Here is a 576,716-nt window from a genome sequence, read left to right as displayed (position 1 = left end):
AAATGTACTTGCCAGGCCCAGAACTCCCCTTTTACTACATTTAAGTCACCCCTAAGGTATGCCCTAGCTAGCCCTATGGGCAGGGTGCTCTGTATGTAAAAGGCAGGACATGTGCCTAGTAGCGTGTCCTGTCCTGGTAGTGACAAAAGGCCTATTTGGTTTCTCACTGCTGTGCCTTCTCATAGGATTACATTAGAAATGCCCTGCCTTATGTCTAGGGGACATTGTCTGATTTATGAGGGGTAGCGTAGGCATATTTAGTATGGTTGTAATGGTAGTAAGAAATGCTGCTTACTGGTGTAAGGGGATTTTGTATTACTATTACAGAAATGACACTTCTAGAAAGTGAGTATTTCTCTGTGCTTATTACTCTGGTGTTTTGCAGCTTGGCTCCAATCCACATCTGGGCAGAGTGACAGTTGGGCTGGGTGCATACTTTTCAGACAGCCTGTACACAGGGAGGGTAGAGGTGTCACAGAGGCGCATCTGCATACTGAATAGTCTTCCTGGGCTGAGAATATGCATTTGTAAAAGCTCTGTCCTGGCCTCACACAATAGGGTTGTTTATCCCCAACTGATGTTTGGAGCCTGTGCTGGAGGAGAGAGGGTGCACTTCCAGAACCTGTTGTAACTGGTTGGAACCTCCTCTCCCCTTCTTTGTTAACACACTGTAAAACTGAGTATAAGTACTGGGGCGTTTTCCCCACAATTTGGTGACATTTTGGAACTGGACACAGGATGTTGCAGGAGGGACTCACCAGGAACCGCCTAGGACTGCTGCTGTTGTGCTGACCTGTGACCTGCCTGGTCCTGTGGAGAAACTGCCCACTGCCTACATTTACCTTGTGCTGGCCTGCTGCTAGGCCCTGCTGCCCTGTGCTTCCTTTGTACTGTTGTTCCCCCAGGGGCTAGGTGTTGTGGCCCCTGGCCCCTGATCCCTGCAACTGGCCCTGGAGGAGTGCTGTTTGTGCTTTTTATGGTTATGGGCATAGCACCAGGAAAAGCGCTCTGCCTGCTGCCTAAGCGCTTTGAAGAGCGCTCCTGTTTGATATGTTAAGCGCTTTGGAAAATGCTCTGCTGCCGTTAAAAATCACCGCCACAAACTGGGCTCATTGAATTGCCCATCGCTTGTGAGTGTGCGTTGTTGCCAAGGGATTCACCACCTTGACGAGGCTTTGTTTTATCAGCACGTCGGAGTCGTTCATCCCTGGGACACCCGGGGGCACCACTGGAATCAAGAAAGGAGTGAACACATTCCTACCGTGCTCCGGGGGCAAAGCATGATCTGAGGAGCACCCCTGAGGCACAAGCAGGCACCTACTTTGGTGCCTGCTCACTGCTGCTGCCCAGGCGGGCCTTTCTGTGAGAGAAGGAGACGGGCGGGGAAGGAAGCCTCATCGGAGGCTTTCCTCCCCACCGAGCCCCATTTGCTGCTGTGTGGACGGGCAGGGGGGAAGGAAGCCTCATCAGAGGCTCCCCCTGCCCTATCGGAGCCCCAAATTGCTTCAGAAGGACGCAGGTGGGGTGGAAGGCTTGCTGGTGGCTCCTCGCGACGCATGGTCCTTCTTTGTTGTTTTGGGGCCCCTGTGAGAGTCTGGTGAGGCCCCTACTGTTGTTGCCCCATAACTGTTGCTGGCCTTGCCCCCACCCCCTCTGGAGGGCCAGTTGCAACCCGGGGGAGGGGGCAGAGATCGCAGGACCTAGGAAGGGCCCATTATAAAAGCAGGAGGGGATGCGTGCCACCCCCCCAAAATTATTGCAAACCCCCGTTTTGAGCAGTGGAGTGCCGGGGACCCCTCTTGTTACCTTCGTGGCACTGTAGGTGCCTGGCACACAGAAATACAGGTACTTTGCGTTCTAACTGTTCCTGATATGGACATTGTAGACTTATATGTTTTCCTGGTTCTCTGATGTGCCATATATGTTTGCTAATGTTCCTTTTATGGGCATTCCTTGCTGACGTGTTTTCACGACTTGCCATACGTTCCATAATGTTCCTGGCGTGGGCATTTACATTCCTATGACAAGCGCATTTATTTAGTAATGTGATTCCTGACTACTGCTTATGTTGTAGAATTATAAGTAAGCTGTGTGTTATGTGTGACTACTGCTGGTTCTGCAGAGTAACTATTGTGTAACGTTCAGACAACTGCTTGAGTAGCGGGGTATTACTGACATGTTGTGTTTGGTCTAATAATTGCATTGTGTACAATACAGTTTACTTTTATATAACTTGGTGTTGTGTTTCCTTTGTGGTGGGGATAGTGCGTCACATGTGTTGTGTGTGTTGTGCAAACTTCTGCAGAGTAACTATTGTGTAACATTCAAACAACTGCTTGAGTAGCGGGGTATTACTGAAATGTTGTGTTTGGTCTAATAATTGCATTGTGTATAATACAGTTTACTTTTATATAACTTGGTGTTGTGTTTCCTTTGTGGTGGGGATAGTGCGTTACATGTGTTGTGTGTGTTGTGCAAACACTTTACACATTGCCTCTGGGATAGGCCAGACTACTTCTGTCAAGCTACCAAGGGGGTGAGCAGGGGTTATCTTGGATCTGTAACTCCCTTGCCCTGACTAGAGTGGGTGGGTTCTGCCTGGCTTAGGTGCATACTATTGCCAACCACAAACCCCATTTCTAACACTTGACAATATAGCCAGAGCAGAAAAAGCCAAATTCCAAAGACAGACATCATGTACTGAGGGAGATGATGCAAAGGTCCTACCGCTATGTGTCCCGAGTGTAGATTTTTTGGACAGAGATTCTGATATGAGCTTGGATGTACTCAGATTGGTCTAGCTTTCTACAAAGAGCTGGGTACTCAAAGCCCACGGCTGGGCTGATTTTAATTAAGCTTGACAATCCACTGTAGAGGGAGGCTTTAACAAGGGCAGTTTCAAAACAAAAGCATACTTTTTGGGACAGCAGGAGTTGCATCGTCCCAGAGGAGGAAAGAAGAACTCCATGTTATCAACAAGGAAATGTTGGCTTTAGGGGTTAAGGAGTCATTTTGATTCTTAGATGTATTCACTGTGTCTGTAGAAGAGAAAGTGCATGAATTCTGTCATTGATGTAAAGCACAAGGATTACTAGACAGGAGGTCAGAGGAAGGGGTGGTAAGGAAGGGGCTTTAGGTACTCAATAAGTCAGGTAGTGGAACATTTGCCAGTGGCTGCACATCTTGAAGAAGCTTGACTTTTATACTGAAAAGACATTTATACCAGCATACCTTTGTCCACCCACCAATCCCTTGCTCTCATATTTGTCGTCCTCTTCTAGATATGAGAGCTAGTAATACATGATTTGATTTTGTTCATTGCTTATGAAATGGTATATTTGAGTATATGTGCTATAATTGAAATATTTGATGTACCCTTTGATTCTATACATAATAAAAAAAAAGATTTAAAAAATAATGTGTGAGACACTTAGGTTGAAAACCTCTCATCTTCCCCAAGGGTGTTCATGCAATCTGGCAAAAAGAAATAATGGATATTTAGGACCCCGGCCACAAAATTCAAAGCTTCTGTGTTGTGGTGAAGAGTTAATTTCTGTACTGTGGACCACAGACCCAGGACAGGCTGTTCTGATATATTTATCAGGTCCTTGGGGAGGCCACATTTGAGAAATGGTTTAATGTCCCAGGTGGCTGACGCAACCCTGGCTTCCCACAACAATCCTGCTTTGACTCCAGGTTCAATTAGTGTACCATTAATGTACACCCCCATTGTAAACGGTATGTATGCTGTCTCAAAGATTTTAACTTCATGACTACTAAGGCAGCCCAGTCTTCTATGGATTGACTTGTACTCTAGCCAGAAGCATTGGAAGCAACCATTCATTTATATTTTGGGATCATTCCTAATACTGAGACAGCACATTTGTGGTATTGACCTGTAATCGCAAAACCCTGAACAGTCATTAAAGTGAACAGCCTTCCACCATCAACTTAGAGGTACCAGGAGAGAAAGAAGAATGTTGGGGGCAAAGTTGCATAGTTCTCCTTGTAATTACACAGCTCCAGTCATTTCACAGAATGCTTGATATTGCAAAGCTGCTACCTGGAGCGGCCACAATGGTATTAACATAAGCTGTACACTCAAGGTGATGGTCATAATGAGGGGATTGTGATCTGAATGTATTCTGATAACTATGTCTTCCGCATTGTTCAGTGTTTCATAAGGAATCTATTTTGATATGCAGTGTGGTTTGGGGGAATACAAGGAGCATTCTTGTAAGTCAGAATGTTGTAGCTTCCAAACAGTGTATAAGCCCCAATGATCCAGCCTGCTGGCAATAGCCAGTGCATGTTTGACACTAGCTGTGGCACCCAGCAGGGGCTACAACATATTGAGGTTTATAGTAATAACCCAAGTCACCAACCCATTTAATATTTGAAGGTCCATCACTTAATACGTGGTGTATGGCTACATAAAGTAGGTCTACCAGCAGACATACTAATGTCAGTGCAATGCCAGTGAGTAATCCTCTGATGATCACATATCTCCCCTCCTTACCAACATTTTACTTTTCATTTTTTTTATTGGGACTCCTGGCCTCACCCAAGTAAATGTGCACCACCACCCCCCGGCATAGAAGATTATCCAGGTGCCACAAAAGGCCCCCTCCATCTAGTCCATACTTTTGGAATTTCAGAATGGGTCAAGTGTGTCTCCTGGGCAAATAATACATGGAACCCCCTTCTTCTTAAGTAGGTTAAGACCATATGTTGCTTTGAGAATATTGACAAGCCCCTGATATACCACGTTATAAATGTATATGTTATCAGGTCAGGCAGGCTTGGAGCACATCTGCTTCAATTGTCAAAACTGACTACAGTACTTAAGGTTTCTTGGACACAACACATTTTGCTCCATACTGGATGAGGACTGATGCTATGATTGATGTGGATGTTTATAACTAAGATGAAGGAGGTATTATTATTGATATTAAATTTTCTATAGCCTGTAAGAACCCTGGGGGATTTCCCAGTGCTTGGTAGCAGGAAGGGCAACCTAGAAACTTGCGGCTTAAAATAGCTTTTAGGTCCTTGCTGAAAGTGGTTAGAGAAGTGAAACTTCTCACGGACTCAAGGGGGGTGTTCCATAGCTTAGGGCCAAGGAAAGAAAAGAAGCGGCCACACATCTGAGGGACTGTGTACAGGGACCAACTGCTCAAGCGCAATGTGGGGAGGAGTGGTAGAAAAGCATACATTTTTGCAGGTACCGTGGTCCGAAATGAGCATTATTTTTATGCATAAAGCAAAATGCTTTAGACTGGATTTGCTTGTCTACTGTGAGCCAGTGCCAGGTCACGAAGTAAGCCAGAGTTCGAGGCATGTTTAAGTAGTCAAAACAGAAGCCTGGCAGCAGAGATCTGGAACACCTGAAGACGTCTTATCATTGTCTTACCAGCCCCAGGTAAAGTATGTTGCACTAATCCAGCCTTGATAGAATCATGGCCTGAATGACTCTCCCTTGGGCCGAAAACAGGAAGCATCCACAAGATTATTTTTTTTAATGTTTAAAGATGCCGAAGCATGATGAGGCTATTTTGGTCACCTGCGGCTTCCTGGGCAGAGTGGAGTCCAAGCAGAAGCCTAGTTGTTCGCCTTCCGAGTAGGTTCTAGGAGATCACCTAAAGTAGCAGTCCAGTGTTGGGGTCCCCTGAGCTGGGGATTCTTGCCCAATACTATTACCTTAGTTTTGTCACCGTTTAGTTTTAGAGAGTTGGTGCTCATCCAGGAGGAGACAAGACCAAGGCAGAAATTGAGATCCCCAGAGCTGTGTCCCTGCTCAGGTGACAAGAAAAGATGCTTTATGTGTCATCTACGTATGAATACAGGATGAGGCCACAGCTTTCCACCAGGTCTGCTAAAAGGCGTACATATATGTTGAATAACATAGGGCTGAGGGCAGACCCTGGCAGAACCCCTGAGGTAAGGACAAGAGGACTAGACACTGCATTAGACGAAAAGTCCTAGAAGGAACAGTGCATCAGGAAGGAGATTAACTTAGCAAGAGCCGTTCCTCGGAGACCCAGCTGAGTCAGTCTTTCTGCAAGGATGTCATGTGACACAGTATCGTAGGCAGCGTTGAGGTCTAACAAGATAAACACAGCTGTACTGCCTGGGTCAAGGAGCCATCTGAGATACTCCGTGACTTCTAGAAGGGTGGATTTGGTACTGTGTCCTGCTCTAAAGCCAGACTGTGAAGGGTGTACAGAATCTTGGGCCTCCACTAAGGTGGTAAGTTAAGGGTTAACACGTTTCTCCAGCACCTTTGTGAGAATGGGCAGCATAGAAATGGGCCAGATATTGTACCAACTGGATGGTCCTGGTGAGTTTTTTTTTTTTAAAAAGGGCAGAACCAATGCATGCTTCCATGCTTTAGGTATATGACCCTCCTGGAGAGAAGAGTTCAGGAGTCACACCAGAAACTGCAACAAGTGTGGGCTCAGGATCCTCATCTTAGCCGGGAGAAGAGGGTTTAAAGGCATGCCTGAGTTTATTGATTGCAATAAGGCCAAAAGGAGAGGCGTGTCTGTTGGGTCCCATGACTGTATTCTTGCGGGAGAGTGACACAAATACAGGGAATGTTCCTCCCTGCCAGGGGGTGACACAAAATTGATGTTCTGGCTATTGATCTCCAGCTAGGGTTTGACTAACCATGCTTTGGTTAGGGCGATCTGGATGTCAGACAGTTTTTTACTAAAGAAACCTGCAAGTTCCTATCATTGAGATTGTGATAGCGAGGGAAGTGGAGCTATATTGCTAGGGTCTGAGTGTTCTTGGACCACTTTGAAGAGTGCCCTGGAGCAGTTTTGTACTTCGGAGATTTTGGCTGATTAAAATGAGGCATAAGCCTGACTGCAATGCCCATAATATTTATTCAGGGCTGCAAAGTATTTAAGTTTTAAATTCCCGTTATACCGCGTCCTCCAGGCCCTTCCTAATTTCTTATAGGATTTATTCTCTTTGTGTGAGGCCTTGTTTAACCGTGGGGTGGTGGGTGAATCCTGGATGACAATTTGAGTTTAGCTGGTAGAACTGCATCTAGAGAATCACACATCGAGTTATCCACCATGGGTTGGTCTAAATCAGTGGTTTCCAACCTGTAATCCAGGGACACCTGGGGTTCTACAAAGCCTCCTAAGGGGTCCGCGACTGCTTAGAAAATGTAATAATTTTAACACATTTGCTCTCCAGCTCTCAGTAATGACTCAGAGGGGGGTCCCCGGATTCCACTAATGATTGAGTGGGGGTCCTTGGGGTCCAGTACTGATAAAGTGGGAATCCACAGAAGTCAAAAAGTTGGGAACCACTGGTCTAGATCCACCTTCTGTACCAGCTGTGGGCGTGTGTTCAACAGGAAGATGTTGAACGAAGGGATATCTAGTGTAGACCAATTACTGGACACAACTTGAGATCCAGCTACCATCGGGGAGGTGGAGGAGTGGTAGGGTAAGTGGAAAGGCACTGCAAAGTGATTAGACCAAAGCAGAGACGGAGGAGGCCCGTAATATTGGGGATTATGGTGTCTTGGAGATGGCCTGCCTTTTCAGTGGGGTCAAAATTCCTGAAGTTGAGATTCAGGGTGATCAGCTCCTCAATTAGGGCATGGCTATGCTTGCAGGTAGAGTCCTCTAAGTGGATATTTAGAGCCCTCAATAAAATGAAATTGGTGCGCTTGAGTATGTAGGGAGCGCTCAAGTTGGAAATTATCAAGCACCAATGCTCAGTACAGCCAGGAGGTCAACACATTAGCAGGCTAGAGACCATGAAATTGGGATTGCGATAGAGTGAGAAGAAGAGAGCTTTGCATGCTGGAAAAGGAAGCACCTCAATTTTACACTGGAAGGTCTCTTTAAAGATGATTGCTATCCCACCTCCTGCTTTGTCCCTAGGGTCTATTCTGTGTATGCTGTAATTGTTTGGCAATGTGGCAATGATATCTGGCAGAGATGTCTCATGTAACTATGTTTACCTCAAGATCACGGCAGCAGAGGCCTTGTCCATCAGAAAATCGTGGATGTGTTGCTGGTGGTTTGCCGGGCAGCAACAGTTTATACTAAAGAAATTAAATAACCCCATGCGTTCTTACCACCAGCCCCATTGGTGCTGGCGCTCCCTTTACTGACTGACCCCCACTCCAGTGTTCTTAGGGGAGTAACAGGAAAAGTGACAGAACTTACAACTGTATGAGACCACTTCAGGATTCATAGATGCCAGACATATCTCGAGGCAGACGAGGCAAAGAGCTTTTAGCTGATCTGAAGAAAAGCATATTCTGTCTGAAGTGAAGGGAGCAGGATTCTGGGTCTCTTGGCTCTTTCGGGCGCAGACAAGCGCAGATGGACTTGCCTTTGGCACGTCTGTGCCACAGCTGCTTCAACAGGGCTGTGTGTTGGAACAACTAGAATGCTGACTCTGCAGTGTGTACTTGCCCACAAAAATGGCCGCTGTATGTACTCAAGTGAGGGGGCAGTTAACTTGTCACCACATTCTCACCAAGTAAAAACAAAGATTAAAAGGCCCTACCTTCCCCAACATAAAAATACATACAATTTAAGCAGTATTTATGCAGATTTTTAAGAATAAGATGTAGCAGTGTCAACAGACACCCATCAAGGAAACTGAGTCTTTTTGATGTTCTTGTGTGCTTCTGTCCTCCTCCTTTCCCCTAATGCTTTCTCCATAGACTTTGATGATGGATGGTTTTAGTTCTCAGCAAATGTTTTTTGGGTGACTGCTTTTACATTCACATTTGTTCTTTGATATGCACTTTCTTTTCTGAATAAAAAGATTAAAACCTAACCATTATTTTTATTACCAATTAAATGACACTCAATTTACGTACCTTTAGGAAGATAAAAAAAATCTGAGTCACCCCCTCATTCAAAGCAGTTACCTGTAGATGATCCAAAGATCTGCGAAGTACAAACCTATATGCGCTACTGTATTTAAACATCTATGATATGTTTTTCTCCCTTTTAGTATTTGCTTGTGTCCTGTATCATTAATTCTGTGGCTGAGATAGCATGTAAATCTTTAATAAAAATAGGTTCTGAAGGACTTCTGCTTTTCAAACACTTAGAATAAATTAAAATAAAAAATGGTTGCCTGATGTCCAAAGCACTACAAAGACTGTCTGCCTGACAAGAGTTATCTTGAAAGTGGGAAAGCATGGGTCAATAGTAGATGGTGGTCAGATCAAACAGTGTTTCAACACACACCGCTTTAACACTCTCCAGCTCAGAATATCTTCATATGTTAAACAGAATTGGCAAATTAAATGAAAAACTGAAAAAATACAAGCACACAGATCTCGAATTTTGCAGATACCCATTTTTATGGAGTACACTTACTGACACGAATGGAAAAAGGGATGCCACTGTAACGTGATACTAGGTAACGAGGGAAATTTAAGAAGTAAGTTCACAGGACTAAAGCCTTCCTTTAGGGACTGGCAGGTGGAATGTCATCCATGAGGAAGATAATGTAATAACCTCTACTGATCTGGAGGAATAACGCTTTCAGGAGTTAGAGATCTCTGCAGCCCTTGAGATCTCTATACCTTCAGAGGAGCTGCTACCATGGCGGCAACTCTAAAGGCATTGAATGTTTGCTGAGTGGCTGCCATTTGTCACGCAGCCGCACAGTAAACTTTTTTTGTTTCACAAAAACAAACTCACAAATTGGGAGTTTGTTGCTGTAAAACAAAAGCCTAATACCCTAGACACCTTGGGAGCTTTCTTGAACAGCATGGGCATCATTTTTTTATGTTATTTTTCTCTTTGGGACTATAAAGCTTTTACTGGCAATGAAAAAGAGGAAAAAAAGTAGACCAGACTATCAACTCTAAATAGGGTGGACAGACTAAAGTACTTAGAACAATGGCCCAAAGCCTGTGGGTGTAAGTTTCCTGACACTAGACCCGGAGGGCACCGCTCGTAAAAACATGATGGTCCAGGCAACCCTAAAGAAAGTAGGAGGTCAGTTTGAGGGACAGGTTACTTTGCCACATTTGTGGTAGAGTACCCTGTCTGCCAAACTCTAAATCAGACAATACATTGATTGTACAAAACAATTCCATTGCATGTACCAAACTGTCTCTATTATTACATTCACCTTAGTAAGGAATAGTTTACCTGTGAAATCTCAGAGGCCAAAGCACTGCTTTCATATTCGAGAAAAGAATCTGCAATAGGCAAGTCGAGAGAGCAGCTTGCAAAGGAACTGAGCTCTTCGTCAGATGTGATCACCAAAGGATCCTGAGTGCAAGCATTCTCCTCTGATTTACTGATTTCAGCAAAAGGTGCAAACCCTTGACTTTCTTCCTCTTTAGATCCAAAGGTTTGGAAAATTCCTAAAAAATAATGGTGTTTTCTTTACTGTAAACATACAATCAAAGTGCACTAGTTCTTTAATCTCACTGACTTTCTCTTTTGAACTTTGGCTCTTAAAAAACATTGGTTTAACAAAGTAAAATGAAAATAGTGTGCATTTATATTTATTAAGAAGGTCCTGGGGGAATAAGAGTACCTGAAGTCTTGGTTGTAAAGGACCTATTGTTATAAAGTCGAATACAACGTTCTTTTCTTCAAGCTTCAGACTTTATTTTCATCTAAACTGCTTCGCCCTCCACACAGCCTTTTTGTTCACCTTCACCTCACAGCTTCCCCAGTCCTCTCCAACATTCTATTCACCCTCCAGCCTCCAACTGTCTGAATGTTCCATCTCCAACAAAGGGGAACAGAGCATACCAATTCTAATAACCTGGAATTTCTAACAAACTATTATATTTCCACTACTATACTAATTACCCATTATCCCTAAATATGACTACCTAATTTACATTATAAGAAACTATATTACAACACATCTTCCCCTTACAATAATGTTGATTTATGCCAACTTTTGTAGATAGGCAGACATTATATACAAGGTTATTACAATTACAACACTCAAAGAGCTTCTAAGAGATCAGTCAATGTGTGACGGTTATCAATTAGTAATCTTATAGTCCTTGTGCCAAATTGGAGGCCTAGTACGACGGTTACTTGATGTCCTATATAGATCATTCAGAGTCGTGTTTTGCGATGCCGCTCTCCATCTGGATCTCTCACTTAGGTTCTCCCCGGTATTAGATGACAGTTGCTTCACAATTTTATCCATGCTCCAACATTGGCCATTTTCCAAAACAACTACATTGTTTTTCACCTTAATAATACAGAAGGGACCCATGAATTTGGTTTCTTTCATGCCTGACCTTGAACTTCCCATAGGTTTCCTTACATATACTTGATACCCCACTTTCCAATGTTGCTTTTTCACACCATGTTTAACATCATATCTTTTTTTATACTTTTCTTGGTGTACAGATACTCTCAGACTGGTATGTGGAATCGAATGTTCACTTCTTTCTCCCCCCCAGCCATGATGGAAAGAAGTTCGTGCATGGTTTTCTACCTCTTAATGCTGAAAAAGGAGATATTTTTGTGACCGAATTTGGAGTGGTGTGATAGGCCCATAGCGTATCCCTGATCGCACTTTCAACATTCACATGGTTGAAACTAGCTAACTGAATACAATCTTTGAGCATGTGGTTGGCCCTTTCTGCCAACCCATTAGCTCTAGAGCAATATAGAGCAGTGGTAAGATGTTTTACGCCAACGTTTTCAAGGAAGTGTTTCATCATCACAGAAGTTAATTGAACCCCATTGTCAGTGATGAGAGTTTCCGGAATACCTTCCACAGCAAAGATGTCCTTGAGGAAGTTAATAACTGAATCAGTAATAATTTGATTAACAAATTTAGTGGTGATTCAATGTGATTGATAATCAATCAGTACTATTACAAACTTTTTGGATAGTCCAGTGTAATTGAGAGGACCGATAATGTCTAAAGCTAACTTTACCCAAGGCTTATCAGGAATCTGGACTGGAGAGATGGGGGCTTTACGATTTACTTTAGTTTTGTCGCTTAACGCACAGATGGAGCATCCTTTGACTTCATTTTCAATCATGGAATCCATGTTAGGGAACCAAAATCTTTCTCTGACTCTGGCTTTGGCGAGACTTCTACCTAAGTGACCTTCATGGGCGAGTGTAATGATTTTGTGTCTTAAACTCTGAGGAGGTAAAATTTTATCATTTCTGAGCACAAAATTTTCATTCTCATTAATTTCTAACCTTACTTCCCAGAAGTTGTTGATGATTTCCTCAATATCTTTTTTTGCTAATGGCCACCACTCCTTGGCTTTTACTCTCAAGAGGGATAAGGTTTCATCTTGTTGATATGCTGTTCTCCATTCATCATTACTGATCGAAGGTATGTCAATTAACAAAATGGGCAGTTCAGCAATTTTGAAGTCTTCCTTGGTGTCTAACGGGACCCTAGATAGAAAATCAGCTGCAGTATTTCTATTGCCAGGAAGATAATCAACCTTAAAACAAAATTTTTCTAGACCTAAGATCCACCTAGCAATTCTTAGTGTGCTATTGTAGGACCCTTTAGTGGAGAACACATACACCAGAGGTTTATGATTGGTGCGCAAATTAAACTGTGTGCCCCACAAGAAAAATTTAAAGTGTTTAATGGCCCAGTAACACGCCAAAGCCTCTCTCTCAATGACTGAATAATTAGCTTCTGCTTGGCTTAAGGCTTTGGACGCAAAAGCTACTATTCTTTCTTTGCCATCTATGATTTGGGATAAAGTTGCACCTAAACCTAATTTACTGGCATCAGTTGTTAGAATAGTTTTTCTATTATGGTCGAAATTACACAGATAAGGAGCCTTCACTATGGCTAGTTTAATTTCCTTAAATGCACGATCATGGTGTTCTGTCCTTTTGTAGGGTACATGATTTTTTAGTAATTCCCTAAGATCAAATGAAATGGCAGAAAAGATTTTACCATACTTTGCCATAAACTCGGCAAGACCAAGAAATGACCTCAGCTCATCTTTGTTTTTGGGGGCTTCAGCTTTCTTCACTGCATCCACTAGGGAAGTTTTGGGCTTGAATCCGTCTTTAGATATGATGTACCCTAAATATTCCACTGAATTTACTCCAATTCGTCATTTCTCTTTCTTTAAAGTGAGCCCTGCTGTTTTCAATTTGTTAAGGACAATTCTTAGATTTTTGTTGTGTTCCTCTTCCGTGGCTCCATAAATTAGAATGTCATCCTGAAAACAGAGGGATTTAGGGACATCTCCTAAAGTACTCTGCATGATTTTCTGAAATACAGCAGCCACTGATGCAAGCCCAAAAGGCATCCTATTAAACATAAAAGAGCCCAAAGGGGTGGTGAATGCCGTATACCATTTGGATTCTGGATGCAACTCTACCTGGTGATAGGCACTTGAAAGATCAAGCACCGAAAAGTATGCTGCTTCCCCCATAGTGCTTAATATCTCATGGATCCTGGGAAGGGGGTGTCTTTCAACCCAAATATTCTTATTTTAGTCCCTCAAATCCACACAGATCCTAATGTCATTGCAATTACTTTTCTTAGCAATAACTATGGGGGCCAACCACTCCGAGCATTCAATAGGCTGTATGATCCCTAGGGTTTCCAATCTCTCCAATTCTTTCTTAACAGCATTTTTAAGTAAGTGCGGTATGGGCCTGGTTTTGTGTACTATAGGTTTGGACTTGGGTTTAAGTTTGATTTTATGTTGAATTATTTTTAGTAGGCCTAGTTTTTCACAAAAAAATTCCGGAAATTCTTGGACAAAAGGTTCATTTGAGTTAGATGTGTCAATACTTAATACTTGCTCTGGATTGTTTGGGTCCAATTTTATTCCTAGCTCCTTTTGATGCTGCCATCCCAGCAAACTGGAGCCTTCCTCCACTACGTAAACGTTTCTTACCGTGGAACGACCTTTGAAAGATATGATACCTTTAAACATGCCTTTCACATGAATGGGATCCCTATTGTATGCTTTAGGATTAATGTCAGGATTTAATAATTCAATACCCTTACCATTCTCTATCTTGCGGAAATCTGAAGCATTAATGATCATAAACGGTGAGCACGAATCAGCATATACTTTTGTAATTTTATCATTAATTGATATTACACATTCAGGATATTGAGAAAGGTTACCATCATCTGTATTAACCTGCAGCACAATTTTTTTAACCATTTGAGAATTGTCATCTGATTTCTTGTTATCATAAGATTTGGTTGTGTCTCTGCACACCCTAGCAAAATGGCCTCTTTTATTGCACTTTCTGCAAATTGCTGACTTGGCTTGGCAAGATGAGGAATTGGCCAGGTGATTGCTGCTCCCACAGCGGAAGCATGTTAAACTAGCTCTTGTATTTCCGTACTTTTGAAGCTGCTTTTCACCGCTTTTAATCTTGAGAATTTTATCCTCCATTGCGTTGTCTGTGATTTCACTTACATGGTCATCTGAAGGTGGAGACCTGATCTCTTGTAGGCATATTGCGGTGTGCTCTATGGATTTTGCTATCTCTATAGCTTCTGGTAAATCGGGCAGCCTTTGTAATAGTTTCTCTTGTATCTTGATATTATTTGTGCTTCAAACTAATTGATTCTGTATGAGAGAATCATTAAGGTCCCCAAAATCACATAATGAACTTAACCCTCTTAGTGCATTTACATAATTAGTTACACTTTCCTGTCTTCCTTGACTGCAAGAAAAGAATTTATGTCGTTCTAGTACTACATTAATTCTGTCTCCAAATTGTTTTTCCAGCTTTAAATATGTAGTAATATATTCATCCTGAGCCTGACCCTCAGGAATATGTGGTTCTGGAAGGGATTCATAGATTTTCCTGTCATGTGTCCCCAAGTTGTGTAGTAAAATATGTTGCTTTCTGATAGGATTGAATTTATCCCCCCCAATAGCAATTTGGTATGATTAAAAAAATGTAATCCAATCCTTCCATGGAACATTCGGTTCACCCATTTCATTCAAGAAAGGGATTGGTTGGGACATACCCGCAGCTGCCATTGTACCTATATTAATCACAGTTAAATTCTCTGAAGTAACTTCAATTACAAATTACATTCAATTACAATGTTAAATTACATCTACATTCTTTTCAAAACTATCACAATTTGAAAAGTCACCTTTGCATTTATACCAGAGACCAAAGAAAGCAGCCAACGTCGATGTGCCTCTATACTGCGGTTGAATGCCTCTAAGCTTTACTGCCATTTGACGGGACTCTGTTCCGGTGTAAATATAACACGTCTATATGAAATCGATTTGTTCTCAGGTTCGGATGTTTTACAGTGCTCTGAGCATTTTAGAATTAAAATAGATCGTTCAGAGCCTGCCCTTCAGGCTGGTAAAAGGGACACGAAATCAAACACTATGCTGTGTCCGACTGCTCCTAACGCAAGTGAATTGTGAGAAAACTGCTAATCTTTAAACGTTCTCCTCGAGCGTGCAAAACGCGCTCTGTTGCACTCGTGAGGAGAACGTTTAAAAATTATCTGTTTTCTCACAATTCACTCATTTGTTAATGTTTAGAAAAGCTTACAAGGACAAAATGCTGCTCCAAGGGCCTAAAGGTAACAGCCATAATAATGAAAGGGCCATTGGTTCAAGCATTTCCATTGCATTACATTATACTTGGAGTTGCCTGCAGTCCAAAACATATCCCAGTAGAAGTCAAAGGAAGGAAATATAAACAACAACCGCAAGATTTGTCAAAAGGCCTTTAGCTGTCTATGGGTGTCATAAAATGGCATGCCAATTAGACATTTGATACACAGAGGTACACTGATTTGCCATTTAAAGAGAAAATGTATTTGTACAGATCGGGTTACACCTGCGAGACTGAAAAGTCAACATCTTCGTTCTAAAAGAAGGATCTTTGACAATTGTTTTTTTCCACCAATCAGGTAGTATGTTGATGTTGTCTAAATGATATTACACCAGTTTTCTGGGTAAGGCCAACTGCTTGAAGCTAAACACAGACAATACCGAAATTGTGATCTTAGGGAATAGCACTTTACCATGGGACTCCACCTGGTGGTCAACAGGGCTAGATTGGACACCCACCCCCACCACCACCCAAGCCAAGAACCTTGGGATCGTCGTTGTAAGCAAATCCGAGATGACTTCTTAAGCCAACGCCTTCACCACCTCATGTTTCTATACCCCAAGATGATGAGGAAGATTTTCAAATGGCTCCCAATCAGTATCCAGAAAAACGTCATGCACGTCCTCGTCACAAACAAGCTGGACTAACTACAGGAACAGCCTCTATATAGGGGTCAATGAAAAACTCTCCACAAGGCTGCAGACCATTCAGAAATCAGCAAGCAGAATTACTCTCAAACTCCCATGCCACACACACATCACACCACATCTGAAGGGATCTCCACTGGCTCCCTATACACAAACAAGCACATTTCAAACTCCTCACCTAAACTTTCAAGACACAACATACCACTGACCCAGCATATCTCAACAATTGCATCTGCTTTCACAAATTTTTCACATAACTCCACTCGTCCAGACTCCTACCTGCACACATCCCACACACTCAGAATACCAGATCTGTCGGTCAAGCCTTCTCCTACATAGCTTCTAAAGCGTGGAACGACATCACTTTTCTCCTCACGTCTTGAATTCTGCAAGAAGCTGAAGACCTGGCTTTTCAAGTAATCTCACTAGGCCCTGTGTTTGGCTAGAATCACACCTGCTCAGTGCCATGATACTCTTCTCTTCTTCTCTATACAAGTCCGCATCACATACCACAACATAGCTGCCCCACGCATGGTGAAAATTAAAGATTGCTTACTGGAGGTACCACGCATTGCACTTACTAGACTGCATCTGAGAGAACTGGGTGCTGAAATGTTGAGGCATTGTGCTCCTGCCCTGTGTTTTTTTCATAAGGATCCTTTCAGCTGGTTGAGTTGACAAGCTCCGAGTGATGCATCTGTGCTCATGGAGTGGTACTTTGAGTTGAAAAGACTGCTGAGTAGCATGTCCAGCACCTCTAACTATATGTGTGTTTCTCTACTGATGGACAACTATCCAGAAACATGAACTTAAGTCTAGAGATACACAGCACTGGTGCACCAACCATTGTGAAACCGAAAGATTGTTTAATGGAAGTAAGTGTTACCATGCACTGCATTTACAAGAATGCTTTTGAGTGAACTGGGTGTTGGGATGAGAAGGAAATGTGCTCTCACCATGTTATTGTTACATGTAAGATAACAACATAAACATACCATGCAATGTATTAGACTCCGTTGGGGCAGTGCAAGGAACAACCTTTCTGAGAATTCAATGAATGATGCCAAATTATAAAATGAGGGCAAAGGGGGTCTTCTCTCAGGCATGACATTCTTTACTAGACTAAACGAGTCTCAGTCTTATTCTAAATTCTCTCCCTGATAACATTCCTGAAAACAAGGAAACAATGTGCTATTTTACATTTGAAAACTTATGACAAGAACAAGTATTAATTTGATCACCCACCATAAACTAAAGGAATGAATTTGAGATACACTGGAAGTACCGGAGTGTTCTGCAGATCATGCGTAGTAAATGCTACCTCACAGAACGGACAATGGGTTTCCTCAGTTGGTGCTGATAATCAGACCATTTTTCTGCAGTCTTTATCAAAATGAAACACAACATTATAAAACACTGCAATTGCCTTTTTAGTTTCACAATGACTCTTTAGCTATCCCAAAAATGGCCTGTCCTTTTCCAGAAAATCATTCCAGAAAGAACCAATTTGCAGTTCTGCAGCAAACAAATCCAGCAAAAGAAAGAAGTCTCTGGAAATCCTACGGAACCCCGCAAACACAACAACTCCACAAAGTGGTTTGCTAGGCAATGGCATGATGCCAATTGCATGCTAACAAGGCTGCCCACAACAAGCATGGTTGCCACAATATCGTAGATAATGAAACCAGAAAAAACAGCATCTTGAGAGGGTCAGTTTCTGTTCTTATAAGCTTTTCATGAAGACTGCTTTGCCGCATCTTAGGAGTCCTTTACGATCCCGGTTTCTGTATACTGCGCACTATCAAGATTAAGAAAGGTATTTCCTTAACCCTTTTTAAACTTTTCTATACTCACATCTCATTGTTTATACCACTGAAATCTGTAATCCCTATGCAGATTACTCACAGTTGTGATACTATCTCAATACAGTAGCAGGCTGTCCACTTCTACTATATCACTTGCTAATTCTTCAACTTGTAATATTATATACTTTGCCATAATCACATAACTTTTCCCTATACACCTCACTTTACTCCTCCTGAGATTTTGCTGCATTGCCTTAAAAAGCTTGTTGCATTCACTTTTTCAGCATACCCCTTTCCATCCTGTATATTCTTATTGATTACCATCTGCTCTAATTTACCACACCAGCAACAAACTCCTCTTGAATCACCTGGTTCAATCCCACCAGTAGTTAAACATTATTGCCATGTGCCTATCAATCCATTTTCATATCTCCTCTATCAGCTTTTCTCCCACAACTTTGCTGACAACACTCACAATCTAGACTCCCTTCATTTCCACTATTTTAGTTGAACGTACACATTTCAAACTCATCTAGATCCCCTTGATCTCAAGGGCTAGACATAATAGTAGTTATTGTAACGACTATTTCTTGGGTTTGAGATTAAGATGCTCTTTTACAGTAAGCACCTTCCAGTCAGCTGTGAGGAGACACTAATTTGGTGATCACTTCTTAAAGGAATCACTTGCATAAGAGGAAAATGTCAGTGGCATTACAAATCTCCTTTCAGAGGACAGCTTTCAGATAAGTAGTAGAAGAAGCCCCACAAGCACAAGCATAATCTCCTAAGAACCAAAAGGAGAGTGGACTAGGACACAAACTGAAAATAGAACAAAAGGAGAGTGGGCTAGGACACAAACTAAAAATAGAGGCTTAAAATCTCCTAATGGAACAAGAAAGTGACAAAAATCATAGCAACAAAATGTAGCAGACAAGGGGGAGATGATTCCACAACCAAACCAATATGGTATTGGATCACCATAACTTGAATACCACAGGATTTAAGAAAATCATGAAGCACAGGAAGCACTGATATCAATCGTGGATCGGGGAAATGCAATTGTTATTACGGACAATCCTGCCACAACGTACTGGCAACTACAAATAGTAGCCCTTCTTCCAATGTGTAGGTTCAGAAGCAATGCTGCATCTGTACACCTTCCACATGCACTTCATGGCATCTCCCTGAACATAAACACCTTGACATTGTGCCAGCAGACATGAGCACAGCCGCTACCACACCCAGGAGGGAGATGAAAGGAACATGAAGGCACAAAGACCAGCCTTCTCCTCAACCACTTCCATCCTTTACCCAGGAGAAATAGATACTCACTACTTCTGCACTGCTACGTAGACCCTATTAGGTGAGCTCAACATACCCCCAACAGGGAAGGAAGAGTCTGGACTGCAGAAGTCCTGACACATGATAATAGTAATGCTCTGCTTCAGCTTCAGATCACAGGCCAACTATAACCATAACCTTTCATAAATGTTTGGGTTAAACATTTTAACATAAACTGGTCCCCTAGAAATCCATCACTAAGATCTGTAAATTTACAATTCACAATTAAACATTGTAATTTGAGGCTTCAACATTAACTGAAAACTCAAAATTACATTGCTCTCTAAATTAACACTACATTTGGCTCCTGGCTTTCCCAAAACAGATCTGCCATTTTAACACTCTTTCACCTCATTAGGAAGTACCAGAAACAATCCAAGACCTTGTACCCAAATAATTTACAAACATTGTCAATTTCCACTCTTGGGAAACCTCTCACTCTCAGATGCTGTTGCATATTCATTAACCATGTCTTTCCATTGCTCCCACTGTATATTTATGTTCTTCCCAGAACAGGTCGAAAATGAGAGGCATATTTGCCAGCATGGTGTCTAATCATTTAATGTTTTTCAGAAATTTCCAACATGCTTCAATATTCTGATTGCGTCCTTCATAACCAGAAGATTCAGGTATATCAAATGTCCCAAAACACTCTCTATATAATGTGAGAAAATAATTTTGATGCAGCATGGCTGCCCACAATTACCCAATGCTTTCCCCATCAGTACCCCACAGCACCACAACGTAATATCCTCCCCTCACTCTCCCTACACGGATCAGTCTTTCAAGGTGAAGGCTGCAATACTTTGGATCAGAATTGATCCATATGACAATGAATGTGCCACCAGCCAATAAATATATATATATATATATATATTTTAAATTAATGTGTAGATCAACATTGCAATGTGATCTGCAGCATCAGCAAAGCAACAGTCTTTAAAGTAATGTAAAGTCACATTGCCATTTAACCAATTGTCACTTAAGGGACCATCTGAGTCACACACTGCAATATATATGCAGGGCCTTTTTTGATAAACAAATTTTATTGAGTGTTAGTGTAAAGAGCAGATTAAGCAGATGAACAAATAAAGAGAAACCACAATAAAGCTCAGAGTACATGATCCCGGTCCCACCGCATCCCCCACAAATCCCCAGCTGTAAATCAGACTATATGAGTCGACAGATAATCTACTGATGAGGACAGCCCATAATACTCCCACCATTTATCTCAAATCTTTAAAAAACTTTGCTGTACATCCACATGCGATGGAGATTGATTCCTCTTGTTTTGCGCACCAGTCCATCCCTGCACGCCATTGCTTTAACTGCGGAGGGGAGGTTTGATTCCAGGTGCGGGCTATGTCTCTTTTAGCCACCAGTGATCCCAGTCCAATCAAAGATTTTTTACCTCTAGACCCATCCAATTCGAAGAGGGCACCCAGCAGTGCCACCTTTGAAGTTAGTTGTGGGGGAGTGCCCTGGACAGTCGAGAGGGTGGCTCCTACCCAGGACCAATAAAGGGCTATTAAGGAGCACAGCCAAACCATGTGGAAGAAGTCAGTCATCGGGGACTGGCAGCAGGCGCACCCGGGATCGGTCAGGATCTTCGCCAGACCCAGGGGGCTTATGTAAGGCTGGTGTAGGTAGTGTACCTGAATCAGTCGCAGTCGGGTTGAAATCGCCAGCTCCCTGGGAGCAATGCAGGCCTCCCACGACTCAGCGCTCCCAACCAACCCTCCCACCTCCGACACAGGGCCTCCAGGGACCCAAGTGCATTGTTCACTAGAGCTCAGTATATTTGGGAAACGCCACCCATACCAAATCTACCCATCAGTAGGCGGGCCTCCAGGGGGTTAAAGCATGTGAGGTCTTGTAGCTCGGCATGGTATGTGTTAAAGGTGTGGCATATCTGTAGGTTTTGGTAAAAGATAGTGTAGGGAAGAGAGAACTGGTGGAGATCCTGATTAGGTCCCATCAATTGAACCCCTGGAGTCTCGCCAGTTGGAGAAGCTGACAAGCCCTCCATTAGGGGGTTTGTCCTGTTGATGACTGTGCCAACCTAAAAAATGAAGGGCCCCTCTCCATATCAGAGAGGCGACCTTTGTGATCTCTGGAGTAGTTATGGGATAGTCATGGATACATTAAGTTTTTCCACTGAAAACTGACCAAGTGGGTAACTGTGGTTTTTGGGCCATAGCTCAGCCGGCACCTAGTGAAATCTAGCAAACCTGTACATTTTTTAAAACTAGACACCTGGTGGAATACAAGATAGGGTGATGTATGTGGCTCTCACCAGGATGTTTTACACAGAATCTTTTGCAAACATCAAACTTTGACTTAAAAAAACAAATTTTCCTCACATTTCTGTGATGCAAAGTTATGGAATCTATGGGGAGCCACAAACTTCCTTCCACCCAGCATTCTCTTAAGTCTTCTGATAGAAATGGCACCACATTTGTGTGGGTAGGCCTAGTGCCCGTAACAGGAAACAGCCCAAAATGCAAAAAAGATAAATAAAATGTTTCAACTCAAACCTAACTTTTTTGCAAAGTGGCTAGATGTGAGTTTTGGCCTTAGCTCAGCCAGAACCTAGGGAAACCTAGCACACCTGTATAGTTTTTGAAAACTAAACACCTAAGGGAATCCAGGATGGGGTGCTTTGGGTGGATCCCATAAGTTGTTTTTTTACCCACAATAGCCTGAAACCTCAAACGTTGCCTGAAATCACGCATTTTCCTTACATTTCTGTAATAGAAACTTCTAGAATCTGCAGGAATCCACAAAATTTGTACCACCTACCATCGCCCCACTTGTGCCGATAACAATGCTGTGCCACTTGTGTGGCTGAGCCTAATGCCCGTGACGGGAATGGATCAAATCAAGTACAATGGGAGCACTAGCGTGCAGAGTCCTATTGATCTCGGTTAGATTAGTTACTGATATATGTATCAAATGTCTAAAGTGCCTTTTAACAACTGATTTCTAAGATGTTTTAATGGCTCCACTATGTGCAAGGGCTTTCAAGCCATTATGTGCAATGTGTAATTTTGCATCTAAGTTCGGTAAAAAAATTCTACTACAATAAAAATACAATTCCACATGAATCAAGCAGTTTTCTCATAATTTCCAACAAAACACTAGTGATTTCTTTCTTTCAGAGAACACAAGGACTTTACTATTTTGCATACTGATTTTTAAATAATGTTTCTCAGAGTATTCTTGGAGTGCAAACAGATTTCTTTGAAAGTCAATGGACACTTAAGGCAAACAAAATGAAATAATTGGCATACAAAAATGAGAGGCAGATAACATTTTCTAATTTAGGAGGAAAGTTATTAATGAAACAGAAATGGTTATGTAAATCACTTCAATACAGAGAAAAAAAGTAAAGCAGCTGACATCCAATGCTGTTGTAGGCCATTTTCAGTTGTAACTGGCTCTGGGAGCCCCGTGTCCCACCAGCAGTACTTTACACCAGGTTAATGAGTGTAGAGTAACTGTTCATCTTAAATGTGCAGCAGATAAACCCATTTGTATATGTTTTTCCCACAGAATGGGGCAATCACCTCAATCAAAGGCCATTGAGAAGTCAATGAAGGCAGCACAAAATGGTTCAATTTTCAACTTTCTGTATTTATCAAAGACTGTTTGAAGGATGGTTATGTTGTCTAGTGTGGAACAATCCTGTCTGAAGCCAGATTGTTCACATAGCACAAATTATTTTTGGGCCCAATCCAAGAGACGTTCATGGATGCTTTTGCCAAAACACAGACTGTGTTCAGTCGAGCTGTGTCAAAGTGCCTTTACAAAGCAGTCATTACTATGCATCGTCCTTTACCACACATGCCTTTACTATGCACGACGTTAAGTATGGGTAAGTACATCTTATAGTGGTTTTGAGGTACATTTTGAAGTTAAATCATTTTGTTTCACTTTTTTGTAATTTAAATATTAGTTTATTTTACATTTTATGCAGGCATAATTGTTTAAAATATTCAAAATAATATTTAAGGAACTAGATGTAAGGGAACTAGGGGTAATGGATGGGGAAATATATGAATACTTCAGTATAATTAAAAAATATGGGTATAAATACTTTAATTGAATTAATGACTATATGGATGTGGTGTAAAGGATTTAAGGGTAGTGGGTGGGGAAGTGTAATAATATTTCAGTATTAATTAAAATATCTAGGTAAACATAGTGCAATTGAATTTATATCCATTTTACCTAAAATGTCTGTTTGTTAAAAATATGCAAATTAATTTTAGGGAGTGGGATGAAAGAGATGTAGGGGTCACAAGTGGTGAAATGTATTAACAGTCTGGTATTAATCAATGATTTAATTTATCATAACTATAATTAAAATGCATAGTTCATTAAAATATATGAAATATGTTTTAAGGGTAGGAAGTAAGGAATCTAGAGGTAATGGGTGGGGAAGGAATTGTATTAATACTGAGGTAATAATTACAATACATTGGTATAAATACTTGATTTAAAACTACTAAAAACAATATTCATATTTGTCAAAAATATGGAAATATATTTTGAAGACCGACTACAAGGGATATAGGGATAATGAGTGGGGCAGTGTATTAATACTTGGGTATGAGTTAGGTTACCTGGGTATGAATACTTTAATTTATTTAATAACTATAATATTAAAATACATATTTGTTCAAAATATGGAAACTAATTATTTGGAGATGGGATGTAAGGTGTCCGGGGTAATGAATAAGGAGGTACTCATGTAATAATTAAAATACATGTTTATTAAACATTTGTAACATTAACGAATAAAATTAAGTTTGTACATGTTATGCAAAAATGGTAGAAAAAGATTTTTTAAAAAAATAATTACCTAATTACTGAACTGAATTCCAAAAATTATATAGCAGACTGTAAAAAAATTATAAATACAAAAAAAAATATTCAATTCTTAAATGTCATTAAGGGCCTCATTACGAGTTTGGCGGGCCAACCGGCAGCCCGCCAGACCTGTGGGGAGGAGACTACCGTGAAGCTGGAGGTCCCCCACACCCAGGCCCTATTACAATGTTTCCACCAGGCTGACCAGTGGAAACAGGGCGGTAGCATTGGCCTCGGCTCCTCAGGGCCAATGCTATCGCACAGAGAGTGCGCCCAGCACTCTCAGAATGTGCACTGTCTGCCATGGCGGACAGTGTGCATTACAAGGGTGCAGGGCAGGAGGGTCCCTGAACTGCTCAAGACATGGTCGTCGGCAGTGCAGGGGTCTCCATGTGGCCCCAAGCACTGCCTTTCTGCCAGCCTTTTTACGGCGGGCACCACATAAGTGAGCCCGCTGCAATGCTGCTGTACACAGGGTGCACCAGCATCCTTGAAATGTGCACTGTTTGGGCAACACAACAATGCAAAGAGAAGTGTTCTGAGTTATTTTGTGCAATGCAAGGACAATGTAAAGGGAAGCCTTTGAGCAGCCTTGCACGATGCAAGGGGTTATTAATGGTTTCATTTATATTTTCATATTTCTTTATTAGTATATGAAAATGTATATTAACGTTTATGTTTATATTAAAAACTAGTACTTTTCAAATAACTTTTGAAAATGTATACAATGCTAGTAGAAAACTGCATTGTAAAGTCAAGCATGGTAAATGTATCTGTGCTAAATATAGTTCTAATGTTATTCTATTTAAATACATTGCAAATGCATGAGTGGTAAAATCCACTTAATAAAGGCATGCATCTTAAGGGCATGCATTGCAATGACATACAAATGTTGTATAGAAACAAAGGGAAGGTGGGAAAAGAATCAGTTAAATATGCCATTCCTTTAATGAGTGAGCCACGGGTGCAGCCTCAATATACTCTCAAGCCAGACACTAAATGAAACATAAAAGCTATTTTAGATCAGCTACAATAACAAGGTATAACAGTATCTGTAGTTTGACTATGACCATCCCTCCTCTCCCTGTATTAAAACTTAATAGATCATATACAATAGTCTTAGATTACAGAAATTCAAATATGCATATACACACTCATGCTGCACAACACGCTCACAGGGGGACAGATGAAGAATCTAGTGTGAAAAAAATACAAAATAACTGTGAACATATCCATTGTGTTTTTAGCCAAAATATGGTGCCTCAAAGCTGGTATCTAATGGCTTTTTCATCTAGCAGATCTCATTACTCCCATATGAGATTGTCTATGACTAAAATAACAGTGTAGGTTTACTTGCGGCGAGAATTATGGAGGTCTTACAACAAGATCCTACCATGCTATAATATAAGGATGACATATACATCACGGGTGACTACTAGAATTTACACATTGTTAGAATGAAAAAGATAGTGACCTTCTTGGCACAGTACGGGCATAAAATAAATAGTTTATTGAGGCTAAAGGTTTATCTCTAGACTTCCTACAGAAGTGTGCTACTTTACAGCTCCTATTATGCAAAAACAATTACAAGTCCTGATGGTGCTTCTTAACTTCAGGAGAGCATACTTAGCACACTATGCTGAGTGAGTGAAAACCTTATATGAGTTAATTACTCCTACGTTTTCTGAAACACATTGGATAAAAGAGTACACAGATAACTTGCCTGGACTGCAAGCAGGCAAGTGTTACGACTCTGTCGTCCCATCTCTAGGGGGCGCTGTAAGGGGACTGTCAGAAGCCTGGGAATCACCTTAAACACTTATCTAGAGTCCCTTGCTGACTCCTGTTTGTTTCTCTTTTCACCATGGTACACTTGTGTAGTACTACATTTGCTTCTTGGGACTGCAAATCCCATAATGCACAGCCTGGTAGTCAGGAAAGCCTGGATTCTGTTTCCCATTGTTTTCTATGGGAGAAGTCCAGTTGCTCCTTTTCACTGATTCCCTCCTCCAGGACTTGCAAGTGTCTGAAACTACACACACCTGAGACCTCTCCTGTGCAGCCCAGCTTGGAACTGCTGATAAGCAGCTATTTCCTCAAGATTCCTGTTGTGCATTGGAGTTCGATTCCTTTGTGTTACAGACCCCTTATCGGATGGTGTTCCAGTTTCGTTCCTGTTCTGTTCCAGCTTGATTCTGTTTCCTGTTTCTCTGCCCTGCTCCTGATTGGTACAGCCAGAGTCTGCTCCCTACCTCTTTGCCTTGTACCTGTTTGTTTGTTCCAGAGCCTGCTCCCTGTTTCTTTGTCCTGCTCCCTGCCTTGTTTCAGCCTGAACCTGCTCTATGTTTCTCAGTCCTGTTTACTGCTTTTTCCTACTCCCTGTATTCCAGCACTGTCCTTGCCTGTTCCAGCCAGAGCCTGCTCTCAGTTTCCCAGTCCTGTCTCTGTTTGTCTCAGCAGAAGTTTGTGCCCTGTTTTCCAGTCCTAGTCTTGCCTTTGCTTCAGCCTGAGCCTGTTCCCAGTTCCTGCCTCTGTCTCTTAGTTTGTCTCTTCTATTTCTGTTTCCTCTCTGTATTTGTGTCTGGTAAGTGTTCTTTCAGTCTTCACTAGTGTATAAGTGTCCTCCTTTGTACTGGGGTTGGCTCCTGGTTTCCAGGAAGCATCTCCAGCCCCCTTCCTTGTCTAGTGTTATACATTGTCTTTCGTGCCTAACAGTGGCAGTGTGCTATTGCTTTTGTTCCAGGAATCGCCGCTGTGTTTCCATCTGGACCCACAAGAGCTTGTCATGTGTATGTAAGTACTATCCTTGTTTGCGCTCTAGGGTCCAAAGACAGAATCACTTCTGCTGCCTCCTTTCTATGGTGCTGGCAGGGTGACTATCTGTGAGAGCAAACTGCACAGAGGCATTGATATTCCCTGTCACTGTGGGAGGTTCTACGCCCTACTCTGTGTACAACCCCAGCGTGTTTGTCCATTAGTAATCCGTTTCCGGTTTGTTCACACAAGGGTTGCTCTGCTTTTACTTTCCTGTTTCCTGTGCCTGTCCATAGCTGTCCTTTCCGTGTATGTCTTTAGCTGCTCTTCTGCCCCAGTACACTACCTGTTTAGGATATTCGGTGACCTCAAGGGGTGTCCCAACCAGAGTCCTGATCAGACCCGCCCAAATCCGTTACAGCAAGTTAGAGACTAATGGTATCATTACAAATTTGGCAGTCGGAATGGATTTACAAAGGCAGAACCGCCAACCAAAAAAGGCAGACCACCAGTGGCATGAAGGCCCAGATATAGTCAGTTAAAACTCCAGCCCTGACAGTACAGTGACCAAACACTGACTGTATTACAAGCCCTAAGTCACAGTGGCGCGCACCCCATGACAATCAACCAATGGCGGGCCGAACTACAGTGGTTCGCGGTCACCAAAGTAATACACAACGGCACATTGGATGGATTTGAAAACAACACAGCTGACACACATTGCCACACTGGACGCACCTGTAAAGGACACTATAAAAAAAAAAACTTTCACACACCACAATCCTTTGCATTTTCACAACAAGACCCAGCAAGATAGAGCTATATTTTCACACAGTGCACAGATACCAGGCACCATTTGTTCACCATTCCATACAACACCCTGCACACACTTTTATTCAGTCACACCCTTCTGCACTACCCCCTTTAGTAATTCACTGTCACTCTTCTAATTTTTTAATTTTTTTCCCCACCATGTCACATTAAAAAAACAATCCCGTTTACATAGAGCTAAGAGTCATGGTGGATGAAATCATAAGAGTAGAGCCACAATTGTTTGGAGCACAAGCCCAGCCCACTCCTCTCAGTAGGAAAACGGAAATGTGAAACGTGACAGTCGAGAGAGTGAATGCTATAGGCACTGCCATGTGCACAAGGGACAACAAAAGGAAGAGGTGGAACAACCTCAGGGGCAAGGTCTGTTCCCTGGTCTCCAGGCACCATCTGCAAACCAAGAAGACTGGCAGTGGCCCTCCTAGTGCCCTGTTACAACTCTATCACTGGGAGGAGAAGGTCTTGGCCAACCTGCATCCTAAGGAATACCTGGGGGAGTGGAGTCTGGTAAAGTCACAACACTAAAAATGTTACCAAAATGTTCACTGCTCACCTTTTGCCACTGTCACTCCACTGAGCAGTACGGTGTCCACCTGTTCAAAGACACCTGTCTGGCATCTAACAATTGAAGTATACTCATCTGGGAGAGGGTAACATCTGTGTATAGTGTGTGTATTAGAGGGAGTTATATGACTGCAACTCCCAGAAGGCACTGTTCTACAACTCCAAACAGCAGACCAGTGTTTCCTTCTCCAAATACCTTTGTTTGAAACTCCCAATCAAAGTGTACCCCCCTGAGTGGATAAGATTTGTCAAGTGTGTGTAGTACAAGAACTGACATGAGTACAACTCCCAGCAGGCACTGTTACTATTACTCAAACCACAAACACAGTGTTGCCTTCTCCAAATACTCTTGTTTGTGAACTCCCAATTGTAGTGCATCATCTGGGAGGATAACATATGAATAGTGTGTGTAGTACATGGACTGACATGCCTGCTAAGCCCAGGAGGCACTGTTACTGTTAATGTTACTGTTACTCAACTCAGCCAGCCATGTGTCTTTTTCACCAAATACCCTTGTTTGTCAACTCCCAATTGCAGTGTACTCACCTGGGATGATAACATTTGTATACTGTGTGTAATACAGGGAGTAACATTACTGCAACTCCCAGCAGGCCCAGTTTCTGTAACTCCAACTGCCAGCACGGTGTTCTCTTGTCCAAGACCCCTGTGTCTCAACTCTCTATTAACGTGTACTCACCTGGGAGGAAACTATTTGTATTGTGTGTGTAGTACAGGCAGTTACATTACTGCAACTCACAGGAGGCTCTCTTACTGTCACCCAACCACCAGTCCAGGGTTCTCTTCACCCCAAGTTTTTTTGGGGGGAACTCACACATGATGTGTACTCACCTAGGGGGATGAAATGTCCCAAGTGTATGAAGTTGAGGGAATAGCATGACTGACAAGGCCAGGAGGCTCTGTCTCACCAACTCCAAACACAAGTTCAGTGTTTACTTGTCCAAATACCCTTCAATGAAAGTGTATTCACCTGGGAGGATAGCCTTTGTATACTGTGTGTAGTAGAGGGAGTAATGTGACTGCAACACCCAGCAGGCCCAGTTTCTGTAACTCCAACCACCAGTATAGTGTTCTCTTGCACAATGCATGTTACTGAACTCTCAATTGAAGTTTACTCACCTTAGATGGACTAAGATACAAATCATACTCAACTTAGAAATGTGTTTTGCCACCTAGCTCCATCATGACATGCTGACCCAAGATGAAAATATTAAGGACAGGAAGGACACCTTAACCTGTGTGCAAAACAAGGGTCCCAAAAGCCTCAAGATGCATTGCCAGAATGTTATTGGCAGCAGACACATTCACAAAGCACTCACCACATGAGGACTCCAATCACATATACAACAAACTCCTGGGTCTGCTTGCATCACAATCAACTAGGCCTCAAAATGGCCAAAAATTAAGCTGCTGTTTGACTTAAATGGAATTGGCATGCTTCACGAATGTCAGGCCAGTACAACCAATATCATGGGTACCTGCTACTATAGGATAACCTGCAAATCAACTATGAACAAGGCTTTGCAAAATGCCACTGTAAACCTTTTGGAGGTAGATGTCACAATACAAACAGCAACATTTCATCTTTCACATCAACACGACGACCTGTCACTAGGCACACAGAGGCCACTACCTCCATGGATGAAGCCCCAGTGAAGAAAACACTCCTGGACGTCTGGATGGGGAGGACATTTCAGGCCCATTTGAACAACATGGTCAGACTCCAACAGTGAGTCTCACTGTGCCCACATCAACACCTCCCAGCCTGGTTGCCTCAACAACACAGGCAGCCATTCGGCCCCTAACCTGTGTCCATAGGACAGTGCCTACCAGCTTGTGCCTCCCCATGCAGGACCATGGGTTGCAGCACAACCCCTTAGACAATGATGGTCCTGGAACCAGTGGGAGAGTGCACTCCGTGGCAAGGGCACAAGTTGGTGTGGGTAGGGAGATATGCTGTGGCCCAGCTGACCATAAGCCACGTCTTGGGGGTTTATCAGGAGTTTTAAGGCATGATGGGCCTGGTACTTGCAGAATTCCCAGAGATTAAGCAGCTGCAGAAGGATACCCTTAGGGATATGTATGAGCAGTGGGAGGCCCACAATATCAACATGGCCTCCCTAACAGGGGTGCTGAGGGCCATTAACACCACCTTGAGCAGGGATTGTTAACAACAATCTACACCTTCCTTTGATGCAGCAACACCAGGCCCTTCATCGGTGCCGGCCACAATAAGAGAGGACCTTTCAGGGGAAGAACCCGCCCCAGACACTCCTGCCTATGTAGCAGCAGATCTCCTCTCCCCCCTCCACACACACAAGCAGGGATGTACAGCAAAGACTCCAGGAGGTGCAGTGGCAAGATACCCACCACTGCCAACAAGTGACCTCTTCCTTAAAGGACCGCCTTTGTGTGCCACATATTCACTTTGTTGACTGTTCTTCAACCGCTTTCCACTTTCTAAAGGAGGAGTACACTGGACTTTGGATTTATAATTGTGTGGCATCTGCTCTGATTTCATTCACCATGACTGAGCCCCTCACTGTTCTTCTCAACCATGCCCCAATATGATTTTAAAGCACACATTTCCAATAATTGTCTGCTTGCTTCTGTTCCACATTTTGCTATGTAGAGATGTAAGACCATATGAAGCAGATGAGGGAGACACACAATACTAATTGAAGGAGGGATCAGTTACAGGTACAGTGTCCTGCTAAGGATCACTACCAACACACACAAACACATTGCTACAAGTGTCTGGTCACACCAAACATTTGATTCCAGTGTATGGCACATAGGCCCTCCATATGTCGGGACTGTCATAGCCAAGAATGGCTGATTCAGTGTGTCAAGGAACACAACCCTACGTACAGCCACACCAGACCACAGAAGGAATGGCCTTATGAGATACTGTTCTGCAGAATATGCTAACTGAAAAGTGAATGGTGTCAACCGCGTGAGCCCTATCCCATCCCAAACAAAAGTAATCTAACATCACATAAACCAAGGTACAGACAGAGGGCAGTACATCAGTACCTAATCACAGGTCCATCATAATCCAATGACCTTGCATCTGGTGGTATGACACAAACATATGTCAGTGTGGTGGTACAGGCACTGTGGCCTGCAATAATGAAACACATCTACAGCTACATACAGGTCATACAAGAATAGTTTTTAGCCATTGTGAAAGGTAAATGCCTTGCTTGCACTTGATTATAACATATTTCATGGCCACCTGACCACACATGATGGAAATAGCACAACACAGCAAATAAAGAAGTAAAATGTGCACTTATGACTTTCCCACCCAACAGCTTTCCAAGCTGCCATGGCACAGGTCTCATACACCCCAAATCTGTGGCCTACACTACCCTAAACAATCCATGTCCCCTTTCTACGTCAGAACAGCTTCAGATACCTGCCAATGTCACAACTCTGAAATGTCCAGATGAGAATGGCATGGTGAAGGACCCTGTACAAAAACATAACAAAGAGTATTGACCCATTACACAATTCATATGGCAAGCATCTGGAAAGGAAATTACATTGCAATGCGACTGACACTAACAATGTAGCTACATCAAGGTGGGGATATGCGAAAGGCTAACCCTTCAAGCGCCCTCTGGCTGAATACTGGAGTGTATTAGCTCCCCAGTTGTTGCCAAAACACTCAACTCCACACATTCTAACAGTTCCAGTTCATCGTACAGTCACAGTCAATACATCACATGACATACTTATACTCAAGAAAAGTAGCTACTGAGATCTTCCCGCTAGTGCGCTCCTTCCTCTTCACTACTGTTATCCTCACTTGGCATTTCAGGAGTCTTGCCCGGTGGCACTGCAGGCTTCCCCTCCTCTAGGATGTACGGGATGTTCCTCCGCAGAGCAATGATATGGAGCATCCAGCTTGTCACAGTGAACTGACACTTTTCCGGGTGAGTAGAGGTGGGCTCCACCACTCTGGTCAAGACACAGGAATCTGGACTTGAGAAGCCCAAAAACCAGCTGCACTATCCTTCTTGTTCTTACATGGTCCTAATCATTGAAGCAGACTTCCCCTGGCATAGTTAGATTCCTTATTGGAATCAACAACCAAGTACGGTTTGGCTATGCAAAGTCTCCTGTTGAGGAATGGGACATATGTAAGACAATGAGGGGGTCATTCCGACTCAGGCGGGCGGCTGTTGCCTGTTAGGGGGCCCCTGCACTGCCCATGCCAGTGGCATGGGCAGTGCAGGGGCCCCCAGGGGCCCCAAGACACCCGTTACCACCAGCCTCTTCCTGGCGGTGACAACCGCCAGAAACAGGCTGGCGGTAAGGGGGTCAGAATCCCCATGGCAGCGCTGCTTGCAGCGCTGCCCTGGCGGATTCGCCCAGCCGGGGGAAAAACGGCGGGAAACCGCTGGCCCCGATTTTCTGACCGCGGCTTTACTGCCGCGGTCAGAATGGGCTTGGAAGCACCGCCAGCCTGTTGGCGGTGCTTCCGTCATTCGCGACCCTGGCGGTCCAAGACCACCAGGGTCAAAATGACCCCCTGAGTCTCTCTAATCGGAATTGGAGCACCAGACGTTGTACACACAGAAACAGCACAGATGTGACTTACCAACCACCCAGGCCCTCTCCAGGTAAAGTTGTGACATCAGCTGGGGGATAGTGCTTTTCTGCATACAGTAGGAATTATGGGCTGAACCCGATAATGGGCACAGACCTGTGAAATGTATAGATCTGCTAAACATACAACTTGCACGTTGACGGAATGGAAGTTCTTTCTAATGCGGTATGCTTATTCATTGGCATGAGGTAGGACCAAAACAGCATGTGTGCCATCAATGGCCCCCACTACATGTGGCAGGCATGCAAAACCATAAAAGTCAACCTTCACAAGGGCTAAATCCTCACGTCGGGGAAACTCGATGTAGCTGTCCAGGTGTTTCAACATTGCTGAGGACATCCATCAAAACCAGACTGAATATACGTTGAGACATGCCAGCTGACAGGGCCATTGTATCTTGGAAGGGCCATGTGGCTAGGAAGTACAATACTGAAATGACTTGTACAAGGGGTGGTATGCTGGTTGGATAATTAATAGCTGGCATCAGAACTGACTCCAACTGACAACATAAGTCCACTATTGTTTGCCGATTCAGATGATACAGGAGGATGATGTGTCGTTCTTCCATGGTCTGACGGTCTGGCAGTGGATGGTAGACAGGTGGTTGATGCATCCTTCCTCTCCCTGGGGACCTAAGTATGTCAAGAAATTAGTTCTAACATTAGTTATTGTGTCCCCCAGCTACATACGTGATGCATGTCAATGATAACATGTGCCAAGGCATTTTAGAGGGGATAGGCATGGCAGCAGTACACATCACAGCTGCTAATTACACAAGGGTCACATATGACCCCCATGGTTTTCCACAAGTGTCCACAACATGTATCTGGACCAAACTCAAATATGTGCATCACAACTGCCCCTCAAATTTTAACTGTATATCCCGACTTCAGAAATGACCTTCCGTGAGGGTGGACTGTGCCCCACTGTAAAATGCCATCTGTGCCTTGCAACATACTACAATGGTGTTTGAGTAGTAGGAACTACATGACAAGACAGGATAAGAATGTTTGTAAGCTCAAAACAAAATTTTCTGAGGTATGATGCAGTTTTTTAAGCCCCAAACTGCATTTCAGGCCTCACAAATAGCAGCTGCCTGACCTACTCCTCTGGACATTAGGAACTGCCAGCGACTGCCAGCGGAGGCCGTCATGGCAGTAGGCGGTTGCAACCACAGCGGACACAGCCATAAGCTAATGTTGCTGCCAGTGGCAGTCGTGGCCCAATGGCTGTGTTCGCCAGTGGTGACGATCACGTATGTGGGGGACGTGACTGTCATGTTCTGAAGAATCACTCACTTGACTCCTGATATTGCTGCCAGCAGGACCGCCACTACTTCAGCTGCTGTATATCGGTTCTGGGAGCAATCATGCCATGTCACCAGGTGATAGGGCCCCTGCCCTATCTTCAGAGGAGCTGGAGAGGCTAGTGCGGCTCTATGATCCACCGGAGGAAAAAGTAAGTACCTCGTGTGCACAGTTTCCTCTTTAATTCACCACCTTTCCCTCCTCACAGGCTAGAATGTGGCCATGTGTGTCAGACTGACTACTCAGGTGTCTGTAGGTGCAGTCTGTGTGGCATCAATGGGATGGACAGTGTGCAGGTATTGGTGGCCAGTGCCATATGTGAAGTACATTCACATTGTGTTGTATGGGTTTTTTGGGTTCCCAGATCCTCCTTATGTTGGATGTACATAACTAGGTGAGGAGACAATAATGCCATCCACTGACGTCTCTCTCCTCATGATTGTTGCATATGTCTGACAACATGTATGTGCATGACAGCATAAGTTGAGCATGGATGTTGTATGGTTTAGTTGTGAGTAATGTGAGCAATGTGTATGGTGCCACAGAGATTTTGTTACACATCTACACTTGCTAAAGTAATGTTTAGAATTCATGTCATGAGTCTCTCTGCCCTTAAAATTGCCATACACAACACATGCCAATTTGCTGTTGGCTGCATGATGTACTCTCATGCTTGGAAGTGATGGGAATGGAGTGTCATGTAGGTTCCTTCTGCTCAGCCTGCAGAGACAGGGCTTGTCATATGTATCTCCCAGTATGGGTCGTAGTCTAGGCTGGAGTGGAGTCACTGGGGCTATACAACTGTGGCACTGTGCTCACTCCCTGTACCCTAGCAGATGCTATCACGTGTAAAGTCTCTGGTGTAAAGTCTTGCCCAGAAGGCCTCATTCTCTTGATTCAAGTATGAATGGGTCCAGAGATAATTTACTAATCTAGTCCACATGTGCACTCAGCATCGTTGTCAATGTGTGTATTTGACTCATGACAGGTCCCTTACTTCCACAGCCCTGTTGGCAAATTCACACAGGTCATATTTGTCCTGTGCAGGCTTACTGCATAGATGGCAGTCCCACAGTGCAGACAGTGTGTTGATTCCTGGGAGGCCATGATATGTGACTCAGTATCCTGGGCACATGGCATAAACTGGACAACGCATGCCTTTGTTTGTTAGATGCCATCTCTGTAGTGTGACACATATGTCGAAAAGCATGTTCTGTGGCACAGGTACATAACACAGAACTTCACCACCTGAAGTGGCATGAGTCTGCATTTGTTGGGCCACATGTCCACACATGGACAGGGCACACACTTTCTGTACCCACTCTGCCACCTCCTTCATTGTTACCCATGTGTATTGCTTGAGTTTGTACTCTGGCAGTTGCCTGTAGGGCCTGTATGCTGAGAGTCATTCTCATAGTGTGAATGTGTTGGTCCATACATGCCTAAGGAGTTTACCCTTCAGAAGCCACTAAAGTGTGATATGTCTCATGGTGGCTCAGATCTGTCAGGTTGCTAGACCGTGGCCCACATGATGTCAGTAAGCTTGCTTAGTCATTGTAGTGTCGTAGTTTGGACTCTTGTCCTAGGCAAGACTGCTGGTTAAAGGATGACAGTACTTTTGTTTGTAGTCGACTACGTCTTTCCTACAACAAGTCGTAACTATTGTCCCAACCTTACCGGCTCACTAGCAACACCTCACCAGAAACACAATAGTAAAAGGTGATTTGTGGCAGCCTTTACGCATGGACTCGAGACTAAGACATCTCAGGGAGTGTTGTGGTTAAACGGAGATTACCCCTTCCTCACAGATATATCATGTCTCATACAAACACAGGCAATGACAAAGATGCATTAAAGTTTCAATAGTTTTTATTCAACATAACTACAATTTGCGATACGTTGCATGGACTGCAATGATTAGGTTAATGAATAATGCAAGAAACAGAATTGTGAAGACGAGAGTCATTATTACAAAGACCCCCACCATCTTGCAATGCATAGAAAAAACATACTAGATGTAATATGCCCTAATACCCTAATGTGAAAGGCCTAACCTCCTACCTAAAGGAGAGCTGGGTTTGTTAAACCTAATCTGCCAATGCCATGTCCCTGAGAGGAGCCCCCAACCCTTGTTACCTTGGAATGAGGTCTCTATCTTAGACTCCGCAGGGACACAAAGACTGGGTCAGCGTCAAGACGACTGAAGCATCGATATCAGCGATGGTGGCGATGCCCTCTGGTCAGAATCCCTCTGATTATCAGTCTAAAGTGCAATATATTTATACAGATCTTCTGGCAACCCTGACGTAGGTGCGTTCCCAAACAATAGATAACAGACATGCTTGGGACGGCAATTAATATAAACAATCCCTCGAAAGTATGGAGAGGGAAAATCCCTAAGTGTGAACACCTACTGTGTGTTTGTCTTTGGTGCTTGATCTTGACGCCTTAGCGCGGTGACACTGATAATGTAACTCATAACAAGTGGCCTAACTCTAAACAAGGCAGCCATCTTAGAAGAAATAAATAATTAAATGTGCTAAGACAGAGCAAGCTAAGTAGGTTAAAAGTCACTAGGTGACGGGGGCACGAGTCTGAAAGCCAAAGGCTAAGCTAACTCCTGTTATCCCATTAAAATGAAGTAGGATTCCCTACAGTAGGGCCTGAGCAGGGTGGCGGATTGGTCTGCAGATTGAGAAATTCATGTCTGTGGTCAAGTCCCTGTACTTATTGGCTTGTATATGTCACACCTGGGGAGTACTGACAAATAGGAAGGTTTGAGCTTGATGTTACTGACATGTATGTGACTCAAGCATTTGTGATGAGACTTGTGAACATGATCTCTTGATTTGTATTTTGCATCCATGAAGATCAACACCCAGTATATGAAGGGAATATGGACAGCTATTGACAAGAATGTGAGGACCCTAGGGGTCCACAGCCTGCGGAGTGCCCACTGCAGAATAAGGTTGGAGGACCTGAGATGCTGGGCACGGAAGATCGCTGAGGCCCAGCTGGGACTGTCCTCCCAATGTGGGCGGGGTACCCATTGGACCATGACCCCTAAATGGCCCGCTTTCTGGCGGTGGCCTATCCAGAGCTTGATGGGCGTTTGAAGACAGTGCAGCAGCCACAAGGAGGTGAGTACAGGACATATTCCTGCCTATCCCATTGCCAAGTGATTGTGTTAGGTTGTGACAGATCTCCCTTATAATTAGGTTTGACCCATGTGTCACACAGTAGATGAGTGATTGTTTGTGCAGACATGTCATGTGTTGTACACTCATGTGCCTTGCCTATTGTCCCAGGGACGTAGGACACAAATGGGTGAAATCCACAAACAACTTGCTCTCCAGGGACAACATGTGGCATGGTAGATTGATCAATCAAGTACTTTGTAAGTTTGATGTTGTAGTTTGTGTAATTTCTATGCAACAGGCCACCACTCGCAAATGTTCTAGGCCAATGGTAAGTAGGTGATGGACCACTGTCCTTTACCATGTGTCTTGGTAAATGTGTATATAGGCATCTACCACTCAAAAGCTAGTTGTCTTCAGCGTATGATAGGTGCAGATGCCTCACTGCACTCTGCCATGTGAAGATGTCCAACAGCCATGTGACAGGGCTTACATTTTTCTTTGGATGCAGCTAGAAATCACTACTTAGCCTTGTCGATTGCAGAATGTCCATTGATATGATTTCTGTGTCATCACTGATACCAACATTCCTTGTGCTTACATGTCAGCATGGGTCCCTTTCCATTTAGGAAACATTTGTGAGCTGCAGTTTCATGCATGGTCTATCTATGTTGATGAGGTGATGTCTGTATTCTCTAATCTATGTGCGTGGCACACTGTTTGTGAGATAGGACATTTACAATGGGGATACATTTCATGTTGTGCCACATAGAGGAGTGTCTGACCATTGTTTATTGGCTGACACATACCTTCACCTGTCATAGCATGTACTTTTGCATGTGCAATTGCAGTAGCAATGAGGGACATGACAGGTAGGCCTAGAGTTTAGAGCCATATATGAATATCTATGCCCTTGATGTGGCATCAGGCAGAAAAGTGCACTGCACATGTGTAATGGGTAAGGTTTGTGCCCTGACTGCTGTCATGCATCAATGAGTGACTTGCAGTTATGTAGAAATCACATGTATTTGGGTACAGGCATTCATTCACAGACATCCAGGTTTGCATGACCAAAATGTGGAACGTGATGTACCTTCCAATTGTGCAATATGTTGAGGGCATTCAACAAGTACTTTCAAGTCTCAGGGCCTCTCCAACATTCACAGGGCTAATAGCTTTTGCTCATATACTCAGAGTATGTCATAGTAAGGGGTGCCATACATTATTTTTGATTACCTGGGGCTTGCTGACTCATTGTGTTGTGAACTTTGGGGACATCTCTACCTTAAATATTGCACATGATGTCTACGGTGTCCATTTCCATGCCACATGTGTGGCCTATTGAGCAACATTAATACTACGTCCATTATTCTACTGGGACAAATTGCACTTGGTGCCGTGTACATTGTTGATATGTTGCCATTGTAACATGGGTATTTCCATGTTACCTTCTCCAGGATATTGTACTATTCTCATCAACATGGCATGACGTTATTTATTATTTCTCATTGTTGGGTCATCATGTATGTGACAAATAGATGTGTGCATGACCTTGTGTGGGATCTGTGGAGATGCATTTTGCATTGGCCTGCTATTGTGTGCCAATAAGTAAAAGTGGTCTTCTCCATGGAGCAAAGTTTTGACGGTGATGGTGTTTCCTGCTTGTTGAATGGTCATTGTGATTACACAACTTCAGCCATGCAATTGTAGTTGTTTGAGATCCTAATTTTCCTGTCTGCAACTGTTGGCAGTTCAGAAGGCATTCATGCATATGGTATGGCACATGTATGGACCACTTAGGTGGAGTTTGTTGCCAGGGCGTACTTGACATCATGGTACTGTATGCTAATCTGAGCTGTTGTTCAAATGCGATCATAGACATGTGACTACCCTATTCCTCTATGTATTTGCAGCATCAGCACTGGCAAGCGAAGAAGATGGGGCACAGCCTAGTGGGGAAGCATCTGGCCACAGCACCTCAGTTCAAGATACCACCAACACAGAGGACCCCAGTGCTTTGGGGGGAGGGGAGTGCCACAGGGGAGACAGCAACATCATTATCATCATTGGATTCTTCCTCCAGTGGACACTCCCTAGTGGTGGCGGACCCATCGGGCATTCCCCGTACCATCCTTGTCCGCCAACCGCCATTCTATCACCGTCCTCCCTATTGCTCCTCACCCAGTTGGCTGTGCCCACTCAACCAAGAGGATGGGCATCTCCTTTGTCACAGGCAACTCACACCCAGCTCCTATTACCCCTGCTGCCCTCAGTGAGGAGGCTACTGACCTCCTGAGAAGTATCTCAGTGGGTCAGAAAGCCATTGTGAATGCCATCCAGGGACTGGCAAGTCAGCTATAACAGACACATGCATTTAAGGAAGTCACTCATGGTGCAATGTCTGGCCTACAGAGATCTTTTCAGGCTGTGGCCTCCACAATGACAGCAGCCAGTAACCCTCCTCCTTATGCCTCCCTTGCACCTCCCTATTCTCACTCAAAATCACCCCTTCTCTTATCTACCCAGAGCCACATCAACACACAAGAGGAGTAAACACAAAGCACCACAAAACACACCAGCATGCAAGCAAACAACAGCCGTCCACAGACACAACAACAATAACAACTTCCCTTGACACCCCCACCACCATCTGCATCACACACACAACATCCAGCAAACCCACAGGCACCACACCAACAGTCCGTGACACACCCATCATATCTGCATACACCACTCCAGCAGACCCCCAGACATCCATCGCAAGCACCACACCCAGACACCAGAACTACAGGCACAGACATACACCACATCCAGCATACCTGCAGTCATACCACAACAGCCACATACACATCCACCACTCCATCCCCCAGCACCTACACATCCAAACCCCAAGACACACAAACGCACTCACTCACCCATCCAACAGACACCGACCAAACTAAAGCATACCTCCCAGAAGCACGCACCCACGACATCCGCACCAACACAGCAGACAACCACTCCCTCAATCTCCAAATCTCAACCCCCTTCTGATAACCGTCTCTGTGTCCCTAAGAAAACTTTTTGGTTTGACCTTAACCTTTCCCCTGTTCCCTCCACTCCCCTGTCCCAAGCTCAAGAGGCCCCCCACTGACCTTCCATCCCCTCCCTTTCACCTCCAAGGCCTCACCTGCCCCCCGCCCCAAGCGCCCATATCTCCCCCCAGGAAGAAGCCCACCCCTCCCAAAAAGATCACCCCTCCCACGCCCAAGTCCAAGCCCCCTCCCAAATTTGACCCCCAGGATGATTTCCTGAGGTACTTGTCTGCCCCCTTGATGACCCTTCATTCGGAGGTTCCCTGGCAGTTGGGAGTCAAGTGTTGGCACAACACTGTGCTATTGTAATTTTAATGGACTTGCCAATGGCCTTGGACTCTTCAGCTCCACTATTTAATAAACTCACTGATTTGTTGTTGTTTTGGTTACAACTTTGTCCTGCAATTCCTTTTCTACCTTATTGTTTTTCCTGAGTAACTTATATTGTGTGCCTAGAGTTGTATGAGTTTCAGCCTGCTTGCTGATCCATTTGGTGTTATTTGCAGTGTCTGACTCTGTGGGCAGTGCTGGTGTTCCCCCAAGACAAATGTATATGTTGAGTGTATGGATATGTTGGTGTAAATGAAATGGTGGTGTCATGGCACTGTGTAGTAATTGCTATCGTACGTATTTCATCTTGTGTTGTCCAATGGGAGCATGTATGGGGTTAGACTTGTCTCCTTGATAAGGACCATGGATTCATCTAATGTGTGTCAGCTTGAGTTTTGTTTGTACAGACATGGAGTGTGTTGAAATGTGCTACCTTTGTTTGCATTTGACTGCATGTGTCCATTTAGCTGTGTGTACCTTGCAGCTACTTCATGTAGATGTATGTCCCATGCAGTTGGAGTTGTATGTGCTTTGTTGACTTGTACTTTCACTTTGTGCAGATAGGCATGTCATTTGGGTCTAGTACTGTTTGTACCTGTGACACATGTAGGGCCATTTCCTGTGCACAAGTTGTTTTAGGGGTGTGTGCAAAGTGATATGTGTCCCAGTCCAGCCTTCTTCCCTGAGTGCTCCTAATTCCCCCAATCCTATTGTGCAGGTATTGGTAGTGTCGCGCTCTTTGTCTATTTGTCTCTCTTGTCTATTGGGCATGCCATTGTCCTTCACTGTGCTGTGATGTGGGTGATGTGTGTGTCCATTGCAGGGATGTTTACTGGGTGTGGTGTTTGTTTTCCATGCCACATCCATACATATGTGTCTGTATGTGATGACAGTCCATGGCCTGCGAGGAATCTGAGTATGTGAGTTGTATTTGTACATGTAATGTTGGTTTGTTGTTGGTGATGTGTGAGACAATGTTGTGTAGCCTTCCCTATCCCTGTGCGTGCGATGTGTGGATGAGTGTTTTTGTGTAGTGTTGTTGTGCAATGTGAGTGACCTGCCCAAAGGGGGCATAGTGTGAATGTTTCCATCTTTATGTATGATTTAGACTGTGTACACAATGAGACATGTACTTGGTGCCCGTAGCGTGACCCCCATATGATGTGTACGACAGTGCAACGATCTGTTGTTAGAGTTAATAACACAGGTAAGTGTGTGTGTACATACGGCCGGTTGCGCCCACGGTGGCGTGGATTTTTTGGGCTCTATCGATGATCAATAACAGCAGCAGGACATACGTGATGGGCTCTATGGTGGCACCGGATGTGTATGGCTGCCTACATGTGAGTGTCTCCCTTTATAGTACCCGTTTCCGCCTGCTGAGACGTGGTGGTTGGACCCCCACAGTCACACTGGTGGTGTGCAACTTCGTAATGTGTCAGTAATGTGAACTGCCTGGCAGTGCCGCTGGGACTTCAACAGCCGTTGCGTCATAGGCCGTCTGATCGCCATCCAGATGGTGGTCAGACCGCCACCGCTGCCATAGCGGTTGATGGACTGCCAAACTCATAATGAGGCCCCAAGGACCTGATTTAGATGTTGGCGGATTTGATCCCACCACCCCGTATCTGTTTGCCTACTAGGTAGTCTGCCTGCTAGATTTAGATGCCAGCGTGTCTATAGGTGATAGTTTGCCTGCATCCTGCCATTTAAACCAGAATTTTCTACCCGCTTTGAAAGTGTCATAGGCAAAAGGGGCTCTCAAAGGGAGTACAGCCAATATTTCCGCAGGACCAATAACAATGTGCCTTCCCGTCGACATAACTGTGTAGGGTAAAGAACCACACCAGAGATGGCGGTTTTGAAGAAATAAAAGGTAACAACTTACATTTTATTTTCCAAGTTCTTCCTCTACTGCTGCTACTTGACTACAAATCAACCTTGTTGTCACCGGAATCAAAGGTAAGCGTCTGTTTTACTTGTTTCCTGTGGAAGTGCTTGTTTACATTAGCTCTGGACTTGTGCATTTGTAAATTTCACTTGCAGGCAAATTTATGACAAATGTGTAATGCACATGTGTGTAATGTCATTTAAGAAATTTAAATAAATACACCTGCATTAAATTATTTCCTTATTGTGAAATTTGGTGCAAGTTTCCTTCATGATAATGGACATTTACACAAAAGATGACAGTAAACAAAATTCATAATGTGTTCATGCAGATGTGTTTCCTCTTTTTTCGTAAACTATCATATTATAAACATATGCATCACAGATTTTGTGAAGAATTTACATTTAATACAATTCTAGTAATTGCACTAGACAAGGTAAAATGTGTAAGTAAAAATCAATGTTAGTCCTAAACTAAAATCCTTTTATAAATGTATTAACGTAACATTTCTCTTTGTCTAGTGCATTTTCTGTGTTTGTTTACTTTCCAATTACCTTTTTTGTGAGGAGTAATGCATATGTATTCATCTATTCACTTATCAAGTTTAAATAAATGAACACACCTGTATTAAAACGTAAAAACAAAAATTTCTAATTTTTGGGGTGTAAGTGTCCATTACCATGATTAATGCTTGCACCAAAAATGTTATGTCCATCACATTCTACTTTTACTAGTGTATGTACTTTACAAATAAGGCATTTAAAGAAACTGTTGTATTTCCTGTCATAACTGTAAGTAAGAATATGTAAATACATATATAAATCACATTTTCATTATTAATATTTTTATGAATCGATGAATTGTAAAAGAAAGATAATGTTCAGACAAACTTTGCCAAATTAAATTATTTTAATTAATAAATTAGTTACTCCTCTCATATTTATTTTTAAATAATGGCAAAAAATAAAAGGAGAACTAAAGGCTTTAACATTATAACAGGCTGTAGTTATGCTGCTCTTATCGTGCCTCCTATACACACTGCCAAAAGGTAACCTTCTCAGGAAGGGGTGTCTAGTGGGCACAGAGCAGGCACCCCAAGGATTTTTCTTGGGAGGGTTGGGTTTTGGTTTGACAGGGGTTGAGAAGAGGTAAGATATGAATTCAGGAGGAGGGGAACAGGTAGGAGGAGTGGGAGAAGTTTGGGGTTTGGAGGTAGACGGAGCTGGAGTGGGTGATATTTGTGTGTTTGTATGTTTGGGTGTTGCATGTGGGTCAGGTGTATGTTGAGTATGTTTGGATGTGTGTTTCTGCAGGTGTTTGGAATTTGGGCAAGTGTGAGCATTTAGTTTTGGGTGGTGTTGTTTTGTGGGTAGGTGTGCTTTTGTGTGAGTGTGTTGGTTTGGATAAGTGTGCTGTTGAGGTGGTTGGTGTGGTTGTGGTGCGTATGGTGGTTTGGGGTGCTTGTGGATATACTAATGGTTGTGGGTTTGTTGTGATAGTGGGTGTGGTGGTTGTTGTGGGTGTGGTAAAAGTTATGTTTGTGGGTGTAGTGGTGGTTGTGTTGGTTGAGGGTGTTGTGGTTTTTGAGGCGCTTGTGGGTGTAGTGTCAACAGTATGCGTATGTTGTTTGTGTGTTTTTGTTTCTTTGTGTGATTGTGTTTATGTGCATGTGTGTGAGTGTGCTGCTTGTGTCTGTTGGAGTAGGTGCCTGCATAAAAGTGAACAGGTTTGGGTGGGACTGTAAATGGCATCCAGAAATGCAACGGATTGTTGCGTTTGGCAACTAAGGCCCTGGATGCCATTCACGATCGCAGTCTGGCCTACAAAGATGCTGCATAAGAGGTTAATACTCTCCTCACTCAGCGTAACCAGGGTGACAAGCCCTTCTATGTGGTCAGGTTTGACCAACTGGGGGATAGGAGCAAGAGGGAGGGTGAAGCTCAGCCTGTGGGTGGTGGACAAGGATGATGTTGGTACAGTTCCTGCAGGGTCCACCATCACTATGGACTGGTCGCTCGTGGAGGCCTCCGAAGATAATGACAAGGCGGTGGCCTCCTTTCTAGTCCCCTCACCCTTCATGCTACTGTGTCCATCGGTATCAGATGTTTCACAAACCGAAACACAGTGGTCAGCTGCTTCCCCGTCTTCTTGGCCAATGTTCCCTTTGACTGCTCTTGAAGATGCTGTAAAGACATATACAATAGTTTTATTGTATCTGTGTAACTATAACTGATCATGAACTTTTTTCTCAAAACATATTCTACCTGCTTTAAGGCTTTTAAAATATGCTTTTTTTAGTCATTATCTTATCTTGTAAGGAACATCTTCAGAAACCATTCGGTCACAGTTTTGGAATTTCCCATTACTGCCAATATATTATTTTTTATCATTGCGCTTAACCATGTTCAATTCCTTCAAGGAACTGTTTAACACCTCTAAATAGTTCTGATTTGTTGTATTGAATAATGAACTTACGTCACAAAAAAATAATACAAAGCAAAAATCCCTTGTACATTGTGTGTACAAGGCAAAAAAGCAGATTTATTTTCATTTTAAAAAATATAAATATGAATTAATATGTGTTAATATTTCCTGCAATATTTGTGTAAACTCAAAGCTTTCTTCTTTTGTTTGGGCATTTCACAATGGTAACACTTACTTCAAGTAACTTAAGTACTTTTCAAATGTTAAAATTAATGGTATGGATTCAGTACTTAAGTTGCTTATTAAAGTATGACACACTATGCAGTTACTTATGCATTTGAAGAAATGCAAAAATATATTTTTAATTAGTTAATGCATAGGTATAAGTAAATGCATAGGGCTGGATACATTTCAAATCTACATTAGTACACAGCTAAACAACTTTAAAATTTACTCCCAAATATCTTTGGTAATTTTTAGATTTATTTACCATTGTGTAATAATAGAAATAAAATATCTGCCTTCCATTTTAGGCAAACATTGGTACAACATTACAGTAAATTTTTATTGACTAAATCAAAATACTTAAAAAAAATAAAAATAAAAATGCTATTCACAATATAGAACAGATCATATTTTGATGCATTTCTAAAATGTCCGAATGAGTAATTTTGTGCCTGATTTTGAGTTTTCTAGATGGGATTCTCCAACGTATATGTAACGGAACATTCCATCTGCAAAAAGTCCCTTCAAGGAATCTGATTTTCATCATTAATGATCTTTCAACTGGATATAACAAAGAATATTAAATTTGTGTGTTTTTGCTATGTGTTACCCTGTTGCAAATGTGTTCACATTCCTGCCAGTTGTTTCGAATAAATTATTCCTATATTATACATTTTTTCCAAAAAAGATTGGCTTACATGCACATCTGTGAATAAGTAAGACATCATGGAAAATTGCCACATTTAACATAAATTGACAAAGTTTCATCATTAAAACATATTTTAATATGTTAATATTTCAATTTTAAATCATATAGTCTGATGTCTTTGGCTCACATTTTGGCTCATGTGTTAAATAGGGATTGTTTAAAATACAGACTCACAATTGTGAATTTAGAAACATTTACTGTATCATAGGTGTATTTGATGCTATGTCACTTGTAATAAGGGGAACGTACCAACCTTCACAATTGTGAAGGAGTAGCACACCTTACACAAAATACATTTTTGCCTTGTTTTGTACAACTGTCCCTTACAAAATGTCACAAAATAATCTTATATGTATTTGAAGCAGGCATGTGTCTGCTCAAAACAGTCTTAGCAAAACATAATGATATCCTTTTAACTAATAATTGCCAAAAACAAACCATGACACTCCTTCTGCAAAACGTACACCTTCAAGAACAATTCTTGTGCATTGGTCATTTGCCACCTTTAATGTTAAAGGCAAATATTGCTGCTCTGACAAAAATTAGTTATTTGAAAAGAAAATTAAAAAGTAAACTTACACCCTTCATGCTGCTGTCTGGCCTTCAACTGACCGTCAAAGATGAGATGGGCCACTGCAAGTATGGGGGCCATTAGGTGGTCAGGGTGGGGGCAATGCAGTTCCCATTTTTAGAGGACTGGCCGAGCCGGACTTCAGCTGACTTTTCTGGTCCAGTGTCGTAGGTCCTCCGAGTGTTTCCTGCAATGAATGTTGCACCACTTGTAGACCCAATGATCCACACCTTCATAGCAATGACTTTCCAGATCTCCTTTTACTGATGGGAGTTGACCTATATGGATACAAAAAAGCAAGGAGCAAAATATTTTATTTTATTTGATTATTTATGGTTTTATGTAACACAAACTTGAAAGATCAGTCACAAACGTTCTTAAACATTAAAACAGCATACTCATTATTATTATTATTGAGGTTTTTAATTATTTAACAAAATTAAAAAACAAACACAAATTTGTAGTAAACTGTTGAGTAACCTTATCCCTTTTTAAGCCCTTATTATACTAATCCAGGCTAGTGATATTATCACGGCTGAGTCATTTGTCAGTCTCAAAAAGTAATTATTTTTTATTGGTATGTAAAAATATATATGTTAAATCAAATGATAAATGTATGTTCATGTTTGAATTAACATTTTCAATGTGTAAAAGAAATTAAAAATATTATTCCAAACTACATGTATATTGAACTACACACAAACACACAACAGGTACTAATGTTGTGGTGTTGTATATTTATAATGTGTTTAAAAATACACACCATAATTTCCTCACTAATTAATCATAAAGAAACTTCATTCAATCACTATACTTAACTCGGGAACTAAATGGGACATACTGGCCTGTGTTTCTTTTTACAAATGTAAGTTACGGACAATTAAATTGCCATTTTAAACATTTACTTGTTCCTCTGGTGAGCTGTGTAGCTTGCTGTACAGGGACAGAACTTCATCAGCCAGCATCTCCAGCTCCTCTGGCTAAATGTTTTGGGTCCTGTCTCCTGATATGTCAGGCACTCTAGCTCCCGGAGTCGGTAAACAGCAGAAAACATTTAGAAGGTGTTGGCACTATTAAGAGGCAAGTGAGCTTTTTTTTTGACCCTGCGTACATGTACATCATATGCAAGTCCGTCAACGGAAATAGACACTTTCATTGGCTATCGTACGCTGCTTCCAAACATGTTCATCTATGGCTGTGTCTGTCAAGGAGTTTCACACCCACTACCAGGTCAAATTCAGCCGACTTCTATCTACGTGCAAATGTCCTGATGGCGCGGTCAGGCTCCCACCACCATTTTGGCTAGTCAAATAGTGTGTTTGTCAATGTTAAGTGAATCACCACCACTCAAAATGGTGCCTAGTTTTCATTAAAATGCAAAAAGTTAAAGTTATTTCCTTGTTTTTTTACAAAATGTATTGAGTTGTGTGTTACTGTGTTAAAATGCAATATTTGCACAGTTTTATTCACACTTCCGTTGTTGAATTGTAATTACAAAAAATGTGTGATTAATTTCAAATCTTTAATTTACAAAAAAGTTTAAAAAAATGTATAGACATGTCAAAAAATTAATGTTAAAAAATATGATCACCAATAAATATTGTGTAAAACTATGCTAAAAAAATCTTTGAAACATGAATTAATGTGGGGTTTATAACAAATATTTGTTTTCTCAAATTAAAACATTTTTACCCTTTCAAATGCAGACATATGAACCCAGGGATGGTGAGAAGATGATGGCCTCAAGTCATAAGACTATTTTCAGACCTTGCCACCATAGAAAAACGGGATATAATTTTAAAAATTGAGATTAAATAGGCAACTGTTATTGATTTATGTCATCAGCTGGAGCCAGATTGCCTGCCTCACAATAGGAATCCCACATCCATAACACTTAAAAGTGAAAATAAAGGCAGTACTCCATTTTGTTGCCAGTGGATCATTCCAATACACCGTTGCAGTATCTGGTGGAGTGTCACAACCAACTTTCAGTGGGGTGCTACAAGAAGTTCTTTTTTCAATGATAAGACACAGATGGCCATATTAAAAGAGTGCCTTTAGTACAAGGGAAACAAATTATTATAGTGTCTCCTACATCGACACTAGAGACGGAGACAAAAGCAAGTATTCCAACTGCTCACCCCATACACCTGCGCTGTGTGGAGTTGGCCTTTTCATTAAATGTAGTTGACATACAATTTGGATATGACCTCACACTCTGCAAGATTTTTTTCAAATGCACCACACACTCTGAACATTTCACATATAGATGAGAACAGCGTGTTGTACGCAGACAGATCTGCACAGCTGCGCTGACAGAAATACTCTGCAGCTTGTGCTACAATGCAGGGAATTTTTGGAAATGGTGTTTTCAAACTGCTATGCATACACACTAAAGTGTTGGGTGTCTCCACTGCATAGTTAGCAAAAATGTATGTCCTGTTACTCGACCTACAAAAAGCTGATCCATAACTTCAGACTTTAATAGTGGCGGATTCTGCATTTTGAGTATAAGGATATAATGCAGAATTGCTTCATTGATGCCCATGTACAAAGCGGTGCATAAAAGTGATGGAATTTCCACTAAAGGGAAATGTCCAGCAGATCAGACGGAAAAACAGTGGTGCAAACCTCTAATGTAGCTGCTGTAACTCAATCTCAAACTAAGATTGGCACATACATTTTGGCAGCAACACAATCAATATTAAAAGGAGAGAAGCTTTCAGAATACTTTCCTTCAAAATAATCCTACACCTTTATTCAACAGTTTCAATGGTACCATTACTCGAAATAGGAGACAGACATATTCCTGATGAGCGAGCTGGATTAGATTTAATCAGGGCAGCTCATGAAGGGATAGTGCCGGCACTTGCTGGCATAAGTGCTAGTCTATTAATGTTACAGCAACAATACTGGTGGCCATATTTATCAAAACAAAGAATTATGTATAGCAAATAGCTATTTACCTATAGATAAAACTCTCTACTGTAGCAAGACCAGAACAGACTCTTTCAATTATCTACAAATGACCCTTTGGGTTACTTTCCTTCAACCATATTGGGCCAATCCTTAGTGTAAACTGATATAAATTTATTACGGCTGATTCATGCTGTTCATTCTTGTGGGTTTAGCAACAGTTTCTAGCGGCCCTGGCAGCAGTTCTTACCTTTCACTAAGATAACTGATTTGCATTCATCACTAAGGCGTTAACGGATGCTATGCCTGCTCTGAGAGTATGACTGATATATTGACACCCATTCCATTTGGAAATTAACAGAACTGTAGCCTTTGGCAGTGGTACACTTAAACAAGCCTTCACCACTAGGGTACTGGATACAGGAATGCATTGGCTACATAACATCTATGGAGTCCAGTGGGCACTAAATAATCTGCCTAAAGGAGAGTTAGATGATCATACCTCTTATGAGGTTCTGTTTGAAGCACCAATGTAATGTTTCTGATTTTGATGCCCCTGGAAAGGTGCCATAAGTAAAATCTTTTGGTATATTAGTGCATATGAATTTTTTGCAGATTGTTCAAGAACCCAGAAATATACTTTCTATCATAAAGCACTGTGAATCTGCCACCAGTGAAGATACAATTCTTAAAGCTGCTGATGGATGTATCCTTGAGGTTGATGGTACAGTACAAGAAAGAATTCCTGATAAACAAGTTTTCATGCCATCCTACAGACAATTGGATCCAATTCTTGGGATAGAAGGAGCTACAACTACAATCCTGGATACCCTCATGGGTGACAAGGAGCGCTCTACAAAGGCACCTTACATTTCATTCCTGCTTTTTCCTGGTTCAAGGAAAAATCAGGAAGCAGGTTTCCTCAGTGCCTCCTACTTCACAGACCTGTTATAATGTTTCAGCCACCAGAACGTCGGCTACTATGGTTCAAAGTAACATTGTCTCTGCCGTTGATTTTTCCTTTGACTATTCTCCCATTACTACATGTGCAAACAACAATGTGGCCAGCAAAGGGAGCTTTTTTAATTTGGAGAGAACAAAGGGATCTGAAAGCATCTGATCGATAATAGCCCCCCACCCCCTCCTTCCATCAAATATGGCAAATCAACAGGTGCCCCGCAATAAACATAGCGAAGATATTGTGCAAGAAGCACTTTTTATTGACCCTTACTGTTATAACGAGATCAACAATTCTCTAGCAGCCACTCTGAACAAAAATGCACAATTAATCTCAGAGGTTGGAAAGGCTGAGCTTGGTGAACGGTTTCTGGTAAACTATGCCAATGCATCCATGGGCACTGAAGGGACTAAAGAGAGCGATGCTGGTCATAACGACCACAAGAATGTGGAAGGGCAAAGTAGATAGCAGAGCACCGACTTGAATGATCTACCTGCAGCCTGGGCCAAGGGTAGCCCTCTGAGCCACTGGGTCACCTCTAAAAAGAAAGAAAGCTTCTGTTCCACAGGCGACCACTACTAATCGGAGCAGGGGTCAGTCCAGTTATCAGATCATTGTCAGTCATTGCCAGAGCCACAAAGCTTTCTCTTGCTCCTCCATCTGGTAGCACTCTTGACCAACAACCATATGGCTTGGATACACCTGGAGGGTGAGATTTGATCCAGAAGCCGGCCACAAATCAGCTCAATGGCATCTTGGAGCCCCCTCAGCCTGACTATGACATAGCAGGCGGGCTGATCAACGCTAATGTCGATCTTGCTACTTATGCTACATCTGCTATAGTTGCCACATATAAGCCTTCCCTGTCTACTATCATTCAACTTATGCATGTTCAACACTGAGGCGTTACAGCGTTATGCTCAGGTCAGATTGGATAATCTTCAGCTATAGCAGTCCTTAGCTGATACAATAGGAAAGGTCACAGCACCTACTATGAAGATCACAGAGCTTCAGCAACAGGTAGCAGATACTGAGGAATGGCCCCTGCAAGGGCACTCAGAGAACATGAGGGCTGACTCAATTCAGACCAATTCAAGATTGAAGATTTGGAGAACTGTCAAAGCCACAACAACCTTAGAGTCTTTGGGAATTCCTGAAGGAAAGGAAGGGGATGACCTCCAGCAATTTATTGTACAATTGTTTCTGAGAGCAATTCCCGATCTGTGGGATTGGGACTTGGATTGACAAATTCAACATGAACATAGCCTTTTGGTCTATCACAATGCAATTAAAGTCAGTAAATCTCACCCTGGGCCAATACTGATTTACATTGGTATTTTTTTATTAAGACAGGTGATCCATCTGAAAACCTGGCCCTCAGCACCAATCTCTGTTGGCTCAAAGACCCTGTTTGTAAGTGGATCTGACAAACTGAATCTGATACGGCTGGATTCTCACATGGCAGGGGTATCAGGCTTCTGTCTGAGGTTGTTCTACTTTAATAGTTTTTGTAATTCTCTGGGTGGCATGTGCCACTGTGAGGCATGTGGGCAGCAACGCACAAGGGCAGTCTGGTGATCTGTAGAGGAGGTATTCTTTTTTTTCCCAGTTACGGGAGGGGGGTTCACTTGGTGGGGAATTTGTAACTCAATTTTGATATTTGTTCATAGTTCTTTTCTGGGCAGGCTCTTTTAGAGTTTAGGAGGGAGGCCAGAAAAATGAGTTTATAATCACATGATCACTCTTCAAATTGGTATCAGCTTTGCTACAGGGATTTGTCAGAAAAGTTGGATGGGCACTCTTTGTGTTATGAAATATTTACTACAGCTCAACTCGTGTTAATGTTTTGGAATGTGTCGTCTTAACTGCCCTCTTAAAAGTCGGCTGGTTAAAGAGGAAGTATGTATTTATAGCCCTCAGGTATTGTGCTTAACAGAAACCCATCTTGTGTATAAAGGTCTCTTTTGAGGCTGCTTGGCTACAACATCATTAGTACCAGCAAATAGATCTCTATAACTTGGGTTGCCATACTTTGCTATGGAGAACTTGATTACAAAGCCCGACTGCCGCCGACTTTAAGGGCAGGTGGGCGATTGCTCAAATAATGATGTCTCATATGAAGTTTACTGTTTGCACTGTATGCATCCCAAATATTGATTACCCTGAGCTATTTGATTGGCCAAACCAAGAACAATTAAAGTAGTTCAGTAATCTATTACTTGTTGTTGACTTTAACAGTATTATGAATTATGCAGCTGATAGTACCCATCGGGGAAAACTAGAGCAACTATCCTTGAAAACAGCTTGGGTGCATGGGTTAGTTGATCTAAGGAGGACTCTGTATCTTGTGAAACCTGGTTATACTTTTTACACTTTGCCTCACAAGCAGCATTCTAAAATTGACATGGCTTTCATCGGGCAAAGATTTTTTTTTTTAATTGTTTATTTATGCATATAAAAGAACACACACAACTATGCACTACATTATATCCACATTTCTGTTAGGGGGATATTACAGTCCAGCCTCTCGGCCAATGTCGATACCATTTTAGAGACCACAGCTCTGGGACTGCACACAGTGCTATAACCTAGCGTGCCTGGAGAAAGAACACAATGATAGTAATAGGCTAGGTCGACCTAACAATTACAGAACACAGAAAGCATAGATATAGAGCACTATCCCCTACGAATTCAGCGCAGTATATATTAACACATCAACTATTGAACAGAACACTGTAATCATATTTATCACAGACAAACCAGGAGAGAGAGCAACGGGTGTCCGTCATTCACCCAAGCCATCGAGTACATGCATAGGGGATTCCCAGGGGGCAGTAGAACAACAGCCCATGAACAAGTAAGGAACCCTCTCTAACCAAAAGGTGGAGGAGTAGGGCCACCACATGAAGACACCCACACCAAAAGCGAGAGATGGAAGCACCCCTTCCCTCAAAACACCAAAACTCACATCCATACCCCTATAGCTCCCATACTCATTTCTCGAGTGGCCCAACTATGGCCAGAGGTCAACTAGCGGAAGCGTCTGTTAAGGAGTCGTCCTTCTCGCTCTCCTGCACACCAGGTAACTCATTAATCATATTTTGCCAGATCTCCAGATCACAGTCAGCAAGTTCATCCAATCGAACCTTTCGTAGGCGACATTCCTCTGTGGTTGCCCATTCAATTAAATCACCCAGCTAAGTAACATGCAGGGTGGGGTGGGGTCTGGCCCACCAGATCGCAATGCGCCTCTTAATAAGCCCCAGCTGCACAAATCTATATGCCATTTTGCATCCCTTTTTAGCGATGGGGAGCAGACCCAGCAGGCAATGTTTCATCGTCACCTGCACTCTCACAGCCATCACCTCCCTCAGCGTCTTCACTATTCAACGGCAAAAGGGTTGAACAGAGCCACAGATCCACCTTATGTGGTCAAATGAAGCCGACTGCACTCCACAGCGGCCACAGCTGTCAGGCCTTGAGGGCATTATTCTATGCAAGCGTTGAGGTGTCAGGTATGTTCTATGCAAGTAATAGAAGTGTGTCAACTTAAATCTAGCATTGTTAGTCGCATCCCGCACCAGGGAACAAGCTCTATTCCATTCCCCATCTGTGAGTGCAGTTCCCAGGCCAGCTTCCCAGCGGTCCCTAATCCCCTGTGTGCCTGTCAGCCTATCTTCTTTTAGAGCCTTATATGTTCGGGATAGGAGACCGGGTCACCTCCAGGATCAAGAAGTGTCACCAGGAGGTGGGATTTGGCAGGCTCCTCCGGAAAAGACATCCAAATCTCTCTGACCGTCTGCGATATCTTTGCATACTGCAGGAACTGCTTCTGATCTATTCCAAAAAGGGATTCAGCCTCCTCCCTCGTGATGAATGTGCCATTTTGATATAAGTCACCCGCATTATTACAACCCCCTGCATGCCACTGTGCAAAGTCCATCACCTCAGCAGCTTTGAGAAAGGGTCGGATCGACCATAGCGGAAGCGGGCGCGCGTATGGAGCCTTGCGCAGAACCTGCACAACCGCTCTCTCCCAGGCCCTCGACACCTGCTCCACTAGGTAAGGGGCACCCTGAAGAATCCCAGAGCCACCTATTAGTATATACGGGAAACGCGCAGACAGAGCCAGCTAACAAATCCTTTTCTCAACTGGGGGCATCCTTACACCACCGGACTGCATACTGTAGTAACCCAGCTAAATAATATAAATATAGGTCTGGCAGCCCCAGGCTTCCACTAACTAGGTCTAGCTTCAAGACTTCCATGTGGGCTCTACATCTCTTGCCCACCCAGACTTGGGATAATAGCAATTTATCAAGTTGTCGGAACAGAGAAAGGGGAAGCTCACAGAGTGAATTCTGCATAACATACAGGCACAGAGGGAGTAAGATCATTTTACTAAGTGTGATTCTACCCGTAACCGATAATGGGAGGGAGGTCCAAAATTCAATAGAGGCACGGAGGCCCTCCAGCACTCTCCCCATATTTAAAGTAAATTGCAATTGAGGAGAGTGTGTTATCTGGATGCCCAAATATGGAAAGGACTCAGTCTCCCAGGTCAGACCCAATCGGGCACTTATGATGCTGCCATCGTCGACAGAACTGCCATCGGGAATAACACAGTTTTGCGCCTGTTTTGAGGCCCGACACCTGACCAAAAACATCCATCATACTCAACAAGAAGGGGACTGCCCGCTCCGGGTCTGTGACGTACACTAGAACATCGTCCGCATACAGAGATATTATATGTGTTCTCGTCCCTACACGGATGCCCCACCTATACAGGCCAGTCCGCAGTTGTATGGCCAGGGGATCCATGACCAACGCGAACAGCAGTGGTGACAAGGGTCATCCCTGCCGCGTGCCTCGTTCGATGGTAAAGGAATCTGACACTATTGCCCCGTACACACTCGCGCCCAAGTCACTGTTTATAATATACACACCTAAGATAGGAAGACGGGACCTATGCCCATCCTTCGCATCACCTCCCATAGGTATTGCCAGGATAAGGTTGTAGGAGGCTGGACTGGCTTGTAGTGAGTACCAAGGGGTACTTGCACCTTGCACCAGGCCCAGTTATCCCTTATTAGTGTATAGGGTGTCTAGCAGCTTAGGCTGATAGATAATGGTAGCTTAGCAGAGCAGCTTAGGCTGAACTAGGAGACGTGTGAAGCTACTACAGTACCACTTAGTGTCATATGCACAATATCATAAGAAAACACAATACACAGTTATACTAAAAATAAAGGTACTTTATTTTTATGACAATATGCCAAAGTATCTTAGAGTGTACCCTCAGTGAGAGGATAGGAAATATACACAAGATATATATACACAATAGCAAAAAAAAATATGCAGTATAGTCTTAGAAAACAGTGCCAACAATGTATAGTTACAATAGGATGCAATGGGGACACATAGGGATAGGGGCAACACAAACCATATACTCCAAAAGTGGAATGCGAACCACGAATGGACCCCAAACCTATGTGACCTTGTAGAGGGTCGCTGGGACTATTAGAAAATAGTGAGAGTTAGAAAATTAGCCCTCCCCAAGACCCTGAAAAGTGAGTGCAAAGTGCACTAAAGTTCCCCTAAGGACAAAGAAGTTGTGTTAGAGGAATAATGCAGGAAAGACACAAACCAACAATGCAACAACTGTGGATTTCCAATCTAGGGTACCTGTGGAACAAGGGGACCAAGTCCAAAAGTCACAAGCAAGTCGGAGATGGGCAAATGCCCAGGAAATGCCAGCTGCGGGTGCAAAGAAGCTTCTACTGGACAGAAGAAGCTGAGGTTTCTGCAGGAACGAAAAGGGCTAGAGACTTCCCCTTCGCCGTGGAGAGTCGTGCAGAAGTGTTTTCCCGCCGAAAGAACGCCAACAAGCCTTGCTAGCTGCAAATCGTGCGGTTAGCGTTTTTGGACGCTGCTGTGGCCCTGGAGGGACCAGGAGGTCGCAAATTGGACCAGGAGAGAGAGGGGACGTCGAGCAAGACAAGGAGCCCTCTCAGCAGCAGGTAGCACCCGGAGAAGTGCCAGAAACAGGCACTACGAGGATGCGTGAAACGGTGCTCACCCGAAGTCGCACAAAGGAGTCCCACGTCGCCGGAGACCAACTTAGAACGTCGTGCAATGCAGGTTAGAGTGCCGTGGACCCAGGCTGGACTGTGCACAAAGGATTTCCGCCGGAAGTGCACGGAGGCCGGAGTAGCTGCAAAAGTCGCGGTTCCCAGCAATGCAGTCTAGCGAGGTGAGGCAAGGACTTACCTCCACCAAACTTGGACTGAAGAGTCACTGGACTGTGGGGGCCACTTGGACAGAGTCGAGGGACGTCGCTCGTCGTGCTGAGAGGAGACCCAAGGGACCGGTAATGCAGCTTTTTGGTGCCTGCGGTTGCAGGGGGAAGATTCCGTCGACCCACGGGAGATTTCTTCGGAGATTCTGGTGCAGAGAGGAGGCAGACTACCCCCACAGCATGCACAAGCAGGAAAACAGTTGAGAAGGCGGCAGGATCAGCGTTACAGAGTTGCAGTAGTCGTCTTTGCTACTATGTTGCAGGTTTGCAGGCTTCCAGCGCGGTCAGCAGTCGATTCCTTGGCAGAAGGTGAAGAGAGAGATGCAGAGGAACTCGGATGAGCTCTTGCATTCGTTATCTAAAGTTTCCCCAGAGACAGAGACCCTAAATAGCCAGAAAAGAGGGTTTGGCTACCTAGGAGAGAGGATAGGCTACTAACACCTGAAGGAGCCTATCAGAAGGAGTCTCTGACGCCACTCAGAGCAGTCCAGTGTGCCAGCAGCACCTCTGTTTCCAAGATGGCAGAGGTCTGGAGCACACTGGAGGAGCTCTGGACACCTCCCAGGGGAGGTGCAGGTCAGGGGAGTGGTCACTCCCCTTTCCTTTGTCCAGTTTCGCGCCAGAGCAGGGGCTAAGGGGTCCCTGAACCGGTGTAGACTGGCTTATGCAGAATTGGGCACATCTGTGCCCAACAAAGCATTTCCAGAGGCTGGGGGAGGCTACTCCTCCCCTGCCTTCACACCATTTTCCAAAGGGAGAGGGTGTAACACCCTCTCTCAGAGGAAGTCCTTTGTTCTGCCATCCTGGGCCAGGCCTGGCTGGACCCCAGGAGGGCAGATGCCTCTCTGAGGGGTTGGCAGCAGCAGCAGCTGCAGTGAAACCCCAGGAAGGGCAGTTTGGCAGTACCAGGGTCTGTGCTACAGACCACTGGGATCATGGGATTGTGCCAACTATGCCAGGATGGCATATAGGGGGCAATTCCATGATCATAGACATGTTACATGGCCATATTCGGAGTTACCATTGTGAAGCTACATATAGGTAGTGACCTATATGTACTGCACGCGTGTAATGGTGTCCCCGCACTCACAAAGTTCAGGGAATTGGCTCTGAACAATGTGGGGGCACCTTGGCTAGTGCCAGGGTGCCCTCACACTAAGTAACTTTGCACCTAACCTTTACCAGGTAAAGGTTAGACATATAGGTGACTTATAAGTTACTTAATTGCAGTGTAAAATGGCTGTGAAATAACGTGGACGTTATTTCACTCAGGCTGCAGTGGCAGGCCTGTGTAAGAATTGTCAGAGCTCCCTATGGGTGGCAAAACAAATGCTGCAGCCCATAGGGATCTCCTGGAACCCCAATACCCTGGGTACCTCAGTACCATATACTAGGGAATTATAAGGGTGTTCCAGTAAGCCAATGTAAATTGGTAAAAATGGTCACTAGCCTGTTAGTGACAATTTGGAAAGAAATGAGAGAGCATAACCACTGAGGTTCTGATTAGCAGAGCCTCAGTGAGACAGTTAGTCACTACACAGGTAACACATTCAGGCACACTTATGAGCACTGGGGCCCTGGGTTACCAGGGTCCCAGTGACACATACAACTAAAACAACATATATACAGTGAAAAATGGGGGTAACATGCCAGGCAAGATGGTACTTTCCTACAAAGGTGTCAAATGCTTTCTCCATATCTAGAGCCACCAGTGCTGCAGGAAGCGCAGAGTCACGAGTCTCGTGCATTATATGTGATTATGTGATAAGCGCTGTATATTCATATGAGTCCCCCTCCCCGGTATAAATCCGCATTGATCTCCCTGCACTAAATGTGTCACCACTCTACTCAAACGAGACGCCAAAACTTTAGCTAGTAATTTAACATCAACATTTAACATGGACAACGGTCTATGGGAATCTGGGTCTTCAGCCTCCTTCCCTGGTTTCGGTAGCATAACTATCAGTGCTTCCCTCATATGCTCTGGTAGAAAACCCACACTCCGCAACTCATGAAGTATTTCCAACAAGCGGGGAAGAATCACTGCGGAATAGGCTCAGTAAAATTCAACTGGTAGCCTGTCGGGGCAAGGTGCTTTTCCAGACGCCATACCTCCGAATGCCTCCACTAGGTATTCCAATGACACCTCCCCCTCCAGCTCCTCCACCTGGGCATCCGTAAGGCGAGGCATCCAGAGTCCATCTAGGTACTCATGTATCTGGGTCTCACCCACACTCCATGGTGAGGCACAGATATTCCTCAAGTGCTCTCCCAGGTGAAAATTCACCTATAACTGTCCTAAAATCTTTTCCCCAGAAAAACAACAGATCATCAGGATGATGGGGATGGGATGTTCCTGTCGGAGGAGCCAAGCCAACATACGCCTCGAACGGTCTCCTTCCCAAAAAAGCCGCTGTCTATAATCCCGGCGATTATAATTATCCAGTCTACCCCAAAGGTCCTCTATTTTACTTCGCACTTAAGGCAATCCGACTCCGAAGCGTCGCCATTATCTACTTGGCGCTGTATGGCTGCCAATGCGTCCTCCTGCTGCGTGAGCTCCTAGTCCAGGCGTTTCCTAATTATGATTTACTAAGGCTTTCACCTCTGTTAACTACTTTCAGTGCCTCCCATTCTATGTTTTGGGTCGTGGCCGTGCTCCAATTTGCACTAAAATATCCATTCAGCATATCCTGAAGATCTTTTTTATATTCAAGATCGCCAAGTAAGTCAGGTCGCAAATGCCACAGGGGGATCGCTGGCTTGGGTATGTGTGTTTCACATTCCAATAGCAGGGGGGCATGATCCGATTGGAACCTGACCTGGTAAACAACTCGGCGTACGTCAAGTGTGCCACCATTGGCAAGGAGAAATCTATCCAGTCTGCTGTAAGCCCCATGGGTAGGTGTGTAACAAGAAAACGTTTTGGATGTGGGGTGCATTTCTCTCCACACATTTACAAAGTGTAGATTCTTCATGACGTTCTGCAGTTTGGCAGTCAAATGTGTCTTAGTGTTCATCTTCGGCGGGTCCCTATCTGGTGTTCCGTCTAAGATGCACACAGAATGGGCATCCCAGTGTAAGGTATTAATTCTTGTTGGAGGTGTTGATAGAGCCCTGCATCATCTGTGTTAGGGGCATATTCAAAATGCAGAGCTCTTGTCTGTCTAGTACTCAGTGTAAAAATATATATCAGGCTTGCACATAGGCTTTTAGTTTTTTTAATTTAAAGGGAGTGCCAGCGGCAGCACAAATAGAAACCCCTCTAGCGTAGGATGAATAAGTCGCCGAATAAAGCTGCCCCCTCCACTTTTTCTGAACTTTTTGTGCTTCATTCCCTACCAAGTGAGTCTCCTGTAGGAGAGCAATATGTATGCCAAGCCGTCTAAGATATGTAAGTACTCTGTAGAGCTTCACAAAGGAATTCAACCCTCTAACATTCCATGTAACTATACGTGTCAGGGTACCAGCCATAATCTGTTCCAGTCCACACACCACCCTACAGTTCCTGACCGCCCCCCTTTACACATGTAGTCCCCCACCACAGTCCCCCGGCTCGGTGTACTTGCATCCAAATAACTCGATGCCTCATCCACAGTAAAATGCCTAACTTGTTCACAGTGTCAAAAACAGAACTCCAACTCCAACTAGAACTCACATTTAATATCCCCATCCCACCCCGGGTAAACACCTCCCACAACTAGTGTCTGCCCAACTGTGTGTGTACCCCGCTATCTCTTCTAGAGCCCAGAAGTAGGGAAGCAATCGCTGCCCCTAGTCGACAGCCAGATTCAGGTCCAGACTGCGCTCCAACACCCCCACCACACGCCAACTGTCCGACACACACTGTACCCAAAATGTTGAACAACCTCAGGGGGGTATCACAGGCCTACCACTCCACCTCAGCCCCTAGTCTAGTTGCCATCCCAGTCCCCCACCCCCCAGCACCAAAAGGCATCAGTACATAGGAGAGAGGGAGGGTCAGAGAGAGAGAGAGAGGAGAGCCAAAAGAGGGGAGACCCTAAGCTCTAATGCAGAAACCAGATTAATTGACTCCAACCACTTCTGAAGGTTCAGTAGATCACTCAGGTGTCTTTGTTTTCTGTTTCTGGAGACAGTCTGCCCGTGACACACGGGGACCCGGAGTGCGAGAACGCCTCTGACGTGACAGTTTGAACCAGCAGTTTAGCCTCCTCACGCTCTTGTCTCCTACATTCAAGACTCAGGGTACCATCCGGGCATACAATCACTAGGCTTCCACAATCGGTGCGTTGGTGCCTAGTGCTTCTGCGTGCACCTCCGCTGTCCCTCAAGGTCTCACGCTACTTTCCCCATGCAGGGATTCTGGTGTTCCTGTCCCATCATTCCGCTCCAACCAGTCCCACACTGCCTCGGGAGACTGAAAGAAATGGGAGCAGCCCGCATGGAGAACCTTCAGCTTGGCTGGATACAGCAATATATAGGTATAAGCCCAGTTTTTTTAGCTTTCGTTTAATACCTGCATATGATTGTTTTTGGAGCTGCATTGCCCTGGTGTAATCAGGGAAAAAGTGAATGGTGTGATTCTCATATGTAGGGTCTCCATGCTTGCGTACCTCCTGTAAGATTACGTCTCGGTCCCTATAGTTAAGGACCTTGGCTATAATCGTTCATGAAGGGGCTCCTGGTGGCGGTGCTAAGGCCCTGTGTGCACGTTCCACTACGAACACAGATGATAAGGGGGCGGCAGGCAAAGTTTTGCGGATCCAGACCTCTAAAAAGGCCTCGACGTTCGCCCCCTCCACACCTTCGGGAAAGCCCACTATACAGAGGTTACATCGTCTCACCCTACCCTCCGCATCCTCGACTCATGCTTCCAATTTACACGTTTTAACTTTGAGGATGGCCACCGAGGTCTTTAGTGTGGCTATATCAGACTGCATACATGTCACTTGTTGCTCAGTGGCCACTACACTCAAATCAGCTCTCAAAAGATTGACAGCGACCGATATGGCTGCAATATGTGTTTGCATTGCATGATTAGACGTTTCACTAGCAGCCAGGATTTCTGCCCCGGTGGGCCCAGCTCCCTTCTCCATGGGGCCAGGTGGATCTTTTTGCAGACTCGTTCCTGTACTCTGAGCAGTGTATAGGTCCATCCGGGTTTGCTGTGTTCCCTTATTTGCTTTGTCTTTGCCCATGTTGTACACCTGATGGGGCGCCAGCTGCCAATGAATACACCGGGTGTTGGGAGCCTAGTTTCCAGCCGCAGCTCAAGAGGTCGATCTCCGTATCCTTACCACTCAACGCCGCTCGTTCACTAACTGACTCACCCTCACGGAGCCACTCCAGGGTGAATTCCAGCACAGTTGGTAGCAGCGCAAGAGTCCTACGCGGCTCAGTCTATCTGTTCCACTATCAGCCAGCCCGCACCCTAGGAACCGGCTAGCACGGGCCATGCTGCCAGAACACCGCAGCAGGGGTGCGCACTCCCAACACCAGTCCAGCGGCGCACCTTAACTGCCCTTATAGCTCCAGCGCAGTTCCGCAAGCCCCAGACTCTTGCAGCCTGGGCGCCCACCTCAGCAGACAGTCAACCGAGTAGGGGCACCCCTCACTTTCCGTCAGCACAATGTTCATCTCCAAACAGGGGTACCTCCGCCACCACAAAACTGCACCTTTGCTGCCTCCAGTTCTCCTCCGTGGGTCTCCAGGCCAGTGGGAGGGCCCACCTCCAGCTCCGTTCACTTTACCTGGGAGGGGAGGTGAGGGGGGTGCAGTGCTAAAGCACGACCAACTCCTCACCTCAAACGACCCCTCGTCAGGACTGCCCCCTCCTATGCTGCGCTGCTCCACCACTGTGTTTAGCTGCCTTTGGCCTGGTTTTCCGCCGTGATCGTGATCACGGCCGCCATCATGGGGTCAGGCGCTCTCCACACACGCTCCCCTGAGGCGCGATCGCAGGGCTTTCTTTTTTTAAGGTTTTGCTCCTCATGCCCCCCTCTCCACCCTGGGGACCTCCAGGACCATTCCACCGGGTCTTCGGGGGTCTGGGGTGGCGGGATAGAGCAGGATAAAAACGCCAGGGCCGAAAGCACTCTGCTAGTGCTGCCAATCAGCATCATGCCGGCCACACCCCTGGCTTTCATCGGGCAAAGATGAATTCAATTTGGCAATGTCAAGGTTTGTCCAAAGATAACCTCGGACCATAACGCTGTCCTGCTGACATTGATGTTACTCAACACTGAAAAGGAGGGGCGCTGTTTCACATTCCCCCATGCAATTCTCTCCAATTCTGTTTATAGAACTTGCTTGTCCAGTTTGCTGAGTGAGTTTATAACAATGAATTGTAGCTCAGCCTCGCCTTATATCATCTAGGATGCAATGAAGGCATACATACAGGGGGCTACACTGCAGTTTACCTTCCATTCAAATAAGTCAGAGAAAGATGAGGCATCTAGGTTGCGCCTACAAATACAGCAGCTAGAGTATCAGCATGCCCAAGCAGTCTTTTATGAAACCCCTGAGGAACTATCCATTTATTTAGAGTTAGTTAAATATCGCTGTATATTGGATCGATCTTCAGAAAAAAGGTGGCTTGTTAATTATCATAGGAATAAGCTGCTCCAAAATGGATATGGGGAGAACAACTGTAGGGTGTTCAACGAATCGCGGAAAGAAAATACAGAACTTTAATACAATGTATTAAGGATAAGGTGGCACTATTCTCTGCGGTACTCAAGCGAAGCAGTTTAGCGATTTTTATGAGGACATCTATGGACAATTACACCCAAACAGACAGCCTGACATCGATGAATACTTACAGGGGGCAAGCTTACCCCACCTCGATCCTCATCAGGTTTTAGCATTAGAGGGAGATAACACTATCCTGGAAGTTGAGGCAGCAATTAGATCTCTGCCAACGTGGAAGGCAGCGAGAGAAGACACTATCCCTTTGGTATTGTAAAAGACATTAAGACACTTCTCCCTGAATTTATGAAGTCAGTAGTGAATATTGATGATGGTGTTGAGTGCCACGCTTTCTGTAGCTGTTTTAGTATAAAGAAAGAGAAACCTTCTGAGAAGACAGGGTCATATTGCGATCAACTCCTGTGCAAACATTTTTTACAACTTTTTAGCCTCTTGGCTCCCCCCTCCTGGTCCAGTATCTGGTTTTACCTCAAAAACATGGTTTCATACCGGGTAGACATACCACAAGACACACAAATTCAGAAGCTGCTGTTTTTGAGGTTGCAGAGCTAATGGGTAGCAAGTGTCAAATGAGGCTGTGAGGTTCAGTGCTGTATCTGGTTACTAGCTCAACCTAAAAAAAACTAATGTTTAATTACATTTTCAGGCAGAAAGACCAATTTCTGGGGCTGTCTCAGCTGCTACCGATTTGGGAGTTCAGTTGTATACCAGGGTCAATAGCATTTGTCAACTGAACTATGAGCCCTTTTTACAATCAGTTATAGCTAAGATGTGGTCATGGAATCATCTTTACCAGATTTTAACTTTACTTTTGGGCTGCTTTTGGTGTTCGTATTAGGAACTTGCTAATAGAACAGTATCCGGATCTATCAGTATTGGGGTATCAAATGGCACTGGGGCCTGATGTTAAGTTCTTTCTCTGTAGGCTCTCAGATCCTAATGACTTCAAACGGGTCCTTTCCAAGACCATTAAAGATATCACTCAAATTTGGGGTGAAACCTGTGCCAAATATTCTCTAGCTTCTGTACATCTGTACATACCAGTATGGGGGAATCCTAATTTTCCATCTATTTTTCATGATCCTGTGGCTAAGGTGTGGTATAATCACAGGCTAAAAATGGTTGGCAGATCTTTCATCCTAACAGGTTTTGTACATTTGCCTCTTTACAAATGCTGTATGATCTTCAGCAGGAGTCTTTTTCTAAGTAATTACAGATCCACAACTTTTTCCTGCATAATGATGTATATAATAATGCAGTCTGGGAGGACTCAGATATATTGAGCTATCTCCATACCACAACAGGCAAGTTATCGATTGGGACATTATATTAGATCTTATGCGCTCAAAGAGCTGATAACTAGTCTATTCTGGCTGCTAAATGGAGTGCTCAGCTCAAGTTAGATATCCTCCCAGAAGAGATCACCAATGCTCTTGATATTACCAGCCACTCGGGTCTCTTGTTCAGTCTTAAACTCCAGCAATACAAAACTATCTGTGTACTATATTACACTCCTGAAAGAATCTGTAAATGGCCAACTAATCATGCCAACAATAAGACTTGCTGACCAAAGTGCAGTCATCATGTGGCAGACATCGTTCACATGTTTGCTGGCTGCTCTCTGTTGCAGGACGTTTGGTCTAGTATGATTCAGCTCCTTTCTTTCCATTTGAGGCACTTTCTTCAGCTATCGGTTAAAGAGATTATGCTGGCTTATTAATGTGGCTGCAGCCCTAAATCAGCCATAGTGATATCTATCGCTATTATTACTGCCCGACTATGTATTGCTAGCTCTTGGATCAATCCCGCCCACCCCCCCCCCAATGTAACTGAGTTTCCAGATCTTCAAACTCAAATTGCCCATCTCTAGAGCCAAGGGTAGGAGTGAACGGCGCAAATGCATTTGCTTATTTTATTTTATGTATGGTTCCTAAAGTTTCAATCAATCAGGATTTGTGAAGAACAGGCTAATCACCGACTGAGTATCCAGACGATTGCAGGTCCTGGAGGCTCGTTTGCATAGCCAGGTCTTGAAGGCCCTTCAGAATCACAGAAGTGAGGTGAAGGTCTGGAGTTGCTTGGGGAGGCTTTACAAAAATCTAGTGAAATAGCAAGGAGAAAGTAGAGAGAAACGAGGGAAAAGCAAGGGGAAGGCACAAAAAATGGGGGGAAAGCCAAGATGAGAGTAGTGAAAACAAGGGAAAAGACAGGAGAAGGCACATAAAAATGGGGAGGAAAAGGAAGGAGAAAGCAGTGAGAACGAGGGAAAAACAAGGTGAAACCACAAAACAAAAAGCGAAGAAAAGGCAAGGAGAAAGTAGTGAAAACAAGGGAAAAGCAAGAAGAGAGCACACAAAAAACAGAGTGGAAAGCAAGGAGAAGACAGGAGCAACAGCAATGTAGCAGCACAGCGAGAGCTGGGCTTGGGACCTGCTCAATGGGGTTGCGCTATGGCCTCCATTAAGTATATCCTGGAAGAAGGGAGGGGTGCTGGGAGGTGGTGGGTAGGACTACGACTGATGCAGGTAACAACAGGTAGCATCTAGGAGCGGAAATGAGGGAAAAAGCAGTAAGAAAGCAGTGAAAATGAGTTGAAGGAAATGGGAAAGCAGTAAAAAGAAGGGAAAAGCAAGGCGAACACACACAGAATACGAGGAAAACGCAAGGAGAAGGCACACATAAAATTGGGGGAAAGCAAAGAGAAGGCACACAAAAAACAGGGGAAAAAGCAAGGAGAAAGCAATGACAACGAGGGAAAAGCAAGGAGCATCGACACAAAAACAGGAAGCATAGCAAGGAAAAGCAATGATAATGAGAGAAAAGCAAGGAGAAGGCACTCAAAAATGGAGGAAAAAGCCAGGATAAGGCAGGAGCAAGAGTGATGCAGTAGCATGGGGAGAGCTAGGCCTGGGACCAATACGTTTGTCTTGCCTGTTTGTTTTGCTTTCGTGTTCCTCTGTTCTATTGGTACCCTTGTGTAATGACATAATGATGCTGTGTGATCATATTTAATTCAAAATAAAAAAAAAATGTTTTAAAGGAAGATGTCCACTGATGTGGTTGTTTCTGTTAAGCATATTTCTCACTCACTTACACCAATGTACCACAGGAATAGAACAGCACATTTTCCTCTTGCTTCACAAGGACTTTCCCAAGAAGAGTAAAGCCATGCTGAATTCCTGAGCCCCATTCAGGGGATTCCAGAGGCTACTGTGTATCCTGCTTTACATCAAGAATCAGCTTCCAGGGAAGAGCTGGATAGTGCAATTTCAACAACCCCATAACAACCACTGTGGTTCGTTATGAACCACCCACTGAACCAACTAAATTGGCTGAGCCAAAATCAATTGAAATGGTGACTTTACAAGTAGGTGTACTGCAGGAGAATGATTCTGATGCAGATTTTGAAATAAGAGACATACAAATTCGTTCTACAGTTCATCAATGCTGCAGACTGATTAACATTTTCTGTTGGTTTTGTGATAGATTCCTCCCTCCACCTTTCACATGTGTTGGAGTGCTACTGCAGTGTTTTTTCTTCTGAAGTAGATTCTGATAAGAATTAAGTGTTGCTTTTGATCAATGGAAACTAAACTCCTGATGCATCCTTTTGCAGATATGAAATTGCAGCTGCATTCTTCTTCTCACAGAGCACATCAGGATCATCAAGCCATGAATATTGTTGCATATCCTCTGCTAGAGTGTGTGGTTTGGGAAAAGATCCCATATCAAGTTATGAACCAACCAAGATGATCAAGATACTTTGGGCATTATTACGAGTCACCAATGCGGCGGTCTGTGATGCTATTAATTGTGTTTGACCAATGACTTTGTGTTTCACCACTGCGCATATTAGTTGCTCAATGTTCACCAGTAGCACATTATGGGCCTAATTCCGAATATGGCGGGCGGCGCGGAAACCGCCACTTGCCCGCTCCGCGGTGAAAAGACTGCAGGGGCCATTTCGACTTTCCCGCTGGGCCGGCGGGCGACCGGCAAAACAGCGCCCGCCGGCCCAGCGGGAAAGGCTGTGCAACAATGAAGCCGGCTCCGAATGGAGCCGGCGGAGTTGCAGGGGTGCGATGGGTGCAGTTGCACCCGTCGCGATTTTCACTGTCTGCAAAGCAGACAGTGAAAATCCTGCTGGTGCCCTGTTAAGGGGCCCCTGCACTGCCCATGCCAGTGGCATGGGCAGTGCAGGGGCTCCCAGGGGCCCCACGACACCCGTTCCCGCCATCCTGTTCTGGCGGTGAAAACTGCCAGAAACAGGCTGGCGGGAAGGGGGTCGGAATCCCCATTCTCCCAGCCGGGGGTAATCCGGCGGGAAACCGCCGGACCCGGCTGGGCGACCGCAGCTTTACAGCCGCGGTCGGAATTCCCAATGAAGCACCGCCAGCCTGTTGGCGGTGCTTCAGCCGGCCTCCACCCTGGCGGTCATAGACCGCCAGGGTTGGAATGAGGCCCTATATGTTTTGTTCAGTTTAGCTGTCTATTCGCTTTGACATGGCGTTAGCCATTACATTTTGTATTCAGTTCAGCTGCCTATTGGCTTTGACATGGCATTAGACATTACATTCTGTATTCAGTTCAGCTGCCTATTGGCTTTGACATGACATTATTAGACATTACATTTGATATTTAGGTTAGCTGCCTATTGGCTTTAACGTGGGATTAGACATTGCAGTTGAGACATTGCAGATGAGCTGTGTTTTTCCAAGCTGTGTTTTTCCACAAGATGGATCAAGCTGTTTTCTTCACACCAGACCTTAGCTGAAAAGAGCACGTAGATTTTGTGTTTACCTCGCAACCCAGTCTGAGAGCGAGGGAGCTCAGGAGAATTGGCCACTCTCCAAGTTTCTTCGGTTCTCACACTGAGTTTGCTTTTAAGGAATGACTCTGGACTACGGTGAGGTAGATTGAATCTGCTTTGACTTCAGACAGGAGCTAGACATCGGTTGCCTGTCTACCGTTTGGGTAGAAAATCTCTTTCTCGCAGTTGACCGGAGTCATCAACTTGCAGACCCCAGAAAGATTAAGCTAAATATAGGCCCTGCAGCCTTGCCCATACGGTGATGAATTTTGACTTTTATGCTTTGCTTTGAAGTTATGCTATAATATAATCACCTATATTTGCTGTGTACATTGCAACTGAGAAGTACTTTGATATATTTTGCTTTCATTGCTGCGACTACTTTTGAACGTGTGCTTCCAATCTACTAATTTAGTCTCTCAGGAACCTTGCGGTGGGGAATTAATAACAAAAAAATTCTTCTTTAAACTCAGAAATGCATTCCAGAGAGGTTCTGTAAGCTCGGTTATGAGATAAGAGGGAAAGCAGAACATTTTGGCTTAGTCGTCAGTTTTCAGAGTCGGAATTGGAGTTTCAAAGTGCACTATTTAAAAGTGTAATTGTTTTTTGTTGTTTAGAGAATTACAGGAGCACGGCAGACCATGTTTGAAAATGCATGTGAAGTTAAACTGCCCGATGGTGCTGTGAGAAACATGTTTTCTTGTTGTAATAAAGCATATTTAGAAAATGTGCCTTTTGAAAGAAATGATGTTCCTTTTGTTCTTGACAGAAGGGTTTGGATACTTTTATCTGCTTACAGAAAAATGCAGGAGAGATGTAAGCAGTTAGAACATGAAAATAAGAATTTACCTGAGCAAATTAGCCAGAACACATTAATGCAAGATAGTGCTGAAATCTATAAAACTGCTGTTTTAGAAGAATCTGGCTTTTCCCATTCCAGTAATGAGGGGGTTAAGACAGTTGTGAGCGAGTCTGAGCCTCTGTGTGAGCAGACCATAGAACAAAACACCCCGCATTCCTTAACTGATAACACTGAGAACAGAGCTCAGATTGTTATTTACAGACCGCTTCCACAAAGAAAAATTAATTCGGACATGGCAGAGGTACAGTCGCAAAATGTGCATTTACTGGCACAAGCAAAACAAAAGATTCTTATTATTTGCACTAAGCAAGAGACACCGAGTTTCATGAGCTGGTTTGATTTTAGGAAACAGTATAGCCCTCATCTGAGTAAAATCTTTTCACTTTGGTATAAAGTCACTAGGAAAAAATATAAGCAGCTAAGCGCTTTTAATTTGGCAAATGAAATAATTCAGACTTTAGGTTTCTGCGCAGTGCAAGAGGGAAACACTGATTTACATGTAAATCAGGAACAGGGGAAGAAAAGAGTGCCCCTGGAACTTTGGAGTATGAAAACTGAAATATCAAGCATGCAGTGGGTGATGAATTCACCTAAATGTCACAGTTTAGGACAGGCACAGGAAGCTAGTATCATACACTGGATCTGGTACATGCAAGACAGGGCTAGAGTCACTACAGCCCTACATGAACAGGTGTCACAAGCCCCTTTTCAGGATGTGGAGAGGGTGCAGGGAGTACCACAGGTAAAAGAGTCACCAGTGAAATTTAGTGCACCATTTGAATTCATGTCCCCTGAAGATAAAAAGCATGTTTGTTTGAGTAATGATTCATTGACTGAAAAGTGGTTTTCTAGCACAGGAGAAGGAACAGTGTTGTACAATGTGTGTCAGACTTTAAAGCAAGAGCTGCTTGAGATGTGTCATTTATACACTGATTCTTGGTTCACTGCCAATGGTTTAGCCGTTTGGTTTTCCACATGGCTTGTACATAACTGGTTCAATTCCCTTGCAGATGTGAAAGAGAAAAATTCTGAGTCTGAAGTGTCCACCCAGAATTCGGACTTAGTGGGGATGGCTAAGTGGGTGCACCAGAAATGTGGACAGTTAGGAGAAAAAGCCACTAAAAGGTGGGCAGAGATTAGAGAGATGCACATTCCCCTAGATTTGATAAAAACTGTGGTTGTGCCTATTTGTCAGCATGCACAAGAGCAATCTGTCCCACAAACAGTCAAAGATCAATTGGAGAGAGGAAAGTTACCAGGACAGATATGGCAAATTGATCAGGTTTTAGGGGGAATGATTGCTGCAGATTACCTAGGTGAAATCAAAATTATGCTGATAACTAGAAAATAATCTGATTCATTCATACAAATTGGAGACAGAATGGCCCAACTTGTCAAAAGTGCAGTGAATGGAGGTTTGGTAAAGAAGGAGTCTGCCCCAGCCCTTCTGACAGTGCAAGAAAAGGGAAGCTGCAGTGCAGCAGATAAAAACCTCAGTGCTGAGGTGTGGGTTGAAGCCCCAAGTGACCCTCCAGAACCTGCAGACATCAAAACAAAGGGCCCCAAAAACATCCTGCTGATTATAAAACAGGGAAAGGAAGTGCACATTTCAGATGACAAATGTTATTTGCAAGAAAAGTCATACTTTTTTCTTTTGCAGATTCTGCCACGTTTCGCCACTGACCATGAGTTTGCTCTGTAGTCTCCCTTCGGATGTGTGCGAGTGGGGTCGGGGAAGGGACCGAATCCCCAACCTGAACCTGATTGATTATAAGTACAGACCCCATGGATCCATTTTGCGCAAATGGCGCCTTCAGTTCAAGTTCAACTTGTTTGATTACATTCTTCCACTGGAACTAAGCAACCTTAACAGTTAACTGTCTGTGTTTTTTCGTGTGGAACACTGACTTTTGCCAGCAAACCTTTCAGGTGGACCGTGCACCTTTACATGAGTAGAACTCATGCTACATCAAATTGCTGTTTTAGAGACACTGTTCAATCAAAGTATATAAGTTTCAGTCTTTTCTGTGTAGATGTATCTGATGTGAAAGGTTATGAGATCAATATGTTTATCCACTTCCATTGCTTTACAGTGATTGCTTTTATCATTCAAATCTGATTTGCTTATAATGTTTTTTGTGTTGATGTTTTTGTTTTTGTTTGAAATAAGAGGTATGTGAAACAAAAATTCATTGGTCATAGGGTGGAATGTGATGCTATTAATTGTGTTTGACCAATGACTCTGTGTTTCACCACTGCGCATATTAGTTGCTCAATGTTCACCAGTAGCACATTATGGGGGTCATTACAACATTGGTGGTAAAAGCCGCTTACCGCCGTGCAGAAGATCGCCAACACACCGCCGCAGCCGCGGAATTCTGCCACAGCTATTATGACTGACATCTCGAAATCCGACAAAATTCAGACACCCACACAAGTCCGCCACACCAAAGGTCAGTGATAAACTGGCGAAAACAAAACCTCCACCGTCACACCAACAGAAATACGCCCACGCTATCACGACCCACGAATCCACGTGGCGGTCTTTCAACCGCGGTATTCCATTGGCGGTACACCCTGCCGTGCTCAAAATACACACACATATACAAAACTCTGCCACATCGGACAAATCGAAATACACACACCTGATACACATACACACACCACTCCCACACACTCAATACAATATAAAACACACAGCCACATCACTCACAAACCCCTACGACCAAAAATTAAGAAAGAAGGCCAGAAAGAGACCCCACCATCCACAAACTAGCAGCCACAGGCACTCAACACCATCACCCACACAACTTCAATGCACAAAACACCACACACCACTACATATCACCACACTTATCACCACACACACCACCCCACACATCATCCACACCACCCCATGGCACGGCAAAGACACCCCAGGTTCTCGGAGGAGGAGCTCAGGGTCATGGTGGAGGAAATTGTCCGGGTAGAGCCACAGCTATTTGGAGCACAGGTGCAGCACACCTCCATAGCTAGGAAGATGGAGCTATGGCGAAGAATAGTCGACAGGGTCAACGCAGTGGGACAGCACCCAAGAAATCGGGAGGAAATCAGGAAGAGGTGGAACGACCTACGGGGGAAGGTGCGTTCCGTGGTCTCAAGACACCACCTAGCGGTACAGCGGACTGGCGACGGACCCCCACCTCCTCCCCCACAACTAACAACATGGGAGGAGCAGGTCTTGCCGATTCTGCATCCTGAGGGCCTCGCAGGAGTCGGTGGAGGAATGGACTCTGGTAAGTCAAACCTTTAACTATCATATCCCCCACACTACCTGCATGCTATCACAGACCCTTGCCCCCTCCCCTATCACTCCAACTCCTCACAAATGTACTAATAACACAAACCACACATCCCAACACCAAGCCCTGCATGACACAACAAAGCATGGACACCCATCACTAAAGCATGCCCACTGCACATACCCATAACACCCCCTTCAACCATCATCACACAAGCCCCTACACAGGAATGCTAGCACTGGGGTACAGGGTCACCCATCTATTGCACACCATGACACACACAGATGCGATAATCATGCTTTTACACCCCTGCAGGACCACTACCCAACGTCACCAGACAGGAGGGTCCAGACATCTTCACCCCACCCACAGAAGAGGCCCACAGTGATGACAGCAGCTCTGTCCAACTGGATCCAGAGGATCAGCCCGGACCATCGTGGGCCTCGGGACAGTCGGTTACCCTCACCCAGTCACAGCCCACCACAGACCTTCCACCCTCTGGTAACACCAGCACAGCACCCACCATGCGGGCCCATACCTCAGGGCCCAGGACACGTCAATCAGCTGTGTGTCCACCACTGCAAGAAACCCAGGATAACCCACCACCCCAACAACAACAGGGACCTGGGGGCAGTGGCCGTGGGCACACGGTCCAGGGGACGGAGGCACAGGAACACAGGGGAACTGGGAGGGCTGCCGTGCGACAGAGAGCGGACAGGCCAAGGGAACCCACTCTCCATGAGGCCCTCTCCTCCATCATGGGAGCATACCACCACTCCCAGGAGACGATGGCAACGGTCCTGGCCAAGTTTCAGGAGACCCAGTGCATGCAGGAGGAACAGTATTTGGGGTTCACGGAGGAACTCAGAACCATCAGCTCTGCCCTGGGCACCATCGTAGGGGTGCTGAAGGAAATACTTAACACCAGGAGGGACACTGTGGCACTACAAGGGGCCCCTGACACTAGCATGGACAATGAACTGCCCACCACCTCCGCCGGCGCTAGTGGACAGGAGGCACCGCCACAGGACCACCACACCAGCACCCCACCCCCTGCAGACAGAGAACCACCCCGCAAGCGGTCCCTGAGATCCAGGAACAAGACAGAGCACGATGCCAAGACCCCCGCCAAGAAATGAGACCACCCTGATTGTCAAACCACTGTCCCACTTTGTAACCCTGTCTATATTGGAACTGCCCCAGCTCCACTTCCTATGCCCATATGGGCAATGCACCTGTGAGACTAATAGACTGCACTCTGCCATGGATATTCCTCCACCATCACCCCTCACCATTTTACAACCCCCTCCAATATTGAGCACTTCAATAAACACCCTTGAAGCACAAAACAATCTGGAGTCAGTCTGTGATTTCGAAATTGTGTATTAGCAATGACAGTGACAAAATGAAATGCTTTTTCAAATGTAATGTCAACATACCTATGTCACACATCTCAAGTCCATGAGGAATCTAAGCAGATGACACACGTTGGAAACCACACCTGTGAAACCGTAAGGGAAATTTACAACTCAGTAACCATATACTGGTTGAAATCGACAGACAAGATTAGAGGTAGAAGTGTAAAAGTACTTGTAGTAGGCAGGAATGTTTTCTCACCTGTGTGTCACTGGAAATATTGCTGGATGAATGAGTCCCTGTTGTCAATGTCTTCTTCCTCTGCTTCCTCCTCATCACTGTCCACAGGCTCCACAGCTGCCACAACACCGCCATCTGGACCATCCTCCTGCAGAAAAGGCACGTGTCGTCGCAAAGCCAAGTTGTGAAGCATACAGCAGGCCACGATGATCTGGCACACCTTCTTTGGTGAGTAGAATAGGGAACCCCCTGTCATATGGAGGCACCTGAACCTGGCCTTCAGGAGGCCGAAGGTGCATTTGATCACCCTCCTAATCCGCCCATGGGCCTCATTGTAGCGTTCCTCTGCCCTGGTCCTGGGATTCCTCACTGGGGTCAGTAGCCATGACAGGTTGGGGTAACCAGAGTCCCCTAATAGCCACACCCGGTGCCTCTGGAGTTGACCCATCACATAAGGGATGCTGCTATTCTGCAAGATGTAGGCGTCATGCACAGAGCCAGGGAACATAGCATTTACCTGTGAGATGTACTGGTCTGCCAAACATACCATCTGTACATTCATGGAATGATAACTCTTCTGGTTCCTGTACACCTGTTCACTCCTGTGGGGGGGAAGGACCAGAGCTACATGGGTCCCATCAATGGTACCTATGATGTTGGGGATATGTCCAAGGGCATAGAAGTCACCTTTCACTGTAGGCAAGTCCTCCACCTGAGGGAAAACGATATAGCTCCGCATGTGTTTCAGAAAGGCAGACAACACTCTGGACAACACGTTGGAAAACATAGGCTGGGACATCCCTGATGCCATGGCCACCGTTGTTTAAAATGACCCACTTGCAAGGAAATGGAGCACTGATAGCACCTGCACTTGAGGGGGGATTCCTGTGGGATGGCAGATTGCTGACATCAGGTCTGGCTCCAACAGGCTACACAGTTCCTGGATTGTGGCACGGTCAAACCTGTAGGTGATGATCAAATGTCTTTCCTCCATTGTCGACAAGTACACCAGCGGTTGGTACACTGGAGGATTCCGCCATCTCCTCACATGTCTCAGTGGATGGTGCCTATGAAGGACAACAGCGACCACAGAGTCAAACAACTCAGAGGTATGTACCCACAGTCTACACAGAACACCACTCATACACAAAATCTGGCCTGTATTTGTGTTGTGAGACAAGGCCTAGGTATGTGTGACGCAGTTGGTAATTAGGCCATGTGGGCCCCTGAAATGGCGGCTGCCTGACCTCTAAACTGGGACAATGGGATGTGAGGTAACAGCGCTGGCGTTGTACACCGTCGCGGTAAGTGGTCGAAGACCGCGGCGCAATGCTGCATTGGTTAACATTGGACCCTATGGGTCCCAGGAGCCAATGATGATGTACACTGGCGGTGATGGTACGCACCGCCACGGACATGACCGCCGCAGACGTGACCGCCATTTTCTAGCTGTTCAATCATTTGATACCTGATCTTCGACAGGAGAGGACCTACACTGTAAGTGCTGCTGTGACCTCGGTCTGGAAGAGACAATGGCTCGTGCGTCTGGGGAAAGGGCCCCTGTCTTCACTGCAGAGGAGTTGGAGAAGCTCGTCTACGGGGTCCTCCCCCAGTACACGCTACTCTACCGTCCTCCAGACCAACAGGTAAGTACACAGGGAGCATGTGGTAAGGGCTAAGCCTGTGTGGAGAGGGCTGGTTGTAAGAAGGAAGGGGGCACAGTTCTGCATGCATGAAGGACTGTTAATGCATGTGCCACATGGCAAGGGTAGGGATGTGGGCCACTCACCTTGACGGTGCAGTTGGTAATGACTTCTCTTCTTCCCCTGTACATGTCATGTAGGTCAGCGCCCACCAGAAGAAGGATATTTGGCATGCCATCGCCAAGGACGTCCGGACCCTGGGGGTCCACCACAGACGGCGCACCCACTGCCGTAAAAGATGGGAGGACATTCGCCGCTGGAGCAAGAAGACGGCGGAGGCTCAGCTGGGGATGGCCTCCCAATGTGGGAGGGGTGCCAGTCGAACCATGACCCCCCTGATGTTCAGGATCCTGGCGGTGGCCTACCCTGAGTTGGATGGGCGCTTGAGGGCATCACAGCAGACACAAGGGGGTGAGTACACTATCATTCAGCGGACTTTGCGCGCAGTGAAGGTGTCTGGGTGGGGGAGGAGGGCTGTGGGTTTCCCTAGGCCAGGGCGAGTTCCGTAGGCTAGGCCCCTCTTTCTTCTGTCGTCCCCCCCTTTTTGTGGTCTCCCTGTTCTTGTGTGCATTAGCATCATCAGGCGGAGGTACAGTGGCACCGGAGCACGAGGGAGCTGCATCCCACATGGCCATGGAGGGCCACACCACGGACTCGGAATACACCAGTGGGACAGAGGGCGAGGGGAGCACCACGGCGGTCACAGGATCTGCAACCAGCGACACAGACTCATCCTCCGATGGGAGCTCCCTTGTGGTGGCGGCAACATCTGTGCCCCCCACTTCTACAGTTACAGCCGCCACCCCCCTACCAGCACCACCCTCCCAGCAGCCCCTCAGCCTTCGCCCTGTGCCCACTCACCCAGGAGGGTGGGCATCACCTTCAACCCAGGCACCTCAGGCCCTGCCCCTGTCACCTCTGCTGCCCTCAGTGAGGAGGCCATTGACCTCCTCAGGTCCCTCACTGTTGGGCAGTCTACCATTTTGAATGCCATCCAGGGTGTAGAAAGGGTGTTGCAACACACAAATGCATTCCTGGAGGGCATTCATTCTGGTCAGGCTGCCCTTCATCGAACCCTGCAAACTCTGGCCTCAGCACTGATGGCAGCCATTGTCCCTGTGTCTAGCCTCCCCCCTCCAACTTCCTCCACCCAGACCCCTGTACCTCTGCCCATCCCAAGCACACCATCAGACCAGCCTGCACACATCTCACCACACAAGGGAAGCTCAGGCAAACATAAGCACCACACATCCCACAGGCACTCACGCAAGCATCACACACATACAGACACACCAACATCCACTGCCTCCACTGTGTCCCCCTCCTCTTCGTCTCCCTCCTCCCTCCCAGTCTCGTCTACACTCACACCTGGATGCACTACCACTACAGCCACTACGTCCCGCACCAGCACACCCACCACCACACCCGCTCACGTGCAGTCACCACCCCACTACCATTTCCACGTCCCCTGTGTTCTCTCCCAGTGTGTCTGTGACGCCCCCTCCCAAGATACACAAACGCAGGCACACACCCACCCAACAGCCATCCACCTCACGACAGCCTCCAGCCCTTGCACCTGCACCCAAATCCACAAAACTTACACCTCCTACAACCACCACCTCTTCCTCCAATCCCAAACCCCCTCCAGCTACCCGTACCAGTGTCTCCCAAAAACTTTTCCTGTCCACCCTTAACCTATTCCCTCCCCATCCCCCCGTCCATCTTATAGGTCCCGTACTAGCACCTCAGCCAAAAAATCTCGGGGACCAGTGGTGCCTGTTGTTACAGGTATGTGGAGTGCACCGGCCACCAGGCCAGCCAGTGTGGCACGGAGCCACAGAACAGCCAGTCCCCCCGTGAAGCACCAGAAGTTGGACAGTGCCTGACAGGAGAGGGGGAAGACTCCAGCCAGCAAAGCCGCTCACAGGGGTCCCGGGGCGAGTGTCGACTCAGCTGTGACTCCTCCCAAGGTGGGGAAGGGGCAGAAGAAATCTCCAAAGTCTGGGAGGAGCAGCACGACAGAGAAGACCGCCATCATCCCCGCTGCCCAGGAGGCCTCCGCCAGCCCCATCGTCACTGCCCAGGAGGCCACCGCCAGCCCCATCGTCACTGCCCAGAAGGCCACTGCCAGATTCACTGGCCAGGAGGACACCGCCAGCCCCATTGTTACTGCCCAGGAGGCCACCACCAGCCTCAGTGTCACTGCCCAGGAGACCACCACCAGAGTCACTGGCCAGGAGGACACCACCAGCCCCATCGTCACTGCCCAGGCAGCCACCGCCAGCCTCAGTGTCACTGCCCAGGAGGCCTCCACCAGAGTCACTGGCCAGGAGGACACCGCCAGCCCCATCGTCACTGGCCAGGAGGACACCGCCAGCCCCATCGTCACTGCCCAGGGGGCCACCGCCAGCCTCGTCACTGCCCAGGAGGCCACCGCCAGCCCCAGAGTCACTGCCCAGGAGGCCACCGCCAGAGTCACTGGCCAGGAGGACACCGCCAGCCTCATCGTCGCTGCCCAGGAGGCCACCGCAAGCCCCATCGTCACTGCCCAGGAGGCCACCGCCAGCCACAGCCCAGCTGGCCAGGAGGGCCCCGCAAGCCACAGCCCAGCTGACCCATAAAGGACCGCCAGCCACAGCGCTGCTGGGCAATGAAGGACCGCCTTGGCAAGGACCGCTGAAAAGAGCAAAGCCCGCCATGGAAAGCACCGCTGAACAGGTCTGACACTAGCAACTCAAGCACCGCTGAACAGGCCAAGGACTGCTGAACAGGGCAAAGACCTCCATGGAAAGCACCGCTGAACAGGTCTGACACTGGCAACTGAAGCACCGCTGAACAGGCCAAGGACCGCTGAACAGGGCAAAGACCGGCATGGAAAGCACGGCTAGCCCATTTGCGGCAGGGCCAGTGACGCAACTGGGACCGTCACGGGGTGTGTGCTGCACTCTGGGCACCAGTCCCCCTCCAGAACCAGTGGAGACATGCATCCACTCCGTCTGTCCTGCACAGGATGAAGCACTCTGGGCACCAGTCCCCCTCCAGAACCAGTGGAGAACAGCATCCACTCCGTCTGTCCTGCACAGGATGAAGCACTCTGGGCACCAGTCCAACTCCAGAACCAGTGGAGACTTGCATCCACTTGAGAGACTGTGGCTTTGCACTCCCCAGGATGGTACAGTGGGCAACCCACCCACTGTAGAGACTTGTGAGACTGTGGCTTTGCACTCCCCAGGATTGCACAGTGGGCAACCCACCCACTGTAGAGACTTAATAGACTGTGGCTTTGCACTCCCCAGGATACATCAATGGGCATGGAGCCCCCTCGTGGATCTGCATTGGTGCACTCATCCGGCTGAGGTGACCCCACTTCCTTTCCCCCTGAGGTGCCTGTTGTATTTCGATCTGATGCCCCTGCCGTGTTCTCTCCGTTTGGATCGGGTATCTTGTGTGGGACTCGCCCATTCATTTTGGGCCCAGTGGTCCACGGACTATGAATGGTGCAATACCTGCACTACTAATCGAGGTGTATATTTTGTTTATTGTGTACATATATATATATATGTATATATTTGCTTACTGTATTTTGATATATTACAATGGTTCCACTCATTTCCTTTTGTCTTTGCATTCTTCCGGGGGGATTGGGGGGCGTTACTGTAATGTATAGATATGCATTGGTGTGTGTGTTGTAGTGGGTGAGGGACGGATGGGGGTTGGGGTGTTGAGTGTGTGTGTCCCTGTGTTTTTGCCTCCCCTATGTTGTAGGTGCAGTACTCACCGTCGTCTTCGCCGCCGGCGTTGATGATCCTCGTAGAGAAGCAGGAAGACTAGCGCTGGCAGAATATGGAGTTCCGGCTCCATGGTGCCCTCCTTCCTCGTGGAGTGTGTAGAGGTGAGCGTTTTCCCTTTGAAATGGCTGTTTCCGCCGTGTTTTTATCCGCGGTGAATCCACCCCGGAAAAGGTGGCGGATTGGCAGGTTGTGATACTGTGGGCGGTACATTGTCTTCCGCCTGTCTGTTGGCAGTGACCGCCGCGCTTTTTGTTTATACCACTGTGGCGGTCGGAGTGTTAAAGTGGCTGTCTTTGTTGGCGGTTTCCACCACGGTCATAATTCCAATTTTTTTTACCGCCTGCCTGTTGGCGGTCTTACCGCGCTTTAACACCGTCCGCCAGGGTTGTAATGATCACCTATATGTTTTGTTCAGTTTAGCTGCCTATTTGCTTTGACATGGCGTTAGCCATTACATTTTGTATTCAGTTCAGCTGCCTATTAGCTTTGACATGGCATTAGACATTACATTCTGTATTCAGTCAGCTGCCTATTGGCTTTGACATGACATTAGACATTACATTTGATATTTAGGTTAGCTGCCTATTGGCTTTAACGTGGGGTTAGACATTGCAGTTGAGACATTGCAGATGAGCTGTGTTTTTCCAAGCTGTGATTTTCCACAAAATGGACCAAGCTGTTTTCTTCACACCAGACCTTAGCTGATAAGAGCACGTAGATTTTGTGTTTACCTCACAATCCAGTCTGAGAGAGAGGGAGCTCAAGAGAATTGGCCACTCTCCAAGTTTCTTCGGTTCTCACACTGAGTTTGCTTTTAAGGAATGACTCTGGACTACGGTGAGGTAGATTGAATCTGCTTTGACTTCAGACAGGAGCTAGACGTCGGTTGCCTGTCTACCGTTTGGGTAGAAAATCTCTTTCTCGCAGTTGACCGGAGTCATCAACTTGCAGACCCCAGAAAGATGAAGCTGAATATAGGCCCTGCAGCCTTGCCCATACGGTGATGAATTTAGACTTTTATGCTTTGCTTTGAACTTATGCTATAATATAATCACCTATATTTGCTGTGTACATTGCAACTGAGAAGTACTTTGATATATTCTGCTTTCATTGCTGCGACTGCTTTTGAACGTGTGCTTCCAATCTACTAATTTCGTCTCTCAGGAACCTTGCGGTGGGGAATTAATAACAATAAATGTCTTCTTTAAACTCAGAAGTGCATTCCAGAGAGGTTCTGTAAGCTTGGTTATGAGATAAGAGGGAAAGCAGAACACAGTCCAAGCGCCATATTATGACCGTGCCAGCACCGCCAGATTACAAGTATGCACCTAGCACTAGAAATAATGGCCCCAGACAATGTTAGGTCCAATCAAGCTCTCACAAAGTAGCCACTGACTCAACCCTGGTAGCTTGGCAATGAGCAATCAGGATTAACTTAGGAGACATGTACGTAAAGCATTTAAATACACCAATACAATAAATAAGTCAGACATAACACACAATACAAATCCTACGCCAATTAATAAAAACAGTAATATTTTTATTTAAAATGAGACCAAAACTAGAAAAATCCAGTATAGGAAACCAGCTACATGAATCTTTAAAGTTCAAATAAAAAAAGGTGCTTTCTAGTGCTTAGAAATCAATAGCGCCAACCGGGGACATCTGGTTGTGCTTGACTGGGAGAAAGTCAATGTCAGGGCCGATCGCAATGGAGCCCTGTTCAGATACATGAGCTGGATGGCTCTGTCAAAAATGTACCTTCATACTTAGAAACTTTTCTGGAGCTTTTCTCTTTGCCGTCAAGCGATGCCCCTCGTCAGGCCGGGATCCAATGTGAGAACGACAGCTTGATTTCCAGCGAGGGCACAGTCAAAATCTTGGATGTCTGGAGCTCCTGCGCCTTCAACGGGCCGAGCCTTAAATCTAGGCTGGGTCGCGGTTCGACGTCAGAGGCTTGACTCTCGTCGACGGGCGGTCACCTAATGGAGCTTTTTCACAAACGTTCTCCAAATTTCTGAAGGTCTTTCCAGAAGTTCCCCTTTGCGTCTCAAAGTGACCAAAACATACATCCTAGGGCCTAGGTGTCCTAAGATGGTCCTTGGAAGCTTTGGACTTCAATTCCCACAATGCACCTGGCCAAACCCTTGCAAGTCCACTGGACGCACTCTAGACTGGGGACTTTAGTGGATGTTGGTGCTGGGAAGCTCTTTTTACCGGTTGCTTTTACAGAGATCACTCCTGAGTCTTTTTTGAAGCACGGCCGAGTCCTCTGGGCTATTGTTACAGTGTGCAACAGGACAGAACTTCAGTGTGTAGTCTTCTGGGTTGCAGACCAGGGTTCCAGAAGGGCAGTCCTTCTTCTTCTTGTGGTTTCAGGCAGCAGATCTGCAATCCAAGGCAGATCAGCCACTTTTATTCAATCAGCTTGGGAGACAGTCAGTGAGCGTCCCTGTCCAATGAGCTGCAGGGTACCACCCAGAGGCATGACAACTTCCTCCAAAGTGTGGCATCTTCTTGTCCCATAAAGCACAGCACTTTAAACATTCCAAGATGGATGATTTTTCTCCAGAGGAGCAAGGCTTGGCTAATCTAACCCACTGGAGTAGCCCATTTCCATTAACTCCCCCTCTGCTCATCTGCAAATTCCTTTCCTAAGCCCACCATCTATCTGTGGGATACAAGGTGAGAGAGCAGGCCTGTCTGCATTCCTTTCTGACTGGCTTTCTTTTAGAAGCCTCAGCTTGATTTACAAAGCCCCCCTTCTGACCTGGCCTCAGCATCTGCCAACCTCCCCATCAGATAACCTCTGCTCAATGTAGGCCATCAATCACCTCATCAAAGCAACGTGGCTAATACTGTTAGGGCTGACCAATCATGAGAGCCCACTAGCAGACTGGAATTTGGCTGACAGAAAAGAAAGTCTTATAACATATTTTCCATTCTAGTTATGACAAATGCAACAATGGCAAGTTGTTGGATTTATCATTACCATTCATTTGAGTCTTTCCATGACATATTTAATTTCTCCCTAGCAATACTTATGCTTATGGAAAATATTCCCATGTTAACCTATGTAGCTATGTATCTACAATGGGGAAAATGAAATGTGAAATTGTTCCCTTACCAGAGCATATAAAACATATTTTATAATGTCCCTGCTTATAGTTACATGACACCTGACCCCTGGGTCATCTAAGGGAGATCTTGGGGGTGACATATGTAAAGTAAAAATAGGGTAGTTTAACACCTGGGAAGTGCCTTAAATCCCAAAGTCGAATTTGCACGCATTTTACCCCTTTTGAGGACAGTCTGCAAGGCAGGGCTGCCTTTGAAATGGCAGCAGGCTACACAGCAGTGCACACTTCAGTGCAGGAAATCTATTGGGCTGCTAAACTTCCCTGCCCTACTATATACTAGAGACTAACAGGGTCTGTCATTGCCAATTTTAATTGTGACACCTTTCTACCTTTTATTCAGGGTGCTGTGCCCTGTGCCTGTTTAGCAGAGCCCAGGGCACAGTCAGGATCAGTTACCACCAGTATAAGTCAGAAAACATTAGGGTGAACATGCTAAAAGGGTGACTTTCTTTCAAGGAGCCCTTGTCCAAAATTAATGAAAAGATGGGTTTTAATGGTTTTCTTTTGCATCCCTATCTAGTGAAAAATAGATGATTTAAATCCACACTAATACGTCATTATTATAGAAGAACTATTATATTCAGAAAAGGAAGATGCAGAAAGGATTAGTCAAGCATCCAGAGCAATAATACAAACAACATTAAAAGTAATTGAAAATGGCTTCTAAACACACTCAAAATATGTGTGCATTATAAGCATTATAAGATTATCTGCTTTCTATCTTCTGAAAGAAGTTTTGATTCTTGTGGCGCATGGAGAAGCTTGAATGTGAAACATAACACAACAAATCTGAGTTTAACAACCCTTAAGAGCTGACAAAGTGCCCGTGCAACTCATAAACATAAGTGCTATGTTTGATCCCTATAATTTGACCACAACACAGAAACAATTGCAAAAAGGAAACAAAATACATGCTTTCAGTTAGTGAGGAGATAGTACCCTGTTTTATGTAGCAGAAAATCCACATATGACATGACTCCTACATATAGTAATATCCTTACTAATCACTTTTCACTTCTGAGATTGTCAAAAACACAGATCCTAGGGCTGGTAGGAAAACAATATACAATGTCTTTTTATATTGTGGCTGGTTAGTTCCCATTTGAATTCCATTGTTTCACAGAAGGCAATTCAGCATTCATAAATTTCTAGGTATACTAATTCTTTACCAGGCCTCCAAAATTGCTATGGCAAGTCATATGTTACCAGGTCGAGCTATTTTTAGGACTTAACTCACCCCTTCTGGCAGATCACATAGAACAGGTGTTCTGTTCAGTCAGAAAGTGAAGGAGGCCTTTAACCCCTTCTGTGCCGAGGACGTAGTGGTTACGTCCTTCGGCACAGTGCCGCTGTGCCGAGGACGTAACCACTATGTCCTCGGCACACAGCCCAGAGGGAGCGCTCTCGCTCCCTCTGTGTGCTTCCCCCCAACCCCCCAAAGGCAGGGATGGAAGGGGAAGCCCTTCCCCTTCCACCCCCGACCCCCTCCACCCCCCCTGTGACGTCAGCGCGCGAGCGCGCGCTGATTAGTCACAGGGTCTCCCCCATCGTGCTGAAAGCTCTGCTTCCAGCGCGATTGAAAGAGAAATGCTCAGCATTTCTCTTTCAGTCACGTGGGGGAGGCCCGGAGAGGCTTCAAAGGGAAGGAAATGTATTTCCTTCCCTTTGAAGTCTCTCCCAGGGTTTCAAAAGCCGGATTGCTTGCAATCCGGCTTTTGAAACCCAACTAGACACCAGGGATTTTTTTTGTTGGTTTGAAATGGACATAAGGGAGCGACCCCTTGGGCAAGGGTCGCTCCCAGGGGGGGCATTTTTTTGGGAAGGCCTTTTCTGGGCAGAAACCTTTAGACACCAGGGATCTTTTTTTTTTTGTTTTAGGTGGGGAGCGACCCCTTAGGCAAAGGTTGCTCCCCTAGGGGGCAAATTATATTTAGGCCATTTCTGCCCCCCTTGGGGGCAGATTGGCCTATTTTGATGAGGCCAATCTGCCCCCAAGGGGGGCAGAAACCACTAGACACCAGGGAGTTTTTTTTTTACGTGAATTTCACGCAAGGAGAGCGACCCCTTAGGCAAGGGTCACTCCCTGGGGGGGGGAATTATTTTAGGCCATTTCTGCCCCCCTGGGGAGTAGATCAGCCTATTTTGATTAGGCTGATCTGCCCCCATGGGGGGCAGAAACTACTAGGCACCAGGGATTTTGTTTTTTTTGTTTTACAGATGGGGAGCGACTCCTTGGACAAGGGTCGCTCCCCTGGAGGGGCAAATTGTATTTAGGCCATTTCTGACCGCTTTGGGGGCAGATCGGCCGATTTTAGGTCAATCTGCCCCCAAGGGGGGCAGAAACCACTAGGCACCAGGGATCTTTTTTTTGCGCCGTCACGCAAAGGGAGCGACCTTGTAGGCAAGGGTCGCTCCCCAGGGGGGGTGGGGGGGCAAATTTATTTTAGGCCATTTCTGCCCCTCCTGGGGGCAGATCGGCCTATTGGTATTAGGCTGATCTGCCCCAGGGGGGGCAGAAACCTCTAGGCAGCAGGGCAAATTTTTTTTTTTTGTTTGTTTGTTTTTTTAGAGATGGGGAGCGACCCCTTAGGCAAGGGTCGCTCCACTGGAGGGGAAAATTGTATTTAGGCCATTTCTGCCCGCTTTGGGGGCAGATCGGCCGATTTTAGGTCAATCTGCCCCCAAGGGGGGCAGAAACCACTAGGCACCAGGGATCTTTTTTTTGCGCCGTCACGCAAGCGGAGGGACCTTGTAGGCAAGGGTCGCTCCCCGGCGGGTGTGGGGGGGCAAATTTATTTTAGGACATTTCTGGCCCCCCTGGGTGCAGATCGGCCTATTGTTATTAGGCCGATCTGCCCCCAGGGGGGGGCAGAAACCTATAGGCGCCAGGGCAATTTTTTTTTTTTTTTTTTTCTGTTTGTTTTTTTAGAGATGGGGAGCGACCCCTTAGGCAAGGGTCGCTCCCCTGGAGGGGCAAATTGTATTTAGGCCATTTCTGCCTGCTTTGGCGGCAGATCGGCCGATTTGAGGTCGGGCAGAAACCACTAGGCACCAGGGATCTTTTTTTTTGCGTCGTCACGCAAGGGGAGCGACCTTGTAGGCAAGGGTCGCTCCCCGGGGGGGTGGGGGGCAAATTTATTTTAGGCCATTTCTGCCCCCCCGGGGGCAGAAACCCCTAGGCGCCAGGGCAAATTGTTTTTTTGTGTTTGTTTGTTTTTTTATAGATGGGGAGCGACCCATTAGGCAAGGGTCGCTCCCCTGGGGGGCAAATTGTATTTAGACCATTTCTGCCCCCCTTGGGGGCAGATTGGCCAATTGTAGGTCAATCTGCCCCCAAGGTGGCAGAAACCACTAGGCACCAGCGATTTTTTTTTTGGCGCCAATGTCACACAGGGGGAGCGACCCTGTAGGCAAGGGTCGCTCCCGAGGGGGGTTGGGGGTCAAATTTATTTTAGGCCATTTCTGCCCCTCGGGGGCAGATCGGCCTATTGTTATTAGGCCAATCTGCCCCCAGGGGGGGCAGAAACCTCTAGGCGCCAGGGCAAATTGTTTTTTTGTGTTTTTGTTTTTGTTTGTTTGTTTTTTTAGAGATGGGGAGCGAACCATTAGGCAAGGGTCGCTCTCCTGGGGGGCAAATTGTATTTAGACCATTTCTGCCCCCCTTGGGGCAGATTGGCCGATTTTAGGTCAATCGGCCCCCAAGGGGGCAGAAACCACTAGGCACCGGGGATTTTTTTTTTGGTGCCAAAGTCACGCATGGGGAGCGACCCCGTAGCCAAGAGTCGCTCCCAAGGGAGGGTTGGGGGGGGAATTTATTTTAGGCCATTTCTGCCCCCCCAGGGTCAGATCGGCCTATTGTTATTAGGCCAACCTGCCCCCGGGGGGGCAGAAACCTCTAGGCGCCAGGGCAAATTGTGTTTTTGTGTTTTTGTTTGTTTTTTTAGAGATGGGGAGCGACCCATTAGGCAAGGGTCGCTCTCCTGGGGGGAAAATTGTATTTAGACCATTTCTGCCCCCCTTGGGGCAGATTGGCCGATTTTAGGTCAATCTGCAGAAACAACTAGGCACCGGGGATTTTATTTTTTGCGCCAATGTCACGCAGGGGGAGCGACCCCAAGGGGGTTGGGGGGGGGGAAATTTATTTTAGGCCATGTCTGCCCCCCCTGGGGCCGGCTGAGCTAGAACTTTCTGTCACCGAAATGTGAGGAAAACATGTTTTTTTTAGCCAAATTTTGAGGTTTGCAAAGGATTCTGGGTAACAGAACCTGGTCAGATCCCCACAAGTCACCCCATCTTGGATTCCCTTGGGTTTCTAGTTTGCAAAAATGCGCTGGTTTGCTAGGTTTCCCCAGGTGCCGGCTGAGCTAGAGGCCAAAATCCACAGGCAGGCACTGTTTTCTATGAAAAAATGTGATGTATCCACGTTGTGTTTTGGGCCATTTCCTGTCGCGGGCATTAGGCCTACCCACACAAGTGAGGTATCATTTTTATTGGGAGACTTGGGGGAACGCTGGGTGGAAGGAAATTTGTGGCTCCTCTCAGATTCCAGAACTTTCTGTCACCGAAATGTGAGGAAAATGTGTTTTTTAGCCAAATTTTGAGGTTTGCACAGGATTCTGGGTAACAGAACCTGGCCAGAGCCCCACAAGTCACCCCATCCTGGATTCCCCTAGGTCTCTAGTTTTCATAAATGCACAGGTTTGGTAGGTTTCCATAGGTGCCGGCTGAGCTAGAGGCCAAAATCTACAGGTAGGCACTTTGCAAAAAACACCTCTGTTTTCTTTAAAAAAATGTGATGTGTCCATGTTGAGTTTTGGGGCATTTCCTTTCACGGGCGCTAGGCCTACCCACACAAGTGAGGTATCATTTTTATCGGGAGACTTGGGGGAACGCTGGGTGGAAGGAAATTTGTGGCTCCTCTCAGATTCCAGAACTTTCTGTCACCGAAATGTGAGGAAAATGTGTTTTTTTAGCCAAATTTTGAGGTTTGCAAAGGATTCTGGGTAACAGAACCTGGTCAGAGCCCCACAAGTCACCCCATCTTGGATTCCCCTAGGTCTCTAGTTTTCAAAAATGCACAGGTTTGGTAGGTTTGTCCACGTTGCATTTTGGGGCGTTTCCTGTCGCGGGCGCTAGGCCTACCCACACAAGTGAGGTATCATTTTTATCAGGAGACTTGGGGGAACAGAGATTAGCAAAACAAGTGTTATTGCCCCTTGTCTTTCTCTACATTTTTTCCTTCCAAATATAAGAGAGTGTGTAAAAAAGACATCTATTTGAGAAATGCCCTGTAATTCACATGCTAGTATGGTCACCCCAGAATTCAGAGATTTGCAAATAACCACTGCTCCTCAACACCTTATCTTGTGCCCTTTTTGGAAATACAAAGGTTTTCTTGATAGCTATTTTTCACTCTTTATATTTCAGCAAATGAATTGCTGTATACCCAGTATAGAATGAAAACGCACTGCAGGGTGCAGCTCATTTATTGGCTCTGGGTACCTAGGGTTCTTGATGAACCTACAAGCCCTATATATCCCCGCAACCAGAGGAGTCCAGCAGACGTAACGGTATATTGCTTTCGAAAATCTGACATTGCAGGAAAAAGTTACAGAGTAAAACGGAGAGAAAAATTGATGTTTGTTTTCACCTCAATTTCAATATTTTTCTCTTTCAGTTGTTATTTTCTGTAGGAAACCCTTGTAGGATCTACACAAATTACCCCTTGCTGAATTCAGAATTGTGTCTACTTTTCAGAAATGTTGCGGTTTCTGGGATCCAGCGTTGGTTTCATGCTCATTTCTGTCACTGACTGGAAGGAGGCTGAAAGCACACAAAATCGTAAAAATGGGGTATGTCCCAGTAAAATGCCAAAATTGTGTTGAAAAATTGGGTTTTCTGATTCAAGTCTGCCTGTTGCTGAAAGCTGGGAAGCTGGTGATTTTAGCACCGCAAACCCTTTGTTGATGCCATTTTCAGGGGAAAAACCACAAGCCTTCTTCTGCAGCCCCTTTTTCCCATTGTTTTGAAAAAAACGAAATCTTCACTGTATTTTGGCTAATTTCTTGGCCTCCTTCTGGGGAACCCACAAAGTCTGGGTACCTCTAGAATCCCTAGGATGTTGGAAAAAAAGGACGCAAATTTGGCTTGGCTAGCTTATGTGGACAAAAAGTTATGAGGGCCTAAGCGCGAACTGCCCCAAATAGCCAAAAAAAGGCTTGGCACAGGAGGGGGAAAAGGCCTGGCAGCGAAGGGGTTAAATCTTGTTATTGTCACATGTACTCTGTACTCAGAGACAGAGGTCAAAACCCAGTCTGTTTACAATTAATTTTCCTTCTGACTGCAGAGTTGGAGGATTTTCTCTGTTTTCCCTCACACACATTTAAATAGCTAAATCATCTGTAAAGACATTTCAAATATATTTCAGTTGTTGTGAAAGCCCATTGTTTGCACTGCGGTGCGATAGAAAACATATTTTAATAGGGTGAAAACAGATCAGAACACAACTTGGTGATGTGCAAAAAATAAATATGTTTTCTGAAACCAGATTTTCACAGACTTGGAAATACATTATATAGTTTTATCAGTAAAGCAGCAAGTTAGTTGGAAAGATTTTGGACATTTCTCTGAAATGTTCTCTCTGTAAATGACAGTGTGTGACCACGTCATGCTTTAGTAACATATTTATTAAAAGTGAGTGTTTAAAAGTAAACCCTCCTTTCCTGGTAGCAATGCCATTAGTAAACTAAGAGGCAAGTAATGGATCATGTGTCTCCTATATGTGGGCTAGGTTCTTTTTATACATGGTGCGAACGTTTATTCTTTTTAATAAAACATAGACTTGTTTTGTACAGCAGAAATGCTGTGCTCACATATTTGAATGTACACTTATATGTGAGAAAGAAGAAAACTGCAACTCTGTACACTAAAATGTTTGCCTATGGTCATACAATTTAAGACCCGCTTACGGGTCAAGTACATAACAGTTACAGTTGAGTAGATTATTCAAGTTACTTGATCTGCAGGTCTAGTAACATTTTAATGATTTTTCGAGGTGGGTCTAGGTGACTCACACCTTTACAATTTAATCTGCCTATGCAGAGCTTGTAACCCTTTGAAGTCTAATTGAACTGTAGGCTGCTTGTGATCTCTGCCCGAAACATTCTCTTGAAGCATACATTTCTAGGCAACTGGTCCAATTTTGTAAGGACAAAGGACAGCTGATGTAGAATGTCAACTGGGTTCACCTACTTGCTAACTGTGCAAAAAAACTGAAACATTTTGTGGTATTACTTTGTATCATCCTCCAAATGGGTTGTTTCAAATTGTTCTTTGACCAAGAATTGACATGACAAATGTGCGCTTTGATAAACTAAATAAGCTTGTTGAAATATTAATGTAAATAGAGGTGTCTTTGACCTCAGGGGCAGAACCGTGACTTACAATAGCACGCTTTGAGTCTGAAATACAAAAGCGGCTGCAGACAGTTTCTACGCATTTTTTCTGACCAGTTGCACACTATCTTAAATTGTTCAAATATACAGGTATAACTCATTTTTTTAAAAGTATTAGATCTGGCTAATGACTAGTTTTAAGAATATTTTGGGCTACATACTTCCATTCATCAGAACACTATTCTCCAGTTTTTTTGACGGATTTTCCTTAACACTTCTGATAGTTGGCTGTCCAGTTCTTATTTATATTCTAGTGAAGTAATAATTCAGCAATTTCAGTGCAAATGGAAATCGAGACTATCTGACAGATCAGCAGTGCATAGGAAATATGGCATTTCTTTTGGGGGTGGTTTGTTGTCAGCAATTAGTGAAAACTAGTTATTTAGCAAGCTGTAAATTAGACCTTCTTACTCCTGCAGGTTTTTAGACATTGTCTGTGGGCATCTAGGCTTGTTGTCTGTTTCTACTCTTTTTTTCTTCCATCTGGAGACATTACATACTAAAGGAACAGTTTCAATATACAGGGAGTGCAGAATTATTAGGCAAATGAGTATTTTGACCACATCATCCTCTTTATGCATGTTGTCTTACTCCAAGCTGTATAGGCTCGAAAGCCTACTACCAATTAAGCATATTAGGTGATGTGCATCTCTGTAATGAGAAGGGGTGTGGTCTAATGACATCAACACCCTATATCAGGTGTGCATAATTATTAGGCAACTTCCTTTCCTTTGGCAAAATGGGTCAAAAGAAGGACTTGACAGGCTCAGAAAAGTCAAAAATAGTGAGATATCTTGCAGAGGGATGCAGCACTCTTAAAATTGCAAAGCTTCTGAAGCGTGATCATCGAACAATCAAGCGTTTCATTCAAAATAGTCAACAGGGTCGCAAGAAGCGTGTGGAAAAACCAAGGCGCAAAATAACTGCCCATGAACTGAGAAAAGTCAAGCGTGCAGCTGCCACGATGCCACTTGCCACCAGTTTGGCCATATTTCAGAGCTGCAACATCACTGGAGTGCCCAAAAGCACAAGGTGTGCAATACTCAGAGACATGGCCAAGGTAAGAAAGGCTGAAAGACGACCACCACTGAACAAGACACACAAGCTGAAACGTCAAGACTGGGCCAAGAAATATCTCAAGACTGATTTTTCTAAGGTTTTATGGACTAATGAAATGAGAGTGAGTCTTGATGGGCCAGATGGATGGGCCCGTGGCTGGATTGGTAAAGGGCAGAGAGCTCCAGTCCGACTCAGACGCCAGCAAGGTGGAGGTGGAGTACTGGTTTGGGCTGGCATCATCAAAGATGAGCTTGTGGGGCCTTTTCGGGTTGAGGATGGAGTCAAGCTCAACTCCCAGTCCTACTGCCAGTTCCTGGAAGACACCTTCTTCAAGCAGTGGTACAGGAAGAAGTCTGCATCCTTCAAGAAAAACATGATTTTCATGCAGGACAATGCTCCATCACACGCGTCCAAGTACTCCACAGCGTGGCTGGCAAGAAAGGGTATAAAAGAAGGAAATCTAATGACATGGCCTCCTTGTTCACCTGATCTGAACCCCATTGAGAACCTGTGGTCCATCATCAAATGTGAGATTTACAAGGAGGGAAAACAGTACACCTCTCTGAACAGTGTCTGGGAGGCTGTGGTTGCTGCTGCACGCAATGTTGATGGTGAACAGATCAAAACACTGACAGAATCCATGGATGGCAGGCTTTTGAGTGTCCTTGCAAAGAAAGGTGGCTATATTGGTCACTGATTTGTTTTTGTTTTGTTTTTGAATGTCAGAAATATATATTTGTGAATGTTGAGATGTTATATTGGTTTCACTGGTAATAATAAATAATTGAAATGGGTATATATTTTTTTTTGTTAAGTTGCCTAATAATTATGCACAGTAATAGTCACCTGCACACACAGATATCCCCCTAACATAGCTAAAACTAAAAACAAACTGAAAACTACTTCCAAAAATATTCAGCTTTGATATTAATGAGTTTTTTGGGTTCATTGAGAACATGGTTGTTGTTCAATAATAAAATTAATCCTCAAAAATACAACTTGCCTAATAATTCTGCACTCCCTGTAAGGCTCCAGGGGGCTCACAAGACACCGAGGTAGGAGAGGCAGAGGAAGAGTTAATGACACTTGGGCCCATCAAACTACCTTAAGTCACAGCATCCAGACCAGAGCCATCCTGAGAAAAGTCGGGAGGCGACATACAGGGAGGTGAGGAAAGGGAAAGAAGATGTTCAACTAATTCAAATTCTTTACTAAACCCCCCCACAGCCCCCTGTAGAAACCCATCTAGGGAAGTGCTAGCGTGGGGCTTACTTCAACTAATAGGCAGCTTGAATTTCCCCATTATAATATAAAATGGGGTTGAACACTTTATAAGAAGATAAAAGATCGACAGGAGCTGTTTTAAAACTTTAAAAACAGTATTACTGGTCTAGCCTCCTCCGAAACAGATCCCAATAATTATAACAAATAAAAAGCAATGATCCAAATATAAGGACTACCTCCATTCTTGCAGACCTCAGAGGGGTGGTCCAGACCAGCCTCCTCTGGGTGATGACGAGCACAAGACGGGCCCACCCTTGGCCGATGGCATCAAGTATACTGTTGGTTCAAAGGGTAGGATGGGTTGGTTCACTGTCCTAACATTTCTCTTGTGATTGGGTGATTGTTAACATTAGCTTTACCTCTATTACTGTCCGATTATTATATAGGTGGTAGTGCACATTCTGTTATGTTCCTTCGACCGTTTAATTTTTTCTATCAGCATGAGCACCCTGGAATTCACTCTATGCCAATTCAAGTTAAGTTGCTGGCCTATTCTAGAAATGAAATTGGAGTTAATCACCCTCAGGTTCCTCCAGATTACAGTGTGGATCACTCCCCCGAGACTGAGTGACACAATTTTGAGGGTCTTTGAACAACTCCGTTCCTCCGGTTCTTAAGCACACTATCAGAAGTTCCAGGCCAACATCTATACAGCTCTTACTAATCCTTTCTTACCTATGAACTGTTCATGTCCCTGAACATTAGTGCCATCCACCAACGGTATATACCTAGACCTATGGTAGCTAGTAATGGTACATCAGCTACTTTTTGCCTTGAAGTAAATAGAGAATTCCTGCTAGCATCACCTTCTAGCGTACAGCGATCTTTTTGTGTTACAGCCAAATATATTTTTCCTGTTACTCCATTAGTGATTTTGCATGTATCCTAAATTGGAACAATGCAGGGATCATGGTCAAGTTGGACTACCCAACATGGGGGCAATTTTATGATAGACATCAAATACGCCCTTTTCAGGAGACCTGGGTCATAGACCCAAACTTCAGGTGTGGTTTTAAGTGTTTTTAGATTTCAGCTTACGGAGCTAAAGCAGGACGTCCATCAGGCGGGTTGCTCTCCTGGGTGAGCATATCACTTTCCTGTTTTATAGTCAAACTCCAGTCAGAATCTAGGGATATCCAGGGGCTATTTTTTTCATTTTCAAAGGGTGTAGCATTTATTCTAATTAACACCTAAATTAGAAGCGCAGGAAAGAATTGTGAGTCTCCAACCCTTCACACACTGGACAGGATCCTGGTGGGCCTTTCGGGTTCTCATTACCTGATTGTTGTGGGTGACTTTAATCTTACATAGGAGCCAAAAGCCATTTCACAGGATATTTCTCATAAAGAGGACCAGCTACGGGGCATACTGGAGCTAACAGCTCCACCTAGGGAAAACTTAACCAGGGCTGCCCTCAAGGTGCCGGATATTACTCCAGCCCAAGGGTTGCAAGCATTCAATGGCCGCTCTCCTCGAGTTGCAATACCTGCTCCAAAACCTAGATGTGGGGCCTATGTAAGTTTCATTGAATATGTTCTGCTAGATATAAGGTTATGGAACCAAATGGAGGACATGGTATTAACTTACGGGACAAGCGTGATCTTGGTCCCCTAATACTAAGAAATTCCAAGCACTCAAATCTCGTCATGTGTGTCTCTTGTAAAATGATTACTTGGGCTGGTGAATCCCTCAAATACTGTCAAATGTTTGCTCTTCTATCCATCACCCGTGGCCTGTTAATGTTCTAGGATACAAATGTAGTGTAGCCATATTTTAATGTAGCCTTTGCACGTTTGCTTAAAGTATTAGGCCTCTGTGCACTTTGTCCTAGATGCATTTTATTTAGCCTCGCACTGTTATTTTACAATAACCAGTTTCACAGTCTTGTTTTATTTTCTTCTATCACACTGTTTAGCTTACTTCAGCACTGAAGTTCTCAAACAATACATTCCTGCTCGCTCTGTGCTTCAGTCAAGGATACAGTCTGGTACATTGCCGATAGACTTGGTAGAAGTTTAGTCTCTAGGGTTCGTAGAAAGTACACATTCTTACGTAGGGACGTTTCATAGAACATTGGCGTGTTAGTTATAAAAACACTTCCTAGTCCTGATACACGTAAGAGGGAGATTCCGACCAGGAACCCACAACTAGACGCTGACTGCCCTGTTGCAGATGCTGATCCCGATCACAGGCCTTTGCTCAGGTATGAGGGTCGATGTCCTCCCGGGGGAACCTGAAATGCAGGCTTAGAGCTTAACATGCTGTGCTCAAAATAGAACTTAGGAGAGAGAACGTAATCTAGTTGCATTATGATAGCGTTATTCTTATGTTTCACTCTCCTCGTTACTATTTCAATCCTACTGTGTTGTATGGTTCTGGTTATTGCGGCTCACGCCTTGTTATCTAAAATGCAGTCGTTTTATTAAACCAATCTTTAAAACTCAAACTGCCTTTGTCATTTATATATGAGACCACACTGTGTATGAGAGAACTGGTTGGGATTTGAGTGACCACGACTTCCCTGGGAAGCACTAAGATGTCATGTGCTCGGCTGCCCAATTGTCTCTTCCCTTTGGGAGAGATGAGGCACTGCTAGTTAGCAGGAGCTCAACCCGGATTTGGGGTGACAAGGTTCTTCTGCCGTGGGTTAGACTTAGTCCCCCACACTGCGAACGATCTTGACGCCCAAAAATCCAGTAGTCTCATTAGGATAATAAGAGCCTACGCAACACAAATAGTGCACTTTTACTGCCTGCTCTCATTTATTTCTACCTGCTGACTTTACACTACAGCCTTCACTTCCCTGGAGATACTGTAGTTTTTGAGAACACAATTTTATCTAATTGTTTTACACTATGCTCCCCACCCTGTGCCACCCAGCCCTACCCCTCTCTTCTCCCCCTCCCAGGAGAACCTTCAGCTGAATCTTCTTGGCAAAATTAGCCATTTTGGATACACCCCCTGAAGTAGGGGTAAATAACCTTAAAAAAGAACCATACAAGTGAAGGATTGTATGACTTTACAAAATAAAAATTAGCAACAAACTTATATATGAAGAAAAATGAGACAGGGGAAACACAAGCAGAAAAAAGAAAAAAAACTTTGACCGTTTCAAGCACTGCCTCAGGCACGCTCAGTGATAACTATCTTGGACTCTAATCTTCCCCAGCAAGTCATCAGCCTCCTCACAAACCCTGAAAACTATACATCTTATTTTTAAACATCACCCTAAAAGTGGCTGGGAATCTTAGCTGGGCCATAGCTCCCAATTTTATGAATTCTTCCATTCTTTTTCCCAGTTCCTACTGTTTATTCAGAGCCGTTCAGGAGATGTCAGATTTTAATGTCAAAAGAGAAATCTTTCCCCTTCAGAGAACTCCCTTTCAGCAGCCTATTCAATATACTTTCCTTAACGGAATATGAGTAAATTCACCAAGGTTATGTGTGGACTTGTTTTTCCCATCGTCTTTTTAAAGGGGTCTGAGTGGACTCTACAAGCACCTTAATGTCCTCTCCCTCACTTCCTTCCGGAACATTCATCAACCTTAAGTTGATTCCTATTGCATTATTTTCCAATGCTTCCAACCTGTCTTGACTGTCCTTCAACCGTGTTTTCATCTTATTCACTCGCTTTTAACTCTGTCACTGTCTCTTCCAACACTTGCATCCTATGTGACACCGAGTCTAGCTTTTCCCCTAACCCCTCACAGACTCCCTCTATGTCTCAATGGTTGACTTGAGAGATAGATAACATGTTCCTGACCTCGTTCGAGAGAGACTTCAGTATATCTTCCAGTTAACTTAGGCATAAGGGGGGGCAGGGTCAGAATCATCTAGTGCTTGTACTGGTGTATTCCTCTCTTCTGTAGAAGATGAAATAACATTCATGACCATACCGACGCTTATAAACCTATTGTCCTCTGCTTCAATCCCAGCGTTTAAACCTACGCTGACCATCTCTGCTAGACACTGGTATTGATTTGTTTCCAAGGACACCTGAGCACATTAATCCTCCACTTCAGCACCCTGTTTTCCCCGAATTTCACCAGTCGCTTGTAATGTAGTAGGGTGTGGGGCATCTTGACTTTTTCCACTACTTCCTACTTTGCCCTTTTTAACATTATGGTCACCTTAAAAAAGTACCTAAGTGAGGGGGCTATCTTTAATTGCTGGTTGACAGATGCCCAACATTTAAGTCTCCCTATCTTCTTATATAAAGGAGTTGAAGTTCCCAGCTGATTGTTCTCAAGATGATGCCTTCTTACAGGGAAACCTCTGTAACAACGCGTCCTTGAGGACGTCAACGTTTTCCACACAAACGTAGCCACGCTTGCGTGTACAATGCATGGCCTTTTCTATGCTGTATCCATGCATGTGCTAAACTACGCATGTGCATGGTTAAGGCACAGAAAAAGCTGTGCGGTGTTCGAAAGTGGACGTGGTGAGGTAAGTGGGGCTCGGGCAGGGGTGGGTGGGGTGTTGGGCTTTTTTTTTTAAGTGGCGGGTTGGAGGGGTTGGGTATTTTTTCAAGGGATTAGGGTGGGGTGTCAGGGTATTTTGTTTAGGGCGGGGTGGAGTGGTGTGGGTAATTGTTTTTATATAGGGCTTAGAATGAGCGGCGGAGTATTTTTAAAGGGGTGGAGAAGGATTAAGGAAGGGCAGAAGGAGGGAGGATAGAAGAGGAGGAACGATCAGGAGAGGACACAGTGAGGTAAGCAGGGTTGGTGGGTAATTTTTAGCAGTGGGGTGGATTTAGGGCTCAAGGTTGGTAGGGGGTGTCAGGGTGTTTTAGTTTTTAAGGGGTGAGGGATCGGGTACTTTTTTTTTAGGGCTCAGGGTAGGTGGAGTGCTGGGCTAGTTTACTTTTTAAGAGTGGGGTGGGGGGTTGGGGTAGTTTTTTATTTTTAGGGCTCCGGGCGGGTGGGGGGTGTTCGGGTAGTTTAGTTTTTAGGGGTGGGGGGCTGCTAGTTTTTTTTTAGGGCTCGGGCAGGTTAGGATTCAAGGTAGTTCACTTTTTAGGGGATGAGGAGGCCTCAGGGCGGGTGGGGGTGTCAGGTAGTTTGGTTTCATGGGGCAGGGGTGGAGGCGGCGGTGCAGTTTTTTTTTTAGGGGTTTTGGCAGGTGGGAGGGTCGAGGTACTTTAGTTTGTTTATGGGGCGGGGTGGGGGTTAGGATAGTAGTTTTTTTTAGGGCTCAGGCAGATGGAGGAGTCAGGGTAGGTTAGGTATTAGTGGTGGGGTAGTTTTGGGCCTCAGGGTCGGTGGGGGGGTTGAATGACAGAACCAGGCATGTTGTTTTGCATGCACTTCCACACATGCCTTTATTAGGCATGCTTTTACAATGAAATTCGTTATAAAGGCATGCGCAGAAATGGCACAGTTGTTATTCCGACTGCGTTGTTAAGGCATGCGTTGTTCCAGCATGCGTGGTTCCATCATAAAACCCTCCTTACAAGGCTCAGGTTTCCTTCCCTTGAGAGCTTTTACTTGATAACTGTTGAAGTCAAAAGAAACCTTATATTTATACAGGGAAACATTAATGCAGTATTGACTGGCTTCACCACTTATTCACACAGTGCTCATTAAGCGCTTATCTATTTGAGTTAAGCGATTTCCCCTTCATTAGCCAGACCCCAGGCTGCCTCCCCAGACCTCCTATCTTCACCAGAGAGTGTTTTACCCCCTTCTTCCTTGCCTGCGGACTCCGTTCCTGTCTCCACTTTCGCTGTTTCCCCTTCAACTCTCTGTTGTGCTCTCTCAGTCCACAGTGGTGCTTTTCAACGTTGCTTTCCTCCAGACACTGCGGAAGCATGAGAGATGCTCTCCTCCGTAACTGTGCAGGTGCTGTCTGTGCCACAGCTACGCCTCCCCCTTAGCATGACCCTGGAAGTGAACACACAGGCTCTCCTAACTTCCTAGGCGGCTGTAAACCAGCGTTCTACCTCTAAGGCTTCAGCAACTGATCTCCACCTGCCTTCGCTGCTGATGCCCCAGGCTGTTGAGGGGAAGAACGTGGCGGACAGCTAACGGCGAGTCGTGGACAGACCAAGAGTGGGGGGGATTATGTTGGAATGTGAAGGAGTCTAGCGACGAGTGAGGAGCCCCAGAGAACTGGAAAGGGCATTGACAAAGGAGAAAAGCCCTAACTTACTGTGGCCAGAGACAGGGCCGTGGATGTGGCCGGAGCATGGTGAGCCAGTGCACAAGCCCAGTGGGTGCTGCTGAAGTGAAGGGCGGCAGTCCATCCGATTGACAATATGCAGGTCATTAACTGAAGATGGCCTGATTCCAGCAATGGATGTGGTTACTAGAGTAGGTTCTCCAACAGCTGGGTCATTGATGGAATATATTCTGATTAAACTATCCCTGTTTTTAACAATATTGGGAAACAAGTTTGGGATCCTGAGCAAGGGAGTTATGAGCACTAATTCAGCCCATTGACTCCGAGACAGCGCCATCACTTATGGGATCATTACAAATGGAAGAAAGGCATAATGTAGGGATCCCAGCAACTCTTGAAGAAAAGCATCAGTGGCCAACACCTCTGGTAGGTTGCAATTCAGACATGTGGCAAAGAGATCCACCTCACATGGGTCCTAAAGCACCATCAGTTTTTGAAACACTGGTTGATCCAGCTTCTGTTCGGTGAAGACCTCCAGGAACTTTAAGTTCCAATCAGCTACAAAGTTGTCCTTGTCCAATAGATAGTAGGAGAAGAGCAAGAAGTGGCAGTATAAACTGTAATGCCAAAAATCCTTGACCATGTTGACCAACATCTTTAAACCCATGTTTTCCAGTTTGTTGATACAATGGACTGCTGATGTGTCCATCTTTAGGAAGACACTGCAACTTGTCCTGTCCTTGAAGATAAATTTGATTGAAAAACACTCTGCTAATAGTTTGAGGTAACTGATGTAGAGGTTCCACTCTGCATCCAACCATTTGCCTCCTATTGCTAAATTCCTGCATTTGGTTCCCAAGCCCTGCTTGCTGATATAGAACTTGATAACAAAGTCCAGTCATGACCCAAAGACAGTTCTGCTATTTCAGGCCTCCATGCAGGGAAACGTCCGGAACAACGACTCTGGAACAACAATTACGTTGTTAACACAAGCGGAACCATGCTTGCGTTAACAACGACTCCTTTTTTCTCTGCCTTAACCATGCATGTGCTCAACAATGCACATTCACAGTTAAGGAACAGGAAAAGGGTGAGTGTATCGGGAGAGGACGCGGTCAGGTAAGTGGGGATGGGTGGTAGTTTTTAGGTGTGGGGGTGTATTAAGACCTTGAGGCGGGGTGGGGGGTCTGGGGTAGTTCGTTTTTTAGGGGCAGGGGTGGAGGGATCAGGGTAGTTCTGTTTTTTTAGGGGTGTGGGAATCAGGGTAGTTATGTTTTTATGGGTGGGTGGGGGGTCGGGTAGTTTTTTTTGTGGTGGGGGTTGGAGTACTTTTGTTTCTGGGGTGGGAGTGGGGGATCAGGGTAGTTAGGTTTTTGGGGTGGGGGTCAAGATAGTTTGGAGGTGGGGGATCAGGTAGTTAGGTTTATGGGGGTGGGGGATCAGGGTACTTTTGTTTTTAGGGGAGCGGGTGGGGGATCGGGGTAGTTTGTTTTTTGGGGGTGAGGGATCGGAGTAGTTCTGTTTTTAGGGGCAGGGTTGGGAGGTCAGGTGGTTTTGTTTTGGGGGTGGGGGATCAGGGTTGTTTGGTTTGTAGGGTTGCGGGATCGGGGTAGTTAGGTTTTTGGGGGTGGAGGGATCGGGGTAGTTTGGTTATTGCGGGTGGGGGGATTGTAGCAGTTTGGTTTTGGGGGTGGAGATTTGGGGTACTTTTGTTTCTGTGGGGTGTGGGGATCGGGGTAGTTTGGTTTTTGGGGGTGGGGTGTGGGGATCAGGGTAGTTTGGTTTTTGGGGTGGGGGATCAGGGTACTTTTGTTTTTCGGGGTGGGGTCAGGATACTTTTGTTTTTGGGGGTGGGGTCGGGGTAGTTTTGTTTTTGGGGGTGGGGTCAGGGTAGTTCTATTTGTAGGGGTGGAAGGGTCTGGGTAGTTTGGTTTTTGGGGGTAGGCGATCGGGGTAGTTAGGTTTTTTGGGGCAGGGTGGGGGCATCGGGGTAATTTGGTTTTTGGAGGTGGGGGTTCGGGGTAGTTTGGTTTTTTGGGGATCGGTAGTTTGGTTTTTTGGGGATCGGGGTAGTTTGGTTTTTGGGGGTGGGGGATCGGGGTAGTTTGGTTTTTGGGGGTGGGGGAATCAGGGTAGTTTGGTTTTTAGTGGCAGGTCAGTTGTTTTTAAGGCAGGTGGGGGAGTTTGGGGAAGGGTTTAGGGCCCAGGGTGGGTGGGAGGTGTCTGGAGTAGTTTTGTTCTAGGGGTAGGGGGTTGGGGTAGTTTTAGTATTAAGTGTTGAGAACTTCTGGACCATAGGGCAGGTGGGGGGGGGGGGTCGCATGCTAGAATCACGCATGCAGTTCCCACACATGCCTTTACTAGGCATGCTTTTCCAACGAAAAATTGTTGTAAAGGCATGCATGGTAAAGGCATTCGTGGTAACAACGCGGTCGTTGTTCAGACCGGGTTGATAAGGAATGCGTGGTTCCAGCATTTGTTGTTCCATCATACATTTCTCCATGCATGCATAACATCACTTTATGTTCTGCCTGGCGTCCACGGACAGCCTTATACAATCCTTGTAAGACACGCCTCTCTACAGATGTAAGGACTTTAAACTCAGTAGGGCTCTATAACGCAGAGAACTAGGAAATATCACCTGGTAGGATGCTGACAGCAACACAGTGACTATCACTGTCAATTATATGAACAATATGTCCTTGCTTGGCCTCTGCAACTCTTTCTTGCTTGCCTTGGCCCTTCTGGATTGTATTGTACTTACCAAATCTATCCTGAAGCCAATGAACTCTACTCTTTTGAGACTACTACTCCTGAGTTAGATCTGTTTTGATAATGAAGACCAGACCTTGCAGTAGGTCTCTTGCCAGGTGCTGCAGGACAGACAGCTCTCTTTGTGACATGAACATCATGTTGCCCAAGCCTACTATTATCTGCACTCTAAGCAAACTAAGCTATTCCACCTCTGTTCTCATCATCATGGTAAGTCACCAAAGAGATGAGGATAAACAAAAATGAAGCACTGTAACTTTGTACTTGTGTCCACTCCACCACAATTGAAGGAACAGACTTTGAGGACTGAATACAGGGATAGTGAGATACACATCCTTTACGTCTAGCCGGACCAAACAAATACCCTCTCTCAGGACGTTCCTCAGGAGATGAATTCCCTCCATCTATAAATGTATGTACAGTAGGAAGTCATTCAGCTTCCTCAGATTTATGACCAAACAAACATTTTATTATTCTTCTGTACCAGAAAGACACTGCTGATAGACCTACTGTGCTGCAAGTGGGCAGGGCAATGGCTCTTTTCTGCAACACTTCTTGCACCTCTCTTTTTGTTCTGTGTGATGCTGAGAAAAATATATGTGCCCTGACAGAGTTATCGGCACAGGGTTCGTAGAGAACTCTAAATGGACTCCTAGGACTGTTGGTTGTATGTGTCTGAAGTGAGGAAGCTCCGTCCCGCGAAAAGCTCCTGAGTCCTGACTCCCGATCTAAGCTACATAAAAGATAGATTTCTTCTTTGGTGGTACAGTAATGGTCAGATGCGTGCCCTCGACTGCAACTAGCCCTGCAAAAAATCCACTGGTTAAAAATGTTCTTCAGGAAAAGTTAAAAATCTGCTCAGCCCCATGACATAAGAACTGCGAAGTAAGAGCCTGTCTGCTACTGGGCCAGCCTCCGTAAACACAAGATACACTAACTTGGAGTCCAGTTTTATCAAGTTGAAACATTGTCCCTCTGTAGACAGCTTATAATTGGCAATGATCAGGGGGGAAATGACCTGCTGGGCCCAACCTACCTGTTTGTTTGGGTCTACTGTTATAAAGTATTTCGCTGCTAGGGCAAAAGCTAAGATTTTTCTAACGGTGCCTCTAATATCCAGCCGTCTATTTTGTGAAAAGTGGCAGGAGCAAGCCAGACCTTTCTTAGGGTGCCTGGAAAATTTGCTCAAGAAAGCAGACATGTTCAATTTGGTCTCAGGAGCGCAAGGCACCTTACTGCCCAGCATGGGCTAGGGACATTTGTTTTGAGAAGGTTCCACAATTCCTTGTCCAAAGATCTATGTCACATTGTACTGACAAATGCTGCCATCATAGAGGATGGAGCCCACTCCAATGCCCTAGAGTCGATGATTTTGTCCTGTAAAGAAATCTGTTTTAGGATTCTCTTTCTGGGAAAGAGGTGATCCGACAGTGGATCTGATTCTTCTTCTAGTTCAGCTGGGTTCTTTTGGTTTCTATAAGGAGATAGCTAGAACCTATGATCCTTCTCCTGGTATGTATCCAAGTCCATTCCCTCACAATGGACCCTTCAGTCTCTTCCATGTGGTCCTTGAAACACCCAACTTCATTAGGTTGGTCCATATGCATGAGTAAAATTCTCAGGACCTGTTTAACTTTGGCCTCTGGACTACCAAGTTATTTATCTTTATTTTCATCATGCAGCAGTGGTATAACCCACCTCCACCATCACTCCAAAATCCTGGAGATTTGCCTATGAAGTCGAGCAAATGATTGGGTTATTTAATTATTTCATGATTGCTATTGATGCCAATTCCTTTATAGAAACTGGGAAGAAGGGTTTATTATTGAATTCGACTGGTGCAGAGGTGAAGAAAATGTTGGGACTTTACCTAAACATAGAGCACCTGATGGGGCTGAGGACTATGATGAGTTCTGTGAAGCTTTAGATAGGCTGAAATCACATTTTACTGCTGAGCTAAATATTGTAAAGGAGTGTTTACATTGTTATTCTCACCACCAACTTCAGCTACTGAACCTATTGAAAGTTATGATACCGCTCTTCGCATTTTGGCAGCAATAAGTGATTTTGGTACTATTACTGATCAATATATTCAGGGTCAGGTGATTATACACTGTCATAACAAGAAAATACAGGAGCAATTATTAAGACATAAGAATCCCACTTTAGCTGACATGATAGAAGTGGCAAAGGTATTGAAAGGTCCATACGTTCATGTAAGATGATGAATGATGAAAAGGAGAATCATCCTTAAGTCTCTGTTGTGCACAATGCTAACAGAAATTTAATAGAGGTGCTAGCAAAACTATTGGCAATAAATCCAAATGTCCAAGATGTTGATCTTGCGTGCACGCTAATAAGTACATATGTCCCGCTAATTCAAAAGAATGTTTAAAATGTGGGAAGATTGGACATTTATCAACTGTTTCTAGATCTCAGCCCAATGTAAGTGCAATTTTGGAGCACAACACTGACTATGGTCAAGACACTCAGGAAAAAGAGAATTTCATTTTAACAGTTGGCTCATGGTGACAGAAGTCAATATATTTGTTACTACAGGCATTGATATTAATTTTTTGTAGGTCACTGAACTGTGAAGATGCTGTTGTTTGAGTCAAAACCATCATGCCAGTAGATCCAGGATCACCATTTTCACTGGTTTCTGAAGCGTTTTTGAAAAAAACATTGGAGCAAAAGAAATTGAGAGGATAATGATGCTAAGGCCTATGGTTATGGACAGTTATCAACATTTTAGGTTATTTTGTAGCTTCTATCTCTTACATGTCTTGCACAATTTTGGGAAAAATCACTTTGTGAAAAAATGGTCAACATGTTTTAGGATGGCAGCAACAAGGGAACCTAGGACTCATTTTGGATCCGTCTGCTGACGCCCCGTATATCGTATGACCATAAATCAAGGTATTGAGGGAGCTATTTCACAGTATTTAGATGCATTCGGAAAAGAGCTGGGCATGGTTAAGAGTTTTTTGCATGAGATTAAATTCAGAGCTGTTGCGTTTCCTGTTAGACATAAACTCAGAGATGTATATCTTAGTGTCAGAAAATAACTTAGGGTCTCATCATGAGGCTGGCGGTCAGGACCGGCGCTGCCGTTGCAGTTTGACTGCCACATGAAAGACCTTGGTGGTTAGACCCCCAGGGTACCACCAGCACTGCCAGTATCTATGATCCTGATGGCCTGGTGGTGGCAGAAAACGCAATCAGCCAGAGTGGCGCTGTATTCAGCGCCACCCTGCTGATTACGACCTCGTTCTCTGCCAACTTTTTCATGTTGATTTTACTGCCATGAAAAGGCTGGCTGAGAACAGGTGCAGGGGTGTACAGGGGGGTCCCTGCACTGCCCATGCACTTGGCATGGGCAGTGCAGGCGTTCGGCCACCCAGCACCATTGCAATGTTCACTGTCTGCTGTGCGAGCATTGCGAGGGTGCTGGTGCACCCTGTGGTGGCAGCACTGCTGCTGGCTTGATTACGAGCCGGAGACAATGCTGCTGCCTGTTTCCCACTAGGCTGACTGGCGGAAACCTCAGCCTTGCGGAAACAACTACTGAGTCCAACGGGGTGGTCACCATTACGGCGGAGGCTCAAACTCAAAATGAGGCCCTTAGTGTTTTACTACAACAATTGTTAGAAGATGCTGTAATTGGACCTATGGATTCATCTGAACTGGTGTCTCCATTTTATTAGTGAAGAAAAAGTCTGGTTCATTAAGGTTTTGTGCGGATTTGAGGTCTTTAAACAAACAAATCTTTGTTGATTGCCATCCCTTATCAAAATTACAAGATCTCTTGGCACAACTGGAGGGGGCAAAATTCTTTACCTCTTTGGACTTCAAATTTGCATATCACCAGATTTTACTGGAAGAAGGTTGCAGACACTTTACCATATTCGTTACACCAGAGGGTGCTTTCAGATATGTACGCATGCCCTTTGGCTTACTGTCAGCCGCATCCATTTTACAAAAACTGATATTTAACCTCTTTAAGGGTATAGATGGGGTATGGCGTTTCAAGACGACATTCATGTCTTTGCTGACTCTATAGAGTCACACATTTTACGGTTAAAAAAGTATTACAAGTGTTACAGGCTGAAGGCATGATATTAAAGATAGAAAAATTCAAGCTTCTCACTCAGGAAGTTGAATATTTGGGGCACACAATTTCTACCAGGGGTACATCACCTAAACCCTGTTTGATCCAAGCTATTGAAAAATTACGTACACCGGCTGACAAAGATTAACTAAGATCATACTTAGGGTTGTGTGAGTTTTACTCCAGATTTGTATGCAAGTTTTCTCAAATAGCATTGCCTTGAGGAATTTGCTTAACAGAGGAGTAAAATTCATATGGTTGAAGGAACATCAGGAAGCATTTGATACTGTCAAATACTCAATTACTAAGGCTCTACCACCCCAACTCCTCTAAATCATAAATGACGTTGCTGTGTATATATTGACACTACTCTGAAGGATTGGGAGCCAATCTTACTCAGAGAAGTCAGGGTACAGAAAGCAACTTGGCTTTTGCTTCAAGACCTTTCTTGTTCAGAAACAAAATACGCCACCATTGAGATGGAGGCTTTGACCTGCACATGGGCTGTAGAACATTTTAAAACATTTCTATGGGGTAGGGAATTTACCATCGAGACAGATAATAAACCCCTTTTAGCATTACTTAATAGTAATGGGACAGCTTAAGCGTCTTGTTGTTGTCGTAATAGATGATGTGTTCCCGTTGTGCGAGAGTGAGTTTTCTAGAGAAGCATGGATGGAGATCAGTCAAGAAGATCGTGAATTACAAAACATTATTGAGATCAACAACAAGGGTTGGCCTTGTGAAAAACAGTTAACGCGGACTATGTAGACTTTTGGGAAAGTTAAAAATTCTATTTCAGTTTGAGGGGGCATAGTACTAAAAGAAGAATGTGTTATTCCCCCTACAGGTTTTCGCCACAGTATCATTAAGGCTGCACATAAAGGACATTTAGGTGAAACCCTCACAAAGAAAAGGGTCAGAGAGGTATTCTGGTGGCCTTATATGGACTTGCAAATTTCTGGGTTTGTCAAACAGTGTTCAGTTTGTAATAATTCAGACAAATTGTTATGTACCAATAAAGGTATTTCTAGTTGTTCAGAATTTCCCAATTTGACCATGGGACAAGTTAGCCTTAGATATTTAAGGGCCCTATAATAATCCTTCAAGATTTAAAGTGTATGCTGTTGTCCTGATTATTTTTCTAAGGGGACTAAAGTTGAATGGGTGGCTCAACCCACCACTGACAATAGCATACAATGTTTACATGAATGTTTTTACAAGGAAGGGTTGCCATTCAGTATTGTTATGGATAATGGGAAACAGTTTACTTCATTGAAGTTCCAAAAATGTATTAAGGATAATGACATTGTCCATTTGAAAACGTATTTTTACTCACCTAGTACGAATGGCCTTGTGGAAAGGTTCAACATGGTTATAGTGGAAGCGGTGCAAGCTGCTTTAACCACCATAGTTGATGTCAAGGAATTTGTTGAGGAAAACACTTGGGTATATCACTCATCTCCTAATTTGAGTAAAAGATTTTCCCCATTTCCAATGCTCAAAGGTTGTATACTACATACTGCTCTTACCCTCACATGGATTAAGGAGGAGTTACCCACTTTAGGCACTAAGGACATGTATGGGAAAGCAAAAGATAAGGTGCGAGTGAGTAGGTCAGTCAAAACCAATAATGATTTAAACAGATCAAAAAATTTATATCTAAGTTACTGTTGGGTGATTTTGTCAAAACTAAAATTTCTTATTCTGTTAAAAAAGGTAAATTCAACTTTTCGAAACCGTTTAAAGTTGTTTGGGTTGGAACATCCTCAGTTAAACTCAACAATGGATACTGGTGGAGTAGGAACAGAATCACAAAAGTTGATAAAGTTGTAAAAGTTAATTAATTATTATTAGTAAATAGAAATGATGATACTTCTTTGGGTGCTTATTTGGTTGAATTGTATGTCCCTTCACAATTGTCTTTTTTTTCCAGATCCTGGTGTTGAGTCACACCTTGAGAGACTACTCTCTGAAGCAAGTGCAACTAGTGCTAATAATAAACCTGGAAGATGGCAAGGTTTTCAGTGAGGTACACACTGATTCAAATTAATGACCACAAGTTTAAAAACTGCCGTCCCAAGACAGAGATTGTACCACCTAAAACAAATTCTGATTTTATATTAGGTTAAGTTTCTTTGCCCACTTTGTGTGATCCAGTTCATTTTTTGTTTTCTCCTTATTTAATTATGCGTTTTTGTTCACTTACTAAGGATACATTTTTAAATGTAATGGAGGGAGGAGATGTGTGTTTACCTTTGTATTAGTGAGTTTACTTTTGTATTAATAATAATGTCTCTGTGAACGAGCTGCACAAGTGCTTAACTTAAGTTCTATGTTTGCATGTTATTCCACATTCTACATTCCCAGTTGGAATGTTATATTTTAAGTCTCAGGCAGTTGGATACTCCCTGTAGAAACACACATCAGCCATTTTGAGAGAAACAAGGCCTAATTCCTTTGGAAATCCTACCGAAAGTAGTAATCTGGAGGCAAATTTAGCTGTTTGGGGTGGTTTACATTAAGTTGTATGGGGACAATGTTGTACCAGAGAGATACTGGTGAAAGGAACAGTGACGTGGAACAAAAAATTGTTGTGAAATATAATTTTATTAAATACACTATTTTCACACCTGATACTATCACATAAAGGGGGAAAAAAAATTGACCGGCGGAAAAGACTCGAAGTACTGTTTTGAATTACTGATACAAGGAAGGGAAGAGTGCATTTGGAAGCAATATTACAGCAGTATTACAGATGGATAAGAGTGACTATGGAAGGGACTGTTATTCTCCCACCTGTGTTCTTGGCACAACCAGGAACTCCACCGATTGAATGGGAAGAATGGGTGGAAATTTTTGAGAATAATATTGAAGCTCTGGATGGAAGAGAGTTCCATCCGGCGAGAAAGAAAGCATTACTATTGAGTACGTTAGGCAAAGAAGGTCAACACATATTTAAATACTTGCCCACAGCTTTGGGCGAGGATGGTCAGCCACTGACTGATGTATATGTAGAGGTTAAAGCACATTTGGAGAAGCATTTCGTGAAGGACAGAAATATAGTGATGTGTCGGTATAAATTTTATACCCAGCCGCAGGGAAGTGAGGAGACTATTGACCAATTTGTAACAAGACTACGAGAATTGTCATTAAAATGTCAATTTGGGAATATGTGGGATGAAATGATACGTGACCAACTGATAGTTCAATGCAAAAATAAGAGGATGCAAGAAAGACCGTGGGCGGCTAGAAATCCTTTCCTACAAGATGCTATAGAGATTGCAAAGGTTGTTGAACAGTCAGAGCACTGTATGAAGGAAATGAAACGAAAAACAACTGATGACAATGTGGCATATGTGGATAAAGACAAGAAAGAAAGTTCTGGCACCAACAGAGGATATCTTGTGAGCCAAAAAAAGAATGGTGCTTATAGGAAAGGAAACAATGTTAATCTGAAGATGGAAAAAACGTGCATGAGGTGTGGCAGTAGCTAACATACTTCAGATTCGAAGACTTGTTTTGCCGTGGGCAAAGATTGTAGAAAATGTGGACGGATAGGACACTTCACACGCATATGCAAGTCAAAAAACAGATCTAAGGTTGCAACAATTGATGATGATGGAGAGGAGGAGGAAGTGAATGAGGACAGAATTTTATGTGTGTGGATTATGGCCTGGCGGAGAAAGGGAATGTATAACAGATCAAAAGCTATGTTTACTGTGAGGAACAAAATAATTCAATTGATGGTAGATTTGGGTTCTCTCTATACCATAGTTCCCAAAGACTTGTTTAGGCTGCATTGGCCTTAAATATGTCTACTTCCTAAGGATATTAATTCGGGAGGTTATCAAGGGGAGAAAATAGAAATTATAGGCTATATGTTAGCAAAGATCGAGTTTCAAGACCGATGTATACGAGGAAAGGTATATGTTGTGGAAAATGTATACCCTTTGCATACAAATGTTTCAGTGGCATGAAAGTAGCGGAAAACGGACCTCCGATATTGGGTTGGAAACATCAATATGATCTGCACTTGATAATCAATCCAAGGTCACCTAGCCAAGCTATGAAAGTGGATGAGATTACGGTAAGGCAGGTACTGGAAGGGGCGAGTGCAGCATTTTCAGAGGATGTAGGAGAACTCAGAGGTTATGTGCACAGAATAAGACTTAAACCCTCTGCGATTCCGGTGCAATATAAAGTGAGGAGAATTCCTATAGCAGCCAGACTGGAAGTTAAGAGAATGCTTCAGGAGATGGAGGATCAAGGTATCATCGAACCAATAGAGACGCCAAGTTGGATCTCTCCAATTGTCATCACCAAGAAATCGGATGGTACTTTCAGATTTCGTGTGGACTTGCGCACTCTGAACCAGAATATAATAACGGATAATTTTCTGCTTCCTAATATCAATTACCTAATTTTGATGCTTAAGGGGGGGAAGTATTTCTCCAAATTAGACATGGAGAGCACATTTCATCAGATAAGGCTCCATGATGATTCCAAACAGCATTTATAACAACTGAAGGGGTATTCCAGTTTACTAGAATGCCTTTTGGATTAGCCTCTGCTTCTGGAGTATTTCCAAGGATTGTTGGCCAAATTTTGAAGGGGATGAGGGCGTTGTGTATTTTCAAGATGACATTTTGATTTTTTTTGGATGCTATGGAAAACTATAGGATAATTGAAGCCAGTCTAACGCTTAAAAAGGGGAAATGCACATTTTGTGTTGAAGAAGTGGAGTATTTGGGGTACACACTCTCTTTGTCTGGAGTGAGGCCGAACAAGGCTTATTAGAGGCGATAAGGAAGGCACCATGTCCTTCAGAAAAGGATCAATTGAGATCTTCTCTAGGTCTTATAGAATTCTATTCAAAATTTGTGAGAAATGTTGCAGAGAAAACTGAGAGTATGAAGAGATTGTTAAGAAAAGGATGGAAGTTTGAGTGGAAGGATGACCAACAGAAGGCTTTTGAAGACATTAAGAATATATTCTGCAGGGATTTTAGCTCCATTTGATACTAAATACACACCCATAATAACGGTGGATGCTAGTGCGGTGGGGCTAAGAGCTCTACTAACGCAGAAGCATAGGGATAGTGAGAAAACTGTAGTGTTTGCTTCGCGTTCATTGACACACACTGAACGCAACTATGCTGTCATAGAAAAGGAAGCGTTGGCAGCGGCGTGGGCTGTGGAATATTTCAGGATGTATGTGTGGGGTTCACCAATAATAATTTGTACAGATCACAAACCACTAGTGAGAGTTTTGGTACCGGTGGAACTAAGAAGGTGTCGGCAAGATTATCTAGGTTAGCAGCGCGCCTACAAGAATTCCAATATACAGTTGAGTATATCCCTGAGTGGAGGAATGTTCAAGCGGATGAGTTGTCAAGGTCACTTTTGCCATGGCTTGAGGTAGACATGGATATGGTTGAAGCAAGTGAAGGTAAGGATGCAGTCGCCAGTATAGAAGATGTGGTGGAATGGGCTCAGGGGGGCAGTGAAGTAAAAAAGTGGTGTGACTGTATGAACAAAGATGCAGTCTTACAACTGGTCATGGAGTTAATGATCAAGGGGGGGTAGGAGAGAGAGTACGGTGCCATCTCCAGTTAGGCTGCATTTGAAGGTGATAGATGAGATGGTGATGTGTGATAATAAAGTTATGGTAAGAGATGATAAGATAGTGCCACCTGATGATTTGAGATATGTGTTATTTAAAATCACACATGAGGGACATTTAGGACAGACTTTAACAAAAATAAGGCTGAGAGAACATTTTTGGTGGCCGGGTTTGGATCAGAGGTTGAATGAGTGGGTGGAACGATGTGATGACTGCAAGGAAGGGGAGAAAAGATTGAGAGCAGGGGAACAAAGTGTGATGGGTGCTACAGGTGATCCAGGTAGTCAATGGAATGCGGTTTGCTTATATTTTAAAGGACCGATGGGGAAAGTGAGTTTTGATTTGAGATATGCTTTAGTGATGATAGAAGTTCATAGCAGATGGTTGGTGGTGAAGTTCATGCGTGATATTACTACTCAAAGTACGATCTAGATATCTGGAACATAGAGGGATTTATCATACACGCACCTCATTGTATAATCCCCAAGCCAATGGTATGGTGGAAAGGGCTAACAGTACGGTGAAAGGGGTGGTTCAAATGGATATAGAAAAAAAAGGAAATGTAAGAAATGGTGTGTGATTTGGTATGGGCATATCATACAACTTGTAACGGTTCTACAGGGAAAGTAGATGTGATGAGAGGGAGGAAAGCGAACACACGAATGTGTCCGGCCTGGATGAAGAACATGTTGGGTGGAGATTTAGCTAAGGAACAAAGAGAGAAGGAAAGCAGTGGAGGTGAGAGACAGAGAGAGAACGGGATAGGATTGAAATTGGAGATTGGGTGAAAGTGAAACCTGGTAGGATTGGTAGTGGGGTAACCAAATTTCAAGGCCCGTACAAGGTTAAAGAGGTACATGAGTCGTTCATTGTTTTGGAGAATGGAGAAAAGTGGAATATGCGTAGGGTAACGTTGTATGGGAGAGAGAAGGATGGATGGATGGTTAGAAAAGAGGATGCAAGCAGGTCAAAGTGCAATGAGGTTATGTTGATGGATGATAGAGAGTTGTTGGGTAGTGAGGAGAAAGAACCAGGTGCATTACCTGGCACTGAAGAACGATTGAATAAAATAAGGAGTGTTAGACTGAGAGTACCACGCAAATATTTGATGGACTATGTGTGTTGATACAACAAGTGTTGATAGTTGTTATTCATTTTCGGTTAAAAGAAAGCTGATTTGTTGATTGTAAAGGGAGAGGATATGTTGTAATGTGATACTGGAATGCCGAGCTGCACTCTGAATTCCAAGATCCTGCGAGCGTTCTCTCTCTGACAGTTGGCCGTTGGCTGTGGTCGGAGAGGGAGCACTGACAGCATTGTCTGATCATAGAATACATATTTGGATAATTCAACCAGCGGGAAGCGTCTTTTATGTGTAACATAAACCTTGAAATGTTGCACAACATCAAACTGACTGTAGGAGGCTGGCCTGGCTTGTAGAGGGTATCAATGGTACTTACACCTTATGCCAAGTCCAGTTATCCCTTACTAGTAGAGTAGTAGTGTTCTAGCAGCTTAGGCTGAAAGAGGTAGCTATAGCAGAGCAGCCAAGGCTGATCTAGGAGACATGCAAAGCTCATGCAATACCACTTATATCATATAGGTACTATATCAAAAGAAAGACAATACTCATAGTTACTAAAAATAGAGGTACTTTATGTGCTAAAAATATCTCAGAGGATATACTCCCTTAGGAGGTAAGTAAAATACACAAAATATACACAACAAACCACATCAGGTAAGTAAAACATTCAGAAAGTAGTACAAACACTGTAGAATACAATAGGATGCAATAGGCCTAGGGGCAACACAAACCATATACTAAGAAAGTGGAATGCGAACCACGAATGGACCCCTAGGCTAGTGTAGTGTGTAGAGGGTCGCTGGGAGAGTAAGAAAACACTTAGGGTGTCAAAGATACCCCACCCCAAGACCCTGGAAAGTAGGAGTAAAGTACTACTATTTCCCCAGAAACACACTAAAGTCGTGATAAAGGATTTTGCAAGGACCACAACAGACTGCAGAGCACTGAAGACGGATTCCTGGACCTGAAGCCCTGCAAAGGAAAGGGACTGAGTCCAAGAGTCGCTAAAGTGTCCAGGGGGTGGCAGGAGCCCACTAAACCCCGGATGAAGGTGCAAAATGGCTGCCTCCGGTTGGAAGAAGCTGCAGGATTTGCAACAACGGAAGGTGGTAGGAAGTTCTTCTTCATGCAGAAGATGTCCCACGGTGTGCTGGAGGATGCAGAGTTGTTTGCTTGGCAAAATACCGCAAACAAGTCTTGCAAGCTGCAAGAGTCGCGGTTGGAGAAAAAGGGTGCTGCCCGGGTCCAGGAAGGACCAGGATGTCGCCACTTGGGAGAGGAGACAGAGGGGGCCCTCAGCAATTTACAGACCCCTCGCACAGGCAGGAAGCACCCGCAGAAGTCCTTAGACACAGCGGTCGTCTCAATACTGCAAAGAGAGGTCCCACGACACCAGAGATCAACTCAGGGAGCTGAACATCGCAGAATGGAGTGCTGGGGACCTAGGCTCAGCTGTGTATGCAGGATTTCTTGGAAATATGCATAGAAGCCCTTGTAGCTGCAGATGACGTGGTGCACATGATTACTGTCTGGAGAGGGGAGGCAAGGACTTACCTCCTCCAAATTTGGACCACTGGACAGTCTGGGTCACTTGGGTCCACCACCTGTGTTCCAGGGGCCATGCTTGTCAGGATGAGAGGGGACCAAGAGTACCGGTGACGCTGAAGTTTGGTGCCTGCTGGAGCAGAGGGAAGATTCCATCGACCCACTGGAGATTTCTTTGTGGCTCCCTGTGCAGGGTGAAGGGAGGCAGCCCCCAGAGCATGCACCACCACAAAACAGTCGAGAAAGCAGGCAGGATTAGGCGTTACAACGTTGCTGGTAGTCTTCTTGCTACTTTGTTGCAGTTTTGTAGGCATCCTGGAGCAGTCAGCGGTCGATCCTTGGCAGAAGTCAAAGAGAGAAGTCGTAATCTGAGGAAAAGCCCACTGGAAAACCCGTAAATAGCCCTCAGAGGAGGATTGGCCACCTAGTCAGGTATGCATCTATCAGGAGGGGTCTCTGACGTCACCTGCTGGCACTGGCCACTCAAGAGGCCTCCAGGGTGCCCCCACACCTCTGAAAGCAAGATGGCAGAGGTCTGAGACACACTGGAGGAGCTCTGGGCACCACCCTTGGGGTGATGATGGACAGGGAAGTGGCCACTCCCCTCTCCTTTGTCCAGTTTCACACCGGAGCAGGGACTGGGGTTCCCTAAACCGGTGTAGACTGTCGTATGCAAGGAGGGCACCATCTGGGCCCTTCAAAGCATTTCCAGAGGCTAGGAGAGGCTACCCCTCCCAAAGCCTTTAACACCTAGTAACACCCTGCTCTCTGAGGAAATGCTTTGTTCTGCCTTCCTGGGACTGGGCTGCCCAGACCCCAGGAGGGCAGAACCCTGTCTGTGGGTTGGCAGCAGCTCTAGCGACAGAGAAAACCCCAGAGAGCTGGTTTGGCAGTACTGGGGGTCCATAGTGGAGCCCGCAGGATGCATTGAATTGACTCCCCATTGCCAGATTTGGATTGGGGGGACAATTCCATGATTTTAGACATGTTACATGGCCATATTCAGAATTACCATTGTGAAGCCACATATAGGTGTTGACCTATATGTAGTGCATATGTGTAATGGTGTCCCCGCACTCACAAAGTCCGGGGAAATGGCTCTGAACTATGTGGGGGCACCTTTGCTAGTGCAAGGGTGCCGTCACACTTAGTAACTTTGCACCTAACCTTCAGCAAGTGAAGGTTAGACATATAGGGAACTTATAAGCTACTTAAGTGCAGTGAAAATGGCTGTGAAATAACGTGTGCGTTATTTCACTCAGGTTGCAATGGCAGTCCTGTGTAAAGGTTTGTCTGATGTCCTTATGGGTGGCAAAAGAAATGCTGCAGCCCACATGGATCTCCTGGAACCCCAATACCCTGGGTAACTAGGTACCATATACCAGGGAATTATAACGGTGTTCCAGTATGCCAATTGAAATTGGTAAAAGTGGTCACTAGCCTATAGTGACAAATTTAAAGGCAAAGACAGCATGAGCACTGAGGTTCTGATTAGCAGAGCCTCAGTGACACTGTTAGGCACTACACAGGTATACACATTCAGGCCACAAACTATGAGTACTGGGGTCCTGGCTAGCAGGATCCCGGTGAGATAGGCAAAATCATACTGACATACATGTAAAATTGGGGGTAACGTGCCAAGAAAGATGGCACTTTTCTACACTGACCTTGGTAGCACTGCTGCTTTCTATACATCTACACCTCTCATCTTGTCCCTCTTATATGACCTGTGTACAGAGCTTTAAATCTTGCAGATCCCCGGCAGGAATTAAAAATTGAACTTGTAACTGCTCCCTTTCCAGTCCTATATTCATGTCCTTAACTTAGACAAAAAGGATGAATCAATTTCCCTACAACAACTGTAAAAAAAACATCACAGCAATATACATCAGTTTAGTTTCGATTTCTTTTATATCTTATGAGTATTTGCTTTTTCCCCAGATACAAGGTTATTAAGTTGTATTTCATGCAACATGACTCATATAGCACATACTGTGAACTGAGTTGCCGATGGGTGTCTATGGGAGTTCAGGTTGTGGGTAAGTATGCATGACGGGCCATGACTGAGATCTCTTGAGCTCATGCTGAAGCCATTGTGAGTTTCTCAGTGTCTGTCCGTGGGTCATAAAGGTTTTCAGAGCCTACCTGTGTTTAAATCCTTTGCCTTTTTGCAGATTGCACAGTCATGTGGTCACGCAGGACAAATGTAATTGTGATTCAATGAAAATGTGTGTGAGGAGGGGTATACAAATGTCAAAAAAATCATAGAACTAAAGGAACAGAAAGTGCAGTGCTTATGGATTAGTAGGTGGGTTGTGTGGTTGGCTGGTTAAGTGCAGAAATGAAAAGATGTATGTGCAAAATTAGAGTCAAGAGAAGATGTTGAACAGAAAGATGATGCGTGTGGAACGTAGAGGGAGGAATCCCGAATGATGCGTGGAGAAAATGAGGAGACTCTAATGAGGAGGCTGCACAGGAATATTGTGTCAAGGGGACAGTGGGTGTGATTGAGACACTCAAGACCACTATTTTTTCTGCAGTCCTTAGGTAGAATTAAGAATCTTATAACTTCAAATTTGAAATATTTTGAATTCTAATTATTAACAACAAAATCCTTGTCGTTATTCGTTTCTTTGGCAAAGCCAATAAGTCTAGCTTGTTTAGGCTTGACTGTTGTTTTAGCTGTGGGTACAGTCAGAGACGTTTTAAGGCATGGGCAAAGTGAGCTCTGGCCCGGGCCTGAGCCTTTCAGGGTCCCCCCTGATAGAGCCTCACACTCCTGCCCCAATGACCTTGAATGATTTTTAAACATAGATGTTTTAAGTACCATTTCCTTTAATTTATTTTCAATATGGGTAATGTGTGGGAGTCTCTTACACTTTTCAGAAAAAACTTTGTGTTTGTTTTTCAATACCATGGAACATCCATAAAAAAAACGTCATTTTCGATCAAAATCGGACCTCAAATATGAGAAATGGGATTGGGTCTCTGAGATTATTTGCAGTAATATTAGTGAGCATCTGCTGGGTTACAATATTGAAAATATTGCGCTATTCCTGAATATTAGCGGTAAACACGTTTAGAATTTGGAGCAGTCTGGCTGTGCAGCGTCAGTGACCCAGCCAAAGAGGGCCTGGAAAAGCTGAATTTGGATAAACATTTCAAAGCTGCTCCAAACAGAAGCCTCAAAATATGTTTGTCCTGGGGCCTCCAAAATCCTTAAGATGTCCCTGGGTACAGTAACAGAATACTCAAAGGTGCCCTATTGTGACGTCACGCACTTGCAAAATATTAATTTCTTTTTGCACGCCTCTTCCCCCCCCCCCCCCCCCCCCCCACTTTTTCATACCACTTAAAGCACCGCCAGAGTTGCTTTCCCATTTGGTCCTGGTGATGGTCCCTCTCGTCTATGTATAATCACCCTCACCATCTTTTATTCCCAGAGAGGTCACATAGGGTGCCTGCTCCCCGTCGCCTGTTCCATGGTCTCCTACATTTCGCCCTTTATTCCTCTCACCTGCACTTCGGCAATCTATAGGCGAGTCGGGAGTTTCCATCGAGGGTGCCGTAGTTTTTCGACTTCTATCAGCGCCACTCATACCAACCACGGAACGTTCGAGCGCTGGACGTAAAATCATCACCAACACCCTGACTATTACGTCATCACCTACGCGCGTCTGTAACATTCTATGTGACGTCACCACACCCTGATTTCACGGACTCACACCGAGACATTGTAACTGAGCTACCCTAACGTTCCTTCCGGGTTCGGAGCTCGAAGGAAAGCTCTGGCCTGCTCCTTCAGTCTTGCGACATGATCTCCGCAGTTACATATCCATGATCTGCAACAACGCGTCCACCTGATACTGTGGGAGGATGGTATATAGACACTGCCACTTCCCGCAGAAGAGCCAGTTGAATGCAAGTGCAGCGAAGATGGGGTAGTCAGAAATTACCGGGAAGGATCAGTGACTCTCATGGCAGGCCATAGCGCCCTGGGCAGGCTGGGCAGAACTAAATTTGGCTTTCCTTAAACCCTCGCTTTTGATCCTAATTGTTGCCCGTAATTTCTGATATAAAAGGAGCAATTATCTCCATTAATTTAGCAAATATGCGTTTTCTTTGCATCCTGGTGCTTGAAATTCTGTAATTATTGTAGTGAGGCGTAGCAAAACTGCAAATGGCTTGATCCGGTAGAAATTAATAAAATACCACTATTGGAGCAGCACAGTAGTTTAGTTTTTGTCAGTATTATGTGACAGGAACGATGTAAGATGTTTCACGGTTAAGAAAACAATAATTAGAGTTTAGTTTTATAGAGATTCCGCTGCTCCGTACTGAAACCTTCACTGCCTGGCCGTCTCTCCACCTGTCCGCCTTCTTTGCTGCTGTTACTAAGTAAAATGTGACAACATGGTGCGCGGTGTAGCTTTGGGCGGTCGGACTGTTGTTTTCAGGGTGAGACCTCGGCTGATTACACAATCTTGCCCACTCCTCTCCCATTCCCATCTGTCACCCACAGCTCAGCACCTTCCTGCAAATGCAAAATTGTAAATGAATGAGGAGTGCGAGGAGATGAGAGAGCAAGAGGATTTTAATGGGGAACATGCAGGCTGTACAAGGAAAAAAGAATGGCTAAACACAGTGTTGGGGGCTTATGTATGTATGGTTAGGGCTCGTGTACCATCTCGTGTATTGTTGTCATTCATCTGCCATTCTATGTTACAAGAATTTTTGGATGGATTCGAGGGGCAGTTGGGTGTTGGAGCCGTACCAGATGGATAGTATTGCCCTTGCACTGTACCTTATCAAGTCAAGTCAAAGAAGTCTTTATTCGATATTTCATCATAAAAGACATGCTACACGTCATAATACTTATAAAATTGTCAGTGCTAATGATTATAACAATAAATACAATATTTCATAAAAGCTACTAAGAACGTATTAAATCTATCTAATGCGTCATTTGTTAAATATTTTAACATAATAATAAAAAGGAGTACATTACTTTAAAAAGGCTCAGTTCTAAAATTCAGGATAATTTACTTATCTAAAACATGTAGCTGTTTTAGTGATTCAAAACGAATTATCCATGCCCACCCCAGGAATTTGGCCACCCCTATTGCTATAGTAGGTGAAGGATCAGTTTTAAGGATCCTACAAGCAGTCTCGGCCGATTGTGTGCCCAGACCAAAGTACCTGATTGCCGGTAAACTTGCATCAAGTATTACTACAGTTTGGCAACAAGAGGAGCTAAGGTACGTTGAACCCATTGCAACTTTCGACTTTTACATAGTTTTACCAATTTCTGCCACCTGACAGTTTTATATAGCGAGTTTCGCTGCACACGGGCTACCAACGAACCCTCATCAAGGAACCACATGTTACTTAAGGCACAGTTTTCCAGGTGGGAAAATGTGTGTTCCTTGAGGGCCTACCATGGTTCTGAAGCTCCTACGCGCTACCTGGCTGGATGTTTGGAGCGTGAAGTACTGCAAGCACAGCTCATGCACACGTCCAGAAGTCTGCGCCCACACTGGCTGTTGTGTGCTTGCCGCATGGAGTATCGTGAGCACTGCTTGTGCGCATTTTCGGAAGCTTGTGTGCGCGCTTAGAAACCTGTCACTTGTCAGCTCAGGGCAGCTGTTCAGTGCGAGGTAATCCTTATGGTCACTGTGTGTGACCCAATTGAAGTACCATCTTGTTTTGCACTCCCGGCTCAGTTTCTGACACAGAGCAATCAGAACATAAGCGTTTTATGGTCCTGTGGAGTCTTGTGGACATAAGGGCAAGATTTAAACAGCATTACTGACGGTGCCAGGAAGTAAGCAACGTTTTGGGTGATTATTAAATGGGAAAGACTGGGCAGTGGCATGGATACACTGATATAGTCCATTTAATATTTTGGGACTATTATTAAATGGTGAAGATTGGACAGTGGCAAAAGGGAAAAAGTAAAGGGGACCACTGAACTAGTCCACTGAACTAGTCCATTTAATAGCATGAGTACCCAAAGCTTCAGAATTAGCCTTCCTCAACCATTCTAGTCTTTAGGCCTCAAAACTCCTTTGACATGGATAGAATGGAGGGAGCTTAGAAACTATATGAAGGCTAGTGATGTTGCAGACTAAATGTCCGATGCGCCAAATATGAGGATTCTTTTACACTTGTTATGTCCTATAGGGTTAAAAATGTATTCTCGCATAACTAAGACACCTATGGTGGGGGACAAAACTGTTTTTGTGGCAGCGTTGATTGATTTGGACAGACATTTCACACCAAAAGTATGCATTGGCGTTAGTAAGTACGTTTTTTCAACGCAAACAGACAAAAACGCAAACAGTAGATGAATATGCTGAAGACTTGCAGACACTGGCAATGATTGCAGATTCGGCACATTGCAAGATGATTTTATTTGTGATGCATGCAAATAATTGGACCGTACACGAAAGATTATGGTTGAATGGGAATTCTCCATTCAAAACCATTTTAACAATAGTAAGGAAGGCTGAAATTTCAGAAAAAAGCACAGTTGCATTGAAACAAAATGAGTAGGAGGCCAATCCAGCGAACAGAGCTGTTAAAAGCAAAAGTTACAGTAGTAAGAATAGTATTTTGTAGAATAAGGACAAAAGTAAAGTGAAAGAAAAAGCAGATACAGTTAGGTGTTACAGGTGTGCAAAGATCACTTTTCATACAGTAAAAAGTGCCCTGCCCTCAATAAAAAATGTAGTAACTGCCGTATCAAAGGCCATTACACAGAAGTGTTTAGAAGAAAAAAATTTGTACATGAAGAGCACAAAGAGTCTGAGCAAAGTGAGTCACATCTGGAATGTGTGGATGATAAACTAAAAATGGTGAGGGATGTTAAGGAAAAATGATTTTTAATATCAGTGATACCGCATCTAAAGGAAAACCGGAATGCTGGATGACAATTGGTGAGGTAGGGATTACCATTTATGATGATTCTTGTCCTCCCTACGTCATTGTGAATGAGGAGATCTGGAGAGAAAGGTTTGTGGGGACGATAGGCGAATTCTTCCTTGAGTCACATATAGGCCCAGAAGGTTTTGGTGGAGATAAAATTGAGATGCTGGGATTTAGATGGCTTATGTTTTAATTTAAACATAGAATATCATGAGGGAAGCTCTATGTAGTGAAAAGAGGGCCACCTGTATTGGGCTGGCGCGATCAAAAAGAACTGCATATAACCCTGGACCAAACAGCACGAAAAAGGCTTGATCTTGGATGATGGTACAACTATAAGTGATGTTTTGTTAAAGAAGTTAGGAAGGATTTGGGTAACCTTATAGGATTTGAGCATAAACTTTGATTGAAAGAGGATGCTTGCCCCAAAGTACATAAGGTTAGGAACATACCTATAGCAATAAGAGAGGATGTTTCTAAACAGTTGGAAAATAGGTGTCATCTGGGGTAATAGAACTGGTAGAGACATCAGGATGGATTTCTCCGGTGGTGGTAGCTCGGCAAAGTAGTGACAAGATTAGGTTATGCATCAAACTACACCATTTGAATAACAACATTGTTAATGATAGATTTCCACTACTGAAGATCAATGAAATGGTTCCACACTTTACCATGAAAACTGTAAATGTTAAAGCTGGGGACTGGGTTCGCATGAAGAAACCAGGGTTTGTAACTAAAGGAGACAGTAAGTTTTTATTGAACATGAAGAAGTGGTGGAAGTGTTGTCCAATGTGTTTGAGCAATGGTAAAGGATTGAACCTCAAATGGGTGGCTTTGAGCATATTAATGGGCGGAAGGATGGAAAACAGGACAGGAGAGAATTTGATCAGTTAGAGTTGGAGGACCACATAGATGGTTCATAGACACGAGGGGATGTGGATAGGAACATGATGGCGGAGGTCAGGAATCCATTAGTAAATCCTTCCCAGAACCGCGGTGTCACCCACTTCCGGTGATACTATTAAAGATCTAATCATTCTGGGTGCCAATTATCACCCGCCTCTGGTGATGTCACTTATGTATCATAATTAAGAGATGGGCTAACATCAGATGAAAAGGTATCACCTCCCACTATAGAGGAGGGGAGAGTGGATAGGAGAGTAAAGAAACCATCTAAATGGTTGCAGGATTATATACATGATGGTTGTAAATGAAGTTTTGTTTCATTATTCATTTTTTTTCTTTATTTTATTTTTTCCCTTTCCTCACTTTTCTTCTGTTCGAAACGTAGGAGAGTATTGCATTTAGAATTGCACTGTTATATGCATATAAGGAGGGAGATGTGAGTTGGACCTGTTATTAACTTCTAAAACTATTTTTGTTTATCAACTTGTGTTTAAAAGGAAAAAATACGTTGATGATTAAAGGTGGAGGATATGTTGTGGGTTTATGTATGCATGATTAGGGCTCGTGTTATGTTGCCATTCATATGCCATCCTGTGTTCTAAGAATGCTTGTAGGGATTCAAGGGGCAGGTGGATGTTGGAGCCCTACCAGATGGATCGCATGGCCCTTGCATTGTACGTTAACAATAAAGTACCTGTTTGCCAGTAAGCTTGCATCAAGTATTGCATCAACTACACACAGTGTGGGCTAAATTGCTGGAGCCATTTCAGAGTAAGACTGCTGCATGACCTTGTACTCTTCTCTGGATGTCGACGCCCTGGCCGTGGCCCTGCTTGCCCATGCTAAAGGCCGGCCCTGGTGGCACTTAACTTCAGTGCCAGGGCCTCAGGATCTGTTGTACTGCAGATGGGAAACCGATTTTCTTTATAGTTGTGACTCTCTAATGGCTGTGAGTAGGGTTGCCACCATTCTCAGAGAAAAATACTGGCCATTTATTCATTTTTGAGATTCTGTAAAGGAAAAGGCCCTGGGCCCTTATGTTTGTAACACGTTTGTGGTCGTATTCCTTGTGGTGGACTGCAATCAACCCCAATTAATAACCGATTTTCATACAGATAACAATGGTGGAAAATGTGATAAATGCTTTAGTGAAATCTGAGAAACTGAGTATGTCAAATGGTGGCTGCATCTTCAACGGCTAGATTGTTTACGAACATTAGCTTTCCTGCACAGAAATCTGATGAACCTCTGCGTTCCATTGCCTGAGATTCACAAAAAGGCCAGAGGTTGATTAGGATAGCTTTTTCTCTCTTAGGTCCTTTTCTTTCATGGCCTCCCCCAGACTCACTTCAGTGATAAAAATCCAGTGAATGTCTCCCTCTTTAGCTATTTTGAGATTAGGAATATCTCATCCCTGCAATCCTGCAGGCTGTGTTGTCCTAGACACCAGTTGCTATTACTGTTATTGCCTCAGAAGCAGGCTGAGGAAATAACAGGATGGTAAATATTAAATAGTATTCTATTAATGCTTCTATAAAATCACTTATCTAATTATAATGATTTTATCTTACAAATACTTAATACTACGATGCGATTGAGAGGGTCTACAACAGGAAACAAAAGTATACTAACAAACTTACACAAATGAAGAAAACTTACAATCACAAACGTAAAATTCCCTGGCAAGTAACTTATTATGATTACAATCAGACGATTAAGAACAGCAAAGTAGTGCACTCTACGGAGACACTTTGTAGGACTCCAAACTAGTCCACAATGATCTTCTCAGTTTTTAAAGAAGTTAGTGAAATTATCCGTCCAACTGATCTCAGCTCAACTGAGAAATGTAATAAATGATCGACTATTTCATAAGTAATAATAATATTGTCAATGCCCTAAGCACTAGGAAATAAGCCATTACCGAGTCCTAAGAGAAAGTCTCTCTTTTTCACACCACTTACACCTCACTGTCCACTTTTCAGGCACTCATGGGTGAAGATTTTCACATGGTCTAAAGTTGTCGACCTTTGGGATCACCTGAAAATACTTTTCCTGCTCACATTCATTCAAACCCTTTACTGACAGAGATAGAAACTGTGAGAAATATCATGATTTCTTCATTGATCTTGGGTATGCTCGCAGCTGATTGGAAGGCAGCAATTGTGGAACCAAGAATATGTCTATGGACTCTGCTGTTGAGGCAAATTACCACCCTGTCTCACTGTTCCCTTATATCCCCAAATTATTGGAGAAATCGTTATGCAAGCATGTTTCAGTCTGGCTGCAGTACGGAGGTGGTGGTTGTTGCTGCCTTAGATTAATTCAGACATTCTCCCAGTATAGATCATCCAACTGCTCTTATATTGCTGTACCTGTCAGCAGCCTTCTGTACTGTCAACCATCGGATTCTCGTAGGTAGGCTTGAAAGAGTTGCAGTACAAGGAACGTTAGTGGCCTGGCTTTGAGATTTTTTTAAATGTTCAAACTCAGAAAGTTGTGCTTCTCCCTTTTATGTCGTCAGAACAGGAGCTAACACAGGACCTTCCCAGACCCCATCTTGCCTCCATTATTATTCAACCTGTATGCTCTCCCATTTGTTTTTTAATTCAATCATTAAGCTAAACTTTGATTTATTTATACCATCAATAATCAAGAAGCTTAATTAAACATCACCAGGGGGATCTAAGAACTAAAGCAGCAAACTTTCAATGGCTGATTGAGGTTGAAGTCTGAATAAGAACTGAAAATTAATGGAGGTAAGGCCGAGATTTTACTACCCTATGCTTCCCGTCATCTTTGCAGTCCCCCTTCTGGCCACATGTACTAGATGACTGTCCCACGCCAGTGGATTCCAATAAAAACTTGGAAGTCAAATTAAATCTACAGGGGACCCTTGTATGTCAAATAAAGACAATGGTCAGTTCATGTTTTTACCATCTAAGTGTTCTGAAAAGGATTCTGAAACTTTTTCTTTCTAACACAAAATTCAGATTATGAATGCTTTCATCTCTTTGTAGCTTGTTTATTGCAATGCCCTTTGATTTATCTGAATGCCACCTTTGTTAATTGCAATGAGAGCAAAACACAGCAGTCAGGATAGTTACATGTCTGGGAATACAGGAACAGGTGACACTCAATCTTGCATCTTTACACTGGCTCCTGCAAGCAGAGGGTGATTTTGAAGTCGAAATCTTTAATCTCAAAATCTTTTATTTATGCTTGATTATTTTAAATGTTAAAACTTTGAATATTTTAAATACAACAATTAAAGCAAGTAAAGTGAGACAGTGTATAATAGCTAACAAATAAAGCAATAACATCACATAACCTAAGTGACACAGTGAATGGATTTCCAACCCAGATTTGTGCTAATTGCAGTCCTATTTTCTTTTCTGCCAGCATCAGCAATTCAACCAAATGTGTATGTAATATAGAATCATCCGTATTTAATGCTCACATAACAGCTTACTGTAAAGTTCGAATATTCCTTTGGGTATACAACTGCTTTAGAAGGCTCTGTCTTTCCATAAAGAGGCCTAAGCAAAGGCAAATAACATAAATTAATGAGCTATCTGCTTTATTACATAATCTACATAATTTACTATTATTTTCTTTGTACCCTCTTAAAGAGTGAGCAGGAACCGGCAAATAAACTAGGTGTGAGTTTTATTTGACTCCAATATATTCCTGATGAGTACATTGGCTACGCAGTGCGGTATAACTATTTAACACCATCTGTGCATTGAACCGCTTGGTTGATGTCCTTGGGTCCTGAAAATGTGACAGTTTTCTCATATTCTTATTAATATATTTCTTAAAAACGTGTAACGTGACCTTTGCATTTCAGTTGCATGCTCATTTTCCCAAATTCGTTAGAGCTCTTTCCATGTACAAATGAGCCAGGATGTTGGCATGCCCCTGCATCAGTTTGCCCCAGAGCAACAGATTTAATGAGTTACTTTTGTTTATTTTAACCTGTCAGAAAATTAAAAATGCCCTAGCCTTGCAATGACGTGATTAAGCACTGCAAACTTCAATTGAACCTGCGGGTAAGGGGGAGAGAGGAGGGGGTGAGCAGACCTTAGCAAAGAAAATTATGATTTGCAAGTTTTTGTGACAATCTTGTCTAATGTAGAGGGTTTCTCTTCCTCACAATGCCTTACTTCCATAAATGATTGTTGGTAAAAGTTTTGCATTGACAACTTTCACTATAGGATCCAATAGTGGGCTCTTAAGAATTTTACATAGAGTGATAAATGCTGGTAATCGTGCATGGTCCTTTGCTTGCATATTTTGTTTATGTGCATAAAAAGATTTTTTGCAATAGATAATTATTTTTGAATACTTATATTCTTTAGTCTCATTAATACGTTTGATGTTTAGGAACCACATTGCTTGAATATTTTTTTTTTATTAATTACCATTGTATTTGTCTTCTAGACATTCACTTCCAGTTTATTTGGAACTCTGTAAACATATCACTTGCCAAGAAAGCGCTGCAACCCTAGGTGTATCTAAGAAGGACCACATTGTCTCCATACATCATGTTGGAGACTGGTTTCCCACCAAGCTTGTGGTTATGTGAGTTTACAAGCGCCAAATTGCTAGAGAGGTCATAAATAAATAAGGTAAACAACAACGGAGCAACAACACACCCCTGCTTTAACCCGATACAAGTCAAAATTTGATGTGAGATCCTCTGGCCATGTCCAGTATTCATTTGCATCCATGTATTATGGTACAAAATTTGAATCGGTTTCAGCAGAGCTGCAGGACTGCACAGTTGTTCAATTTTTCCCATAATCTGTTCTTTAGTACTCTTATTGAATGCAAATTTAAAGTCTCTGAATCAGACATATAGAGAGAAGTTAGTCATCATAGTATTATCAAGGATTAATGACAGAGCTAGCAAGTTGATAGTAGTACCAGTGCCTGTGCTAAATCTGGTTTCATTTGTTGGTGCAACCTTTTCTGCTTTGGACCAGTTATCCAATTCCTTAAGCAGAAGCCTTGCAAACATTTTGGCGTCATTGTCTAAAAGAGTAATTAGACAATAGTTAGTTGGAGATGCCTTATTGCCTCCCATGTAGGTGAGATGCACAATTACCCCTCACCAGAAATCTGGAACTGTGTCACTCATAAGGGCATTGGTATATAATAAGGCCACCTTTGTAGATCAAAAGTCTTGGATAATCTTAAACGGTGCTTGCGGGAGGGTATTTGGCCCAGGAGCACCCATTGCGACTGTGAGAAAGTATTTAAGCTATTTGCACCTCTTGAAATGTCAGTGGTTCCATTACTGTTATATTGTTGGTAAAATGTAATCAACTCCCCTGGTGAAGTGTAGTCAATTGAAATAGAAGGGAAATTGATGGCATTCGGATGGCTCAAACTTGCCAGATCAACCCTGTATTTCGGGTATAAGGTTTGGAGATAAACAACCCACGTTGACTCTGCAATGCTCACATTATTAACTACCCAGGCCCTCTTTTCATCTGATTCACCAGCTTCCAAAATTGTCTAGAGTTTTTGGCATTGTGGCCCTCATTACAATCGCCGCCTGCCAAGATTGAACCGCCAAGCGGCCGCCTATGCGTCCGCAAACCTGCCAGCCACATTTCAACATCCCGCTGGGCCGGCCGCCGGCCCAGCGTGGATGTTGTCCGTAACATTGCAGCTGGCTCCTAATGGAGCCAGAGGTGTTGCGGCCGTGCGTCGGGTGCAGCTGCACCTGTTGCGCTTTACACTGTCTGCTGTGCAGACAGTGAAAAGCAGGGTGGGGCTGTGCCAGGGGCCCCCTGCACTGCCCATGCCAAATGCATGGGCAGTGCAGGGGCCCCCAGGGGCCCTGCGACTCCCCTTCCCACCAGCCTTTCCATGGCGGTCCTCACCGCCATGGACAGGCTGGCAGGAAGGGGAGTCATAATCCCCAGGGCAGCGCTGCAAGCATCGAAGGATGTAGATAAAATAATCTGCATTACCACTTTCGTTCCCCTATCCACTAAGGTACAAAAATAATCAAGGATGACTGGAAAATATTGACATCAGGAGAGCCGAAAGTATTCGAGACATGATAGTCCATTCACGACCTCAGGCTAGGGCACCCACAGTCAAACAAATGACTTTCTGGCAGTTACCTCCAACATAAGGTGTGTGGTAAATACAGTGTGTGTGAATTCACAAAAAAGACAAATAGTTTGGACCTAGGTCTGCACACCCGCTGGAAGTTTAAGATGTTTTCAAACTGCAAAAGCAAGAATGTTGTCTACATGATTAGATGCCTGTGCAAACTCAAATATATTGGAATGACAACAAGAAGAGTTGGCACACGAATCTGTGAACATAGGAACACTATTCGCTATAAATGCGAAGCCACCAAACTTACCAGCCACTACATCAGGGATAACCAATCAGCTGATGACATGGAGTGATTTGTTATTGACAAACTGAGTCAAACTAAGACTGATATGAACCAACGGCTCCTGCGATATGAACAGAGATGGGTCTGTAGACTACGAACAGATACTAATGGACTGAATGATGAAATACAATGGCCATTGTTACATAACTAGAGTGAGAACCCTATGATGACCATACTAAACTAACTACCTGAGGCAGTACAATATAGAGGAGGACAACCTAGCTCTGTTGCCCCCCCCGCACTACAGCTTTTCACATAGCAACTCATATGGTTACCTCAGTTTTTTGCACCCTCTGAAAAAGACTTGGCCCCCTCAGCACCAATATGTTTGCACATAACAACGCCTAAGTTTATCCACTTTTTCTCCTTTTCCATTTTTTCCTTCTTTCCCCATTTTCCCTCTTTCTCTTCTTTTCAACCTGTTTTTTCTTTTTTTCCCTGTTTTTTCCTCTGTTCTTGTCTCCTCCGTCTTACCCCATCCCTCCCCTCTTCCCCCCTTTTCTTTTTCTTTTTCTATTTCATACCCCACCCCCATCCCATCCCTCCCCCTTCTCCCCACCATCCCTGTTCTTCTTCCTTTTTTACCCTGCCACCTCCACCACTCTTCTTTCTTCAAATCCCTTTTCCCCCTGTACTCATTACCTTCGTTCTCTTCCGTCCTTCCCCCTTTTTTATTCCCCCTCCCTCTCTCTCCCCCCTTCTCTCACCTCTCTCTATCCTTGTCCCTGCTCCCTGCTCCTCTTTCCTTTTCCCTTCTTTCCCTTTCCCTCACCTTACCCCAACCTCGAACCCACACCAACCCCCCTTTTTCCCTCTCTAACATCCCTTTCCCTTTCCTCCAATCCCTCCCACAACCCACTGGTTCCCTTTTCTTCCTTTCCTTCAGTTAATCTATTCCCAGCACTTGCCGTTGTGCTGAGTAGATCCATGGGACTACAATTCCCACGAATCTTCACTCTAGGGAGACGCGGATATGACATGTCTCCCTCACACCCTGATGAACGACAGTCACACTCCGACCTGCTAAATTAATGGGCGCTCCTCTCCAGCTCGCAATCACAAGTGGCTGGGAAGGGGCCCTAATAGGAGCAACAGGAGATCGCTCCCTTTGATGAAGTATGTCTTGTCCCCTCTGGGGGGCCACATCTTGAAGGCGCTCGGGAGCTTGTGAGCTCCATACTCCTAATGGGAGAAAAGATGAGTCTCCTTCTTCTTTTTTGTTTTCGTCTCATTTTGCGTTTGTCCTTTGTTTTTGTCTCGTTTTGTCTGTGTTGTTTTACACAGCAAGAATCTTGTGATAAACAGGTACGTAAAAGTGAGGTTCCCGTAAAGGCGGGGGATTTTTTTCGAAGCTGCCGAGGCTCAGTTTATTTGTTTATTTAATTGATTATGTACACTCGTGACCAAGTGCTTTCCCACTAATTAACATAATAAGTTATTTGGGGGCTCCTTAGAAGCCTAGATAGACTCCCGGTGTGCCTGTTGACTCACTTTATTGTACCAACCGCTACTCCTAAGAGTTATATGAGAGACCAGGCATTTCGCAGTGCTCCGGATTTTCTCCTGCCAGAGCTCTTCTTCCCCCTGCTTCGATGGGAGGAGGTCGTGGAATTGTGACACGTGTAATACCACTCTACGGCATTTGTTTTCCTTTCCATTCAATTCCCTTTAATTTCTCTCACAGTGTGTGACTATAAGGGGCATTATCCCCTCCCCCAGACCAGGGGCCAGCTGCCCTTATTGTTTAGGGTAAGAAAAAAAGTTCCTTTTTTCTTTACAGATGCAGTGGATATAATAAATAATGGGGGTTATTACAACTTTGGAGGAGGTGTTAATCCGTCCCAAAAGTGACGGTAAAGTGACGGATATACCACCAGCCGTATTAGGAGTCCATTATATCCTATGGAACTCGTAATACGGCTGGTGGTATATCCATCACTTTACTGCCACTTTTGGGACAGATTAACACCTCCTCCAAAGTTGTAGTAACCCCCAATGTCTCTAGGCACTGTGTCAACAACAATGAATAATTGTTGTTGTGTACCACAATTGGCATGTGTTTTGACACCTTGTGTGCAGTGGTTTGCTGTGTTTATGTTCACGCATATATAGCCTTTGTGCATGCTGTGTTTTAATCTTCTTTCTTTCTTTTCATAGGCCTCCCAGTTTTGAGTAAATACTCAAGTAGGCCCTGAGTATGTAATATATGAGCCTTTCACCGTTAATATGGAAGAGGCATCCTCTTCACACTATACTTAGGAGGTATCCCAGGCCTTGAAGAATACCCCAGACCAGTAAAGGCCAAAAGTGTGGGCAGAAACATGTCGACCATTAGGATTAGAGTGACATTATGAATCATTATACTCAATAGTGTCCCAACTTTGTTTTTATGTTACCAACAGACACCATTATTAAAAGGTGTGATCCACACTGGTGATCTGCTATGTAATTTTATTTGTATAACTGGATCCTTGTATTATCCAGAAAAACATTATTTCGGCACTCCCTCAGGGTTCATGTAACCACAGGGTTGAGTCCGCCCAGGTGGTATTATCCTAACTGGGTGGAGATAGGTAGCCAAATGATGAAGCGTGACACTATAATGTGTGTGAGACCACCTATTCTGTAAGGAGGAACCCCTGAGATAGGCCCCCAATAAACGGTTATCACAATCATGTTTTATTTTAACTGGATCATGGAAAAGAGTGGTCCTATCACAGGTTGAACAGGTCTTGCAGGTCTGTTCTCTAGATCCCCTCTATATCTTTTTGTGTGTATGGTGTTTGATTTTGGGAGGTAGTATGGGGGAATAGACTTCCTTGTCTCTCTCTATGTGCAATAAATAAATACTTTGTGCCCGAAACAGACGTTCATGATGTTTCTTTGTGAAAACACAATTTTTCTATGATTCCTGGTAGATGAGCTTATGTTACAGAGCAATTGTTCATTATTCCGATTTTTACTCAAGCTTTTTAGTGCCTTATTATTCGTCCTTTCGTTTAAGTGCACTGCCTTAGTCTGCCAGGGCTTTTGATCGCTCAGGATGCTGATGTTTAGGGCCTTATTAGACTCTTTGGGCAAATTCCCAAAGGTAAACTTACATGATTGTGTAAGTTTACGCTTTTTCAGTATTCACAAAACTGCATTTTAATAGTAAGTGTACTAGTGCAGAGATTCTGTGTGAGGAAACAGGTTTTTTTGCAGGTTTACCCCCACTTTTTGTCCCATTTTGACTACTAAGTACTCTTGTAATGACTCTGACATGCCCTGAGCCCTTCTAAACAGGACTCAGTGCCTGAGCTCTGACCCTCAAAATGGTGCATGTTTAATTGGCTTGCCACCAAGTGGCATAGCCTAACTTACTGGTAAATCCCTAGTATATGGTACCTGGGTTATCCAGGGCCTGTAAGTTGCAGTGCCTCCCAGGGACTGCAGCACTTATTGTGCCACCATCAGTTGGATAAGGCAAACATGGCTCCCAGTCTGCTACTGCAGACTGGATGCTAAGCTTTAAACTGCTAACTGAACTTTGCGCTTCAAAGCTAAATCTAAATTTTTAATATATGTAAGTCACCCTTAGGGTAGGCCTAACAAGCCCTAAGACAGGGTACAGTATGTTAAAAAGTGAAACATGTACTCTTACATGTCTAAGCAGTAAAATCCCTAGATTGTTGTTTTCACTGTAGAAAGGCTAGTAGCCGCATTGGCAAGAACAGAGTTACAGGCTGACACCTCAGCCCTGCTACATTCTGAATGGGACTACTAAAAATCAGTGTCTTGAATCCGATTTAATGGATAAATCAAATTTAATGTCACTAGTGGGCAAAGTGCAACTTTAGAAGTTACCAATTTAGTTGCCCAAGACTTTCAGTGCCCATTTACTGGTTTACTTGGGGTCTGTCCTGCAGACAGTGTTCTGCCCTCCTGGGAGACAGACTAACAATTCCCAGGATAGAGAACAATAGAGGACTGCCACTGGAGGAGGTGTAACCTCCCCCAGGAAGGCAACCTCACAGGTGTTGGCCCTACAGACGAGCTTCAAAGGCGAAAGACACCTTTAAAGGGCCAGTGGGTAACATGTGAGAAAGGAGCTGCTATACTGATTAGGCAGACAGGCTGCACTAGAGAAAGTGAAGGCAAGCCAGTTGCCAAACCGTTTTTTTCCAGGGGCAGTAGCCACACCTCAGGATTGGACTTTGGAGTTCTACATTCCAAGAGAGGGGACCTGCCATTTTGGAAGTCGCGGAATGGTGCATCCTAGGATGCCAAAATGCCACACTTCAAAGGACATTTTCGTCAGATGGGAGGAAAGCTGGTAGCCCATTGGCTACCAACTGCATCCTCGACTGAGGGCATTTTCTGAGCAGAAGTAGGGCACCCCTGGCACCCTCATATCTCGACTACACTGGAAGAAGAACTACCCTGTTGCACTAAGCTCGCTAAGAATAGTGGCTGCACCGACATGGACGGCACCTACTGCATCTGGTGGCCAGCAAAGAAGAGGGCCAGTGCCTGCTGTGCCATACTCAAGGAGGAGTCATCCCCTGAGCCGTGCCAGAGCAATGAGACACCAGGGGTCAGCCAACCAGCCTCCTGTTCGCAACACAGGGACACAATCGCTGAAGAAACCTGCCAAGGGCGAGTAGTAATTCAGATACTCCGATCGTCACTCCTCATCATTGTGCAGTCCCAGGGACCAGGACCCGATGCTCAGAAGTTGCACTCGAGTCTGCTGGATCCAGAAGAGTCTGTAGAGTGCATCTTGGTCACCCAGAAGGCAAGCTATAGCCCGGAGAAGGATTTGACTGTGACACCGGATAATTGGTAGTCCAGAGTTGACTGGACTTCAACCAGAGTGAAGAGGACCTTGTGAAATGTCAAAACCTGTTCACAGGACCCCTTCATCACTGTTGTGGACTGAGGAATACCTACAGGAAGACCCCTGTTGACCGCATAACATCCACAGCATCCTTGAGCATCTGTTAGCATCCTGTATCCTCAGCATCAAGACCACTCCTTAAGAGTCTATTGGACTGAAGGTAAATCACCTGGAACTGCTTGAAGACTGCTTCTTCAGTGAACGTAATTGTTTCTCAGGGACTTGCTGGTTCCCTTGACTGGCTTTCTACTGGAGTTAATCACATAAAATTACTGACCAGATTACAACTTGCCCAACTTTTTGGGGAAACATTTCTATGTAAAATTTGTTGAATTTGCCAATGCTTGTTTGTGGTGGAGTGAAATGCTTTAATTTACTGTACTTTGTTCTATATCTCTCAAACATTCCGGTGGATCTTTTTCATTGTGGTGTCTGAAAGTACATAAAAATGCAGTCTATTTTTATAAATTGGTGTCAGATTCCTCTAGAGTCATGTTGATTTCTTCTTCAATTGTTTTGGTGTTGTTTAAATGCTTTGCAGTCGGGGTAAAGACCTCCACACAAAAAGATAGGCTTGACCTGTATTTATATGCACAAAGTGTTCTGCCCTGACTGTAGAGTCTCTGCACCCATAAAGATACTGTTAAAATACATTTTTGTGAAAAATTAAAAAGCATAAACTTACACAAATGTATAAGTTTACCTTTGTGAATCAGGCCCTTTGTTGGGAAGCTTGTTTAGAAGCTTTTTTGTGAACTGTACCCAAGCATTCAGAGAATCATTTCCGTCCATTATATAGGAGGTTACCAGAGCACTGGTTCCTCTATCACACTGGTTATTCCATTTGAACTTCTTATAGTTCTTAGGATGGACTAAAGTCAAAGGGCAGTTGATGCCAACAAGAGATGAATCACAAAAGATAGTTCAATCAGTTTGTAAAATAATCGCTTTTACCTTGAGAAATAATCTGAAATCTCCTGATGCTACTCTATAAAGAAAGGCTGACTACTGTATAGTAAGTAATCTAGCTGAAATGCGCTTTCAAGTGGGCAGTTTGTCCTCCGTAGTTCTCTCATTGATAATCTGAAGCTAGCTTGTGTTTGTTCCATAGAAAAGATTTTTATGATCTTATCATGCTGCTGTATGGGATATGTTACTTGTAGCGGAACATTCCACACTTGAGCCCTGATTTAGAGTTTGGTGGATGGGGTTACTCTATAACACACGTGATGGATATCCTGTCCACCATATCACGATCCCACTATATCCTTTGGGAATAATAATGCGGCGACGGCATATCTGTCACATTTGTGACGGAGTAACCCATCCGCCAAACTCTAAATAAGGCCCTAAGTCCTGCTCAGCAACTTGTTTGTCAGTGAATGGATTTCTACATAAATCCATATTAAAGTCCCCAGTCAACATGATATGAGACTCACTGTGAGCTTGTTTTAAGTTAATTATAAAGGAACTGATAAAGGCAGCTGCTTTTCCCTTCTCCATAGGTGTTGCATAATTGTAAATATTAATGATTATCAGTGTGAGGGGCAATTACTCGCCCTACCCAAACGCCCCATGGCTCCATTATACAATGCTAAACAACCCATAGGGTGATCTTATTTCAGTGTGTGAGCTGGCTTTATAAATTCCATGAACCCAATCGGGGGTAGATGATGGAACCCAAGTTGCTTACAACAATAAAACTAGGTGGCTTTCCATAAATGTTCTTACTTCTTGAGCATTTATTTTGTTTGTCATACCTCTGATATTCCAGGAACAGTTTTTTAGAGTATGTGAATTTGCGAAATTAGAGTCATTGGGAATCATTCAATTGAAATTTCGGTGGGACAATATCCCTGGAAGCCAGCTCCAATCGCCTGTCATGGATGATCCTTTTTGTGACTGGGTTATGTCAGAATTTGTAAAATATAGTTTACTTTTTACAGCGGTTACAGTTCTGCTGAGTTACGCAGTATTGAATAAGTTGAATTATCTTGAGCCTTTCGATCGATGCGTGTAATTGTTCAAGGAGTTACTGGGGTCTGTGTCTATGTGCGAGCATGCGCCAGTGTAATATATTGATAATTTTATTCCTGTTCTTTGAATACAGCTTTTTTCAGCAAATACCAGGTCTGCTAGTTCACAACAGGGCACGTGCCCAGACTCATTCAGCTTGCTGAGTGCTGTGGGCTGTAAGAACTTTATCTAAATAATTTCTGACAAACTTAGATGGTCTAGGGGTTTTATGTTCCATAGCATGATAATGTTACATCAATTAGGAACATCCCATGCCCCTTTTGTTTTATACTCCGGGACAAAAAGTAGTTTTTTAGTATTACTCTCAGGATTTGGGACTTGCTGATTATGACTTTGTGTCAACCTTCAACCAGTGACATCCCTACTGACAACAAGCATTCCACAATAATTAGCCCTTTTCCTAGTTTTAATCTTTTCGCTGTATTGAACTGCTAGGGGGCACCTTACCCTTGTAGAAATTGTGCTAGTACCCCCTATGTGGCTTGGAATTTAAGTTTGCCAATTCTGTTGCACTATTAGAATTTAGCAGAATACCAGTAACCATTTGGGTTTCTTTCTCTGTCTGCTTAAGTTTTATGGATGGTTTTATACTTGAGCAAATTACTTCGTTGGTTGTGATTTCTTGTGGTACATTTTCTTTTTGTAATCTTCTTTTTATTGACATTTTGTAAAACAGTACAGGCATACTTAATCAATAAGCATCATAGCCTACTCAATACAACTCCATCCCCTTTGTCGTTTGTCCCCAGCAGGGGTAAGTGTTACAATGTTCAAGAGGAATACTCCGCTCTAAGGGATGCTTGTCATCATGCAAGGCTGTAAGTGTAGCCAGCATGTACAGTGAATGAAACAGTTTAAAAAAGATAGTGAACAGGTTAACATACAACAAACAATCCATCCTGGTCATGTCGAGTAGCTAAGAGGAGTCGGTGGTTGTGGGTCCCCCTCTCGAGGCCCACAGGGGTCCTCTCCAATCCCCCCATCTCAGACCCCGGTTTCTAGATATGGAAGAGGTGCAAGGCCCTTAATCTGGGGCTACAAGTCGTGAGGGGAAGCCCCCTGGAAAGAAACCAAACCAGGGGATCCCATATGTAATCAAAACGTCTGCTCGAGCCCTCCCCTTTATCAACCAGACGCTCCATGGCAAGACTTTTCCACAACCGAGTGAACCACAAAGCTATAGGAGGTGGGTCCGTTTTTTTCCAGAAGGATGTTAGGGTTGTCTTCGCTGCCCCCAAAGCCCGCCACAGGATAGCCCAGTCTCCTTATGTTTGGTGTTGTAGTTCTTGGGCTCGAAGGCCCAAGAGGGGATGCTCCATCGTGATCAGAATGGGATATCCCAGCATCTCTTTTAGATGAGAGAGAATTTCGTTCCAATAGGGGCAAATCGTTTGTCAGTCCCACCACATGTGTTTAAAGTCTCCCAGCATGCCACAGCCCCTCCAACATCTATCTGACACCTGAGGGTAAAGTTTCTTAAGTTTCTCCGGATATAGATACCAATTATAAAGCAGTTTGTAGTGAGCCTCCCTAGCTGCCATGGAGCGGTTGTGCTTGGGTATACCTTGATATAGATAGCGCCATTGGTCCTTCTTCACCGAAGCACCCAAGACGTGCTCCCAGAAGGGGATGTGTCGAGGGGTCGCGCTGTTTGTGCCATAGCTAGTATAGAGTATAACGTAGAAATACTGCCCTTTGTCACTCCTCCCCTTTGCACAAATCTCTCCACTGGGAGAAGATCCCTTGTAGCTGCTTCCTATATATGTGGCTGTGTGACCCAGTGCACTAACTGTATGTAATGGTAACGTTCGGATTGTGGGAATTGGAAGTCCCTACAGCAATTATTGAAGGTCCTAAGTTGATTTCCATGGTATAGATCTGCAATGCGTAAGCAGCCCCCTTCTCTCCATCGATCAAAGGGTCCCGGAAATTCCCCTGGTGGGAATGCCTTGTTAAGGTGGATAGGGGTGTGTGGTGAGGGGAAGGAAGTAAGCCGATAGATTTTAGTTACCTTGTCCCACACTTTTAGGGTAGTGGCGGTGGGTGTGCCAATGTATGCGTTTGGTGGTCGTGCCCCCTTAGGCTTCCATGGGATATCCCACAAGGTCTTGCCTGTTACCGCTCTGTCCATGTGCAGCCAAATCTTATCTGACTCTCTGAGGGATCACTCAGCTCAGACCTGCAGTTGTGCTGCTCTATAATATAGCAGGAGACCCGGGAGCGCCAACCCTCCCCTCTCTCTGGGGCGCACCAGTACTCTGCATGAAACCCTAGCTCTTGTACCCTGCCAAACAAATTTTGTGAATAGCGTTCGAGTCTCCACAAAGAAATCCGGTGGGATCTCAAAGGGGAGGCTCTGAAAGAGATATAGAAATCTGGGGAGCACAGTCATTCTAATACTATTGATGCGCCCCAGCCAGGATAGCCATAACGGGGCCCACCTCCTGACGTAGTCTCGTAGAGACCTAATCAAAGAGGGCTAGTTAGCTCTAAACAGATCAGCCACCTTGGGGACAATCCGAATGCCCAAGTAGGTAATGTATTTCTTGGCCCAAGCAAATGGGGTCAGGGAGGCTATCTGGGTCATTACTTCAGCGGGCAGTGTCAGATTGAGGAGATAGGATTTCCCCGTGTTTACCCTGAACCCCGCCACTTGTTCAAAACGTGTCAGTTCTTCCTTTATGGCTAAAAGAGATGCGCGGGGTTCAGTGACAAACAATAAAATGTCGTCTGCAAATAGGGAAATTTTATGTGAATCCCCTCACCCACACTGCCAAGGGCTCGACACTGAGCCCAAAGAGCAGAGGGTAAAGGGGACATCTATGCCTCGTGCCTCGAAATAGATAAAAAATTCAGATGCTACCCCATTGACCAAGACGTGGGATCTAGGGCAGGCATAGTTGCTCATCACCATGGATATAAATTGTTCCCCAAATCCAAACCATCTCATGGTTGCCACTAAAAAAGACCACTCAACCCGGTCAAACGCCTTCTCGGCGTCCAAGGCCAATAGGAGTGCCAGGACCTTTTTCTTGTGTACTTTTTCCATTAAGTGGATGACACGCCTTAAGTTGTCATGAGTCTGGCGACCTTTAATAAAACCAGACTGGTCTGGGTGTATCAGCTCTGGCATCACATCCTCCAGCCTCTGCGCAAGGATTTTAGAGTATAATTTGGCATCCAGGTTCAACAGGGCAATGGGCCGGAATGAGGCACAGAGTTGAGGGTCTTTCCCGGCCTTGGGTAGGAGAGTGATCAGAGCCTCCCCCATGGATGGGGACACCGCGCCTTCCCCTTGTATATAATCAAACAGTACTGCAAGTTGACCCGCTAGTTCCGCACCGAAGGTTCTAAAAAAAGGGCTGTAAAACCGTCAGGGCCCGGAGCCTTATGCAGGGGAAGGGTGTCAATGGCCGCCTGTACTTCCTCTGCCGTAAAGGGTGCCTCTAGCATGTCATTCGTCTCCTGAGAGACCTGCGGTAGGTGGATTGAGCGCAAATAAGACTCTTGGGCGTGGGTGGGTGGGTGGTCTGATTGATAAAGTCGCTCATAGAATCGTCTAAATGCCCTTGCCTTCCCCTCTTCAGTGAGGTGTTCCCCGTGCTCGTCTTTGACCTGCTCAATGTAGTCTCTGGCCTGTTGGACTCGAAGCTGTCTTGCTAAGAGAGTGCCTATCTTGTTGCCCTTGTCGTAATGGGCTTTCCGTAATCTCAACAGGGTCATCTCTGCCCTATTTGTATATGTAGCCTGCAGTTTACCTTTGAGGGTCGCCACCTTCCTTTGAGCTTGCCAAGTCGGGGATAATTTATGGTCACGTTAAGCTACCTTAAGTTCGGTTTCCAAAAGGAGTTGGTCTTTAATCTTTCATCTGTGCATGGCAGCGGCAAGCACGATGCATTTACCCCTTATAACCGCCTTAAAGGCATCCCAGAGAGTGTGAGGGTTAGTATCACCCACCCCATTATGTTGGAAATGTTCCCTAATCGCTAGTCGCAAATCCTTACGGGATGTTGCGTCACGGGTAAGCACCCCTGGAAAGTACGAGAGCGCTTGCATGATTTGCGTGCTAGTGACCAATTGAAACCTACCACCACCAGTGTGTGGTCCGATATGACAATTGGATTAATAGCTACAGTTGTAAGGATCTGTCTTAACGGTTTGCTCAAAAATACATAGTCAATCCGTGAATATGAGCGGTGGGTATGTGAGAAGAAGGTGTAATCCCTCTCCAGGGGCTTCAGGGCCGGCCAGGAGTCAAACATCCCCAAACGGCAAAAGGAGGATTTCACTGATTTGCAAACGCACTTGTTTGTGATTTCTGTGGGTGCGTCTAATGTTGGGTCCCATACCAGGTTAAAGTCTCCCATCAGGATAACTTCGCCCTCAGCAAAGCCCTATAGCTTGCTCAGGAACTGTAACAGAAATTGGGTTTGTCTGCTGTTAGGAGCATAAACAGCAGCTATCGTACAAAGTTTCCCATCCAGGCTGCCCTTCAACATCAGGAACCGTCCCTCCTTATCTTTCTTAGACCCTATTTCCTTAAAGTGGACTGATCTGCCAAACAGTAAAGCCAGCCCGCAGTGTTTTGTGGGAGCTGGGGCTAGGGCAATTTGAGGGTAGTGTTTGTGATGAAGACGGTGTCCCTCCTCCTCCTTCAAATGTGTTTCTTGTAGGGCCACTATATCGTACTGATGATCTTCAAGGTATTTTTCCAATTGAGAACGTTTATTGGGGGAGTTGAGGCCCTTCACATTCCATGAAAGTAGTTCCAGCATTATCTCTGTGAAACATCAACCTTCTCACCTGGGCCCCCAGTAGTATCTCCAATACCCCGCATCGTGTTTCCCGCCCTCCTCCTCTGGGAACATTTAATCAGCTTTGATGCTTTCCCCTGACTCTTTGCACATTGACATGGATGGTAAACATCAAACAACTTAAAAGAACATCTCCGAAGAAAAGTACAAACAAGATCTTGGCAGTATACAACCGCCGAATGTCCTACAAACTTCATGTCGTGGACAGGATCAAGCTCCGTCTCATCTCTCCCCCAGGCCCGAACACGCCAACTGGCAGCGCAAAGGCGGGGCCCCCCCGGAACCTTGGCGACCAGCAAAGACTGAGTATGCTCGAGAGGCAAGTGACACTGAGACCTGAAGCGTGCAGACCATTTCCACACTTTCCCCGTCCTTACAGTTCCCCTGGAGCTCTCCACCGGGGTCACCCCCCGCTCGTATCAGAGAAATGAGGACACTCTCCTCGGTACCAGACTGCCGCGTGGCTTCATCTTCTAGGGGTCTTTCTACCTCTCCTCTGCTGTTTCCACTGATCTGCCAAAGAGGGGGGGGACATCCCCTCCTTGCCCCTCTCCCGCCGTGGCGTCGGTGGCACCCCTCTCACCTCTAGTCTCTAGTCCCAATGCGGCAGCCGTCGCCTCCACCGTCGAGAAATGGCACGCTTTATTATGGAGTTCAAACACCACGCCAAAGGGGAAGGTCCATTGATATTTTATATTCTTCTCTCTCAGCACCTACGATACTGGACGGAACTGTTGTCGTCGAGCTAGGGTTGCTGGTCTTGGAAGAGTGAGCATCTCGCACCCTGGAAGGAGACGGGGTCCTGTTGTCTCGCCTTTAGAAGGATCCGTTCCTTCACCTTGAATGAGCTTAATTTAGCCAGAACGTCTCTCTGTCTCCTCCCTTCGCCCGAGACTCTGCTGCCCACACGATGTACTCGTTCCACTTGTACTTCTGTTTGATCCTCTCCCAGAAGTGTGGAAAACAGCCCTACCACAAAGGCCTCTAGGTCAGGCCCCTCTGCTCCCTCCTCCAGGCCTCTCACCCGTATGTTATCAAGGCGTGCACGATTTTCCAAGTCTTCACACTTCATTGTGGCGAGGTGTAATTGCGCCTTAATATTTGTGAGCTCGGTCTCCACCGGGGCTACTTTCTGTTGTAAGTTCTGTATGTGTGTTTCCTAGTCCAAGGTACGGGCCCCTATTGAATCTACATCTGTTTGGAGGGCGGATAGCTTCCTATTGACCTCCCTTTGGAAGGCCTCCAGTGTTGCTCTGATATCTGTTGTGAGCTCTTCACGCAGTTCAGTTTTAAAGGCACCGAGAGAGGACAGGAGGTCCTCCTTTGTAAGCGCCATCTCCTCTCCCTGTGTCTGGTCAGCACTCTTCACTCTGGCCGGTGTGAAATAGCTGGAGACCCGATTGGCCTGTACTTTACGTTGTGGCATATGAAACTGTTAAGGACCAAGCCCCCGTGCTTACTTGGGGGCTCACCCTCTTCTCAGATCCGCTCTCCTTCACTCCAGGGGCCAACCACTAGGTCCTCGTCCTTCTGTCGCACCCACTTCTTACGGGGGTGGGGCATTTCTCCTTCTCCTCTGCCTCAATGCTATATCCTCTCCCCTCAATGGGCTCTCGCCCCCCCTTGTGGGCGAGCCCCCAGTGATAGTGACTTGACGGTCAGGGCCCGTACTCGCCTCTCGTCTCTGTAATCTCTACTTTCTCCGAGCCCCCAGCTGAAGAGGGTCTCCAACTCTGTGTCTCTCAAAATGGCTTCCAACAGTCCTCCTCTGATCCCCAAATGCACATCTTCGCCATCCCAGCTCGGGGATATATTTCTTAAATTAGTTGCTTTCTCCCACCGGGTGAAAACCGTCCTGTTGCTGCTCTTATTGTTTTTAGCGGGTGGGGGCCCCCTGCGAGCTTCAGCCGCGTACATTAAACTGGGCCTCCACCGACTGCGCCATTCAAAATGGAGAAGGGAGGGCCCTCCCCGATCTCACCTCGCCATCCCAATCTCACCTCGCCATTGGCGTGTCCGGAGGCGGTTTTCACGGTGCGGCCCGCCGCTGCTCACCCGCGGCTCCGACGTCAGGGGTGCCGCACTCCCTCCGCCCTCGGGTCTCGCACCGTTACTCCTCCATTACGGGGCGACGGCCCCTCTCTATCTCCAGCCGGCTCCCGCTCGGCCAGCACGGGTGTCGCACCCCTCTCCGTCGGCAATCCCACCGGGTTCTGCCCCTCGCGGGGTCTCGAGGCCAGTCCCCGAATCGGGGGAGGCCCGCCAGCGCCTCCTTACCGCCTCACTGCATCGGACCTGGGGGAAATCGGACGGAGCCGACGGAGCTCACGTCCGATCGGCCATGTTGATTGGCCCGCCTCGTGGTACATTTTCTTGAGTTATTTCTTCTTGTGAGGTTTTTCCATGTGGCATTCTTTCCTGTATTGATTTATCATGTTCCTGAACTCAATCAGCCACAGATGAGTCCGGGTTTTGACAGTTATTCTTCTGATCAATGTGCGACCCTTCACCCTGAGTCTCACAATTATTACAGGGCCTCGGTGTATCTGCTTTTTGGTTAAAAATTGGGTAAATCTTTCCAGCTTGTACTGTCAGTCTATTTAATTGAGATTTTACAGTTTTGTTCCTTGCTTTCTGGAGCTTTTTCCTCCCTCTCTCTTAGAGGTTTTTGCTTAGGGTTTGTAATTGACTGAGGGAGGCTTGGGTTTAGAGATCCTGGTGATATAAGGTCTGGAATATTATCTGCATTGAGCAGAAGATGTGTCTCTGCCACACAAAGTATATTTGGGCGCTGGATGTTTTTTGGTTATGCATCAAGTTACGGGGGAGGGGCGGGAATGTTCACCGTACTCTGAACATTGGTTAAGTCCCTCTGATATTCCAGCAAGGGATCTGAACTTGATCTCTTTGTTTCTTCCGATACCGTTATTTCGTTATCTTGCTTTTCTGCACAGGAGTGGCCATTATTTACATCCTTAGTTAATTTTATTATTACAGGTTGCCGAAACATGGTTGTATTCTGCAGTATAGTAAAAGCATCAGATTTGTTTTGTTTGTTATTAAGGTATTCAAAATATTGGGAAGCTTGCTTAATCTATCTAGGATGGGCATTGTATATCAGCAAAGGATGAAGCTGCTTGTTCTCGAGTTATGAGATGATTTAGATTGCATTGCTTACAGCTATATAGAGTGCCACGGTATTTAATAGACTGACTTGCATGTCCATTGTGTCTGAGTTAATGAACAAGGCTTCTATTGCTGCTTGCATTATGTTCAGCAACACCATACTAAGATCCTGGTGTGGCAAAGTGTGAATGTTTTGACCACTTAAGGGGTTTGAGATCTTCTTAGAATTTGCTATTTCAGGGCTTATTTTGATCTTGATAGATGGATTATCTGGTGTGTAGTCTTCCATCGAACTTTCAGTCTGATCAGAACAGAGTACATCTGCAGTCCTTGCTAATGGGTCTGCATAGCGAATCTCTGATGGGTATAGGAAAATATTCAATGGTGTCCTGGAGGTTTCCAGTAGCCTTGTGGTGATGCACGGTGTGAAACGTATTGAATTGAGATGATAAACCATTTTGCTGCTGCAGCTCTGGAGCCTTTGAAGTGGATACAATGGTAAGGATTGCAACGGCAGAGCCAAATGGCCCTGCCATTAGCTGACTACAATATGGAGTAGTGACTGATTTCCAAGGACTGTCCTTTTCATTGGAAAAGGCTTCCTGAAGTATATTGATGCAGTGCTTTACTTGAGCCACTGGTTGCTGGTAGAGGCCACTGCCACTTATATTTAAGCACCAGCACTTATCTTATTTTTCCTGATCTGATGTTTTCAAGAGCAAAAGAAGGAAACACACACAAACGGGAAAGACAGATGAAGAGAAAGATGGAAAAATGGCACAAAGGGAGAAAGCAGGGACTTGCAGGTGTGAGATAAAGGTGGAGGGAGTGCCTGGCAGTAGATTAAGGAGGTCTGGGGTTCATTCAGGGGTATGCATCCATGCTTTTCAGCTTCCTGATATTTCATTGAACTGGCCATGAGCTTCTGAGTAAGGCTGCAGCATCAGTATCCATTCTCTTACAAATTAAGTACTGATTGATGTATAAAGTTCTCATTGGTGATGCTTGGCGATACCCATATTTCTTTTGTTGTGTCATTCATTTTCCTCTCACTGTGCATGGAATAGTCAAAGCAGCCTTGATTCGAAGTTACTTGATTACCATCCCTCTGAAAGTAGTTGTACATGGTTGGAGCATTGCAATTGTTTACTCTATCCAAGCCGCTTGACAGCACATACGACAAATGTTTTGTAGCGCCTTTCATTTCCTTAAATACACCAGTTGATTCTCTTCTCCTTGGTGACGTCATTCCTAACAATCTCTGCTTCCTAGATTTTATACTGTATTTGCAGTAGAACTTGGCTGATGAAAATTTAAAAGTAATAGATTTCGTACAGACGTGAAATGATTGATTTCAGAGTAGGATCTCTAATACTGCTTTTGCCGCAGCAGCTCTTTTTTCGTTCTGTACCCCTTGTTTATCCTTTGGCCTTTGGATATCCTTCCTTTAAATTCTGACTGCTATCTAAAGGGGTTTTTGTATTTTCAGGGCGGTGATACACTTGTCCATGAAGTCTTGTTGTGCTACAAACAAACAGAAGCCCTGAAACAGGCACTCCTGAGAGGCTTTAGGTGCTGTATGATATGGCTGGGAAGCCCTATCGTGCAGTACACTCTCAAATACTGTCTTGGGTCCAGTCAGGTATGTTTACTTAACCTTAAGCTCAGTAAGGTTTAGTAAAGGAACAATGTGTAAAGCATTTAACAGCACCAAAAAACATAATAAGAAAGTCACCCAACACAAAAGAAGCAAGACACCAATTTATAAAAATAGATTATATTTTTATTAATTTTTAGAGACCTTAAGCATCAAAACCCACTAAGAGAGTTCCTAAGATACAGATTTTTGAAGTAATGAATAACTTTTATATATACCGCAAACAAGCATTGGCCAGCAAAACGTTTGTAAACCTTTGAAAAGTTTGTATAAGTTAGTTTGGCAACTCCAAGCCAAGTGTGGTGACCAGGTCTGGTCTAGGGGGCCATAAAGGATACTTTGGGTAGTTACCTGGCAACCAGAGTGTTTTTAAAGTAAGATCCAAACTTTACAAGTTGACCGTCATAGACATCAATGGAGTGGTCCTGATGCTGAGGGATGCAGGCAAAAATATGCTGAAAAGATTCCCGGCTTGTGGTGCGGTCGATCAATCAATCAATCAATCAATCAAAAAAGTTCTTAAGCGCACTACTCACCAGTTAGGGTCTCAAGGCGCTGTGTGGGGGATGGGGGGATTGCCGGTTACTGCTCAAAAAGCCATGTCTTGAGGTGCTTTCTGAAAGTTAGGAGGTCCTGGGTCTTGCGTAGGTTGGTGGGGAGGGAGTTCCAGGTCTTGGCGGCGAGGTCGATGGGGCTGGCTTTGTTGTGATGCCTCGGTCTACGGGTAAATTGGGCGAACTTGGCCACATAGACTGGGGGTCCCTGGAAGTCCTATCTGTTGCAGTAGCTGACCAGCCAATGCTGGGCTACGGGCCAGTCTGCACCGTGGTTGGAGCATAATCTATTGGTGGTGGCTGGTGTTCCTTGGCTATGACGAACCCAGTCCTTTATAGCACTCCTGGGATCCGCAGATAGAAGAGCAGGTTTTGGCTACCTCAGATTTGTCCTCTTGGGTGCCCGGCTACTGGTAGTGGCAAAACGTCTGTGGTGGCTACCAACTTTGCGACTTGGGCAACTTCAGCTTGTGTGTCCCTGGAGCTGGTTCCAAGAGATCAGCCAACTGTCCTTCAAATCACTGCTATTGTTGGATGTCGGTTTTCAACTTTTCCCTGAGCCAGGAGCTGAAGGCACTGTCCAATCTTTGGTAGCCCAAAGTGTAGCAGGTGCAGTCCCTCCAAGTGTTTAACCTCTCTTTGTGCGGGTCCAAGGGCAGCTGGGCAGTCCTTCTTTGGTCCTCTCTCTGAATCCAGCATGACCCGAGGGTCAGAGTGCCAGGGGTGCTATATTTATCCCAAAAATGTGCCCTGTGAGTCCGCTTGGTCACTAATCAATGGGCTACTGGGTCCCCTCCTACCTGGTGAAGAAGTTCTAGTGATTTGTGGCATCTGGCTATCCCGAATTGCCACATTCTTGCGCCTTTTAAGATGGCACGATCTTTCCTCAGTCATCTGGAGCTTGGTAGCCCACCCTAGAAGTGTGGCTACCTGAGGGCTACCTGTCTCCATGCGGATTACAGGAACATAAGGCATCTTGATCACAGGTGTTGGGTTGGGCGGCCTGTCAAAGGTGGTTTCCTCCTTGAAGCTTGTCTCTGGGCTAACACCCCCTGAGTGGCCATCCTGAGCCTGGAAGTCATTCACAAGTCTCCCCAGGCAGTCAGAAAGCTGTGTGTTTGTGTGCCTTTTTGAGGCTACTGGGCGAGCAGAGCACAGAGTGGCAACTTTCTAAAAGTTGCCTATCTTTAATAGTGACATTAATTTCAACTTGGCATCAGGTCGTATTTAATGCCGCAATTAATTTGATACCTTATATCATCCAGTTTTGTGGTCCCAGTCAAATATTAGCTGGGTTGGGATGCCACCTGGTAACCCTGTGTTAGCCAATGGGGATAACAACTTTACCCAGAGCAAAACAGCAATTTGGAGGTGCTGTTTTTAAGAGATATCATAAAATATATCTATTACTTTAAAAACATAGAGCTCCCTGCCAAAGGACCCCATAGGCCTTCTATAGAGACAGATATATAGGTAAGGGAAAAGATGGCTTTGCCATTGGTTTGAATGGCAAAGTCAAACTGGCAGTGAAAACACTGTCCTTCCAGGCTGTAGTGGCAGGCTAGGAGCCATTTTATACCTTGTCACACGAAGGGTGGCTCAAACAGTGCTGCAGCCCAAGTGGACACTCTGGGCCTGATTTAGATTTTGGTGGATGAGTTATTCCATCCGCTGAAATATAAATCCCATAGGAAATAATGGAATTTATATTTCAACAGGCTATCCACCACCATTGTGATGGAGTAATCCATCCACCAAAATCTAAATCAGGCCCTCTGTCTTACATGCCCTGGGAACCAGATACTAGGGACGTATAAGCCAGGCCTTGCCAATTTGGTGTATCCAATTGCACATGTGCTATATATGGGGTTGAAACTCTGGCACTGCGGTTTGGTTTGTAGGCCTCAGTACATTCTCAGAGTAAAAAGATCAGCATTTAATAGTCAAAATGAAGCAACGAAAAAGTGGGGGAACCTGCAGAAAACCTGTTTCCTTACAAGCACCCATTTAGCTCTTCTCAGATGCTCAGCCACAAATACACCTGGCTTCCCAGTATGAAAGTGCCTATCTGACACCTGTACCCAGGATCATACACGAGCATGTGATCACCTGCGTGCCCGTGAGCTCTAAGAGGCTGGAGCAGTAATTGTCTAGGACAAGAGCTAGCTTTGCCACTTTCGTACAAGTGTAACTAGTTGAGGCGACAGAGGCCAGAACATGCACTTCAACAATCCAGCTGCTTTTGTTTTTTTACAGCTTTAGCTAGCTGTATTGGAGATGTTGCAAATAGCAGTGGCTAAAAATGGTGGCCTTTTTGTAATTTTTATGGGCAAAAAAGGTGAGGATCTGCTGAATTTTAGAGCTAACAGATGGCATGTAATGCCTTCTGATGTAAGTTCAGTTGATTTACTAGTTAGCAGACATTCAACAGCTATTGGGCTAAAAGGGTTTTGCCACTCCTGTCATTTCCGTCAGCCTGGGCTGCCAAGGTTCAGCTGAGAGCATGCAACACCCTTTCTGATTTATGTTCATTAAAATAATAAAAATGTGAAACAGTTCCTTTCCTCTTTCATTTATATTTAAGTTGCATTTATACTGTCGATGTTTTAGTGCATAGAGAATTTGATTTTAGTGATGGCTTATGAGAGACCTAAAACTGCCTGAGCCAACAAGCCTCTAAAAGCTTCAGTAACCCTCCCTGCCCAACCTTTTGTTTTCTTCAGGACGGACTGCCATAAGGTGATGGTCTTGCCTGAAGGCAGGGATTTCACTTCTGCACTTTTGAAGTGCTGTGCAGGTTGGGGTGGGAGCAGGGACATAGCTTCAGGGGGTGTATGGAGTGGAGCACCCTCCTAATAATTACATAGTCAGTGTCAGTCGGATGGCTGGCTGCAGCAACAATAAAACTAAGCCACTGTTGCTACAGACTGGAGAGCCCGCATATTAACAGAGAGATACAACACAAAACCGAATTAAGGATCAGGCTTTTCTCTAAAAGCCTGGGCACGAGTGAAGACATGAACACATTTGAAATGTAAGTCACACAATGAACATAATGTAAAAATATGATAAAGTTGCTTTTTTAACATATAGATGTGTTTCAACTTAATAAATCAGACTACACTACTGAATTGAGAGGCATTTATAAAAAGTAATAGTTTGAAAATATACATTTAGAAATATTGTTGCCTTCACTTGCCCTGATGACAATGCCAATACTAACAGCAGAGGCAAGTCAGTTGTCATGTGTTCCCCATATATAAAGTGCAGTTCCTGAACGTATGCATTTGAAGGTACGTGCATTTGTGATAATGAAGAATAAGGAACTCGGTGAAATATAATATTTGCCTTGAATCATATTGTTTGTTCAAGTAGAAAAGCCAGGATTGACCACATACTTTTTGGTTTTACGTTATGCAATTCAGCTACTCGATGAGTATCTCTTTATGTCATCTATTTTACAACAAAGATCACTGCTTTGTTGTTAATTCTTGGGGCATGAGGTTAGATTGTGAGTGCAGGCAGATGGTACATGAACATTCAGCTCTTTTTGGGCTAGAGTGTCCAAGTGGGCCTTGAGATGAGCCAAAACCCGGCATCTGGCCTGAGAGTTCAGTAGTGTGTCCAGCTCTAAGACTGGGCATGGGATTGCAGAGTGACCTACGAAGATGTGTGTGATGTGGAGGCAGGGCCACAGGCTCGTGCCCATCACTCACTCAATATTAGTGGGCCACCTGCAAAACTTTAAGTGCTTCGGGTGTTTCCATGTCTCAGAAGCAGCATTAATTAAAAACTTTGAAATTGGTCCTTATCGGTCCTACATTCATGTCCTTTACAAGCAAAAACAATGCTTGAATTCCCTACAATGACTGTAGAAAGACTTGAGATAATCCATAACAGCCTCACAGTCCCTGTTTAACTTCATCTTGCATTCCATAGGAGTTTTTGTGTTTTTTTCATATGATGTCTTTCTGAAGATTTTTCATCCAATATATGGCTCTTTTTTGGGAACAGTCACTTCTAGGAGCCTGGGTGAGTTCAGGTTGTGGGTGAGTTTTCCTGATGAGCAACGCAAGTGAGAGCTCTGGATGAGAGTCTGGAGGCAGTGGGATTTCTCAAAATGCCTCAATGTGTTATAAAGATTTTTCAGACCTAATGGCAGATACGCTACTAAAAGGCCTGCTGCTGCTGCCCATATCAAGCCTGGTCTGCAGATAATAGACATGGTCTTATGCAAGCCTGCTCTCCTGAGCCCCTCTCTGCCCTACATTGCTCTGAAGAGGAGCTGGACTAGAGTGGACAACATTGTTCAGACTATCCTCACACCTTGTGGCCTTACAGTTACAGTTAACTGAAAACTATTGGCCCCGACCTATCTTTTTTAGTTGGGTACACCTTGATGCTTGTTTGGAAATCTCAGCCTTACGTCCCTCTAACATTATTGACTAAGCAACACCCCTGGGTGGGAGTGGGAAGGTGTGCACAGCAGGGGGAAGGGAAGGCTAGTGCAGGTGAAGCTCTTAATTTGTAAAGGAATTCCTGCTGGCGTCTTTTCTCAGGGTTTGGGATTTGTGCACTTGTAGCCAACAAACATCCACATCACTGCTCCATATATGCCAATATACCAGATTCAGGAGGGAGACTGCTGATATTTTAGGCAAAATGGGTGTATTTTACCTGCCTCTTACCTGCAATTGTCTCTGATTCATTTTTATGTCAATGGCAAAAATCCATTCCCCGATTTCTTTTAGAAAATCTCCCATTTTCATTTGTAAAATGTTGGCATGTATGCTGGTCACCAGATAATTGGTGAACAGTGCCATGGATTTGTCACTTTTTGCATCCAAGGCCAGTGGTGAAGAAGCAGAGGAGGCCTGTGCAAGATGAACCCAGGAGATATTTGACACTCAGCTGCAAAACAAGACCTTTGGGAAGGGCTGGCTGAAGGGACTGCAGTGCTACTAATCAACCCAACTCCAGAGAATACTATCAAAAGGGCAGACAGAAAGTTTCAAGGAGCCTGTTGCCTGCTCTGCGAGGGCCAGGGGCACCTTTCTGAGGGGCGATTGTGACATAGGAGCTGCAAAGGCTGAAAAGGTGAGGATTGAAACTTTGTGACATGGGCATAATTGCCATGTTTTGTGTTTTTCACAGAATACGTAGTCTGTCATTTGTCCTCTGTGCTTTTAAAGCACAGCAAATGTAACACAATATTATAAGAATGTAAATGTATTTTTATTTCTCATGCACCATCTGAATTCCAGCATGGGTATTTTGGGTGTGCTGATGTGCAACACCCCACACATCCCTACTTCCAGCACCTATGCATCAAAGTACCATAGTTTAATGGCTTTACTGGCAATAAAGTAATTTTTGTTAGCGCTAGAGTATGTAACAACACTGCAAATGGACACACTGCAAAATCTGAAATTTCTTCTGTTTCTTTGGGGGGTGGACAAGTACATGACAAATGTCCATTGCCCGCTTTTTCATGTAAATGATACGTTTGGCTAGTCTCAGTTTTTCAGAGAGCAACATGTTGTATTCTGAGCTCTTCTGAACCAGTTTTCATTGAAAAAGGGGTAATTTCAACTTCATTTGGTTGCTTTATGTCTTCACAAACAAATTGTTTCATCAGAATATCTGTTGGGCATAGGCACAACATGCAAAACCCAGGAAGGAGTCCTTCCAATGGCTCTATGATGCCTTGCTCTTGGGGACTGCTGCTTCCAGCTTTGATTTGTTTGTGGACATCAAACGGTATACCGCTTGAGAGTTGAACCACTGACTTCAGTGACTCTTCAATGTTCATGTGAATCTGTCAGTTGTTCAACTTACCTATTTCAATGAATAAGTTTGAAAACAGTTTGTCAACATCTTTCCCCTCAGGTGATGTTCCTAGGCAGTTTGGTGACAGAGAAACTGCAACAATCGCAGATTTTTAACACAGACCTGAAGCTGAGTAGACAGTCTGTGTCAGCAGCTGCTTTCATGAAAAGCACAAAAATGGCCTTCTTGAGTAGCTGTAAGTTTGAAATAAAGCTTGCAGGGCATGGAAGCCTTGCATCCATAGTTACAGACTTGTGTCTTAGTAGGTTGCAATTTTAGGTTCTCTCACATGTGAGTAAATTCGGAGTCAGTCCTGACACTAATGGAGACAACAATGTCCACCAAGAAGGATATTTTTATGCAGTCAACATTTATGTCAATTATTACTTCATCAACATCTGATTGGAGGCATCTTTGAGAAAACACTTGTCATGATGAATATGATGTGCTTAGTAGATAGTACTCTTTCAAACAAACTATTTGTGGTAGTCCCTTCTCTGGCTTTGTGTGTTTACTGAGATGCATGTCTGGTCTTCACAGTTGCCAAACAGCAGCCCTTTGCTGGTGTTGTACAGGGTCTCAATATCCTAATGAGATTACTGGATTTGGGCAGCAGAATCACATGTACTGTGAGGGACCCCGCACCAATTGACACCTGTCAGCCTAATCTGGGTTTATTCCGACTAACTAGCAGTGCCTCATCTCCACCCAGAGAGACTGCATTAAGAATAAGCGAGACGGAATTGAAAGAAATTGAACTTCTGGAACTTGAATTGTCACAAGATCAGACAATTCAGGATGTAAAACAACTATTAGAGTCAGCTAATAAAGTTATTACTGACTTTAAAATTCGGACCGTCAATCAAAAAACATCTAAAGTGGCTAGGGACATTAAGAACCTTAAACTCGAAGATGTCTATCCATTTTTAAAGGATCATTTTTACAAATATAATAATCCCAGCCACTTGAATTTACAGTTCCAATCTCGTCCTCGCAGAAGATTCATTACCTTCTCGGAAACATCTTCAGATTCAGATACAGAACATGTACCTGATTCCTTTTCCGGTCAGTCTCACTCTACCGCTTAACCTTTTTTCGACAGAGGGGGACGCAGAGGCAGAGGGGGTGGCATTCGGGGCAGATTTCAATATCAAAATCAGAACAGAGACCCATACACCCCCCAAGGAGAATTTTGGACCAGGAAAAGAGTTTACAGAAGGTAGCAGATGAGGGTCCAGATATGATCCCAGTATACAATCTGTCTACTCATGTCCTTTCAGATATTGAACAAGAAGTATTGAACAAAGGATTATCCTTTGTCCCTACCAAACTTCAGGATCCAGTTGATACTAAAACTGAGGTATTGAAATTCCTATGTAAGGTTAGGTTACGTGCCTTTTTTCAAGATAACAAAGACTTTATGCATCCTAACGAAGTGAATGTGAGTGGCTTACAATTAAAATCTACTTTTTTTCCTGACTCCATTCACATGCCACGTGAAGTACTAATCTTCGAAGAGGTGGTCCTTCGGGAAATGGATTAATTAAATACCTCCAAAATATCGTTTAAGTCTAATTGTTCCAAAGAAGAAAATAATGCCATTCGCTCTTTGTCAGACAATGCAAATATTGTCATCAAACCTGCTGATAAAGGCAGTGGGATTGTGATATTAGATAAAGACAAATACAGTATGAAAATACACCGTCAACTTAACAACAAAGACCACTACCGTTCGATAAAAGAAGATCCCATATCGAGATTGACATCTATCATTAAAACCACCACCGATGAGGCACTTACAGAAGAATGGATATGTAGGAAGGAATATGACTTTTTGAATCAACAGCAATCACGTATTCCCCTCCTTTACATCCTTCCAAAGATACACAAGGACCTGTCTAACCCTCCGGGGAGACCTATCATTGCTGCTTGTGGTTCCGTATTAGAACCCTTAGCTCAATATGTGGATTTTTTCTTAAAGCCATTAGTCTATAAGACGAAAGCATATGTGCGGGACTCGATGCATATGATTAATATTCTTGAAGGAAAGCCGTTTAATGACAAAACCCAACTATTAGTGACTCTTGACATAGAAGCACTTTATACTAACATCCCTCAAAATAAGGCTTTACAAATCATGGAGATATATTTAGACCAAAGACCTCTCCCCCATAAGGTGCCTTCTGCTTTCATACTGGCCCTTGCCTCCCTATGTTTAAAAAATAATGTTTTTTCATTTGATAATGAAATGTACTTGCAAATAAAGGGGGTTGCGATGGGTTGCAATTTCGCTCCTGAAATTGCAAACCTTGTGAAGTCTTATTTTGAAGATAAATGGATTTTCGCCTTAAATAATCCTTTCCATAAACATATCGTAACATGGTTAAGATACATTGACGATATCTTTATGATTTGGGAAGGAAACCATGACTCTTTACTATTGTTTCATGACTGGATCAATCATTTAACGCCTGATCTTAAATTTACGATGGCTTCAGACACGACACGTATTAATTTTTTGGACTTGTGGATTGAATCGTCTGAAGGACACATCTTTATGAGTCTATACAAGAAGCCAACTGATAGGAACACATTACTCCCCTTTTCAAGTAACCATCCTCGTACCCTTAAAGAGAATCTACCTTATGGCCAATTCCTCCGGATTCGCCGTAACTGTACCACCAAAGAAGATTACTTTAAAAATGCAGATGCCCTGAGTTCTAGATTGTTGAATAGGGGTTACCCCAAGAAAATCGTCAAAGGTGCATACAAACGAGCTTGGTATACCCCTCGGGAGCATTTGCTAATACCGAAAACTAAAAACAAACTTTGCCCCTTAACATGTATACTTACATATAATCCGAAAGCAAATCGAGTGAGAGCTATCATTGAAAAAAATTGGAAGTTGCTCTTCTCTTTAGGAATAGATAAACCGCTCTTCGCTTTTAAAAGAGGCCGCAACATCTATGATGCTCTAGTACATGCTCCATTCACTTTGAACAACAAAAAGAAAGATGACCTAAGAACTATGTTAACCTCACCCCCTATTTTGGGCCACTTCCCTTGTACCAACTGTTTAGCTTGCCAGTATACAGAAAAATCTACTCAAGTACAGTTAAAAGGTAAAGTACACCATCAACGGTGTTTTTCAAATTGCAATACACGCTATGTGATTTACTGCATTACATGCCCTTGTTTACTTACTTATATTGGCCAGACTATACAACCAACTAAAACCCGGATATTACAACATATGTCCAGGATCAGATGCAGAGTTCAAAATGCCCCTTTGGTTGACCATTATATCAAGTTAAATCATCGCCCTGAGGACATTAAATGGTCAATTCTATATGTAGCTGATAAAATAAAAATAGATACAGCAAGAACTTCCGTTTTGGATAAAATGGAAGCTCGCCTTATAGAAAGATTTGGCACGGCCAGATATGGCTTAAATGATTTGTCAGAAATGTGGGCATTAATCAAAGTGTAAATATGTTCTCTGCGGGTATGTTATACTTCAAAGGCTCCATTTGTGGTGGGGCACCTTACAAATAGCTGTTGGCCACGGCACTTATACATGTTCCTTTTAGATAAATATTATTAACACTGCAATTTTTTATTGTGTAAAGTTGAATTCATCTTTAAAAAGTGAAATAATGTTTACAGAATGTTGGTTATTACGATAAGACGCTTCATTTTATATTACAAGTTCGCAATGTCCTGTTTCTAGCAGTTGTACTCGTACTTTGAAAATGGCTGACTTATTTCTATAATTACACTGATAAAATGGCCCACAGACTTTGCAGCTAGGTCGCGTTATTGCGAGTCCTTCTTTAATGTTTGACCCACGATCCCCTGCGATTTTAAGGACGGCCTCGGCAAGGTCCGAGAGCTATAGACGCGAGTTCCGCGTCTTCCTTGATGCGAGAGGCTCCGTGATTAAGCCGGCTAATTCTACCTCGGGTAAACATGGTAAGAGCTTCTAATTCTATATGCACGCGCTGTTAAGGAGCGGTGCGGCCGATGTCGGCCACATACTGATTATTTTTCCAACTTTTTTATTTCTTCAGCTGTGATTCAGTCACAATCCCGTTTTTCTAGCGCCTCGTGTCTATCACCAAGGTTAGTCTTTTCAACCTCAGGGGCTTCTTATACTTGGATCTGCGTCTTGGACTTGGGAATATCGAGATAATGTTTGCTCTTTTTTGAATATCAGCTTGAGCAGCTGGGGTAACGATATGGCACCCGATTAAGGATTTCAGTGAGCTTTCATATGGAGTAAAATCTAGTTTAATGCATTTCTATGTTTTTTTTTTAAAATGGTCCTGCTTTATGACTTTGCCTGATAGTTTTGTATAGCATTTTATTTAGCTTTATATATATTTGTACATATAATATGGATTTGACTATATTAGTTTTAGGAATTATGTATCACTATTTAAGGTGTTGGTGAACAGGAGTGGGCTTTACCTACTCCTGGTGTCAATGGTTGTTTACATGTTGGGTTATATAGTGTGGTAATTTTGGTGTATTATAATTGTTTAGGCACTGTTGCTTTTTGTCCTGAGGAGGCCGTATGTGATAAGGCCGAAACGCGTCGACTATATCAAACAAAGGAGTGGCTCTTGGAATTCTGAATAAGACTGAACAATTTGGGGAATGGATTGAATTTTTATCTCAGTGAATCATTGTCTCCACCACTTTGGATATGTCCTTCCCACAACAGCCACTACCTTGAACTATGACTGCTTACCACTAGACGGGCCAGCAGCCTTTCTTCTTCTTATGTTTCACAGTGCTTTTGTTTTTGTCTTTAGTCTTGTACTTGTTTTTACATGTGTTAAGGTTATGTACAGGTGTTATTTGGTCTTTTGGATTTAATGTATTTAATTTGAATAAAGAAATTATTCTTCGGCAAAAAAATAAGGTTTTTGCTTGGGCAATTAATATATATTCATCCTTGCTGGATACTTTGTTCTTTTGTTTCCTCTTTGTCCCCTATCCAGTCTGGTTACAGGGACTACCCCTTTTTTGGCATATATCATCTCCACCCAAGAGCAGGAATGATTAGGGCAACCGGGCGCATGACATAATAGACTCCTCAGGGTAATCATGGTCACTCAGATCTCATCTGTTTCTCTCAGTTATATAGTCTCACATGTGCAATGGTAATCAGCGGCAGAGTAAAGTTCAATAAGGTTTTATTGAAATAACTGCATCTTAGATAATAAAGCATGAATTACAATAACTAGGAAGGTGAAGCACAACAAGATTAAAATTGTGACAAGGAGAGTAAAACACAAGAATAACGCTACAATACTGTCACTGAGATTTGTAAGGATAGTTGCTACCTAAGCTATGTTAGAGCACAGCATATTAAGCTCTAATTCTGCCCTTCATGTTCCCCCTGGGAAGACATCCCCCCTCTTACCTGAGCAAAAGGCCTGTAGTCTACATAAGCAGCTGTAGGGAAGCAATCAGCAATCAGCATACAGCCGTGGTCATCTGGCTGGAATCTCCCTCTAACGTTCATGGGTCAAAGTACTGTTTTTATAATAAAACAGCTGATGTTCCAAGAAAGGATCCCCACCTAAGAGTGTGTATGTTTCTGTGAACATTGGAGACAAAGAGTTTGTACTTTTGCCGGTAACCTATCTTACTGCAGTGTTGAGAAAAGCACAGATTGAAAGAAATGCTTGTTTAAGAACGCAGTGCTGACCTAGACGAAGAACAGCTATATAGAGAAAATAAAACAAGACCGCAAATGCAGCTAATGTTAAAAAAATAAACTGAATCTAAGTAAAATATATCTAGTTTAAAGGGCACAGCGACAGGCTTAGTTCGCTAAAATAACATATATAAAATCCCAGCTAAAATGGCTACACAAAACCCTCCCCTTGCCAATAATAAGGTGGTTCAAAGCCTAATCTGACATATATATATATGCCACTAAAATGCATCCTAAGCATAATGTCAATAATAACAGGTCAAAAGACACTTGAGCATGTATTAAAAGGAAAATTTATAATTTAAATCATGGCGTCTAAAAGGCTGAATTTCAAAAGTCAGAGTAATTTTTAAAGTTGCCAATTGAATCTGGGATTATTGAAGATAGGATATCTTCCACTCCGGCAGGTGAAAGTAGGAAGTTCATCGCCACGGAAAACCAAGGAGCATTCGTATTCCAAAGCCTGAGCTCCAGCCAAGGCAGCAGCATTCCGTGGTGTGCCCAACAGTAAGTTTAGAGCTGCATGATCCACAAAGGGCAACTCATAGACAGCTTCCCGTAGCAAACGCACCCTTAATGTGCATGTCTGGTAATGAGTCCTCAGCAAGAACATCAACACATCAGCGTCCAATGAAAGCAAGCGCTGCGTAGATAGAGAAACTTTCAGTGCACATTCAAAAGGGCACCAGAGGCACCGCAACATGGGCTGCACACAATGCAAAACCGGTCTGAATGACAGAGACCTCTCACACTCCAATTGTGGCGCTAGGCTCTTTACTTCACTTGATAAATCGTATCCCAGAAACAGGACATTAAGGAAGGCTATTTTTATTTTTATTTAATTTATAGCCAAACTCGGCAAATCCCACAACATTGCGGGCTACCCGTCTTACATGTTGCAGTAATTCATCGTCCGTAAGGTAGATATCATTTACATCGGACAGTGGTTCAGGGTCAATGTCATGCAATATTGAAGTTACACGATCCGCGAACAGTCCTGGACTGTTCTTATACCCCTGTGGTAAACAACAGAATTTTTTCTGGGAGCCTAGTGTGCTGAACCTTGTTAAGTCTCTACTCTCTGGTGCTATATTTTTGGAAATATCTAATGTTGTTTTGTATCTTTTGCGCAGTATGTTGTTCATAAGTGCTGTGCTATGAGAGTTTTGTGTAGCATATGTGCGTGTATGACTGTTTAAGTGCCTGTAGTCTAAGACTATTCTGTATGAATCATCCGGTTTAGCTACAGGGAATAAAGGATTATTCATTGGTGAGACACAGGGTTTGATTACGCCCTGGTACTCTAGTTGTGTGAAGATTTCCCTCGCAGGTGCTTTAGCATCATGTTTTATTAGGTAAGGCTAGGCTTGCCACATATCCACATCTAAAGAGTACATTCCTGTCCTCACACACTTCAGCAGTGCTGCACAACTAGCAGTCTTGTTGTTTTATGCAGCAGCAAAGTGTGTTTCATATGGTACTCAGTGAGTGTTGGCACACAAATAACCCAATATGTCTATGACTGAGACAAACCACTCATTGTAGTATGTCTCGCCAATGTGGTAGCATGCAGAATGTCAGCACTCTGCAGGAGGAAATGTTGTTGCACATACCATCAAAGATCATGAGTGACAATTGTCATGGCCAAAGGCCAAGTATAATATGTACATGTAAAAATGTAATTTGTAAAGAAGGCATACATGCAAGTGTGGGGATCCTCAGACCAATACATATGTGAGTCAATTCCTGGCCAGTTTGCCACATATTTCACCTCAGGCCACAGTTGACAAAATAGATTTTTTACATGCATTGCACAGCAATGCGACGAGGCTCAAATTCCTGTAAAACAACACTACAAACAGATGACCTTGCAATGCATGGCATTACACAGAAAAGTAGGTAAATGGATATATTTTTGCAAACATCGCAATGCCTGAAGAATACGGAGATGGCAAAAGTGAGAATTGTCCATGCCAAAAGTCCTACTAAAATATATGTATACATACAGTCACTGAAAATGATGCAATTAAGGATTTTGGATATGAACTTACCTATGCGTGGTAAGAGTAGTTTACCCCTGCTGTGTACAATTGCATAGTTGAGGGGATCCCAAATCTTGTATCATCTCAAAGTGGAAATGGCAGTTGAGTGTGTGCCATTACATAACCCTGTGTCATGGATTGCAGTCTTCTTGGACCAGGAGGGCCACACAAAGACCTGCCCTAGTAGATGTACTGTTACTGCCTTTGACAGGAAAAAGACAAAGCTAAGGTTGGATTGGCAACACGATGTTTAGTGAACAGTAGTAGTAAACATGACCATGTGAGCCTGGTTCACCACAGTGAGGCCTACTAGCTCACTCACTTATTCAAAAGGTCTGTTGCTGTGTGTTACACTCACCTGTGCCGAATATCATGTTGATCCAAATATGTGTGCATGATAAAACCATGTGCAGCATGTATGTGCCTGTGCAAAACATACAATACAACATATGTTCAAATGTGAAAGAGTGTGCACATAGTGATTGTGCTGGTAGTGATTGTTCACCTTCAGACACTGTAGCACAGTCCAAAGAAAGTGTGGAACCAAGCAGTGTGCGATGCCTGAGTGTGTGCACTGCACGTCATGATGTTTGCGGTAGGCCGATACGGGTGGATCACATTATTGCTCTCATAATGTCTTGTAACTGTATACCTAAGGGCATATAATGACCATGGCCACATAGTGCAGCACAGTCCCCTTACTGCACAACTCTTTGTGAAAGCAAGAGGGAAGTAATGTGCTGTATCTAATAGCATACAAATCATTCCTGTCTTTCCCCCTGTTCTAGTGCTGTTTTTGCTGGCTAAGACCAACACAGGCACACTTGCACCATGGAGCAAGGGTGCCTGTGCCACATGCAGGAATGTATCTGTGCATGAAGGTGTGCCTTCCTGATAAGCAAAATATCCTATGAGCCATATTCCACCATGTATGTGTGCTGCAGAACACAGCGGCGCACATTTAAAGATGAAGTAAAAAAGGAGATTTAAAGGTCTAAACTTCTTGTAATGCCACTCTAGGAAGGTTACACTTTCTTGCACTTATCCAGGTTTACCTGGTTTGGTAAGTCTGAGAATGTGTCTAAAAACCTAGTATGTGAGTAAACTCACCCATGCAACTGTCATGGTACCTCTGCCTGATGCAGAGTAAGGCAAGGCAGTGATTTGCAGTGCATTGTGTAGCAACAGATTAATGACAATTCTCTGGGATACACAAGGTGGCCTTGGGTGGCTCAATACATTTCTGAATAGATTTGTGTTGTGCATATACTATGTTGCATTGGGAAAGCACCACACATATTGGGTCATACATATAGCCTTGAGTGTAGAAGTGCCTATGCCACCACATTACATGGAGGACTTTGTAGGAAGCTGGCCTGGTATGTGGTGGACACCTATGGTGTTGTCACCTTATATCAGGTCCAGGTATCTCCTATTACTGAAGTGTAGGCAGTGTCTAGAAAGCCAGGCCTCTCTAGAGGTAGCTGTGGCTGAGAAGCCAAGACTTATCTAGGTGACATGTAAAGCTTATGGAATACTACTATAGTTACACAAAAACGTATCACTCATGGAAGAACCACCCAGTGTTACAAAACTAAAGGTACTTTATTATAGTAACACAACACTAGAATACTTATAGGCAGTTCCCCCCAACTGGAGTTAAGTACACACTAAATACATAGATACAATAGCAATTAGAATGGAAACAACAAGCATTGGCAATGCTTAGTCAAAATAGTGAGGGCCCCAGGGGAGGGCCAAATCATATACTAAGAAAGTGGAATGTGAGATACATTTCCCCATCAAAGGATGTGGAGTTGTTAGAGTGGAGCTGGAAGAACTAGTAACCTCAAGAGGTGAGTAGCTGAGTGTCCCCCAGCGACTATGAGAGCTGAGGTAAGTACCTTGTCTCCCCAAGGACTAACAGGAGGACTTGGAAAAAGGATTTTGCAAGACCAGTCTAGGAAAAAAACAATAGTGGATTCCGATGGAAGAGGACCTGTAAAAAAAAGGGGGACAGAGTCCAGTCCATGGTGAAGTGTCCAATGGGGGCAGGAGCTACTACCCACCCTTTTGAGAATGAAGAACCAGGTCGACGGGGGAAGAAGAAGACCAGCTGTGGAGCCCAGGAGCTGAAGAGGAGTCCTTGGACTAGTGCAGATGGTGTCCCACATCAGTCGTTGGGTTGCAGATGGGCAGTGGTGTTGGAGAACCACCAAAAAGCCTTGGCAGATGCAATAGGAGCAAAAGAAGAGTTGCAAGGCTGAAGAGGACCAGCAAGGCCCAGGGGACTCAACCCAGTGAGGGAGGTCTGAGGTGACCCTCAGCATTTAGGAGAGCCAACAGAAGTAGTTGCAGCCCCCAAAGGCCACTGGCAGTAGGCACAATAAGTTGCAGTGAGACCCAACCAGCACACTTGAAGAGGAGTCTCACGTCGCTGCAGCAGCAGAGAGGAGTCTGTGCTTGGCAGGATGAAGTGCTTGGGCTAAATGGAGCCTGAAGATCCCTTGGAGCAGGAGCAAACAAGCCTTGGTAGCTGCAAAAGTCCTGCTGCACAGGGGTACTGTCCTGCAAGGAGAGGCAAGGGCTTACTGTCTCCCAAGTTGGACAGCTGGCAGAGAGGACCAAGGGGACCACTCCAGACCTTGACCTGTGATGCAGGTTCCAGAGGAAAGCAGATCTTCGCAGGCGTTTGTCGTTGCAGTTGGTGCCTGCAGGTGCGGGGGAGTCACTCCAAGGGAGATTCCTTCTTGCTTCTTGGTGCAGGCTGAAGTCTTCCCTACCTCAGAGGATGCACAGCTGGGTAAATGTTGCAGTTGCTGGAAGGAGCTGGAGAAACACTGCTGCAAAGAGAAGTCATCTCCAGAGTTCCTGTCAGTTCCTAAAGAGTCCAGTTGCAGGTCTAGTGGCCAGAAGATGACGTAATTGATGCAGAAGAGTCCTGGTGCAGTCTTGCATGTCAAATCTAGAGACCCACCCTCAAGGGAGTCCCTAAATAGTGCTAAAAGGGGTTTGGTCACCTAGTAAGGTGACCTCCTATTAGGAGGAAGCTGTGACATCACCTGCCTGACCTGAACACTCAGATGCTCCCAGGGGCCTCTGCACATCTTGGTTTCAGGATGGCAGAATCAAGTGGCCACCTGGAGGAGGTCTGGGCACCACCCCGGGGTGGTGATGGACAGGGGAGTGATCACTCCCCTTTCCTTTGACCAGTTTCACGCCAGAGCAGGGACTGGGGGTCCCTGGACTGGTGCAAACTAGTTTATGCAAGGAGGCCTTCAAAGCAAACCGGTGGCTTGGGGAGGCTACCCCTCCCATGCCTTGCAACACCTATTTCCAAGGGAGAAGGTGTTGCCTCCCTCTCCCACAGGAAATCCTTTGTTTTGCCTTACCATGCCTGAGCTGGTCAAGCAGCAGAAGGGCTGAAACCTGTCTGAGGGGTGACAGCAGTGCGGACTGCTGGAAAACCCCAGAAGACTGGTAGGAGCAATACTGGGGGTGCTCCAAGGAGCCCCCAGGGTGCATGGAATCATACAACCAATACTAAAAACAGTTTTGGGGTATGATTCCAACATGTTTGGTACAAAACATTCCCAGGTTCAGAGTTACCATTATGTAGCTGGACACAAGCAGTGACCTTTGTCCAGTACACAGGTAAAATGGCTTCTCCACACTTACAAAGTCCTTTGCAATGGGACTGGAGTCTGTAGGGTACCACTGCTCATGCAGGGGTGCCATCACACACAGGGACCTGCACCCTGCCCTCTCGACTAGGAGGACCTACCATAGGGGTGGCTTACAGTTACCTGGTGCAGTAACCTGGGATGAAAGGGTGCATGCACCTTTTAACGCAGACTGCAATGGCAGGCCTACAGACACATTTTGCATGGGCTCCCATGGGTGTCACAATACATGCTGCAGCCCATGGGGAACCCCTGGTACCCCAATGCCCTGGGTACCTGAGTACCATATACTAAGACTTTTAAGGGGTCACCAGTATGCCAATGTGGGGTGTGCAAAGTCCTAGGAAATCAAATTTAGAGGGAGAGAGCACAGTCACTGGGGTCCTGGATAGCAGGATCCATGAGAAAAAGCAGTTTAAGCATACTGATAGCAGGCAATCAGTGGGGGTAACTATGCAAAAAAGAGGGTAGTTTCCTACACAACCCCCTTCCCCAAACGAAAGACAATAACTCTAACCTTGCCCAGTTGAGTCTTAACTGTCTAAGTGGAAATATCTAGAGAGTCCATCTGCACTGGCATGGCTACTCCCAGGTCCATGTTCCACTGTAAAGTCCATTCCCTGTAGGGATATGGACTACCTCAACAGTTTGAGATTCTCACCTTCATTGGCTTAAGCCATAAGAGGGGCTTGTGCTCTGTCTGAACAAGGAAATGAGTGCCAAACAATTATGGCCTCAGCTTCTTCAAGGCCGAAACCATAGCAAAGGCCTCCCTCTCTATGGCTGACCAACGCTTTGGCCTGGGTGTCAACCACCTGCTTATAAAAGCTACTGGTTGGTCCTGGTCCTCATCATTTAGTTGAGATAGTACTGCCCCTATCCCTTCCTCAGAAGCATCTGTTTGTATAATAAATTGCGTGGAGAGATGAGGGCTTCTTAGTATAGGAGCAGAGCACATGGCATGTTTGAGGTCATCAAAAGTTTTTTGGCAGCTAGCTGTCCATAAAACTTTCTTGGGCATCCTTTTGGATATGAGGTCATTTAAGGGGGCTACAATGGACCCATAGTTCTTAATGCATCTTCTATAGTACTCTGTCAGGCCTAGGAAGGCTCTGACTTGGGTTTGTGTTGTAGGGGCAGTCCAATTCAGGATTGTCTGGATTTTGCCCAGGAGTGGTTGGATCTGGCCTCAACCCCACCAGGTGGCACAGATAAACCGCTTCTCCATGCCCTCTCTGGCACTTCCATGCCTTGATAGTGAGGCCTGCTTTTTGCAGAGCCTCCAGTACATTCCCAAGTTCGACCAGTTGATTCTTTCAGATGGCGCTAAAGACAGCTATGTCGTCTGGATAAGCTGCACTGAAGCTTTCCAGGCCTCGGAGAACTTTGTTCACCAACCTCTGGAATGTGGCAGCGACATTCTTCAGTCCAAAGGGCATCACTGTAAGTGATAGTACCCACTAGGAGTGGAGAATGCTGTGATGCAGGATCCACGTGGTTCCAGAGGAGAACAGATCCACGCAGCTGGTCACCATTGCAGTTGGTGTTTGCAGATGCAGGGGAGTGACTCCTTCACTCCAAGGGAGATTCCTTCTTGCTTCTTGGTGCAGGCTGAAGTCTCTCTGACTTCAGAGGATGCACAGCTGGGGAAATGTTGCAGTTGCTGGAAGGAGCTGGAGAAACAATGTTGCAAAGCAAAGTCATCACCGGAGTTGCAGCTTGTCGGTTCCTGAAGAGTTCAGTTGCAGTTCCAGTGGCCAGAAGTTGAAGTAAACAATGCAGAGGAGTCCTGGTGGAGTCTTGCATGTCGAATCCGGAGACCCAACCTCAAAGGAGTCCTTAAATAGCCCTAAAAAGGGGTTTGGTCACTTAGTAAGGAGGCCACCTTTCAGGAGAGGGCTGTGACGTTCCATGCCTTACCTGGCCACTCAGGTGTTCCTAGGGGCCTCTGTACATCTTGGTTACAAGATGTCAGAATAAAGTGGCCACCTGGAGGAGCTCAGGGCACCACCCCTGTGGTGGTGATGGACAGGTGATTGGCCACTCCCCTTTCCTTTTGCGCCAGAGCAGGGACCGGGATCCCTGGACTGTTGTAAACTGGTTTATGAAAGGAGGGCACCAAATGTGCCATTCAAGGCAAACCTCTGGCTTGGAGAGGCTACCCCTCCCAAGCCTTGTAATACCTATTTCCAAGGGAGAAGCTGTTGCCTCCCTCTTCCTCAGGAAATCCTTTGTTCTGCCTTCTCCTATCTGAGCTGGTCAAGCAGCAGGAGGGCAGAAACCTGTCTGAGGGGGTGGCTGCAGCATGGGCTGCCCATAAATCCCCAGAAGACTGATAGGAGCAATACCGGGTGTCCTCCAAGGAGACCCCAGGGTGCACGGAATCATGCAACCAATACTGAAAACAGTATTGGGGTATGATTCCGACATGTTTGATACCAAACATGCCCAGGTTCAGAGTTACCAATATGCAGCTGGACACAGGCAGTGACCTGTGTCCAATACACGGGTAAAATGTCTTTCCCATACTACGAAGTCCAGAGCAATGGAGCTGGAGTTCGTAGGGGCACCTCTGTTCATGCAGGGGTGCCGTCGCACACACGGACCTTCACCCTTCCCTCTGGACTAGGAGGGCCTACCATAGGGGTGACTTACAGTGACCTGGTGCAATGACCTGTGGTAAAAGGGTGCATGCACCTTTTCACGCAGGTTGCAATGGCAGACCTGCAGGCACATTTTGCATGGGCTCCCATGGGTGGCACAATAAAGGCTGAAGCCCATGGGGAACCCCCGGTGCCCCACTACCCTGGTTACCTAAGTACCATGCACTAGGGACTTATAAGAGGGCACCAGTATGCCAAATGTGGGGTGTGCAAAGTCCTAGGCAACCACATTTAGAGTGAGAAAGCACAATCACTGGGGTCCTGGTTAGCAGGATCCAAGTGAAAAACAGTTAAAGCATACTGATAGCAAGCAAAAAGTGGGGGTAACCATGCCAAAAGATGGTACTTTCCTACAGACCTTTCCTAGATGTATGCATAATCTACGCCAAAAATAAAGGGGCCAGTCCTTATAACCCTACTATATATGGACTGGCTATCAAGTCATCAATATAACACGTACATAGTATGGATAAATATGCATCAGTTACATACACAGTGACACTTTAATTGTTCACCGGAAACTAACATATTTCTTTACACTGTATTTATTATAATATTTTCCTCTTTCATTTCCATTGCCCATGTTCTCTCACCTGTTATTTCAACAACAATATAATGTTCATCTACCAGTTATTATGTACATCTGATTTTATTTGGCACAACATCGAATCACGGAAGAAAACATTATACAAAACTTATCACTAACAACACAATCTAAAAAAAGTTTCAGGGTATTATGCTTCCCAATAGTTCCAACCGGGCTGCTATAATAAATTTTAAAAAAACCGCCCTCTCCTTTGAGGAAGTAGAGTAAAATGTCCACAACAGTTGATAATTATACCATTGCAACGCATTAATAAGGACTCATCATTTCTTCAATTCTATTCAGAAATTTCCATTACTCCTCAAATGTTTCTGTTGATGCGTTTCGGCCTTAACTGCTTCAAAGCTTCTTCAGGACATAGGAAGACATGCGATACCTTATAAACTCTTAATGTTCTCATCGCCCCTGGTCCTGTTCTGGGAGATCAAGGTATACGCTTCGCTACAAAGCCATTTCCAGTTCTATCACTTATTCGACTTCGGATTCAAACCTCGCAGAGCAAAACGTCCTTCCTTAAACTGTTGCAATGCTTGGAACGGATACTATTGTCGTCTTCATTACACTGCTGTAACACTGTACACTGCTGGAACTGCTGTTCCGGTGAACACTTAAAGTGTCACTGTGTATGTAATTGATGCATATTTATCCCTACTATGTACGTGTTATATTGATGACTAGATGTGTGCATTCAACATGGCTGCCAGACTAAGAAATTCCAGTGAATCTCCAAGCTGGGTGGCACATACACTGTAGTATGGGTGAGCCAGCCTGTCTCTGTGCTTCCCTAAGTGTGTGTTGCCTCTGCGATACATCACATGGAAGGATTCCTGACACATTGCATGAATAAAGAGAATGGGCAGAATAGGGAATATAATAGAGTGGGCCATAGTCCCCAAGAACAATCTTCACATGAACATATGATTGTGGGGGACATCCATGTGTGTAATGGCTGTGACAACTGATGTGTGGTCATACAGCTTATGATTCCTGATTTGCTGTGTTGCCATGCTGCCTGCTGTTCTCCTGGCTGGGTGAAGAGGAATGAACAGGCATTCTTTGAAACCAGACTGACTCCATGTGCAATCCGCCAGGTCATCTGCCATGAAGTTACAGGCACATGAAAGATGTAAAACCACCCATATCCACCACCTCAACACTGCCCTCTGTCACACAGACCTTCCAAGTGGTGCCATCCGAGTCCTGGACCAATGTAAGTGGGCCCAAGGTGTGTGAATCAGCATTACACAGACCTCTACACTTGCACCTGCACATTAGGCCAGTTACGTGGGTCAGAATGCATGCATTAACCCTATTGCGCAATATTGCTTCACTTGCACTAGCTGGAAGGCACGTAAGCCAATGGGTTAAACTGACTCCAGAAGTGCCACTGCACAGTACAATAAAAATAAAGATGCCCAAAAGTGACTTATTTTGGCTAAAGTACTTCTAAATTGTTCTAAATTTATCACTATTAGGATGTCCAAAAGTAACATCAAAACTGAATTGCACGGAATACTTGTTAGAATAAATCACTCCAACGAATTGACACAGCAAGTGTAGAAATAACATACATTTGTATTTAAAAAAATATAACAATGTCACAAAAAATATGTTTTCAGGGCTCACAATCTTGAATCTCAATAATACATGGGCAGTGTGTAATTAGTGGTTTGGTTACAGTCTTGACCACCATATGTCAATGTATATGAAACCCAAACAGTATGCTAATATGAGACTTCTCCCAAATAAATCGGAGATCCAGATCTCTCAATCAAAAACTAAATATTAATTTGGCTTATATGTCGATGTTTCGGTCCCAATTTTAAGCATCAAGGAGACCATCTTCATGACTTGAAATTCAAGTAGAATAAAGAGACCCCCTAAAGTAATGAGCCATCATCACATCAGGATATTTAAAAACTACATCTGCAGAACAACTACAAACAAGATGAAATAAGAAACCAACAGCATATGGTGTCCAGGTTGCAGTGTGACACACTGGTGCCTGCCAGTACCACACACACCCTTGCACCATTGTGTAGGTGGCTCATTGTTTTTGGCTGGTTACAAATCAGGAATATATCCACACCTGCCTGAAAAAACTTCTATCATCATTGCAATTGACTTCTTGTTAAGTGTTGCACTACAGCTGCTCACTTTGGATAATTACTTTCAATTGCTCATGCCAATGAGTCTCTTGTGTGATCTTCCACTTGGGAGGTGTTGATTTGTGTTTACTTCTGTGCTTTGTTTGTGTACAATGTATCATAGATGTAATCTGTGGTTACACTAGGACTAAAAACATAAGTGGACTCTCAGGGAAAGAGGGACACATCTACCCTACTTATCCCAGTGTTCCATTACTCACCATTTAGCTGTTGGTACTGGGCAGCAACAGTAAGCCCTTCTTAATAATATTACATCTGCCAATAATACTGACCGGCAGCCTAGTCCAAAACAGAAGTTTAGTGGTGATTGGGGCAAGCAGAGGCTCATAGTTCAGACTAGTAATTTTATAAACCTGCACACCTAGGTTTATATCCAAATAAGTAGCCGAAAGAAAAGCCCCTGGCATTGGAAAAGCCAGTTTAAAATTCAACAATAGCAGATTTTTTGCTATATTTACCTTATAGCCAGAAAAAGCTCCAAATCTATCAGCCTCCCCTTTAATATGATCTAACACTGCAGCTGGGTCTGATGTATGTACTGCAATGTCATCAGCGTCTGCCCATTATTTCAAGCTCGCAGTTGCCCGGCATCCATGGCCAGATATCGGGTTCATCTGCAATGATTGCAAGTATGGCTCCAAATAGAGAGCAAATAAGAGGGGGGTAATGGACAACCCTGCCTGGTACTCCGATAGATATTAAACAATGAAGAAAAAGCCCCAGCATACACCAGCCTGGCACTGGGGACCTGATATAAGGACTCTACCCTTTCACAAATCTGATCACCTATCCCGAAGGCCTTCATCGTTGCCTATAAACAATCACATACTACACAATCAAAGGCCTTTTTTGGCATCCAACAAACCATACCTACTTGCTTGCCTTGCCTTCCTGCCACATCAAATGCAGCATTTGCCGTATTAGTATGTCCTGTGATGTCTTGTCTAATACAAAACTATGCTGTTGCTAAGAAACTATATCCGGCAAAACGGGAGCCAGGCAGATAGTTAAGACCTTCACAAATACCTTTCTGTCCACGTTAATCAGAGAGCTGGGCCGATATGATCCCCGATCCTCAGGGGGCTTACCCTTCTTAAGTAAGACAATAATATTAGTCTGGTTCCAAGTGACTGCCACATCCCCGTTTTTAGGTCAAACCTAGGCAGCATGGATGCACTGTCTGGAAGACCTGTTGTATTGAATAAAGGACTTTGCTCCCGCCTACTGCAACCATTGATTTAGCCCAGTTTTGCTCTTCTTTTCGGTCTCCTAAGTGGTTCATGCAGCGATATGTCACTTCCGTTTTTGCAGAAGAGCACCGTTGAACTACAGTTTCCTTCCGCTTGCTTTCTTTATTTGTTGTTGGGGCAAACTCTTTTTTTTAGGTTTTAATTGTTGCAGCACGACATGCTGCACTTTATTTACTTTTGAATTGTTACAGCGCTGCACTCCGTGCTTTACTTTTAAGTATGGCACCCGCGCCTTTCTTTCATTCTACACGGCTGTTTTAATTACTTTTATTGTTCATTTTCTGCCTGTTATTGTAAACATTTGGTTAAACGTCATCTTTAAATGAGGTTTCAGAAGCGTTAGGTGTAACAGGATCAGCATTAATTTTATTTTTTCTGCTTGGCATGTTTTTTGTAGACTCGAACCCGGTTCCCCACTCCCAAAGTTGGCAGCTCTATAAGTTATGCCACACCCTTTTAGATGCTATGTTTGCTGCACAATGGGTTGAATTGTTTTTGCAAGCTAGATGTCTACAACAGCACACTGGTGAAAGGGCTATGCCAGAAGTCTGCTGTGGAAGTCCATCTGCTATGCCCATGCCGGTCTCGCTGCACACAGCCCAGCTCACGCTCCTCCACGCTCTCTGCTTGTAACAGCCCCGGGCTCTGATTCTCACGCAAGCCAACAAATGGTGAGTGACAGTATCTTTAAATAAACATTTGCAATGCAACGGGTCTCGCGTTTGCTCATGTTAGAGCTGATCACGTTGTAAACTCCTAACCCAACTTTTCATCTATCGGCAAAAGTGCTTTTATGTACGTAAAAAAGTGAAATGTGTAAGCGCTCGACTTCTGCCAAGCGAAATCGCGCTAGGAAAATAGAGATAAAGTAGTCCACGATCCGACAGAAAACAGCGAGCCTCGCATGTTTTCTGTACTAGGTTGCTGCGCTCGAGGAGGGCTAGCCACCGGAAAAGGCATTACGTGTGCATGCCTTCCACTAATGAAAGCAAGCAGATTTTACTAGGCAAGCCCACGAACCAATCAAACACACCTACGTGACGTCGACAGGGCTACGAGCCCTTTTCTAATAACTAAAGCGTCTCGCTGCGATACGCATGTGCGAGCGCATGCAACGCAGGCTCGACCCTAAAAACGTTTCCTGGAGAGACTGTTGGCAAAATTTGTGCAGTACGCCCCTAAGCTTGTGGTGGGCTTACTTTTCGTTGTCCTTGTGCTTCAAACAGGCTTCACAATCTGGCAATGCTATTGGCGATCGAAAACTGGGGGTGACACATGTAAGTGTGGGAGGGTAAAACAGAAAGTGGTGAGGAGAGATGAACTAAGAAAAGGAGCAGCAGACTAACAGACTACACTTAAGGAGAATGCAGGGTATGCTTTGGAATATTTTAAGTGTTAGGTTTAACACAATCAGCATTCATTTTATTTCTTCCAATCCTCATTAATTTTATTTCTTCCGATTGGCATGTTTTTTGTAGGTATGGGGAGAGCCAAAGCTGAGATTCAAACCCAGTTCCCCACTCCCAAAGTCAGCAGCTCAGTAAGTTATGCCACACCCTTTTAGATGATAACTACGTTTGTTGTACAATGGGTTGAATTGATTTTGCAAGTTAGATGTCTACAACGGCACACTGGTGAAAGGGCCACACCAGAACCAGTTCCTGCTGCTGTGGAAGTCCGTCTCCTATGCCCATGCCAGTGCCACCGCACAGAGCCCAGCGGCGCTCCTCCACGCTCTGCCATAAAAATGTCTACCTCCTTTGACATCGAAAGAACTAGCAAACATAAATGCCTGACTTAACCTTGTTCGAAACTTAATAGGTTGGGGAATACAGTATTGCAGTTAGGTGAGCTTTTCTATTGCTTTGCAGCTTGATATACTTGGTATACTGCGAACTCAAAGTATCAAACAAAAAAATATACACGAACTCTTGAATAAAAAGGTTACCCCCAACCTCCCATCTTCCAACAAAGTGCCTTGCTCATCAGAGGAATCTTCATAACATATGATGACGCTGCACATACGCCCGCCTCACTAGTGTGGAAATACCCTCTGATGCTTTTCCTCTTCTTTCAGCGCATCGCTCCACCCACTGACCTGGCATAATCATAGCTAGTGCTCTGCAACATCATAACTGTAACTGTTTTCTCACTGGAATGCAGTTTTTTCTTAATTTATAGGTTTTACTGGTAGTCCCAGGCATTTCAACTAAGTCAAATGTTTTTTTTCCCACATACCTGTTGTTTCTTCTTAATTGATCCACTCTAAGTACCAGATCGAAGAAGTTAATGGCAATGCACTTCCGAATCGTTGCCTCAATTCAACCCACATAATTCCACTCCCAACCAGAACAAATGGGTAAGAGACATTGCCAATAGCTCTAATTCTCACAAATGCGAGGCCTATTGCATTGCAAATGCTTGTTATCTATATGTTGTACTACTGTTAGAAATGGCGGACTTATAAGATCTCAAAACACCTTATAGAATTCTAGTGAGAGAGAATCCTCCCCAGCCACCTTACCCAAGGCAGAGCAGCTAATGCAGCATTGACTTCCACAGGGGAGATATCCTCAGTGCTTAATTTGTAAATAAAAAGGTGCTGGTGCCCAAAGCCCTCCTCTTAAAAACGTGGCTGCTGCAGTTAAATGTGCAAACATGGAATACTGAGGCAGCGTAATCCTAAAGCCATCTCTGGCTTCTTTAATCTATTTACAGCCACTCCCTGCCCTTCAGCTACTCTTGCAGCTTTCTGTTTTCTCCCACTGTGACGCTTTTTCATTTTTCTCTTCCTCCATCTTTCCCATATGTGTCTCTTGCTCGCAGTAAATTCTTGAGGAAGAAAAATAAGTGCCGGCCCTCAAAAATAAGTACTGGTGCCCCGCACCGGAAACAAATTAAGCACTGGATATCCTCCGGCAATATTGATACGTCCAGATCACTTAAGTGCAATAGTCTACAGCTTTGAACACATGCACTAAGCCCAGACATGTTAACCTGTTGGGATTGGCCATACAACTCCTTATAGAAAATCGAAACTAATCTATTATAGCCTGTGGGTGTCTCAACATCATGCCATCGCCTTTCTATCTGAGATTTGGTGCGCTAAACCCCGGTCAACCCACTCCCCAATACTCATATTGAAGTGCCTTATTCTTATGATAACTGGCAGTAACTTTCTCTCTCCAGAGACCGCCCAAGTTGAGATCTTTTATTAATTTACTGAGCATGAAGGACCTGTTCTTCAGAACTCCCGATTCTTATCACCTGAGCGTGTAATACATACAACTGTAAGATCTTCTGACCGTCCCCAATATCTCTGTCTCCCATGTCCCTATTGTAGCGAAAAATAAACTGCCGTAATGCCCCTAATTTAAGCCTTCATTGTGCCTCATACAATAGGCTGCGAAGCTGTACCTATATTAACATCCAGATACTCCCGAAGGGAGCCAGATATTATTTTACAATAGTCGGGTTTTGTAAGAAGCTGTTGAGGAAAGGAGAATTGTTGCCACCATCCCGTATCTAAGTTAGCATTCAAGAAGCAAAAAATAGGATTGTTGTCTGACATGACTTTCAGGCAGACCTGAATTTCTACATCCTGCAGCAGATGGGCTTTAATAAAAAGCATTCCTATCCTGGAGAATTGTTGATGTGGGGAAGTAAAGCCTGCTAATGTAGAATATAATACTCACCAACCAGCCCATGTAACCAAGTGAATTCCCCGATAGATGCCCTTGTTTTAACCCTACGAGGGGAAGCAAGGTGGTTAGCTGACTTGATGCTATAGTCCATTATGCAATAAAAAATGCCCATCAGAATCATTTTGCCATGTCAGTTCAAGAGTTCAGAACAGATCTAATCCATAATCCCTAACTCATCCGTGTTAGATCCATAGACAACATAGACCACAAAATCCCATCCAAATATTACAATCTGCGTGATCGACCACATCCGTCTTGGATCCGTAGCAGTCTTCGGTACCTTATACTCTATATTTTTAGCTATCATGATAGCCACACCACGTATAGGGTCAGCTTGCAATGTGCTTATAACCAAGTCATAGCCAAGAGAGCTAAGCAAGTGACAGTCCTTATAGACAAGGTGAGTCTCAGTTAAAGAAAGCAGCTGTGGGTTATTCATTTTAATCTCCTGACGTACCAACTGAAGTTTGCTTGCTGAGTTAAGACCTGACACAGTCCAACCAATATACATTAGTTTAACCATTACAATAATTTGCACGTAGAGCAGCTAACCCATGCCTAAGGCCCATATCAGTATAGGTATAAGCAATTAAGCCAATTTGAAACAGTTGACCTTTTCTGACTTGTTTCATACCTCTCTACCACCAACCCACTTGTTACAAACATGTACAGAACCACTCAATTAGATATACCCCCCAGTACCTCCTCCGCCTTTTCCTACACAACTCTCCCCACTCCTCTTTGTCTGTCTGAGAGAATCCTCCCCATCCACAGCTGTTGATGGAACGACAGACAGCCTAGAGAGTCATCCCCACATACCACCCCACTGCCATCCCATACACTGCCACCCAGTTGAAAAGAAAAAAGAAGAAAAAAAGAGATAACTATGCCCCTAGGGGGAAAAAAGGAAAAGAAGCATTATGAGCAAGTAAAGAAAAAAGTGAGTAGCCAAGCAAGACCCCCAGCTCAGAGAGGAGCTCTTTCAAGATTAACACCAACATCAAGATATCATTAGCAAAGTCATTAGCGGAGTCAGATCTATGGTACGGAGCCCTTCAAGCAACTTAAAACCTGTGCCGCATCTTGCTCAGCAAAGCATATCCTGGTATGACCATCCTTTATGATCTTAAGCCTAGTTGGCTCATGCAAAAAGACTTGGGTTCCAGCTGCTTTAAGAGGATTGATTAACTGATGAAGCTTCCATTGTCTGTCCATCGTGGATTTACACAGATCTGACCAGACAAAAATCGACATGTAGTCTGCAGCCACTGGGAGAGCAGGGCAATCTTTCAAAGAGATTGTCTGCCTTAACAAGAAGTTACCCCCGTAAATTAAGATCGGTCTGGGAGGTGTGGGCTTGGCCTTAGGCGGAGCTGTATTACTATTCCAATTGATAGGGAGCTGACATGCTACCAACATTTCTATATCTGTTTCGGTCAATTCCACTTTGGGTTCTGAATTCTTTTTTCAAATGCCTGGAAGAGGCAGGCATGCTATACAATTTTTAAAATGACCATACAGGGAGGGAGGTCATCAGCTTCCAGATTTCAAACTTTTTTTCTGGGCTGCGTTTTCCAGCTGTCTACATAATTTGCTGACACAAACACAAGCCGATCTTTCGGTTTTGGGCTATCGATTGGCATTCAGGGTTGAATGTAGGCTCTTTTTCTACAGACTGACAGATCCCAACTATTATAAGCGGGTGTTAGACCTGACAGCCTTAGGGTGGTCATCTACCAACGTTTTTGCCTGCCTCCCTCCTTTTTTCTGACCCTGTTTTTGCTGGTTTTAGGACTCTGTGCAGTTTATCACTGCTGACCAGTGCTAAAGTGCATGTGCTCTCTCCTAAGCATGGTAACATTGGCTTCTACCCAATTGGCATATTTAATTTATGTGAAAGTTCCTGATAAAGTGCCCTAGCGGTGCCCAGGGCCAGTAAATTAAATGCTACTAGTGGGTCAGCAGCACCGATTGTGCAAGCTACATAAGTAGCCCATTAAGCATGTCTTAGGCCTGCCATTGCAAGGCCTGTGTGTGTAGTTTCACTGGCACTTCGATTTGCTATTTCAAACTACTTGCCAAGCCTTAAATTCCCTTTTTTTTACATATATGTCACCCCTAAGGTAGGTCCTAACTAACCCATGGGGCAAAGTGCCATGTCGATAAAAGGGAGGACATGTACTTATGTGTTTTACATGACATTGTGGTGAAAAACATACAAATTTGTTCCTCACTACTGTGAGGTCTGCTCCTCTCATAGGCCAGCATTAGAACTGCCCTTATATATTTTAAGTGGTAGATTCTGATCTGAAAGAAGTTGCCATGTCATGTTTAGTATGGCCAGAATGGTAATAGAAAAGCCTGCTTGCTTACTGATGAAGCTGTATTCAATATTACTATTTTAGAAATGCCACTTTTTTAAAGTGGGCATATCTCTGCCCGTCTCCAATCCACATCTGGACTGTGCTGGTTTACAGCTCCCCTTGTGCAGTCCACCCAGACAGCCATAAACACAGGACACTTAGTCACATCTGCATTCATCTGCATACTGAATGGGTCTCCCTGGGCAGGATGGATGGAGGGGCTTTCACTTACACTTCAAAGGCCAGTGGCCTGCCCTCATACAAATGACTTACAACCCCTCACAGGGATCCTGGCAGACAAGACTGGATTGAAAGGGGAGCTTGTGCACTTCAAAACCACTCTTTAAAGTTTCCCCCACTTCAAATACATTTTTGGGTATATATACTGGGTCTGTGACCCTCCAAAATTATCCAGCGCTGGATCTACACCTAGACTCTCTCAGAGGGACTGCCTGGCTGCCCAAAGTACTCATCTGGACTGCTTTCCTGAAAAGGACTGCTGCCCTACTTGTTGGCCTGCTGTCTGCTGGACCCATACTCTGCTGGAAGGACTCTGCCTTCCCCACAAATGCTCTCCAAGGGCTTGGATTGAGCTTGCCTCCTGTCCTGAAGTCTCAGGGCCACAAAGACTTCGCCACAGAGAAGAAAATCCCCGTGCTTAGGAAAATCAATGCGACGCCTGCAGAAATCAATATAGCACCTGCCTTGTGGCTGAAAACATACTGTATCACCTACCAGATCGATGCAGCATGTGCTCCTTCTCAATAGCCAGTCAAGGATTTTCAGTGCATTGTCCCTAGGTGTCAAAATATCCCTGCATCGCGGTAAGGAACCAAGGCTGCGCTCCTGTAAATCGACGCATCACCTTGTAGCGAAGAAAGAAACAACGCATCATCTGTGCTGCAGCAAAAACTTCTATGCAGCCCCATGTTTTCCAATGCATTTTCTTCTCTGCGATCCTGTATGCCGTTATTTTTTACGCATCCAAGTTACTCTGTGTTACAAGGATACAATCACCGATTCTTAAGGATTGAGACTCATTTAAAACTTTAAAAAGTTATATCTTGACTTTTGCATATTGAATTTTTGTCATTATGGTCCTATTTTATTCATATAAATATCATTTGTTTTCCTAAGCTGGTGTGGAGTACTTTTTGTGGTGTTTTCCCTGTGTTACTGTATGAGTTATTGCATAAATACTTTACACATTGCCTTTTAAGTCAAGTCTGCCTGCTCTGTGCCAAGCTAGTAGAGGGTGAGCACAAAATATTGTGGGTTGTGTTGTGATTTAGGATTGTGGTCCCTACTTGGACAAGGGTGTATACTTCTGGCAACTAGAGACCCAATTTCTAACAGCGAGTAAAATTTAAGTTTGTTGGAGACACCATACACATCTGACAGGAAATGTTGGTGTCATACCCTTTAAAGCTGTTACATGCTGACACACCACTGTGGGATAATCCACCATTTCCAGAGGTATTCCATGATACTGTTTGTAGGGTATGGCAGAGACTAGGGGTAGAAACACTTGGCAACTTTACGATTTGGATCAATTCCGTACGTTTGTTGGGTTGCAAGCTGCTAATGACTTTCCTCATCACTTCTTTTTTAAATAGCTGCGCCTAGGAGATGACTTTGTTTCCGTTCTGAATCTCGAAATGATTTCTGAAAGGTCTGATATTATGATCAGTTTACATAGGGCAAATAGGAAAACTTTGATTAGTACGATCTATTGAGGTCTCTGTGAGCATCGGACCAATGATACTGTACTCTTAGCGGCTAAGTGGAGTAAGGAATTAGCATGTTAGATCCTGCCATCTGAAATCTACAGTGCCATGGAGACAGTCAACAGTTTGGTGCATTCTATTAATGTAAAATTGCAACAGTTTAAGACCGTCTGCATGCTATATTACACACCTGAGCGAATAACCAAATGGGGTGGGAATTTGGGCCCTGATAAAACTACCTGCCCTAAGCGTGGTCGCTTTGCAGCTGGTATTCTTCATATGTTCGTTAATTGCCTAGCCCTTTGGGAATTTTGGAATGGGTGACCCGGGTAGCTACCTCATGCCTTGCTGATGGTAAATGCTTTATCCAAAAGGAGATAATGATGGGATGTCCAATGAAATGCAACCAGGGGTGGAGAAAGTTGCTGTCTATAATCATTGTCTTGGCCAGGCTCTGTATTGTCAGACTGGAGGTGTCTTTGTCTCTGCCGCAGATCATTGAATGGTGGGGGGGGCTATACAACAACTCTATGAGTCTGAAATTGCTTTGGCTATAGCCAGGGGTGCCCCTTCATTTAAGAAACTGAACAGGATCTGGGTGTGATTTAGCTGGGAATTGCAGAATAATGTTTTGTCAACGTTGCCCGTTCATAGTCCACAGGACTAAACTTCCTGTGGTTGTCCACAGCTTGGGTACTGTGATCTCTGCTGAATGTGCTTTTTTCCCTCTTTATTACCGTTCACATTTGCATTTATATCCGTGTCTGGCCTATAGGGATTTTTCCCCCAACTGTCCTTGTTGATAGTGCATCTCCAACGACAGCAGTGGCTTTAGCTCTCTCTCTTGGAACTGCTGAGAAGTGGGTTATGATAGTATACATCCACCATGGTATATGTCATCCTTTCTGCTACAAATACTACACTTAGGTGTGTAAGAATGAATTTATTTACAAATGTGGGTGGTTCAGCACGAACGTTTTTCGCAGTATTTGGGGAACTAACAACAACTTTGATTGTGAGTAAAGGATGCCTGGAAAGAATCCATTTTCGAGACATATCATGCAACGTGTAGAGGTGAGGAGAATTTCAGTGAGGAGGTACACATTGTCATTAGGGAAGGTAGGCTTCTTCAACAGTCCATAAATGGATAAGATTAACAGGTGCACAAAAATAAAACGAACAGTGGTGGTGGCAAAGGAGGTGGCATGATGATACAAACAGGACCACTGGGAAACTGGTCTTAGGGCACAGACAAATGTTACCTGGCAGTTAGATGACGGAAACTGGGGAAGTCCACATCTTTCTCCCCTGATGGGTGTTGTGCCTCACCTGCAGTTGCTAGTGTTTGTGTGGGAGGCATCTGAGACAAATAAATCAAAGGCAAAAGATGTGACTCCCCTGTTCTCGCTAGCATTTGTCTGTGCCAGCAAGGAAGGCAGCACAGCACTGACAAGGGTCTGATGGCTTCTCAACAATGCAACAGCGTCACTATGTAAGGCACCCATTGTTGCTATGTAGGAGTTCAACTTGCGCTCCATAGCTCCCATGATCTTAATGATGGTCCCCAGTTTGGTGGCAGCCTCACTGGTGTTAGATGATGTGGCCTGTTGTTCTTGCCCCTGCTTCATGACACCAGCAGTGTCAGCTAGAGACTCATCCATACTATGGAGGTTAGGTGCCTTTAATTGCCTCATATGTATCCTTATTAGGAATGAGGCACCAACAGACTACTTGTAGGGTGTCCCTATGGCCTTCATACCCGCTGACACCTCATCAGCTATCCGCTGCTGGACTCCTACCACTCACCATTGGATGACACTTGGGGGTCCTCAGAGTCCACAGATGGGCTTGGACTGGAAAATGGGGCATGTCCTCTGGGTGGCAGTTCCTCTGGAGAACCTGCTATGCTGTCACCCCTTGCCATGGCATGAGAAGGAGAATCTATGGATTTCAGGAGTTGTTAGATGATTTCATCATCCGTGGGGAGGCAGGATGCCATCACTGACAGGTTGGTCATCCAGGACAGGCTGCTGGACAACAGGTGTTGTTTGTCCGTCTACAATGAAATTGGAATAAGTTAGTGATGATCTACGTTAGCTGTTGACATAAGTAATTTTGGTGACAAACAGACTTTCATTTAATTCACTTTAACATACACATAGATGTATAGAACCTATGTTGCTACAAGTAAATGAGGCTAAGTTACACTGTTGTTGCCATTCACATGGCAATATCATAACATTGTACACACAACCACTATGTGACAAGGGGTCCTTTTTGTGTCATACCACACATTGCAAAACAGTTACTGAGCTTGCTGGTCAGTCTTGCCTGAAATAATGAGTACAGATAAGGGCTCCATTTACCATGTTGCTTAGCTTACTTTGTATGGCTAGATTGAGGTAAGGTTCACTTATTGACACCACTGCTGATAACATTGTCTGCATTCCCTCTAGGCACCATTAAGCCCACAGCTCCAGACAAAGTAATGGTATTTTGTCCTCTATTAGATTTGGTCCTGCATTCTGCCTTTTACACAGTACACCATGCCAATCTGCCTTGCTGTGGTATATTGCTTGCAATTTGTGCATTCATGTGGCAGAGGGGTCACATCTGACACACATCCACACAACTCTACACATCAAGCAACCTTGCTACACTGCAGAAATGAGGTAGGCCATGTACTTACCATACTTATTTGTGTGGAATCCAGTAGTTTCCTAGCATACACAGTCATCTCCAGAGTCCAGACCAGTAGGCACTGTGAACCATCTCTGAAGGGGATAGGCACAATCACACTTGGAAAGGTGCAAAAACTGACACTTACTCTATTTCATCATTAACCAAGTTGCTCATCTGCAGAGTAGCACAACTCTCTTCACTCAGCCCCACTAGCTTGTACCTATATATGGCTCCTCTGGAAATCATCATTTAGACCACGGGTCTCAACTTACTGTCACACACTGCTGACACCAAGATTATACATTAACTCTCAGGAGACACCAACACCACCACCATGTCTTACAGTATGTAATTGACTAACACTCCTACCTGTATGTGAGAGCTATGGCTAATGCGGAATATCACATGATAGTAGTGATGATATTCTTTAACATGTACCTACCCTGGTTGTCCAGACGACTAGGCCCAAACATCTCACCCTCCAACCATCCCCAAAGCCTGCCTATTATCCTGGACACCGAGCTCACCCAGTCACTTCACAATTCCCTGTTTCACATCATCCTGCTTTAACATATGTAACCAGAGTCAGACTTTTCTTCTAATGGCTCCCTCCCGACACCTGCTATACTATCACCTACGCCCTCATCATATGTAGATGTAGTACACCAATGCCCTCTTCTGCGCCTTCCCTTCAAAGTTGCTTCACAAGTGTGAAACTATCAAATGTAGCAGTGCATGTGGAATAGCGCAGATTGCTATCATCCCTGATGTCACAGTCCTGACCTTATTATGTGACCATTTTATTGAATTAATTGTGTGAACTAATGTAGCATTGAATGTAAAGTGCTGCACTTAACACGTGTTGTGAGGTGCATTCACTGTAGTGATAGGTGATGAAAACTATGTGGTATAACCCTTTTAATTAACATGTAATCATTTATGGTGGTTCTGAAACCATCCTCTTGTTGCTTAGAAGTGATTTACCCTGAAACAATAATACATTTCATAACATTTATACCAAATGTAATTGATTAACATTGAAGAAATGTAATTCTCCATCATATTCATTTATATGTGTTAACAATTTTGTTTGTTTTGCATTTTACTGTAACATAGAGTTTAAACTGACAAAGTTTAATTAACATTTCATGTTGAAAACATTGACATACAGAGTTTAGTATAATATTAAATTAAATGTGCAATTGAATTATTTTTCCTCTTAGTTGAACTAGGCCTGGATCGTATTTTTTCCTGAACGTGAAAAAATGTGTTCCATTTTTGCTAATGTGTAATTTCTTTTAGGTGTTTGTGCAGAGAAATGTTATTTTGGAAATAGAGATACTATTGTCTTATTCATAGAGATTCTCAGAAAAGAACCTTGAAGAGGTACACAGAGACTTTGAAAGAAACACATTTACATTTGTTCCAGTAACTGAACCGGAAACCAAGGGCGTTTACCTTCCCATAATAGTCTTAGGAAAGAATGAAGATTTTGCAAGGTACCCGGGAGATATGAGAAGATGGAACTGGAACTTTCCTGTTCAGAAAAGGCATGACCAAATCAAACTGTTGTTTTAACTAAGACTTTTACTAATTGATGGTGCGCAGATCAGTTCTGACCCCCAGGGGGGCTATCCTGACCATCTCAGGAGCAGATCCCCTTTGCTTGGAGAGGTACAAACCTCTAGCTTTCCTGATTTTCACATGCTTACTGAGTGTACTTTTGTCTTACACTTGATTCTCTGAGAAGACTCTTGACCAAGCTTCAGATATGCTGACACCTTCACTTTTTGCCTACTTTTACCTTCAATGGTCTTTTACGTTTTGCCCATGATGACATTTTTCGAAGTTATTATTTTCCTTTATTTACTTTTTACTGTTAGTCCTTGTATCCTTTAGATATAGGAGAAATGCTTTCTTTAGAATTCTTTAGGAGATTTCAGATGGTTCTTAGCTTTTTTCAGTTAGATGACTTTAAATTGCACTAATGTGTAATAGATTGCACCAGGTTTGTTTTCAAAGCAGCAGATCTTGCTGTTGATATTCTATGTGGCTGTATCTGAATCATTACTTTGGTTTATGTTAGCACGCCTACAGTTCTTTTGACTTTATGGTTGTCCTATTGTCGTTCTTTATCTTTACAGTATGTTTTTGAGAATCGTTTGCATTAACCTGAGTGTCACCTTGTAATAAAACCCTTTAGCTTGATTTCAGACTTGGGTTTTCAATGTATGGCCAAATCGGTTACACTGTTTAAAATGTGATGATACTAAATCAATTTGTTTCCATATTTCTAGATCAATACTTAGCAGGACTCAAAGGTTTGTCAACCTCGTTTAGAGCATAACAAGTTAATGCTCCATCACATAACTATCCCTCAGGCTACCTTGAAGCACACACATCACCTCCTTGAGATTCACTAGCTTCAAATTCAGACACACTGCCAGTTCAATGTGTTCTGCCTCACCTACATGCCACTTCACTACGAGGGTCCCACAAAACTCATACACCATCTCTGGTTACAATAAACACTCATGGACCTCTGTTGTGAATCACTTGCATTCACCCACACTCCCAAAATAAATTTTTACAAAACAGGAGGTTGTGTGTTCTCCAACATGGCAGGCAACACCTGTGACATCTCACCCAGCACATCAGGACAGCTGCGTGAAATATGGTTTCATGCTAGCAAATGTACACCTGGCTCTTCACATGATCATACTTGGAGATCCTTCACATGCTCTGCAACTGAATCCCCTCTCGGGTGAGAAGTTAATCCTCTGGCAACCCCTTTCCATTAGTTTATCCTCCATTTTTGGCTATGTAGCATTAAGACAAGCATACTTGCCTCGTGGTGCAAGGGGACCTGCAATGTCACAGTCAAGTTTGGCAGGTTTCCAAGGTCCATTAATCATGTGCTGCTCCAGTCCATGTTTTTTGCTTTGTGTTGTGGGAGTTGTAGTCCTGGTCACTCATGACATACATTATACTACAAGACAAAATATTCAAAGGACAATCTGGATTGAGCAGCATCACACGCATGGACCTAACAAACTTGGCAGATCTGGACTGGGCTGAACAAAATGTCATTGTATAAAAAAATCACATTTGAGTTGTATGAGTTATCATGTGAGACACTCCTGCCTTTCCCTTGCACACAGTGTAGTGCAGCACAACAAAGTGACTTTGTGTGCTGCACTGCATGACATTTTTAATCTTATTGTTCCTTGACCCTGTCGGGTCCTTATCCACAGCACTATCATGTCCTTCCATTCCTGCCACCAACTCTGTGGAGATGAGTGACGCCACCTACTCCTCCAATGGGTCCAACTCCTCCAGGTCCTCCTGTAGTCCGCATGGCTGCCCTCAGGTTTTTGGCCAGATTCTCTTTGGCCCTGCGCTTATAGTCATGCCAGTGCTTCTAACACTCCATCACTGTCCTTTTTGTTTGCCCTATACTGTTAATCATAACCACTATGGCCTGCCAAATGGCTTCCTTCTTCCCTATTGGCAATTTGGAGGTGACATAGAGAATGCGTTTATTTTTGGTCACCTTAGATATTAATAGTTGGTACTCCTCCTCACTGAAATTGGTCTTCTTCTTTCCCTGGACTTCTGTCTTGACATCTTGGCTGGTGTTGGGGTGGTTGCCCTCACTGCTTGTGCTTGCTGCTCCTTCTATTTCTTGCTTTTGATGGATTGCAAAATATTTTTTTTGTAATACGTCACTTTTTGAGGATTTCTGCTGCATGACACACTCCTATGCGACGCAAATCTGATTTGTGGCACGTAAAAACTGCTTTACGTCCCGCGAATCAGCTTTGCGTCACATTGAGAGCAGATGTGTTATGGCACTTTGCAGCACCCTCTCCCCCGATGTGTCAAAATTTATGACTCACGTTAGGACTTTACGACATTGTGCGCGGTAACGTAGATACAGCCCATCCATATCACATTAAAGCACAGCATTGCAACTTTTTTGACACACTGCTGCATTGCTGCAGCGATGCGTCAGTCCTCATTAATAAGCCCCCAAAGTATACATAGTTTATACCTGACAGTAAACTTGTGAAAGTACGCTACTGAATTATAAATATTCAAAGACAAATAACGGAGAACTATAACTCTTGTGAGGAATATCAAAGGGTATATTTACTTTCTATGTAAGCTTTAATGCAATAAGTAGAAGTATGGAGATTTTTTATGTTTTTTAATTTCTTATTGCAGGTAACAATTAAGATTATCCAAAATAAATGGAAGGGTTCAATTAGCATAAAGCAGAAGTTGTCTACACTACGATGAAGATGAACTTGATGAAGTTCAAACAGTGAAAAAATTCAAAAGATGCTCCAAAATAGGACATTTGAATTGTTGGTTCAGTACATTGAAATAATATTTAGTTTGTTTATGTCAACTCTTTGTTGTAACCTCCTGCAGTGTAGAATCATGGCAGTCAGATGTGCCACATGATACCATGATTCTACCATGGTAACAGCAGAATTGTATGTTAGAGTTGGGAGTTGACTGTTGAATGGATAGGAGCTGAGCTGTGCTGTACGCTATTTGTTGGTGGAATAAAGAAGACTCATGCTTTATGCAGTGTCTCGGGTGCTTCTTAACACTGGCGACAAGTTCCTGTGAAGGGCAGGACATCCACCAACACCACTCAACGAGGAAATCTGTGTGAAACTACTCCTTGGTTCTTCTTTACAAGGACATCTGTTTTAGATAGTAATTCAACTGCTGCCCTGGTACTGTGAGTAACAACCTGACTTTGCACAGATTTAAGACCTTTTGCTTCAGTTCAGCGTTTCCTCTGCTTTGGGGCACCGTTTCGCTGGCAGTTACCAGCACACGGAAACTGAGGTAATGGGCCGCACATGACCCTTCCTGACTCTGCATAGCCACGTGTCTATGGGATAACCTACCTTGTGTCAGAAGGCCACGTTGTCACGTGACTCCGAGCAGCCAGGTGTGTTTCAAGGTGACACAGTTTTTCCTGGTAGCCGTGTGTTTGGGGAAGGGTGCATACTTACAGACACGTGAGCGGCTGGCACGTCTCACAGCCATACAAGTGTTCAAGCTGTGTGTGTGCGCAGCTCACAGACTTCATTTAAGCAGAGCCTTTCTAGAGGCAGTGTAAGCCTTTTGAGCAGTGGGTTCTCACGTTCGGGCCGGCAGGGATATTCTGTGACTTACACATCATCGCTGAATCATTAAAGCTATTAGCCAGTGACAAGAAGGGGTGTGCCTAACGTTGTGGCAGCTAGTTGGAGTGTACCTTGGAATTAGCCACTGCTGATGCAATTTTGGAGAGCCTTTACACCTGATCTAGACTCCTGACTGCCATTGTTAGTGCACTTCTATGAAGTCTTTAATAACCATTTCAGAGGATACTTCGGAAGAGAGAGTCTACCTGCAGTAAATACATTTCGATGATACTTAACTAAGCCTGCTATTGCAGAAACAGAAGTGTAATTTTCAAAGGATACTTTTGAAGTCAGATTTCCAGCGCAATGAGCACAGCTAGTGGTAGTGTTATTATTTTGGGTTGTTATTTTAGTCTCGTACTTGTGGAGTTATTATTTTAGTTTGTTTGTTACATAGTTTGTATTTTGGTCTGTTGTTCCATCTTATTATTTTAGTTTATTATTTGTGCTTGTTTTACAGTTTATAATGACGGGGCCAAGTATGTCACAGCCTCCACAGTTTTTATCTGACTGTGGGGAACCTCGCTTGCCCTTGAAATGTGGAGAAAGCTTTTTGACTCATATGTGATTGCCATAATGGGTGGCATGTTCTCTGCGGTCAGGAAGCAAGGAATTTTGCTGCACAACCTAGGCATTAAGGATTGAAACATTTATGAAAGTCTTGATGATGTCACGCTTGGACATGAGGAGGGCCAGCCAAGAGATGTCTTTCAGATGTCACTTATGATGCTGGAAATACATTTTGTCCGACACATTAATGCCGTCATGGAGAGACATATGTTTTTTTTCCCAGGGTACAAGCAAAAATGGAAAAGGTGGCCAACTATGTGGCCTCTTTATAGATCTTGGAGTGCACATGTCAATTTGGTGACTTTTCAGATTTGCTTATAAGAGACTGGCTTGTGCGTTGTACCAATCCCACTAGAGTCCAGGAAAACATTTGGCTAAAAATCCCACATTGAAGGAGGCAATAAACATTGTGAAAGGGATGGAGTACACCTCTGGCTGGGTAAAGGAGATGAGGAACACATTTCCAACTTCTGTGGAGAGAATAACTGGTATAAGTTCATGGTAGGAGGCTAATGAGGACAGTAAGAAATTCACACAGAATCCTGCTTGGACCAAAGGGTCGGTCCAAGAAAAATATTCAAAATGTAAGTGTTTTAAGTGTGGAAGCTCTAACCATTTGTTCAATACCCCTAATTGTTTTTCAAACAATGCAGTCTGTCAGAATTGTGGTAAGAAGGGACATTAGGGGGCATTACGCCAGAGTGTGTAGAAACAACAAGCACAGGAGGTACTTGAAATGCAAGAAGGTGATCAGAAAGTCATAATACAGGTTCCCTATCCTGACCAGATTGATAATAATGTGGATGGAGATGTTGATTGTGGACAGGTAGGCACGCATTTCAAATCCATGTTAATGAGGAAAGGGAGTTTCTGGACAGGAATGTAAAAGCTTTGATGCTAGAAGGTCAGCAGCTGTGTGAGGGAGGCCAGACAGTCGGGGAGGGCTCCAAGCCTGGAGTTAGGAAAGGAGGAGCTACAGACAGCCTTTAGAACGTGAGATAAAAGGTATTGCTGTTTATCAATAAATGTGCACGTGACAGATATGTTAGCTTCGCTTTTCTGCAAATGTGTAATTAGATGCTTTCTCATGAGAAATGCGGCTTTATGCTGACGAAAGCAGTGACACAGTGTACCACGTGAGCGCTTAAATCAAAATGCATGACAAGTGATAAGATGCATTCAAGGTAGCAAAAGTATATAAAAAGGGCTGCTTGAGTTGATGATTTTGAGGGCAGTTTCAGACTTAGAGCTGTGTTGTCCTCCCAGCCGTTATTCATAAAGGCTCATATCACTTGCCAAATTGAATCCTGTCTTTCTTTATTCGTGACCTGCTAACAACATTTGGCGCAGCCGAGCCAGGAGCCCTCCTTCTCTTCTCCGGACGCAGCTGAAGGAAAATCTGTCTGTACTGCTTGAATAGAACACTGCGCGCAACATAAACAGGTGAGATTACACCTGCCTATTCAACCAGGCAGTCGGGGATTCCAGATGTTGCAGTCCTAAAGGGGTAAAGAGAGGTCGGGCTTGTACCTTATTATTTTTAATTACATGATTCTTTTTGGCAACTATAATATGACAAAATGCATGCATGATTTATGTGGGGTTTAAATGTTTTAATGCAATATTATGCTGTGTGCTAAAAAATAAATTGTGATTTCCCGGTTAGACCGGAAGACTAGCTAGGGGGTTAAAGCAATGTTTTGATGGTATGTTATTACTACACTGTGATTCCCTAGTCAGACCAGAAGACTAGCTGGTGTAATAGATAGTACTGCATTACCCAGGGGGGTAGCCCCTGGAAGACATTAGAGTATTACCCAGGGGGGTAGCCCCTGGAAGACATTACAGTATTACCCAGGGGGGTAGCCCCTGGAAGACATTTAGAGTATTACCGAGGGGGGTAGCCCCTGGAAGACTTTAGAGTATTACCCAGGGGGGTAGCCCCTGGAAGACATTAGAGTATTACCCAGGGGGGTAGCCCCTGGAAGACATTATAGAGTATTACCCAGGGGGTAGCCCCTGGAAGACATTATAGAGTATTACCCAGGGGGGTAGCCCCTGGAAGACATTATAGAGTATTACCCAGGGGGGTAGCCCCTGGAAGACATTATAGAGTATTACCCAGGGGGGTAGCCCCTGGAAGACTTTAGAGTATTACCCAGGGGGGGTCGCCCCTGGAAGACATTAGAGTATTACCCAGGGGGGTAGCCCCTGGAAGACATTAGAGTATTACCCAGGGGGGTAGCCCCTGGAAGACTTTAGAGTATTACCCAGGGGGGTAGCCCCTGGAAGACATCAGAGTATTACCCAGGGGGGTAGCCCCTGGATGACAGTAGTGTATTACCCAGGGGGGTAGCCCCTGAAAGACATCAGAGCATTACCCAGGGGGGTAGCCCCTGGAAGACATCAAAGTATTACCCAGGGGGGTAGCCCCTGGATGACAGTAGTGTATTACCCAGGGGGGTAGCCCCTGGATGACATCAGAGTATTACCCAGTGGGGTAGCCCCTGGAAGACATCAGAGTATTACCCAGGGGGGTAGCCCCTGGAAGACATTAGAGCATTACCCAGGGGGGTAGCCCCTGGAAGACAGTAGTGTATTACCCAGGGGGGTAGCCCCTGGATGACAACAATTTATTACCCAGGGGGCAGCCCCTGGATGACAACAGTGTATTACCCAGGGGGCAGCCCTGGATGACAGTAGTGCATTACCTAGGGGACAGCCCCTGGAAGAGACATTCATTTGGGAATGCCTAACAGATATTTCGGTTAAGACAGAGGGGTTAGAGTAGGAAATAGTGAAGTGGACCGAGTAACAAGTGTGCACATTTTGAGTCACACGCCCGGTTCACCAGATTCCCAGATTTACTAACCTCTGGAAGGCGTCTTTGAGGGGAAGCGACCAGGGCTGAAATTTTAGTGAGAGTCTGAGTACAGTCAGACCCCTGGTTGCAAACCTGCAAAGCGCAATAGGGACCAGTGAATGCGTTTCATGAGTAATGAGTAAAAAAGAGAATACAAATAATACTGTGTTTTACAGTCATAAAGGTCAGGTTATAGAGAAATGGCAGGGGTCCCCTCCAGTTGTCACACAGTCAGATATAAGTGAAGAGGAGAGGGTGCGAGATCTCTGCCATATTTTTGACATCCCAATAGACACCCTTAAAGAGTTCTGTGAAGGGGCAGTAATTAGTGAAAATAAAAACACAGGAGGCCCGAATAAATAACACCAAAGCAAGTAAAAGTTGATAATAAATCCCTATGAGTGAGGCTAATAATTTTCTGTGGCAAGAAACAGATACACTTGAGCTAAAATTAGTATTTAAGTGGGCTCACGGTCAACCCCCATGCCCATGCAACACCCCGAGGTTTGAAATAATAACTCAATCACCCCTTATATTAGAGGCTCTTCTTGATGCATTCCTCACAGATATTCGTACCTTCACTACTTTAAATAATGAATGGCTCAACGCACCCCGAGCACCCCAAATACTCATCTACATACATGACAACGTGATAACACGCATTGCTTCAGCTACTAATCCACTTAGACCACCCATAAATTCACCTGCCCCAGACATCACCATAGAAGAAGTGTTACACAGGCAAGCGATAAGCCTGGCTGATGTCCACAGATACGGTCTTACAACAATATATGTGAAGTCTGGTAATACTGAGTAGGACTGACTTTACACAATACTGTTGTGAGTTAGTGACAGTGGCATAATTAAAATACTCACAAGATAACAGACAGGGAAAAAAGAGCGCATCAGTTACGCTGCTAGAGGTACGCATAGGAAAACATTCGTCCTATGGGGATCATGGATACCCCTTTGGACCATATGATGAAAACTTTCCCTTCAGACAAGGGAAGAATACTAAAATATTGCAAACAGTGGCATAAAGGCACTGAGGGCCACGCTCAACCATGGCCAAAAGATGGGACATTTGACCACGATATAGTTGAACACACATTAACTTACATTCGTTCAACATACAAGAAAAAGACAATGAGAGGACAGAGCAAGCAGAAAGGGCTGCAGCGAAGTTGGTGCAACATAAGCTTAAGAAGCCAAGTACAGAAGGAGCACTCGTGACTGCACCACCAATGTCCGTCACCATGCCAGTTCAGGTGCAGACACCAGGGGGACAACCAGTAAGTGACATAAAGAAAGGACAGGGAGGAGGATGAGACCAGACAGAGTACAGAGTATTAGGAATATGTCTAAGCCCACAACCACTAAACAGATGCAGAAGTTTTTAGGACTCTGCAATTATGTGAGACAGTGGATATTTGATTATGCCACCCTAATTGCACCACTTCTCACAGCCTTAAAAGAGTCCCCCGCAAATGCAAATAAAGTAGACTCGACCGATGACAGGGAAACAGCCTTCCTGGAGCTAAAAGGAGCAATTACAAACGCTCCAGTGTTAGCTACACCTGATTACAAAAAACCTTTCTACATCTTTTATCATTGTAATGGAATAACAATGACAGCAGTACTGACTCAAAAGACATCTATGGGGCACGATTGCATTTACGCGAATTACAAGAACAAGCACTACCTCATGAAAGGGAGCTGTGGGAGCAGCGAGGGTGTATACAGTCACCAACAGATTTTATCTATAGGCAAGAAAGTACAGGCAAGCCAGTGATGCCTCAAGCCCTGCTGTATATTGCCCTTGAACAACTACACCTCCCTGCACACACTGCCAAAGAATACCTTCTTGCCACATTACAGACAGACTGGTTCATTCCGCAGTTATCTGAAATGATTACGAACAGGACGGCCTATGCCAACTCCCTTAACAATAGCTTGACACCGAACAGATGCTCAAAAGACAGCTGAGGTCCTAGGACAGGAAATGAGTAGCTATCTATCTCAGTTATTGAAGTCTGTCAAGTTCTTCTCTAAACAGGTGGCACGACAAGAGAAGTGCACCAACGCAGCCCAGCAGATCAGTCAAATATCCGTGGGCCAGCAAGTGTACATCCGCAATTTTGTGCGACGATGAAAAGACAGCAAGTTCGAGGGCCCTTACTTAGTGACCCAGAGCACCCCCACAGCGGTGAAGGTGGAGGGCAGGAAGCCATGGATACACCTATCAGACGTTCGATTGTCCCCGGCTTCATGTCATACATCACCATCTTCACAGGAACATTTACAGCAAGACAAAGACAAAGACGAAGGACAGCGTCCTTCCTAAAGAGGCCAGCAGAACCTCTACTCGACACTACTAGTGGACAGTTATGTATTTCGATTTTGTTTTTCTGTTCATGCTTTGTTATGTTAGCAATTACCTTTCAATGGTATCTTAGTCCACACATGGCAATGTGTCAGTATACTAAGCGCTTACAGAGAGAAGTATATAAATATGAAAATATATCTCACAATATTCATACTAGGCTATTAGACAATGTATGGTATCAGCACATGACAGAGATAGGCATGCAGACTACTAATGAATCATGTTTCGTTTGTTCTTTGATTCCACATGCTAGTGACACAGATAGGCTACATTCATCAAAAGAAGTATTTCCAAATATTACTCGATGTTTATTGCACTTGTACCTTTGTAGGATGAGAGCACGAATGCAGCCCTTGCAGATAAGACAGGGAGCATTTCTAGTAAACACCACACAATATAAGGAGGAATTAGCCGATATAACAAATGTCTTGACAGATCGCAAGGAATTAGTGGTGAAATTAGGGAGGATGTCTGAGACGGGAATACTGAAATATAAAAGTAGGAATTGGAAGAATAAAATAATAGAACATGGATTCCTGGGAATATCAAGATCTACACTTTTCTGCAAGAATTATTCAGCTTCACCCATGTCCCAAGATTGTCAGGAAAGACCATATTTTCGAGTAAATGGATCAGTGTATGTTCATGGTCAGTGGTACCACGGTGCAACATTTGGATGTAGAGCTCTCTCTCTCTGGAAGGGAAATCAGACTGATAATAGCACCCAGAAGAAGTGTCAGGCTATATGGGAGGAAAATATATCTAGATTAACTTGGGTGGAAACACCAACAACTCTCCAAGCAGGCAGAACACCAATTGTTTTCTTTTTATGTTTCAGAGGGAATGGAACAGTCCCCATGGGAAGGAACATCAATTGCATCACCACAGAGTACAATGCTGATATGCAATGGGGCACCTCCAGTCTGATGGACTATTATTGGCAATGCGGAGAATGGCTGTATTCGCGACTTCCTTCCGGATGGAAAGGTCTCTGTTCCTTAGTAACTGTGCACACCCCCTCCCTGGTGATTCCAGGGGTGGACATCTCAAAGTTATATGATCACCCCATGAGCCGTCCAACGACTTTATTGCGTCATCGGAAAAGAGGTATGCAGAGTATATGGGTACTACAACCTGGGAAGACATTCCACAAGAGCACAAGTTGTTTAATGATGCCCAATTGTTCTTTGGGAGCATCTTTCCCTTTGTTCAAACAAAGGCCACGGCCCGCTGGCTGCAGATAACACAATGGGAACTGATGAAGACAATTAATGCAACCGAAGATGGACTCAATGCAGTCAAGGAAGAGATGCGGGCTGTGAGAGTGATGCTTATGCAACATAGGTAAGTGCTAGACTTGATGACGGCCATGGAGGGTGGGGTCTGTGCCAAGATCGGAACTGCCTGTTTTACATGTCAACGATGCAGAAAATGGAACAATCACAGAGGCCATACAGACTCTACATAACTTGCGGAAGAAGATGGCAGACGAAGGGGGTGCCCCCGATGGATGGTTTTCAGGATGGTTTGCATGGATACCATCCTGGTTATCAGGACTGATTAAGGGGTTATTCCCGATACTTGTGGTGATGTTATTAATGTTCTGTACCTTTCAGTTAGTGGTAGGATGCTGCAAGAAGGTTAGCCAGAAGATAGGTGGGATGTTCACTAGTAGGGTAGCCAGGGACGTAAAGGAGGATGAGGATCACGTATATATCCAAATGAATGAATGTAGTAGAGAGGGTGTAATAGTAGTTGAAAGTTCAACTAAAGGGGGGAATGTTATTGAAAATATAGAAAGAGAGGGCCCATTTTTGCTAAAGCAAGAGTTGGGAGGTAAATGTGCAGAATCATATATGCTCAGAGAGGAATACAGGCCCGAGTGCTCATGGCATCCAAGTAAAAGGCCAGTGCAGGAGACAGAGAAGAGAGAAAAAGGCATAGTTATCCACAAAGCAGCTACACGTAGAAAGGCCTAGAAGCTTGCAATAATATAGTTACAGGAAAGGCACGCATTTCAAATCCACGTTAATGAGGAAAGGGAGTTTCTGGACAGGAATGTAAAAGCTTTGATGCTAGAAGGTCAGCAGCTGTGTGGGGGAGGCCAGACAGTCGGGGAGGGCTCCAAGCCTGGAGTTAGGAAAGGAGGAGCTACAGACAGCCTTTAGAACGTGAGATAAAAGGTATTGCTGTTTATCAATAAATGTGCACGTGACAGATATGTTAGCTTTGCTTTTCTGCAAATGTGTAATTAGATGCTTTCTCATGAGAAATGCGGCTTTATGCTGACGAAAGCAGTGGCACAATGTACCACGTGAGCGCTTAAATCAAAATGCATGACAAGTAATAAGATGCATTCAAGGTAGCAAAAGTATATAAAAAGGGCTGCTTGAGTTGATTTTGAGGGCAGTTTCAGACTTAGAGCTGTGCTGTCCTCCCGGACGTTATTCATAAAGGCTCATATTACTTGCCAAACTGAATTCTGTCTTTCTTTATTCGTGACCTGCTAACAACAGCATTGACTTAATTGAATGTGCGGGCATGAATATCAATTTCAAGGGCAGGGAGATAGTTGGTAACATTTATGTAGCCAAGCGGGGTGACAGTCTTTTGGGGTGGCAGCACCAAAGAGACCTAGGCATTATGCTCATTCATAACTCGAAAGAACGGGTCCTCTTAATTGCCATTCACGGTGCCTTTGATTTGCTTCAGGACTTTCAAAATGTATTTTGAAGAAACATGCGAAACCTGTAGTGCACAAGATGAGGAGGTTGACTAATTTGATGCTGAAACCCTTGCAGGAGGATATTGATAAACTATTGTCCCTTGGGGTGATTGAGGAGATTGAGTCCTCTAAGTGGTTGGCCCCAATCATTCTGGCCCCCAAGGACATTGGGAACAAGATCAGGATCTGTGTGGACCTGAGGGACCTAAATGAAAACATTTGGGTGGATCTCTAGCCACTGCCTAACATAACTGAAGACCAAGCCGTACTCAAAGATGCATGTGTGTTTAGTGTAATGGACTTGTCTGACATGTATTGTCAAGTACAGTTGCACAAGGACTCAGGAGCAGTGGTTCCCAACCTTTTGACTTCTGTGGACCCCCACTTTATTATTACTGGAACCCGGGGACCCCCACTGAATCATTGTTGGAATCTGGGGATCCTCCTCTGAGTCCTTACTGGAAGCCGGGGACCCTGGCCTAAAGATTGTTGATGATTTGATATGCAAAACAATACACAAAAAATACAGAAACAACCATTCCTCAAACACATACACAATTGATAATATATATTATTTATTTTTCAAACAAATCTAAAGAAACAAATAATGTTAATAAGAAGTTTAGAGCTTTTCTAAATTCAATTGAAGACACACTATGTCCATTCGTCCATACCATATTCTGTTTGGTGCACCTGCACTGGTCCCACAAATCAATCTGAGGATACTAATTACATTTTAGCCTCCAATTTCCAATTCCTTGACATTTATAGTATTTCATAACATTTTCAATTGGACATTTAGCTACTTCATTTATATACACTTTATTAATCTGTAATGTACTTTAATTTTCTAGTCGCAGACCTCCTGAAGAGGCTTCGCGGACCCCCAGCGGTCCCAGGACCACAGGTGGGGAACCATTGCTCTAGAGCGCTGACATCTTTGAGCATTTAGGCCCTCTTTACAAAATTGGCGGTATTGACCGCCTACCGCCACGGTGATGGCCGCCAACATACCTCCGCCGTGGCTACCAGCCGGCAATGCGTATTATGACCGCTGACGGTATTCCGCGAAAATCTGGCGGAACACCACTGCCCGTCATGGCAGCGGACGGTGGTAAGACGGCATTGCTGACAGCAGCACCGCCACCCCAGCAAAACACCGCCGACTGTATCATGAGCAATGTTATGGCCTGGCGGTATTTTGCTGGCAGACGCTGCTGCTGACAGCAGCGCCGCGGACCGTCTCCAGCTGGAGGACCCCCTGCAAGCAGGTAAGTCGGGTTCTCTGACCGGAGAGGGGGTTGGGGGTGTTGTGTGTATGTGGGGGGGGTGTATGTTTTTGGATGCATGCTTGCGGTGTGAGTCGCGTTGGATGCATGCATGAATGAATGATTGTGAGTGTTGTGGATGCATGTGTGTGACAAGGTATGTTGGTGTGTGTTGTGGTGTGTGGGTATGCATGTGTGCATGCGTGGATGGAGGTGGGTATGTGTGTGTGCATGTGTGTATATGGGTGCATGTGTGGGTGTGTATATGTGCGGGGGGCAGGAGCGGGTGGGGAGGGGGTGGGAGGACTCTGGGGAGGGGGTAAGAGGGAGGAGAGACCCCTATCAGTGCCAGGGATTCCCTGGCACTTATAGTGCCTACCGACATGGTTTTCCTGCTGGTACAAAAACCACAAAAACCTTGGCGGTAGGCCGGGTCGTAATCCCGAGGGTGGGAATGTGACAGCCGCCGGGCCGGAGACCGAAGTCTCCAGCCCAATGGCTGTTACCACCCTGGCGGTCGTTGTGTTAAAGTGGCGGTGTTGGATGGCGGTAACCGCCAGGGGTACAAATCCCATTTTTTTACCGCCGGCCTGTTGGCAGTCTTACCGTTGCTTTAACACCGACCGCCAGGGTTGTAATGAGGGCCTTAATTTTATAAGGCTGCGTTTTGGGCTAGCCCGGCTGTGGCATGTTTCCAACTACTAATGAAGAAGGTACTTAAGAGGATTGATTCTGTGATGTTCTTTCAAGGTGACATCTTGGTGCATGGGAAGGACACACAGAGTCATGACCATGTCATGAGGCAGGTGTTGGCAAGACTAAGGGACAGTGGTTTCGCCCTCAAGAGGGAGAAGTGTACGTTTGATGTCAGTTCTGTCTCTTACTTGGGGCATATTATTTCTGGTATGGGCTAAGCCCCAATTTAGAGTTGGTCAAATCAAATCTGGAAGCACCCACAATTATTATGGGTCTTGCGATATATTATGCCAAATTCATTCCTAATTTTGCTAGTGTGATACAACCAATTACACTACTGAGATTTGAGTGCTGTGTTGTCACAGGTGATGGATGGAGAAAAAAGGGTTGTTGCCTTTGCCTCTCTCTCTTCAAAAGGAGCAGAGGAGAGGTATTCAGTCATAGAGAGGGAGGCTTTGACTTATGTGTGGGCAATGCACCATTTTCATTTTTTTTCTTTGGGGTTTGCCTTTTCGTCTTAAGAACTGACCACAAACCCTTGATCCAAGTGATGGGACGCAAGAACACCGATAGTACCACACGACACATCAAGAGGTGGATGAACATTCTAATTGAGTACAACTTTTGGGTGGAGTATTTGTCTGGAGATGGGAATATACCAGCAGATTGTTTGTCCAGGATACCAGTGGAGAGAAAGCTTGGACAGGATGGAGTGGAGCATCAGTTTATGAGCGTCAGGAGACAGCAATAACCAAGAATGACTAGGAGTTGGAGGTGGAGAATGATGAGGTGAGAAAGCAGGCCATGCATTTTGTGGTGATGGGATGGCCTGATCTCAGAAGCAACCATGACGAAGTAACACTATTCTGGGGTGTCAAGGATGAGTTATGTATTCCCAATGGAGAGTTATATTGAGGAGAACACTTGCTTCCACCAGTGAGCTTAAGGAGTAAAATTGTCAATCTGGCATATGAGGGGCATCTTGGTAGGAACTTGACCAAGTCCAGAGTGAGGGAATGTTATTGGTGACCTAGTGTGGATCGGCAAGTTGAAAGGGTGATTAAGGATTGCTTATAGTGTGCTGGGAGTGACAAGACTAGATCTGTCAGGACAGCCCCTCTGTCCCATGTTGATGTTCCATTTGAAACCTGGAATGAGTTAGGGTTGGATATTATAGGCCCGTTTGAATTGTTACCCTCGTCTGAGAGGTTTGTGTTGGTCCTGGTGGACTATACCTCGAAGTGGGTTACAGAAAGCTGTGTAAGCTCAATAACACTCAGACATGTGGTTGAGGTTTTTCGTGAGGTGTTTGGTTGAGAGGGTATACCCAAGACCATTGTTAACAATAACAGAGTACAGTTTGCCTTGTTTGAAATGAGAGATTACCTCGCCACTATGCATTATTACATGGCCTTATATTCCCCTCAAGACAGTGACTTGGTGGAAAGCATGAATCGTTTGGTTAAGGCTTGTGCTCAAAATGCTAAGGAGAACGGTGTGCCTTTAAGGGGGGTGTTCCAAGAGAACCTCCGGGTGCATAGCAACTTCCCTAACTTGATTACCAATGTACCTCTTTTTCAGTCTTTAAAAAGCAGATTGGCTGGCTGTACGTTGAATCCATGCTGGTTGGATGTCAAGATACATGCACAAAAGATTTGCCTACAGGTTGTCAAACACCGCAAGCAAAGATATAAGGTGCAATTTGATGACAGAGATAAGGCACAGGTGCATGCGTGGAAGGTGGGAGATGTGGTCTTCATAAAGAAGCCTGCTTGGTTTCCAGAAGGCAAATTTAGATTTCTGGGTCTGAAACGCAATGTTGATGCGCACAATAATAGGGTTTCTTAGCATATGAACAATACATTTTCATACTCTGACGAAATGGCCGCTGTTAGATTCCCCATCGTGAACTCTCCGTCGACCCTAGCATGAGGGTATTTGGTCAGGCAGGCTCTGGGACCCACACATGAAGGTTGTTAATGACTGACAGGTCACAAGTGGGATAACATTTGACCAAAACCCAAACATGCACAAAGGACAATTAAGATTAAGATCCCACAGATAGCCAGCTATACTACAAAGTGCCAGAAGACTGACCCCAATAAAGCACACATGGCCAGAAGGACACAGGCATTCCAAAACACCATAAAATGATACACTACATGTACTTAGGTTCACCTAGCCAATCAAGATGCAATACACACAGCAAAAGAGGTGACCACGTGTCCCTCAGGCTGGACATCTGAACAAGAACTTACTTGACCACATCTGTGCCCACGCCAGGTCGAGGCCCACCTGCATTCTCTCTCTGGGATTCATGTTCATGACTTCAGGACAGCTGTTCTCATTTTATAGTTTTATGGTCCTCAGAATGGTATAAAATGTGTTCCGAGCTGAAGTAATCCGAGAGACATTCCTCAAACCGGATTCTGTAACTGCTCTCCCGGCCATAATGTCTGTTTTATTAAACAGACTGTTTCCTGCTCTGCGAGACTCCTCTTGTCTTTTGTGAAGAAGAATGTGGTGATTGTGGATGATGGAGGGGTATGGAGTATGTCCCTTTTAACAAGGAGTGCAAGTAATGATGGGCATGTAAGTGCTAATGTTGATTAGCTTGAGGGTGCTTTCACTGAAAGTAGAGGCATAAATGAAGGGGAGAATATGATGAAAGGCATTGGACTACGTCAAGGCAGAATTCACCGCAGTCTCCCTCCCAGCAAGAAGCCTATATGCTTGGAAGATTATGTGTAACGTGAGGAGACTAACATCGGTATATTATCTTGAAACCCTTTTCCTTTTTTATGTGTAAGGTCTATTGCATTTTATATAGAGTTTTAAATCATAGTGCTTGTATAGGTTCTCTGGGGTGAAATATTTCTTTCATGGTATTTGATTCCACCTACAACCATTTTCCACATGTTGTATACATTGTACATAGGTTGTTTTTCTAAGGTATTAGTTCTTGCATTCATTTTCTCTCCTATTGAAATATGGAATTTGTATTATTTTCTCTTCCTTTCTGAGGAACAGTTATTATTTTGAGATTTTCTGTTCAAAAGGGAGATGTACTGTAACCTACTGCAGTGTAGAATCATGGCACTCAGATGTTCCACATGATGCTATTATTCTACCATGGTAACAGCAGAACTGTATGTGGGAGTTAGAAGTTGACTTGAAGAAATAAGAGCTGAGCTGGGCTGTGTGCTACATGTTGGTGGAATAAAGAAGACTCAGTGTCATGCAGTGTCTAGAGTGCTTCTGAACACTCTTGTATTTCATTAGATGTGATTTAAGTAAAAGAACTATTAATTAAAATATTTAGTGGCTAAACTTTAATGGGCCCGATTCACAAAGGTAAACTTAAACCAAAAGTCTAAGTTTAGACCAAAAGTCTAAACTTAGACCTAAAGTCTAACTTTACTACGAGTAAAGTTAGATTCTTGGTGTAAGTTTAGACTTTTGGAGTTCTAGCGCTAGTGTCTTTATAAAAATTATTAATGAGTGTTTATGTATTTTGAATAATAAGATTCTGTAGGAAATGTAATAACGTAGAAAAATAATGCACACATTTGGAAATGTGATCACAAAGAAATGGCCACCAATGTTAACAAAATGTACTAATCAATGATTAAATATTATGAAATGTTGAATATATGTTAGACTATTGCAGTAATATGTCATATTAAGGGTTATGAATTTGGATTTAGCTGTAACAATTGTAGGCCTTAACTTAGCGAGTGTCTTGGCCTACTTTACTGGCCTCAAGCTGTATTTCTTAGCATTTAATAAAATAGCTGACCAAGAGAGTTAAAGTGTGAATTTCTATTGTATTGTTTAAATGTGCTCATAACTGAAGCTTTCCGTGAGAACCGACTGCTAGGAGATGATGCTCTTGCTAATGCAACAATTTATGTGTATTGTGTGTGTGACTGAATTCCCAAAGACAAGAACAAATAAGATACTGGCTAGAGTAGAAGCTGCAACAATATTGCTGCCTGACAAACCGGATGATGAGAACATCGCAAAACGAACCAATCAACAATATGTGAACAAAGAAATATTAGAATTCATAGATTTGGTATTTTAGTTTTATTAGACAGAGTGTGAACATACGATTAACTGACCAATAGGGATTTGGAGGGTAATTTAGGTGACTTTGACTTAACAACACTGGACATAGAGAAGACAGTCATTACTGCCCATTTTTCCTGACCAAAAGGTTATTATTTTTGTATGCGTCTTGACAAGAGACATGCTTAACTTTAATGCTTAAGGCCTTGCCTTTTTAAATTCTTATACTGAAACCTGATGCCTTGCTGATCAACAGATGTCCTGTAGACGAAGACTGATTCTGCTTTGCTGATTCACCCTGAGAATATGTATATCCAAACTGTGATTATTATGCATATTTGCTTTTTCTTTCTAGGTGCCAACTGCGCTATTTTGATAGTGCCATAGTTAGATGTTTTCCAAATTTGTGTTACTAAATTGTTTTGTATGAAGCTCAACATGCAGATGCTAATCTGAATTTAGTTAAGGATTCTCACTCAATGATTTATGACAATAGGACTAATGCTTGATGAATTTCTCTGCTAAACGTCATGTATGGTATCACGTTGACACAGTTGACTTTGCTACTGATTTGCACCATAACTTTGGAATGTGTTGTAGTTCAAGCTCTGATTAGATTGTGTTTCTTCCGCCGTTTTGGACAACCTGCTTTGTTTCTGTAATTGTTTCATTTGATTTTGAGATTATTCTACATGACCTTATCATTGTTAATATAGGGAAATAAATAGTCTATTTTTCACTAGAAGGTGTGGGTATTCATGACTGAAAGGTCATGGTGCGTGACAATTGCTGACTCCATTGATTTTTGATGTTACTGATTGATGTTTATTATTAATTATTGTGTATTGATTATTGATTATGTACTGGAGCTATGGTAAGAACATCTTAATTGCGAGTCAAAAGGTTCACCGACATATTCGCGTCCCCTTGTATGTTTACTTATTAAGGTCAGACACGCTAATAGAGATGGAAGCAGACTGATCCTTCGTCTCTTTAGGAGCTCACCATAGACGTCCGGTATAGAATAATAGATGACATGGTAAGAGACTGATGATGTGTCTTCTTAAGAGCTTGTCATATATGTTCAGTACGGCGTGACAGGTGTTAACAGAGATAATAGCAGGACTGAAGGTCCCAGAGGTGGTAGCAGAAATCATTATTATTGAGATATGAATTTTGTTTTTCAGTGATGATAATTGGAGAGAAAATGATGTTCCTTCAAGTTCAGAAATGACTTTCCCAGATCCTGGATCCTGCTAATGGGTGTTTGAGAATGTTCCCGGCGTTCTAGTGATAGTATAAAATGAAATAGGTTGCGTTGGCACAGCTTATGCAAATCGCAGGTGAATTGTGAGGTTTGCGAGGATTTTAGGGAGTTTGCGAACTCCAAATGAAGTTGTAGTAGGAGTGTGCGTACTCCTCAGTGTGGGAGTAGGGAAGTCATCGAACTTCACGTGTGGTGCTTTATGCTCAAAAATTGTCCACATGGTTGTTTATGTACGGACCCTGCGTGGTCTAAGACTCAGGAGTATATTGAAAAGTGAATGAGACACTTGGTTATATGTTGTAATCTGTTTGGTTTAGTAGGTTGATCGGGCATGGTCAACAAGTCAGAAGTGTGAGTCAAAGTGAGTGAAAGAAATTTCGACAGAGATTTGGCAAGTTCCATGTGCACCGGGACAGACCCATTGATCATTTGAGAGTGAAATTTGCGGGTTGAATTTTGCTTGCGAATCTGGTAGACCGAAAAAGAAAGACTAGCTGTAAGTGCGGGAAGAGCCATCAGTGAAAAATCCGTAAGGTTTCTGAAGCGAATGTGTTACCTTTCCTGTAGTAAACCAGCAGATTTGTTTTTGTTTTTTGGTTTTATTGATGCAGGCAAAATTTGCATTAGTTTTGTGTGAATTAGATAGAAGGAAGACAAGCCGTAAGACTTTGTCAGCCGCATTATGTGTGAGTGTGACGTCATTGGGGCCGCGCTGGGATAGGTCGGTTAGTGAGAAGGGCCATGCATGGATTGGCAGCCTTCTGTGAGAGGCTATTTGTTGAGAACGTAGGTGAAAGGAATCTTGGGATTAAAAGTCACTTCCTGATTTGATTTTGAATATCAAAAAGAGAGAAAAGATGAAGTTTTTCAAAGTGTTAAAAAGTGCCCTAAGGGGAGATGTGTATATTACAACAAGTGTAGACGAGGCAACACCGCCAGAAGGTACACCAGCTTACATTGTAATGGAAGAGAAGGGTGTCGCGCCATGTCTTTGGCTAAAGCAATGGTGTAAATTGACAGAAAAAGATTGGAACTTAGTGTTTCCTACAAATGGGACGTTCAATTTGAGGGTCTTGGAGCATTTACGGATGGTGCTATATGAATCGAAGCCCCTTCCGAGACCAGCACAGTTTGAGGCATTAGCGATTTGGGAGCTAGTAGCCAGACAGCAACAGCAATTGAGATTCAATAGGAGGATGAGAAAAGCAGAAAAGACTCTAGTGGAGGCTAGATGGGATTGCGTTCAGAAAGCATGGAGAATGGAGACTTTGCACGGAATTAAGTTGTTTCCAGCAATAACGCAGGAGAATGAGAAGGAAGGAAAGAAAGCTACTAGGAAAACTAATAAAAGTCCGTCTGAGGGTAAGGAGGCTAGAAAGTCTTCAACAGTGGAGGAGGACTTGGACGATGATGAGTTCATTACAGTTTTTGAGAGATTGACCACCACCATATACGGTACTTGAGAGTGGTCCAAGTACCAGTGTTGATCCGACAGCCTCAACACAAGTTAATGGAACAGTGAGTCCAGTGCAGGTTAATGGTAACCTGACACAGAAAGAGGTGCTAAGTGGTCTCAATGTGCCAACCACTCCTATAGTGCAGACCCAGATGCAACCGCCACAGGTGCAGAGAATTGACCTGATATGCCCATTATGGAAACTTAGTAATGCCCACGGAGCAAGTCTTCCCGAGACCGATACTGGTTCAAAGTGAGCTGAATTTTCTTGCCTCAAAAACAGCCGCAGGTGATGCCAAGATTTACTCCAGTGACAGAGACACAGTCAGATATGAATCCGATAATGAATCAGAATGTGGGAGTTACTTCTCCCACAGAGCATAGGAGCCAGTGCAGCCCCTAATGCTATATTGCTACCTATAACTGTTGGTCCAGCTGTACCATTATTTGCACAGAAGAAACTGACTGTAGGAGAACAGGGAACAATGTCCCAGAACCTGACAAGGGGAGGATATAATGAACATGTTCAGGTAGTCTCTCCTGTAGGACAGACTTTTGACAGATCAAGATTATTATTAGACGTTAGTCCATTTGTTGTCCTTCCAGATGCGGTGACAGGGCCAAACGGTAGCCAGAGTTTGAAATTACTGACACCGCAGACTCTGAATTGTAGTTCTACAGCAGGTGCCACCGGTCCAAGCAAGTAACATTTTGTTACAACGATTGACAGCTCAGCAATTAACTGACTGCTTAGACAAGCTGAATGCCCCAGGGAGTGCCCCTAAAGGAGAGGAGTATTTGAATTGTGCTAGGCTAAGCATGGAAGCGGGTGAACTCACTGAGGGAACTATGGGGGTTAATAGGTTAGAATCCTACACGGAGGCAGAATTGAGATATTTGTGCCCAAAAATTACAAGAGAATTGAGCAAGTAATTCAGAAACTAGCCAACCTGGCAGAGAAGTACGTCATAGAAATAGAGAAAACAAAGCATTTGAAAATGAGTTACAGATTAGATTTCGAAGCTAAAGATTTTGAACACATGAGATCTGCCGGAATGAAAGCACACCTTAAAGAATTGCTTCAAATTGCTCAAACCAGGGGGCATTAGACAAATGGGTAAAGAAAAGAGGCAAGAGAAAAAGGGATTCTTTGGAGCTGACTGAAAATGTGCAGCAAGATAAAGATCGGGTAAAGATTCTACCAATGAGAGAGATTCTAGGGGGAAATTTTGTTCACGTCCCTTGGAGCAGAAGTGACATTTTGTCATTTACAAATGATTACTCAAAATTGAGAGAAAAACCAGTAGAATGGTATCAGCAGACAGACAGTTTTGTGAAACTTGCGAAGTGTTTGTGGGAGGACTTGAACACATTACTAGAGATAGTAAACAAAAAGAGGTGAAGTCCCACTCAGAGAGTTCTTGATTTTATTGTTGTGCAAACATTAAAGTCCCAGTTTCACAGTCAGTCACTGGTTAGTAGGACGGAGAACAAAGTCCAAAATCCAAATATGATAAACATAGGATGAATAGAAGATCAGCCAACACGTGTTTCGCCCCCTCTGGCTATATATAGACCGGGGCTTTCTCAAGGCTGCAGCCCCCACCAGCATGACGGAGTCCTCCCGGCAGCATGTCCTCACCGGCCGGCATCTGTTCAAACAAGATCGGGTAAAGATTCTACCAATGAGAGAGATTCTAGGGGGAAATTTTGTTCACGTCCCTTGGAGCAGAAGTGACATTTTGTCATTTACAAATGATTACTCAAAATTGAGAGAAAAACCAGTAGAATGGTATCAGCAGACAGACAGTTTTGTGAAACTTGCGAAGTGTTTGTGGGAGGACTTGAACACATTACTAGAGATAGTGGTTCCTGGTGACATGTGGATTCAGTGTAAGAGGAGTGTAGACTGGCCAACAAGTGAACCGGCGAGAGACAAGAATACAGGTGCACCGACTCCTGAGGTAATGAAATATTACTATAAAGTGATTGAGTTTCTGAAATCAAGAATATTGATTGGCAGCAGACTAACAGGACAGCTCAGGAAGCAAGGGAGTCGATACATGCATATTATGAGAGATTGTTGCAGGCATTCAAGCATTAGAGCGGTACAGAGACAATTGAGGTGAAAGACATGCTTCACTTTGTGTTCAGATTTGTGGAAGGATGGAGACCTGAAATTAGCCAGATGTTTGAGAGCCATTTGATTATCCTGGCAAGCAAAGCCAATTGATGAAGTATTACAGTATGCAAAATACTGTAGTGATGAGATTAAGTTGAAGCAGAAAAAGTTGAAAGAGAAGGCGATGGTGATGCGGATTAAGGTATCTCAAACAGGGGTGCAAGGGAATTTCTCGCAGCAGTTGCCACAGCAACAGCAGGGAAACATGATGTTTCAGCCTCAGATGAGAGGTAGAGGTCGCGGAGGCAAACTGAATCATGGTCCAGATTTGAATACTGTAGTGGTTCAGAATGATGTGCATGGGATGAAGGAGCTATTGCCATGTCACATTTGCGGAGCCGTTAGACATTGAAAAAGGGAGTGTCCAGTGATGGTGCAGGAAGGTGTTGTTCAGCAGAGTAATGGCATCAATTCATTCCAGAATGTGTGAGTACCGAGAGTAAGGGGTCCTAATCCAAATTTTCAGAATAATGTGAATCAAATGCAGAATTTGCAGCCCATGCAGCAGATGCAAATGCCCCGTGCACAAGTGCCACAGTTGCAGCCAATGGTACCTAGGCAGCAAATTCAAATACCTCAAGCCCCGATGGAGCAGCTACAGATGATGCTTTTTCAGCAAGTCACAGGTCAGAGGCATAACAGAAATAGTAACACAGTGCATCAATTACAGTTACACAGTGAGAATGGAATAAATGATGAATGGACGAGTGACAGTTCAGATGAGGAGCTGTGTGTGTTTGCAACTTCCTTAGAAGTAGATCAAAAAGGTCCCTATGTGAAGGGAAAGGTTATGGGTCACAGAGTTTCTTGGTTGACACAGGAGCTACGTGCTCTACAGTGAGAAGTGCAGAAGTTCCAAATATGCCCCTTTCAGGTAGAACAGTGCAGGTTGTGGGAGTAGCAAACCAGTATTTGACAAATCCGATTACAGATCCAGTCCAAGTGTAGATTGACAACTTCCAGGGATTGCATAAATTTGTAGTCTGCGATTCAAGTGCCGTATCCCTACTGGGAAGAGACTTGTTGAGTAAAACAAAGTGTTTAATTACTTGCTCAAATGATGGAATTGAGATTCAGACGAATAGTGATGATGAAGAGTAACAAGCCCCAGAAATAGAGTGTGAAACTACAAATGAGCTGTACCCCATGATTGAATTTTTCCCAATGTTCACAGTGGAAGAACTTCATCCTGGCTTGCAGGGTATGATAAAGGAGAAAGTGTGGGATTTGACAGGAAAAGAAGTAGGTTTGATAAAGAGTGAGGAGCCAGTCAGAGTTACTGTGAAGCCAAATGCAGTTTTTCCTCAAGTTCCGCAGTACCATATGCTGCAAGATGTCCTGATGAAAGTAGCTCAGATAATTGGAGACTTTTTTAAAGCAAGGGGTTCGGAAAGAGTTATTGAGCAGTCCATGTAACTCACCAATAATGGGTTTGAAGAAGCCCTGTGGGAATGTTCGAATTGTTCAGGGTTTGAAAAAAAGAAATGAGATTGTGTTCAAATGTTGTCCCGTGGTGCCAAATCCAGCTGTGATAATGTTCCAGATTCCATGTGACACAGAGTGGTTCACTGTCATTGATTTGTCACAGGCATTCTTTTCTGTGCCTCTTCATGAGGAAAGTCAATTTCTCTTTTGTTTCAAGTTCCTGGGTCAAGTTTATTGCTGGTGCAGAATTCCTCAAGGGTTTTCAGTGTAACCTACCATATTCAATCAGATCCTGAAAAAGAATTTGGAGTCGTTGGAATTGCCTTTCCAATAGACCTTGGTGCAGTACATTGATGACTTACTAATTGTGTCCAAAACAAGAGACAAGTGCAAGTATGACACGATTACCCTGTTCAACCATTTGGGACAAAATTATCATAAATTGTCTCCACTTAAATTACATCACTGTCAGAAGGTGGTGAAATACTTGGGCCTTCAGATTGAAAAGAGTTCAAGAAAGATATCTAGGGAAAGAATTACAACTATATTGCAGATAAATCCCCCGACTACACAGAGAGATGTCAGGATGTTTTGGGGAAAAGTAGTTTATTGTCACCAATGGATTCCAAACTTTTCAGTAATTTCAAGACCATTGCAGAAGCTGACTCATCCCATAGTCACTGATCCCATAGTGGTAGAGTAGGATGAAATTAAAGCATTCACTGAATTGAGAGAGAGTTTGTGCAGGGCTCCAGTGTTGGGTATGCCTGATTACACAAAACCTTTCACATTGTTTTGTCATGAGCATGATGCATGTTCTTTGTCTGTCTTGACAAAGGTCCATGGAGGTGTAAACCACCCATTAGCATATTTTTCAGCTACTTTGGACCCAGTTGCAGCAGCCTTACCGGGTTGTATGCATGCAGTTGCCGCAGCTGTCAGAGCCTTACACATTCTGAGGGCATCCCCTGATTGTAATGGTCCCTCACTCTATTGAGATTCTACTGACAAGGACGAAAACCCAATACTTGACTGGTGCGAGGTTGACTAGAAACAAAACAAGTATTCTAGGGTCACCAAATATATCATGGAAAAGGTGTACAGTGCTGAACCCGGCAACTCTACTTCCGAGTGAAAATGCTGAAATTGAAAAAGAGGAAGATGTTGAGCATGATTGACTTGAAATAACTGATCTGTGCACAAAACCAAGACCTGAGATTAGAGATACCTGATTGGAAGAAAATGACAAAATTATCTTTGTTGATGGTTCTTGTCTGCGAGACAATACAGTGACACTGAGAGCAGGATATGCTGTGTGCACACTTTCAGGTACATTGGAAGCTTCTTGGCTCCGAGTAGTATATTCTGCCCAAGTAGCAGAACTGGTAGCCCTTACTAGAGCGTGCCATGTCTCTGCCCAGCTGAAAGTTACAGTCTATACGGATAGCCAGTATGGATTTGGAATAGTCCATAATCTTGGTCAGTTGTGGTCACAGAGAGGTTTTCTGACCTATTCTGGTCTCCAGTAAGAAATGGTGAGAAAATTAAAGAATTGTTACATGCTATTCAAATGCCTGAAAATATTGCCATGGTAAAATGCAGTGCATATCCGAAGTCACAGGACTATGTATCATTGGGAAATGGATATGCGGATCAAGTCGCAAGGTTTTGTGCATTGAACTGTATGTCGTTCAAGGACAAGTGGGAACCGTTACCTGAAGAAGATTTAACTTGTACAAGCTATGCATTGAAAATAATTGACACTCTGGAAGAATTGAAAGCATTGCAGAATAATGTTGATAGGGAGGAGAAACGTTCATGGAGCAAAATGAAACGTGTGCAAAGCCAAGATGAATTGATGGTTTCAGAAGAAGGTCAATTGGTTTTGCCAAATAGCCTGTTGTCTCACATGGAAAGGTACTATCACTGTCAAGCACATATTGGGAGGGATGCAATGATTAGTTTGTTCAAACATAATTGGTTCAACCCAAAGTTTAGACAAGTTGCTGAAGCAGTTTGCCATCGATGCGTCATTTGCCAACAGCTAAACGCAGGACAAGGGACAGTGGTTAATTTGAGCCACACTGGAAGAGTGGTAGGTCCATTCAGCAGAATACAAATGGATTTTATTGAAATGGCTGTGTGTGGAGGTTTGAGATGTTTTGGTGATTGTATGCATCTTTAGTCACTGGATTGAAGCTTACACTACACGAAGGAATGATAGTTAGGGAACTGAAACCGTGCTTCAGGTTTACGATCTTTTTAGAATTAGATAGGGGAAGCCACTTCAACAGTGAAGTAATTAAATTACTGTGTGTAGCATTGAACATTGAGCAGAAGTTGCATTGTAGTTACTGCCCTGAAGCATCAGGACTAGTGGAACTAATGGTACAGACAGGATGGTCACACAATGGTGCCAGCAATACACTAGTCAACTTTACAGATGATATGGTGTTGCTGCAAACAGGGATATGGAATTCATATCTGGGACATCTTGTTTGGGGTCAAGGGCAACAAGTTTTTTATGTTTACTTTGTCCTTGGGACAAGTAGGCCCAACCCTCTGCAGCCCAAACCCTTTGGCTGCCTGTTTATAGAAAGTGGAACTCTCTGCAGTTGAGGTAATGTGCTTCCAAAAGATAATGCTGTTCGAACTTGAATTTATGGTTCATTATTTGAAAGCCTTCATTATTAGGATGAGTGCTGTAAATAAATGTTTTAAGGTCACACTTCACTACTGACGTTGGTTCCAGAACAAAAAAAAAAAAAGTGTATACGCATGTTTGAAAAGTTTAGGCTATGAGGCTAAGTATAATGCTCCCAGAATGCTCTCTGATTAGATGCAAATGAAGTGTCATTTAGTAAAATGTGTTGATGCATGCTAGTATTTCCCAAATATATTTCTAATGGGAAATCAGTGTAACCATTTTCAACACGATTATGGGAAGCATGAAAATAAACAAACACTGACAAAGCCAACTGATCTAATTTATAAGTCTTTCAGTTTCATCAATGCGTGTCTTGTTTTGACATGGCTTTTGTAACACTTTATTGTTTTGGGAGCTACCAGGCCCTCAACATTGTAACAAACACTGGCAAAAAAATAATAATAATTTGGAACTCTAAAAGCACACGTTGCCACCAGTGGCATAACAAAGGCTCCGCAGCCGCCCTCCAGGGGGCCCCTTCAGCACAGCACCTGCCCTGAGTGAGTCTGGAGAGGGGGCTCCTCCATGTTCTTTGCAAAGGGGCATCCTCCAGTTTTGTTACGTCACTGATTGCCACTGTAGTTCCTGACACAGAACAAAACTACTTTGTGTGCCAATATGCTCCTTGTGGAAGAGCAGAATGCGATCACTCATAGTAAAGCCAGCCGAAAGAGAGAGAAATAGAAGTTTTATAAAAACAAAATGTCTTTGTTAACACAAGACCTAATTAGGGACCAAGACCCACATGTAGGTAGCTTTTTGCAAGTTGCAAACAGCGACTTTCGCTGTTTGCGACGTGCAAAAAGCACATTGCGATGCACAAACCCAGTTTTGCGATTCGGTAACCTGGTTACCGAATCACAAAACAGGTTTGTGACTCCCAGTTAGGAAGGGGTGTTCCCTTCCTAATTGCGACTCGCAGTGCAATGTAGGATTGTTTTGTGACCGCAGGCGCAAACCAATCGCAGTTAGCACCCATTTCAAATGGGTGCTAACACTTTCGCAATGTTTGTTATGTTACTGTAAACATTTTTTCAGAGCAGGCAGTGGTCCTGGGGACCACTGCCTGCTCTGAAAAAATGAAACGAAAACGTTTCATTTTTCGTTTTTGTAATGCATCTCGTTTTCCTTTAAGGAAAACGGGCTGCATTACAAAAAAACGCTTTATTGAAAAGCAGTCACAGACATGGTGGTCTGCTGTCTCCAGCAGGCCACCATCCCTGTGAGGGCTGCCATTCGCCAGGGGGTCGCAAATTGCGACCCATCTCATGATTATTCATGAGGTGGGCATTTGCGAAGCCCTTGCAAATCACAGATGGTGTCAGGGACACCATCCTACATTCTGATTTGCGACTCGTAAATTGCGAGTCGCTCTGACTCGCAATTTGCGGGTCGCAAATCTGAACCTACCTACACGTGGCCCCAAATTCTTAAAGAAAGTCACAAAAGTGCACCCATGGTATATGTCTTACCCCTATTAAATATTTGTGAACTGTATTTTAGCATGGGTAAATACGCATGTGTAGATTTGCTCCTGTGAAAATCTGTTGAGCATTTGCAAGTTCATTTTCCCTCCAGCCACTTTCTTCCCAACCCTGGCAGAAGTTCTAATTCTGCCATTGTCAGGAGTAAATGTCCAACCTTTCTTATTATGGGAAAATATTAGAGAGAAGCTGGTGAAAATCTTTAAAACATGCAGGTTAGTAGGTTTGCAGATTCAAAGGCATTCCAGCCCTGGAACTATTGCTTACTGCTTCCTCCAGCCCCAGTATGCAGATCTGCAGAAAGGTGGCAAAATAAGGAAATTCCTACAGTAGGGATTGAAACTGCAAGTATTCAAGCCTTACTATGGTAGTAGCCCTGGCATAATCAGAGAGGCTATTATCAGAGCTCTTACATAATGAGATTGTTGCCATAATTTTTCGTCACACTACATGGCACCAAAGGGACAAGTAGATCTTTTTACAGGACAAGTAGATTTGAGAAGCAACCTGTCCCCTGGACAAGTAGATGCTTTAATAAATTCCACACCCCTGCTGCAAAGGTCTGGCTGATGTGGTTCGCTATTTTTCTCAACAGGTGGAAGCTACCACACTGCCACCGATCCATGACCCAGGGCACAACCTGAGAGTTGGGGACTGGGTTGTCATCCGAAAGCAAGGGAGAAAGACGTGTTTGGAGCATCGTTGGAAGGGACCATACCAGGTAGTTTTGACAACTACCAGAGCTGTGAAGTGTGCTGGAATTCCAAACTGGATTTATGCAAGCCACACGAAGAAAATGGCATGTCCCCTGGATCATTAAGAAGCGTTGTTGACAGTACAAACAACAGTGAGACAAGTCTCAGGGCCAGAAGGAGAACAAAAGGGAACTGAGACTGGATCTGAGCTCGTTGAGGACGGTTCAGTCACTCCTGTGAGAGATGAGGGAGGAGATCTCCAGGAGAGTGACAGAGAGCCTATCTCAATTGAGGCAACAGGTGAGCATAGGCAGAGGAGGGCTTTCCCAGAAGCAGACGATCTTAAGAGGCAAACAGAGCAATTGCCAGGCCCAGATGGGGAAGGAGTTGAGGTGGATCAAAGTCAATGTGATTTGACTCCTCCTGAACCGGTTGCAGGTCCGTTAAGAGAAAACACCACAGAACAAGGAGAAGGTTCTAGTTCGACTATGAAGAGAACACTGACAAAAGGTCCATTGAAAGGAGATAAGTGGCCAGAGTCACAGGTGGAGAAAGGGAAATAGGTGGTTGTTGAACCAACAAACGAAGAAGAAGTAGATACCACAAGGAGAGAAGATCTAGGTGAAGAAGAACTGAATGGTGATCGAAAAATTCAAAAGAAAGAGAATAGCACGTTGAAGATACGCAGGTCCTGAATGGGCGTATGCAATTTCAAATAAATGGCAGCAAGAGTTTTTGTCTTTTTGTTTTGATAGCGAAGTTCCAGGTCAGTATTTTGGCATGTGAAGGAAGCTAATGAACTGAACTGTTGAAACAATCTGATAAGAAATTTTTGAGAAGAGAAACTGTTGAAAGTTAGTGGAAGAGACATTGATAACCTGATTTGACTTTTTAAACCTGATTTTGACAAATCTGGTAACCGATTTTGGCATGGGATCCTGGAAGTGAAACTGAACTGCTAAAAGAAGAGTTGTCTATTTTGAATTTTTGCTGCAGGTTTTTCTAAATCTTCTTGTGATTTCTGATTCTTTACAGATCATGAATAACATTAGTCAACAAGGTAGAGATGCTAGGTGCTGTAAATATCTGAGCATTGGTTTTGCGATATTGTTTGTGGGTTTGTCTGTTCTTGATAAGAGAGGAGACAACCATACTTCTGCTTTTGAAACAACTACTACACTAACGGCATTAGAGAAGTTTAGGTTCGATGAGAAATATTTACATGAGGATAATAATGCGCAAGGAGAAATTTCTTCTAATGTTTTCTATCACTTATTGAGTGAGGACGTTGAGACAATGGATGCAGATAATTGCTTTGGGTGTTTGCAGATTCCTTCATCAGTCGAGGAAGGAGTCACCTATCATAGTCTGCCTTTAACCTATGGAATAAGTTGTAGTCTGTTACTAACATGATTTTATAACCAAGAGCACATTCAGGCCCTCATTACAACCCTGGCGGTCGGTGATAAAGCAGCGGTAATACCGCCAACAGCCCGGCAGAAAAAAAATGGAATCACGACCATGGCGGAAACCACCAACATAGACAGCCACTTTAACAACCTGACCGCCACGGCGGTAGAAACAAACACCGTGGCGGTCACGGCCAACAGACAGGCGGAGGACAAAGTACCGCCCACACTATTACAAGAGGCCTATCCGCCACCTTTTCCGGGGTGGTACCAATGCTATCAAAAGCACGTATAGTACACAGAAGGGAAACCACTCACCTCTGGACACCCAACGAGGAACCAGGACGCCATGGAGCCCGAACTACACGTCCTGCCCATGCCGGTCTTCCTCCTTCTGTATCAGGAGCAGGAAAGACGCCTTCGATGACCACGGTGAGTACTGCACCTACAACACAGGTGAGGGTGGGAGGGAAAAGAGAGTGACACACACACGCAACACGCAATACCCCCACCCTCACCCACAACACCATACATACAAATACATGCAGTAACATTACATATACACCCCCTGGAAGAACGCAACGACAAAAGGAAAATAATTGTAACAATTGTAATCAATAAAAATCAGATAGTGCAAGTTCAAAAATCAGTATATACAAATATGTACACCAACTACACAAGTCCGGATATTACTCAAACATCGTCCGTGGATCAGTGTCCCAAAATGCATGGGCAAAGCCCACACAAGATACCTGAATAGAAACGGAGAGAACACTGCAGGGGCATCAGACCAAAATGAAACAGGCACCTCAGGGGGAGGGGGCACCTCAGCCGGATGAACGCACGACACCACTGCTCCACGAGGGGGCTACATGCTCACTGCTGTATCTTGGGGAGTGCAAAGCGACAGTCTCACAAGTCTTTCCAGTGGGTGGTTTGCCCACTGCTCTATCCTGGGGAGTGCAAAGCCACAGTCTCACAAGTCTTTCCAGTGGGTAGTTTGCCCACTGCTCTATCCTGGGGAGTGCAAAGCCACAGTCTCACAAGTGGATGTCAGTCTCCACTGGTTCTGGAGGGGGCTTTGTGCCCAGAGTGCTTCATCCTGCCAAGGACTGAGGAAGTGGATGTGATTCTCCACTGGTTCTGGAGGGGGCTTTGTGCCCAGAGTGCTTCATCCTGCCAAGGACTGAGGAAGTGGCTGTGACTCTCCACTGGTTCTGGAGGGGGCTTTGTGCCCAGAATGCTTCATCCTGCCAAGGACTGAGGAAGTGGCTGTGACTCTCCACTGGTTCTGGGTGGGGGCTTTGTGCCCATAGTGCTTCATCCTGCCAAGGACTGAGGACGTGGATGTGATTCTCCACTGATTCTGGGAGGGGTGGGGGGGCTTTGTGCCCAGAGTGCTTCATCCTGCCAAGGACTGAGGAAGTGGATGTGATTCTCCACTGGTTCTGGAGGGGGCTTTGTGCCCAGAGTGCTTCATCCTGCCAAGGACTGAGGTAGTGGATGTATCTCTCCACTGGTTCTGGAGGGGGCTTTGCGCCCAGAGTGCTTCACATGCAGTGTGGCAGGTCCCATTCCCTCTTATGGGTGTGTGCGCCACAAGATTGCCTGGCAACAGGTAGCATGATATGCCATGGACGCAGAGACACAACCCACCCTGCTGCGACTTCACCTGCAGGTACAAACAGTGCTGAGAGTCATGCCTCATGGACGCTGGGCAGGGTCCAGGACGTCTCCTGCAGCTTTGGACGGCTGCCCACTGGGGATGATTGCCATGTCAGCTGTGGTGGCATTGTTTGAGCACGTTGCAGGGCTGGTGGCGGTGCTTGTGGCGGTGTCTGTGGCGGACGTGCTGGCGGTGGTGTATCTGTCTGCACCTGTCTCCTGCAGCCTCGGACAGCTGCCCACTGGGGATGATGTTGGGGACTGTTGCTGAGGCAGCAGACGTGCAGGTGGTGGGGCTGGTGGCGGTGCTGGTGGCGGTGTCCACCGCCGTACAGGTTGGTGTGGTTGACAGAAGGGGTGACTCTGGTCCCTCAGTCGGAGCCACTGTGCACTGTCCTGACCTGCTCTTCGGCTTGTGTCACTTCCCCACCTTTGATGTTGCTGCTGGTGTCTTGCCACTGTCCCCTTTTGGTTTGGAGGAGCTCTTGCTTGATGATAGGTGTGGCTTCTCCCTCCGGCAAGTGGGCACCTTCTTAACCTTGTCCGGTGGCGGAATGGCCTTCTCTTTGGCCTTGCTAGGTGGCACACTGGCAGCCCTGATGGGTGGCACCTGCGATGAGACCGTAGTTGCTGGCACCTCTGTGCTTGGCGATTTGGTGGCTGAGGTGCTGGGGTGGGACCTGGAAAGCCTGGCCCTAGGGCAAGGATGGGGGGGGGGAAGGTGTGGGGAAGAGGTCAATGTTAGCCAGGAAAAGTTTCTTAGACACACTGGGACAGGAGGATGGAGAGGGTTTGGGAGTGGAGGTAGAGGTAGTGGTTGTAGGAGGTGTACGTTTGCTGAATTTGGGTGAAGGTGCATGGGCCGGAGGCTGTTGTGAGGTGGATGGCTGTTGGGTGGGTGTGTGCCTGCGTTTGTGTACTTTGGGAGGAGGGCTCACAGACACACTGGAAAAGGACACGGGATGTGTGAATGGTAGTGGGGGTGGTGAATGCACGTGAGCGGTGTGTGGTGATGGGCGTGCTGGTGATGGAGGTAGTGGATGAAGGTGTAGTGCATTCAGGTGTGAGTGGAGACGAGACAGGGAGGGAAGAGGAGGACATGGAGGGGGGGGGACACAGTGGAGGCAGTGGATGTTGGCGTGACTGCATGTGGATGGTGCTTGTGTGGGTGACTGTGGGATGTGTGGTGCTTATGTTTGCCATGTCCACTCTTGGGTGTTGATGAGTGTGATGGTGTGCTTGGGATAGGCTGCGGTACAGGGGATTGGGTCTGGGTGGAGGAAGTTGGAGGGGGGAGGCTGGACACAGGTACAATGGCTGCCATCAGTGCTGAGGCCAGAGCTTGAAATGCTCTCTGTAGGGCCGCCTGCCCAGAATGAATGCCCTCCAGGTATGCATTTGTTTGCTGAAAATGCCTCTCAGCACCCTGGATGGCATTCAAAATGGTAGATTGCCCAACAGTGAGGTATCTCAGGAGGTCAATAGCCTCCTCACTGAGGGCAGCAGGGCTGATTGGGGCAGGGGCTGAGGTGCCTGGGGCGAAGGAGATGCCCACCCTCCTGGGTGAGCGGGCACGGGACACACGCTGAGGGGCTGCTGGCAGGGCGGTGCTGGTAGGGGGGGTGGCGGCTGTACCTGTTGATGCGGTGGGCACAGAGGTGCCTGCCACCGCAAGGGAGCTCCCATCAGAGGAGGAGTCGCTGTTGTTGGTGTATGCTCCTGTCCCCGTCGTGGAGCTCCCCTCGCCCTCCGTCCCACTGGTGCCTTCAGACTCCCTTACTTCACCCTCCAGGGCCATGTGGGATGCGGCTCCTTCCTGCTCCGGTGCCACTGCTCCTCCCTGCAGATGATGCTAATGCACGCAAGAACAGGGTGACAAAACAAAAAGGGGGGGAGACAGAAGAGACACATGGTCAGTGCATGCAACACCACTACCGTTGGTGGACACAACACACAGGGAGCAGCCCTATGCACTAAGCCATGCACTAACAGTGCAGGGGAAAAGCACATGCCCAAGGGGGACTCTGTCTAGACCTATTTTATGCACAGCTGGGACCCATGGGAACCTTACTAGGTGTAGAGGACAAATACCACCTTTGGGGTTGGACTGAGAATCAGGCTGCAAAACAATGGATCTACCTTAGTGCGTATGCCCTTGCCTAGGGGAACCCACAGGCCACCACCCCCACCCAGACACCTCGTCAAGCGCCCAAAGTCAGCTGAATGAGAGTGTACTCACCCCCTTGTGGCTGCTGTGATGCCCTCAAGCGCCCATCCAAATCCCGATATGCCACCACCAGGATCCGGTACATCAGGGGGGTCATGGTGCGACGGGCACCCCTTCCACGTTGGGAGGCCATCCCCAGCTGGGCCTCTGCCGTCATTTTAGTCCAGCGGCACAGGTCCTCCAATCTTTTCCGGCAGTGGGTGCTCCGTCTATGGTAGACCCCCAGGGTCTGCACTTCCATGGCGATAGCAAGCCAAATATCCTTCTCCTGGTGGGCGCTGACCTAGAGGAAAAGTGAAGTAAGAATGGATGTTACTATCCCGAACAGTTCTTCTCATGCATTGCCTAAAAACCTCCCACCCTGGCCCAGACATACATACACACACACTATCCTCACATGCTGGCCTGTCCCCCTCCCCTCCCTCTTCCATCCACAACACTCCATACAATCATGTGCCATCCACCATGCTCACAGTGTACTCACCTGTTTGTCTGGAGGACCGTACAGTTGCATGTACTGGGGGAGGACCCCATCCACTAGTTTCTCCAACTCCTCCAAAGTGAAGGCAGGGGCCCTTTCCCCAGACACTGTAGTCATCGTCGCTTCAAGACACAGGTCGCAGCAGCACTTGCAGTGTAGGTACTCTCCTGCTGAAGGTCAGGTATCAAGTGAGTGAACAGTTAGAAAATGGTGGCCATGTCCGCAGTGGTGCGTACCGTCACCGCCGGCGTACATCGTCATTGGCTCCTGAAACTCATAGGGCCCAATGTTAACCAATGCTGAATTGCGCCATGGTCTTCGACCGCGACGGTGTACAACTCCAGCGCAGTTACCTCATTTCCCTTTGTCCCACCTTACAGGTCAGGGAGCTACCATTTTAGGCGGCCACATAGCAGGCCAAATAACTGCATCACACCTATTTTGGCCAGGAATACGGACAGACAAAGGCACATGGGGAAAATGTAACGTTTTTGCAAAAAAACATTGTGATACCTAAGTGGTGTATGACCCTCTGCTTACCTTTCTCCTCCATAGGGCACGTCTGCTGGGGCAGGTGATGAGATGGCGGCATCGACCGGTGTACAGACCCCTGGTGGACCTGTCGACAATTGAAGAGAGACACATAATAATCACTTACAGACTTGATCGTGCAACAAACCAGGAAGTGGGTGCCCAGTTGGAGCCAGACCTGATTTCAGCTATCCGCCATCCCACAGGAATACCCCCTCTAGTGCAGGTCCTGTCTGTACTCCATTTCCTGGCCAGTGGGTCTTTTCAAACAACAGCCGCCATGGCATCAGGCCAATGTTCTCTAACGTGTTGTCCAGAGTGTTGTCTGCCCTGCTGAAACACATGCACAGCCACATTGTTTTCCCTCAAGTGGAGGATTTGCCTACAGTGAAAGGTGACTTTTATGCCCTGGGACATATCCCCAACATCATTGGTGCCATTGATGGTACACATGTGACATTTGTCCCCCCCCCCCCCCCCCCCCACAGGAATGAATAGGTGTACGGAAACCGGCAAAGCTACCATTCTATGAATGTGCAGATGGTGTGTTTGGCAGACCAGTACATCTCCCATGTGAATGCCAAGTATCGTGGCTCATTGCATGACGCTTACATTTTGAGAAATAGCAGCATCCCTTATGTGATGGGGCAACTCCAGAGGCACCGTGTGTGGCTAATAGGTGAGCCTAAAGTCCCCACACAGTTTCATTTGGTGTCTGGGTATGGGAGATTCCCTAATGTTTGGAGGATGTCTAACAGTTGTCCCTCGATATTTGCAGGTGACTCTGGTTAACCCAACCTTTCATGGCTACTGACTTCAGTGAGGAATCCCAGGACAAGGGCAAAGGAACGCTACAATGAGGCACATGGGTGAACTAGGAGGATAATCAAATGCACCTTTGGCCTCCTGAAGGCCAGATTCCGGTGCCTCCATCTTACAGGTGGATCCCTATACTCCTCACCGAAGAAGGTGTACCAGATCATCGTGGCCTGCTGTTGCACAACCTGGCTTTGCGACACCAGGTGCCTTTTCTGCAAGAGGATGGGCCTGATGTTGGTCTTGTGGCAGCTGTGGAGCCTTTGGACAGTGAAGAAGAGGAGGCGGAAGAAGAAGATGTAGACAACCGAAACAACATAATCATGCAATACTTCCAGTGAGGTAAGAAGATGGAACTGCTTCCCACATCTCATACTATTGTAGGAGCTAGCATAAGTCTAGCTTTTTCACTCTGTCTATGGACCCTGACTTGTCACTTTGGCTTTCCATTTCACAGATCTGGGTCCCAATTCGTGCCGTCTGCTATGTTTTCTCCTGGCCTACAGCTGTGTAACATTGGTATGTGTGCAGAGATTTTGCAAAGGTATGTGTCATATTCTGAAGCACAGACTGACTCCAGATTGTTTTGTGATTCAAGGGTGTTTATTTCTGTGCAAATAAGTAGAGGGGGCGTAAAATGGGCTGGGGTGATGGTGGAGGAATGTCCATGGCAGAGTCCAGTCTCTTGGTCTCACAGGTGCATTGTCCAGTGGGGCATAGGAAGTGGAGCTATGGCAGTTTAAGGTGGACAGGATGACAAAGTGGGACAGAAGGGTGACATTCAGGAGGGTCTTATTTCCTGGCGGGGGTCTTGGCAATGTTCTCTGTCTTGTTCCTGGATCTCAGGGACCGTTTGCGGGCTGGTTCTCCTTCTGCAGGGGGTGGGGTGGTGGTGGCCTGTTGGTCCTGTGGCAGTGCCTCCTGTTCACTAGCGCCGGAGGAGGTGGAGGGCTGTTCATCGTCCAGGCTAGTGTCAGGGGCCCATTTGTGTGCCACTGTGTCCCTCATGGTGTTGACAAGGTCTGCCAGCAACCCTGCAATGGTGACCAGGGTGGTGTTAATGGACTTCAAGTCCTCCCTGATCCCAAGGTGGTGTTCCTCCTGCAGCCGCTGGCTCTCCTGAAACTTGGCCAGTAATGGGCCCATGGACTCCTGGGAATGGTGGTATGCTCCCATGATGTTGGAGAGTGCCTCGTGGAGAGTGGGTTCCCTGGGCCTGTCCTCCCCCTTTCGCACAGCAGTCCTCCTAGCTTCCCTGTTATCCTGTGCCTCTATCCCCTGAACCTTGTGCCCACTGCCACTGACCCTAGGTCCCTGATTGTCTTGGGTTGGTGGATTTGCCTGGGGTCCCTGTAGTGGTGGACACACTGCTGATTGACGTGTCCTGGGGATAGAGGGATGGGCCTGCTGGGTGGGTGCTGTGCTGGTGTTTCCTGAGGGAGGAGGCTCTGTGGTGGTTTAGGGCTGTGTCAGGGGAACCGACTGTCCCGAGGTCCCTGATGGGCTGGGCTGGTCATCTTGATCCAGGCATGCAGAACTGCTGTCATCACTGTGGGCCTCTTCTGTGGGGGAACTGGATGTGTATGGCACCTCCTGACTGATGATGTTGGGTATGGGTCCTGTTGGGGTGTAAATGCATAATATTAGTATCTGTGTGTGCCATCTTGTGCATTGGGTGAGGTACCCTCTACTCCTGTGCTTGCATCATTGTGTTAGCCCTTTTGTGATAGTTGGTTTGGGGTCTGTGTGGGTTTCTGTACTGGACATGCTTTGGTGACGGTGGTCCATGCATAGGTGTTGCATGCAGGGCCTTGGTATTGAGATGTGTGGGTTGTGATAGTGGGACATATGGAGTTGATGGTGTGATGGGGGTGAAGGTAAGAGTGGGAGTATGTGATGGCATGCAGGTGGGGTTGGGGGGATATAGTAGTAAAGATATGACTTACCAGAGTCCAGTCCTCCTGCTACTCCTGCGAGGCCCTCAGGATGCATTATTGCCAAGACTTGCTCCTTCCATGTTGTTAGTTGTAGGGGAGGAGGTGGGGGTCCACCGCTAGTCCTCTGTACAGCAATCTAGTGTCTTGATACCACGGAATGTACCTTCCCCCGTAGGTTGTTCCACCTCTTTCTGATGTCATCCCGTGTTCTTGGACACTGTCCCACTGCGTTGACCCTGTCGACAATTCTCTGCCATAGCTCCATCTTCCTTGCAATGGATGTCTGTTGAACCTGTGATCCGAATAGCTGTGGCTCTACCCAGATGATTTCCTCCACCATGTCCCTGAGCTCCTCCTGGGGTGTCTTTGAGGTGCCATGATGTGGTGTGGGTGATGTGTGAGATGCTGTCTGTTGTGATGTGTAAGGGGATGTGTTGGTGTGTGTTGTTTGAGGTGCGTGGATGTTGTAAAAGTGATGGTGTTGGGTGTCTCTGGATGCTGGTGTTGTGTTAGCTAATCTCTCCCTCTGGCCTTCTTTCAAATTTTTGGTTGTGAGGGTTTGTGGGTAATGTGGGTGTGTGCTTTATATTAGATTGGGTGTGTGGGTGTGGTGTGTGTATGTGTATTAGGTGTGTGCATTTCAATTTGTCCAATGTGGTTGTGTTTTGTAAATGTGTCTGTATTTTGAGCGCAGTGGTGTGTACCACCAATGGATTACCGCGGTTGTAAGACCGCCGTGTTCATTCGTGGGTCGTGATAGTGTGGGCATATTCTTGTTGGCGTGACTGTGTGGGTTTTGGTATCGCCAGTTTATCACTGACCTTTGGTGTGACAGAATTGTGTGGGTGTCTGTATTGTGGCAGATTCCGAGCTGTGGGTCGTAATACCTGTAGCAGATTTACGCCGCCGCAACGGTATGTTGGTGGTCTTCAGCATGGCGGAAAGCAGGATTTGCCGCCAGGGTTGTAATGAGGGCCTCAGTACTTTAACTCAAACTACGATGTTGTGTTTTCGTTTGTTCCTATAATTAGGTATTGGAATAAAGTAGCTAAGGATAATGACGTAGTACTAGTTAGAGGTTTTTTGAACCTACATTGACGTTTGGCACAGCTTATGCGCATAGAAATAATTTGACATGCTTGCTTACACCTTTAGAGAAAAGCTTCTTAGATCACATAGATGACAGGAGAAAGGCATTAAAAGAGAAATTAGAAAAAGGTTTAGAGATAAGGACTTACAAGAATGATTATGCTTATAGTGCAATTAAAACGCAAGGGACATTAGCTTTAGATGCAGCACACGTAGGGAAACTTTATTAATATAGGCCTAAATCGCTCACTGACACTTTATTTGTGGGAACGAGTGAATGTAGGCATGTGTTTTTGTTTCAGAGTAAGTGGATGTTTATGTTGAATGTACAGGACCCTGCTATTCCAGGGATTTACTACATCTGTGGTCTTAATGCTTATTACCGTCTTCCAAGAGGATGGTATGGGACATGTTATTTGGGGATAGTTTTCACAAAGATTTATCAAATGGAGGATTTGAAAAAGTTTACAAAAGTGACTGAATGACATCATATGAGACAGAGGAGGGAGTCCTCTTCTACAATAGTGGGAGATACATTTGGAGCAGTGATTCCTTCAGTTGAAGTCATTCTGAATTTGATAAAGATTAGAAAGTTGTCTACTAGTGTGGATAACATGCTGTAAAAATTTTCAGGAGCCATACTCCCGATAGATACATAATTAGCTGCTGATAGAGCTATGACTCTTCAAAATCGTATTGCTTAAGACATTCTTTTAGCGAAGGCTGGTGGAGTCTGTAGAATGATTAATTGTAGGCATTGTTGTTCGTATATACCAGATAACAGTAAATAGATAAGAGATTTAGGGCCATATTTATACTCCGTTTGCGCCGAAATTGCGTCGTTTTTTTTGACGCAATTTCGACGCAAAACTAACGCCAACTAACGCCATATTTATACTATGGCGTTAGAGGCGAATAGCGCCAAAGTTCCCGGAATGTGCGTCATTTTTTAGCGTGAACCCCTTCCTTGCGTTAATGATATGCAAGGGAGGCGTTCCCGTCTAAAAAATGACTCCCAGGCCTTTACGTGGTATTTATACTCCCGGGCAAAAGAGACGCCCGGGAGTTGGCGTGACAAAAAACGGCGCATTTGCGCCACTTTTTAACGCCTGCTCAGGGCAGGCGTTAAGGGGCCTGTGGGCTCAAAATGAGCCCACAGGTGCCCTCCCATGCCCCCAGGGACCCCCCCTGCCACCCTTGCCCACCCCAGGAGGACCCCCAAGGATGGAGGGACCCACCCCAGGGACATTCAGGTAAGTTCAGGTAAGTATGATTTTTTTTTTTTATATTTTGTTTTGGTGGCATAGGGGGGCCTTATTTGTGCCCCCCTACATGCCACTATGCCCAATGACCATGCCCAGGGGACAGAAGTCCCCTGGGCATGGCCATTGGGCAAGGGGGCATGACTCCTATCTTTACAATGATAGGAGTCATGTTGATGGGGGATGGGCGTCGAAAATAAATGGCGCAAGTCGGGTTAAGACGATTTTTTCGACGTAACCTGACTTGCCCCATTTTAAGACGCCCATGCGCCATCTTCCCCCTACGCCGGCGCTGTCTGGTCTACGTGGTTTTTTCCCACGCAAACCAGGCAGCGCCGGTCTGATTGCGCCGTCTAACGCCATTCCATAAATACGGCGCCCGCATGGCGCTTCAGAATGGCGTTAGACGGCGCAAAACTTTTTGACGCTAAACTGCGTTAGCGCAGTTTAGCGTCAAAAAGTATAAATATGGGCCTTACTTACCAATCTGACTAATACAAGTGCTAATTTGAAAGAATTGAAAGAACCAGGTGTTTTGGAAAAGGTTGGCAAAGGGTTTGCTTCAGTGGGAAATTGGCTCAACAACATTTGGAATGGGATACTATTGAAAATCGTGCAAGGGATATTCATTGTTGTGGTTTGTCTATTGGGAATATGGGGATTATGCAAATTAATCAAAAAGATTAAATCGAAAAGGTCAAAGAATAATCAGAGGAGGGAAGAAAAGAAAAGAAAAGGGAAAAATTGCACAGAGAAAATTCAAAGGGGAAACAAAAATATGAAGGGATTGAATTGTCAGAATTTTAGTTGATGCAGAAATTTGCGGGTAATAGTGTGATGACATATTTAGTCATCAGAAGAGAGATTGCTAGCGCAGGTGTCTTAATAAAAATTATTAATGAGTGTTTATGTATTTTGAATAATAAGATTATGTAGAAAAGGTAATTACGTAGAAAAATAATGCACGCATTTGAAAATGTGATCACAAGAAAATGGCCACCAAAGTTAACAAAATGTACTAATCAATGATTAAATATTATGAAATGTTGAATATATGTTAGACTAATCCAGTAATTTGTCATATTAAGAGTTATGAATTTAGCTTTAGCTTTATTAATTGTAGGCCTTAACTCAGCGAGTGTCTTGGCCTACTTGGCAGGCCTCATATAAAAGCTGCATTTCTTAGCGTTTAACCTCTTAGCTGCTGGACCTTTCCCCACCCCCCCCCCCCCCCCCCAGTGCTGGCCCTTTTTTGGCTATTTGGGGTGGTTCGCGCTTAGGCCTTCATAACTTTTTGTCCACATAAGCTATCTACGCCACATTTGCGTCCTTCTTTTCCAACATCCTATGGATTCTAATGGTACCCAGCATTTGTGGTTTCCCCTGGAGGAGACCAAGAAATTAGCCAAAATACAGTGAAATTTTGGTTTTTTCCAAACAAATGGGAAAAAAGGGCTGCCAAAGAAGGCTTGTGGTTTTTCCCTGAAAATGCCATCAACAAAGGGTTTCTGGTGCTAAAATAACCATCTTCCCACCTTTCAGGAATGGGCAGACTTGAATCAGAAAACCAAATTTTTCAACACAAATTTGGCATTTTACTGGGACATACCCCATTTTTACTATTTTTGGTGCTTTCAGCCTCCTTCCATTTAGTGACAGGAATGGGTGTAAAACCAATGGTGGATCCCGGAAAGCTAAACATTTCTGAATACTAGACAAAATTCTAAATTCAGCAAGGGGTCATTTGTGTAGATCCTACAAGGTTTTCCTACAGAAAATAACAGCTGAAATAAAAAAATATTGAAATTGAGCTGAAAACAACAGCCATTTTTCTTTATGTTTTACTCTGTAACTTTTTCCTGCGATGTCAGATTTTTGAAAGCAATATACCATTATGTCTGTTGGACTCTTCTGGTTGCGGGGATATAAAGGGTTGTAGGTTCATCAAGAACCCTATGTACCCAGAGCCAATAAATGAGCTGCACCCTGCAGTTGGTTTTCATTCTATACTGGGTATACAGCAATTCATTTGCTGAAATATGAAGAGTGAAAAATAGGTATCAAGAAAACCTTTGCATTTCCAAAATGGGCTCAAGATAAGGTTTTGAGGAGCAGTGGTTATTTGCACATCTCTGAATTCCGGGGTGCCCATACTAGCATGTGAATTGCAGGGCATTTCTCAAATAGACGTCTTTTTTACACACTCTCTTATATTTGGAAGGAAAAAATTTAGAGAAAGATAAGGGGCAATAACACTTGTTTTGCTATTCTATGTTCCCCCAAGTCTCCCGATAAAAATGATACCTCACTTGTGTGGGTAGGCCTAGCGCCCGTGACAGGAAATGCCCCAAAACACAACGTGGACACATGCCATTTTTTTGACAGAAAACAGAGCTGTTTTTTGCAAAGTGCCTACCTGTAGATTTTGGCCTCTAGCTCAGCCGGCACCTAGGGAAACCTACCAACCCTGTGCATTTTTTAAAACTAGAGACCGAGGGGAATCCAAGATGGGGTGCCTTGTGGGGCTCTGACCAGGTTTTGTTACCCAGAATCCTTTGCAAACCTCAAAATGTGGCTAAAATAACACATTTTCCTCACATTTCGGTGACAGAAAGTTCTGGAATCTGAGAGGAGCCACAAATATCCTTCCACCCAGCATTCCCCCAAGTCTCCCGATAAAAATGGTACCTCACTTGTGTGGGTAGGCCTGGTGCCCGCGACAGGAATAGATCACACAACGGTCAATGTTGGTCCTTACATGAGGCAGCTGTTGACCCTGGGGTGATCCATTCCTGACGCAAGCACTAGGTGTAGGCACTCAAGTGGGGTAGTGTTTTTATCAGGACAGGTGAGGAATCAGTGGGTGGTAGGAATTTTGTGGATCTCAGCATATTCCTGTAGTTTGTGTGACAGAAATGCGAGAAAAATAGAGTTTTTATTCAACATTTCAGCTTTGCAGGGTATTCTGGGTAAGAAAACTCTGGTGAATCCACACAAGTCACACCTCTGTGGACTCCCCCGAATGTCTAGTTTCCAGAAATGTTTGAGTTTAATGTGTTTCTCTATATAGCCGCCGAACCCAGGACCAAAAACACAGGTGCCTGCCTTACAAAACCAGTTTGTTATGCGATAGATAATTTTGATGTCTCCACAATACGATTTGGGCGGTGGAATTTGGGGCTGAACTAAATTGGGGAGCTCCCAAGAGAGCACTCTCTCTCATTCTCTGCTTGCCGCCGCATTCACCTGCTCTCTGGGTTGGGCTAACCCACTATTACCCAGTTTCACAGACTGCTTGCGAAGGGACAGCAGGACTGTCCTCATCACCTCCCTCATAATGTACTGGAAGAGGAGTTATCGAATGGGACTCCTCCGACTGAAAAATCACTCCCAGAGTCTGCGCCATTGTCCTATCCCTCAGATGCTGTCTCAGTATCTGATGTCTCAGTCTCTGATCCTATGTCAGAGCTGTCCTCTATAACCCGAGTGCCGGCAGCAGTCATCCATCAAGATGCCATCTCTGCTATTGGCTAAACTGTTGCTCTAAAACACTAGCCTACGTAGACAGTCACAAAACCGATGGTGTGTGTGAGATACGTGCAACAGTAGAGGCCACCTTACCTGCGCTTCTTCCCTCAATCAGCACGTTCTTTCAAGACACTCAAAAAACACCTTGTCACATACCATTCGTCACAGTCTTTAGCACCTCCTGCGCCCAGTCCAACAATCATTATTGGTGCTCCCACTCCCTCCTCATCGGATTCCCTCATTACCACCCAGCAAAAGTGCCCTTCATCTCTCCATAGCCGCCCTCCACCCGGCACATACATTTCATTTGTATTATAGCGCAGGTAATGGCTGACTTTACTAATGTACTCAGCTATTTACATAAAATACAGATTTGCTCTTTGCAGTAGGCTTATAAACCTTCTGCGCTTCTTTATGGCACTAAAACTGCCACTAGACAAGTCTGACCCTTTTGTAGCAGAAACATAATCACAATACATACTTGACTTTTTTATTGCTGCCTAAAAGCTACAGTTGAAAAGCGTCAGTTGAAGTATGTGCATTGCTTTGAAGATGCAAGCTGCAACTGCAAGACAACTGGTGGCACATCTATATATATATATATATATATATATATATATATATATATATATATATATCACTTTTATATGTGGGTCTCGTTTTCCTGGGGGCCGATCGCAGCCCCCAGGGAAACCACACACATATTGACAAAAGTGATATATATATATATATATATATATATATATATATATATATATATATATATATAGATCTATCTCTATATATATATATATCTACATAGATATATCTATAGATAGATCTATATATATATATATATATATACATATAACATATATCTATATATATCTATAGATCTATCTATAGATATATCTACATAGATATATCTATATATATATATATATATATATATAAAATGGCCCCCAGGGAAACCCTACAACAACTAAAAAAAATATTGCCCCCACAGGGGGTCACCCGGCCCACGGGCGACCCCCTGTCTGTCACGTACTGCGCTGGACTTCTCACCTCTGGATTTCGGATTGGCGAATACACCAAGGCCCTCATTCTGACCTTCGTCAGGTTACCGTTCCGCGGTCGAAAGACCGCGGCGGTAATTCTGACTTTCCCGCTGGGCTGGCGGGCGGTCGCCTTCAGACCGCCCGCCAGCCCAGCGGGAAAGAGGCTTCCACGATGAAGCCGGCTCGGAATCGAGCCGGCGGAGTGGAAGCTGTGCGATGGGTGCAGTTGCACCCGTCGCGTATTTCACTGTCTGCACAGCAGACAGTGAAATACATGTAGGGGCCCTCTTACGGGGGCCCCTGCAATGCCCATGCCAGTGGCATGGGCACTGCAGGGGCCCCCAGGGGCCCCGCGACCCCCCCTACCGCCATCCGGATCCCGGCGGTCGGACCGCCGGGATCTGGATGGCGGTAGGGGGGGTCGGAATCCCCGCGGCGGTGCAGCAAGCTGCGCCGCCGCGGAGGATTCAATGGGGCGGCGGTACACTGGCGGGACCCCGCCAGTGGTGCCGGTCCGACCGCGGCTTTACCGCCGCGGTCGGAATCCCTATTGGAGCACCGCTGGCCTGTCGGCGGTGCTCCCGCGGTCCTCCGCCCTGGCGGTCTTTGACCGCCAGGGTCAGAATGAGGGCCCAAGTCTTCTACAGGTCCTGGATGCTCCCAGATAAGGGCGACCCCTTCTAGTAGCCACGGTGCCGCTTGACCGGGTTCCGCCAAAGCAGACCGTACCCTCCAGAAGGAGTCCCAGAGGGAAAAAACCCCAACACTGGGGAAAAAACCTCTAACAGGAACTCCAGAAGGAAAACAAGAAAAAACAGGACTTGACAACAGGAAACAAAAATAGGCAATATCCAGGGTACAAGGCAGGAAAAAAGGAACAGGCAAAAATATCCCAAGGAAAAAGCAGGAACAAAGAACAGGCAAAAATCTCCCAAGGCAAAAGCAGGAACGAAGAACAGGCAAAAATCTCCCAAGGCAAAAAAGCAGGAACAAAAAACAGGAGCGAACAGCACAACCAGAAGGAAGTGTTTGCAACGCAAGGAGGAACAAGACTGACTGACTTATATACTGAGAAAAGGGAAGTGACATCACAGGAAAGGGAAGTAGCACCATCTTGGATTGGGAAAAGCCCATAGACCAGTATAGGAAAAAGGAAGTAGTATAAAGAGAGACAGAGCATGCTGGAACAAAAACACGAAGAAGACAAGATGGACACAACATGGATAGAGACAGGCAAAGGCCCAACAAAAAACCCACCACCAACAAGAAAAGAAGAAAAAAGGCTACACGTAAGTGTAGCGCGACCGGGAGTGAAATATATGCTTCCCAGAAAGCTTAGTCAAAAAACGCGGGGAACGGCGCTCCGAATATCGGTAGCACGTTCCACCCGCGAGGACAGAAAGAGACGGCGCGTCAGAGCGCGGCGTTACAGTAGGTCCCCTCCCCGAGGCTCCAGGTTTGTCAGGATGATTGTCAAAAAACAGGCGAACCAAACGGGGAGCATGGACGGAGGAAGCATCTTCCCACGAACAGTCACTGAGGGGGTATCCTTTCCAGTGGACCAAAAACTGTAGTTTGCGTCTGAAAATTCTGGAATCACAGATCTCCTGGACTTCATACTCAGGCTGTCCGTTGATAGAAAGAGGAGGTGGACGTTGGAACTGGCGATGGTAAGGATCAGGAACAAAGGGTTTTAACTGGGACACATGGAAAACAGGATGAACCCTCCAGGTATGAGGTAAGCGGAGACGCACAACTACAGGATTCAGGATGTGCGAAATTCGAAAGGGTCCATAAAAACGTGGTTTGAACTTATTGGTGGAAAACCGGGATGGTAGAAATCTGGAAGAAAGCCATACCTTGTGGCCCACTTGATACAAAGGTGCGGCTTGCCGATAACGATCCGCCTTTCGCTTCATAGCTTGTTTCGAAGCTAGGAGAGTAGTGTGAAGTAGGCCCTGGATTCGACGGATCTGTCGTGAAAAAGAAGTGACTGCAGGCACAGAAGAGGATGTTCGAGAAACAGTAGTGAAAGTCCTCGGATGAAATCCATAAGTACAATAAAAGGGTGTGGTCTTGGTCGCACTATGTATTGTGTTGTTATAGGAGAACTCGGCAAGAGCAAGATATTCTGACCAATTGCTTTGTGTGGCATTACAGTAACATCTCAGATACTGCTGAAGTTCTTGATTCACTCGTTCAGTTTGCCCATTCGTTTGTGGATGGAAACCCGAGGATAAAGAAATCTCAATGTTAAAGAAGGCACAAAAGGCTCTCCAGAAACGTGAAACATATTGAGGCCCTCTGTCCGAAATGACCTCAAGAGGAAGACCATGGAGGCGAAAAATATCTCATAGAAAAATGCGACTCATTTCTGGGGCCGTTGGTAGTTTCTTCAAGGCTGAAAAATGGGCCATCTTGGTGAATGAATCTACGGTTACCATGATTACTTGGTTACCAGAGGAAGTAGGTAGAGAGCATATGAAATCAGTGGATAGAGTACACCAAGGAGCGGAAGGAACAGGTAAAGGTCTTAATAAACCTGCCACCTTAGTTCGGGGTGTCTTAGTCTGGGCACAGACTGGGCATGCTGACACATAGGTTTCAGTGTCTGTCTTTAGCGAAGGCCACCAAAAAGATCGATGAAGCAGTTCCTGGGTCTTCCTGATACCTCGATGACCGGCTATAGGAGAATCATGGCACATTTGCAGGGCTTCTGTCTGCACTTTCTTGGTAGGTAGGAAGAGAGCATGTTGATGATAGAAGTAGTTGTCCTTCTTCTGCAAAAAAGGAGTCACTTTATCCCATTCTGAAGCAGACAGAAACTGGTACTCGGATTGAATGCGTTCTTGAAAAGATTGAGTAGCTCCGATGATTCTGCTAGACTCAATAAGATGTGGAGAGGAGTTCTGGGCTATATCAGGATATCTGCGGGATAAGGCATCTGCCACTAAATTCTGGGAACCAGGTATGTAAGTGATCACGAAATCGTACTGGCTAAAGAAGAAAGCCCATCGAGCCTGACGACTGTTGCGACACTGAAAGCTCTGAAGACACTGGAGATTACGGTGATCAGTCCTAGCTTCAAAAGGCTCTCTGGAACCCATCAGGAAATGCCTCCATTCCTTACAAGCTACTTTGAGAGCGAGTAGCTCTCGTTCCAGTACAGAATAATTTCATTCAGACTCTGATAGAATATGCGACAGATAAAAGATTGCATGTTCCAATCCATCATTGTCTTGCTTCTGCAGCAAAACTGCTCCAATAGCTCTGTCTGAGGCATCAGTCACGACGATAAATTTGTTGGTATTGTCAGGATGACGCAACACGGGTGCTTGGGTAAAGGCTGTCTTTCATTCTTGAAACGCGTGTTCAGCCTCCTTGGTCCAAATGAAACCCTTCTTCAGGTTCTCTTTCTTAATTGTTTGTGTTATGAAACTTTGTAGGTGGGCAAAGTTCTGAATAAACTGACGATAAAAGTTTGATAACCCAAGAAAACATTGCGTTTCTTTAATGGACGTTGGAGAAGGCCAATCTAATATGGCACTGACCTTGTCAGGATCCATGGATATTCCGTGTTGATTAATACAAAACCCGAGATACCTTACTTCAGATTTATGGAACTCACACTTCTCAGGTTAACAAAACAATTTGTTTTTCTTGAGTCTTTCCAGGACTTGCAGGACATGATCTACATGGTGCTCAGGATCACGGGAATGTATCAAGATATCATCCAAATAAATGACCACATATTGATTGAGTATATCAGAGAACACTGAATCCATAAATCGTTGAAAAACAGAAGGGGCATTGGTCAGTCCAAAGGGCATAACACGATACTCATAGTGCCCAAAAGGGGTACGGAAAGCAGTCTTCCATTCATCTCCTTCCTTGATCCGAAGGAGATGATAGGCACCCCGTAAATCTAATTTAGTAAATATCTTGGCTCCTTGAATGGCATCCAGTATATCTCTGATTAAAGGCAGTGGATATCGATCCTTAATCGTTATTCTGTTAAGTTCACGAAAGTCCACACAAGGACGCAGATCCTTAGTCTTCTTTGGGACAAAGAAGAGAGGAGCCCCAGCGGGAGACGTGGAAGGAGCAATCAAACCGTTGTGTAAGTTGTCGTCTAAATATTCCCTTAACACCTTCTTTTCTTGGTCTGTCAGAGAATACATTCGACCGAAGGGAACGACTTCATCAGGAATTAAAGGAATAGCACAGTCATAACTGCGATGAGGTGGCAAAATAGGATTACTGGGTTTCTGAAAAATCCTGATAATAATCTGGAACCCCCTGGATAATATTGATAGAGTTAGTGTTATCCTGAGTTGACTGACAGGACCTTTTTGGAGTCCAATAAGAAGTAGTAGAATAACAATTCTGTTGACAAAATGAAGACGTTAGGGATATAGTTTGTGTTTCCCAATTGATATAGGGGTTGTGTCGAGCTAACCAGGGAATTCCCAAAATCATGATGTGATTTGGTGAGGCTATGAGATCGAGGGCAACGTGTTCTTGATGCCCCCCAAATGTCAAACAAAGAGTAGGAGTTGAGGCCACCTCAGGTCCTGAGGTTAACGGAGAGCCATCCACTGTGTGAACCTGCTCAGAGGTTTCTTTAGGAATGCAGGGAATTCCTTTGCTAGTAGCCCAGGTCTCATCCAGATAGAGTCCACTGGCTCCACAATCAAGGAGAGCCAGAAGATGTTCTTCTTGATCTTGTGAACTCTGTAACTTGACCGAGAGGATAAACAGGGTGGACATGCTTTCTTTGGAGGAACATATTGATTGTAATTCAGCTCCTCCCGTCTCCTTCCTCCTTACAGGGGACGGGAGCTGGCGTTTCCCACAGGCCTTGAGGGACGTACCGGATAACTACGGATCAGGTGGCCAGCCTTACCACAATATAGGCAAAGTCCCCTTCGTCGTCGTTCCTCCCTTTCTGATTCCGTCAATGGCCCACGAACCAGATCTATCTGCATGGGCTCTTCATGGGGAGGTGGAGAGGCTTCAGATGGACTATCTTCCGTTCGCCGACTGCTAGCACGGAAGGTACCGGGCTGGTATGGAGCTCTAGTTCTACGTCTTTCCATCTTGCGCTCTCGAAGTCTATACTCGATGTTCATAGATTGATCCATTAATTCTTTCAAAGAACAAGCTGGGGAAGAGTGCACAAGCTCACCTTTAATTTCTTCACGCAGGCCTCGGCGGAAAAGGGTTACGAAGGTGCGTTCTGCCCAGGAGGTTTCAGCTGCCAGCTGTTTGAAGCGGGTTATATACTGTAGTACATCCTGATTACCTTGCTGAATGTCACATAAGGCTTCTTCAGCTGCTGCTTCTACCCCAGGTCTCTCAAACATTTGTTTGAAAACAGTCAGGAAAGCGGAATAGTTAGCCAGGGCTGGGTCATCTGCAGAAACCAGAGGAGTCGCCCAAGCAAGCGCTAGACCAGACAAGGCGCTGATCAGATAGCCCACCTTAGTCTTATCCGAAGAAAACTGGAGTGGACGAAAGGCAAAGTAAACCGTCAGGGCATCCAAAAATTCCCTCATCTTTAAAGGATCTCCGGAATATCGAGGAATAGTAGCAGATACGGGTGGTATGTCCATTGATCGGGAAGACAAGACCTGTCGTAGCGCAGTGTTCTCTGCCCGTAACTGTTGTAACTCTTGGGCTTGTTGTTGGATAGTCTGTAACATAGCTTGAGCATTTTCTGACACCTCTCCCTGTGGATCTTCCATGGCGCTCTCGCAACGCAGAATCTTTTGGCGTTGCAATCTGTCACGTACTGCGCTGGACTTCTCACCTCTGGATTTCGGATTGGCGAATACACCAAGGCCCTCATTCTGACCTTGGCGGGCGGCGGAGGCCGCCCGCCAAAGTCCCGCCGTCAGGTTACCGTTCCGCGGTCGAAAGACCGCGGCGGTAATTCTGACTTTCCCGCTGGGCTGGCGGGCGGTCGCCTTCAGACCGCCAGCCAGCCCAGCGGGAAAGAGGCTTCCACGATGAAGCCGGCTCGGAATCGAGCCGGCGGAGTGGAAGCTGTGCGACGGGTGCAGTTGCACCCGTCGCGTATTTCACTGTCTGCGCAGCAGACAGTGAAATACATGTAGGGGCCCTCTTATGGGGGCCCCTGCAATGCCCATGCCAGTGGCATGGGCACTGCAGGGGCCCCCAGGGGCCCCGCGACCCCCCCTACCGCCATCCGGATCTCGGCGGTCCGACCGCCGGGATCTGGATGGCGGTAGGGGGGGTCGGAATCCCCGCGGCGGTGCAGCAAGCTGCGCCGCCGCGGAGGATTCAATGGGGCCGCGGTACACTGGCGGGACCCCGCCAGTGGTGCCGGTCCGACCGCGGCTTTACCGCCGCGGTCGGAATCCCCATTGGAGCACCGCCGGCCTGTCGGCGGTGCTCCCACGGTCCTCCGCCCTGGCGGTCAAAGACCGCCAGGGTCAGAATGACCACCCAAGTCTTCTACAGGTCCTGGATGCTCCCAGATAAGGGCGACCCCTTCTAGTAGCCACGGTTCCGCTTGACAGGCTACGCCAAAGCAGACCGTACCCTCCAGAAGGAGTCCCAGAGGGAAAAAACCCCAACACTGGGGAAAAAACCTCTAACAGGAACTCCAGAAGGAAAACAAGAAAAAACAGGACTTGACAACAGGAAACAAAAATAGGCAATATCCAGGGTACAAGGCAGGAAAAAAGGAACACGCAAAAATATCCCAAGGAAAAAGCAGGAACAAAGAACAGGCAAAAATCTCCCAAGGCAAAAGCAGGAACAAAGAACAGGCAAAAATCTCCCAAGGCAAAAAAGCAGGAACAAAAAACAGGAGCGAACAGCACAACCAGAAGGAAGTGTTTGCAACGCAAGGAGGAACAAGACTGACTGACTTATATACTGAGAAAAGGGAAGTGACATCACAGGAAAGGGAAGTAGCACCATCTTGGATTGGGAAAAGCCCATAGACCAGTATAGGAAAAAGGAAGTAGTATAAAGAGAGACAGAGCATGCTGGAACAAAAACACGAAGAAGACAAGATGGACACAACATGGATAGAGACAGGCAAAGGCCCAACAAAAAACCCACCACCAACAAGAAAAGAAGAAAAATGGCTACACGTAAGTGTAGCGCGACCGGGAGCGAAATATATGCTTCCCAGAAAGCTTAGTCAAAAAACGCGGGGAACGGCGCTCCGAATATCGGTAGCACGTTCCACCCGCGAGGACAGAAAGAGACGGCGCGTCAGAGCGCGGCGTTACACTGTCCATTTTATTTTTATTTTTTAAAGTTGCCCCATGGGGGGCACGATTGCACCCAAAGGGGGCACCTACCTTTTTTTTAGAAAAAAATATGCCCGGGGGGGGGTGGCCCGTTTTCCGAGGGGGCTGACCCCCCCAAGTGAAATCCCTGGCATCTAGTGGTGTTTCCTGGCCCCCGATCTCCCCTTTCTTACGAGGCCTTCCTGAAACTTTAATGCTTAAGACCTTGCCTTTTTAAATTCTTATACTGAAACCTGATGCCTTGCTGATCGACAGATTTCCTGTAGACGAAGACTGATTCTGCTTTGCTGATCCACCCTGAGGATAGGTATATCCAGATTGTGATTATTATGCATATTTGCTTTTTCTTTCTAGGTACCATTTGCGCTATTTTGATAGTGCCATAGTTAGATATTTTCCAAATTTGTGTTACTAAATTGTTTTGCTTGAAGCCCAACATGCTGATGCTAATCTGACGTTAGGTAAGGATTCTCACTAAATGACGGTTGACAATAGGACTAATGCTTAAGTGAATTTCTCTGCTAAACTTCATGTATGTTGTCATGTTGACACAGTTGACTTTGTACTGATTTGCACTATAACTTTAGAATGTGTTGTAGTTGAAGCTCTGATTAGATTACGTTTCTTCTGCCACTTTGGAGAACCAGTATTGTTTCTGTAATTGTTTCATTTGATTTTGAGATTAATCTACATGACCTTATCATTGTTAATATAGGGAAATAAAAATTCTCATTTTCACTAGAAGGTGTGGTTATTCATGATTGAAAGGTCATGGTGCGTGACAATTACTGACTCCATTGGTTTTTGATGTTATTGATTGATGTTGATTATTGATTATCGTATATTGATTATTAATTATGTACTGGAGCTATGGTAAGAACATCTTAATTGCGAGTCAAAATGTTAATCGATCTATTCACGCCCCCGTGTAAGTTTACTTATTAAGGTCAGACGCGCTAACAGGAGTGAGTGAGTGAGTGAGTTTAGAACAAAAGTCTAAACTTACGCTAAAAGACTAACTTTACTACGAGTGAAGTTAGACTTGTGGTCTAAGTTTAGACTTTTGGTCTAAACTTTGCCCAAAAGTCCAACTTTACTACGAGTAAAGTTAGACTTTAGGTCTAAACTTAGACTTGTTATTTGAACTTACACTTTTGGTTTAAGTTTACCTTTGTGAATCGGGCCCAATATGTAAAAATGTTTGATGTGGTTTATTTTATAAATAAAAGCCAAACAAATGGTGATATTTGTACTAATAAATGAGATGAACACACAATGATAATGTTTTTGTGCATGCATAAGTTGATTTTATTTCATACCAATGTAGAATATCATTAAACTTTTCCAAACTAAACAACATCTTGTCATAAACAATCACAATGATACTGTACACTGTTTATTTGTTTGAGGAACTTAAATATCAAAATGATTACAATATACTAGAATGCACTTGTTTGAAATGACCCTTTCTGTCGGGTCATCTCTAAATGTGTTGCCTTCACACTCCATTTTTGCTAAATTCATATTTGCTGGCTTTAGGGCTCTCTGCACTTCACCACTGCTAACCAGTACTAAAGTGCTTGTGCTTTTTCCTTAAAACATGGTAGAATTGGCCTATCCCTAATTTGCATATTCAATTTACTTATAAGTCCCTAGTAAAGTTGTTAGACCTGACATCCTTGGCGCAGTCTCCCCTGTTTCGTTTGCCTCTGCTTCCTATGTTTTGACTGTGTGCTGGACTTTGTTTTTGCTGGTTTTGGTACTCTGGGCACTTTATAACTGCTGACCAGTTCTAACGTGCAAGTTCTCCCTGTGTAAGTTGTATGTGTAATTGGCTTTTCCATGACTGGCATATTTGATTTACTAGGAAGTCCATGGTAAGGTGCACTAGAGGTACCCAGGGCATATATAGCAAATGCTACTAGTGGGCCTCCAGCACTGGTTGTGCCACCACACGAGTAGCCCTCTAAACATGGCTCAGACCTGCTACTGCAATGTCTGTGTGTGGAGTTTTAAACTGCCAGTTTGACCTGGCGAGTGTACCCAATTGCCAGGCCCAAACCCTCCCTTTTTATACAGGTAAGGCACCCCTGAGGTAGGCACTAGGTAGTCCCATGGGCAGGGTGCAGTGTGTGTTAAAGATAGGACATGTAGTGATGTGTTTTACATCTCCTTACAGTGAAATACTGCCAAATTTGCTTTTCACTGTTGCAAGGCATATCTCTCTCATAGGTTAACACGGGGGCTGCCTTTAAAAATCTTTTACGTGCAGTTTCCCTTTGGGAGCAGATGAGATGTGGAGTTTGGGGTCTCTGATTTAAAAGTACATATTTTGGTAAAGTTGTTTTTTAAATTGTCAGTTACAAAATGCCACTTTTAGAAAGTGGGCATTTTCTTGCTTAAACCATTCTGTGACTCTGCCTGCTTGTGTCTTCTCTGTCTGGGTCAGACTGATATTTGGGCCGTTTGTGAATCTCCACTAGACAGTGACACAAAGGGAGTTGGGGTGTAGCCTGCATATCCTGATTAACCATCTGGGCTAGAGTGGAGGGAGAAGTGGTCACTTATACCTTAATGGGCTGTGCCTGCCCTCACACAATGCAGTCACCAACCCCCTGGTGTGTGTGTAGAGCCGGGCCTGGTCAAGGCTGGATCTTGTGAACAACAGGGACTTTCCTTTGAAGTTTGCCTACTTCAAAGGCAGAAAGGGGTGCAAGTAGTGGACCCAAAACCCCAGATTTTCAGATTACTTCTGGAACCAAGAGGAACCACTGCCAAGGAGAAGAGCTGGAGGAGGGGTACTGCCTCATTGCCTGTGACTGTTCTTTGCTGGGTTTGCCTCAAGTTGCTGCTTCTGCCTGAGCAAGGACAGAGACTGGACTTTGTGGTATATTCCTGATTGTGAAGTGTCTCCATGGGCTTGGATTGAGCTTGCCCCTGTTTTGAAGTCTCAGGGCCATCAAAGACTTCACCTGAAAGCATCTGGACTCTCTGCTGAGACTCCTGCCCTGCTGAGTGGTGCCCTATCCAGTCCCGGGGCCCTTGAAAAGTGAAGCTGGAGAACAAGGACTGAAATCCACACACAGGAAGCCGTGCTGGGAAATTTTTTACGCAACACCCGCCTGCGGCTGCTAAAATTTACGCAAACCCCATGCAGCACGGTTTTCCATCACTGCGGGGCCAGATTTCTCACCCATCGTCATTGGGCATCAAAATGACCGTGAACCTCCGCAGATCCGAGGTACCCTGTCAGGAAAATCGACGCATCGCTCTCTAGTAGGAGAGAAAAACAAAGGAACGTCTACCCAACTGGAGGAGAAACGACGCATGGCCTCACTTGTAAGGAATCGTAGCATCGCTGATTTTTCCGAAGCACGTTTGCCTGTGCGGCTTTATTTTTTATGCAAACCAGGTACTTTGTGTAACAACAACGTTTCCATTATTTTCTATGGAGTAAGACTCTTTTTACTTTAAAAATTCATAACTTGATTTGTGTATGTTGGATTTTTGCCATTTTGGTCTTGTTTGCATTCGATAAATGTTGCCTATTTTTCTAAACTGGTGTGGTGTGGTGTCCATTTTGTAGTGTTTACCCTGAATTACTGTGTGTGTTTTGGTACAAATACTTGACACATTTGACACATTGCTTTTGAGAAAAGCCTGACTGCTTGTGCCAAACTACCAAGTGTTACGATTCACCCTGGGCTTACCGTCGAGGTTGGTGAGAGGTGGTGAACGACCCCGGTTCCTGCAGGTCCTGCTTTGGCCGAGATAGGGGCGACCCCTTCCGGTAGCCACGGTGCTGTTTGACAATAGTAAGCCACTACAGTCCGTGCCCTACAGAAGGAGTCCCAGAGGAAAAACCCCAAAAAAGGGTAAAAAAACCTCCAACAGGAACTCCCTGAAACAGTAGGAGGACACAAGGATGTTAGGACGGAAGATACTGGAATTCAGGAGTACTGGAGACAAAAGACAGGTCAAGAATAACTGGCTTCTCAAGAGGAAACCAGCCGGAGCGTGACTACCACCACAGGAGTGTTGCAACGCAATGAGAAAGAAGCTAGATTCCCCTTATATGCCCCTAAACAGGAAGTAGTAATTCCACCATCTTGGATTGGGGAAAAGGATCTAACTAATAATAGAGAGCTTGCACCTGAAAAAGAGAAACAATGCATGCAGGGAAAAGAGGAAGTGAACAGCATGCTGGGAAGGGGAAAGGCATGCATAAAACACAATCATGTGCAGGCATCCAGCTTTTGCCTGTGTGACCGGTAAGTGGTGTAAGGAGGGGGTACCGGGAATCCCAATGTGTTATTTTGTATTAGCGCGGCAAGCGCGACAAGTGCGGCAAGGACTGTGACCCGATTCGGGTTCCCCGGTCCTGCCGCGTCCGCCCAGGAATCCTTGGCCGTAGAAAAGGGACGCGGCAAGTGCCGCGACCCTTGAATCGAGCCGCGGCTTCCCCCGTGGCCTGCCCCCGCGGTCTCCGAGTGTTGCGCCGCTGCGGCCCATGCTTGCGGCCACAGCGCAACAGTAGGTCCCCCCCGAGGCCCCGGGTTTGTGAGGAAAAAGCCGGAAAAAGTGACGGACCAAAAGAGGGGCATGAACTGAATGGGCATCTTCCCAGGAACACTCACTCATAGGGTAGCCTTTCCAATGAATAAGATATTGGAGGCGTCCATGGAAAAACCGAGAGTCACAGATTTCCTGGACCTTGTATTCGGGCACATTATCAATCAACAGAGGGGGAGGACAGGAGAATTGTCTGTGAAAAGGATCAGGAAGGTAAGGTTTGAGTTGAGAGACATGGAACACAGGATGTATCTTCCAAGTCTGGGGCAGACGAAGACGCACAGACACTGGATTAATCTTCTGGAGAATCAGGAATGGACCATAATAACGAGGTTTAAATTTGTTCTGAGTAAGTCGGAGAGGTAGAAATCTAGAGGAAAGCCAAACCTTATCATGGACCTGATACTGGGGAGCCTCACAACGTCTTTTATCAGCCATCATTTTCATGCGTGACTTAGTGGCCACAAGGTTCGAATGGATAACACGTTCGACACCCCGTAGCTGCCGAACATAGGAGGAGATGGCAGGAAGATTGGAAGTATATTTCAGGGGTGTTGGGAAGGCCTTAGGATGGAAACCGTAAGATCCATAGAAAGGGGAGACTTTTGAGGCACTGTGTATTGAGTTGTTGTAGGAGAATTCTGCAAGTGGTAAATAGGTAGACCAATTACTCTGCGTAGCATTGCAGAAGCTGTGTAAATATTGTTCGAGGCCTTGATTTTGTCGTTCCGTCTGTCCATTAGTTTGAGGATGGAACCCTGATGATAAGGCCACTTCGATTCCCAAGGTCTTACAGAATTTTTCCAGAATCAGGAGATATATTGAGGACCCCGATCCGAGATAATGACCTGAGGTAATCCATAAAGTCGAAAGATTTCTTGTGTAAAGATTTGGCTTAATTCCTTTGCCGTTGGTAACTTTCTTGGCGCCGTGAAATGAGCCATTTTAGAGAAGGAGTCCACGGTTACCATAATTACTTGATTTCCCACTGAAGAGGGTAAAGAGCACATGAAATCAATGGAGATAGTGTGCCATGGACCTGGGGGAACTGGTAATGGGCGAAGTAATCCTACTGGTTTAGTACGGGGTGTTTTGGCTTGAGCACATATAGGACAGGATGATACATAATCTTCAGTATCTGCCTTGAGAGTTGGCCACCAGAAGGAGCGAAGCAGCTCTTGGGTAGCTTTCATTCCGCGATGACCTGCAATGGGGGAATCATGGCACATACGTAAGGCTTCAGTCTGTACTAACTTAGTGGGTAAGAACAGGGCCTTATTATGGTAATAGTACCCTTGATCTATATGAAGTTGCGGGCGCAACTTATTCAGCTCTGTAGTTCCTAGACGGGAATATTCGGACTTGACCTGATCTAGAAATGTCTGTACTAAACCAATGATCTTGTTGTTTTCAAATAGGTTCTGTACAGGAGAATCGCTACACTCAGGGTAACACCGAGACAAGGCATCGGCCAGAATATTCTGAGAACCAGGGATGTATGTGATATAAAAGTCATATTGACTGAAAAAGAAAGCCCATCGAGCCTGCCGGCTATTCTGACACTGAAAGTTTCTTAAGCATTGTAAGTTTCTGTGATCTGTCCGGGCTTCAAAGGGTTCTTTCAAGCCCATCAGGAAGTGTCTCCATTTCGTGCACGCGGTCTTCAAAGCGAGTAACTCTCATTCTAACACTGAATAGTTCCGCTCTGAATCGGATAAGATATGTGAAAGGTAGAATACAGGGTGCTCTAACTCATCATCGTCTTGTTTTTGCAGTAAAGCAGCCCCGATGGCTCTTTCTGAGGCGTCTGCGACAACGATGAACTGTTTGCTGGTGTCTGGGTGCCGTAAAATGGGAGCTTGAATGAAGGCTTTCTTTAAGTCTTGAAAGGCTAACTCTGCGTCTTGTATCCAACAAAAGCCCTTCTTTAGATGGTCTTTTTTAAGGGTTTGAGTAATGTAACTGGTTCTCTGGGCAAAGTCCGCTATAAATTTTTGATAGAAATTGGCCAATCCCAAAAAACACTGAGTTTCTTTGATGGAAGAGGGAGATGGCCAATCCAGTATAGCTTGCACCTTATCTGAATCCATGGCGACCCCAGTTTGGTTAATGCAATATCCCAAGTATTTTACCTCTGTTCGATCAAACTCGCACTTTTCTGGCTTACAGAATAAATGGTGTTGTCTGAGTCTCTCTAGAACTTGGAGAACATGTTTAGAGTTTTGTTCTGGGTGGACAGAAAATATTAAAATGTCGTCTAGATAAACAACCACTGTTTGCTGTAGAAGATCGGAAAAAATAGAGTCCGTGAACCTTTGAAAAATGGAAGGGGCATTGGTGAGTCCAAAAGGCATTACTCGATATTCATAGTGACCGAAAGGTGTTCTAAAGGCGGTCTTCCACTCGTCCCCTTCTTTTATCCTTAAAAGATGGTATGCTCCTCTGAGATCCAGCTTGGTGAATCTCTTTGCCCCTCTGACAGCTTCCAAGATGTCCTTAATAAGAGGTAGCGGGTACCGATCCTTAATAGTGATCTTGTTTAATCCTCTAAAATCAATACAGGGATGCAAGTCTTTCCTCTTCTTAGGCACAAAGAAGAGAGGAGCCCCTGCAGGTGAAGAGGAGGGAGCAATCAATCCACTCTGTATGTTCTCCTCTAGGTATTCCTTAAGAATCTGCTTTGCAGGTTCTGTTAGAGAGTACATTCGCCCAAAAGGAACCACAGCATCAGGTTCCAAAGGAATGGCGCAATAGTATTCTCTATGGGGTGGCAGTTCAGGTCTTTCTGGTTTCTGGAATACATCGGCATATTCTTGATAATGACTGGGTACTCCCTGCAGGACGTTAAAAGAACCTCCCACCTTAGCGGGTGCTGTTAAAAGACTTTTTGGGGACCAATAGTCTTGTTGGCAGAAGTGAGAGGATAAAGAAATAGTTCTTGTTTCCCAGTTGATATAAGGGTTATGCCGTGTGAGCCATGTAATTCCCAGGATCATAACGTGATGTGGTGATGAAATTAAATCGAACAAAAGATTTTCTTGGTGTTTCCCGAATTGGAGACAAAAGGTAGGGGTGGTATACTGTACTGGTCCTGAGGCCAAGAGTGATCCATCCACTGTGTGGACTTGTTCTGGTACCTCCTTAGGTATTTGCGCAATATGTCTTTCCCTTGCCCACGCTTCATCTAAGTAGATACCACTGGCTCCACAGTCCAACAAGGCCAGAGTTCTTTCTTCCCGGCCATCAGTTAAGTGGAGGATAACTGGTAAAAGGAAAAGAGCAGTTCCTTCCTCCCTAGAAGAACAAATGGAAGGTATTTCGCGATATCCCGTCCTCACCCTTCTCTCTGAGGACGGGAATTGACGTTTCCCAAAGGCTTGGCTGGACGGACGGGACAGGTGCGAATTAGGTGACCAGCTGCACCACAATACAGACAAAGGCCCTCATTCTGACCTTGGCGGGCGGCGGAGGCCGCCCGCCAAAGTCCCGCCGTCAGGTTACCGTTCCGCGGTCGAAAGACCGCGGCGGTAATTCTGACATTCCCGCTGGGCTGGCGGGCGGCCGCCTTCAGGCCGCCCGCCAGCCCAGCGGGAAAGAGGCTTCCACGATGAAGCCGGCTCGGAATCGAGCCGGCGGAGTGGAAGCTGTGCGACGGGTGCAGTTGCACCCGTCGCGTATTTCACTGTCTGCCAAGCAGACAGTGAAATACTTGTAGGGGCCCTCTTACGGGGGCCCCTGCAATGCCCATGCCAGTGGCATGGGCACTGCAGGGGCCCCCAGGGGCCCCGCGACCCCCCCTACCGCCATCCGGTTCCCGGCGGTCGGACCGCCGGGATCTGGATGGCGGTAGGGGGGGTCGGAATCCCCTCTGCGGCGCAGCAAGCTGCGCCGCCTTGGAGGATTCAATGGGGCGGCGGTACACTGGCGGGAGACCGCCAGTGTTGCCGGTCCGACCGCGGCTTTACCGCCGCGGTCGGAATCCCCATTGGAGCACCGCCGGCCTGTCGGCGGTGCTCCCGCGGTCCTCCGCCCTGGCGGTCTTTGACCACCAGGGTCAGAATGACCGCCAAAGTCCCTTCCTTCGTCTGTGTTCTCGTTCACTAGATGATAAAGGCCCTCGAGCCGTATCGATTTGCATCGGCTCTTCCTCTGTAGCACCCTTAGGTTCAGGACGAACTTCTTCGGCACAATGAGGGAAGGTGCGAGACGTCACTGAGTGTGATGGTAAACGACTCTTCTTTTCTCCATTCTTCGCTCATTTAACCGATATTCTATCGTTAAGGTCTGATCCATCAACCCCTTAAGATTCTCTATTCTGGCAGAGTGCACCAGTTCATCCTTAATGTCCTCTCTGAGACCCCTGCGAAACAGAGTCACCAAGGTACGTTCCACCCAGGACGTTTCTGCTGCCAATTGTCTGAAACGGGTGATGTATTGTAATGCATCCTGATTTCCTTGTTGGATATCGCAGAGAGCTTCTTCTGCTGAAGACTCGAGTCCAGGGCTCTCAAACATCTGTTTAAAGGTAGTGACAAAGCTGGAATAATTAGACAGGCTAGGGTCATTGCTTGTCACTAAAGGAGTTGCCCATGCTAAGGCTGGTCCAGATAGGGTGCTAATCAAATACCCCACCTTGGTCTTGTCTTGCACAAATTGTGAGGGGCGAAAAGCGAAATAGACCGTCAAGGCATCCAGGAATTCTGTCAATTTGTTAGGATCCCCGGAGAAACGAGGTGTAGTGGCGGATACCGAGGGAACATCAGTGGTGCTAGAGGCAAAGGCTTGTCGGTAGACAGTGTTTTCGGTACGTAGCTGTTGGAGTTCTTGAGCCTGTTGTTGTATAGTCATGAGCAGGGTCTGGCTTGTTGGTTCTGTATTAATCACTGGATTATCCATGGTTCCGGACTGCAACTGGATTTTTGGTCGTTGCAATCTGTCACGATTCACCCTGGGCTTACTGTCGAGGTTGGTGCTAGGTGGTGAACAACCCCGGTTTCTGCAGGTCCTGCTTTGGCCGAGGTAGGGGCGACCCCTTCTGGTAGCCACGGTGCTGTTTGACAATAGTAAGCCACTACAGTCCGTGCCCTACAGAAGGAGTCCCAGAGGAAAAAACCCAAAAAAGGGTAAAAAACCTCCAACAGGAACTCCCTGAAACAGAAGGAGGACACAAGGACGTTAGGACGGAAGATACTGGAATTCAGAAGTACTGGAGACAAAAGACAGGTCAAGAATAACTGGCTTCTCAAGAGGAAACCAGCCGGAGCGTGACTACCACCACAGGAGTGTTGCAACGCAATGAGAAAGAAGCTAGATTCCCCTTATATGCCCCTAAACAGGAAGTGAAAAACAGGAAGTAGTAATTCCACCATCTTGGATTGGGGAAAAGGACCTAACTAATAATAGAGAACATGCATCTGAAAAAGAGAAACAATGCATGCAGGGAAAAGAGGAAGTGAACAGCATGCTGGGAAGGGGAAAGGCATGCATAAAACACAATCATGTGCAGGCATCCGGCTTTTGCCTGTGTGACCGGTAAGTGGTGTAAGGAGGGGGTACCGGGAATCCCAATGTGTTATTTTGTATTAGCGCGCCAAGCGCGGCAAGTGCAGCAAGCGCGGCAAGTGCCGCGACCCTTGAATCGAGCCGCGGCTTCCCCCGTGGCCTGCCCGCGGGCCGCCGCGGTCTCTGAGTGTTGCACCGCTGTGGCCTGTGCTTGCGGCCGCGGCGCAACACCAAGGGGGTCAGCAGGGGTTGTCTTAGGAGTGTAACACCCTTACCTTGACTAGAGTGAGGGTCCCTGCTTGGACAGATTGCCAACCAGAGACCCAATTTTTAACAAAAGTACACTACAAGTTGCTTACGGAAACAATATGAGGCCCCCCACTAATATTTACAATTACAGCAATCAAAATGTATTTTGACTCAATTGAGTATTGTTAAAGAAAACAAATCATTCAAATTTAACACAGTTCCGCAATGTCCGATCCAGTCCAAAGGTTTATTGAATCAAATCTTCAAATCCCTCAGCAACCCATCCTTGGAAATACAATTCAAGCCAACACGTGTTTCGTCATGGGAAATTCTTACATCCCAAATGACTTCTTCAGGGCTGGAAATTGTAAGCAAATTGTTTGAGTTAGAAACCAAAATGCTCAAACTCCATAGTTAAATAAAGTATAGACATCCCAAGTTAAACCAAAAGCCAAGTGAGAGGAAAGAAATACTGTCTGTTTACACTGAATTCTTATCTTCACCAAAAGAAGAATAAACCCTAATAAAAAACAACCCCAAATCAGAACCACAAAAATGCTCCCCAGTCAACAAATAGAAGCCCTATTCTACATACGTTCACAAGATTATGTAGTATCACAAAATCACCATTATCTGTGAACACACACCCTTTGTGTCATGCTATTAATATCCTATATATGTCACACATGCACTATACATAGTGAATTAATGGTGTAGATCCCATAGTTTGTGTCTGACAAACTACACATAACCCCTAGAAGTACCTTATGTTAAACGAAACCCAATGCAAACGGAAAATCCTGTCCGTTTGCAACTGTTGTCACTAATCTGACATATTGATATAAGTTATCCAAGCCTGATCAAAAATGGAGAGAAACCAAATAAATGTATAAATAGTTTACTCCAAAACACAACAAAACCAATGTATTAAGTCCACACTCCAAACATGTGACACATGAATTAACACCATATAGAGTACCTTAAATTCATGGCCCAATAGTGTAAATGATAGTTTAAAGTTCATATAGCTTCCATCCGTAAGCTACAAAAAAGCAGAAAAACAAGTACTGAATATAAAAGGTTTCTGATTGACAGAATCTCTTATTTGGATCTTTTTCTAACCGGAACGTAAGAAGAACAATAGGGAGAGCCCGTCCCCCCCCAGTCACTCACCAAATTAGGTTGATCAAGCCGAAAAACGGCATTATCGTATTAGGAATGCCGAGCTGCGAGTACGCTACTCGTGCTCCTGATCCCGGAAGCTAAATAGACTTCTGGGATCACCATACGAGCTGATACTGGAAACAGAGAAAACAGACAAGTGTCCGCTAGTATAGAAATGGGACCAAAGGTTCCCTGTAAAGCATAAAAACAGAAACGCGATCGATGCAACTCAAGTAATCTTACTTTGCATGTGCAACATAAAAAAACACACAAATATGTAAACAATCGAATTGCAATTAAAATAACCAAGTAACAACCCTCATTGTAAGAAATCCTATACAAAATCAGTCCGATTTGTGTAATCCTCTTTTTTCATGAAAAAATTATAAAACAAATAAACTTAATCGGTCCATATAACGACCACCGTTAGTCAGAAAAGAAGCCACATACTCTAATATTAACCATAATTCATTAGAAACCTCAGCCCAAATTATCAATCAGAGTTCTAACCTAATCCATACCCAACATATAATGTTGAGATAGAATTCTATCCAAGTTCTCAATCGCATATTATTCAACAAAGGAAGCCAAACCTAAAGAGTCAGACAGTTAACAAAGATTGGGCAGAAACAAAATTATTTTACCTGTGTTTTCACGGCATATATCTCCAATAGGATAAAATTGTAGTTGCTTCATTACATTTTATAGGTGTAATTTCCAATTGGGAAGAGATAACACCTTCAAGGCTGGTGTCTCTGGAATCACAATTTAAAATCCAAACTTATGTTGAAGTTGGATTTTAAATTACAATTCTCAAAATGACACTTTTATAAAGTTGGCCTTTTCTTGCCTTAGCCATGTGGTGCCTGTGCCTGGTCACCTGACTAGGTCTAGGTAGCAGTGAGCTTTGTGTATTCCTCTTCTACAACCACACACAGAGGGAGCTTGGGTGTGCCTATATGGGTCATCACTGACAGAATGGGCAGGAGGAGGTGGGCAGAGGCTCACTTACACCTGAATAGGCTATGTTCTGTCTCCACACAAAGGACTCCATAACCCCTGTAGTTAGTCTGGTGCCAGGGAAGGCCGGACATCTGTACAGTTCAAAGGCACGCATTTAGAAGTCTCACCCACTTCAAAGGCACCACTAAGTATAAATACTAGATCTCAGACACCAACACTTCAGTATACTAATGGACCTGCAGATACTCTGCCAGGAAGAAAGACTGCTGTGCTGCTTAAAGGATTGCCATTCTGCTGGACTGCCACTATGAAGGAGATGCTGCTTCGCTGTGCAGACCTTCTGCTTGCTGCTCTCTTGCCTGGGAGGGATAACTTGACCTGGAACCTATCTTGAACCCAGGACCCCAGAGTGACTCAAAGGGCTAGTCTGCTGGCCTCCTAATCTGAGCCTCAGGCATATAACAGACTCCCCACAGCTCCTGGAGCAGTCTTCAATACGTTCCTGACCCCCAAGAGGCACCCTATCAGGTCCTGGGCCTTTGGTGTGGTTCACAAGCTCTTAAGGGCAAACATTTGGGCTCTTTGCAACCACAAACTTGCCCATTTGCAGTCGAACCATGCCACACATACGGAAAATCAGTGCGAGCAGCCGCAAGTTTGTCTCTTCGCACAGCAAGCATCGTCCGCCCACTATGATTTCCACTGCGAGGCTCCTGTCTGCCCATCTGCGATGCCTGGCCTGCTCTTTGTGCCCTGCCGATCATCACTAGTGATGCTCTTCTTGCTCCCGGCAAACTTCTCTTCTGGGAACAGAACACTTGGCATCAAACTTGAGAAAGTAAAACTTCACCGGGACTAATCTGGGACTGTATCTTACTTTGCGCTCCATCACAGTCGGCTTGAACTTTTCACTTTGACTTGGTCCAGAATGACCAGATAGCTGCGTTTGGAGCACTATGCTTTTAGGTACAATATTGCAGTTTATTCTTTAAAAATGTGTAACTTCGGTTTTACTGATTGGAGTTTTGGTCTTGTTCTATTTATTTAATTTTGCTCTATTTTTATAACCTGATGCTGAATCTTTTTGTGTGGTGTTTTTACTGTTTTAAGTGTTTTACACATTGTCTCTAAGTTAAGCCTGAGTGCTCTGTGCCAAGGTACCAGGGGGGTTAAGCACAGGTTAGAGTTTGCTTGTGCCTTACCCTGACTAGGATTGTGGTTGCTACTTGACCAGGACTCACACCCTAGTCAACCAGTAAGGCAATTTCTAACAGCACTTAGTTACTGTGAATATGTTTGCACAATGGCAGAAAATGACATGTCTGTAACAATTCAAAAGGCCAGTATTTTAGTGGAGTTTCTGGGATGAAAAACTGGAAATAAATAATCAGAATAATTTATGTGCTTAAAATGGAGGATGTTGCTAAAAATAAAATGTGCAATTTCACTTTAGGAAATGAACATCTTCTGCATTATGTAAACCCAGATTCCTGCCATATCTGTGTTTGCTGGCTGTAGAATTCTGCGTAAGTTACAGTTGCTAACCAGTGATGGAGTGTCTGTGTTCCTCCTTTCAACATAATGAAATTGGTATACTCCTAATTGGCATATTTAACCTAAACTCTCACTCCCTAGTCTGCAAGTTAAATGTCACTATTGAACTGCAGCACCTTGTGTGCCATCCACTAAACTGATGATGTAAGCATGACTTCAGGCTTACCATTTTAAACTGAGTGCAGCAGTTTAAATATTGAAAATTTACCTATCAAAGTAACTCGCTGTCACTGGGCAGAACTTTCCTTTTAAATATTAATGTCACCCTGTGTAGGCCTTTCTGCCCATAAAGCATAATGCATGGTATTTAAAAGAAAGACATGTCAAAACTTAGGGGCAGATTTTCTAAAAGTGCACACAACATAATGCAGCAAGGAAAATTGCTGTGATACGTGAATGGAAGAGAGCAGAACAGTGCCACATTATAAACATATGGCGCAGCTCAGCTCTTCACCTGCACTGGTGCACTTGTGGCTGCCTTGCGTGAATGCAGGCATCCTTGCGCCATGACAGAAGAGTGCCTGCTTCATGAGCAGGATTGCCTTTGTGCAGGAAGGGATATCTTTCTGAACAAAAACAATACTTAGACGCATATTTCTATAGATATGTGAGCTGCAGAACACAGCACAAATGTAAAGAGGAGGTAATAAAGAGAAAATAAGCTATTTTACCCCTTTCTCGGGTAGGTGCGTGACTTTGGCACAAACTCAGGTTTACTACCTTCAATAAATCATAATCTGCATTAAACTAAATCAGGGGTGTATTGGAATGCTCATGGTCCACCTATGTAACATCTACATGACACAGTGTAATACAATGTGCGTCACTTAATTTTCTACAGAGCCACGCAATATGACACAAATCGGTCTCTATAGAGCTTTCTAAATGCCGAATATCATTTTGAATTGTGGCTGCACCAAAAAACTGGCACAACCACAATGCAAAATGTTAGTAAATCTGAGCCTATGTATTAAGCATGTCCGTGCAGTAAAAAGGCCCAAAAAGACAGGTTCTTCCATAAGAAACACTAGAATGCAAATTTAAATTTAATTAAGCTATCTCCGGCTAGGAAAGAGACATTTTATAATATTTATTTAAACTGAATTCACTAGTGAAGTTGGAATTTTAATAAATATTAAGGAAAAATACTTTCAGAAACATACCTTTTCCATGCCTAAAGTCTCAGGAGGCTAATTTGAATTAGCCTCCAGCTGCACCCCTCTCAGTGCTCGTTCCTGGTTGATGTGTGAGAAACTGCTCTGAGCTCCAAGAGCAGAGACCAAGGTTTGGATAAAGGGAGGTGCTTCTGATACGCTGGAAGGATGCCCATTTGAACTTCAAATAGATCTCCCATGTCAAGAAAATGCTGCAAAAGTCGGTAGGGTAGTCCTAGGAAATTTTACCCTATTGGGATACTCCTCCGTCCCCCAGCATCCCTGCCCGTGAGGTGAAGTGGAAGGAGGTAAAGCCAGTGACCTGCAAGATGTGCTAAAAATATGATAGACAGCCCGCGGTGTAGGACGCGCCGGGGCACATGCCCAGGTGAAGATTGGGCCAAGACCAGGCCCGTCTTCACCCGTCATTGACCGGGTTCTTAAACAGAAAAACCAGAAAGGGAGCACTCTGACTTGCACTCCAGCATGCAGTTAGCCCCAGTGCATCATGGTAAATGCAGTACAGGTTCGTTTTTGATCCATAAAGTAAACTAAAGTTTTTCACCTTAGTAGGTGCATCAAGTGCTGTAAATCTCTGGACACGTGTTTCTGGGTAAGTCCTTCATCAACAGAGAGCAGCTTTCTGGTTCTTCCTTGCTGGAGTCATTCCACAATAAGTGTACTTATACCTCTCACTGGGGGCCCTATTTGTGACAATGAGCAAATACAAGCTGATTGTAAGGCAATACTGTGCCGTGACCCCTTCAAAGCAGGGCTCTTCTTTGGATTTGTTCTCGATTTGGGCTGTTAGATCCGTATCCAAAGAAATGTATCTTGCAGAAAGGTGGCTGTCGCTCGAGCTGGGGAAAAACATTAGCTCTACAAACTTCAGTTTAACTTCCCCACCAGCTGAAACATCAGGTGCAGCTGCAGGAGACACTAAAAACACATCGTGCCTCGAGCCCTCAGTTTCAGCTTCAGATAGGACTGTGGAGGAAGGGTCAGCATCGGGTCCATTGCCTGCTATACCGTAGCTTAGCTTTCATTGCAGTATAGTAATAGCAGTTGTGAAAAAAAGAAGAGGAAATTGAAAATGGCCACAGTTTCAGCTAATTCTAAAAATTTGGGCCGCAGATTGCCTCATCGGAACACAGACTCGTCTTCCCAGAAGGCTTCTATTTTTGCTGTAAATAATGAGATGTGCTTGGGGGAGGGCTTGGCTGATATAGTGAAGATGACCATTGTTGATGCAATTGCTCCTGTTTTAGAAAGTATTGGTGCTTTGGAAGGGGCTATAAAGGACTTAATTGCTAAGCAAGTGACTTTAGTTACCACTTCAGCCCTGCAGCCTTACACAGTGTCAGTCAGCGCACCCCTTTATGTGTCCGAAGCAGCGACAAATTCCACTGCCGCTCCAGCATCATGGACCTGAGCAGGGAACTTTGCAATTGCCATCTGGCCATTGGGCGGAAAAGCCTTCCGTCTCTCCAGCCACCTTTGAGAAAGCCTTTCAGCACAGCTCCACTCGTGGTCAAGAGTCTTTACATTTACCCCCCAACATTTCACCGTACGTGGCTGTGCTGATGGGGGTTTCTACTATAGAAAATAATGCTGCTAAATCTTGTACAGCTCTTAAAAATAAAGTGTGTCACCGGCTCTCCAGAAATACGGATTTTGCCATCTGGGAGTTTAATTATATTCTTATGGTAAGGAGAGTGGGCTGGGTAGGTCGTTCTGCCAAGGCTTTAAAAGGGGATTGTATTATTGTTAATTGCAGGTATCCAGAGCTGGCCCACCAACTAATAAGATTGAGTTTTAGGGGGTGGAAAAATAGAGCTGTCCATCAGGTGTCTGTCATCCCATTTGATTATTTTTATTCTTCCAAATGTGGGAAGGTGAGAGCAGGTTATTGTACTCCCCATGACTCAGTGGTACGAGGAGCCCATGAGATTCGACACAGAACAGATTCCAGGTGATATCAGAGCTGGATAGCAACAATTGACTTGTTGGCATCTTGAAGCCCCCTTAGAAAAATGGTTAATTGGCCCCTGCCTATGAGATGTTCTCTGTTGCATCAGGCCAATAGCAGTTGATTATGGATGGGGTGGCTCATGGTTTGGGAGACTCTGCCTGTAACATCCTGGTCTCTGATTCTTCTAGAGTGGGGAAGAGGGGCACGCCTGGTGTGGAGATTAAATGTACTGTAGGCCAGAAGCCCTGTTCTTTGAATAAATGGGGCAATAAAATATGACCAGACAGGAAACCTCGTCCAGACGAGTGTGCGGATGGTCCAATTAAGGAGGAGAGTCTTGAAACCTTGACACCCAGTATAAATGACCCAAATTTGACCCAGGGTGATTGTTTAGTGATTCAGGCTAGCCTCGCTTTGCCGTACCCTATGGTTTTACAGCTTCTCTTTTGGAATGTGGCACGACTCAGATCAAAGTGGAATAATTAGGACTGGCTGAGATTCATTGAGGATTTTGACATTATGGCCCTCATTTTGACCCTGGCGATCTTTTGACCGCCAGGCTTAATGTAGCGGTATCATCGCCAACAGGCTGGCGGTGTATACTGCCACATTTTGAGTGTGGGCAACTTGCCACATCTCCACTCATACCGCCATGGCGGTATGAACAGCTGGGCCGGAGATGTTCATCTCTGACCCGGCGGTCCACAGAAGACCGCCAGCGGCATTATGAGCCGGCCTATCACCATGGTTACTGCGGCAGGTAGGGCTACCCGTGGTATGGAATTACTTCCCTGTCACCGGTGGACGCCTTTCCCAGCAAGCACTTGACTAACCCACCTCCCTACATACATAGCAGCCCCTAGCCCCCACCCCCTACACACATAGCACCCCTCACACCCTACAGTCACTGCACCCCCCACCCTCTACACACACCCCCTACAGTCACTGCACCCCCATCCACCTCCTGCATACATGCACATACACACACGCACCACGCATACACCCATTCACCTCCACTTCCAGACACGCATCCAATCACACACATCCATACACGCATTGACTCACATATATTCACGCGCATCCAGGCTCGCATCCACACTAACATGCTCACACGCATACTCACATGCGTACACACTGACATGCAGACACGCACTCACTGCAACATTCCTACACACATTTACTCACATGCATACAACCACACATACACCACAACACTCACAGACGCATTCACACACGCACACACACATTCATACACACACGCAGACACCACACACTCACACACAACACTTCCAAACCCCCTCCCCTGTCAGACGATCACCTTACCTGTTCCAGGGAGAAGGTTGTCCGGCAGGGAACGGGAAGGGGTGCTGCTAACGCTGGCAGTGCCCCGCCAGTAGGACACCGCCAGGCCGTATTAATGGTCATAATGTAGCTGGTGGCGTCCTACTGGGGGGGTGCAGGTGGTAGCAACGCTAGAGCACCACTCCCCTTCAGCATGGCTACTGCCGGATATCCGCCCAAAGTGTGGCGGAAATTCTGGAGTACCCATAATATGGCGGGCCGGAGACTACCTGCACTGGTGGTCTTCTGGCACCCGTGGCTTTGGCGGTCTCGCTCAGAGACTGCCAAAGTCATAATGAGGGCCTATATGTTGCCAAGAGACTTGGTTGTTCGATTGCCTATTTATCAATGGGTTTAGGTCCTTCTGTTCCCCTGAGGTTACTTTGGTGGCTGGTAGGCGGAAGGGGGGTCTTTTAGTCCTGGTTTCCACCACAGTAGTGCATCTCACAACTAAGGAATTGTTCTCAACCCCCTACTACCAGCTTCTGAAATTATCTCATCTTGAGATGTTTAACATAATCCTTGTACATTTTTATTACAATTTCTATGGGTGTCACCTGTGGGGATTATTGAGGAAATGGAGGTCATCGTCTAAGAAATCATGGAAAAAGAGTTTAATGCTTCCATTTTATGGGTTGGTGATTTTAATATATTTAAGTGTGTTTACAGTGCGCACCACGCCTGTGGAATTATAAATGGCCATGGCGATCAGGTGAGCCATTTCCACCACAGCGAAGCCCTAACATGAGTAATTAACAGTCTGTTTTTGCTTCAGATTCAGATGAATGCTCCATGAATCTCCCAACCTTTGTTGGGAGGGGAAAGGGGGCACTATAGACCATGTCCTATTGTCTGAGGTTCTTGTTCAAAAGCTAGGGAAGTATGAGGTTCTCTGTTCCCCTTGAAGCAACTATTATCTGATATTTTTGAGTTATCATTCGCCTATATAGCCCCTCTTAGTCGTGGGCAGCTTTCACCTCTAACTTTCACCCTCAATAAAGGAGTTCGTAGGAAATGGAATCATGTTGATGCTAATAAAATTCTACTAGAAGTGGTTAGCAATAATCTTGGAGAGATTGATAGCTTTTTAACTGATGATCAGTCTCCAGATACCATTTGCTCCAATTTTACTTAGTTCTGCACCTCTTTCTCAGATCTGTTATTGACAGGGAGGGAGTGACCTGCCCAGGCTCGGTTTAACTCTGAGTACACTAACACCTTAGAAATCTTAAAACATGTTACCAACATTACCCCACAAGATCCTACACTGGTACGGGCAGCCAGAAGAAATTGAGAAAACAAAAATGGAAATCAGAGCGAATGCCTGGGATGAATTGAAAAGTGCTGCTGTCTTGTCAGATAATTGGGCCTTTTGGGTAGTTGTGATTAGGCTGTTTTTTTACTGAAAAGAACCATTCAGAGATTGATTGTCATATATTGGAGCAGGCATGGGTTTCCCATTTCTCTAAAATATTTTACCCTGTATTGGCCGAATCCAACATGTTGCCAAGGGCTCATAGTGTGCGGTAATCAGCTTTAGTAGACTTTAGTAAATCTATTTCAGTGGGAGAAGTGTGATTGGCAATCCTAAATTCTGTGACATGTTGGGAGACAGATCCAGATGGGGTTCCGGGCAAATTGTTTTGCCACAGCCCGGATCTCTGGGCTCCATTGATGAACAATGTGTTTAGGTCCTTGATAACTGGAGGGCCTTTGGAATCATGGAAACAGTTAGTCACTGTTCCTACTTACAAAAAAGGTAGTAAAAATATTTCCTCCTATTATCACTCCATTTCTTTGCTTGATTCTTCCTTGAACATTTTTGGCAGGGTAATTTTGGGGAAATTGGAAACCTGGGCAGAAGAAAATGTGTTTTTTACGGATATGCAATATGTCATTCGACCGTGTCGGGGTACAATGGATCAAGCATTAAATCTAGCACTGATCCTTGGTAAATATGTCCAATCCAGGAGAGTGGCCATACATATGGCTTTGATGGACCTCTCCTGTGCTTTTGACTTATTGGACAAGGACAATCTTTGGGATATTATGGATCTAGCGGGTGTCGACCCACCCTTAATAGACATTTTAAAAAACGTCCCCAAGATAACTACATGAGAGTCCGGTACTCCGAGTTGGGAGACTTAACAACCCCCATTACCGTGGGGTAAGACAGGGCTGTTTTTTGGCTCCCTTTTTATTTCTATTTTTTTATCAATGCTTTAGATTCTTTCTTAAGCTCATGTACCACTGAAGTGCCTAAAATAGGTTCACGGCCAGTTCACGTCCTGCTGTACGCGGACAATGCCCTCCTTTTAGCTTATACGGCGAATGGTTTGCAGGCAATTTTAGATGGGTTCCTTAGTTTTATGCAAGGGCTGAAGCTTAAGATGAATAATGACAAATCATAAATCTTAATTTGTGGCACAAAGAATATCTGCTCCAAAAAGCTTTTCATGGGTTACATGCCAGTCACTAAAATTGTGCGCTGTAGTTATTTGGGCATTTTAGTTGATGCAAGTCTGTCTTGGAACCAACTACTTTTACAGAGGTCCCAAAGGACGGAGGCAAGGTGCAAATCATTGTTTAGGCTTGTGAGGAATTTGGGCCACAAGCCTCCAAGAGAATTGATTCAGTTATATAAAAGCAAATGTTTCTTTGTGGGCACATATAGGGCTGGTGAACAGGGATATTTGCGCGCAAAGCCCCCTCAGGTAGTAGAGAATAGGTTTTTGTGCAGACTCTTAGGACTTCCCAGATCAATATCAAGTTTTATTTCCCATTATGAAGTGGGGTTTAGGGTTATTAGAAGATCTGGTTGGCCTGGCACCCATTCTGGTATGGGTTGAAAGCTGGTCTTCGTCAGAGTTGATTTTTACTTGTAAAATCCTGGAGGACTGTCTTAATCTAAGTAATTCATCAGCTATCCCCTAGATTACCTACATAAAAGACAGTCTCTGGTATCTAAACCTGGGCTGCCTGTTTGAGACTCCGGAGAAGGTCAGCCCATGTATTAATATCCAAGTGAAGGAGTAGTGTTGTGCCCACTGTGAGAGGAAGAGACCAACAAAAGTTGCTGAAATGGCTTCAGTGCAATTCTATATACCAATTTCCATGTGTAATGGTATGGAACCCTATTTAACGTGTATGAGGGGCCCAGAACACAGGTTGTATTTAATGAGGTTAGAGCCAACACAATTAATTTCCTAGGAGCTTTCCCAGCTCCTGGGTCACGGCTTGTCTCATTCCCTTGTTGTGTGTGTGATGGGATTGCCACACAGTCTACCAAGCCTTCTGAGGGTTTCCAGACAGCCCAAGCTGTTGCCACCTCCCAGACAGGTTCTGCCCTCCTGTAGCTTGAGAAGCTCAAGCCCAGGAAGTCAGGACAAAGGATTTCCTTTGGGAGAGGTGTATTGTACCCTCTCCCCTTGGAAATAGATGTTACAGGCTGGCGACGGGTAGCCTCCAACAACCAACTGGCAATGCTTTGAAGGGCTCATTTGGTGCCCTCTGTGCATAAACCAGTCTACACCAGTTTAAGGACCCCCAGTCCCTACTCTGGCGTAAAACTGGACAAAGGAAAGGGGAGTGACCACTCCCCTGTCCATTACCACCCCAGGGTGGTGCTCAGAGCTCCTCCAGAGGGTCCCTGAGTTTTGCCATCTTGGATTCAAGATTGGCACCGAACTCTGGGAGCATCAGGGTGGTCAGTGCCAGCAGGTGACTTCAGAGCCCCCTCTTGATAGGTGGTCACCCAGCTAGGCGACCAATCCCCCTTTCAGGGCTATTTAGGGTCTCTCCTTTGCGTGGTTCCTCAGATTTGGATTGCAAGACTCCAGCAGGAATCCTCTGCACCCTCCACTTCGACTTCTGACCGAAGAAACTGCATGTGGACTCTTCAGGACCCTACAAGCTGCAACAAAGAAGCAAGAAGCCTTCTGCAACATTGGATCTCCGGCTGCTTCCAGCAACTACATTTCCCCGGTTGTGCATTCTTTGAGGACAGCCCGGCTTCAGTCTGCATCAGAAGGAAGAAGGAATCTCCTTGGGGGTGAAGGAGTCACTCCTCTGCTTCTGCAGGCACCAACTGCGATGACGACTGGCTGCGTGAATCCTCACTCCTGCTGAGCTGCGTGGATCCTTCATTATGGGAGGTGGACTGAAGTGGTTCCAACAGTCGTCTCTTCCAACTGTCCAACTTGAGTGAAGGTAAGCCCTTGCCTGCTCACACAGGACAGTACCCCTGTACACCGCATCATTGCAGCTGCCAAGGCTTGTTGCCATTCTTCCTCCAAGATCTTCATGCGTCTTGCAGCTCCTGCCCCCAGCACTCCTTCCTGCAATGCACAGCTCTCTGAGTGGTTCTCCGGTGGCATTGGGAGCCTCTCTCGTAATGCTGCATGGGCCTCTTTTGCAACTCTCCTGTCCCCATCCTGTGGGACTCCTGTGGGCACGGCCTGGTCTTCTGTGGGCTCTCTGTGCTGCTGAGGGCCCCGTCTGACTCCCCCTCCTGGGTAGAGTCCACCTGTTCCTTCCAGGTCCCCGGCAGCGGCATTTTCCACTGACTGCGAGCCTTGCGTGGGCTAAGGCTTGTTGGAGTACTCCGACGATGCAAAGCTTTCTGCAATACTCCATCCGGCGTGAGACATCACCTGCACCCTCCACTCTGTCTTTTTGGGTGCAGTGCTGACTCCACTTTCTCACTGGTGGTTCACTTCTTGCACCTTCCTCCTGGTGGGTTGGGGCTCCTGCCCTTCCTGGACTCTTGTGTGCTTCTTGGACTTGGTCCCCTCTTTCCACAGGCCCTCTGGTCCAGGAATCCACTGTTGGTGTCATGCAGTCTCTTCTGGGTTTTGCAATATTCTTCTGTTCTTCTTTGTGTGTGTTCTAGGAAACTCACTGTGATCTACTCCTGCTTTTTGGTCACTGGGGTGGGTTGTGGTACTTACCTTTGGGCTTTCTAAGTACTCCCAGCTCCCCTCTACACACTACACTTGCCTAGGTGGGAAACCAACTTTCGCATTCCACTTTCTTAGTATATGGTTTGTGCTCCCTTAGGTCCATTTCTAACTATTGTGATTTTCACTAATTGCACTGTTTTCTAACAGTTTTTATGCCTATTTCTGCATACTAGTGTAGATAACTTGTGTATTACTTACCTCCTAAGGGAGTATAGCCTCTATGGCATTTTTGGTATTTGTGTTACCAAAATAAAGTACCTTTATTTTTGTAACACTGAGTGTTTTCTTTCATGTGTGTGAGTACTGTGTGACTACAGTGGTACTGCATGAGCTTTGCATGTCTCCTAGATAAGCCTTGGCTGCTCCTCCACAGCTACCTCTAGAGAGCCTGGCTTCTAGACACTGACTACACTAATATAGGATAAATGGATGTTGGATAAGGTGTAAGTACCATAGGCACCCACTAAACACCAGGCCAGCCTCCTACAGTCATCTAAAGCCTTAGGTCTGGGGAAGGTTTGGACAGCATTCTCAAATCTGCTGATTGGTCTAATGTTTCTACCTTTACAATGTTCTACTCTAAACCCATTCCTCACATGGATAATTCTATAGTTGCTACACTTTAAACCAGCACAATAGGAGCCTCCGGTTTTGCAATAAAAAGGAGATTTTCTTTGCTTTAGTGAAAGTCTTGAGGTGAGTATTATCCCTCCACTCTCCTTCTTAACCCTGCTATCTTTTTAACAGTGCCTATCAAAAATTCTAAACTGACGTCGTGAGTAAGACTTCCAGGCTGAGATTGTCCTTTAAGACACATCCTGTTCTTATTTACAAGGATATCAACTCAGAAAGGATTATTTCACCTTGCCCAGCTCTGCAGCTGCCGCGGATCATCACAGTCGTTTTATGATGGATTTTGCTGCAGATGTTTTTCCTTCCTGTTGGTTTTCTCTATTGTTATTGTTTCATTTCTTTTGTTACAAGCTTATTAATATATACTATATATATATATAAGAAAAGAGGACATGTTGAACTTTGTTAATATGTTTATAGTATTCCTAGTGCTAGATTGGTTGGTGTCATTGTGATCTCATTGGTGATTGTTTTTGAAAGCACCACGGATAATGCAATTTGTTCTTTGCTGTTATTCAATAAAAGCAAGAAAAGACAGCCAAATACTTGCTTCTGTATCTTTAATAAAGTCAAGGCCTTCTTTCACTGAAGCTCAGAAAATCTCCATTCCTAGAGAAAAGAAAATATATATGGACAGTGTATGAGTGAAAGAGAAGAAGTGTTATTTCTTCAATAGGTATGAAAAGCATTCACGTGAATTTGTGGCATGTAAAAAAAAGACCACCAATAAAATAGAAGGACTGCCATACAGTACTACCTGAATCTTAAATAGACATTGTGCCACGCCATTATTTTCACACAATTATTAGTACTGTGGTCGGTCCTATGGGTTGTGAAGGCTTTTGACAAGGGTCTTAAGCCCACCTCGAGATTTATTTATTTTTTAATACTGTTTTTCATTTGTTTTTGTTTTTTAACTTTACCTAAATGCTAGAGGTCCCTTTGTAAAGCACTTTCTGGCACTGTCTGCAAGATTTGTGGCCTATTTAATCATGGTAGTGTATGTCAGAAATTTGTGATATTTTGTGACATATAGAAGGGGGACATGGTTTGGTGTGAATTTGTGGTATGTAAAATAAAATCACCTTGAAAATAACAGAAGGACTTCCACACCATCTCTATCAGAAAAAAAACAATTAGCCATTATATTATATATATAAAATAGTTGGTACAGTGGTTAATTCCACGAGTGATCATTTTTTTTTACAAATGTTCAAACCCCTCCTGGAGAAATGTGTTTTTTATATTGTTTTTTTGTTTTTTACCCAAATGGAAAAGGTTAATTTGTAAATCACCACTGTCCCCCCCTTCCCCATGAGATAAATAATTTAATTTGTGGAATGCAAGATAGGGGCAGCTTGCAGAAGAAAAGGAAATGCATGGGGCTAGTGTGGAAGAGAAGGGTTAGTTTATAAAGCAGGAAAAGAAACTGAATTTCTAGCATATAAAGAAAAGTGTCATAGAAATAAAGGAAAGACTTCTATTTTGGCCACAAAATGTAAAATTTCCTATCTATCGTGAAGGAAAGTTTCAATTCTATTAAGGACACGGAGGCGAGGATTATGCAGATCTTTCTTCACTTTTTATTAACCAGCAGATTCAAAGCAAACAAAAAATATTCAATAGACTACAACTCCCATGAGGCAGTAGTCATGGAAACCATGAACCAATGACCAACAATATTATTGACAGTATAAGTGCCATCGCGTAACGTCATCCGCCCTCGACTTCACTGCGAAGGGACCGCAGAACTTCAAGTAGACGTTGACTCAGCACCTACAAGCAGAAGTAATACGACATCAGCCACTAGATAGTTAACCGCAACACATAACGGCTGAAAACTAAGAATATTAGGCATACAATGCAATTAGAAATAAAGAAAACAGTTATCAGGTACTCATACCCAGATGTCACATCACTGTAAACAGAAAACCATACAGTAGAAGCACCATACAATGGAACCTGCATTCCAGTACTTAAAATATATACCACCTTGAACTTGGTCCATGTCTATTCCGGGCGGGGCGGAACTTCACATGTGACGGGAGGGATAATCCTCGCCACCGTGTCCTTAATAGAATTGAAACTTTCCTTCACGATAGCTAGGAAATTTTACATTCTATATCAGGACCCGGAGGCGAGGATTATGCAAGTTCAAAGCTTACTTACCACCAGAGAGGCCGCCTCATGGATCGGTTTAAAATAAAATTTCTTGAAAACTGACTCCGAGGACCAATCTGCCACGTTCATGATTTCCTCTAATCTACCACCGACCTGAACAGCTTTTAGAAGCCATGGCCCCTCGAGATGAATGGGCGCCGAAGACCCGAATGTCCACTCCCGCCTCGGAGAGAATCCATTTAAACCACCTAGCAATGGTAGGCGAGGAGACTGCCTTGAACGGCCTCTGTGATGAAATCAATAACTGGTTCTCCCCAGGGGGGCGAAGAGCAGCCGTGGCCTCTTCATATGTCTTCAAACAACGCACCACGCACAATTTTGGGGCAAAAGGAAATGCCGGATAAGAGACCGATCTAGTGCCGCACTTTGTCCGTCGTGAAATCATGAAGGTAACACCTTCAGGAGAAAAAACCCTGGCCGTCACATCAAGAGCCCGAACGTCAGAGACCCTCTTGCAGGAAATGAGACACAATAATATTGCCAGTTTAGCTGACAACTGTTTTCTGGAAAGGAGAGAATTATCCTGCCAGGATGCTAGAAGCCTTAGAACCAAGTTAACATCCCATAATTCAGAATAACGAGGGAGGGGAGGGCGGGACAGGCGCACCCCCTTGAGAAGTCTACAAACCCATGGATGGGACCCCACTGGGTAGCCTTCTAAAGGCGGATGTCCAGCCGAGATAGCAGACTGGAAAGAGTTTACTGTGCAATAAGATAACCCTGAAGCGGCAAGTCCCGCTAAAAAGTTTAGCACATCTGTAAGGTGGGCGCCCACGGGATCGGTATGTCTGTCCAGACACCAGCTAACCCATCTAGACCAGGCTGACCTGTACCTCTTTCCAGTCCCAGGGGCCTAGGCTTGGGAAAGGAGGGATTGAGCCTCTTGCGAAAGTCTGCAATCGTGCCAGCAGCTCCGGAAACCTTCCAGGTCGCCAACTTCAGGATGTCCCTGGCAGACCAACGGATGGCACTGGCCCGATGCATCCCGAAGAATTGAGGGGTGTAGTGGAAGGAGAAGAGGAAAGTCGCACGACAGCTCCAACAGGGTTGGAAACCACCCCTGAGAGCGCCACAATGGGGTCACCAGAATAATTGTGGCTCTTTGACGGTGTACCAGAGATAGAACCCTCGGAATCAGCAAGAAGGGGGGAAATGCGTACCCCAGAAAGGAGGTCCAGTCCTGCTGCAACGCATCCACCGTCTCCGTCGCCGGATCGGGGCGCCAACTGAAATAACGGGGAAGCTGCGCGTTCCACCTCGAGGCAAACAGGTCCACCGCACAAGGACCCCAATGAGCCATGAGTGCCCGGAAAACTGCTGGATCCAGCTTCCAATCGCTGGAATCCGTCAGATATCTGGAGTTCCAGTCCGCCGCGGCATTGTGAATGCCCGGTAGGTACTCCGCTGTGACTGAAATCTGGTGGGCGAGGCAAAAATGCCAAAAATCCTTCGCCAGCTCGGCTAGAGCCCTGGATCGGGTTCCTCCCAAGCGGTTGATATATTGAACCGCCGACACATTGTCCATCCGAAGAAGGACCACACAAGAAACCCTGTCCTGGGTCATGGATCTGATCGCGAACGAACCCGCCAGAAGCTCCAGGCAATTGATATGAAGGTCGAGTTCCTGAGGCGTCCACCGACCCCCGAAGGACAAATCCCCGCAACGGGCTCCCCAGCCGTGTCGACTGGCATCTGACTCTATGATCAAATCGGGTGCAGAGCCGAAGATGGCCATCCTGTTCCACGCTTCCATGTGGTCCAACCACCACATCAATTCCGTTCGGGCTTCCGCATTGAGGGCAATCCGTTCGGAATAGGTCAGCCCCCTTCGTAAATGATATGCCTTGAGGCGTTGGAGAGCCCTGTAATGAAGAGGGCCTGGAAAAATAGCCTGAATCGATGAGGATAGTAACCCCACCACTCTGGCTAACTGGCGAAGAGATATCCTTTCCCGTCTCAGCAGAAACCTCAGCTACTTCTTGATCTTTGCAATTTTCTGGAGCGGGAGACTTAGGGTAGCCGCTTGGGAATCTATCAGAAATCCAAAAAATGTCATTGACTGCGATGGGGTCAGGTCGGATTTCTGGAAATTGATCACAAACCCCAGATCCTGAAGTAGCGCAATAGTCATGTTCAGATTGGAAATAAGAAAATTCTTGGACTGATCCATCAGGAGGATATCGTCCAGGTAAATAATGAGGCGGACTCCCCTTGAACGCAGGAGCTCCACCACCGGCTTGAGGAGCTTGGTGAAGCACCACGGGGCAGAGGACAGGCCAAAGGGGAGAGAGGTGAACTCGAATACCTGCCGTTGCCACTGAAATTGTAGAAACCTGCGATGTGGAGGAAAAATGGGGACCGTGAGGTACGCATCCTTGAGGTCCAGCCGGACCATCCAGTCCCCTCGGAGTAACAAATCTCGCAGGAGATGAATCCCCTCCATTTTGAAGTGGCGATACACCACCCACTCGTTGAAGGCCCGCAGATTTATGACCGGACGAAACCCTTTGTCCTTCTTCTCCACCAGGAAGAGGTTGCTGATGAACCCCCTTGGATGAAGCGACGTGGGGCAAATAGCGCCTTTGCGCAGAAGCTCCTGAACCTCCGAGTCTATGAGGCGTGAGTCCGCGTCCGAAAAAAACATGGGATGGGGAGCGGAGTCCTGAACTGGGGTGCCCCAAAACTCTATGTGGAAACCTGACACCGTTTGAAGCACCCAAGCATCTGACGTGATGCGCTCCCAGTTGTGTTTGAACTCGCGGAGCCGACCCCCCAAATTTTGAGGGAAAGAAAGGGAAATCCTTACCAGAGGGTCCTCCCAGAGCATTGGCTGCACCACGGGCTCCTCTACCCGCCCGTCTCTGACCTTTCCCCCTGTTGGGGAAGAAGTTTCCTTGACGACGGTCTTGCCAGTGGAATTGGCGGGAAGCACCAGTGCCTTGCTGGATCTGGCGGCCGGAAGAGCGACCCCTACCTCTTCCGGCCCCTTCAAAAACCTTTCCTGGGAAAATTTTCTTTATGGAGGACTGGGCCTTGTCCAGGGCCGAAAAAGTAGCCCCAAACTTCCCCAGCTCCTTGACGAAGGGGTCGCCGAAAAGATTCCCCTGCGCCACCGCTCCTGCCTCTGAGGTTGATAATTCCCCTAGCTTAGGGTCAATCTTAAGCAGCAAAGAGCGGCGCCTCTCCGCCGAAATGGCGGAGTTGGCATTACCCAGAAGGCATAAAGCCCGCTGGGCCCAACCCGCCACGACCTCAGTCTGAAGCGGTGTACCCGACAGTTTGGCCCGCTCAGCCAATTGGATGATTTGTGTGAGGGGCCCCACAACGTCCAAAAGTTTATCTTGGCATGCCCGCTAAGATCTATCAATCCCCTTCTTTGGGTCTTTAACATACTTCCCAAAGAAAGTACAAAGTTTCGGATCCAACTCTGGGGTGGCGGCCACTCTATCAGGAAGGGTGGGGCGGGGACACTCTGCCCTGAGCCGTGCCCGCACCTCTTTGTCTAGCGGTTGATGGAGCTTACCCGCCACGTAATCCGCCACCTTAGGATCCGGGTGCCATTCGGAGGAGCGGGGATGATAAATGCCCTCTGGCTCAAACATGTCGGAATCCGACTCCCCCGGGTCCTGAGCATCCGGGATAGAGGCAGCCGGACGCCACAGACTTCCCGTCTCCAGATCCTCTGCTGAGGAAGAGTCTCCATCTGACTCATCAGCCATGCCCACTGCAGATCCCACGAAGAGATCGGATTTGGGGTGACCTTTGTCACCGATAACCCCGGGCAAAGAGCCCTCCCGGGAGGGTAGCCGCAGCTGCGAGGGTGCACCCTTATCAAAAACAGAAAGAGGAACCTCCGATTCCCCAATGTGCCCCGCATTACGCTTGCGTGGTTTCCTGGGGGAAGCCCTGTGGGCAACCCCCGTCACGCCAGGGCCCCTAGAAACCTGCGCGGCCAATTGCGTCATGCTTTCCTTGAAAGGAGCCAAAGCCTGCGCAATGGCCTGCGATAAAACCACCTCTACCCCAGAAGGGAGAGCGCGGAGTGAAGGGGCCTCAGAGGGCATGAGGGGAAAGGACTCCTGGTCCTGGGTAGGCTGCATACTGTCTAGACAGGAGAAAACCAAGAAAAACAGCGTCCCAAAACTGTGAGAACAACCCCCACCTACTCCTGTCAAAGCGTAAAATCCCTCAAGGGAAAATCCAAGCCGTCAACCGCCCAAGCGGTATCCTAGGAGGGGGTCTGGCACCAGGCTGAGAAAAAAACGAGCCCAAAACGACAAAAAACGCAGCAGCGCGTGTTGAAAAACGTGCAAGCTGCAGTCGCGGTGCCGAAAACGGGATGTGCGCCCTCTAGAGGGCCCGACACGTCACCGCAGCAACCAACACGCTCGGGCACTAAGCCTACCGCGCGAGCGATCGTAGCAACAGCGTTGCTACAACAAAACCTGTGAAAAGAACAAGAAATCAATTGCGCTCGCGCGCACCAAAATGTCAAGTACACGCTCCCAGACTAAGGGAAAATAGCGAGAGGCAGAAAAGGCACTTATCTGATCACCGAGCAGTGAAGAAAGAGGGCGGATGACGTTAGGCGATGGCACTTATACTGTCAATAATATTGTTGGTCATTGGTTCATGGTTTCCATGACTGCGGCCTCATGGGAGTTGTAGTCTATTGAATGTTTTTTGTTTGCTTTGAATCTGCTGGTTAATAAAAGTGAAGAAAGATCTGCATAATCCTCGCCTCCGGGTCCTGATATAGAATTACTTAGTGGTGGAGTGGCAAGTATATGGTATTAATAAACAATTTGACAAAGGTTCAATCCCAATCAACAGATTGTCTATTTATATGTATTTCTTAATTTAACCCAAATGAAAGAGCTTTAGAATAACATGATGTGGCATTCCACGCCAGTCAGAGGTAGTAAGCGCTATATAAATACAAAATATGTCACATGCCAGCCTTGGGCTCCAACCCCTTCTCTTGGTGCCGTCTTCGGTATGTTTAACAAGGCGGCCATCTTGTAATGGAGTCTATTCACATAAACTTGCTCAAAATATATATCAAATGCAAAACAAATGTTCCAACGTTATGCGCGCAACTACCAAACTGTCTAATACTAACCAGTGAGTGTAAGGCAATTGCGGTCTATTTTTTAAATGTTACACGAATACATTAAGTCATTTAATATAATGTGCAGAATCAGATACGTAAAAAGAGCTAGTTCTTGAGACTTTTGTCCCGAGAAGTCTGTTTTCTTTAGCGGTTTCAGTTGGTGAAATGCACCTCAGCTTCAGCTAACACAGCCCCTTTTATTGACGTCCGCCTGTTTTCGCACGTGCTCGCGTGTTCTGTTCCTCGCTGCTCTCTGTACACACGTTCGACTACTGCCATACAATAGTCTTGAGTGTTGGGGATAGTATAGAAAAAACCGGTAATCCGGAACAGTGAATGTGGGTAGAGCCAGTTTGGGCACACGAAGTGGCCGAATGGAAGATCTCTATCCTTTGGTAGGCGACGGCGACCCCAACTTGTCTTGGAGGCAGCAAATCATGTGCCGTGTTGTGCCCGGTCAGTTCGATGATGCAGATGCCTCTGAAAGCAGGTAAGAAACAGGAACATGCTCAGGAGTGGTTTAAGACAGTAGAGGCAGAGGTAGAGCAGAAGCAAGCACAGAAGTGGCAGAACACAGAGTATATAATCAGTGGTGGCAGAACAGAAAGAATTCTCAGCTCGGAACATGAAAAATAATTGACACTGGAACGTGCAAAGTATTGTAGAGCTCAGATACAACACAGTAATAGGGGAAAAGAAAACGAGAGTACGATAAAGCAAAGTGTAAGTGTGGGCGAAGGCAGGTAATTACTTATGGTTGGCTGCGTTTTTAACAATTGGAGAGGCGTATTCACTGGCGCTATAGCATATCTGTCTACCTGGTGGCTCTCCCATGATTAGGGTGAGCCAGTTTCTTTAAGAGTGTGCTCCTATTGAATAGAGTAAAAACAAATTTTTGAAGGGTGGTGTGAATTTGCAAAGAGGGCGACCTTCTGGAAGCCCATGGTGTCGTTTTTAAAGGGCAAAGATCAGTGAAAAGATGGTGATGTGCCAAAATAAGGGTGATTTGACAGGTGTGCACAGTGCTACCGGTCACAAAACTGAAATTACCAGCTGCTTTAATTTAGGAACCTACTGTGCTGCAGAGTAATCCATTACTTATTCAATGAGGTGATACAGTGTAGATTATCAAAATATAGGAGGACGCTTTAATACCACTTAATAACTGATCAGAATGTAATTTCATTTATACGAAAAAATTATTTAGTGCACTTAAGAAAAATATACTACGCACAAGAAGATGATCATCGAAGAAAGCCCAAAGTCTCTAACTTCTTGCCAGAGATATGATCCGACATGGTATTACTGCGCTTTACAAAGTTTTTATAGTGGGTACATATAGACAATGTTGTCCAGCGGAAATGTTTGCACAGCTCAAGTCCTCATCTCGGAACACAGTAGTATATCCACTTTTTAATATTTTAAATGTACCATTGTAAGGGATAACCGTTCACTTTGCTACACTTGAAAGGAAATGTATTTTTCTGTTTCTTAGTGATTTCAGTTTCAGTAACTGGTGGTGTAATGATGCATCTGCTACTAAACCCCACGAGACCCATGAACAGTCCGGGGACCCTCTATTCCCAAAAGTAACAAAATACCTTCTTAAGTAGCTAGCTAAAGGCACCAGATCTTCCCCTGGGCACCGGATGATATAATCATTGCCACTGATGAGAAATACAACTATTGGCTGTAGTTGGGGCCTTGTGTCTCATAAGTGTTCCCACTTGTCTTCTTCAATGAATTGGGACCTGGACCTCAGGAAGGCATCCTCCGTGAAAGTCACAGTCCAGCGTCTTTTGCACGGACAGTAGTTTCTCCTTGCATAAGACTATCTTGGCCGTGCTTCATATTGAGTCTGTGACATAGGCTTATTCCCATCGTGGAAGTCGGATTGTCACAACCAGACTGATATCTTTTGGATCTCATTCTTCTCTACTACACCTGTGCGTTTCTACTTAGATGTTGAGAAAATTATGGAACAACGTACTGATCTCGGAGCTGTGGGGTCTCACTTTTTTTAAATGGGAGAAAACTGAGGGTGATGTATAATTGTACAGCTCAAATTGGGGAAAAAAACAGAAACACCAACAGAGGGCAAGGCAGCATGCTTCCCCAGACCCCCGGAGGGGATTTTTATTCCACCAGGTACCCACTTCCCTTAGTCTTGCTGTTGAGACAGTCTTTGCTTTAAGACACAGACTTTTAAATTTGAAAGGTGTTTTTATGGTTTAGAGGCAGGTAGAGGTAAAGAGTAATAAGAGTGATTTTACGGTTTGGAATAAGTAGAGGTAAACAGAGGTAAGTGTTAGTTTAGGATTAAGGGCTGGGTAGAGGTAAGGGTGATTTTAGGGTTCAGGAAGGGGTAGTAGCAAGAGTGATTTTAGGTTTCAGGGGTGGGTAAAGGTAATTGGAGGTCAGGGGGATGTTAGGGTTCGGGGATAGGTAGAGGTCAAGGGAGGTAAGTGTGATTTTAGGGACGCGTAGAGTTAATGAGAGATAAAGGTGCTTTTAGGATATTTGGGGGTGGGTAGAGGTAAATAAAGAGGTAAGGCTAATTTTAGGGTTTAGGGATGGTAGAGGTAAATAGAGAGGTAAGGGTGGTTTTAGAGTTTAGGGATGGGTAGAGGTAAATAAAGAGAGGTAGAGGTAAGGTTGGTTTTAGGGTGGGTAGAGGTAAAAAGAGGTAAGGGTTAATGTCGGATTCAGGGGTGGGTAGAAGTAAAGGTGAGGTCATGGTAATTTTAGGATTCAGAGGTGGGAAGAGAGGACAGTGATTTTAGGGTTGTGGGGTGTGTACACCTAATTAGAGGTAAGTGGTGATGTTAGGGTTCAGGGGCGGGTAGAGGTAACAGTGGTAAGGGTGATTTAAGGTTTTGGGGTTGGGGAGAGGTAACAAGAGGGAAGGTTGATTTGATTTTATGGTTTGGGATGGGTAGAGGTAAAGGGAGTTAAGGGTGGTTTTAGGGTTCGGGGATGGGTTGAGGTAAAATGTGGTTAGGGTGATTTTTAGAGTAAAGTAGTGGGTATAATTAAAGGTAGGTAATGGTGATTTTAGGGCTTTGGGTGGGTAGACATAGGGAGGGGATAATGGATCAATTCAGTATTCTGGGGTGGGTAGAGGTAAAGGTGATGATAGGGTTCAGAGGTGGGTATAGGTAAAGCAAGGTAATGGTGATTTTTAGGATTTTGGAGTGGGTAGAGGTAAAGGAAGGTATGGTTGAAACATAAACGTTTTGAAAACACAGCATGTTTGACGTTGAAGAAACACACTAAATTATAAAACAAGACAATATACAAATGAGTAAATGTGATTGAGCGGGCAGTGGACAGCCTTAAAGCAAGGGAGTATGTTTACAGCTTCATCATCAATTAAAGTCACAGGTGGCAAAATTTATGTTTCAGACATTGGTCACATGCAACAAAGTTTTGTCATTGCTAGTTGTTTGTGTTCATCTCTTGGAAATACCCGTAAGCATAAGTTTCAACCTTGATGATTTCAAGTTATCTTGCAAGCACATGCAAAAACAAACTACCTCCATCTAATCAAGAAATCAGTTTGTAGTTGGTCCATGCTTTAGAGAAGACAGAAAACTCATTGAGACAAAGTGAGTCCAACCCATGTTCACAAGTGAGGAAGAAAATAAGAGTGGGAATGAAGCTAACCAATGGTAAGTCGTTAACTCTTTTTAGAACTTAAAAAAAATATATATATATATATATTTTGTTTTAGAAATAACAGATCATCGCAAGCCACCTAGAAAAATACTTCGGGAGTATTTCATTGCCAGGACATGTACTACTATTTAAATACCACTCACCCTGCCCAATGGGCATTTAGGGCCTGCCTTAGGGGTGACTTATGAGTAGCAAAAAGGAAGGTTTAGACCTTGCAAAAGGCTTGTTTTGCCAATTCGAAATGGCAGTTTAAAACTGCAACCTAGGCAGCATGGAAGGCATCTAGAGTCGTGTTTACCAGTGCTACCCTAAGTGGGTGGCACAATCAGTGCTGCAGCCCACTAGCAGCATTTAATTTACAGGCCCTGGGTACATCAAGTACATTAACTGTGACAGTTAGGTAGATGCCAATTTTACCATGTTCAGGAGGGAGGGAACAGGTACATCACCACCAGTTAGCTGGATGAAAGTGCAGAGAGTCTTAGGGCCAACAGAATCTGGTTTAACAAAAGAAGGCAAAAAGCTGGGGGGAATGCCGAGCAATAGATCGTCATTTCTATGACCTGTAATTCAGGACTGTTGCTTAGGCAGGTGAGGTTGCATAGAGGCTGTTAGGGGATAAAGTGACACAGTTAAATAGGTTTATAATTTAGAGTCTAAGAATGTCTTGTCAGAGTATGTCTCTGAGGATGAGCGCTTACCATGAAGAGGCAACATCCTTGCATTCAAAGCAATTGAAAAGCCTTCCTTCGAACATGATTCAATTAGATAACCTCATTTGTTTTTAAAAATATACTTTTTAAACAGTGCCCTGTTTGGCTATGAGAAGGCTACACATCTGTCCCACTTCCATGCATCACTCTGACTTCCTGTATGATACAAAGCTTTCATATTTATGGCCAGTGTGGCATGAACGGCTGAAGGATGGACACAAAGCAAGGCTGACCAGGAAGTCATAGTAGAGAAAATTATGGGTAACTAATCTGGTCAGGACCACACTGTCCCTCTTCCTCATCACATCCCTTAATCTAAGGATTTACCAAGACCTGTGAACCTCCACCATGCATTCGTCAAGAAGAAACACAAAGCCTGTGTGATTTGAATGCCTTAGCCAACGACCAAGCTACTTATAGGCCTATGTTGTGTTTTGTAGAGGAACTGACAGAAATCTAACTCTAAAAGAACATTTTCCACTTTCACCTGTAAGCACTTGTAGCAGAAGATGCCCCTTTGGATCCCAAAAGATGGAGCACCATTATTCAAATGAAATGAGCCAACCTTCCAAACATATCCATGAGAGACCTTGAAATCGCATAGGACCTTTGTGAGTCAAAATGGTGATTGGCTGAGAAGGTACAACACTACAGCCACTTCTCAACTTCCCCTTGAAAGAGATGGCATGCCTGAAGATATTGAAGTAGCAAAGTTACTTAAGAATACAGACAACTTGAGTGAACCCAGATGTCATCCGGGTGTCCTAACAGTGTGCAATCCAGAAGACACTGGAAGAGAGAAAAGGAGCAACGGACCCTACACAAAAAATAGATGCCTACCATCATATAAGAATCCCAGACCTATAAGAATCGAGAAGCCCAGTAGTGTCTCCAGCTACTAAGCTCTGAAACCCAGTAGCCCATTAACTATCTTAGAAGTTTGAACTCCTGTTCTACAAGAAGAATAATTCACACAAAGTAATCAAGGTGATTCAGAATTGAACATGGAAGGTACATACACTGTATACAGACAGACAGTAGTCAAGCACTGTAGGTGAACCGTGAGCATCAACAGGAGTCTCATTGTTCTACCCAGGCTGAACCCTGACTACCTGCCTGGCAGTTGAGGGACACCAGCATTGCTTTTTCCATGGCAGTATTGAATAGACTGTGAATAATGTTATGAATGTCCCACAGCTAGAAAAGTAGAGACATTACAAGGGGAACGTATTCCTGAGAGCGTCTACCACATGATTGCAAGGACATGAAGACCCTTATTAGCAGATTCAACCCTGCAAACTATTTCTGTCTGCCTGGTTGTAGATGCCAGACATTCCCTGAGAGGCAATAGGGGCACACAGTTCACCTTTGCCAGGAACCTAAAGGCACAGAACCCCTAAAATCGAATTACATAATCACACTCACAGAAATTGCAGTGTTATTCTGGTGGTATGCAAATGGCTTGGGAGAGTTCATAGCTCTATTGAAATCCACAGGCGATGAGCTGAATGCCTCTTTTAAAGCTTCATCACTTGGTATCGTTACTAGGGTCGTGCAGTTTTCATTCATAGCTGCAAATAGTCCGCCATTGTTCATCACAGACTTCCTTCAAATAATTATTTTTGTCTTATTTAGAGGAAAAATTGTGCCTTTAGGCTGAAAAGATATTATGGCCTACTCCAGTGACTCTGGAGGAAAACCTTCTTCAAGCAGGTCGAGGAGTGCTAGTGCAGGGAATCGGGAAAGGCTGAATTGGTTTCAACAGGAAAAGGCAGTCGCTGACATAGCAGTTGGCATGGCTAAGGATTTCTGTAATAGGCTTTTTCCAATTTTTTTTTATTGATTATATACATTAGCAAAATAACCTATTAAAACATAATATTAGAATAGTACATCTACGTAAAAGTATTAAAGTGTAATATGAAAGAGCAGTAAGTGCATGTTCTTGTGGCCCTGAGGTATATTACTAGTATGTAGTTACATGTTAATGCCAGAGTATTAAGCCATGCTTACCAGGTTTTCCAGTGCTTATGCAGACAACATCACATCTCATATATATATATATATATTTTAAATGGCACGTTTGTCCAGCCGTTGGAGCCGCTCTTGTTTTATGGGTGGGGTGGGTGAGAGGCAATATCTGGTAGTATGTTTTGCAATCAAACTAAACCAAATAAAGTTTTCACATTCGCCTCCATTGTATCCATTAGCTGTAACTTGAGGGACATATCCACATGTAGTTGTATAATGTTGGGGAATGTCTGAGTGATATCTATCCAGTACCTCTATATTATTGTGTCGAACCAGGTGATATGGTAAAATTCCCCCCTGTCGGCCAGGCACCTAGGCATAGCGGAGAAGGGCATCTGCCCATCTTCCTCATTCTCAAGGTGACATATGTAGAGGCTGTGAATATATATTTCAGAATGTCTTTAGTATTGTTAACCTCTGATATTGTGATGGAGAATTCCATTTCTTCACGAGTCCTGTTACAAAGAGCTGTTATACCCTGTTCCCTAACGAGAATTTTGTTGAGGGTCTATAGCTGTTTTCTGTTGGTACTGAGATTTGTACTAAGTAGAAAGGACTCAGTTTATGCCTGATTGTTCCTTTGTGACTAACCCATTCTCTTCTTCAAAAACAACTCGTTCTGCAGCAGTAATGTCAGCACTTTAATGTTTATGGAGTCTTTCCCGTATTGGTACATAAAATATCTTTTGCATTAAAACTTCTCCAGTACCGAAAATACTCTGTATATTATGCCAAACACTCTATTTTACCACCTTTCTATTCTACTGCTCCACCCGAGAGTAGCATTCCTACAACTACCTCTCTGTATCTGTACTATTGCACTTCTTAACTCCCTAGTATCGTAGACATGAAATACCCCTGAGAACTACCTTGTGGGATTTCCACATCACTCGAATGATGCATCTGGAGAATGCTTTATTACAGCATACTGCTTCAACCTTTCTTTCATTTGACTCATAATTGTGTGTGCGTTAACTTTCCAAAATGTATTGTTCACATTGGTATGGTTTGCCTGTGAGTTGTTTAGGATATTGCGAAATGAGCGAAGGAATGATCTGGTACACCTCCAACCTAGTTCTTGATTGTTTTTATTTTTATTATTATTATTTTTTTAATCAACGTGAGGGCACAGTCAAGACTATGGACAGCTGAAAACAACCATATGTAATGGTAAGTTAAAAGAGTACTCATCTCTTGGTTTATTGTGCCCTCATTCTTCTTGTACATCATTTCCTGGATCATGCAGCTGCTCCTGAGTCACAACCTTTCAGGTGTCTTCATGCTGCCTAAGACGTAAAGTTATATTGTGCTCCACACTCTAGGACAGTATTAGAACTTATGCTTTTTGTTGAACTATTTCTAACTCCCTTCTGTCCACTGTTTCCTCTTTGAAGCTTCCACCTTCACAGACTGTGTTAAACAACAAACCTAACTTTATTGTGGACAACCCACTTCCCTTAGACACCCGTTTGCAAGCAGTTTTGCAAGCAGTTTCCTGCTTTTTTACTGTGGAGGTACCCAAGTACGTAAGGTGTACTCATCTTCTCACACGGAAGTGTATTTGCGCATGAAATGCACATCGTGCCTCATCTTCATCACTTGTACACTCACGAGAGAGAGTATTGTGTTTAATCAACAGTGTTTAGAATTGTAGGCGCCCATTAGTGAATAGATATTAACAAACCACTACCACCTCTTCCAACGTGAAGTAGGGTGTTTTTTATCAAAAGTAAAAAACCCTTCCCTGTTATGAATTCATGTCTCAACCATTCCCAGTAAATCAAACGTGTTTCTCCATTTTAGACCTGTAAAGATGTACATTTCATATTGCTTTCTTTAGGTCTTTAAAGAAGATTAAAAAAAAAAAAAATGTTTTATCTTCAAATGCGACTAAGATTAGCTGCTAAGATTAGCTGTCCGAGGACTGCATCCCACTGCATGTAATTGAGGGACCTTCTTATCAGTGCTGTTGAAAAGAGCCCTTCTTAGTGGATTGGTGGGAGTTCAGCATGCTTGTTCAACTTCTGTATCTTGTGACATTTCTTCCTTACCAGTATATTCCAAAGATAGTCCTCAATACATTATTGCAGTGCAAGTGTCCCTTCCAGAAGATCCATTTGCCATCTTTGCGAGTTTGGTTCTCACCGGAGGCCCTCAGTTTGCAGTTTTAATGAGGTTGCTGTCGCTTTCAAACCATTTATTTTTTCTGCAGCCAGCACTCTAGTTTTCAGGTTGCCCAACCTTGTCGTAATAGGTACTGAAGTTGTCTCTAGATGTGGAGCATCATTAGGAGAGCTATTTATTTGAGTTTTTCCTTACCTACTTTCAATAATCCCCTTTCATCTGTTTTGTGGAGTCAGCCGTACTGGCATACTGTCCCAGACATTTTGTTTGCCTGACATAAAAGTAAATTTTTGACGGCCTGACGATATTTTGGCATAAGGCTTCCGCATGTTTACGGGAGCTGGCGAGTCTTGTTATATCTCGTGGGTTGCCTAAGATATAGCAGGATATTTACTTCTGTAATAGGGAACTAGTATGTTATCACTCCAACAACTTTTGAGTATGTGTGCACAACCAATTTCTAGTGTCCTGTGGCCTTTCCACTGCATGATTTGCCTTTAGTGCTGTTCACATAACACTAGCCATTGAAACCGATTAGCTGGGCGCGCCCTGGAAGTATAAAGTCATGCAGTTTCTGTTTTACTCACCAACAATTTTCATGCCTTTCAAGTGATTTCCAACTTCTCTGTACCTCCAGTGTACAGAATCATTGACATGTAGACAGAGATATTCACTAGTCTCTGTTCTTTGCCCTCGTTCCTTCAATAATAGCTAAGTTTTGCATTTTCAAGCTGTTGTAATTTTCAGCTGCGACAGCCCCCTGCATCCTGTTGGATAATCTCTACTCAGATGTCTACTTTACTGTATGGTGCCAGTCCTGACCTGCAGCTCCTTGACAGAAGATGTCTTCTTATTCCATTCATCTCATGGAAGCTCCTCAACCCTTCTAATCCTTCTCTGTCCCCCCATGGGTGCCAGACTCAGTTGGTCTCTCCACAAGGAAGAGAGAGTGTCCTACAGGTTGACAACCCTGCTGGCACCTCCTTCCCAAAAGGTACAATTACCAAATGGATGGGGATTAAGCTGATTGTGTGGAACAGACATCTTCTAGTCCAAGCTATTTCTTGTTTCCACACTGCAGCCCTCTGACACCACTCTTGGCTGACACTCTACTCTTCTCCATATCTCTGTTGACTGGGGGTGCTGATGAGATTCCCATCTGTCATGTTTTCTGCTGCAGATGTGTGAGTGAATGAGAGTGATGCTCTGTCTCAATAATAAATCATGTATTCGTAGCTCTGGTGAAGATCCCTCCAGCTCTTGTAGTGTCCAAATTTGTAGTTTGTTTAATAGTTGAGCTTTTTTGGGAGGTTATACATTAATTATATAAACAAAATATGCATTTTATGAAACAAAGCATCATTTGTACTTGGAGACATATTGTGGACATACCCCTGTTTGAGGCTCCACTCTGGATGGAAGATGCCAGTATCAGAATAGTATAGGTAGCACTAGGGCCTAATATTGTGATTCTGACCACAACAGCTTCTGACCATTATTCATGTGAAAGAATTTGATTTGAAAAAATAAGTTGCAACTTTATTAATATCATTGTAGGTTTATCAATCCCACCCAGGGATCTAGTCTTTCTTGAGTGGCAAATCTTAAGTTAGGCTTATAGTTAAAAGGGTCTAAAGCAATCATTGTGAGATTTAACTTTTAAAGTCTCTGTGAGAAAGTAGCCTCTTTCTAGCCTTGTTACCCCCACCTTTGGCCTGTTTGTGAGTGTATGTCAGGGTATTTTCACTGTCTCACTGGGATCCTGCTAGCCAGGGCCCAGTGCTCATAGTGAAAACCCTATGTTTTCAGTATGTTTGTTATGTGTCACTGGGACCCTGCTAGTCAGGACCCCAGTGCTCATAAGTTTGTGGCCTATATGTATGTGTTCCCTGTGTGGTGCCTAACTGTCTCACTGAGGCTCTGCTAACCAGAACCTCAGTGGTTATGCTCTCTCTGTACAAATTGTCACTAACAGGCTAGTGACCAATTTCACCAATTTACATTGGCATACTGGAACACCCTTATAATTCCCTAGTATATGGTACTGAGGTACCCAGGGTATTGGGGTTCCAGGAGATCCCTATGGGCTGCGGCATTTCTTTTGCCACCCATAGGGAGCTCTGACAATTCTTACACAGGCCTGCCACTGCAGCCTGAGTGAAATAACGTCCACGTTATTTCACAGCCATTTTACACTGCACTTAAGTAACTTATAAGTCACCTATATGTCTAACCTTTACCTGGTAAAGGTTAGGTGCAAAGTTACTTAGTGTGAGGGCACCCTGGCACTAGCCAAGGTGCCCCCACATTGTTCAGGGCCAATTCCCCGGACTTTGTGAGTGCGGGGACACCATTACACGCGTGCACTACATATAGGTCACTACCTATATGTAGCTTCACAATGGTAACTCCGAATATGGCCATGTAACATGTCTATGATCATGGAATTGCCCCCTCTATGCCATCCTGGCATAGTTGGCACAATCCCATGATCCCAGTGGTCTGTAGCACATACCCTGGTACTGCCAAACTGCCTTTCCTGGGGTTTCACTGCAGATGCTGCTGCTGCCAACCCCTCAGACAGGTTTCTGCCCCCCTTGGGTCAAGCCAGGCTTGTCCCAGGATGGCAGAACAAAGGACTTCCTCTGAGAGAGGGTGTTACACCCTCTCCCTTTGGAAAATGGTGTGAAAGCAGGGGAGGAGTAGCCTCCCCCAGCCTCTGGAAATGCTTTCATGGGCACAGATGTGCCCAATTCTGCATAAGCCAGTCTACACCGGTTCAGGGGACCCCTTAGCCCTGCTCTGGCGCGAAACTGGACAAAGGAAAGGGGAGTGACCACTCCCCTGACCTGCACCTTCCCTGGGAGGTGCCCAGAGCTCCTCCAGTGTGCTCCAGACCTCTGCCATCTTGGAAACAGAGGTGCTGCTGGCACACTGGACTGCTCTGAGTGGCCAGTGCCACCAGGTGACGTCAGAGACTCCTTCTGATAGGCTCCTTCAGGTGTTGCTAGCCTATCCTCTCTCCTAGGTAGCCAAACCCTCTTTTCTGGCTATTTAGGGTCTCTGTCTCTGGGGAAACTTTAGATAACGAATGCAAGAGCTCATCGGAGTTCCTCTGCATCTCTCTCTTCACCTTCTGCCAAGGAATCGACTGCTGACCGCGCTGGAAGCCTGCAAAACTGCAACATAGTAGCAAAGACGACTACTGCAACTCTGTAACGCTGATCCTGCCGCCTTCTCGACTGTTTTCCTGGTGGTGCATGCTGTGGGGTAGTCTGCCTCCTCTCTGTACTAGAAGCTCCGAAGAAATCTCCCGTGGGTCGACTGAATCTTCCCCCTGCAACCGCAGGCACCAAAAAGCTGCATTACCGGTCCCTTGGGTCTCCTCTCAGCACGACGAGCGAGGTCCCTCGAATCCAGCAACTGTGTCCAAGTGACCCCCACAGTCCAGTGACTCTTCAGTCCAAGTTTGGTGGAGGTAAGTCCTTGCCTCCCCACGCCAGACTGCATTGCTGGGAACCACGACTTTTGCAGCTACTCTGGCCTCTGTGCACTTCCGGCGGAAATCCTTTGTGCACAGCCAAGCCTGGGTCCACGGCACTCTAACCTGCATTGCACGACTTTCTAAGTTGGTCTCCGGCGACGTGGGACTCCTTTGTGTAACTTCGGGTGAGCACCGTTTCACGCATCCTCGTAGTGCCTGTTTCTGGCACTTCTCCGGGTGCTACCTGCTGCTGAGAGGGCTCCTTGCTCGACGTCCCCTCTCTCTCCTGACGCAATTTGCGACATCCTGGTCCCTCCTGGGCCACAGCAGCATCCAAAAACGCTTACCGCACGATTTGCAGCTAGCAAGGCTTGTTGGCGGTCTTTCGGCGGGAAAACACTTCTGCACGACTCTCCACGGCGTGAGGGATCCGTCCTCCAAAGGGGAAGTCTCTAGCCCTTGTCGTTCCTGCAGAAACCTAAGCTTCTTCTGTCCAGTAGAAGCTTCTTTGCACCAACAGCTGGCATTTCCTGGGCATCTGCCCATCTCCGACTTGCTTGTGACTTTTGGACTTGGTCCCCTTGTTCCACAGGTACCCTCGACTGGAAATCCATCGTTGTTGCATTGCTGGTTTGTGTCTTTCCTGCAGAATTCCCCTATCACGACTTCTATGTCCTTTGGGGAACTTTAGTGCACTTTGCACTCACTTTTCAGGGTCTTGGGGTTGGCTATTTTTCTAACCCTCACTATTTTCTAATAGTCCCAGCGACCCTCTACAAGGTCACATAGGTTTGGGGTCCATTCGTGGTTCGCATTCCACTTTTGGAGTATATGGTTTGTGTTGCCCCTATCCCTATGTGTCCCCATTGCATCCTATTGTAACTATACATTGTTTGCACTGTTTTCTAAGACTATACTGCATATTTTTGGTATTGTGTACATATATCTTGTGTATATTTCCTATCCTCTCACTGAGGGTACACTCTGAGATACTTTGGCATATTGTCATAAAAATAAAGTACCTTTATTTTTAGTATAACTGTGTATTGTGTTTTCTTATGATATTGTGCAAGTGACACTTGTGATACTGTAGGAGCTTCACTCGTCTCCTAGTTCAGCCTAAGCTGCTCTGCTAAGCTACCATTATCTATCAGCCTATGCTGCTAGACACCCTGTACACTAATAAGGGATAACTGGGCCTGGTGCAAGGTGCAAGTACCCCTTGGTACTCACTACAAGCCAGTCCAGCCTCCTACAGTCTCCCCATAATGGGCCCTTTTTCCTTGACATTTTCATGTGACTGAAGAGCGAAAAGATGTGTGTTTTTAATCTTTATTTTTTGTGCAGGTAATAGTACACAGCCAAAAGGAAGGTGGCGGTTTCTAATGCAGATTGTGCCAGAGCTGGTCCATCTTCCCCAGCAAATTTGAGTCAGTGCAATAATATATTTACCCACGTTACTTTACTCAATACACTCACCACATCCTGTATTATTTGACATAGCATTTGTCCTCAGTCCAAATATCGTATAATGTTTACTAGGGGTGTATCTAGATATAGTTTTTCTCTGAACCAGTACATGTAGCTGTGTCCGGCCTCCTGTGTTAGAAGACCTGTTCCTCATCAGTGTCCAGTGTCTACACTTACAACCTTCTACATTGATTAGAAAAAAAGAGTCATATTTGGAGTATGTCCAAGCAAAATTATACTTGGATCCATTGCAACTGGGGATGCTAGATATTTTCTGCCTGACTCAAATCAAATAGATAACTATGATGCCATAATGTAGAGAAATGTTTTTTTGTTGTTTTGCAGCTTTACCTCCCCCATACACTTTTTGCCCCCACTCCTTGATAATGTAAGTGCTGGTTTTTCAAGACTATAGTACACTGGGCTCTGCTGTCCAGACCCCAGTACATGTGGTCTGACCCTACACCCAAAGTTAATTAACCTTTAGGTCCCAGGTGTCCCTTTATGGCGTATGCAATGCAGGGGTCGCAAACTTGGCCTGTTTACTGAAGGGTATTCCCTTGCCTTTGCCAGCATTTCTTGTACTTACAAATGGAAGTTATGTGGTCCTGAACCAACAAAGCTGTTACAGTATGAGACCAGGAATTGCCTGCGCAATTTCAGTCTCTAAGATTGTAGCATGTTGCGGATATATATTTTATGCCCAGTGGGGTTGGGCCGACAGTTGTGACTTGTTGTAGGACAGACCCAGTCGCCTACAAACAAAAGTGCTGTCATCCTAGACCAGCAGTCTTGCCTAGAGCAAGAGACAGACTTCGACAGTATATGGTACAAGAGGTACCCAAGGCTAGTATGTTAAGCTGGAGCACTTAATCATGCCACCACTACAATGACACGGTGAAAACATGGATCTAGGTCTGCCATCACAACCTAGTTGGCCCGCTTCTAACCTGTTGACTCACCCAAAAAGGGTTTATTTTGCTATGTCAAGTCTAAACTTCCCTTTTTATTATAAATAAGTCACCCCTAAGGAAGGCCTTAGCAATGCAAGGTGCCTTGACAGTGAAAGCTAACAATTGTTGTTTTCATGGTAGTGAGGCCACTGGTTCTATTGGCTAACATGGAGTTGCATTAGCCATTGTGCTAAGTGCTAACTTGTATTTGGGACTTCCAAAGATAGTACTCCAAGGTATCAAATTAATTGTTGCATTATAGCTAACACATTACTAAATTCAGATTTTAGGTAACTTTTAATTGAAACGTGACATTGGAAAGTCACCCCTTCGTTGCCCAAACCCCTAGTAGCCTTTCCTGTTTATCTGCAGCATTTGACACACAAGACATCATGCTGCCTCCCTGCAAGGAAGTGTGAAGCGCTCCCAGGATCAGAGAACCTAGAGCGTTCCTCCTCCAACAGGATGACTATGGGGCGGTGGCCTCAGGTGACCCAGCTTCAGTAAGACTACCGCCTCAGTGAAGCAAATGGCGATCACACCTCAACAGGCTTGCTCCTTTATGTGGGCAGACATTTTCCCCTCTCCCCCAGAGGGGAAAACCCATTGCAGAACCGGTTTTCCAGGAGGAGTGGCTCATTATGCTGGTTACACACCAGGGTGCAGCCCACGGATCCTCAAAGGCTAAGAAGGGTTGCGTCATCTTGGATTTGGATTTAGAAGGGTATTCTGGGATTCTATGGTGGCCACACCCCCAGTAAGTGATGTGAAGTGAGAAAGGTTGCTGCGTTGGAACTAAGGCCCATTGGCTAGTTAGTCCTCCCCTCCCACACACGTGAAGATTGCATAAAAATGGCATCCCAGACAAACAATCTTGAGATCACTACTGCATGTAAAAAAGACAGAAAGAAGACTGCCCTGCTACTTCCTGGAACCAGAAAAAGAGAGGCTGCACCACAGACTGGACTGCACCTGCTGCACACAAGGGACCCCCAAAGAAAACTGTGCTTGCCGTTCCCTCTCGTGCTGCCAAAGAGCTCCACTTGTGCCGGGATGAAAGACGTGACTCCAATGGCTAGTTCGCCAGCCACCTGTTAAGGTTTAAGACTACCAACAGCTATGGGACCCTGCCCTCCTCTAGAGCCCAGCTGCCCAGGAATGCCTGATTTTTGCTGTTAGATGACTGGGTCCTGCCCTTCTGTTGAACCAGTTGCTGAGGTTGAAGTGGACTATGGTCCCCCCAAAGATACAGATTTACATACCTGCAAAGAACTGCTCAGCATACCATAAATGGGTGAGCAGTTGACCAGTGGCGACTGCACCTACTCTGGAATCTCCTGCTGCATCATGGGTGATTGAGTCCTGAGGTCAGAACCAACCCCCTGATGCTTGTGGATACCAGTGTAACTCCAGCAATGCTTACTGTATCTCTTCAGCATCCTGAATCCTCAGTATAAGGACCACTTACTGATTGGAGCGCGATTTTGGATAAAAGTGCAGAAAAGACCCAGTTAACTGTCTCCATGTACCCCTGGGATCCCTGTGACATGTCCCCAGTCGTTATGGCCCATCCAATTGAAGAGCAGAATCCATACTAGCCGGTTGGCTAAAAAGTGTTAAATTACTTATAATGATTTATTGCATTTTCCAATAGTGAATTATAGTGAGGTTTGTACCTTTTTAAAAGAATTATATCTTCAGTTTTCCTGAATAGATGTTTGTTGTTTTTGTTTTTTATGTTGTGCTACAAATACACTCTATTCTTATAAATTGGTGTCAGATTTTTATTGTGTTGAGTTTCTTACTTGCTGACTGTTTTAGTACTTTTAAATGCTTTACACGTGTTCCTTTGATTAAGCCTGACTGCTCTGCCACAGCTACCCAAGACTGAGTTCAGTTAGGTTATTAAAGAAACTTAACTGTACCCGGTAAAGATTGTGGCAGATATTATTACATGCTGAGGTCCCACAACCACACCACAAGATAATACACTGATACAGTCAAATCAATTCAAGAACAGGTATGGCATTTAGATATGCGTTCACCGTTAAATGTGTGGATCACATAGAAATCTGCATCAGGTGCATATGATGTATAGGTTGGGTTATATCATCCACAGAGCGTGTCTTTCTGTGTACACAAGCTACAAACCAGTGCTTGTGTTTGTAATAATCAAATTCTGGCCTGCTGCCGATTTATATGTTAACTTTGTTGGAAGTTTCCAGTCTTACTGAAGCAGCCAGTAAATGTCATTAATTTGTTTGTATTATTTCCCGGTCATTGACAGCAATTGAAAGACCTCATTGTTCTGTGGCCTTATGTTATGTTATAGTATGCAGATTTGTAAAATGCACTACCACCTGGGAGGGTATCCTGGCGCTGAGCAGTTGAAAGTCTAGACAAACCTAGGGCCTAGTGGGTCTACTCGAAAAAACAGGTTTTCAGCTTCTTGAGGAATTAGAGAAGTGAGGAGGAGGTTTGTATGCGTGATAGCAGGTTGTTCAATGCTTTAGGAGCAATTTACAGGCCTCAATAATTCTACTCGCACACGCTATGACGAGTCATATTTTATCAGGTCGAGCTATTTTTAAGACCTACTCGACCCTTCTGGTGAGTTGACAAAGAACGAGTGTTCTGTTCTGTCGGAAAGTGGAGGAGGCCTTTAAATATTTTTCTTGTCACATTGCTCTGTGTTCAGAGAAAGAGGTCAAAAGTTAGTTTATTTCAAATAATTTTCCTTTTGACTGCAGTGTTCCAGGATTTTGTCAGTTTTTTCCTAACAACATTTAAATAGCTACGTCAACTGTACAAACATTTCAAAATATAGTTCAGTAGTTGTGAATGCCCATTGTACTATGTGATGAAAACTAGGATGAAAACAAATAACACTTTATTTGGTGATGTGCAACGATTTTTTATAGATTTGGTAATACATTTTATCGTTTTATCAGTAAAGCTGCAACTTAATAGGAAGGTTTTTGGACATTTCATGGAAACCTTCTCTCTATAAATGACAGTGTGCGACCACAACATGCTTTACTAATATATTTATTACAAATGAGTGTTTAAACATAAACCTAGAAACATTCCTGACTGGTAGCAATGCTATTAGTAAACTAAGTGGCACGTAATGGATCATGTGTCCCCTGTATGTGCGCCAGATTCTGTTTATACATGGAGCAAACGTTTAGTCCATTTAATCAAACAAAGATTTTTTTTGTACAGAAGAAATGCTGAGCTTACATATTTGAAGGTACACTCGTTTGAGAATGAGGAAAAAGGCGACTCTGTAAAGTAAAATATTTGCCTAGGATCGCACAATTGAGACCCGTTTACAGGTCAAGTACATTACAGTTATGGTCAAGTAGATAATTCAGGTTACTCGGCCTGCAGGTCTAGTAACATTTTATGATTTTTCGGGGCCTGATCTAGGAGAAGGCTTGACTACCAGACCTGGTTTTCTGTATGTGTGGGATGTGTGCAAGTGGGAGTCCAGAGGAGAAAAGTTGCCTGGATGGTTTGTGAAAGCAGATGCAATTGTTGAGGTATGTTGGGCCAGTGTTATGTAGAGCCTTGAAAGTGTGAATGGTAAGTCTGAACTATGCTTGTTTGTGTATGGGGAGCCAGTGGAGATCCATCAGGTGTGGTGTGATGTAAGTGTGACATGTGAGGTAGAGCGTGATTCTGGCCCCCGAGTTCTCAATGGCATGCAGCCCTCTGGTGAAGGTTTTGTTGATCCTGGCATACAGAGGATTCCTGTAGTTTGTCTTGCTTGTGACCAGGGCATGTGTGACAATTTTTAAGTTTCTGATTAGGAGCCATATGAAACTCTTCCTCAGCATCTTCTGCATATGGAATCATAAGGCAGTGACGGTGTTGACTTTTGGGTCTTGCTGTTGATGACAATCCTGAGGGTCATAGTGGGGGCTGTTGTCGGTCCTAGCTCTGTTCGCCACCAGGTGTAGTCCCACAGTGAAGTGCTCTTCCCGAAGATCAAAATTTCAGCATTCTTGGTGTTCCACTTTAGACAGTTGTCCTTCATCCAGTGGGCGATTACAGTCATGCAGGCATTAAATTGATCCTGGTGCTGGGCGTCTTGTTCATGAGGAAGGGATTGAGTTCTATATAATCAGTGTAGGAGAAGATGTTGATGCTGAGAGAGTGGGTAATGTTGGCTAGGATGATCATGCTTACGTTGAAGAGGGTCCGGCTCAGGGAGGATCCTTGCAGAGCATTGCAGATGAGGTCACGGTTGTCTGAGGTGTATGATGTCAGGCTGACTGACTTGGGTCCTTCAGGGCAGAAAGGAGCAGATCCATTGAATTGTGTATTCTTATAGTTCATGGAGTTTCCATTGTAGAGCAGTTTCTGTGCTGTGGTTGGGTCTGAAACCAGACTAAGGGGGGGTCATTACAACCCTGGCGGATGGCGGAGAACCGACGGTAAGACCGCCAACAGGCTGGCGGTCTTACCTTGGTGAATTATGACCATGGCGGTTACCGCCATGGTCATCCGCTGGTTCTCCGTCCCGCCCGCCAGGGCGGAAACGACCACCTGGGTCTCCAGCCCTGCGGCCGCCAGTATACCGCAGGCGGTATTTGGACTCTGCTTACCGCCGTGGATTTCCAGCGGATTGAACCGCCATGAAATCCATGGTGGTAAGCACTATCAGTGCCAGGGAATTCCTTCCCTGGCACTGATAGGGGTCTCCCCACCCCCACCCTGACTCCCTCCCCTACACCCCCCACCACCCCTCCACCCCCCAAAGGTGGCAGGGCCCCCCTCCCTACCCCGACCCCCAACATAACATTACTCACACACACCCAACACGCATGCAGGCACCACCAACACACACACGCACACACCCCAACATACATGTCCACAGCCACACACACAGTCAGGCACGCACACCCACATTCAAACATACACGCACACATCCATACAGACATACCCACAGGCATACACGCACTCATTCCCATACACACACACCCCGCAAGCATACACGCACTCACACACCCCCTCTACATACACACACGCACACCCCCATGCACGCACACAACCCCCTTCCCCTAACAGATGATCGACTTACCTGTTCCGTCGATCCTCCGGGAGGGGACGGGAGCCATGGGGGCAGCTCTGCCGACACTGCCACGCCAACAGAACACCGCCACGGGGAATCACAGGACGTGATTCGCTGGGCAGTGTTCTGTTGGCGTGGCGGTGGAGGTGGAGCAACCTCCACTTCCCCGCCGCCCGCAAGTATAGCTGTTGGCGGCTTTCCGTCGGAATAACGACGGAGAGCAGCCAACAGTCATAATACGCAGAGCGGAGCGGAGGTCCCTCGGCGAAAAGACCGCCGAGGTCATAATGACCCCCTATGTGGTATCAAGGAGTTCCAAGATATTGGCGTGGAATTTTAGTAAAGAGATTGGTCTAGCCAGGCAAACCTGTAAAAGTGCACCTTTATCTTGAAAAGCCTGTATGAACATCACAAATGCTATCTGTATTGGCAAAGTTCCCTAAGACGTAGAAAGTATCCACAGTTGGGTCCTATCATAATCATATCTTTTTCCTACTACCCAACAATTGGGGGTTACTTTACATTTCCCTTTCCTTTCTGTCTTTTCAGAAATACCAGTTGCTTGTGAGTAGGAGACTTTGGTGAGAATTATTTATCTCTTGTTACCACTCCTAAGGGTGTATTGATTACACAATGTACATATACTCCATTATGGTGACACTTAACAATGTTTAGTCCTACTCCTATGTTTATCGATTACCCTGGCGACAGCTGACATAATTCACTTTTTAGCCCTACCTCTATGCTTATCCAACACAGGGACTCGTATTTGGGTATAAATGGCACTCCACTTTCTCCAGCAAGACTCTGCTGGGACACAGGAGTACTCTCCCAAGGTATGTAGATTGGTTGTGCGTCCTTGCTTTAAGGGTTGGATATGTTTGGACATAAGGCGCAACTGTATTTCGTACTCAGGACATGTTTGGATATAAGTATCATTTGGATACAGTTTATCTAGGTCGAACTTTTTATGAGAATATGAGAGTGCAATATATGAAGGTGCGTGCTTAAGGATTGTTGGTGCATAACTTCGATGTTTAGTATGTTTAATAATTTGAGTATGTTCTGCCAAAGTGGGCATTAGATTTTCGAAATCTGGTTGACTTATGAGGGCAGCGTACATGGGCATGTTTCTGACTGAGTCCCGTTTGCTTTTTACACGCATATGGACATGAGCCATCATAAAAATTAAAAAAAAGGATACAATGGGTTTTATGCACCGATTTATATGGTTGTGCATTATAAATTGGTGACTTAGTTATGACAGAGACTGCATGTATTGGATGGTTTTGGCCTAACAAAGGATGTTTGTGTTGCACTTAGATTCATGCTACATTTCAGGAATATTTGGATTTGTAGTATAGAGGAGAAATCTGTCCACTTCTCATTACACTGATCTGTGCAGGTAACATTTGAATACACTACATGGAAGAGGGCCCCACAAAGTATCTTTTACCAGATTTGTGAAGGTAAGAAATAGAATTGGTTCCAACATGTCAATGAGAGAAATTATTATGATAGTACCTAACTGGGGATCCTTTTTACGTCATGGAGAACTTTGCCGATACACCTAGAAGGTGTGATATTCATACCTGGATTTTCGAGGCAAAGGGACACTTTTACAGGTATTTCCTGCTAGGGTGCAGATTTTTGATTCTGAGTAATACTAATACATCCACAGCACTGAGATTGTTGACTATCACTCTGGGTGACCACCCTTTATTATAGGCTCACAATGGCCATAGGTCTATCTTTAACCTCCCCTATATACCGGTTACCTCTTTCACCCACACTTTGTTCTGATCACAGTGATTCGGGTTTCCTGAGCCGGGTGACGGCTTCTTCCTGTCTAAAAATAGGGACTTCTCCCTAAATTTTCTTATATTTTAATTTTATTATAGCCCTGAAAAAGTCTGCTGTGACACATGCAGCATTTGACGAAACGTGTTGGCGTGGGCAATTGTGATTCAACAGTATGAGAATAAAGACCTACTCACAGTAGGATTTCAGCATGGATTTACTGAGAGTGCTCTGAGTTTCTGTATGACTTGAATGGACTTTTCCCAATTGAGGAAAATTGGGTGGCTCTTCCTCCTCCTTGAGCACCTGACACTTATGAATAACTTATGTGACATTTCATACCTCCAGTCATAAGAGTGTGTGCGCCCCTAGGCTAAGCCACCTAATTTCAGATACCATTCTGTAGCAGGCAAGTATTTGAAAACAATTTCTCTAGCAGTGGTCAGTTCCAAGCATCTGGGAAATTCATGGAAGAGGTGGAGGCTTTCAGAAAGGGTGTGAGCATGGAGTTGATGGATTGATGTCCTTCGGAGTAGGTGTGGTGGGGCCAGGGGTTGGATGGGATTCCTGACTTGGCAGACTTCGGGACGGTAGAGGTTTCTTCGGGGTGAGGATGGGCCATGTGGTTAGCATTGGTTCTTTGGATGAGATTTTTAGGTGTTTATCGAGGCCTGTCATGTCTTGTTGCATGTTGAATTTGCTGTAAGTGGCAGTGATTTTGTTGCTGAAAGAGTTGTTGCAGAGATCCTGTGAAGGGATGATCGAGTTGAAGACAGCCATTGGTGAGGAATTCCTTCACAGTGGTGAAGATTTTTTTGTTTCTGGTGGTGCTGGCATCCACCAGAGCAGCACATTTGGTGGTAGCGCCTCAAGGCAAATTTGAACATGCTCATGTCTGTATTGTCTAGCAACACGGATAGGTCCCTATACGTGTTGGATGATGCCCAGGTTTTCAAGGTCTTCATTGCATGTTTGTGGAGGGGGTATAGTTGAGTTAGAATGTACAGCATCCCATCTAACATTAGCACCTGCACATAGTTAGGCATATCTAGATGTCATTATCAAGGAACCCTCTAACTCTTCTGTGAAGAGAGTGTTTTCGAATTCTGTAAATGTGTTTTTCTTTCCACTAGTGAATTGTATTTTTTATATCACAATAACATTTCCTCTGTTTGAAATCTTAGTCAACAAAGCAGAACCAGACCACGGGCTTGATGTCAATTTATATGCTGTTATAAGACTGTTGAACTTTTTGCAAAATGCCTTCTGCAGATTTGTGTAGTGGCTTGTCAGTATGGGATTTGATCTCCCATTTGGTGGAACAAACAAAATGGTTATGGATAGTTTGAATGTTGCAAAATGGAACAACACACATTTTACAGGACTTTATTAGAAATCATTTGTAGTCGTAGAATTCCAACATATATCAGGGAGAAGTATCAGGTTTAGGAAATTTCAATTGTATAATGCACAGCTAGCTTTCAGCAAACTCTGCTTCCTGCTACACTCTGCCTAAAACATATTTCCCATTTATCTTTCATTCTAGATAACAGCATGTCCTAACTCAGACTACATCTGAACATTGTAATGGGATCCTTCGCCACGATTTTCATTTTCTGCATAATATGCTTGCTAACTAGTATCTTTTTTCATTTTTTAAGTGAGCATGTACAGGAAGTTCAAACTGCATATGTAAAGACACAGTACAGTAATTTTCAGAATGGCGAGATTAATGATGAAAGTGATGGCGATGATGCGGACTACGAAGATGATGACTGGGATTGGGATGGTACAAGCGGAGATCTTACCAAACGCCTTACAACTACCCGAAGAAGTAATCCGCAGGTACCTGGACAAATAGGCTTTGGATTTCACTAAGCATGTTATGTCATGTTGGATATGCAAATATCACATACAACCATGTTTTCTAAACATTTGTTATCATTAGGGTCTGAAATCGTATGATTGCCTACTTTGATTTACCAGGTCCCCAGATATGCCTCATTGTTCATTAGGATGTGTACTACTTAAGCGGTGCATGATCAAAAATGTTCATGTAATTTTAACACACTTTCCATATTTTTTTAAGTACTTCTCCCTTTAAAACACTGTATAAATGTGCTTCACTTAAAACTCCAAATTAGAGACTGGTTCAAATATAGCGCCGTTTTCTGCCTTCTCATTAATTCTTGCAAAAAGCTACACCAGACACCCAGGTACAAAAGTAGAACAATATATGCTTTAGTTCACTTTAACATTTTAAGAGGAGATGGCTCCCAAGTAGCATTTCATTGTGCACCCTCCACCAAAACATCCCCAAATTTAAACCAGTCTCCAGTGTGTTTCTCAAGTTTTTTTTTAAATTAACCATCATTTTTGTATAATTGGAATCCATGTAAAATGATATGTGCTGTTGTGATGACACCTTCATTTATTAAAGATGTTTGTTTTGTATTTTTCTTTACAGGAGAACAAACAGTCTCTTTCTTGCAACTCATCTAAAGTATACACGCCAACTGACAAGGCTCTGAGAAAATTTGAGCATAAAATTAATCTTGGTAAGTGCTATACTTTCAAGAGGTTTTTCTATTGCTCTTTAGGGCCAATGAGGGGTACAAGACAGTCAAGATAAGATGAAGAGGAGTTTTTCACCTTATAGATATTTACGGGGTATATGATAGAGAATGTACAAATTACCTCAAAGCAACTTCCCAATTTAGCCTGAAACTGACTTCCAACCAGCACAGGAAGTTTGTTGATAAAATCTTGTTGGGGGTGTGGGCCAGTCTGTTGTTGGGCACTATCATGTATGGATACTGTTGTTTAGCTCTGATGTTGCAGGGCAACCTGTATTGTAGCACTCTAATTAGATAACACTTTGGACACTTGACTCTCCTATTGTAGTGAAGCCATGTGTACAAGGCTCAATGTAGGAGATGGTAGCGTCTATACGCTAAGGTACTGCATGGCACTGGAAAGTACACAATAAACCCATTGTTCAGTCATTTCTGAAACCTCCAAGATAAAAGTACTTTTATTATCAGTTAAGTTAGAAAACCAGTAGATAAGATGGTTACACAGACAACTAGTAATAAGAGCTGTATGGGCAGTTTTGTCCTACGGGATGGGTTTCGTGAGGACTTAGTCAGTGGTTGCACATGTCAGACAAAAATATTCAAAGTAGAAGAGGCAATGATCTATGAGTTTCCAATAAAATGGTCAAAAATAGTCCACCCAAAAAGTAAATGGTGCACCCAGTCCCAAAGTAAATAGAACATTTTAGGTTAGCTGTATTCTTGGTTTACAGTTTGAGGCATACCTAACATATGGTAATCGGTGTCCAATTGGGACACAGTTGAACTGACACCACTTATAGAACGATGTGGTCTTGCAGTTCTTCAAAATATGTTGTAATGGGGCCAGAGGCAGTACTCTGTGTGATCTTACGCTGATGATCCCTGAGGGACCAGTCTATAACGCCATGTATCGCGGGAGATGCTGTCCAGTTTTCCAGTGAAGAGGCACCAACTAGACTTAAGGGATCAACTAGTTTCAACTGCAAACTAGAGTTTAGGTCGGGGTTGTACTGCAAGCTTAAAGTCTGATATTTTGGCACCTTAGGCGCTACAAATGGTTAAAGCAGTTCATGCATCAGAAAGACTGGCAACAGCCAATGCAGCACAGCCCCACTGGCACAGAAGGAAGGATACGACTTCCTTTGTGTCCTGTTTATTGGCTGATAGAGATAGATGTGTGTACTTTAAGTGTACTTGTTGGGTCAGTAATGATCAGTATCTCCACAGCTGTGTGGTGGCTAAGAGACTATTCTGGTCCTTGACCCCAGGCATGCTTAATTCTTGAGTTTTGGCCTGCTGAGGAAGGGTGCTAAGGAGCATGGGTTGCTCAGTCTTTTGAGACAGCCCCCAAATTGACTACTCTTAGCCTTCTTAAAGTCTGACTGGAAAATAATTGGCCAGTTCCTGTTAACTACTGGCTTTGCAGACCCTCTTGTCTCCGGTAGATCACAGCAACATGTTTCTCCAGAACGTAGAGCGTCCACAGTTTCAAGACTACAGCAACCACCACAAGTCTGCCTTGGGCTAATACAGCTCTGCACCAGTGTGCAGAGTCCCCTGAAAGACCATTCTAGAGAGGCACAAGTGGGAATCCTGGGTCATCCAATGTTTCCTTTTATGAAGCTTAGATTCTTCCTCCAGTGCTGAGAAAGGGCATCTTCCATCTTTATTTTTGACCTTGGCAAGATTTCCTGCCATTAGGGCAATTGGAACGAAAATTGGGTTAGAATTGCATGTGCCCCGTAGGCTTGACTGTGTATTTGAACATCTTTTTGAAAGGTGGGGCATTTTCACTCAGCTCTTAAATTGTGACGTCTACTGGAGGAAAAACGTAAAGATGGTCAGGAAAAAGATGGCATGCCAGACAGACAAAGCCGAAGAATGTTTGAAGTGTGGTAGTAGTATCTGTGTCCATTAAACCAAAGAATCACTTCTGACTTTCTTAAATTGCACCCTAAAATGTACTATTAACGTACTTGATATAAAATATATGTGGAAGCAACTGGAGCATTCAAATTAAAAAATATAAAGTATGCAACAGCTGACCGCATCAGATAGTACAGCTTTACATATTTCTCTGAATAACAGTTGTCAGTCATTAATAATGAAAATGTCGCAGCCAGAACTTAATGACTTAAATGATGTAGATGGACACAAGAACAACTACTTAATGTAATGTCTTTTGAGAGGGGTAAAATTAATTGTATTATTATTTCAGGAATGTAAGTTGTTGAGATGGAATGGTTTGTCTTCCATCTTTTTATCATTTAGGAATATGAAATATAGCCTTCCATCGGGTTATCCATTATGATATGATGAAGCAATTGTGGATCAGCAGGTGGTGAAGTGGAAGTATTCTCTCAACTATTGGGGAGGTATATGATTTAGTGTAGGACACTGCATTGTAAGCATTGATTTTGGGTTGACAACGGTGTGCAACAGCATCATGTTAGGCAGGTAGCACAGCTGAGGAGTCTATATACCCGGAACTGCCAAAGAGGATTCCCAAAATGCATCAAGTTTCAGCAAATGCACACAGGACACCCAAACTACATGTCTCATGTACATGTTTATTCCCTGCATGCTACCTTTGCAAACTGAGTCAAAATCCAAATTAGGTCTCAAGCCGGTAGTCCCGTTCTTTTCAGACACTGCCAGCAATGGCATACCATCAGGAGCAACCTGTAACAACAATCAAGTAATGCTGCTGACAGTTACGGGTCAATCATTGTTCCTCAGGTACGTCTTCTTTGCACTTGTTACATCAGATAGATATTATCATAATACAGACTGATCTTGCACTGACAGATAATATAATTCCGTGTATGGCACCAGGACTGTTGTTTAGAGGTTGATGTTGAAATGTCTTCATGAATTTTCTTCTCTTGCCACCTCTCAATATCTGGCATATGAGGATAATTGATTCAAGGATGCGTATAAATATTTGGATATGTTCCTTGGTTTGGCTATGGCCCCTGAGCTCTGTACACACACATGGAGCCTCTTTTAGGGCATAAATGAGCTACAAACACCCCCGTCGTCAATGCTATCTGCAGTGAGACCATGCTTGTGATATATCCACACACTAATATCAAAAGCTTTAAGAGGCTCAGAGGGCTATGGGAATGTGTTTCCTAGATCTGCCTTTGTTGACATTGGCTTGAAGAACAGACATAAGTTCTCTCAGTTTAGTCAGAGGCTAGAGAGGAACCTATATTTTCCACCATAGGTAAAAGATCAAGCAAAGAGCCCTTGATAAATGACAATACATGGTCCATGCATAGAGCTATTATGGTTCACCTGTCAAGTTAAGTCCTCTATCACACTTCTGTGTATGAATGTCACAGGTGAGCATTTCCATTGCTAGGGCGAAACACAGGGCAACAGTGGACAACCTTGTCTAGTGCCATGCTCCGCCGCTTATTGTTTCCAGACTACGCCCTCAATATGGCTTTTACCACGGGTCCACATGCATCCGACATATTCAGCCCATGGTCTTCAAACTTTTTAATGTTGCTCGCATGTCCCCAACCCTGTGTTGGAAAAAAAATAATTGGGGCCTCCGAGAATGTCAAACGCATTAATTTTAATATTTTATAACCTTGGCAGCTCTTAACATATTTAGCTATTCACACATTACAGTTATGTTCTCAAATCAAATGTAATCAAATACATGATTGCCAACATGCTTCAACCTGCTAGTGGCAGACTGATCTCCATAAAAGTGTGCAAGTATCCACAATGTGATCCTTTATCAGAAACTAAGGGATAGAACTTTAAGGTTATTTGGAATCCTCTTCTGCACCCCCCCACTATTCACCCCCCACAACTTGACACCTTCCAGCCAGGACATGAGGTAAAAAGAGAGTTCTGCGTGCCTACAATAGACAGCACTAATTTAAGCATGATGTTTGTCTTTGTTCCCAAGGCACATAATAAATACTCCTCTTAGCCTCCCAGAGTCACCTGAGATCAGTTCAGCTTGAAGACCTCTGGATTAGAGTCTGTATTAAGTTCTGGAATACAACCTGTTAGACCTGGCATCCTTGGCGTGGTTCCCCTTGTTTTTGTTGCCTCTGCTTCCTATACGTTTGACTGTGTGCTGGATTTCAGTTTAGCTGGTTTTTGGTACTCTGGCCACTTTACAGCTGCAGACCAGTGCTAAAGTGCATGTACTCCATGTGTAAATTGTGATTATTATTGGGTATCCCTGGTTAGCATATTTGATTCACTGGTAAGTCCCAATTAAAGTGCACTAGAGGTGCCCAGGGCCAGTAAATCAAATGGTACTAGTGGGCCTGCAGTACTGATAGTGTCACCTACATGAGTAGCCCTGTAAACATGTCCCAGACCTGCCACTGCAATGTGTGTGTGTACAGGTTTGAACAGCCAGTTTGACCTAGCAAGTGTGCCCGAACCAAACCATCCCTTTTACTACATGTACATCACCCCTAGGGTAGGCCCTAGGTAGCCCCATGGGCAGGGTGCAGTGGATTTAAAAGGAAGGAAATGTACTGGTGTGTTTTACATGTCCTGAGAGTGAAATACTGCCAGATTCGGTTTTCACTACTGCAAGGCCTATCTCTCCCATAGGTTAACATAGGAATTGTCTCTAAATACCTTTTACGTGTAATTTTCCCATTGGGAGCAGATGGCGATTTGGAGTTTGGTGTCTCTGAACTCGCAATTTAAAAGCACACCTTTTGGGAAAGTTGTTTTTTTGATTGTCTGTTTGAAAATGCCACCGTAAGAAAGTGGCATTCTGCGCCTCTACTTGGCTGTGAATCCCTGTCTGGGTCACATTGACAGTTGGGCTGTTTGTGAATTCACGCTATAGACAGTGACACAAAGGGACCTGAGGAGTCTTACTGGGCTAGAGTGGGAGAGAGGAGCTGACACCTGCACTTGGAAGGACTGTGCCTGACCCCTCACAATACAGTCTCCAACTCTCTAGATTGTGGCTCGGGCAGGGCAAGGAAGAGGCAGTGTCTTATGCATTACAAAGACTTTCCTTTGAAGTTTGCCTACTTCAGAGGCAGGAATGAGTATAAGTAGTGGTCCCAAAACCCCAGACTTTTAAAACACTCCTGGATCAAGAGGAACCTCTGCCAAGGAGAAGAGCTGAAGATCTGTGAGGAGGAGTGGTGCCCTTTTTGCTGTGTGTGCTTTGCTGAGTTGGCCTGCAGTTGCTCCTCCAGTCTTAGAGAGGACAAAGACTGGACTTTGCTGTGTATCCTGCTTGTGAAGATTCTCCAAGGGCTTCGACTGAGCCTGCCTCTTGTTAAGAAGTCTCAGGGACATCAAAGACTTCAACTGCCAGCATCTGGGCTCTCTTGCTGAGACCCCTGACTTGCCAAGTAGTACTGCATCCGGTCCCTAGGTCCTTGGAAGGAGAAGTTGTCAGAACCTGACTGAAAATCCACGCACCGGAGCCGAGTGGCAGAAAAATTGCCACAGGGCCTGCACTGCGGCTGGAACAATTGTCGCATCGCCGGTAAAATCGATGCATCGCCAGCTCAGCATGGATTCATCATTGCCATGCGTCCAGAGTTTCCACGCATCATCCCTGGGCATCAGAATCTTCAACATCACTGCATGGACCCGAGGCTGCTTGTCTGGAAATCTGTGCATCCCTTCCCTGCAAGGAAAGAATTGACGCATTGCTTAGCCGGCAGAGAAAGAATCAATGCACTGCCTCACTTGCAAGCAAGGAACCGACGCATTGCTTGCTTTTCCGACACACACTCACCTGTGCAAGTACCAGGTACCTTGTGCTAAAACAACACATCCATTGATTCTTATGGATTAAGACTCTCTTTTTACTTTAAGATTTGAAATCTCTTTTTGCGTATGTTGGATTTTTGCCGTTTTGGTCTTGTTTGATTTAAATAAATATAAGCTATTTTTCTAAACTGGTGTGGAGTCCTTTTGTGGTGGTGTTACTGTATGTGTTTGTGCAAATTCTTTCCACATTTCCTCTGAGATAAGCCTTACTGCTTGTGCCAAGCTACCAAGGGGGTGAACGGGAGTTATCTGAGCTGTGTATCTCCCTTACCCTGACTAGAGTGAGGGTTCCTACTTGCACAGGATGTAAACTGCCTGACAGCTAGAGGCCCAATTTCTAACATAACCTTTTAGGTCTGGATGGATTGGGGCTGCCAGAATAATTTTGGTTATAGAGGCCAACTGCTTCCTAAGAACTTTATAGTTAAGAGGGAATGATATGAGGACCTATCAAGCAGGTCCTTATCAGATTTAGGGACCGACACCACTACTGCATCCTTCATGGATTGGTGAGTCGGTCTTCCCTTCGGGCATATGATTGAAAACCCTCCACCCATATCAGGCCTTTTTGAGAATCCATCAGAGCGTGGGGTTGAATTTTAATAAAGTCTAGTATGTTGATGACAGCTTTGATCTGTTTTGCTGCAATTGGCACCTCCAGTGCATTTCACTGGATACTAGTTAATGGAGAGAGGCTAATATCCCAAAGAAACTCACTGACGTGGTTTAGTTGTGGTGTTGTGCATAGAGAATAGTGTATTATTCAGCAAAAATCCCCTTGATCTTATCCTGTGCGCAAATCAGACAGCCATCACCATTGTCTTTCATCTCACTCATAGGAGTGTTGCAGCATAACAGCCACATGAGGAATTTACAAGCAGGCAACATATGAGTGGTTATCAGAGTATTGTGGTTTCTTTAATCAAAACAACATCCTCTTTTATCTCTCTCTTTTTTGCTTTCTCTCTCTCTTCAATTAAGAACTGTGCATGAAGGGCAGGGTACAAGGCACACCAGTGTCTAGGTTGCATTCATACTTTCAAGTGCAATCTGTCCTTAAAGATCACACCTTGGATGCTACAAACTGTCCATATACAACCCACATGCACCACAACCTTAAACGCGTTCCCATTTCATTTATGCATTGTCTGTGGCACCCTCATTCAAGAGGAATAATTACGTATAATTTCACTTGTGTGACCCCGAAATTCTATATTGCGCAACATAGTTGGCTGCAGGCACCACATTGGGATTCAAGCGAGAAGCCTATAGCAACTCAGTGTTGGGAGAAGAAGCCTGTTATCAAATAGACTTGTTTCTTATTTGTCTCTAAGCACCAGCAGCATCAAAGTGCTTGTTTTACATGAGGACAAGGGAGTAAAAAGAGAATTCTCTATTGTGTGTGTGAGCACCTTGTCAACCTCCATGCAGTAACTCAAAATGCTCATGGTTATCCCAAAATGCTCATTGCTACTCCAAAAACGCTTATTTTCTGTATTTATTTACAGTAAAAACAATATAATGTAAATATTCGTAAAATTAATACGCCAAATTTTGATCTATAGCTTTAGATAACGGCTCAAAATGTATATTTTACTTTTACAAGTGGTTTGGCCCCAATGTGAAAATACCTCTAAAGTGATAAGTGACCAGCAAAAGTAGAGGTTCTCGGAGGCTGGTGCATGTAAACATTTGGTAATTGAGATTTTCCTAGCCTTGGTGTCTGAAAGGCTAGATTTTATTAAAGGCACAGAGGCGAGTATTATGCAGTCTTTTCTTGCTTTAATTTCAACAGCAGCCAAGAAGAAAGACTAAATTTCCCAATAAAGTAAAACTACAAAGTGACATCACAATGGGAATATCCAATAGGACGTCGAATACAGCTATAAATATCTTAACTGCGAACAACAAGTCCTCTTTTTTTGATGCGAGAACTAAAGAGGAGAAGTTACCAACAAAATCACATAAAAAATAGATATCAGCATAAGAATGTCAATAAAGCAGTCCTGAAGCTGGCGAGCGTAGACAGGAGCCCAGGAAGGGGAGCCATTGAAGAAAGAATCTTGTCTTGATGGAAGGACATCATGTTGATTAGGAAGAGCCAACACCGGAAGAGGGAGTTGGAACTGAAATAAACGAATATGGAAGGGTTAATCCAGTGGCGTGATAATACTCGCCTCCGTGTCTTTAATAAAATCTAGGCTTTCAGACACCAAGGCTAGGAAAATCTCAATTTTATTACAAGACCGGAGGCTCATATTATGCATATTCAAAGCATAGCAATAACAGAGTCTGAAACATGAGAAATCGGTTTACAGTAAAAAGTTCTAAATGTGCTTTCATTAGACAATTCTGCAGACTTGAAAATATCCTGTAAAGAGGATCCGGCCTAGAAAGGTCGAGAGGCCATGGCCCCTCTGACAGAATGGCCCCCTAAGGATTCCACATTGATCCCAGCTTAAGACCTGATCCATTTGACCCAACGAGCTAGGGTAGGTGAGGAAACAGGTTTATGGGGTTTCTGAAAAGAAATAAGTAATTGGGAGGCAGAGGATGATCTCAAATCTGCAGTACGAGTCACATAGTTCTTTAGACAATTTCCAACACACAATTTGGGTTGAGAGGGGAAAAAAATGGGTAATGGACAGATGCCAAGTTAGTTTTAGTACGTCTTCAAACCTGAAAAGAAACACCAAGAGGAGAGAAGAAAAAGGAGGTAACATCGAAAGCTTTAACATCTGAAACTTGTTTAAGGGAAATCAGACGTAGAAGCATAGTCACCTTTGCGGAAAGCTGCTTAAGAGAGAGGAAATCATTATCCGGCCAGGCCGTAAAAAATCTTAATACTAAATTAACATCCCACATTACATTATATTTAAGAGATGGAGGAAAAACACCTCTTACGCCCTTTAAAAGTTGACAGATGAGAGGATGTTCACCAATCAGTCTGCCGTTGACTCTATGATGTTCAGCAGAGATGGCAGATCTGTAAGTGTTGATAGTGTGATAGGCCTTACCACTGGGAGGCCAAGGAAGCAAGGAAGTTCACAACCAGCACTACATCAGCTGAAAAGGGATCTGAATTCCTGTCCATACACCAGCTGCACCAAATGGCCCATGCAGATTGGTATGCCTTGGAGGTACCAGGGGCCCTGGACTGTTGGATGAGTTTGAGAGCATCCTCCGAAATTCCTGAGGTTCTCCAGGACGACCCGAAATCCTCCAAGCAATAAGAAACAAGGAGTTGTCGAGAACCAAGTGGTGTTGTCGACCTTGGGGATCTAAGAGGAGGTTGGGGAAATGAGGAACACAGACTGGAACACCAAGGGGCCGAAGAGAGCCCGAAAGGAAGAACCTTGAATAGGTAGAAAGAATTTTGCCATTGAAATTGAAGAAATTTTCGTGTGAGGGATGAATAGGTACCAAGAGGTAAGCATCTTGAAGGTCTAATCTGAGCAACCAGTTGTTTCGTAGTAAATTATCCCTGAGGTGGAGGATAGTCTCCATCTTGAAATGTCGATAGACCACAAAATTGTTGAACTTTTTGAGGTTCAGAACTAGTTGAAACTTCTGGTTTTTCTTTTGGACCAGGGAAATGGTACTGATAAAACCCGAAGAGTCGAACTGAACTGGTTCTATGGCTTGTTTGGTGAGAAGGGACTGGACTTCGTTGTGGAGAAGTTGGTTTTGCTCTTGAGAAAAAACAAGGGGAAGAGGAAAAAGGGGCTGACTTTGGGGGTTGGTAAAACTCTAAGGGGTAACTTTGAATGGATTGAATTATCCACGGATTTGACGTGAGAAACAACAATGAATATAGAAACAAAGCCAGTCTGCCTCTTACTGGAGGAATGGCAGAATTGGAAACACTTACTGGAAATCTGCTCTCCTTTGTTGACATAACCCCTGTTTCGATAACCTCTTGAGTGGCGGGAGTAGAAGCGTAGCTTGTATCCTGTGTAGGTATCAAGCTGATTTTGCTGGTTGTAGGAGTCTCAATTGGTATATTGACCTCTGAGGGAGCGGCCGGCAAAGCGACTCCTGCCTTTGCCGGCCCTGGCAAAAACCTATGACGAAAATATATTTTTAATAGAAAGATTAACCTTGTCCAGGGTGGTGAAGGTGAAGACGTACTTGCCCAGTTCCTTTATGACGGAGTCTCCAAATAACAAACCTTTAGCCGAAGGGCCTTCATCTTTAGAGGCCAAAGATGCCAGTTTAGGATTGATCTTTAGAAGGAGACTCTTCCTCCCTTCAATAGACAATTGGGTGTTCGCATTCCCAAGCATACAAATGGCACATTGCGCCCAGTTAGAAAGAGCCACAGGGTCTATTGAAGATTTGCCTATTTTGGCCTCCTCAGCCAAATCGCAAATCCTGGTGAGAGGACCCACCAAATCCAAAAGTTTATCCTGGCAACCCGACAAGGCTCTATCCACACCTTTCTTAGGGTCTTTCCCAAATTTGGTAAAAGACATGAGCATATTTGGGTCAGTCACAGGGGTAGCAGTGACATTGTCGGGTAAAGAGGGACGGGGACACTCAGATTTGAGTTTATTCCTGGTAACCTTGTCTAGAGAGTGGCGTAAATAAAAAGAGACATAGTCTGCCACATGGTCAGCAGGATACCATTTCTTAGAGTTTGGATGAACCATGAAGGAAGGATCGAACATGGGTTCACCAGAGTGATCTACCAAGATCTGAGACATAGGGTGAGCGGCACCACCGTCAATAGGAAAAATTCTACGCCTTTTCCCCGGAGGCCCATAAAGATATGGATCCGAAGATCCATCCATGTCGTCTGTATGACTAGGAGAGTCATCATCATCATCATCATCAGTGTCTCTCAAGTGGGTAATGTGGAGAGGGGAGGAAGGGGTTCCCGATTTAGAAACCTCTCGGGTGGGAGAAGCAGAAACACCTTTCGAAGGCCCAGGAAGGGTGGCCGCACATTTCTTACCTTTTATAGAAGGCATATCAGTAGCAGAAATAATCTTGGAAAAAAGAGGCTTCTAAATTTTTGGATATGTCCAACATGGAGACAGAAACTGCCTGTTGAACAGATTCCTTACTAAAGGACTTTAAAGTTTCCTTAAAAAATTGGGAATCTTCTTCTTCAGACATACTGAAAAAAGAAAATACTTATATATAAACAGGCAGAAAAAACAAAGCTATAAACTGAAAACCTGGAGTAGCTAATTTGTTCAGGCAAATAAGGGGTTTAACAATCCGCTTGTGAAGGCAGGGAGTGGCTACAGGGGTGGGCGTGAGGAAAAAGTCAAATAAAAAGGCCTACGCGAGTAAAGGAGGCCGTACCCAGAAGGAAAAACCCCTCCCAGTGGAGCTGCCCTCAGGGAGAGGTTTCCTGCCTCGGACAATACGGGAAAACAAAGCGGGTTGAGCGCGTATGAGGAAACAGCAAAAACTGAAGCAGAGTGAAGCGCCAGCTGGCACACACGAGGGAAAAGTAAAGCGCTGGCTGCATGCGTCTACAACGGTGAAAAATTACCATTGGTAGACGCGCAGAACCTGAATAGAAGCAGCGCGGGAGCGTGAACAGAGCTGAAATACAGTTAGAGCGATAAGCAAAACACGTATAAGCAGTAAACAAATGCAATAGATGTATATGTAAAAAAATTGTTTAAAAGGAGAATAGTAATACTTATCTTGACTGCGAGCAGCAAGGAAAGAGGACTTGTTTGCAGTTAAGATATTAATAGCTGTATTTGACGTCCTATTGGATATTCCTATTGTGATGTCACTTTGTAGTTTTACTTGATTGGGAAATGTCGTTTTTATTCTTGGCTGCTGTTGAAATTAAAGCAAGAAAAGACTGCATAATATTAGCCTCCGGTCTTGTAATAAAATCTAGATTGGAGTTTAGAGCAAACCAGGGGGTTTACCTTGTGTACAAGTTTGATCAGTTCTCCAATTCTGTATTAGTGCATAATTTTGTTGCTTGACATATTTCACAGACTTCTGAACCAACTCTCCTTTCTCAGATCAGTTGAAACTTGTCTCCGGAACTGTGTGTTTTGGGTTGCAAAACAGCCTAGACTCTTAGGGGGTCATTCTGACCCTGGCGGTCAGTGTTAAAGCGACGGCCAACCCTCCAACAGGCTGGCGGTCAAAAAAATTGTATTCTGACCCTGGCGGGAACCGCCAACACAGGCCGCCGCATTAACACTCCGACCGCCACGGCGGCACAAACAAACAGCGCGGCGGTCACCGCCAACAGGCAGGCGGCAGACAATGTACCGCCCACCCTATCACGACTCACCAATCCGCCACCTTTTCCGGGGCGGGAGCCCCGCCGATAAAAACACGGCGGAAACAGCCATTTCCAATGGAAAACGCTTACCTCGACACACTCCACGCGGAATCGGGACAGCATGGAACCGGAACTCCACATCCTCCCAGCCATTGCCTTCCTGCTCTTCTTCCAGGATCACGAACCTCGCCGCAGACGACAACGGTGAGTACTGCACCTACGACACAGGGGAAGGGGGAGGGGGGAGGAGGAAAGGTTACGGGCACACACATACGCGACACACCCACCCCCACCCTCACCCCCACCGAAATACCTACACACCAATGCAGATTAAAAAGTCAGAGTGACACCCCAAAACCCCCCCAAAAAAAAGCAAAGACAAAAGCCAATGATTGTAAAAGTAGAACTATATGTAGGAAGTTGGCTCTGTATGTGCTATTTCAAAGTAAGGAATAGCATGCACAGAGTCCAAGGGTTCCCCTTAGAGGTAAAATAGTGGTAAAAAGAGATAATACTAATGCTCTATTTTGTGGTAGTGTGGTCGAGCAGTAGGCTTATCCAAGGAGTAGTGTTAAGCATTTGTTGTACATACACATAGACAATAAATGAGGTACACACACTCAGAGACAAATCCAGCCAATAGGTTTTTATATAGAAAAATATCTTTTCTTAGTTTATTTTAGGAACCCCAGGTTCAAATTCTACATGTAATATCTCATTCGAAAGGTATTGCAGGTAAGTACTTTAGGAACTTCAAATCATCAAAATTGCATGTATACTTTTCAAGTTATTCGCAAATAGCTGTTTTAAAAGTGGACACTTAGTGCAATTTTCACAGTTCCTAGGGGAGGTAAGTATTTGTTAGGTTAACCAGGTAAGTAAGACACTTACAGGGCTTAGTTCTTGGTCCAAGGTAGCCCACCGTTGGGGGTTCAGAGCAACCCCAAAGTCACCACACCAGCAGCTCAGGGCCGGTCAGGTGCAGAGTTCAAAGTGGTGCCCAAAACACATAGGCTAGAATGGAGAGAAGGGGGTGCCCCGGTTCCGGTCTGCTTGCAGGTAAGTACCCGCGCCTTCGGAGGGCAGACCAGGGGGGTTTTGTAGGGCACCGGGGGGGACACAAGTCCACACAGAAATTTCACCCTCAGCAGCGCGGGGGCGGCCGGGTGCAGTGTAGGAACAGGCGTCGGGTTCGCAATGTTAGTCTATGAGAGATCTCGGGATCTCTTCAGCGCTGCAGGCAGGCAAGGGGGGGATTCCTCGGGGAAACCTCCACTTGGGCAAGGGAGAGGGACTCCTGGGGGTCACTTCTCCAGTGAAAGTCCGGTCCTTCAGGTCCTGGGGGCTGCGGGTGCAGGGTCTCTCCCAGGCGTCGGGACTTTAGGTTCAAAGAGTCGCGGTCAGGGGAAGCCTCGGGATTCCCTCTGCAGGCGGCGCTGTGGGGGCTCAGGGGGGACAGGTTTTTGTACTCACAGTCTTAGAGTAGTCCTGGGGTCCCTCCTGAGGTGTTGGATCGCCACCAACCGAGTCGGGGTCGTCGGGTGCAGTGTTGCAAGTCTCACGCTTCTTGCGGGGAGCTTGCAGGGTTCTTTAAAGCTGCTGGAAACAAAGTTGCAGCTTTTCTTGGAGCAGGTCCGCTGTCCTCGGGAGTTTCTTGTCTTTTCGAAGCCGGGGCAGTCCTCAGAGGATGTCGAGGTCGCTGGTCCCTTTGGAAGGCGTCGCTGGAGCAGGATCTTTGGAAGGCAGGAGACAGGCCGGTGAGTTTCTGGAGCCAAGGCAGTTGTCGTCTTCTGGTCTTCCTCTGCAGGGGTTTTCAGCTAGGCAGTCCTTCTTCTTGTAGTTGCAGGAATCTAATTTTCTAGGGTTCAGGGTAGCCCTTAAATACTAAATTTAAGGGCGGGTTTAGGTCTGGGGGGTTAGTAGCCAATGGCTACTAGCCCTGAGGGTGGGTACACCCTCTTTGTGCCTCCTCCCAAGGGGAGGGGGTCACAATCCTAACCCTATTGGGGGAATCCTCCATCTGCAAGATGGAGGATTTCTAAAAGTTAGAGTCACCTCAGCTCAGGACACCTTAGGGGCTGTCCTGACTGGCCAGTGACTCCTCCTTGTTATTCTCATTATTTTCTCCGGCCTTGCCGCCAAAAGTGGGGGCCGGGCCGGAGGGGGCGGGCAACTCCACTAGCTGGAGTGTCCTGCTGGGTTGGCACAAAGGAGGTGAGCCTTTGAGGCTCACCGCCAGGTGTGACAATTCCTGCCTGGGAGAGGTGTTAGCATCTCCACCCAGTGCAGGCTTTGTTACTGGCCTCAGAGTGACAAAGGCACTCTCCCCATGGGGCCAGCAACATGTCTCGGTTTGTGGCAGGCTGCTAAAACTAGTCAGCCTACACAGATAGTCGGTTAAGTTTCAGGGGGCACCTCTAAGGTGCCCTCTGTGGTGTATTTTACAATAAAATGTACACTGGCATCAGTGTGCATTTATTGTGCTGAGAAGTTTGATACCAAACTTCCCAGTTTTCAGTGTAGCCATTATGGTGCTGTGGAGTTCGTGTTTGACAGACTCCCAGACCATATACTCTTATAGCTACCCTGCACTTACAATGTCTAAGGTTTTATTTAGACACTGTAGGGGTACCATGCTCATGCACTGGTACCCTCACCTATGGTATAGTGCACCCTGCCTTAGGGCTGTAAGGCCTGCTAGAGGGGTGTCTTACCTATACTGCATAGGCAGTGAGAGGCTGGCATGGCACCCTGAGGGGAGTGCCATGTCGACTTACTCGTTTTGTCCTCACTAGCACACACAAGCTGGCAACCAGGGTGTCTGTGCTGAGTGAGGGGTCTCCAGGGTGGCATAAGACATGCTGCAGCCCTTAGAGACCTTCCTTGGCATCAGGGCCCTTGGTACTAGAAGTACCAGTTACAAGGGACTTATCTGGATGCCAGGGTCTGCCAATTGTGGATACAAAAGTACAGGTTAGGGAAAGAACACTGGTGCTGGGGCCTGGTTAGCAGGCCTCAGCACACTTTCAATTGTAAACATAGCATCAGCAAAGGCAAAAAGTCAGGGGGCAACCATGCCAAGGAGGCATTTCCTTACACAACCCCCCCCCCAAACGAAAGAGGATGAGACTAACCTTTCCCAAGAGAGTCTTCATTTTCTAAGTGGAAGAACCTGGAAAGGCCATCTGCATTGGCATGGGCAGTCCCAGGTCTGTGTTCCACTATAAAGTCCATTCCCTGTAGGGAGATGGACCACCTCAACAGTTTAGGATTTTCACCTTTCATTTGCATCAGCCATTTGAGAGGTCTGTGGTCAGTTTGAACTAGGAAGTGAGTCCCAAAGAGGTATGGTCTCAGCTTCTTCAGGGACCAAACCACAGCAAAGGCCTCCCTCTCAATGGCACTCCAACGCTGCTTCCTGGGGAGTAACCTCCTGCTAATGAAAGCAACAGGCTGGTCAAGGCCATCATCATTTGTTTGGGACAAAACTGCCCCTATCCCATGTTCAGAGGCATCAGTCTGCACAATGAACTGCTTAGAATAATCTGGAGCTTTTAGAACTGGTGCTGAGCACATTGCCTGTTTCAGGGTGTCAAAGGCCTGTTGGCATTCCACAGTCCAGTTTACTTTCTTGGGCATTTTCTTGGAGGTGAGTTCAGTGAGGGCTGTCACAATGGATCCATATCCCTTCACAAACCTCCTGTAATACCCAGTCAAGCCAAGGAATGCCCTGACTTGAGTCTGGGTTTTTGGAGCTACCCAGTCCAGAATAGTCTGGATCTTGGGTTGGAGTGGCTGAACTTGGCCTCCACCTACAAGGTGGCCCAGGTAAACCACAGTTCCCTGCCCTATCTGGCATTTGGATGCCTTGATAGAGAGGCCTGCAGATTGCAGAGCCTTCAAAACCTTCCTCAGGTGGACCAGGTGATCCTGCCAGGTGGAGCTAAAGACAGCGATATCATCAAGATAAGCTGTGCTAAAGGACTCCAAGCCAGCAAGGACTTGATTCACCAACCTTTGGAAGGTGGCAGGGGCATTCTTTAAACCAAAGGGCATAACAGTAAACTGATAATGCCCATCAGGTGTGGAGAATGCTGTCTTTTCTTTTGCTCCAGGTGCCATTTTTATTTGCCAGTACCCTGCTGTCAAGTCAAAGGTACTGAGAAATTTGGCAGCACCTAATTTATCAATGAGCTCATCAGCTCTTGGAATTGGATGGGCATCTGTCTTGGTGACAGAATTGAGCCCTCTGTAGTCCACACAAAACCTCATCTCTTTCTTTCCATCTTTGGTGTGAGGTTTGGGGACTAAGACCACTGGGCTAGCCCAGGGGCTGTCACAGCGCTCAATTACCCCCAATTCCAGCATCTTGTGGACTTCCACCTTGATGCTTTCCTTAACATGGTCAGATTGTCTAAAGATTTTGTTCTTGACAGGCATGCTGTCTCCTGTGTCCACATCATGGGTACACAGGTGTGTCTGACCAGGGGTTAAGGAGAAGAGTTCAGGAAACTGTTGTAGGACTCTCCTACAATCAGCTTGCTGTTGGCCAGAGAGGGTGTCTGAGTAGATCACTCCATCTACTGTGCCATCTTTTGGGTCTGATGACAGAAGATCAGGGAGAGGTTCACTCTCTGCCTCCTGATCCTCATCTGTTACCATCAACAGATTGACATCAGCCCTGTCGTGGAAGAGCTTAAGGCGGTTTACATGGATCACCCTCTTGGGGCTCCTGCTTGTGCCCAGGTCCACCAAGTAGGTGACCTGACTCTTCCTCTCTAGTACTGGGTAAGGGCCACTCCATTTGTCCTGGAGTGCCCTGGGAGCCACAGGCTCCAGAACCCAGACTTTCTGCCCTGGTTGGAACTCAACCAGTGCAGCCTTTTGGTCATACCAAAACTTCTGGAGCTGTTGGCTGGCCTCAAGGTTTTTGGTTGCCTTTTCCATGTACTCTGCCATTCTAGAGCGAAGGCCAAGTACATAGTCCACTATGTCTTGTTTTGGCTCATGGAGAGGTCTCTCCCAGCCTTCTTTAACAAGGGCAAGTGGTCCCCTTACAGGATGACCAAACAGAAGTTCAAAGGGTGAGAATCCTACTCCCTTCTGTGGCACCTCTCTGTAAGCGAAAAGCAGGCATGGCAAGAGGACATCCCATCTCCTTTTGAGTTTTTCAGGGAGCCCCATGATCATGCCTTTTAATGTCTTGTTGAATCTCTCAACCAAGCCATTAGTTTGTGGATGGTATGGTGTAGTGAATTTATAAGTCACTCCACACTCATTCCACATGTGCTTTAGGTATGCTGACATGAAGTTGGTACCTCTGTCAGACACCACCTCCTTAGGGAAACCCACTCTGGTAAAGATACCAATGAGGGCCTTGGCTACTGCAGGGGCAGTAGTCGACCTAAGGGGAATAGCTTCAGGATACCTGGTAGCATGATCCACTACTACCAGGATATACATATTTCCTGAGGCTGTGGGAGGTTCTAGTGGACCAACTATGTCCACACCCACTCTTTCAAAGGGAACCCCCACCACTGGAAGTGGAATGAGGGGGGCCTTTGGATGCCCACCTGTCTTACCACTGGCTTGACAGGTGGGGCAGGAGAGGCAAAACTCCTTAACCATGTTGGACATATTGGGCCAGTAGAAGTGGTTGACTAACCTCTCCCACGTCTTGGTTTGTCCCAAATGTCCAGCAAGGGGAATGTCATGGGCCAATGTTAGGATGAACTTCCTGAACAGCTGAGGCACTACCACTCTCCTAGTGGCACCAGGTTTGGGGTCTCTGGCCTCAGTGTACAGGAGTCCATCTTCCCAATAGACCCTATGTGTTCCATTTTTCTTGCCTTTGGACTCTTCAGCAGCTTGCTGCCTAAGGCCTTCAAGAGAGGGACAGGTTTCTTGTCCCTTACACAGCTCCTCCCTTGAGGGTCCCCCTGGGCCCAAGAGCTCAACCTGATAAGGTTCAAGCTCCAAAGGCTCAGTTCCCTCAGAGGGCAGAACTTCTTCCTGAGAAGAGAGGTTCCCTTTCTTTTGCTGTGTTGCAGTTGGTTTCCCAACTGACTTTCCTGTTCTCTTGGTAGGCTGGGCCATTTTTCCAGACTCCAGCTCTACTTTTTCACCCTGTGCCTTGCATTGTGCTCTTGTTTTCACACACACCAGTTCAGGGATACCCAGCATTGCTGCATGGGTTTTTAGTTCTACCTCAGCCCATGCTGAGGACTCCAGGTCATTTCCAAGCAGACAGTCCACTGGGATATTTGAGGAGACCACCACCTGTTTCAGGCCATTGACCCCTCCCCATTCTAAAGTAACCATTGCCATGGGATGTACTTTTCTCTGATTGTCAGCGTTGGTGACTGTGTAAGTTTTTCCAGTCAGGTATTGGCCAGGGGAAACCAGTTTCTCTGTCACCATGGTGACACTGGCACCTGTATCCCTCAGGCCCTCTATTCTAGTCCCATTAATTAAGAGTTGCTGTCTGTATTTTTGCATGTTAGGCGGCCAGACAGCTAGTGTGGCTAAATCCACCCCACCCTCAGAAACTAGAGTAGCTTCAGTGTGGACCCTGATTTGCTCTGGGCACACTGTTGATCCCACTTGGAGACTAGCCATACCAGTGTTACCTGGATGGGAGTTTGGAGTGGAACCTTTCTTGGGACAGGCCTTGTCTCCAGTTTGGTGTCCATGCTGTTTACAGCTATGACACCAGGCCTTTTTGGGATCAAAGTTTTTACCCTTGTACCCATTGTTTTGTGAAGAGGCTCTGGGCCCACCCTCCTGTGCAGGTTTTTGGGGGCCTGTAGAAGACTCTTTACTATTTTTAGTTTTGGTTGTCTCATCACCCTTCCCCTGGGGAGTCTTTGTGACCCCTTTCTTTTGGTCACCCCCTGTTGAAGTCTTGGACACCCTTGTCTTGACCCAATGGTCCGCCTTCTTTCCCAATTCTTGAGGAGAAATTGGTCCTAGGTCTACCAGATGCTGATGCAGTTTATCATTGAAACAATTACTTAACAGGTGTTCTTTCACAAATAAATTGTACAGCCCATCATAATTACTTACACCACTGCCTTGAATCCAACCATCTAGTGTTTTCACTGAGTAGTCTACAAAGTCAACCCAGGTCTGGCTCGAGGATTTTTGAGCCCCCCTGAATCTAATCCTATACTCCTCAGTGGAGAATCCAAAGCCCTCAATCAGGGTACCCTTCATGAGGTCATAAGATTCTGCATCTTGTCCAGAGAGTGTGAGGAGTCTATCCCTACACTTTCCTGTGAACATTTCCCAAAGGAGAGCACCCCAGTGAGATCTGTTCACTTTTCTGGTTACACAAGCCCTCTCAAAAGCTGTGAACCATTTGGTGATGTCATCACCATCTTCATATTTAGTTACAATCCCTTTAGGGATTTTCAACATGTCAGGAGAATCTCTGACCCTATTTATGTTGCTGCCACCATTGATGGGTCCTAGGCCCATCTCTTGTCTTTCCCTCTCTATGGCTAGGATCTGTCTTTCCAAAGCCAATCTTTTGGCCATCCTGGCTAACTGGATGTCCTCTTCACTGGGGCTATCCTCAGTGATTTCAGAGGTGTTGGTCTCTCCTGTGAGGGAACCAGCATCTCTGACTATTATTTTAGGAGTCAGGGTTTGAGGGACCCTGTTCTCCCTAGATAGGACTGGTAGGGGGGAATTGTCCTCCAAGTCACTATCCTCTTCCTCTGAGTTGCCACCCTCAGAGGGGTTGGCCTTTTCAAACTCTGCCAAAAGCTCCTGGAGCTGTATTTTGGTAGGTTTGGGGCCCATTGTTATTTTCTTTATTTTACAGAGTGACCTTAGCTCCCTCATCTTAAGATGGAGGTAAGGTGTGGTGTCGAGTTCCACCACAGTCACATCTGTGCTAGACATTTTGCTTCTAAAAGTTGGAATACTTTTTAAGAATCTACAACTGGTTCTAGAATCTAATTCAAACTTTTACAAACTTTTAAACTCTAAAAGAAATGCTAAACAGGATCTAACACAAGGCCCTAGCAGGTCTTTTAAGAATTTAGAAAACTTTTCAAATTGCAAAAATCAATTTCTAATGACAATTTTGGAATTTGTCGTGTGATCAGGTATTGGCTGAGTAGTCCAGCAAATGCAAAGTCTTGTACCCCACCGCTGATCCACCAATGTAGGAAGTTGGCTCTGTATGTGCTATTTCAAAGTAAGGAATAGCATGCACAGAGTCCAAGGGTTCCCCTTAGAGGTAAAATAGTGGTAAAAAGAGATAATACTAATGCTCTATTTTGTGGTAGTGTGGTCGAGCAGTAGGCTTATCCAAGGAGTAGTGTTAAGCATTTGTTGTACATACACATAGACAATAAATGAGGTACACACACTCAGAGACAAATCCAGCCAATAGGTTTTTATATAGAAAAATATCTTTTCTTAGTTTATTTTAGGAACCCCAGGTTCAAATTCTACATGTAATATCTCATTCGAAAGGTATTGCAGGTAAGTACCTTAGGAACTTCAAATCATCAAAATTGCATGTATACTTTTCAAGTTATTCGCAAATAGCTGTTTTAAAAGTGGACACTTAGTGCAATTTTCACAGTTCCTAGGGGAGGTAAGTATTTGTTAGGTTAACCAGGTAAGTAAGACACTTACAGGGCTTAGTTCTTGGTCCAAGGTAGCCCACCGTTGGGGGTTCAGAGCAACCCCAAAGTCACCACACCAGCAGCTCAGGGCCGGTCAGGTGCAGAGTTCAAAGTGGTGCCCAAAACACATAGGCTAGAATGGAGAGAAGGGGGTGCCCCGGTTCCGGTCTGCTTGCAGGTAAGTACCCGCGCCTTCGGAGGGCAGACCAGGGGGGTTTTGTAGGGCACCGGGGGGGACACAAGTCCACACAGAAATTTCACCCTCAGCAGCGCGGGGGCGGCCGGGTGCAGTGTAGGAACAGGCGTCGGGTTCGCAATGTTAGTCTATGAGAGATCTCGGGATCTCTTCAGCGCTGCAGGCAGGCAAGGGGGGGATTCCTCGGGGAAACCTCCACTTGGGCAAGGGAGAGGGACTCCTGGGGGTCACTTCTCCAGTGAAAGTCCGGTCCTTCAGGTCCTGGGGGCTGCGGGTGCAGGGTCTCTCCCAGGCGTCGGGACTTTAGGTTCAAAGAGTCGCGGTCAGGGGAAGCCTCGGGATTCCCTCTGCAGGCGGCGCTGTGGGGGCTCAGGGGGGACAGGTTTTTGTACTCACAGTCTTAGAGTAGTCCTGGGGTCCCTCCTGAGGTGTTGGATCGCCACCAGCCGAGTCGGGGTCGTCGGGTGCAGTGTTGCAAGTCTCACGCTTCTTGCGGGGAGCTTGCAGTGTTCTTTAAAGCTGCTGGAAACAAAGTTGCAGCTTTTCTTGGAGCAGGTCCGCTGTCCTCGGGAGTTTCTTGTCTTTTCGAAGCCGGGGCAGTCCTCAGAGGATGTCGAGGTCGCTGGTCCCTTTGGAAGGCGTCGCTGGAGCAGGATCTTTGGAAGGCAGGAGACAGGCCGGTGAGTTTCTGGAGCCAAGGCAGTTGTCGTCTTCTGGTCTTCCTCTGCAGGGGTTTTCAGCTAGGCAGTCCTTCTTCTTGTAGTTGCAGGAATCTAATTTTCTAGGGTTCAGGGTAGCCCTTAAATACTAAATTTAAGGGCGGGTTTAGGTCTGGGGGGTTAGTAGCCAATGGCTACTAGCCCTGAGGGTGGGTACACCCTCTTTGTGCCTCCTCCCAAGGGGAGGGGGTCACAATCCTAACCCTATTGGGGGAATCCTCCATCTGCAAGATGGAGGATTTCTAAAAGTTAGAGTCACCTCAGCTCAGGACACCTTAGGGGCTGTCCTGACTGGCCAGTGACTCCTCCTTGTTATTCTCATTATTTTCTCCGGCCTTGCCGCCAAAAGTGGGGGCCGGGCCGGAGGGGGCGGGCAACTCCACTAGCTGGAGTGTCCTGCTGGGTTGGCACAAAGGAGGTGAGCCTTTGAGGCTCACCGCCAGGTGTGACAATTCCTGCCTGGGAGAGGTGTTAGCATCTCCACCCAGTGCAGGCTTTGTTACTGGCCTCAGAGTGACAAAGGCACTCTCCCCATGGGGCCAGCAACATGTCTCGGTTTGTGGCAGGCTGCTAAAACTAGTCAGCCTACACAGATAGTCGGTTAAGTTTCAGGGGGCACCTCTAAGGTGCCCTCTGTGGTGTATTTTACAATAAAATGTACACTGGCATCAGTGTGCATTTATTGTGCTGAGAAGTTTGATACCAAACTTCCCAGTTTTCAGTGTAGCCATTATGGTGCTGTGGAGTTCGTGTTTGACAGACTCCCAGACCATATACTCTTATGGCTACCCTGCACTTACAATGTCTAAGGTTTTATTTAGACACTGTAGGGGTACCATGCTCATGCACTGGTACCCTCACCTATGGTATAGTGCACCCTGCCTTAGGGCTGTAAGGCCTGCTAGAGGGGTGTCTTACCTATACTGCATAGGCAGTGAGAGGCTGGCATGGCACCCTGAGGGGAGTGCCATGTCGACTTACTCGTTTTGTCCTCACTAGCACACACAAGCTGGCAACCAGGGTGTCTGTGCTGAGTGAGGGGTCTCCAGGGTGGCATAAGACATGCTGCAGCCCTTAGAGACCTTCCTTGGCATCAGGGCCCTTGGTACTAGAAGTACCAGTTACAAGGGACTTATCTGGATGCCAGGGTCTGCCAATTGTGGATACAAAAGTACAGGTTAGGGAAAGAACACTGGTGCTGGGGCCTGGTTAGCAGGCCTCAGCACACTTTCAATTGTAAACATAGCATCAGCAAAGGCAAAAAGTCAGGGGGCAACCATGCCAAGGAGGCATTTCCTTACACTATATTATTGCAACAATAAAGTATAGTGATCTTAGCAATATATAAAGAATTATTACACATCTAGAACTATATCCATACAAGTAGCAAAAGTCCGGCACAGTTTTTCAAAGTCCAAATGTCCGTGGGCCAATGTGCAGCAACACATGGGCAAAGCCCACACACAAGATCGAGTCCATTGGAGAGAACACTGCTGGGGCATCACAAAAATAAAAAACAGGCACCTCAGGGGGAAGGGAAGGGGGGGCACCTCAGCCACATGAGTCCACGACGCCAGATCCACGAAGGGCCTCCATGCCCACTGTGCCATCCTGGGGAGTGCAAAGCCACAGTCTCACAAGTCTCTACAGTGGGTGACTTGCCTACTGTGCCATCCTGGGGAGTGCAAAGTCACAGTTTCACAAGTCTCTACAGTGGGTGGCTTGCCCACTGTGCCATCCTGGGGAGTGCAAAGTCACAGTTTCACAAGTCCTTACAGTGGGTGGCTTGCCCACTGTTACATCCTGGGGAGTGCAAAGCCACAGTCCATCAGGTGGATTACAGAGTCCACTGGTCATGGAGGAGGCATGGTGGGCAGAGTGCCTCGTGAAGCCCTGCCCGACACAGAACCGGGACTGCCAATGGGCCAGCGGTGCTTGAGACGGCGGTGCCCAGCGGAGCTGTGCTTGACAGGAAGGGCCCAGCGGAGCGGTGCTTGACAGGAAGGGCCCAGCGGAGCGGTGCTTGAGACGGCGGTGCCCCGCGGAGCGGTGCTTGACAGGAAGGGCCCAGCGGAGCGGAGCGGTGCTTGAGACGGCGGTGCCCAGCGGAGCGGTGCTTGACAGGAAGGGCCCAGCGGAGCGGTGCTTGACAGGAAGGGCCCAGCGGAGCGGTGCTTGAAACGGCGGTGCCCAGCGGAGCGGTGCTTGACAGGAAGGGCCCAGCGGAGCGGTGCTTGACAGGCCGGCCCCTGTTCAGCGGTGCTTCTCACGGCAGGGCCCTGTTCAGCGGTGCTTCTCACGGCGGGGCCCTGTTCAGCGGTGCCTGTCTTGTGTTTCGAGTGAACCACACCTGGCCAATACTTGCCGCTCAGTCAGCATTGGACCTTTCTGTTGCGGGGCCCTCCTGTGATGGAGTCCTGGGGCCCTGGGTCTCCTCCGATACCCCCGGAATGGGGCTGGTGGGGCCCTCATGGCCAGGTCGGCTGCTCCCTGCCTTTTGCTCTTTGCTGTCCTTGCCCTCCTTGGCAGACTGTCCGTGGCCCTTGGCTCCCTTACCCGATGTGGCAGGTGACGGTGCAAGGCTACCCTCCTTGGGGGCAGGCGTATCAGGCCTGTCGTGCCTGCCCTTCAGTTTTTTGCTCCTCTTCCCAGGGGGGGGGGCTGGCTGTGCCTTTGCTGCTGGACGATGTCCCAGCCCAAGGAAAGGGTGGACTCCAAAAACCAGGCACGACGTTCTTGGGAGTTGCTGGGCTGGTGGTGGCTGAGGTGTTTGTGGAACTCTTACGGGATGGAGGGGGTGGGTCAGGTGAGGAAAAGAGGTCCAGTTTAGAGAGGAAAATATTTTTGGGAGCCATAGGAAGGGAAGCTGGAGTGGGTATGGGAGTGGAGGAAGAGGATGTGGTTGTAGGAGAGTCAAGTGTGCTGTCTTTGGGTGCAGGTGCTTGGGCTGGAGGCTGACGTGAGGTGGATGGCTGTTGGTTGGGTGCCTGCCTGCGTTTGTGTGGTTTGGAAGCGGGGGTGACAGACACACTGGGAGAGGACACAGGGGACGTGTAAATGGTAGTGGGGGTGGTGACTGCACGTGTGCGGACTGGTCTGGAGGGTGTGCTGGTGATGGGTGTAATGGCTGATGGTGGTGTGCTTGCAGGTGTGAGTGGAGACGTCACAGGGAGGGAGGAGGGAGACGAGGAGGTGGGGGACACAGAGGAGGTAGTGACTGTTGGCATGTCTGCATCTGTAGGTTGCTTGGGTGAATGCTTGTGTGTTCTGTCGTGCTTATGTCTGGATGAGCTTCCCTTGGGTTTTGAGGTGTGTGCAGGCTGGTCTGTAGGTGTGGATGGGATAGGCAGAGGAACAGGGGAGTGGGACTGGGTGGAGGGAGTTAGAAGAGGGAGGCTGGAGACAGCGACAATCGCTGCCGTCAGTGCTGAGGCCAGAGCGTTGAACGATCGCTGCTGGGCAGCCTCACCCGAATGAAGGCCCTCCAGGTATGCATTGCTTTCATGCACCTCCCTCTCCACACCCTGGATGGCATTCAAAAGGGTAGACTGCCCAACAATGATGGTCCTCAGGAGGTCAATGACCTCCTCACTGAGGGCAGCAGGGGTGACTGGGGCAGGGCCTGAGGTGCCTGGGGCGAAGGAGATGGCCGGCTTCCTGGCCGTGCGGGCACGGGCCGAAGGCCGAGTGGCAGCTGGGAGGGCGGAGCTGGTGCGCTGGGTGGCGGCTGTACCTGTAAGATCGGTGGGCACGGATGTTGCCGCCACCGCAAGGGAGCTCCCATCCGAGGACGTGTCGGTGTCGGTGTCACTGACGTCTGCACGGGTCCCCGTGGTGGAGCCCCCCTCGCCCTCCGTCTCACTGGTCATGTCGGAGTCCGTTGCATGGCCCTCCGGGGCCATGTGAGATGCAGCTCCCTCTTGCGCCGATGCCACTTCTCCGCCGCCTGATGATGCTAATGCACACATTCACAGAAGAACAAAGAAAATGAGGGGGGGGGGTGGAAAACATAAAGACAAGTTGAGTGCATGCATTGGGGACACCGTTGGCGGAGAGGACAGACACAGAAGCCCCCTGCACTACGCTGCGCACTTGGGGTACACTGCTCATTCACTGGGACATGCCCTACAAGCCTATGGGCGACAACTGCCCACACAGAATACACAGGTCCATGAATCGCGTTACTAGGCACCCTACAGAGGTGGGGGGCGGGGGCACAGGACCATACCTCACGGACGGGCCTATCCTACAGAAATCGCCCTGGCCTAGGGATACCCACAGCCCTCCCCCACCCAGGCACCTCCACTGCACGCAAAATATCTGAATGTGCTGGTACTCACCCCCTTGTGTCTGCTGTGATGTCCTCAACCGCCCATCTAAATCGGGGTAGGCCACCGCCAGGATCCGGGACATCAGGGGGGTCAAGGTACGACTGGCACCCCTCCTAGGTTGGGAGGCCATCCCCAGCAGAGCCTCGGCGGTCTTCCTGCTCCCGCGGCAGATGTCCTCCCACCTCTTGCGGCAGTGGGTGCCCTGTCTGTTGTGGACCCCCAGGGCCCGGACGTCCTTGGCGATGGCACGCCAAATGCCGATCTTCTGATGGGCGCTGACCTATGTGACATGTACACGGGGGAAGAGAAACATCATCACTTTTCTGCATGCTCGATGTGAGTGGCCCCCCCTCCCCAAACTTGCCATGTGGCACATGCTCTCATCTGTCGTGCCATGCATTCGTCATTCGCTGCCCTCCCCTCCATCGTACATCCTCCCCACTCATCACAGGCTTAGCCCACTATGCATTGCCCCCCGTGTACTCACCTGTTGGTCTGGAGGGCCGTAGAGTAGCGCATACTGGGGGAGGACCCCGTCCACGAGCTTCTCCAACTCTTCGGAACTGAAGGCGGGGGCCCTTTCCCCAGTCGCAGCAGCCATTGTCACTTCCAGACCGAGGTCACAGCAGCACTTGCAGTATAGGTCCTCTCCTGTGGATGCTCAGGTCTCGTGTGATTAAGCATAGAGAAAATGGCGGTTACGGCCGCGGCGGTGCGTACCGCTGCGGTGCGTACTTCGACCGCCAGCGCTCACCGCCATTGGCTCCTGAAACCCATAGGGTTCAATGTTGTCCAATGCGGCTTTGCGCCGCGGACTGTGCCCGCCTACCGCCACGCCAGCGCAATGACCTCACTTCACATTGTCACACTTCACAGGTCAGGCAGCCGCCATTTCAAGGGCCCACATGGCTTAATTCCTACTGTGTCACACATGGCTAGGCCTTGCACCGACAATCATACTAGCCATTCAATCCCGAGAGATTCGTGTTATGTGCATGCTGTGGGCACTTACCTGTGGGTTGCTTGACTCAGTGCTCCATGTTGTCCTTCCTAGGCACCGTCCGCTGGGACTTGCGAGGAGACAGAGGAATGTTCCCGTGTACAGACCGCTGGTGGACCTGTCGACAATGGAAGAACGACACGTCATACTCACTTACAGACTCAACCGTGCCACTATACAGGAACTGTGTGCCCAGCTGGAGCCAGACCTGATGTCACCCATCTGCCAACCCACAGGGATTCCGCCTCTAGTGCAGGTGCTGTCAGTACTGTATTTTTTTGCCAGTGGATCATTTCAAACTACAGTGGCCATTTCATCTGGGATGTCTCAGCCTATGTTTTCAAAGGTGTTGTCCAGAGTGTTGTCTGCCCTGATGAAATACATGCAGAGCTACATCGTTTTCCCTGAGGTGGGTGACTTGCCTACAGTGAAGGGTGATTTCTATGCCCTTGGACACATTCCCAATATCATTGGTGCCATTGATGGTACCCATGTGGCTTTGGTCCCCCCCAAAAGACAATGAACAGGTGTACAGGAACCAAATAAATTATCATTCGATGAATGTCCAGGTGGTCTGTTTGGCTGACCAGTACATCTCCCATTTAAATGCCAAGTTCCCAGGGTCAGTGCATGACGCGTACGTCATGCGAAATAGCAGCATCCCTTATGTGATGGAACAGCTACAGAGACACCGTGTGTGGCTAATTGGTGACTCTGGTTACCCCAACCTGCCTTGGCTATTGACCCCAGTGAGGAATCCCAGGACCAGGGCAGAGGAACGGTACAATGAGGCCCATGGGTGTACTAGGAGGGTGATCGAGCGGACCTTCGGCCTCCTGAAGGCCAGGTTTAGGTGCCTGCATATGACAGGTGGATCCCTAATGTACTCACCAAAGAAGGTGTGTCATATCATCGTGGCCTGCTGCATGCTTCACAACCTGGCTTTGCGACGCCAGGTGCCTTTCCTGCAGGAGGATGGTCCAGATGGTGGTGTTGAGGCCGCTGTGAAGCCTGCGGAGAGTGAAGAGGAGGAAGACGAAGAGGACGACACAGACAACAGGGACAGAGTGATACTGCAGTATTTCCAGTAACATACAGGTAAGAATCTACTCCTGCATTGTATTATATCTGTAACAGTACTGGCTCTCTACTGTCTGACCTTTCACCCCAATGTATGGTAACTTAGTTGTGTATTTCCCTTCCAATTTCAGTGATCTGGTCCCCACGGAGTGCCCTCTGGTTTATTTCCCCATGGACTACCGCTGTGTGACACTGGTATGTTGTCATCACAATGTAATTAGAAATTTTTGGTTGGTTATATCGAATACATTTGGATTAGAAAAAATAGATAGCAGACTCCTGATGGTTTTTGTGCAATAATTGTGTTTATTGAAGTTGAAAAATAGGTGTATACAGGGAGTGCAGAATTATTAGGCAAGTAGTATTTTTGAGGATTAATTTTATTATTGAACAACAACCATGTTCTCAATGAACCCAAAAAACTCATTAGTATCAAAGCTGAATATTTTTGGAAGTAGTTTGTAGTTTGTTTTTAGTTTTAGCTATGTTAGGGGGATATCTGTGTGTGCAGGTGACTATTACTGTGCATAATTATTAGGCAACTTAACAAAAAAAAATATATACCCATTTCAATTATTTATTATTACCAGTGAAACCAATATAACATCTCAACATTCACAAATATACATTTCTGACATTCAAAAACAAAACAAAAACAAATCAGTGACCAATATAGCCACCTTTCTTTGCAAGGACACTCAAAAGCCTGCCATCCATGGATTCTGTCAGTGTTTTGATCTGTTCACCATCAACATTGCGTGCAGCAGCAACCACAGCCTCCCAGACACTGTTCAGAGAGGTGTACTGTTTTCCCTCCTTGTAAATCTCACATTTGATGATGGACCACAGGTTCTCAATGGGGTTCAGATCAGGTGAACAAGGAGGCCATGTCATTAGATTGCCTTCTTTTATACCCTTTCTTGCCAGCCACGCTGTGGAGTACTTGGACGCGTGTGATGGAGCATTGTCCTGCATGAAAATCATGTTTTTCTTGAAGGATGCAGACTTCTTCCTGTACCACTGCTTGAAGAAGGTGTCTTCCAGGAACTGGCAGTAGGACTGGGAGTTGAGCTTGACTCCATCCTCAACCCGAAAAGGCCCCACAAGCTCATCTTTGATGATACCAGCCCAAACCAGTACTCCACCTCCACCTTGCTGGCGTCTGAGTCGGACTGGAGCTCTCTGCCCTTTACCATTCCAGCCACGGGCCCATCCATCTGGCCCATCAAGACTCACTCTCATTTCATCAGTCCATAAAACCTTAGAAAAATCAGTCTTGAGATATTTCTTGGCCCAGTCTTGACGTTTCAGCTTGTGTGTCTTGTTCAGTGGTGGTCGTCTTTCAGCCTTTCTTACCTTGGCCATGTCTCTGAGTATTGCACACCTTGTGCTTTTGGGCACTCCAGTGATGTTGCAGCTCTGAAATATGGCCAAACTGGTGGCAAGTGGCATCGTGGCAGCTGCACGCTTGACTTTTCTCAGTTCATGGGCAGTTATTTTGCGCCTTGGTTTTTCCACACGCTTCTTGCGACCCTGTTGACTATTTTGAATGAAACACTTGATTGTTCGATGATCACGCTTCAGAAGCTTTGCAATTTTAAGAGTGCTGCATCCCTCTGCAAGATATCTCACTATTTTTGACTTTTCTGAGCCTGTCAAGTCCTTCTTTTGACCCATTTTGCCAAAGGAAAGGAAGTTGCCTAATAATTATGCACACCTGATATAGGGTGTTGATGTCATTAGACCACACCCCTTCTCATTACAGAGATGCACATCACCTAATATGCTTAATTGGTAGTAGGCTTTCGAGCCTATACAGCTTGGAGTAAGACAACATGCAAAAAGAGGATGATGTGGTCAAAATACTCATTTGCCTAATAATTCTGCACTCCCTGTAGTTCAAAAAGGGTGATGGGTGATGGTGGAGGCATGTCCATGGCAGAGTCCACACTCTCGTTCGTACAGGTGCATTGTCCATATGCCTGTGGAAGGTGGAGCAGGGGCAGTTCAAGGTTGGACAGGGTGAACAAGTGGGACAATGGGATGACATCCGGGGGGATCCGTGCATGGCGGGGGTCTTGACATCCTACTCTGTCTTCTTCCTAGATCTCAGGCCTTTCTTGCGGGTGGTTCTTGTTCTGCAGGGGGTGGGGTCCAGGTGGGCTGTTGCTGTTGTGTCGGGGCATCCTGACCACTAGCGCCGGCGGAGGTGGTGGGCTGTTCTTCCTCCATGCTAGTGGCAGGGGCCCTTTGGGGGCCCCATGGTCACGCAAAGTGGTGACAATCTGGTTGAGTGCCACCACCATTGTACCCATTGTGGAACTGATGCTGCGCAGTTCCCGGAACCCCATATACTGTTGCTCCTGCAGAAGCTGGATCTCCTGGAACCTGGCCAGGACTGTCGCCATCGTCTCTTGGGAGTGGTGGTACGCTCCCATGATGGTGGTGAGGGCCTCTTGGACAGTGGGTTCCCTAGCCCTGTCCTCCCTCTGTCGCACAGAAGCCCTCCCAGTGCCCCTTTGTTCCTGGGCCTCTGTCCCCTGGACGGTGTGCCCACTACCACTGCCCCCAGGTCCCTGTTGTTGTTGGGGTGGTGGGTTACCCTGGGTGCCCTGTACTGGTAGACACACCGCTGCTTGACCTGTCCTGGAGACAGAGGCATGGGGCTGCTGGGTGGGTGCTGTGCTGGTGTTTCCAGAGGGGGGTAGGTCTGCTGTGGCCTGTGGCTGCCTGAGGGTAATCGACTGTCCAGAGGTCCCCGATGGTCCGGGCTGGTCATCAGGTTCTGGGTCGACAGAGCTGCTGTCATCACTGGGGGCCTGTTCTGGGGGTGGGATGGACAATTCTGGACCCTCCTGGCCGGTGTGTTGGCATTCGGGCCCTGCAGGGGTAAAAGAGTATGGTTATTGCTACTGTGTGTGCCATGGCGTGCGATTTGTGGGTGCCCTTGTCCCCCAGTGCTGGCATTCCCTTGTGGGAGGAGTTGTGAGGGTGGTTTGTGGGGGGGGATGGGTATGTGCAGTGCTCATGCTTAGGTGATGGGTGTCCATGGTTTGTGTTGGCATTCAGGGGTTGGTGTTGGATTGGGTGGGTTGTGCTGGTGAGACATTGGCAGGGAGGATGTGTGCTGGGGGGTTGGGGGTGAGGGTGGGGGTGTGGGTTGGCATGCTGGTGGTTGGGGGGGATGAAGTAGTTGAGATTAGACTTACCAGAGTCCATTCCTCCGCCTACTCCAGCGAGGCCCTCAGGATGCAGGATGTTAAAGACCTCTTGCTCCCATGCTGTGAATTCGGGTGGAGTGGGGGTCCGCCGCCAGTCTTCTGCACAGCGATGTTGTGTCTTGACACCATCGACCGCACCTTCCCCCGTAGGTCGTTCCAGCACTTTCGGATGTCTTCCCGATTTCTGGGATGCTGTCCCACAGCGTTGACCCTGTCGACGATCCTTTGCCATAGCTCCGCCTTCCTGGCTATTGTGGTGTGCTGCACCTGTGTGCCGAAGAGCTGGGGCTCTTCCCTAATTATTTCCTCCACCATGACCGTGAGTTCTTGGTCCGAGAACCTGGGGTGTCTTTGGGGTGCCATGGGGTGGTGTGGATGAGGTGTGGGGTGGTGTTTGTGGTGCTGAGTGTGGTGGTGTGTGGTGTTTTGTGCGTAGATGTGGTGTGGGTGATGATGTTGGGTTCCTGTGTGTGTTGTGGTTTGCATTCCCTGTGCTCTCTCTCTGTGTATTGCGCCTTGTCTCTGAATTTCGAATTGTGGGGGTTTGTGGGTGATGTGGGTGTGTGTTTTATATTGTGATGGGTGTGTGGGAGTGTTGTTTGTATGTGTATCAGGTGTGTGTATTTTGAATTGTCCAATGTGGTTGTGTTTTGGAGCTGTGTGTGTATTTTGAGCGTGGCGGTGTGTACCGCCAATGGAATACCGCGGTTGAAAGACCGCCGCGTGGATTCGTCGGTCGGAATGGCATGGGCTTATTTCTGTTGGCGTGACGGTGGAGGTTTGGTCATCTCCAGTTTGATGATGTGGCGGCCTTCAGTGGAGGTCGGGTTTTTTGTTGGTTTGGCAGTTGTGGGTCAGAATGACCGTTGCGGTTTACCGCGTACGCGGCGGTGTTATGGCGAACTTCAGGCCGGCGGTAAGCGCCTTTTACCGCCGAGGTCAGAATGACCCCCTTAATCTGTTGCTACTGGAGATGACAAAAACACAGGAAACTAGGGATGGGTGAGTTAAAAGAGAATTGACTGGTGACTTCCCCTCCCATGCGCCACGTTGAACAGGTTTTGAGCAGGACTGGGAAAGTGCATTTACAGGTTGACCTCTCCCTTGCTTCCTGTTGTAGGAAGCTGGCTCTTGATATAGTGGACCAGAACGAGATACACTGTGTAAAGAGTCCAGACAAACCCCTATTAGTTGACCGAGTCATAAATGACAACAATAAATGCTGTCTTTTGTGTTAGTGTGGTGGAGCAATTTAGGCTTGTCAGAAGGTAGCGCTAAGAGTTTGTTGTACTCACAGAGGCAATAACTGAGACTTACACTTAAAGAAGAAATTCGAGACCAATTTAGAAAAATAGCACACATTTTTATGTCAACTTTGTTACCAAGAACTTCATTATCAAGTAATTACTTTTTAAAATATTTACAGGTAAGTAAAATATTCACTTAAGTGCGTCTTTACGCAGCAATGCTCTCCTATCGGGGTTGGGGGGGAAAAGGCATATGTTGCATACAGTTATTTACGGTTGGTTTCTGAGGAGTCTACTTCGGGACTTAAGGTTGTAGGGTGCCAAGGTCCAAAGTACCACGAGCAGTTACTCTTTACCTGCCCTGGGGCGTCTAGGTTCAGGGGTGCTGGTCAGATTGGTAGCTTTGCTCGCTACACTGGTGGAGAGAAGGGGGGCCACCTGGAAACAGGCTACACAGGGGGACTTGGGGACAAGTCCCAGAGCTCCTAACTGGGTGCTGGAGTTACAAGAGTCCTGGGAACAAGAAAGCACAGTTGCTTATCCGGGACCCAGGCTGGGGTGCTTGGGTGCTGGGCTGGGTGCGCCAAACGTCCTCTCGGTTCTTGGCTCCCAGATTGAGGGTGCAAAAGCTGGACACCTGGGTCACTCTGGAAGTAGTTCTCTGGTGCTGATGTCCCTCGACGGCTGCTTGGTTTTAGTGCAGTGAGAGTCCGCATGGACTCAACACGGGCATGGATTTCCAGTCTACAAGGGTTTTTAGCATATAGTCAGCTGCAGGACAGGTCTGTATGTTGCGATTGTCAAGACTGGTGCAAGTAGGCAGGGTTTGATACCAAGAGTCCACAGCAAGTCTTCTGTTCTTGCTTTCTCATGGCTCTTCTTTGTCCTCTTCTTCTGGATATGTCGAATCTAAGTTCCTGGCATCAGGGGTGTCTCCTAAATATTCAGTTTAGGAGCGTTAAGGGAGGAGGGTGAAATGTAGTAGCCAAAGGGTTTCTTATTTTTAGGGTGACTGCACCTTCTATATGCCAGTTTCCTGTGGGGAGTGGGCATAACCCTAACCCAGTGAGTCTAATTCAGCGAAAAAACAAGGTGGTGGAATTCTAGGTTTTGTGTTCACATCAGGTAACCCACCTTAGGGGTGGAACTAGCCTCTTAGGGAACACACATCCTGACTAGCTTATTTTCCTGCCTGTCCTGGTGCCAAATGGACCCGGGGCAGGTGGGTGGCATCTTCACTGACTGGGGAAGCTGGGGCCGCCTATTAAAGCAGGCAGAGACCTTTCAAGCCTCCAGCCTTGGTATGCTGGCAACTTGGAGGAGGTGGTATCACCCCCTCCCAGAGCAGGCTTTGTTTCTGACCTCCGAGAGCGAGGGCTCTCACCTCCAGGGGGTCAGAAACTTGTCTGTGGTGGCAGGTTGGTTAGCACCAGTCGGCCTACACACTAGTAGTTGGTAGGTTTTCAGGGGGCACCTCTAAGGTGCCCTCTGGGTGCATGTATTAATAAATCTGACACTGGAATCAGTGTGGGATTATTAATACGAGATGTTTCATACCAAACATCCCTGGTTTCAGTGAAACAGCCATGTAGCTGGTGAACTCGTAAGTGCCAGTGTCCAGCACATGTGCTTAAAATGGCTTCCCTGTTCACTTATAATATCTAAGAATCGACTTAGAGATCAGAGGGGCATATCTGCTCATGGAGATACATCAACACATGTAGTATCGTGCACCCTGCCTTAGGGCTGTAAGGCCTGCAAAGGGGTGACTTACATATACTGCATGCAGTTGCTGTAGGCATGGCACTCAGGAGGTGTGCCATGTTGTGTTTTCACGTTTCTCTGTTCCATGTTACGCAGCTGGCAATGGCAGTTTGCATGAGTGTGCTTAGGGTCCCTTAGGTTGCCCTTATACATGCTGCAGCCCTCAGAAATCCTCTTTAGTGCCCCACGCCCTAGGTCCAGTGGAACCATTTACTAGGAGCTTACAGGGGTGGGGGCTAAAGGTATAGCCAGTTGGGGGAATTCTGCACAGTTTTAGGGAAAGAGATCTGGCACTGGGGAACTGGTTAGCAGGAACCCAGTGCACTTCAGACAAAATTGCATCAAATACCATTGGGGTTGACCATGTCAAAAAGGGGCACTTTCCTACACTACAACTGTCCCCAATCCCCCACCCCATTCTGCACATGATATTATTAACAGGAGACACTTGTTCTGGGGGACTGAGGAGACCTTGGGGAATGCCAGTTGGTTTGTGCCCCGGGACTACAGGTAGACTACCATCTATCACTGCTCAGCCTGGTTTATGGGGAAAATAGATATCCTCACTCATGAAAAGGGTACACCCTGGTGCCCTACTACAAAGAGAATACACCTTTGATGAAAGAAACGAAGACTGGACAAAGCCACAACATCGGGCTTTAGTGATCCTCTTTTTCGTAAGGAGAAAAACAGTGGGTTGTTCAGAAAATGTTAAAGGGCAGGGCGGCACAGCTTAACAAAGTGGTACAAGGGTCCTTCATCACAACACAATTGTATAGAAAATGTGTTTTAATTTCATGCATTTCATATTCCTAGATCAGTTGAACCTTGCAGATTCCGTGATGAGCAAAGTAACCGAGAAGTCCAGACAAAAAGAGTCTGACATGTGAGTAATTCAATGTCTTGATAGCATTATAAGTCCTATAGAACTCTGTGAAGCTTGAACATACCAAAAGGGTTTATTCCTTTTGCATGGTAAACGGATGTACATGTTTAAGTATTCTTCCATTAAGCAAATTTATTGAAGAGATTATTGATAAACGTTAATTGTGTGTCATCAAACTTGCATGTGGAAGCATTTTCTTTTTTTTTTTTATAAACAGGTTTTATTGTTTTTAAAGGAGAAGGAAAAGGGGAGAGAAATAAAATAAAGTGCAGAGCAGAGCAGATGACATTTACAATGCAGTAAGTTCCAGCGTCAACCCACCATTGACAATAATATTTGGATGGTAGTATGGGCCAAAAGGTAAACCACAATTTAAATCCTGTTAAAACGATCATAGTCGTGTTCTCATCCCGTTCTATGGCATCATGTCCACCCATCTTCGCCATATTTTCTCAATTTTCCGTGGGCAGCCTCTGGATTCATATACCAATTTCTCCTGGTTTGCGCACCAGTCAACACCTCTGCTCCACTTTCGGAGTGACTGGCCTTCGGATGAGTTCCAGGCCGCGGCGATATCTCTTTTGGCGACCAGCATGGCTGTGGCAGCCAGGGCTTGTTTCGCCCGTGATCCTCCCATTTCCTCCATCACACCTACCAGGACCAACTTCACGGACCTCTGTACCTCTTGTCCCAGGACCTTTCCCAATTCTTGGATCACTTTGCCCCAATATGTCTGTATCACTTGACGGGTCCAAACCGTATGGAAGAAATCAGCAGGCTCGCTCGAGCATTGTGGGCATTGGGCGGACGGGCGGAGGGGCGGAGACCCGCTCGGTGTAGTCTGGATGGTGTCAGATATACTCCATGTAAGTAGTAGAATTGCACTGTACGGAGTCCAACCGACACCGCCGATACCCTGGGTGCCATCATAGCCTCCTTCCATTCCGTCTCTTCCAGGGCCCCAACCCATGACTCCCATTTGGTTCTAACTGAGCCCAGTTCCCCGGGAACGTTGTTAATTAGCATTTTATAGCTTTGGGAGACACCTTTCCCCCCTAGGTTCCCCGTAAGTAGTTTGGCTTCAAGTGAGTTAAATTCTGGCAAGGGGCTTGTGGCTGGCAAGTGGACCCTCAGGGCATGTCTAAGCTGGAGATATCTGAAGAACTGTGTCTGGGTTAGTTGGAAGTCTACCTGTAGGTCTAGAAATGATTTCATAGCTTCTCCTTTCCACACATCTCCCACCAAGGAGATGCCCAGTAGGTCCCAATGAGGCTCCCCTCCCTGTCGTAGATTTCAGGGACAATCCTGGAGGCATGGTGGCGAGATACCAGCCAATATAGCATTTTCCCCGTTTTGTCCCCCCACCCATAGATTTTCGCTGTGTTAGCCCTCCACAGGTGCTTCACCACCTCCAGGGATTGATCTCGGATTTCTTCACGGATTAGGAGTAGTTGTCGCGCCGCCCCTTCACTTGGGGTTGTTGCATTCTCGTTTTCCAGACCCATCGCCCGAAGCTCCAGCTGTTCGATACGCTGGGCTTGTGCGAGTTCTTGGTCTTATATCAGGCTTTTAGCCGTACCCCGCAGCACCGCCTTACTCGCCGCCCATAGAACACCCGTGGAGGTAACTGACCCTTCATTCAATTCAAAGTACTCTTGCTGTGCTTGCCTCAGCTGCTCAGTGTAGTTCTTGTCTTGGAGGCACCACGCGTTTAATTGCCACATGGGACGGGACCAAGACCTGGCAAGACCCACGACGAACCGAAGCGGCCGTGGTCAGAGATTCCTCTGGCTAGTATTTCAATGTGAGAGAGGGCTGTGCAGTCCGTGCTTGGGAGTAGCACCAGGTCAATTCTGGATTGCAAGCCATGGGCTGCTGAAGTGTGGGTACATTTTCGCCGTCTTGGGTGCCATACCCGCCAAGCATCACAGAGCCCTGTCGCAGAGAACCATCCAGTGATTCCCGCCGCCGTTGCGTGTCTGTATACAGAGGGCGGACCGGCTACAACCAACGCCGGATCCGGAGTTGCGTTGAAGTCACCTCCCACCATAGTGAGCCCAGGTGGTAGGTCTAAAAGTAACTTGGTGAGGTCCTCGAGGGTTCTACGGACCATTGGAGGAGGAGCATAAACACTGACCATGTTAATTGTGGCTCCCTCAACTTTGTCGGTGATGGCTACATAGAGTCCCTGTCGGTCCCTCCACACCTGGATGTTTGTCATGGGAAATGTCCGGTGCAGTAGTATGGCCACCCCCACGATCCGAGCGTGAACCCGGCATGGTATACCCTATCAAAACCCCTGCGGGTCAAGAAGGGGCAGTTGTCTCCCAGGAGATGTCTCCTGCAGCAGGAGTACCTCCGGACGATATTGGTGTATGAAGGGGAACACTGCGGTACGCTTAAACTTGTCTAGGAGGCCATTAACATTCCACAAATGACCTGTGTCTGATTCATGGGGGGCAGGTGTTTGGGAAGTTCCCATAATGATTACCAAAACTCTCTATTGCTGGGCCTGGGGATCTCAGGAACCTTTATCTTGTCCCTGTCGCTGTGGAGCATGTGCCTCTAATGTGTCGGTTGAGTCCCTACGTTCCTTGCTCTGTGCACTAAATAATAAATACAAACATTGCAATAACATAAAAACAGTAACATCGGCATCTAAAACCAGGCCAGAACTCCCTCGCCCCCCAACTCCCAGCCCACCCCATAATTCCCCCCAGAAGCATCTGTCACCCATAGATAGCACCTCTCTCAGATCAAGTACAAAAGCACAGTAAACAGTAATTGATTAAGCTTGACATAGTTCTCATCAACCCAGCAGTCTGTTTCCTTCTTAGAGGTTTCTCATTAGTAAGATCACAGTACCGTACTGCGGGACAAGTCCATGTCCTCCAGGGGCCCTGATTGGGCCTGCTTCGCACGCTGCGGGTCCACGTCCCCCCGGGTGTCTTCAGAGTCTTCCCGTGATCGTGGGCTCCGCTGTTCCATCTGAGGTGAGTCCGAATGGGATCCGCGTCGCACCCTGCGCCGCGGTGAGCGCATGCGACGGCGTCGATCGGGCTGCTGCCCCTTCTGGTGACTCGGTAGTGCTTCCCATAGGGGTCTAGAACCTTCTCTGTATGAACCCAAAGGAACCTCCTCTGTCAAGCAGGTCTACGCCATGGCTGGCTGGTCAAAAAAATAAGTCTCATTACTGTAGACCACACGGAGTCTTGCCGAAAATAGAAGACGGTACTGTATGTCCATTGTTCTCAACTTTTGTTCTACCTCAGTGAATGAGCGACGCTGTTGTTGTACTTCTCGTGTGTAGTCTGGGAAAAGGAGGACCTTTGCCCCGTTGCAGAAAAGTTCTCCTTTAAAGCGTGCTTCTTGCAGCACCGCGTCTCTGTCCTTAAAGTTGAAGAGACGAAGTATCACTGATCTGGGTGGGGAGCCTGGCGGGGGATTCGACTGCAGGGCCCTGTGGGCTCACTCAATCGCGAACCACGGCGTGAGGCGATCCGCCGGCATCCAAGAGCGGAACCAATCCTCCAGATCCTTGGCCAGAGATGATTCTGCCGTGGTTTCAGGAAGGCCCACCATACGAAGGTTGTTACGCCTAGACCTGTTTTCGCCGTCTTCAGCTCTCTGGTGCAGCTCCGATGTGCGAGTGGTCAGCGCAGAGACTTGAGCCTTGAGAGCGATCACGTCGTCTTCCACAGTGGAAATCCTGGATTTCGGCTTCCGTAATTTGAGCCATGGCATTGCGGAGGTCTGCCGGACCACGGCCACGTCTACCCTGACCTCTTTTATCTTGGATTCAACGGCCACCTGGGATGCCTGGATCAGCTGAGGAATCGCTGCCAGGTCACCAGATGTCGTCTGTGGTTCGCCACCTCCGCTTGGGGCACGGTCTTCTATCTGGGACCCAGTTGAGCCTGTGGTGAATTGGTCCATGCGTGTTTGCGCCGCTGTCTACTGTGCCGATTTATCCTTGCCCATGGCGTTTCATTCCCGGTCTCCATCCCGCAGGAGCCTCAGTGGCCAGGTCCACAGCTCAATCTGGCGGAGCCGCCGCATATGAGTTCAGGGCCAGGGATATTTCTGTCTGGGACCCAAGTCAGCCGAGTCGTCCCACACTCAGCGGGTCAGCCAAGCGCGTCGAGGATCCAGGAAGCCACAGTCCATCGACAGCTAGCCCGTGTCTTTCGGGTAGTTGGTGTTTCCAAGGGAGGCACCCCCGCCGAGGCTCCGGACCACCCCGGGGTGACCTCCAGGTCTCGGTCACATACACAGGTGGGAGGGGCCCAAGGGAGAAAAAGGCCGACTCTCGCCACTCAGCCAGGAATCACTACTCCGGTCTGGGCGTTCTTCTCCAGCGAGGAAGAGAGAGGGGAGGAACATGGGAGATGTCCTCTCTCCGCCAGCAGCACAGGTCTTCCACTCCCATACCCGGACGGCCGCCCCAGCCCACGGCCTCTAGCGGGGCATGATTCCTCTCCCATTGCGGGGGGGCCTGCGGGCACTGTAAAGAAATGGCTCCCTGTTGCAGTTACCCCCCACTTTTTGCCTGATACTGATGCTGACTTGACTGAGAAGTGTGCTGGGACCCTGCTAACCAGGCCCCAGCACCAGTGTTCCTTCACCTAAAATGTACCATTGTTTCCACAATTGGCGCACCCTGGCCTTCAGATAAGTCCCTTGTAACTGGTACTACTAGTACCAAGGGCCCTGATGCCAAGGAAGGTCTCTAAGGGCTGCAGCATGTCTTATGCCACCCTAGAGACCCCTCACTCAGCACAGACACACTGCTTACCAGCTTGTGTGTGCTAGTGAGAACAAAATGAGTAAGTCGACATGGCACTCCCCTCAGGGTGCCATGCCAGCCTCTCACTGCCTATGCAGTATAGGTAAGACACCCCTCTAGCAGGCCTTACAGCCCTAAGGCAGGGTGCACTATACCATAGGTGAGGGTACCAGTGCATGAGCACTGTGCCCCTACAGTGTCTAAGCAAAACCTTAGACATTGTAAGTGCAGGGTAGCCATAAGAGTATATGGTCTGGGAGTCTGTTTTACACGAACTCCACAGCACCATAATGGCTACACTGAAAACTGAGAAGTTTGGTATCAAACTTCTCAGCACAATAAATGCACACTGATGCCAGTGTACATTTTATTGTAAAATACACCACAGAGGACACCTTAGAGGTGCCCCCTGAAACTTAACCGACTGTCTGTGTAGGCTGACTAGTTCCAGCAGCCTGCCACACCAGAGACATGTTGCTGGCCCCATGGGGAGAGTGCCTTTGTCACTCTGAGGCCAGTAACAAAGCCTGCACTGGGTGGAGATGCTAACACCTCCCCCAGGCAGGAGCTGTGACACCTGGCGGTGAGCCTCAAAGGCTCACCCCTTTGTCCCAGCCCAGCAGGGCACTCCAGCTTAGTGGAGTTGCCCGCCCCCTCCGGCCACGGCCCCCACTTTTGGCGGCAAGGCTGGAGGGAACAAAGAAAGCAACAAGGAGGAGTCACTGGCCAGTCAGGACAGCCCCTAAGGTGTCCTGAGCTGAAGTGACTCTAACTTTTAGAAATCCTCCATCTTGCAGATGGAGGATTCGCCCAATAGGGTTAGGATTGTGACCCCCTCCCCTTGGGAGGAGGCACAAAGAGGGTGTACCCACCCTCAGGGCTAGTAGCCATTGGCTACTAACCCCCCAGACCTAAACACGCCCTTAAATTTAGTATTTAAGGGCTACCCTGAACCCTAGAAAATTAGATTCCTGCAACTACAAGAAGAAGGACTGCCCAGCTGAAAACCCCTGCAGCGGAAGACCAGAAGACGACAACTGCCTTGGCTCCAGAAACTCACCGGCCTGTCTCCTGCCTTCCAAAGATCCTTCTCCATTGACGCCTTCCGAAGGGACCAGCGACCTCGACATCCTCTGAGGACTGCCCCTGCTTCGAAAAGACAAGAAACTCCCGAGGACAGCGGACCTGCTCCAAGAAAGGCTGCAACTTTGTTTCCAGCAGCTTTAAAGAACCCTGCAAGCTCCCCGCAAGAAGCGTGAGACTTGCAACACTGCACCCGGCGACCCCGACTCGGCTGGTGGCGATCCAACACCTCAGGAGGGACCCCAGGACTACTCTAAGACTGTGAGTACAAAAACCTGTCCCCCCTGAGCCCCCACAGCGCCGCCTGCAGAGGGAATCCCGAGGCTTCCCCTGACCGCGACTCTTTGAATCCAAAGTCCCGACACCTGGGAGAGACCCTGCACCCGCAGCCCCCAGGACCTGAAGGACCGGACTTTCACTGGAGAAGTGACCCCCAGGAGTCCCTCTCCCTTGCCCAAGTGGAGGTTTCCCCGAGGAATCCCCCCCTTGCCTGCCTGCAGCGCTGAAGAGATCCCGAGATCTCTCATAGACTAACATTGCGAACCCGACGCCTGTTTCTACACTGCACCCGGCCGCCCCCGCGCTGCTGAGGGTGAAATTTCTGTGTGGGCTTGTGTCCCCCCCGGTGCCCTACAAAACCCCCCTGGTCTGCCCTCCGAAGACGCGGGTACTTACCTGCAAGCAGACCGGAACCGGGGCACCCCCTTCTCTCCATTCTAGCCTATGTGTTTTGGGCACCACTTTGAACTCTGCACCTGACCGGCCCTGAGCTGCTGGTGTGGTGACTTTGGGGTTGCTCTGAACCCCCAACGGTGGGCTACCTTGGACCAAGAACTAAGCCCTGTAAGTGTCTTACTTACCTGATTAACCTAACAAATACTTACCTCCCCTAGGAACTGTGAAAATTGCACTGTGTCCACTTTTAAAACAGCTATTTGTGAATAACTTGAAAAGTATACATGCAATTTTGATGATTGGAAGTTCCTAAAGTACTTACCTGCAATACCTTTCGAATGAGATATTACACGTAGAATTTGAACCTGTGGTTCTTAAAATAAACTAAGAAAATATATTTTTCTATATAAAAACCTATTGGCTGGATTTGTCTCTGAGTGTGTGTACCTCATTTATTGTCTATGTGTATGTACAACAAATGCTTAACACTACTCCTTGGATAAGCCTACTGCTCGACCACACTACCACAAAATAGAGCATTAGTATTATCTCTTTTTGCCACTATCTTACCTCTAAGGGGAACCCTTGGACTCTGTGCATACTATTCCTTACTTTGAAATAGTGCATACAGAGCCAACTTCCTACATTGGTGGATCAGCGGTGGGGTACAAGACTTTGCATTTGCTGGACTACTCAGCCAATACCTGATCACACGACAAATTCCAAAATTGTCATTAGAAATTGATTTTTGCAATTTGAAAAGTTTTCTAAAATTCTTAAAAGTCCTGCTAGGGCCTTGTGTGTTAAGTCCCTGTTTAGCATTGTCTTTTAGAGTTTAAAAAGTTTGTTAAAAGTTTGAATTAGATTCTAGAAACAGTTTTAGATTCTTAAAAAAGTATTCCAACTCTTAGCAGAATAATGTCTGATACAGAGATGCAGGTGGTGGAACTCGACACCACACCTTACCTCCATCTTAAGATGAGGGAGCTAAGGTCTCTCTGTAATATAAAGAAAATAACCATTGGCTCCAGACCTACCAAAATTCAGCTCCAGGAGCTGTTGGCAGAGTTTGAAAAAGCCAACCCCTCTGAGGATGACTTCACAGAGGAAGAAATTAGTGACTTGGAGGGCAATTCCCCCCTTCCAGTCCTAAATAGGGAGACCAGGGCCTCTCAAGCCCTGTCTCCAAAAATGATAGTCAGAAATGTTGCTTCCCTCACAGGAGGGTCCAGCATTTCTGAAATCACTGAGGATGCTCTCAGTGAAGATGACCCCCTGTTAGCCAGGATGGTCAAAAGATTGGCTTTGGAAAAGCAGCTCCTAGCCATAGAAAGGGAAAGAAAAGAGATGGGCCTAGGTCCCATCAATGGTGGCAGCAACTTAAATAGGGTCAGAGATTCTCCTGACATCCTAAAAATCCCCAAAGGGATTGTAACAAAATATGAAGATGGTGATGACATCACCAAATGGTTCACAGCTTTTGAGAGGGCTTGTGTAACCAGAAAAGTGAACAGATCTCACTGGGGTGCTCTCCTTTGGGAAATGTTCACTGGAAAGTGTAGGGATAGACTCCTCACACTCTCTGGAAAAGATGCAGAATCTTATGACCTCATGAAGGGTACCCTGATTGAGGGCTTTGGATTCTCCACTGAGGAGTATAGAATTAGATTCAGGGGGGCTCAAAAATCCTCGAGCCAGACCTGGGTTGATTTTGTAGACTACTCAGTAAAAACACTAGATGGTTGGTTAACTGGAAATGAAGTGTGTGACTATGTTGGGCTTTATAATTTGTTTATGAAAGAACACATTTTAAGTAACTGCTTCAATGAAAAGTTGCATCAGTATCTGGTAGACCTAGGTCCAAGTTCTCCCCAAGAATTGGGAAAGAAGGCAGACCACTGGGTCAAGACTAGGGTAACCAAAACTTCCACTGGGGGTGACCAAAAGAAAGGGGTTACAAAGACTCCCCAGGAGAAAGTGGGTGACACTAGAAACAAAGAAAAAGAGTCCTCTGTAGGCCCCCAAAAACCAGAACAGGTGGGTGGGCCCCAAGACACAACCCAAAACAAAGGTGGGTACCAGGGTAAGAACTGGGATGCCACTAAGGCATGGTGCCACAACTGTAAACAGTCTGGGCACCACACCAAGGACACTTCTTGTCCCAAAAACAAACCCCAGAACAAAATTCCAGGGGTAACCAGTGTAGCCATGGGAGATGACTCCTCAGATGAGGAGGTCTTCCTAGCCTTCAACTGGAAACAGGGCCCAACAGGTGAGTTGGAGATTCCAGAGGGAAGTAGACACTTCCACCACCTACTGGTGAATGGAATCCCAACCACTGCCCTGAGAGACACTTGTGCCAGTCACACTATTGTGCATGACAGGCTGGTGCTCTCAAACCAGTACATCCCAGGTGAGACTGCCAGGGTAAGAGTTAGCCTAGACAGGGTCACTAAGAGGCCTGTGGCTTTAGTGCCCATAGAAGTGGGTGGCACTCTTAGCTGGAGAAGGGTAGTAGTCAGTACAGACCTCCCCCTTGATTGTCTCCTTGGAAATGACTACCCAGAGGTTAGTCAGAGCCCAAGAGAGGAACTGGTCCAGTGCCAGTCCTCTCCCAAGGATTCTGGAAGTCCTGCCTCTGCAGTAAATGCAAGCAGGCCCCAGAAGAAGAAGAGAAGAAAACAGAGTAGGAAGGGTGGACAACCTTTAGCCAAGGTTACAGCAAGCCAAGGAGATTCTGCTCCAGTAGGGGAGAACTCCAAAAATGGCCCTGATAGAGTCCAACCTGACCCACAAGAAGTCCTGGCTAGTCAGGCAACTGTTAAACCTGAGTGGGTGGCTCCTCAGCTAACAGAAGAAAGGGTGGAAGAAGGGTGTTTACTACCAGATGTGGTAACCCCCCACTCTAATACAGCAGACAGGCAACCTGAACCCAAAGAAGCCTGTAACTTAGCCCCTTCCCTTTTAGGTGAAGAGCTAAAGGTGTGGTTCTGGGCACTGACAGCTGTCAGTGGCCTCTGCTGGGTGTTAGCCTTTATGGCTGCACTATCCTTAGCATGGTGGTCTGACCCCATACCAAATAGCAAGTTAGGCCCCCTGACCCTATTGGTCATGGTGGGGTTACTCCAGCTCTGGGTAACCTCTTTGGGTAAGCTAGGGGTAACCCTGGCCAAGATAAGGTTAGCAGAGGTGGATACCTCTAAAACCAGAATAGAAAGAATGGGTGGAGACATTGAAGATGCAGACAAGAGGCAATTCAGACTAGGTCCTATCACTGTGGAAGTGGGTCAGTTCCCCAAAGGGAATGACCTGAACAGAAGGATGTAAGGCAGAGTAGGCCCTGCAACTAACCAGCCTATTTCTCCTACTCTTCCTCGCCTGACAGACTAGGAAGACTCTCCCAGCTTGGGCTGAGTCTCCTGGCCTGTGGGCTGGGGGGGGCTTGTGTAAAGAAATGGCTCCCTGTTGCAGTTACCCCCCACTTTTTGCCTGATACTGATGCTGACTTGACTGAGAAGTGTGCTGGGACCCTGCTAACCAGGCCCCAGCACCAGTGTTCCTTCACCTAAAATGTACCATTGTATCCACAATTGGCGCACCCTGGCCTTCAGATAAGTCCCTTGTAACTGGTACTACTAGTACCAAGGGCCCTGATGCCAAGGAAGGTCTCTAAGGGCTGCAGCATGTCTTATGCCACCCTAGAGACCCCTCACTCAGCACAGACACACTGCTTACCAGCTTGTGTGTGCTAGTGAGAACAAAATGAGTAAGTCGACATGGCACTCCCCTCAGGGTGCCATGCCAGCCTCTCACTGCCTATGCAGTATAGGTAAGACACCCCTCTAGCAGGCCTTACAGCCCTAAGGCAGGGTGCACTATACCATAGGTGAGGGTACCAGTGCATGAGCACTGTGCCCCTACAGTGTCTAAGCAAAACCTTAGACATTGTAAGTGCAGGGTAGCCATAAGAGTATATGGTCTGGGAGTCTGTTTTACACGAACTCCACAGCACCATAATGGCTACACTGAAAACTGAGAAGTTTGGTATCAAACTTCTCAGCACAATAAATGCACACTGATGCCAGTGTACATTTTATTGTAAAATACACCAAAGAGGACACCTTAGAGGTGCCCCCTGAAACTTAACCGACTGTCTGTGTAGGCTGACTAGTTCCAGCAGCCTGCCACACCAGAGACATGTTGCTGGCCCCATGGGGAGAGTGCCTTTGTCACTCTGAGGCCAGTAACAAAGCCTGCACTGGGTGGAGATGCTAACACCTCCCCCAGGCAGGAGCTGTGACACCTGGCGGTGAGCCTCAAAGGCTCACCCCTTTGTCCCAGCCCAGCAGGGCACTCCAGCTTAGTGGAGTTGCCCGCCCCCTCCGGCCACGGCCCCCACTTTTGGCGGCAAGGCTGGAGGGAACAAAGAAAGCAACAAGGAGGAGTCACTGGCCAGTCAGGACAGCCCCTAAGGTGTCCTGAGCTGAAGTGACTCTAACTTTTAGAAATCCTCCATCTTGCAGATGGAGGATTCGCCCAATAGGGTTAGGATTGTGACCCCCTCCCCTTGGGAGGAGGCACAAAGAGGGTGTACCCACCCTCAGGGCTAGTAGCCATTGGCTACTAACCCCCCAGACCTAAACACACCCTTAAATTTAGTATTTAAGGGCTACCCTGAACCCTAGAAAATTAGATTCCTGCAACTACAAGAAGAAGGACTGCCCAGCTGAAAACCCCTGCAGCGGAAGACCAGAAGACGACAACTGCCTTGGCTCCAGAAACTCACCGGCCTGTCTCCTGCCTTCCAAAGATCCTGCTCCAGCGACGCCTTCCGAAGGGACCAGCGACCTCGACATCCTCTGAGGACTGCCCCTGCTTCGAAAAGACAAGAAACTCCCGAGGACAGCAGACCTGCTCCAAGAAAGGCTGCAACTTTGTTTCCAGCAGCTTTAAAGAACCCTGCAAGCTCCCCGCAAGAAGCGTGAGACTTGCAACACTGCACCCGGCGACCCCGACTCGGCTGGTGGCGATCCAACACCTCAGGAGGGACCCCAGGACTACTCTAAGACTGTGAGTACAAAAACCTGTCCCCCCTGAGCCCCCACAGCGCCGCCTGCAGAGGGAATCCCGAGGCTTCCCCTGACCGCGACTCTTTGAATCCAAAGTCCCGACACCTGGGAGAGACCCTGCACCCGCAGCCCCCAGGACCTGAAGGACCGGACTTTCACTGGAGAAGTGACCCCCAGGAGTCCCTCTCCCTTGCCCAAGTGGAGGTTTCCCCGAGGAATCCCCCCCCTTGCCTGCCTGCAGCGCTGAAGAGATCCCGAGATCTCTCATAGACTAACATTGCGAACCCGACGCCTGTTTCTACACTGCACCCGGCCGCCCCCGCGCTGCTGAGGGTGAAATTTCTGTGTGGGCTTGTGTCCCCCCCGGTGCCCTACAAAACCCCCCTGGTCTGCCCTCCGAAGACGCGGGTACTTACCTGCAAGCAGACCGGAACCGGGGCACCCCCTTCTCTCCATTCTAGCCTATGTGTTTTGGGCACCACTTTGAACTCTGCACCTGACCGGCCCTGAGCTGCTGGTGTGGTGACTTTGGGGTTGCTCTGAACCCCCAACGGTGGGCTACCTTGGACCAAGAACTAAGCCCTGTAAGTGTCTTACTTACCTGATTAACCTAACAAATACTTACCTCCCCTAGGAACTGTGAAAATTGCACTGTGTCCACTTTTAAAACAGCTATTTGTGAATAACTTGAAAAGTATACATGCAATTTTGATGATTGGAAGTTCCTAAAGTACTTACCTGCAATACCTTTCGAATGAGATATTACACGTAGAATTTGAACCTGTGGTTCTTAAAATAAACTAAGAAAATATATTTTTCTATATAAAAACCTATTGGCTGGATTTGTCTCTGAGTGTGTGTACCTCATTTATTGTCTATGTGTATGTACAACAAATGCTTAACACTACTCCTTGGATAAGCCTACTGCTCGACCACACTACCACAAAATAGAGCATTAGTATTATCTCTTTTTGCCACTATCTTACCTCTAAGGGGAACCCTTGGACTCTGTGCATACTATTCCTTACTTTGAAATAGTGCATACAGAGCCAACTTCCTACAGGCACGTATTGGCTTTGCAGCACCCCAGGCCTCTTCTTGCTGTGTGCCGTGGCACCTGCTCACGGCCCGGATTCCAGGGCTCAGGCAGCCGCGGGTCATTTTCTTGCCAATGTCTGGGCCAAAGGCTGGCGCGATCTCCTCTCCGCCCCTTCGTCCCGGGAGGGGGGGGGCCCGCCCAAGAGCTGCAGGTCTTGGTTCGTCTCTGACCGATCTCGGCTGCGACCCGCCGTCAGCAGCGCGGTGTGCAGCTCTTCACCCCCTTGAAGCGGCGCACCGCTCCTCACCACATCAAAGCGTTGTGGCAGGGCGAGCGAATGCACACAAGCCGCCGCGGCATCCCCGGATCCTAGCGGCCGGCACCGCAGCTTTACCTGCCGTCCGCCATCTTGGTCGCAGGCAGCCACGGCGATTCACTTGTCTGTGCTCGGGCCTGAGGGTCCAGAAAATGTGTTTTCTTATCTCCGGGGAGGCAGCAGGGTCCCGGGGGTCTGTCAGTGGTGTTGATGGGGATGGATTGCGTTCTTTGCAGGAGGCGGATGACGGAGGGGTCCAGAGCACTATGCAAGTGCGACCGCCATCTTGACGCCTTGGCCACGCCCCCCGGAAGCATTTTCTAAAGGAATTGCTCTCATGCTTTTTTTGTCAGTATGCACAAAATTATTACCAGTGGTTAAAAAAAAAAAAATCGTATTTCATTTAGTACAAGAACGAAGAGGGAAAATTATGCAAAATGCCTACCATTTATGAATATCTGTTGTATCAATGTCATCACAGAGTCAAACTGTTGTAGTATAATTGAAATAATAATAAAAAGATTCCTGAAAAAGAATGAAGAGGGAAAAGTTGGGCACTTTTAATTTCCTCCAAAAAGAGTAGGACCTGTAGATTTGTAATCACTTATTTAAGACCGAAATAAATGTTTGCAGAGCAACAAGAGTCTTACGGGCCAGATGTACATAGGTTCAGGTTTGCGATTACCAAATATCTAATTTTTATGATTCACTATTGGGTAATCGCAAACACTCATGAACAGAAGTGTACTTTACACTTTCTGCAATGGCCGGTGGGTCGCAAATAGACCTACCTCATTAAATTCATGATTTAGATCTCGCTTTGCGACCAATTGGGAATCACAAAAATCACAGGGTTGGTGGCCTGCTGGAGTCAGCAGACCACCATGTCTGTGATTGCTTTTAAATGAAGCAAAGATTTATTTTTTTTAAATGCTGCCCTTTTTCCTTAAAAGAAAATGGGATGTTTCAAAAAGAAAAAAAAATTAGGAGGTTTCTTTTAATTTTTTAAGAGTAGACAGTGGTTAGTGGGACCACTTCCTCCTCTTAAAACGTGTTTTTACAAACATTCTCAAAAAGAAAGACCCCTTCTCATTTGCGAATGAGTTACTACCTACTTAAAGTAGGTAGTAGAAAATGAATGTGTTGCTACCACAATTCGGTCTCAAAACATTCACACATATCACTGCGATTCGGTATTAGGAAGGGATGCCTTAAACACACCCCATAGCGAATTGCAAACCCTATTTGCGGTTCAGTAATAGGTTGCCCAATTGCAAATAGTGCTTTTGTACATTTAAAAATGCTTTTTTCCAGTTGGAAACAGCCTGATTCTGCAAATCGGACTGTTCGTGACCTAAAACAAGCTTTGTACAATTAGCCCTAAGTTTTGTATAACTTTGTCTTTGATTGTACCTGGATCCGAAATGTGAGGGCTCTGACCTCTGGCCCATTTCAATGAGTTTGACTCTGTTGTATTCTTTAGAAAACATCAGTCAATATAACGTATTTCTTTTGCATCTGGTAGATTCAAGTATTCAAGCAGAATCTTGCAAGTCTTAATTAACTTCTATTAGTGCACATAGAAATTCTGAGAATTGTTTTTACAGTTTTTACTAAACATCACTTTGAACTGCTGATTCACCTGTTTCCGTTAGATTGTAGATCTTTCTGAGTTTAGGATTCCAGCTTCTTTTTAACAGTTTTGACTCCGATTTTTTGCCCTCATGGCTTGCAGTGCTACTGAACAGATGTCATAGAAAACTGCTTTTCTGGTAGCAGTTACCCTTCACCGCAGCTCAACTGTCATGCAGTTTGTATCTGGCCTAGGAATCCTTTTTGTGTTTTGTAGCTGGTTCATATTTGACCCAACAATCCATCCTTCTTTTTTCAGATCTTTTATCTGAGTTTCATGCTTTACTGGAGATGTGCTATTATTTTTCTCAGTTCTTGGGCAGTTCCAGAGATTGTTCATCACCGTTTGAATATAAGGTGAACTCTGGTCATATATTTCAACTTCACAAAAGAGGACTTCAGATAGGCTCTTCGCACTTCTGTTAAAATATTCCCAGTCAAGAACACTTATTGAATATTTTGTGCATTTTTAGTGAGCTGACAAGTTTTGGGCTACCTCCTCATGATGTCATTCTGCATTGCCAGAATAATTTGTGGCTTTTCAGTGCCATATTCCATGGGCAGTTCTCCCTGGTCAGCACGATCAAGTAAGCAAGTGAAGCGGACATGTAGTTGTAAGGCCTTGTGGGGAAAATACCATGTATATTCCTTCCAGGTTGTGGTAGACATAGAGGAAATACTATTGTGGACTTTGATTCCTTTTCTTTCCCTTTGTTTAGTTTTCGTTTTACAATTCCATATGTTTTAGTCCTTGTAAAGCTCTTTCTTCTTATTTATTAGTGCCAAACCTAAAATTCCAACGCAGGTTGAGTGTACAGGGAGTGCAGAATTATTAGGCAAATGAGTATTTTGACCACATCATCCTCTTTATGCATGTTGTCTTACTCCAAGCTGTATAGGCTCGAAAGCCTACTACCAATTAAGCATATTAGGTGATGTGCATCTCTGTAATGAGAAGGGGTGTGGTCTAATGACATCAACACCCTATATCAGGTGTGCATAATTATTAGGCAACTTCCTTTCCTTTGGCAAAATGGGTCAAAAGAAGGACTTGACAGGCTCAGAAAAGTCACAAATAGTGAGATATCTTGCAGAGGGATGCAGCACTCTTAAAATTGCAAAGCTTCTGAAGCGTGATCATCGAACAATCAAGCGTGTCATTCAAAATAGTCAACAGGGTCGCAAGAAGCGTGTGGAAAAACCAAGGCGCAAAATAACTGCCCATGAACTGAGAAAAGTCAAGCGTGCAGCTGCCACGATGCCACTTGCCACCAGTTTGGCCATATTTCAGAGCTGCAACATCACTGGAGTGCCCAAAAGCACAAGGTGTGCAATACTCAGAGACATGGCCAAGGTAAGAAAGGCTGAAAGACGACCACCACTGAACAAGACACACAAGCTGAAACGTCAAGACTGGGCCAAGAAATATCTCAAGACTGATTTTTCTAAGGTTTTATGGACTGATGAAATGAGAGTGAGTCTTGATGGGCCAGATGGATGGGCCCGTGGCTGGATTGGTAAAGGGCAGAGAGCTCCAGTCCGACTCAGACGCCAGCAAGGTGGAGGTGGAGTACTGGTTTGGGCTGGTATCATCAAAGATGAGCTTGTGGGGCCTTTTCGGGTTGAGGATGGAGTCAAGCTCAACTCCCAGTCCTACTGCCAGTTCCTGGAAGACACCTTCTTCAAGCAGTGGTACAGGAAGAAGTCTGCATCCTTCAAGAAAAACATGATTTTCATGCAGGACAATGCTCCATCACACGCGTCCAAGTACTCCACAGCGTGGCTGGCAAGAAAGGGTATAAAAGAAGGAAATCTAATGACATGGCCTCCTTGTTCACCTGATCTGAACCCCATTGAGAACCTGTGGTCCATCATCAAATGTGAGATTTACAAGGAGGGAAAACAGTACACCTCTCTGAACAGTGTCTGGGAGGCTGTGGTTGCTGCTGCACGCAATGTTGATGGTGAACAGATCAAAACACTGACAGAATCCATGGATGGCAGGCTTTTGAGTGTCCTTGCAAAGAAAGGTGGCTATATTGGTCACTGATTTGTTTTTGTTTTGTTTTTGAATGTCAGAAATGTATATTTGTGAATGTTGAGATGTTATATTGGTTTCACTGGTAATGATAAATAATTGAAATGGGTATATATATTTTTTTGTTAAGTTGCCTAATAATTATGCACAGTGATAGTCACCTGCACACACAGATATCCCCCTAACATAGCTAAAACTAAAAACAAACTAAAAACTACTTCCAAAAATATTCAGTTTTGATATTAATGAGTTTTTTGGGTTCATTGAGAACATGGTTGTTGTTCAATAATAAAATTAATCCTCAAAAATACAACTTGCCTAATAATTCTGCACTCCCTGTATTTATGTTGTAAAAATAATTTGATTTTTGGGAAACGATAAGTGTCAATATGCAAAAATTAAGTTTTCTCAGCTTGCTTTTGTTAGGCTGATGCTCTCCATTTTAGGACTTCATAATAATGAGGTAAGATCCAAGACACCAGTACCTATTCTGAAGTTAAGTTAAGATAACCTTTTGAAGTCATACCTTTTTTTCTGATCCCCAGGTACCGTGTTAAGGATAAGTCAGACCGTGCAACTGTGGAGCAGGTAGGTTTTCATTTGGTTTGGTAGATTATTCTTCCTCATGTTCCTTCCATCAGATTATAGCAAGATCCCACAGCTAGTAATATTTGTCCGTGCCTTGTCTTTTTTGGCCCTAAAACGTTTCAGTGGGTTAACACTTTAGTTAGCCAGAACCTTAATTTCGGGTCTCTAGGTTTTATTTGTTTTATCTGGTTATAGATGATTTCATAGCCTCTGTCTTCGACTTGGAGGCTAGTTCTGAGTTCTGAGTTTTACGGTTAAAGAATGGCTTAAGGAGGCAAATCGCCAATAACATTTCCCACAAAGATTTTCATAGAATTGACAAAAATACATTTTCAAGTTGTAGTTTCCTAAAGGGGAAAGGTTTGATGGAAAATCTTTATTTATAGACTTTTACAAAATCAGAAATGCTTCTGCTGCAGCCACAGGTCCAGATTCATATTATGAACTTCCTCCAGCTCATCCATATAATCCTATGTCAAATCAGTTAGATATGTAGCAGAGATAATATTACTTCTTGGTGCTGCCTCCTGATTTTACCTTTGAGACAAAGATAGATAAATTAGGAATAATGCCATGCGCAAGAGTACAACACACATCTGCACCTTTATTTGCAGAATTACCATCAGCCCTTTGCAGGTAATTAGGAGTCAGAATTATACTCTGCATTGATTTGCAGGTCCTTTGACTCAACGGGCTGTATGTGTTGGGTAGATCATCTCTAAATGCACACTATTTATTGAGGTTAGAGTAAAGCTTGCACTGGAGGTATTATGTGATCCACTTGCTTTTAGAATTTTGAAGTAGCCTCGTATTTCAAATGTGACATGCTTTATCTCTTGTATTAACTTTTTATAAGGTCTGAGCCCTTATGAGTGAGTTCAGTTTGTTACTAATTGTGAGAATGTTATGATGAAAATGATGGTGACTGGTGCATGCTTTTTAAAGGTACCGCAAACCCACATTTTCATATTTTGTATTGAAGAAATGGTATTGGAAACCTGCCACCAAGTATATAATTTATTATTTTATATGCTAACGTAAGTACATGAATAATTGTGATGCAAATTCTAGCACTACACAAATTTGGAGAGGAACAGGAGCAATAGAAGGGGAAATATGTGATGGGAGGGACTGCTTGTACATTCGTACAGCACAACAGACCTCTATGACATGTCATGGGGAAGCCTCAGGAACAGTTCAGTGCAAGTTGTAATGTCCATAGTGTGGACAAAGATACCCTGAAGGGATATTTCTAATTTTTGTAGGCTCTAACTCTGTCCTCTGTATGACACCTTTCACTTTGCACATGATCTTCCTTTTAGTCATTAAAAATGTTGGTATACAAAATACTGCACACCTTGGGGTTAGGCGAAGCAAAGATCTGTTATTAGGAGATGTGAAGGATTCTGCAGGTGACAGGCCTCTTCCCTTTCTGGACTCCTGTGCTTATGCAATAGAATCATCATCTTTCCAGTGTTTCTGTAGCAATGTAAGAGGAAGCAGTAGCCACATTTAACTAGGACTAGAACCGCTAACAAGCAGAACAGTTATTTACTCATTTCAGTTGAATCCCAGCTTGTTGGCTCATTTTTCAAATACCAAGGGCTTTATTGCCCTCGGATAACAAAAACCTGAAAATGAAATGTGTATGTTCTGTTTTGTTTCTGTATTATTTATTGGTAGAAATATTTTTTTACAGCAGTGTTAAGGTCTGACGTAGTAATTTCATAACTCTAATATTCTTTATTCTTGGTCTCAAGTCTGATGACAGATTGGACCCTCTGAAACTGTATTATATATTTATTACCTTTCATCAAGGTATTGGACCCAAGAACTCGAATGATCTTATTTAAGATGCTAACAAGAGGTATAATATCGGAGATAAATGGCTGCATCAGTACAGGAAAGGAGGTGAGTTTTTATTTCTTGGCTTGTTGCATATCTGCTCTTTCGCATTTCAACTTCTTTTAAAGACCCATAAAATGTATGGTTTTGCATGTAACCTAGTGTTACCATAAGTATTTTATTGGTGTAGGAAGTCCTTATGGAAGTTTGACGTTCCTTAATATTCATAGGTTTCAGGTTGGTAGGAGTGAAGCATTGAGCGAGTGCACACGCTTGTATACCACACCTTAGGGTTTTTACCCATCGACGGGTGTTGTGGAAGCCCTTGTTGTTACTTTGCTTGGATGCATTGTTTCACCTTAGATAGTTCAGATGATGTGTATCCTCCCTTAGAAGGAAAGAGAATGGAATAAATAAACTTTAATTTTTTCAAACTACGATGATAATTATTTCAAAAATGTAATTCCTATGTGAATTTTTTTTTTTAATTCTTTAAAAAAAAAATCAGTGTAAAAATCAACAATACAGCATTTCACTGTGATATTACCACAGCTTTGAGCCACGACATACACAATATATCCACAGCAAGCAGTGCGAAAAATACAATTGAAGTCCATGACAGGTTTGTGGGGTGTGTGAAGGTGCTCTAGTGGCCCCCCTTTCAAGAACGCTTGCGAGGTGTTGGGCTTCTACTGTCCTGTGAGTATGATGCATGGCATGTTATGTGTGTCTTATTCAGTTCTAGGGAGCACTGGGTCATAGGGTGCTATGTGGGCTAGGGTTGCATCTATAAGGGCTTCTATTTTTGCCAGAGAGAAGTGTAGCAGGCCCCATGTGCTCTGAGGTCTGTAGTTGAGGGGCTGTAACATAGCATAGACCCCTGCATTCTCTGCACACTGCCATCTCCCTGAGCCAGCTTTCTGTCGTGGGTGTACTGTTCCCCCATGCCAGTGTAAAGCTACTCTGCATTTGGGAATGGTTTGAAGTAGCTCAGTAGTGCGGTCAGTGAGTCAGAGGCAGCGGCGGCTGGCTACTCTAAAAGTGGTCGGGCACTTGCAGCACATAAAAGTGAAATCATGTTCAAAAGAACCGACATACTAAAATTTGTATTGCAGAGAGCATAGGGGAACATTCTATTTATAGGTATGTTTATTTATATAGAATGTGTACCGATCACCTTTGCAATGCAAATTTAACTTTAATTAAAATAAATACACATAACAAAAAATATCCTTACCCTCGTGAGCTAATCCTATGGACTTGCGCTGCCAGACAAAAATGCTCATGCTGGGCAATAGTATCCCAGCCATCCAAGCACTGCTGACATGCTGCTTTTAATACAAAACCGCATAAGAGCTGTACCAGGATTGGCTGGGTCGGGAAAACACAATGCTCTGTCAGAGACTGATGGGGCTGTGTCGAAGCTCTTCCAGCTCCCATGCAGCGTTGAGTATGGAAGCCAAAACTGCGCATGTCAGGCTAGCCACAGCAAAAAAATACAGCTAATCTGACATGCGCAGTTCATTCACACTGCCTGAGTGAATCACCAATACATTGCTCTGTAGCCCTGCCCCTACCCTACAGTAAGCAAATACATCAGAATATGCAATTTATCTGGGGTGTAGGGGCTCACAGCAGGGGGTCAATGCCCCCATGCTCTAATGGATGCGCCGCCCCAGGTCTTAGTTAATTCTGTGGTTAGTCATTTGCCCTATATGGTCACATACATCTTCCTAGTATCTGAGTATTGGTGTGCAGGCCCAAGCCATGTATACAATTCCTAATTGCTGGACCTAATAGAGTCGGATCTACCTGGGTGGATTCTGTGGTTCCTCTCTAGAGAGTAGTATGTGTCACACAGAAATCTGTAGAGAAGTAGTTTGTGCCTGTGGTTTATGGATATAGACTTATGAAGGCAACAGTATCTCCAGACCGTGCCTGTTGTTCTGACCCACAAATCATACTCCCAGGCTTGCTTATGTCTTTGTTCCTCTGCTAGCTTACCATCCACCTTGTTGTGTCAGGGGAGTGAATTTGCTGCATCAGGGATGTAAACTTCAGTGGCTATGCAGAGAACCCTGGTATTTGTGCCCAAGCCTGTAGTAGGTTAAAATACCCAGAGGAGAAATGCAACATATTTCCTGCTTCTGAGCTAGTGTGAGAAATTAGCCTTTGGCAAAGAACTGTCCCATCTCCAGTATATTTACACTGTGGAGTAGATATATATCCTTGTTTTAATTTGTAAGTTGCAGGATGGGGTTGTTCGCCAAATGTGCAGCAGGCGTGTTCAAGAATTGTGTACTAAGCTGCTCTCCTGTATGTTTCAAGGCCCAGCTTGCCATGGCGATTGGGCTGATCTCTGACCATGACATACCAGCTCAGCCTGCAGTAATGACTCCAGTGGTATTGATTCTGCCCTCTTCGACTCTGGTATTAGGTATGAATGCGTCTGTGTGGGTGGTACCAATGTCAACTATAGTGACACTGCACCACCAAATAGCAAATCTCAAGATCAGAGACCTCAAAACCACCCCGTCCATGAGGTAATGTCAGTGTGTCAAAGCTGATTCTCCGGTGACTGTCTGCCCTGATCAGTCTCATCAGGTGCATTTTGAGAGTAAGGAAAAACACTTTATTTAACGGAATATGAATGGTGGTGAACAAATACAAGAATCTGGTACGTGCAGTCACTTTATTAAGAGCTGTCCGGCCTGCCTTTGAGAGTGGGAGCTTGATCCGGGACTCTGCTTGCTGTGATAATATCTCAGCTGCTGGGCCACAGTTGAGTCTCAGTTCTCTCCCCCCTGCCCTCCCCCCCCCCCCAAGTTTCTGAGTTGAGTACCCATCAAGTATCTGATCGAATCCTCCCTTCAGCACACCAGAACTTCTAATGAGGGCCTGCATGTACTGTGGGTAACGTCAAATATCTCACTCTTTTCGCAGTTTGTTTACCCCTGACACTTCTGCAAATTTTGTTTTATAAATTTATGAACAAGTGGCTGAAAGTTCTGAGTCCGGTTTTGAACAAAGATGAAGACATCATTGATGTACATGGAATACATTACGCATCCCGTAGGAAGGTGGACTCCCTGTGCACGTGACACTTTTGTAAGAGCCGGAAAGGGGTCAAATGTTATACCTTTTACCCGAATTCTGGCCACAGGCAGTGTGTACAGGAGCTTTAAATTTAATGAACGTCACTGGGTTACCAAACCACTGCAAGGTAGTCATAAGAAAGGGCCAAAGACCTGTTATGCACCCAGTAGCTCAACTGCCAACTCCTCTCAAGGGGCATCTTTGTAAAATGGTATGAACATCACTTGTTAAGGATGTTTATTTTGTTATATGTTTTGGGCACAAGGAATCGTACTCTTGAAAGTGAAGTGGATCAAGTTTTTGCACATGTGCTGGATAACATCAATAGCAACAAACCCAAATTAAGATGATATATATCACTACATTGTAGCAGTTTATTAAACTAAATGTACAGGGGTTCAAAAATGGGCATAGCTTGTTCTCTTCTGAAGGGAGGACTGTTCAAACTCAACAAAACTATAGTGAAAATGCAGAAGGGTGGGAGGAATCTGAGGACTATGACAGAAAAGAGTAGATAGACAATCAGTATAACTACTTCCTCTTACTTGTCAATTATAACATTATGAGCATATGTCAGTGTCACACCTTTGTTCAATACCCTCCGCAGTTAACGTGAGTCTTTCACCAACCAAGTCCCTTGTGCAAGCACCAGTTCAAGCACACTACCACTGTAACTCTGCAATGCCACTTTGATCCCACATGGGAGGACAAACTGCCTTGAGAATACAAATTCCTAAAGAGGCAGAACATCCTCTAATCTTCTATAGTGACAGTTTCTGGAAATATGCCCAAAGTAATCCCAAGAGACAAGCCAACTGATTACACTGTTAAACAGGCCTTGCAGGAGCTAGGGAGCCATCCACTGAAGTACGGCCTACAGACTGAAACTAATTCTCAGCAAAGAACTCCACAGAACAATGCACACATTTAGTCATTGAGAAAAGCATACATTTGTAAAACACATAAACTGGTAGTATACCATTGCAGTGCACCTAGCCTAAAGAGTAACTCTTCAACACAACCAGTAGTGTGTTTAGTGGCGTGGCAGAAACAGCAAACTAAAATATTTTCTTCTGCATGAGCCAGACAATAACATCTGGTGGACCACCACAATCTTCAGATGCCACAAAGAACAGGAACTCTGGGCGGGAACCCTGTAACTTATACAGGAACAGCCTCTAGGTATCGATCAGAGGTCCCTGATGTGCAGTGAAACATGAAAATCATGAACAATTGAAATATAAGACAAACCTCTCAAGATATACCAGGGCTGTATTATACAGGATTGTACTACTGAATATCACCCCCAAGAATATTGTGGTACAAGAATATCAAGGACAGATTACAGAGGGACAAAATATCGAAAGGTAAGTGCATATAGGAGGTATAAGTTTACTATTCCTAACTCCATATTTATGTAACTTGAAAATCTAAATATCACCACGGTACATATATGTGAAGTTGGGTATGGAAGATCTATATTTACTTGCCTGGCATTTTTTTATTTTTTTAAATATTTTGCTCTCAATATCGTGTGTCATTGATATTCTGCTGTCTATATTCATGGCGCACACCATTATATAGCAGGTCCTGAAACCAAAACATCATGTAAAATAAAGCTACGGAATACAGTAAGTCCTGAAAATGTTTACTCAATGAAAAAAGAATCTGTAGAGTCCTAACATCAGTGCCTGCTGATCTCTGATCAGGAGGATACTACTCTCCTTGTATGTACGAATGGTGAGCTCCTCTGACACTAACTGGAAGAAACCTGGAATTTAAGATCACTAACATCAGCACAGAGATCCTCACAACATACAGCTAAAAGAAGAACCATAGCGCTAGAGGAAAAAAATGACAACAAAATAAAGTCAGCCACATGCACACTGCAAATAGAGTATAGACGTCGGTGCACACAAGTGAACTAAAAAATGCTGAGGGCAAAAATAAATCCTAGAACATACAGACACCACACAGTTATAAGCCTGGGTGTACCTAAGCCATTAATTGCAACCAGTGACTCATTTAACTTTTACTCTTCTGCCAAATCCACAAAAAGTAGAATTGTGAGCCACAACAGCAAAATTGGAGCAACATTGTAGTGACTTTTTGATGAGCCCCTGGCCGTCTTAGTGCCTTTTAAATACACTTATAACCCAGCTTGTGAATCGCACAAATTATGATTCTAGGCAAACCATGTTTTGTTACACTATGCGTTTATAAAATAGTGAGGAGCGACTCTTGACCCCAGGGTAGGTCGCTCCCCTGTCCTCACAGCGCCTCCAGATCCCCTGTTCTGCCTTCTCTTTTGCCTGCATCGCTGCCTGTGCCCCGAGTGTCTGTGTTGCCGTGTGTCTGCGTTCGCGCTCCCCTTTTTTTCCTTCTGTATCCCCGAGTGCCTGTGCTGTGTGATCGCGCTCCCCTTTTTTCCTTCTGTATCCCCGAGTGCCTGTGTTGTGTGATCGCGCTCCCCTGGTTTTCTTCTGTATCCCCGAGTGCCTGCATCTTCTGAGTGCCGTCCCCCTTGCCCTCCCGCCGTCTCCCCCTTGTTTTTCCTGTTTTTCTGTGCCTTTCGGCACTTCGCCATTTTTCTAGGCCTCCTCGCCTTCGGAGCCTTTTTCCCGCCGCTTTTTTGCCGCTTTTTTCGCCCTACCCGCCCTCCTCCCGCCTCCCAGCTGACCCCGCCTCCCCGGCTACCCCTTAAATGGCGGCCGCTGCGAGGCAGTAGTAGCGACCCTTGACCCCAGGGTAGGTCGCTCCCCTGTCCTCACAGCGCCACCAGATCCAGATCCCCTGTTCTGCCTTCTCTTTTGCCTGTGCCCCGAGTGTCTGTGTTGCCGTGTGTCTGCGTTCGCGCTCCCCTTTTTTTCCTTCTGTATCCCCGAGTGCCTGTGCTGTGTGATCGCGCTCCCCTTTTTTCCTTCTGTATCCCCGAGTGCCTGTGTTGTGTGATCGCGCTCCCCTGGTTTTCTTCTGTATCCCCGAGTGCCTGCATCTTCTGAGTGCCGTCCCCCTTGCCCTCCCGCCGTCTCCCCCTTGTTTTTCCTGTTTTTCTGCGCCTTTCGGCACTTCGCCATTTTTCTAGGCCTCCTCGCCTTCGGAGCCTTTTTCCCGCTGCTTTTTTGCCGCTTTTTTCGCCCTACCCGCCCTCCTCCCAGCTGACCCCGCCTCCCCGGCTACCCCTTAAATGGCGGCCGCTGCGAGGCAGTAGTAGCGACCCTTGACCCCAGGGTAGGTCGCTCCCTTGTCCTCACAGCGCCACCAGATCCAGATCCCCTGTTCTGCCTTCTCTTTTGCCTGCATCGCTGCCTGTGCCCCGAGTGTCTGTGTTGCCGTGTGTCTGCGTTCGCGCTCCCCTTTTTTTCCTTCTGTATCCCCGAGTGCCTGTGCTGTGTGATCGCGCTCCCCTTTTTTCCTTCTGTATCCCCGAGTGCCTGTGTTGTGTGATCGCGCTCCCCTGGTTTTCTTCTGTATCCCCGAGTGCCTGCATCTTCTGAGTGCCGTCCCCCTTGCCCTCCCGCCGTCTCCCCCTTGTTTTTCCTGTTTTTCTGCGCCTTTCGGCACTTCGCCATTTTTCTAGGCCTCCTCGCCTTCGGAGCCTTTTTCCCGCCGCTTTTTTGCCGCTTTTTTCGCCCTACCCGCCCTCCTCCCGCCTCCCAGCTGACCCCGCCTCCCCGGCTACCCCTTAAAAGGCGGCCGCTGCGAGGCAGTAGTAGCGACCCTTGACCCCAGGGTAGGTCGCTCCCCTGTCCTCACAGCGCCACCAGATCCAGATCCCCTGTTCTGCCTTCTCTTTTGCCTGCATCGCTGCCTGTGCCCCGAGTGTCTGTGTTGCCGTGTGTCTGCGTTCGCGCTCCCCTTTTTTTCCTTCTGTATCCCCGAGTGCCTGTGCTGTGTGATCGCGCTCCCCTTTTTTCCTTCTGTATCCCCGAGTGCCTGTGTTGTGTGATCGCGCTCCCCTGGTTTTCTTCTGTATCCCCGAGTGCCTGCATCTTCTGAGTGCCGTCCCCCTTGCCCTCCCGCCGTCTCCCCCTTGTTTTTCCTGTTTTTCTGCGCCTTTCGGCACTTCGCCATTTTTCTAGGCCTCCTCGCCTTCGGAGCCTTTTTCCCGCCGCTTTTTTGCCGCTTTTTTCACCCTACCCGCCCTCCTCCCGCCTCCCAGCTGACCCCGCCTCCCCGGCTACCCCTTAAATGGCAGCCGCTGCGAGGCAGTAGTAGCGACCCTTGACCCCAGGGTAGGTCGCTCCCCTGTCCTCACAGCGCCACCAGATCCAGATCCCCTGTTCTGCCTTCTCTTTTGCCTGCATCGCTGCCTGTGCCCCGAGTGTCTGTGTTGCCGTGTCTGCGTTCGCGCTCCCCTTTTTTTCCTTCTGTATCCCCGAGTGCCTGTGCTGTGTGATCGCGCTCCCCTTTTTTCCTTCTGTATCCCCGAGTGCCTGTGTTGTGTGATCGCGCTCCCCTGGTTTTCTTCTGTATCCCCGAGTGCCTGCATCTTCTGAGTGCCGTCCCCCTTGCCCTCCCGCCGTCTCCCCCTTGTTTTTCCTGTTTTTCTGCGCCTTTCGGCACTTCGCCATTTTTCTAGGCCTCCTCGCCTTCGGAGCCTTTTTCCCGCCGCTTTTTTGCCGCTTTTTTCGCCCTACCCGCCCTCCTCCCGCCTCCCAGCTGACCCCGCCTCCCCGGCTACCCCTTAAATGGCGGCCGCTGCGAGGCAGTAGTAGCGACCCTTGACCCCAGGGTAGGTCGCTCCCCTGTCCTCACAGCGCCACCAGATCCAGATACCCTGTTCTGCCTTCTCTTTTGCCTGCATCGCTACCTGTGCCCCGAGTGTCTGTGTTGCCGTGTGTCTGCGTTCGCGCTCCCCTTTTTTTCCTTCTGTATCTCCGAGTGCCTGTGCTGTGTGATCGCGCTCCCCTTTTTTCCTTCTGTATCCCCGAGTACCTGTGTTGTGTGATCGCGCTCCCCTGGTTTTCTTCTGTATCCTCGAGTGCCTGCATCTTCTGAGTGCCGTCCCCCTTGCCCTCCCGCCGTCTCCCCCTTGTTTTTCCTGTTTTTCTGCGCCTTTCGGCACTTCGCCATTTTTCTAGGCCTCCTCGCCTTCGGAGCCTTTTTCCCGCCGCTTTTTTGCCGCTTTTTTCGCCCTACCCGCCCTCCTCCCGCCTCCCAGCTGACCCCGCCTCCCCGGCTACCCCTTAAAAGGCGGCCGCTGCGAGGCAGTAGTAGCGACCCTTGACCCCAGGGTAGGTCGCTCCCCTGTCCTCACAGCGCCACCAGATCCAGATCCCCTGTTCTGCCTTCTCTTTTGCCTGCATCGCTGCCTGTGCCCCGAGTGTCTGTGTTGCCGTGTGTCTGCGTTCGCGCTCCCCTTTTTTTCCTTCTGTATCCCCGAGTGCCTGTGCTGTGTGATCGCGCTCCCCTTTTTTCCTTCTGTATCCCCGAGTGCCTGTGTTGTGTGATCGCGCTCCCCTGGTTTTCTTCTGTATCCCCGAGTGCCTGCATCTTCTGAGTGCCGTCCCCCTTGCCCTCCCGCCGTCTCCCCCTTGCTTTTCCTGTTTTTCTGCGCCTTTCGGCACTTCGCCATTTTTCTAGGCCTCCTCGCCTTCGGAGCCTTTTTCCCGCCGCTTTTTTGCCGCTTTTTTCGCCCTACCCGCCCTCCTCCCGCCTCCCAGCTGACCCCGCCTCCCCGGCTACCCCTTAAATGGCAGCCGCTGCGAGGCAGTAGTAGCGACCCTTGACCCCAGGGTAGGTCGCTCCCCTGTCCTCACAGCGCCACCAGATCCAGATCCCCTGTTCTGCCTTCTCTTTTGCCTGCATCGCTGCCTGTGCCCCGAGTGTCTGTGTTGCCGTGTGTCTGCGTTCGCGCTCCCCTTTTTTTCCTTCTGTATCCCCGAGTGCCTGTGCTGTGTGATCGCGCTCCCCTTTTTTCCTTCTGTATCCCCGAGTGCCTGTGTTGTGTGATCGCGCTCCCCTGGTTTTCTTCTGTATCCCCGAGTGCCTGCATCTTCTGAGTGCCGTCCCCCTTGCCCTCCCGCCGTCTCCCCCTTGTTTTTCCTGTTTTTCTGCGCCTTTCGGCACTTCGCCATTTTTCTAGGCCTCCTCGCCTTCGGAGCCTTTTTCCCGCCGCTTTTTTGCCGCTTTTTTCGCCCTACCCGCCCTCCTCCCGCCTCCCAGCTGACCCCGCCTCCCCGGCTACCCCTTAAATGGCGGCCGCTGCGAGGCAGTAGTAGCGACCCTTGACCCCAGGGTAGGTCGCTCCCCTGTCCTCACAGCGCCACCAGATCCAGATACCCTGTTCTGCCTTCTCTTTTGCCTGCATCGCTACCTGTGCCCCGAGTGTCTGTGTTGCCGTGTGTCTGCGTTCGCGCTCCCCTTTTTTTCCTTCTGTATCTCCGAGTGCCTGTGCTGTGTGATCGCGCTCCCCTTTTTTCCTTCTGTATCCCCGAGTACCTGTGTTGTGTGATCACGCTCCCCTGGTTTTCTTCTGTATCCTCGAGTGCCTGCTCTTCTGAGTGCCGTCCCCCTTGCCCTCCCGCCGTCTCCCCCTTGTTTTTCCTGTTTTTCTGCGCCTTTCGGCACTTCGCCATTTTTCTAGGCCTCCTCGCCTTCGGAGCCTTTTTCCCGCCACTTTTTTGCCGTTTTTTTCGCCCTACCCGCCCTCCTCCCGCCTCCCAGCTGACCCCGGCTACCTCTTATATGGCGGCCGCTGCGAGGCCGCGCAGCGGGCGCGCCTAAGGCAAGCCCGTCTGCGCCCGTCCGCGCCTGGACCGCGCACAGCGCCCGAACCCCTGGCCCCCGTGCCCCCCGCCTGACCTACGACTCCGCCACCCTCGTCAACCTCAACCCCGGCCGCACTCCGGGCTGCTACCGCGCCCCCCCCCCCCCCTCCCCCCCCAAACGGACCCACGGACCCTTCACCTGCAGCAACTGTCACTTCACCTGCCTACGGACCAACACCGCTCCCGTCAAGAACGACTCCCCCGGAAGCAATCTCCACTGCATCCTGGTCAACACCCGATCCGTCCACAGGCACGCCATCGAACTGTGGAACCTCATCAACTCTACGAACACGGACATCGCCTTCCTCACCGAGACCTGGATGAATCCCTCCTCGGCACCCGACATCGCCATAGCCATCCCCGACGGCTACAAAATCATCCGGAAAGACCGCACCAACCGCATCGGAGGAGGCATCGCCATCGCACACAAAAACTCCATCCGCATCTCAACCGACACCGACAACTCACTCCCCGACGCCGAACATCTCCACTTCACGATCCACAGCGACCCCAAGACCACCCTCAGAGGCACCCTCATGTACAGACCACCAGGACCCCGCACCAAGTTCAGCGAAGACATCGCAGACTTCGTCAACCCTCACGCACTCTCGTCCACCGACTACATCCTCCTAGGAGACCTCAACTTTCACCTGGAGAACCTCACCGACAACAACACCACCGCCTTACTGGACAATCTCACCAACCTGGGACTGAATCAGCTAGTCAACACCCCCACCCACTACGCTGGACACACGCTCGACCCCATCTTCTCCTCCAGCAAACACATCACCTTCAGCCACACCACCGAACTCACCTTGTCGGACCACAGCTGCGTCCACTTCATCTTCAAGAAGACCACTGTGCACCACCACACCCAGCAACCACCAAGAAGACACTGGAATCGTATCACCACGGATCAGCTCGCATCAACCCTCTCCCAGAACCGACCCACCAGCACCACCGACCCAAACGAAGCCGCCAACAACCTCACCAACTGGATCTCCGACTGCGCCAACCTCCTGGCCCCCCTGAAAACTCAAGCCAGCACCAACAACCACAAGAAAAACTCCTGGTTCACCCCCGACCTCAAGGACTCCAAGAAAGAATGCCGCGCCCGCGAGAAGACGTGGCGCCTCAACCAGACCGAAGAGAACATGTCAGCTCTCAAGGACGCCACCCGCCAACACCACCAACGCCTCCGCGCCGCACGAAAAACAGCCTACCGGATCAGACTTGACAACAACGCCCACAACAGCAAGGAACTATTTGGCATCGTCAAAGAGCTCTCCAACCCGGACGCAGAAAACAACTCCATCCCTCCATCACAGGACCTCTGCGACTCCCTCTCGACCTTCTTCCACCACAAGATCACCGACATATACAACAGCTTCCCGACCACCGACGCGAACCCCCCCCCCCCCCGGAACCCGCTACCGACATCGCCACCATCCTCACCTGGAGCCCAACCACCACCGAGGAGACCACCCGCGTCATGAACTCGATCCACTCCGGATCCCCATCGGACCCCTGCCCGCACCACATCTACAACAAAGCCGACGACATCATCGCACCGCACCTCCGAGATGTCATCAACGCCTCCCTCACCACCGCCACCTTCCCGGAGAGCTGGAAACACGCAGAGCTCAACGCCCTCTTAAAGAAACCCACAGCAGACCCCACCGAACTCAAAAACTTCCGGCCCATCTCTCTCCTGCTGTTCCCCGCCAAAGTGATTGAGAAAATTGTCAACACTCAACTCACCAACGCCCTGGAAACCAACGACTCCCTCGACCCCACACAGTTCGGTTTCAGGACCAACCACAGCACCGAAACCGCCCTCATCGCAGCCACGGACAACATCAGAGCCCTGACCGACAAGGGTGAGACCGTGGCCCTCGTACTCCTGGACCTCTCCGCAGCCTTCGACACGGTCTGCCACCTCACCCTGATACGACGCCTCAGCAACGCCGGCATCAGAGGCAAGGCCCTCGAATGGATCATCTCCTTCCTCTCCGGAAGGACTCAGAGAGTCCGCCTGCCCCCCTTCAGATCCACAGCCACGGAGATCATCTGCGGCGTACCTCAAGGATCCTCCCTCAGCCCCACTCTCTTCAACATCTACATGACCCCCCTGGCGAACATCGCACGCAAACACGGACTCGACCTAATATCATACGCCGACGACACCCAGCTCATCTTATCCCTCACAAACAACCCCACCTCAGCTAGGACCAGATTTCATGAAGGAATGAAGGAAGTGGCGAACTGGATGACAGACAGCCGCCTGAAACTGAACGCCGACAAGACGGAGGTCCTCATCCTCGGCCCCACCCCCACCGCATGGGACGACTCCTGGTGGCCCCCCGCCCTAGGCAGCACTCCCCAACCCACCGACCACGCACGCAACCTCGGCTTCATCCTGGACTCATCCCTCACCATGACCAGACAGGTGAACTCGGTGACCTCAGCATGCTTCAACACCCTACGCATGCTCCGCAAGATCTTCCGCTGGATCCCCACCGACACCAGGAAGACTGTCACCCACGCCCTCGTCACCAGTCGCTTGGACTACGGGAACACCCTGTACGCGGGCATCACCACCAAGCTGCTGAGGAAACTCCAACGGATCCAGAGCGCTGCCGCAAGACTCATCCTGGACATCCCTCGCCACCACCACATCTCAGGACACTTGAAAAAACTCCATTGGCTCCCCGTCAACAAGAGGATCACCTTCCGACTCCTCACCCACGCACACAAAGCCCTTCACAACCTCGGACCCAAACTCATCAACAACCGCGTCTCCTTCTACACTCCTCCGCGCACTCTACGATCCGCCGGACAGGCCCTGGCAGCCGTACCCTGCATCCGCAAAGCCACCGCCGGAGGAAGATCCTTCTCTTTCCTGGCAGCGAAGACCTGGAACTCTCTGCCCAGCCACCTTCGCGCCATACCTGAACACCTCTCCTTCAGAAGGCAGCTCAAGACCTGGCTCTTCAAGCACTGACCCCCCCCCCCCCCCCCCCCCCAGCGCCTTGAGACCCTTTATAGGTGAGTAGCGCGCTTTATAAATGCGAATGATTGATTGATTGATTGATTGATACCCAGAAGCATATTGCTCCGGAGGTTCCCTCATTTCCATATCACTATCAAATCTGCGGAGAGGGAAGAATTGTTTGAAACAAGATGATTCTGACAATGTAGGGTGAAGGAAGAAGAGAGAAGGGGCAACAACACTAACTAGTTCTTGTATCCTGACCCAAAAATCTATTACAATCACTTGGAGCACCACAGGGCATTACTAACACTGAACCTATATAAGAGTCATGGCACATTTGAAATAAAATGTTAGAGATTTCAAGTATAGAATACTTTCTTAACAATTAAGTGACATCGCATTTGGTGGGAGGCAGGATCATCCGACTTCAAAAGTTCCCATATTTCCCGCCCTGGAAGCAAGGGAAACTACATTCAACCTTTGCCCTCAAGATCGTACATTAACCTTCTCTGTACTCCTGAATGCAGGCTGATTATTGCATGCTAAGCACAAAGGGCAACACCAGTCCATCAATGTACAGAAAACCAAGTGATTTATCGTCTAAAAGTGAGTGCAGAGACATGTATTGACATCCCATTTATCAAATACTGTGCCATTAAATAGGATTATTTGAAGAGCAAAGTCACAAGTCTGAAATGTGTAGGGTAATCTGACTTCATCATAGGAAATGGATAGAACATTATATTCTATGGTGTCAGGAAAAAGAACAGACAACACACATGCCACAAAACAGCACTGTGTTTAGAAGGTAAGGAAATAACATGAAAATCAGTTATCATGTACAATGGCCTAAGCATCGATATGACAGTATGAGTCCAATTAGGTCTGCAAAATAATGCCACAACCACCTAAGTAAAAGCTGCTCCTTGAGTACACTTAGAGGAGCTCCATGCAGTGCTTGCTCATGTGAGTATCCAGTAAGAGTCCGAAGCTTACAGGATTTAAATCTGCATGAGAAGATCCTGCTTCACAAGCAATACGAATGCAACCTGGCTTCTAAACATTTTTTTACAGAACTTTCAAATATATATCCTTTCCACCAAACTCTGCACTTGTCCCCTCCTTTCCCCCTCCCCAACCCCGACAAAGACCGGCCCTCTTTTCCCAAACCCACCCCAGTGAGAGGTATAGGCTTGTAGAGCATCAGCAATCACATTCCCTAGATACATACAAAAATTCTTCATGTTGGTCAGTCACTACTAGCGGTACAACTACTCTAGATTAAACTCCTATTATACAATAGAGTACTTCCACCAAGGTATTATGGTATTATTTTCTTCAGATGTTCAACTTTGTGATGCATTCTGGGTAGACCAATGAGTCTTGCTCAGACCCTTGCATCTTGGCATTGAAAAGCTTTTCAGTGTCACTGCTGGCACAATACAATCCTTCACCATGTTATATATTATATACAAAGGCAAGATGTTGCTGCCTCATGTATGTACCCAAACGTTCACTATTGAACATTGACACACATCTTAAGATGTTGTAAACTTGTGTTAAAATGCAATGACCTGTGCACCACGTGACTAGTGGTGTTTTCTCCAGGTTATCATTGTTGGATACCAGTCTTCTGTTACATAAATAAGAAGAATGTAGAAATTGCTGAGCAGCAAAAGATGACGCATCAGATTGCTGTGTGTCATAACATGGAAGTCTGTTGAATGTGCCTGTCGGTCATTGGAGTCATTTTATTGCTACCATGCAACAAACACTTGGCTTCATGTGAGCTTAATCCTGGGCTATTGGAATCTACAGTAGCAATTGTAGTCTTTGGTCCTCAAGCAAAATAGTCAGCAAATAGGCATATTCCTGTGGGTGAGCAAATTGTCACTCACACGCCCACCTTTCAGCTCGCCAGAATTTAACTTGCAATACTGCATGCTCACACTAACATCCGTTAAACACCCCCTGCCTGTAGCTTTTACCTTACAAACTGTGTGACCATTCACCATACCACTAAGATAGCACTCACGGCAAATGTTAAGTTTCAAGTCAAAAACATTCCCATGCTCAAAGGTTAGTGTTTATTTTCCTCTTGTTTACTTCTGCCTCTCCACATTTCCTACCCTGTTCCACCACTTAGTCCAAACATCTGCTTTTGATGAATTACAGCTTTTTTTTTTTTTTACTAAGGCCAGCTGTTCCTAGTTCTTCAGACTCAAAAAAAACTGCTTCAAGGTAATTTGTCTGCTCTTGCTCCATTGAATGTTTTATGTCCTGATGATGAGCCTTATCGTGCTAATTGGTTGAAACACCATCAAGGATTCTAAAAATTGGAACTAAATAGTTTTGTTGTTGTTTAAGTTACTGAACCACTAAGGCTAAAGAACTTGTACCAACAACCAAAATCAGTTGAATGTCCCATTGTTATTCTGTTCTTTTATACAAACTTTTTCACTTGTTGTTTTTCAGCATTAAGTGATTACCTGAGCACAGATCACATTGCTTTGATGTGACAAATATAATATCTTATAAAAGCATATGAGTGGGTCCAGTTTTTCTATTACTTTTATTGACTGGACACTTAGTTATACCTACTCTTTATTGAAATCCATTTTGTGATTGTTCTCATTGTAATTGTTCCACATTGAACCTTTGTTTTCTGTGGTTCCAGGTGGTATTTGGGCTACCACAGTTGCATTTAATTGCTGTTATCCAGTTAAACACCACAGCCTCATTCTTAATAGCAATCCTTAAGTGTTTGATTGCATTTTCCTTTGCTGACTATACGCATTATACTCTTCAAATGTATTAGATGCTGAGCAATATTCTCAGGTTGTACATCATTACTTTATGGGCCAACAAACCTCTCTACTGTAGGTGCAGCTGGATCTAGATATAGATTACAATGATGCATTACCTCCTTGAAGAAATAATGAGGAATCCAACCCATTATTATAGCATCAAGGTTCTTGACTTGTGTTCTATGTAATATATTTTGAACCTTGTTATCAGTGCTCTTGTAATTCAAGTTAATCTGGTAACAGGAATGACTCACTGACTCGGGATTGCAGCTCTGGAGATCAGTAGTATATCTCCTGGAGACTTCAGCTGCTGGAAGTAGGTGAACATTCCAGATAAATCCATTCTAGAATTGGCACAGAAACACTAATTCTTGAATAGTTACACATACCAATAACTTTTGTCTAGGAGCAAATATCAGGCCATTTTGCATCCAATTATTAATGAAGCTCTTAGTGAGAAAACTAGAAATTAATCAGGTTTAAAACCTGTTTGGAAAACCAAAATTAAAGTTTTCGAGGCTTAGAACACACCTTTTATATGTGGTCTGAGGAACATCTCAGTAACAGTCACGACCCTTCCCAAAACCTTCCTTTACAATTCAAATAGTTCTTGCTAGACTTCTGTTTTTCTTTCATATTTCTTAGCGATGCTTTATTCTTTTCTCACTCATCCATATTTTGCCATCAAATAAAGACCAATCCTTTAACGTTCACCTCTTCTCCCAGGCGTATCTACATAGTGTTGAATGTATCTTTACTGAAGCCTGTCCTTCTAATGAACCTTCTCATATTGCTCTCACTTGGAGCGTCATAGACGTAGCCATAGTCTAAGATGTAGCTGGATCAGAATGATAATTTTTAGGTCGAAACCTTTGTTTTGAACTGTCCAGCTTGAGTTCATCTTTTTGCCTTCTTCCTCCTATTTTTCTGACCTGTTTTGTTGACTTTAGGACTCTGGATACTTTACCACTGCTGACCGGTTCTAAAGTGCAAGTGCTCTGTGTCTAAACAGTATTGATGATTGGTTTATCTATGACTGACATATTTGATTTACTAGTAAGTCCCTAGTAAAGTGCATTATGGGTACCCAGGGCCTGTAAATCAAATGCTGCTAGTGGGCCTGCAGCACTGATTGTGCCACCCACATGAGTAGCCCTGTAATCCTGTCTCAAACCTGCCATTGCAGTCTCTGTGTATGCAGTTTTGTACTGCCAGTTCTACCTGGCAAGTGTACCCACTTGCCAGGCCTAAACCTTCCATTTTACTACATATAAGTCACCTCTAAGGCAGGCCCAAAGCAGCTTCGTGAGCAGGGTGTAATATAATTAAAAAAATAAGACATTCTCTGGTGTGTTTTACATGTCCCGATAGTAAAATACTGCTAAATTTGGATTTCACTATTTCATGGCCTATCTCTCCCATAGGATAACATGGGGATTACCTTGAAATATCTTTTAAGTGCAGTTTCCCTTTGGGAGCAGGTGTAGATCTGGAGTTTGGGGTCTTTGAACTCACAATTTAAAACTACATCTTTTGGTGAAGTTGCGTTTTAGATTGTAAGTTTGAAAATGGCACTTTTAGAAAGTGGACATTTTCTTGCTTAACTATTCTGTGCCTCTGCCTGGCTGCTGAATACATGTCTGGGTCAGAGTGACAGTTGGGCTGTTTGCAAATTCACCACGGAGTGAGCTGAGGTGTGTCCTGCATATCCTAATGGGGCTTCCTGGGCTGGGCTAGAGTGGAGGTAGGAGCTGACACTTGCACCTGAATATGGCTGTTTCTGCCCTTGCACAAAGCATTCTTCAACCCCCTGAAGTGTGTCTGGGACCAGGACAGGGAGATGCAGGGTCTTGTGCACTACAAAGATTTTCCTTTGAAGTTTGCCTACTTAAAAGGCAGACATGAGTATAAGTATTGGACTACTGGCCCCACAACTTCAGAACACTTCTGTACTGAGGATATTCTGCCAGGGAGAAGAGCTGGATGTTTGAGGATAACCTGCCACGCTGCCTACTGCTTTGCTGTGCTGGCCTGCAGCTGCTACGTCTGCCCTGGGAGTGAAAGGACTGGACTTTGCTTTCTAAATCCTGCTTTTTAAAGGTTCTCCAAGGGCTTGAACTGAGCTTGCCTCCTGTTGTGAAGTGTCGGGACATCAAAAGCTTTATCTGCCAGTGCCTGGGCTCTTCTGATTTGCCAGGTGGTGCCAAATTCAGTTCCTAGGCTCTTGGTAGTGGAAGCTGGTGACATAAAGAAAAATCCACACACAACGGCTGTTGCAGCAGAAAATTTGATGCAGTGTCTGCACCGTGGCTGAAAAATCTACACAGCACGGATGAAATCGACGTTTAGCCTGCTTAAGCGTGGATCCATTGTTGCTGTGCATCTGGATTTTCCACGCATCGTCCCTGGGTGTCAAATCTTCAATATCATCACAGAGAACTGAGGTTGCGTGGCCTGAAATAGAAGCATCATGGAGAGAATCGGCGCATAGCCTACCCGACGGGGCAAGAATCATCACATGGCCTCACCTGCGAGCAAGGAATCGAAGCATCACTTGCACTTCTGACGCATCACCTCTCCTGCGGCTTTATTTTTGATGAATGCCAGGCACTTTGTGCTAAAACAACTCATCCATTGATTCCTATGGATTAAGACTCTTAACTTTAAAAACTAAAGTGTGGTGGACACAAATTTGTTAATACGATCAAAACAAATTAATACACTAGGTGAGGGCGTTTTCCACACATTATCGTTTGTGCGCTGTATACTTTTATAAGTAAAACTGAATGTCAGTGTAAATGCCATGGTCATTTAAACTGAAAATGTGTTATCTGTAATGCCTGTGGGCTACTACACCATGCATGTTCCACTTTATGCCACACTAGCCTGCACCATTGCACTCTACTCTGCACCACTCTGCTCTGCACCAATGCACTCTACTTCACTTTACCCTGCACCCCTCCACTCTGCTCTGCTGCATTCTATTGAGAAATAGGCTACTCTGCCACTGTACTCCATGCCACTCTGCTCCACTCCACTGCATTGTATACCACTGGAATTCATTCTGCACCACTGCACTCTATGCCTCTTCACTCAAAACCAATGCACTCTGTGCCACTGCACTCTACGCTCATATTCTCTGCTCCACTGCAGTCTATGCCACTGAACTCTACGCCATTGCACTTTATGCCACTCTATTCTACTCTGCACCACTATACTCTATGCCTCTGTGCTCTATGCAAGTCTACTCTGCACTGCTCTTCTCTACGTTAACCCGCCTACTCCACTCTACTTTGCACCACACTTCTGCAATACTTCACTCTGTGCCACTGCACTCTACTTTGCACCACTCTACTCTACAGCATTCTATGCTGATGTAGTGGATGCCACTACACACCACACTACTCTGCATCACTTCACTTTATACCACTGCACTCTGTACTACACCACTCTACCCTACTCCACTCTATACCACTTCACTTTACTCTGAAACAATCTACTCTACTCCACGCCACTTGTAAAGAAATGGCTCCCTGTTGCAGTTACCCCCCACTTTTTGCCTGATACTGATGCTGGCTTGACTGAGAAGAGTGCTGGGACCCTGCTAACCAGGCCCCAGCACCAGTGTTCCTTCACCTAAAATGTACCATTGTATCCACAATTGGCACACCCTGGCATTCAGATAAGTCCCTTGTAACTGGTACTTCTAGTACCAAGGGCCCTGATGCCAAGGAAGGTCTCTAAGGGCTGCAGCATGTCTTATGCCACCCTAGAGACCCCTCACTCAGCACAGACACACTGCTTACAAGCCTGTGTGTGCTAGTGAGAACAAAATGAGTAAGTCGACATGGCACTCCCCTCAGGGTGCCATGCCAGCCTCTCACTGCCTATGCAGTATAGGTAAGACACCCCTCTAGCAGGCCTTACAGCCCTAAGGCAGGGTGCACTATACCATAGGTGAGGGTACCAGTGCATGAGCATGGTACCCCTACAGTGTCTAAAAAAAACCTTAGACATTGTAAGTGCAGGGTAGCCATAAGAGTATATGGTCTGGGAGTCTGTCAAACACGAACTCCACAGCACCATAATGGCTACACTGAAAACTGGGAAGTTTGGTATCAAACTTCTCAGCACAATAAATGCACACTGATGCCAGTGTACATTTTATTGTAAAATACACCCCAGAGGGCACCTTAGAGGTGCCCCCTGAAACTTAACCGACTATCTGTGTAGGCTGACTAGTTTTAGCAGCCTGCCACAAACCGAGACATGTTGCTGGCCCCATGGGGAGAGTGCCTTTGTCACTCTGAGGCCAGTAACAAAGCCTGCACTGGGTGGAGATGCTAACACCTCCCCCAGGCAGGAATTGTCACACCTGGCGGTGAGCCTCAAAGGCTCACCTCCTTTGTGCCAACCCAGCAGGACACTCCAGCTAGTGGAGTTGCCCGCCCCCTCCGGCCAGGCCCCACTTTTGGCGGCAAGGCCGGAGAAAATAATGAGAAAAACAAGGAGGAGTCACTGGCCAGTCAGGACAGCCCCTAAGGTGTCCTGAGCTGAGGTGACTCTGACTTTTAGAAATCCTCCATCTTGCAGATGGAGGATTCCCCCAATAGGGTTAGGATTGTGACCCCCTCCCCTTGGGAGGAGGCACAAAGAGGGTGTACCCACCCTCAGGGCTAGTAGCCATTGGCTACTAACCCCCCAGACCTAAACACGCCCTTAAATTTAGTATTTAAGGGCTACCCTGAACCCTAGAAAATTAGATTCCTGCAACTACAAGAAGAAGGACTGCCTAGCTGAAAACCCCTGCAGCGGAAGACCAGAAGACGACAACTGCCTTGGCTCCAGAAACTCACCGGCCTGTCTCCTGCCTTCCAAAGATCCTGCTCCAGCGACGCCTTCCGAAGGGACCAGCGACCTCGACATCCTCTGAGGACTGCCCCTGCTTCGAAAAGACAAGAAACTCCAGAGGACAGCGGACCTGCTCCAAGAAAAGCTGCAACTTTGTTTCCAGCAGCTTTAAAGAACCCTGCAAGCTCCCCGCAAGAAGCGTGAGACTTGCAACACTGCACCCGGCGACCCCGACTCGGCTGGTGGCGATCCAACACCTCAGGAGGGACCCCAGGACTACTCTGATACTGTGAGTACCAAAACCTGTCCCCCCTGAGCCCCCACAGCGCCGCCTGCAGAGGGAATCCCGAGGCTTCCCCTGACCGCGACTCTTTGAACCTAAAGTCCCGACGCCTGGGAGAGACCCTGCACCCGCAGCCCCCAGGACCTGAAGGACCGGACTTTCACTGGAGAAGTGACCCCCAGGAGTCCCTCTCCCTTGTCCAAGTGGAGGTTTCCCCGAGGAATCCCCCCCTTGCCTGCCTGCAGCGCTAAAGAGATCCCGAGATCTCTCATAGACTAACATTGCGAACCCGACGCCTGTTTCTACACTGCACCCGGCCGCCCCCGCGCTGCTGAGGGTGAAATTTCTGTGTGGACTTGTGTCCCCCCCGGTGCCCTACAAAACCCCCCTGGTCTGCCCTCCGAAGACGCGGGTACTTACCTGCAAGCAGACCGGAACCGGGGCACCCCCCTTCTCTCCATTCTAGCCTATGCGTTTTGGGCACCACTTTGAACTCTGCACCTGACCGGCCCTGAGCTGCTGGTGTGGTGACTTTGGGGTTGCTCTGAACCCCCAACGGTGGGCTACCTTGGACCAAGAACTAAGCCCTGTAAGTGTCTTACTTACCTGGTTAACCTAACAAATACTTACCTCCCCTAGGAACTGTGAAAATTGCACTAAGTGTCCACTTTTAAAACAGCTATTTGTGAATAACTTGAAAAGTATACATGCAATTTTGATGATTTGAAGTTCCTAAAGTACTTACCTGCAATACCTTTCGAATGAGATATTACATGTAGAATTTGAACCTGTGGTTCTTAAAATAAACTAAGAAAAGATATTTTTCTATACAAAAACCTATTGGCTGGATTTGTCTCTGAGTGTGTGTACCTCATTTATTGTCTGTGTGTATGTACAACAAATGCTTAACACTACTCCTTGGATAAGCCTACTGCTCGACCACACTACCACAAAATAGAGCATTAGTATTATCTCTTTTTGCCACTATCTTACCTCTAAGGGGAACCCTTGGACTCTGTGCATACTATTCCTCACTTTGAAATAGTGCATACAGAGCCAACTTCCTACATTGGTGGATCAGCGGTGGGGTACAAGACTTTGCATTTGCTGGACTACTCAGCCAATATCTGATCACACGACAAATTCCAAAATTGTCATTAGAAATTCATTTTTGCAATTTGAAATTTTTCTAAATTCTTAAAAGTCCTGCTAGGGCCTTGTGTGTTAAGTCCCTGTTTAGCATTGTCTTTTAGAGTTTAAAAGTTTGTTAAAAGTTTGAAATTAAATTCTAGAAACAGTTTTAGATTCTTTAAAAAGTATTCCAACTCTTAGCAGAATAATGTCTGATACAGAGATAAATGTGGTGGAACTCGACACCACACCTTACCTCCATCTTAAGATGAGGGAGCTAAGGTCTCTCTGTAATATAAAGAAAATAACCATTGGCTCCAGACCTACCAAAATTCAGCTCCAGGAGCTGTTGGCAGAGTTTGAAAAAGCCAACCCCTCTGAGGATGACTTCACAGAGGAAGAAATTAGTGACTTGGAGGGCAATTCCCCCCTTCCAGTCCTAAATAGGGAGACCAGGGCCTCTCAAGCCCTGTCTCCAAAAATGATAGTCAGAAATGTTGCTTCCCTCACAGGAGGGTCCAGCATTTCTGAAATCACTGAGGATGCTCTCAGTGAGGATGACCCCCTGTTAGCCAGGATGGTCAAAAGATTGGCTTTGGAAAAGCAGCTCCTAGCCATAGAAAGGGAAAGAAAAGAGATGGGCCTAGGTCCCATCGATGGTGGCAGCAAATTAAATAGGGTCAGAGATTCTCCTGACATCCTAAAAATCCCCAAAGGGATTGTAACAAAATATGAAGATGGTGATGACATCACCAAATGGTTCACAGCTTTTGAGAGGGCTTGTGTAACCAGAAAAGTAAACAGATCTCACTGGGGTGCTCTCCTTTGGGAAATGTTCACTGGAAAGTGTAGGGATAGACTCCTCACACTCTCTGGAAAAGATGCAGAATCTTATGACCTCATGAAGGGTACCCTGATTGAGGGCTTTGGATTCTCCACTGAGGAGTATAGAATTAGATTCAGGGGGGCTCAAAAATCCTCGAGCCAGACCTGGGTTGATTTTGTAGACTACTCAGTAAAAACACTAGATGGTTGGTTAACTGGAAATGAAGTGTGTGACTATGTTGGGCTTTATAATTTGTTTATGAAAGAACACATTTTAAGTAACTGCTTCAATGAAAAGTTGCATCAGTATCTGGTAGACCTAGGTCCAATTTCTCCCCAAGAATTGGGAAAGAAGGCAGACCACTGGGTCAAGACTAGGGTAACCAAAACTTCCACTGGGGGTGACCAAAAGAAAGGGGTTACAAAAACTCCCCAGGAGAAAGTGGGTAACACTAGAAACAAAGAAAAAGAGTCCTCTGTAGGCCCCCAAAAACCAGAACAGGTGGGTGGGCCCCAGGACACAACCCAAAACAAAGGTGGGTACCAGGGTAAGAACTGGGATGCCACTAAGGCATGGTGCCACAACTGTAAACAGTCTGGGCACCACACCAAGGACACTTCTTGTCCCAAAAACAAACCCCAGAACAAAATTCCTGGGGTAACCAGTGTAGCCATGGGAGATGACTCCTCAGATGAGGAGGTCTTCCTAGCCTTCAACTGGAAACAGGGCCCAACAGGTGAGTTGGAGATTCCAGAGGGAAGTAGACACTTCCACCACCTACTGGTGAATGGAATCCCAACCACTGCCCTGAGAGACACTTGTGCCAGTCACACTATTGTGCATGGCAGGCTGGTGCTCTCAAACCAGTACATCCCAGGTGAGACTGCCAGGGTAAGAGTTAGCCTAGACCGGGTCACTAAGAGGCCTGTGGCTTTAGTGCCCATAGAAGTGGGTGGCACTCTTAGCTGGAGAAGGGTAGTAGTCAGTACAGACCTCCCCCTTGATTGTCTCCTTGGAAATGACTACCCAGAGGTTAGTCAGAGCTCAAGAGAGGAACTGGCCCAGTGCCAGTCCTCTCCCAAGGATTCTGGAAGTCCTGCCTCTGCAGTAAATGCAAGCAGGCCCCAGAAGAAGAAGAAAAGAAAACAGAGTAGGAAGGGTGGACAACCTTTAGCCAAGGTTACAGCAAGCCAAGGAGATTCTGCTCCAGTTGGGGAGAACTCCAAAAATGGCCCTGATAAAGTCCAACCTGACCCACAAGAAGTCCTGGCTAGTCAGGCAACTGTTAAACCTGAGTGGGTGGCTCCTCAGCTAACAGAAGCAAGAGTGGAAGAAGGGTGTTTACTACAAGATGTGGTAACCCCCCACTCCAATACAGCAGACAGGCAACCTGAACCCAAAGAAGCCTGTAACTTAGCCCCTTCCCTTTTAGGTGAAGAGCTAAAGGTGTGGTTCTGGGCACTGACAGCTGTCAGTGGCCTCTGCTGGGTGTTAGCCTTTATGGCTGCACTATCCTTAGCATGGTGGTCTGACCCCATGCCAAATAGCAAGTTAGGCCCCCTGACCCTATTGGTCATGCTGGGGTTACTCCAGCTCTGGGTAACCTCTCTGGGTAAGCTAGGGGTAACCCTGGCCAAGATAAGGTTAGCAGAGGTGGATACCTCTAAGACCAAGATAGAAAGAATGGGTGGAGACATTGAAGAGGCAGACAAGAGGCAATTCAGACTAGGTCCTATCACTGTGGAAGTAGGTCAGTTCCCCAAAGGGAAAGACCTGAACAGAAGGATGTAAGGCAGAGTAGGCCCTGCAACTAACCAGCCTATTTCTCCTACTCTTCCTCGCCTGACAGACTAGGAAGACTCTCCCAGCTTGGGCTGAGTCTCCTGGCCTGTGGGCTGGGGGGGCTTGTGTAAAGAAATGGCTCCCTGTTGCAGTTACCCCCCACTTTTTGCCTGATACTGATGCTGGCTTGACTGAGAAGAGTGCTGGGACCCTGCTAACCAGGCCCCAGCACCAGTGTTCCTTCACCTAAAATGTACCATTGTATCCACAATTGGCACACCCTGGCATTCAGATAAGTCCCTTGTGTAGGAAGTTGGCTCTGTATGTGCTATTTCAAAGTAAGGAATAGCATGCACAGAGTCCAAGGGTTCCCCTTAGAGGTAAAATAGTGGTAAAAATAGATAATACTAATGCTCTATTTTGTGGTAGTGTGGTCGAGCAGTAGGCTTATCCAAGGAGTAGTGTTAAGCATTTGTTGTACATACACATAGACAATAAATGAGGTACACACACTCAAAGACAAATCCAGCCAATAGGTTTTTATATAGAAAAATATCTTTTCTTAGTTTATTTTAAGAACCACAGGTTCAAATTCTACATGTAATATCTCATTCGAAAGGTATTGCAGGTAAGTACTTTAGGAACTTCAAATCATCAAAATTGCATGTATACTTTTCAAGTTATTCACAAATAGCTGTTTTAAAAGTGGACACTTAGTGCAATTTTCACAGTTCCTAGGGGAGGTAAGTATTTGTTAGGTTAACCAGGTAAGTAAGACACTTACAGGGCTTAGTTCTTGGTCCAAGGTAGCCCACCGTTGGGGGTTCGGAGCAACCCCAAAGTCACCACACCAGCAGCTCAGGGCCGGTCAGGTGCAGAGTTCAAAGTGGTGCCCAAAACGCATAGGCTAGAATGGAGGGAAGGGGGTGCCCCGGTTCCGGTCTGCTTGCAGGTAAGTACCCGCGTCTTCGGAGGGCAGACCAGGGGGGTTTTGTAGGGCACCGGGGGGGACACAAGTCCACACAGAAATTTCACCCTCAGCAGCGCGGGGGCGGCCGGGTGCAGTGTAGGAACAGGCGTCGGGTTCGCAATGTTAGTCTATGAGAGATCTCGGGATCTCTTCAGCGCTGCAGGCAGGCAAGGGGGGGGTTCCTCGGGGAAACCTCCACTTGGTCAAGGGAGAGGGACTCCTGGGGGTCACTCCTCCAGTGAAAGTCCGGTCCTTCAGGTCCTGGGGGCTGCGGGTGCAGGGTCTCTCCCAGGTGTCGGGACTTGGGATTCAAAGAGTCGCGGTCAGGGGAAGCCTCGGGATTCCCTCTGCAGGCGGCGCTGTGGGGGCTCAGGGGGGACAGGTTTTTGTACTCACAGTCTTAGAGTAGTCCTTGGGTCCCTCCTGAGGTGTTGGATCGCCACCAGCCGAGTCGGGGTCGCCGGGTGCAGTGTTGCAAGTCTCACGCTTCTTGCGGGGAGCTTGCAGGGTTCTTTAAAGCTGCTGGAAACAAAGTTGCAGCTTTTCTTGGAGCAGGTCCGCTGTCCTCGGGAGTTTCTTGTCTTTTCGAAGCAGGGGCAGTCCTCAGAGGATGTCGAGGTCGCTGGTCCCTTTGGAAGGCGTCGCTGGAGCAGGATCTTTGGAAGGCAGGAGACAGGCCGGTGAGTTTCTGGAGCCAAGGCAGTTGTCGTCTTCTGGTCTTCCTCTGCAGGGGTTTTTCAGCTAGGCAGTCCTTCTTCTTGTAGTTGCAGGAATCTAATTTTCTAGGGTTCAGGGTAGCCCTTAAATACTAAATTTAAGGGCGTGTTTAGGTCTGGGGGGTTAGTAGCCAATGGCTACTAGCCCTGAGGGTGGGTACACCCTCTTTGTGCCTCCTCCCAAGGGGAGGGGGTCACAATCCTAACCCTATTGGGGGAATCCTCCATCTGCAAGATGGAGGATTTCTAAAAGTCAGAGTCACCTCAGCTCAGGACACCTTAGGGGCTGTCCTGACTGGCCAGTGACTCCTCCTTGTTGCTTTCTTTGTTCCCTCCAGCCTTGCCGCCAAAAGTGGGGGCCGTGGCCGGAGGGGGCGGGCAACTCCACTAAGCTGGAGTGCCCTGCTGGGCTGTGACAAAGGGGTGAGCCTTTGAGGCTCACCGCCAGGTGTCACAGCTCCTGCCTGGGGGAGGTGTTAGCATCTCCACCCAGTGCAGGCTTTGTTACTGGCCTCAGAGTGACAAAGGCACTCTCCCCATGGGGCCAGCAACATGTCTCTGGTGTGGCAGGCTGCTGGAACTAGTCAGCCTACACAGACAGTCGGTTAAGTTTCAGGGGGCACCTCTAAGGTGCCCTCTGGGGTGTATTTTACAATAAAATGTACACTGGCATCAGTGTGCATTTATTGTGCTGAGAAGTTTGATACCAAACTTCCCAGTTTTCAGTGTAGCCATCATGGTGCTGTGGAGTTCGTGTTTGACAGACTCCCAGACCATATACTCTTATGGCTACCCTGCACTTACAATGTCTAAGGTTTTGTTTAGACACTGTAGGGGTACCATGCTCATGCACTGGTACCCTCACCTATGGTATAGTGCACCCTGCCTTAGGGCTGTAAGGCCTGCTAGAGGGGTGTCTTACCTATACTGCATAGGCAGTGAGAGGCTGGCATGGCACCCTGAGGGGAGTGCCATGTCGACTTACTCATTTTGTTCTCACTAGCACACACAGGCTTGTAAGCAGTGTGTCTGTGCTGAGTGAGGGGTCTCTAGGGTGGCATAAGACATGCTGCAGCCCTTAGAGGCCTTCCTTGGCATCAGGGCCCTTGGTACTAGAAGTACCAGTTACAAGGGACCTATCTGAATGCCAGGGTGTGCCAATTGTGGATACAATGGTACATTTTAGGTGAAGGAACACTGGTGCTGGGGCCTGGTTAGCAGGGTCCCAGCACTCTTCTCAGTCAAGTCAGCATCAGTATCAGGCAAAAAGTGGGGGGTAACTGCAACAGGGAGCCATTTCTTTACACCTTGTAACTGGTACTTCTAGTACCAAGGGCCCTGATGCCAAGGAAGGTCTCTAAGGGCTGCAGCATGTCTTATGCCACCCTAGAGACCCCTCACTCAGCACAGACACACTGCTTACAAGCCTGTGTGTGCTAGTGAGAACAAAATGAGTAAGTCGACATGGCACTCCCCTCAGGGTGCCATGCCAGCCTCTCACTGCCTATGCAGTATAGGTAAGACACCCCTCTAGCAGGCCTTACAGCCCTAAGGCAGGGTGCACTATACCATAGGTGAGGGTACCAGTGCATGAGCATGGTACCCCTACAGTGTCTAAACAAAACCTTAGACATTGTAAGTGCAGGGTAGCCATAAGAGTATATGGTCTGGGAGTCTGTCAAACACGAACTCCACAGCACCATAATGGCTACACTGAAAACTGGGAAGTTTGGTATCAAACTTCTCAGCACAATAAATGCACACTGATGCCAGTGTACATTTTATTGTAAAATACACCCCAGAGGGCACCTTAGAGGTGCCCCCTGAAACTTAACCGACTATCTGTGTAGGCTGACTAGTTTTAGCAGCCTGCCACAAACCGAGACATGTTGCTGGCCACATGGGGAGAGTGCCTTTGTCACTCTGAGGCCAGTAACAAAGCCTGCACTGGGTGGAGATGCTAACACCTCCCCCAGGCAGGAATTGTCACACCTGGCGGTGAGCCTCAAAGGCTCACCTCCTTTGTGCCAACCCAGCAGGACACTCCAGCTAGTGGAGTTGCCCGCCCCCTCCGGCCAGGCCCCACTTTTGGCGGCAAGGCCGGAGAAAATAATGAGAAAAACAATTAGGAGTCACTGGCCAGTCAGGACAGCCCCTAAGGTGTCCTGAGCTGAGGTGACTCTGACTTTTAGAAATCCTCCATCTTGCAGATGGAGGATTCCCCCAATAGGGTTAGGATTGTGACCCCCTCCCCTTGGGAGGAGGCACAAAGAGGGTGTACCCACCCTCAGGGCTAGTAGCCATTGGCTACTAACCCCCCAGACCTAAACACGCCCTTAAATTTAGTATTTAAGGGCTACCCTGAACCCTAGAAAATTAGATTCCTGCAACTACAAGAAGAAGGACTGCCTAGCTGAAAACCCCTGCAGCGGAAGACCAGAAGACGACAACTGCCTTGGCTCCAGAAACTCACCGGCCTGTCTCCTGCCTTCCAAAGATCCTGCTCCAGCGACGCCTTCCGAAGGGACCAGCGACCTCGACATCCTCTGAGGACTGCCCCTGCTTCGAAAAGACAAGAAACTCCCGAGGACAGCGGACCTGCTCCAAGAAAAGCTGCAACTTTGTTTCCAGCAGCTTTAAAGAACCCTGCAAGCTCCCCGCAAGAAGCGTGAGACTTGCAACACTGCACCCGGCGACCCCGACTCGGCTGGTGGCGATCCAACACCTCAGGAGGGACCCCAGGACTACTCTGATACTGTGAGTACCAAAACCTGTCCCCCCTGAGCCCCCACAGCGCCGCCTGCAGAGGGAATCCCGAGGCTTCCCCTGACCGCGACTCTTTGAACCTAAAGTCCCGACGCCTGGGAGAGACCCTGCACCCGCAGCCCCCAGGACCTGAAGGACCGGACTTTCACTGGAGAAGTGACCCCCAGGAGTCCCTCTCCCTTGTCCAAGTGGAGGTTTCCCCGAGGAATCCCCCCCTTGCCTGCCTGCAGCGCTAAAGAGATCCCGAGATCTCTCATAGACTAACATTGCGAACCCGACGCCTGTTTCTACACTGCACCCGGCCGCCCCCGCGCCGCTGAGGGTGAAATTTCTGTGTGGACTTGTGTCCCCCCCGGTGCCCTACAAAACCCCCCTGGTCTGCCCTCCGAAGACGCGGGTACTTACCTGCAAGCAGACCGGAACCGGGGCACCCCCCTTCTCTCCATTCTAGCCTATGCGTTTTGGGCACCACTTTGAACTCTGCACCTGACCGGCCCTGAGCTGCTGGTGTGGTGACTTTGGGGTTGCTCTGAACCCCCAACGGTGGGCTACCTTGGACCAAGAACTAAGCCCTGTAAGTGTCTTACTTACCTGGTTAACCTAACAAATACTTACCTCCCCTAGGAACTGTGAAAATTGCACTGTGTCCACTTTTAAAACAGCTATTTGTGAATAACTTGAAAAGTATACATGCAATTTTGATGATTTGAAGTTCCTAAAGTACTTACCTGCAATACCTTTCGAATGAGATATTACATGTAGAATTTGAACCTGTGGTTCTTAAAATAAACTAAGAAAAGATATTTTTCTATACAAAAACCTATTGGCTGGATTTGTCTCTGAGTGTGTGTACCTCATTTATTGTCTGTGTGTATGTACAACAAATGCTTAACACTACTCCTTGGATAAGCCTACTGCTCGACCACACTACCACAAAATAGAGCATTAGTATTATCTCTTTTTGCCACTATCTTACCTCTAAGGGGAACCCTTGGACTCTGTGCATACTATTCCTCACTTTGAAATAGTGCATACAGAGCCAACTTCCTACACCACTTTACTCTTCTTTGCAGACCTCTTCGCCACTGCACTCTTCCTCACTCTACCTGGAACCCCTGCCCTCTGTCACTCTATTCTACTCTACACCACTGCACTCTATGGCACTCTACTACACAACACTGCACTCTCTGCCACCGAGCTCTACACCACTATACTCTGCACTACTCTACTGTACATCAATGCACTCTGCGCCAGTACACTTTGCCATTCTACGCTGCATCACTCTACTCTGTGCCACTCAAAACTACTTTCCACCACTGCACCCTACACCACCCCACTCTATGCCACTGTACTCTACTCTGCAACACTCTACTCTAACCAAACTCTCACCATTGAACTCTACATCACTGCACTCTACGCCACTTTATTCTACTCCGCACCAATGTACACTGTCACTATGCCACTCTACACCAGTGCACCTATGCCACTCTGCTTTACACCGCTCCACTCTCGACACTCTATAGCCTTGCACTCTGATACTCTAAACTACTGTGCACCACTGCATTCTGACATTCCACACTGCTCTGAAACAATTTACTCTACGCCACTCTGCACCATTCTGCTCTATGCCACTCCACTCTACGTCACTGAAATCTATGCTACATCTGCTCTCGCTTCAATACTCTGCACCAACCTACTCTACACCATTGCACTCTACACTGTTCTACTCTATGCCACTGCACTCAGTGTCACTACACTGTATGCGAATGCACTCTACACCACTTTGCTCAAAACCAATGTACTCTACGGCCGTCCACTCTGCACTACTGTATGATATGCCATTATACTATACTCCTCAAGACTGCTGAAAGCCAATGCTCTCTAGGCCACTCTGCTCCACTTCACTTTATGAGACTACTCTACAACCCTTACTCTGCGACCCCCCACAACACTCTACTCCACTCTAAGACTGTCTACACTATGCCACTCCACTGTACTCTGTGGCATTCCACTACACTTTATGGCAATGGACTCTACTTCACTCTGACTATACTTCTTTGTATGTTACGCCACTCTATGCCAATCCACTCTACGCCAATCCACTCTACACCACTCTACTTCACTGTATTCCTCTCTATGCCACTCAATCCTCTTCATGAAATTCCACTCTACAGGACTGCAGGACACTCCACTCCACTGTATGCCCCTCCACTCTATGCCTCTTCAGTCTTTACAGACCTCTCCTCTACTCTACTCCACTCTAATATACTCCAGTCTGCTCCACAACACTCTACTGAACTCTACACCACTCCTCTCTACTCCATTCTATGCCACTCCACACCACTCTACTCTGACCGTCTGCTCCACTCTATGACCCTCCACTCTGTCACCCTCCACTCTGTGACCCTTCCCTCCACTCTACGCCACCCCACTCTCCTCTACCCGACAAACTTTTAGCTATGCTGAACAGCAGCCAGTACAGTTGTTTGGCTTGCTAAAAACTTCTTGGGAACATTCTGAAAGCTTCCCCGTAAATACATTTCACCCATTGCTTACCATTGGCTTTGTGTTTTGTAATTCACAGTTGCTTGCTTTTTATTTGTTTACTTTATTTCTTTTAGGGTGTCGAGCTTGAGGTAGTCCCTCCCGTGGAGCCTAGCCTGTTTACCAAGGCTCCTTGTATTCTTCCACTAGTGCACATTTTCTTTAAACAGGCTTTTAAATGTTGTTATCCTGTCACATTTGCTGTGCATTTAGAGTCGGAGGTGAGATATCATGCTCTGTCTTCCTTGTGAGCTTGGTGTTAACTTTTCTTTCTTTGACTTCAGAGTGATAGGATTTATGTCCTAGTCGTGCTGGGGTTGTGAAAGGAAAGGAAAGCCATTTTTCCAGCACACAGCAAGATTTTGATGCTTGTAAATGAACTGTGCAGATACTTCAGAATATATCAGAATTAGGAAAGCATAAATGAAGCATTTTTGTTTGTAATTTTGAAGTGTGGTGGAAACAAATATTTTAATATGATCAATACACTTGGTGGTGACACGCACCTCATTGTTTATGCACTGTATAGTTTTATCTGTAAAACTGTACATATTTACTTATGCCTACTACTGCTCCTGGGGTATAGGCCATCAATGAGGACTCTACAGCCATCTCTGTCCTGGGCTTTTCATTCACTCTGACTCCATGTGTAACCCATCTCCTTGCAGTCGGCCTTAAGGCCTCAGTACCATATGTTTGTTTGCCTTCCTCTTATCCTTTGCCTTTGAGGGTTCCAGGTGAGGGCTTGCCTGGTGGTGTTTGATGCTGACTTGTGGAGGGTGTGATCTATCCAGCTTCAGCGTCTTTTCAATATTTCTTCATGAGCAGAGACTTGGAAAGTCTGCTGCCATACATTGTTGTTGCTGATGGTGTTTGGTCAGCGGATTTGGAATCCACTCTACTCTGAAAGGCCACTCCACCCTACTTTGACATGCTACTCCACTCAGCGACACTCCAGTTTACTTTACTACACTCTACTCTGCTGTACGACACACCACTTCACTTCACTCTGTGCCAACCCACTAAGCTCTTGGCATGCCACTCCATTCTACACCACTGCACTGTTCTCTACGACACACCACTCCTCTCTACTCTACAGTACGCCACACCACTTTATGCCACGTCATGCCACTAAACTCTGATACGCCACTCTACTATGACATGACTCTCCACTTTGTGCTACACCACTCTGCGCCTTGCCGCTCTATACTGTCCCACTCAACACCACTCCATGAGATGCCACTCCACTCTACAACATGCCATTCCACTCTACTCAAAACATACCTCTCTACACTATGCCCCTCCACTCTACGCCCCTCCACTCTACAACAGTCTAGAACACTCTACCCCACTCCACTTTACTCCATTCTATTCCATGACACACTACTCCATTCTATGCCACTCCACTCTACATTATGCCACTCCACTCTGCAACACTCCACTCCCTGACTCTTCATGCCACTCTCCTTTACACCACTGACGTTTAGCCATCCTGAACAGCAGCCACGCTTGTGTACAGTATGGCTAAAACACATTGGCAAACCCAGTAGCTCTTGCAAATGCAAGACCTATGGCTTTGCCAGTGCTTGTTTGACTCTGCCATGGTTCAAAACTTAACAGTCAGATGTGTTCATTTTTCTCGCAAGACCAGTATGTTTAGTAAAGTGTACACATCACTGGTTGAAATTAAGTGGGCCAATAGGCTCAAACCTATATCGCCGCTAATCTTGCAAGATCCCACTTATATACAAGGTATTGCACATGTGTAGATAAGTGTTCGATGGCATGTGTAGCTGCAGATACACATGTTGTGCATAGTCCGCCGTCTGGTGTTGGGTCGGAGTGTTACAAGTTGTTTTTCTTCGAAGAAGTCTTTTCGAGTCACGAGACCGAGGGACTCCTCCTCCTTTGTTCCATTGCGCATGGGCGTCGACTCCATGTTAGATTGTTTTTTTTCCGCCATCGGGTTCGGACGTGTTCCTTTTCGCTCCGGGTTTCGGGACGGAAAGATAGTCAAAACTTCGGAAAACTACGTCGGTATTGTTTCGTTCGTTATCGGGTTAGAATAGAATCGACACCGAATCGTGAAGAGCTCCGGTAGCCCTTCGGGGTAATTTCGATCCCCCGTTGGGGACTGGTCGGCCCGACCGCGTGTAAGATCGACACTGATGGAACGGACCCAGTTCCGATTCTGTCCTAAATGCCACAATAAATATCTATATACAGACCAACATTTGGTCTGTAACCTGTGTCTGTCGCCCGAGCACAGGGAAGAGACGTGTGAGGCCTGTCGTGCGTTTCGGTCCCGAAAAACGCTCCGTGACCGGCGAGCCAGAAGATTGCAGATGGCGTCCACGCCGACAGGACAACGAGGGTTCGAGGAACATGGAGAAGAAGAGGAAGCCTTCTCCATTCATGAATTGGACTCGGAAGGATTCGACGTCGAAGAAACCGTGAGTAAGACGTCGAAGCTAGCACCACACAAGAAAACAGACAAGGCTCAGGGGACGCCACTGCCAACAGGCCATGGCTCAACCCATAAAGTAGGTGACCGTCCATCGGCACCGAAAAAGGCCGAACCGGTGCCGAGATCGTCCGACTCCGGTCGAGACACAGGCACGCAGCAATCTCGGGACCGAGACAGTGCTGCCGAAAAAGATCGACGCCGAGACAGCGGAACCGAAGCTGCTCGACGCAGAGACAGCGGCACCGAGGATGATCGACGCCGAGAAGGCTCGACTCCGAAAAAGAGGAAATTCTCCTCGGAGCCGAAAAAAAGCCAAGACACAGTTTCGGTGCCACAACGACCGGCAACCGAACCGACTGCCAGCTTGTATTCAGAGGAGCAATCACTGTCCTCTCAAATGCGCAAACACAGATTTGAGGAAGAGTTGCAGACCACTGACGTGGACCACACACAAAAGCGGATCTTCATACAAAGTGGGACAGGGAAAATCAGCACCTTTCCCCCAATCAGGAGAAAAAGGAGACTCAAGTTCCAACAGGAACAAACACCACAAACAAAAGTGGTTAAAAAGGTAACCCCGCCACCCTCTCCTCCACCTGTGACTCATATATCACCGGCAAAGACTCCGTCACATTCACCGGCTCATACCACCATGAGCCAAGATGACCAAGACGCTTGGGACCTGTACGACGCCCCAGTATCAGACAATAGTCCTGAGTCGTACCCTACCAAGCCCTCACCACCTGAGGACAGCACAGCGTATACACAGGTGGTAGCTAGGGCAGCAGAGTTCCATAACGTGTCGTTACATGCAGAACCTGTTGAGGATGACTTCCTTTTCAACACCCTCTCTTCCGCCCATAGCACCTACCAAAGCCTGCCTATGCTTCCAGGAATGCTAAGGCACGCAAAGCAGATCTTCAAAGACCCTGTCAAGAGTAGAGCGATAACTGCAAGGGTGGAGAAGAAATATAAAGCACCGCCCACGGACCCTACTTTTATCACCTCACAGCTGCCACCAGATTCAGTCGTGGTAGGGGCAGCTCGCAAGAGAGCCAACTCGCACGCATCAGGCGAGGCACCACCTCCGGATAAGGAGAGCCGCAAGTTCGACGCAGCTGGGAAAAGGGTCGCAGTACAAGCTGCAAACCAGTGGCGCATCGCCAACTCTCAGGCGCTCCTAGCGCGATATGATAGAGCCCATTGGGACGAGATGCAGCATCTCATCGAGCATCTACCCAAGGAATTTCAAAAACGGGCAAAACAAGTGGTTGAGGAGGGACAAAACATCTCCAATAACCAAATACGCTCCTCTATGGACGCAGCGGACACAGCTGCAAGAACAATAAATACCGCAGTAACCATTAGAAGGCACGCATGGTTGCGCACATCTGGCTTTAAACCGGAAATACAGCAAGCGGTGCTCAATATGCCGTTCAATGAACAACAATTGTTTGGTCCCGAAGTCGACACGGCAATTGAGAAATTGAAAAAGGACATGGACACAGCCAAGGCCATGGGCGCACTCTATTCCCCGCAGGGCAGAGGCACTTTCGGCACCTTCCGCAAAACAACCTTCAGAGGGGGGTTTCGGGGTCAAGCCACACAAGCCGGTACCTCACAAACAACACCGTCTACATACCAGGGACAGTACCAAAGGGGAGGCTTTTGGGGCCAGTACAGAGGAGGACAATTCCCTAGAAACCGGAGAAAATTTCAAAGTCCAAAAACCCCTCCAACCAAATAGTGACTCACAAGTCACTCAACCCCTTCACACAACACCAGTAGGGGGAAGACTAAGTCAATTTTACAAATCTTGGGAGGAGATAACAACAGACACTTGGGTCTTAGCAATTATCCGACATGGTTATTGCATAGAATTTCTCCAACTCCCTCCAGATGTCCCACCAAAAACACAGAATATGTCCAAACAACATCTAGACCTTCTAGAACTGGAAGTTCAAGCATTACTGCAAAAGGACGCAATAGAATTGGTACCATGTACACAAAAAAACACGGGAGTTTACTCACTGTACTTTCTAGTACCAAAAAAGGACAAAACACTGAGACCAATCCTAGATCTCAGAACACTAAACACCTACATCAAATCAGACCACTTTCACATGGTCACGCTACAAGACGTGTTACCACTGCTAAAGCAACAAGACTACATGACAACCTTAGATCTAAAGGACGCGTATTTCCACATACCGATACATCCCTCGCACAGGAAATACCTAAGGTTCGTATTCAAAGGAATACATTACCAATTCAAAGTGTTGCCGTTCGGTATAACAACCGCACCAAGAGTATTTACAAAATGCCTGGCAGTAGTAGCTGCACACATCAGAAGGCAGCAAATACACGTATTCCCGTACCTAGACGATTGGCTAATCAAGACCAACTCCCTAACAAAGTGTTCACACCACACGGATTATGTCATACAAACACTCTACAAACTCGGTTTCTCCATCAACTATACAAAATCTCACATTCTGCTGTGCAAAACACAGCAATACTTAGGAGCAACAATCAACACAACAAAGGGAATAGCCACTCCAAGTCCACAAAGGGTTCAAAATTTTCACAAGGCTATACAAGCCATGTATCCAACACAAAAGATACAGGCAAAGATGGTATTAAAACTCCTAGGCATGATGTCCTCATGCATAGCCATTGTCCCAAACGCAAGACTGCACATGAGGCCCTTACAACAGTGCCTAGCATCACAATGGTCACCTTCTAGATCTGGTGTTGATAGACCGCCAAACATACATCTCGCTTCTATGGTGGAACAGTATAAATTTAAACAAGGGGCGGCCTTTCCAAGACCCAGTGCCACAATACGTGATAACGATCCTCCCTCCCCCCTCCCTTCTTATTGGCTGGCGCTGCGCGTCGCGAGTGAGCGACCTCTGACCTGTTTCAGGTCCTGAGCTCGCCCCCCACGACCGCAGCACCAACCTGCTGCCTCCTGCCTCTGTCCCCCGACCACGCTGCTGTTTGCGTGTTCGAGGCCCTCCTCCACCCGCAGGCATCCTCCTGCGCCTCATCCCTGGTGTCCAGTGGGCTCTGCCTAGCTCCACTTGACCCGTGTGCCGCTTCCGCCGTCCTGTAAGTTGTTTTTCTGATTTTTCTGCGCCTCGCCGCCGGCGCTTCTGCCCCGTTGTGCCCCCCTGATTGCTGTCTCCCCGATCGTGTACTGTGCCATTACCGTATTTCTTACTGTGTGTTTTTCTATTGTGATTGCCTTTAATTTTGCTCGTTTTTGTGATTTTTGCCCCTTGTGCGCTCCCCCAAGCGTTCCGATCCCTGCCGCTGCGTCCCTGCGGCCCCGCCCCCCTCGCGCCCCCATTTGCCGCTCCCTCCCGCCTCCCAGCTGCTCCTCCCTCCCCCCTGCCCCCTCCCTTCTTAATGGCTGGCGCTGCGCGTCGCGAGTGAGCGACCTCTGACCTGTTTCAGGTCCTGAGCTCGCCCCCCACGACCGCAGCACCAACCTGCTGCCTCCTGCCTCTGTCCCCCGACCACGCTGCTGTTTGCGTGTTCGAGGCCCTCCTCCACCCGCAGGCATCCTCCTGCGCCTCATCCCTGGTGTCCAGTGGGCTCTGCCTAGCTCCACTTGACCCGTGTGCCGCTTCCGCCGTCCTGTAAGTTGTTTTTCTGATTTTTCTGTGCCTCGCCGCCGGCGCTTCTGCCCCGTTGTGCCCCCCTGATTGCTGTCTCCCCGATCGTGTACTGTGCCATTACCGTATTTCTTACTTTGTGTTTTTCTATTGTGATTGCCTTTAATTTTGCTTGTTTTTGTGATTTTTGCCCCTTGTGCGCTCCCCCAAGCGTTCCGATCCCTGCCGCTGCCTCCCTGCGGCCCCGCCCCCCTCGTGCCCCCGTCCCCCTCGCACCCCCATTCTCCAGTCCCTCCCGCCTCCCAGCTGCTCCTCCCTCCCCCCTCCCTTCTTAATGGCTGGCGCTGCGCGCCCACGCAGCGGACGCGCTGCTGGCGCGCCAGAGGCAAGCCCGTCTGCGCCCGTCCGCGCCTGGACCGCGACCAGCGCCACCCCCCCTGGTCCTCACGCCCCCGCATCACCTACGTCCGCTACTCAACCAACGAACTCCGCGCACTCAACCCCGGCCCCTCCGCAGAGTGCTTCCTTGCAACCCCGAAGCACACAAAAGGACCTTTCTCCTGCCACTCCTGCAACTTCTCCTGCGACAGAACGGCGAAGCCAACAACAAGAACTTCCAACACCAACCACCTGAACTGCATCCTCATCAACACACGCTCCGCACGAAAACACGCCATCGAACTCTGGGACTTACTCGACACCACCGCCCCTGACGTGGCCTTCCTGACCGAAACCTGGTGGAACGACTCCTCGGCCCCGGACATCGCAATCGCCATACCGGAGGGATACAAAATCACCATAAGAGATCGAACCAACGGAATCGGCGGCGGAATAGCCATCGCCCACAAATCTACCCTCAAAATCCACACTCACACAGACGACACCCTCAAGACAGCCGAACACCTCCACTTCCAGATCCACACGGACCACAACACGACCCTCAGAGGAACCCTCATATACCGCCCTCCAGGACCAAGAGCCCCCTTCAGCGACACCGTCGCCGACCTCGCGAGCACACACGCCCTCGCTTCCCCAGGCTACATCCTCCTGGGAGATCTAAACTACCATCTGGAAAATAACGACGACGTCAACACCGCATCACTGACCTTCAACCTCCTCAACCTCGGACTCGGTCAACTGGTCAACACTCCCACCCACATCGCCGGACACACTCTTGACCCCCTCTTCACCTCAAGCAACCACATCTCTTTCAGCCACATCTCCGAACTCCACTGGACCGACCATCACTGCGTCCACTTCTCTTATACGAAATTCACCGAACACCACCGCATCCCTCGACCTCCTCACCGCCGCTGGGGAAAAATCACCCAAGACCAACTAACCAGCACCCTCGCCAAAGACCCTCCACCCGGCTCAACCGACCCAAGCACTGCCGCCATCAACCTCCATCAATGGATCCTCGACTGCGCCAACACCTTAGCCCCACTCAAGAAACCCACCGCCAACCAAGGAAAGAAAAAAACAGCCTGGTTCACAGACGAACTGACCGCCTCCAAAAGTCTCTGCCAGAAGCTCAAGAAGAAGTGGATCTTAGAGCGCACACCCGACAACCTCGCCTCCCTCAAAAACGCCAACTGTGAACACCACCAACGGATCCGAGTCGCCAAGCGCGCCCACTTCACTGAACGCATCAACAACAACGCCCACGACTGCAAAGAACTCTTCGGCATCGTGAAGGAACTCTCAAACCCCCAACGCCAACTCCAACGACATCCCGCCCTCCCAGAAACTCTGCGACGACCTCTCCACCTTCTTCCACCAGAAAATCACAACCATCCACGACAGCTTCAACGCCACTCCGCCGCCAGACCCCACCCCTGCCGCCTCACCCCCTGGACCCACGTGGACGACACCGAAACAATAACAACCATGAACACCATCCACTCAGGCTCCCCCACGGACCCATGCCCTCATCACGTGTTCAACAAAGCCAACGCCATCATCGCCCCCAAACTCCGTGAGATCATCAACCTCTCCTTCGACTCCGCCACCTTCCCAGACAGCTGGAAACACGCAGAAATCCAACCCCTCCTCAAGAAACCCAAGGCTGACCCCAACGACCTCAAAAACTTCCGACCGATCTCTCTCCTCCCTTTTCCAGCAAAAGTCATCGAGAAGATCGTCAACGCACAGCTCGCCCACTTCCTCGAAGACAACTCCATCCTAGACCCCTCTCAATCCGGTTTCAGACGAAACCACAGCACCGAGACTGCTCTCCTCGCCGCCCAGATGACATCAGAACCCAAATGGACAACGGCGAAACCTCGGCCCTCATCCTCCTCGACCTATCAGCCGCTTTTGACACAGTCTGCCACCGCACCCTACTGACCCGCCTCCATGAAGCCGGCATCCAGGATAAAGCCCTCAACTGGATCTCATCCTTCCTCTCCGACAGAACCCAGAGAGTCCGCCTCTCCCCATTCCGCTCCAAAGCCACCAACCTCATCTGCGGCGTCCCCCAAGGCTCCTCCCTCAGCCCTACGTTGTTCAACGTCTACATGGCCCCCCTCGCTAAACTGGCCCGCCAACATCACCTCAGCATCATCTCCTACGCCGACGACACCCAGCTCGTCCTCTCCCTGACCAAAGACCCACTCGCCGCCAAAACCAACCTCCACGAGGGACTAAAAGCCATCGCCGAGTGGATGAACGACAGCCGCCTGAAGCTCAACTCCGACAAGACGGAAGTCCTCATCCTCGGGCGCACCCCTTCGGCCTGGAACGACTCCTGGTGGCCCTCCGATTTCGGACCCCCACCCACCCCAGCCAGCCACGCAAGAAACCTCGGCTTCATCCTGGACTCAGCCCTCACCATTTCCAAACAGGTCAGCGCCGTCTCCTCTTCCTGCTTCAACACCCTTCGAATGCTCCGCAGAATTTTCAAGTGGATCCCAACAGGAACCAGAAAGACGGTGACCCAAGCCCTCGTCAGCAGCAGACTTGACTACGGCAACGCACTCTACACAGGCATCCCAACAAAAGACATCAAACGACTCCAGCGTATCCAAAATGCATCCGCCCGCCTGATCCTTGACATACCCCGCCGATGTCACATCTCCCCCTCACCTGAAGGACCTCCACTGGCTCCCCGTGGACAAGAGGATCACCTTTAAACTCCTCACCCACGCTCACAAGGCTCTACACAACACCGGACCTACCTACCTCAACTCCAGACTCAACTTTTACGCCCCCACTCGTCAACTCCGCTCTGCCAATCTCGCCCTCGCCATCGTCCCCAGGATCCAGCGCAAGACCGCCGGCGGCAGATCGTTCTCCTTCCTCGCCGCCAAGACCTGGAACTCTCTCCCCACCTCACTGCGCCAGACCCAGGACCTCCTCACCTTCAGGAGACTCCTCAAGACCTGGCTCTTCGACCGCTAACAGCTACCCCCCCCTCCCCCCCCCCCCCCCAGCGCCTCGAAACCCTGACGGGTACATAGTGCGCTTTACAAATGTTTGATTGATTGATTGATTGATTGATAACAACAGATGCTTCCATGACAGGGTGGGGAGCACACCTCAGTCAACACACCATCCAAGGACAATGGGACGTACATCAAACAAAGCTGCATATAAATCACCTCGAATTGTTAGCAGTATTCCTAGCGTTGAAAGCATTTCAACCCATCATAACCCACAAATACATTCTTGTCAAAACAGACAACATGACAACAATGTATTATCTAAACAAACAAGGGGGAACACACTCGACACAGCTGTGCCTCCTGGCACAAAAGATATGGCAAAGGGCAATTCACAACCACATTCGCCTAATAGCACAATTTATTCCAGGGATCCAAAATCAACTAGCAGACAATCTCTCTCGAGATCACCAACAGGTCCACGAATGGGAGATTCACCCCCAAATTCTAAACACTTACTTCAAGATTTGGGGAACACCTCAAATAGACCTATTTGCAACAAAAGAGAACGCAAAATGCCAAAACTTCGCATCCGGGTACCCACACAGGCAGTCTCAAGGCAATGCTCTATGGATGAACTGGTCAGGGATATTTGCGTACGCTTTTCCCCCTCTCCCTCTCCTTCCATATCTAGTAAACAAATTGAGTCAAAACAAACTCAAACTCATACTAGTAGCACCAACATGGGCAAGACAACCTTGGTACACAACACTACTAGACCTATCAGTAGTACCCCATGTCAAGTTACCCAACCGGCCAGATCTGTTAACTCAACTCAAACAACAGATCAGGCATCCAAACCCAGCATCGCTGAATCTAGCAATCTGGCTCCTGAAATCCTAGAATTCGGACATTTAAACCTCACACAAGAATGTATGGAAGTCATAAAACAAGCTAGAAGACCATCCACTAGACACTGCTACGCAAGCAAATGGAAAAGATTTGTTTGCTACTGCCATAATAAGCAAGTTCAACCATTACATGCATCTCCAAAGGATGTAGTGGGATACTTACTACATTTACAGAAATCAAATCTAGCCTTCTCTTCCATAAAAATACACCTCGCAGCAATATCTGCATACCTGCAGATTACCCATTCAACTTCACTATTTAGGATACCTGTCATTAAGGCGTTTATGGAAGGCCTAAAAAGAATTATACCACCAAGAACACCACCTGTTCCTTCATGGAACCTCAACATCGTCTTAACAAGACTCATGGGCCCACCTTTTGAACCCATGCACTCTTGCGAAATGCAATTCTTAACGTGGAAGGTTGCATTTCTCATTGCCATCACATCTCTAAGAAGAGTAAGTGAAATTCAGGCGTTTACTATACAAGAACCTTTTATTCAAATACACAAAAATAAGGTAGTCCTAAGAACCAATCCTAAATTTTTACCAAAAGGTATTTCACCGTTCCACTTAAATCAAACGGTAGAACTACCAGTGTTCTTCCCACAGCCAGACTCAGTAGCTGAAAGGGCACTACATACATTAGACATCAGAAGAGCATTAATGTACTACATTGACAGAACAAAAGAAATTAGGAAAACAAAACAACTGTTTATTGCATTTCAAAAACCTCATACAGGAAACCCAATATCAAAACAAGGTATAGCCAGATGGATAGTTAAGTGCATCCAAACCTGCTACCTCAAAGCAAAGAGAGAGCTGCCCATTACACCAAGGGCACATTCAACCAGAAAGAAAGGCGCTACCATGGCCTTCCTAGGAAACATTCCAATGAATGAGATATGTAAGGCAGCCACATGGTCTACGCCTCACACATTTACTAAGCACTACTGTGTAGACGTGCTATCCGCACAACAAGCCACAGTAGGTCAAGCCGTACTAAGAACTTTATTTCAGACTACTTCCACTCCTACAGGCTGAGCCACCGCTTTTGGGGAGATAACTGCTTACTAGTCTATGCACAACATGTGTATCTGCAGCTACACATGCCATTGAACTGAAAATGTCACTTACCCAGTGTACATCTGTTCGTGGCATTAGTCGCTGCAGATTCACATGTGCCCACCCGCCTCCCCGGGAGCCTGTAGCCGTTTGGAAGTTATCTTCAACATTTGTACATTTGTAAATATATTACTTAAACCTTATTTGGTACATACTTATTCAATCCATTGCATGGGCACTATTACTAACATACACAACTCCTACCTCACCCTCTGCGGGGAAAACAATCTAACATGGGGTCGACGCCCATGCGCAATGGAACAAAGGAGGAGGAGTCCCTCGGTCTCGTGACTCGAAAAGACTTCTTCGAAGAAAAACAACTTGTAACACTCCGACCCAACACCAGACGGCGGACTATGCACAACATGTGAATCTGCAGCGACTAATGCCACGAACAGATGTACACGGGGTAAGTGACATTTTCAATATTACACATGCCGTTGCGGAGACTATTGTGCTCCTAAAGCTGTACAAATCCAGATGGCATGCCATTTCAAAGCCCTTGTTCTCGGCCTTCCTACAACTGCCAAAGACCAGGCACACCTGGGCATGCTTTCTCCCCAAAGGCACACATCTACGTCCCTCCTAAACAATTGCATGCTGTGCACACCAAACAAAAACCAGATCCAGATATGAACCTCACGACTGAACTTTCCAAAGGTGGATTATTTGTTTGACTCTTAATTATTGAAATTACCAGCAATAAGTGATTAACTCCTGCATTCTATATTATACAACAAACCATGAAAAAACTGAATTAAACACATTTATGTACTACTTTAAAATCTATCTTCCTCTTTAGTTTCCCTCAGTTCAGCACAACCAATACAAATTAAAAAATAAATGCAGGGTAAGATAAACTTAGCTGCCTGAGGAGCAGCATTCATAAGAGGGAGTTTCTAGTATGCAGATGGTGGTTATACTGTTGTAGATATTCTTCATTCAGTTGTTATCTGTGATGTTTATATTATGGTTCTGCTGTTGTGACATTAAGGGGTTAATGCCTAGTGCTGAACCCTGCTCTTTACATAAAATAGTAATTAGCTTGCATATTTATAAATTCTACACTGTTGCGTCGATTTGTCTGGTGCACAGGCAAATTGTCATGAAGGATTTCCTCCAAAAGACTGAGTATTTGTGTTGCCTATTTGTTACAGATAAAAGAAAGGCCTTGAAGCCGCAAGCCAAACTCATTGTTTATCCTCTTATTTGGAGGCATCATTAAAGTATTGTTTCTTTTTTCAGGCCAATGTATATCATGCCAGTACATCCAGTGGGGAGAATCGTGCAATAAAGATTTATAAAACTTCAATATTGATGTTTAAAGATCGTGATAAATATGTAAGCGGAGAATTTAGGTGAGTGCAAATTGATCTGTACTCCACATTTTTCTCATGATTGTTCAGTTCTTTAAGCATTTTATTATGCAGAGTCCTCTTAAGTTTATATCTCTATGAACCCTTTGCCTCTGAGCGGTCGGATCAAAGGCTGTGCCAAAGTATGTTTTAAAAAATTGATGCCCAGAGTTGTGCATTGCAGCACTCCATGGATTCATGTCTCCCCAACACTTATACTTTTTTCTGTGGACTGTGTACAATTCTAATCTGCTTTGCTTTGTAAAGAACTGCATCTGTTTTGTGTTTGTGCTTTGCAGTTCAGTCTTTGTCCCATACACCGGACTTCTAAAAAAGCTATGATTTGTGCGAGTCAGGTTTATAATGCTCATACGTAAAAGGCCTGTGTTTTTCAACTCTGCTGTTGACATTCTTTAAACTACCTTTCACCATGTGCTTAGTTTACAACCTAGTTTGTGTGCAATCTTCAGAAGTTTGTTTTTAGGAGATGATGAGCAGGAGAGTGACAATTTCCTCATGAGAAAGCATGAATTGGCAACAGCTGAGTGGGAACCCCTTTAAAAGAACTGTTTAGAGGCTGGGGTGGTGGTCACCACAACCATGTAACTCTGCTTCTCGCGTAGGGAACTCCATTGATAATCATAAGCACTGAAGAGTCCCTCCCATGTAGGTGATCCCATAGCACTTCTAAAAAAAAAAAAAAAAACAGTACATCTTTGTAAGGAAATGCCTCCTTGGCATGGTTGCCCCCTGACTTTTTGCCTTTGCTGATGCTATGTTTACAATTGAAAGTGTGCTGAGGCCTGCTAACCAGGCCCCAGCACCAGTGTTCTTTCCCTAACCTGTACTTTTGTATCCACAATTGGCAGACCCTGGCATCCAGATAAGTCCCTTGTAACTGGTACTTCTAGTACCAAGGGCCCTGATGCCAAGGAAGGTCTCTAAGGGCTGCAGCATGTCTTATGCCACCCTGGAGACCTCTCACTCAGCACAGACACACTGCTTGCCAGCTTGTGTGTGCTAGTGAGAACAAAACGAGTAAGTCGACATGGCACTCCCCTCAGGGTGCCATGCCAGCCTCTCACTGCCTATGCAAGTATAGGTCAGCCACCCCTCTAGCAGGCCTTACAGCCCTAAGGCAGGGTGCACTATACCATAGGTGAGGGTACCAGTGCATGAGCATGGTACCCCTACAGTGTCTAAACAAAACCTTAGACATTGTAAGTGCAGGGTAGCCATAAGAGTATATGGTCTGGGAGTCTGTTTTGCACGAACTCCACAGCACCATAATGGCTACACTGAAAACTGAGAAGTTTGGTATCAAACTTCTCAGCACAATAAATGCACACTGATGCCAGTGTACATTTTATTGCAAAATACACCCCAGAGGGCACCTTAGAGGTGCCCCCTGAAACTTAACCGACTGTCTGTGTAGGCTGACTAGTTCCAGCAGCCTGCCACACTAGAGACATGTTGCTGGCCCCATGGGGAGAGTGCCTTTGTCACTCTGAGGCCAGTAACAAAGCCTGCACTGGGTGGAGATGCTAACACCTCCCCCAGGCAGGAGCTGTAACACCTGGCGGTGAGCCTCAAAGGCTCACCCCTTTGTCACAGCACCGCAGGACACTCCAGCTAGTGGAGTTGCCCGCCCCCTCCGGCCCCGGCCCCCACTTTTGGCGGCAAGGCCGGAGAAAATAATGAGAATAACAAGGAGGAGTCACTGGCCAGTCAGGACAGCCCCTAAGGTGTCCTGAGCTGAGGTGACTCTAACTTTTAGAAATCCTCCATCTTGCAGATGGAGGATTCCCCCAATAGGGTTAGGATTGTGACCCCCTCCCCTTGGGAGGAGGCACAAAGAGGGTGTACCCACCCTCAGGGCTAGTAGCCATTGGCTACTAACCCCCCAGACCTAAACACGCCCTTAAATTTAGTATTTAAGGGCTACCCTGAACCCTAGAAAACTAGATTCCTGCAACAACAAGAAGAAGGACTGCCTAGCTGAAAACCCCTGCAGAGGAAGACCAGAAGACAACTACTGCCTTGGCTCCAGAAACTCACCGGCCTGTCTCCTGCCTTCCAAAGAACTCTGCTCCAGCGACGCCTTCCAAAGGGACCAGCGACCTCTGAATCCTCTGAGGACTGCCCTGCTTCGACGACGACAAGAAACTCCCGAGGACAGCGGACCTGCTCCAAAAAGACTGCAACTTTATCCAAAGAAGCAGCTTTAAAGAACCCTGCAATCTCCCCGCAAGAAGCGTGAGACTTGCAACACTGCACCCGGCGACCCCGACTCGGCTGGTGGAGAACCAACACCTCAGGGAGGACCCCCGAACTACTCTACGACTGTGAGTACCAAAACCTGTCCCCCCTGAGCCCCCACAGCGCCGCCTGCAGAGGGAATCCCGAAGCTTCCCCTGACCGCGACTCTCTGAAACCTAAGTCCCGACGCCTGGAAAAGACCCTGCACCCGCAGCCCCCAGGATCTGAAGGACCGGACTTTCACTGCAGAAGTGACCCCCAGGAGTCCCTCTCCCTTGCCCAAGTGGAGGTTTCCCCGAGGAAGACCCCCTTGCCTGCCTGCAGCGCTGAAGAGATCCCTTGATCTCTCATTGACTTCCATTGCGAACCCGACGCTTGTTCTAACACTGCACCCGGCCGCCCCCGCGCCGCTGAGGGTGAAATTTCTGTGTGGGCTTGTGCCCCCCCCGGTGCCCTACAAAACCCCCCTGGTCTGCCCTCCGAAGACGCGGGTACTTACCTGCTGGCAGACTGGAACCGGGGCACCCCCTTCTCTCCATTGAAGCCTATGCGTTTTGGGCACCACTTTGAACTCTGCACCTGACCGGCCCTGAGCTGCTGGTGTGGTAACTTTGGGGTTGCTCTGAACCCCCAACGGTGGGCTACCTTGGACCAAGAACTGAACCCTGTAAGTGTCTTACTTACCTGGTAAAACTAACAAAAACTTACCTCCCCCAGGAACTGTGAAAATTGCACTGTGTCCACTTTTAAAATAGCTATTTGTGAATAACTTGAAAAGTATACATGCAATTGAAATGATTCAAAGTTCCTAATGTACTTACCTGCAATACCTTTCAAACAAGATATTACATGTTAAATTTGAACCTGTGGTTCTTAAAATAAACTAAGAAAAGATATTTTTCTATAACAAAACCTACTGGCTGGATTTGTCTCTGAGTGTGTGTACCTCATTTATTGTCTATGTGTATGTACAACAAATGCTTAACACTACTCCTTGGATAAGCCTACTGCTCGACCACACTACCACAAAATAGAGCATTAGTATTATCTATTTTTACCACTATTTTACCTCTAAGGGGAACCCTTGGACTCTGTGCATGCTATTCCTTACTTTGAAATAGCACATACAGAGCCAACTTCCTACATTGGTGGATCAGCGGTGGGGTACAAGACTTTGCATTTGCTGGACTACTCAGCCAATACCTGATCACACGACAAATTCCAAAATTGTCATTAGAAATTGATTTTTTGCAATTTGAAAAGTTTTCTAAATTCTTTAAAGTCCTGCTAGGGCCTTGTGTTAGTCCCTGTTAGCATTTCTTGTAGAGTTTAAAGGTTTGGTAAAAAGTTGAATTAGAACCTAGAACTAGTTTTAGATTCTTAAAAAGTATTCCAACTTTTAGAAGCATAATGTCTAGTGCAGAGATGAATGTGGTGGAACTCGACACCACACCTTACCTCCATCTTAAGATGAGGGAGCTAAGGTCACTCTGTAAAATAAAGAAAATAGTAATGGGCCCCAGACCTTCCAAACTACAGCTCCAGGAGCTGTTGGCAGAGTTTGAAAAGGCCAACCCCTCTGAGGATGGCAACACAGAGGATGAAGATAGTGACTTGGAGGAAAATTCCCCCTACCAGTCCTATTTAGGGAGAACAGGGCCTCTCAAGCCCTGACTCCACAAATAATAGTCAGAGATGCTGGTCCCCTCACAGGAGGGGCCAACAACTCTGAAATCACTGAGGATAACTCCAGTGAAGAGGACATCCAGCTAGCCAGGATGGCCAAAAGATTGGCTTTGGAAAGACAGATCCTAGCCATAGAAAGGGAAAGGCAAGAGATGGGCCTAGGACCCATCAATGGTGGCAGCAACATAAATAGGGTCAGAGATTCTCCTGACATGTTGAAAATCCCTAAAGGGATTGTAACTAAATATGAAGATGGTGATGACATCACCAAATGGTTCACAGCTTTTGAGAGGGCTTGTGTAACCAGAAAAGTGAACAGATCTCACTGGGGTGCTCTCCTTTGGGAAATGTTCACAGGAAAGTGTAGGGATAGACTCCTCACACTCTCTGGAAAAGATGCAGAATCTTATGACCTCATGAAGGGTACCCTGATTGAGGGCTTTGGATTCTCCACTGAGGAGTATAGGATTAGATTCAGGGGGGCTCAAAAATCCTCGAGCCAGACCTGGGTTGACTTTGTAGACTACTCAGTAAAAACACTAGATGGTTGGATTCAAGGCAGTGGTGTAAGTAATTATGATGGGCTGTACAATTTATTTGTGAAAGAACACCTATTAAGTAATTGTTTCAATGATAAACTGCATCAGCATCTGGTAGACCTAGGACCAATTTCTCCCCAAGAATTGGGAAAGAAGGCGGACCATTGGGTCAAGACTAGGGTGTCCAAAACTTCCACAGGGGGTGACCAAAAGAAAGGGGTCACAAAACCTCCCCAGGGGAAAGGTGGTGAGACAGCCAAAAATAAAAATAGTAAAGAGTCTTCTACAGGCCCCCAAAAACCTGCACAGGAGGGTGGGCCCAGAGCCTCTTCACAAAACAATCCTGGGTACAAGGGTAAAAACTTTGATCCCCAAAAGGCCTGGTGTCGTAGCTGTAATCAGCCTGGACACCAAACTGGAGACAAGGCCTGTCCCAAGAAAGGTTCCACTCCAAACTCCAATCCAGGTAACACTGGAATGGCTAGTCTCCAAGTGGGATCAACAGTGTGCCCAGAGCAAATCAGGGTCCACACTGAAGCTACTCTAGTCTCTGAGGGTGGGGTGGATTTAGCCACACTAGCTGCCTGGCCGCCTAACATGCAAAAATACAGGCAGCAGCTCTTTATTAATGGGACAAGTGTAGAGGGCCTGAGGGATACAGGTGCCAGTGTCACCATGGTGACAGAGAAACTGGTTTCCCCTGGCCAATACCTGACTGGAAAAACCTATACAGTCACCAACGCTGACAATCAGACTAAAGCACATCCCATGGCAATGGTAACTTTAGAATGGGGAGGGGTCAATGGCCTGAAACAGGTGGTGGTCTCCTCAAACATCCCAGTAGACTGTCTGCTTGGAAATGACCTGGAGTCCTCAGCATGGGCTGAGGTAGAACTAAAAACCCATGCAGCCATGCTGGGTATCCCTGAACTGGTGTGTGTAAAAACAAGAGCACAATGCAAGGCACAGGGTGAAAAAGTAGAGCTGGAGTCTGGAAGAAAGGCCCAGCCTACCAAGAGAAAAGGAAAGTCAGTTGGGAAACCAACTGCAACACAGTCAGAAAAAGAGAACCTCTCTTCTCAGGAAGAAGTTCTGCCCTCTGAGGGAACTGAGCCTTTGGAACTTGAACCTTATCAGGTTGAGCTCTTAGGCCCAGGGGGACCCTCAAGGGAGGAGCTGTGTAAGGGACAAGAAACCTGTCCCTCTCTTGAAGGCCTTAGGCAGCAAGCTGCTGAAGAGTCCAAGGGGAAGAAAAATGGAACACATAGGGTCTATTGGGAAGATGGACTCCTGTACACTGAGGCCAGAGACCCCAAACCTGGTGCCACTAGGAGAGTGGTAGTGCCTCAGTCGTTCAGAGAGTTTATTCTGACCTTAGCCCATGATATTCCCCTTGCTGGGCATTTGGGACAAACCAAGACGTGGGAGAGGTTAGTCAACCACTTCTACTGGCCCAATATGTCCCACAAGGTTAAGGAGTTTTGCCTCTCCTGCCCCACCTGTCAAGCCAGTGGTAAGACAGGTGGGCACCCAAAGGCCCCCCTCATTCCACTTCCAGTGGTGGGGGTCCCCTTTGAAAGAGTGGGTGTGGACATAGTTGGTCCACTAGAACCTCCCACAGCCTCAGGAAATATGTATATCCTAGTAGTAGTGGATCATGCTACTAGGTATCCTGAAGCTATTCCCCTTAGGTCGACTACTGCCCCTGCAGTAGCCAAGGCCCTCATTGGTATCTTTACCAGAGTGGGTTTCCCTAAGGAGGTGGTGTCTGACAGAGGTACCAACTTCATGTCAGCATACCTAAAACACATGTGAAATGAGTGTGGGGTGACTTACAAATTCACTACACCATACCATCCCCAAACTAATGGCTTAGTTGAGAGATTCAACAAGACATTAAAAGGCATGATCATGGGGCTCCCAGAAAAGCTCAAAAGGAGATGGGATGTCCTCTTGCCATGTCTGCTTTTCGCTTACAGAGAGGTGCCACAGAAGGGAGTAGGATTCTCACCCTTTGAACTTCTGTTTGGTCACCCTGTAAGGGGACCACTTGCTCTTGTTAATGAAGGCTGGGAGAGACCTCTTCATGAGCCTAAACAAGACATAGTGGACTATGTACTTGGCCTTCGCTCTAGAATGGCAGAGTACATGGAAAAGGCAAGCAAAAACCTTGAGGCCAGCCAACAGCTCCAGAAGTTTTGGTATGACCAAAAGGCTGCAATGGTTGAGTTCCAACTAGGGCAGAAAGTCTGGGTTCTGGAGCCTGTGGCTCCCAGGGCACTTCAGGACAAATGGAGTGGCCCTTACCCAGTGCTAGAAAGGAAGAGTCAGGTCACCTACCTGGTGGACCTGGGCACAAGCAGGAGCCCCAAGAGGGTGATCCATGTGAACCGCCTTAAGCTCTTCCATGACAGGGCTGATGTAAATCTGTTGATGGTAACAGATGAGGATCAGGAGGCAGAGAGTGAACCTCTCCCTGATCTTCTGTCATCAGACCCAAAAGATGGCTCAGTAGATGGAGTGATCTACTCAGACACCCTCTCTGGCCAACAGCAAGCTGATTGTAGGAGAGTCCTACAACAGTTTCCTGAACTCTTCTCCCTAACCCCTGGTCAGACACACCTGTGTACCCATGATGTGGACACAGGAGACAGCATGCCTGTCAAAAACAAAATTTTTAGACAGTCTGACCATGTTAAGGAAAGCATCAAGGTGGAAGTCCACAAGATGCTGGAATTGGGAGTAATTGAGCGCTCTGACAGCCCCTGGGCTAGCCCAGTGGTCTTAGTCCCCAAACCTCACACCAAAGATGGAAAGAAAGAGATGAGGTTTTGTGTGGACTACAGAGGGCTCAACTCTGTCACCAAGACAGACGCCCATCCAATTCCTAGAGCTGATGAGCTCATAGACAAATTAGGTGCTGCCAAATTCTTAAGTACCTTTGACTTGACAGCAGGGTACTGGCAAATAAAAATGGCACCTGGAGCAAAAGAGAAAACAGCATTCTCCACACCTGATGGGCATTATCAGTTTACTGTTATGCCCTTTGGTTTAAAGAATGCCCCTGCCACCTTCCAAAGGTTGGTGAATCAAGTCCTTGCTGGTTTGGAGTCCTTTAGCACAGCTTATCTTGATGATATTGCTGTCTTTAGCTCCACCTGGCAGGATCACCTGGTCCACCTGAAGAAGGTTTTGAAGGCTCTGCAATCTGCAGGCCTCTCTATCAAGGCATCCAAATGCCAGATAGGGCAGGGAACTGTGGTTTACTTGGGCCACCTTGTAGGTGGAGGCCAAGTTCAGCCACTCCAACCCAAGATCCAGACTATTCTGGACTGGGTAGCTCCAAAAACCCAGACTCAAGTCAGGGCATTCCTTGGCTTGACTGGGTATTACAGGAGGTTTGTGAAGGGATATGGATCCATTGTGACAGCCCTCACTGAACTCACCTCCAAGAAAATGCCCAAGAAAGTGAACTGGACTGTAGAGTGCCAACAGGCCTTTGACACCCTGAAACAAGCAATGTGCTCAGCACCAGTTCTAAAAGCTCCAGATTATTCTAAGCAGTTCATTGTGCAGACAGATGCCTCTGAACATGGGATAGGGGCAGTTTTGTCCCAAACAAATGATGATGGCCTTGACCAGCCTGTTGCTTTCATTAGCAGGAGGTTACTCCCCAGGGAGCAGCGTTGGAGTGCCATTGAGAGGGAGGCCTTTGCTGTGGTTTGGTCCCTGAAGAAGCTGAGACCATACCTCTTTGGGACTCACTTCCTAGTTCAAACTGACCACAGACCTCTCAAATGGCTGATGCAAATGAAAGGTGAAAATCCAAAACTGTTGAGGTGGTCCATCTCCCTACAGGGAATGGACTTTATAGTGGAACACAGACCTGGGACTGCCCATGCCAATGCAGATGGCCTTTCCAGGTTCTTCCACTTAGAAAATGAAGACTCTCTTGGGAAAGGTTAGTCTCATCCTCTTTCGTTTGGGGGGGGGGTTGTGTAAGGAAATGCCTCCTTGGCATGGTTGCCCCCTGACTTTTTGCCTTTGCTGATGCTATGTTTACAATTGAAAGTGTGCTGAGGCCTGCTAACCAGGCCCCAGCACCAGTGTTCTTTCCCTAACCTGTACTTTTGTATCCACAATTGGCAGACCCTGGCATCCAGATAAGTCCCTTGTAACTGGTACTTCTAGTACCAAGGGCCCTGATGCCAAGGAAGGTCTCTAAGGGCTGCAGCATGTCTTATGCCACCCTGGAGACCTCTCACTCAGCACAGACACACTGCTTGCCAGCTTGTGTGTGCTAGTGAGAACAAAACGAGTAAGTCGACATGGCACTCCCCTCAGGGTGCCATGCCAGCCTCTCACTGCCTATGCAAGTATAGGTCAGCCACCCCTCTAGCAGGCCTTACAGCCCTAAGGCAGGGTGCACTATACCATAGGTGAGGGTACCAGTGCATGAGTATGGTACCCCTACAGTGTCTAAACAAAACCTTAGACATTGTAAGTGCAGGGTAGCCATAAGAGTATATGGTCTGGGAGTCTGTATTGCACGAACTCCACAGCACCATAATGGCTACACTGAAAACTGAGAAGTTTGGTATCAAACTTCTCAGCACAATAAATGCACACTGATGCCAGTGTACATTTTATTGCAAAATACACCCCAGAGAGCACCTTAGAGGTGCCCCCTGAAACTTAACCGACTGTCTGTGTAGGCTGACTAGTTCCAGCAGCCTGCCACACTAGAGACATGTTGCTGGCCCCATGGGGAGAGTGCCTTTGTCACTCTGAGGCCAGTAACAAAGCCTGCACTGGGTGGAGATGCTAACACCTCCCCCAGGCAGGAGCTGTAACACCTGGCGGTGAGCCTCAAAGGCTCACCCCTTTGTCACAGCACCGCAGGACACTCCAGCTAGTGGAGTTGCCCGCCCCCTCCGGCCCCGGCCCCCACTTTTGACGGCAAGGCCGGAGAAAATAATGAGAATAACAAGGAGGAGTCACTGGCCAGTCAGGACAGCCCCTAAGGTGTCCTGAGCTGAGGTGACTCTACCTTTTAGAAATCCTCCATCTTGCAGATGGAGGATTCCCCCAATAGGGTTAGGATTGTGACCCCCTCCCCTTGGGAGGAGGCACAAAGAGGGTGTACCCACCCTCAGGGCTAGTAGCCATTGGCTACTAACCCCCCAGACCTAAACACGCCCTTAAATTTAGTATTTAAGGGCTACCCTGAACCCTAGAAAACTAGATTCCTGCAACAACAAGAAGAAGGACTGCCTAGCTGAAAACCCCTGCAGAGGAAGACCAGAAGACAACTACTGCCTTGGCTCCAGAAACTCACCGGCCTGTCTCCTGCCTTCCAAAGAACTCTGCTCCAGCGACGCGTTCCAAAGGGACCAGCGACCTCTGAATCCTCTGAGGACTGCCCTGCTTCGACGACGACAAGAAACTCCCGAGGACAGCGGACCTGCTCCAAAAAGACTGCAACTTTATCCAAAGAAGCAGCTTTAAAGAACCCTGCAATCTCCCCGCAAGAAGCGTGAGACTTGCAACACTGCATCCGGCGACCCCGACTCGGCTGGTGGAGAACCAACACCTCAGGGAGGACCCCCGGACTACTCTACGACTGTGAGTACCAAAACCTGTCCCCCCTGAGCCCCCACAGCGCCGCCTGCAGAGGGAATCCCGAAGCTTCCCCTGACCGCGACTCTCTGAAACCTAAGTCCCGACGCCTGGAAAAGACCCTGCACCCGCAGCCCCCAGGATCTGAAGGACCGGACTTTCACTGCAGAAGTGACCCCCAGGAGTCCCTCTCCCTTGCCCAAGTGGAGGTTTCCCCGAGGAAGACCCCCTTGCCTGCCTGCAGCGCTGAAGAGATCCCTTGATCTCTCATTGACTTCCATTGCGAACCCGACGCTTGTTCTAACACTGCACCCGGCCGCCCCGCGCCGCTGAGGGTGAAATTTCTGTGTGGGCTTGTGCCCCCCCCCCGGTGCCCTACAAAACCCCCCTGGTCTGCCCTCCGAAGACGCGGGTACTTACCTGCTGGCAGACTGGAACCGGGGCACCCCCTTCTCTCCATTGAAGCCTATGCGTTTTGGGCACCACTTTGAACTCTGCACCTGACCGGCCCTGAGCTGCTGGTGTGGTAACTTTGGGGTTGCTCTGAACCCCCAACGGTGGGCTACCTTGGACCAAGAACTGAACCCTGTAAGTGTCTTACTTACCTGGTAAAACTAACAAAAACTTACCTCCCCCAGGAACTGTGAAAATTGCACTGTGTCCACTTTTAAAATAGCTATTTGTGAATAACTTGAAAAGTATACATGCAATTGAAATGATTCAAAGTTCCTAATGTACTTACCTGCAATACCTTTCGAACAAGATATTACATGTTAAATTTGAACCTGTGGTTCTTAAAATAAACTAAGAAAATATATTTTTCTATAACAAAACCTACTGGCTGGATTTGTCTCTGAGTGTGTGTACCTCATTTATTGTCTATGTGTATGTACAACAAATGCTTAACACTACTCCTTGGATAAGCCTACTGCTCGACCACACTACCACAAAATAGAGCATTAGTATTATCTATTTTTACCACTATTTTACCTCTAAGGGGAACCCTTGGACTCTGTGCATGCTATTCCTTACTTTGAAATAGCACATACAGAGCCAACTTCCTACAATCTTCTTAAGTGTAGAAGTTCGCCTTACTTTAGGAAGGACAAGCCTAGGACATCATTTTGTTAAAAAGTTTTGAAGCCTATTAAGAAAGAAATATTGGCACATTTCTTTACTTTGTATTTAAAAAAGGTAGAAATATAATAAGAAAATAAGAAAAATTCTGTCTGTACCCGTATCTTTTTAACCTGCCTGTTCTTGTACCTGTAGTTTCCCATTGGTCCCTTATCTACCCAATAATTAACCTTATCTTTTTTATCCTGCCTATTCTTGTTCTTGCAATTTAACATCAAATGCGCAGGCATAACACTATGTAGTACACCCCTTGAGTACAGTTGTTACATAGTGTCATTGTTTTTATTCAGATAAGACAGAACTCTTATCCTGTCTTATCTAATATATATACAATATGAAAGACTCAGGGAACACCCTCTCCCTTGGAAATAGGTGTTACAGGGCTTCGAAGGAGTAGCCCCTTAATCCCCTGGTTTGCTTTGAAGGGCATAATTAGTGCCCTCCTTGCATAAACTTGGTTGCACCAGTTCAGGTACTCCAGGTCCCTGCACTGGCGCGAAACTGGACAAAGGAAATGGGGGTAACTACTCCCCTGTCTCTCACCACCCAAGGGGTGGTGCCCAGAGCTCATCCAGGTGGCCACTTGGTTCTTCCATCTTGAAACCAATATGTGGAGAGGCCCCTGGGAGCATCTGAGTGGCCAGGTCAGGCAGGTGATGTCACAGACCCCTCCTGATAGGTGATCACTTTACGAGGTGACCAGCCCCCCCTTTTAGGGCTATCTAGGGACTCCCTTGCGGGTAGGTCCCCAGATTTGACATGCAAGACTCCACCAGGACTCCTCTGCATTGTTTACTTTGACTTCTGGCCACTGGAGCTGCAACTTGACTCTTCGGGAACCGACTAGACTGCAACTCCGGCGATGACTTTACTTGCAACATTGTTTCTTTGGCCCCTTCCTGCAACTTCAGCATTTCTCCGGAGTCGGCGAGACTTCAGCCTACACCAAGAAGCAAGAGGGAATCTCCCTTGGAGTGAAGGAGTCACTCCCCTGCATCTGCAGGTACCTGCCGCAAAGGCGTCCGACTGCGTGGATCTGCTCTCCTCTGGAACTGCGTGGATCCTGCATCAGAGGTGGTGGTTTGCAGTGGTCCCCTTGGTCCTCTCTGCCAGCTGTCCAACTTGAGAGACGGTGAGCCCTTGCCTCTCCTTGCAGGACAGTACCTCTGTGCACCGCGACTCTGGCAGCTACCAAGTCTTGTTGTCTTCTGCTCCAAGGGATATTCAGGCTCCGAATAGCCCCAGCCCCCAACACTTCTTGCCAAGTACAGTCTACTCTTTGCTGCTCCAGAGACGTGGGACTCCTCTTCAGGTGTGCTGACTGGCCCTCACTGCGACTTACTGTGCCTACTGCCAGTGGGTTGCCTGTGGGGGCTGCAACTGCTTCTGCTGGCTCTCCCGACTGCGAAGGGTCACCCTGGACTCTCCTCCAAGGGTCAAGTCCCCTGGCTCTTGCTGGTCCTCGTTAACCTTGCAACTCTTCTTTTGCTCCTCTTGCATTTGCCAAGGCTTGCTGGTGGTTCTCCTACATCACTGACCATCTGCAGCCTGACACCATCTGCACTGCTCCAAGGACTGCAGCTCCTGGCCTCCACAGTTGGTCTTCTTTTCCCATTGACCTGGCTCTTCATCCACAGAAGGGTGGTTAGTAGCTCCTGCCCCCACAGGACACTCCATCGTGGATTGGACTCTGTCCCCTTCTTTTGCAGGTCCTCTCCTTCAGAATCCAACATTGGTTTCTTTTAGACAGGTCCTGTTTTTGCACAATCCCTTTTCTAAGTCCTCCTGTTACTTCTTGGGAAGACCAGGTACTTACCTCTGCTCTCGTGGTCGCCACTCAAGTGCTCAACTCTCAGGGTTCTCAGGGTTCGAGTTCTCCCAGCTATCCTCTAACAACTCCACATCCTTGGGTGAGGGAACTGCACATTCCACTACCTTAGTATATGGTTTGGCCCTCCAATAGAGCCTTTACTATTTTCACTAAGGATTGCCAATGCTTGTTGTTTCTAAACTAATTTCTGATTGCTATTGTGTATATTACTAGTGTGTACTTACCTCCAGTTGGGGGGGCACTGCCTATAAGTAATCTAGTGTTGTGTTACTATAATAAAGTACCTTTATTTTTGTAACACTGTGGTTCTTTCATGTGTGACAAGTTGCTGTGTGACTATAGTAGTACTGCATAAGCTTTGCATGTCTCCTAGATAAGTCTTGGCTGCTCATTGACCTTTAGAGAGCCTTGGCTTCCTAGACACTGCCTACACTGTACTAATAGGGGTTGTCTGCACTGGTACAAGGTGCCAACACCACACACCAGACCAGCTTCCTACAGCTTGGAATGCAGATTTTCAGGTCATCCTGTTGGGAGGTGTGTGTAAACACCTCTCCCAGAGGAGGCTTTGTTTCTAGCCTCCAGGGAGCAAAGGCTCTCACCCTTGGACGTCAGATTCTTGTCCGTTATTTGCAGACTGGTTAGAACTAGTCAGTAAGCTTGTCTGTGGTTGTTAGGTATTCAGAGGACACCTCTAAGGTGCCACTCTGGGTGCATGTATTATTAAATACATCACTGGAATCAGTGAGGGTTTTTATTTTTATATGAAACGCGTCATACCAAACATCCCTATTTCAGTGAAGCCATCATGAACCTAAAATGGCTTTCATGTCCACTTAATATTTCTAAGAATTGACAAAGACCTAGCAGGAACATATATGCTCTTGCAGATAAGTCCAACCATGTAATATAATGCACCGTGCCTTAGGGCTGTAAGGCCTGCTGTAGAGGTGACTTACAAGTATTACATGCATATAGGGGACTTGGCACACAGGCTGTGTGCCATGTCCTGTTTTCACTTTTAGGAAGCATGTTGTCACACAGCCTGCAGTGTCAGTGTGCATGTGGTTGTTGCTAGGTCCCTTAGAGTGGCACGAGTTGTGCTGAAGTTGTTAGGGGCCCTCCTCAGTACCCATGCCCTAGTTACCACGGGTACCATTGTAAGGGACTTACAGAAGTGCTAAAGGTTGTGGCCACTTGTGGATCAAGTGACCAGGTGTCTTGTTTTGGGGCAGGAACACTGGCACTGGGGACCTGGTTAGCAGGAATCCAGTACACTCCAGTCAAAGTTGCATAAAAAAACAGGCAAAAAGTGTGTGTGTGTGGTGGGGTACTGCAGAACCTTGCTTCCTACTTTAATCTGCTCCATGAGGGGTGCATTCTTTGTTCTTGTCCTAATAGCAGATCTATGTTTGTTGAGTCTTAGTCTGATTTCTCTGCCTTTTTCCCCAGTATAAGCTTTGCCCCAGGGATTTATTATAAGGTATATCACGCTGCTGCTTTTATATGTCTTAGTCTAATTTCTCTCCCTGTTTCTCCAATTTAACCTTTATGACAGGGGCATAATATAAGGTATATCTGATTAACATACTGTTAAAACCATGAAATATAAAGCTTTTGCCTTTCATTATATTATACTATTCAGTTGCCACACTGCCCACAGGGGAGATTTTGTATTGGTTCACAGACCTACTTCACATGTTGGAACGTCCACACATGAGGCTGACATGCAGACTGGACCGTCTCATGAAGTTTAGAGGTCATATGATCCATCCCAAACTCCTGGCTCCTGAACTCATACAATATGAACTTCTGAATTTCCCTCAAGGATGCAAAGACATTCTAAAAGAAGCTAAACATACATCAACATGTACTTCTTACTCTATTAAATGGAAGAGGTTATGTATCTGGTGACAAGAACATTAATCCAACTATGTGCCAAGAAGAAGCTTCACTTTCATACTTAATTTATTTGGCCAAATCTAGGTTACAACTCTCTTCTATAAAGGTCCATTTGACAGCTATTACTGCCTATAGAAAATGTTCTTCACAAACCTCTAAGTTCATAGTCCCAGATATTAAGACTTCCTAGATGGTATCAAGAAGATTTTTGCTCCAATATGCTGTCCTTTTCCTCCTAGGAAGTGAACAAAATTCTTTCACATCTCATGGCACTCCCTTTGAAACCTATTCATAAAGCCTCATTACAGCATCTTTCTTAGAAAACGTCTTTCCTACTTGCCATTACATCAGCATATTGAGTTATTGCATTTTAAGCCTTATGTTTTCTTGAACCATATACAATATTTCATAGCAATAAGGAGATTTGAGAACTCATCTGATATTCTCGTCTTCAGTTGTTTTGGATTTTCACCTTAATGAAACCATTACTTTTCTGATTTTTTTTTTTTTTTTTTAGAATCCATCTTCTCCATTAGAAATCTCTCTTCACACTTTGGATGTGAGGAGGGTCTTAAAAGTTTTCTAGACCAAACGAAAGGGATACGTAAGACAGATCAATTGTTTGTCAATTATGATCCTGTACTGGTAGAAATTTGGTCTCTAGTTGGCGGGTATGCACCATGGCCAAATACATACCACAATCCTAGTCAGGGTAAGTCAGATACACACCCTGAATTACCCTGTGCTCACCCTCTGATAGCTTGGCACAGATCAATCAGGCTGAACATAAGAGGCAATGTTTTGAAGTATTTGTGCAATACAGTAACACAGTGAAAGCACCGCAAAAACACTCCACCGCAAGTAAGAAAAATTGATTATATTTGTATGAGTGAAACAAGACCAAAACAGCAAAAATCCAATAAGTAGAATATCTGCAATTGTAGTGCTTAGAAACTTAAAGTGCCAAAACCGAGGTAAATCCAAAGTTCAGGTTAACCGCGATGGAGCGCGAGCCCATCACTGGACCAACCTTGTCCCGCTAAAACTTGTCTGTGAAGGGTTGCGTCGATGTCGAGGATCCTATGCGAGGAGCAGAGGAGATGATGCAAAGACGATGCGTTGGTTCTGTTCCGCGCAGTCAGGGGATGCGATCTCATCGAGCCGCGCAGACGTTGGTGCGAGGCCCACTAGGTGCGCGTCAGACCCCTTTGCGAAGGCGTTGTGTCGCTCTCAAGCTACATCGCCAGGTGATGTGAAGACAGTGCATCTGGGATATAAGCGATGCGCTAGTTCCAAGCCGCGCAGTTGGTACTGCGATGTCTTTGTTCCCAGCAGCAATGCATCTGTGTTGAGGGGAGATGAGTTTGTTCCGATTGGCGCAATGGCGGCGATGCGTCAACGTAGAGAGTTGCAGCACAAAAGAACACTTCTAAGGGCACAGGACTGGATGACACCACTTGGCAGGACAGAACTCACAGGTGTGTCCACTGCTGTAGGAATGATGCAGACAGTCTTTGATGTAACTGAGACTGCAGAACAGAAGCAATTCAGCAAGCCCTCGGAGTCACATGGTTTTGGGATGTAGAGATTGAGGTCCAGTCCTTCGCACTCCCAGGCAAGGAGGCAGCAGGCAGAAGAACAGGCACAGCAAAGCAGAAGTCCAGCGAAGCCCAGCAGAGTGACATACCCTTCAGCAGCACAGCAGTCCTTCTTCCTGGCAGAGTGTCCTCAGGTCCAGAAGTGTTCTGATTTGCTAGGGCCAGAAGTCTAGTTCTTATACCCAGTGGGCTTTTGAAGTGGGAGTGGCTTTAAAGTGGGGCTTTGAAGTGCACACAGGTCCTTGCTTTCCTGCTCTGGCTCCAGACACACTACAGGGGGGTATGCAGCTCTTTGTTTGGGGACAGGCATAGCTCTATTCAGGTGTGTCCGCTCCTCGCTCCTATCCTGCCCAGAATGGCCCATCAGCCTGGTGATGTCCCATCAGGATGTGAATGGCCCATCAGGCACACTTCAGCTCCCTTTGTGCATGGCTGTCTAACGGGAATGCAAAAAGCCTAGATGTCACCCAATCCAGATGTATATTGGAGGCAGGAGCGAGCACACAGGGCTTAAGAGCAGAAAAGTCCCAACTTTCTAATAGTGGCATTTTTAAAGTTGTAATCATAAATCCAACTTTACCGTTAAGGAGAATGTATTATTACAAGTTCATAGGTTCCAAACACGACAGTCCATTCTCCTTCTCAATCAGGAGTTACACTTAATAAATCTATTAAGGAATCCCCATTGTTATCCTATGAGAGAGGTAGACCTCACAGTAGTGAAAAACAAATTTGGGAGTTTTTCACGACCAAGACATGTAAAACTAAGACGTATATGTCCTGCCTTTTACTTGCCCCACACCCTGCTACCTACAGCCTACCTTAAGGGTGTCTTATGTGTAATAAAAGGTGAGTTTAAGGTCTGCCAAGGGGTTTTAAAAGCCAAGTCGACATGGCAGTGAAACTGCACACGCAGGTTCTTCAGTGGCAGGCCTGAGACATGTTTAAAGGGCTACTTAAGTGGGTGGCACAATCGGCGCTTCAGGCCCACTAGTAGCTCTTAATTTACAGTCCCTGGACAAATATAAGTGGAGAATAATAAGGGCTTACTAGTAAATTAAATATGACAATTGTGGATAAACCAATGTTACCATATTTTAGTGGAGTGAGTACATGCACTTTAGCACTGCTTAGCAGTGGTAAAGTGCCTGGAGTCTTAAGGCCAACAAAACAGATTATCAAAAGTGAGGCAAAGTAGTCAAAAGGTTTGGGCAAAGACCACCTTAAGGCTGTCGGGGCTAACATGTGCATACAGGTTTAGACCTATCTAAACAATCTATACCTAGGCGGGTAGTTTCTTGCATCTTTTTATGCTACCAAAAACAAAACTTTCTGTGGTATACCAAAGGCCCATTATATCGGAGTTAGGGCAGCAATGGCTGCTTTATTGAGGAATATGCAAGCAGCTACATGGAAGTTTGTTCACACTTGTAAGGAAATGCCTCCTTGGCATGGTTGCCCCCTGACTTTTTGCCTTTGCTGATGCTATGTTTACAATTGAAAGTGTGCTGAGGCCTGCTAACCAGGCCCCAGCACCAGTGTTCTTTCCCTAACCTGTACTTTTGTATCCACAATTGGCAGACCCTGGCATCCAGATAAGTCCCTTGTAACTGGTACTTCTAGTACCAAGGGCCCTGATGCCAAGGAAGGTCTCTAAGGGCTGCAGCATGTCTTATGCCACCCTGGAGACCTCTCACTCAGCACAGACACACTGCTTGCCAGCTTGTGTGTGCTAGTGAGGACAAAACGAGTAAGTCGACATGGCACTCCCCTCAGGGTGCCATGCCAGCCTCTCACTGCCTATGCAGTATAGGTAAGACACCCCTCTAGCAGGCCTTACAGCCCTAAGGCAGGGTGCACTATACCATAGGTGAGGGTACCAGTGCATGAGCATGGTACCCCTACAGTGTCTAAACAAAACCTTAGACATTGTAAGTGCAGGATAGCCATAAGAGTATATGGTCTGGGAGTCTGTCAAACACGAACTCCACAGCACCATAATGGCTACACTGGAAACTGGGAAGTTTGGTATCAAACTTCTCAGCACAATAAATGCACACTGATGCCAGTGTACATTTTATTGTAAAATACACCACAGAGGGCACCTTAGAGGTGCCCCCTGAAACTTAACCGACTGTCTGTGTAGGCTGACTAGTTCCAGCAGCCTGCCACACCAGAGACATGTTGCTGGCCCCATGGGGAGAGTACCTTTGTCACTCTGAGGCCAGTAACAAAGCCTGCACTGGGTGGAGATGCTAACACCTCCCCCAGGCAGGAGCTGTGACACCTGGCGGTGAGCCTCAAAGGCTCACCCCTTTGTCACAGCCCAGCAGGGCACTCCAGCTTAGTGGAGTTGCCCGCCCCCTCCGGCCACGGCCCCCACTTTTGGCGGCAAGGCTGGAGGGAACAAAGAAAGCAACAAGGAGGAGTCACTGGCCAGTCAGGACAGCCCCTAAGGTGTCCTGAGCTGAGGTGACTCTAACTTTTAGAAATCCTCCATCTTGCAGATGGAGGATTCCCCCAATAGGGTTAGGATTGTGACCCCCTCCCCTTGGGAGGAGGCACAAAGAGGGTGTACCCACCCTCAGGGCTAGTAGCCATTGGCTACTAACCCCCCAGACCTAAACACGCCCTTAAATTTAGTATTTAAGGGCTACCCTGAACCCTAGAAAATTAGATTCCTGCAACTACAAGAAGAAGGACTGCCCAGCTGAAAACCCCTGCAGCGGAAGACCAGAAGACGACAACTGCCTTGGCTCCAGAAACTCACCGGCCTGTCTCCTGCCTTCCAAAGATCCTGCTCCAGCGACGCCTTCCGAAGGGACCAGCGACCTCGACATCCTCTGAGGACTGCCCCGGCTTCGAAAAGACAAGAAACTCCCGAGGACAGAGGACCTGCTCCAAGAAAGGCTGCAACTTTGTTTCCAGCAGCTTTAAAGAACCCTGCAAGCTCCCCGCAAGAAGCGTGAGACTTGCAACACTGCACCCGGCGACCCCGACTCGGCTGGTGGAGACCCGACACCTCAGGAGGGACCCCAGGACTACTCTGATACTGTGAGTACCAAAACCTGTCCCCCCTGAGCCCCCACAGCGCCGCCTGCAGAGGGAATCCCGAGGCTTCCCCTGACCGCGACTCTTTGAGTCCCAAGTCCCGACACCTGGGAGAGACCCTGCACCCGCAGCCCCCAGGACCTGAAGGACCGGACTTTCACTGGAGGAGTGACCCCCAGGAGTCCCTCTCCCTTGACCAAGTGGAGGTTTCCCCGAGGAACCCCCCCCTTGCCTGCCTGCAGCGCTGAAGAGATCCCGAGATCTCCCATTGACTTCCATTACAAACCCGACGCTTGTTTCTACACTGCACCCGGCCGCCCCCGCGCTGCTGAGGGTGAAATTTCTGTGTGGGCTTGTGTCCCCCCCGGTGCCCTACAAAACCCCCCTGGTCTGCCCTCCGAAGACGCGGGTACTTACCTGCAAGCAGACCGGAACCGGGGCACCCCCTTCTCTCCATTCTAGCCTATGTGTTTTGGGCACCACTTTGAACTCTGCACCTGACCGGCCCTGAGCTGCTGGTGTGGTGACTTTGGGGTTGCTCTGAACCCCCAACGGTGGGCTACCTTGGACCAAGAACTAAGCCCTGTAAGTGTCTTACTTACCTGATTAACCTAACAAATACTTACCTCCCCTAGGAACTGTGAAAATTGCACTGTGTCCACTTTTAAAACAGCTATTTGTGAATAACTTGAAAAGTATACATGCAATTTTGATGATTTGAAGTTCCTAAAGTACTTACCTGCAATACCTTTCGAATGAGATATTACATGTAGAATTTGAACCTGTGGTTCTTAAAATAAACTAAGAAAAGATATTTTTCTATATAAAAACCTATTGGCTGGATTTGTCTCTGAGTGTGTGTACCTCATTTATTGTCTATGTGTATGTACAACAAATGCTTAACACTACTCCTTGGATAAGCCTACTGCTCAACCACACTACCACAAAATAGAGCATTAGTATTATCTCTTTTTGCCACTATCTTACCTCTAAGGGGAACCCTTGGACTCTGTGCATACTATTCCTCACTTTGAAATAGTGCATACAGAGCCAACTTCCTACAACACTTTTAAGAGACACTGTTGTTTGGACTCAGATGCTAGACAAATGCTCAAGTAGGACAAGCTTCCCTCAGGAATCCCTTTGCTTAATTGTTTCTATGGACTGTCTCTCTTTCTCTTTCACTGCCGTTTGTAGGGATGGACTTCCTCTGTTCAGCACTTATGATTATCAGTGGAGATACCCTGAGAGAGAAGACATGGTTTCTTACCTGTAATCCTAGTTCTCGCTCATGAGAATCTCCATTCAAACCATAAGCAACTCGCCCTCCTCCCCACAGCAGGATTAATAGACATTCTATTTTCATTAGATGTACTCCTTTCTTCTGTAAAAAATAAATAAAAAAAGAATTGAGGTAACTACCATGTGTTGGGCACGATGGGAAACCGGAGGTCTGTGAGTTTTATGACTTTGACTAAAGTACTACAGCCTATATGTCTACATTGCCCCATCCCTCCTTCATTTCTCTTAAAAAACGGTTTATGAAGGATATTTATAAGCAACAATTACTCAGCTCCTGGAAATTGTTCTTATTTTATTAATGATACTTTTAAATTTTTTTAATATAAATTAAAGTAACCGCCCAATATACCCTTCTGCATACACTGCAAAATGTTTTAAAGAAAATTATATCCTAGACTTGGCCTTCCTAATTTAAGGCAAATGGCTACACCTACGAAGATGTATTTTAAAGAAGTGCACCGATAAACCTGCACATGTGTGGGTCTGTTCAGTGCTTATGATTTCAGTGGAGATGCCCCTGAGGGAGAACTAGCATTACAGCTAAGAATCCATTCCTTCTCCAAGTACTGAAAACACATGTTTGTAACAGGTGCATTTTTTAGATTTGCTGTCCCAGGAAGTGTTATGAGTTGCACTACAACTCAGTTTATTTGGGTTGGCAGTGACTTTGATATGCTTCCGGTCTGGCAACAGGAACAATTGCAAGTGGGAAGTTTTGGTTCAGTTTCCCTTTAGTGAAATGCCATTCCAAGATGGCCATCAGAAACTAACTCTAGCCAAGGTTGCCATCAAATGTTAACACATTTTCTATATGTCCATTTCATAGACCAGCCCTTTTTTGTCAGGTGGTTCATGTTTTACTAGTATATAAAAAGTCTGTGATCAGTGTACCAGTGTGTTACAACTACTCCAGCTGGTGCATGCTGTTGAAAACATTACTTCAGCCCTACAAGCTCCAACTCTGTACTATCCTGCAGGCTCTGCTCCACTCCTACAGGCTCCTGCTGTGCTCCAGTCCTGTCATTTCCAGTACTGCTCTAGCCTTGCTCTTACCTAGATCCATAAATTTAAACTTGCACAAACTCTCCTGCAGTTTGGGCTCAGCAACCTGGAGAGGTTTTTTGCTTTAGACTTTTTCATCCTAGTGCTGTAAGGTACTATTTTTCCAGAGGACATCCGCTGTAAGTTTGTATCACACCAGGGACTGACACTGTGGCTTTCAGAAGGGAACTTCATTTCCTCAGAGACTTTAAGAAAGAGGAGAGGGATTGGTCCCTATATCTAGCCCTTGACATATCTGCTCTTCCAAATCTTTGCTTGAAGGAAGGTGTGCAAGATTGTGTCAAAACATTTGCTTCAGTCCCTTTATTGACACAGCCTTAAATTACGCTAGCAGGCTGCTTCATTCCAGTCTTGTCTGGATTCTCCCGATACAGCAGCTATGCAGTACCATCACAAGAGTATTGCATCTTAAGGTCGTTGTCCATGAGGATTTGCTCTCAATACTTCTCTTTTATTTAGGATATTTTCAACATTGCAGCTTGCAGCATGACTTCCTTATACCATCTCCAGTTGTCTCACATGGGCAGACTACTGGAGTGCCATTCATGGAGATTCCGAGCTTACCCTAAAAGAGAAGGAAAATAATAATGACCGGTATGGATTAAGTACTTCAGGGAGGATGATAAATAAATTGAGGCTAAGGAAGCACAGACAGTGGACAGTCTTGGGCAGGGACTTATAAAGTGTTACAGTGGTGACTGGTTAATGCCCAATTATTAAGAACCTCAGTAATGATTTGTAATTGAGACTCTACAGAGTAAGAAAAGCTCCAGTAAGGCATTTACCTGGCTCTCCATCAGCCAGAGAGCCACATGTAAAATAAGATATCTATTTGAAAGTCACACTTCTAGCCCTTGGACTATACTCAATACAAAGGAAAGGGAGACCCCTTCAGTAGTAGTTGCCTCTTACTGAGATGTTGGAATTCCTGTTTGTCTTGTATGTGTATATTGCTCTTGAAACACATTTCCTTTTTAGTTTACTATGACTCCTGTTCACATTCTCCAGCCAATCAGGTCTCCAGATGTATTCACCAACCTTGGTCCCTGGCACATTTACCTACGCCTAGGCCAAAGACTTTAGTGATTCAAGAGTTTTAGGGGTATTCACCAATTAGAGTTTCATAACTGAACCAAAATCTTTTTTTCCAGCCTTTGAATGCAGGGCTGGGGTTAAGAAGATGATGGAGAAACACCATTGCCTGACCTCCTTAGGTACTATGCTCTAGGGCCTGAGGTACTACCTCTAGAACTTGAAGGTCCAGAACTGGCATGCTCATCTAACCCTGTCTTTAAATGAAGAGAGTTCTGCTTGGACCTGGAAAAGAATTGCTATGCTGTATTGTCCCTTTTTAGTTATTTACATGGTTGTGTAGGTCTGTGACTTGAAAAATCTTCAACATGAGTCTCTCAGTGTTGACATGGTTTTAACCTCACCGGCAAAAAGGTATTACCCAAGAGTTAATCATATGCACTTCAGAAAATATGGCAAAAAATGACTCGGGTTCCAGCTAGTGTCTTGACTCCAAGTTGTTCACTTGAAAATCATTTGTGTTTCCTTACCTCCCTTACCTCCTTGGACATCCAGGACAATTAGTGACTGTGATGGCTGCTGTAGGGAGAATTAACCAATTTTCCTCTGAATGGTGGGCCACAGTTCAAGTTTAGGCAAATATCAGTGAATAGTTACAGGAACTGAATATACCGAAATATCAGGCTGGTGCTCTTCAATGCCAGTTTGACAGGACTTCTGTCCAGGTATTGCATACTTTTTGAGAATAAATGGATGAAGGATTTCCAGACAGTTTCTTACATAGGAAGCCATGCACAGATTTATTTTTATTTTTCAATTACTATAAACAGACTTTTTTAAATATGTAACCCGGTTTAAGCTGCAGCTTTAAGACTATTTTCCCAGAATCACCAGGAAGAGAAGATTTTAGTCCTGTACCATAAACCACGACATACAGGACAATGTTCTGCTTCTTCCTGTCGGTAGAGCAGTCTATTGCCATTGTAATTGAAGAGATAGTGAATCAGTTTGTTGAAGTGGGTATTATGTCTTAAACCCACACTCACATTTTTATGCAGCTTGTCCCATTTTTTACAGAGCACTGGAGTAGTCATGTGATCTCCTGACCTGCATCCCCCCTCGGTCGGTCCTTTGATTTGCTGCTTTCACTGTGCCAAAAATAAGCTGATTGTTGTTTTCAAAATAGCATCTTGCCCCAGGTAATGTCACGTGACCCCTTTGGGCACCCATCCCTCTCAGCCAACCCTGTGTCCTCTCCAACCTTATCCTAAGACGCATTGAGCATTCCAGCAACCTGACATCCTCAGCAAAGCGCAGACAAAAATAAAATAATCAGCTGTGTTGGCCTGCTCAGGCCAAGAAGGCCTAGGACACAACCCCTGCCCTCAGGTGAGCCATCAGCACTGTGTGGTCCACATCAGTTGAGACCTTCACTTACTCGCACCCACATCCCACAATTAAAAGCATCCCACTGGGCATCTCACACCACAACCTCATCCACATACCTCTCACTAGTACATGTACATCTCCTACATTACAATCAATCTTACCTCTGCTCATCAATGCACTCTTTAACGACATTCACGCTCGTGACATATCTGACATCCCAACACAACCTAGGCCTCCTTGAGATTTTCATCTCTGATGGCTACTTCATTCAACGCATAATCTATACCCAAAAAACAGGTGGGAGACCTGTAGTCATCCACAATTCTTCCTGACAGTGCACACTAACTGAGCAACACGGAAGTCATTTAAACTCCTTACCTGCCACTTTTTCACATCTCACTTTCATCGTCTTGGACAACCTTCATACATCTCATGTACAGATCTCTCCCCTCCGTGTCCCCTCCAGATCAAATGAGAACTTAATAGCAGATATCTGAGATTGTATCACCTTCACCTCCTTCTAGCACACCCACCCTAAGTTGCTTGGAGACTTCAATCTAGCTAGCAACTCTAGCACAAAACATGTAAGGAATCCCTCTGCATACTCTTCAACACTCGGAAAATCAAGCAGCACAACCCTCCGTAAAAGGTAACATGCTCAATCACATTCTGTTTGTCATGCATACAATTTAATGCAAGGTCCCAGTGTCCATGGACTTGATGGATCTCTTCCTCTGTCCTTAGCAATACAACTCTGAAAAGAGGGCAAAAGACCTCCTTACGGATGCCAACCAAAGAGAACTTATCAACATGCCAAACTCACAGCAAACTATATTAGATGTCAACACTTTTGTCCACATCCACAATACAATTCTCAAAAGTAAATTAGAACTTGACACTCCGCTGAAAATACGAACCTTCAGGCACAAACACCTCAGTGCAGTGGTACACCCACGAACTGTGAGAACAAGTACATCATACTCAAATATGAAAAGTAATTGAGATGGACTAATCTCCCAGTTTACCAGACCCAGCAAAAAGCTGTCCGCTCTACATATAGATTCCTTATTACCACAGCTAAATCCACTGCTACAAACTACTATTGTCAAAGCAACAAGTCGGAGTAAAGCACTCTAAAACCATTAAGCATCATTTCACTACCTGACCCCCACTGTGCCTCCCTTGGAGGACAAATGGAACCCCATCAATCACGTCTTCACTGAGAAAGTTAACAAAGTTAGATTCCACATCAACAACAGATTGCAAACCTCCTGTTACCCATGGCTTTGCTCCCTAGTGGGCTGCTTTCAACTACCTCACACACACTGAAACTTGCCAACATTCTGACCCCTTCAAGGCCACATCATGCTAACACAATGTCCTACTATTGTCTGTTATTACATTTCTTTGAGGAACTCAGTTCACACTGCTCCTCAATATCTCCAACAATTCCTTCAGCCATGGAATTGTTTCAGGCATCCTCAAAACAGGACAGATACTCCCCATGCTGAAAAAAAACAAATTATGACTCAGATGACGTCACCAGCTTCTTCCACTCACCCATCTCTACTTCAAAGATAAAAACAATCACAAAAATAGCTTTTGTTACAGGAGTGGATCAGGAACAACAGCCTTCTACAAAAAAGATCAGTCCAGTGTCAAACCCAGTTGTGCATGGCGACAGACAATCCTCAGGTAGTTGATGGCTCCCTACCTATTAGCATCAGTTAGGACCATTGCCTCCGCAGCATGCTTGCCCTCTCAACAGACTTCGATACAGTCAACTAATAAGCACTCATCCATACCCTAGACACATGTATGGCGCCGTCCTGCAGTGATTTACCTCCTACCATGCCAACTGCCATCAGTGTGTACAAACTGGAACCCCAAGATCCCAGATGTTCTGCTTCTGCTGAGCAGCATCAGGTTCCAGGCCTTCACCCATCATCTTCAACTTCCTAGATGGAACCTTTTGGGTCTATATTGGCTGATTACACCATCAAGCTCCACCAATATGCCAATGACACTCCACTATACTTAAAATCACCACAGCAGTGACTCTGAGCTACTAAAATCCTGCCACAAACTAATCCACAATTAAATATAAGCCACCTACTTGAATCTAAGCACAACAGAAAAATTCCTCTTGTTCATCAACATCTTTGAACAACCACTGATTCAAGAATTCACCCACTGATACAGACCTCACATTCAAAGATCACATTGCCAAGAAAATAGTTCTTATTTCTTTTTTTTTTTCTTTAAGTTTTTTAAAGGTTTTATTACGAATATGAGGCGGTACATACAATATATAAATAACCTGTTTAGTTTTCAAAACATTGTTTTGTTTTTTGCCACAATTATTTCCATTATGGACATATGTACACGTACAGTCAGGCAAACATAAATTCCTAATTGCATAGTTGAGGTTTGTACCCTTATTTTTTAAAGAGGGAGAGAAGAAGAAAACAGGTGGTGGGGAGTAAGGGAGAAAGGAACGAAGGTAGGGTAGTGTGGAGGGGTTGATCTTTGGGTAAGAGAGAAATGAGGTTGTCATGTGAAGTGAGGGATGGGGGAGGAAAAAGAAGAAAAGGAAGAAGAGAGCTCTGGGAGGATTGTGAGAGGCGGAAACTGAGGGATAGGTAGGGAATCCTTGTATCCTGGAGCTAGCCTGGCCAGATCAAGGGATAAATCATTCTGTAGTTCTCCATTTGTTGTAAGCTACTCCCTAGGAGTAGGTAGTGTATATGTTAGTTATGGTGAAGTCAATGAAAGAGTGGCTACTACTTATATGAGTTGGTGTCTCAATCATTATTTGTGTTAGGGAGTGATGTGCAGTGTCGTATTGGTTAGTCCAAAGTCCCCCGCGTATGTCAAAATGAGGGGTCTAGGGGTTAATAAAGAGAGAAAAAGAAAGGATAAAGGAGGGTAAGAGAGGATAGCTAGAAGGAGAAAGAGGGGGCAATGGGAGATTAGATACGTTCCAAGGTTCTAAAGTTCTCAGAGGGTAATTGATAGTTAATATTCCCTAACCATTGGTCATTGGCCGTTGGTCATCCACCAGCTGCTTCGTGGTCTCGTCAGGAATGGGCGCCAGACCTCCGCAAATAGCTCTGCCTGGTCCAGTAGGTTATAAATCACTCGTTCATGGGTGGCCGTTTGATACATGGCCGTCATCCATTCTATCGGTGTGGGGGCGTTACTGGATCTCCAGTGCCGGAGTATGCATATTTTGGCCGTGGCAAGTGCCGTATGGAGTAATCGTTTGTGTGCCCGTGATAGGGAGGGATACGGGCGAGTGTCGTGTAGAATAGTTCTTATTTCTAAAGAAAGTGAATTGCTTTCTGCCAGAAGCCTACCTCAGAACACTGCAAACCCTGGTATTTTCCCACCTAGATGGAGTCACACATCTGCTTAGCTGGCCTGACAGGCACCTCTCTGTCAGCACAAAAAGGCATTCTACAAACTGCTGTGCAATACATTCGGTGTTTGAAGGAATTCATCTCAACTCTGAAGCAACTGCACAGGATCGACATTGAAGCCCGTATCTCTTCAAGACTACTTGATTCCCCTACAAGATCATCAGAAACGGTACCCAACATGCTTGGCCAAAAAGTTAACAAGCCTTCTCCATCTGCTCACCCTTGATCTAGATTAACATCCCCATTGCATAACATTAGCCCCAATTTCTCTAACTTTCTGAGAGAAACTGAAAACACATTTCTGGAGGAAGAATTATCCCTATCGCACGAGAACTTACTTTCTGCCTGCCTCCTTGAACACAAATTTATTATTCTTTGTGCTCTCTTTCCTCAGTGGTCCATTGCTTCCCAACTATATCTGCCCTACACAAATGCATTTACATACAAAAGACAGATCTTTGACTGTCAATGGCTATGCTCTCAGTGTAGGTTTGTCCTGTATAAAATCTACCTTCATAGTCAATATCCCAACAGGAAGAACATGGTTAGGCCTCTCTAAAGTTCAAGAAATCCTTTGTTTGTGTTCCGAGCCTGATTAATAACTCCAATGCTGTCAGTTGGTTGTAGGTCACCCAGGTAAGGGACAATCTGTTCAGCTTCTCTCATACCTGCATCCCAGTCATCCTTGAATAAGGGAACTTCAAGACTACAATGCAAGAGTTCCCACTTGTGCTCTTTCACCATAACATTGCAATGGGCAGCTTTTCCTCGATCCTTCAGGCTATTTCTCTGTCACAGAAAAAAATTCAACATGTTGACTGCCAGATCTCAACTTTTTCTCGGACAGGGAAACTAGTTATATTTATTTCATTTGCAGGGTGCCTTATATCATATATCCAGGGGTGTGATTGTGTAGGTTGATAATATGCAGGTCTCAAGTATAGTACAAAACTTTGTCCTTTGGGATTTGTGCTGATCCCTGTCTATTTACAAAAGCCCTGTTTGCATATTTTCTGCACTAGAACTACTAAAAGGTAGCTTTGTACTGGCTGGCGAGAATGCAAGCTCCACACCTGTCCTTATGAAGTCTCTACATTCTCCACCTAATCTTATCAACCTGTAAGTCTCCATCAAGCAAATAAGGTCTAACATAGAACATTTTCCAGTTCCTAAATTCTAATTCAGTCTACTAGACTTCTTTCATAAACTGGTTTGTACAGATTTATTGTTGAACCGGGAGAATAGTACCCCCTCGCCCAATCCTGTTGGCTCGTGACCACTGCAAAATACTTTCTGACAAAATTTAGCCAACAGCAGCATGTAAGGAAGATTGATAATCAAAGTGTGATACAAATACCTACAAACGGGATTCAGTAGCCTGTGTCTCGAGGGGAACGTTTAAGAGTCCAATGGCTCTAGGTGGCTAAGTCATGTGTATTGTAGGGGCTACTGAAGCTTGACTAACCAAGGCAATTTTCAGATTTGTTTTCTGTTTGATCTGCTCTAACTCAGATTGCCAGATTGCCAAGATATGACTAGACCTATCCTTCCTTGGGGCATGGATGACAGTTCCTGAAATTGTTCATGAAGCATAGTGCTTTTGATGACAACTTGTGCTCCACTTGAAGGCAATCTAGTGATTTTTTTTGTACAACATAAGTATTCTTGTCTTCATGTTAAGGCAAAGTCTTGCACCTCGTTTTGTACTGTTTGTAAATTGTACGTTTGTAGTTTGGGGACTGCATGCACTTTATGTTGTAATAATCCGGACATGCCAAAATTAGATTACTGACCTGTTGCAACCTATCAACCGTTTATAGGATTGGGAGAACCTTTTGGAGAGTGGAAGTTTTCAAGTCAAGTCCACTGCAAAGCTTTCCTCTTTACTTCATGGACCAAAGTTAGGACTTCTCCCTGGGAATGCTTGCAATTGAACAGCAGCAGTACTTATCTCTTAAGGCAGATATAAATTTCCTTCTAATGGTAAATATATTTGCCCCAGTAATTATATGATGCTAGATTCTCTATCATATTTGCTATCAAGTTCGAGGTCAATCTGTGTTCCAGTGGCGTACATTGGCAGCAGTTTATTTAGTCACCTGTATTAGGCCGAGCAAATGCATACTTCATCCATTTTGGTAAGGATGATGGCGCCAATGAAGAGCTATTGGTTGTGGTTATTTAGAGGTAGGAATGGCTCCTGTAAAGAAATGGCTCCCTGTTGCAGTTACCCCCCACTTTTCGCCTGATACTGATGCTGACTTGACTGAGAAGTGTGCTGGGACCCTGCTAACCAGGCCCCAGCACCAGTGTTCTTTCACCTAAAATGTACCATTGTTTCCACAATTGGCACAACCCTGGCACCTAGGTAAGTCCCTTGTAACTGGTACCAAGGGCCCTGATGCCAGGGAAGGTCTCTAAGGGCTGCAGCATGTCTTATGCCACCCTAGGGACCCCTCACTCCGCACAGACACACTGCTTGCCAGCTTGTGTGTGCTGGTGGGGAGAAAATGACTAAGTCGACATGGCACTCCCCTCAGGGTGCCATGCCAACCTCACACTGCTTGTGGCATAGGTAAGTCACCCCTCTAGCAGGCCTTACAGCCCTAAGGCAGGGTGCACTATACCACAGGTGAGGGCATATGTGCATGAGCACTATGCCCCTACAGTGTCTAAGCAAAACCTTAGACATTGTAAGTGCAGGGTAGCCATAAGAGTATATGGTCTGGGAGTCTGTCAAAAACGAACTCCACAGCTCCATAATGGCTACACTGAATACTGAGAAGTTTAGTATCAACCTTCTCAGAATAATAAACCCACACTGATGCCAGTGTTGGATTTATTAAAAAATGCACACAGAGGGCATCTTAGATGCCCCCTGTATTTTACCCAATTGTTCAGTGCAGGACTGACTGGTCTGTGCCAGCCTGCTGCTGAGAGACGAGTTTCTGACCCCATGTGGTGAGAGCCTTTGTGCTCTCTGAGGACAGAAACAAAGCCTGCTCTGGGTGGAGGTGCTTCACACCTCCCCCCTGCAGGAACTGTAACACCTAGCAGTGAGCTTCAAAGGCTCAAGCTTCGTGTTACAATGCCCCAGGGCACTCCAGCTAGTGGAGATGCCCGCCCCCTGGACACAGCCCCCACTTTTGGCGGCAAGTCCAGGAGAGATAATGAGAAAAACAAGGAGGAGTCACCGGCCAATCAGGACAGCCCCTAAGGTGTCCTGAGCTGAGGTGACTCTGACTTTTAGAAATCCTCCATCTTGCAGATGGAGGATTCCCCCAATAGGGATAGGAATGTGACCCCCTCCCCTTGGGAGGAGGCACAAAGAGGGTGTACCCACGCTCAGGGCTAGTAGCCATTGGCTACTAACCCCCCAGACCTAAACACGCCCTTAAATTTAGTATTTAAGGGCTCCCCAGAACCTAGGAACTCAGATTCCTGCAACTTACGAAGAAGAGGACTGCTGAGCTGAAAACCCCCTGCAGAGAAGACGGAGACACCAACTGCTTTGGCCCCAGCCCTACCGGCCTGTCTCCCTCCTTCAGAAGAAAACTGCTCCAGCGACGCTTTCCCCAGGACCAGCGACCTCTGAATCCTCAGAGGACTGTCCTGCTTCCAAAAGACCAAGAAACTCCAGAGAACAGCGGCCCTGTTCAACAAAGACTGCAACTTTGTTTCCAGAGGAGCAGATTTAAAGACCCCTGCAATCCCCGCAAGAAGCGTGAGACTTGCAACACTGCACCCGGCGACCCCGACTCGACTGGTGAAGAAACAACGCTACAGGGAGGACCCCCAGGCGACTCCAAGACTGTGAGTAACCAAAGTTGTTCCTCCTGAGCCCCCACAGCGACGCCTGCAGAGGGAATCCCGAGGCTCCCCCTGACCGCGACTGTCTGAATCCAAAATCCCGACGCCTGGAAAAGACCCTGCACCCGCAGCCCCCAGGACCTGAAGGATCGGAACTCCAGTGCAGGAGTGACCCCCAGGAGGCCCTCTCCCTTGCCCAGGTGGTGGCTACCCCGAGGAGCCCCCCCCTTGCCTGCCTGCATCGCTAAAGAGACCCCTTGGTCTCTCATTGAAACCTATTACAAACTCGACGCTTGTTTTCACACTGCACCCGGCCGCCCCAGTGCTGCTGAGGGTGTACTTTCTGTGTGGACTTGTGTCCCCCCCAGTGCCCTACAAAACCCCCCTGGTCTGCTCTCCGAAGACGCGGGTACTTACCTGCTGGCAGACTGGAACCGGGGCACCCCCTTCTCCATTGAAGCCTATGTGTTTTGGGCACCACTTTGAACTCTGCACCTGACCGGCCCTGAGCTGCTGGTGTGGTGACTTTGGGGTTGCTCTGAACCCCCAACGGTGGGCTACCTTGGACCCCAATTCGAACCCCGTAGGTGGTTTCCTTACCTGCAAGAACTAACAATAACTTACCTCCCCCAGGAACTGTTGAAAATTGCACTGTGTCCACTTTTAAAATAGTAATATGTGTTTTATGTAAAAAGTATATATGCTATTGAGATTATTCAAAGTTCCTAAAGTACTTACCTGCAATACCTTTCAAATGAGATATTACATGTAGAATTTGAACCTGTGGTTCTTAAAATAAACTAAGAAAATATATTTTTCTATACAAAAACCTATTGGCCTGGAATTGTCTCTGAGTGTGTGTTCCTCATTTATTGCCTGTGTGTATGTACAACAAATGCTTAACACTACTCCTTTGATAAGCCTACTGCTCGACCACACTACCACAAAATAGAGCATTAGTATTATCTCTTTTTGCCACTATCTTATCTCTAAGGGGAACCCTTGGACTCTGTGCATACTATTCCTTACTTTGAAATAGTGCATACAGAGCCAACTTCCTACAGCTCCACTTAAAGTTAATAGATTATTATCTGCTCTTCTTAGCGTTTAACCAGGTTGTTGTAATGAACTGTACTGCAAGCTGCAGAAAGGTTGAGACGATATGCCAGTTGTCAACATAAGGCAAATTACTAAAATAGGATCTTGACATCATGCCACTGATGGTCTTCCTGACACAACTTGGGTAGAATATCCTACCACTGTGTTGAATGCTTGCACCCTGAAAATGATCATCTTAACTTGTCTCATTCCAAGTTGCTCGACTCCGTTTGAACAGAAGCATATCGACCTCTTTTCCGGTGGCTCGGGGGACTAGGCAGAGGTGCCCTATCTCCCCGCTGCTCTTCACGATAGCGATGGAGCCGCTTGTGGCCTGTTTGCGCCAGCACCACAATAACAGGGGGCTGCTGTTTCGGCAGCGGCCCATCTTGATCTCCATGTACACAGATGACATTGCGTTGTATGTGCGGGAGCCCGGTAAAAATGTAGATGTTCTGCTGAATGAGATTGTACGGTTCGGTGAATTTTCGGGTATAGCGATCAACTGGTCTAAGTCTGTGGTGCTGCCTCTGTTGTCGGGGACGGCGGACTTCCTGTCCCGATATCCTATTGAATGGACCAGCAGCCCGGTGCGGTATGTGGGGGTCTGGCTGAGCTGTGATGTTGAGACGCTTTGGAAGGCTAATTATGGTACAGTTATGTCCTGGTTGGAAGACAGGATTGAGATGTGGCGCTCCTTGCCACTGTCGCTGATAGGACGAATTGCCATCCCCAAAATGATAGCGCTACCTAAAATGTTATATTTGTTTGTGAATCTCCCCTTAGTCCTCGCGGAGTGCTTTCTGAGGCGCCTTCGCTCAGCCATGATTCATCTGGTATGGGCAGGCCGTCAACCCAGACTCGCATGGGAGAAGTTAACGCTTCCGTTTGAATTGGGGGGTCTTGCTGCTCCGGACATGGAGCTTTATTACCACTGTGCACAGGCCCATTTTGAGTTTTATTGGATCCGCCCGGTTCGCTACATGCCGCACCTCGCCCCTGAGAGTGACGTGGTTTGGCCGGACGACTTGATGCAAGTTTTCGTGGGCCTGTCTCGGCCTCAACCCCGGGGGGGTGGATACAGTGGCGTGCTCTGTCAGGGCATGGGACGGCTCTTTTGAAGAGATCTGGTGTGGCTGCCGTGGCTGATGAGAGACTGTTTTGAGACTCGCAGCTGCGGAACTATCTCCGCGACTCAGACTTGTCCCTTTTAGGGGACTGGTTTGTGGATGGGTGGCTGATCTCCCCAGAGGTGGCGCTTGGAGGCGGTTCTGCGAGTGTGTGCATTGCTCCGAGCACAATACTCTTGTCTTCCAGAGTCTCTGTTGACATGTTGTGTGCTGGAGGTGGTGTGGAGTGCAAAGACTCGGAGGAAAGCTGATCACCAAGTTATATGGCTGCATGCAGGACCAAAGGGGTGAGCTCGCAATATCTGCTAAGGTAAATTGGGAGGCGGATGTGGGTGAGGAAATCTCTGGAAGAGGTGCTGCGTGCAGATGAGGGCGCTGTTGCCAAACTACAGGCTGCGACTCATCCACTTTAAATTTTTACAGCATCTCTATTATACTCCTTGCGGCCTGTATGCCATGGGGCTGCGTGCGGATGCTTCCTGCGAACGGTGTCATGCTCCAGATGCTGACTTTTTCCACCTGGTATGGCAATGTGGGGAAGTGCATGATTTTTGGCTGGAGGTCATGCATGCGATTGGGGAGATGACTGGTTTGGAGCTGGTTCCCTCTCCTGTGCTGGCGCTGCCGGATAGTGTTGATGCTGTTCCGCTGGCTCAGAGGAAACTGGTGGGCATGTTGCAGCTTTTGGCAAAGCGTAGAGTTGCGATCTGCTGGGGGCGCAGCCGGCCCCCTCGGGTCTCTGATTGGTTGCGTGATGCTGCCTTTTGTCGAGAACAGTTGGAGACCTTCTGGGAGTTGGCGCCTGAAGGTTCTAGACTGCAAGACATTTGGGTGCCTCTGCGCTCTTATTTGGAGATTGCTTGTTGAGTGTTATGCAATAGATATAATTGGCCATGCATTTGGGTATGATTTGTGTCGCCTTGCTTGTGTGTTGCTGCGCCTATGGGATGTATGCTAGTGCTGATTTGCCAGTTCCAGCCGCCTTTCTATCACTATGTTGGTTGTATTTGATCTTTGCTTCTCGAATGACAACAGTTCCTGTTAGTGGCCCCTAATTTTTGCTCACTGAGGACTGCTTTGTTGGTAATATTGCCAAATTCTGGTGCACTCGAACTGAGAGGGGGACTCGCCTTCCAGCGCCATTCTTCCTGTGAGCAATTGTTTTACTGCGATGTACAGATGGTGTTCCTTTTGCACTAATGTTGTTTTTGGAAGAGGAATATCTTTGTTGTTGCTCATTTAAAAGTATAAATAAATAATAAAATAAAAAAAATAAAAAACTTGTCTCATTCCAATAGACTTTTTGATAGCAGACGGGAAGGAGTCTAATAGGTCAGTCCTTCTATTAGTTGCTCATGTTTTCGTAAATCTTTCAGTGTAATTTTAGCCCTAAAATATCAATTCTATTTTCAAAGGGATAATAGGATTATACCGGTAATACATCTCTCCCTGCAGTTTAGACGTTTAATTCCAGGCCTATGTATTGTGCCTTCTACTGAAACTCCGCGATTTACCTTCTTACTTAACCAATATTACCTTTTTGTGTGCACTTAGTTCGTAAAATTCAGTTTTGTGGCCCAGAATAGCCTGCACTTTAAATACTTTTGCCTTAATTGCGTTTCTTGTTTAAAACGTATCCTTGTTTCTCTGTTGAAATTGTAATTTTAATAGATGTCATGCAAGGATTTGTGGTTAAACTAGTGTGTTTCTGTTTTTCATTTAGATTTCGCCACGGATACTGTAAAGGAAATCCGAGAAAAATGGTAAAAACATGGGCAGAAAAAGAAATGAGAAACCTAATTAGGTGAATGCTTTTGTTGATGTGCTTTTCTCAAACGTTTTTTACCCGGAATTGCTGGTGTTCCCTAATATTGATGTGGCTTGAAATCCTTGAATTCGTACATTGTATTATTGTTTCAGCCAAAACAGTTGACGTTTCATAATTAGAATGGTCTACTTTTATTAACAAGTCCACTTTTTTCAACATCTAAAAACGAAGCTGTCTCACAGTAAATATCATTGTCATATGTTGTAGAAAAGGTACTTGATACAGTTATTTTCATGTGTTTTCTCTAAAAATATGCATTATACCAGAATTATGAATACATTTTTGATTTGTCTGATTACTTTTGCTTTGATACCCCTTTGAAAGCTGTAAAAATCAACCAAGCACTATTTATCAATGTACCATTCTTCTCAAGTACTAGCTAAACTTTATCACAGTGAGGTAATTAAATAAACAGTGTCCACAACCCGTCAGTCACCATAACCTAAAAAGGAATGAGCATGGCCTGAATAATTACCATTGGCTGAGATTAATCCAGGCACCCCATCCATAACATTTTGTGTACTTCATTGTGATACCCTACGTGGTATGGGCCTAGCAGAAGGCACAGGAAGTTGGTGTAGTGTATCGTCAAAAAAATCACTGACAAAACTTCGTTAAGGGACAGTTAGGGTTTGTTTTGTTCGTAACACAGAAACAAAAGTTTAAATAAACCCGGAAATGTACAGTAAAATCCAAAGTTGAAGTGAAGTCATGGTTTGAAAAGAAAAACTGACATTGCCAGTTATGGCTATGTTTTCAAATCATGCACCTGCTGTGTGCTGCTTGTGATCTCAAACACAGATATAAACAAGAAATATCCCCCTTTTACTATTGATTGTAGTCACACTTCATGCAATACACAGATGGTGAAATCACTGTCGAAGAATGTATTACTTTATAACAACATTAATGTATCTCTGCACAGCACATCATACCTTTAAGGTAAACTCAATATAACCTCGATATACATTGACATTTGACAGAGAAAAAGAACGGAGAACCAAAAATAAAAAATCAGAAAATGAGCATTAAATTATGTTTTCTGCCAACAAGCCTAGGCATTCAATGTGATTATTCAATTTGACATTGATATATGTCAGTATTTGGCACTCCAAAAATGAGAAAACAAGTAAAACTTACAATAAATATATATCATAGAATAAAGGTGTTCACTTCGTATTTAAATATGTCTTGTCTGCGGATAATGTAGTCCCAAAGAGCACTGCTGTCAGTCAGAAAGCCCCCAGTCCATTGGTGTGATATTTCAATCTGTTGTTGGCTTAGCAGGGATTAACTGAATTTGTGAGATTCCTTTACTAGTTTCACAAATGTGTCTTCTAGACACACGTACTTCTTTATGATATTTATATGTGCTGTTTCTACACTAAGCATGCCAGTTATCTGCTCGCCATCAGTGGCCTCCTTCTGTAGCCCAATCAACTGCTGAACCCATTTTAGCTATTCCCAGGAGCAGTTAGTCCGTTAGCAAAATACTCACTATCCACTTTACCTTGTTATTAGAAAATAAAAACAATTGGACTAAAGCAAAACAATGAAAACATTCATATAAATTAGTCTTCATAAACAATAGTCGTTTTTGTGTCAAATTTCAGATTAAACACTGCAGCAATACCATGCCCAGAACCAATCATGCTGAGGAGTCATGTTCTTGTCATGAGCTTTATTGGTAAAAACGACATGTGAGTACCATTTTAAAATACTCTTTGGATTTTTCTTATTAGTATTGAAGTTATGTGCAGCTATGTTATTTGGGGAGATATAAATCAGAGTGAGTGAGTGGGGCCGGGTGTGTGTTTCAGTTTTAATATTTCGGGAGTTTGACTGTTGAGTCCCCTTTAGGAGATTTTACATTAGTACCCTGTAAAATGGGTCCAGGACAAATTGCCAAGTAATATGCTGTTCAGTGGCATGTGGTCTGACTGTATATACACATACTCCTGCCATCTAATTTTGGATCTGAAGTGGTGCAAGTTGTTTTTCTTGAAAGAAGTGTTCTGAGTCACAGGATAAAGTGACTCCTCTAGGTGATGTTTTCTCTCCGCAGTCTGGTTCAAATGTGTGCCTTTGTTCCGTTTTCTAGTTGCTCCGGTATGAATTATGTCTCTTAACTTACCCTCTTTCAACGTATTATTCTCGCTCACACTTCTTCCACCTTAGCGCTCGCCTTGATTCATCGGTTCAGGCACCGACTGCACATCTTTCGTGGCGTCTATGCCCAACTCGGGCCTATCTTCCACCGGGCACTGACGGACATGCTAACCTGATGTAATGGACTTCTTTCCGCCTCTGCCCTCGTGCCATGCAAAGTTTCCACACCAGCATCTGGTGTGTAATTTCTGCCTCTCCCCTGATCATCAAGAGGCCACCTGGGATGCCTGCAAATCTTTCCGATCGATGAAGACACTTCAGGATCGAAGAGCACATCAATTGGAAATGCCACACAAGACTCCGAACGACACCCTGGACATCTCTGGGGAAGAGCATGCTCAGGAGAAGCCCGAGCAGGAGGAGGGGGCCCTCTCCATTAGGGACTCTTCAGACTCCATCGCACATCGAAAGCCACAAGATCACATCAGCGCAACATGTGAGTACAGTGGCTCCTCTTACCCACCACAAGACTGTTAAAAAGCCCCTTCTCAAGGTCGCCGGTCCGCCACTGCCACCAGGCCATGGTTGGTTCTGAAAGGCTACTTCGGCTGCCTCTCCCTTCCTCTGTCTCGGCACCTGAACTATCTCCCAAGAACAAGACAACGCCCTCAGCTTGGACTTGATTTTCTCAGACCGAGGGGTCGTCTCAGTCTCGATCCAAGCCTCAGCACCGAGCTGAACGCCGCCAGCCTCCACTTCGGTGTCGGCCAAATCACACTGACTGAAATCTTCGGTGCTGACACAAATGGAGATGAGATTGTTGGAACAGAGAGACTTGGGCCAGTCATTTGCTCCCTTATCCTGTGGAGCCTATCCTGGAGATTATGGACACTTGTCAGCGCTGCCCCCAAAGTCAGGAGGGTACAGGATGCATTATTACTATGCCATCATCCCCTGTACTTTTGAAAAGGAAGCTTTCCCTCCCGGAGGCTTTGGATGTTCCTCCACCTCAGAAGAAAACAACCACAGACAAGGCCACTAGTCCACAAAGTACACCTTCTCTGACACCTCTTCCACCACCTCCTCCTCCACCTCCTCTGGCTCCTTCTTCCCCTCCCTGCCCCCCTCATTCTCCCGCTTCACCTACTCTGGGATATGCAGGGGATTTAGACAGGCTACCATATGACCCAGACCCCTGGGATGCTTATGATCCTGACCCTATTCCCCCCTGATAACTCTGACCTCTACCCTGCACGCCCCTCACCACCAGAGGACACTACATCCTATAAAACAGTAGTAGCATGAGCAGCTGCCTTTCACAATGTGGAGCTCCATAGGCAACCTATTGAGCAGGACTTCCTGTTCGATACCCTTACTTCCACACATAGGAATATCCAGTATCTCCCAATGCTCCCCGGCATGCTTTGACACGCAGACAAGCTCTTTAAGGAGCCGGTCTGCTCTAGGATAATACGCCTAGAGTTGACAAAAAGTATAAATCTGCTCATTATGTCCCTATATACATTCAATCAGTCAATCAATCACGTAATTTCTAAAGCGCGTTACCCATCAGGGTCTCAAGGCGCTGGGGGGGGCGAGAGGGGGGGGCGGCTACTGGTCGAATAGCAATGTCTTGAGGTGTTTTTCTGAAAGTCAGGAGGTCCTGGGTCTGGCGTAGGTGGAGCGGTCGGGAGTTCCAGGTCTTGGCGAGGTGAGAGAAGGATCTTCCTCTGGCGGTGGTGCGGCGAGTGCGGGGCACGGAGGTGAGGGCGAAGCTGGCGGGGCGAAGCTGGCGGACGGGAGTGTGGAAGGTGAGTCTGTCGTTGAGGTAGGCTGGACCTGTGTTGTGGAGGGCTTTGTGTGCGTGGTTGAGTAGTTTGAAGGTAATCCTCTTCGATACGGGTAGCCAGTGTAGGTCTCTGAGGTGGGCAGAGATGTGATCGCGGTTTGGGACGTCGAGGATGAGTCGGGCGGAGGCGTTTTAGATACGTTGCATTTTCGTTTGTAGTTTGGCCATGGTTCCTGCATAGAGCGCGTAGCCGTAGTCCAGTTGGCTGCTGACCAGGGCGTGGGTGACTGTCTTTCTGGTTTCAACGGGAATCCACTTGAAAATCTTGCGGAGCATGCGGAGCAGGAAGAGGAGACTGCGTTGACCTGCTGAGTCTTGCTGAGTGCTGAGTCCAAGATGATTCCCATGTTCCGTGCTTGGGTGGTGGGAGTGGGTGCGGCTCCTAGGGAGGTAGGCCACCAGGAGTCGTTCCAAGCGGAGGGGTTGCTGCAGAAGATGAGGATCTCTGTTTTGTCTGTGTTTAACTTGAGGCGGCTTGATTCCATCCAGTTGGTGATGGCGTGAAGTCCATTGTGGAGGTTGTTTCTTGCGGTTGTAGGGTCTTTCATGAGGGAGATTATCAGCTGGGTGTCGTCTGCGTAGGATACTATGTTGATGTGGTGGGATCGTGCGATGTTGGCGAGAGGAGCCATGTAAACGTTGAAAAGTGTTGGGCTGAGGGAGGATCCCTGGGGGATGCCACAGATGGTTTTGGAGGATTCGGACAGGTAAGGCGGAAGGCGGACTCTCTGGGTTCTGCCGTAGAGGAATGAAGAGATCCAGTCAAGGGCCTTGCTGTGGATCCCGGCGTTGTGGAGGCGTGTTCGAAGGGTGTGGTGACAACGGGTGTCGAAGGCTGCGGAGAGGTCCAGGAGGAACAGCGCTGCTGTTTCGCCTTTCTTCGAGCATGGTCCTGACGTCATCTGTGGCAGCAATGAGTGCGGTCTCCGTGCTGTGGTTCTTGCGAAATCCGGATTGGGAGGTATTGAGCGCTTTGCTGTCTTCCAGGAAGCGGGATAGTTGGCTGTTCACGATTTTCTCAATGACCTTCGCTGGGAAGGAGAGGAGGGAGATGGGCCGGTAGTTTTTGGGGTCATCTGGGTCCTCTTTGGGTTTCTTCAACAGGGCGTTGACATCGGCGTGTTTCCAGCTCTCCGGGAAGATGGCTGTCTCGGAGGAGCTGTTGATGATGGGGCGGAGGTGGGGGGCGATGATGTCGCTGGCTTTGTTGAAGATCAGGTGCGGGCAGGGGTCCGAGGGGGAGCCGGAGTGTGTGGAGGCCATGGTGTTGATGGTGTCTTCATTGTTGACGTGGGTCCAGGCGCATAGAGGGTTGGTGTTGCTTGGTGCGTTGGGTTTGTGGCTGTCTGTGGTTGGCTGGTGGGTCTGAGGTTTGAAGCTGTTGTGGATGTCTTAGATCTTTCAACGGAAGTAAGTGGCGAGGGAGTTGCAGAGCTCCTGTGATGGCGGGGGTTCATAGGAGCAGGGCCTGGGATTGGAGAGTTCTTTGATGCCGAAGAGTTCTCTGTTGTTGTGAGCATTGGTGTCTATGTGGCTTTTGTAGTAGGTTCTTTTGGTGTTACGGATCAGCTGGTGATGTTTGCGGATGGCAGTCTTGAGGGCGATGTGGTTGGTTTCGGTGGGAACAAGGCGCCAGTTTTTCTCCATTCTTTGGCATTCCCGTTTGGAGGCCTGCAGGTCGGGGTGAACCAGCTGGCCTTGGATCTGTGGTGGATGTTCGAGGATTGTTTGAGTGCTGCTAGGGTGTTGGCACAGTCGTCTATCCATTGATGCAGGTTGGTGGCGGCTGTGTTGGGCTCCCGGGTCCTAGGAGGAGGTGCCTGGGCGAGGGTGGAGATCAGCTGTTCTGTCGAGATTATGTTCCAATAGCGGCAGGGGGGTTGAGTGGTGAGGTGGTGAGTGACCGGCTTCTGGAAGGAGAAATGGATGGAGCGATGGTCGGTCCAGTGGAATTCGGTGGTGTGGCTGAAGGAGATGTGGTTGCTGGCTGAGAAGATGGGGTTGAGTGTGTGTCTTGCGGTGTGGGTGGGCGATGTGACGAGTTGCTTGAGGGCGAGGTTGACGAGGTTGTCGAGTAGGTTGGTGGTGTTGATATCGTTGTTGTTTTCTAGGTGGAAGTTCAGGTCGCCGAGGAGGATGTAGTCCGTTGAGGCGAGGGCTTGGGCGCTGATGATGTCGGCGATGTTGTCGCAGAAGTGAGGTCGGGGGCCCGGGGGTGTGTAGACCAGTGTTCCTCTGAGGGTGGTGTTGACGTGGATTTTGAAATGGAGGTGCTCGGCGGAGTTGATGGTGTCGTGGGAGCTGGTGGAGACTCTGATGGTGCTTTTGTGGACTGTGGCGATTCCTCCTCCTGGTTTGTTGCTGCGGTCTCTTCTAGTGATCTTGTAGCCTTCAGGTATGGCTATGGCTATGTCTGGTTCCGAGACCGAAGTGATCCAGGTTTCGGTGAGAAATGCGACGTCAGGTGATGATGAGGTCAGTAGGTCCCAGAGTTCGATTACGTGCTTGTGGCCGGAGCGGGTGTTGAGCAGAATGCAGCTGAGGTGGTTGTCTGCAGCTTTGTGTCAGAGCTTGGTGGTTAGGGTGCAGGTGAAGTTCCAGGCTCTGCAGGAGAAGGGTCCTTTGGTGTGCTTCGGAGTGGACTGGAAGCAGATAGAGTAGCGTCCGGGATTGAGGGCGTGGAGGTCATTAGCTGTGTAGCAGTGATTGGTGGTGCGGCGGTGCGTGGGCCAGGGGGACTGGCGCTGGGCGCATCCGCGCCGTGGCTGCCATAAGAAGAGAGGAGGGAGGGGAACAGCAAATGGGAGAGCAGGGGGGCGGGGCCGCAGGGACTCAGCGGCGGGAAAGGAGATTTGAAGTGGAGGGAGGGGGGTGGGGACGCAGGGGCAGAGCGGAGCCGAAAAAACAAAAAAAAAGGAGAAAGGAATCCACGGAAAAACACGGGCACCTGGAGCAGAGGCGGCGGTGTTGGGAGCGACCTGCCTGAAGCAGGGTCAAGGTCTCAGGTCTCTCCTGACTCAGTTGTAACTACCACAGCTTGAAAACGAGCTAACAGCCAGGCCACTGGAGACTGTCCTTTCCCTGAGAAGGAGAGTAAGAAAATGGATGCTGCTGTTAAACGGGTAACCTACAGGCTGCATATCATTGGTGTTTCACCAATTCACAGGATCAGGATCGGGATCACTGGTACGAAATGGTGGACCTCCTCCATTTCTTACCAGATCAACACTTAAAAAGAGGACAACAAGTAGTTGCTGAGGGGCGGGTAGTATCCAGTAATTCTATTCCCTGTGCCCTGGACGCTGCTGACAAACCTGCATGTGGCATCAATACCAGCGTCCTTCTCCGAAGACACGCTTGGCTGCAGTGCTCTGGATTTAAGCCAGATGTCCAGCAAACGATCCTCAATATGCCTTTCAACAAGGAGCATCTTTTTGGGCCTCAAGTGGACACCACCCTTGAGAAGCTCAAAAAGGACACGGATACAGCAAAAGCTATCAGTGCCCTTTAGTGTCTTGCACAAAGAGTCACTTTTCGTCGCCCAGGGTTTAGAGGCTCTTTCAAACCCTCCACCTCTGAGGTATCCACATGCCACACCAAGCAGCCTCAAACCGCCTAATCTAGGGGTGTCCACAGATGTTCCTATAGCGGCACCCCTAACAAGGAATGAGGAAAGAGCTCCACCTCACGTGGCTACTCCTCCACTGCAAAGCAGTGACTACCTCCATCTTCCCTACGCTCATTCAACACCTGTCGGGGAAGACTACAACAATTTCATTCATGTTGGGATAATATTACTACGGATCAGTGGGTCCTCTACATTATCCAACATGGTTATTGTCTGGAGCTCACCACCACTCCTGCTTATATTACTCCTTGCAGTCACAGGCTATCTTAGTAACACCTAGTCCTTCTCAAACAAGTGGTCCAATTCTGTCTTCTCAAAGGGGCCATAGAACCAGTTGCACTGCAACATTAAGGGACAGGAGTATACTCCCTGTACTTCCTGATGCCCACAAAGGACTGTTCTCTCAGGCCTATTCTCGACCTCAGACCATTAAACAAATACATCCTGTCAAATTGTTTTCACACGGTTACCCTCCAGGGCGTTATTCCACTTTTACAGCAAGGCAACTTTATGGCAGCTCTAGATCTAAACAATGCCTACTTTCATATTCCCATTCACCCTGCACATTGAAAATACCTATGGTTCGTTATTGCAGGCAAACATTTCCAGTTCTAGGTCCTTCTTTTCGGGGTCACTACTGCTTACAGATTCTTCACAAAATGTTTAGCAGTAGTTGCCGTACACCTTAGAAGGCAAAACATTCACTTGTTTCCCTACCTCAAAGACTGGCTCATCGAAGCCAGCCCCTTACAACAATGCCATCAACACACTCAGTTGAAAGTGGACCTCCTTCACACACTGGGATTCATTCTGAATTTCTCCAAGTCTCATCTCCAACCTCCTCGGGTACAGCCTTATCTAGGAGCCATCCTGAATGTGAAGCTAGTTGTTAGCATACCCCAACCCAGCTCGTGTCCAGAGTTTTCAGGCTCTAATCCCTCAATTTCAAGGGAATCATACACACATCCAGGACCATTATCCAGCTGTTGGGGGATGATGGCGTCTTGCATCGTCATCATTCCCCATGCCGAACTTCACATGCTTCCTGTAGGAAGTTGGCTCTGTATGTGCTATTTCAAAGTAAGGAATAGCATGCACAGAGTCCAAGGGTTCCCCTTAGAGGTAAAATAGTGGTAAAAATAGATAATACTAATGCTCTATTTTGTGGTAGTGTGGTCGAGCAGTAGGCTTATCCAAGGAGTAGTGTTAAGCATTTGTTGTACATACACATAGACAATAAATGAGGTACACACACTCAGAGACAAATCCAGCCAATAGGTTTTTATATAGAAAAATATCTTTTCTTAGTTTATTTTAAGAACCACAGGTTCAAATTCTACATGTAATATCTCATTCGAAAGGTATTGCAGGTAAGTACTTTAGGAACTTTAAATCATCAAAATTGCATGTATACTTTTCAAGTTATTCACAAATAGCTGTTTTAAAAGTGGACACAGTGCAATTTTCACAGTTCCTAGGGGAGGTAAGTATTTGTTAGGTTAACCAGGTAAGTAAGACACTTACAGGGCTTAGTTCTTGGTCCAAGGTAGCCCACCGTTGGGGGTTCAGAGCAACCCCAAAGTCACCACACCAGCAGCTCAGGGCCGGTCAGGTGTAGAGTTCAAAGTGGTGCCCAAAACGCATAGGCTAGAATGGAGAGAAGGGGGTGCCCCGGTTCCGGTCTGCTTGCAGGTAAGTACCCGCGTCTTCGGAGGGCAGACCAGGGGGGTTTTGTAGGGCACCGGGGGGGACACAAGTCCACACAGAAATTTCACCCTCAGCGGCGCGGGGGCGGCCGGGTGCAGTGTAGAAACAGGCGTCGGGTTCGCAATGTTAGTCTATGAGAGATCTCGGGATCTCTTCAGCGCTGCAGGCAGGCAAGGGGGGGGTTCCTCGGGGAAACCTCCACTTGGGCAAGGGAGAGGGACTCCTGGGGGTCACTTCTCCAGTGAAAGTCCGGTCCTTCAGGTCCTGGGGGCTGCGGGTGCAGGGTCTCTCCCAGGCGTCGGGACTTTAGGTTCAAAGAGTCGCGGTCAGGGGAAACCTCGGGATTCCCTCTGCAGGCGGCGCTGTGGGGGCTCAGGGGGGACAGGTTTTGGTACTCACAGTATCAGAGTAGTCCTGGGGTCCCTCCTGAGGTGTTGGATCGCCACCAGCCGAGTCGGGGTCGCCGGGTGCAGTGTTGCAAGTCTCACGCTTCTTGCGGGGAGCTTGCAGGGATCTTTAAAGCTGCTGGAAACAAAGTTGCAGCTTTTCTTGGAGCAGGTCCGCTGTCCTCGGGAGTTTCTTGTCTTTTCGAAGCAGGGGCAGTCCTCAGAGGATGTCGAGGTCGCTGGTCCCTTTGGAAGGCGTCGCTGGAGCAGGATCTTTGGAAGGCAGGAGACAGGCCGGTGAGTTTCTGGAGCCAAGGCAGTTGTCGTCTTCTGGTCTTCCGCTGCAGGGGTTTTCAGCTAGGCAGTCCTTCTTGTAGTTGCAGGAATCTAATTTTCTAGGGTTCAGGGTAGCCCTTAAATACTAAATTTAAGGGCGTGTTTAGGTCTGGGGGGTTAGTAGCCAATGGCTACTAGCCCTGAGGGTGGGTACACCCTCTTTGTGCCTCCTCCCAAGGGGAGGGGGTCACAATCCTAACCCTATTGGAGGAATCCTCCATCTGCAAGATGGAGGATTTCTAAAAGTTAGAGTCACCTCAGCTCAGGACACCTTAGGGGCTGTCCTGACTGGTCAGTGACTCCTCCTTGTTGCTTTCTTTGTTCCCTCCAGCCTTGCCGCCAAAAGTGGGGGCCGTGGCCGGAGGGGGCGGGCAACTCCGCTAAGCTGGAGTGCCCTGCTGGGCTGTGACAAAGGGGTGAGCCTTTGAGGCTCACCGCCAGGTGTTACAGCTCCTGCCTGGGGGAGGTGTTAGCATCTCCACCCAGTGCAGGCTTTGTTACTGGCCTCAGAGTGACAAAGGCACTCTCCCCATGGGGCCAGCAACATGTCTCTGGTGTGGCAGGCTGCTGGAACTAGTCAGCCTACACAGATAGTCGGTTAAGTTTCAGGGGGCACCTCTAAGGTGCCCTCTGTGGTGTATTTTACAATAAAATGTACACTGGCATCAGTGTGCATTTATTGTGCTGAGAAGTTTGATACCAAACTTCCCAGTTTTCAGTGTAGCCATTATGGTGCTGTGGAGTTCGTGTTTGACAGACTCCCAGACCATATACTCTTATGGCTACCCTGCACTTACAATGTCTAAGGTTTTGTTTAGACACTGTAGGGGTACCATGCTCATGCACTGGTACCCTCACCTATGGTATAGTGCACCCTGCCTTAGGGCTGTAAGGCCTGCTAGAGGGGTGTCTTACCTATACTGCATAGGCAGTGAGAGGCTGGCATGGCACCCTGAGGGGAGTGCCATGCCGACTTACTCGTTTTGTCCTCACTAGCACACACAAGCTGGCAAGCAGTGTGTCTGTGCTGAGTGAGAGGTCTCCAGGGTGGCATAAGACATGCTGCAGCCCTTAGGGACCTTCCTTGGCATCAGGGCCCTTGGTACTAGAAGTACCAGTTACAAGGGACTTATCTGAATGCCAGGATGTGCCAATTGTGGATACAATGGTACATTTTAGGTGAAGGAACACTGGTGCTGGGGCCTGGTTAGCAGGGTCCCAGCACTCTTCTCAGTCAAGTCAGCATCAGTATCAGGCAAAAAGTGGGGGGTAACTGCAACAGGGAGCCATTTCTTTACACAAGCCCCCCCCCAGCCCACAGGCCAGGAGACTCAGCCCAAGCTGGGAGAGTCTTCCTAGTCTGTCAGGCGAGGAAGAGTAGGAGAAATAGGCTGGTTAGTTGCAGGGCCTACTCTGCCTTACATCCTTCTGTTCAGGTCATTCCCTTTGGGGAACTGACCTACTTCCACAGTGATAGGACCTAGTCTGAATTGCCTCTTGTCTGCCTCTTCAATGTCTCCACCCATTCTTTCTATTTTGGTCTTAGAGGTATCCACCTCTGCTAACTTTATCTTGGCCAGGGTTACCCCTAGCTTACCCAGAGAGGTTACCCAGAGCTGGAGTAACCCCACCATGACCAATATGGTCAGGGGGCCTAACTTGCTATTTGGCATGGGGTCAGACCACCATGCTAAGGATAGTGCAGCCATAAAGGCTAACACCCAGCAGAGGCCACTGACAGCTGTCAGTGCCCAGAACCACACCTTTAGCTCTTCACCTAAAAGGGAAGGGGCTAAGTTACAGGCCTCTTTGGGTTCAGGTTGCCTGTCTGCTGTATTAGAGTGGGGGGTTACCACATCTTGTAGTAAACACCCTTCTTCCACTCTTTCTTCTGTTAGCTGAGGAGCCACCCACTCAGGTTTAACAGTTGCCTGACTAGCCAGGACTTCTTGTGGGTCAGGTTGGACTTTATCAGGGCCATTTTTGGAGTTCTCCCCTACTGGAGCAGAATCTCCTTGGCTTGCTGTAACCTTGGCTAAAGGTTGTCCACCCTTCCTACTCTGTTTTCTTCTCTTCTTCTTCTGGGGCCTGCTTGCATTTACTGCAGAGGCAGGACTTCCAGAATCCTTGGGAGAGGACTGGCACTGGACCAGTTCCTCTCTTGGGCTCTGACTAACCTCTGGGTAGTCATTTCCAAGGAGACAATCAAGGGGGAGGTCTGTACTGACTACTACCCTTCTCCAGCTAAGAGTGCCACCCACTTCTATGGGCACTAAAGCCACAGGCCTCTTAGTGACCCTGTCTAGGCTAACTCTTACCCTGGCAGTCTCACCTGGGATGTACTGGTTTGAGAGCACCAGCCTGTCATGCACAATAGTGTGACTGGCACAAGTGTCTCTCAGGGCAGTGGTTGGGATTCCATTCACCAGTAGGTGGTGGAAGTGTCTACTTCCCTCTGGAATCTCCAACTCACCTGTTGGGCCCTGTTTCCAGTTGAAGGCTATGAAGACCTCCTCATCTGAGGAGTCATCTCCCATGGCTACACTGGTTACCCCTGGAATTTTGTTCTGGGGTTTGTTTTTGGGACAAGAAGTGTCCTTGGTGTGGTGCCCAGACTGTTTACAGTTGTGGCACCATGCCTTAGTGGCATCCCAGTTCTTACCCTGGTACCCACCTTTGTTTTGGGTTGTGTCTTGGGGCCCACCCACCTGTTCTGGTTTTTGGGGGCCTACAGAGGACTCTTTTTCTTTGTTTCTAGTGTCACCCACTTTCTCCTGGGGAGTTTTTGTAACCCCTTTCTTTTGGTCACCCCCAGTGGAAGTTTTGGTTACCCTAGTCTTGACCCAGTGGTCTGCCTTCTTTCCCAATTCTTGGGGAGAAATTGGACCTAGGTCTACCAGATACTGATGCAACTTTTCATTGAAGCAGTTACTTAAAATGTGTTCTTTCATAAACAAATTATAAAGCCCAACATAGTCACACACTTCATTTCCAGTTAACCAACCATCTAGTGTTTTTACTGAGTAGTCTACAAAATCAACCCAGGTCTGGCTCGAGGATTTTTGAGCCCCCCTGAATCTAATTCTATACTCCTCAGTGGAGAATCCAAAGCCCTCAATCAGGGTACCCTTCATGAGGTCATAAGATTCTGCATCTTTTCCAGAGAGTGTGAGGAGTCTATCCCTACACTTTCCAGTGAACATTTCCCAAAGGAGAGCACCCCAGTGAGATCTGTTTACTTTTCTGGTTACACAAGCCCTCTCAAAAGCTGTGAACCATTTGGTGATGTCATCACCATCTTCATATTTAGTTACAATCCCTTTAGGGATTTTCAACATGTCAGGAGAATCTCTGACCCTATTTATGTTGCTGCCACCATTGATGGGTCCTAGGCCCATCTCTTGTCTTTCCCTCTCTATGGCTAGGATCTGTCTTTCCAAAGCCAATCTTTTGGCCATCCTGGCTAACTGGATGTCCTCTTCACTGGGGCTATCCTCAGTGATTTCAGAGGTGTTGGTCTCTCCTGTGAGGGAACCAGCATCTCTGACTATTATTTTAGGAGTCAGGGTTTGAGGGACCCTGTCCTCCCTAGATAGGACTGGTAGGGGGGAATTTTCCTCCAAGTCACTATCCTCTTCCTCTGAGTTGCCACCCTCCGAGGGGTTGGCCTTTTCAAACTCTGCCAAAAGCTCCTGGAGCTGTATTTTGGTAGGTTTGGGGCCCATTGTTATTTTCTTTATTTTACAGAGTGACCTTAGCTCCCTCATCTTAAGATGGAGGTAAGGTGTGGTGTCGAGTTCCACCACAGTCACATCTGTGCTAGACATTTTGCTTCTAAAAGTTGGAATACTTTTTAAGAATCTACAACTGGTTCTAGAATCTAATTCAAACTTTTACAAACTTTTAAACTCTAAAAGAAATGCTAAACAGGATCTAACACAAGGCCCTAGCAGGTCTTTTAAGAATTTAGAAAACTTTTCAAATTGCAAAAATCAATTTCTAATGACAATTTTGGAATTTGTCGTGTGATCAGATATTGGCTGAGTAGTCCAGCAAATGCAAAGTCTTGTACCCCACCGCTGATCCACCAATGTAGGAAGTTGGCTCTGTATGTGCTATTTCAAAGTAAGGAATAGCATGCACAGAGTCCAAGGGTTCCCCTTAGAGGTAAAATAGTGGTAAAAATAGATAATACTAATGCTCTATTTTGTGGTAGTGTGGTCGAGCAGTAGGCTTATCCAAGGAGTAGTGTTAAGCATTTGTTGTACATACACATAGACAATAAATGAGGTACACACACTCAGAGACAAATCCAGCCAATAGGTTTTTATATAGAAAAATATCTTTTCTTAGTTTATTTTAAGAACCACAGGTTCAAATTCTACATGTAATATCTCATTCGAAAGGTATTGCAGGTAAGTACTTTAGGAACTTTAAATCATCAAAATTGCATGTATACTTTTCAAGTTATTCACAAATAGCTGTTTTAAAAGTGGACACTTAGTGCAATTTTCACAGTTCCTAGGGGAGGTAAGTATTTGTTAGGTTAACCAGGTAAGTAAGACACTTACAGGGCTTAGTTCTTGGTCCAAGGTAGCCCACCGTTGGGGGTTCAGAGCAACCCCAAAGTCACCACACCAGCAGCTCAGGGCCGGTCAGGTGTAGAGTTCAAAGTGGTGCCCAAAACGCATAGGCTAGAATGGAGAGAAGGGGGTGCCCCGGTTCCGGTCTGCTTGCAGGTAAGTACCCGCGTCTTCGGAGGGCAGACCAGGGGGGTTTTGTAGGGCACCGGGGGGGACACAAGTCCACACAGAAATTTCACCCTCAGCGGCGCGGGGGCGGCCGGGTGCAGTGTAGAAACAAGCGTCGGGTTCGCAATGTTAGTCTATGAGAGATCTCGGGATCTCTTCAGCGCTGCAGGCAGGCAAGGGGGGGATTCCTCGGGGAAACCTCCACTTGGGCAAGGGAGAGGGACTCCTGGGGGTCACTTCTCCAGTGAAAGTCCGGTCCTTCAGGTCCTGGGGGCTGCGGGTGCAGGGTCTCTCCCAGGCGTCGGGACTTTAGGTTCAAAGAGTCGCGGTCAGGGGAAACCTCGGGATTCCCTCTGCAGGCGGCGCTGTGGGGGCTCAGGGGGGACAGGTTTTGGTACTCACAGTATCAGAGTAGTCCTGGGGTCCCTCCTGAGGTGTTGGATCGCCACCAGCCGAGTCGGGGTCGCCGGGTGCAGTGTTGCAAGTCTCACGCTTCTTGCGGGGAGCTTGCAGGGATCTTTAAAGCTGCTGGAAACAAAGTTGCAGCTTTTCTTGGAGCAGGTCCGCTGTCCTCGGGAGTTTCTTGTCTTTTCGAAGCAGGGGCAGTCCTCAGAGGATGTCGAGGTCGCTGGTCCCTTTGGAAGGCGTCGCTGGAGCAGGATCTTTGGAAGGCAGGAGACAGGCCGGTGAGTTTCTGGAGCCAAGGCAGTTGTCGTCTTCTGGTCTTCCGCTGCAGGGGTTTTCAGCTAGGCAGTCCTTCTTGTAGTTGCAGGAATCTAATTTTCTAGGGTTCAGGGTAGCCCTTAAATACTAAATTTAAGGGCGTGTTTAGGTCTGGGGGGTTAGTAGCCAATGGCTACTAGCCCTGAGGGTGGGTACACCCTCTTTGTGCCTCCTCCCAAGGGGAGGGGGTCACAATCCTAACCCTATTGGAGGAATCCTCCATCTGCAAGATGGAGGATTTCTAAAAGTTAGTCACCTCAGCTCAGGACACCTTAGGGGCTGTCCTGACTGGTCAGTGACTCCTCCTTGTTGCTTTCTTTGTTCCCTCCAGCCTTGCCGCCAAAAGTGGGGGCCGTGGCCGGAGGGGGCGGGCAACTCCACTAAGCTGGAGTGCCCTGCTGGGCTGTGACAAAGGGGTGAGCCTTTGAGGCTCACCGCCAGGTGTTACAGCTCCTGCCTGGGGGAGGTGTTAGCATCTCCACCCAGTGCAGGCTTTGTTACTGGCCTCAGAGTGACAAAGGCACTCTCCCCATGGGGCCAGCAACATGTCTCTGGTGTGGCAGGCTGCTGGAACTAGTCAGCCTACACAGACAGTCGGTTAAGTTTCAGGGGGCACCTCTAAGGTGCCCTCTGTGGTGTATTTTACAATAAAATGTACACTGGCATCAGTGTGCATTTATTGTGCTGAGAAGTTTGATACCAAACTTCCCAGTTTTCAGTGTAGCCATTATGGTGCTGTGGAGTTCGTGTTTGACAGACTCCCAGACCATATACTCTTATGGCTACCCTGCACTTACAATGTCTAAGGTTTTGTTTAGACACTGTAGGGGTACCATGCTCATGCACTGGTACCCTCACCTATGGTATAGTGCACCCTGCCTTAGGGCTGTAAGGCCTGCTAGAGGGGTGTCTTACCTATACTGCATAGGCAGTGAGAGGCTGGCATGGCACCCTGAGGGGAGTGCCATGCCGACTTACTCGTTTTGTCCTCACTAGCACACACAAGCTGGCAAGCAGTGTGTCTGTGCTGAGTGAGAGGTCTCCAGGGTGGCATAAGACATGCTGCAGCCCTTAGGGACCTTCCTTGGCATCAGGGCCCTTGGTACTAGAAGTACCAGTTACAAGGGACTTATCTGAATGCCAGGATGTGCCAATTGTGGATACAATGGTACATTTTAGGTGAAGGAACACTGGTGCTGGGGCCTGGTTAGCAGGGTCCCAGCACTCTTCTCAGTCAAGTCAGCATCAGTATCAGGCAAAAAGTGGGGGGTAACTGCAACAGGGAGCCATTTCTTTACACTTCCCCTGCAGCAGTGCCTGGCTCTTCAGTGGTCTTAGTCACAGGGTCACCTGGAAGACCTAGTGTTGTTAAACCGCCACACTCACCGTTCTGCGCAATGGTGGAAGACCACCTACCTGTTGAAAGGGGCGGCCTTCTCTGGATCCTGTGCCTAAGGTCACATACAGGTTGGGGTGCTCATCTTCAAGCCCTCACAGTACAGGACCCCTGGGACCCCAGTCACCAATCCCTCCACATCAATTACCTCAAGCTTCAGGCAATGTTTCTAGCCCTGAAAAAACTTCTTGATCACCTATCTCACAAGGTTGTCTTGGTCCGCACAGACAACATGACAACCATGTACTATTTGCAGAAACGGGGGGATGGGAACACTGTTGTCTCATTTGTCACAACCCTCTCAGACAATATGGAGGTGAGCTCTCCACCATCACATTCACCTGGTGGCAGAGTATCTCCCAGGGACAGACATTGACTTGGCAGACCTGCTCAGCTCAGCAGGTTGGAGCAACAAGTTTGAGTGGGAGCTCCACCCACAAGTCCTTCAACCATACTTTGCCAAGTGGGGAACTCCTCAGATAGATCTATTTGCCACAGCAGAAAACACAAAATGACCAAGCTTTGCCTCCAGGTATCCATCCCCTCTATCCAAGGGCAATGCTCTATGGATGAACTGGTCAGTGATATTTCTCTTTTCCACCTCTCCCTCTCATTCTATTTCTGGTTGGGGAAAATCAGCCAAACATCTCACCATGATCCTTGTAGCTCCCACATGGGCTCATTAGCCATGGTTCACAACACTTCTAGACCCCTCAGTAGCCCCCCCTTGAGAAGCTTCCCAACAGGCCGGACCTTCTCACTCAAAATCTAGAACAAATCAGACATCCAGGCCCCAAGTCACTCATCCTTGTGATATGGTTCCTGAGATTACCAGGAAATTGTGTGTACATTGTCAGGGAAGCCTGTAGACCCACAACTGGAGCCTGTTAAGCTGAAAAATTGAAATGTTTTGTTTGCTACTGTCAGCCCAAAAGTATTGACCCCATGAAAGCTACTATTCAAGATATCATTTATTTCTCCATTTACAAAAAGCTAATCTAGCCTATACTTCCATTTGCCTACATCTTGCAGCTGTAGCTATAGGCAACATATTTCTTTGTTCAAAATCCCAGTCATTAAGGCTTTCATGGAAGGCCTTAAATGGGTCATGTCACCCAGGGTACCCCCTACACCATCATGGAACCTCAACATTGTGCTCACTAGGCTCATGGGTCCTCCTTTCGAGCCATTTTATTCATGTCTTCTTCAATATTTTCTTGGAAGATAGCTTTGTTAAATGCCATCACATCACTCAGGCATGTCGGTGAGCTCCAAGCACTAACCTTAGAAGAACCCTTCTTCCAGGTTCATAGATATATGGTAGTTCTTCACACTAACCCTAAATTCCTCCCTAAAGTGGTTTCACAGTTTCATATAAATCAGTCAATTGAACTACGTCTTTTTTTCTGCAACCTGACTCCGTTGCAGAAAGAGCTCTCTACACTCTAGATGTTAAAAGAGCACCCATGTTTTAGATGGATAGAACCAAAGAGTTTAGCAAGACTAAGCAGCTCTTTGTAGGTTTTTCACCAGCTCACAAAGGCATCCCAATATCCAAATCTGGTGTAGCTAGATGGATAGTTAAATGTATTCAAATTTGTTTACTACCTGTTATCCCAAGAGCACAATTCACTAGGAAAAAAGGTGCCGCTATTGCCTTTCTTGGAAACATGCCTGTAGAGGATAGCTGTAAGGCAGCTACATGGTCAACACCACATACATTCACGAAACACTACTGTGTGAATGTGCTAGCAGACCAACAAGCCTATGTAGGTCAGGCTGTGCTGCAAACACTGTTCGATGGCATCTGTCGCTGTAGATACACATGTTATGCATAGCCCGCCATCTGGTGTTGGGTCGGAGTGTTACAAGTTGTTTTTCTTCGAAGAAGTCTTTCGAGTCACGGGACCGAGGGACTCCTCCTCTTTGTCTCCATTGCGCATGGGCGTCGACTCCATATTCGATTGTTTTCTTTCCGCCATCGGGTTCGGACGTGTTCCTTTCGCTCCGGGTTTCGGAACGGAAAGTTAGCTCAAAATCGGAAAATTACGTCGGTATTGTTGCGTTCGGGATCGGGTTAGATAGCATCGACATCGAATCGAAACGATAACATCTCCGTTGCCCTTCGGGGTAGTTTTCGATCCCCCGTCGGGGCCTGGTCGGCCCGACCGCGTGTGACATCGACGCTGATGGAACGGACCCCGTTCCGATTCTGTCCTAAATGCCACAACAAATACCCATATACAGACCAACATTCGGTCTGTAACCTGTGCCTGTCGCCCGAGCACAGGGAAGAAACTTGTGAGGCCTGTCGTGCGTTCCGGTCCCGAAAAACGCTCCGTGACCGACGAGCCAGAAGACTGCAAATGGCGTCCACGCCGACAGGACACCGAGAATTCGAGGAACAAGAAGAAGTAGAAGCCTTCTCGATCCATGAATCGGACTCGGACGAATTCAACGACCATGAAACAGTGAGTAAGACGTCGAAGATAGCACATAAGAAAACTGACAAGGCCCAGGGGACGCCACTGCCATCAGGCCATGGCTCAACCCATAAAATCGTGACCGACCATCGGCACCGAAGAAGGCCGAAATAGTGCCGAGATCGTCCGACTCAGGTCGAGACACAGGCACCCAGCCATCTCGGGACCGAGATAGTGCTGCCGACAAAGATCGACGCCGAGATAGCGGAGCCGAAGCTGCTCGACGCAGAGACAGCGGCACCGAGGAGGATCGACGCCGAGAGGGTTCGACTCCAAAAAAGAGAAAAGTCGCCTCGGAGCCGAAAAAGAGCGTGGACATAGTTTCGGTGCCAAAACGACCCGCAACCGAGCCAACTACCGGTTCCTATTCAGAGGAACAATCACTGTCCTCTCAAATGCGAAAGCATAGATTCGAGGAGGAATTACAATCCACCGAGGTGGACCACACTCAAAAACGGATTTTTATTCAGAGTGGAACAGGGAAAATAAGCACCCTTCCCCCTATTAGGAGGAAGAGGAGACTTGAATTCCAACAAGAACAAGCACCACAAACAAAACTGGTGAAGAAGGTAACTCCGCCACCCTCTCCTCCACCTGTAGCTCACATTTCACCGGCACAGACTCCGTCACATTCACCGGCTCACACCACCTTAAGCCAAGGTGACCAGGACCAAGATGCTTGGGACTTATACGACGCCCCAGTGTCAGACAACAGTCCAGAGGCGTATCCTACAAAGCCCTCACCACCAGAAGACAGCACAGCATATTCACAAGTGGTGGCTAGAGCAGCAGAGTTCCATAACGTGTCTCTACACTCGGAGCCTGTCGAGAATGACTTCCTCTTCAACACCCTCTCTTCCACACATAGCACCTACCAAAGCCTGCCTATGCTCCCAGGAATGCTAAGGCACGCAAAGGACATATTCAAAGAGCCTGTCAAGATTAGGGCAATAACACCGAGGGTGGAAAAGAAATATAAAGCGCCTCCCACAGACCCAGCTTTCATCACCTCACAACTGCCACCAGATTCGGTTGTGGTAGGGGCAGCTCGCAAGAGAGCAAACTCTCACACATCGGGCGATGCACCACCCCCGGATAAGGAGAGCCGCAAGTTCGATGCAGCCGGTAAAAGGGTTGCAGTACAGGCTGCAAACCAGTGGCGCATCGCTAACTCTCAAGCGCTCCTAGCGCGATATGACAGAGCCCACTGGGACGAGATGCAACACCTCATTGAGCATCTACCCACAGAACTACAAAAGAGGGCGAAACAAGTGGTTGAGGAGGGCCAAAACATCTCCAATAACCAGATACGCTCCTCTATGGACGCAGCGGACACAGCGGCAAGAACAATTAACACGGCAGTAACCATACGAAGGCACGCGTGGCTACGAACATCTGGTTTTAAACCAGAGATACAGCAGGCGGTGCTCAATATGCCATTCAGTGAGCAACAATTGTTCGGACCTGAAGTGGACACGGCAATTGAGAAGCTAAAAAAGGACACTGACACTGCAAAAGCCATGGGCGCGCTCTACTCCCCGCAGAGCAGAGGCACTTTCAACACCTTCCGCAAGACAACCTTTAGAGGGGGGTTTCGGGGTCAAGCCACACAAGCCAGTACCTCACATTCAACACCGTCCACCTACCAGGGACAGTACCAAAGGGGAGGCTTTCGGGGCCAATACAGAGGAGGACAATTCCCTAGAAGCAGGGGAAAATTTCAAAGCCCCAAAACACCTACAACCAAACAGTGACTCACACGTCACTCATCCCCTCCACACAACACCAGTGGGGGGAAGAATAAGTCAGTATTACCAAGCGTGGGAGAAAATAACAACAGACACTTGGGTCTTAGCAATTATCCAACATGGTTATTGCATAGAATTTCTACAAATCCCTCCAAACATACCACCAAAAACACAGAATATATCAAAACAACATTCGGACCTCCTAGAAATAGAAGTTCAAGCATTACTGCAAAAGAATGCAATAGAACTGGTACCAGATACAGGGGTTTACTCACTGTACTTTCTAATACCAAAGAAGGACAAAACACTGAGACCAATCCTAGACCTCAGAACACTAAACGAATACATCAAATCAGAACACTTTCACATGGTCACGCTACAGGAAGTGTTACCATTGCTAAAGCAACAAGATTACATGACAACCTTAGATCTCAAAGACGCGTATTTCCACATACCAATACATCCGTCGCACAGAAAATACCTAAGGTTCGTATTCAAAGGAATACATTACCAATTCAAAGTATTGCCGTTCGGTTTAACAACTGCACCAAGAGTATTCACAAAATGCCTAGCAGTAGTGTCTGCACACATCAGAAGGCAGCAAATACACGTATTCCCGTATCTAGACGACTGGCTAATCAAGACCGACTCACTGACAAGGTGCTCACACCACACAGATCAGGTCATACAAACCCTCTACAAACTCGGTTTCACCATCAACTATGCGAAATCACATTCTGCTGTGCAAAGTACAACAATACCTAGGAGCGACAATAGACACAACGAGGGGAATACCCACTCCAAGTCCACAAAGGGTTCAAAATTTCCAAAAGATTATACAACGCATGTATCCAACACAAAGAATACAGGCGAAGATGATATTACAACTCCTAGGCATGATGTCCTCATGCATAGCCATTGTCCTGAACGCAAGACTACACATGAGGCCCTTACAACAGTGCCTAGCATCACAATGGTCACAAGCACAGGGTCGCCTTCTAGATCTGGTGTTAATAGACCGCCTAACATACCTCTCGCTTCTATGGTGGAACAATATAAATTTAAACAAAGGGCGGCCTTTCCAAGACCCAGTGCCACAATACGTGATAACAACAGATGCTTCCATGACAGGGTGGGGAGCACACCTCAATCAACACAGCAAACAAGGACAATGGGATGTACATCAAAGAAAGCTGCATATAAATCACCTCGAACTACTAGCAGTTTTCCAAGCATTAAAAGCATTTCAACCAATCATAACTCACAAATACATTCTTGTCAAAACGGACAACATGACAACAATGTATTATCTAAACAAACAGGGGGGGACACACTCGACACAGCTGTGCCAGATCTGTTAACACAACACAAACAACAGATCAGGCATCCAAACCCAGCATCGTTGAATCTAGCAATCTGGCTCCTGAAATCCTAGAATTCGGACACTTAAACCTCACACAAGAATGTATGGAAGTCATAAAGCAAGCTAGAAGACCATCCACTAGACACTGCTATGCAAGCAAATGGAAAAGGTTTGTTTGCTACTGCCATCATAATCAAATTCAACCATTACACGCATCTCCAAAGGATGTAGTGGGTTACTTACTACACTTACAAAAATCGAACCTGGCCTTCTCTTCCATAAAAATACACCTCGCAGCAATATCTGCATACCTGCAGATTACCCATTCAACTTCACTATTTAGGATACCTGTCATTAAAGCGTTTATGGAAGGCCTCAAAAGAATTATACCACCAAGGACACCACCTGTTCCTTCATGGAACCTCAACATCGTCTTAACAAGACTCATGGGTCCACCCTTTGAACCTATGCATTCTTGCGAAATACAATTCCTAACCTGGAAAGTTGCATTTCTCATCGCCATCACATCTCTAAGAAGAGTAAGTGAAATTCAGGCGTTTACAATACAAGAACCTTTTATCCAACTACACAAAAATAAAGTAGTCCTAAGGACCAATCCTACATTTTTGCCAAAGGTTATTTCACCGTTCCACCTAAATCAAACGGTAGAGCTACCAGTGTTCTTCCCACAGCCAGATTCCATAGCTGAAAGGGCACTACATACATTAGACGTCAAAAGAGCACTAATGTACTACATCGACAGAACTAAAAACATCAGAAAAACGAAACAACTGTTTATTGCATTTCAAAAACCTCACGCAGGAAACCCAATATCGAAACAGGGTATAGCCAGATGGATAGTTAAGTGCATCCAAATCTGCTACCTTAAAGCAAAAAGACAACTGCCCATTACACCAAGGGCACACTCAACCAGAAAGAAAGGCGCTACCATGGCCTTCCTAGGGAATATTCCAATGCACGAAATATGTAAGGCAGCCACATGGTCTACGCCTCACACATTTACCAAGCACTACTGTGTAGACGTGCTATCCGCACAACAAGCCACAGTAGGTCAAGCCGTACTAAGAACCTTATTTCAGACTACTTCCACTCCTACAGGCTGAGCCACCGCTTTTGGGGAGATAACTGCTTACTAGTCTATGCACAACATGTGTATCTACAGCGACAGATGCCATCGAACTGAAAATGTCACTTATCCAGTGTACATCTGTTCGTGGCATCAGTCGCTGAAGATTCACATGTGCCCACCCACCTCCCCGGGAGCCTGTAGCCGTTTGGAAGTTAGCTTCAACTTTGTACATTTGTAAATATATTAAATCTTAAATAGGTACATACTTATTCACTCCATTGCATGGGCACTATTACTAACAAACAACTCCTACCTCACCCTCTGCGGGGAAAACAATCGAATATGGAGTTGACGCCCATGCGCAATGGAGACAAAGAGGAGGAGTCCCTCGGTCCCGTGACTCGAAAGACTTCTTCGAAGAAAAACAACTTGTAACACTCCGACCCAACACCAGATGGCGGGCTATGCACAACATGTGAATCTTCAGCGACTGATGCCACGAACAGATGTACACTGGGTAAGTGACATTTTCATTTTCAATCAACAGCAACTCCTATAGGCTGTCCACCGCTTTTATGGAGGAACTGCTTTACAGTCTATGCAGAGCATGTGTATCTACAGCCACACATGCCATCGAATGGATTATGTTTCTTACCCTGTAAGCATCTGTTAGTAGAAAGTAGTGCTGTAGATTCACATGCACACTCCCTCCACCCTGGACGACTGTGGTTGTTGCAGTTACTATATCCTTGTATATATGTGTACATATGTTGCATGGACATCTTTTTCCTACGTTTTCCTTCCTTCTGCTCCTTCCTCACCCACCTGCGGGAAAACAGTCGAACAAAGGAGTCGATGCCCATGCGCAATATCCCCGCCAGGAGGAGTCACTTGATCTTGTGACTTGGAAAATTTCTTCAAAGAGAAACAACTTGCACCACTCTGGACCTAACACTAGATGGCAGCAGTATGCGGAGCATGTGAATCTACAGCACTACATGCCACAAATAGATGCTTACAGGATAAGTAACATAATCCTTCTGCATAGCCCAGCCATTCTGCATGGGACACTTGAGCCTTGCACAGTGGCTTGTCCATACCTAGGCAGAATGAATGTGATGACAAGTATAGCACACATTAGTAAAACCTTTGAAAGATGTTAGCTGGCCTGTGGGCTTTGCTTTTGGCATCAGTATCAGCAAAAGAAAAAAACAACCAACACCTAATCCCAGTATGCTGATGTATACATCAGGACGCTGTGGCCATTTTGTCTTTTGGCCCCTGTGTGGTAGTGTATACACTACACAGACACAGCTGTTATTTTTGGAATTTTTTCTGGAGTGGTTAATTAAGAACATAAATTAATAAAATGTGAGTAAAAGTGCATTTAGAGAAAATAGTGGGCCTACAGCAAATTATGCTGTGGATCTCCATAAACGGGGGGAGTGGGGGTGGACAAAGAAGAGGTGTTCTGTTCAGTCAGAAACTGAATTAGCAATTAAGATGCCTTTAACCCCTACTGTGCCCCGGACGAGGTGATCTCGTCCAAGGCGCCGGTTCCCCGGTGCCTTGGACGAGATCACCTCGTCCTGCTATGGGCCCCTGGGGGGAGCGCTAGAGCTCCACTCGATGGCCAGGCACACCCCTCACCTAGGCAGGGATGGAAGGGGAATCGCTTCCCCTTCCACCCCACCCCCCCCGTGACTCCCCCGTGGTGTCTGATGACATCAGCGCGCAAAACCTCATCAGAGGCCTTCCCTCCAGCGCTGGAAGCTCAGCTTCCAGCGCCCGATCGGAGGAGAAATGCAAAGCATTTCTCCTCCGATCATGTGGAGAGGGCAAAGAAGTCTGAAAGGAGAGGAAAGGCCTTTCCTCTCCTTTCAGGCTTCTCTGAGCATTTCTGCTGCCCGATAGCGATGCAATCGGGCAGCAGAAATGCCACTAGACACCAGGGAATTGTTTTATTTTTTATTTACTTGAATAAGGAGAGCGGCCCCTTGGGCAAGGGCCGCTCTCCAGGGGGGCAATTTGTTTTTTGGCTGTTTCTGCCCCTTGGGGCAGAAACCCCCCTAGACACCAGGGATTTATTTATTTTTTGTTTTTTGTGTTTTTTGTGTTTATTTGTGGTGAGCGACCCCTTAGGCAAGGGTCGCTCCCCTGGGGGCAAATTTTTTTCTAGGCCATTTCTGCCCCCCCTGGGGGCAGAAATCACTAGACACCAGGGATTTTTTTTTTTATATGTACACATAAGGGGAGCGGCCCCTTGGGCAAGGGCCCCTCCCTGGGGGGCAAATAATTTTACGGCTGCTTCTGATATTATTAGGCCGATCTGTCTGACCCCCTAGACACCAGGTATTTTTTATTTTTTTTATATGTGGGGCGTGACCCCTTAGGCAAGGGTCGCTCCCCTGGGTCGCAAATTAATTTGAGGCCTTTTCTGCCCCCCTTGGGGGCAGATCAGCCTATTTCTATTAGGCTAATCTGCCCCCAAGGGGGGCAGAAACCACTAGACACCAGGGATTTTTATTTTTGTCATTTTCTCTAGAAGGGAGCGACCCCTTAGGCAAGGGTCGCTCTCCTGGAGGAGCACATTTGTTTTAGGCCATTTCTCCCTATTGTAATTAGGCTGATCTGCCCCCGGGGGGAAAAAACCTCTAGGCACCAGGGATTTTTTTTAATTATCTTATATGTGGGTCGCTACCTTGGGGGCAAAATGATCTGTGGGCCATTTCAGCCCGCCTTGTGGGCAGTTCGGCCTATTTTTATTAGGCCAATCTGCCCCCGGTGGGGGGGGGGCAGAAACCACTAGACACCAGGGATTTTTTTTTTTTTGCGAAATTTCACGCAAGGGGAGCGACTTCTTAGGCAAGGGTCGTTCCCCCGGGGGGCAAATATATTTTAGGCCATTTCTGCCCCCCTTGAGGGCAGAGCTGCCTATTTTTATTAGGCCGATCTGCCTCCAAGGGGGGCAGAATCCACTAGGCACCAGGGATTTTCTTTTTTTTTTTTTTTGCGCCAATTTCACACAAGGGGAGTGACCCCTTAGGCAAGGGTCGCTCCCCTTGGGGGGCAAATTTATTTTAGGTCATTTCTGCTCCCCTTGGGGGCAGATCGGCCTATTTCTATTAGGCCGATCTGCCCCCAGGGGGCAGAAACCACTTAGGCACCAGGGATTGGTGTGTGTGTTTTGTTTGGGGGGGGGCAGCCCCTTGGGCAAGGGTCGCTCGCCATGGGGGCACATAACTGTTGGCCATATCTGCCCCCCTTGGGGGCAGTTCGGCTTGTTTTTGGAAAGCCCATCTGCCCCCAAGGGGGGGCAGAAAGCCCACCAGAGACCAGGGAAGATTTTTTTTTTAAATAAGAGGGTGGGGGTATGGCCATACCCCGACCTCAAATGAATAGGGCCAAGTCGTTCTGCCCACCAGTGGGCAGATGGGGCAATTACCCCCGATCCACACCCCGGGGGGGGCAGGAAGTCTACTAAATGCCAGGGAATTTAAAAAAATAAAAATAGTGGGGTGGTGGCTACCAACCAGTATGGGCATGGTTATGCCCCTACCCCAACTGAAGGGGGTAACAGTCTTTCAGCTCTCCCCTGCACACTCAAACATCTTATCCCACGGCAAGCAAGTGGACATTTGAGTATTTGGGGTTTTGGTTTTACATTTGGGCCATGAGAGCTTGGCTAACTCTCAAAATCGTCCCACTTGGAATGGTGAGGGCTGCACTTTTTGGACGCTGCCATGTAGAAAAATCCACAAGACCTAGACACATCTGAAAACTAAACATCTGGGTGAGACCAGGGTGGTGTGCTTCAAATGCACCCCGCTCAATTTTCTTATCCACAATGCCCTGAAAACCTCCAACTTTGCGGTAAATCACACATTTTTCAAACATTTTTGTGATGGAACCTACCGGAATCTGCAGGAATCCACCAAATTCCTACCACCCAGCATTGTCTCATCTATACCTATAGAAATTCTGCCCCACTTGTCAGCCTAAAAATGTGTTTTTTTCCAAACTGCCCTTTTGAACCCACTTTGGTGCCCCCTCAATTTTGACATGTTTTTTTATCTCTTCCCTGTCACAGGCACTTGGCCCACCTACACAAGTGAGGTATAATTTTTACCGGGAGACTGAGGGGAATGTTGGGTGGTAGGAAATTTGTCCTGGTGCGGTGATCCCACACAGAAATGTGGGAAAAATGTGATTTGTTAGCTAAATTTGAGGTTTGCTGAGGCTGGGTAAGAAAACACTGGGGTATCAATGCAAGTCACACCTCCCTGGACTCCCTCGGGTGTCTAGTTTTCAGAAATGTCTGGGTTTGGTAGGTTTCCCTGTATGGCTGCTGAGCCCAGGAACCCCCCCCCCGTAAAACAGTTAGTTTTGTATTTGATAATTTTGATATGTCCAGATAGTGTTTTGGGGCATTTCCTTTCGCGGGCACTGGGCCTACCCACACAATTGAGGTACCATTCTTATCCTAAGACTTGAGAACACTGGGTGGAAGGAAATTTGTGGATCCTCTCAGATTCCAGAACTTTCTGTCACCGAAATGTGAGGAAAAGGTGTTTTTTTGGCCAAATTTGATGTTTGCAAAGGATTCTGGGTAACAGAACCTGGTGAGAGCCCCACAAGTCACCCCATCTTGGATTCCCCTAGGTGTCTAGTTTTTAAAAATGTGCAGGTTTGGTAGGTTTCCTAGGTGCCGGCTGAGCTGGAGGCCAAAATCTACAGCTAGGCACTTTGCAAAAACACCTCTGTTTTCTCTAGAAAAATGTGATGTGTCCACGTGTGTTTTGGAGCATTTCCTGTTGTGGGAGCTATGCCTACCCACAAAAGTGAGGTACCATTTTTATTGGAAGACTTTGGGGAACACTAGGTGGAAGGACAATTGTTGTTTCTCTCAGATTCCAGAACTCTCTGTCACTGATATGTGAGGAAAAGGTGTTTTTTTTAGCCAAATTTTGAGGCTTGGAAAGGATTCTGGGTAACAGAACCTGGTGAGAGCCCCACAAGTCACCCTGTCTTGGATTCCCCTAGGTCTCTAGTTTTCAAAAATACACAGGTTTGGTAGGTTTCCCAAGGTGCAGCTGAGCTAGAGGCCAAAATCCACAGGCAAAATCCACTTTGCAAAAAACTCCTCTGTTTCCTGTAGAAAAATGGATGTGTCCACGTTGTGTTTTGGGGCATTTCCTGTCGCGGGCACTAGGCCTACCCACACAAGTGAGGTACCATTTTTATCGGGAGACTTGGGGGAACATAGAATAGCAAAACAAGTGTTATTGCCCCTTGTCTTTCTCTACATTTTTTCCTTCCAAATATAAGACAGTGTGTAAAAAAGACGTCTATTTGAGAAATGCCTTGTAATTCACATGCTAGTATGGGCACCCCAGAATTCAGAGATGTGCAAATAACCACTGCTTCTCAACACCTTATCTTGTGCCCATTTTGGAAGGTTTTCTTGATACCTATTTTTGACACTTTATCTTTCAGCAAATTAATTGCTGTATACCTGGTACAGAATGAAACCCCACTGCAAGGTGCAGCTCATTTATTGGCTCTGGGTACCTAGGGTTCTTGATGAACCTACAAGCCCTATATATCCCCGCAACCAGAAGAGTCCAGCGGACGTAACAGTATATTGCTTTCAATAATCTGACATTGCAGGAAAACGTTAGAGTAAAACGTAGAAAAAAATGGCTGGTTTTTTCAGCTCAATTTCAATATTTTTTTATTTTAGTTGTTATTTTCTGCAGGAAACCCTTGTAGGATCTACACAAATTACCCATTGCTGAATTCAGAATTTTGTCTACTTTTTGGAAATGTTTAGGTTTCTGGGATCCAGTATTGGTTTCACACCCATTTCTGTCACTGACTGGAAGGAGGCTGAAAGCACAAAAAATCGTAAAAATGGGGTATGTCCCTGTAAAATGGCAAAATTGTGTTGAAAAATTGGGTTTTCTGATTCAGGTCTGCCTGTTCCTGAAAGCTGGGAAGCTGGTGGTTTTAGCACCGCAAACCCTTTGTTGATGCCATTTTCAGGGAAAAAAAACACAAGCCTTCTGCAGCCCCTTTTTTCCCATTTTTAAATAAAAACGACATTTTCACTGTATTTTGGCTAATTTCCTGGCCTCCTTCAGGGGAACCCACAAAGTCTGGGTACCTCTAGAATCCCTAGGATGTTGGAAAAAAGGACGCAAATTTGGCGTGGGTAGCTTATGTGGACAAAAAGTTATGAGGGCCCAAGCGAGAACTATTCCAAATAGGCAAAAAAAAGGCCTGTGACATGAGGGGGAAAAGGCCTGGCAGCAAAGGCGTTAAATCGTATTCATGTCACATTTGCTTCAGAGACAAAGGTCAAAAGTCAGTTTGTCTCCTTGCAATGCAAATACTTTTCCTTGTGACTGCAGAGTTCCAGGATTTTGTAAGATAAACTGTCTGACCCATGTGAAATGAAAGGCTTATCAGGTTTTTCCTAACACACAACACTTACATACTAAGGCAACTTTACATACATTTCAAAATATATTTCAGTAGCTGGAAAGACATTTTTTGTACTTCTGTGTGATGAAAAAAGCCAGAACACTTTGTTTGGTGATGTGCAAATGATAAATGTTTTCTGAAACCCAATTGTAACAAATTATTGTTAATACACTATATAGTTTTATCAGTAAAGCTTCAAGTTAGTGGGTAGGTTTTTGGACATTTCTTTGAAATTTACTGTCTGTAAATGACAGTGCGCTACCACATCATGTTTTAGTTATACATTTATTTAAAGTGAGTGTTCAAACATAAAGTGAGAAACAATCCGCCCTGATGGCAAAGCTATTAATGAACTAAGAGGCAAGTCATGCATGGATCATGTATACCCTATATGTGGGCTAGATTTATTGTACATGGAGCAAATGTTTAGAGTATTTAATCAAACAAAAGAGGATTGTTTTTTACAGCAGAAATGGTGAACTCGAAGGTGCACTCATATGTGAGAATGAAGAAAAAGGCGACTGTAAAATACAATATTTCCCAAGGATCACACAATTTGAGATCCGTTTCTGGCTTAAATACATTACAGTTAGGTTGAGTAGATTATTCAATCTACTCGACCTGCAGGTCTAGTAACATTTTTGACACTGAATGTAAAACCAAAGGGAAAACATAGCTAGCACAATGATAATATTATAAATACTGGTCGGGCCATTATGGAGTTCTAGATTGTAAGGTATGAGCTTTCATTGAGCATATTCATGCACTTTGAACAAGTTGGTGCTCCCCTCTGGCCTTCCTACTCACTGTGCATGCTCAGTGGCCTTTGGGACATTTTGGGACATTTTTAATTCTATAATTAAATAAATAATGAACAAACCAAAATTGAACAAGAAGAGACATCCCTGCGAAAGCTTAGAATGTAAATGACCCTGTTTAGGCATTTCTGTAAATAATTGGGTCCTAAGTCAGGAATAATGTGTATGCTAAGTGTTCATCTTCAGATTGGATTTCTAAGCTCTAGAGGAACAAATGCAGTTGACACAAAATGAGATTTATATGCTGAAAACACTTAATTTGTCTAGGCAATTGAGTCTGACAAACACCAGTGTCTCTTTGTCAGATAAAAGCATTCATTTGAAGAAGTGTGCTAGGACATGCACCTCTGTGTAATCCCCAGAGCACTCTGAATAATAGAAAATAGTCCTTACTATTGCTTTAAGCTGCATCACATGATCACATGCTAATACTTCTGCTAATAGCACTCAAGATTGCCCATTTCATATTCAGTAATCAGGTATTTATCAGAAGTCATAAGAAGTGTCCTTCGACTCTTAAAAGCTTTGTTTCTTCTCTCAACAGTTGCCTCATCATTTAGTCTGGATAAACATTTAGCAATTTTTTCTTCCTCCATTTAGGGCACCCATTTATCCAGTAAAGCAATTTTGAGAGGGCATCCTCAAAATGTGAGAAAAAGTAACCATAAATTTGAATGTCTTAAGAATACTAGTGCCACCCTAGCCATGGTTCAGATAATGCACCTTAGCATTCCAGCATGCACATTGTTAAAACAATTTTCGGTTTGTCCTAGGAGACAAAAACAGAGATAACCGAGCATGAACAAACACAGCAATTCCTATGATTGAGTCATTGCATATTATTCCTTTAGACTCTGCAAAATATACATTCCCATTGCTGCATTGCTTGGCCGGGCTCAGCTCTGTAGTAAGTGCTGCCTCCTTCATTCTCTTGATAGGCTAACTGAATGTCTCGTAAAGCATCAGTGGTCTACCCCAATCATCACTTGTCTCACAGACAGCATCACAAAGCAGTATTGGTCGAAATGCTCAGCAAGAATTGGCAACATCCTTAATATGTAATGTAGAAGAAGCACACAGTCCAAAAAGAAGTTTCATCCATTTATCTGTTGAATTCAGTAAGAATATTCCTTCATGTTACAGCAGTGTTTGGACTTTCTGTCCATATATTTTGCTGACCACAAGTGTTGCACCCTCTTCTGTAGGTATCTTCAGAGGTCGCTCACTCAGTCCAGCTTTTTAGGGGATTGTGTATATTTTTTAAAGCATTGCACTTCTAGTTCAATAGATCTATTCTGCTGCTTTGAACTCTTTGGTTGATCAGTAGTCGAAGCAGTGATGCCGCGGATCGGTGTAGGTTCTGGCTTTGGACTTGCATCTAAGACAGTCTCCCATATGGAAGCTGTAAATCCTATAGAGATGTGAGGGGATCAACATTTGGAGATAGAGGAATTGTATTAATTTTAAATCTGGTATACCAAAGTGATGGACATTTTTCACCTATTAGTCTCCAGAAAAATCGAACCATACATCTCTGGACTATTTGTTACAGGCATTTTTCAATGCAACCTTTCGCATTCCCACATTCACCTTCTACAGTAAAGTTAGCACAATTTTTTTTTTATCTGTGCCCAGACTCAAAAGTTGCTATAAACACCTCAAGTGGTGTTTCTTCTTCCATTGTCCCATTATAGCAAGTCAGTCATGCAGCACAGTTAAGCCAGTCCTCCTTTGGAATTTCAACCCCGCAATGACGTGCTGCTGGGAACTACTGTGGGAGGAGCTGATGTAAATAAGGCATGCCTACAGAGTCTTTAACAAAGGATTCAGCTGAAGATCTTTTTTTTATTTTATTTTTAGAAATAATGTCTTGTGCATCTGTTAATGTGCAATCAACCTCACCACTTGTTTTATCTGTACAGCAAGCTATAATAGATCAAAGAGATCCCTCCAACTCCCAACAGTGATTGGAATTAATTGGAGCTTGTCAAGGGTGTCTCTTTTCTTGCAATCTTTCCAGACCAGGCCACAAACAAGTGAGTTCGGCTCTCTAAAGAATGATTTATTCAGTACCACCAAGGCATTAAGAAAGTGATTAAACAGATGCAGTCCTATGAACATTTTAGTCAGGATAACCATCCCTATTTCAGGCAAAGCAAGCCCTTTACAAGAGGCTATTTATTTATGCGGCGTGCTCAATGATAGGAGTATATTCCCAGAGTTAAGATCTACATCAGAGTTGTACGTTCCAACAATAAAATACCTAAACATGGATAGAGCCTTTGCATCATTGGCTTCAGCAGCCAACGCTGCCCTTGAGGGAAACTAGTATGCGTTGCTCCGATTGACACACAGCTCTGTCAACAGGCAAGAACCATCAGCCTTCTTCATAACCTGAAAAAAGTCTGTCATGAGGTCGTGAATGCAGAGTACCATATTATGTGCCTAGAGTGACATGATGTGTTTACTTCACTACCCTGCAAAACACCTTGATCCAATCATTTGAGGTCAATGGTATCATGGCTAGAACAAACTCCTGGGGCAACATATGGCAACCTTATCAGGTGCTGCGATTGATATGAGTCCCCTAATAGACTTGCTACTTAGTGTACGTAACGTTTAATCTAACTTGTGTGCATAAGACCAACAGTACTAGCATACATCACTGCATGGAAGTATTCCCAGCCCAGCATATTGAAAGCCTTTTCCTTAGGAAGGCTAATGATAACTGTGGACCTTCGTCAGGAGGTAGACTTTGTCAGGTGCAGCAAATGTCTGAAATTAAGGGAAGTGCATTTTGGATGCTGACACCTTTTAGATGTCTTTTGGGGAGATGCGTGCCACAAATTTTATAGACAAATTAACACTGACACTGAGTGATAGAAACATCTGTTCAAGAGGTCCCTATTAGGTTTGGGAATAACCACTAATGTGTCTTCCCTTGTGTATTGGGAATCTATCCGAACAAGGTCTCTTACCTCTAATCAGCATGCAGATAGCCACCCTAATCTTGGGTGCACTTATTGGGCTTATGTTATTTTGTTTGGTTCACTAGGACAATAAAGGTTCATTTCACTAGGAATCAATCATTTTACCACTGCCACCACCCACCCCTTCCCTCTTCAGCCTCCTCCCTCTTCTTCCTCCTCCGTCTTCATCCAACTCCCTCTTCATCCTTCGCCCTCTTCATTCTCCGCCCTTCTCCCTTTACATCCACCTCCTTCTTCCCCCCTTCACCTACCTTCCTCGTCCCTCTTCATCCACCTCCTCTCCTAATGGTAGTTCCATCAGAAACATTCTAAGTAACATACAAAACCCTGTGAAATTAGTTAATCACGCTTGGGGAAGACTCTATTGGATTTTAAATACAGGTTTAATTATTTTGAACGTAGAAATAATAATTTTGTGTTTCATTATCAAATGTTTAATAACTTTTCATAATAGATTTCAACCCTAAGATCTATTTTCATTGTTTTTGTTTTGCTACACTTTGCATTTACCTTTATAATCAAACAATAAAAACCTATAGAAATCATTCCAGCTGTTGCAGATGACTTCGTATAAAAAATATTATGTTTCTGTTTTTTGTTTCGATGCAGGTTACTAATTATTAAAACAGTTTTAAGCAATTTTTGCTTCACTATTTCTAAATTGAATTTGTAATGTTACTGTTGTGAAAAATGTGCAAAAAATGACTGAAACAAGCATTGAAACAGAAGTTGAAAGGTGAATATTTACAAAACTGGGCTATAGAAATGTTCATCATTCATGTGTACTTCTTTTTTTACTAGGCCAGCTCCTCTTTTGAAAAATGCACAGCTGTCAGAGTCCAAAGCTCGTGAGTGCTATCTTCAGATAATACAGTACATGAGGAGAATGTACCAAGATGCTAAGCTTGTGCATGCTGACCTCAGTGAATTTAACTTACTGTAAGTTGTTAAACAAAACAAAAGTTGTATAATGTTATTCTGTCAATTGGTTGTTGTTTGTTCAGGGCCTCCTTGTATGTTATGTGACGTTACATTGCTCCTATTTTTAATTTTAATTAAATGCATATTGTTTATTTTGCAAAGTTTACCAACTGAAAATTCAAGAACGTAAAGAGCTGAAATTGTAGCATATTTGTCTTATGTCGTGTATGTTTGCTAAATCTCTACACATCAAGACACCCCCCTCTTCTCCCTTAAGCAGGGTTGGCAAGGGCCAGTGCATTTTAGGAGTTATAATCGGTTTACTGTTTTTGAAGCAAATCCCTTGAACGCAGTTATTTGGGAAACATAAGTCCAGGACTGCAAGCCTGTTGTGCCGTCGGCATTGAATGATCTGACAGCCATAGTGAAGGACATGTAGCTTTTTCATTTAATCTGCTGGCTGAGCCTCCTTTACGTCAGTGTTTTCTGCATTGTGAAATGATGACCTGTGGTTCTCCATCTAAAGACACCTTGGTTGTAAACTCCTTTGTATCTTACAATTCCCCATAACTCTCAGCTACAGAATGAAGCTTATTTGTCACTTCCCAAATTCATTAGGATTTTGGAATAATTGGAGAAATTGAAGTTGAAAATATTCTGATTGGTATTGTTTCTATACTTGAAGTGGCCGTCAAAAATAGGAGCTAGAATAAGATCATCAATCAAGACATATTGTGCAATGACATGCTTCCAGATTATAATAGCCTGAATGGGTCTCAGAGCAGTGTCATAGAGCCAAAGGCTTTCCAACATTATACAAAAAAAACGCTATCCATCTCGATCCCTATGGAGGATTTATAAAAGAATATGTCACATGATATTAGTTTTAGGACTAAAAGACAACCCACCTTCCGAATTTTCTAATAAGAGACTGTTTTTCAACTCAATTGAAAATGTATTTCGTAGCCAGGTTGAGAACAAGGATTACTCGTGTATTAGGCTAAAACCTTTAGCTCTTACCTGATCTTCGTTCAGGTACACGTCACTTAAGTGTTTCAGTATTTACAAGAGCAGGACTGAAGATACATCATAGCAGAAAATATCTCCACAGATCTGCGTGACTGTGAAGTCATAGCACTATCTTACTCGTTTCATTGTACAGAAATATGATTTATTAGGAATTCTTCTGTGTCCAGGACTTCATAGCATCTTTTGTATTCATGTTTTTGCTACTGTAAAATCAGAGGTAATTTGGCATGAGGATCATAGAATGAAGTGACTATTACGTTACCTGGAAACAGGGTGATTGTGGGATGGCTGTTTCAGAGTATGTTTATGTTACATTAGCAACATAGTAACTCTAGGTTTTTCCTCAATGAACAGGATTGCAAAAGGACAGCAAAAGTGTGCAGATGTTTTATACTGTTGAGACACACAAGTATTTATTTTGGACCTAGGTAATGGGCAGCTACCAAACGGGTTTTGAAGAGTTCTTTTGAGTGAGAACTAAGTACCACAGTGTAATTACACAGCACCCCTTACATCTGAGCACTGTTTCTAATCATCTGCATATCTTTTAGACTTCAGGGCTTTATGCTTCTGCACCTCAAAACCAGTGGATCAATTGCTTTTGCCACACAACAAACTTAAACTCTCCCATACTGACCACTCAATAGGATTTATTTTATGAGAATCCTCTGCAGAGCACCAGCCAACAGGTCTTGACCTCAAAATGTGAAAACTTCATTCAAAGCTACTGAATCTCTGTCGCAGGAGAGGTGTGCTCTTTAGTATCTTACCACCAAGAGGTGCTCCTGCTATCATTTAGCCTACACTTTAGTGACCTCTGAATCCTTACTAGGAGAAAGAGCGGAAAAACAGATCCCTGCATATTACTTCCCAAAATCGTATTGTATAATCCCTGTTATTTTGCAGCTTTCAGGATATAGCTGCACTGGGAATAGCTGTGTAAGTTTGTTGTTTTTTTCTCCTGCAAAGGTATCACAGTGGAGAAGTGTATATCATTGATGTCTCTCAATCAGTGGAGCATGATCACCCACATGCTCTGGAGTTCCTGAGGAAGGACTGTACCAACATCAATGGTGAGAATGAATACATTCATGATTAGCGTTAGCGATCCCAAGAAACATGTAATGATATTTGATTCTATTTATCTTGCTGCTTTCGCAACATAATAGTCCGTTAATTCTATTTTGCAAGCAGGGATATGTAGGCTGCTGATTGCAAGAAAGCACTCTTTCGGTTACATAGATTCAGCAACCCTTACTTTTCCTATTATACTGCTGTAATACTCATCCTATACTACTGTAATAAGGATTCAGATAAAAAAGTGATGGGTGTAATGCTTTACAAAGTCTCAGCGATTGATTATTATTTATGCCTCACTCCAGTTTAGCATTTTTTGCCCACTGCGCCACTCCATATAAAGATCAGCCATATGCAATCAGGCTTGCTCCTGCTCCAAAAGGAACTGTACAACCTGAACTTCCATGTCCCCTCTAGACAGTAACAGAAGCAACCCAGAATGGTAACAACATTGCACCTCATCAGTTTGGTGCAAGCTGAAACCCATGGCACAGTAAGCATGGAACCCCTAAATGGGCCAATTCCTAAGGAGTCTCATTAGAAAAATAAAGTGTTGGGAGAAATGGTTGAATTGTCCATCATCTTTTGCCTACTCTACCACTCCAGACACTCCCAGCCTTATGCAAATCACGTCTTGCTCCTTTAGGAACAACTTAACTTGAATTGCTGGGCATGGTACCCTCTAGCCAACTTCAATCTTATTGGGCATCAACTGTGCATGCTGTGCTACTGGACTCAAGCTTCATTTCACTGATGGCTCTATGGTTGCTTGTGTTCCAGTTAACAGGGGATCTGACTTTCAGCCAGCAATCCGCTCACCTCTGTGGAAATGAAGCAAACCACAATTCCGCCACATGCAGCAAATTCGCATGGACTGAACAAAGAGCAAATACATTTAAATTGAGCAGAAGAAAAAACAAATCTGATATATAACTGAAAACACCTTATTTGAGGTAAAAATAGGTAAAATATGTAATGCGAACAGCACAGCATAAATTTGGCTAAATATAGAGATTTACTTTAAGACAAAGACTGATATCTGTTATGACTTTTCTGATTAGCAAAAAAGTGCATTCCTGCTGCTTTGCAAGCCAGTCGTGCTGGAGTAACAAAAAAGAATGCTTTTCAATTCTCCAAAGTTAATGCACAAATCAGTATATGTAATTTCCATAGATTTATTTGGTCTTAGTATGTTATATCCATGTAATGAGTTTGGAAAGGTCTTGTGTGTTACCGGAAGTAAGCATGTAAATTGAGCAAGAAATGTAATCATAGTTCAAAGACTGTGCCTAAAGGGTACAGTGATAGGGTGTTGGAATCTGAGAGGTGATAACAACCTTCCACTAGCCAAGTAAAGAAAGATGCACATCCATCAAGAACTTGGCCTTCAGCAATTTTGTTTTAGTTTGACGGTCATTTGTTTATAAGATCAATTTTTAAAAATTGCTCTCTAGACTGATCACCAGAATGATGCAGTGAAGGAACTCTCTTATAAGGGAATACTATTGTGTGCAATGGTAAAGTATTGGAATTTTCCATTGAGCAGACCGCATGGGACCATAAACTGCTTAAGAAAAACCCATGATGAGGCTTAATTGATGACTGATATGGGGAATGTGGAATTCCAAAGGCGGGTTTTCATTCATTTGGTAACGAGTAAACATGAGTAACATGAATAAATTCCACTGGTATTTGAAAGTCTAGGAATAAGCTTAGTAAGTTGTGGACCCAAAATCTTTCTTCAATTGTATGTTTTATGCAAAGGACAAAATAGCAGAGCGTTCCAGATCTTGTGACGGTAGGGAGACTTTTAGTGGCTAAAGCAGTGGTCAACAGAAGCCAAAATGCAGTGTTTTGTTTGGGCCAGTACTTTAAAATGTATTTATGTGGTGACTGGAAAGCTATGCAATCTAGGGTCAGCAGATACAGTTGTGTATGATTTAGATGTGAAGTTGAGAAAAGCTGTTGCTGCTTTACTTTTTACTAGCTTGGGTTTCTTCACAGATCCATTGGAGAATCTTTTATATGAATTGTACGAAAATGAGTTTCGATGTGCGGGAATCTATTGTCTTAAAAAAAAATCTTCCATTCAAAATAGCTATCTTCTCATCAGCAGACAAAGCTGATCCTGGCTACCACAAATTTGTCGGAACATGGTGGTCAATCGTTCTTTACCCCACTGGTAATTGATTAAAATTCCATCACCCCAAAGTATTGTGAAATTTTAAAAAGATGCCCTTTGAGCACTAGACTCAGTTGTAGATGCTTTTATCGGACTCCGAAGCAGTGTTTTTATTTTCATCCAGTGCACCCACAAGAGTATGCACCTCTGCAATAAATAAGTGGAGTAAGTTTCAGTTAGATGTCTTTCTGCAACTTGCCAACCATAACAAGAAAGTGTATTTATTGATATAATAATTTGTTGGCAGATTTCTTTTTCAAACATGGTGTTGCCGTAATGACGGTGCGAGAGCTGTTTGGTTTTGTGACAGATCCTTCCATCACTGAAGATAACATCGATGCCTATTTGGAGAAGGTACGATTTACTCTATTGTTGGTTTGGAACAGTTAAAGACAGGCTTCATTTTGCACTAATGCATTTTATTTATTCTCTGAATTCAGGTTCATGATTTTTACTCGTCATTGTAATACATCTCTCTTTTACAGAATTTTTTTTCCACGTTTTGTTTTTTATTACCCTTTTTATTAAGCACCTGCTCAGTACGTCCTACAGAATGTTGATTGTTTAACAGCAATGGACTTGCAGATCTAAACAATACAATTAGTAGAAGACGCAGTTCACATTTTGACAGTGCAACATTTAAATCTGAATCCCATCCCAGAGGCAACTTCTGATTTCCTATGGGCCCCCCACCCCGTATTTCAGCCAATTGCCCCATAGCTCCATTTCTGGGGACAGCCCCTACTTTGATATATCACTTGCTCAGCCCATTGGCACCAGTCTAGATCAGCCTCCCAGTCTTCAAGATTAGGTGGTCTGTTGGCCACCAGGTTTTTGCTATATTTCATTTGGCTACTCCCACTGCAAATGCCAGCCAGATTTTTTGGCATCCCTCCCACTCCTCCTCACCAGTTAACTGTAGTAGGAGCCACGGTGCTTATAAGGGGACCCTGGGGCCAGACACTGAGGTCATTACTTGCAACATCGCCCGCCAATAGTGCTGAACGAATAGACATTCCCACAGTATATGGTAGAAGGCCCTCACCTGCCCACATCCTCTAGCGCATTGATCTGGCTCGCATCTCCCCAGTTAGAACAGCAAAGTCCTGGGGAAATATGACCTATGTAGTATGCACAATTGGGTGAAATTAAATATTGCCCGAATGGCCACTTCTCAGGGGCTCTGTATTGTCTCTACCAATCTTCGTCCTTGAGCAGTCCTATATCTCCCTCCCAGGCCTCTCTCAACACACCCAATGGATCCGGGGGTTGTTCATGAGTCTTTTATACGTCAGGGAGACGGCCTTTTGTGACATTGAGTCAAGAAGAAGGAGGTCTTCCAGGGGTGAAGACTCCGGCAGTACAACATGCCGTCTCAAAGCATGTCCTAGTTGTAGGTGTCTATAGCATTCAGTCTCAACCATCCCATATTCGGCGCATAGACTCTCAAAAGTGATGTAGGTACTATTTTTACAGATGTCTCCCAGGCAATCGATCCCTGTATGTTCCCATTTGGTAACCCCCAGTAGCCTTCCCACTTCCTGCAAAAAGTTCACTGTCCCACATATCTTGTTTTAAGCATTGTACATATAAGCTCAGAGTACATTTAAGTAAATGCAGTGTGAACTGCATCGCTTTTCATGAGCCACTTTCAAGCTTCCCGTACTCTTAATTTTTAGAATTAGTATTTTCTTCCTGCTGTAATATGAATGCATTACCAAGCCAGATATAACTAGTCAAAACATATGTTTCTATTGTCCTCTCAGGCATACCTCAGTATATTTGAGCTGCCTACCTTAAACTTTTTTGTTGTTTTGATTGGTTGCTGCACGTATGCTTAATGCATTTCTCTGCAGAAACACTTTATACTTCAGCAATAATATGGGTTAATTAGGGGTCCTTCACAGGAACCACTGTCTTTTAGGGATCTAATTGTCTGGTCCTTATGGAAGGTCTCTCACAGCTCACAACAAGATGTCCTATTTACCACTTCTTTAAGGAAAAATACTTTTTCCAGCCAGTTTAACAATTTGGATCAAAAACTAATTTTTCTCCCCCATGAAACCATTCCTCCTGCATCTCAAGGCATGGTAGATTTGTAATAGCTGAAGCTTAACTTGGAGATATTGCAGCTTAATAAGACAAGGGTAACTCGATCACTCTCCTTGCGCCATACTGGTATCTGATTTGAAAATATTAAACATTATAATTTATCTATGTACCTGACACTAAAAACTGCAGAGCAAACATGCCTAAAGGCAACATTTATTTTGTTTTTGTTTCACACAAAAAAAAAAACTTTTAGAACACTCTAAATGAAAATTAGGGCCCTTCAACTATGAAATGGTATTCTAATTTCTGTTAAAAAGAAAAATGCGCATTTAGACAACACTCTTGAAAGAAAGAAAAAAATGATTCTTCTGCTTTAGGGCATCAAGAAACTCCACTATTACAGAACATAAAGCAGTGATTGATAAATAAATTCATTTTCCAATCAGTGGCATGAAAAACCAGAACTTTAGGAGTAGTATGTTTCATATTTTTGTATGTTTTTAGATTCATTCATCATTTTTATAGGAAATATGTGGAACCACTGCAAGATTTTGTTCTGTGTAACCAACGTTAACATAGCAAATGCTTCTGGTGGGATTTGTTACATACATACATTCTCATACATTTACATACATTTTGTCACTGTCTTCAGTCTGCACACCTCTGAGCATCTTGGGCTTTTGTGAAGCTCTTGCAGTCTTGTCTGCCATTGACCCTCAGGGAAGCAGGTTGATCAGAGGATTTTCCAGAGGTAATAGCCTTCTATTTTGGTTAAATGTGGGTTATCGTGTTTTTTTCATGTATAGGAGTACTCTTGTTGGGAATTACTGCCCCCCAAAAATGACCTTCTCAGCTATTGCTTTCTCACTATTGCAGAAATTAAGATTTGAAACTAGTCTCCCTTCCGACTAGGCAGCCCTTTTACAACTGAAAATAGAGCAGAGTCCATTGTAAATGATTGGTATGCCTCCCGTACAGATAAAGAGGTCCTCCTCTCAGCATTTCGTATGGAAGTGGATGTATCATAAGTGACCATTACATTACATACAAAATATCTCATAGTACTAAGGTTTTCACCTTCTTTCTTTCATGGCATCTCCATTTTTTTCAGGTCGGCTTACTCAAGCTCATACAACAGTAACCATAGTACCAATGTCCTCTTTGTTTACTTGCTCATTTTTGAAATGCTGAATTTTTCTCTCAGATTGCCAAAGCCTATCGTTGTAGGAACACCCAAGATACTGACCTCTGTAGCATTAGCTTTGTTCCCCTGCATTTCCATCTTCGATTCAAGTTTGAATCCTCAAATTTTTGACTGTTCTTGGCTGCCTCCTCAAGATGCATTACTAAGTTTCCATAGGTGCGACCCTTGGCTTGGTGTCAATCGATTACTTTTTCTTTTCAACCAGTCAAGCTATCCTTCTAGTACAGAGACTTTGGATTCAATTCTGTTTGTGGTGCTTTTCAAGTCCTTAAGTGTTTCCGTAATCAAGAATTCTGCATGGGTCAGTTGAATCTCCCCTTGGAGTGGTGCAATTGCATCACCTTCCCTTGTCACTTCTGGCCAGGGATTTGAGCATAAAAATGGTCCCTTCACATTCTTCGCCTTTTAGTTTTTGGCAGGCATTTTGGCCTGTGCCATTCTCTTCTTTTCCACCTAGCTTGTATTGGTAGCTGTAGGAGGCTAGGTTCTGGTTGCAGTATCCCCCTACTTTGTGTCTGGTTTTTATGCAACACCATGAAGTGCACTTGGTACCTGCTAACCAGGTTCCCAGTGCCAGTGTTTTGTCCCCAAAACAAGACACCTGGTCACTTGATCCCAAAGTGGCCAGGTCTTTAGCATCTCTGTAAGTCCCTAGTAAATGGTACCTCTGCTATCTACAGCCTAGGTACTAAAGAGGGTTCCTTAGATCTAAGCATAACTTGTGCCACACTAAGGTACCTGTAAGGAAATGCCTCCTTGGCATGGTTGCCCCCTGACTTTTTGCCTTTGCTGATGCTATGTTTACAATTGAAAGTGTGCTGAGGCCTGCTAACCAGGCCCCAGCACCAGTGTTCTTTCCCTAACCTGTACTTTTGTATCCACAATTGGCAGACCCTGGCATCCAGATAAGTCCCTTGTAACTGGTACTTCTAGTACCAAGGGCCCTGATGCCAAGGAAGGTCTCTAAGGGCTGCAGCATGTCTTATGCCACCCTGGAGACCTCTCACTCAGCACAGACACACTGCTTGCCAGCTTGTGTGTGCTAGTGAGGACAAAACGAGTAAGACGACATGGCACTCCCCTCCGGGTGCCATGCCAGCCTCTCACTGCCTATGCAGTATAGGTAAGACACCCCTCTAGCAGGCCTTACAGCCCTAAGGCAGGGTGCACTATACCATAGGTGAGGGTACCAGTGCATGAGCATGGTACCCCTACAGTGTCTAAATAAAACCTTAGACATTGTAAGTGCAGGGTAGCCATAAGAGTATATGGTCTGGGAGTCTGTCAAACACGAACTCCACAGCACCATAATGGCTACACTGAAAACTGGGAAGTTTGGTATCAAACTTCTCAGCACAATAAATGCACACTGATGCCAGTGTACATTTTATTGTAAAATACACCACAGAGGGCACCTTAGAGGTGCCCCCTGAAACTTAACCGACTATCTGTGTAGGCTGACTAGTTTTAGCAGCCTGCCACAAACCGAGACATGTTGCTGGCCCCATGGGGAGAGTGCCTTTGTCACTCTGAGGCCAGTAACAAAGCCTGCACTGGGTGGAGATGCTAACACCTCTCCCAGGCAGGAATTGTCACACCTGGCGGTGAGCCTCAAAGGCTCACCTCCTTTGTGCCAACCCAGCAGGACACTCCAGCTAGTGGAGTTGCCCGCCCCCTCCGGCCAGGCCCCACTTTTGGCGGCAAGGCCGGAGAAAATAATGAGAATAACAAGGAGGAGTCACTGGCCAGTCAGGACAGCCCCTAAGGTGTCCTGAGCTGAGGTGACTCTAACTTTTAGAAATCCTCCATCTTGCAGATGGAGGATTCCCCCAATAGGGTTAGGATTGTGACCCCCTCCCCTTGGGAGGAGGCACAAAGAGGGTGTACCCACCCTCAGGGCTAGTAGCCATTGGCTACTAACCCCCCAGACCTAAACACGCCCTTAAATTTAGTATTTAAGGGCTACCCTGAACCCTAGAAAATTAGATTCCTGCAACTACAAGAAGAAGGACTGCCCAGCTGAAAACCCCTGCAGCGGAAGACCAGAAGACGACAACTGCCTTGGCTCCAGAAACTCACCGGCCTGTCTCCTGCCTTCCAAAGATCCTGCTCCAGCGACGCCTTCCAAAGGGACCAGCGACCTCGACATCCTCTGAGGACTGCCCCTGCTTCGAAAAGACAAGAAACTCCCGAGGACAGCGGACCTGCTCCAAGAAAAGCTGCAACTTTGTTTCCAGCAGCTTTAAAGATCCCTGCAAGCTCCCCGCAAGAAGCGTGAGACTTGCAACACTGCACCCGGCGACTCCGACTCGGCTGGTGGCGATCCAACACCTCAGGAGGGACCCCAGGACTACTCTAAGACTGTGAGTACAAAAACCTGTCCCCCCTGAGCCCCCACAGCGCCGCCTGCAGAGGGAATCCCGAGGCTTCCCCTGACCGCGACTCTTTGAACCTAAAGTCCCGACGCCTGGGAGAGACCCTGCACCCGCAGCCCCCAGGACCTGAAGGACCGGACTTTCACTGGAGAAGTGACCCCCAGGAGTCCCTCTCCCTTGCCCAAGTGGAGGTTTCCCCGAGGAATCCCCCCCTTGCCTGCCTGCAGCGCTGAAGAGATCCCGAGATCTCTCATAGACTTCCATTACAAACCCGACGCTTGTTTCTACACTGCACCCGGCCGCCCCCGCGCTGCTGAGGGTGAAATTTCTGTGTGGACTTGTGTCCCCCCCGGTGCCCTACAAAACCCCCCTGGTCTGCCCTCCGAAGACGCGGGTACTTACCTGCAAGCAGACCGGAACCGGGGCACCCCCTTCTCTCCATTCTAGCCTATGTGTTTTGGGCACCACTTTGAACTCTGCACCTGACCGGCCCTGAGCTGCTGGTGTGGTGACTTTGGGGTTGCTCTGAACCCCCAACGGTGGGCTACCTTGGACCAAGAACTAAGCCCTGTAAGTGTCTTACTTACCTGGTTAACCTAACAAATACTTACCTCCCCTAGGAACTGTGAAAATTGCACTAAGTGTCCACTTTTAAAACAGCTATTTGCGAATAACTTGAAAAGTATACATGCAATTTTGATGATTTGAAGTTCCTAAGGTACTTACCTGCAATACCTTTCGAATGAGATATTACATGTAGAATTTGAACCTGTGGTTCTTAAAATAAACTAAGAAAAGATATTTTTTTCTATATAAAAACCTATTGGCTGGATTTGTCTCTGAGTGTGTGTACCTCATTTATTGTCTATGTGTATGTACAACAAATGCTTAACACTACTCCTTGGATAAGCCTACTGCTCGACCACACTACCACAAAATAGAGCATTAGTATTATCTATTTTTGCCACTATCTTACCTCTAAGGGGAACCCTTGGACTCTGTGCATGCTATTCCTTACTTTGAAATAGCACATACAGAGCCAACTTCCTACATTGGTGGATCAGCGGTGGGGTACAAGACTTTGCATTTGCTGGACTACTCAGCCAATACCTGATCACACGACAAATTCCAAAATTGTCATTAGAAATTCATTTTTGCAATTTGAAATTTTTCTAAATTCTTAAAAGTCCTGCTAGGGCCTTGTGTGTTAAGTCCCTGTTTAGCATTGTCTTTTAGAGTTTAAAAGTTTGTTAAAAGTTTGAAATTAGATTCTAGAAACAGTTTTAGATTCTTAAAAAAGTATTCCAACTCTTAGCAGAATAATGTCTGATACAGAGATGCAGGTGGTGGAACTCGACACCACACCTTACCTCCATCTTAAGATGAGGGAGCTAAGGTCTCTCTGTAATATAAAGAAAATAACCATTGGCTCCAGACCTACCAAAATTCAGCTCCAGGAGCTGTTGGCAGAGTTTGAAAAAGCCAACCCCTCTGATGATGACATCACAGAGGAAGAAATTAGTGACTTGGAGGCCAATGTCCCTCCTCCAGTCCTAAATAGGGAGAACAGGACCCCTCAAGTCCTGTCTCCAACTGTATTAGTCAGAAATAGTGAGTCCCTCACAGGAGGGTCCCACATTTCTGAAATCACTGAGGATGCTCTCAGTGAAGATGACCTCCTGTTAGCCAGGATGGCCAGAAGATTGGCTTTAGAGAGACAGCTCCTAGCCATAGAAAGGGAAAGACAAGAGATGGGCCTAGGACCCATCAATGGTGGCAGCAATATAAATAGGGTCAGAGATTCTCCTGACATGTTAAAAATCCCCAAAGGGATTGTGACAAAATATGAAGATGGTGATGACATCACCAAATGGTTCACAGCTTTTGAGAGGGCTTGTGTAACCAGAAAAGTGAACAGATCTCACTGGGGTGCTCTCCTTTGGGAAATGTTCACTGGAAAGTGTAGGGATAGACTCCTCACACTCTCTGGAAAAGATGCAGAATCTTATGACCTCATGAAGGGTACCCTGATTGAGGGCTTTGGATTCTCCACTGAGGAGTACAGGATTAGGTTCAGGGGGGCTCAAAAATCCTCGAGCCAGACCTGGGTTGACTTTGTTGACTACTCAGTGAAAACACTAGATGGTTGGATTCAAGGCAGTGGTGTAAATAATTATGATGGGCTGTACAATTTATTTGTGAAAGAACACCTGTTAAGTAATTGTTTCAATGATAAACTGCATCAGCATCTGGTAGACCTAGGACCAATTTCTCCCCAAGAATTGGGAAAGAAGGCGGACCATTGGGTCAAGACAAGGGTGTCCAAGACTTCAACAGGGGGTGACCAAAAGAAAGGGGTCACAAAGACTCCCCAGGGGAAGGGTGATGAGACAACCAAAACTAAAAATAGTAAAGAGTCTTCTACAGGCCCCCAAAAACCTGCACAGGAGGGTGGGCCCAGAGCCTCTTCACAAAACAATGGGTACAAGGGTAAAAACTTTGATCCCAAAAAGGCCTGGTGTCATAGCTGTAAACAGCATGGACACCAAACTGGAGACAAGGCCTGTCCCAAGAAAGGTTCCACTCCAAACTCCCATCCAGGTAACACTGGTATGGCTAGTCTCCAAGTGGGATCAACAGTGTGCCCAGAGCAAATCAGGGTCCACACTGAAGCTACTCTAGTTTCTGAGGGTGGGGTGGATTTAGCCACACTAGCTGTCTGGCCGCCTAACATGCAAAAATACAGACAGCAACTCTTAATTAATGGGACTAGAATAGAGGGCCTGAGGGATACAGGTGCCAGTGTCACCATGGTGACAGAGAAACTGGTTTCCCCTGGCCAATACCTGACTGGAAAAACTTACACAGTCACCAACGCTGACAATCAGAGAAAAGTACATCCCATGGCAATGGTTACTTTAGAATGGGGAGGGGTCAATGGCCTGAAACAGGTGGTGGTCTCCTCAAATATCCCAGTGGACTGTCTGCTTGGAAATGACCTGGAGTCCTCAGCATGGGCTGAGGTAGAGCTAAAAACCCACGCAGCAATGCTGGGTATCCCTGAACTGGTGTGTGTGAAAACAAGAGCACAATGCAAGGCACAGGGTGAAAAAGTAGAGCTGGAGTCTGGAAAAATGGCCCAGCCTACCAAGAGAACAGGAAAGTCAGTTGGGAAGCCAACTGCAACACAGCAAAAGAAAGGGAACCTCTCTTCTCAGGAAGAAGTTCTGCCCTCTGAGGGAACTGAGCCTTTGGAGCTTGAACCTTATCAGGTTGAGCTCTTAGGCCCAGGGGGACCCTCCAGGGAAGAGCTGTGTAAGGGACAAGAAACCTGTCCCTCTCTTGAAGGCCTTAGGCAGCAAGCTGCTGAAGAGTCCAAAGGCAAGAAAAATGGAACACATAGGGTCTATTGGGAAGATGGGCTCCTGTACACTGAGGCCAGAGACCCCAAACCTGGTGCCACTAGGAGAGTGGTAGTGCCTCAGCTGTTCAGAGAGTTCATCCTAACATTGGCCCATGACATTCCCCTTGCTGGACATTTGGGACAAACCAAGACGTGGGAGAGGTTAGTCAACCACTTCTACTGGCCCAATATGTCCAACATGGTTAAGGAGTTTTGCCTCTCCTGCCCCACCTGTCAAGCCAGTGGTAAGACAGGTGGGCATCCAAAGGCCCCCCTCATTCCACTTCCAGTGGTGGGGGTTCCCTTTGAAAGAGTGGGTGTGGACATAGTTGGTCCACTGGAACCTCCCACAGCCTCAGGAAATATGTATATCCTGGTAGTAGTGGATCATGCTACCAGGTATCCTGAAGCTATTCCCCTTAGGTCGACTACTGCCCCTGCAGTAGCCAAGGCCCTCATTGGTATCTTTACCAGAGTGGGTTTCCCTAAGGAGGTGGTGTCTGACAGAGGTACCAACTTCATGTCAGCATACCTAAAACACATGTGGAATGAGTGTGGAGTGACTTATAAATTCACTACACCATACCATCCACAAACTAATGGCTTGGTTGAGAGATTCAACAAGACATTAAAAGGCATGATCATGGGGCTCCCAGAAAAACTCAAAAGGAGATGGGATGTCCTCTTGCCATGTCTGCTTTTCGCTTACAGAGAGGTGCCACAGAAGGGAGTAGGATTCTCCCCCTTTGAACTTCTGTTTGGTCATCCTGTAAGGGGACCACTTGCCCTTGTTAAAGAAGGCTGGGAGAGACCTCTCCATGAGCCTAAACAGGACATAGTGGACTATGTACTTGGCCTTCGCTCTAGAATGGCAGAGTACATGGAAAAGGCAACCAAAAATCTTGAGGCCAGCCAACAGCTCCAGAAGTTTTGGTATGACCAAAAGGCTGCACTGGTTGAGTTCCAACCAGGGCAGAAAGTCTGGGTTCTGGAGCCTGTGGCTCCCAGGGCACTCCAGGACAAATGGAGTGGCCCTTACCCAGTACTAGAGAGGAAGAGTCAGGTCACCTACTTGGTGGACCTGGGCACAAGCAGGAGCCCCAAGAGGGTGATCCATGTAAACCGCCTTAAGCTCTCCCACGACAGGGCTGATGTCAATCTGTTGATGGTAACAGATGAGGATCAGGAGGCAGAGAGTGAACCTCTCCCTGATCTTCTGTCATCAGACCCAAAAGATGGTACAGTAGATGGAGTGATCTACTCAGACACCCTCTCTAGCCAACAGCAAGCTGATTGTAGGAGAGTCCTACAACAGTTTCCTGAACTCTTCTCCTTAACCCCTGGTCAGACACACCTGTGTACCCATGATGTGGACACAGGAGACAGCATGCCTGTCAAGAACAAAATCTTTAGACAGTCTGACCATGTTAAGGAAAGCATCAAGGTGGAAGTCCACAAGATGCTGGAATTGGGAGTAATTGAGCGCTCTGACAGCCCCTGGGCTAGCCCAGTGGTCTTAGTCCCCAAACCTCACACCAAAGATGGAAAGAAAGAGATGAGGTTTTGTGTGGACTACAGAGGGCTCAATTCTGTCACCAAGACAGATGCCCATCCAATTCCAAGAGCTGATGAGCTCATTGATAAATTAGGTGCTGCCAAATTTCTAAGTACCTTTGACTTGACAGCAGGGTACTGGCAAATAAAAATGGCACCTGGAGCAAAAGAAAAGACAGCATTCTCCATACCTGATGGGCATTATCAGTTTACTGTTATGCCCTTTGGTTTAAAGAATGCCCCTGCCACCTTCCAAAGGTTGGTGAATCAAGTCCTTGCTGGCTTGGAGTCCTTTAGCACAGCTTATCTTGATGATATTGCTGTCTTTAGCTCCACCTGGCAGGATCACCTGGTCCACCTGAGGAAGGTTTTGAAGGCTCTGCAATCTGCAGGCCTCTCTATCAAGGCATCCAAATGCCAGATAGGGCAGGGAACTGTGGTTTACTTGGGCCACCTTGTAGGTGGAGGCCAAGTTCAGCCACTCCAACCCAAGATCCAGACTATTCTGGACTGGGTAGCTCCAAAAACCCAGACTCAGGTCAGGGCATTCCTTGGCTTGACTGGGTATTACAGGAGGTTTGTGAAGGGATATGGATCCATTGTGACAGCCCTCACTGAACTCACCTCCAAGAAAATGCCCAAGAAAGTAAACTGGACTGTGGACTGCCAACAGGCCTTTGACACCCTGAAACAGGCAATGTGCTCAGCACCAGTTCTCAAAGCTCCAGATTATTCTAAGCAGTTCATTGTGCAGACTGATGCCTCTGAACATGGGATAGGGGCAGTTTTGTCCCAAACAAATGATGATGGCCTTGACCAGCCTGTTGCTTTCATTAGCAGGAGGTTACTCCCCAGGGAGCAGCGTTGGAGTGCCATTGAGAGGGAGGCCTTTGCTGTGGTTTGGTCCCTGAAGAAGCTGAGACCATACCTCTTTGGGACTCACTTCCTAGTTCAAACTGACCACAGACCTCTCAAATGGCTGATGCAAATGAAAGGTGAAAATCCTAAACTGTTGAGGTGGTCCATCTCCCTACAGGGAATGGACTTTATAGTGGAACACAGACCTGGGACTGCCCATGCCAATGCAGATGGCCTTTCCAGGTTCTTCCACTTAGAAAATGAAGACTCTCTTGGGAAAGGTTAGTCTCATCCTCTTTCGTTTGGGGGGGGTTGTGTAAGGAAATGCCTCCTTGGCATGGTTGCCCCCTGACTTTTTGCCTTTGCTGATGCTATGTTTACAATTGAAAGTGTGCTGAGGCCTGCTAACCAGGCCCCAGCACCAGTGTTCTTTCCCTAACCTGTACTTTTGTATCCACAATTGGCAGACCCTGGCATCCAGATAAGTCCCTTGTAACTGGTACTTCTAGTACCAAGGGCCCTGATGCCAAGGAAGGTCTCTAAGGGCTGCAGCATGTCTTATGCCACCCTGGAGACCTCTCACTCAGCACAGACACACTGCTTGCCAGCTTGTGTGTGCTAGTGAGGACAAAACGAGTAAGACGACATGGCACTCCCCTCCGGGTGCCATGCCAGCCTCTCACTGCCTATGCAGTATAGGTAAGACACCCCTCTAGCAGGCCTTACAGCCCTAAGGCAGGGTGCACTATACCATAGGTGAGGGTACCAGTGCATGAGCATGGTACCCCTACAGTGTCTAAATAAAACCTTAGACATTGTAAGTGCAGGGTAGCCATAAGAGTATATGGTCTGGGAGTCTGTCAAACACGAACTCCACAGCACCATAATGGCTACACTGAAAACTGGGAAGTTTGGTATCAAACTTCTCAGCACAATAAATGCACACTGATGCCAGTGTACATTTTATTGTAAAATACACCACAGAGGGCACCTTAGAGGTGCCCCCTGAAACTTAACCGACTATCTGTGTAGGCTGACTAGTTTTAGCAGCCTGCCACAAACCGAGACATGTTGCTGGCCCCATGGGGAGAGTGCCTTTGTCACTCTGAGGCCAGTAACAAAGCCTGCACTGGGTGGAGATGCTAACACCTCTCCCAGGCAGGAATTGTCACACCTGGCGGTGAGCCTCAAAGGCTCACCTCCTTTGTGCCAACCCAGCAGGACACTCCAGCTAGTGGAGTTGCCCGCCCCCTCCGGCCAGGCCCCACTTTTGGCGGCAAGGCCGGAGAAAATAATGAGAATAACAAGGAGGAGTCACTGGCCAGTCAGGACAGCCCCTAAGGTGTCCTGAGCTGAGGTGACTCTAACTTTTAGAAATCCTCCATCTTGCAGATGGAGGATTCCCCCAATAGGGTTAGGATTGTGACCCCCTCCCCTTGGGAGGAGGCACAAAGAGGGTGTACCCACCCTCAGGGCTAGTAGCCATTGGCTACTAACCCCCCAGACCTAAACACGCCCTTAAATTTAGTATTTAAGGGCTACCCTGAACCCTAGAAAATTAGATTCCTGCAACTACAAGAAGAAGGACTGCCTAGCTGAAAACCCCTGCAGAGGAAGACCAGAAGACGACAACTGCCTTGGCTCCAGAAACTCACCGGCCTGTCTCCTGCCTTCCAAAGATCCTGCTCCAGCGACGCCTTCCAAAGGGACCAGCGACCTCGACATCCTCTGAGGACTGCCCCTGCTTCGAAAAGACAAGAAACTCCCGAGGACAGCGGACCTGCTCCAAGAAAGGCTGCAACTTTGTTTCCAGCTGCCTTGAAAGAACCCTGCAAGCTCCCCGCAAGAAGCGTGAGACTTGCAACACTGCACCCGGCGACCCCGACTCGGCTGGTGGAGATCCAACACCTCAGGAGGGACCCCAGGACTACTCTGATACTGTGAGTACCAAAACCTGTCCCCCCTGAGCCCCCACAGCGCCGCCTGCAGAGGGAATCCCGAGGCTTCCCCTGACCGCGACTCTTTGAATCCTAAGTCCCGACGCCTGGGAGAGACCCTGCACCCGCAGCCCCCAGGACCTGAAGGACCGGACTTTCACTGGAGAAGTGACCCCCAGGAGTCCCTCTCCCTTGCCCAAGTGGAGGTTTCCCCGAGGAACCCCCCCCCTTGCCTGCCTGCAGCGCTGAAGAGATCCCGAGATCTCTCATAGACTAACATTGCGAACCCGACGCCTGTTTCTACACTGCACCCGGCCGCCCCCGCGCTGCTGAGGGTGAAATTTCTGTGTGGGCTTGTGTCCCCCCCGGTGCCCTACAAAACCCCCCTGGTCTGCCCTCCGAAGACGCGGGTACTTACCTGCAAGCAGACCGGAACCGGGGCACCCCCTTCTCTCCATTCTAGCCTATGTGTTTTGGGTACCACTTTGAACTCTGCACCTGACCGGCCCTGAGCTGCTGGTGTGGTGACTTTGGGGTTGCTCTGAATCCCCAACGGTGGGCTACCTTGGACCAAGAACTGAACCCTGTAAGTGTCCTACTTACCTGGTAAAACTAACAAAAACTTACCTCCCCCAGGAACTGTGAAAATTGCACTAAGTGTCCACTTTTAAAACAGCTATTTGTCAATAACTTGAAAAGTATACATGCAATTTTTATGATTTGAAGTTCCTAAAGTACTTACCTGCAATACCTTTCGAACAAGATATTACATGTTAAATTTGAACCTGTGGTTCTTAAAATAAACTAAGAAAAGATATTTTTCTATACAAAACCTATTGGCTGGATTTGTCTCTGAGTGTGTGTACCTCATTTATTGTCTATGTGTATGTACAACAAATGCTTAACACTACTCCTTGGATAAGCCTACTGCTCGACCACACTACCACAAAATAGAGCATTAGTATTATCTATTTTTACCACTATTTTACCTCTAAGGGGAACCCTTGGACTCTGTGCATGCTATTCCTTACTTTGAAATAGCACATACAGAGCCAACTTCCTACATTGGTGGATCAGCGGTGGGGTACAAGACTTTGCATTTGCTGGACTACTCAGCCAATACCTGATCACACGACAAATTCCAAAATTGTCATTAGAAATTGATTTTTTGCAATTTGAAAAGTTTTCTAAATTCTTAAAAAGACCTGCTAGGGCCTTGTGTTAGATCCTGTTTAGCATTTCTTTTAGAGTTTAAAAGTTTGTAAAAGTTTGAATTAGATTCTAGAACCAGTTGTAGATTCTTAAAAAGTATTCCAACTTTTAGAAGCAAAATGTCTAGCACAGATGTGACTGTGGTGGAACTCGACACCACACCTTACCTCCATCTTAAGATGAGGGAGCTAAGGTCACTCTGTAAAATAAAGAAAATAACAATGGGCCCCAAACCTACCAAAATACAGCTCCAGGAGCTTTTGGCAGAGTTTGAAAAGGCCAACCCCTCTGAGGGTGGCAACTCAGAGGAAGAGGATAGTGACTTGGAGGAAAATTCCCCCCTACCAGTCCTATCTAGGGAGAACAGGGTCCCTCAAACCCTGACTCCAAAAATAATAGTCAGAGATGCTGGTTCCCTCACAGGACAGACCAACACCTCTGAAATCACTGAGGATAACCCCAGTGAAGAGGACATCCAGTTAGCCAGGATGGCCAAAAGATTGGCTTTGGAAAGACAGATCCTAGCCATAGAGAGGGAAAGACAAGAGATGGGCCTAGGACCCATCAATGGTGGCAGCAACATAAATAGGGTCAGAGATTCTCCTGACATGTTGAAAATCCCTAAAGGGATTGTAACTAAATATGAAGATGGTGATGACATCACCAAATGGTTCACAGCTTTTGAGAGGGCTTGTGTAACCAGAAAAGTGAACAGATCTCACTGGGGTGCTCTCCTTTGGGAAATGTTCACAGGAAAGTGTAGGGATAGACTCCTCACACTCTCTGGACAAGATGCAGAATCTTATGACCTCATGAAGGGTACCCTGATTGAGGGCTTTGGATTCTCCACTGAGGAGTATAGGATTAGATTCAGGGGGGCTCAAAAATCCTCGAGCCAGACCTGGGTTGACTTTGTAGACTACTCAGTGAAAACACTAGATGGTTGGATTCAAGGCAGTGGTGTAAGTAATTATGATGGGCTGTACAATTTATTTGTGAAGGAACACCTGTTAAGTAATTGTTTCAATGATAAACTGCATCAGCATCTGGTAGACCTAGGACCAATTTCTCCCCAAGAATTGGGAAAGAAGGCGGACCATTGGGTCAAGACAAGGGTGTCCAAGACTTCAACAGGGGGTGACCAAAAGAAAGGGGTCACAAAGACTCCCCAGGGGAAGGGTGATGAGACAACCAAAATTAAAAATAGTAAAGAGTCTTCTACAGGCCCCCAAAAACCTGCACAGGAGGGTGGGCCCAGAGCCTCTTCACAAAACAATGGGTACAAGGGTAAAAACTTTGATCCCAAAAAGGCCTGGTGTCATAGCTGTAAACAGCATGGACACCAAACTGGAGACAAGGCCTGTCCCAAGAAAGGTTCCACTCCAAACTCCCATCCAGGTAACACTGGTATGGCTAGTCTCCAAGTGGGATCAACAGTGTGCCCAGAGCAAATCAGGGTCCACACTGAAGCTACTCTAGTTTCTGAGGGTGGGGTGGATTTAGCCACACTAGCTGTCTGGCCGCCTAACATGCAAAAATACAGACAGCAACTCTTAATTAATGGGACTAGAATAGAGGGCCTGAGGGATACAGGTGCCAGTGTCACCATGGTGACAGAGAAACTGGTTTCCCCTGGCCAATACCTGACTGGAAAAACTTACACAGTCACCAACGCTGACAATCAGAGAAAAGTACATCCCATGGCAATGGTTACTTTAGAATGGGGAGGGGTCAATGGCCTGAAACAGGTGGTGGTCTCCTCAAATATCCCAGTGGACTGTCTGCTTGGAAATGACCTGGAGTCCTCAGCATGGGCTGAGGTAGAACTAAAAACCCATGCAGCAATGCTGGGTATCCCTGAACTGGTGTGTGTGAAAACAAGAGCACAATGCAAGGCACAGGGTGAACAAGTAGAGCTGGAGTCTGGAAGAATGGCCCAGCCTACCAAGAGAACAGGAAAGTCAGTTGGGAAACCAACTGCAACACAGCAAAAGAAAGGGAACCTCTCTTCTCAGGAAGAAGTTCTGCCCTCTGAGGGAACTGAGCCTTTGGGGCTTGAACCTTATCAGGTTGAGCTCTTAGGCCCAGGGGGACCCTCAAGGGAGGAGCTGTGTAAGGGACAAGAAACCTGTCCCTCTCTTGAAGGCCTTAGGCAGCAAGCTGCTGAAGAGTCCAAGGGCAAGAAAAGTGGAACACACAGGGTCTATTGGGAAGATGGACTCCTGTACACTGAGGCCAGAGTCCCCAAACCTGGTGCCACTAGGAGAGTGGTAGTGCCTCAGCTGTTCAGAGAGTTCATCCTAACATTGGCCCATGACATTCCCCTTGCTGGACATTTGGGACAAACCAAGACGTGGGAGAGGCTAGTCAACCACTTCTACTGGCCCAATATGTCCAACATGGTTAAGGAGTTTTGCCTCTCCTGCCCCACCTGTCAAGCCAGTGGTAAGACAGGTGGGCACCCAAAGGCCCCCCTCATTCCACTTCCAGTGGTGGGGGTCCCCTTTGAAAGAGTGGGTGTGGACATAGTTGGTCCACTGGAACCTCCCACAGCCTCAGGAAATATGTATATCCTGGTAGTAGTGGATCATGCTACCAGGTATCCTGAAGCTATTCCCCTTAGGTCGACTACTGCCCCTGCAGTAGCCAAGGCCCTCATTGGTATCTTTACCAGAGTGGGTTTCCCTAAGGAGGTGGTGTCTGACAGAGGTACCAACTTCATGTCAGCATACCTGAAACATATGTGGAATGAGTGTGGAGTGACTTATAAATTCACTACACCTTACCATCCACAAACTAATGGCTTAGTTGAGAGATTCAACAAGACATTAAAGGGCATGATCATGGGGCTCCCAGAAAAACTCAAAAGGAGATGGGATGTCCTCTTGCCATGTCTGCTTTTCGCTTACAGAGAGGTGCCACAGAAGGGAGTAGGATTCTCACCCTTTGAACTTCTGTTTGGTCATCCTGTAAGGGGACCACTTGCTCTTGTTAAAGAAGGCTGGGAGAGACCTCTCCATGAGCCTAAACAAGACATAGTGGACTATGTACTTGGCCTTCGCTCTAGAATGGCAGAGTACATGGAAAAGGCAACCAAAAACCTTGAGGCCAGCCAACAGCTCCAGAAGTTTTGGTATGACCAAAAGGCTGCACTGGTTGAGTTCCAACCAGGGCAGAAAGTCTGGGTTCTGGAGCCTGTGGCTCCCAGGGCACTCCAGGACAAATGGAGTGGCCCTTACCCAGTACTAGAAAGGAAGAGTCAGGTCACCTACCTGGTGGACCTGGGCACAAGCAGGAGCCCCAAGAGGGTGATCCATGTGAACCGCCTTAAGCTCTTCCATGACAGGGCTGATGTGAATCTGTTGATGGTAACCGATGAGGATCAGGAGGCAGAGAGTGAACCTCTCCCTGATCTTCTGTCATCAGACCCAAAAGATGGCACAGTAGATGGAGTGATCTACTCAGACACCCTCTCTGGCCAACAGCAAGCTGATTGTAGGAGAGTCCTACAACAGTTTCCTGAACTCTTCTCCTTAACCCCTGGTCAGACACACCTGTGTACCCATGATGTGGACACAGGAGACAGCATGCCTGTCAAGAACAAAATCTTTAGACAATCTGACCATGTTAAGGAAAGCATCAAGGTGGAAGTCCACAAGATGCTGGAATTGGGAGTAATTGAGCGCTCTGACAGCCCCTGGGCTAGCCCAGTGGTCTTAGTCCCCAAACCTCACACCAAAGATGGAAAGAAAGAGATGAGGTTTTGTGTGGACTACAGAGGGCTCAATTCTGTCACCAAGACAGATGCTCATCCAATTCCAAGAGCTGATGAGCTCATAGACAAATTAGGTGCTGCCAAATTCCTAAGTACCTTTGACTTGACAGCAGGGTACTGGCAAATAAAAATGGCACCTGGAGCAAAAGAGAAAACAGCATTCTCCACACCTGATGGGCATTATCAGTTTACTGTTATGCCCTTTGGTTTAAAGAATGCCCCTGCCACCTTCCAAAGGTTGGTGAATCAAGTCCTTGCTGGCTTGGAGTCCTTTAGCACAGCTTATCTTGATGATATTGCTGTCTTTAGCTCCACCTGGCAGGATCACCTGGTCCACCTGAAGAAGGTTTTGAAGGCTCTGCAATCTGCAGGCCTCTCTATCAAGGCATCCAAATGCCAGATAGGGCAGGGAACTGTGGTTTACTTGGGCCACCTTGTAGGTGGAGGCCAAGTTCAGCCACTCCAACCCAAGATCCAGACTATTCTGGACTGGGTAGCTCCAAAAACCCAGACTCAAGTCAGGGCATTCCTTGGCTTGACTGGGTATTACAGGAGGTTTGTGAAGGGATATGGATCCATTGTGACAGCCCTCACTGAACTCACCTCCAAGAAAATGCCCAAGAAAGTGAACTGGACTGTGGAATGCCAACAGGCCTTTGACACCCTGAAACAGGCAATGTGCTCAGCACCAGTTCTAAAAGCTCCAGATTATTCTAAGCAGTTCATTGTGCAGACTGATGCCTCTGAACATGGGATAGGGGCAGTTTTGTCCCAAACAAATGATGATGGCCTTGACCAGCCTGTTGCTTTCATTAGCAGGAGGTTACTCCCCAGGGAGCAGCGTTGGAGTGCCATTGAGAGGGAGGCCTTTGCTGTGGTTTGGTCCCTGAAGAAGCTGAGACCATACCTCTTTGGGACTCACTTCCTAGTTCAAACTGACCACAGACCTCTCAAATGGCTGATGCAAATGAAAGGTGAAAATCCTAAACTGTTGAGGTGGTCCATCTCCCTACAGGGAATGGACTTTATAGTGGAACACAGACCTGGGACTGCCCATGCCAATGCAGATGGCCTTTCCAGGTTCTTCCACTTAGAAAATGAAGACTCTCTTGGGAAAGGTTAGTCTCATCCTCTTTCGTTTGGGGGGGGTTGTGTAAGGAAATGCCTCCTTGGCATGGTTGCCCCCTGACTTTTTGCCTTTGCTGATGCTATGTTTACAATTGAAAGTGTGCTGAGGCCTGCTAACCAGGCCCCAGCACCAGTGTTCTTTCCCTAACCTGTACTTTTGTATCCACAATTGGCAGACCCTGGCATCCAGATAAGTCCCTTGTAACTGGTACTTCTAGTACCAAGGGCCCTGATGCCAAGGAAGGTCTCTAAGGGCTGCAGCATGTCTTATGCCACCCTGGAGACCTCTCACTCAGCACAGACACACTGCTTGCCAGCTTGTGTGTGCTAGTGAGGACAAAACGAGTAAGTCGACATGGCACTCCCCTCAGGGTGCCATGCCAGCCTCTCACTGCCTATGCAGTATAGGTAAGACACCCCTCTAGCAGGCCTTACAGCCCTAAGGCAGGGTGCACTATACCATAGGTGAGGGTACCAGTGCATGAGCATGGTACCCCTACAGTGTCTAAACAAAACCTTAGACATTGTAAGTGCAGGGTAGCTGTAGGAAGTTGGCTCTGTATGTGCTATTTCAAAGTAAGGAATAGCATGCACAGAGTCCAAGGGTTCCCCTTAGAGGTAAAATAGTGGTAAAAATAGATAATACTAATGCTCTATTTTGTGGTAGTGTGGTCGAGCAGTAGGCTTATCCAAGGAGTAGTGTTAAGCATTTGTTGTACATACACATAGACAATAAATGAGGTACACACACTCAGAGACAAATCCAGCCAATAGGTTTTTATATAGAAAAATATCTTTTCTTAGTTTATTTTAAGAACCACAGGTTCAAATTCTACATGTAATATCTCATTCGAAAGGTATTGCAGGTAAGTACTTTAGGAACTTCAAATCATCAAAATTGCATGTATACTTTTCAAGTTATTCACAAATAGCTGTTTTAAAAGTGGACACTTAGTGCAATTTTCACAGTTCCTAGGGGAGGTAAGTATTTGTTAGGTTAACCAGGTAAGTAAGACACTTACAGGGCTTAGTTCTTGGTCCAAGGTAGCCCACCGTTGGGGGTTCAGAGCAACCCCAAAGTCACCACACCAGCAGCTCAGGGCCGGTCAGGTGCAGAGTTCAAAGTGGTGCCCAAAACACATAGGCTAGAATGGAGAGAAGGGGGTGCCCCGGTTCCGGTCTGCTTGCAGGTAAGTACCCGCGTCTTCGGAGGGCAGACCAGGGGGGTTTTGTAGGGCACCGGGGGGGACACAAGTCCACACAGAAATTTCACCCTCAGCAGCGCGGGGGCGGCCGGGTGCAGTGTAGAAACAAGCGTCGGGTTTTCAATGTTAGTCTATGAGAGATCTCGGGATCTCTTCAGCGCTGCAGGCAGGCAAGGGGGGGATTCCTCGGGGAAACCTCCACTTGGACAAGGGAGAGGGACTCCTGGGGGTCACTTCTCCAGTGAAAGTCCGGTCCTTCAGGTCCTGGGGGCTGCGGGTGCAGGGTCTCTCCCAGGCGTCGGGACTTTAGGTTCAAAGAGTCGCGGTCAGGGGAAGCCTCGGGATTCCCTCTGCAGGCGGCGCTGTGGGGGCTCAGGGGGGACAGGTTTTGGTACTCACAGTATCAGAGTAGTCCTGGGGTCCCTCCTGAGGTGTCGGATCTCCACCAGCCGAGTCGGGGTCGCCGGGTGCAGTGTTGCAAGTCTCACGCTTCTTGCGGGGAGCTTGCAGGGTTCTTTAAAGCTGCTGGAAACAAAGTTGCAGCTTTTCTTGGAGCAGCTCCGCTGTCCTCGGGAGTTTCTTGTCTTTTCGAAGCAGGGGCAGTCCTCAGAGGATGTCGAGGTCGCTGGTCCCTTTGGAAGCGTCGCTGGAGCAGGATCTTTGGAAGGCAGGAGACAGGCCGGTGAGTTTCTGGAGCCAAGGCAGTTGTCGTCTTCTGGTCTTCCTCTGCAGGGGTTTTTCAGCTAGGCAGTCCTTCCTCTTGTAGTTGCAGGAATCTGATTTTCTAGGGTTCAGGGTAGCCCTTAAATACTAAATTTAAGGGCGTGTTTAGGTCTGGGGGGTTAGTAGCCAATGGCTACTAGCCCTGAGGGTGGGTACACCCTCTTTGTGCCTCCTCCCAAGGGGAGGGGGTCACAATCCTAACCCTATTGGGGGAATCCTCCATCTGCAAGATGGAGGATTTCTAAAAGTTAGAGTCACTTCAGCTCAGGACACCTTAGGGGCTGTCCTGACTGGCCAGTGACTCCTCCTTGTTTTTCTCATTATTTTCTCCGGCCTTGCCGCCAAAAGTGGGGCCTGGCCGGAGGGGGCGGGCAACTCCACTAGCTGGAGTGTCCTGCTGGGTTGGCACAAAGGAGGTGAGCCTTTGAGGCTCACCGCCAGGTGTGACAATTCCTGCCTGGGGGAGGTGTTAGCATCTCCACCCAGTGCAGGCTTTGTTACTGGCCTCAGAGTGACAAAGGCACTCTCCCCATGGGGCCAGCAACATGTCTCGGTTTGTGGCAGGCTGCTAAAACTAGTCAGCCTACACAGATAGTCGGTTAAGTTTCAGGGGGCACCTCTAAGGTGCCCTCTGGGGTGTATTTTACAATAAAATGTACACTGGCATCAGTGTGCATTTATTGTGCTGAGAAGTTTGATACCAAACTTCCCAGTTTTCAGAGTAGCCATTATGGTGCTGTGGAGTTCGTGTTTGACAGACTCCCAGACCATATACTCTTATGGCTACCCTGCACTTACAATGTCTAAGGTTTTGTTTAGACACTGTAGGGGTACCATGCTCATGCACTGGTACCCTCACCTATGGTATAGTGCACCCTGCCTTAGGGCTGTAAGGCCTGCTAGAGGGGTGGCTTACCTATACTGCATAGGCAGTGAGAGGCTGGCATGGCACCCTGAGGGGAGTGCCATGTCGACTTACTCGTTTTGTCCTCACTAGCACACACAAGCTGGCAAGCAGTGTGTCTGTGCTGAGTGAGAGGTCTCCAGGGTGGCATAAGACATGCTGCAGCCCTTAGAGACCTTCCTTGGCATCAGGGCCCTTGGTACTAGAAGTACCAGTTACAAGGGACTTATCTGGATGCCAGGGTCTGCCAATTGTGGATACAAAAGTACAGGTTAGGGAAAGAACACTGGTGCTGGGGCCTGGTTAGCAGGCCTCAGCACACTTTCAATTGTAAACTTAGCATCAGCAAAGGCAAAAAGTCAGGGGGCAACCATGCCAAGGAGGCATTTCCTTACAGTAGCCATAAGAGTATATGGTCTGGGAGTTTGTCAAACACGAACTCCACAGCACCATAATGGCTACACTGAAAACTGGGAAGTTTGGTATCAAACTTCTCAGCACAATAAATGCACACTGATGCCAGTGTACATTTTATTGTAAAATACACCCCAGAGGGCACCTTAGAGGTGCCCCCTGAAACTTAACCGACTATCTGTGTAGGCTGACTAGTTCCAGCAGCCTGCCACACCAGAGACATGTTGCTGGCCCCATGGGGAGAGTGCCTTTGTCACTCTGAGGCCAGTAACAAAGCCTGCACTGGGTGGAGATGCTAACACCTCCCCCAGGCAGGAGCTGTAACACCTGGCGGTGAGCCTCAAAGGCTCACCCCTTTGTCACAGCACCGCAGGACACTCCAGCTAGTGGAGTTGCCCGCCCCCTCCGGCCCGGCCCCCACTTTTGGCGGCAAGGCCGGAGAAAATAATGAGAATAACAAGGAGGAGTCACTGGCCAGTCAGGACAGCCCCTAAGGTGTCCTGAGCTGAGGTGACTCTGACTTTTAGAAATCCTCCATCTTGCAGATGGAGGATTCCCCCAATAGGGTTAGGATTGTGACCCCCTCCCCTTGGGAGGAGGCACAAAGAGGGTGTACCCACCCTCAGGGCTAGTAGCCATTGGCTACTAACCCCCCCGACCTAAACACGCCCTTAAATTTAGTATTTAAGGGCTACCCTGAACCCTAGAAAATTAGATTCCTGCAACTACAAGAAGAAGGACTGCCTAGCTGAAAACCCCTGCAGAGGAAGACCAGAAGACGACAACTGCCTTGGCTCCAGAAACTCACCGGCCTGTCTCCTGCCTTCCAAAGATCCTGCTCCAGCGACGCCTTCCAAAGGGACCAGCGACCTCGACATCCTCTGAGGACTGCCCCTGCTTCGAAAAGACAAGAAACTCCCGAGGACAGCGGACCTGCTCCAAGAAAGGCTGCAACTTTGTTTCCAGCTGCCTTGAAAGAACCCTGCAAGCTCCCCGCAAGAAGCGTGAGACTTGCAACACTGCACCCGGCGACCCCGACTCGGCTGGTGGAGATCCAACACCTCAGGAGGGACCCCAGGACTACTCTGATACTGTGAGTACCAAAACCTGTCCCCCCTGAGCCCCCACAGCGCCGCCTGCAGAGGGAATCCCGAGGCTTCCCCTGACCGCGACTCTTTGAATCCTAAGTCCCGACGCCTGGGAGAGACCCTGCACCCGCAGCCCCCAGGACCTGAAGGACCGGACTTTCACTGGAGAAGTGACCCCCAGGAGTCCCTCTCCCTTGCCCAAGTGGAGGTTTCCCCGAGGAACCCCCCCCCTTGCCTGCCTGCAGCGCTGAAGAGATCCCGAGATCTCTCATAGACTAACATTGCGAACCCGACGCCTGTTTCTACACTGCACCCGGCCGCCCCCGCGCTGCTGAGGGTGAAATTTCTGTGTGGGCTTGTGTCCCCCCCGGTGCCCTACAAAACCCCCCTGGTCTGCCCTCCGAAGACGCGGGTACTTACCTGCAAGCAGACCGGAACCGGGGCACCCCCTTCTCTCCATTCTAGCCTATGTGTTTTGGGTACCACTTTGAACTCTGCACCTGACCGGCCCTGAGCTGCTGGTGTGGTGACTTTGGGGTTGCTCTGAATCCCCAACGGTGGGCTACCTTGGACCAAGAACTGAACCCTGTAAGTGTCCTACTTACCTGGTAAAACTAACAAAAACTTACCTCCCCCAGGAACTGTGAAAATTGCACTAAGTGTCCACTTTTAAAACAGCTATTTGTCAATAACTTGAAAAGTATACATGCAATTTTTATGATTTGAAGTTCCTAAAGTACTTACCTGCAATACCTTTCGAACAAGATATTACATGTTAAATTTGAACCTGTAGTTCTTAAAATAAACTAAGAAAAGATATTTTTCTATACAAAACCTATTGGCTGGATTTGTCTCTGAGTGTGTGTACCTCATTGATTGTCTATGTGTATGTACAACAAATGCTTAACACTACTCCTTGGATAAGCCTACTGCTCGACCACACTACCACAAAATAGAGCATTAGTATTATCTATTTTTACCACTATTTTACCTCTAAGGGGAACCCTTGGACTCTGTGCATGCTATTCCTTACTTTGAAATAGCACATACAGAGCCAACTTCCTACAGGAACCAAGGCTGCACTCTCGGAAATCGATGCATCACCTTGCAGCGTGGAAATAAACAACACATCATATTTGTTTTACCGGAAAATAAAACTGACACATTGTCCTTTTTTCTGATGCATCTCCTCTGTGTCCCCTCTGTGCCGTTATTTTTTATGCATTCCAGGTACTGTGTGTTAAAAGGATTCAACCTCTTGCTTTTGTGGATTAAGACTCATTTAAACCTTTAAAAAGTGATATCTTGACTTGTTCATATTGGGTTTTTGTCGTTTTGGTCTCATTTCATTCAAATAAATATTATCTATTTTCCTAAACAGGTGTGGAGTGCTTTTTATGGTGTTTGCACTGTTACTGTATGGGTTATTGCACAAATACTTTACACATTGCTTTCTAAGTTAAACTAGCCTGCACTGTGCCAAGCTGTCAGAGGGTGAGCACAGGATAATTTAGGTTGTGTTGTGCCTTATCCTGACTAGGATTGTGGTTCCTAATTGGACAGAGTGCATACCTCTACCAACTATAGACCCAATTTCTAGCATTGGTGGCAGTGGTGGGATAGGACTTCAGTTTTTGCAGTCTCATACAATAGCTACGTATACACTACTTACCCACATTTAAATACCATTTCGATTTTGTTTTCTTTTTCTGCAACCTTCCCTGCTTCGCATTTTTAATACGTCCTGTATATCATGTTTCTGGCTGGTTCTACAAGTGGATCCATGGAGTTTGAGCTGGAGGATTACACAGTTAGCTAGTTGAGAAGCTTTTGCAAAGGGATGGGAGTATCTGCCTGACGAGCCACAAAGAAGGTGGAGTATGAAATGGCGCTGAGGGCCTGGGCAGAGTCACGCACCAGAGAGGATGATGAGTTGGGGGAGCCTGTGAATGGTTCTTCCGAGGTGTTACCTGCAGCAGTTGAGGGGGGACACCCCTGGATTTGTGCCACCTGGGAGGGCAGGAAGCAGCATCTTCAGTCATGGCCTGACGTGAGAGGAAAGGAGAGAAAATTCCAGCTGCAGTTGACAAAATTAAAATTACAGGCTGAGACGAAGCCAAGCAAGCTGAAAGGGAAGCTGAAAGAGCCTTAGCAGATAAGACACTACTTCTGCCTCATGAACTGACTCAAAAAGAGCTGGAACTCAAGGCCAGGCAGATTCCAGCAGTAATGGTGGCAGCATACGTGCAGCACCTGATGGATACAAGTAGGTTCGTATAACTGTACCCAGTTATATGGTGGAAGATGATATTGATAAGTGGTTTTCTGCTTTTGAAGTTACACTGAGGGAACATGGGGTTCTTGAATGGCACTGGGGGACAAGTCTGTGGAAACGTGCGCCGACACTTGAGAAGGACACACTTCTAACATTAGAGGTTGGGGACCAGATCAGGTAAACTCCCATGAAAGCCATTTTGATTGCCAAATTTGGACTAACCCCTGAGAAGTATCGCCAAAGATTTGGGGACAGTCAGAAGCTCACCAGCCAATCCCGGGTAGATTCATTGATTACTCCAGTTCGGCACTGAATTGCTGGTGCTGGGCAGCAAAGTCAGTGATTATGTTGGTTGTACAATTTAATACTGAGAGAGCACATGCTCAGTACTTGTTTTACAGAGTTGCGCTAGTACCTAGTTGACAGTAAGCTGATTGATCCCAGGAAGCTTGCTGCAGAGGCAGACCTCTGTGCTAGCACCAGAGTGTCCAAAAAGGTATTTGGGGGGACACCCACAAAGGTGGTCAACGTTTCCAACAGAAGAAAGAGGGGGGAGAAAACACTTAAAAATAAGGAGCTCTCTGAAGACCCGCAAAATAATTCTCAAGGAAGTAGTGGTAATCAGTCTCAGTCTGATCCTTAGAAGAAAGGGTTCTTTGACCATAAGACAGGGAGGTTTGTACCCTAATGTGCAGCGTGCTCAAAGTATGGAGACTCTAAGGGCGACTCCAAATGTCCCTAGAGGGCACAGACCCCCCACTGGTGTGCAGACACCTGGGTTGGCCAGTGTAGCGCTTGGGGAGGAGATAGTCCCAGATAGTTTTTGGGAACAGATAGCGGTAACCCTAGTGTTTGTGGGGAATACAGATATGGTGCCAAAAGCTCACATGCATGCCAATACTTCCAAGTATAACTAGTGGGTCACCATTAATGGGCAACAGGTGGAGGATCTGCGTGCCACAGGAGCCAGCATGACAGCTGTCAAGTGTCAGCTGGTGTCAGCAGAGCAGGTCTTACCGAACACGCTCACCAAGTCATAGTTGCTGACAATTGCGAGAGCCATCTACTGGTGGCTCTGGTTCATTGAATTGGGGCTGGTTCTCTGGCACTCTGAAAGTAGCAGTGAGCCCTGCCATGCCTGTAGATTGCCTGTTAGACAATGACCTGGACCACACTGCCTGGAAGGAGGTATAGCTCAGGTTTCACATGGAGATGATGGTATTGCCTGAGTGGGTCTGTATGACCACATGGTCCATGGCTGTCCGGGAGGGGAGTCAAGGGTGTCTGGAGCCTGGAAGAATGGCCCAGAGAGCTACCAAGGAGAGGGGCAGGGGACATTGGAAACCAGTCCCTGAAGTTCCCACGGTGGAGGTTGATGGGGTCCCTGAGGAGGACGCCTCTGAGCCAACCGGGGAGGACATTGCTGCCCTTGGCGACCTACCTGAGCTTGCTGGCTGGCAAGTTTAAGGTGGGCCTACCAGGGAGGAATTCTGCAAAGCGCATAGAGTGTCCTACTCTTGAAGGCTTGAGGTGACAGGCCTCAGCCCAGGCAGCAGGTAAAGCTTCTGGGGATCACCTAATCTACTGGGAGAATGATATGTACAGTGAGCCTAAGGCTCCGGGTGCTGGGGAGGCACATGTGCTGGTGGCCCCCCACTGTTACTGAGCCTTTGTACTGGATTTGGCTCACAACATGCCCCAGGCAGGACATTTAGAACAAGACGACCTTTGCCAGGCTTGCCCTTCACTGTTATTGCCCCCGAATGAACATAGCCTCAAATATATTCTGCAGGTCCTGTTCCCACCTGCCAGGCCAGTGGGAAGTCAGGGAAGAAGCTGAAAGCTCTCCTGATCCTACTTCCCTCGTTGGCACCGCCTTTGAAAGTGTGGGCATTTACGTCCTTGGTACATTGATCCCCAAGACAGCCCTAGGCAACAGGTTCATCCTGGTCTTAGTGGATCATGCCACATGCTACCCAGAGGCAATCTTTCTGAGGATAGTGACTGCACCTGTGTTGACCAGAACTCTGATGGGGATCTTTACCCGTGTGGGATTCTTCAAAGAGAGTGTCTGACAGAGACACTAACTTCATGTCTGAGTGCATGAAGTCCATGTAGGATGCGTGTGGTGTAATGTATAAGTTCACCACACCCTATCACCCCCAATCCAGTGGTCTAGTTGAGAGGTTCAATAAGACCTTGAATGACATGATTGCAAGCCTACCTGATGCCATGAGGTATAAGTGGGACGTCCTCTTGCCATGCCTTCTCTTTGCCTACAGGGAGGTGCCACAGAAGGGAATAGGGTCCAGTCCCTTCGAATGTCTCTCTGGCCACCCTGTCAGGGGACCGCTTAGCAGTGTCAAGGAGGGGTGGGAGAAAGCTCCCAGGAAAGCCTCCTTGGACGTGGTCAGCCAAATGTTGGCCCTCCGGAACCACATACACCGCTTCTGGAAAAACCTGGTTGGTTGTGGCAAGTTGCAGGCCCTCCAGGCCAAGATTGAAACCAACATGGCCTGGCAACCACCTAAAACCCAAACCAAAGTGAGAGCCTGCCTTGGCCTCACAGGCTTCCACAGAAGATTTGTTAAGGTATATGGCACCATTGTTGCCCCTTTACTGAGCTCACTTCTAAGAAGCAGCCCAGATTGGTGATGTGGACAGAGGCTTGTCCGAAAGCCTTTTAGTCTCTCAAGGAAGCCATGTGCTTAGCACCTATGCTTAGGGCCCCTGATTACTCCAAGGAATTCATTGTGCATATGGACGCTTCAGAGCATGGCACAGGGGCAGTCTTAGCACAGCGGAATGAGGAGGGCTGAGACCAACAAGTAACCGTCATTAGCAGGAGGTTACTTCCACGGGAATAAAAGTGGAGTGCCATTGAAAGAGAAGCATTTGCTGTGGTCTGAGCACTGAAGAAGCTGAGACCATACCTGTTTGGGACTCACTTCCGGGTTCAGACAGACCACATACCCCTCAGATGGCTCATGCAAATGGGGGATAAAAATCCTAAACTCTTGAGGTGGTCCGGCTCCCTACAGGGCATGGACTTTACGGTGGAGCATTGCACACGGGCTGACCACGCCAACGCTGATGGCCTCTCCAGATTCTTCCGCCTTCGTGAAGAGTGCTCCCAAGGGGTTAGGTAGATCTCTCCACTTTCAGCTGGGGGTATACTTGTTAGACCTGACAGCCCTAGGGTGGTCTTCTCCCAACTTTCTGCCTGCCTTCCTCCATTTTTCTGATCTTGTTTTTGCTGGTTTTAGGACGCACTTTACCACACTGACCAGTGCAAAAGTGCCTGTGCTCTCTCCCCTAAACATAACATTGCCTCATACCCAATTGTCATATTTAATTTACCTATAAGTCCCTCGTAAAGTGCACCATGTGCCTGTAAATTAAATGCTACTAGTGGACCTACAGCACTGATTGTGCCACCCACATAAGTAGCCCCTTAAGTGTCTCATGGCTGCCATTGCAAGGTGTGTGTGTGCAGTTTCACTGACTTGGCATTTAAAACTACTTGCCTTAAATTCCCCTTTTTTACATATATCACCCTAAGGTAGGCCCTAGGTAATCTATAGGGCAGTTTACTATGTAAGTACAAGGCAGGACATGTACTTGTAAGTTTTGGTGAAAAACTCCCAAAGTTGTTTTTTTTTTTTTCACTAATGTGAGGCCTGCTTCTCTCATTGGGCTGCATTGGAAATTCCCTTATATACTTTTAAGTGGTAATTTCTGATCTAAGAAGAGTAGCCTTGTCATGTTTGGTATGGTTGGAGCAGTAATGAAAATCCAGTTTCCTGGTGAAGTTGGATTTAACATTACTATTTTAGAAATGCCGCTTTCAGAAAGCAGACATTTCTCTGCAGTTACTGCTCTCTGTGCCTTATAGCCTGTCTCCAATCCACGTCTGGTCTGTGCTGATTTACAGCTGCCTTTGTGCATCCACCCAGACAGCCATAAACACAGGACACTCAGCTGCATTCATCTGCATACTGATGGGTCTTCCTGGGCAAGAAGGGTGGAGGGCCTCTCGCTTACACTTCAAATGCTAGAGCCCTGACCTCACACAAAAGACTGATCACTCCCCACTGATCTCCTGGTTGACAGGGCTGGGTTGAAAAGGGAACTTATGCACTTCAAAACCACTCTTTAAATTTTCCTCCACTTCAAAGGCACATTTGGGTATATATACTGCTGGGTCTATAACTTCACCAAGTAAGACACTTCTGGACCTAGATCTGAACTCTGTCAGAGGGATTGCCTTGCTGCCGAAAGGACTCATCTGGACTGCTTTGCTGACTGGACTGCTCTCCTGCTTGTTGCCCTGCTGGCCCCTGACTCTGCTGGAAGGACGTTTCCTTCCCCCACAAGTGTTCTTCAAAGGCTTTTTCTAAACTTGCCTCCAGTTGTTAAGTCTCAGGAAGATCAAAGCTTCACCAAAGAAAGAAATCCATTGCGTTGGAAAATCGACACAGGGCCTGCAAAAATTGATGCAGCGCCTGCCTCGCAGCTGAAAAATCACTGCACAGGCTACCGGATCAACACGGCCTGCTCCACCCTACCAGCGCATTTTGGATTTTCCACTCATCACCCCTGGGTGTCAAAATATCCCCGCATTGCAGTGAGCTTCCGGAAGTCGTCACATCACCTTGCCGCGTCGAAGTAAACAACACATTGCCTTTGCCGCGCCAGAAAAATCGACACATTGCCTTATTTTCCAATGCATCTCCTTTTCTGCAGCCCCTCTGCATCATTATTTTTAACATATCCCAGGTACTGTGTTTAGAAGGATACAACGACTGATTCTTGTGGATTAAGACTCATTTAAACCTTCAAAAAGTGATAGCTTGACTTGTGCATATTGGATTTTTGACATTTTGGTCTTATTTAATTCAGTTAAATATTATCTACTTTTGTAAACTGGTGTGGAGTGCTTTTTGTTGTGTTTTTACTGTGTTACTTTGAGTTGTTGCACAAATAATTTACACATTGCCTTCTAGTTTAAGCCTGCCTGCTCTGTGCCAATCTCCCAGAGGCTGAGTACATGATAATTTAGATTGTGTTGTGACTTACCCTGGCTAGGATTGTGGTCCCTGCTCAGACAGAGTGCATACCTCTGCCAACAAGAGACCCAAATTCTAACAGGTCCGTTTTCAGAACTGGTTTGAATTTATAATCCAATTTCAACTCCTTCATGCCCTCTTTGGCCAGAGCACAGACAGTGTACAGGTGCAATCCTCCAAATTCTAAATGTGTTTACATCTTATATTCAGGGATCGTGGCGTGTGTTTTCAATATTGTAACACAGCAGCAGCTCTATAATATTACTGCACATAATCTCTGCGCACCCTCCAGTTTCTCATATGTGAAGTCCTGTTATGATGTAAAAAGATGTTGCATGAAATTTAAACACAACAGTTCGCTGCAAAATGTATCTAATAGACTCTCACACATCACCCACATTAAAAACAAATTGAAGGAAAACATACTAAAACAGTCTGTTTAAGAATTTTTCAATGTCATCAGGGCAGACTCTCTGCAGAACAGATCTGGCTCTGTCAGAGGTCCCCCTAAAAGGCTTGGGCCCTGGGCCATAGCCCACTTTGCTCATGCCTTAAACCGCCTGTCAGTAAACACACACATACCACAAAACATATATCCAGACAGGCCTGGTTGCTTGTCTCAAAGTTTTTCTGGTGTGTATTAATGTATGTTGTCATCTGATGCAATGTAGATCAGTCAACGGGGAGAAGCAGATATGCAGAAATTATGATTTCATTAGTATAAACAAGTTGAAGTCCGGCACACAAAAACAAACAGTCACAGATGTGACACATACATTCAGTATGTATATCACGCTATTGCATGATGCATAATGCAAGGAGACAAGCTTCCTTTGCATCGGTGAACAGAACAATACACAAATATACCAAAGACGTGTATCTGCGAGGTTGTGAGACACATTAAAACTAGATGCTCTGAAGTGGGTCCCATTTACTAGGGACTTGCAGGGGTGCTAAAGTTTGTGCCAGTTGTAGGATATCTTAGTCGATAATATTGTGAGTGTTCGTCTGTTATCTGTAAAATAACAGATAACCTTCCAGGAAGACCCTGTAAGATGTAAACTGGCACACTCTTAATAAGGTGTCAACTAAAGCATGCATCTCATCCGGCCGCTGTGTGTTGGCCACAAGATGTTCCATGTTTTTATACAAAAAGGGAGTGGGGGGTGTTCTTTATACACTTTCTCAAGGACAGACAAGGGGTGCACAATACTACATGTCACATAATGCACAATACTAAAATTACTCTAAACCGATTACAGTTGAGGATTTATCTGGGCAGATTAAAATTGAAATACAACTCCGAAGTTGAATGCATACAAATCAATAGTTTTGGATGGGTGTAACCTTCGGTATTACTCATCATATCTAGTGTTTCGTAACTGTGAGGCAGTTATGGCTGGGTGGCAGAAAAGTGTAGAGAAGTGTTGGATGTCATCAAAGGACAGTGAGTAAGAGAGGTCAAAAGAGGAAATTGTGTTGTGGATTGAGTAGGGTGGTGGTAGAAGGGAGGCCTAATGACAATTCATTGTAACAGCATCCACTGTCAGAGGGGGTGGCCACTGAGATGACAAACCTCCATGGTACTATGTACAACCTTTTATCTTGGTTGAAAGTGAACCAGCCGAATCTTCAACAATGGAGGACTGATAGGCGTTGAGTGCCAGGAAACCACTGTGTTTAATGATTTGGGGAATAAAGTTACACGATGGAAAAAAACCAGAAAGGTAGGTGCCTGGAGAGGTTGTGAGAGGGTGGATTGTGGATTATGAGTATTGGAGGTGGTTTAGCCAGATAGCACAAAGGGTAGAGATGGTCTTTTGAGTGGCATTGGTTTGGGTTTTCTGCCAGGAATGAGCTCTGTATAATAGCTTGATGGAGTGATGATAGAATTTGTGATAATTGGAAATTGTGGGATTTGAGCAAGGACTAAGGCAAGCAGTTCAAGACGGATAATATTTAGGTGTTTTTGATATACCCTATTGTTTCTGTTTTAAAGGTTAGGCCTGAAGTTCTGGATAGTTGGGCCTGGAGCTGGGGCTTTAGCGGTGAAGGTGGAGAAAAGGGTGATTTATTAATGGCAGAGTGATGGCTTTGTCATGTTTTGAAAGGCACTCAAGACACTAAAGGATATAGTGGGGAGAATATGTCTGAGAATTTCAGTGGAATTTTGAGATAGCAGTGCTGAAGGTGGTCAACAGTGGAGGAGAAGAGCTGAGGGAACTTCATAGAAGGGTGAGATGCAAGGGTTACCCCTGTGGGTTTGCAATGGGAGGAGTGCCAGTGAGTGTTTGGTCTGAAAGGAGAGCATTGAGTAAGAGTGCCTGGTGTAGGTTGCTTGTATTTCAGGGTAAGAGGGGACTAAAGGTTGAAGTTGGTGTCCAAGAAGGACCTGGATGATAACCTATTATATATTTGTTGTTTTTGCCTTATGATTACTTCTATCAGTGTATTGATTACTTCTAGCAGTGTATTTCATACAACCACCAGCCTTTATGCATATGAACACATTCTAAGATTAGTACTAATTAAAGTAAGGTTAGTAGAGGCTAGGAAGATCCTTACAACTGAAATGGAGTTTCATCCACGGAGAAGGAGTATTGTTATATTTCCTTTTGTTCCGCAGATTTGGCATGGTTGTTTCATCTACGGAATCTCCAAGCATTAGAATGATAGTTATGATGCAGAACAATAAGTACCTTCTTTTGAATAGGCATGAGCTGCACCTTGTTGTAAATGTTTGTAAATTCCAATTGCAGACAAACACCATTGTGTGACCTAGCAACATTCTGTATTCTATATCTGAAGTTGCATTCTGGGTTCAGTAACTGTTCTGTTTACAATTATACAGGCAATGGAGGTGTCTTCACAAAGAACTGAAGAGGAAAGATCCAATCAAGACAATGTAGATGAAGAAGTAAGTCAGAATACCTGTGTTGATACTATCTTCCTAAAACAGAATATTTTTGTGTTTTGTTAGTTTAATTATTGGAAGAACTCATTACTTAGACAAGATAGATTTGTATAAATTACACAGTCACAAACTTATATTTGTTGCATCTCTCCGTTACAAATAAAATCAGCAAACTCTATGATTTTTACAGTCTACCCTTGTTTACACCTCTCTCCCCTGCCCAAACGTATTGTGAAGCAAGTTCCAGATATGCTTATACAAAAGTAAACCCTCCCTTTACATGCTTATTGATTATTGCTTACATGGGCAATATACCTTCTGTGTCCAGTGCTTAGGGAAACTTATCGATTGAATCCTTTCTGTTTTTTTGGTCTTGTATTGCACCCTGTTCCTGTTGCTTCCAGTAGATGTGTGACAAACAAGATTCACTTAGATCACATGCTAGTATTTAACTTTCCCACCCGCCACCACTGATCATACTCTCATTAGAGACATTACTATGGTCAACAACATTGATTACAGATAGTAAAAAGAATGTTACACCACTCACTCAATGATCATCTGAAAGCAGTTCCTGACTACATGTTTGAATAGTCCAGTAATGCATATGGCTGAGTTGAATTTTCTCACTCCTGAAACACCTTAAAACAGTGGTTCCAAAAATGTTGACTCCTGAGGACCCTCAAGCATTTTGTACAATGTAAGTAAACACCAAACAAATACTCGAATTACCAAAGATAATAATTTTATATTGAAAATATATGCAGAAATTAAACATTTTTAATGGGAAGGGTGGCGCTGCATCTCACAACTAACTTTTCAGTGTTTTATTTTTATTTTATTTACCTACGTTTAATCCTCAAGCCAGATTCTACATTTCCTAACCGATTTCTGTTTGTATTTTTTAGGTACATAAGATCTGAGAAAGCTTTTTCACATAAATATGTGATGGGGAAAGGAAGTAAAACCATAAGGGCCTCTCATCTCTCCATAGCCTCTCTGTCACGTGTAATTCATGTGTTTTGTTTTATAGCACCTCTCATACCAGTGTAGGGTGTCAGGCACAGGGGACTACAAGGTGTCGGATTCACATGTCATCCACATTGGTAGGCATTTTCTAAGAGTGCTTGGTCTGGAGAAACACAAACTCTGGCAGGATTCAGAACATATCAGTGGTTAGTGTTGACTTTAATAATATGAATGCATTTCTGTGCAAGCAATTTTTTTAGCAGCATAGGGAAAATGAAAGACTGGGGGGAAAAAACGTTCTAATTTGTGCCATGGAGTTTGCATGCAGCTCTTTAATGGCCGTTCATAGCTCTCTGTGCTAGATTAAGATTGTAATTTATGAACTTCACAGTAACAAATGAATCTGTTTGACAGAAGCAGTAACCCACCGTGCTATGCATGTAAAATACTGTTCTTTACATGATACACATTTTTTGCAGCAAGCATATTAACCACCTTCGCTACCTTTGAGTCAAAACTGCCACTAGACAAAATTCCCATCTCTCTCCACCAGGTACATTAATTACTGGAGTTATGATGCTTTTATTTTTGCCGGAAAGCTGCTGGATGTACAAGAATTTTGTAGTGCTTTAAAAACTGCTGCACAAAGGAAGTAATAAATATAAAAACATGCATTTGTTTGTTAGGGGTCCCAGCTGGAGAAGTGCCTTCCACCCGGCCCAGGCCTGGAAATGTGTCACAAACCCCTTGGGGGGCTGCAGACCACAGGTTGGGAACCACTGCCTTAAAACATGCTGCTGTGAATAACTTGTTCGCTTCACGTCTAGTCTGTGTGGTTCTGTGAGGGTCCCTCCTACTGCATACCAAGGTGATAATTTTTCTTCCACTCATCCCTAAAACACTTATTAGTCTACAAAAATAAATACCTGTGACAGGGTCCTGTTATTTGTATGTTACCATTTTCTCCCCAACTAGCATATCTGCAGTGATCCATTTTCTTCATAATGGACACAGTCTCACTCTGCTCTGGTAATACCTGGCAGTTGCAAACAGAAGAAGAAGAACTGTAGTTCAATTTTAATTCTGCTTCTGCAGAGCATGCTATCTGTCCTGACTAATTGTCCTTCTTCCTGTAGGACGTTTGAAATGCTTCCATAATTTGAGGGTACTGTTAGCAGTTTTCGTTTCTCCAATGGCTAAAATTAGCTTAGTGTCCTTATACATGTCAGAGAATCCACCAAATCAAAGCATGATCAGTGATATGACTCATCAGGTTTCTACAAGCTGTGTAGGATTTGTTTTGCTTCAGCTCCTTAGTATGAGCTTTGCGTTGGCCATCCAATAAGTGCAGATCTAGAGGCATGCTTTATTGTGAAAGTATTGGACAGGCAGTACAGGCCAATTATTATAGCAGTGAGCTCATGAGCATGTGCATTCAGCGTTCATGCGGCATCTACCACTAAACCCATTTCTGGTGGATACCTTCGGAATTCCCCTAGGCGTCAGACAGCGCAGGAGCCATACATGCGCTAATGTAACTTTCTGTTCTTCTGCACGCTCCAATGCAGTTCTGGAGTGCTGCTCTGCTTCCAAACTTTTTTTTAGTGGCTTACCAATCCTCTAAACTGTTTTTTTTTTGACAGTGTGCTAGTGAAATGTATACTCCATAGACTAAAGACTTCAATCCTTGCCGCATTTACTAGTAGCAGATGTTGATTACGGACGTGCACAAAGTTTATCTCGGTACATTGAATCCACTCATGATTCAGAGTCATGTGACAGATGCTCTTTAGTGCCTCTGAAGGCCATCAGGGAGCACAATGCGAAGCTGTGTGTTGCAGAGCAAAAGAAACTATGACAGTCTCTGGCCTGTTCATAATCCAAGTGCCAGACCTGATACAGGTCACGCACTTGGGTAAGTCAAAAGCAAAAGCAAAAAACAAGCACAAGAAGTCCAGACATGAGTTCTCCCCATCACCACCACTCCTGGGAGAGATCATGCATTCAGCACTCCAGAGGCCTGACTATGTATCTGTAGTCCGACTCCAACCCTGTTCCACTGCTGGAGCTGATGAACCCGAGTTTGCTGTGCCATTGTTGAGTCTGCAGCAGGTTGATGTCTTCACAGATACTGTGTTGCAGCTTTTTTGGACTGTTGCAGGACCCCCTGAGTGCATTTGGGCTTCATGGATCCATCAGGGTCCCTGATTAGACTTCTACTGCAGGGCCTACATCAGCTCATAATGACTAGTTTGGGCCACTGGTACGAAGCCACGGCTCCACACCTTTGCTGAAGGCCACACCAGTTCCGGCCAGTCCTGGATCAGAGTATGACATCACTTTTGATCTGGAGCAGAGTTCTGCTAGAACTCAATCAAGGGCTCGTTATGAGAATACAAGGGACTGGTGTGGTTGATTCTGTGAGGGTGCCTTTGTCTTGACACCAGAACTACAGATGGCATATTACAATTCTGAAATGATGACCTTGAGGCACACATCTTGTTGCCTCTTCATTATCCCAATGCTGGTCTGCATTTGGACCTCCAGGATTCCACTGCCCTTGTTACTTGACTCTGAAATGCTACCAGATGCCCCACTGAGGTCGCTGACTGCAGCTGTGGTCAACAGAGCTGTGAAGAAGTTGGAACTGCAGTAGCCTGTTGTGGAGACCAAAGCAAATTACAGACCTTTTGCAGCCCTGCATACCACTTAAGGGCTTTTGCTGCACTTTAAGGAAGATTTGTCGTAAGCCTGGGTGGTGGTTGTGTTGTCAAAACAACGATCTGATACAGAGACATCTGGTTGCAGATTCCTCACCTTAGAATTTCCCTAGGCTTCAGTCTGGATTCAGAGATTTTTCTCAAGCAGTATCCCTGCGCGTGGTTAGTTGGCCTCGATCGGCTCCGCGTTAGTCGTCTGTGGCGCATATGACTTGGCGGATCCTATATAGGCACCACCCCAGCATGCTGACGTCAGTTCTTTTCTATCTGCGCCAGCCAGCACTGATACGAAGATGAGCTACCCCTCAGTTGTTTTTTGACTGGTCTTTTTCGTCTTTTTGTTGAAGATTTTTGATTGCCTACACTCCTGGTGCATCGAGGATGTCTTTGCGTAAGACTGGGTTTAAGCCCTGCAGATCCTGTCATCGTGTGATGTCCATGGAGGATCTGCACGCATGTGCCTGTGGTGTCTGGAGCATGACCCGAAGTCATGCTCCTGAGTGCCGGGCCATTAATCTGAAAGCTTTGAGGGAGCGGTCCCTAAAGCTCCTTGGGGCCAGGCACTCAGCTCCACGTAGGTCCCGATCGCGGTTGAAAAGAAGGTTCTGGTATCAGTTGCGTAGCCCGCCTGCCCAAATTGTCGTCCCACTCCAAGTCCTTGAGACAATCAGGTAAGTTGAGGCACAAAAAGAAGTCGAAGAAAAGCAAACATTCTTCGACTTCACCCTGCCATCGAGACGAGGGGAAGGGAGTGTTGTTGCTCTAGGCTCCAGCCTCAAAGCCTGCGTCTCGGTCGTCTCTGTGCCTCCCTGAGATTCTGTGAGCCGAAGCGACCCCTGTCTAATTCCTACATTTTTATGAGGCCATGTGCCTCATGTTTGGGCAGTCGAACCCCCCTGGAGCGCCCTCAGGCCCTGTGGGTTAAGAAGGGGCCCCCTCAGGTTCCACTCTGGCAAACTTTGGCCTCAGCTCCAGTTGCACCCGTGGATCGGTTCCTGGATCTGAACTGGCGTCGGTTGTACCACCTTGACTTTCCTCGACTCTGGTTCCGATGTCAACACTTGTGATGCCACCTGTGATCTTGGGTAGTCTTGACTCTATCCTCATTGCCGACACAGAGTCGGATGGGTGTTGCCTAACGCCGATTCTGACTTCGGGGGTATTGCCCCATTAAGTTAGATCCTGACCCTTATTCTTAAGCGTGGGGTTATGATGAGGAATGGGAGGGGTCACTGGACCCTCTAGAATCCCATCTCCAAGATCCTGTGGTCTGGCGTACGGACCTGGGTGAAGCCAGTGGTCTGGATACTTCCCCAGACACTGGCATGCTTTCTCCCCTACAGTGGCTATGGAGGAGGGAGCGTCCTATAAGAGCGGCCAAGGGCCTGGGCCTTAAGCTGCCTTTGGTGTCAAGACTAACCTCTTGACAGAGGGGCTTCAGCCTGGGGCTTTATCCTATAACCCCCTATTGCTCTATAATGAAGCCCTTACGATGTCCTGCTAGGTGAACAGGACTATTGCCCACCACCATCGACCTGCTCCAACTGACCCATCGTTCCTGATGCAACACCTGACCCCTGGGAGCTTGGTTCCCTTCCGCACCCCCGGTTAGGGAATCCAAGAGGCTGGACCAACTTGAAAAGAAGATCATTTCTTCCTCCAGCCTGGCATTGTAGTCCGTGAACACTGCATGCCTGTTGGGCCGTTACTCCCACACACTGATTGATAGCTTCAGGCTGTTTAGGGACAATGTTGACTCTGTTGGAGCAGTTTAAAGATAACAGTGCTGTGGCCCTCTTCATGGGAAACATGCTGTCTCCCACACACCCATTTTACAAACAGTACAGGCAGTTCTGGGGCTATTCCCAGAGTCTTCCTTAATGACTGAGACAGCCTTCCCAACTGGTGCAACAACCGGCCCAGCCTTTTCGGGTCTCAAGCGGATGTGGCAGTGGCACAGGCCATGGCCACCAGAAAGGTCAGTCTTCGTCTTCCTCGTCGATTGCTGCCACATTACTCTGATTCTCCCTCTAGTTGTCTTATGTGGACAGTAGGGGCAGAATACATTTAGTCTACCTGGCTAGTGTGCAGTTACTTTGGGCCATGGGTTCTCTAGGTAGTTCAACATTTTTACATCCTCTGTTTTCTATCTACTTCCCCCTCCTTTTCCTCCCGATTTTGTTCAGACTTCTGCATATCAAGTCACCATCCTTGCTAAGGAGGGTCATTAGCTGCTTGCCAAAGAGACAATAGAGAGGGCCCCCTCCAAGGAGTGTACTCGACCTACTTCTTAATTTTAAAAAAACAATGGTGGGCTCTGACCAATTTCAGAAAGGCAAATTCAAATTGCTGACCTTACCCCAAGTTCTGTCTGTCCTCAGATCAGGAGATTGGATTGTGTCCTTGAACCAGCATGGTGTGTATTTTCTTGTGCCCATTCTGCTGTCCCAAAAGTGTCTTTGCTGCTTTGCAGAGGTCAGAACACTACTGCCATACCCTTCTGCCTCATCCCCACTCTAGGGGTGCTTACAAAGGTGAAAGTGATGATCACAGCTCAACTTTGTATACCATCTTCGCATGTCAGGTATATACATATTCTTATGCCTCAGTGACTGTCTGCTGAAGGTGTGCTCGCCACAGTCAGTCGTGGACTGTCTGCAGATGAGTGTCGCCCTGCTGTTATCCCTGGAATTCTGTCAGCGAGTCTAAATCCCATTCCCTTTATGGGTGTGTTACTGGATATAATGAACTTCAAAGCATTTCCACCTCTGCATCGAGCCCTAGATATTCAGGATATGATCCCAAGGTTTCAAGCTTGTTCCTGTGTTCTGTGCTGGATGGTTCTGGCCTTGTGCATTCTGTTGCTGCACAACAGAATGCACAAGTCCATTGGCACTTTCAGACTGTGCAATGGAACCCCTAACTTCTCTGGGCTGAGCACTGTGGTTGCTTCTTAGACAGCAGTCCCAGGATCTTCAGTGATAGTTGAAGCATGCCAACATGACTTGTGGTTGTCCTTATCCCATCCAGAGTTAATGGTAGTGACCGATGCATCATCTCTAGACTTGGGAGAGCGGGGTGGAAGAGTAAGGGGGTAGAGTGGGGATTGGAGAATCACCTAGTTGAGCTAGAGATCGGAGGCATCTGGTCTCCAGTGGATAAGAACAAACATTTATCTGATGAAATTAAACAACACTCAGCTGGCACTGAATGCCTTCCATCCATCCATCGAAGGCAATCCTGTCCAATCCCTGGTGATCCACACACTGCTATGTAGCACTACAGCAAGCTGGACAGGGTAGTGTCTTCTGTGATGTTTCAGGAATTGCTGCAACTGGGGAGGTTTATGGTTCTTCAAGAAATTTCTTTGGCAGTCAACTACCTGGCAGGCTGCCTGAACAGCAAAGTGGATGAGGTTAGCAGGTGTCATCTAGCCACCAATAAATGGTGTTTGTTCTTGGAGGTACTTAAAGATATCTTCTGCAAGTGAGCACCCCTTAGGAGGATCTTCTTTGCAGCCTTTGAGAATTCTCACTTTTGCGTCTTTTGCACTTTGAAATTTCCACCTCAGAGATTCTTGGGAGATGCATCTTGTCTTACGTGGGACTCTTGTCTCTTCTGTGCATTTCAGCCTCTACTGTTGCTTCCCCGAGTTCTGAAGAAGGTCAGTGTGAGAAAGTAGCCTCTTTCTAGCCTTGTTACCCCCACTTTTGGCCTGTTTGCGAGTATATGTCAGGGTGTTTTCACTGTCTCACTGGGATCCTGCTAGTCAGGGCCCAATGCTCATGGTGAAAACCCTATGTTGTCAGTATGTTTGTTATGTGTCACTGGGACCCTTCTAGCCAGGACCCCAGTGCTCATAAGTTGTGGCCTATATGTATGTGTTCCCTGTGTGATGCCTAACTGTCTCACTGAGGCTCTGCTAACCAGAACCTCAGTGGTTATGCTCTCTCTGCTTTCCAAATTTGTCACTAACAGGCTAGTGACTAAATTTACCAATTCACATTGGCATACTGGTGCACCCATATAATTCCCTAGTATATGGTACTGAGGTACCCAGGGTATCGGGGTTCCAGGAGATCCCTATGGGCTGCAGCATTTCTTTTGCCACCCATAAGGAGCTCTGACAATTCTTACACAGGCCTGTCAGTGCAGCCTGAGTGAAATAACATCCACATTATTTCACAGCCATTTACCACTGCACTTAAGTAACTTATAAGTCACCTATATGTCTAACCTTCACATGGTGAAGGTTGGGTGCAAAGTTACTTAGTGTGAGGGCACCCTGGCACTAGCCAAGGTGCCCCCACATCGTTCAGGGCAAATTCCCCGGACTTTGTGAGTGCGGGACACCATTACACGTGTGCACTGTACATAGGTCACTTCCTATGTACAGCGTCACAATGGTACCTCCGAACATGGCCATGTAACATGTCTAAGATCATGGAATTGTCATCCCAATGCCATTCTGGCATTGGGGAGGTGACAATTCCATGATCCCCCGGGTCTCCAGCACAGAACCCGGGTACTGCCAAACTCCCTTTCCCGGGGTCTCCACTGCAGCTGCTGCCAACCCCTCAGACAGGTTTCTGCCCTCCTGGGGTCCAGGCAGCCCTGGCCCAGGAAGGCAGAACAAAGGACTTCCTCTGAGAGAGGGTGTAACACCCTCTCCCTTTGGAAATAGGTGTGAAGGCTGGGGAGGAGTAGCCTCCCCCAGACTCTGGAAATGCTTTGATGGGCACAGATGGTGCCCATCTCTGCATAAGCCAGTCTACACCGGTTCAGGGATCCCCCAGCCCTGTTCTGGCGCGAAACTGGACAAAGGAAAGGGGAGTGACCACTCCCCTGACCTGCACCTCTCAGGGGGGGTGCCCAGAGCTCCTCCAGTGTGCCCCAGACCTCTGCCATCTTGGACACAGAGGTGTCTGTGGCACACTGGACTGCTCTGAGTGGCCAGTGCCAGCAGGTGATGTCAGAGGCTCCTTCTGATAGGCTCTTACCTCTCTTGGTAGCCAATCCTCCTTCCTAGGTAGCCAAACCTCCTTTTCTGGCTATTTAGAGTCTCTGCTTTGGGGATCTCACCAGATAACGAATGCAGGAGCTCACCAGAGTTCCTCTGCATCTCCCTCTTCACCTTCTGCCAAAGGATCGACCGCTGACTGCTCAGGACGCCTGCAAAACCACAACAAAGTAGCCAGACGACTACTGGCAACCTTGTATCGCTTCATCCTGCCGGCTTTCTCGACTGTTTCCAGGTGGTGCATGCTCTGGGGGTAGTCTGCCTCCTTCTTGCACCAGGAGCTCTGAAGAAATCTCCCGTGGGTCGACGGAATCTTCCCCCTGCAACCGCAGGCAACAAAAGACTGCATCACCTGTCCTCTGGGTCCCCTCTCAGCACGATGAGCGTGGTCCCTGGAACTCAGAAACTCTGTCCAAGTGACTCCCACAGTCAAGTGACTCTTCAGTCCAAGTTTGGTGGAGGTAAGTCCTTGCCTCCCCACGCTAGACTGCATTGCTGGGTACCGCGTGATTTGCAGCTGCTCCGGCTCCTGTGCTTTCTTCCAGGATTTCCTTCGTGCACAGCCAAGCCTGGGTCCCCGACACTCTAACCTGCAGTGCACAACCTTCTGAGTTGTCCTCCAGCGTCGTGGGACTCCCTCTGGTGACTTTGCGTGGACTCCGGTTCACTCCTCTTCTAAGTGCCTGTTCCGGTACTTCTGCAGGTGCTGCCTGCTTCTGTGAGGGCTCCCCGACTTGCTGGGCGCCCCCTCTGTCTCCTCATCCAAGTGGCGACATCCTGGTCCCTCCTGGGCCACAGCAGCATCCAAAAACACTAAACACGACCCTTGCAGATAGCAAGGCATGTTTGCGGTCTTTCTGCGTGGGAACATCTCTGCAAGCTTCTTCACGACGTGGGACATCCATCCTCCAAAGGGGAAGTTCCTAGTCCTCTTCGTTCTTGCAAAACACCAAGCTTCTTCCATCCGGTGGCAGCTTCCTTGCACCCTCAGCTGGCATTTCCTGGCCTCCTGCCCACTCTCGACACTGTTGCGACTCTTGGACTTGGTCCCCTTGTCTTACAGGTACTCAGGTCCGGAAATCCACTGTTGTTGCATTGCTGGTGTTGGTTTTCCTTGCAGAATCCCCCTATCACGACTTCTGTGCTCTCTGGGGGCTGTAGGTGCACTTTACACCTTCTTGGGTTGGGCTATTTTTCTAACCCTCACTGTTTTCTTACAGTCCCAGCGACGCTCTACAGGCTCACATAGGTTTGGGGTCCATTCGTGGTTCGCATTCCACTTTTGGAGTATATGGTTTCTGTTGCCCCTATACCTATGTGCTCCTATTGCAATCTATTGTAACTTTACACTGCTTGCATTACTTCCTTTTGCTATTACTGCATAATTTTGGTATTGTGTACATATATCTTGTGTATATTTCTCATCCTCATACTGAGGGTACTCACTGAGATACTTTTGGCATATTGTCATAAAAATAAATCTGTGTATTGTGTTTTCTTATGATATTGTGCATATGACACCAGTGGTATAGTAGGAGCTTTACATATCTCCTAGTTCAGCCTAAGCTGCTTTGCCATAGCTACCTTCTATCAGCCTTAGCTGCTAGAAACACCTCTTCTACACTAATAAGGGATAACTGGACCTGGCACAAGGTGTAAGTACCTCTGGTACCCACTACAAGCCAGGCCAGCCTCCTACAGTCAGGAAGGACCAGGCTCAGATCATCAGGAAGGATTGTGCTCAGGTCATCTGGATAGCCACTGACAGGGTCCAGAGAGCCTGGTACTCCAAACTGCTGATTCTGTGCATTTGTCAACTGTTCTGTTTCCCCTTCAGAAGGAATTACTATCCCATCAGCGGGGCAGAGTTCTTCATCAGCACCTCCACAACCTACATCTGCATGTGTGGAGATTGAGTAGAACTAGCTTGTTTTTTTCGAAGTGTCCATGACATCTTAGCTACTCGTAGTTCAGCCACAGAGTCACTCTATTCTGGATGCTGGACTATGTCTGTGGCATGGTGTAAGGACCGCCTGGTCCATCTCTTGATGCAAAGCTTTCAGATGTATTCTTTTAGATTTGTTGTTGGCCTGGTAAAGTCTTGTTTGTGGGCACTGTTACCAAGGTTATTTGTCAGCACTATCAGCCATGTGTCTTTTGCCAGATCAGCCCTCCTCATTTAAGTTGCCTGTTGTGATACGTTTTCTGAAAGGGCTTACATATAAGTTCTAATGTGCCTTTTACTATACTTCAGTGGGTCCTTCAATTGGTGCTTGTGTTCTTGAAACACACTACTTTTGAGTCTATGCAAAGCTGTTCTTTGAGGTTGCTGAACCTGAAGACTGTCTTCCTCATCACAATTACTTTTGCAGCTGTGTTTGCAATCTGTAGGTGATGTTAGTGCTACCACTGTATACCACCTTATTTTCAGGCTATTTGTATTCTTGCATTTTTTCTGCTGAAGGGGGTATAACCATTCCATGTGGTGCAGTCCGCCATGCTTCCTGCTTTCCCCTCTCCACCACAACCTTCTTAGAACGAGGAAGGATTTCATAAGTTGGACCTCAAGAAAGCCTCTCGCTTTTTTATTGATCGCGCTAGGTAGCATCATGTATATGATCACATTTTTGTGGGGCTCGCCTGATTCAAGAAGGGAAGGGCAGACCAGAACCTGACTTTATCCATATGGATCATTGTCTATATACAAATGTGCTATGCCTTGGCCAAGAAGGAGCCTCCTGAGGGCCTTCAAGCTCACTCTGGACTAGGGTTGTTCTGGTTTTTATCCATACCTTCACCAGGTATTACTGTCTCGACTTTCTGGTCCATGAAGAGGGCCATATTGTTTGCTTGTTCTTGTAGATTCTCCTGGTGGAAGCCTGTTCCTCAAACCCTCCATTTTTGTGAGATCCAGCTTCTACTTAAAGGATACAGAATCTATTTTTAGAACTATCCATGGGAAGAACAAGTTATTTACCTTCAGTAATCCTCTTTCTGGTTGCTACTCTATCCAAACTCTTATTTCTAAATACCTTCCCTCCTCCCTATTCTGTGGAGTATACTTGTAGATGTTAATAAGGTTCCAAGTTAGGTTCTGGACACTGCTGCTGTTTGGAATCTTTTAATAGGCGCTGTGTGTTTAAGGGCACGGTGCTTTTTAATTTTAAGCTGACAACAATATAAAGTTCCGGGGACCATCTAATCGGAGGTGCAGCAAGACCACAGAAGAGTCCAATGACACCAACTACCGGTGCATGGGAGCACTTGTTGGAAAAAGTGACAGATCCAGACTGGCCCCTGGGTGAATTCAGCAAGTGAGAGATCTGCTATTAGATAGAGTATCCACTAGAAAGAGCATTGACAGAAAGTAAGTAACTTATTCCTCTCGGCTGTAGGCTCCTTTCTGTTTGCTGACATGGCTTCAGCCATCCACATTGTGGGGTGCAAGGTTGAGCAGTTTGGTCTACAGTGAGTGATTGATTCACTAGGAGCAGTCAGGTAAGCAGGTTGAGTATGTCTTCCTGTTCCAGTGACCATTTGGTCTCTCTGCACCACAGTTATTTTACTTGGAACCTGCTAGGGCTTCATTGAGGCCCTCATAATTCTGTCAGTAATAGTTCTGAGCAAAAGGTTGCTTGCACACCTTCATCACTTAGGCCCTCATTCTGAGTTGCACGGTACTGGGATTATGGTAAAATTGCATGTGATTTTACTGTTACAGTGTGGTAAGTTTGTCCCAGTACTGTGCAATTAAAAGTTACACCTAATGGTGTGAGACTGATTTTTCCAGAAAACAACACAGGATTCCCAAGTCAGTGGGTTTAATGCATACATGTACCACCTGCTCTGAGCAGCTGCTAAAAGTCTGCGGGTCCTCTGTGACAGAGGCTTAACTGCTGCTACAGCCATAGCCTTATGCAAGTTTACAGGGCACATTTACCGAACAGTAAATTTGGGTCTGGTTCTCTGGGTGTAGAAAAACCAACCCATTTGTAATCAAGTGGATCATAATTCCATTAGGTAAGGATGCTTCCCCTCACTGCTAACTGGAGCAGAGTGATGTAGTGCTGTTTTATTCAGGGCATTCATTGGTAGGACATTCAGAGCTAGTTTGGAGCAGCTCTAGGGTTAAAATGGTCAAATAGACCTGAATACCCCTGCTATGATTTGGTTATGCCAAGAATCCAGAGAAGGATCACATTAGTGCCACGCATGGTAATCTCCTAATGAACATGGTTTCTTTTTACATACCCCTTTCCTGCTTTATCTAGCCCAGTGCCCTCCTGAAATGCCATACCAAGAATTATCCACTGATATTGCAACCACAAAGTAAGGGTGCATTGAAGCTAGGGCCATTACACATTGAAGGTACTGATCCTCCACCCATGAACTAAACACCAGAAAGCAAGACTTTTCACTGGTATCCACACCAAATAACATTATAGCTAATGCTGTGAGGGAAATTGGTAACACCCAAGCACATACGTCCATCCTATCATTACCTTAGCCCCCAAACGTTTGGGATCCAAAATGAACGTGCTGATGGATTGATCATTGACATGCTGCAGTGCAAAGGGCTCCTATCTTCTTTCCTGCCCCTGCTTTAAATACTGTTTCAGAATGTTCATGCACCTGCCTTGATAAGAAGTATGTAGGGTGGATTCATCACAAGAGCTAGAAAAAAGCTCAAGTCTCAAAGTGCCTGTGACAGAACGGATGAAAGAGTTGGCTATGCTTAACCAACTGCAGAACATAAATTGTGCTAATTGCCTAGGGTGGTCCATGCCAGTGAAATTCCGAGACTTAAGGGTAATGTTTGATGCATCAACTGCTAGTTTAAGGCACACTGGCATCTGGAAGTTGCTGGTTCCTTGAAGGAATAGTATGTCTGCTTTTTCAGTCTGATTTACAATGCTTCTTATTGAGCTGTATTTTCTTATATTTTTCTTAGTGTTTTTTGTTTTTCCATTGCAGCGAAATTGGGCTTCATGCTACAGTGCCTCTTTGTGTTGTATTTTTTGTTTACTTGGAATTTAAACACTTCAAAACATTCAGGAAATGAGCCCTCTGATAGGCATGTGAGGATATCCTGTCAAAGAAAGAGCATAGGATTCTGCATTCCTCTCTAACCTTTTCTGTTTGTTGAAGACTTTAGTTAGTGAGAAAGTAACTCTCAGCCTAGTCTGACTTAAAATGTAAAATTTCCTAGCTATCGTGATGGAACATTTCAGTTCTATTAAGGACATGTAGGCGAGGGTTATGCTCAACTTTCTTTCCTTTATTCAAACAGCAGCCTTCCAAGTAACAAACCCCCTTTCCCACATTCCTTGGGAAAGAACTAAAAAACTCAGGGACCAATCAAGTGTCCACAACAGTGTCCATGTAGATTAGTCTGCATGACCAAACTTCCTCTTTCTTTACGCATCCGAGAACCTCCTCGAACGTTAATCTGTCTTGTACGAATCGATAGCTAAAACGCAAGAGAGAAAAGAAATCACCCAACTATTCCAGAACAAACCTCTCTATCAAAATCACCCATTAAAACGCCAGTGATAAACTATCAACAATACTGTTTGAGCCGAACCACGTAATTTACTGTTGACACTATGAGGAAGGCATTCTTTATAACATAAGCAACAGTTTGGGAGAACAAGCATCCTTACTTCTTACGACTTCATTGAACGAGTCGGTATGCCTGGGTGGGATATGAGGAAGACATCTGTCAATGGAAAAATAATGTTTGCCTCCGTAGCCTTAATAGAATTGAAACTTTTCCTCATGATTGCTAGGAAATTTAACTTTCTATGTCAGGACCGGATACGAGGATTATGGTATTTTATAGCTTATTGACCACTAAAGATGCCATGTCCACTACTGGTTTGAAGTAAAACCATTTAAACATGGAATGTGACGACCAATCAGCTGCATTGATGATGTTTTCCAGTCTGGCTCCCAAGGAAAAAGCTTTTGAGGCCATAGCTCCCCTGACACATTGGGCCCCAAACAAGGACACATTTATTCCAGCCTCATGAATTACCCACCTGACCCATCGGGCGATGGTGGAAGGGGATACTGACTTGAAAGGTTTTCCTAAGGAGATGAGGAGCTGCCCTTCCCCTGGTGGCTAATGCTCCTCTGTCCTACTCTTGTATGCCTTATGACAGCGGACCACGACAACTTTGGAACCTTGTCAAAACCTGGGTGATTAATTGATCTAAAATCTGTCTTAGTCCTCCGGGAAATAAAAAAGGTGACCCCTTGAGGTGAAGAACCCTATTAGACACATCCGGAGCCCTGACATCAGAGACCCTACGGCAAGAAATTTAGACACAACAGCATTGCCATCTTTGCTGACAATTCTTTGTGTGACAAATATTCATTTTTCTGCCAGGATAAGAAAAGATTCAAAACAAGGTTGACATGCCATAACTTGGATTATTTAGGCTCTGGAGGCAAAGAGATGGACTCCCCGCATGAGTTTACAAATCAGTAGGTTCTCTCCTACCAGAGTTCCCTGAATTGGTAAGTGGTCTTCCAAATCGCTGATCTGTATGAGTTGACCATGTGATATGCCAAGCCTTGTGCGGCTATAGATGCAAAAAAATGTAAGATGGGGACAAAGTCGCACCCAAAGGGATCTTCTTTGTGTTGAACGCACCAACGTACCCACCTGATCCATGCTAGTCTTTATTGTTTAGAAGTTCCTTCAGCCCATGCTGGGGCCAAAAGGCATTCAGCTTCCTATGACAGTCCCAGGACTCTTCATCTCTCCCTGTAACCATCAAAGCCATTAGAGGCAGACGACCCTGAAGGACCATGGGGTGTCTCTGACTTTGTGGATCCTGAAGAATATCTGGATCATGGGGGAGAAGGATTGGAGAATCCCACAATAGTTCCAGAAGAACTAGAAACCAAGCTTGAGACCTCCAGAGTGGAGAGTTGACCACCACCTGTGCCTTCTGCCTTCATAGGTGTGTTGTCAGCCTTGTGATCATCGGAAACGGCAGGAACGATTACCCTTTCTCTCTTGACCAGTCCTGAAGGAATGCATCGTTGCTGTTGCCTGAAGATCTGGTTTCCAGCTGAAGTAACTGTGAAGTTGGTGGTCTAGGCAATAAGCGAACAGGTCCACCAAGAAAGGTCCCCAGCCGAAGTTCAGCAAATATAATACAGCAGGGTCCAGGTGCCACAAACTCGTGTTAGGCCATTACCTGGAACACCAGTCCGCTTTTTTGGTTGGAGGACCCATGAAGACACTCTGCCGTGATGGAAATATTGCTGGCAAGGCAAAATTCCCAAACTTCCTTGGCCATCTCAGCCAGGATTATGGACCTTGGACCCCTCCCCAAATGATTTATGTATTGAACTGCCGATCAGTTGTCTATCTTCAGAAGGAATAGGTGTCCACCTTGTCTTTGGTCCAACGACGGACCGCGAATGAGCTTCCCATCAACTCCAAGCAGTTTATGGTTTGCGAGCAGACGATTTCCTGTCTGTGACTGACTCTCAGTAGTGAGCACCCCAACCAGAGCCACTGGCATCCGATTCGATAACCAGATCTGGGTCTGAAATGAAGATGGCCTGTCCGTTCCAGGCCTCCATGTGTGCCAACCACCAATTCATCTCCACTTTGACCTCCTGCATGAGAAGAACATGTTCTGAGTACTGAAGGTCTCTGCAAGGTGGAAGGCCTTGAGCCTGAATGGATGAGGCAAGGAGCCCTATTATCCTGGCAACCTGCCTCAATGAAATTGATGACTTGGAGCCCATTTTCTGCAATTCCTTGCATATCTTGGCTATGTTTTAAGATGACAGGCTGAGTGTCCTGTCCACCGAATCGATGAGGAAACCCAAGAAGACAAGTTGCCTGAACGGGGTCAAGCTGGACGTTTTCGAATTGATGAGGAAGTCCAGGCTCTCCAAGAGAGAAATTGCATATTGAAGATGGTCTTTGGCCTGGCCGGGCACTCGTCCATGAAAAGCTACTTGTCCAGGTAAATGATCAGATGACATCTACAAGCCTGGAGATGCTCCACCACCGGTTACATTACCCTGGTGAAGCACCAAGGAGCGGAAGAAAGTCCGAAAGGCAGGACTTTGAGCTTGTAAACCAAGCTGTTCCATTAAAATTGAAGGAAAAGGTGGTGCAGCGGACCTCAGATCCTGGAGGTCGAGGCACGCCATTGAATCATCCTGATAAAACAAGTCGCAAAGTAGATGAATCCCCACCATCTTGAAATGGCGGCATTCCAAACAACCATTGAATTCTCACAGGTCGATGACAGTACGTTGCCTGCCATCCTGCTTGTCCACGATGAACAGATTGCTGAGAAATCCCAGAGGGTGTAAGGATGCAGGAAGTATAGCCTCTTTTTTTCAGCTGATCTTGTACTTCCAGCTCTACCAGAACCCACTGGTCCTGGGGGGGAAACCATCGGCTGAAGCTTGTTTGGCTGTATCGGGGACCTGTAGAACTCGATCTGAAAACTGAAAATCGTTTGTATCACCCACGCGTCCGAGGTGAGAGCCTGCCAATTATGAAAGAAACACCCTAATCATCCCCCCACTGGGCAGGTAGGGTCTGATAGTACACTTACTGGCCAGAGATTCCTGAGTGAGACCTCTGGAGCCTCTCCATCTATGGCCTCTTCTGGTAGAGAAGAATTCTCCTGCCAGGGGTTGGTCTTGTCCTGTCCGGAGGTCTTGTCCTCTGGCAGGGGCTGACATGTAGAAGCGGCCGGTTGAGCGCCATCTCCCACGACCGGCCTTGATAAAAAGGCGTGGGTGGAAAACCCTCTTGATGGCCGACTGAGCCTTATTGAGGGAGGTAAAGGTCGCCATGAATTTGGGCAATTCTTTGCTGAAGGGATCACCAAAAAATCCCCCTTGCGCCACAGCTCCTGCTTCTGTGGAAGCGAGATCCCCTAGCTTTGGTTCCACTTTGATCAGTAACGATCACTGCCTCTCCACCAAAACACGCAGTTTGTGTTTCCTAGAAAAAGCACTGCTCGCTGGGTCCACCCTGACATACTCTCTGGAGAGTGTTTGGTGCTGGAAGCTTTAGTCTGTTCTGCTAGATCCCGAATCTTTGTGATGGGCCCTGCAATATCTAAGAGTTAGTCCTGGCAGGAACTCCAGGACCTATCTATGCTTTTCTTGGGGTCCCGCACAAATTTCTGTAGAAAAGTGGTGTAGGAAGTTGGCTCTGTATGTGCTATTTCAAAGTAAGGAATAGCATGCACAGAGTCCAAGGGTTCCCCTTAGAGGTAAAATAGTGGTAAAAATAGATAATTCCAATGCTCTATTTTGTGGTAGTGTGGTCGAGCAGTAGGCTTATCCAAGGAGTAGTGTTAAGCATTTGTTGTACATACACATAGACAATAAATGAGGTACACACACTCAGAGACAAATCCAGCCAATAGGTTTTTATATAGAAAAATATCTTTTCTTAGTTTATTTTAAGAACCACAGGTTCAAATTCTACATGGAATATCTCATTCGAAAGGTATTGCAGGTAAGTACTTTAGGAACTTCAAATCATCAAAATTGCATGTATACTTTTCAAGTTATTGACAAATAGCTGTTTTAAAAGTGGACACTTAGTGCAATTTTCACAGTTCCTGGGGGAGGTAAGTTTTTGTTAGTTTTACCAGGTAAGTAAGTCACTTACAGGGTTCAGTTCTTGGTCCAAGGTAGCCCACCGTTGGGGGTTCAGAGCAACCCCAAAGTCACCACACCAGCAGCTCAGGGCCGGTCAGGTGCAGAGTTCAAAGTGGTGCCCAAAACACATAGGCTAGAATGGAGAGAAGGGGTGCCCCGGTTCCGGTCTGCTTGCAGGTAAGTACCCGCGTCTTCGGAGGGCAGACCAGGGGGGTTTTGTAGGGCACCGGGGGGGACACAAGCCCACACAGAAATTTCACCCTCAGCAGCGCGGGGGCGGCCGGGTGCAGTGTAGAAACAAGCGTCGGGTTTTCAATGGAAGTCAATGGGAGATCTCGGGATCTCTTCAGCGCTGCAGGCAGGCAAGGGGGGGGATTCCTCGGGGAAACCTCCACTTGGGCAAGGGAGAGGGACTCCTGGGGGTCACTTCTCCAGTGAAAGACCGGTCCTTCAGGTCCTGGGGGCTGCGGGTGCAGGGTCTCTCCCAGGCGTCGGGACTTTAGGTTCGAAGAGTCGCGGTCAGGGGAAGCCTCGGGATTCCCTCTGCAGGCGGCGCTGTGGGGGCTCAGGGGGGACAGGTTTTGGTACTCACAGTCGTAGAGTAGTCCGGGGGTCCTCCCTGAGGTGTTGGATCGCCACCAGCCGAGTCGGGGTCGCCGGGTGCAGTGTTGCAAGTCTCACGCTTCTTGCGGGGAGCTTGCAGGGATCTTTAAAGCTGCTGGAAACAAAGTTGCAGCTTTTCTTGGAGCAGGTCCGCTGTCCTCGGGAGTTTCTTGTCTTTTCGAAGCAGGGGCAGTCCTCAGAGGATGTCGAGGTCGCTGGTCCCTTTGGAAGGCGTCGCTGGAGCAGGATCTTTGGAAGGCAGGAGACAGGCCGGTGAGTTTCTGGAGCCAAGGCAGTTGTCGTCTTCTGGTCTTCCGCTGCAGGGGTTTTCAGCTAGGCAGTCCTTCTTCTTGTTGTTGCAGGAATCTAATTTTCTAGGGTTCAGGGTAGCCCTTAAATACTAAATTTAAGGGCGTGTTTAGGTCTGGGGGGTTAGTAGCCAATGGCTACTAGCCCTGAGGGTGGGTACACCCTCTTTGTGCCTCCTCCCAAGGGGAGGGGGTCACAATCCTAACCCTATTGGGGGAATCCTCCATCTGCAAGATGGAGGATTTCTAAAAGTTAGAGTCACTTCAGCTCAGGACACCTTAGGGGCTGTCCTGACTGGCCAGTGACTCCTCCTTGTTTTTCTCATTATTTTCTCCGGCCTTGCCACCAAAAGTGGGGCCTGGCCGGAGGGGGCGGGCAACTCCACTGTAAAGAAATGGCTCCCTGTTGCAGTTACCCCCCACTTTTTGCCTGATACTGATGCTGACTTGACTGAGAAGTGTGCTGGGACCCTGCTAACCAGGCCCCAGCACCAGTGTTCCTTCACCTAAAATGTACCATTGTATCCACAATTGGCACACCCTGGCCTTCAGATAAGTCCCTTGTAACTGGTACTACTAGTACCAAGGGCCCTGATGCCAAGGAAGGTCTCTAAGGGCTGCAGCATGTCTTATGCCACCCTAGAGACCCCTCACTCAGCACAGACACACTGCTTACCAGCTTGTGTGTGCTAGTGAGAACAAAATGAGTAAGTCGACATGGCACTCCCCTCAGGGTGCCATGCCAGCCTCTCACTGCCTATGCAGTATAGGTAAGACACCCCTCTAGCAGGCCTTACAGCCCTAAGGCAGGGTGCACTATACCATAGGTGAGGGTACCAGTGCATGAGCACTGTACCCCTACAGTGTCTAAACAAAACCTTAGACATTGTAAGTGCAGGGTAGCCATAAGAGTATATGGTCTGGGAGTCTGTCAAACACGAACTCCACAGCACCATAATGGCTACTCTGAAAACTGGGAAGTTTGGTATCAAACTTCTCAGCACAATAAATGCACACTGATGCCAGTGTACATTTTATTGTAAAATACACCCCAGAGGGCACCTTAGAGGTGCCCCCTGAAACTTAACCGACTATCTGTGTAGGCTGACTAGTTTTAGCAGCCTGCCACAAACCGAGACATGTTGCTGGCCCCATGGGGAGAGTGCCTTTGTCACTCTGAGGCCAGTAACAAAGCCTGCACTGGGTGGAGATGCTAACACCTCCCCCAGGCAGGAATTGTCACACCTGGCGGTGAGCCTCAAAGGCTCACCTCCTTTGTGCCAACCCAGCAGGACACTCCAGCTAGTGGAGTTGCCCGCCCCCTCCGGCCAGGCCCCACTTTTGGCGGCAAGGCCGGAGAAAATAATGAGAAAAACAAGGAGGAGTCACTGGCCAGTCAGGACAGCCCCTAAGGTGTCCTGAGCTGAAGTGACTCTAACTTTTAGAAATCCTCCATCTTGCAGATGGGGGATTCCCCCAATAGGGTTAGGATTGTGACCCCCTCCCCTTGGGAGGAGGCACAAAGAGGGTGTACCCACCCTCAGGGCTAGTAGCCATTGGCTACTAACCCCCCAGACCTAAACACGCCCTTAAATTTAGTATTTAAGGGCTACCCTGAACCCTAGAAAATCAGATTCCTGCAACTACAAGAAGAAGGACTGCCCAGCTGAAAACCCCTGCAGCGGAAGACCAGAAGACGACAACTGCCTTGGCTCCAGAAACTCACCGGCCTGTCTCCTGCCTTCCAAAGATCCTGCTCCAGCGACGCCTTCCGAAGGGACCAGCGACCTCGACATCCTCTGAGGACTGCCCCTGCTTCGAAAAGACAAGAAACTCCCGAGGACAGCGGACCTGCTCCAAGAAAAGCTGCAACTTTGTTTCCAGCAGCTTTAAAGAACCCTGCAAGCTCCCCGCAAGAAGCGTGAGACTTGCAACACTGCACCCGGCGACCCCGACTCGGCTGGTGGAGATCCGACACCTCAGGAGGGACCCCAGGACTACTCTGATACTGTGAGTACCAAAACCTGTCCCCCCTGAGCCCCCACAGCGCCGCCTGCAGAGGGAATCCCGAGGCTTCCCCTGACCGCGACTCTTTGAACCTAAAGTCCCGACGCCTGGGAGAGACCCTGCACCCGCAGCCCCCTGGACCTGAAGGACCGGACTTTCACTGGAGAAGTGACCCCCAGGAGTCCCTCTCCCTTGCCCAAGTGGAGGTTTCCCCGAGGAACCCCCCCCTTGCCTGCCTGCAGCGCTGAAGAGATCCCGAGATCTCTCATAGACTAACATTGCGAACCCGACGCTTGTTTCGACACTGCACCCGGCCGCCCCCGCGCTGCTGAGGGTGAAATTTCTGTGTGGACTTGTGTCCCCCCGGTGCCCTACAAAACCCCCCTGGTCTGCCCTCCGAAGACGCGGGTACTTACCTGCAAGCAGACCGGAACCGGGGCACCCCCCTTCTCTCCATTCTAGCCTATGTGTTTTGGGCACCACTTTGAACTCTGCACCTGACCGGCCCTGAGCTGCTGGTGTGGTGACTTTGGGGTTGCTCTGAACCCCCAACGGTGGGCTACCTTGGACCAAGAACTAAGCCCTGTAAGTGTCTTACTTACCTGGTTAACCTAACAAATACTTACCTCCCCTAGGAACTGTGAAAATTGCACTAAGTGTCCACTTTTAAAGCAGCTATTTGTGAATAACTTGAAAAGTATACATGCAATTTTGATGATTTGAAGTTCCTAAAGTACTTACCTGCAATACCTTTCGAATGAGATATTACATGTAGAATTTGAACCTGTGGTTCTTAAAATAAACTAAGAAAAGATATTTTTCGATATAAAAACCTATTGGCTGGATTTGTCTCTGAGTGTGTGTACCTCATTTATTGTCTATGTGTATGTACAACAAATGCTTAACACTACTCCTTGGATAAGCCTACTGCTCGACCACACTACCACAAAATAGAGCATTAGTATTATCTATTTTTACCACTATTTTACCTCTAAGGGGAACCCTTGGACTCTGTGCATGCTATTCCTTACTTTGAAATAGCACATACAGAGCCAACTTCCTACATTGGTGGATCAGCGGTGGGGTACAAGACTTTGCATTTGCTGGACTACTCAGCCAATACCTGATCACACGACAAATTCCAAAATTGTCATTAGAAATTGATTTTTGCAATTTGAAAAGTTTTCTAAATTCTTAAAAGACCTGCTAGGGCCTTGTGTTAGATCCTGTTTAGCATTTCTTTTAGAGTTTAAAAGTTTGAATTAGATTCTAGAACCAGTTTTAGATTCTTAAAAAGTATTCCAACTTTTAGAAGCAAAATGTCTAGCACAGATGTGACTGTGGTGGAACTCGACACCACACCTTACCTCCATCTACAGATGAGAGAGCTAAGGTCACTCTGTAAACTAAAGAAAATAACCATAGGCCCCAAACCTACCAAAATACAGCTCCAGGAGCTTTTGGCAGAGTTTGAAAAGGCCAACCCCTCTGAGGGTGGCAACTCAGAGGAAGATGATAGTGAATTGGAGGAAGATTCCCCCCTACCAATCCTATCTAGGGAGGACAGGGCCTCTCAAGCCCTGACTCCAAAAATACTAGTCAGAGATACTGGCTCCCTCACAGGAGGGACCAGCACCTCTGAAATCACTGAGGATAACCCCAGTGAAGAGGACATCCAGTTAGCCAGGATGGCCAAAAGATTGGCTTTGGAAAGACAGATCCTAGCCATAGAGAGGGAAAGAAAAGAGATGGGCCTAGGTCCCATCAATGGTGGCAGCAACTTAAATAGGGTCAGAGATTCTCCTGACATCCTAAAAATCCCCAAAGGGATTGTAACAAAATATGAAGATGGTGATGACATCACCAAATGGTTCACAGCTTTTGAGAGGGCTTGTGTAACCAGAAAAGTGAACAGATCTCACTGGGGTGCTCTCCTTTGGGAAATGTTCACTGGAAAGTGTAGGGATAGACTCCTCACACTCTCTGGAAAAGATGCAGAATCTTATGACCTCATGAAGGGTACCCTGATTGAGGGCTTTGGATTCTCCACTGAGGAGTATAGAATTAGGTTCAGGGGGGCTCAAAAATCCTCGAGCCAGACCTGGGTTGATTTTGTAGACTACTCAGTAAAAACACTAGATGGTTGGTTAACTGGAAATGAAGTGTGTGACTATGTTGGGCTTTATAATTTGTTTATGAAAGAACACATTTTAAGTAACTGCTTCAATGAAAAGTTGCATCAGTATCTGGTAGACCTAGGTCCAATTTCTCCCCCAGAATTGGGAAAGAAGGCAGACCACTGGGTCAAGACTAGGGTAACCAAAACTTCCACTGGGGGTGACCAAAAGAAAGGGGTTACAAAAGCTCCCCAGGAGAAAGTGGGTGACACTAGAAACAAAGAAAAAGAGTCCTCTGTAGGCCCCCAAAAACCAGAACAGGTGGGTGGGCCCCAAGACACCACCCAAAACAAAGGTGGGTACCAGGGTAAGAACTGGGATGCCACTAAGGCATGGTGCCACAACTGTAAACAGTCTGGGCACCACACCAAGGACACTTCTTGTCCCAAAAACAAACCCCAGAACAAAATTCCAGGGGTAACCAGTGTAGCCATGGGAGATGACTCCTCAGATGAGGAGGTCTTCCTAGCCTTCAACTGGAAACAGGGCCCAACAGGTGAGTTGGAGATTCCAGAGGGAAGTAGACACTTCCACCACCTACTGGTGAATGGAATCCCAACCACTGCCCTGAGAGACACTTGTGCCAGTCACACTATTGTGCATGACAGGCTGGTGCTCTCAAACCAGTACATCCCAGGTGAGACTGCCAGGGTAAGAGTTAGCCTAGACAGGGTTACTAAGAGGCCTGTGGCTTTAGTGCCCATAGAAGTGGGTGGTACTCTTAGCTGGAGAAGGGTAGTAGTCAGTACAGACCTCCCCCTTGATTGTCTCCTTGGAAATGACTACCCAGAGGTTAGTCAGAGCCCAAGAGAGGAACTGGTCCAGTGCCAGTCCTCTCCCAAGGATTCTGGAAGTCCTGCCTCTGCAGTAAATGCAAGCAGGCCCCAGAAGAAGAAGAAAAGAAAACAGAGTAGGAAGGGTGGACACCCTTTAGCCAAGGTTACAGCAAGCCAAGGAGATTCTGCTCCAGTAGGGGAGAACTCCAAAAATGGCCCTGATAAAGTCCAACCTGACCCACAAGAAGTCCTGGCTAGTCAGGCAACTGTTAAACCTGAGTGGGTGGCTCCTCAGCTAACAGAAGAAAGGGTGGAAGAAGGGTGTTTACTACCAGATGTGGTAACCCCCCCACTCTAATACAGCAGACAGGCAACCTGAACCCAAAGAAGCCTGTAACTTAGCCCCTTCCCTTTTAGGTGAAGAGCTAAAGGTGTGGTTCTGGGCACTGACAGCTGTCAGTGGCCTCTGCTGGGTGTTAGCCTTTATGGCTGCACTATCCTTAGCATGGTGGTCTGACCCCATGCCAAATAGCAAGTTAGGCCCCCTGACCCTATTGGTCATGGTGGGGTTACTCCAGCTCTGGGTAACCTCTTTGGGTAAGCTAGGGGTAACCCTGGCCAAGATAAGGTTAGCAGAGGTGGATACCTCTAAAACCAGAATAGAAAGAATGGGTGGAGACATTGAAGATGCAGACAAGAGGCAATTCAGACTAGGTCCTATCACTGTGGAAGTGGGTCAGTTCCCCAAAGGGAATGACCTGAACAGAAGGATGTAAGGCAGAGTAGGCCCTGCAACTAACCAGCCTATTTCTCCTACTCTTCCTCGCCTGACAGACTAGGAAGACTCTCCCAGCTTGGGCTGAGTCTCCTGGCCTGTGGGCTGGGGGGGGCTTGTGTAAAGAAATGGCTCCCTGTTGCAGTTACCCCCCACTTTTTGCCTGATACTGATGCTGACTTGACTGAGAAGTGTGCTGGGACCCTGCTAACCAGGCCCCAGCACCAGTGTTCCTTCACCTAAAATGTACCATTGTATCCACAATTGGCACACCCTGGCCTTCAGATAAGTCCCTTGTAACTGGTACTACTAGTACCAAGGGCCCTGATGCCAAGGAAGGTCTCTAAGGGCTGCAGCATGTCTTATGCCACCCTAGAGACCCCTCACTCAGCACAGACACACTGCTTACCAGCTTGTGTGTGCTAGTGAGAACAAAATGAGTAAGTCGACATGGCACTCCCCTCAGGGTGCCATGCCAGCCTCTCACTGCCTATGCAGTATAGGTAAGACACCCCTCTAGCAGGCCTTACAGCCCTAAGGCAGGGTGCACTATACCATAGGTGAGGGTACCAGTGCATGAGCACTGTACCCCTACAGTGTCTAAACAAAACCTTAGACATTGTAAGTGCAGGGTAGCCATAAGAGTATATGGTCTGGGAGTCTGTCAAACACGAACTCCACAGCACCATAATGGCTACTCTGAAAACTGGGAAGTTTGGTATCAAACTTCTCAGCACAATAAATGCACACTGATGCCAGTGTACATTTTATTGTAAAATACACCCCAGAGGGCACCTTAGAGGTGCCCCCTGAAACTTAACCGACTATCTGTGTAGGCTGACTAGTTTTAGCAGCCTGCCACAAACCGAGACATGTTGCTGGCCCCATGGGGAGAGTGCCTTTGTCACTCTGAGGCCAGTAACAAAGCCTGCACTGGGTGGAGATGCTAACACCTCCCCCAGGCAGGAATTGTCACACCTGGCGGTGAGCCTCAAAGGCTCACCTCCTTTGTGCCAACCCAGCAGGACACTCCAGCTAGTGGAGTTGCCCGCCCCCTCCGGCCAGGCCCCACTTTTGGCGGCAAGGCCGGAGAAAATAATGAGAAAAACAAGGAGGAGTCACTGGCCAGTCAGGACAGCCCCTAAGGTGTCCTGAGCTGAAGTGACTCTAACTTTTAGAAATCCTCCATCTTGCAGATGGGGGATTCCCCCAATAGGGTTAGGATTGTGACCCCCTCCCCTTGGGAGGAGGCACAAAGAGGGTGTACCCACCCTCAGGGCTAGTAGCCATTGGCTACTAACCCCCCAGACCTAAACACGCCCTTAAATTTAGTATTTAAGGGCTACCCTGAACCCTAGAAAATCAGATTCCTGCAACTACAAGAAGAAGGACTGCCCAGCTGAAAACCCCTGCAGCGGAAGACCAGAAGACGACAACTGCCTTGGCTCCAGAAACTCACCGGCCTGTCTCCTGCCTTCCAAAGATCCTGCTCCAGCGACGCCTTCCGAAGGGACCAGCGACCTCGACATCCTCTGAGGACTGCCCCTGCTTCGAAAAGACAAGAAACTCCCGAGGACAGCGGACCTGCTCCAAGAAAAGCTGCAACTTTGTTTCCAGCAGCTTTAAAGAACCCTGCAAGCTCCCCGCAAGAAGCGTGAGACTTGCAACACTGCACCCGGCGACCCCGACTCGGCTGGTGGAGATCCGACACCTCAGGAGGGACCCCAGGACTACTCTGATACTGTGAGTACCAAAACCTGTCCCCCCTGAGCCCCCACAGCGCCGCCTGCAGAGGGAATCCCGAGGCTTCCCCTGACCGCGACTCTTTGAACCTAAAGTCCCGACGCCTGGGAGAGACCCTGCACCCGCAGCCCCCTGGACCTGAAGGACCGGACTTTCACTGGAGAAGTGACCCCCAGGAGTCCCTCTCCCTTGCCCAAGTGGAGGTTTCCCCGAGGAACCGCTCCCTTGCCTGCCTGCAGCGCTGAAGAGATCCCGAGATCTCTCATAGACTAACATTGCGAACCCGACGCTTGTTTCGACACTGCACCCGGCCGCCCCCGCGCTGCTGAGGGTGAAATTTCTGTGTGGACTTGTGTCCCCCCCGGTGCCCTACAAAACCCCCCTGGTCTGCCCTCCGAAGACGCGGGTACTTACCTGCAAGCAGACCGGAACCGGGGCACCCCCCTTCTCTCCATTCTAGCCTATGTGTTTTGGGCACCACTTTGAACTCTGCACCTGACCGGCCCTGAGCTGCTGGTGTGGTGACTTTGGGGTTGCTCTGAACCCCCAACGGTGGGCTACCTTGGACCAAGAACTAAGCCCTGTAAGTGTCTTACTTACCTGGTTAACCTAACAAATACTTACCTCCCCTAGGAACTGTGAAAATTGCACTAAGTGTCCACTTTTAAAGCAGCTATTTGTGAATAACTTGAAAAGTATACATGCAATTTTGATGATTTGAAGTTCCTAAAGTACTTACCTGCAATACCTTTCGAATGAGATATTACATGTAGAATTTGAACCTGTGGTTCTTAAAATAAACTAAGAAAATATATTTTTCGATATAAAAACCTATTGGCTGGATTTGTCTCTGAGTGTGTGTACCTCATTTATTGTCTATGTGTATGTACAACAAATGCTTAACACTACTCCTTGGATAAGCCTACTGCTCGACCACACTACCACAAAATAGAGCATTAGTATTATCTATTTTTACCACTATTTTACCTCTAAGGGGAACCCTTGGACTCTGTGCATGCTATTCCTTACTTTGAAATAGCACATACAGAGCCAACTTCCTACATCCACTAGCTGGAGTGTCCTGCTGGGTTGGCACAAAGGAGGTGAGCCTTTGAGGCTCACCGCCAGGTGTGATAATTCCTGCCTGGGGGAGGTGTTAGCATCTCCACCCAGTGCAGGCTTTGTTACTGGCCTCAGAGTGACAAAGGCACTCTCCCCATGGGGCCAGCAACATGTCTCGGTTTGTGGCAGGCTGCTAAAACTAGTCAGCCTACACAGATAGTCGGTTAAGTTTCAGGGGGCACCTCTAAGGTGCCCTCTGTGGTGTATTTTACAATAAAATGTACACTGGCATCAGTGTGCATTTATTGTGCTGAGAAGTTTGATACCAAACTTCACAGTTTTCAGTGTAGCCATTATGGTGCTGTGGAGTTCGTGTTTGACAGACTCCCAGACCATATACTCTTATGGCTACCCTGCACTTACAATGTCTAAGGTTTTGTTTAGACACTGTAGGGGTACCATGCTCATGCACTGGTACCCTCACCTATGGTATAGTGCACCCTGCCTTAGGGCTGTAAGGCCTGCTAGAGGGGTGTCTTACCTATACTGCATAGGCAGTGAGAGGCTGGCATGGCACCCTGAGGGGAGTGCCATGTCGACTTACTCGTTTTGTCCTCACTAGCACACACAAGCTGGCAAGCAGTGTGTCTGTGCTGAGTGAGAGGTCTCCAGGGTGGCATAAGACATGCTGCAGCCCTTAGAGACCTTCCTTGGCATCAGGGCCCTTGGTACTAGAAGTACCAGTTACAAGGGACTTATCTGAATGCCAGGGTGTGCCAATTGTGGATACAATGGTACATTTTAGGTGAAGGAACACTGGTGCTGGGGCCTGGTTAGCAGGGTCCCAGCACACTTCTCAGTCAAGTCAGCATCAGTATCAGGCAAAAAGTGGGGGGTAACTGCAACAGGGAGCCATTTCTTTACACAAGCCCCCCCCAGCCCACAGGCCAGGAGACTCAGCCCAAGCTGGGAGAGTCTTCCTAGTCTGTCAGGCGAGGAAGAGTAGGAGAAATAGGCTGGTTAGTTGCAGGGCCTACTCTGCCTTACATCCTTCTGTTCAGGCCATTCCCTTTGGGGAACTGACCTACTTCCACAGTGATAGGACCTAGTCTGAATTGCCTCTTGTCTGCCTCTTCAATGTCTCCACCCATTCTTTCTATTTTGGTCTTAGAGGTATCCACCTCTGCTGACCTTATCTTGGCCAGGGTTACCCCTAGCTTACCCAGAGAGGTTACCCAGAGCTGGAGTAACCCCACCATGACCAATAGGGTCAGGGGGCCTAACTTGCTATTTGGCATGGGGTCAGACCACCATGCTAAGGATAGTGCAGCCATAAAGGCTAACACCCAGCAGAGGCCACTGACAGCTGTCAGTGCCCAGAACCACACCTTTAGCTCTTCACCTAAAAGGGAAGGGGCTAAGTTACAGGCCTCTTTGGGTTCAGGTTGCCTGTCTGCTGTATTAGAGTGGGGGGTTACCACATCTTGTAGTAAACACCCTTCTTCCACTCTTTCTTCTGTTAGCTGAGGAGCCACCCACTCAGGTTTAACAGTTGCCTGTCTAGCCAGGACTTCTTGTGGGTCAGGTTGGACTTTATCAGGGCCATTTTTGGAGTTCTCCCCTACTGGAGCAGAATCTCCTTGGCTTGCTGTAACCTTGGCTAAAGGTTGTCCACCCTTCCTACTCTGTTTTCTTTTCTTCTTCTTCTGGGGCCTGCTTGCATTTACTGCAGAGGCAGGACTTCCAGAATCCTTGGGAGAGGACTGGCACTGGACCAGTTCCTCTCTTGGGCTCTGACTAACCTCTGGGTAGTCATTTCCAAGGAGACAATCAAGGGGGAGGTCTGTACTGACTACTACCCTTCTCCAGCTAAGAGTGCCACCCACTTCTATGGGCACTAAAGCCACAGGCCTCTTAGTGACCCTGTCTAGGCTAACTCTTACCCTGGCAGTCTCACCTGGGATGTACTGGTTTGAGAGCACCAGCCTGTCATGCACAATAGTGTGACTGGCACAAGTGTCTCTCAGGGCAGTGGTTGGGATTCCATTCACCAGTAGGTGGTGGAAGTGTCTACTTCCCTCTGGAATCTCCAACTCACCTGTTGGGCCCTGTTTCCAGTTGAAGGCTATGAAGACCTCCTCATCTGAGGAGTCATCTCCCATGGCTACACTGGTTACCCCTGGAATTTTGTTCTGGGGTTTGTTTTTGGGACAAGAAGTGTCCTTGGTGTGGTGCCCATACTGTTTACAGTTGTGGCACCATGCCTTAGTGGCATCCCAGTTCTTACCCTGGTACCCACCTTTGTTTTGGGTTGTGTCTTGGGGCCCACCCACCTGTTCTGGTTTTTGGGGGCCTACAGAGGACTCTTTTTCTTTGTTTCTAGTGTCACCCACTTTCTCCTGGGGAGTTTTTGTAACCCCTTTCTTTTGGTCACCCCCAGTGGAAGTTTTGGTTACCCTAGTCTTGACCCAGTGGTCTGCCTTCTTTCCCAATTCTTGGGGAGAAATTGGACCTAGGTCTACCAGATACTGATGCAACTTTTCATTGAAGCAGTTACTTAAAATGTGTTCTTTCATAAACAAATTATAAAGCCCAACATAGTCACACACTTCATTTCCAGTTAACCAACCATCTAGTGTTTTTACTGAGTAGTCTACAAAATCAACCCAGGTCTGGCTCGAGGATTTTTGAGCCCCCCTGAATCTAATTCTATACTCCTCAGTGGAGAATCCAAAGCCCTCAATCAGGGTACCCTTCATGAGGTCATAAGATTCTGCATCTTTTCCAGAGAGTGTGAGGAGTCTATCCCTACACTTTCCAGTGAACATTTCCCAAAGGAGAGCACCCCAGTGAGATCTGTTCACTTTTCTGGTTACACAAGCCGTCTCAAAAGCTGTGAACCATTTGGTGATGTCATCACCATCTTCATATTTTGTTACAATCCCTTTGGGGATTTTTAGGATGTCAGGAGAATCTCTGACCCTATTTAAGTTGCTGCCACCATCGATGGGACCTAGGCCCATCTCTTTTCTTTCCCTTTCTATGGCTAGGAGCTGCTTTTCCAAAGCCAATCTTTTGACCATCCTGGCTAACAGGGGGTCATCTTCACTGAGAGCATCCTCAGTGATTTCAGAAATGCTGGACCCTCCTGTGAGGGAAGCAACATTTCTGACTATCATTTTTGGAGACAGGGCTTGAGAGGCCCTGGTCTCCCTATTTAGGACTGGAAGGGGGGAATTGCCCTCCAAGTCACTAATTTCTTCCTCTGTGAAGTCATCCTCAGAGGGGTTGGCTTTTTCAAACTCTGCCAACAGCTCCTGGAGCTGAATTTTGGTAGGTCTGGAGCCAATGGTTATTTTCTTTATATTACAGAGAGACCTTAGCTCCCTCATTTTAAGATGGAGGTAAGGTGTGGTGTCGAGTTCCACCACATTCATCTCTGTATCAGACATTATTTTGCTAAGAGTTGGAAGACTTTTTAAAGAATCTAAAACTGTTTCTAGAATCTAATTCAAACTTTTAACAAACTTTTAAACTCTAAAAAGACAATGCTAAACAGGGACTTAACACACAAGGCCCTAGCAGGACTTTTAAGAATTTAGAAAACTTTCAAATTGCAAAAATGAATTTCTAATGACAATTTTGGAATTTGTCGTGTGATCAGGTATTGGCTGAGTAGTCCAGCAAATGCAAAGTCTTGTACCCCACCGCTGATCCACCAATGTAGGAAGTTGGCTCTGTATGTGCTATTTCAAAGTAAGGAATAGCATGCACAGAGTCCAAGGGTTCCCCTTAGAGGTAAAATAGTGGTAAAAATAGATAATTCCAATGCTCTATTTTGTGGTAGTGTGGTCGAGCAGTAGGCTTATCCAAGGAGTAGTGTTAAGCATTTGTTGTACATACACATAGACAATAAATGAGGTACACACACTCAGAGACAAATCCAGCCAATAGGTTTTTATATAGAAAAATATCTTTTCTTAGTTTATTTTAAGAACCACAGGTTCAAATTCTACATGGAATATCTCATTCGAAAGGTATTGCAGGTAAGTACTTTAGGAACTTCAAATCATCAAAATTGCATGTATACTTTTCAAGGTATTGACAAATAGCTGTTTTAAAAGTGGACACTTAGTGCAATTTTCACAGTTCCTGGGGGAGGTAAGTTTTTGTTAGTTTTACCAGGTAAGTAAGTCACTTACAGGGTTCAGTTCTTGGTCCAAGGTAGCCCACCGTTGGGGGTTCAGAGCAACCCCAAAGTCACCACACCAGCAGCTCAGGGCCGGTCAGGTGCAGAGTTCAAAGTGGTGCCCAAAACACATAGGCTAGAATGGAGAGAAGGGGGTGCCCCGGTTCCGGTCTGCTTGCAGGTAAGTACCCGCGTCTTCGGAGGGCAGACCAGGGGGGTTTTGTAGGGCACCGGGGGGGACACAAGCCCACACAGAAATTTCACCCTCAGCAGCGCGGGGGCGGCCGGGTGCAGTGTAGAAACAAGCATCGGGTTTTCAATGGAAGTCAATGGGAGATCTCGGGATCTCTTCAGCGCTGCAGGCAGGCAAGGGGGGGATTCCTCGGGGAAACCTCCACTTGGGCAAGGGAGAGGGACTCCTGGGGGTCACTTCTCCAGTGAAAGTCCGGTCCTTCAGGTCCTGGGGGCTGCGGGTGCAGGGTCTCTCCCAGGCGTCGGGACTTTAGGTTCAAAGAGTCGCGGTCAGGGGAAGCCTCGGGATTCCCTCTGCAGGCGGCGCTGTGGGGGCTCAGGGGGGACAGGTTTTGGTACTCACAGTCGTAGAGTAGTCCGGGGGTCCTCCCTGAGGTGTTGGATCGCCACCAGCCGAGTCGGGGTCGCCGGGTGCAGTGTTGCAAGTCTCACGCTTCTTGCGGGGAGCTTGCAGGGATCTTTAAAGCTGCTGGAAACAAAGTTGCAGCTTTTCTTGGAGCAGGTCCGCTGTCCTCGGGAGTTTCTTGTCTTTTCGAAGCAGGGGCTGTCCTCAGAGGATGTCGAGGTCGCTGGTCCCTTTGGAAGGCGTCGCTGGAGCAGGATCTTTGGAAGGCAGGAGACAGGCCGGTGAGTTTCTGGAGCCAAGGCAGTTGTCGTCTTCTGGTCTTCCGCTGCAGGGGTTTTCAGCTAGGCAGTCCTTCTTCTTGTTGTTGCAGGAATCTAATTTTCTAGGGTTCAGGGTAGCCCTTAAATACTAAATTTAAGGGCGTGTTTAGGTCTGGGGGGTTAGTAGCCAATGGCTACTAGCCCTGAGGGTGGGTACACCCTCTTTGTGCCTCCTCCCAAGGGGAGGGGGTCACAATCCTAACCCTATTGGGGGAATCCTCCATCTGCAAGATGGAGGATTTCTAAAAGTTAGAGTCACTTCAGCTCAGGACACCTTAGGGGCTGTCCTGACTGGCCAGTGACTCCTCCTTGTTTTTCTCATTATTTTCTCCGGCCTTGCCGCCAAAAGTGGGGCCTGGCCGGAGGGGGCGGGCAACTCCACTAGCTGGAGTGTCCTGCTGGGTTGGCACAAAGGAGGTGAGCCTTTGAGGCTCACCGCCAGGTGTGATAATTCCTGCCTGGGGGAGGTGTTAGCATCTCCACCCAGTGCAGGCTTTGTTACTGGCCTCAGAGTGACAAAGGCACTCTCCCCATGGGGCCAGCAACATGTCTCGGTTTGTGGCAGGCTGCTAAAACTAGTCAGCCTACACAGATAGTCGGTTAAGTTTCAGGGGGCACCTCTAAGGTGCCCTCTGTGGTGTATTTTACAATAAAATGTACACTGGCATCAGTGTGCATTTATTGTGCTGAGAAGTTTGATACCAAACTTCACAGTTTTCAGTGTAGCCATTATGGTGCTGTGGAGTTCGTGTTTGACAGACTCCCAGACCATATACTCTTATGGCTACCCTGCACTTACAATGTCTAAGGTTTTGTTTAGACACTGTAGGGGTACCATGCTCATGCACTGGTACCCTCACCTATGGTATAGTGCACCCTGCCTTAGGGCTGTAAGGCCTGCTAGAGGGGTGTCTTACCTATACTGCATAGGCAGTGAGAGGCTGGCATGGCACCCTGAGGGGAGTGCCATGTCGACTTACTCGTTTTGTCCTCACTAGCACACACAAGCTGGCAAGCAGTGTGTCTGTGCTGAGTGAGAGGTCTCCAGGGTGGCATAAGACATGCTGCAGCCCTTAGAGACCTTCCTTGGCATCAGGGCCCTTGGTACTAGAAGTACCAGTTACAAGGGACTTATCTGAATGCCAGGGTGTGCCAATTGTGGATACAATGGTACATTTTAGGTGAAGGAACACTGGTGCTGGGGCCTGGTTAGCAGGGTCCCAGCACACTTCTCAGTCAAGTCAGCATCAGTATCAGGCAAAAAGTGGGGGGTAACTGCAACAGGGAGCCATTTCTTTACAAGTGGCCATCCTGGGGCTGTCTCTGGAGTGTGGTAGACTTTCCCTGGCAGGGACGGGCGGGGGTACTTGGCTGTCAGTTTGGCCCAGACATCCTTGACGAAGGGTTTCCTGAGGCGTTCCTGGCACTGAGGGACTAGGGGACGGAAGCCATGGTCTCGAGGGCCCTTCATTAGGCGAATCCCTGGCAAGACAGGAATATCCCCGCTCCGTCCTGTACCCCCTCCTCCACCCCCCGCCCCCCACCCAACAAGGCTGATAAGGCATATAAATGATCTGGGAAAATGGGAGGATCGGGCCTGTCAAGAAAGGCCTGCTACACCCAGTCAAACTCCTTCAGGTCTACCCCCGCTTCTATTTGGCATTTCTAGGGGCGATGAACAGGTAGCGCCCTAGTATCTACTCTGGAGCACGGATCTGATAAATCAGGAGTACCGGACAAGTATAGGCCAGGTGTAGGAGATACTGCTCCAAAGGATTCATAGCCGAAGCTAAAGCCTTTTGGATAGAGGCGTCCACCACCTCGCAGAACTCTTCATCTATAGGGAAGACCGAAATGGTCTCCTCTTCAGTATAGGTGTCCTGCATGGTCCTGAGGTGAAGTCCCAGTTATTATTTCTGTGATGTAATTAATATCTCCCTTTTTTTATTTATTTTTATTATGCTCAAGACAAAATGTATGCAGACAGTAATAGGCAGGCAAACGTGGGGCAGGCTTTCGCCTTTCCCACACGTGTGTCACACAAAGTAGGGTGCGGCTGCCACCAGGGATTGAATGGTGACGAGTCACCAATATTTAAAGCTGATAACAGCCAAACAGTATTGTGCGTAAGCACCTCTTTTTGTTTTTTTATGCTTTTGCAAGTGCCTGTAAGCACCACCTCTGTGAGGCAGTGGTAGGGCTGGACTAAAGAAATTGATATGGGGTAATCCCCTGGGGCCAGAACTCCCTCGCTTTTACTGGGAAAAACCTAACACATGGCTTGGCTTTGCCCCGCAGCGGCCCGATAATCAGCACGTGGTGCACGCTTGCAGCCAATCTGAGGCGAAGACACTGCCTGCTGGCAAGAAGAACTATAGACCCTTCCGGGCGTCGGCCGCCATGTTAATCTCACAATACAGACCCCTTTTGTGAGGCGTCAGGGCTTCCAGGCGCGGAACTGCAGCGCAAGGGGCGAGCGTCTCGATTCAAATGAGGTGCCCGTCCCTTGCGATGGTCAAATAATGGTGCAGTAAGCGCACATCACTTTTCAGATGACTACCCTAAGTCTAAGGGCTGCCGAGGTTTATCGCGTCCCCGGTGAGAGTCGCGAGGACGCAGTGGAGTCGCACAGGAACAGATCAATTCCTTTAATGCTCCCCCGTGCGATCGCGTACCAGGGCAATGCCACACAAGAACAAAGACAGTGAAATTGTGCTACAGTTCCACATATCTCTTCATCGGCAGCAGGAAAGAAAGAGGAAGTTTAATCATGCAGAGACTACGTTATATGGACACTTTTGGGGGCACTTGGTTGGTTCCTGAGTATTATAGTTCTTTCCCAGGGAATGTTGGGAAAGGGAGTTTGTTACTTTAAAGGCTGCTGTTTTAATAAAGGAAATAAAGTTAAGCATAATCCTTGCCTCCGGTCCTGACATAGAATTCATCATGCAGACACCATCCAGGACTCCGTGCAAAAGCAAAAACCTTACATTTTGTGCTTTGGAACTGAAAAGAACCTTACAGCACGTTGATGCATAGGATACCTTTTGTAAGCGAAAGCATTGTTGACATAGTGACAAGCTAGCTTTCTGCACATATTACATTTTTTTTCTTCAAACAATTTGCTTATTATACCATGAAAGTATTTTCTTCTTGAGCCAGGCTTGCACCTTTGTTGTCTCCAGTTATTACCATCCACTTCGCATCGTAATCTGCTCCTTCAGCATTGGAGTAGAAATAGCTGGACACACGAAAATGGGATGGTTGCCTTTATAGTGGTTTTCTTTCTCAAATTAACAATCTCCTATTGTGCAAGCCCACACTCTATCTTCTGTTCCACTCGTCGTCTTGTGCTGTCCTCCACCCACTGCCTGAACATGAGGATGGAAGACATAGTACTCGCAAGTGAAGGCGCTGCCACTGATGGAAAGTAAAGCTGTCAGCACAACCTTTTTCATTCAAACAGCTGACACTAACAATCAGTTGACACAAATTGGCAATACGTAAAAACTTAAAAATTAAGTGCAGAACAAAATCATCATAAAGGCAGCTTTTATATTTATTTTGCTTTGAATAGTTGTGTATTGCTTTGAGAGATGTCGTCCTTAATTCAATCAATTAGTGCTGCATATCTGCATCTCTCCTTCACCTGAAAATTGCATGAGAGCACGTACATTGTTTTGTAAGGGAATTTTGATAATTACCACCGACTTGTGGCCTATACACCAGCATCAATACCTTTTTATGCCAGAGATTGCTTTAAAAACAAATAATTTCTTCATTTTGTCTGGCATCATGTAAGTGTTTTGGCTTTACAAAAACTATGGGGCCAATTAGTGCTTATTAATCCAGCTCAGTATACTGAAATGGAATACATGGAGAAGAATATTTATATAATATATTTGATAGACTGCATACCTGAATTCTGAGTATTTGACAGCGGTACTTTAAATTTTGAAATTCTAAAATCAAAGCTGGTATATCCTAAATGTCAAAGGTATAATGCCGTGGTAGCTAATTACTTCCCAGTCCTATGCACAGTTCCGCCACCCACACTGATTGTAATTCCGCATTTGTGTTTTAGGTATTTAAGAAAGCTTATATTCCTCGAACGCTGACAGACGTACCGAACTATGAGCGGGATGTTGACATGATGATGAAGTTAAAGGAGGAAGATATGGCCTTAAATGCACAACAAGACAATGTGAGCAAATGCTTCATTTCTTAATATCATCATATCCTGAGTAGCTTCATCAGCCTCGGCTGCTCTGTTTGGATATCATTTATTTATTTATTCCTGCACTTCTTCTTTAATGTGAATTAAAATTTAACTTGAACCTTTCACATTAGACTGTTCACAACCACAGTTTATTGAAAATTTATAATTTGAATTCTGAAGTGACTAAACTGAGCACTCCATTTTACGATATTAAATATGTTACAATGTTTTGAATTCAAATCGTCGATTTGTATTTGCTATACACCTAATTTTAAAGGTATTCTTTGCAAATTGTTTATAACATTGCCCCATCCTGTTTTGGGAACCACGTATGTTATCGTCAGGAGTAATTTTACATTCACTGCTGGGACTGCAATGTCTCTGTACACTTTTTGGAAGAGAACAGTGTGGATGCAGATGAGCAGACTGAGGCGGCAACATGAAGCACCACCCAAAGGGCAACTTACTTTATTTTCTGAGCATTTGGACCATTATTGTGAAAATGAATAGCCATGGTGCGTTATGTAGTTTCTTAGCATTACAATGACGTCTAGTTTCATCATGTTCTGTTCTATTCTAGGTCCTGTACCAGACTGTGACAGGGCTGAAAAGGGACTTATCTGGGGTTCAGACGGTAAGCCAATTCTGTAATGAATAGTATTTATATTTAAGGTAATACAAGCAGGTGAGCTTAAGGGTGAATTATTTCCTACACTTTATCAAATGTTATTTATTTTTCCTCCTGAAAAGGTGTGTTAAAGAAAAGAGCATTTAAATGTCAGTATTAAGTTTTGATAGATGTGTTAAGTCTTGTATTGATCGTGGTGGGTGTGAATGTTTAACTTTTCATTTTGGAAACTGCACACTCCCCATTTATGTGCTGTAAGTGAGACATATGTTCTATTGCATCGTTCATGTATTTCAGTACACGATTTCTGGTGGAGATGTCGATGAAATGTTGTCCATAACCTTTGGTTCAATAAAGAAAGACTGACTTTCTTTCTTCCATTTAGCGGACTTATGTCACTTTTGCTTACCTCGTTGTAGCAAAGGATGTTATTGACAGGTTCCATAGAAGGTCCCAGAGTATTATTTACCATTCTCTCCCCTCAACTGCTGCTTTTTGTCATGCCACTGTTATAATCATTCAAGTGGGTACTGTATCTTGTCTGAAGTTGCATAAGTATCTGAGCATGGTAAGTAACTAGAAAGTTTTGTCCTGACTGCGCTCATAAAGGAACTTTGTTCAAAAGGCAATGCTCACATTACTTGTGCTTCCTCTCTGAAGTCTTGTTGTCTTCTGTGATCTGGCCAAAATCACATCCCAAGTGAGAAATGATCCCTCTTTGAGAAAAGGCAAGCAGAAAATTCCCACAAATTTCAAAGTAGCCTTACTGGTGCAGTTATGGAGCAAATGACACATCTTTGACAACTGTTTTGCCAGTTATTTCGTGAAACTGCTAGTGCCACTATGCTACTCGCAAAGAAAGCTACAAACATTTTCAAAACGCTTCTGTAATAGACACTTATAACTCTTAAACACATGATTTCCACTATTGTGGCACTTCCACAGTGGCACATATCATTTCAGCAGCTCTGCCCCACAGCACTACTTCCACAGTGGCACATATCATTTCAGCAGCTCTGCCCCACAGCACTACTTCCACAGTGGCACATATCATTTCAGCAGCTCTGCCCCACAGCACTACTTCCACAGTGGCACATATCATTTCAGCAGCTCTGGCCCATAGCACTACTTTCATGACTATTTTGCATAACGGTGCATAGGCCTTTCATCATTTCTTGCATGCTTACCTTAATACACAGAAAGCATTTTGTTTAAATTCTTTAGTTTCACATACGCTCTATACCAGGATTATCAACAAACTGAAATATAGCACGGACTACAAAGATCATTGTATTTAGTTATATGTCCATTATCAATGTTGTGTGTTTCCTATTCTTCCACAGTCTTACTTTTGGAGCAACAAAAGATATTAATTATTAATCATGTTGTGATTCAAAATATACTTTGAACAGATGGTCAATACTGTAAATTTCAGCTGGCAGACGGGATCTGGATATATTTTTTTTTTTATAGCAGTACCGCTTCACTGTTGCCAGAGGCTGCTGCACAACATTGTTTAATGAGCCTGAAGTGACCTCGGAGCCCTGCATTTGGTATACATGGAGCAGGTGACGTTGGTTCATTTTTTATCTGCTCCTCAATAGATAAGGTTTCCAGAGCTTCTAAGGCTTTCCTTAATTTTCTTCGAGTTCCTCAGGGTTCTTCCTCTGCTTTTCAAGAACATGTCACTTCAAAGTCTTTGGACTAGCCCTCCAACAAATGTTACATAAATGTCAGTCACAGACTCTCATAAATTCTACTTTTGATGCTTGGAGCTGTAGAAGACTGCAATCTCTGCACTATGAAACTTGCAACCTCTTCCCCATGATGCAGCTCAATGTCATTTGGAAGCAGGGGGAACAGTGCTTAATGGCCTGCCTCTTAGAAAGGAGTCAGGGACTCTTACCACATCCAGTATACTGCCTTAGTTGTTAACCTAAAATATGCTATATGCACCATTAAAAACACAATCACTTTTTCCTCATTCGTGCACAAAGAGAAATGCAAAAGATTGAGGCAAATGTTTGATTTCTCAGAACCTGTCCATGTTTTTGATCAATGTGTGGTTTCTTCCTTCATAAGCTTCCCAGGAGGACTTCAAAGCCTTCTAGAAGGACATCCTGGCTATTTACTCCCAGAATGCACCTGGTGAGAAATCTCTGGCTACCATGTGTCATGAAGTGCTGCCTGTGGCCGTGCTTGTCGTTCTGGCCCCAGCTTCCATGGCACCCACTTCACCTCTGATAGCAGTGCTCCTTCTGAATCTGATTCCCTCTACGTGGTGCTTCTACAGATGTAAGAGGTCATGAACTGTTCACATCTCATTTCAGTGCTTTGACATTTGGAGTGATTAGTTCCAGAGATGCTGAGGGCAGCAAGGCTGACAACCTCCTTCTGCCCTTTTAGTTTGACATAACACTACTTATAAATTAGCAGAGAGGCAATGGGGTAGATATGTCATCAAAACTATTGTTTATACAATGCGGGCACTTTGTGGAGTAGCACCACCTTTATTCACATGTCTTCAGACACTTGAGATCCCTGATCAGTCAAAACTGTTAGTCCACTCTATTCATGGGAATCTTCTGAGCTTTTGCTATCCATCAACAAGGCCATGCTGAGGCCATGCTACGAGAACTTTGAAGCAAGCCAAACTCGATCCTGTGCATATCTAACGCAGCCTCCACATACTTTGTTTGCTCTTCTGATCCATCATTTTTATTGGGTCTTCAGCAGAAAGTCTGGTAGCTCAGAGTTCATCAGTGAAATAAAAGTTGAATACTTTCTGTTCCCTCCTGATAGGACGTCCAAGCAATTCAATAGGATATGGAGGAAAGTCTTTGCCTCTGGCAGCCCTGCACTGACAGCAGCTAATGCAGGTTTTCCTCTTGCCCTGACACATGCACACTCTATTGGGGCTGGCTTTGCTGATTATTTCCAGTTGTGTGAAATGCATGGGAAGACTCATTTCACATACTAAATAGAATTAGTGCAACTGAAGTGTACATGTAAGTGGGTTTGGATACCACAGAAGTAGTGGACCGGTCCATGGTAAACTTTGCTTCATGTGGATAAGATTAACAGGGTTCTCTGAGGCTGTCTAGATGCATCTGACATGTTTCACAGGCTTCAGTCCTCAGGCCCACACGTCACCCACCACCTCACCCAGTTCTCACACAGAAGCAGCTTTCTTACCCAAAGTTGTAAAGCTACAGGCTTTTGATGACAGTTTCAATCTTCCTCAACCCTTAACACCCACAGTACTCTGAGATCTTCTCAACATAAGATCAGTTAGTGGGTGGCACTTTTTCTTCAAGGAAGTGAAGAGTTAACATTAGACCCGGGGTTCAGGATTAGGTCTTTTTGAAGATTCCACCATTTATCACCCTAAAAAACAAAGGCGTCCCATATCCCCAACAACTTGATGCAGGGCCTTCCTAGTAGTCAAAGGTGCAGTTCAGAAGGATCATTGGTCTCAGAAGGGATAGGATTGCTACTTCATGTGCCTTATAAACCTCAAGGAAGGAGACAGTTTCAGACTGATCCTGAATGAGAAAAAACGAAGAACTTTTGTAAGATTCTGAAGCTGTTCAAGCTCAAGATTAGAGGTCTCCCTAAACCTTCAGAATACATGTTTCTATATCCGTTTTGCGGACAGACACAGGCATTTTTTAGGTTTGAGATGGGCGGGGGCAGAACTACTAGGGTGCCTGCTTCAGAATGGCCTCTTGTCTGCACCGTGTGCAATAGCAGTGGCCCACTTAAAATTTAGTAGGCTCCCTGTGTGACTGACTGATAAAAGTGCCACAGGGAGTGTGTTAACAACTGTAGGGACCCTTTTGCAGAAATCTTGTTTCTCTTTCGGCTTGGAGAACTTCCCACTGATACAGACACAAAGGATACTCTTTCTAGGAGCATTCCTGGGCACCCCGCACTTGAAAGCTTTCCTGCCTCATGATACGTTACTAAATGTACAGCAAACAGTCTTTTGTTGTACACGGACACAGACTACAAGGTCAGCCCAACTAAAGGCCATGAAAACAACAAGGACTACAAGCATATGAACTGTTGTGGCCCTCTGCAATGATCATTTTCGTGAGGGTACACTTCTTGCTGCCATGGTCCCCAAGTTATGGTGATGACTGACATAGGTCTTTGTAGCTGTGGCGCACAATTAAGGGGCTTGAGAATCCATGAATCGTGGTCACTCCAAAAACAACAACTACATACAAACATGCTAGAGCACAGGGCCATACGCTTACCATGAAAGACTGTCTTCCATGATTGCAAGGTGATCACGTCGAAGTCTTGACAACATCGTCACTTTGATGTACTACGCAAACAAGCAAGGTAGTATTGCTTCAAAAGTCAGACTGGGGAAACCAATACCGATCCTTTCATCAGACTGTCCTCTATAAAACCAGTGGAAACAAAAGCAAAGACTGCTGGGTGTGATCTTCCACATGGGCGAACTTAATGGTCACCCCTGTATGGCAATAGATCTTTTTGTGATGTCCAGCAACCAGAAGTGCCCACATCTTTGTTTCCCAGTCAGTGGGGACCGTTGAGTGCGTACTGGTTGTACGGCTTCCGCTACGTGTTTCTTCCTATAACTGAAACCCAGGGTGCATGTAATTTGTTTGCATTGAACTGAACGAAGTCCTGTGCTTTCCAGACCTTATGTCTCTGTGGTACTCGTAACCATGTTTACTTTCTGTCTGACATCCTACTATCACACTGCATGGGCTAGATGTAACTTCTGAATATGGCATCAGTTCATCTTTTTGCCTGGAACTTCGGATAATGCGTTCCTTCTATGATTTATCAGTGTAGGTGCTTGGGGTTCTTTTGTGTGCCAGGTACCCTTACTAGATACCCATAACGGATGCTCAGTCTTTGCCTCATGGTGTATATCTAAATTCTTTGACTTCTCCTTCTAGTCAGGTGTTTTGCCTGTTCTGCAGCTTGATGTGTTTTTGATGGAGACTCGTGAGCAGCCAAGGCATATATAGCAGCCATTTTAGCTTGCATTTCCTTCCCTGATCAGGGGCCACTTTTCAAACATCCAGTTGACATGAGATTCTTTAAGGCATTGTAGAACAAATGTGTCTTTAAGGTGTCTCATTTGGACATGAATATAGTTCTGACATTCTCATGGGAGCCCTTGTCGTAGCCTTCATATGCTTGTTGTAGGAAGTTGGCTCTGTATGCACTATTCCAAAGTAAGGAATAGTATGCACAGAGTCCAAGGGTTCCCCTTAGAGGTAAGATAGTGGCAAAAAGAGATAATACTAATGCTCTATTTTGTGGTAGTGTGGTCGAGCAGTAGGCTTATCAAAGGAGTAGTGTTAAGCATTTGTTGTACATGCACACAGGCAATAAATGAGGAACACACACTCAGAGACAATTCCAAGCCAATAGGTTTTTGTATAGAAAAATATATTTTCTTAGTTTATTTTAAGAACCACAGGTTCAAATTCTACATGTAATATCTCATTTGAAAGGTATTGCAGGTAAGTACTTTAGGAACTTTGAATAATCACAATAGCATATATACTTTTTACATAAAACACATATAGCTATTTTAAAAGTGGACACAGTGTAATTTTCACAGTTCCTGGGGGAGGTAAAGTAATGTTAATTTTTGCAGGTAAGTAAACCACCTACGGGGTTCAGTTTGGGGTCCAAAGTAGCCCACTGTTGGGGGTTCAGAGCAACCCCAGAGTTACCACACCAGCAGCTCAGGGCCGGTCAGGTGCAGAGTTCAAAGTGGTGCCCAAAACACATAGGCTTCAATGGAGAAGGGGGTGCCCCGGTTCCAGTCTGCCAGCAGGTAAGTACCCGCGTCTTCGGAGGGCAGACCAGGGGAGTTTTGTAGGGCACTGGGGGGGACACAAGTCCACACAAAAAGTACACCCTCAGCAGCGCGGGGGCGGCCGGGTGCAGTGTGCAAACAAGCGTCGGGTTTGTAATAGATTTCAATGGGAGACCAAGGGGTCTCTTCAGCGGTGCAGGCAGGCAAGGGGGGGGGCTCCTCGGGGTAGCCACCACCTGGGCAAGGGAGAGGGCCTCCTGGGGGTCACTCCTGCACTGGAGTTCCGATCCTTCAGGTCCTGGGGGCTGCGGGTGCAGGGTCTTTTCCAGGCGTCGGGATTTCAGAGTCAGGCAGTCGGGATCAGGGGGAGCCTCGGGATTCCCTCTGCAGGCGTCGCTGTGGGGGCTCAGGGGGGACAACTTTGGTTACTCACAGTCTTGGAGTCGCCGGAGGGTCCTCCCTGTAGCGTTGTTTCTTCACCAGTCGAGTCGGGGTCGCCGGGTGCAGTGTTGTAAGTCTCACGCTTCTTGCGGGGATTGCAGGGGTCTTTAAATCTGCTCCTCTGGATACAAAGTTGCAGTCTTTGTTGAACAGGGCTGCTGTTCTCTGGAGTTTCTTGGTCTTTTGGAAGCAGGGCAGTCCTCTGAGGATTCAGAGGTCGCTGGTCCTGGGGAAAGCGTCGCTGGAGCAGTTTTCTTCTGAAGGAGGGAGACAGGCCGGTAGGGCTGGGGCCAAAGCAGTTGGTGTCTCCGTCTTCTCTGCAGGGTTTTTCAGCTCAGCAGTCCTCTTCTTCTTAAGTTGCAGGAATCTAAATTCTTAGGTTCAGGGGAGCCCTTAAATACTAAATTTAAGGGCGTGTTTAGGTCTGGGGGGTTAGTAGCCAATGGCTACTAGCCCTGAGGGTGGGTACACCCTCTTTGTGCCTCCTCCCAAGGGGAGGGGGTCACATTCCTATCCCTATTGGGGGAATCCTCCATCTGCAAGATGGAGGATCTCTAAAAGTTAGAGTCACTTCAGCTCAGGGCACCTTAGGGGCTGTCCTGACTGGCCAGTGACTCCTCCTTGTTATTCTCATTATTTCCTCTGGCCTTGCCGCCAAAAGTGGGGCCGTGGCCTGAGGGGGTGGGCAACTCCACTAGCTGGAGTGCCCTGTGGTGCTGGAACAAAGGGGGTGAGCCTTTGAGGCTCACCGCCAGGTGTTACAGCTCCTGCCTGGGGGAGGTGATAGCATCTCCACCCAGTGCAGGCTTTGTTACTGGCCACAGAGTGACAAAGGCACTCTCCCCATGTGGCCAGCAACATTTCTCGAGTGTGGCAGGCTGCTAAAACCAGTCAGCCTACACGGGTAGTTGGTTAAGGTTTCAGGGGGCACCTCTAAGGTGCCCTCTGGGGTGTATTTTACAATAAAATGTACACTGGCAGTGTGCATTTATTGTGCTGAGAAGTTTGATACCAAACTTCCCAGTTTTCAGTGTAGCCATTATGGTGCTGTGGAGTTCGTGTTTGACAGACTCCCAGACCATATACTCTTATGGCTAGCCTGCACTTACAATGTCTAAGGTTTGGCTTAGACACTGTAGGGGCACAGTGCTCATGCACTGGTGCCCTCACCTATGGTATAGTGCACCCTGCCTTAGGACTGTAAGGCCTGCTAGAGGGGTGACTTATCTATACTGCATAGGCAGTGTGAGGTTGGCATGGCACCCTGAGGGGAGTGCCATGTCGACTTACTCGTTTTGTTCTCACCAGCACACACAAGCTGGCAAGCAGTGTGTCTGTGCTGAGTGAGGGGTCCCCAGGGTGGCATAAGATATGCTGCAGCCCTTAGAGACCTTCCCTGGCATCAGGGCCCTTGGTACCAGGGGTACCAGTTACAAGGGACTTACCTGGATGCCAGGGTGTGCCAATTGTGTAAAACAAAAGTACAGGTTAGGGAAAGAACACTGGTGCTGGGGCCTGGTTAGCAGGCCTCCGCACACTTTCAATTCAAAACATAGCATCAGCAAAGGCAAAAAGTCAGGGGGTAACCATGCCAAGGAGGCATTTCCTTACACTTGTCATTTGACTTTTCTGACATGGAAGAATGTCTTCCTTATGACAATTATGCCAATTAGAAGAGTTTGTGGGATGCAAACTCTCTTACCCTCCTCTCCATTTTCATTGTTGTCCTAAGTAATGGGCCATGGTTTTGCTGGCATTTCTCTCAGCTCCTCATCTCTCTAAGAGGAGATTGTTCTATTCAACGTCTTCTGGTATAATTCAAAGGTATTATCATCCTCCTCTCAGAACTGCTATGGGAGAGGTTCATGAAAGGAATCTGCCTGAGTGTATATCCATCTGGATAAGCTATTTATGTGATGGTTAGGATAGTTCATGTGATTATTCCTTATTACCCTTCCTCCTCTACTCTTGAGGATGGTTTGTCATTATAGTATTTTTCTTTTTCTCTGCATTTGTGCCCTTAACCTTGAATAAAGCACAGAAAAAACTATGGCTGAACCAATGTCAGTGGTTCCAAACAAAGACCTCCAATGTCACTTCTAGCTCTCCAGCATCATATTCAGTGTTGCGCAGTATCTTCTGCCACTGGTTAAATTTTACCACTGAAAAGATAACCTGGGTCCTGTATGGCATCCGGAAATAAGGTGCATACAAGGAATCGCTAGAGGTACCATATGTATCAGGAAACATGTTACTCGTAGATTCCAGTTTGCTTTAGTTTGCTTAATTCTTCCCTGACTTAGCAGGACATGTATTACCATTTTCTAATTGCTAACAATTATGGTGGTGGTTGCCTTGATGTTCTCGTTCTGGCAATATGTTAAAAAAAAAAAAAACGGATTCTCAGGGGGTCTTAGCCAAATTGATTTCCAATTGTAGTTGCCTGTGTATTAAACCATGCAATCACAAAAAGTCCCTGAAAGGTCAATTTATGAACTAAAGTGGGCATTGACGTATTGTAGGAAACTAGAATTTTGTTGCAGTTGTCCTCCATCCCCACACCCCCCACACTTTATGCCCCCTTTAGACCGACTTGATGCAGGTTTTTGACTCTGGCGGTGCACTGAAGCCTGCTAATCAGACCTCAGCGACAGTGCTCTTTCCTCTAAAACAAGTAAAGTCTAATTGTAACCCAGTTGGCATGAACTTTAGCCCCCCGTAAAGTCCCTAGTAAATGGTACCCCTCGTACCTAAGGCATGGGTGTTAAAGAGGGTCCCTAGGGGCTGCCGCATAATGTATGCTACACTATGGGACCCGCACACAAATTACACACAGACTGCCATTGCAGGCTGCATGACGTGGTGAAAACCATGTTTGAAATCAGGACATGGCACACTCTTGTGTGCATTGCCAAAGACACTGCATAGGCTATATGTAACCACCCCAACAGCAGGCCATGAAGCCCTAAGGCACGGTGCATTGTAGCACAAGTGAGGACCGACCTGCATGAGCAGATGTGCCCCTTGAGGTCTAGTGCCATTGCTAGATATTACAATTAAAAAGGCAAGCCAGCTTTAGGATATGTACTAGGCACTGGTCGGTAGGATTTCCCCAGTGTTGGAAATTGGGTCTTTAGGTGGATGAGGTATGCACCCTGTCCAGGTAGGGACCACAATCCTAGTCAGCGTAGGTCACAACACAACCTAAGTTACCTTGTGTTCACTCTCCAGTAGCTTGGCACAGAGCAGGAAAATTGCTAATATTTGTCTGAATAAAATAAGACCAAAACAACAAAACTCCAATGTACGCAAGTCAAGATATGACTGTTTAAAATATTAAATGAGTCTTAATCCTTGAAAATCCGTGATTGCATACTTTTAACACACACTACCTGGAATGTGCCAAAATAATAACGCTGATAGGCTGCAGAGGAGAAGATGCGTGGGAAAGTAAGGCGATGCGTCTGATTTTCTGGCGTGGCGAAGGGGATGCATAGTTTCTTTCCACGCTGCAAGGTGATGCGTCGATTTCCCATTGTTAGTCCTTTGTGTGAGGGCAGGCCACTGGCCTTTGAAGTAGAAGAGAGGGCCCATTCACCCTTCCTGTCTAGGGAGACCCATCTGTATGCAGAAGAACGCAGATGTAGCAGGTGAAAGCCCACGCTCTCTGAGGCCAGAAATAATGCCTGCTCTGGAGGAAGGTGTTCCCACCTTCTCCTGCAGAATGCTTAGCGATTTAGTATATCAGGGCCAGGGTGTTCAAAGACCCTGCCACCTTTGATATGTGACCCCCAGCTTCCACCAGACATGGAAGGTGCCGCCTCTGCCTTGAGGCCCATTTGGCACCACAAGAGGCGGGAAATTAGATATACATGGAGGCGTAGTGTTCTACCAGTCCAGTCACACCCCTAAGGTTTGCTGCCTGCTGTGACCCACGAAAGAAGTATTCCACTATCTTGATTTTGGTAGAATTAGGAACTCTGCAACAGGATTATGCCCACTTCCCACAGGAAGTGGTCATATAGGTGGTATAGTGACCCCAAGGGTAAATAGCCCATTGGCTTGTACCTTTCACTCACCTTAACACACCTAAATTCAGTATTTAGGTGGCCCCCTGACATCAAGAAAGGAGGACAAAGAAGAGCCCACAACTCGAGGACTGAGGACTTCACCACCTCCTGGCGCAAAGCCCTGCCTTGCTGCTTGACCTCCACAAATTGCATGGACCCAGCTCATCCAGAACTTGGTATCACCTCCCAAAGCTGTGAAGGAGCGACCCACAGCTTCATCTTGCCAGCAACATTTTCCTTGGAGCAGAGGACCTGCTTCCCTGCAGGCACCACTCACAAAGTCCGGTGCTCTGTTCCGTTGGCCCACTGAGGGAGCAGCGAGTCTGGGGAAGATTGCTTGGAGCTCAGCCCTGCCGCTTCACTGAATTCCTGAGATGCTGACCCCTCCCAGACTATCCCTGCTCCTATACCCAGGGTACTGGACCACTTACAGCAACCAAGGCTTGTTGGTGGTCCAGTCTGGACTCCAACAGTACAAAGACGGACCTACTGCTGAGGGACATCGTGATCCACAAGGCCAGCTCAAGAGCAGCCCTGCTGCCCTGTTTTCCCCTTTCCCCCAGGTCACGATACAGGGTATGAGCCTCTGACTACTGTGACCTGCCATCGAAAAGCACCTCTGCACCGGAGCCCCGAGTCCAAGTGAACCAACACTGCAAATGGGGTCCAGAGACCTAGAGCTGAACTCCCTTTTGGGTTTGGCCAACCTGGTCTCCAGTCCTTTCCTGCAGCCTTTTTCTGGAGGAAATCGAGAACTGTGAGAGCCTCCCGCAGCGCGATCCCACCGGACAAAGCACCTCTGCGCACAAGCAACCCAGGCCAATTACCAGTGTACAGAATGTGTCCCTGCGTGCCAGCGACCCTCGAGACTTGAGCCCCACTATGGGTTCAACCCGACTGGCCCCCCAGCCTCCTCTCTTGGACTGTTTCTCATTGGCTTAAACAGGGCACCTGACCCAGAAACGCACCTCCGCACCCGGACATCTCAGAACTGACCAAGATTACCTGTTGGTGCTGCCTTGGACCTCCACTTGGACCTTGACCTCCACTTACCTTAAGTCCAGAAGGACAGTCCTGTAAGTCGTTGACGAGACCGTGTGCAGAATATATGTTTTCCCCAAGGATTACATTACTGCATTACTCTGCAAATAACAGTTCATGATCTATTTCTGGTAAAATCACCAACTCAAAAAGTACTTACCTAACATCGAAGTTCTTAGTCTTAAAAAATATATATGTATAAAAATAAGTGTTATTTTTCTAAATTGGTCTCAGGTTTCTTCTTGAGTGTGTGTCCCATTTGTTGACTCTGTGTGTCCAGCAGATGCTTAACACTACCCTCTGATGAGCCTAAACTGCTTGCCAACGCTACCACATACAGCATTTGGGCTTATTAATTTAAACCCTGTTAGCCAATAAGGGTCGTCTGGACTTTCTACATCAGGGGTCTCCAATCTTTTCCATGACAGGAGCTACTTTTGGTCAATGAATATCACCCTGAGCTACTCATGAATATTATCACTTTTACATTATAACTAGGCCTGAATGAAAATTTAATTACACCAGCGTAATTGTGTGGTACACTTGTTATAACACCAAAAAAAAATTACAGCACGTCATGGAAGTTAATTGTGCTGGATAAATGTAAACAGACCCATGCAAGCACCCGTTGTTTGCTGCAGCTGTGTTTTTTGCGCTTTTTTGTGAAAACTATATCCTAGCATCAAAAATTGACAAGGGGACACATTTTGCGTTAAAATATAGCACTAAATGATAGATTTGCATTTCAGTATTCATTTGTTCTTGTATGTATGAAAGCAAATTACACTGATTTCACACACCTTTAAAGATGACCACGTCCAGTAAGATTCCAGTTCTGACCTTCCCGTCTAAGATTACCAATATGGATCCCTCCATGCAGCCCTCCACTAAAACAAATCTACTCTTGCTTCTTCTGCTATTCTTTCTTGGCTGAGTGTTAATGTACACACTGTGATTGACAGAATGAGGTACACAACATGACCAATCTCTATTAAACGTTGATGCCCTGCAAAGGAAAACATGTAGCCATGTTGCAGACCATCCAATTGCAGCAGACTGTCAGTCTGTGTTTGTTAGTGTGGAGACATGACACTGGTTTTTCTGGCTGGTGCTCAAAGGGCCTGAAAATGTGACTCACTGTCTCCTTCAATGTGCCTTGACCCTCCCTTTGACCTACTGGGATGTGCTTCCACAAGCTACTTCCACGGAGCTGTTGAGGTGCCAGTAGCTCCAGAGCTACTGGTTGGAGACCCCTGCTCTACGTAGTTTACCTCCTTTTTGGTAAATTGCATAAAGAGCCAGCTCCTAAAGGCATATCGTAAATATATATGTTAGAAAGAGATTTATTAATTTAGGAAGGAGGTACCATCGCTAAGACACACACCTTTGCTGGGTTTTAGCACAGTTTTAAGATAAACTCTCCTCAAACCCTAGTAGCTGAGGCTCAAGCAGAAGACAGTTCATCAGAGAAATATGTTAAGTTCAAATAGCAAAATTAAATTCCCATACCAGTTTAGTAAAACAGAGAACATGTTAAAAAATAGTTTAGTACAACAGAGAACATGTTAAAAAGTAAAAAAGACACCAATAGCGATAATCTGATCAGGGGTACCAGACATATGAATTTTTAAAGTACAGTGAAAACACAAAGCGCCAATGAAAAATGTCATGGTTGACCGAGATACACATACGCTTTCATGTTGACCACAAGGGAGCAAAGATCATGTAAGCCAAGCAGGTCACACTTGTCAGAGTTTGTACCCTAGAGCTCTTAATGTTTTGGAGCTACAGCAGGGCAAGGTTCGAAATTGATGTTGGCAATGGTTCCCCAAAGTCAGATACGTAGTCACCCAGCTTCCCATGAGGACTTTGATGCCAAAAACTTTCAACAGGACAAAACTGCATTTACAGAGGTGCCTAAGTTGCTTCACTGATAGGATAAATGTTCTGCCTTAAAACAAACAAAGGTTTTACATTAAGACTTAGTCACTTTTTGGTTCTTGAAATCTACCAGCCGGGCAAGGCTAGATGGTATAAACAAACTGCTCAAAGAGGCTGGATACGTTTACCCTTCGGTCCACTTAACTAGTTTCCAGGTCAGTAAAAACTGAGCAGTATTCTTGTCAGCTAAGGTTTGCCCTCTGTCTGGAAGCCTCACAACCTTGACCCAGCCATTCAGAATGACAAAGTCCCACTTGTCTCCAGCTGCTGTAAAAGTTTCTCCTTGTAACTATTGCAGCCCTGAGATTCTCAGTCCTGGAGGCTTCTAGGCATGAGGCCAAAGCTCTTCCTCTGTCAAATCCTGAGCCTTCTGGGAGCTTGGAGCCCTTCTGCTTTTTATGTCACTGTAGAAGGTAGCATGAGACCAACCACAAGCCCATTGGGGAGCAGTTCCAATCCTTTGGTGGCAGAGAAGTCCAGTTAGTACTTGGGCTTTCTTCTTCCGGCACTCAGACAGTGTCTTCTTTCTTTAAGATGGTTTTCCCAGGTCTAGGAGTGTGCTGAGGTTGTGGTGCTGTTGACGAGGTGCCAGTTGTTTATCTGTACACTAGTGGTTGAAGAATTCCCTACACCGAATTTGGACTACTGTTTCGTAGTATCCCGATTACCTTTTCCAGCACTTTATCTTCTGCTTTACAGGAAACCTTCCCATGACGCATCAAACAAAATGGCTCTCACTATCCTACTCCTGAAGGTGCTCTGTTCCTTCCTCCGGCTACTTCCATTTAGAGATGATGAGTTATCGTCTATTTCAGAGTCAGAACTGGTTTTCGCTCTAGTTGGAGTTGAAACTAGAAATTCTCGGATGGCCACATCAATGAATGGTAGCAGTCGCTGCCCCCAACCCCATCTGCAAATCAAAGGAAGAATTGTGAAAGCTGTTCTTCTGCCAGACGTTCCTGTCTCACTCCTGCATACCAAATCTCTCCCAAGTGGCCTTTCCATGATGCGTTGACAGTACCCATTTTCCTGGGTAAAGAGGCATAGCCATTGTTCTCCAGGAGCTTGGTCACTAACATCTAGTCTAGGAAATGTATTGGACAGTTGCAGCAGGGCAGAGGCCAACAAGTCCTACATTTTTTTCATTCTTTGCTAAAGTTATGAAAAATATATATTTACCATTGAAATAGATTTTCGAAACTAAGAAGAAAATAAATTATCAGACTTTCTCAGGCGGGGATATGAAATAATAATTGTTATCACATCTAGGCCTGTTTTTGGAAATTGCATCTTTGCCTACAGAGTGAAAACAGCTTTTAGGGCCATTGTTCACTGCGAGTGAATTCTTCTTCACATGTGCAGAATGTCACATTTTTATTATTGCGTTCTGAAGGATTGTGCCATCTGACATAGAGTTTCAATTCCTTGTCAGGGCTAGTAAGCACTATATATTTCCATTTACACTATTAACCGCCTTGCCCTGTGGGTTTTCATGGCACTCCTTAGAAATGACTTGGTGGTAGAAAGTGCTATATAAATATTACAATACAATATTTAAAGGCATGTGCTTCTGCATTGCGCAGGCACTTGCCATATGTTATAGCAGTGCTTTCAAACCACAGACCAGCCAGTGCTCCCTGACGCCATATATTTTTGCCAAATATGTGGGTAAATACACACTGCGGCCCACATTTAACTTTTCATGCCACCAGTGCAATTTTTGGGCCAATTTACAGTGGCCTTATCGGAAAATTAAATACACCAGTTGGGGAAAACAATTTTGCAGAACAGCTTTAAGTGCAAAAGGCTTGTCACTGGGCACCATTGTCACCATGCACATAGAGCATACCACCAATAATAGGGTCTATGGAATGGTGTTTTGCTTCACTAATGACCGAGCTGAAACACTCATGCACTGACAAAAATCTCTGGACTGCGCTTCTTAGTCTAAAGAATACATTAATTATTTCACTTTGCAATGTTCGTTAAAGAAAGTTAGCATGCTGAAAGCACACATTTAAAAATGGTCACAGCAATGAAATGAAAACATGTACAAATGATTCTCCACTGCAATATATACAGCAAATATATGAATCTATATTATAATGCAAAGCAAATAATGAATTAAAAAATATACATCATCAGGAGGCAAGGGCACAACTGGTTCATCTCCCTCCTATTTAGCTTCACATCGGCAGATCCCAGAATCGTTCAAGGAGAGGATCGTTCACAGGAAGGATGACACACCCCAATGTCCTGGGCATGTCTGAGTTCTGAATCACTCTCAGTCCCCTGTCCATCTGGTCTCGCCTCTTATACTTTGAACAAACAAGAGAGGAAAATTCTAGAACCTCCCTCTCGCTGCAGAAGTTTATTCAAAAAAGTGCTGTTTGCTTTAGGCCATCTTTGAAAATAACACATCAGGACTTGGCCACAATCCCAAGGTGCCACTTCAAAACAAGACCGTTCCCTGCCGCCTTAGTACATTCTTATCAGCCTAAGCCCTTGGTGGGAAAGAACACGAAAAATAAAAACATGAGCATATTGTACAATGTGGAAAAACTACTTGCAGCTTTTAACGTGGCGGTGGCTAATGCTAAAATAAAGTCAATAGGCAAAATAAAGCTACTGGTCACAAATGTGACGGTGTGCTGCTAGGCTGAGTGCAACATGGAGTCAGTGGTCAAAACATATACATCGTTACAAATGGTGAAACATTTGGAGTGACCGGCAGAAATGGTGCTCAACTCAGTACAATGAAAACAATAGGAGAGCTCGACTTCACTGCATTTCCACCTGTGGGCAGCCATATAACATAGAATGAATATTCAGTAGTGTTGAATTTTGAATATATTCCATTTATGCATATAATGCATTTCCAATAACAAGTACATTCACAACTCTTACCACTAAGCTGCTTCCGAGGAGGAATTATGTAACTATCTACTTTGTCTTTTAGCTTCAAGTGTTTATTTAGTAGTGTGTTGTAGTGTATAGACCACTGAAAGGCAACAATTCTGCATCTTAAAGGGTTATACAGTTGAAATACTGCTGTTTTTATAAGTGCCTATTTACCAGATAAGGTTCATGATTACGTTATTGACTGTAAAGCTATAGAATCTGATTTCACTTTTAAGACAACCAGTGATAAGAAATACTTGATCCTGAACCGCACTGGTCTAATTTGAGATAATGATTTTATATTTATAGCTGTGTATCTCTAATAGTTATTTGTAAATGATTAAGTTCTTGATCATGAATTGTTGTAATTGTTTTACTGTATCCTTATCCACCAGTTTGATGCGTTTACATGCAAAAGCGAAACCTGAGCCTCTTAAACTGATGAATGAGTCATGTTAATGTGCAGTGGAGACGTGCATACAATCTCTGTGTAGCTTGGTTCATTCTCCATGCTTCCACTATTCCCAGCTTGGAAAGCCAGTTCACTCTTCCCTTAAGATCAGTACTATTCTCTGTCTCCCTCCAATCATACTGGAAGTGTCCCTGCCTCCTTCTAGATCCATACAATTTCCTCCCATTATCAGTAGGCCAATAGTCTTGGTAAATTGTTACTGGATTGTGTGTGGCAGGAATGCCTTTGTCTCTGATTCGGGGTACATACCACTGCTAGGGATATCGGGGCTATCACATTGACCATTTAGCAGGACCCATCTACCCTCCCCATTTGCGACATTATGCTACTGCGAAGCTCTTATGTTGTGCAGTCATGATGCTCACCAATCATGTTTTATTTGTGTAGAAAGAGAAACAGTGTGTGTATTCCTGTCTATCGAGTCTGTCAGGCCTCAGTGCTCCCTCATTGCTGCCCTGCACTTTTCAGTAATTTGTTGGCTATAGTGATCGTGGTGCTGCCATGGCGGTAGATTGCTTTATATGGGCCCTGGACCTGGTGGGGAAAGGTGAGGCATGTCCTTCTCCTCTTCCATCTTGGCCACCCTCACATCTGTGTTTAAACGTGGCTTCAGTGTAGCAGTTCTTATCTCGTAAGCCTATTGTAATCACACAGATCTGGACGAGAATAGCCACCATCAACCATGTACTATCTGTTTTTGACTCCTACTGCTTGTTCTCGAATTTTCAAAATGTTTATTATTAATGAGTTCCAGTGGTTGTTTCACATCCTCCTAACAGACGCATTGCCGCTCTACTCCCAAACAGGAAGTGGTGTGCTTCATCAGTGGGAAATAATCTAGGATGATGTAAGAAATGTGAAATATACTTACGAAAAAAACGTTGAAATCTCATTAGATTCCCAGGGGGAGTCCTGGTGACCTCTATTTCTGGGTTTACTTCTGAGTTTTTAGTTTAACTGGTATTGAAATAATGTGTCTGTAGTAAGTCATATCTTCCCTATAGTTAATTTTTCCATATACGTCTTTTTTCCATTACCAGACTCAAGTTATTTGCCTGATTACCTTTCACAATTCCCTCCAGTGAACCCCTAATTTTTACCTGTTTGTTCTATAGACACTTCAATTAATTCCACCCCCTTCAGCTTTAAGGTGTTTTATTCCTGGAATTAAAACGTCTCGTGGTTTGGTAAGCACAGAAGCTAAAATGTCCTCCAACAGGTTTAGTGTTGCCTTTTTGCAGCTCTGTATACCATCACGAGGGTGTGGGCCCAGGTCCTCATATAGATCTAGTTTTGTATACAAAAATCACAAGAATTACTCAAGATCGTAGGTAACCTCCACATGCACAGATGCACAGGTCTTGCATAAGCCCAAAGTAGAGAGCTCCTGCAGTATCGCTAGGATGCATCTGTGGTAAATATTATGTCAGACTGGAAGTCCCTGGTCTGCTGAAGCCCCTTAAGCTGCCCAAACTGAAAATACGGATTTTCAAGTATTTAAGCTGCAAGTAAGATGTCTTCCAGAGGAGGCTCCTATCAAAGAATGAAAGAGAAGCTCCCAGCAAGTTGTTTCTGTAAAGAAAATGCGACACGTCAGCACAGTGATGAATTCATGTTGGAAGGTAAAATACCTGAGCTGTCTCAGTCATAGGGTCTGGACAGGATGTAAACCTCAGGTAATTGTTAGAATTTTGACAGTGTTCAACATGTTGTTCAAAGTACTGACAAAACTCGGAAGGATGCTACTGTTAGAGCATGCTCTGATCACTCTGGACAAATGTAGGGGCAGCACAAAACCTTTTCTTTTATTGCCCAAACACCTGGTCCTTTTCTTAGGAAACTTGTCAACAAGTCGAGTCTAATCCTCAGAGGTTTAATATTGACCACCCATGACACTCTTCATATGTGTTCTGGGCAACTTCAGCAACCGGGAACAAATTAAGTTGTGCAGGGCAGGTGAGGTGGCTGAGCCACAAACGCAAAAGAAAGTGAATTATTTGAACAACTAAGAAGCGGGTTTGTATGCCATCATAAGATGACAGCACTTAGTACTGATTGCCTGTAAATTGAATGGCATTTGAGTCAACGCAAAAGCAGTTTTTTGTTTTCTTTGAATAACTTACTGCGTTTAATTAGGTCTGACATCAGCCAAGTACATTTTATTTTACTAAAATTATACATCTTCAATGCTTACAAAACCATAACACAACAAGCATCGACAAATCCAAAAGGCTTACAGCCTTTGACATTGAAATTTGTTAGAATAGAAGAATACATTTTTAAATAGAAAATAAAGTGGTTAATTGATTAGTTTCCTAATGCTCTCCTTCACTTGAAGTGTGTGAGCGCTTTACAGGTCCAACAGCTAATTACTTGTAACATGTATGAGAACAGCATACTTCTATTGATAGTAATAAAGACAACCTAATAGTACTGATAAGGTAGGGAATTAAAAGGTTGGACAGCAATTCACAGGAAAAACACCAGTTTTTAGCAGATAATAAAGAAAAACAAAAGTATGCAACGGGGTTGAGGGTAGGACTATAAACAGATACAAAATAGGAAGTGAGTCTTTAAATGTGAGCCAAAAGACGTTACTCTGGGGTTCAATCACAATTTGCTTTGTAGTGTGTTTGAGAAGGTGGGAGCTCTTTTTGAGAAGGACTGGTGGTGTTCATGGGTGGTTATGAGTCGAAGAGCTTCCAGGACCAGTGACAAAAGTTCTCTTTTACCACCAAATAATATCAGCAAATTCCAGAAGTACTAGAGGGTGTTATGATGAAGGGCTGGGGGTGTGAAGCAATCCAGCTTCCACTTACATCTCGCCTCGGTTGAAAGCCAATGTAATGCAAAGAGGATGGAGTTAATATGACCATACTTTCTCAAGAATGATATGTCTGGCTGTAGCGTGGAAGCTGGCTTTCAGAGAATTGACTGATGAATGTGGCAAACCCGCCTGGACAGCATTGCCAAAGACCAACAATGATTTAATCAACACTTACGCAGCAGCTTGTAAGTACCTAGTATATGGTACTTAGGTACGCAGGGCATTGGGGGACCAGGTGTTTCCCATGGGATGCAGCATGTATTGTGCCACCAATGGAAGCCCATGCAACATGTGTCTGCAGGCCTGACATTGCAGCCTGCGTGAAAAGGTGCATACACCCTTTCACTACATGTCACTGTTCCAGGTCATTGTAAGCCACCCCTGTGGTAGGCCCTCCAAGCCCAGAGGGCAGGGTGCAGGTACCCTGTGTGTGAGGGAATGCCCCTATGAACTCCAGTTCCATTGCACTGGGCTTCGTAAGTGCGGGGAAGCCATTTTACCCATGTACTGGACACCTGTACGGTTTGGCCCTCCCGTAGGGCCTTCACTGTTTACCTCTACTTTTTGCCAATACTATTACTTTCTATGCTCTTCACTGATTGCTAATGTGTATATAATAGTGTGTTTGCACACCTCCAGTTGGGGGACTGCTTATTCAGTATTCTAGTATTTGTGTTACCCTAATAAAGTACCTTTATTTTTGTAACACTGTGTGGTTCTTTCATGTGTGTAAGTGTTGTGTAACTATAGTGGTATTGTATGAAGTTTGTATGTCTGCTAGATAAGCCTTAGCTGCTCATCCACAGCTATCTCTAGAGAGCCCTGGCTTCCTAGACAGTGGCTACACTTCACTAATAGGGGATACCTGTACCTGGTATAAGGTGATAACACCATAGTTGATCACCACATACCAAGCCAGCTTCCTACACACCTGGCCAACAAAACTGAAGCACATGGGAGACAGCTATAGAAAGGGCCCTCAGTGACAAGGAGTGGGAAAAATACTAGAATGTCCCGACAGGGAATCCCTTAATGCCATATTCAGATATATTCAATTTAACATACTAGGTGAGGCCTACCTGAACCTCAGATTACTAAACAAAATGTTCCCTAATTATGTCTCTGAATGCCCCAGGTGTCACACAGTAGAGGCTTGAATGAAACCTTGTTTCTGAATGCTCCTCATTGTGAACAGACTCTAGTAAGATTTCAGATAGAACAAGGCTCGGCAACCTGAACAGGATTGAAAGAAGTGTTTAGGACTCTTTAAATGCTGAAGGACTGAGGCCAACTTTTTTAATTTGTCACTTTTACTAGCCAGGAGATCCATCACATTGAAGTGGAAGGACACCCGGCCCCCTGCATGTAAGCCATGGCTTGGACCAGTCCTTAAATGGATAGAAGCTGAAAGTGTGGCCCTTTGCAGGGAAACACCTAATAAAGAGTCAGCCGGGCAACCTAGTTTGCATATGTCGAAACATGAAATATGCGATTACACCAGAGCTCCCTGAATCGTTAGGTGTGGTGTATCTCAGCAGGAGAGACTGGAAAAAACACAAGTGCATGAGACCATGGCCATACACTACTCGTAGTAAGAAATAGCTAAATGACTTGTTAAAAGAGTAAACTACCCAATCAGAGCATTGCCCCTCTCCTATTAATTAGCCTTATACTTTATGGTTAACTTTGACCCTGCTCAGTGCTCCTCTGCCTTTTAGCTAGGTGTTGTGCTGTAAAATATCACAGCTATGCCCTTGTGTGCCGACTGAAGAAGGAACCTGCCGTCTGCCCTTGATTGTGGTTGGTTTGACCGTGGCACAACGGACCCATGTGTAATTGAATGGTCCCAGCTGCTGCAAAATAATCCTACGACTCTGTGGTGTCTACGCCAAGGCTGAGTGGCTAATGCTGGCACTGAAGCAGAGTGCCCTGAGTGGGCTGCGTCACTGTGATGACAAAGCTGTTCCCTAGAGGCACTCTGTGCGAACCACTGATTGGCTACCTTGGTACTGTAGTCCTGAGCACCTGATCAGATTTGGCCATCCTTGCCCCCAAAGCACCCCAAAGTTGTGCTACTAGAGTCCTGCATCTAGATGGCTTGACATCACCACGTCCCATGGAGGCCCAGCGAGACCACCATTGAGATTCACCTGATCCGAGGAGCTGGACCCACTGCAAATGCAAGGCCTACATAATGCTGAGTCCATCGAAGCCCAGGAGAGGGCCACCACGGAAGCCAACAGCCCATGCCTCTGTCTTTGGGACTCTGCCAGGCGGCCTGTGCCTTCCCGGCTCGAGCGGCTCTGATGCATGATAAGACTGCAGCCCAGCATAACTATGGTGAACGCAGATTGCGAGTAGAAGGTCGCCATTGCTGCCCAGAGAATGGGCGAGACTATTCAGCTGCTCCATCCATAGAGAATGCTGGCTGGAGTGAAAGTGCTGCACCGGCACTAACTTACAGGCCACGAGTCCCTGTATTGCCAGAAAGAGGGTTGAATGGGGTGAGTGGGAGCCTCACCGCTAGCGTATTGGACTTGGACTTGTGCATCGGGTATCTGGTAACTTATGTGCCTTACTATAAAAGAGAGACAAGCAAAGAAAAAATGGTCCTATAGGAAGAATAACCCATACATTAAAACATTGAAATACAATTAAACATGGGGTGTATGAGTATGACAGAAATGTTTGAAGGGTCAATGACAACAGTCAATGACGTTTCAACCCTGTTCATGAACGTGGTATCATCATCAAGGACTCCACTATTAAAGAGCCCGAGATAGAGATGAAATAGTAACAGATCAAAAGGAAAGGAAATTTGAGCTGTTAAATGGCACAAATCCGTATACCCCAATGTATTTTTCGTGAGGTAGGATGCTGTACTTACATCGTCAACATAAAGGCACTGAAAAATAAGAATAGAGTGTATTGGTTGATGTGGGGTCCCATACCGTGGGCCTCGAGAAGGATGGTCATCGGGGTAAGACTGGCGTGTATGCGAGAGTAGGAGCTGGTGTGAAGGCCTGCAAATTGTTGGTGGGAAATGTATCCAGTAGCAGTGATGGGTTTCTTATATTTAGCAATGTTTATGCTCTCACACTGCTGTGGTTGTCACCTACCCCGTCATTTGTCTTTCACAGGCGCTCCCTGGCTCTACTGCATCCACAAAGACATTCCTGGCCAGTAATTCGTAGGCCTGGTGATGGCGAATCACACTGATCAAGCTGAGTAACATCAGATTGCTTGATAGGGTTTGAATAATGGGCAGCTAGACCCTTTGACCAGGTTTGTGACCCACTGGCGAGTGCGTACAAGACAGACCTTTGATAGGCATACCCCGGGATGTGCTTCAGTGTGAAAGGGAGCAGAGGGTGCGTGGAAATAAACGATGTGCTGCCTTCGTGCTGTCTCACAAAGGATGCTGCATATGTTAAGAAAAAATAGCACACTTTCCACCTGTGTAGTACAGACTCTTTCTGCAGCGGTTTCATGTCTAACATAAACCTAATTGATTAAGGATGCGAACGAGCCAATGAGAGTGCTCATCAGTGTCATTTTCACCAACAGATCCCTTCGCTTCTTGAAAACAAAGACGGGCAGGAAGGCACCGATTCAGACTCGGAGGACTCGGCCAGCTGTGACCACTCGGATTCAGGCTCTGATGGGGAAGAGGAGCAGATTCACCCCAAAGATCGAGCCCCGGAGCCAGGAGGTGATAAAAAGGTTGGTGGGCAACAAATCATTATTTCGGCCTCTTTTCCGCCACAGGACATATTTTTTAACTTCTCCATCGTATGTAAGGCCCGTTGATAGTTCCTTCAGTTACACCATGTTGTTTTCGCTTCTCCTTGCAGTTTTTCAGATTTCAGTGTGCGGTAATAAATACCCCTGATAAAAATGCGTTCTTCCTTTCTTCAGATCTGTGAGAGCTCTTGTTTTATCACTATTTCCGATATCTAACCGACATATTGCAAAGCTTTCAGTGGCAGTTCTACTGCATGGCACTCATTATGAGTGGCCAGTGATTCCACAATCGGATGGCAATAACGGGCGTTACCAGGCAAATAGCACACGGTCTTTTTCCAAAAATAATGAAAAAAAACATTGTAACTCTTTTTGTTCCCCCTTGCGATTTTCAACTGGTAAAATCTACCGAAATAATCACCCGTGAGAGGGTAGGAGTAAAATACATTCATGTATTAGTGGGCAGCGCATTCCTAATCTCCATTCTCGAGTCACACTCATGACAGCAAAGGTTAATTTTATGCTATTTCACATGCAACAGTTTACAATGCTGTTACCAAGAACTGGAATTCAAACGTTAAGAGCTGACTATACCGTATGAAAGCATCAAACTCTTTGTCAGTCACTAGACACTGAGCTCCCGCATTGAAAGGCACATTTTGTACTGTGACAAAGAAGCTAGTAAAACGGAACTGTAGACCTCCAGTGTTACTTTACTTCACTTTTGTGAATCCCAGTACATTTCTCCCGGGTTGCGTCTCTTATACAGGGAGTGCAGAATTATTAGGCAAATGAGTATTTTGACCACATCATCCTCTTTATGCATGTTGTCTTACTCCAAGCTGTATAGGCTCGAAAGCCTACTACCAATTAAGCATATTAGGTGATGTGCATCTCTGTGATGAGAAGGGGTGTGGTCTAATGACATCAACACCCTATATCAGGTGTGCATAATTATTAGGCAACTTCCTTTCCTTTGGCAAAATGGGTCAAAAGAAGGACTTGACAGGCTCAGAAAAGTAAAAAATAGTGAGATATCTTGCAGAGGGATGCAGCACTCTTAAAATTGCAAAGCTTCTGAAGCTTGATCATCGAACAATCAAGCGTTTCATTCAAAATAGTCAACAGGGTCGCAAGAAGCGTGTGGAAAAACCAAGGCGCAAAATAACTGCCCATGAACTGAGAAAAGTCAAGCGTGCAGCTGCCACGATGCCACTTGCCACCAGTTTGGCCATATTTCAGAGCTGCAACATCACTGGAGTGCCCAAAAGCACAAGGTGTGCAATACTCAGAGACATGGCCAAGGTAAGAAAGGCTGAAAGACGACCACCACTGAACAAGACACACAAGCCGAAACGTCAAGACTGGGCCAAGAAATATCTCAAGACTGATTTTTCTAAGGTTTTATGGACTGATGAAATGAGAGTGAGTCTTGATGGGCCAGATGGATGGGCCCGTGGCTGGATTGGTAAAGGGCAGAGAGCTCCAGTCCGACTCAGACGCCAGCAAGGTGGAGGTGGAGTACTGGTTTGGGCTGGTATCATCAAAGATGAGCTTGTGGGGCCTTTTCGGGTTGAGGATGGAGTCAAGCTCAACTCCCAGTCCTACTGCCAGTTCCTGGAAGACACCTTCTTCAAGCAGTGGTACAGGAAGAAGTCTGCATCCTTCAAGAAAAACATGATTTTCATGCAGGACAATGCTCCATCACACGCGTCCAAGTACTCCACAGCGTGGCTGGCAAGAAAGGGTATAAAAGAAGGAAATCTAATGACATGGCCTCCTTGTTCACCTGATCTGAACCCCATTGAGAACCTGTGGTCCATCATCAAATGTGAGATTTACAAGGAGGGAAAACAGTACACCTCTCTGAACAGTGTCTGGGAGGCTGTGGTTGCTGCTGCACGCAATGTTGATGGTGAACAGATCAAAACACTGACAGAATCCATGGATGGCAGGCTTTTGAGTGTCCTTGCAAAGAAAGGTGGCTATATTGGTCACTGATTTGTTTTTGTTTTGTTTTTGAATGTCAGAAATTTATATTTGTGAATGTTGAGATGTTATATTGGTTTCACTGGTAATAATAAATTATTGAAATGGGTATATATTTTTTTTTGTTAAGTTGCCTAATAATTATGCACAGTAATAGTCACCTGCACACACAGATATCCCCCTAACATAGCTAAAACTAAAAACTACTTCCAAAAATATTCAGCTTTGATATTAATGAGTTTTTTGGGTTCATTGAGAACATGGTTGTTGTTCAATAATAAAATTAATCCTCAAAAATACAACTTGCCTAATAATTCTGCACTCTCTGTAGAAAAATAATATGCAGCTGTGAGCTGTGACTCGTCCATAAACTTTTTCTGTCTCCTTACGGATTGTGATCTCAAAGTGTTTGCATACCGGGTACACATTTTTAGGTCGAGCGTAGCAGCGCGCAAGCGCTCCTGCTTTTCGACATGTTGTAATCTATTCTGTGGGCTTTAAGCGCATTTATCAGTTTCATTCATTCCTGGGACTGCCTTTCACAAATACCTTGATGTCGTTGGTAAATGCTTTACGTTTGGTCCGGCTTGAGGCTAGTTTGTTTCCGTTTTGCAGGCTGACCCTGTGACATGAATTATTGCGTGATCACCTATATACTTTAGTGTGGGTGCACTATTTTTTCTTTTGTCTCTCCCCTTCATGTTGCGCACCGTGGTGGCCATGGCGCTTTGAAATCTTATGCATCGCAAACTCAGTTGGAGGTATTGGAGCGCTTTGAATGAGTACCAGTACATCACACTGTTACTGCTTTCATTTTCACCATTGCATGTTGTTTCCTGCTCGTGGCAGCCTGCTCGCCCAGTGCCGTCTCTCCTCACCCTTCAACCCTTCAACCCTTCAACCCGCCCCCACCACTCCTCGAGATCGCTAGTGGTATTTTAAATGATTTCCCAAATCATAGCATATTGGGCCGAAGCAGACACTTAAACTCCTGAGTCAGCAGCTCTGACCGCACGCTGTTCGCGTCACATTACTGTATGCTAAGTTCTTGTTTGTGTTGGCAAAGGGATCAGCCAGTTTAGTAGTGCAAAACTGCGTTCAGGTCAGCCATGAGTGTATTACCTTACGTTTAGTGTGCAGAGCTCCGGGGGTCGAGGTGCCGTGTGTGACATGCTTTGTTTACATATGATCTGCTTTGTTTACATATCATTTGAAAGCAAAGTGCACTAGTAACACGTAATGGCAGGGATGGCCTTCTGGACAAGGATCTATGTGACACGATTGCAGTTGTTCATATGTATGCTGACTGTGAATGGAGCACTTTCATATACCGTGCTGGAATAGTGACGAAACTAGGGTGACCACCTGGCATCGAGGTCAATTCTGGACAGCACTGTAAAAAAAAAAAAAAGATCAGGACTAAACATTCACCACAACATGCTCTTTCTGTCTAGGTCATCTCTGGATCCCCACACGAGGTTAGTGGGGAACCCAAAATAATAATCTCTCCAACCATTCAGTGTATTTTCAATCTCTCATAGCTGGAACTATGTGTTTTAAGGGCCTTGTTTGTAATAATATTCCAGTAGGCCTGCTAGCCCTGAAAATGTGTAATGCACTACGCCCTCTAGGAGATAAATATATGGTTACATTGCATTACTTTCTGCCATTCTGTTTTTATCTGTTTATGCCATCTAGTGGCTGACTGGTTACCTTACCATGTTTTTTGCAAATGCTATTTTTCTTATGGTGCTCTATAGGGGCTGTTTTCAGCATTGCAGACTAATGCCAAAAGTTTATTTATGCTAAAGTTTTTACTGGGTTTACATTGGGCTTACTCGATGATTGTATATCATGTATTAATCTCTGTCAAATGGTGGGGTGGTGAAAGTGGTATTCTGTTGTAATTAGCATGGTAGATTTAAATTTGGCTGCTTAATGGCAACATTTTCATTTTTTGCTGCAGATAGAGGAAGAAGCTAAATGGAATTGCTTTAGTTATATGCAGTGCCCCTGGAATTATGTGGCAGGAAAATACCAAATTAAAAGGCAGGGTTTACCATTTTATGTTGCAAGATAAGTCCAATTAAGCATTTACAGTGCCAGTAACTCTAACTCTTGCAAATGTGAGACCTATTGCATTGCAAGTGCTTGTTGATTTCATGTTTTTCATTGCTAGCTGATGCTATTTATTAAATCCCTTTTAACGAAAGAGCTGTACAAGCCATGTGCAATATAAATCAAGTAACAAGAAAGTTAAGTAAACGCTTAAGTTCAGGCTGACGTACCACTGGTGTGCGTGAGAAGCTTGTTCTATGACGTAGGTGCTAGACAATAAAAAACAGCTCAACTGAGAGGAAGCCCACAGAGGACGGGGTACCAATAAAATAACTAAAGCAGAAGAGTGTGTGCTATACTGTGTATAAAGAACAAACAGGTGACTCGCTGTGTTAAAAGATTTATGTGCACACTCTTATGTGGCTTGTGTGCTTACGGCTGTCCGTTGCCTCTTGGGCCTTTTTAGTTTTTCCTTACATGACTAGATACATTTCTGTATAAAAGTATTCTCAAACGTTCCTTTTTCTCATTTTATATATCTTTATTTTTACCTGGATGCATTAGTTCTTATTTGCAATTCTAATCATGACTTTTTTTGTATATCACAGGAACGAAAAAAGGTTACCAAAGAAGCCCAGAGAGAAAAAAGGAAAACCAAAATCCCAAAGCACGTGAAAAAACGAAAAGAAAAGGCAACTAAACTGAAGAAAGGCAAATAGAGGATATCTAAACCTGTACAGTGCTGGCCGAGCTGATGTTTCGCAACATTTTTATATGCATATTTCTATTTATATATTTGCCTTAAAGGTTCTTGATAATTAAACAGTGTGTTAGGTCTGAGTCGAGTGTGTGTGCGCAAGAGAGAGAACGTGTGTGCATCAGTTTGGAGCAGTGTATTCTGTACAATACTTTAATAAACTTTATTGCTATTGAGATGTTGAAGGGATCTCACACTTGCAGCAAAAGACGAATTCCTTTACAAAGCTGTAAATAAATTACTCGTTATAATTGCTAAATTATTTGAAAAAGGAAGTACCAATGGTATAAAGCACAGCTGGTGTTGCCTCATCACTTATCAATGATGTTAACTTCAGTGTAATAAGGTAGGGACGTCTAAGCATTCTGATTGATACTTCTAATAAAAGATTCCTCACCTTTGGAATATTTCCCAAGTGCCAGACTGGATTCTGAAACTTTACGAAACAGTGCTCCAGGTGTCCCTAGTTTGGTGCCTTGCAGCCCCGAGCTGGCTTTGTTCTGCTCCAGAAATGATGAAGCAGAGTTGCATATAAGTGTCACCCCTGTGTCACAGTGCCGTTTCCTCGGAATCTGCACGCTGCTGACCAAAAGGCCCACCTCCCGGCGTCACCAACTCCGAAAGCTATCAGAGCGCAGAGTATTGATGAAGCCAGGCAGGGGGAAGGGGATTAGGGTAGGGAACTGCAGGGAGAGAGATCTGAAAAGAAAATGGTTAGGACAAATATGCATATACTCTTTCATAACAGTATAAACTCACCAATAGACTCTGGAACAAAGGCGTCTCCGTGATACCATATTGAGACCCTTTGTGAAATAGGCGTAGCACCTTCTTTGAATCATGGAACAAGAACAAACTGCAATCTCTGTACCTAAAGATAGCAGGAGCTTTGGACTATGATCATACTCTGAATATTAACCATGTAACAATTATGCTTTCATAACATAAACGTTTGATCTCAGCCTAGAAATGCACAAAGATTTAAATATGTATCTCACATATCGTACTTCCCAAAAAACAATAAAACTACAGCTTGCTTTTCTCAAGCGCTTTCACATTTGCAACTGAGGCCGGAAAAGTTGGTCTAAAGCGTTTTGGTAAGGGGCGCTTTACTTTGGGAGTAAACAACCCCCTTCAAGATTTGACTCATCAAGACCTTACCGATACGAGTACGACCTACTCGTTTTTTAATTCACCATGAAAGCAAGGATACTCTGACATGCTGCCTCTCTGCCATACAGGAAATCCGCTTTCTTCAGAGGAACTCCCCACGAGGTCCGACTGCACCGAAGTCTTCAAAATAGTGAGAAATGTGCTTGGGTGTGGCTGGGCTTTATAGGCCTGCCACACCCCAAGATGACCACTGCCTCTAAAAACTTGGGAGTTGTAGTCCATTCATAGAATGGCATTGATAAGTGCATCTTGTCCACCAGTGTCCTGACCCTGCAGCTACAGGAGCTTTTCCACAGGGCAGGCGACGCTGATGACCACTTCTGGAGCAAGGGGATGATAAGTGGCGTGCATGATGCGCCGCAAAGACGCGAAGCAGAGGTCAGGGTGGGTCCTGGACCCCGCATAGCCTCATTCCTGACATTACACCTCTCTCCTAATCGCGGTCCAGTAACCCGGCTTATCAGGGTGGAGGAGATGAAAGCGTTGATCCAAATGTGATGCATGGATGTGCCGTGCAGGTTCCCATGAGTCGTTTTCCGGTCCGTATCCCTTCCAGGACACTAAATACCAAAGGGAAGACCCACGATATCAGGAGTCTAAAATAGCTCGCACCTCATACCCCTAATGACCTTGGGCTAGTAGAGGAGCAGGTTGTGCGACACTTGAGGGCAAAGCATGTTTAAGAAGTGAAGTGTCAAACCCTAGATGGATTGTCAAGGACAATGGCAATTTTGGTTTATATGTTACAGGATTCACATGTCGCAGAACTTCATATGGCCCTATGAATTTTGGATGAAACATGTTTTTATTTTTTAATACAAAGTTTTTCGTGGATAACCAAACTCTATCTTTGTCTGTATACTGAGGGCCAGGCTGGTGTCTTGTGTCATACTGCATTTTATATTTTGTCTATGCCTTGTGTAGATTTGCTTGTAGTTGTGAATGTATTCTTTTCATGTGTGTTAACATATCCATGACTGCTGGAGTGGTTTGCGTCAAAGCAGGTAGGGTAACTGGCAAAATGTGCAGATGACGCCCATATAAACCATCGAAGGGAGTTGAGTTTATTGAAGAGTGGTGAGAGTTGTTATAAGCCAGTTCTGCAAGCCACAGGTGATCCAGCCAGGTTTTTGGAGACTTTGTTGAATAACATCATAAATATTGTTTTAGAGTTTAGTTCAGTCTCTGTTTGACCATCCATTTGTGGATGATAACTAGTGGATAAGGTTGAATCAATTCATAAAGCCTTGCACCATTGCTGCCAAAAACGTGCAGAAAATTGTGTTTCTCTATCAGAAAGGATGACTCTTGGAAGTCCATAAAGGCGAACAATGTTTTCTAAGATGATAGTTGCTAAAGTGTCAGATGTTGGGAGACCTTTACATGCAATGAAATTAGCATATTTGGTAAGACTATCTATCATCACTAAAATGGTTGAATATTGCCTTACTTGGGGAAGACCAGTAACAAAATCCATAGAGATATGTTCCTATGGAGGATTGGGAATGGGTAGATGTGTCAATAGACCCTTAGGCTTGCTATGTTCACTTTTGCATCTTGCACATACTTCGCATGATTGCAACATTTGCTTTAAGTCATAAACAAATGTCGGCCACCAAAAATACCTTTTCATTAATTCTAGTGTTTTTTGAGGACCTGGATGACCTGCCAGAGGATGAGTATGCAACCAATGAAAAGCTGTCTCTCTTAACTCTTCAGTAGGCAGAAACACTTGAGATTTGTGTAGAGGTAGGCCTTGTTGAATGGACCTTTTGGTGTCTTGTTGTAACCACTCTTGCCACTTGGTGATATGAAAATGATTACGAATGGTTGCTATTAAACACAACACTTTTGAAGGCATTATAATAGGCATGGGTATTTGTTCAGTATGAGTGATTGAAAAATCTTGCCTAGACAATGCATCGGCCTTGCGCTTATCTACTCCTGGTCTAAAAGTCACTATGAAAGCAAATTCTGCAAAGAATAACATCCATCTCAGTTGCCTAGGAGTTAGTAGTCTGGCAGGGCTCATAAATTGTAAATTTATATGGTCAGAGTATACAGTTATGGTGTGTTTTGTTCCCAACAGATAATGTCTCCATTCTTTGAAAGCATTGCGGATTGCTAGTAATTCTTTTTCTGCAGAGGTGTAATTCTGTTCTGCTTCATTCAGGTTTCGTGACACATATGCTATGGGATGCAATTGTCCAGTTTCTAGGTGACGTTGGGAAAGGATGGCCCCAACAGGGACACTGGATGCATCAGCTTCCACAATGAATGGTTCCTCCACATTGGGATGAGCTAGAATGGGAGCTGAAGTAAAAGCCTTTTTTAACTCTCGAAATGCCTTCTCTGTCTCTTGGGACCAGTTGAAGACGGCCCTTTTCCTTAGAAATTTGGTGATTGGTGCTACCTTTTGGGAGAAGTGATGGATGAAGCGTCGGTAAAAATTTGCAAAACCCAAAAAACATTGGATGTCACATACTGATTTAGGTGTGGGCCATTCTGTTACAGTCTGAATTTTTCTCTCAGTCATTTGCATGCCGTCAGGTGTTAAAAGGACTCCCAAAAATTCTACTTTGGTATGAAATTCGCATTTACTTAACTTGCAAAACAAATTATGGTTTCGTAGAGTTTGTAACACCTTTGTTACATGTTCTTCATGAATTTCTTCGGAGTTTGAATAGATCAATATATCGTCAATATAAACGATGACAAAGATGTATAGGTATTCACTCAGTTCATCGTTTAGGAAATATTGAAAAGCTGCTGGGGCATTACATAGACCAAATGGCATCACTAGACCATAACGAGTTTTAAAAGCCATTTTCCACTCATCTCCCTCTCGAATTCGAACTAGGTGATAAGCACCTCGTAAATCAAGTTTGGTGTAAATAACTGCTGATTTTACCTGATCTAATAAGACTGGTATGAGGGGTAGTGGGTATTTAATTTTAACAGTAATCTTGTTTATCGCTCTAAAGTCAATACAAGGTCTCAATTCGCCATTGGCTTTGGGCACGAAAAACAGCAGAGAAGCCGCTGGAGATCGTGATGGCCTAATTAGCTTGTTGGCTAAGCATTTATAGAGGTATTCTCGTAGGACTTGGTTTTCTTTCTCCAATAATGCATAGATTCTACAATTTGGTATATTGGTGCCAGGTACAAGATCGATCTAGCAGTCGTACGACCTTTGAGGTGGTAATGAGCTCGCTTTCTTTTCACAGAAAACGTCAGTATATTCTGAATACTGTTGTGGCAGATCAATTTCCTTCTCTGCTGCAGTAGCAATAGAGTGTTGGGGATTCCCTTCTTTGTCTCTTCTTGGTTGAAGACACTTGTTTAAACAAGAGGAAGAAGAAAAACGCAAAACCTGGTTGTGCCAGTCTATGCTTGGATTGTGTAACATTAACCACGGCATTCCTAAAATAAAACCATATTGGGGTGCTTGGATTATATCAAAGCAAATTATCTCACGGTGGTTCAGATTCCCATCATCTTTTCAAATCGTTTGCATTCGTGAGGTTTGCATAGTAACGGGTCCTCCTGCCAATTCACTACCATCGACTGCATAAACAACTTCAGGAACCTTTTTCTTGATACTGGTTATTTGCAAGTCTAGTGCAGTTTGTTGGCCCACAACATTTCCTGTTGCCCCTGAATCAATTAGAACTTGTACAGTATGACATTCTCCCTGTACAGTTAGTTGTGCTAGAATTCGGAAATGTTTGACATAATGATTTGTACAAGAACACACTGAAGGGATCGTCAATTTGCCCAAGAGGTCCCCTTTGTTTTTTCTTGGGCACTTTAATTTTCCTGTGTATTTTTCAAAGCAACCGCTATCTTTTTCTTTGCCACAAGCGTTGAATCAAGTTTACCTTTGGGTTTCACTTGACATTCCTTTACGAAATGACCCTTTTTTCCACAGTACAGCCACTGTCCATTTCTTCGTCGTATGTCTTTCTCCTCTTTGGTCAAAGGTGGACGAATAGTTCCGATATTCATTGGTATCTTAGGTCTGAGGAAAACTGAGGGTTTTTGCCAGTTGGGCCTTTCCCATTTTTTCCTTACTCCTTTTCTTTCTGTGAGTCTATGGTCTAGCCGCAGGGTTAGATTAATTAAATCAGTACAAGTTTTCGGTTGCGGTTCTGTTTGGGCCAAAACGTCTTTCAGTTCGTCTTTTAGTCCTTGATAAAACACTACTGACCTTTTTTCCTCTGGCCAAGCGGTTTCCACTACTAACCGGTTGAAGTGTGACAAATACGTTATCATGTCTTTGTTTCCTTGGCGTAACTCTAGTAACTCTTTGTCTGCAGACATGGTAATTGAGCACCTGTCAAATACCTTTTCAAATTCCTCCCCAAAACGACGCCAATTATATAAAAGGGGACTATCTAATCGGACTAATGGCACTGCCCAAGTAGCTGCATCACCATTCAGATAGGATATAAGGAATGCAATTCTAGATTGTGTATCCAGAACGGCACTGGGATGGCACGCAAAGTGTAGTTCCACCTTTGTGAGAAAAACTTGTACCTTATTGGGATCACCAGAAAACCTTTCTGGTGCAGCCAGAGGAATTGGTGTTGGCACGTTCACGGCTATGTTAGTAGGTGTGGAATGCGTAGGACGAGACTCAGGTTCTGACCCATCCACCTTACTCTGTAGCTGCGTTACTTTGTTAACTAAATCGGCTGTAAATTTTTTTGAGTCTGTTAAATCCCTTTGCATTTGAGTGACTACTTGCATAAGGGTGTCTAAGGTGGCCATTTTGCGCAGCTCACGTACAGACCAAGAGAAAAGTATAAACTTGTGGGCTCACTATTCTGTCACAGTGCCCTTTCATCGGAATCTGCACGCTGCTGACCAAAAGGCCCACCTCCCGGCGTCACCGACTCAGAAAGCTATCAGAGCGAAGAGTATTGAAGCCAGGCAGGGGGGAGGGAATTAGGGTAGGAAACTGCAGGGAGAGAGATCTGAAAAGAAAATGGTTAGGACAAATATGCATATACTCTTTCATAACAGTATAAACTCACCAATAGACTCTGGAACAAAGGCGTCTCCGTGATATCGGATTGAGACCCTTTGTGAACTGGGCGTAGCCCCTTCTTTGAATCATGGAACAAGAACAAACTGCAATCTCTGTACCTAAAGATGGCAAGAGCTTTGGACTATGATCATACTCTGAATATTAACCATGTAACAATTATGCTTTCATAACATAAACGTTTGATCTCAGCCTAGAAATGCACAAAGATTTAAATATTGCTCTTATATATTGTACTTCCCAAAAAACAATGAAACTACAGCTTGCTTTTCTCAAGTGCTTTCACATTTGCAACTGAGGCCTGAAAAGTTTTACTAATTGAACTTGTAACGCTTTGATCTTCATGCATGAAGCGCTTTACTAATTATGCCAGGGGGGCTTCTACTTGTTTTGCCTGAAGCGCTTTGCTTGTTGGGTCAAGGGGCACTTTACTCGTTTTGTCTGAAGCGCTTTGATCGTCATGCCAAGGGCGCTTTACTCGTGTGGCCTGAAGCGCTTTGATTGTCGTGCCAAGGGCACTTTACTCGTGTGGCCTGAAGCGCTTTGATTGTCGTGCCAAGGGCTCTTTCCTCATGTAGCCTGAAGTGCTTTGATTGCCGTGCCAAGAGCGCTTTACTCGTGTGGCCTGAAGCGCTTTGATTGTCGTGCCAAGGGTGCTTTCCTCCTGTGACCTGAAGCGCTTTGATTGTCGTGCCAAGGGCGCTTTCCTCATGTGGCCTGAAGCGCTTTGATTGTCGTGCCAAGAGCGCTTTTCTCGTGTGGCCTGAAGCGATTTGATTACCGTGCCAAGAGCGCTTTACTTGTGAGGCCTGAAGCGCTTTTTTTTGTCGTGCCAAGGGTGCTTTACTCGTTTGGCCTGAAGTGCGTTGATCGTCATGCCAAGAGCGCTTTACTTTTGGTCTAAAGTGTTTTGCTTGTTTTGCTAAGGGGTGCTTTACTTTTGGGAGTAAACAACCCCCTTCAAGATTTGACTCATCAAAACCTTACCGATACGAGTACGACCTACTCGTTTTTGAGTTCACCATGGAAACAAGGATACTCTGACATGCTGCCTCTCTGCCATGCAGGAAATACGCTTTCTTCAGAGGAACTCCTCACGAGGTCCGACTGCACCGAAGTCTTCAAAATAGTGAGCAATGTGCTTGGGTGTGGCTGGGCTTTATAGGCCTGCCACACCCCAAGATGGCCGCTGCCTCTAAAAACTTGGGAATTGTAGTCCATTCATAGAATGGCATTGATAAGTGCATCTTGTCCACCAATGTCCTGACCCTGCAGCTACATGAGCTTTTCCACAGGGCAGGCGACGCTGATGACCACTTCTGGAACAAGCGGGGATGACAAGCGGCACGCATGACGTGCCGCAAAGACGCTAAGCAGAGGTCAGGGCGGGTCCTGGTCCGCGCACAACCTTATTCCTGACACCCTGCATGCCAAAATCAGTTCCTTTCTTTCCATGGCTTTGATTGCAAATCTGGAACTCCACTCCCACTTTTGTCAGTCTTTTGATGGCCACCAAACACTGAATCCTGATTGCCAAATAAGTGTCCCTACCAAAAACTACTGGTTTCAAACCGCAACTGCAGAAAGCAGACCAGCACGTGGTATGCCTTTGGTGTTTTGGCTTGGAGCACATGCGATGAGTTGTGATTTCATACGCCCAGAAGCAATCAGGGTCTGTAAAGTGAAGTTGTATGTTGCTGAATACAGGAAAAAGTTCTAGACCTTGTTAAGTCCCACTCTCGATCCAGTTGAGGGCGTGCCCCCATTTTTGAGGCTGCTCTTGTGAGAGGTCCTCGGCATGGTTGAAGTCGCCCGGTAAGTCAAAATGCTAAACGGAGACCTAAGATGAAGCAGGACTCAACCACTTCGCAAGACTCTTTGCCTAAAGAGAAGTCAGGAGGGCATCAAGGTGCCACTTGATCCCACTCCCAATCTCTCTTTCAGGAGCCAATTCTGCAGTCGATCCTAATGCGGCCTGAGGTCTCCGGGCCATTGACAACACAAAAGCAGGTCGGGCGCTTAAGGAGGCCATACTGCGCGTATTTGACACACTTCTGGTGTGCTTTTGAGTCCAAGGATCCATAGAATCCTCAAGTAGGGGTTACTGCTGGCTGACTCGTCCTTGGCCCTGTCTAAGTCCCTGCAACTTACTTCTTAGTTTTGCACTTATTCCAGTGGAGGCTTTCACTTCATCTCCAAAACTTGCGCCAGTCCCTTTCTCAAATTTGGCGATACCAGCAGAGGTAGAGGGTTGTATGACACACCCACATATGCAAAAACAGCGCATGCCTGAACAACGCGGTCAGAACCATGACCGTGTCTTTACCACGCATGTCTTTACAACAAATTTTGTTGTAACAGCATATATGATAAAGAAGTATGCGTGGTAAATTACCTCCCTGCCCTGCACCCTAACACACCCCTATACTTCAAACTGACCCCCAGCCCTGAGCTCTAAACCTAAAAAAAACTACCCGACCCCTACCCCTGCTCTTAAAACTACCCCAAGGCCTAAATCCACAAAGCTACCCTGACCCCTCTGCCCTTCTACCCTTAAAACTACCAGAGCCCTAAAACACACCATGCATCCAGCCCCCCTGCCCTGAGGCCCAAATCCACAAAACTACCCCCACCCCAAATCTACCCCCACCCCAAATCTACCCCAGCCCTGAACCCTAAATTTAAAAAACTACCCGCCCCCTGCTCTGAGCCCTAAACCCCCCATACACTCCTCAATACCTCCCCAAACTACCCCAACCTCCCCACCCCACTCTGAGGCCTAAACTCCCAAAACTACCTCACCCTGAGCCTAACCCCCCCCCCCATGTACCCATAAAAACTGCTAAATCCACCCAATGTACCCCGGCCCACCCACCCTTAAATCTAACCCAACACCCCCAGCCCCTCCCCCTCAGTGTCCTCTAACATAAAAAATCTCCCACCTCTAAAAACCCCAGCCCCACTTACCTTGACCGATCCTTCTTCTTGCTTGCCCGCCCAACCTCCCCCACTCTGAGCCCTAAACCCCCCAATGTACACCCTAAAAACCTCCCCCAGTCGCTGAGGTCCTGGACATACAGCTGACTTCTGTGAAAGTCAAGATAAATGCCCTTACGTAAGTTTTGCAACCTGGGCCTGCTTCATTTGAGCCTTGCTCCCTTTCAATGAAGCCCTCACTGACACCTTGATTGACACTTGATCAAAATCTTGCTCTTACCTGCCAGTGAATTTGACAGCTGGCTAGTTGCCACAGGGCAGTATTTGACAACCCTGACCCACTTATGCAGCATCTTACTCCAGAGAGCCTGGTGGTCCAGGCTTCCACCAGCAAGGCTATATGCATTCCCCACAGGACATGGCCAGAGAGATCTTGCTGACTGTCTGGAAGAATTTATGGTCTCCTTGGCACAAACCATTCAAAATGCAGTTGAATACGTGATTCGTGCTTGCCTGGACAATGATTGTCTGAATGAGCGCTATGCACTAGTGTGGTGCTCTTCTACCATGTGTGGTTAAAATCTACTGTCTTTTCAGGTACCATAATGATATCCCTTATGAATATGCCTTTTAATGGCTTATGACTTTTCAGCAACAAAAAACGTATTCTGCCTTAGAACGCTTTAAGGAGAGTGGGGCCACTGCATGATTGCTGGGCCTTTTGGCCCCTGCCAAACAGTCTCTTCAGCAGTTCAGAGGCTTCTGAGGCTACTACAGTGGTAAACGGGCAACACCAGTCTCCCTAGCCTTCACTGCAGTCACCCCCAATCCTTTTGAGGTGAGAGTTGTTGCTCCTGCAGGCATTGTGCATTTTCCCAATGGCATCAGTCCTCCCAATCCTCCTGTCCTGCTGCAAGGTTGATATCAGAGAACTCCATATCAGCTTGTTGAAGTTGCAGGCTATTTAAATGGCACTGAAGCTTTCCTGATGTCAATCAGGGAGAGGCTGGTGCAGGTTCTCACGTACAACACTGTAGCCATGTGGTACTTCCACAAAGAGGATGGAGTGAGATCCTGGGTCCTGTGCCAAGATACTTTGAGACTGATGGTTGGACCATTAGAGCATCTCCCTGATTGTGAGCATCGCCCTGGTAGTGAACGACCTGGTGTGATCTTTGTAGAGTGCGCAGAGCTGGGTCAGGTGCACAATCCTGCCCTGAACTGAATCTCTCCCCAAAAAGGTAGCCTGAAGAAGATAGATGCCCATGCCAAGGGCAGGATTGTGCACCTGACCCAGCTCTGCGCACTCTACATCTCCATGTGTGGAGATTGGGTGACGGTGGTTGATCGTATTCACTTTATCACCTGAAAGTTGTGCCAAGTCATCCTTACTGCCAGATGTCCATCTACAAATTCTGTTTATGCCAGACGATGGGTTCAAATTTGTGGCCTAGTGTGGAGTCCGCAAGACAGACCCTTTTCAAGCCAAACTGTCTGATGTTTTATATACGTTTTGTCTTTGGCTCAGCAAGGTCTTGTAGGAGCACTATTAAAGGTTATTTCTTGGCTTTTCAGCCTTTTTATGTTTGATCTTTGATTAAATCACCTTTTGTGATGCAGTTTATCAAAGGTTTTGTTCGTTTCCTTCCAAACTGCGATGTCACAGTGGGACCTTAACTTTGTCTTGACATTCCTTAGAGCCAAGACACAGCTGCTGATTGCATCAATTACTTTCAAGACTATCTTTCTCATTGCAATCACTTCAGTATGGCTCGTGTGGGAACTCCAGGCACTCTTTGTACAACCACCCGACACCACTTTTTTTCCAGACTAACTCGTGGTCAGGATTTCGGTGGGCTTTTTGCTGAAAGTCGTAACTCCTTTCCATGTTGGGTGGTACATCACTCTCGCAGTGTTCTTTGCCACTGCCGAATGATCAAAAGAGTAGAGGCCCCATTGGTTGGACCCAAAACCAGGTTTTATATGTACCAAGGACCAGTGGATGGAATATCAGCTGTTTGTGGTGTTCTTTAGGGCAAAGAAGAGGAAGACAGTGCAAAAGAAGAACCTGACAAGGTATATAGTCCTCTGCTTTAGGATCTGCTTTGCATTGGCTACAAAAAACAGCCTCTAGAAGGTCTGAGGCCCATTATGCCTGTGATTAGGCTGCCACACCCCATTGGCATGCGGAATGCCTATTCTTGACAGCTGTCAGGGTGCAGCATGGGCATCTGTTCACAAAGCGCAACTGCCTTGACAGCCAGGTCTAGTGGTAAGGACATTTCGCCTGCTTGGGCCTCCAGGACATCTTGGTCTGAGTCCACTCGGCAGACATTTCACCTTTGGGAAGTACTGCTTTAGTATCTGTTCTAAAAAAGAGAGGAATCTGTGGTTAGAAGTGTTCATCAGAAGAATAAGTTAGTTACCTTTAGTAGTGCTCTTTTTTTTGTGATCTAACGTCCGGTTCCTCACTATCTTCTCATTTCTGTGGATTTATCTTTGTTGTTTTACTATCTAAACAAAAGTCCCATATGGGAGATCGGCTCACTGGTACTGACAATTATTTTGTGTTCTGTGTCCAAGAGCGTAGAAAGAAGCAAGAAACTGACTTACACATGCAGGTGTGGCGCTTAAATGCAGCTCCACTCTCACTTCTGCGTCAGAATGAAGCCAACATGGAGCTGCACAGCACTACTTAGCCACACGCAGGAGCGCTGCTATGACACGTTTCTGGCTCCAGTTTGCCACCTGGGGAATGTTCTAAATGTGAGGAATCTGTAGTTAGAGTATCCAGCAGAAAGAGCAAAACTGAAGGTAAGTAACTTGTTCATCACATTCCCATTAACCAAATAGACACGGAACATCTCAATAGCGTTGAAATGGACACATCAATCTTAAAATGATGCCTTGCAGTGCTCTAAAGTGGGACTCTGTTTTCATGTACCACATAGAATTTAGAATAAAGTGGTTCTATCCAGTGTTTTTTTCATTACCACAACAAATTAAAAAAGCCAGTTGGCATTTATTGATCTCTGCAGCTTACTGGTGAAATAATGACTTTCCTATAAACTCTAAATCTGTGGTGGAAGAGTGTGTTAAAAGGATATTCTTACTGCACATTGTAAATCCTATCAGCTGCTTCAACATGCTGTACTGTATTTTGGCAAAAAGCATGTCTGACAAGAACCAACCTTCCAACATTTGGATACATTCTGTTTCAACAGTTTGAAGACATTCTGTTCAAAAGGTGTCAGAAATGTCAGCTTTTTCTGCTGCAGAACGTATAGAACTCCTAAAGTTAATACCAGACAGTATTTGGCCATGAAATTACAATTATGGATTCCCACTTATTTTCCCTTTACCTTGATGAGGACAGTATTTGTCAAAACTTTGCTTATCTTTATGTGGGGGCTAGAGATTGTTGTCAACTAGAAGGTTGTGTAATAGAACCCTTCACTCTTGAACATAATGCAGCAATTGCATTGGTGCCGGAGTCTCAGACTTTGCGGAGCCCTTTGGATCTAATTCATGGCTGTAGGAAGCTGGCTCTTGAAATGGTATACCAGAATGAGGTGTACCATGCAAAAAGTCCAGGGGTTCCCCTATAAAGGGATAGGGCCCTGCTCTAGCAATCCCAAGATGCTCTCTTAGGAGTTAGTGTGGTAGGGGGTAGTTAGAGAGGAGTGTTAGACATTTGCTGTATGCACACAGTCAATAACTGATAGCCATGATTCAATAAGGAGATACATGCCAATTTATAAACATACCACTTCTCTATATAAATGTAGGCACCAAGATCATCACGATCAGGTTAATGCATTTCGAATTATGAATGTTTTAAGTTTTGAAAATTCAACAGTGGAATTTCTGAAGCAGCAATGTTATCCTATGGAAGAAAGGCATATAGTGAATCCAGGTACTTTACAGAGACTTAAAGGACCAATCTTCCGGACTTAAGGTGAGTATGGAGCAGAGCCCAAGGCAGCACCAACAGGTCACCTCAGGAGGCACTGTGGCGTCTGGGTACTTTTCAGCATTGGGTGCTCTAATGTTATCCTGTGGGAAAAGGAACATATACTGCCTTTGGGCACTTAGCAGTGACTTACAGGACTGTTTTCTGTAGTTAAGGTACGTACAGGGCAAGGTCCAAGGCAGCACCATCAGGTCACTTCTGGAGGCACAGGGGCGTCCAGGTGCAGAGGTGGTTTTTTAGCATTGGGTACCCTAATGTTATCCTATGGTAAAAGAAACAAATCCTGTATTTGGGAACTTAGTAATGACTTACAGGACTATTTGTATGGAGTTAAGGTAAGTATAGGGCAAGGTCCACAGACGCACTACCAGGAGGCACTAGAGGTGCTTTTTTGCATCTGGTGCCCTAATGTTATCCTATGGGGAACTGTCTGGTTAGAAAGATGCTGCAAGATGGGACTGGGGACCAGCCCAGCTGAACCAATAAGGGGACTTAGGCCTTGTGATGCTTTGGGACATTGGGTCACTTTTGGTTCTCTCCTCCTTGGGCCAGGGCAGCTGGGTGCAGAGTTGTCCTGAGGCACGGGGTTTTTGTCACTGGGTCATTCGCAGTAGAGGAGGGCCTGAATAAACAGGCTGCAGGTATCATCATGAAGTGCATAGTGGGAAGACCCAAGGTGGGCTTTGTCTCTGGAGAATCTGGGGACCACGCTGGCACCGTTGGCCCACTTCAACTTGGGCTAAGGGGCAATGATGCTTTCCGGTGTCGGGTTTTGGCGGACCTGAGTCCTCTCAGTTCTTCTGGGGTGCTTGCAGGATGCAGGGAAGCAGCTCCATTACTCCACCAGCGTTCCTAGGTCTTGGTTGAATGCTGACAATCCTCCCAGGCTTTCGGAAGCACAGGCAGTTGCAGGACAACTCGTTTGGTGCAATTGTCGAGGACAGCAGGCAGACCGGTGGGGCTGGGGCCAAGTCAGCACCTGGTCTTCTGTTCTTGCTTTTGTGACTTCAGGGTCTGTCGTCTTCTTTCTGGTCAGCAGGGTCTGATTTTCTGCTGCAAGGGGCTTCCATAAATACTCAATTTAGGAGCGCTGGGGGAGTGTAGAGCAGTAGCCAATTGGCTACTTACTTCTGGGGTCACTGCGCCCCGTATATCACCACTCCCTGTG

General features: G+C 45.9%; 1 protein-coding gene across 1 annotated transcript; it reads left to right on the top strand.

Annotated features, from left to right (window-relative positions):
* The first annotated feature begins 265,438 nt into the window (after window positions 1-265,438).
* RIOK1 (RIO kinase 1) lies at window positions 265,439-562,591 on the top strand. Its single transcript, XM_069217290.1, has 17 exons — window positions 265,439-265,696; window positions 288,201-288,384; window positions 289,007-289,097; window positions 324,184-324,253; window positions 341,437-341,479; window positions 343,298-343,390; window positions 387,619-387,731; window positions 423,319-423,399; window positions 425,037-425,123; window positions 458,088-458,225; window positions 460,206-460,309; window positions 462,743-462,849; window positions 496,523-496,588; window positions 533,597-533,716; window positions 534,312-534,365; window positions 557,435-557,590; window positions 562,267-562,591. Exons 1-17 carry the CDS (start codon window positions 265,581-265,583, stop codon window positions 562,375-562,377), a joined length of 1,734 nt encoding a protein of 577 aa, XP_069073391.1. The 5' UTR covers window positions 265,439-265,580; the 3' UTR covers window positions 562,378-562,591.
* Window positions 562,592-576,716: the final 14,125 nt, after the last annotated feature.

The sequence above is a fragment of the Pleurodeles waltl genome, chromosome 2_1 (assembly GCF_031143425.1).
Source record: "Pleurodeles waltl isolate 20211129_DDA chromosome 2_1, aPleWal1.hap1.20221129, whole genome shotgun sequence".
NCBI lineage: Eukaryota > Metazoa > Chordata > Amphibia > Caudata > Salamandridae > Pleurodeles > Pleurodeles waltl.
This window is presented reverse-complemented; position numbering and strand designations above follow the sequence as displayed.

Bases quoted from the DNA above. Each gene is read 5' to 3' on its own strand.
- RIOK1 (XM_069217290.1), top strand. From the start codon at position 265,581: ATGGAAGATCTCTATCCTTTGGTAGGCGACGGCGACCCCAACTTGTCT. The intron at 423,400-425,036 runs GTGAATGCTTTT...GTCAAATTTCAG, and splicing joins GAAATGAGAAACCTAATTAG to ATTAAACACTGCAGCAATAC. The intron at 425,124-458,087 runs GTGAGTACCATT...TTTTTTTACTAG, and splicing joins TTTATTGGTAAAAACGACAT to GCCAGCTCCTCTTTTGAAAA.